At 38.9% G+C, this 576,716-nt stretch overlaps 2 protein-coding genes across 2 annotated transcripts; one reads left to right on the forward strand and one right to left on the reverse strand.

Moving 5' to 3' along the window:
* The first annotated feature begins 115,715 nt into the window (after positions 1-115,715).
* On the forward strand, positions 115,716-155,647 carry LOC150076308 (ciliary microtubule associated protein 1A-like). The gene is made up of 7 exons (XM_090387314.1): positions 115,716-115,784; positions 120,094-120,220; positions 121,856-121,913; positions 128,963-129,210; positions 132,509-132,627; positions 138,853-138,993; positions 155,486-155,647. The coding sequence occupies exons 1-7, from the start codon at positions 115,716-115,718 to the stop codon at positions 155,645-155,647; spliced, it is 924 nt and encodes a 307-aa protein (XP_090243440.1).
* A 7,200-nt stretch (positions 155,648-162,847) lies between these two features.
* LOC150076309 (uncharacterized) lies at positions 162,848-416,562 on the reverse strand. Its single transcript, XM_090387315.1, has 11 exons — positions 416,554-416,562; positions 416,257-416,403; positions 403,711-403,773; positions 403,478-403,588; positions 358,663-358,764; positions 324,137-324,211; positions 316,744-316,815; positions 240,307-240,396; positions 216,790-216,897; positions 189,793-189,966; positions 162,848-163,066 (listed from the first exon to the last, which is right to left on the reverse strand). Exons 1-11 carry the CDS (start codon positions 416,560-416,562, stop codon positions 162,848-162,850), a joined length of 1,170 nt encoding a protein of 389 aa, XP_090243441.1.
* Positions 416,563-576,716: the final 160,154 nt, after the last annotated feature.

A 576,716-nucleotide genomic window follows, 5' to 3' on the forward strand; every position in this document is an offset into this window, starting at 1 on the left:
AGCTTGGTGGACACCTACACTGAACAGCACCTTTCAAGGAAAACAAAATCTACATAAGAGATGGAAAGAGTCAGGCGCTACACAAGATCGCACTGCCTTCTCCAGAGCCCGGGCAGTGTTCAACCACCAGAAATCATCTGCAATTAATAGCATTTAAATGCAACCCTACGAAAAGGCAACTCACTTTATGACTCTCATCAGCACACAGGAATTCCTAAAACACAGGACCTTGAACTGTGGATGGACTATGTTGCATGGTTCTCAAACATTGTGGCCCCGATGTATCCAGGCAACTTACCCATCAACAACATCCCTACCGATATGCTTGCCACAGTTCACATAACCAGGAAGCAGCTTATAAATGCTATAAATGGATTGCAGCCCATCGCAACTGCAGGCCCTGACCTTGTGCTGCAATTTATGATCAAATGCCTCAGCACGTTTATCATCAATCCTCTACTATCAATTTTTAATTGTATTTTCAACACAGCACTACTTTACCCCTCTCTGGAACAGATATGCTGTGAGGCCACATCCTAAATGCCAATCTGCAACTCTCATTAAACAGTTCAGGCTAATCTCTCATTCTTCCAACCTCTTGAAACTCATGGTAAAGACATTACTTTCAACCGTCATCAATCAAATCATGCCTCACAAACCCCCAGAGATTCATTATGTTGTTGTTGTTGGTATGTTGTTTAATGGCACAAGGGCTGCTAAGGCCATATTGTGCTTACAGATTCACTATGCCATTCCCATAAGCACCACAGTCACCAATTTAACATCCATAACCAGCACCATTCTCAGAGCACTAGAAGCTAAAGCAGAGCTTGCCATCACTTACATCGACCTGGAAGCTGCCTTTGATTCAATCAGTATCCTGTCGCTTGTTCACCTCTTAGAAAATTACTTCTACATAAAAGGTGACATGATCTTTCTGGAGATTGTCTTGATCCACTATAAGAAGAATGGTTCTATCGGAAAGCAAGGTTGTGATAAACCACAATGTCAACATCAGCATTAATGCTAATGTTGTGGTGTATCACAACCCTGCTTTCTGATAGAACCATTCTTCTTATAGTGGATCAAAACAATCTCCAGAAAGATCACTGTGGGTGTTCCACAAGGTGGAGCCCTCTCCAGAGGCATTATTTACTGCAGTTATATTTCTATTTGTGCAACAAAGAGAAGACACTCTGTTATGCCGATGATATTAAGCTATATACTCATATTAATCCCAGCAAACATATCTCGAATATCAATGAAAAGATGCATGACTTAGGATCCTATCTCTATCAATTTGGACTACTAATTAACCCTGCCAAATCAGCCCAAACTGTCTTCTCTCTTAAGCACCAACCAATGAAGTCAAATACCGTTCTCTGGATGGTGTTCCCTTTCCAGTGGTCAAGATGTACACGGACTTGGGAGTCATCTTCGATTATAAACTGAAACCCCCACATCGACAAGCTCATAATGAAATTCTGCCAAATGCACTGGACTACCAAACAACAACTGCTCCACGTTAGGAATCAGGATGTGACTCGACGGTACATGTACACTTCTGTATACTCTGTCATATTATATGCCTCAGAAATTTGGGCATCTGCAGCCCCCACCAACATCAAGTGTGTGTACTCCTCCGAATACTGGCTCCTTCATTGGATTACATATAAACATTGTCGTCCACCCCAGCAAAGAGCAACTGTGATGGCAACCGCACTAAACTTTGTTCGAATGTCAAATCTTGTAATGGAAAGACTTCTCATCATAACTGCTAAAATGACTACCGGAATAATCTTGGAGCCAAACATCAGGGAATTTTGCGGCTGAAGAATCCCTCAACCCGGAATGAGGTCACCTCCCACACTTATAGCCAACCCTAACAGACAAGCCCTTTGTGATCATTTTCTCCCCAAGCAGATGCATGCCACAGTTCAAGCAACTGATGGTGACCTGTACAAATTTGTGAAGGATTGAAAATACCGGAGACAGATCCTTAAGAGCCTAACCTGAACCAGGCAACTTATGTATGTATATCTTTTCATTTTTATTTGTGTAGTTCTTTTCATACACTTAGGTCGTTTTCCCTTGTAAGAAGTTCTAAACCTCCACTCTCTTGGAAAACTGAATAGGGTTACACTTTATATAGGAAGTTAAAAAAAAAAAAAAAAAAAAAAACCGAGGGTGAATACAGGTGAACCACAGATTAACAATAATTACAAATTAATTTATTCTGGAAAATACAGTATAAGGATGGTTAACAAAAGCATCTAGAAATACTTTGTAAGAAAGTTTAATTGACTGATAAGCATTAATCCAGAAGAATTATGCAGGCAAAGGTATAAGACAGAAACTTGAGGGATGAAATTTGTCTGTACAGTTGAAGGCTCAAAAAAAAAAAAAAAAAAAAATGTAATAAAAGAATTCTTTAATATTTTAGAAATAGCAGTATAAATTAATGACAAAGAATAGTATGGTTGGAGATTTAAATAGTAGGAAGTAATAATTAAAAATAACACTAGCCAACATGATTTTTATACGTAGATTTCGAAAATCACCATGATAGTTTCATGTCACAGTTATTAAATATAGTGGAAGTTACGTATTACCAAAATATGCCAATTTTGCATAATCTAGCCAGTAATGTATGATATACTGATTTATTTTAACAGATATAAGCTAATTCTCTTAATTTTAGCAATCGATTCTGGCCAAGGTTTTTTTGTGATAAATATAATCAGACCTATGGTTCTTAGGTTCAAATTCCAATGCAACAATTTAAAGTGAGCACTCTTAGTGTTTTTGGTGAAGATTTTTGTAAGCTATGTAGGGTTTTCCAAGTATTAAGTGATCGTGACATGTTCTCAGGGTTGTAAATCTATCCTCCAAACATAAACAGCCCCTTATAGAGAACGTGTAATTTTTTTTATTTTAAACTTGTATTACAAACTTGAATTATACATATACACTGAGTTATAAGTGAATTATGACCATCCCTATGAAAACTGAATGCGACCCGTTGACCACATGAGGTACAAGAGTGCGGAGTTAGTCAACCTACGTAGCATAGATATGGTGTCAGTGATTCAGTAGGTAGTAAAATTCTGAGCGTGATGGGTAAAAGGAAGGATTTATCGGGTGTTGATAAAGGACAGGTTGTGGGTGCTTGAAGAGCTGGCGCCTCGATTTCCCAAACGACTGAACTGGTGGGGTGTTCGAGAGCCACCATAGTTAAAGTGCACCAGGACTGGTGTAAAAATGGTCAAACAACGACCCGGCAGCAAAACTGCAAAGGTCAGCGAAAGGTTGATGTTAGAGGATAGCTTCGGGTCCAACGACTCGTACAGGGACAGCACTGTTGAACAGTTGACTACCCAATATAACATGGGCCAACCCAGAACAATATCTGGCATGACCATGCATCACACACTTGCATGTATGGGCTATATCAGCAGACAACTCCTACGGCATCCTCTCCTAACCAAGGTTCACCGGCATAAAAGACTCACCTGGTGAAAAGAGTATGCAAGTTGGACATTAGAAGACTGGAAGAAAGTGTGCTGGTCGGATAAGTCGCGTTATTTACTCCACACCGTGGATGGTCATGTACGGATTTGGTGTCAACAACATGAGGCTCTTGATCCATCACGCAGGGTATCAAGAGTGCAGGCTAGTGGAGGCAGTTGTATGGTATGGGGCATGTTTCATTGGTAGGAACTTGGATGGTCAGTGGTCTCTGCTATTGTCAACTGCTTGCTGACTGTTTACACCCCGCTATGTTACACTTTTTTCCCAAATGAAGATGGTGTCTTCCAAGATGACAATGCGTCGAGCCATCGTGCGTACTTGTTGTGCAGGAATGGTTAGAGGAAGATAATTTTGACTTTCCCCATATCGATTGGCCTCCGAACTCCCCCAATATCAATCCCATAGAGCACTTCGGGAAAATACACTGAAAGGCATATCAGTTGTCTGGATACATCAATCACCTCCATACCTGCATCAGCTTGGTTGGTCATACCTCCCAAATGCTTCCGACATCTTGTTGAATCAATGCCACATCGGATAGCTGCTGTACTGAGGGAAAAAGGAGGACCTACGAAGTATTAGGTTGGTGGTCATAATTCAGTGATCACTCAGTGTATATCCCTTTATTTTAACATACATTAAACATTGGTACATCTTTTGATGTAGACGTGATAGACTTTTTTATGGTGATTTTAGGAATCAGTGAGTTTATCTCCTCCAGAATCGCATATTTTCATGGTGAAAAAAAAAATTTTTTTTTGACAAAAAATATTTTTTTGTTGGCTAGTGACTAAATAACTAAATAATTAAATTAATTAAAAATAATGGTAAAAGGCTACCAGAATTCAGTCTAAACAATGCACTTTTAATTATAAACACAATATTTCAGCATAAAGATAGTTAATGCTGAAATAATGAAATCCACAAGGTTAGATGGAAGGAGCATAATAGAAACAAAAAACATAATAGACTATATCATTACACAAAATGATTTTAAACTTTTCTATATTTATATATAAACAGAAAAACTATAAAAGAAGGCTATATAAAAGTGATAAGTAACACACACACATATCTATTGTGTGTGCACGCACACATGCACATGGATGTTTTCATATATATATATATATATATATATATATATATATATATATACTTATTCCAAGGTTAGGTCATATACAATTCAAATAATTCATTTTATACTTTTTTTTTAAATCTGCCATTACATGCTGCCATCCTTATTTCTATTTCCAACTGATAATAGGTTTAGTAAATAGCAATACAAAAATAGCTTTTAAAATCGAAAGACTTAAAATCAGATAATAATCAGCTATTGTCTGATTTTGGCTTACGAAATCAGACAATAGCTTGAGAATTTCAGCTTTTGTAAGCTGAAATTGTCAAGAATTCATATTGAAAAATTTATGAAATTGAATCAAATGATATGTAAATAAATACAGAAGACATTACATTAAAAAAATAAATAACGAGTTTTATAAGAATTTTTGCAATTTTTTTTTGTAAATTCTTGCTTGATTTGTTATAATAATTTCACTATAATGTTGGGCAACCAAGTCAAAAGCAGAACAAATTAATATTTAAAAACATTAATAAAATTTTAAAGCAGAAAGCCTCAAACTATGAAGAAGTTAAGCTATGACATTGTTAATGCAATTGAATCATTACTGTGAAGTAGCTGAATTTTTAAGACAAACCAAACTTTCTGCATTAGGCTAATTTCTAATATGGTACCATCACAAACTGAACAGTTTATAAATTCAGTTATGTGATGTAAATTCAGCAATTACTACCATTTATTTGAATATGTTTAGATAAACACGAGCCAATTCACTTTTCATAACAGATTTAAAATCCTGTTACTTTATTTTTGTTTTCTTTAAATTCTCAGTATGCTATCAAGTTTCCAGCATGATAAATGTTAGGAAACAAATTTAAGAATGATCCAGTATTGTATTTACTTCATAATAATGCTATCTTCGTATTACCTGATGCTTCCTGCATACTAAGCCACTGTGGAACAACAAAGATCTGGGGTGTCCTGGAGATCATACCATCTAACAACGTGGAACAATGGTCTCTAGACAGCAGGGGATGACAGAGAAAACCAGCCGTGAAATCCCTTAGTACAGCTTCATGATTAGTTAACTAAACCAGAAATATTATTTTGACTATTATTAACACAAGTAATAAACAATAACATTAATTCTGAGCAGACAAAATTTTATTTTTAAGATAAAATTTTCAACAATCAATAAAATTAACTTGCCTGTTTTAATAGATCATTCCTTAAAATGTATTTAAAAACATTTAAACCTTGTATTTCTGTTGCACAAGAGAAATATTAGGGTTAAGATTTAAAAAAAAAAAAAAAAAAAAAATCCGCATCCTAAAATAATTCTTATCACAAAAAATTTATAAAATAGTTAAAACTATTAAAATGAAATCGGTGCAAAATAAGTAAATGGTACAAGGTAAATAGTAAAAAAGTAAACTGCAGCCATTATCAACCCACTGCAAGATGGAAGCCTCCTCAACAATCCATGCTGAGGGAAATGGACCATAATCTGCCACGCTAGTTGGCAGATCAACTGTATTTAGCAGTCAGGCGCTTTAACCCCAGTGTACTCAAAGAGCATGTGCTACTGCACTCCCACTCCTGACCACTGGGCTACGGAGGCCTTTGCGTTAAGCTTGGTAAGGAAACCAAATCTAAGTTGTGGTGGGGGGGTATTTATTTAGGTATAAATACTTAATTAAAATAAATATATTATACAATATATTTTTCTAAATCTCAATCTCCATGGCTTTTCCTGATGATTTACATCATTTTTTACAACAATAGCAAAAATGGAGGTAGAAAGGTAAATTAAGATTAAACAGTTTTATTTACCATGTGAATGTATTGCTGAAACTATAGTAAAGTATTTTGTTTGCAAAGAAGTAATGCTAACTGAATGCAAACAAAAAACAAGAAAACACAATTGATAAACAACTGAATATTAAAAAGGAACAGTGTCTACATTCACACCATGGGAAGAAACCAACAAAGGAAGGTCTAATTGCATTGAGGAAATGACAAAATGGAACACACAAAAATGGACTGTGCACTACCTACTATATCAATCAACTCAATGTTAGAAAATTATCCAAAACGTCTTAAAGGAAGGAGTGCCTAATTGCACTGAAGAGTGTGTAAACCAAAGGAGGTTTGTTTGTTATTTGGTTTTTAGGAGCATTAGCAACTAAGGCCATATTGCTCCGGGATATGCAGTGGTCATTCCCTGACCTTTCCGCATCCTCCGTATTTGGTGGGGAAGGGCTTGAACCCCAGTCTAATCAAGAAGCGTGTGCTACGCACTGCTGCTCCTTCCTACCTGGCTACGGAGGCACCAACCAAAGGAGGATGCTAGAAAAGACAAGCTATATCAAATCAAAAGAAAAGAAAAACATACCCACATTCGATCCCTCCCTTCTTTATGAAATTTTTTTTTTTTTTTTTTTTTGGATAAACCTCATTTATCCAAAAAAATTTTTTTTGAATAACTTTCTTTCATCTAGTTGATTAATTATGTTAAGTGCTGATTATTTAATTTCTGTTATTCCTTTCCTTTGTAATATGATTTGGTTTATTTACTTCATTTTTTATACATGCATTTAGTTTCGATAGTCAATTTGGTACTGGTTGACTTAAAAATTATGATTTTGTAGTTTAATTTGGCTCTAAAGACCTTGCTGTATTTAAGTTTGTGCTTCCCTTAATAGCTCACTTTGAAATACAACCTTATGGAGATCTACAGGTGTGGATACTATTTATAAAATCATGCCTGTGGTTCCCTTTCTTTTATTTTTCTTGTGAGGCGACTGTGTTTCATTCTTGCTTAATTAGCCTATAGTAATACCATTACAGTGGAGTTCTGTGTTGGTAACTACATATGACAAGTGCAAACATTATTACTCATTATGTTTTTACGGGTTTGGGTCTTAATTCCGACAAACAATAATCCGGACAAGCTGAAATCACAACAAGCCAAAATTCTGACATGCTATAACACCAACAGCCATTAATATCCTCTTAATAACAGCAATTAAAAAAATTTTTTTTTAAAAATGCAAATTTAAAACTTAATTAGCATTAGCACTAGCAGAGGCATACGATGCAAGAAAGCAAGCTCATGCAGCATTGGCCAAAAAAAAAAAAAAAAAAAAACGCTCCCATTTCACCCCTCCGTTCATTCCAAATTTCAGCTTAGCCTTAAATTTATTTAGGCTATCAACCTCCACAACAAAAGATGGAAGTCTGTTCAACCAATCAACCACCTGCTGCCTAAGGCAAACTTCTGCAGATCTATCGTACAACTGTCTTTCCTCAATGTGAATTTATGCCCTCTCAGGTGATTATTCTGAGCAAAAGGAAAAATCCCATCAGCTTTGAGCATGCTCAAACCATTCAAGGCTTTATACATTGACAAATGTAAAGTACATTGACTCAATCACATCACCTCGCAGGTGCCTAGTCTCCAGACACTGTAATCTGCAATACTTAAGCCTTTCTTCCTAAGAGCAACCCTTTGTTCCATTCACTAATCTTGTTGCCCTTCTCTGTACTCGTTCCAACAGCTCTACATCCTTCTTAAAATGAGGCCTCCAGACCTGTATGCAGTACTTTAGGTGTGGCCTGACCATCACCTTATGCAAGGGGATAATCACCTCTTTATCCCTGCTAGAAATATTCCTGTATATCATTGACAAGACACCATGAGTTACTCTTGCAGACCGTCTGCACTGCTCAGTAAACTTCACATCTGCTTGCACAATTACTCCCAGGTCACTTTCATTCTCTACCACTGTCAGTGTAGTACCACAAGTTGATACGTTACTTTTCAGTTAATGCTTTCCATATTTGGTACTTTACATTTGTCAATGTTAAACTTCATTTGCCACCTCTCAGCCCATCTGCTCAACTTTTCTAGATCCTGTTGCAGCAGCGTACTGTCATTAGTATCCTTAACAGCTTTGCCAACCTTCATATTGTCTGCAAACTTGGACATTGAGTCTGATATACCATCATCAATATCATTTTTAAATACAGAAAACAGCAATGGACCCAACACTCAACCCTGAGGGACTCCACCAATAACATTAGTTGATGGAAAGCAGTGTCCATTGATTACCACTCTCTGTCTTCTCCCACTCAACCATCCCTTTATCCATAGCAGCAGTTTGCCTCCAATGCCACACTGCACCAATTTGTGCAGCAGTCTTCCATGTGCAACAGTATCAAAAGACTTTCTAAGATCCAAATATATGACATCAAAATTATTCTTTGCATCCAGTTCCTTTGTGACCACATCATAGTTGTTGTTAGCATTAGCATTAGTAGAGGCATTTGATGCAAGAAAGCAGGCTTATGCAGCATCAATAAAAAAAAAAAAAAAAAAAACACCCCACTTCCACTTCACCCCTCTGTTCGTTCAAAATACCTGTCCAGCTGAGCCTTAAACTTATTTAGGCTATCAACCTCCACCACAAGGGATGGAAGTCTGTTCCACCAACCAACCACCCGCTGGCTAAAGGCAAATTTCCGCACGTCTATCCTACATCTGTCTTTCCTCAATTTGAATTTATGCCCTCTCAGGTGATTTTTCTGAGCTAGAGGAAGAATCCCATCAGCATTGAGCATGCTTAAACCATTGAAGGCTTTATACACCTCTATCAGATCACCTCGCTGGTGCCTAGTCTCCAGACACTAATTTGCAAAACTTAAGCCTTTCTTCGTAAGAGCACCCCTTTGTTCCATTCACTTATCTTGTTGCCCTTCTCTGTACTCGTTCCAGCAGCTCTACATCCTTCTTGAAATGAGGCCTCCAGACCTGTATACAGTACTCTAGGTGTGGCCTGACCATTGCCTTATACAATGGAATAATCACCTCCTTATCCCTGCTGGAAAAATTCCTGTATATCATTGACAATACTCCATGAGCTACTCTTGCAGCCCGTCTGCACTGCTCAGAGAACTTCATATCTGCCTGCACAACCACCCCCAAGTCCCTTTCATTCTCTACCACTGTCAGTGTAGTACCACAGAGTTGATACGTTGCTCTGGGGTTGCTGTTTCCCATGTGTAGTACTTTACATTTGTCAATGTTAAACTTCATTTGCCACCTCTCAGCCCATCTGCTCAACCTTTCCAGATCCTGTTGCAGCAGCATAGTGTCAGTAGTGTCCTTGACAACCCTGCCAACCTTTGTATCGTCTGCAAACTTGGACATTAAGCCCGATATACCATCATCAATATCATTTATAAATACAGAAAACAATAATGGACCCAACACTGAGCCCTGAGGGACTCCACTAATAACATCAGTCCACGATGAGCAGTGTCCATTGATTACCACTCTGTCTTCTCCCCCTCAACCACCCCTTTATCCATAGCGGCAATGTGCCTCCAATGTCACACTGCTCCAATTTGTGTAGCAGTCTTTCATGTGCAACAGTATCAAAAGCCTTTCTAAGATCCAAGTATATAATATCAAAGTTATTCCCTGCATCCAGTTCTTTTGTGACTGCATCATAGTATCCAATCAAGTTGGTCAGGCAAGACTTCCCCTTAACAAAACCATGCTGTGTCTGAGCTATAACTGAAGTCTTGTCTAAATGATCCTGCAGTGCTTCTTTAACCAGTGCCTCCATTAATTTTCCTGGAACAGAAGTTAAGCTCACAGGTCTATAATTACTTGTGTCGGCCTTTGATCCTCCTTTGTGAATTGGGGTCACATTTGCACATTTCCAGTCTATGGGTACCTCCCCTGAGTCCAAGGAAGCTCTCATAATTATGGCTAAGGGTTTGCTTACTTCCTTTGCTGCCTCCTTTAATATAACTGGATAGATCCCATCCACCCCGGGTGCCTTTCTTGTGTTTATCTTCAACAGTTTCTCCTCCAATTTACTCACAGTTATTTCAAGATTCTGTAGCTTACTGCTAGAGTTGAATACACCTCTGGCATTCCCCTCGCTGAATAACTCCTCATGTGTGAATGTCGATGCAAAATATTCATTTAGTTTGTTAGCTACCTGAGCAGGATCATCAACAGTTGACCCATCAATATCAAGTGGACCAATCTGATTCATCCCCTTCCTTCTAGAGTTTACATAAGTAAAGAACTCTTTGTTGTTTTTCTTTGCATCCCTTGCCAAGGATTTCTCGTAATCTGCCTTCGCCTGCCTAACCTCCTTTGTAACTTGGTTGCATATCAACTTGTATCTATCATAGGCTTCTGTGTCATGTGTTAATTTGTAAGTATCCCATGCATTTTTCTTCTCTGCCATATGCCTCATTAGTTCATCTGACATCCACTTTGGCCTAAACCTTGAACAATATTTCTTAGTTGGTATGTAAAGCCTAGTAGCTTCCAAGATAAGTTCTTTGAATGCTTCCCATTTTGAATTTGCTGTTGGTAACATCATCAGTTGGTCCCACTGTATAGAATTTAAATACTGTCTCAGTCCATCGTAGTCGCCTTTACGAAAGCAATAACCCTTCCCTTTACCCCTGATGGTAGTTACCTCTTTGAGTAAATCCCACTTCAGCACACTGTGATCACTGCCACCTAGTGGTTCATTTATCTGCAGATTCTTAATGCATGAAGAATCACTGCTGATAATCGAATCAAGAGTATTACTCCCTCTAGTTGCCTCCCGAACATGCTGATGTAGAAAACAATCATCCAATTAATCCACAAAAACCTTGCTAGTGTGTGAGTAACCAGCCCCCAAATTCCAGTCAATATCTGGGAATTTGACTGTAATTTGTTTATGGTGTTTTAAGTGCAATGGCTGCTTAGGCCATATTGCACTTAGAAAAGTGGTTCATACTGCCTGTTTGGTTCATGTAGAAGCAATTAGAAACGGCTATATAGTCCTATTCGTTTTAGGAAGGAGAAGAATTCTGCGATGTTTGATTTTTCGCCTATGAAATGGCTAAGTGACAAAGGTTCCTTTAAACTTGCTAGAGAACCGAATAACACTAGTCGAGCATTATGATACAGAGTACATTCTAGAAGTATGTGTTTGACTGTAAGTGGTGTATGACAATGATTACACTGAGGAGGGTCATTCCCTGACAGGAGGAACAAATGAGTTAAATGAGTATGACCGATTCTGGCTCTGGTTAGGATTACTTCTTCTTGTCTGTTTGCAATGAGGCTAGAAGCCCATAATTTTGGTACAGGTTTAATTTGAAAAAGTTTATTATGAATTTGCTTGCCATTGTAGAGTCCATCGACCTTTACATATACTTCGGATCTTCATTTTATAATCTGTGATCGGTACTAAGGAATTTGTTGGGGCTGCTCTCGATGGATGTTTGGCAGCATCGTCCGCAATTTCATTTCCTGGTATTCCAGTATGGCCAGGTATCCAGTAGAAAATAACCTTTTTGTTGGCGCTCTCTCAGACGTATCAACTCTGTTCTAATGAGCTTTAATAGAGGGTGAGTAGATGGGGAGTTGTTTTGCAAGGCTAATAAGGAACTCTGCGAGTCTGTGTAAATTAAGCTCTTTTGAATTGACATATGGAAAATACTTTCTATAGCAAGCTTTATGGCATATAATTCAGTCGTGTAACTACTGCACTCTGTTGGGAGAGATAGAGAAATGATAGTATCAGGGAGTACTACTGCTGCGCCTGATCCACTCTCAGACTTCGATCCATCTGTATAAATTTTAGCGAAGTCAGGATAACGTTGAGTATGTGCTATGTGGAGCTGTTGGATGTTAATATCTGATAGAGAGTGCTTACCCCACTGGTAGAAATAATTGTCGCAAGATGGCGTGATGACAGACCATGGAGGTTCAGGATCTATAGAATCTTGTAAGATTTTATTGAAGTGTATATCCCAATCTTCTGCTAGCTGTTTTAGCCTAATACCAGCAGGCCGAACTGTCTGTGGTTTGTTTCTATAGAAGGTCATAAACTGTAGATTGTAGAGTATTGGCCAATTAGGATGGGTCATCTGGCTTTGGATCTTGGTTGCATAATTCAGCAGCAGCATCTTTCTCCCGATATTTAGGGAAGGTTCATGAGCTTCAACATACAAACTTTGCACTGGAGATGTTCTGAATGCACCTAGTGCCGTTCTGAGAACTGAATGTTGAATAGGATTGAGGTGAGATAAAGCACTCTCCCTAGCAGAATCGAAAACAGGGGCACCGTAGTCCAGTCGAGATCTGATTATGGATCTATATAAATGTAGCAGGCTTTGGCGACCTGCTCCCCATGTTGTGGCTGATAAGACTCTTAGTATGTTCAGTTTTTTTTGACAAGTAGTGCGGAGATGTTCAGTGTGCTTTTGGAAATTTAACTTATTGTCAAAGAACAATCCTAGTAGACGAGTACAGTTAGCTATGGGAAGAGGATGGTTATTCAAGTGTAGCTCAGGTTCAGGATGCATATTTCATCTTGAGCAGAAGTGTGTGGCAGTAGATTTCTGGCTGGATAGTCTATAACCATTTTGTGTCATCCATGTCAGGATGCGATTCATTGATATTTGAAGTTGACGTTCAATGTAATGCATGTTTTGGGAATGACAGGAAATCGAGAGATCATCTGCGAATAGGTATGAATCCACCGTTTTCGGAATGAGTTCAATTATATGATTTATTCTCATTGCAAACAAGGTAGCGCTGAGAACAGATCCTTGTGGAATTCCTTCTTCTTGGATAAAGATTTTAGAGAGGGTTCCCCGATAACGAACTTGAAAGGATCTCCGTTGAAGAAAATTTTGGATAAAATATGATAAATTACCTCTCAGGCCAAGAGAATGTAGATCCTTTAAGATTCCAAAACGCCACGTAGTGTCAAAGGCTTTCTCAACGTCAAGACAGACCATGACGAGATGTTCCTTTTTGATGAAAGCATTTCTGATATTTGTCTCGGCTTTGATCATAAGATCCAATGAAGATCGGTTTTTCCGGAATCCAAATTGTTTCTTACTTATCAAGTTTTGAGTCTCAAGGAACCAGATGAGACGGCGATGTATCATTTTCTCAAGAGTTTTGCTGAGACAGCTGGTGAGTGATATTGGTCTGTAATTTTGAGGAACCGAATGATCTTTACCGGGTTTTGCAATCGGTATTACATAAGAATGACTCCAGGAGCTGGGGAAGGTATGTTCAGAAAAAATTCGATTATAAAATATGTTGTTGTTGTTTGGTTTTTTAGGAGCATTAGCAACTAAGGCCATATTGCTCCGGGAATATGCGGTGGTCATTCTCTGATCTTTCCGCATCCTCCGTATTTGGTGGTGACGGGCTCGAACCCCGGTCTAATCAAGAAGCATGTGCTAAGCACTGCTGCTCCTTCCCACCTGGCTACGGAGGCGCCTTATAAAATATGAGCAGCGAAAAGAGTGATCTTTGGTCCAGATTTCGGAGCATTACATAATATAACACATCAGGGCCAGCAGCACTGTTTCTTGAGTTGGTAAGAACTTGCTGTAGCTCGAACATGGTAAATGGCTGATTATAAGATAAAGCAGAATTGTCAGTGTAATTCAGTTTGGATCTCTCTGCAACTGTTTTACGTTTTTGGAATGATTGATCATAAGCATTACAAGAAGACAACAGAGAAAATACAATTCCCAGTGCATTTGATATATCTGTGTGATTAGAGAGTTCTTGTCCATTCCAGTTTAGTAGTGGGGTGGATAGAGGTGGAAATTTATTGTTTAAACATTTTATTTTTCTCCAGATTAATCTGATATCGGTATTTTTATTAACTGATGAGGTGAATTTAATCCAAGTTTCTTTTTTTGCTTTGCGTTTGATGTAGCGAGCTTTAGCTCTGAGCCGTTTATAGTTAATAAAATTGAGGGTGGTAGGATTTTTGCGGAAAAGATTCCATGCTTTGTTTTTCTCTTTTTTTGCATTATTGCAATCTTCATTCCACCAGTAATTTATTTTTCGTCTATTTCTTGTTTGATATTGCGGTATGGTGACTGATGCAGCTGCCAGGATTTGAGTCGTGATGCGCTCAGTAACACTATTGATGGAATCGGTCTGAATGATATCGTTGTCAAATGAGATGTGCGATCTGTATTTTGCCCAGTCAGCCTTTGAAAATTTCCATTTAATTGGACTTCCTGTTGGGTATGAACAGGATGTTTGAATTTTGCAGATTAATGGATAATGGTCGCTACTATAAGGATCACTCAGAGGTATCCAATCTATACTTGGAAAGAGTATTGGGGAACATATGGAAAGGTCTATAGCAGATGTTGAGCCAGTAGGGAGATGCACATATGTAGGAGACCCAGTATTCAGTAATGTTAAATTCTGCCTATCGATCAACGTTTCGATAAGCTTACCTCGTCTGTCTGAGGTGGGGGAACCCCATAATGGGTGATGTGCATTAAAGTCTGCTAGTAAACAAAACGGTGATGGTAACTGCATAACAAGATCTTCAAGTTCCTGAATAGTATACTGATGTTTAGGTGGAAGATAAATGGAAACCAATGTCAAAGTAATACCACTAACAACACATGTGGCAACGGCTTCTAAGGATGTTTGTAAGGGAATACATCTGGCGGGGATGCTTGAATCCATGAGTATCGCTACTCCGCCATGAGTGTTATTGGAGACAGCCCTGTCTTGCCTGAATACAGTGTAATTTTTGATTACAACTGAGACCAGTGATGTCAAATTAGTTTCTTGCAAGCACATTGCAAAAGGTTTATAGTGATGAATTATTTCATGTATATCGTCTATGTTACTGCGAAGACCTCTACAGTTCCATTGGATAATATGTTGCATTATTTGGTTTTGTAAAAGGAAGATGAATCTGTCTGCTTTTTATGCGTAGGTTGTTTGTGATGGTCAGATTTAGATTTTTCTTTTCTAGGAAAATTAGGGCATCCTGAATCATTTTTATCCTCCATATCTCCATCTGCATATAATTCAAGAAAATCTTCTTGGTTGGGCATATCATCAATATCCATGCTTGTTGGTTGTTTCACCTCCACACTATCTGATTTATGCAATTTTTCTGCCACTGTATTGTGGGATATGTTCTGAGTTGGAATTGTGAGTGGCATATTATTTTGCCATATATTTACTTTGGTCCACTAACTGTGATTCAGATGTAGGCTGAGTTGATAGTACTGATCGAGCCCAGTCGGCGATCGATTTGTCTGGAGAGACTGACACTTCTGTCTGACATGCTACTGATTTGTAACTATGGGCAGCCGAAGCATAAGTAGTTTTTGGAATACTTGATTTTACTTGTCTTCTAGCTTCTTGAAAAGATACTTTATTTTCAGTCTTGTATTTCTGTATTTTTTTTCCTAACTTCCAAAGATCACAATCTTTGGAGTAGGCTGGATGATTGCCCTTGCAATTAGGACACTGCGGAGTTTGTGCCTTGCATTCAGATTGAGTGTGAGTTTTGCAACCGCAGTTTGGACATGTTGCATCTCCACGGCATGCTGTCTGGGAGTGGCCAAATTTCTGACATTTGTAGCATCTCAGAGGGTTCGGGATAAAGGGCCGAACACGACAGTTTAAATAGCCTGCTTTGACTGAGGATGGTAGATTCGGCGAACTAAAGGTTAAAATTATGCTACGGGTTGGGACTAAGGTGCTGTCTTTTCGTATCATGATTCTCTTGGCCTGAGTTACATTTTGATCTTTTAGTTCCTGAATTATTTCTTCCTCGGAAACGTTCAATAGGTCCCATTCACTGATCACTCCCTTGGAAGAATTCAGGGTGTTATGTGGAGTGACTTGAATTGGAATTCCACTTAAAGATGAAAGTTTTAACAGGAGGTCAGAGTGTCTTGGAAGAGAGGTCTCTATTAGCACCAGATTGAAGACGTTTCACCATTTTTGGAGATGCTGCTGCATTTACAAGGCATCGTTGTATGATGAAAGGCGAAAGCTTGCTGACAGGTTGTGAAGATAGAGAATGGATGATCAGGAAAGCTGGAGCTTCCTGCTTGTTTGCATCCTTTTTTAGTCTTTTCGACAATGAGAAGTCATGATCAGTTTCGTGGTTGTCATGTTGCGAGCTCTTTGGCTCTAATCGTGGGAAATCATTAGTATCCATGTTTATTCCTTTTAGCCCTGGGAGAAGGACTTTCTTCTCCCAGACTACCAGCCCCGCCACATAGAGGCAGGAGCAGTGCCACCAGTGACCAAGCGGTTATTAAGATTAGTAGAGTGAGTTGGTATTTAATATAAATACTAAACAAGAAAGGTAGATTCCCTTTCTGGGTTCTTACGTAAGATTTTTTAAGCAAAGAACCACCTTTAAGTGAACAAAACAAAAGAAAATCGCACAACAAAAATAGAACTATATCACTTTCAAAGATCACTTTATAAGTCGCAGGGAAAAATCGCTTGTCACTATCACTTGGCACTCGGGGCCACACATCATAGTATCCAATCAAATTGGTCAGACAAACTTCCCCTTAACAAAACCATTCTGTATCCAAGCTATAACTGAAGTCTTGTCTAGATGATCCTGCAGTGCTTCTTTAACCAGTGCCTCCATTAATTTCCCTGGAACAGAAGTTCAACTAACAGGTCTATAATTACTTGTGTCACCTTTTTATCCTCCTTTGTGAATTGGGGTCACATTTGCACATCTGCTAATTATTTTATTCGGTAGTTTTTACACTGGTTTTACATTCATTTAACTCATATCACATTTTTGCAAAATTATATCAGTTGCACACATGCATTAAATGTCATTAATTATTTAAAAGAATTAAATAACATATATAATTGTAATTTAATAAAAACCAAATTAACTTAATTTAACAATATTATTAATTATAATGAAACACTGAGCAATTCCACAAAGGTAATCCATCACAGATCAATCATTCTCAACTGTCAAAATTCTCATTTCTCAATTGATTGTTGCCTTCTTCCATTTTGGACAGGATTCACTGCACAGTATACATTCAACTTGGTTATCTAACTGCTGCTGTTCATTCTGAAATTCTTTGATGATACTATATACACCAATGTGCACTCATCCAATTATGTTCCCCCATCTTCTATGCCAAGATTCAAAGATATTTTGGGTATGTGGAATTCCTAGTTCTATGGAGTCATAAACAGATCACAAAATTGAAGAAAACAAAGGTGGGGCATAAGCAGCAGTACCATTACAAAAGTACTGTCTTATTCTTCTACAAATAATTGTTTTTGAACCACTCAATCATATCACTAGTTTCTGTTGGCAAACAGAGTTTCACAACATTGAATGCTTCTGGAATTTCATCATATGCCAAAGCAAACAAATGATGCATAATCAAACTAAACTCTTCATCAGTGCTTTATCGAGATGCCAATCCACTCGCTTGAATCTTTCTGAAACCACACTGCCCCAGGTAGAATAAATTAATTTTGTTCAACACATCAGTAAATTCACTTTTAGAAGTGTTTATTGCAGCCAATTCTAGATCAGTTAATACTGTCTGTGGCTTCAGTTCAATTTCGTTTTCTTCAGAAAAGTCAATCAAATCTTGAAATAAATGTGTATAACTTTCTTCACTCTTGCTCGTCATTTACAAAAACTAATGATAAAATTCCATAATGAATTCTACAATTAGTGGAGGAGCTAGAAGACAAGGAAGCATCTACTATCACTCAAGTGAGCGGTCAGAGAGAAAACTAGATACTCAATCACAAAAAAAAAAGAAAAAAAGGTTGGCAATCCATAAAATAGGACCTTGTTTAAAAGATCTTTATGCCAAAAAAATCAAAAGTCTTAGAAATGTCAAGAGCAACTGCATGGGTTGCGTTAAACTTTTCCAATGAATTTGTCCAAAGATGAGTAACGTAAGCAAATACATCACTAGTTGATCAACACTGGCAGAATCCATACCAACAATCATTTGATCAGATGAAAAGAGAATATGGATGATGTGCTTCCCACAAACCTTTCATCATGAAAGTTAATATACTTGGACAGGAATAGTGGTGTCATTTTCAGCAGTGAGAATATATTTGATCTGTGGAAGGTTTTGAAACAGTTCAAGAGATGGTGGTTGATGGAGTTCTCCATTACTTTGGAAAGGGTAGAGGACTTTTTTTTAAGGACTGGCTGGATATGAGCAAATTTCCAATCAGAAGAAAAAACACAGTGGGAATAAGAAAGTGTAAAAAATGCAACACAGAAGAGGAGCAAACCCAGGAGCACAAGTTTTGAGAACAAATGGAGTAATGACATCGTTCCACCTTTGAAGTCAGAAAGATTTTTATGCCAATGCATTCCTCGCAGCCACTCGAAAAGTGATCACCACACATGCAAACTACAATCTTATGTCAGCTGTACCCGACTCTGAACCTTCATCAGTATTACAGACGAGTCAATTCCTACACAAGGTGGTGTTGCTAATGCAAAGCCAACTCAGTGCATAATTTAATAATAACTATATTAAATAATACATGATATAACTTGTACACTATACTACCAACTGAACTGGGAAACTAAAAGAAAAGACAACAGTTTACATACCTCAATTCAGCATGGTGTACCATTTCCATTGGTCTATAATACAACAGTCTTCATGGAATACTTTCCTACAATTTATGGCAAATTATAGAAGGAAATATCTCTATTTTTCATTGGACAAATGATGATGGTCTTCATGGATGAACCCTTGCATCTTTATAATTCTAGTGAGTTTAGACTGGGGGAGGGGCTCTGAGTGAGCCAATCAATCAATGCCATGTTATTCTCCCTGACTGTCAATAACTATACTTTGTGATGAGAGCATTTTCCTGATGGAAAGTATAAGGTCATGCCAGTGTTGGAAAAACAGCATTATTAGAGATTTTGCAACATTACTCCTGCAAGGTGTCATTCACTAAAACTAACAGTACAACAATAGCATTAGCAGTGGCATATAAGGCAAGAAAGCAAGCTTATACAGCATCAGCCAAAAAAAAAAAAAAACCATCCTATCTCACCTATCCATTCGTTCCAAATGTTTGTCTAGTTCTGCCTTGAATTTATTTAAGCTATCAACTTCCACAACGACAGATGGAAGTTTGTTTAGGCAATCAATTACCTGCTGGCTAAAGGAAAATTTCCGCACATCTATTCGACAACTGTCTTCTCTCAATTTCAGTTTATGCCCTCTCAGGTTTGTAATCTGAGCAAGAGGAAGAATCCCATCAGCATTAAGCCTGCTCAATCCATTTAAGGCCTTATGCACCTCAATCAGATCGTCTTGCAGGTGCCTAGTCTCCAGATGCTGCAATATGCAGAACTTAGGCCTTTCTTCGTAAGAGCAACACTTTGTTCCCATCGCCAGTCTTGTTGCCTTTCTCTGTACTCATTCTAGAAACTCTACATCCTTCCAAACCTGTAAGCAGTACTCAAGGTGTGTCCTGATCATTGCCTTATACAAGGGGATAATCACCTCCTTATCCCTGCTTGCAAAATTCCTGTATATCATTGACAAGATCCCATGACCTATTCTGGCAGCCTGTCTGCACCGCTCAGAAAACTTCCCATCTGACTGCACAATTACCTCCAGGTCCCTTTCATTCTCCACTACCCTGAGTGTATCACCACCCAGTTGGTACATTTCTCTGGGGTTACTGCTACCCATACGCAGTACTTTGCATTTGTCAATGTTAAACTTCAGTTGCCACTTTTCAGCCCATCTGCCTAACTTTTCTAGATCCTGTTGCAGTAGCATACTGTCTTTAGTGTCATTAACAACCCTACCAACCTTTGTATCATCTGAAAACTTGGACATTAAGCCTGATATACCTTCATCAATATCATTGATAAATACACAAAACAGCAATGGGCCCAGCACTGAACCCTGGGAGATTCTGCTAATAACATTAGTTCACATAGAGCAGTGTCCATTTATTAATACTCTCTGCAGTCTCCCAATCAACCATCCTTTTATCCATTGCAGTAACTTACCCTTAATGCCATACTGCTCCAATTTGTACAGTAGTCTTCCATGTGCAACAGTATCAAAATCTTTCCTGAAATCCAAGTACAGCCACTCCCCGACTTATGTAAGGGTTGCATTCCGCGCAACTCAACAAAAGTAGAATTTTACATGTTGAAATTTCCCTAAATGCTTATGCAGCACTCACAATTATGCGTGACGATTGAAGCAAAAAAGAAATGTTCGACGAAAACGTACACAGAATTATTTATTCAATTTATTTTTATCTCATGCGCAGGAAAAATCACAAAAAGACAGGAGACAGACATAACGTCAGAAAGTTTCACCTTTTGACCATCATTGCCAGAATAACTCTCCAGCTGATAAGTACACCACCGCAAAAGTTGATGGCTGTGGAGATTTAGAAGGATTTTTCCCGACATATTACAAAATTTCTCTGCAGCTGCAGAATTGTCACTGGCAACTTCACCGCATACTTTAATGTTGTGGAAACCAGTGCAATGCTTGAACCTATTAAACCACCCATTGCTTGCCATGAACTTGGCTTGAGGTTTGCCATATTTATCATAAATATCTTCATATATACTTCTTGCTTGAATAACCATTAGATTTAGAGGGCACTTTCTTCAGAATCTGATTTTCCATCCATATTATTAATAGCTTTTCCATCTTCGAGATAACACCTGAATGATGTTTTGAGATCACTGTTGATCTTAAATGCATTGATCCTTTAACATGTTCTTTTATACTTTAAAATAGTATTCACTGTTGAAGCAGCTAGACCAAATTCCCGTGCAATGGATGACAAACTTTGTCCTGCTTCTTACTTCTTAATCATTTTCATCTTCATTTCTAAATAAATTTTGTTTCGTTTCCTAGCACTTTCCATTGGTTGCTTTCCCTTCACCATTGCAATAAGTAAATAGGTATGAAGAGAAGAATCTGTAAATTTATTGTTTTTTATAGAATTGAAGATTTCAGTGAAGTGGAACACATTTCACCATAACAACAACATAAAATCCACACAATTCGTTATCAGGATTATGGCAAATGCCATAAGATTGAGTTTACTACCCGTTTATAATTAGATGCACCAACAGAAAAGCCCAATAAACCAAAAAGTGCAAATTGTTTTCATTGTTTAATGGTAGTGACCTCCAGAAATGTGTTTTAGAAAAATATCACAAAGGCATTCAAAACTGATTCTTATAACCGAATGTATGATAACAATAAATATTTCCACTATAAAATGCCCTTTTAAAGAGATAAATAGCTTAGTTATACAGGGTGTTTCAGTTAAACGTTTCAGAACTTCTAAGAGGGGTAGGGTACATCCTGACAACTCGAAATCATATAGCAATGTGGGGTCGGAAATGCTTTCCTGAAGCGGTGTTGTACACAGAAGCACCATAAAGAAAAGAGACCGTAAGTGAGAAATCGTTTTAATAATACATGAAAAGAAGTAAAAGGTACATGGATTAAAGTAAGTGTTCGAAGTTTCTTCCACGGGCTACAGTACACGCCTCACATCTCCGACGCATGGACATCCGAACATTCTGGAATACTCCAGGCGAATTTCTTCGGCAGCTACTGCGATTCTTGCAACCAGCTCCTCAGCATTGTCAACAGGGGTGTCATAAACAAGCGATTTCATATGACCCCAGAAATAAAAATCAAGACATGATAGGTCGGGTGACCGAGCAGGCCAACGCACGGGACCACCACGTCCGATCCACTGTTGACCAAATGTGACATCCAGGTAGTTACGAACATCTCCGCTATAATGGGCAGGGGCTCCATCGTGTTGGAACCACATTGTCTGTTGCGTCGATGCAGAAATCTGTTCATCTCTCAAAAGTTGTGGCAATACTTGCTGCAGAAAGATCAAGTAGATAGGTCCGGTTAGATGACACGGTAACAGGTAAGGTCCGATGAGGTGATCTCCCATAATACCGGCCCATACATTGACCGAAAATCGAATCTGTGCTGCACGACGTCGTATTGCATGCGGGTTCTCGACCGCCCAGATATGTTCGTTATGCGTGCTGAAAATTCCTTCCCTTGTGAAGGATACCTCATCGGAAAACAACACTTCAGCAGGAATCGCAGTAGCTGCCGAAGAAATTCGAAATTCGCCTGGAGTATTCCAGAATGTTCGGATGTCCATGCGTCGGAGATGTGAGGCGTGCATTGTAGCCCGTGGAAGAAACTTCGAACACTTACTTTAATCCATGTACCTTTTGCTTCTTTTCATGTATTATTAAAACGATTTCTCACTTACGGTCTCTTTTCTTTATGGTGCTTCTGTGTACAACACCGCTTCAGGAAAGCATTTCCGACCCCACATTGCTATATGATTTCGAGTTGTCAGGATGTACCCTACCCCTCTTAGAAGTTCTGAAACGTTTAACTGAAACACCCTGTATAGCGAAAATTTCAACTTCCGAGGCCTTTGAACGAATTACAAAAAAAAAAAAAAAAAAAAAAAAACAAAAACAAAACAATGTGCCATCGGGTTCACGTTACAATATTTTCACGATACCTCCATTTATTCTTAGGGATGCAAAATACATTTCCACATTTTTTTAAGTTTGCACCAGCTGGCAAAAACATACGTAAAGTCCAATTTCCGTAAGTCGAGTATTACGTAAGTTGGGGAGTGTCTGTATATGATATCAAAATTATTTTTTGCATCCAGTTCCTTTGCGACCACGTCATAGTATCCGATCAAATTGGTCAGACAAGATTTCCCTTAACATACCCATGCCGTGTCTGAATCATTACTGCTGTCTTGTCTAGATGATCCTGCAACGCTTCTTTAACCAGTGACTCCATTATTTTTTCCTGGAACAGAAGTCAAACTAACAGGTCAGTAATTACTCGTGTCACCCTTTGATTCCCCCTTTGTGAATTGGAGATACATTTGCACATCTCCAGTCCATGGGGACTTCCCCCTGAGTCCAAGGATGGTGTCATAATTATGGCTAAGGGTTTGCTTACTTCCTTTGCCACCTCCTTTAATATAATTGGATAGATCCCATCCACCATAGGTGCCTTTCTTATGTTTAACTTCAACAATTTCTCCTCCACTTTGCTCTCAGTTATTACAAAATCATTTTAACTCCCTGTTAGAGTCTGATAAACATGTATCCCTCTCCTCCTTGAATAACTCATGTGTGAATGTAGATGCAAAATACTCATTTAGTTTGGCAGCTATCTGAGATGATCATCTACAGTGAAACCATTGATATCAAGTGGACCACTCTGATTCATCCCCTTACTTTTAGAGTATATATAAATAAAGAAGTTTAACTTCAACAATTTCTCCTCCACTTTGCTCTCAGTTATTACAAAATCATTTTAACTCCCTGTTAGAGTCTGATAAGCATGTAGCCCTCTTCCTCCTTGAATAACTCATGTGTGAATGTAGATGCAAAATACTCATTTAGTTTGGCAGCTATCTGAGATGATCATCTACAGTGAAACCATTGATATCAAGTGGACCACTCTGATTCATCCCCTTACTTTTAGAGTATATATAAATAAAGAAGTCTTTGCTGTTTTTCTTTGCATCCATTGCCAAAGATTTCTCATAATCTGCCTTTGCTTGCCTAACTTCCTTTGTGACTTGATTACAGACTAACTTATATATACCATAGGTTTCTGTGTCACCTGATAATTTATATGCATCCCATGCACTTTTCTTCTCTGCCACAAGTCTCATTAGTTCATTTAACATCCATTTGGGCCTAAACCTAGAACAGTATTTCTTAGTTGGAACAAAAAACCTAGTAGCTTCCAAGATTACTTCCTTAAATGCTTCCCATTTAGAATTTGCTGTTGGTAACATCATCAGTTGGTCCCACTGTACAGAACTTAAAACATCTCTGAGACCACTGTAGTCACTTTTATGAAAGTAAAAACCCTTCCCTTTAGCCCTTATGGTAATTATATCTTTAAGTAAATCCCTCATCAGTACACTCATGATCACTGCCACCTAGTGGTTCCTTTATCTGTAAATTCTTAATGCATGAATAATCACTGCTGATAATCAGATCAAGAGTGTTACTCCCTCTGGTGCCATGATACCATGAAAAACTGTTCAGTCATTAGCTGTCACCACTTTGTTTCTCAGAAGGCACCACAACCAAATTTTTCTATCTGAATGAAAATAGCATATGTAGTTTTGTTTACAGAGAATCTTTTCCATTCTGTTTAAGGCTAAGTGCTCTGCTCAAAATTGCACCACTATGCCTGTCCACATATATTAACTTTCATGATGAGAGGTTTGTGGGAAGCGTATCATCCATATTCTCCTGTATGCTTGGTTGGTTTGGATTTTATTGGCACATTAGCAACTAAGGCTACAATGTGCCCTCCTGTATGCAACTCGTACATACAGGAGATGATTATGACCTGTATGCAGCTCTTGGCATAGTGGCAACTACTCCTACATGTTCCTACAACTCTGTGGTGATTGGGCACAGTTTTTTCTGAACAAAATAATACCTATTCAGAGATCTCTTAACAAAAAATGCACTTTCCTTGGTTTGGTATTCAACTGTGGCATGGCCAACTGTCTCTAACTACACATACAATGTCCCTGACAAAGGTCTTTGGAATGTTGAGAAGCTCTGAAATACGTACTGTGTCAGTTCTTATGGTATTCCAGTTCATACACTTTTTGCATTAGCTTTATGCATTAGTCTGTTTACAAATGCATGCTCGCAGGCTGAAAAACCTGGAAAAACTTACAGGAAAAAAAGCTATTGCCCCCAGCTAGGATAAAGACCTAACAGAAGTCTTTAGGAATTACTAATAGGATTTTGAAATCAATAATGGAATAATAAACTGAGACATCGCCAAAAAAGCTAAAAGTAGCAAAACTAGTATACTGTCATGCCACATCTCGCTACTCAATGCCCTTCCACAGTTGCATAATCAACAAATTTGCACAAAATTATTATTTGTTAGCATTCCAGTCCTTTTAGTCATAGCAGAGACCTCAACAAATAATCAAAAAATAGCTATCTGTAGAAGAAATAAAACAATTAATAATCCATAGTTAAATGGCAACAGAGCAAGAGCTACAGCCGTAAAAAATTTTATTACTAAGAAACGACGTTTCCAAATATTGCTTTGAGAAACAATTTTAAAAGCTGTAAATGAATTGCAAATAAAATATTAAAAGCATAAAATTTAAAAATAACTCTGTAATAAACAATTTAATGATCAAGATGCACAAACCTTTTTATCAACTTGAATAAATATATCATCTCTAACCATTCTCAAAAACTGCAACAATTTCTGCAATTGATTTCTTCGGTGCCATGGCAAAACTATCATTAAAAGCTGTAAAATTACTTGAACTTTACCTAATCTTTTTTGTTTCAAAAAATTAATGATGGGGACATACAGAGAAAGAAATTCTTCTGGTAGAACAGATCCGTTCAGTCGACTGTAAAAGTCAGCAACCATGTTATAGCAGCGCAGCTTACATGCCTGTACTGACCACAAGCTACTAATTCCATCAGGAATCTGGCCTAAAGCTTCTGTAGCAACTTTAACCCATGGAATTTTAGAATAATCAAAATGTACAGCAAGCTGTGGAGTCTGATCGCTAATAGAGTGGTTACATATCACAATGCATTCACTGGATGGCAAAATTTTAGGTAAATCTGAAGGAACCGCAAGTATAGAGTCCAAGAAGGGAATGTCAACCTTAGTCAGAAGGTGCATTAATGCTTTCTCTCGAAGGCATTCATGAATTCCTAGTGGAAGAGGGAAAGAAAACCTTTAGTTCTATATAGAAAGAGAACAACATCAATGTTCACATTGGTAAATTTCATATTAAACATTTTATGGAATTTCATTACATTGCTATTACTTCCAAATCCATATAATAATCCAGATATTATTATTCACAGTATCAACAAATTCTACTGATATAATATTTATTTACTAATAGTGAAAGTTACTTCAAAATTAAGCTTCTTTTTCAACAAAGATGTAAACACATTTCTAAACCAGTTTTGTACACTGATTTCAAACACAAATACAAGGTGTGACCATTAATTGATGACACTGCTCACGCAGCCACTACACACCAAGCACCACCTGTGAAACAAAGGCACAGCAGTTGACCTTGAACCTTTGCCCAGATGTCTGCCAAGTCACATTCCAATGTGCTCATTCACTGAGACAGGTTTTTATTACCTTGTGTTTTTGCAGTTTGCTGGAAAAATGACAGACAAAAGAATCAAACTGAGTCAATCTCAAATTTTTAACATAACTAAAGAAAACACCAAATGAAAGTTATGAGTTATCAAGTTTATGGGAGAGATACTATATCAAGAGCTTGTGGCTTTGGAGGGCACAAAAGATTTTCAGAACAAAGAAAGTATATGGAAAACCATGAATAACCAGGCTGTCTGGCATCCATGAAAACTGATGAAAACGTGGACAGGGTAAGGATTGTTTAGAAGTGATCATAGTTTGAGTGCATTAGAACTCAATATGGACAAAGAAACAGACACATTTTAACTGAAAATTTAGGCATGAGAAAAGTGTCTCAAGGTGGTGCCAAACATTTTGAATGAACATCAAAGAATGAGAAGACTTCAAGTCTGTGAAGATGTTTTGAAAAACATTAAAGAAAATCCATACTTTCTGAGTACTGTGATTACTTGCAATGAAAGCTGCCTGTTCCAGTACGACCCAGAAACTAAAAGACAATCGATGCAATGGAAGAAAAAACAATCATCACCCAGAACAACAAAAAGCAAGAATATCAAAATCAAAAATGAAAACCATGCTTCTTGTTTTCTTCAATATTAAAGGAATTATTATGGCTGAACACATCTCACCAAATCAGAATGCCAATCACACATACTACATTGAAGTTCTAACAAGGCTACTTGAAAAAATTTGAAGGAAGAGACCTAAATTATGGTTGGGTGCTCCTGAACACAATGCACTCCCTGTTCACCAGTTTCTGGCTAAAAAACAAATTCCTGTGGGTGAACATGCACCCTACTCACCAGACCTAGCCCCTTGTGACTTTTTTCTCTTCCCTAAACCAAAAAGTGTACTTAAGGGAACCCATTTTGTCTATTAAAGACATTAAAAAAAAAAAGACCAAAAGTCTTACAGAAAATGTCTTCCAGAAATGTTTCTATGCTTGGCAGGAATGTATGGAACAGTGTGTGCAAGCCCAAGGAATTATTTTGAAGGGGATAACTTGGAAAATCAAAATATTTAATTATATTTATTTTATTGCAGTCTCATTATTTAATAGTCACACCCTGTATGTTCTTGATTTTTTCTTGTAGTTTTCATAATATAGCTGGTGATAATATCAGTACAAATTAAGACAATTTCATTACAAAACAAATGACTGACTTAAATTGCATTTTCATCACTTTTAAAGTTATAACTAGAGATTGCATTACCGGTAACCAGTTTACCAGTATATGGTGGAAAAGACGCCTCAATAAAATTACCGGTAATTCTTTACTTTTTACCGGTATTTCGGTATAAAATTTTCAGCGTTACATCCAAATGAGTAATCAAAAGACTTCCTATGCCAAAAATGTTTCCTATACTGTTATTTCTGAGGGACTAGATTGCATACTACCCAACACAAGTAACAATAAGCTTATCAAAGTTATTCCCGGAAGCAACAATGGCACAAGCGAATACAGTGGTTCCAAATGTAACTCTACCTAGAGTTGCATTAGGACAAGTTTCTGTTTTATCCATAAAAATAATTTGCTTAACTGATAAGCAAAATAAAAACATTTTTATTTTTAGTGATGAATAAAAATTCACCATGGCATTACTTCAATTGCCGACAAGGAAGAGAGGCAGGTGTTTGTATGCGGTGCTCAAAAATTATCAAAACAGTAGGTAGGAGTACTAGTGGACTGCATGATCACCTCCAGCAACATCATAACATCAATTTATTGAAACAAAAAGCAGAAGAAACAATTGAAGGTAATGCTAGTACAACTACATCCATTAAATCTCATCAAAAAATTATTACTTTTTTCAAGAAAACACATGATAACTCTCTTCCGGCTGAAATATCTTGTATGACTGCACTAAATGAATTTCCATTCTCAAAATTTTGTACGTACGAAGTACATTTGAAAAGACTCTTGTCTGTAAGTCAGTACGTAAATATTCCAAAGTCACCAAACTCAATTAAAAATGTTGTCAAAGAAATGCACAAAAAATTCACAAAGAGGTAGTAAAAGAAATATCAGAGTGCAAACTTTGAGGAGAATCATTCAGTTTAACATGTGATGAATGGACATCACTAAAAAACTGTCGCTATATGAACTTTATTCTGCATGCAAGTGATAAATTTTGGAATCTCTGCTTGATTCGCATATATGGATCTGTGTGCTGAATTGTTAGAAATAAAATTAAATGAATTTAAATGTTAATTTCAACAATATTGTTTCTGTAATAACTGATTGGGCTGCATTAATGAAGAACGTTGCAAAAATTATTAATGCGAACAACCAATTGTGTATGGCTCACGGAATTCATTTGGCAGTAGTGAAAATACTTTACAACAAAAGCGATTCTCAAGAAAGGGAGGAACAAACAGATTCTGAGCCTAATAATGAGGATGTAGATTCAGAAGTCTTTGCAAATGAGTTTGATGGCTTAGAAGTGACAAGAACATTTCAGTGATGGCGATTATGATATGAAGGTTTTACAAGGTGAATATTTGAATTTTTTAATAAAGAAAATACGAAATGTTTCGCAAGTCACCCCTAAAAAATTAAATTCTTCAGAAGCATATTACAGAGGAATTGCATAGGGAATTGTCTCTGATATTGGACTCTAAAATAAGTTGGAGCAGTTTGTTGACCATGTTGGAGCGTTTTTCAGAAGTAAAAAATTCTGTTAGAAAGAGTCTCATTGACATTAATTCAGATGTGACCTTTACAGAAAATGAACTTGTGCTGCTCTCAAACACAATATTGACATTACAGCCTAAAAAGGTAGCAGTAGAATCATTGTTCTGAAAACATGACTTTGTATGTTGCAGATATAACAATAGAATTCATGTTAGATGAACTATCCACACAAAATTTCTTTTTAAGTAATGACTAAAGCAACAAATTATCTTGTGAGTGAAAGAAAGACGTACCATTTACTCTAATATTTTATGCTTTTTACATAACCCAGAAATATTAAACCAGGGGAATAAGTATGGAATTCTCAATACTGTAAGTAAAAGTATACTGTTGAATGAAATTGTAGAACTACTCAAGCACATATCTGACAATGATAAAGAATTAAGGGAAGATCATGTTGTTAGCTACTTGTTCAGAACAACACCAACTTCCAATTCATCCACAGCAACTGATTCAACCACAGACCCTACAAATACACTTTTAACGATGAGAGAGAAACTGAATTTATTCATTAAACATAAAGCCAGCTTAGATGTTGATTACACTAACATAAAGAAGCGTTATTTATTTGAAGTAATTCAATAGTAGCTATCTTGTTGTGAAGGCAACCACATTATGAGATACATTTAAAACGATGCCTTCTACGCTACAACCGTAGCTCAAATATATGGGTTAACTATGGTGTATTTACACCGATATTATATAGTTAATTATCAAAACCCATAAGGATTATGCCTAGTGCATTTAATTTTCCAAATACATTACCACCACACCCTTCTGGCATCTCTCATAATGTGGATATAACTTCGCAACTGAGATGGCATATTGTATTACCTACCCGCCCACTGATGACGGAGCCAAAAAGCTTCGAAACGATCGTCTGGGTGGTGGTACGCTGAAAATAAATAACAGTAGTCTTCTCTACTAGAGAAGCGTTATTTATTTGAAGTAATTCAATAGTAGCTATCTTGTTGTGAAGGCAACCACATTATGATATACATTTAAAACGATGCCTTCTACGCTACAACCGTAGCTCAAATATATGGGTTAACTATGGTGTATTTACACCGATATTATATAGTTAATTATCAAAACCCATAAGGATTATGCCTAGTGCATTTAATTTTCCAAATACATTACCACCACACCCTTCTGGCATCTCTCATAATGTGGATATAACTTCGCAACTGAGATGGCATATTGTATTACCTACCCGCCCACTGATGACGGAGCCAAAAAGCTTCGAAACGATCGTCTGGGTGGTGGTACGCTGAAAATAAATAACAGTAGTCTTCTCTACTAGAGAAGCGTTATTTATTTGAAGTAATTCAATAGTAGCTATCTTGTTGTGAAGGCAACCACATTATGAGATACATTTAAAACGATGCCTTCTACGCTACAACCGTAGCTCAAATATATGGGTTAACTATGGTGTATTTACACCGATATTATATAGTTAATTATCAAAACCCATAAGGATTATGCCTAGTGCATTTAATTTTCCAACTAACATAAAGAGAAAAGACGTAGTGAAAAAAAAAAATTATTTCACTGAGCAAAAACTGAAAGGAAAATTTCTGAAAAAAGTTTGATGCATTAATGACAATTCGTCCAGCTAGCATTGAATCAGAACGAGCATTTTCTAATGCAGGTACTATTTTTCACTAAAATTAGACCAATGTTAGATGTCAGTTTTAATACACTATGCTTTTTGAGAGGCTATTTTCTTAATAATAAAAAATGAGTAATTAATTAGAAGTATTTATTAAATTTAGTTGTGATATTTTGCAATAATTTTCATATAATGCTGCTTAGACATTTCTATGTATAACTTTAAAAAATAAATGTTTGCTCATTCTCTGTATCAGTAAGTTGGTTTTATTGTAAAATTTGTATTTTGAAAATTCTCATTTAATGCTTTTTTCACATTACTATGCATAACGTTCAAAAATAAATGATTACTCAATCACTCTTTCAATAATTTAGTTTTATTGTAAAATGTTTGCATTTTGTAAATTCCCAGCAATCCGGTAAATTTAAATACAATTACCGGTAGTGAGAGAACCCTGTAAATTTGCCATCCCTAGTTATAACCCAATACAATTTATATATATAGTATGTTATATTGTAAAAAAGATATGTATAATTTAAAAATTCCCAGATATCTCTGGTACATTTTGTCTGGAATATCACAGTACAACATCCAGCAGTTGTCTGCCAACATATTCATTCCAGAAACCTTGGTAGCAATTTTCTAGTTATATATTTAACCAAAGACAGCCAATGTGTACACATAAATGCTTCAAATTCCTTCATACTCAGTGGCATGAATCAGTTGAAACTGTTTATATCTATATTTCCTTTAAACACTTCTTTCTAGATGGCAATAAATGTCCATCATATATTTGCCTACTTTCACAGGAAGGCATGCAGCTCCCTTTTCAGCATGCAACTTAGGATGACAAGGACAGCCTGTTACTCAAGAGCTCAATCTCCTCTAAAAGCAACTGGGATTCCTTCAAAAAACTGACAGACAGTTTTTTTTTAAAGATACTTTTAGGTTGTTCAGATGTCCAACATAGTACCCTATAGAGCCACCTTGCAATGCTGGCACTGAGCTAGCTGCTTTCAATTTTACAATTTTATTTTATTATAAAAGGTCATCACAATGGGATGCAGGTTAATAAAAGTAATCACTTTGATTACTAGCAACTATAGCAATCAAATACATCCCATTTTTCAGTCATCATTACTTCTTTGCCCATTCATGCAATTTCACTAACAGTGCTTGTTGTATTTGTTCTTCCACAACCATATTTTTTTCTATTTTGCTAATGGGAAACATTTCTGAACAATGTTCTATGACAAAAGATGGAAATTACCATTCACACATAACATTGTCACTATGAAATGCTACATCTATTTTCATTTCCTTCTATTCATTACACCCTATCCTCATGCTTATTTGCTTGCAAAAGTCTGATTGCATCACATTTCCCGATGCTTGAAATTATTATACACAAGGCAAATGTGTTACCTTTTTTTAGATTTTACAGTATATGGAAAATTCTGCATTTTTGTAATCTTAAATTTAACATCATATCTCTTTGGCACCTTACTGAAAGATGTTGTTAGTTAGCTTCGCACTACACAAGTACTATGAAATGACTGCACATAACAGAACAACACCATTATCATATATTTCTATTTTGCAATATAGATTACTACTGTGGAGAAAAACTGAGTTTTTGCAAATAGACAGAGGCTTTTTATCACTAACTATATTACAAAAGCAAAACAGAGAAGGGGCAAATTAAGTAAAAAAAAAGACTGATCCGCCATAATTTTCAAAATCAAACTGATTATAAGCTATGCATTTTAATTTACTAATGTCCAGTTAATGTTTTTCAACTTCACAAAAGTGGCTATCCAGCTGACCACCCTAAATATATTTATTACTCCTAACTAAAATTTTGATTACAAAAATGGGTACTATTTAGTGTTGTCTGATTGGATTGATTTTGATTTTACTGGCGCAAAAACGACTAGGGTTATTTAGTGTTGTCAATCAAAACACCAATCAATACCATCATAGCATTTGATTGATCTCCATTACTGGTATCAATTCAGAGATAATAAGAGAAGTTTCATAAACCTCTGTTAGAGTTAATACTAGCACCTTAATAAATTCAAACTGAATATCAATAAATCCCACAACTTGAGTATCCCCTCCCTCCCAAAATGCCAGTTATATTTTATATTGCTATTGAACAGTGCTTTTGTTTCAACAGCCATTTCACACCATCCACAGTGTGACCAATGGGAAATGATGGTACCGATCCCAGATTTTCAAAAACATGGCTTTAACAGTTTTGTCGAATAAAGTTGATAAATAGTTAGAAATTGCATCTCCAATATTAAATATTTTAATTCACTGCAATAACCAAACCAGTGCATACTAACTTTTCTGGGTTAGTCAAGTATGAGTCATGTTATAGGTAAAGGGCTTTGTAAATAACTTTATTATTTTAATGTTTATATGGTTTTTAAATAATGCTATAATCAAAATAATTCAAAACAAACTATCATTATATGTTATATCATTATTTATTATCTAAAACTACAAAAAAAATGTTAATTTAATAATTCCAAGTAAATTCCATCTCCCCCCAAGCAAATCTGCAAGGTCCTCGTCAGTCAGAATCAGGCAGATATGGTTTTCTGAGGTGCATAAACAGGTGGCAGAAAGCCCACAGTGTACTATCGATGATTTATCAAATAACATTCTGCAGAGATAGAATGGTCACAATCCCACTGTATAAGGCAGTTGTGAGAATGCATTTGGAATACTGTGTCCAAGTATGGGGACCTCATCTGAAGAAAGACATTGAGCTTTTTGAAAGGGTCCAGAGATGGGCACTCACATGGTGAGATCTGCAAAAGGACAACCATATGAAGAAAGACTGATTGTGTAGGCTACAGAGCTTGGCAACCATGCACATAGTACATAGTGTTTGGGGAGAGGGCACTACCAGTGGTTTCCCACAACTGCACCATAAGTACTTTTGTGAAGTGTACATTACTCTGAAAAAGCCAGACAAAAGTACTGTGTGTTATATATGAGAAGTATTATGTTGGGTACCGTTGTTGTGGTCTGGCTTTTGGCTGCAGGACCCCTAATGGGACCCCACATTGCCCGTACACACCGCTAGGAGGTAAGCCAGGCTGCCCACTATTTTCTGGCAGGTAAAAAAAAATGCAGCCATTATCAACCCACTGCAGGATGGAAGCCTCCTCAACAATTCAGGGAAATGGACCATAATCTGCCACGCTGGTCCAGTGCAGATTGGCAGATCGACCGTATTTAGCAGTCAGGGGCTTGAACCCCGGTCTATTCAAGGAGTGTGTGCTACTGCAATCCCACTCCTGACCACTCGGCTATGGAGGCCTCTGGCAGGTATTGTCATCTAATTGCCTGAGCATTCAGTAACAGGACCTATAAAAAAAAAAAACACACAGATAGAGAGTGGAGAATATGAAAGTCAAATGTGAGGGAAATAGTAAGAAATATTGAGGCATCCTCAAAATTATTCAGTGGAGTAAACTCCACTAGGCGAGTAGAGGAAGGGAATGGGAGTCAAAAAATACCAGCATCTGCACATCTTCATTTGTGACAGTTACTTGGACATGACTAAACCACAGAAAAGGACCTTGCCTCTTGACCATGATTTGTGTGCCAAGTGACGTATAAAGACGTCACTTGGCACACAAATCATGGTCAAGAGGCAAGGTCCTTTTCTGTGGTTTAGTCATGTCCAAGTAACTGTCACAACTGAAGATGTGCAGGTCAAAATTGGGAGACCAAGTCCCCTCACTGGCTTAGTCATGTCTAGGTACTTGTCGTGATCTAGCAGTGAGGTCCTTTCCTATGGTTTAGTAATGTCCAATTAACTGTTTCAATTGAAGATGTGCAGGTCATGGTTGGGAGACCACGTTTCTGTGGTTTAGTCATATCCAGGTATTTGTCGTGGTTGAACAGCAAGGTTCTTATCTGTGGTTTAGTCACGTCCAAGTAACTGTTTCAGTTGAAGATGACCATGTTGTGGTGTGGACTTCATCAAGGCTTATAAACTGGTTAGTAAACTGAACAAAGGCAGAATTTTTACTGTTATAAATAATTCCAGAACTAGGGGCCATACATTCAAATTATGAGGTTTAGACCAGATTGTTGGAAGTTTTCTTTTAGCCAGCAAGTCATTGATTACTGGAACAAATTACCTACACAGGTAGTTGTTGTTTGTTAGTTGTTGGCGCATCGGCTTCTGTGACCATAATGCACCTCCCAAGGTTTTGGCACTACTCTGATCCAAGCCAGAGGCGGGATTCAAACCCGCGACTTTTGGGTTGCCAGGCAGGTACTTTACCCACCCGGCTAGCCCGGTCGGCACACACAGGTAGTTAAGGCTGCCAGTTTGAAGAAATTCAAAGGTCAACTGGACAATTACCTACGTGAGGAGGGGATGTGCATAATTTGTATCTTCTTATTTACTTTTTCTTTCAGTTGGTGCAGCAAAAGCCTGTGGCTTCCTTGCACTATGTTGCTACTATTAACACTATTAATAATAGCTATACATCAGTTATAATTATAAAGTGGATATGGATTCAACAATTTATCACCACATTATTGCAATTGTTCATGCCATGAATACAACAATGGAGATGTTCACAGAATTCTTGAGACTTTGGAAAGCATGGATTAAGCACAAATTTTTGATGCTATGCTCTCCAGATTTTGTCACCTATTTCCTTTGGAGCATGCTTAAAAGTAGCCCCAGAGTTTTGGACACTTCATTCTGAGCACTACTCATGTAACCTTACATCATGTTTCTGGAAATATGCACAAGCATATCTCTGCATGCTTGTAGAAAAGTAATATGTTACTTCCAATGCATACTATAACTCTTATTCAAGGAAGAGATGCTCTTTCAATATTCAGCTAGATTTGATTACATACTGAATACAATGTTACATATATGGGGTTGTGTGACTTAAGACTATTAAATTTTACGATATCAGTACTTAGCATGGTATACTTACTATGATCATCATTTGATGCAAAAGTCTGGTTAGTTAGCTGAATACATGAATCTTTCTGGTGGCGAAACCTCCTCATAGATAAACGCAAGCTTCGGCGAGGATGGCCAATGTTTCGTTGCAGTATCTTTGCCTTTGAATTGGAGATATAATCTTCTTCAAAATATGAGGTATTTATTTCAGTTTTCATTGCTGCAATAAAACTATACCTGCGATTTGTAATATGACAATCTGGAGTATCAAAACAAACATTCTCTTTATTGCATTCGGAATTCTGATGATGAGTGACTGAAGAAATATTCCTTATGGATGGACTGGTAGCCTTCTTAACGATTATAGGTACAGATGTATTTTCTTGTTGTCCACAAACATACAGCTCCTTACTGGCATCAAGGTCCAAATTTTGAATTTTACTATATGCACAACTGCCAGAACTACTACAAATAAAAAATAATAATAATAATAAAAATAGAATAAATAAATGCTAATTGGATAAAAAAATTAAAACATTTATTGCACTGCTTTGAATGCAGATATATAAATTCATTGCTGAAAAACATTTTTATTAAATAAAACATTTAGTAAAAATGTTTTATTAACAGAATGAATTTTCCAAACATGCAAATTATTCCTAAAATTAAAAATAAATTTCATTTCTTAAGATTTATTTTTAATATAAATAAATCTTAATTTTCTTTTAAATAAAAGAAAAGAGAAAAAAAAAAAAGAAAAAAAACTCAGTTTCAAAATACATTTTAAAAATAACCCTAGAACAAACATCTCCAACTTGCAACCCATATTACACAGCCCACAGTTATGTGGTCATCCCTAAGCACAAAACTAGCAATGTCATAAAATATAGTTTCCCACTGACTTTTGAAGTGTGTTTTAGTAAAAGAACCCTCCTTACTTTTATGAACCTTCCTCAATATTTCACAATATTATTACAACTGTGTAATAAGAACATTTTTAGTGTCCTGTAATAATTGTTAGTTTCATATTTAATTATTAAATATAAAAAATTAAATAAATATAAATGATGAAAAATAAAAATAATTATAGTTTGAAAAATGTATAATTAGTGGGAAGTTGTCTAACACATGCAGCATGTGACAATCATCATTTTATCTGTATAGGCACCTGTTCTAGAAGAAACTTAAACGTTTCAGCACAGTAGCACTTTAAATTATTTTCTTTCAGTATATCTATTTTATATATATACATTGAATACTACTATAATAAAAATTTAAAAAAAAAATGATTTATTTTGTCAGAAAATAGCAAATTTAATGTATTTACATTAAGGAAATAAAGTGTGGCATGTTGAATCTTGCAGAGCATATAAAGGTCAAGAGTGTGGTTAATATAAGTTAGAGTGAACTCCATCAGGATGATTTAGACAGGCTTCATGGAAATAGTCAATGAAGTGACAGTTATATTTTAATGCTGCCAAATGTAAGATTCTATATTTGGAAAATAACAATCTAAGAAAAAATTATACTCTAGCATATAATTTATCCTTAGGCTGTAATTTATTGTAGGGGAGGAGACAGAGTTGACAGTAAGTAAATATACAAGTCAACAATGAGAGCCCATTTGGAATATTATGTTCAGTTCAGGAAGGCACATCTAAAGAAAGAAATGAACTTAGTGAAAAGATCTAAAGGAGGACTCATAGTAAGAACAGCAAAGAGAATTATATAGCAGGATATGAAGATATGGTTTTCAGAGCTTGAAAATTAGACGCCTTTTGAAGGTGGTAGTAGTAGTAGTGGCATGTGATGCAAGAAAGCAAATGTATGAGCTTATGCAGCATCAGCCAACAAAAAAAAAAAAAAAAAAAAAAATCACACCATTCTGTCCAAATGCCTGTCCAGTTCCTCCTTAAATTTATTCAACCTATCAACTTCCACAACGACAGATGGAAGTTTGTTTCAGCAATTAACCACCCGCTGGCTAAAGGCAAATTTCCGCACATCTATTCTACATCTGTCTTTTCTTAATTTGAATTTATGCCCCCTTAGGTTCGTAATCTGAACAAGTGGAAGGATCCCATCAGAATTCAGCGTGCTCAACCCATTCAAGGCCTTATATACCTCAATCAGATCACCGCGCAGGTGCCTAGTCTCCAGCCACTGCAATTTGCAGAACTTAAGCCTCTCTTGGTAAGAGGATCCCTTCATTCCACTCACCAATCTTGTTGCCCTTCTCTGTACCCGCTCAAGTAAATCTACATTCTTCCTAAAATGAGGCCTCCAGATCTGTACACAGTACTCAAGGTGTGACCTGGCCATTGCCTTATACAGAGGGATAATCACCTCCTTTTCTCTGCTAGCAAAATTCCTATATATCATTGACAAAACCCCATGACCTGCCCTGGCAGCCTGTCTGCACTGTTCGGAAAACTTCATATCTGCCTGCACAATTACTCCCAGGTCTTTTTCATTTTCTACCACCTTAAGTGTAGTACCACACAGTTGGTACGTTTCTCTGGGGGTGACTTCTACCCATATGCAGTACTTTGCATTTGTCAAGGTTAAACTTCAGTTGCCACTTCTTAGCCCATCTGCCCAAATTATCTAGATCCTGTTGCAGTAGCACACTGCCATTACTGTCATTAACAACCCTGCCAACCTTTGTATCATCTGCAGACTTCGACATTAAGCCTGATATACCTTCATCAATCATTGATAAATATACAAAACAACAGTGGACCTAACACCGAACCCTGTGGGACACCACTAATAACATTAGTCCAAGAAGAGCAGCACCCATTGATTACCACCCTCTGTCTTCTCCCACTTAACCATCCTTTTATCCATTGTAGCAACTTACCCTTAATACCATTCTGCTCCAATTTGTACAAGTCTTCCATGCGCAACAGTGTCAAAAGCTTTCCTGAAATCCAAATATATGATATCAAAATTATTTTTTGCATCCAGTTCCTTTGTAACCACATCGTAATATCCTATCAAATTTGTCAGACAAAACTTTCCCTTAACAAACCCATGCTGTGTCTGAATTATTGCTGCAGTCTTGTCTAGATGATCCTGCAATGCATCTTTAACCAGCGACTCCATTATTTTACCCGGAAAGAAGTTAAACTAACTGGTCTGTAATTACTCGTGTCACCCTTCGATCCCTGTGAATTGGGGATACATTTGCACATCTCCAGTCAGTGGGAACCTCCCCTGAGTCCAAGGATGCTCTCATAATTATGGCTAAGGGTTTGCTTAGTTGCTTTGCCACCTCCTTTAATATAACTGGATAGATCCCATCCACCCCAGGTGCTTTTCTTACGTTTAACTTCAACAATTTCTCTTCCATTTTGCTCTCAGTTATTACAAAATCATTAAGTACCTTGCTTAATGGTAGTAGTGGGAGGGGGGGGGAGAAAAGGATAACATCATTCAGTGTGAATATGAAATTTCAGACAAACTTTCACTAGCATCAACTGACGCTGGATCTTACATGCCAATATTGCTACATGATGTGAAAAAAGAAGATTCCAATCACAGAGTTGAGTCAGTGAATGGATTGAAATAAAGTTAGGTGTGGATGCTAGATTCTGAAGTTTGGTTGGATGAGAAAATGTTCAAGCTCAGCAGTACAGAGAACCAACATAACTGGGAGTATTAGCCAACTTGTAATCCACTTTCATGTAGAGAAAGCAGCAAATTTACTAGGAGTTATGTTGGTATGGTATCTCATCCAAAGAAATTACTGGATTATATTTTTTTTAGAGGAAAGTTACTGGTGGTATGATATGTATCTCCAAGCGTAATGTATCCACTGTGCCTGCCATTTAGGAGCTACATTGGGATGAAGCGGCTTTCTACAAACAGGATAGGATACCCCCCCCCACCCGAGTTATCATCACAATATCAGGACCATCTTATTAATCATCTCACAGACTGATGGATAAGTCAATGAAAATGTGTCAAGTAACCCCATGTTCATCTGATTTAATCCCACTCTACTTCTACTCAAGAAGAGGAACCCGATAAGCGCTGACAAATTAGCAAGTGATTGGAACCAGATGCACTCTCCATGCAGCTCTTCCTCTAACAGAAAATGACCATTAATCAGAATGGGACATTCTTCAAAGAATTATTGCAGCTCTAGACAATGCCTACAACCCAGATTGGACCTCGAACCCCAAAACCGACAAAGAAAACCAAACCAACGACCTGGATAGGATACTCTCCCAAGAAAGACTGAATCCCTGGACTAGACTACAACTCGGAATGGACCCCTGAACTCCTAAAAAGGGAAACTACTGAACTTGACCCAACTAGTGAACTCCTACAACAGACTCTGACTCAGATAGCAGCTCTGCTGCACATGAGTCATCGGAGATCCATCACACTGCCCACTGTCTGGGAATGACCAGTGGGATAGGATCAGATTGACCTTCTGGACAGGACATTGTCCTACAAGACCATGATAATGACTTCACTGGACTGAAAGGAAACGCATTGGATTCAACTAACTGCAGCCTTGCTGCCTATGTGCCATTTGGTGATCAGTACCCTGCTCCCTTGCCGAGTATCTTTATTCCTCTTCTCTGGCAGGGGGAGGAGCCAGACCCCTGCCCCCTTGCCACCACCACCCTCTTTTCCTTCTGGTGGGACATGGGCCTGCCCCACTGTCACTAACTGGGAGCATCTTCTCTATCACCCCATTCTTCTTACTTCCCACCCACCTTCAGTCTCCCTACTCCCAATACCTATACAACTAGCGTACACCCTACACATAAAAATTTAACCATACAAATTGAACCTTTTCCACTGACTTTCGGCCTCCAATCTAGCAGACTTTTTTTTTTTTTTTTTTTTTAAAGGTCCTAGCCAGTGCAATCTCAGGAAATTAGGTGGCAGGACTTGACAGAGTAAAATTCGTAGACTACTGGGTACTTGGTCTGCCACCACAGGACCAAGTGTGGGCAGTGTTGGGAATCAGCAGGGGGGGGGTCAGTGGCTAAATGGCCAGAGGAACAATGGCACAGAACATTACACAACTACATGATCCACACTTTTAAATCTGTGGCCTTCCCAGCAAATACCTAATTCTTCACCTACAAATGAAAGCAATACGGAGATGGGGGAAACCCCTGGTGCTGTTTGACATCAACACACTTGACACATCTACTTGAAGTTAACTGAATATAGTGTACAGTAAGAAAACTAGACACAATTTAACATTAACAACAAATTTTGGTTTATTTCTTGTTACAGGCATAAAAGTAAGTTTACTTTATAGTTTGGGGTACTAAACATGGAAATAGTGCTTAAAATGGCAGATTGGCTCGTGTTTTTGGAAAAAGTAGTTTTTTTATATTTATACAAGGTATTTTTTTATTTATATGGCAGTAAGATGTAGCTACGAACATACCTGTATCAAACACGGGAGATTTTTGCCTTTCCCTTGTATTCAGCATTGAGAGCATCCCTTTTCAACCATCCAACAATAATCTGTTAACATGGTGGCACTCCATTTTCTTTGGTATCTTTGTTCCATCACTGCAATGTCTTGATGGAAGCATTCACCATGTTCGTCGCTGATAGCACCACAGTGTAGCAGAAAGAAATCCAGGTTTGAGTGCAATAAATGCATCTAAATGATAAGCTGCACCCGTTTTTCATAAGAGGTAATGAGATCTTCCACAAACAATGAGTTCGCTTTCTGTTTGATAGAATTTATCAGTCTTTATTTCGAGTAAGAAATGTTGTCACTTTCACAGAATGATCTAGAAAATTCCACTGTTGTAGCCTCGAGGCTAAAAGCTCTGCCTTATTCTTCGGCAGTTCGAGATCCCTGATGAGGTCATTAAACTCACTTTCTGTCATCTTATATAATTCAGAAGGATGTGTGGGTGAACTGAAGCAGTTTGGACAAAATGGTGGATCCCTTGACGTATTAAGCTGCTGTACTTCTTTGTGTATACTTGATGTCCATCACTGTCTTCATCAGTGTACAGAAAAACAGTCGGGTGGTTCAGGAATAGTAGTTTGCAAGAATAGATCACGGTGTCTTGTCTATGATACACAGATTTTCAAACAAATTTTCACTAGCATCAACTGACGCTGGATCTTACATGCCAATATTGCTGCATGATGTGAAAGAAAATGATTCCAATCACAGAGTTGAGTCAGTAGCACTAGCAGGGATAAGGAGGTGATTATCCCCTTGTATAAGGCAGTGGTCAGGCCACACCTTGAGCACTATAAACAGGTCTGGAGGGCTCATTTTAAGAAGGTGCAGAGCTATTGGAACGAGTACAGAGAAGGGCAACAAGATTAGTGAATGGAACAAACGGTTGCTCTTACGAAGAAAGGCTTAAGTTTTGCAAATTACAGTGTCTGGAGATTAGGCAACAAGTGAACATGAAAGAAGGTTTTTTTTTTTTTTTTTTTACCAGTGGGATTCATTTCACCCACATGTACCTGCTGACAGGTTAAGTATAGAATAACTAACAGAAATTAATTTTATTTAATAATATTTGTATATTTCAAAAAAGGATTGAAAAAATGGGAAAGAGGATTGTGATTTATCAACTTCAAAGTAGAATTTTGAATTATCTTAGCACCTGTAAGATATTCCACTGGTCATGTGGGTGTATGTCTAAGTCAGAATCCTATGTGTGTCCACAAAACTAGACCTGCACACAATGCAGAATAACTGCAACCACACTGACAAAAAATAAAATGATATATTAAGAAAATTTGTGATAAATTTTCTACATGTCAGTAATAATATGATGGTTAGTTTTAATTTAAAATAAATCAATCAATAATATTAATATTTTACTGTATATAATATAGAAAAAAATATATATATATAATAAAAGTAATTTTACAAATTTGTGGTAAGTTGCTGTGTGAAAACAGGACAATAGCTGTTTCATATTTCAGCTGCATTCTTTCGTGAATTAAAAATCCAGATGCAGAAAACTCTTTTGCTTTCTGCACTGTGGGGCAGGGATGGAAAGAATTAAATCCTTCCTGTTCTATAACAGAGGAAGAGAAGAAGAATATATTTGAAAATGGCTGGATGAAACTGTATACCCTAAAATGGTACCTGACATAACAAACTAGACAATACTGTATAATTGCTTAATCAGCCAAAACTACAACTGCCCTTCACAAGGGGGAAAATTACATATACCAAAATTCTTCCCCTAATTTCCAGCCCTGATTTCACGCCCCAAGAAGATATTTTCTATCTTCATATACCTCACTTCTTTATTTCCTTTGACTTTGCACATCATGGCCTAAGTTGCCCATGCACCAAAAAAATTCAAAAAGCAAATCAAATCTTTATATCTATATTTATATTCTTATTACTTCAAAGGGGTCTGGGTATGAATATACATTCTGTAAAAATAATTTTAATAAACAGTAAAAAAATTAAAATGCAATTTTTTATGTATGACTGTAAGTTACTTAAATTATACAACAATTTTAAATTTTCCAAGTTGTTCATCTTTCAGTTTAGTACTAAAAGATTTCATTCTTAGTGTTCATTCAATTTCTAACTCTGTAGAGAGAGAGAGAGAGAGAGAGAGAGAGCTAAAAATAATAGTTTAACTCTACAAAACTAACTGTAGCATTCAGGCAAATGTACACAATTTATAAAGATATCAGCAGTAGTGTTTGTTGTGTTCAATTCAATTTCTACAATAATAAAACTATATACAATACATACTTATAAAAAAAACTGAAAAAATTTTGGTATTATTGTATCAAATTAATTATATTCAAAAATTGAAACTGCATCCAGCCAACAAACTGCAAAATTATCAAAGACTCTAGCACATAAACAACACATTCTATAACTCTTTGATGAACACACCTGCCAACTTTTAGGGGAAAAAAAATGGAAGACTTGACACAGATCCAGCTTAGCTGAATTATCTGAATTCCTAGACTTTTATTCCAAATTAATGATAAATAATTAATGCATGTGGTGCAGTGGGTAAACTATGCATGTCATCATGGTGTGCAGCAAACTGTATTTTAAAGTTCTCTGTGCCATTTATTGTTCTTTCATCCCATTCTGTTCATAGTATTGGCTATTCAAAATCTTTACATTTCACTACTTGGTTGAAGTTGGTTACAGAGCACCATGCCAACTTATACCTCAACTACCACAGTGCAATCACATCCCTCAATAAATTCAAAGTAACCTAATCTTATACAAATTCTATTAAAAAACATACTTTCATATTTAAACTAACCTAACTTCTTTTAATAACAAAACAACAAACACACAATGCAAAAGAAACTACCAAAATAACAAGTAACAATGGCTGTGCTCTAAACTCCATCTGAGTCATTAATGCTATTTACAATAAACAGGCCCTGAAATTAAGATATAAAAAAAATAAAATTAGTACTTGTATATTATCCTCCAGCCAGTATAAGTTACAAACGTTTAACATAATCAGTGTATATTTATATTTTATTTTTAATTATAACTGTAACTACTGGCAGGAGGATAACGAAAAAATACCAAAAAAAAAAAAAAAAAAAAATATATATATATATATATATATATATATATATATATATCTCTCTACACATCTGTCAAAACATATGATACATGAAGTCCAGATATATTTTTTTCACATAATGTGGAAATGTAGAAACTTTAAATACATAACAATAGTCTTTTTTTAGCCTTTCACTAAGTTTGTTCACAGCAAAGAACAAATTTAAATTTTAAAACTGAAATAGACTACATTATTATTTTGAGAGATGAGCTAAATTATTCTGTTCTTTCTGACTAGGCTGAAAACACATTCACATTCTACACTGCTGTATGGAATAAGGATAGACATAACTTTAGACATTCAATTATACTTAAATTCCATCCTTCATAAAAACTGGCTAATTTAGCCCATCTTGTATTATAGTAATTACTTAAATATCATCCATCTGAAGATTTGCAAATTGTTTTTGAACTTCATCCATGGACATATGTATTATCAACATCCATCACTAACACACTTCACACGATGAATGAACACAATTCCAGAGAGTGGCAAATAGAAGAGAAACTTGCAATTTCAATGTCATCAACAGTGACAACCTCTCCATTTTTTAGCACTTCACTCTTCAAGGAGAACTTAATGTTACTTTTTTGATCTATGTGTGTGTGTTAACCAACATCTATTTATATATTACTTGATTCAGTTTTATTAAATTCGGATCTCAATTCTAGAATTTGATATTCTAGAAATTCTTCAATTTTAACTCTTGTAAGTGCAAATCAGACAGCTAAGGTCAACAGGTGCAATTTCTGCTCTAATTTTCAAAACTATTTTCATGCTTCCATCTATTATAAATTGTGTCTAAAATTCGTTGGAAGTAGAGAGAAGAGGTGGCAACATATACTAGAAAATTTCAAGATAATTTGTATATTAATAGATGCACTTCTTGAAGCAACCTTCATATATTGACTACTGTATATATGCACTACCCAGAGCCCACCCATGAAAAATGTGGGTATACATAAGTACTACCCAAAACACACACAGACACATGAAAAAATTAGATGTATATATGATTGTTGAAACAGTAAGTAAAAATATACAAATTGCTTTTAGTATTAGTAATGGCCACATGGTGCAAGGAAGCTATGGCTTATGCTACACCAGCCAAAAAATAAATAAATAAATAATAACAACAAAATAAAATAACAAAAAATAAAATAATAAGAATAGAAACAAATTAATAAGAAGAAAATTTAAAAAAATAAATAAATAATAATAATAAAAAATTAATAAGAGCAAAGAAAATGGACAACCTATGCATTTCCCTCCTCGCTTAAGTAATTATCCAAGTGACCTTTGAATTTCCCCAGACTGTCAGCCTCTACCACTTGTTACTAGGTAACTTATTCCTAATTTATAACTTGCTGGCTAAAATAAAACTTCCTGCAATCAGTCTAAACAAACTTCCCCATAACTTGAAATTATGGCCCCTAGTTCTAGAATCATTTATAACCATGAAAATTTCAACCTTATTCATTTTGCTAATGCCTCTCAGAGTCTTAAACACCTCAATCAAGTCCCCTCTAAGGTACCTAGTTTCCAAGCTCTGCAACCCACATATCTGAAGTCTTTCCTCATATGGACGCCCTTTTGCCGATCTCACCAGGCGAGTTACCTGTCTTTGGACCCTTTCAAGAAGAACAGTGTCTTTCTTTAGGTGCAGTCTTCATACTTAAACACAGTACTCCAAGTGTGGTCTAACAATAACCTTATATAATGGGATTATGATGTCCTTATCTCTACTAGCGACTGTTCGATAAATCAACGATAGGACACCATGGGCCTCCTTGCAACCAGTCTACAATGCTCGGAGAACTTCATATATCACTGTATTGTAATACGCAAGTCCCTTTCCTCCACTACCGGCTTTAGTTCAACTCCGCCAAGTGTACAAGTTATTAGCATTAGTAGAGGCATTTGATGCAAGAAAGCAAGCTTATGCAGCATCAGCCAAAAAAAAAAAATTAAGTAAAATAAATAAATAAAAAATAACCACTTCCACTTCACCCCTCTGTTCGTTCGAAATACCTGTCCAGCTGAGCCTTAAACTTATTTAGGCTATCAACTTCCACGACAAGGGATGGAAGTCTGTTCCACCTACCTACCAACCACCGCTGGCTAAAGGCAAATTTCCGCACATCTATCCTACATCTGTCTTTCCTCAATTTGAACTTATGCCCTCTCAGGTGATTATTCTGAGCAAGAGGAAGAATCCCATCAGCATTGAGCATGCTCAAACCATTCAAGGCTTTGTACACCTCTATCAGATCACCTCGCTGGTGCCTAGTCTCCAGACACTAATTCGCAAAATTTAAGCCTTTCTTCGTAAGAGCACCCCTTTGTTCCATTCACTAATCTTGTTGCTCTTCTCTGTACTCGTTCCAGCAGCTCTACATCCTTCTTGAAATGAGGCCTCCAGACCTGTATACAGTACTCTAGGTGTGGCCTGACCATTGCCTTATACAAGGGAATAATCACCTTATCCCTGCTAGAAAAGTTCCTATATATCATTGACAATACACCATGAGCTACTCTTGCAGCCCGTCTGCACCGCTCAGAAAACTTCACATCTGGCTGCACAACCACCCCCAGGTCCCTTTCATTCTCTACCACTGTCAGTGTAGTACCACAGAGTTGATACGTTGCTCTGGGATTGCTGTTTCCCATATGTAGTACTTTACATTTGTCAATGTTAAACTTCATTTGCCACCTCTCAGCCCATCTGCTCAACCTTTCCAGATCCTGTTGCAGCAGCATAGTGTCAGTAGTGTCCTTGACAACCCTGCCAACCTTCGTATCGTCTGCAAACTTGGACATTAAGCTTGATATACCATCATCAATATCATTTATAAAAACAGAGAACAATAAAGGACCCAATACTGAACCCTGAGGGACTCCACTAATAACATTAGTCCGCGATGAGCAGTGTCCATTGATTACCACTCTCTGTCTTCTCCCCCTCATCCACCCCTTTATCCATAGCAGCAATTTGCCTCCAATGCCACACTGCTCCAATTTGTGCAGCAGTCTTCCATGTGCAACAGTATCAAAAGCCTTTCTAAGATCCAAGTATATAATATCAAAGTTATTCCCTGCATCCAGTTCTTTTGTGACTGCATCATAGTATCCAATCAAATTGGTCCGGCAAGACTTCCCCTTAACAAAACCATGCTGTGTCCGAGCTATAACTGAAGTCTTGTCTAGATGATCCTGCAGTGCTTCTTTAACCAGTGCCTCCATTAATTTTCCTGGAACAGAAGTTAAACTCACAGGTCTATAATTACTTGTGTCAGCCTTTGATCCTCCCTTGTGAATTGGGGTCACATTTGCACATCTCCAGTCCATGGGTACCTCCCCTGAGTCCAAGGAAGCTCTCATAATTATGGCTAAGAGTTTGCTTACTTCCTTTGCTGCCTCCTTTAATATAACTGGATAGATCCCATCCACCCCAGGTGCCTTTCTTGTGTTTATCTTCAACAATTTCTCCTCCACTTTACTCTCAGTTATTACAAGATTCTCTAGCTTACTGCTAGAGTTGAATACACCTCTGGCATTCCCCTCGCTGAATAACTCCTCATGTGTGAATGTCGATGCAAAATATTCATTTATTTTGTTAGCTACCTGAGCAGGGTCATTAACAGTTGACCCATCGATATCAAGTGGACCAATCTGATTCATCCCCTTCCTTCTAGAGTTTACATAAGTAATGAACTCTTTGCTGTTTTTCTTCGCATCCCTTGCCAAGGATCTCTCGTAATCTGCCTTCGCCTGCCTAACCTCCTTTATAACTTGGTTACAGATTAACTTGTATCTATTATAGGCTTCTGTGTCACGTGTTAATTTGTATGTATCCCATGCATTTTTCTTCTCTGCCATATGCCTCATTAGTTCATCTGACATCCATTTAGGCCTAAACCTTGAACAATATTTCTTAGTTGATATGTAAAGCCTAGTAGCTTGCAAGATAAGTTCTTGGAATGCTTCCCATTTTGAATTTGCTGTTCGTAACATCATCGGTTGATCCCACTGTATAGAATTTAAATACTGTCTCAGTCCATCGTAGTCACCTTTACGAAAACAATACCCCTTCCCTTTACCACTAATGGTAGTTACCTCTTGGAGTAACTCCCACTTCAGAACACTGTGATCACTGCCACCTAGTGGTTCATTTATCTGCAGATTCTTAATGCATGAAGAATCACTACTGATAATCAAATCAAGAGTATTACTCCCTCTAGTTGCCTCCTGAACATGCTGATGTAGAAAACAATCATCCAATAAATCCACAAAAGCCTTGCTAGTGAGTGAGTGACCAGCCCCCAAATTCCAGTCAATATCTGGGAAATTAAAATCCCCCATTATAAGACTCTCTGATTTACTGGCCCACTCTATTTCTCTGTACAGTTTCTTATTATACTCATCAGAGTCATTAGGCCTATATCACACTCCTTCTCTCAATTTTGATCTCCCAATGCTTATGTCACACCAAACTGACTTGACACTGCACTGTCCAGTGATGTCGACTGGCTTCACTTCCTTGGATTTTATGTGTTTCTTAACTAATAGCATAACCCCTCCTCCCTTCCTATCCTGTCTATCCTTTCTGTAGACATTGTTCTCCCCAAATTCCAGTTCTGCATTCCTTATATCTGTGTGACACCACGTCTCTGAAATCCCAACAATATCTGCCTTTGATGTTTTGAGCAATAACTCAAATTCATCAAATTTATTTACTAAACTCCTAGCATTGTTGTATACGCAAGTATACATGCACCTGCTCTTCCTCTTAGCCACCCTAACACAACCCATGTGTTTACTTGTACCCCTATGATTCCAAGCAGTCTCTGTAATATCCTGCATCTTATTTTCCAGGCTGCTGCTCATTCCAATAGAAGCAGTGCAAAAATCACTTTCTCCTCTGCTAGTGGCTACTGTTAATCTATTAGTCCTTGTATCCCTCCAATCTAGCAGTTTTCCGACCTACCTAACACTGCCTCAATAGCATCAGCAAACATTCTTGCACCCTTTCTATTTAAGTGTATCCCATCCCTGTAGAAGCAGTCTCTCCTGTTAACAAGTACAGACCAGGCTGAAAAAAATTCTACCCCTTGAGCCCTGCACAATCTTTCCAGGGCCGAATTGATCGACAGGGCTCTCATCATATACTCCCTCCTATCGTGTCTGGGCAGAATTGCAGACACTTTCAAATTCAACCCTAATTCACGGCTTTTTTTCATCAGTGACCTGTACTTGTTAAGTAATTACTTGTCTATATTCTTAGACATCAGTGACCTGTACTTGTTAAGTAATTCCGCCGGTCTCCTACTCTTAATATTCTGGGGTTACTGTTCCCCAGGTGCAATACCTTACAGTTTGCTGGATTAAAGCATAGCTGCCATTTTTCTGACCATCTCTGAAGTCTATCTAGGTCATTGTGAAGAAGCTCTGCTTGGCGGCAATCATTAACTACTTTACCAATCTTTACATTGTCTGCAAATTTAGACATCATGCACTCTATCCTTTCAGCGATGTCATTTATGAAAATCAAAAACAACAATTGTCCTAATACTTATCCTTGGGGAACCCCACTTCTTACATCAACCCAATCTGAGGAATAACCATTTATCACAACCCTCTGCCTCCTGCCCTGAAGTCACCCCGCTACCCAGCTAAGGATTTTCCTTGCAATTCCAACCTGTTCCAGCTTATAAAGTAACCGCTCATGTGGGAGTCAAATGCTTTGCTGGAATCCAAATAAACGATGTCGAAATTATTTCTTAAGTCCAGCTCTTGAGTGACCCTGTGAAAATAGCTAACCAGATTAATTAAACATGATTTTCCTTTTGCAAAACCATGCTGAGTATCCTTCAGAATTCCATTTCTATCTAAGTGATCCTGAATTCCACCCTTGATTATAGTCTCCATGAATTTCCCTACTACTGAAGTTAGACTAACCAGCCAGTAATTTCCCACTTCACTCTTAGAACCGCCCTTATGTACTGGAGATACACTGGCACTTTTCCAATCCAATGGAATCACTCCCGAGTCCAGTGATGCTCGCTTAATTAGCCTCAATGGTTCAATGCACTCACTTGCTGCCTTCCTTAAGATTATAGGGTAAATGCTATCAACCCCAGGAGCCTTACTGGCCTGTAGGCTCGAAAGTTTTTTCGTTAAATAAACATGTGAAATTTCATCATTAATGACATTTTTTTTCAACTTCACTCCCAGAATTTCTCATTGATGTGAAGGGTTTTTCTTCTGTAAATATCGATGCAAAGTAACTGGTGAGTTATCTGCAACTTCAGCTGGGGTATCTAATACTATCCCACGTCCATTACATAATGAGTCCGATCTGGTTTGTCCTCTTTTGAGCATTTATATATGTAAATTCCTTATCCCCCCCCTTCTTTGCTCTCTTTGCCAGCCTAACCTTTTCAGTGGCATTATTACAGATCAATTTGTAGCTGTTATAGGCTTCGGTACTTTTTATTGCTCAGTAACTTTTCCATGCTGTTTTTCTGCTCAAGTAATTTGACAACTTCATTATTCATCCAACTTGGAATCCTCCTCATGGAGTATTTTTTTAATGATATATAAGCATTCAAGGCTTCTATGATTAATGTTTTAAAGGTATACCATAATTCAATTGTATTCTCTCTCTGTGAGATATCTACCCAATTAATAGAGGCAATGTAACACCTTAAGGCATCGTAATTTCCTTCCCTAAAATTATAACACATTCCTTTGCCTTTAACTACTGCCATCTCTCTCTCTTCATCATCCACCTTAGAACTCCATGATCACTTCCTGTACTATTTTTTGGTTATTTGGATTTTTTTTTTTTTAGGAGCATTAGCAACTAAGGCCATTTGCTCCGGGGATATGCGGTGGTCATTCCCTGACCTTTCCACATCCTCCGCATTTGGTGATCACAGGCTCGAACCCCGGTCTAATCAAGAAGCATGTGCTACGCACTGCTGCTCCTCCCCACCTGGCTATGGAGGCACCGGTTCCTGTACTGTCAGCTCTATTATGTCATCTGGTTCATGGGTGATGATGAGATCTAGAGTATTTTTTTCTCTAGTACTTTCCCTGACATGTTTATACAAATAACAACTATCTAGTTGATTTAAAAATTTTGTCCCCCATGTGGAGTTTCCTTCCCATTTGCTCCAATCAATTAGAGGCAAATTGAAATCACCCATAATAAGACATTCACGCTTACTTGCCCATTCCATTTGCATGCAGAGGCTCTCATCATAATCTTCAAGGCACCTCCGTAGCCAGGTGGGCAGGAGCAGTAGTGCATACCACACGCTTCTTGATTAGACCGGGGTTCAAGCCCGTGACCACCAAATATGGAGGATGCAGAAAGGCCAGGAAATGACCACCGCATATCCCCGGAGCAATATGGCCTTAGTTGCTAATGCTCCTAAAAAAAACAAATAACCAAACCAAATCATAATCTTCACAATCACCTGACCTGTAGATTTCTCCCACTCTCATTATACCTTTGCTTCCAACTATTTCACACCATTCAGATTCTATACTAGCATGTGAAACATGCTAGTATATCAAATCAAATTAGAAGAAAAAAAAACATGAACATATCTTCTTCATGACTTAGAAAAGAATATAGTCTTTTTCAAAACTGGATTTTCCTTAATAATAACATAATGGCAATTCCTTTCTCTCGAGACTAAACCCACGGACAGAATATGATTTCCTTTTTCTCACTGTTACTCTTCTGTCATTTCATTTCAGAACTGGACTCTGATGTATTTTGTTCACTTTGGAAGTTGATATAAATTCAGATTAATACATTAAAGGTTCTAAATGATCACCTCCTCTCCCTAATCATGACTTGAAACAAATTTTACTTTCTCAGATTAATTCCATTAAGATATAACGAGAATTTAAACCACTATTACTCTGCGGTAATTACCTTTATTAAAAGCATGTTCCAAAACCTATACTGGTCCCATGATTATATGCACTACTGCTCTTAGTGATCATCTCCTCAAAAAAATTAAAGTTTCCACTAGTCAACCAATTCTGATCAACTTCCACCAAGTAAAAGCTAGCTAATGCAGACATGTTTTACTATTCTCTTTATCTCTTTGGCACGAAGATTTTGAAACCTCTAACTTTTATTTCCTTTTAGAACTCCCCCTCTCCCGAAGAAATGAAACATCTATAAGAATATGGTCTACTCTGACTGGAAAACCTGGTGCAGCATTTTCTGCAGCTTTATGGATTAAATGACAAAGACAACCCTACAATAATCAGTCCTTGTTGCTGTTCTTTTAATACTGCTGCAATGCCATTCTTGTGGTCTACCATAACAGCAATAATGTCAGCAGAGCATCATGCAGTGTTCAAATGATATCTCATACCGTAATTTATTAAGCCTTGACTAAAGCATATATTTTATGATATCTTATAGTATTTAATTTCTGAAAATTAAATTTCCTATATTTTGTTCAATGGTCACCTTCAATGGTGGGTATTGAGCGATTTAATCTGTATTTAATCATTGTAAAAATCATACAACAATGGGATAAGTTGGCTGAAAAAGAAAATTGCCCATTTTGCAAACCCTACACATCTGTAGAAGTCTGATGCCATTTGGTTCAAAACAGCTGCTATTTTTGGCCTGCCAAACTCTAGTGATTTCCAACTTAGGAAACATTTTTCTGAATAACAGACCATCATGATCCGCTACAGTCAAAAGAAAATTATGCTTTATCCAAAATGTGATAAATCCTGTACCAAAAACAAGAAATACTGCTTTTATAAACTAGAAGAAAGCAAAAAAGTGTTTTTTTTTTTTTTTTTTTTTGTTCTTGACACTTGATGTTACAAATGTGTTTTACACACTAAATATGGTGAGTTTTTGTACCATGTGACATATTAATATCACACTGGCACAAACTGCAAAATGAGAACCTACTCTTCTTTTTTTTATGACTAAAAATACACTGGTACTGAAATATATCAGTATATACATCCCAAAATTCTTGAAAATAATACTGTTTTTTCGTCATCTGACATTATTTGAATTTAAAGAAACCAAAACAACTTATTCAAATTATATCTTCGATATAATTTATCAAAAGAGAGGAATGAAGCACTTTTAAGCTATGTAAGATATAAACTTCTGTTCATTTCCAGTTGGACATTATGTATGGATGGTAATCTGATATCTTGTGGTATGTTCCTACCACTTCATCAATGATTACTGTCATTGCTATTTCACCCACTACTTAGATCAGAATGGCCAGAGGTCTGACATATACAACATGTAAATCTGAGATCATCCTATGGAAATAGCATAGTCTGTGTAAGAAATAGGCATGAGAAAATCATTAAAAGCTCACAAGGCCACAGAACAATTGTCACTCCGAAAATGTCAAATGTTTTTCCATTCTCATCTATGCAACAGTGAAGTAGCAATGACAGCAACCACTGCTAAAGTGATAGGAAGACACCATAAAATGTCTGATTTCCAATAGTAAATAAATAGATATTTAAATTTTAGATATGTAAAGATGCTTTATTACTCTCTTTTGATAAATTTACGTTACCTACTTACCATACCAACTCAAGCAACATATCAGCTCAAATTTCTTTCACAACCACAGAATTACCAATAATGAATGATAATGCAATGAATGAAATTGCAAGATATTATGTGGCCACAAAAAAAAGCACTTTCTCCAGATATGAAAGCAAAGAATTTATTTCCAGGTAAATGAGTGAATACTCATAGCACATCATATGCCCCACTATGTTCATAAATGAAAGTAAATACAGTTATAATGGCATGTAGTTACTATATTTAGAATAAACCCGAGTATATATTTAGAATAAATCTAATCCACTTTTACGTCAATATTGTTAAATTTGGTAGGTCCACACTTAAAAAAAAATATATATATATATATGTATATATATCATATATGCACATATGTTATTTTTTTGAAAAACTGGCATCAAAGTAAGCTTATCAGAATATTGAAAGACATATCTGATTATCAGAAATCTTCTGGCTAAACTGATAGAGTTGGCAGGTATGCAATTTAGTTTTTTTTTTTTTTTTTTTAAATTCAGATGTCAAGAAAAAGTATGTATTTTATTAAAAAATACGCTATAAATACATGATACATCCACATTATTCATCACAATGCAACTATCAACTTACTTGTTCCTCAAATTATAACTATCTCTGGTCATATTTTCACCAACATCTTGTGTTACAAATTTATAAAGTCTTGTACTGCTATCTTCAAATTTTGCAAGAAGACCTCTGTTGTTAACACATTCAAATATCTGGTAATCCATTAACATCTGACATACCTAAAAATAATCATACCTAATTTATAGAATTTTTTTTAAATATAAGAAAAAATACTTTATTAATTTCAAAATTGAACACATCTCTGCATTCAATTTTCACCACTGAGAATTCTTTGGTTTCTCCAATGATAGTAGCCAAAAGCCAGCCACCAAGACTTGGGCTTGTGCTCATATTAGAGACAAACACCATTATCCATGGCCCATAGCTTAACCTACGTTATTAATATTTTTTAGACAAATAGCGCTACTAAAAAACTAATCTTGAATTTATTTAACATCTGAAGCGAAATCATGACAGCTGTTTTAAGACTGTCTCTCATTACAAGATAGCAAGTAACCTCAAGCACAGAAACTGAATGCACAGATGTGTATGATTTACAAATTATTTCAATTTCCTGCATTTAAATATAATTCTGCATGGTTTGGAACCTAGGAATGATGATCGTGACAGGCTGTTGGATTCCTGTTTACGGAACAGCTTGGTCATAGGAAACACCTGGTTCAAGAAGAGAAAGAGTCACAAAGTGACAAGATACGGTTGGGACAGTCAACGGGAATCCCTCCTTGACAATATACTCGTGGATAAAGAGCAAACACAGAAGAATAGTGGACAACAAGGTTATTTCCTATCTCCTTGGGTAGTGATCACAGGTTAGTTGTTGGAGTTTTAAGATTCCCTAAATTGAAGAGGATCAAAATGGCAAGAGAGAGAAAACTATAGGTGTGGAAGTTGAAAGAAGAGGAAAAAGGGGCAATGTTCAAAGAAGAGTTCAGGAAGGTTGTACCTAAGACTGTGTAGAATCAGAATGGAAAGCATTCAAAGACTGTACCAGTAGGACTGACAAGAGCAGGCTTGAGGAAGGAAAAGCAATAGAAGGAGATGGAAAGAAACCCCGTAGTGGAATGACAGGGCATCATTTCTGTTCTACTTCCAGAACAGAAATGATGAGAATAAAGAAAGATATGAAATCATGAAGAGAGAGGGCAAGAGGACAGTTAACGAGGAGAGAAGCCTGTGGCTGGAAGAATGGAGTGAAACTCTACGACAAGATATAGATGGTAATAAAAATACGCTGTATGGTATGGTGAGGAATAGGAGAAGAGATGGTGAACAGAGCAAATACTTGATGGATGAAAATGAGAACCTAATAACCAAGGATGAAGAGATAAGAGAAACAAGGAAGTATTTTGAAAATCTGTTAAACGTGCAGGACAGCCGGCAAAAGGGACAAAGGCAGGTTGATCATAAAAGAGGGGACGAAAGAGAAGATACAGAGAGAGAGACCAGACAAACTTTACATGGAATGATGTAGTGCAGGCATGAAAATACATCAAGACAGGCAAGTCTGCTGGTATGGATAAGATAAATGGAGAGATGCTGAAGGCAAGGCAGGGATAGCGTGGACATACAGACTGTTCCATAAGATCTGGGATGAGAGACAGGTGCCAAAGGACTGGAAAGAAAGTTTGTTCATCCGTTGTTCATGAAGGGGAACAGGAAAAAGTGTTCCAATTATAGAGGCATCACACTGACATCACATGTGATGTAAGCTGTATGAGAGAGTGTTAGAGTGGAAGATAAGAGGAACGACTGAAAATAGGATGGCCGAGGAACAGTACAGCTTTAAGTCTGGCAGATCGACAGTGGATCTAATTTTCTGCATCAGGCAACTGATGGAAAAGTGTTATGAACACAATAAAGAATTATGGACGGCATTTTGGATATAAAGAAAGCATTTGATGCCGTTAAGAGAGAGAAAGTGTGGGAGGATTTGAGAAACTTGGGGATAGAGAAACATCTTGTGGAGAGAACTGAGAATATGTGCACCAATACAGTGAGCAAAGTAAGAACAGTGGTAGGGTTGAGGCAAGGAGGCATCCTGTCACCACTACTGTTCATAGCTGTCGTGAATGATGTGCAATGTAGAGTGGTGGAACAACTTGGACAGGACCATATGAAAGTCGTGCTCTTTGCAAATGACCTCTGCATATGGGGAGAGAGCAGGGAACAAGTGCAATGGCAAGTTGATATATGAGCTAGTATGGCCAATGAATTTGGACTGGTTTCCAGTCAGGAGAAGAGTGAAGTAATGGTTCTAAAGAGGAGTGGTGAGTCTGATGGATACATTACAATGGTAGGGTAAGAGCTAAAAATTGTTAACAACTTCAAGTATCTAGGAAGCACCATTACAAAGACTGGATAGACAAAGAAATAAGTAGAAGGATACAAGTGGGTGGGAATTTCTATAGACAGACAAGAGATCTGATCTGTAACAGGAACACACAATGAAGTGTAAGAAGGCTATATATCAGGCCTATTACGTGCCAATTCTGACATGCGCATCTGAAACTTGGACTACGAGAACAAAGGATGAAAGCAGAATTCAGGGGGCAGAAATGAGATTTGTGAGGGGCATAGCCAGAAAGACAAGATGTGAAAAAATCAGGAATGATGTGATTAGGGAGAGAATTCGGATTGAAAAACTCCAGAATAGGATTGAAAGGTCCTGTCTGAAATGGTTTGGACAAGTCAAGAGGATGAACGAGAGGCATTTGCCAAGAAGAATGTTTGATTTACAGTTAAGGGGCAAAAGACCAAGGGGGAGACCAAGAATGAGGTGGCAGGACATGATAAAGACCAATGTCATTAAGAGAGGAGGGAACTGGAGTGAAATCAACAACAGAGAGAAGTACACGGACAGGGCATGGTGGCGAGGCTTCATACGTCGACCTGTGGAATAGCAGAACGATGACAGATGATGATTAAATATAATTCCACAATCTTTATCATGGTAGAGCATATTTACGTTCTTTTGTCAAAAAGTTATATAAGAAGACATCTACAAAATTTACAAAGTTTAGAAAATTTACTTATGGTGGTGCTCAAAATTTGCATCACTCGCAAAATCACCAAATTTCTGTGAAATTTGGCAATATATCATAAGTTTTGCAACAGCAATAACCTATTGTATCAACCATCTCTAGCAAGCTCTTTTAGATGATGTCATGCCATACATGATTGCATCAACCTAGCAGCAGTATAAATAGTACATATGACATGTGCCCAGTATTCTGTGCTACTGCAATGGCTAAGTTTTTACAATTAACACCAAGTAGAAAAACTGTTGCTGCTGCATTGCATGCAGAAGAATATGAAATAGCTAAAAGGATTCAATGTAACCAATCAGCAGTGGCATGTTTATTATGAAAATTATCAGAAACTGACAGTCTAAACAGAAAGAAAGGAAGTGGACGTCCACAAATATTTTCTGCTGTGCTGGACAGGTTTCTGGTCTGTCTGTGTGTCCAAAACAGAAGATCCTCATCAACTGATCTTAAAACAGCATGGGAGGAGGATACAGGAGTAAAGGCAAGTAGTGCAACAATACATATATGCCTTTTCTCATTGGAATTAGCATGTTGCTCAAGAAAAAAGTGAGGTCTGGCCTGGGAACAGTCCGGCTCTCAATCCAATTAAAATTTTTTGGAACAAAATAGGTTACAACCCATTGTAACCCATTTATGGCCTGTGGATAATATACCCACATATGGGTTATATTATCCACAGGTCATAAAAATGAAGATATAAAGCACCAATTTACACTTTTATTACCTTACCTTTCAGTAATGCAAAAGAAACCAAATATACTCAAAGAGTTGCGGAGAACACTAATCCGTGTTTATTGCCATGAGATTTCCCAAAAATACATTCAGAACCTTATCCAGTTGATGCCATGACGATGTGCAACAAATCAAGAGGTGGGCCAAGGAAATATCAGTGTGCATTTTGTTGTGTTTTTTGATTATACAGATGCCTGTCGTTCTAGTATGAGCAAAGTAATGAAAAAAAAAAAAAAAATCACTGCTTTTATAGAATTTTTCTAATTATATAAACCGTAACATGCGTTATTTTGGAGAAAAGTACTTATTTCATTGTATATTACCCATAAAGCATAAAAGTAAATTTTTTTTGCAATTAATAGTTTTACATGTGTATTGTTATAACTTATGTTCTTTCAGCTATTTCTAAAAGCTTAGTTGCTGGTATAGGGACGAAAAACCTAAAAAATAAGGTGATGCAATTTTTTTGAGAACCACTGTATATTCTCATAGTATAAGTAATATATTTATATCAAATGAAAAATTCTGTTGTGAAGATGAACTCTAGTATATAAAAAATATTAAATGTTTGTATACTCCACTGGCTTTTTTTGCAATGATAAAATCAAATATTGGTATTATTAAAAAAATGTAAACTGATGCAAGGGAGCCTGTCACCTGATTTGATCCAGATATATGTCCAACCTTCCCTTACATTTACACATGCTCCCCAGTTATGCAACATTAGGTGACCAACTGTTCCAATGGTTAATAATCCTTTGGCTGAAAGAAAATTTTAAATTACTTAATTTAAGCATATGTCCTCTACTTTGAACCATCTATGAAAGAAAAAAAATGTCCCCATTATTTAGTTTTCTCAAACCTTTCAAGAGTCTTACTACCTCAATCAGATCCCCATACAAACATCTGTTCTCAAGATTTCAACAACCAACAAAACTAAACCTTTCTCATCCCACAACAGGAATATTTTTTACACCAATAAATAACTATTTATCGATATAAAAAACATATAATTCTGTTCTTTGCAACACACCTTTTCCAACAGATCCACATCTTCTTTGAAATGGGGCTCTAAAGCTAAATACAATACTCAAGGAAAGATATGCTCAATTACTAAAGGTATGCCCAAACAACTTTTTATATTGGAATATAATGGGACTGGGTGCGAGAGTACACGTGAAGAGGCGAAGTTTTTAAGGCTCCAGCAAATAGAGAAGTTTTTGCTTTTTTATTGACTTCAATTGGCATATTAATTTATTTTTTAGAGTTGCTTTATATTCCTAGTAACAATACTTTAGTTTAAATTAAATTTAGATAGAGATTTTGTAGGTTATTACTTAGTGTCGGTAAGGGTATCAAAACCAGGTGTGGACAGGTTTTGCAGCTCCCGCAAATGAAAAGTTTTTAATTATACTTAGCCACTTTATTGACTTAATTGTTAGATTAAATTATTTTCTAAGTAGCTTACAGACCTAGTCAAGCTCAGTGGTTTATTTTGAATTTAGATAGCACGATTTGGAAAGTAAATAATACCTCGTGTTCGTAGATTAACCGTTCGTAACTTGCCGCCATTATACGATATGTGTGCTATCATAAGGTTTAACGGAAAACTAGATAGCGAGTATAGTAGTATCAATTAATCAGTAAAATTTATTGATCTTATTAAATTTCACTGTCAATTGATTTGTACTTTTTTAACTAAATAAATATAGCAACCTAGTTATTACAAACGTAATCATAAATTAATACATATAAGTTGACAGGGATAAGAAAGTCATAACGTAACTCGGAGATAATATTTTATACCGAAATATATATATAGTGTTATAACTCCATTGGGATATAAGTTTATGGTTATATTTTGTACTGGAGTTTTATTGAACTTGAATAGAAATCATGACTCAGACCAGAGCAGCAAAGCAAAAGGCTCAAACTAGTGGAAGTGCTGTGGCTCTGGAGAGAACTGAGGGGGGGGGACGGTTGTCCTCTGAATCACAGTCTATTGAAATGCACTGCATGTTTAATGTTTGTGGAGCAATCAGGAACGAGACGATATTGCCAAAGGGAATGTCTTTGTGTGTGCGCGCGATGTAAGGAGTGAGAGGAAATCAGGCGCCAACACGGAATTGTTGAGTTTCTATGAGAGCTTCAAGGACAGGGTGGATGCCCTCGAAGGATTTAAATTGAGGGGACCATGAGTTAGGTGGGTTGGAAAACTGCTAGCTTGGGGGGGAATACATGGACTAACAGATTAACAGTAGCCACTGGCCGATGTAAAAGTGATTCTTCCACTACTTCTATTGAAATGCAATTGCGCAGCAGCTTGGAAAGCAAGGCAATGGGAATTTCCAGAACTGCTGGGAGTCATAGTGGAACAAGTACATACATGGGCTGTGTTAGGGTAACTAAAAGTAGAAACAGGTGCATGTATACTTGAAAGTATACCAATGCTAGGAGTATAGTTAATAAATTCAACGAGTTTGAAGTGCTAGTCAAGACATCAAAGGCAGATATTGTTGGGACATCAGACACATGGTGTCACACAGACATAAGCATTGCAGAACTGGAATTTGGGGAGTACAATGTGTACAGAAAGGATAGATAGGACAGGAAGGGAGGAGGGGTTATGCTGTTAGTTAAGAAACACAAAATCTAAGGAAGTGCATCCAACTGATGTGGGTGGACAATGCAATATTCAGTCTGTTTGGTGTGACATAAGCACTGGAAAAGGAAAAATGCATAGGTGTGTGTTATAGGCTTAATGAATCTAATGAGTATAATGAGCAATTATACAGATAAATAGAATGGGCCAGTAAATTAGAGTGTCTTATATAATGGGGGATTTAAAATTTCCCAGATATTGACTGGAATTTGTGGGTTGGTCACTCACACACTAGAAAGGCTTTTGTGGATTTATTGGATGATTGTTTTCTATAGCAGCATGTTCGGGAGGCAACTAGACAGAGTAATACTCTTGATCTGATTATCAGTAGTGATCCTTCATGCATCAAGAATCTGCAGATACAGGAACCACTAGGTGGCAGTGATCACAGTGTGCTGAAGTGGGATTTACTCAAAGAGGTAACTACCATCAAGGGTAAAGGGTAAGGTTTTTGCTTTTGTAAATGTGACTATGGTCTGAGACAGTATTTAAATTCTATACCATCATTAGTCGGAACCAACTAATGATGTTACCAACAGCAAATTCAAAATGGAAAGCATTCAAAGAACTTATCTTGCAAGCTACTAGGCTTTTCATACCAACAAAGAAATATTGTTCAAGATTTAATCCTAAATGGATGTCAGATGAACTAATTAGACATGTGACAGAGAAGAAAAATGCATGGGATACATATAAATTAACATGTGACACAGAAGCCTATGATAGATATAAGCTGGTCTGTAACCAAGTTACAAAGGAGGTTAGGCAGGTGAAGGCAGATTACGAGAAATCTTTGGCAAAGGTTGCAAAGAAAAACAGCAAAGAGTTATTTACTTATGTAAACTCTAGAAGGAAGAGGATGAATCAGATTGGTCCACTTGATATCAATGGTTCAACTTTTTTTTTTTTTTTTTGGTAGTTGTTGGCACATCAGCTTCTGTGGCCATAGTGCACCTCCCAAGGTTTTTGCAGTTCTTTGATCCAAGCCCGAGGCGGAATTCGAACCCGCGACCTTTGGGTTGCCAGGCAGGCACTTTACCCACCTGGCTAGCCCGTTCAGCAATGGTTCAACTGTTGATGATCCTGCTCAGGTAGCTAACAAACTAAATGAATATTTTGCATCGACATTCACATATCAGGAGTTATTCAGGGAGGGGAATGGCAGAGGTGCTTTCAACTCTGTCAGTAAGCTAGATAATCTTGTAATAACTGAGAATAAAATGGAGGAGACATTGTTGAAGATGAACACATGAAAGGCACCTGGGGTGGATGGAATCTATCCAGTTAAATTAAAGGAGGCAGCAAAGGAAGTAAGCAAATCCTTAGCCATAATTATGAGAGCTGCCCTGGACTTAGGGGAGGCACCCATGGACTGGAGACATGCAAATGTGACCCCAATCCACAAAGGGGGAAGACAGGCAATTACAGACCTGTTAGTTTAACTTCTGTTCCAGGGAAATTAATGGAGGCACTGGTTAAAGAAGCATTGCAGGATCATCTAGACAAGACTTCAGTTATAGCTCGGACACAGCATGGGTTTGTTAAGGGGAAGTCTTGTCTGACTAATTTGATTGGATACTATGATGTGGTCACAAAGGAACTGGATGCAAAGAATAACTTTGATATCATATATTTGGATCTTAGAAAAGCCTTGGATACTGTTGCACACAGAAGACTGCTGCACAAATTGGAGCAGTATGGCATTGGAGGCAAATTGCTGCTATGGATAAAGGGATGGTTAAGTGGGAGAAGACAGAGTGGTAATCAATGGATACTGCTCATCATAGACTAATGTTATTAGTGGAGTCCCTCAGGGTTCAGTGTTGGGTATATTGTTGATTTCAGTATTAATAAATGATATTGATGAGGGTATATCAAGCTTAATGTCCAAGTTTGCAGACGATACAAAGGTTGGCAGGGTTGTTAATGACACTAATGACAGTACACTGCTGCAACAGGATCTAGAAAAGTTGAGCAGACGGGCTGAGAGGTGGCAAATGAAGTTTAACATTGACAAATGTAAAGTACTACATATGGGAAGCAGTAATCCCAGAGTAATGCATTAACTATGTGGTACCACACTGACAGTGGTAGAGAATGAAAAGGACCTGGGGGTAATTGTGCAGGCAGATATGAAGTTTTCTGAACAGATGCAATATTTATAATATGTTTTAACAAAAGACATCTATTGCAGATTGGCCTGTAATATTAAATTATTTTGAAATGTTGTAGTAAAAGAAATTTTTTCTCCAAACATTTCTGTGAAATTGGTACAAACATGAATACCATCAGCCAAGCTATCATTTCTTGAATTGTTGCAGATGGAATCTGTACTAGTAGTCGTTAATTGGATGGAATGATAGAATTCACTTGGAAATTACTCTTCATTACTCTGGAAAGGGTTAAGATAAAGACAATAGGATTGATAATTAGGAAGCAAGGATTTTTCACCTTTCTTAGGAATAGGCTGAATATTGGCAAGTTTTCATTTATAGTTGAGTATCGTTAATCCAAACTAATTGGGACCAGGAGTAGTTCAGACTTCTGATTTGTTCTGATTTTCGAACTTATCAAAAGTACTGTTCTGGAGACTTAAAAAAAAGGTTTAGCAATTTTAGAAATAGAAATACAAAGTTGTACTTACATATTTTTATTTATAGGTAACAAAACAAATGGAACTTTCAGGCACAATAACACATGTTTATAGGCCTTTAACGAAAATAACTGCCTATTTTTTTGCTGCACCATTTTTGAACTTGGTTTTGTTATTGCCAGATCTCTCTGTTCAATTTTGGACAGCATTCAATTTGTTAATCTTTTGTTGATTCATCATTCAGTTTGTTTCTCAATTATCACATATCATATAATTTTGTTAAGCAATAAATAAAAAAAAAAGGTAATAAAAGTGTAAATTGGTGCTTTATAACTTCATTTTTATGGCCTGTGGATAATATTTCTCCGATTTTCGCTTATTAGAATTGCCATTTAATAGAATCAAAATTAAATTTGCAAACATGATCACAATAACTAGCTCTTATTGTAATTATTTTATGGCACCAGCATAAAAAAATAAGTGCTGGCGTGTTCAGATTATTGATATTTTGAATTATTAATGTTTGGATTTTTGACGCGCTGTTGTTTATGGAAAAACAGCAAGATTGGTTAAATGTTAGAAGACAAAAGGTAGTTAAGTGGCTGTTGCTCTCTGAGTATATTTGATTCTCAAGTGGTGGGCTAAGGTTCAGTGCTGTGTGTTTTGTTATTTCTGATATTTGTTACTGTTGGTATAACAAGTTTGATGACAAAGTTTTTTGATACAAAGATTGGGAGAGTGGTAAATGGTAGCAACCAAGGTACGTTACTTGAACATGACTTGGGTAAATTATTTGGTTGGTCTGAAAAATGGCACTTAAAGTACAGTTGGGAAATGTAAAGTTCTACACTTCAGTAGATAATCTCAGATTATCTTCTTACTTGGGTAATTAGCAACAAATATTAAAGTAATAAGACAGCAATTTGACCAGAACTTTTCACAGCAGTGCAGAAAGGCTGCCAGGATAGCATGCAATGTTTTTTCCTGTGATTTACAGGAATTTTGTTGGTAGTGACAAAAAGGTAATTATTAGCATTAGCAAAGGCACATGACGCAAGAAAGCAAGCTTATATAGCATTAGCCAAAAAAAAAAAAAAAAAAACCTTATTTCACCCATCCACTCACTCCAAATGTTTGTCAAGTTCTGCCTTGAATCTATTTAAGCTATCAACTTCTACAAGGACAGATGGAAGTTTGTTCCACCAATCAATCACCCGCTGGCTAAAGGCAAACTACTGCACATCTATCCTACAACCGTCTTTCCTCCATTTGAATTTATGCCCTCTCAGGCAATTATTCTGAGCAAGAGGAAGAATCCCAACTGCACTGAGCATGCTCAAACCATTCAAGGCTTTATACACCTCAGTCACATCACCTCGCAGGTGCCTAGTCTCCAGACACTGTAATTTGCAAAACTTAAGCCTTTCTTCTTAAGAGCAACCCTTTGTTCCATTGTCTCTATCTTAACCCTTTCCAGAGTAATGAAGAGTAATTTCCAAGTGAATTCTACCATTCCATCCAATTAACAACTGCCAGTACAGATTCCATCTGCAACAATTCAAAAAATGATAGCTTGGCTTATGGTATTCATGTTTGTACCAATTTCACAGAAATGTTTAGAGAAACAAATTTCTTTTACTACAACATTTCAAAAGAATTTAATCAAATTTGGCATAAAGGCCAATCTGCAATAGATGTCTTTTGTTAAAACATATTATAAATATTGCATCTGCTTAATCCAAAAAACTAGGCTTTTTCTTATGCTACCAACATTACTACCAACGTTATATTTGATACCAGTTTTCTCTCTGGCTGCTCACCAAGTGTGATAGTAGAAAGCACTCTTCCTTCTAGTTTCTCAATTAATATTGGCATATCTCAAAATTATATTCTCTTACCTACTCTTTTCCTCCTTCATATTAATGACCTCTCATTAACTGGAAATGCTATTGATAATTTTGCTGATACAGTACATTACAACATTTCACTCTTCAGTGTGACAAATCTTGCACTTCAATAAAAACGAGAACTAATCATTTCACCATGAGCAATTTCAATGCTGATACCCATGTCATTTTTCAGGATCAAGTGTAAAATTTGGTAAATGTCATCCTTTAAGATGCCTAGCCCTGTCTTATTTCATATATGTGTGTGTGTGTGTGTGTGTGTGTGTGTGTGTGTAACTAAGGCCATATTGCTAGGGGGAAATGCGGTGGTCATTCGCTGACCTTTCCGCATCCTCCGTATTTGGTGGTCACGGGCTCGAACCCCAGTCTAATCAAGAAGCGTGTGCTACGCACTGCTGCTCCTGCCCACCTGGCTACAGAGGCGCCGTTCTATCTTGCAACTAGCTGCAAAGATAGGCTTGGTAGTAACATATATATATATATATATTCAAATTTTTGTGTAGCGTGTAAAGAGAACACTCTATGGGGGGGTGAAGCTTTGTAAAGGCATAGGTTAGCTTAATACAGTTTAATTCAATTTAATGGAACTAGTATATAGACATAAGATGTATATAGAATTAGCTAATATAGATACATGTATAAAAGAAAGTATTTATATTTAATTTATATACTGTATTAGGCTTTTTTTTTATCTTAATTTATTAATACAGATTTAATTAATGCTATTTTCTGAAAAGTAACTCTTTTTTTGATTCAACCGGCAAAGTGTGGCATGGTAAGTAAATCTTTATTTCTTTTTTTTTTTTAACTATTACTTAACAATTGATAAACCATTACCCAATAATGTAACATTTTCAGTAAAAAAGTGTTTTTTTTCTCTCAGTTAAATGAATAACAGATTTTATTTATATAAATTCAAAAGTAACATAACACAGACACAGTTAGTTGTATATTTTAAAATACACAGGATCATTATATATTTGTATACATACAACTACTGTACTGATCCACATTATCTACCATGTCCAGGGCATCACTAGCACAGATGAGAAATCACACTCCTGGATAACCTGAGCACTAACTTTATATTCTTCATTCATATACTGTTCACTTTCCTACAACTAAAATTTTTCACACTCTGCACTATTAGTTTATACGAGGGCAGGAGTGTCTATATCTATCTTAATTCCTTACCTAATGATGTCTCCTGTTAGATAAATCACTATACGACTGACCACAAAACATAACATGTACACAAAAATATGAATATACAGGTGACCCCCGCTTAACGCTGATAATGCGTTCCGGAAAAACAGAGCGCTAAGTGAATCCGCGCTAAGCGAGCGCTGCATTCCCATAAGATAACATAAGTATTTGTGAGTTGCGGTCGGTGCCATAGGATATTTCTTAATCAATAATAAATGGTAGTGAAAAGATGCACAAATGTCGGTCAACATATTTAATATTCAAATATTTGTACATAAAAAATATTCTGCATTACATACGTATATAATTATATGGTAACTACTTACGTATCAAAATTAAACTTAAAATTCCAAATCATGAATTTAATTGATCTAAATTGATTTAATTTAATTGATGAATTTAATTATGAAAAATGTGTCGATTTTGGGTTGAACTTTGGCCCTCTTCCAAATAAACTAAAAGGGGTATTAATTTTAAATCCCCCGCAGTTTAATTACCACCCAACAATAAAGTCAACCGATCCTTCGCCGCTTTGAAACCTGGCATGTTTTTTCTTCTTTCAATATGAAACGTCTTTTAGGCATTCGTTTCCACAAAAGTCCTGCTTCATCTATGTTAAAAACTTGTTGAGAAGTATAACACACAATACCCCTCTTCAATAATTTTAACAAGTTCTTTTTTGAAAGTTTCGGCTCATTGATCTGCACTTGCGGCTTCTCCCTGGATTTTAAATCTATTCAACCAGCCCTTACTAGTTTTAAATGGTTCCAATTTTTTTTTTTTTTTTTAGGTGAGTTTTCTTATAAGCTAATCTCTCTCTCTTTTTTATTATTTATAATATTTAACTTAACTATCTTTCCCGCTGCTAAAATTAATTCTTTATTTTTTTTTATAATTGTTCTTACAGTTAAACTTGCAAGTCCTAAATTTTGGCGCACATGCGCTTGTCTTTGACCGGAATTGATTCGTTTCAAAACGTCTAATTTGATTTTCAAATTTAGTCTTTTTCCTTACATTTATAGTCTTCATATTGTGCTCAGATGTTGTTGCTTTTTCATTCTTATCGGCCATTATTAACTCTTTGAAAATGTAACTGCGTTGGGTGCATTAATTATGATACAATGTTCGAGTAAACTCTCCGTTTCGCACGATGTCTAATACGGTACTGAGTGATCCCTAGACTTCGGAAAATGCATATAACGCAAATATTCAAATATTACAAGCAATATACGAGATCATTCATTAAAATGTTGATTTCCGAACTACATAACAAGTCATTGTACTGCAATTAAATTAGCGCACGAGAGAATTTCACTGAGCGTGGGAATATTTCTCAGGTCGCCGTGGGAAACGTTTTAACCGTATTTTTATATTCATTTTCAAGCTATCGACTCGATCAAATGAAACGATTTCGTTCAATATGCCAAAAATGCAATCTGTAAAAGAGCGTTATAGTGATCTATAACAGCGTTATAGTCAGATACGGGTTATAATATAAGAACAGCGTTATAGTGAATCAACGTAAAGAGAACTGCATTATAACGGGGGCCTGCTGTACATATATAAAAAAAATCAGTTCTTTTTTATATATGTATGCATTTATATATGTAATCATCTTTAACAAAACTATGACCTTGAGAGCATATGACTTTACTTTGATTAACTCTTACTTCTGACTTCTTTTGTTAAAAGAATATTATAAATATTGCATCTTCTGAATCCAAAAAACTAGATTTTCTCTTATGACACCAACATTACTCTTCCTCTGAGTATTTGATATAAAATATTGCAATTCCTCCTAATAGTAGTAGTAGTGGCATGTGATGCAAGAAAGCAAATGTATGAGCTTATGCAGCATCAGGAAAAAAAAAAAAAAACTCACACCATTCCCTCCAAATGCCTGTCCAGTTCCTCCTTAAATTTATTCAACCTATCAACTTCCACAACGACAGATGGAAGTTTGTTCCGGCAATTAACCACCCGCTGGTTAAATGCAAATTTCCGCACATCTATTCTAAATCTGTCTTTTCTTAATCTGAATTTATGCCCCCTTAGATTCGTAATCTGAACAAGTGAAAGGATCCCATCAGAATTCAGCGTGCTCAACCCATTCAAGGCTTTATATACCTCAATCAGATCACCACGCAGGTGCCTAGTCCCAAGCCACTGCAATTTGCAGAACTTAAGCCTCTCTTGGTAAGAGGATTCCTTCATTCCCCTCACCAATCTTGTTGCCCTTCTCTGTACACGCTCAAGTAAATTTACATCCGTCCGAAAATGAGGCCTCCAGACCTGTACGCAGTACTCAAGGCGTGGCCTGACCATTGCCTTATACAGAGGGATAATCACCTTTTCCCTGCTAGCAAAATTCCTATATATCATTGACAAAACCCCATGACCTGCCCTGGCAGCCTGTCTGCATTGCTCAGAAAACTTCATATCTGCCTGCACAATTACTCCCAGGTCTTTTTCATTTTCTACCACCTTAAGTGTAGTACCACACAGTTGGTACGTTTCTCTGGGGTTACTTCTAGCCATACGTAGTACTTTGCATTTGTCAAGATTAAACTTCAGTTGCCACTTCTTAGCCCATATGCCCAAATTATCTAGATCCTGTTGCAGTAGCAGACTGCCATTACTGTCATTAACAACCCTGCCAACCTTTGTATCATCTGCAAACTTTGACATTAAGACTGATATACCTTCATCAATATCATTGATAAATATACAAAACAACAGTGGACCCAACACCGAACCCTGTGGGACTCCACTAATAACATTAGTCCAAGAAGAGCAGCACCCATTGATTACCACCCTCTGTCTTCTAGCACTTAACCATCCTTTTATCCATTGTAGCAACTTACTCTTAATACCATTTTGCTCCAATTTGTACAATAGTCTTCCATGCGCAACAGTGTCAAAAGCTTTCCTGAAATCCAAATATATGATATGAAAATTATTTTTCGCATCCAGTTCCTTTGTAACCACATCATAATACCCTATCAAATTTGTCAGACAAGACTTTCCCTTAACAAACCCATGCTGTGTCTGAATTATTGCTGCAGTCTTGTCTAGATGATCCTGCAATGCATCTTTAACCAGCGACTCCATTATTTTACCCAGAACAGAAGTTAAACTAACTGGTCTGTAATTACTCGTGTCACCCTTCGATCCCCCCTTTGTGAATTGGGGATACATTTGCACATCTCCAGTCCGTGGGAACCTCCCCTGAGTCCAAGGATGCTCCCATAATTATGGCTAAGGGTTTGCTTAGTTGCTTTGCCGCCTCCTTTAATATAACTGGATAGATCCCATCCACCCCAGGTGCTTTTCTTACGTTTAACTTCAACAATTTCTCTTCCACTTTGCTCTCAGTTATTACAAAATCATTAAGTATCTTGCTACAATTTGATAACCTTCTGCCATTTTCAAACCTTAATAATTCCTCACGTATGAATGTAGATGCAAAATACTCATTCAGTTTGTTTGCTATCTGAGCAGGATCATCAACAGTCGAACCATCGATGTCAAGTGGACCAATCAGATTCATCCCCTTCCTTTTAGAGTTTATATAAGTAAAGAAATCCTTGCTGTTTTTCTTAGCATCTTTTGCCAAGGATTTCTCGTAATCTGCCTCTGCCTGCCGAACCTCCTTTGTGACCTGATTACAGATTAACTTATATCTGCCATAGGCTTCTGAGTCGCTTGATAATTTATATGCATCCCATGCATTTTTCTTCTCTGTTTCGAGTCTCATTAGTTCATTTGACAACCAGGCCTAAACCTTGAACAATATTTCTTAACAGGTATGAACCTTTTAGTAGCTTCCATGATTAATTCCTTGAATGCCTCCCACTTAGAATTTACTGTTGGTAACATCGTCAGTTGATCCCACTGTACAGAATTTAAAAACTGTCGGAGACCACTGTACTCGCCTTTACGAAAGCAAACACCCTTTCCTTTACCCCTGATGGTAATTAAATCTTTAAGTAAATCCCACGTCAGTACACTGTGATCACTGTCACCTAGTGGTTCTTTTAGCTGTAAATTCCTAATACATGAATGATCACTGCTAATAACCAGATCAAGAGTATTACTTTCTCTGGTTGCTTCTCGAACATGCTGCTGCAGAAAACAATCATCCAATAAATCCACAAACGTCTGACTAGTGTGTGAGTGCCCAACCCACAAGTTCCAGTCAATATCTGGGAAGTTAAAATCCCCCATTATAAGACATTCCGATTTACTAGCCCACTCTATTTCTCTGTACAATTGTTCATTGTACTCATTCGAGTCATTAGGCCTATAACACACTCCTACTCTTATTTTTGCTTTCGCAGTGCTTATGTCACACCAAACTGACTCAACAGTGCACTGTTCATCTATATCAACTGGATGCACTTCTTTTGATTTTATGTTTTTCTTAATTAACAGCATAACACCTCCTCCCTTCCTATCCTGTCTATCCTTTCTGTACACATTGTACTCCTCAAATTCCAGTTCGGCATTCCTTATATCTGTGTGACACCACGTCTCTGATATCCCAACAATATCCGCCTTTGATATCTTGACCAACACTTCAAATTCATCAAATTTATTTACTATACTTCTAGCATTGGTATACATGCAACTATATATGCACCTATTCTTATTCTTAATTACTCTAACACATCCCATATACCCACCTGTTTCACGATGACTGCCATCCGTCCCTGAAACCCCCAACACCCCTCGCTCCAGGTCGCTACTTATTCTAATAGAAGTTGTGCAAGAATCACCTTCACCTCTGCCTATGGCTACTGTTAAACTATTAGTCCTTGTATCCCCCAAACTATCAGTTTTCCGACCCACCTAACACTGCCTCGATAGCATCAGCAAATATTCTTGCACCCTTTCTATTTAAGTGTATCCCATCCCTGTAGAAGCAGTCTCTCCTGTTAACAAGTACAGTCCAGGCTGAAAAAAATTCTATCCCTTGAGCCTTGCACAATCATTCCAGGGCCGAATTGATCGACAAGACTCTCATCATATACTCCCTCCTATCGTGTCTGAGCAGAATTGCAGACACTTTCAAATTCAACCCTAATTAATGGCTTTTTTTCATCAGTGACCTATACTTGTTAAGTAATTCTGCCGGTCTCCTACTCTTAATATCATTAGTGCCAACATGTACAACTATATCACCTTTTTTGCCCCTAAAAGATGATATCTGCTCTACAACGTCATCAACCTTTGCCCCTGGCAGACATACCCTGGTCCTGTTCCACCTATCCTTTTTACAAAGGATGTTCCCCGTTTCCCTGACAATAGAGTCACCAACAACTACTAGTTCCTTTGGGACCAGCGCAATCTGCCTTGGGGGTTGCCGCTGTGTTGCGTGATGACCAAGTGCAAGCTCTGGCATTGATGTGGGCAGCTGAGAGCCTGATGGGCCCCTCGATTTAGATCTTTCGAGGGCATCCACCCTGTCCTTCAAAGTCTCATGTAGGCCCATAACAACGCTGTGTTGTCGCCTGATTTCCTTACACTCCTTACATCGCGCACACACAAAGACATCCCCCATGGCAATATCATGTTCCGTTCCAGATAGTTCGGCAAACAATTCACAAGTTGCACATTTTTTTAGGCTGTGATGCGTTGGAGAATCGCCCCCCTCAGTTCTCCCCCGAGTCACAGCACTCCTGCCACTTTGTGCCCATTGCCTTGCTGCTCTAGTTTGAGGCATGATATTTTAAATTAATAAGATCAATAAATTAAATTAAATCTAATAGAAACAATTAAGCGTATTACTATTTCTATAATTATACGTTAGAGTTACCTAGCTACCTCAATTAAAAATTTGAATTCCCTATCACTATATACAAAAAACAATGCCTGCAGGATTCGAACGAACTAACGGTTTTATAAAGTATTACGTATATCTACAAAAACTGTTTATATAAATTAAAATAAAAATAACCAGCGTAATTAGAACTATAAGACTACGTATTAAGTACAATATAAAATAACAATTATGTAAATAAAAAGCAAACACTTATCGTTTTTTTCGGAGCCTGTAACTCGCAGCTGTATTTTCTAAAGAGAATATAGAATGCTATTCTCGCTTCTTGGAAAGCTGCTCTCAAAAGCATTCAAACTCCTTGGCTCTATCCAAAAGATGCCAATCTTGTTAATTACCGACTATTCTCTTAAAATCTTAGTGACAATATTTTTCTATGATCCTGTCACAGGCATTCATTTCTCCTGCATACATTACCTGAAGATACTTCCAGGAATCCTAGGTATCTACCACATAAAAACATAACAGCAGAAATACCTACATATCTCTACTGTTCTGAACTGGCATCTGTAATTCTGCCTCTATTTCAAAGTTTCTTAACAACAGTAATGGTAGCAGAATAAATGCTGGCAAGTCTAATTTCATGGACTTGCTGGTATACACTCACAATTCAACTCAGAATAGAATTTCCCAAGCTAATTATTCTTCATTTATTCCTAAAACTATTCACTCGAATAACCCTTCTCAATACATATTTTACAAAATTGCTAATTTTGAAAATACTGATTGGAATATGGTGGAATGGAAAATAGAACGTAATGTGCTGTCATCAGCAATCTGCTAATACTGGAATACCTTGAGGTACCAGTATTGGCTGATTTTCTCTCATTGGTATCATTTCAAAACATTGAGCATTCTTTGTTTTGGCTTTCCTCAATTTTTTACATCCAAAGGATAATTATAATTAACAAGAAAATCCTTATCCATTAATACATGTTATACATTATTTTATAACTCACTCAATTTTCCTTATCTAAATTATAATTTACAAAAAAGTCCTTATCTATTATTACACATTATATTTTATTTTTAATGTAATCGTTATGCTTTATCAAAAATTTTGCAACATAACCAGATTTTTTTCGCAACCCACAGAATGTTGCTGTAGAAGCATTTACTTTAGTAAGTTTAAAATTTTCAGTCAATGCATGCATTAAAAAACAAACAAAAAATGCAAGCAATAAAAGTTTTGTTGTGGCTTTCATTATAAAGTGCAAGATGATACAGCACAGTTTTGTTTTCAGTGATCAAGCCACTTTTCATCAAATGCCACAACACTTGAGTCACACTGAAAATTCTCGCCAAGTTATTGAGTAGGAATGGGACCGAAAATAAATGTTTTATGCCATCACCTCAGAAAATGGATAGCCTTTTCTTTTTTATAGAAAGCATAATCAATGGGAACATTTACCTGGATGTGTTGAATAACTGACTTATGCTTCAAAACTTCACAAATAAACAACTGTTGTGACAGTTGCCTCCAAAATTTTTCAGAAACCACCACACAGCATCCATGATAATTAAAACTGTATATTGGTACTTCAAGTCTTTGTATTAGTATACTACTTGATGTCTTTAAGTACTTACAGCATTTAATTTTTCTACGTATTCACCAACACTTTGTATACATTTTCTTCTTCACTGAACCAGAGTCTGCACGATGCTGTGACAGCATCATCAGCAAAGTATTACTCATGAAGGCCATCCTTCATAGAGCCATAGATAAAAGTCTGATCATAAGGTCAGGCAGGACTGTAGAGAGAATGGGCTTATAGGGTCCAGAGGAAACTTTATAGCGATTCTCTGTCCATCTGTGTCTGTCCCACTAATAAATACAGATTTTTATTTCTGTGATTGTTTGAACGTTTACTTCATTTTGAATCATCCTGCATGTGTGAATGAACAATTTTTTTCTGATCCCCGATTGCAACTGCAAGTAAAAGAAATTGGTAGGTTATAGAATTTATTACTATCAAAAGCACATACATGAACTCGTATACTTATGGGAACTCCAGTTGTTTGAATATTGGATAAGCGTTTTACAGTCATACCTTGTTTTATGCAACAGATAGGATCCTGAAAATTTTGCAGTACATTAAATTCACAAAAAACAGGTCATAAATACATTATAACAATGAGAACAGGTGATATGAAAAGCAAAGAGAAAAGTAACAAATGCACTGCAACATGAAAAACATAAATGAATAACAAAAATACAAAAAAAAATTAAAATGCAGTAAACCCTCGATTTAACGGACCCCGATATAACAGATTTTGGGTTTAACGGACCAGACAAATAATCATACAGTAATGTACATATTAATCTCGACCATATTCTTTTTTTTTTAGGTTATACAAAACTTCAGTGTTATTATTAATTAAAAATTAATAATAATTACCTATTTCCATTATTGCTTTGATAATTACCTACTTTTATTTTTATAATCAAATTCAGGAAATTGTAGTCAGGAAATTGTTTTTTATTCTTTCTGAAAACGTGTTCAAATAGCTGTTTTCCCAGATTACAGATAAGAGCAGGCGGTGACTTGCGAGCTGAACGTGACTCGGGACACTAAACTGCAGGTCTACCAACTCGCTTTGTTTCGGTCTTAGTCTGCCTCAACCTATCGTGCGGTCAGGTTTGCATACAGTGTTTCTGTGATTTCTCAATTGACTTTATTACATAATTTTACAATCCTTACAATTTAAAAGAGTATCAAGTGGTAGAGGAGTTAAAAGAAAGCGTGTGAACTTAAATGTCCCACAGCAATTAGAGCTAATTGAGAAATTAGAACAAGGTGTCTCAGTACCACGTGTTTGTGAAATTTACCCCGTAAAAAAAACTTTCTGATATCTGTAAATCACAGTCCAAATTGCAACATTTTATATTTACAACAGAATATTACATATTCTTTATTATAATTTAATAATTTTATATTTCACAGTACTATATATTGTATTAAAGCCTCCCCCCAGGTTACATTCGATTTAACGGACTTTCAACATTAACGGACACCCCTTCTCCCCTGTTAGTCAGTTAAATCGAGGGTGTATTGTACAGGCAATTCTCAGTTTACAAACAAGTTCCGTTCAAAGATGTTGTTCATTATGTTTTGTTCGGTATGTGTATCTTGAATTCCTGAGCTTTTATGATAATGTTGTATAAATTAGCAGCCATTTCAAAGCATTAAAACCATGTACTAAACATCAAATGGGCTATACAATAAGTTTTATTATAATGTATGTATGTATGTATGCGTTGTGGTTTATCGCATACAACGTAAAATAAAATAAAAAATTCAAAAAAACAAGATATCATATTTGTTAATTTTCATTAAAAACAGTGTTACAAAATAGAAATAAAGAAAATGAGTACTAAAATAAGCATTAGTAGAGGCATACAATGCAAAAAAGTGAGCTCATGCAGTATCAGCCCAAAAAAAAAAAAAACTCCCATTTCACCCCTCCATTCGTTCCAAATGGCTGTCCAGCTCAGTCTTAAATTTATTTAGGCTATCAGCTTCCAAAACAAAAAATAAAGGCAAATTTCCGTACATCTATTCTACAACTATCTTTCCTCAATATGAAACTGAGCAAGAGGAAGAATCCCATCAGCATTCAGCTTGCTCAGCCCACTCAACGCCTAATACACCTCAATCAGATTACCTCGCAGGTGCCTACTCAAAGGGCACTGCAATTTGCAGAACTTAAGCCTTTCTTGGTAAGGGCATCCCTTTGTTCCCTTCATCAATCTTGTTGACCTTCTTTGTACTTGTTCTATCAACTCTACATCTTTCCTAAAATGAGGCCTCAAGACCTGTACACAATACTCTAGGTGTGGCCTGACCACTGCCTTGTATATAAGGTATGTTCGTGTCAGACGGCACCTGGGATTTCTCCCATCTCTGCCTTGTATAATGGGATAATCACCTCCCTGTCCCTGCCAGCAAAATTCCTATATATTATTGACAGGTGATAGGGTGCAGACGGGCTGCCCTGGCAGCCTGTCTACACTGCTCAGCGAACTTCATATTTTATTGCACAATTACCCCCAGGTCTTTTTCACTTTCCACTTCCCTGAGTGTAGTACCACACAGTTGGTACATTTCTCTTTGGTTATTGCTACACATATGCAGTACTTTGCATTTGTCAATGTTAAACTTCAGTTGCCACTTCTCAGCCCATTTTCCCAACTTATCTAGATCCAGTAGAAGTAACATACTCGTACTTTTTATCATCTGTATCATACTCTTTCTGAATATCATCCATACCTTTGTATCATCTGCAAACTTAGACATTAAACCTGATATACCTTCTTCAATATCATTGATAAATATACAAAACAACAATGGGCATAACACCGAACCCTGGGGGAACTCCACTAATAACATTTGTTCACGAAGAGCAGTGTCCATTGATTACCACTCTCTGTCGTCTCCCACTCAACCATCCCTTTATCCATTGTAGAAACTTATCCTTAATGCCATACCTCTCCAATTTGTACAGCAGTTTTCCATGTGCAACAGTATCAAAAGCATTCCTGAAATCCAAGTATATGAAATCAAAATTATTTTTGCCATTCAGTTCCTTTGTGACCACATCATAGTACCCAGTCAAATTGGTCAGACAAGACCTCCCTTTAACAAACCCATGTTGTGTCTTAACTATTACTGCAGTCTTGTCTAGATGATCCTGCAATGCTTCTTTAATCAGTGATTCCATTATTTTTCCCAGAACACAAGTTAAACTAACAGGTCTGTAGTCAACTGTGTCACCTTTTCAACCTTCTTTGTTAATTGGTGATACATTTGCACACCTCCAGTCCATAGGGACCTCCCCTGACTCCAAGGAAGCTCTCATAATTATGGCTAAGGGTTTGCTTACTTCCTTAGCGGCCTCCTTTAATATAACTGAGTAGATCCCGTCCACCCAATGTGCCTTCCTTATGTTTAACTTCAAAACAATTTCTCCTCCATTTTGCTCTCAGTTATTACAAAATCACTTGGCTCCCTGTTAGCATTTGATAAACGTCTGGCACTCCACTCACCGAATAACTCCTCATGTGTGAATGTAAATGCAAAATACTCATTCAGTTTATCAGCTACCTGAGCATGATCATCAATAGTCAACTCATCTATGTTAAGTGGTCCAATCTGATTCATCCCTTTCCTTCTAGAGTTTACATAAGTAAAGAACTCTTTGCTATTTTTCTTTGTATCCTTTGCCAAAGATTTCTCGTAATCTGCCTTCGCCTGCCTAACCTCCTTTGTGACTTGATTACAGACTAGTTTATACCTGCCATGGGCTTCTGTGTTACCTGATACTTTATATATACATAGGCGCCTCCGTAACCAGATAGGTAGGAGCAGCAGTGCGTAGCACACACACTTCTTAATTAGACCGGTGTTCGAGCCTGTGACCACCAAATACGGAGGATGTGGAAAGGTCAGGGAATGACCACCGCATATCCCCGGAATAATATGGCCTTAGTTGCTAATGCTCCTAAAAACCAAATAACAAACAAACAACATACTTTATATGCATCCCATACATTCTTCTTCTTTGCCACGAGCCTCATTAATTCATCTGACATCCATTTAGGCCTAAACCTTAAAGAGCATTTCTTTCTTGGAATAAAAAGCCTAGTAGCTTCCAAGATTAATTCTTTGAATGCTTCCCATTTAGAATTCAACGTTGGTAACATCATCAGTTGATTCCACTGTACAGAATTTAAAAACCTCTGTAGTCACCTTTACGAAAGCAAAAGCCCTTCCCTTTAGCCTTGATGGTAGTTACATCTTTAAGTATTTCTCACATCAATACCTTGTGATCACTGTCACCCAATGGTTCCTTTATATCTGCAAATTCTTAATGCATGAATAATGGCTGCGGATAATCAGATCAAGAGTATTACTCTCTCTGGTTGCCCCTCAAACGTGTTTCTATAAAAACCAGTCATCCAATAAATCCACAAAAGTCTTGCTAGTGTGCGAGTGACCAACCCAGAAGTTCCAGTCAATATCTGGAAAGTTAAAATCCCCCATTATAAGACATTCTGATTTACTGGTCCATTATTTCTCTGCATAATTGCTCATTATACTCATCAGATTCATTAGGCTTATAACACACACCTACTTTCATTTTTATTTTTCCAGTGCTTATTTCACGCCAAACAGACTGAACACTGCATTGCCCACCAAAATCAATTGCATGCACTTCCTTAGAGTTTGTGCATTTCTTAACTAACAGCATAACCCCTCCTCCCTTCCTCTTCTGTCTATCCTTCCTGTACACATTGTACTCCCCAAATTCCAATTCTGCACTGCTTATATCTGTGTGACACCACGTCTTTGATATCCCAACAATATCTGCCTTTGATGTCTTGATCAGCATTTCAAATTCATCAATGTTATTTACTATACTCCTAGCATTGGTGTACTTGCATGTATACATGCGCCTGTTCCTACCCTTTGTTACCCTAACACAGACCATGTATTTACTTATTCCACTATGACTCCCAGAAGTCCTAGAAATCTCCATTACCTTGCTTTCCAGGCAGCTGCTCATTCTAATAGAAGCAATGCTAGAATCCTCACTTTTGCCTCTGCCTGCAGCCACTGTTAACCTTTTAGTCTGTGTATCCCCAAGCTAGCAGTTTTCCGACTCACCTAACACTGCCTCGATAGCATCAGCAAATATTCTTGCACCCTTTCTATTCAAGTGTACCCCATCCCTGTTGAAGCAGTCTGTCCTGTTAACAAGCACAGACCAGGCTGAAAAAAATTCTACCCCTTGAGAATTGCACAATCTCTCCAGGGCCGAATTGATCAACAAGGCTCTCATCATATACTACCTCCTATCGTGTCTGGGCAGAATTACAGACATTTTCACATTCAACCCTAACTCACGACTTTTTTTTTAACAATTAACCTGTACTTTGACCTGCAGATCTCTTACTTTAAATGTCATTAGTTCCAACGTGTGCAACATCACCTTTTGTGCCCTTAAAAGATGATATCTGCTCTACAACGTCATACATTTTTTTCCTTGGCATACATATCTTGGTCCTATTCCACCTATCCTTCTTGCATAGTAAATTCCCTTGTAAAGGCATCCTCCTTGGCTAGATCATGTCCTGTTTTATAAAAGTTAGCAAACATTTCACATTTCGCACATTTTTTGAGACTGAGATGCATTGGAGAATCGCCCCCTTCGTTTTTCCCCCGAGTCACAGCACTCTCGCTAGTCTGTCATCTGTGCTTCGCTGCTCTAGGTTGGGTCATGATTTCCATTTAATTGCAATTTAATTAACAATGAATTTTAATAAGATTAATATTATTTTTGATTAAATGATAATACTATAATAAGCTAACAGATTCCTAATACAGTACTACGTATTATGCTGTCTAGTTTTGCTTTATACCTTATACTGTCAGTTCGACATATATATATATATATATATATATATGTCAAGCTATTTCTTATCGACTACAATATCGTGGCTAGTTCAACAATATTGTCACCAACACAAGGAGGCGTAACTTCCAAAAATCGCTGGTTAAATTCAAAATAAGAAGCTAAGGAATGCTACTAAACCTATTTAATATCTCTAGAAAACACTACGTACTACGTTAATTAACAAAGAATACAGCAAAAATTAAAAATACTTATCCCTTTACAGCAGCCAAAAATCCACCGACTGTTCTCTTCCATGACCTGAGCGCCCTTGAACATAATATATGTACTGTATATACATATGTATTCAACTTTTATTCGTCAATATTTTCATCAGAGTTCAATATTTTCCACATAAGTGACAACTAGGTGCAGATGGGGGTAGATGGAAGGGCATCTGATAATGAAGAAACAGCTGGGTTTTCCACTTTTTTAAAATGTTTTTATAGAAGATGGCACAGCTAGTCTTTTCTCTCCCCCCCCTTCAAAAATCTCACTGTAGCATGAAGACAATCATAAACACCTCTTTTCACTTTTGGAAAGAGGCCAGGCCAACCCCTCAGAAAGTGATTTTAAAGTTGCAGCCATTTTCTGCCTTGTAAATGTACTGGGAGGCTGTGGAATTCAGGTTCTTCTGTTGGTTCAGAATTTAGATATGTCTCTATTTCAATTATTTCATCATTTGTTAATTCCTGAAAATGCAAGTCCAAAAGCTCTCTCATGTCAGTCACATCAAGGTTGAGGTCCATTTTATTGCCCAGTTCAACAATTTCCTGATAATTATTGTAATAAATACATTTTTTAAAAGTTTATTTATTTAAATCTTACAATTATGTTCATTATACATTTGCCATTTTGTTTTATAAGGAACTCTATTGGCTACTTTAAGAAATTTTGAATGATTGTGATGTTCATTATAGTGAATGTTCATAAATTGAATGTTTGAAAACTGAGAGTTGTCTGTACATAATTGTTATTAATTCTCAAAACGCACCGTTTCTGGTGGATCTGTGGAAGATGAAGGAGAATCATTGAGAAAAACTTTTTGATAAAGGTATCAAGCATGCGTTGCATCACCTTCCTCTTCCAGTTACACAAAATTTTGTCAGAAAAACTGCCATCCCAGATACCTTGGTTGACAATTTTCCTGACAGCAGGGATGTGCTCTCGATCGAAGATGCCAGTCTGTAATATAAGCACACTGATTTGCTTAGCAGGATTCATTCAAATTGGATTATATACAGAATTTAACAATACATATATTAGAGAATAAAATGGAAGTCACATAAAGCAAGGTGACTTGACTGTCCATTTCTGTGTATATTTCTATGGATATACATGAATTACTTCAAAACTGAGGTAATTACAAAATTTAACATAACCTGTTTAACATAAGTAAACTTGTAAAGAAATCATTATTTAAACATTACTATTTTTTAATAAAATGCAATTTAAGTAACCAAACCTTTGAAATAACTGAAGATAGATTACCTTGACTGCATTTTCACGGGAAACATCCTGAGTAATAAATTCCTTTCCTTCTTCCTTTAAAAACTTAAAAATGATATCAGTTGCATTACTTCCTGAAAATACATCATCATACTGTTTCAACAGATACCGCTGCCTTCGCACATCAGCATGATCATGTAAATATCTGATTATCTGATGCCACAACTGGGTCATTCGAAACTGACTATGTTCCCCTGTTAAAGATATAAGACATTAGCAAATAGATCATTTCCATGAAAATAATTTTTATTTAATCACAAATTTTTGCATCTACAAATTCACTGAGTTGTATCATTACTATATTATAAAAAGATATAGCTATATAGGAACCAGTGGCAGGTAGTGACTAATGTCATAAAAATGAGTAGCACCCAAGGATCAAAGGTCAAAGAGAAGGAAAGATCAGAGGCAAGGAGAGGGTTTCAATTTTAAGGGCTCAGCCCAATGGTTTTCAGCCTTTTTTTTAATAATGGCACCCCTAAGTAATTTATTTTCCCTACTCAATTTTCTACCTGTTAGATCCGATTCGCTCTCTGTATGTGTTTGTGTGTGTGTGTGTGTGTGTATATATATATATATATATACACACACACACACACACACACACATACAGGGTGTCTCAAAAATATTGGTACAAACGTTTAGGGGAGGTACGTAACATCTAAAGGAATGTGAATTGCATAGAAACCCATAACCGGAAACGTCACCGTAAGTCGGTAGACGGCGCTGTTCATCAGTTCGCAAGAGGGAAAATTTCTGGTTTACTCATTCAAGCAGTAGTCGGCGCATGAAGAGCATGCATCGATATACAAACTGTGAACTGGCAGACATGCACCTAGTGTATGGATTAGCAGAGGGCCCACACGGCGTGCACCCCCATGCGGCACAACATCGCTTTGCAATTAATGTGTGGGCAGGTATGGTCAGTGACTGCTTAGTCAGCCCATACCTGTTACCATTCCGCATGAACTCTGCTAAATATCGGATCTTTCTTGAACAAGTTCTACCAGAGTTACTTGACAATGTTCCAGCAAATGTGAGATGCAACATTTGGTTTCAACATGACGGGGCACCTGCCCATTATGGAAGGTGTGTTCGTGGCCATTTGAACACGTGTTTTGGGCGTCGATTGATTGTCCGTGGTGGACCCGTTGCCTGGCCCCCACGCTCACCTGATTTATCGAATCTTGATTTCTTTCTGTGGGGGATCCTAAAATTATCGTGTATGAATCGGCTGAGGAGATGGAAATGGATCTTGTGGTGGCGAGACTCGTCTGCGCTGCTGCTACTGTCAAAGAAACTTCAGGTGTGTTCGACCATGTCCGACAATCCATGCTGTGTCAGTGTCACGCATGCATCGCGTCTCATGGTGGAACCTTCGAGCATCTGTTGTAACATCATGAAATGCATCCACCTTGTACTCCATTGTTAATATTAATTAACAATGGAGTACAAGGTGTTGTTAATTAATTAATTAACATTTATTAATTAACAATAAATGTTTGCCACTAATGACTGTCTTGTGTTATTTCTGCTTCTTGTGCCTCTGCTACTACTTTCCCGTGACATTTCCGGTTATGGGTTCCTATGCGATTCACATTCCTTCAGATGTTACCTGCCTCCCCTAAACGTTTGTACCAATATTTTTGAGACACCCTGTATAATATTAAAAAAATATATATGTTATATCATATTTATTACAATAATATAATTATAAAAATTACATTTCATAATGCAAATTATATACAGGGTGATTCACTACCAGTGCGACAAACTTGCAGGAGGTGTAGGGGCACAAAGACGAATCGGAATCAAATAGCATTGCAGGATCCGAAAGGCCTTCGTCATGCGGTAGAGGACGTTGAACGGGAGGTCGCGTGAACAGCGATCCCGCTGGAAGTCAGCATTTGCGAACCGTTTCTGTTGAAGAAACCAAGTAGCAAAAGTCCTCCGGAGTGGATAATCAGCAGGCTCCAATGACAGGAAGCGTTGCAGATGGTATGAACTCATTTGGTTTGTTGACAGTATCCTCCATACAGTGGATTGGGAAATACCCAGTCGTTGGCCTATCGCTCGAGTACTCATAGTCGGAATGCCTTCTGCAAGATGTAGGACATTCTCCTCGTTGTCTGGCGTCCTCGTCATTTGCTCTCGATTCATGGTACATCTCATGAGACAACCAGTCTCACGTAACCTTCTGTGCACACGTGCGAAAATTGCATGATGAGGAGCACGCCTGTGCGGGAAACGTTCCTGGTACAAGCGCAGAGCGGCGCACCTGTTACATTCCGCAGCTCCATACGCGAGGTGCATGTCGGCCAGTTCAACGTTTGAATACTCGTCCATCCTATTGCCTCGGGAACTGGTTCTCAAATGCTGACTTCCAGCGGGATCGCTGTTCACGCGACCTCCCGTTCAACGTCCTCTACCGCATGACGAAGGCATTTCGGAAACTGCAATACTATGTGATTCCGATTCATCATTGTGCCCCCTACACCTCCCGCAAGTTTGTCGCACTGGTAGTGAATCACCCTGTATATATAAGGTATATAATTTTATTCTTTATATAGAAGAACTAAGCAAACATCAATTAGAGATCACCACAAAATTAAAAATATACTGTACACCATTTTATAATGAAATAAACACATAAGTAAAAAAAAGTTTCAGTAACTTAAATCCAAATTACATGGCACTCTTGGAATGTTGTTGCTATGTTATGTTATTTGTTTTTTAGGAGCATTAGCAACTAAGGCCATATTGCTCCGGGGATATGCAGTGGTCATTCCCTGACCTTTCTGCATCCTCCACCCCAGTCTAATCAAGAAGCGTGTGCTACGCACTGCTGCTCCTGCCCACCTTGCTACGGAGGCGCCGGAATGTTGTTGCGGCACCCCTGTTGAAAACCACTGGCTTAGCCTATAGAATTTTGAGGGATTTCCAGTCTATCAACTAGGGTGGTAATTCTAGACCACTAAATATGAAGCATCTAAAAATTTATTCTGGAAGCCACAAACATCTGTTCCAGTGATAAGGTATCAAAAAAGAGTGGAAAATGGATGACAGGTGACAAAAGAATTGACAGGTTTTATATAGATACAGCAGGAAGCATAAGATAGCTACAGTTTATTGCACGACACTGCTACATATGAGAAATACGAGGTATCAATCTGTAGTACTAGAGATTGGGTAAGAAAAGTAAAAGCGAAGTATGAGAAATTAAAAGGAATAAAAATGAGGACAAAGAGTTCCCATATATAAATACAAAAAAATAAAAATAAATAAACAATAATAATAAAAAATCAGCTATAGGTCCAAAATGGCAAATCAGACAATCCAGCCAGAATTGAACTGAGTGAAGATGTAAGTTGAACAGATATTTTGCATACATTTTTACAACTGAAACTTCATCTGATTTAAGAGAGGAGGGACAGAGAACGAGAGTCAGATGGCTGTAAGATCAGTGATATAATATCTGAGAAGCTGTTATTGTTATTATTTGGTTTTTAGGAGCATTAGCAACTAAGGCCATATTGCTCCGGGATATGCGGTGGTCATTCCCTGACCTTTCCGCATCCTCCGTATTTGGTGGTGACAGGCTCGAACCCCGGTCTAATCAAGAAGCGTGTGCTACGCACTGCTGCTCCTTCCCACCTGGCTACGGAGGCACCCTCTCTGAGAAGCACTTATCAGAAAAATTACAGAGGCTGAAAGTATAACACCCCTGGGGTTGGATGGGATTTTTTTTTTTTACGAAAGGAAAGGAAATGAAAGTGCCAAACATGAGAGGCAGCACATGTTTGGACTGTTTTGAAAGCGAGTAGGAATTATAGAAGCCAATTCAGAAGAACATTGCCCATGGAAGTATCTGCAAAAAAGGCATGCGGCAGAAACAATACGTCTATGAGACAGCGAGTGGAGAGACTGTTAGAGATGAATCATTAATTAACCTAACTGCCCTCTTCTCAATGGAATCTAGAAACCTAAGAGAGGTTTGGGGGCACCGTCCCAGATGTGGGAACAATCCATGGTAGGGAGAATTTGCGATTTGTATAGAGCAAACAGCTGTTTGGAAGAAAACTAACGCCGAGAGCGAAAGCAAAAACCAAGTTTGTTAGAGGCAGAGAAAGCAATATTTGTAATGTGCTTGTGCCAAGAGAGATTAGAAGTTGGGGTAATTCCCAGAAGAGATATATCATTTGCCTAGAAATCGCATTGCTGCCAAAGATATGCATACAAGCAGAAGAATCCTTTTTTGCAAGAAATACAACAAGACTGAGTTTTAGAAGGATTGAAATCAACTAATTTGTCTTTGCTCCACTGGAGAATTACCTGGAAATCAGCATTTCAGGAATTCTTAGTTGATATTCAAGCTATTGAAGCTGTTTGAGCCAGGCAAGGTTTCTCAAACTGGAAGGTGGAATGCAATGTGCTATCATCAGCAAAACTATGGATAGGATTTCCAGTGAATGGAAGAATGTTATTAATATACAAGAGGAAAATAATGGGGAAAGAACTGAATCTTGGGGGAAACTAGTATCAGTGGAGAAGTTAGAAGAATGAGAGCCATCTACCATCACCCTCAGTGAACGATCAGAGAGAAAACTGGATAACCAATTAAAAAAAACGGTTGGCAAACCATAAGATGGAAACTTGTTTAGAAGATCTTTATGCCAAACACGATCAAAAGCCTTTGAGATGTCAAGAGCAACTGCTCGTGTTTCAATTTTCCATTGAATTTGTTCATAAATGGGTAACATAAGACAGAATATTACCAGTGAATCGACCCTAATGGAATCCATACTGGCGACCACTGATCAGACGGAAGGTTTCTGGGTAGTTTGAGAGTTGGCATTTAATTGATTTCTCCTTTACTTTAGAAAGAGAAGAAGTAATTGCAATGGGACGATAACTGATGCGAGGGATTTGTCACCCTTTTTAGGAACTGGTACAAGCTAAAGATTATACTAATTTATGCACCAACATCGAGCCATGATGATGAAAAGGTTGAAGAAAATGTACACCGAAATTGAGAGTCTTCTAGATGAGAAGAAAACCCACTACACTATTATTATGGGGGACTTCAATGCTAAGGCTTCAATGCCCTGCTGCAGAAAAGAGAACTATAGGAAATTTTGGAATTGGTGAAAGAAATGAAAGAGGTGAGACTTGTGGAATTTGCAGAATCTCAAGGACTGTCAGTAATGAACGCTTTTTTCAAGAAAAGGGTGAACAGAAAGTGGACATGGAAGAGTCCAAATGGATTAACTACTAATGAAATCGACTTCATCCTCACTAACAGAAGATATATTGTGAATGATGTTACCGTCCTGAATACGGTAAATGTTGGAAGTGATCACAGAATGGTAAGATGTACACTTGATATAGATGTAGGAAAGGAAAGGAAAAAACTGACTCGAGTAAATAATACAAAGGACTTTGAGATAACAGAAGAGGAGAAAAAGCAGTATGTACTGGAACTTAAGAACAAGTTTGAGCTTCTGCAGACTGCTCAGGACCAAGATATCGATGAGGAATATTACAACTTTCTGAAAGTGATAAAGCCCAAGAAACCTATAGGGAAAAAGAAATCCAAAGAAGGAAAAATTAGTCAAGAAACACTTGTCATGATGAACCGAAGACGACAAATGAAAAGCAAGAAAAACACTGACAGTGAGAAAATTGAGTATACTGAGTAATGCAAAGCCATTAGAAAGAGACTCAGAGAGAACATAAGAAGATTTAACACAAGAAAAGGTAGAACAAGCATTAAGGGGAAACAAAGAATTTAAATCAACAGCCATGAGCAGTAATACAGAAAGACAAATGATACTGAAACTGAAGAATAGCGATGGTCTACTTAAAAACAGCAGAGAAGGCATAATTCAAATAGCAGAAAACTACTATAGAGAATTATACAAGGAGCAGGGGAATGATGCCAGCAGTGGGGAAGATGGATTGAAAAGTAGCAACACATACCCGATGTTCTTCCTGATGAGGCAGAACATGCATTGAAGAAAATGAAGAATCAGAAAGCCACGGGGGAAGATAAGTTACTGTAGAGTTGTTAAAATTGGGAGGAAGAGATATAACACAAAAACTGGCAAGGCTCTTCACAAAGTGCATTAGAAAAGGTGTGACGCCTAAGCAGTGGAATAATGCAATCATAGTTTTGCTGCATTAGAAAGGAGATAAATCATAAATTGGAAATTATAGACCAATTAGCTTGTCATCCCACATCTACAAGTTGTTCACAAGGGTCATTACTAACAGATTAGAAAGAATACTTGATGAGAATCAACTGAAAGAGCAAGCTGGTTTTAGGACAGGATTCTCAACTATGGATCACCTTCACATAATATCACAGCTAATAGAGAAAGCAAATGAATATAAAACACCATTATGCCTGGCATTTGTGGATTATGAAAAGGCATTTGACTCTATACAGCATAAGGCAATGTTTCGGGCACTGGAAAGACAAGGGATAGATACCCCATATATTATGATTTTGAAGAAAATATATGAAAATATATGAAAATATACTAGACAAAGACAGTAGGAAATTTAAAATTGAGAAATGAGTTCGACAAGGAGACAATATCTCCGAAGCTGTTTGCTGCTGCCCTTGAGGAAGCTTTCAGAAGATTAGACTGGTCGCAGAAAGGAGTTAATGTGAACGGAGAGTACCTAAACCATTTACGATTTGCAGATGACATTATGGTCATAAGCCAAGATCCCAAAGAATTAGAGGAAAAACTTTGTCACACCTCATACATATTAAGAACTTTGGCAAAAATAGCGTTAAATAACAATATATAAAGGTAAAAATTTAAATGTGTATAAACTGAGTGTAGAAAGTAAAAAATATCAGACATACATTCCCAGTCTCTGTCATCTAAAATCTGACTGTGTAAACGGTTCAGCCAGATTATTAAAAGCATTAAAACATAGATGTTGTGCAGCACTAAACTAAGGACACTTGATAAAAACATGAACTGTTAAAATAGTTTCACGCTCCTCACACACCCTCAGCTTTTGCTGAGGGTGTGTGAGGAATGTGACAAAGGAGTGTGTTGGATGACTGAACCTATGCAGAGCTGAGCAAGAAAATTTCCTCTCTTCGGACCCTACATAGACTGGACTGCAAGTGTTTGATTACAGGCTTAATCTGGTTTAGTTTATTTGTGGTCTGTTCGTGCCAAGGATCTTGTCACTGAAAATAAAATTTGGTGCGTATTATTTGCCTATAATCTGTATAGAAGACTGACAGGTGATGATTATCCAGGGAAATGGCTGATTTGGTAGTGGTATCAGCTAATTCATTTCCCGTGATCCCAATGTGGATTGGGATCCAGCAGAAGCAGATGTCAAATTCTGACTCAAGGAGAGAAAAAAGCATCTGCCAAATCCAGGACAGGACTGGATGAATCAGTATACATCATATACCTTTGTTAATTGCTATCTTTAATATGATTAAAGGCTATTTCTATTGCATGCAACTCTGCAGCATATATGCTAGTTTCTTGTGGAATCTTGTTGGATACTGTTCTCTTTGAGAGGACAACAGCTGATCCCACATACGATTCTGACTTCAAGCCAGTTTACATGTGTGAAACTGGCAGGAAGTCATAGAATACTACATTCAGTGTGATGCAAAAAGTTACTGGTAGACAGCTGGAGGTGTGGCAGCCTTCTCTCAGACCTTAGAGAAGTCACAAGTTGGAACTCAAGCATGCCAGGGTAGAAGGAATTTCTTTGGTGACCAAACAGTGTTGCAGTCATCCAACACACACTCCTTTTTTGCTGAGGGTGGATTATCCACCTGTGTGTGAGGAGCGTGAAACTATTTTAACAGTTCATGTTTTTATTGTGTTATCTACTATCATGTTTAATTCACTTAACAGCCATTGGATTCTAATACCAAAAGATCTGTTGGCAGTCCAAAGGGTATGTTATACAGATGTTCCCATTGTGGCTCGAAAACTGATGCCTACTTGGGGTTGTTGGTCAGGGATTTCAATTTAAAAGTATACTGCAAGGAGAACTGCTTATAATGAAGAGACAGATGATTCGTTTGCTTCAATGTAAAGGCTTTGGACAGGAGATGTGCAAAATGCTCCAGTGGCTGTCCAAATGGCCCTATGGTGGACACCGAAGTACACTAGCAGAAGCATAAACCTGAGACACATAATTGAGTTTGGTATGTACAAGGGCTTGGTAGAGAAGAAGGGTACTGATCTCCACACCACAAAGTTGACGAAAAGGCACAAAAGATGTTAAGCTCTTTGCCACAACCTTGTCCTTAGCTGATGAATGTTGTAGAAATGTCAGCTGCTTAAATGAAATAATATATATATCAAAAATAAATTCTAGGAATTGGACATCTGCTACAACTAGGATGTTGTTTTGCCCAAGTCTTAATTCTGGGTCAGGATGAAGATTATGTTTTTGACAGAAGTGTACACAAACTGTCTTCTGTGATGAAAATCTGAACCCATTAGCCAAAGGACCAAGATTTAAGGTAATCAACTGCTTTTTGCAGTTGATTACCTTAAATCTCTTAAATTAAGATTTAAGATTATCTTAAATCTTAAGTGTCTTTCAATGACACTCATATTGAATGAATGACAAAATATCGTAAAATCATCAAGAGAGAGAGAGAGAGAGAGAGAGAGAGAGAGAGAGAGAGAGAGAGAGAGATATGCTCATAACCCAAAGTTGCAAACGAATAATCTAGATCATCATCATCAAAATCCTCATTCATTGCCACAATACTATGAGCACTTAATGAAGCTATTTGACTTATGCACCAAGGTTGCTTAAATACAAAATACAACAACATTATGTCCTTATTTTTTGTTCTCACCCAGCTGCTATTTTCAAAAGAATGACTTAGGCCAGTTTTACATAGGATAAAACAAAGATTCTGCCAAAAACTGTGATCTAAGTCAGTACGAAGCATAACATGTCAGTTTCGCTTTCAACACCTCAAGTGCTGTTATAGTGGAAATATGCACGTGTATTCTATAAAGTAGAAGGAATAGTGATAAGCAATTAGGAAAACTGCAACAAGTGGCAACTGAGAAACCAAGGAATTTGAATTTGAGTCATTATCACTGGAAACACCTACCTACCTACCTACTCAAGAGATGATTACTATTATTTTTTTTCATTATAATTTATAATAAACTTTTATCAAATTATATGAATATGTATAACATTTTAGGTAAATTATTATAACTAAAGGCAATGCCAGTTTGAAAACTAGCCGATGATCAGCACAATCCACACAAAGTATAGTAGTGTGAAAATTAAAGGAAAGGTCCATAGCCAAGTGGTCAGGAGCAGGAGTGCAGTAGCACATGCTCTTTGAGTAGACCAGGATTCAAGCCCCTAACTGCTAAATATGGTCGATCTGCCAACCTGCACTGGACCAGTGTGGCTGATTATGGTCCATTTCCCTTAGCATGAATTTGTTGAGGAGGCTTTCATCCCGCAGTGGGTTGATAATGGCTGCAGTTTACTTTTTTTTTCTTTCTTTTTTTTAATAATAAAATCAACATCATATTAGACTGAAAGAGTCACTCACTTCACCTGATTTAGAAACTTCTTGGAAATTTGTTCAAAGGAAGGTTATCCTGCATTAAACAACCTCAGCCTGATTTGCGTGCAGATGCAAATGATCATATTCAACATTGAAGTTGTTTATTAAAAATAACTTCCCATTTACATTGAAACGGATCATGTGGAAAAGTTTTTGTGCTATCAGCATCAAAAATTATCGCACGTACTGAGGTTTTGTTAAATTAAAATCAAATTAAAAATCCCAATGAGCTCCTTTTAAAATTTTTACATTTAACTATATTATCATTTTATGTTTATTTGTATAATTTTGAAATAATCTTTCAAAGAGCAATTTTTAATAATACTAAATAATTTTAATGTTTTTAAATAATTTAATAGTTAAGTATTTTTAAGACGGCATTTTTAATTTTGTAATACAGTTCTTTACAACAGTAGTGAAATATTTTAAAACAAATACATTTTTTAAAATACTGAAAACAGCAAACAGACACAGCATTAAACTCTAGCAGGACTCTGCTAATAACATTAGTCCAAAACAAGTAGTGACCACTGACAACTCTCTGTCATCTCCCACTCAACCATCCCTTAATCCACAGCAGTAACTTGCTATGGATAAAAGGATAGTTGGATGGTTGAAACAGTATTAAAAGCTTTTCTGAAATCTAAGCATATGATGTCAAAATTATTTTTGCATTCAGCTGCTTTATTACTGCATCTGTGTCCAATCAGATTGATCAGACAAGCCTGTGACTTAACAAATCCCTGCTGTGATTGTTGTATAATTATATCCCTGTCTGGATGGACCTACTTTACTTCTTCAATCAATGATTTCATTATTCTCCCTGAAACAGAAGTCAAGATAAAAGCTTTTAATTGCTCACTTCACTATTTGATTCCAGCTTTGTGAACTGGGGAGTCATTCACACATTGTTCAGGGGCCACCCCTGAACCCAAGGATGCTCTCATAACTGTGACTAAAGCTTTGCTTTCCTCTTTTGCTGCTTCTCATAATATTACTGGGTAGATTTAATCTGCCCAGCTTTCTTATTTACTTTTAGCTTCAACAATTTCTCTTCCACTTTCCCCTCTACTTACAGTAAGTTTCTGTATTCCCTGTCAATGTATACAAACAGGGGCATTCCTAGGGTATGTAGTGCTTGAGTGCCAATTGAAATTTGGCACCCCTTTTAGAATTATTTTCTTTATATGTATATATAAATTTCAGGTTTTCGAGCAACCCTTGAATGTTGGTGCAAGGGTGCAGTGCACCCCTTGCACCCTCAGGATGGCTGGCCCCTGTATACACATCTGATGTATTTTATTTCTGTGCAACTAGTTTCATTAATTCATCTGACATCCATTTAGGTCTACACTAAAGTGACCAGATTCTTAGTATTGCAATGTGGGACATCTGGGGGGGGAGATTTACAACCCCCTAGAAACAATATAAACTTTTTTAATTTTTTTATTATAAAAATATTCACATACAAAATATAAATTAAATATATATACTTATTTGAACTAAACATATAAAAAAAAAAAAAAAACCTTTTAATTTTTTTTTTTACAGAAAGGCTGAAATTCAGTATTGAAATTCAGCTCGAAAACCTGAAATTTATATATACATATAAAGAAAATAATTCTAAATGGGGTGCCAAATTTCAATTGGCACTCAAGCACTACATACCCTAGGAATGCCTCTGTTTGTATACATTGACAGGGAATACAGAAACTTACTGTAAGTAGAGGGGAAAACGTGACGAATAGAAGGTTGTGTGAAGAACATCAACTCAGAAAAATAGCCGTAATTAGATGGAAAAAAAAAAACACTCACTTATTAAAGGAGTCATGTTTTTAATCATGACCCCTTTCATTTTTGCGTAGTGAAAAAGGGTTATGTTTTTACTGTGAAATAATACTAATAATAAAAATACATACTTCTTTTAACAATTATTGTTAAATTAAATTAAGTTAAATTAAAAAACAAGAGAAATTAAATTTTTTTTTTTTTTTTCACTGAGTTAATTTTTCTTAATAATTCTTCATTATTTGCTATTTTTTCTTAAATTTCTTAACAAGAATTAGCAAAATTGCATTTAATTTGTAGTATTGCTTTCAGCATTTCTACGGTCAGTTGTGTTTTTGTTGATGCCACAACTTATTACTGCCAAAAAAAACTTTTTCCAGTGCACCATTGGTTCCTGGCAAACAATGAAAATGATTTGCATTATGTTTGCCATTAGGTATGGAGGCTACATGTCCAATCCAGGATGTCTGGTCACTTTAGTGACCTAGCATTAGCAGAGGCACACAATGCAAGAAAGCAAGCTTATGCAGCATCAGTAAAAAAAAAAAAAAAAAAAAAAAAAGCAGCTCCGATTTCATCCCTCCATTCATTCCAAATACCTGTCCAACTTAGTCTCAAATTTATTTAGGCTTTCAACTTCCACAACAGGAGATGGAAGTCTGTTCCACCAACCAACTACCCGCTGGCTAAAGGCAAATTTCCGCACATCTATCCTACATCTGTCTTTCCTCAATTTGAATTTATGCCCTCTCATGTGATTATTCTGAGCAAGAGGAAAAATCCCATCAGCATTGAGCATGCTCAAACCATTCAAGGCTGTATACACCTTAATCAGATCACCTAATCTCCAAACTGTAATCTGCAAAACTTAAGCCTTTCTTCGTAAGAGCAACCCTTTTTCCATTCACTAATCTTGTTGCCCTTCAAATTGAACAGTATCCCTTAATTACACCTTGAACAGTATCCCTTTATTGCTATAAAACGCCTAGTATAACCCTCACATACTGAAAAATTTCAATTAGCCAACACAAGGATTTAACCTTAACTGAAAACCCTGGGAGGGGGGCCAGCTCATTCATCCACTCTTGAAATTTACTATATATTTCCAATGATGGCTGTTCATATTGAAAGTATCATTATATATATATATATATATATATATATATATATGTGTATGTATATAACGACACTCGACACTTTCATTATATCCAAAGATACAATGACAAGCAGTAGCAAAAAATAAGTTACTATTCCCCCCAATTATTTTTAACTGTATTTTGATGCTTACACAAGGTAAACTTTTCAGAATAAAGAAAACTACTCTTTATTAATTGAAAAAAATAATAAATTCAAAGAAATTATCTGAAAGTAGAATAGGCTCTACATCAGACTAGGAATCAAGATCTTAGAGAAATTTGCAGCCATGAAGTAAAAAGTAATAAGTACTGTACATAGGCAAATAAATAATGCTGAAATTATTTTTTGAGTTACGATAAAAGCTTTCTCTCAATGAAAAAAAAAGCAACTCCATCATGTTGCCATTCATTTAAAAGCTAGGTATATAAATTTTCCTATCGCACCGAAAGAACTATAAAACTAATTTATAAATAACTCTAATTAATGTGAGAAAACATATATTCAAACTGGGAGACAGAATATTCAAATTCAAACTGGGAGACAGAATATTCAAATTCAAACATAACTCACCGAAATTCTTCTGCAAGCTACGGGCGACATTTTCAAATTTAGTACCAAAATCAGCCATATTGTTTCACAGTCGTCCACCTCGCGAGACATAAAGTAATTACCCCATGTTAATTCGATATCGCAATCCCTCTTTAAACTAAAAAGTTAGTTTTTCTTTCAGCAAAATTATGCTGACACAATTTTGTTTTCTATTGTGGTAAAATAATATTGTTGCGTAATCAAAAATATTAAATCGGAACAACTTCTATACCAGTGGTTTTCAACCTTTTTTTAGTAACGGTCCCCCCTAAGTAATTTATTTTATTTTGCGGCACCCCTACTCATTTTTTTTGCATGAAGATATATATATATATATATATATATATAAAAGAGTATATATCTAATATTAAAAAAGATATGTTATATGATAGTTATTAAAATAATATAATTATAAAAATTACATTTCATAATACAAATTATACATATACAGTATATAATAATTTTATTCTTTATATTCTCTATCCTCCGTGTACGGGTTTATAATGAAATAAACATATATATTTTTTTAAAAAATAAGTTTAAGTAACTTAAACCCAAACTACGTGACACCCCTGGAATGTTGTTGCGGCACCCCCTTTGAAAACCACTGTTCTATACGAACACCTAACATCAATTCATACATGAGCAACTTAATCAATCAGTTCAGACAGTGGTCCTCCCAATACGGGGTGGGAAAGACCTGATTTCGAATCACATCAATGACAGGAATTTTATGGGTCCTTTTCTACATGGGGTTTTTGTCTAGCAAACTGGCCACAGAACCCAAGCAATTTAAAGCTGCATCATATTCAGATATCATCGTGGGGTGGGTGGGGCATGACGACCAAGTTTCTGAGGTTTTTTTTTTTTTTGAACATTTATACGCATGGTTAAGGGGGACATATTTCCCCTCCACTCCCTGAATACGCCCGTGATTTACAAGCATATTATATACGACGCAGTATGGCCTAAGTTGCTTATGAGCTTAAAATTCTACAACAATAGTTCAGGTTGTGCCCGTCCAAATCCTCGACTAAATCTTTCGGTATAGTGGAGAGAAGTTCTAATGGAGGCTAAAGATTATTCATCCGCTATTCAACAATGAATAATCTTTCTCCGCACTATAGAATCAAGCCACAGATTCGGTTCTATCCATGAAGATAAAACCGACACTGATAACACTCTACATTAATGGACTGAAACGGATTTATTCATAAACAGACATATCAGGTTCCAACAGCAACCTACGGCTAACTTAAAATTTTGTTACTCTGATGTAGACGAAGTTTTAAAATATGTAAAAAGTTTTTTTAGAAAAGTTCCAAGTAAAGTTTTTTAGTATTCCACTGTCTGCCTTGGGATGGACTCTTTCCATAATATAGCGGACAAAGCAGTTCTTAAACTTTTACTATTTGTGACGACTTCTGTGGGTTTGCCAAATATCATGACACAAAATCAAAAGAGAAATAGACTTCACGCTTCAGCAGACATCCGCTGTCAATTATCAACTTTCACGCCTAATTTCAGCAAAATCGCTGAAAATCTTTCATTAGATTTACTGAGTAAGTCTACTTTTTTTATTTTATAGTCTTAATAATACTTATTATTTTAGTTTAAAATTTTAAGAGTGACGATTATTTTTTGGTACACAGATGCAAAAAACCGAGAAACTCTCCTTTTTTAGCGTTTTCTGACTACGATAATCTTAAAGGGTATCTGAGAACTTTGCCGAACTTCCAGAGGGTACCTCGGCCAAAAAGTTTGAGAACCACTGCATTAACTCTTACATTGTCATAGCTAATTTCAAAAAAATTAACTAGCTAAGAAAAGGAGGAATTACCACTATGATGTCAACTGAAGTTGACATCTAGCAACTGAAATTTAAAATTGACAAATGTAAAGTACTGCATATGGGTAGTAGTAACTCCAGAGTAACGTATCAACTGTGTGGTACTTTTCATTCTCTATCAACTTGATACACTCAGGGTGACAGAGAATGAAAAGGATCCGGGGATAATTGTGCAGTCAGATATGAAGTTTTCTGAGCAGTGCAGACGGTCTGCAAGAGTAGCTCATGGTATCTTGTCAATGATATAAAAGAATTTTTGTTAGCAGGAATAAGGAGGTGATTATCACCTTGTATAAGGCAGTCAGGTTACCACTTGAGTACTGTATACAGGTCTGGAGGTCTCATTTTTAGGAAGGATGTAGAGCTGCTGGAACGAGTGCAGAGAAGGGTAACAAGGTTAGTGAATGGAACAAAGGGTTGCTCTTATGAGAAAAGGCTTAAGTTATGCAAAATACAGTATCTAGAGACTAGGCACTGCGAGGTGATCTGATTGAGGTGTATAAGGCTTGAATGGTTTGAGTAAACTTAATACTGACGAGAGTCTTCCTCTTGCCCAGATTAATCGCCTGAGGGACATAAATTCAAATTGAGGAAAGATAGTTGTAGTCACAAAAGAATTGGGTGCAGGGGACAACTTTGATATTATATATTTGGATCTTAGAAAGGCTTTTGATACTGTTGCACATAGAAGACTGATGCACAAATTGGAGCAGTGTGGCTTTGGTGGCCAATTATTGCTATGGATAAAGGGATGGTTTGAGTGGCAGAAGACAGAGAGTGGTAATTAATGGACACTGCTCATCATGGACTAATGTTGCTAGTGGAGGCGGTCAGGGTTCAGTGTTGGGTCCATTGTTGTTTTCTGTATTTATAAATAATATTGATGATGGTATATCAAGCTTATTGTCCAAGTTTGCAGACGATAAATGGGTTAGCAGGGTTGTTAAGGACGCCACTGACGCTATGCTGCTGCAACAGGATCTGGCTGAGAGGTGGCTGAGTTGAACAGATGGGCTGAGAGGTGGCAAATGAAGTTTAACATCGACAAATGTAAAGTACTACATATGGGAAACAGCAACCCCAGAGCAACGTATCAACTCTGTGGTACTACACTAACAGTGGTAGCAAATGAAAAGGACCTGGGGATAATTGTGCAGGCAGATATGAAGTTCTCTGAGCAGTGCAGACGGGCTGCAAGAGTAGTTCATGGTGTCTTATCAATGATATACAGGAATTTTTCTAGCAGGGATGGGGAGGTGATTATTCCCTTGTATAAGGCAATGGTCAGGCCGTACCTTGAGTACTGTATACAGGTTTGGAGGCCTCATTTCAAGAAGGATGTAGAGCTGCTGGAACGAGTACAGAGAAGGACAAGGTTAGTGAACGGAACGAAGGGTTGCTCTTACGAAGAGAGGCTTAAGTTTTGCAAATTACAGTGTCTGGAGACTAGGCACCGGCGAGGTGATTTGATAGAGGTGTACAAAGCCTTGAATGGTTTGAGCATGCTCAATGCTGATGGGATACTGCCTTTTGCTCAGAATAATCACCTGAGAGGGCATAAATTCAAATTGAGGAAAGACAGATGTAGGATAGATGTGCGGAAATTTGCCTTTAGCCAGCGGGTAGTTGGTTGGTGGAACAGACTTCCATCCCTTGTTGTGGAAGTTGATAGCCTAAATAAATTTAAGGCTCAGCTGGACAGGTATTTCGAACGAACGGAGGGATGAAGTGAAAGGTTTTTTTTTTTTTTTTTTTTTTGGCCTATGCTGCATAAGCTTGCTTTCTTGCATCATATGCCTCTACTAATGCTAAAAAGATTTACGGAAATTTGCCTTCAGCCAACGGGTGGTTGATTTCTGGAACAAACTTCCATCTGTCGTTCTAGATGTGGACAGCTTAAGTTAATTTAAGGCAGAACTAGACAAACATTTGGACCGAATGGACAGTTGAAATGGGAAGGGGTTTTTTTTGTTTGTTTGGTTTTTTTTTTTTTTTTTTTTGGCAGATGCTGTGTAAGTTTGCTTTCTTGCTTCATATGCCTCTACTAATGCTAATGTCTTGTAGATCACTTCTGTGCTGATACTCTCCGTTGTTCAATTGACTATGCAAATAATTTACATTAATTCCTCACACTCTTAGACAGAATCAATAATCCAGTGCAACATGGAATCGGTGGGTCGCGGATCTCAAACCAGATCTCAAAATTACATGGACTTATTAATTTGGTATATTTCTGTACCAAGGTGTGCAAAAAATCTCCCATTCTTGCGAGGTCGAAAGAATATGATCGGAGAGTGCAGAGGGCCACCGATTCCGTGGTGCATTGAATTACTCATTCTGTCTAAGAGTAGAAGGAATTCATATAAATTATTTGCATAGTCAATTCGAAAACGGAGAGTATCAGCACAGAATTGTTCTACAAGAAATCATAGAGGTAATTCCTTTTTCTTAATTGATATATAACGTAGAACGTATTGAGCCTTAGTAGCTGTGTCATCTATTAATTACAAAAAAAAGAAAATAAATAAAATAACGTAAACTGTTGCCATACGCTGTGATTCCAAACTTTTAGGTGGGAGCTTATTTGTTCATATAATATTATATGTTTAATAACAAGTGCAGGGCATCTTCCATCCAAAGCTCATAAGTAAAGCCTTACTGTCTACCAGATACTGGTAGATTTCGATGAGTACAGTTCATAATCTTGATGCAAGCATTCTCTCGAACTTTTTCCCAGTTTAAGTAGTAATGTTTTTCTTTTTTTTTTTTTTTTTTTTATCATATGCGTATCACCCGTATGTAGTATTACAGTATCTCCATAAATTGCGCGTTCTCTGGTTGGTTTGCTGAATGAAAAATCTGCTTCTGCTATGCAGACAAGGAAATCCACAGCCCAACTCATTACATCAAAATATAATTATCATATTATGGCCATCTGAGAATTACCTCATCTACCCGTGTGTATTTCGTCTGTAAATTGCCTGTGGTCTGTATTCAGTTATCGTGTTCCGGAAGAAAAACCCGAATTTCTGGAGGTGGAGCCTTGCTCTCCTTTTTCGCCCAGTCTCTGTTGTATGGTGATTATAATCACGTGCTACCGAAAGACTTAGTACAATCCAATTCTGTTCCACGGCGACAGGGTCAGCAAAAAAAGTCAATCTGGCCAGCAAGGGGTAACTATGATCCCGTCCATAATGGGCCAGAAATAATAAGGCAAATAATTTCAAGAACGGCCAATTTAGTTACAAGTACAGAATAGTTATCATCAGTTTCCAAATTTTATTTTGCCAATCAATCGACGGAGACACACGGCACAGGCACTACTTAAATCATTGTACTTATATTTTGTGTTACTTATCATCGACATTCAAACGTGAAATGTACGTTACAGAGTATAAGTAACGTTCACTTAAGCCCATACGTGTCCCACAAAAATAATCTTCTTATGAAATGTCAACGAATAAGTACAAGGCCGAATCCGTGGCCCATACACGTACAGTCCACGGTGATCCTAAGAGAAGCAACGGCGTACAAATTTATTACCATTCTCAGTGCGCGATCTAGCATATTCGACAACCGTAAGGTACACGGGACAAGACATACAACGTACAGAGTGAGATGAGATAATACCTTTTACCTTAATAGTTAGCACAAACGGATTTGTCATTCTTTGCTTGCAGTCCTCATGGGTAGCACAGTCGGTAAGATTTTTTCCACCCTACGCCGGGTGGAAAAGACCCGAGTTCAAGTCCCGTCAATGACGGGAGTAAATTTCATGGGCCCTTTCCACAACGTGGTTGAGTTAATCGGTTTCAGTCGAAAGAAGCGTGGTTTTTTCTCACGCGAACTGGAGTTTTTCGTCCAGCAAATATCACATCGACCACAGAACAACACACGCAATCGACAAACGTAATATATACGACTCAATATAGCCTAAGTTCCTTTAAAAAAAAAAACATACTACACCACTACTACAGTTCTTTGCCAAGCACATAAATATAAATATATATATATAATCTTTATTGTATACAAACGTGGTATATACAATAGACCCTTCACAGCAGCAATGCCAGGGGTTTTACATTGGATGGTGGACAATAATAGCCTTGGGGAGACGGGGGCCCACATCGAAGTTCGGGCTCATCCCCCAGAGCCAACAATAAAATAGAATCAGTGTCAGATTATTTAAATAAACAAATAAACATAAATAAATCAAAAAATATACGTAATTTCCCAATCAAAATTTGTCGCAGGTAGGCATTACTATAAAAAATACTGTCTCATGGCCTAAGCTGCCTAAACACATAGCACACACATTTAACATTAATACTTTCTTGCTTGTCAATAAAACAATCAAAGCCAACGACTGATCGTACTATCAAGTTTGCCATATTTCAATCAATCATTGGTAATCTCTATATTGGACACCACATTGTTATTCCATAACAAACAAATTCAAATAAAGGTAACAATGGAACTGATTAACAATGTTCACTAAATGAAAAGTTAGACAAGAAGAGAAGAGGTAGGGCAACGCTGAGGTTGCGTTGCTTTCCATCTCCACCTTTAGGGCGCACATTTCGAACCCTTCAACAGGCAAAATTGACCAAAAGCCAACAAATATGGCAAGCCCGGGTCAGGTAAGATATTGTTATTAGTAGAACAGTACACGTTGGAACTTTAAATCATATGAAACTGATCTTAGTTAATAAAATATACTGTAGAAGCTTGCCTGCGGGGACTGTTGCAACAACATCAGTGATCGCTGTAGTTCCTCCATTGTGTGTACAGGAATTACAAAGAACATTTTGTTTTATATCAGGGGGTTGCCAACCTTTTCTTGTAGTGTGCCACACATTATGTTGAAAATGCGTCGCGGGCCTTCTAGGGTGATCAAGAAGCTACTGGAATCAATATCCCTCGTTACTGATCGGCGCCTGGTGCCATCAAATAAAATATACTTGTACAGCAGAAGAGCCCGGGTTCGAATCCCGTCGATGAAGTGGGGAATTTTGATGGGCTTTTTTCACTTCGTGGCTGAGTTAGTCGGTCTCAGGCGTAGATATCAAGGTCCCCCCCCACCAGAAACTGGGGTTTTTCCGTCCAGCTAACAGGCAAATCGACCAGAGAACACATGCAATTTACAGACAAAATAAATATATGGGTAGACGTAATCATTTACAGGGGACCATAATATCATAATTTGGGTTTTCTTTTTTTTTTTTTTTTTGTACAGTAGAAGAACAGCAAATATAATATGGGGAACAAGTTCCAAATTATAGTACGGACATTATTTATTTATTTTTATAATGTACAAGAGACACCACAGGCTTCCTTATAGGCAGGGAGAGCGATACTTGAAGATAGTTCTAAAAAATTCATATTAGGGTTACCCGAGAGAACAAATTCATCCACAGAAGTGTGTAATGTTCATAAATTTGTGTATACTTTAGTCGGTTAGCTCTTTGATGGACGAGAACACTCGCGATTCCGGAAGAATTATAATTACTGTGTGCTACTGTGTTTTGAGTGCCAAACTAACTAAGGCTAGGAGGCGTCAATATATCTTGCCTGTAATCGCGGACTTCTTCGGTGGGTTTGCTGTTTTTTTTAAAAAAAAACCCGAGTTTCCGGAAGAAAAAACCACGCAACCTCAAGTTGAGAAAAAAGCCCATTAACAGTCCTTCGCGTATTTGGCGAGATTCGAGCGGATGCCTTTTCCGCCCGGTGTGGGAGGACGGTGATTATAACCACTGTACTACAAACAAGGTATTTAAAAAACCTTCAAGCTAGCTATGTATCAAGCTATAACATCTTGCATGATTTAAATCAGCACATTAGTAGTATCTTAAGATAACTTTTTGACCCTGAATATTATCTTGGTTAGCATTTTCAAGTGCCACATTTATTTTTATTTCAATTAACACATTCATTTAAATTTCATATATTTTCCCCATTTGCAGTACAAGTGGGTCGCCAACAACCGATGGCCGTTTCGATTGTTATACTCTCATAGGTTAGGTTGACATGCAGACATGTATATTATGTTATGTAGGGCAGCACCTAAACATCAGTTTGACTCCGCCTTGGTACACTGTTATGAATACAGTCATGGCCGACCCCAATATTTTCGGGGTCCTGTTCAAGAATTACTTGCGGGCTGTGTTCAGGAATTACCTGCGGGGCCCTGTTTGTTATTTCCTTACCTCCAGAAGTTAAAAACAACAGAGATATTATGAAAGTGAGCATAACATAAAAATTACATTTTAAATAACGTCCTAAGATTCTATATCAAACGAAACACACACATTAAGAATGAAGTATACGCTCTACTTTAGCAATTTTCAAGTCGACTCGCGCTAGCCCACTTGGATTGGCGATAATGTGGATAACTAGACATTAAGACGATAGGCTCGTTGGTAGAAATGAGGAAAAGACGCAGATGATATTATTATTTAGACCAGGGGTGGCCAACAAGTCGATCGCGGTTTTAATTTCGGTCGATCACGACGAATTTTAAATATATATGAAAACACATTAGTCAAAATCTAAATATTATTATTATGCGCCCTACTATATACGCTTATTACAAATCCACTGAACTACGTGACTACCCTTGTCGCTGCGCAGCCCTAGGCTTGTCTAGTATAAATATCAATTTTGGCAATGGCTAGGGACCTCAAAGAGGAAAAAAAAAAAAAAAAAAAATCCGATCATTTTGCAAATTTATGCAAGATCATTTGCAAAAATATCCTGTTTCTGAATTTAATAGTGAGAAATATATTTCTGAAATTGAGAAAGTTGTGGATGATTTTGAAACCAGATTCAGTGATTTTAAAACAATTGAAGACTTTATTCAATATATTTCTTATCCATTTAATGTCGACTTAGATACGAAACAAATTGCAGAAAAAATCGCTGCGATTTTTCACATGGAGAAAATATTACTTGAAAATGAAATTATTACATTTCGAAACGATATCTTCCTAAAAGCCAGATCATCAGAAGACGACTTTTGGAAATATATTTGCCGAGAAAAGTACCCAAATGTAAAAAAATGCGGTGCACTTTTAAATTCGTTTTGGTTCCACATATCTGTGTGAATCGGCCTTTTTGTATTTGAAATAAACAAATATGAAGAACCGCTCTAATCTTACGGACTTGCATACAGAAGATTCTTTACGGTTGGCCTTATCACGGTATATCCCCGATTTTGAAAGCTTGACAGATGACACAAAGACACAACCTTCGCATAAATTAAAAATTTAAATACGTATGAATTTAAAATAAGAATTCTGAATTGTGTTTAATTTTAAAATTTATAAAAAACAATTTTCAATATGTGTTGATTAACTTTTTTATCAGTGTGCAATGAAATTCTTGAGATGGTAGATCACTGCACATTTTGAAGAAAAAAAAAGTAGGTTGCATCACAAATTAAGTTGGCTGCCCCTGATTTAGACCATTTCAGCGCGGGACCCTGTTCGACAGAACCGTCTGAACATGCTAGTGGTCGGCCCTGAATACAGAACTCTGTAAAAGGCCAAAAATGTCTGTGATGTTATGTTTGTGCTGCGAATGTTGTTGCCTTGTTAGTTGTTTTTTGGCCACTTTGCCACCAGGAATACGATCACCTGGAAAGCCTACCTAGTGCTCATGTACACCAGCAAGGGGTAGGCCACAACTAAGGGCGAAACGTGGTGGACCTCAGGCAGTAAAATCATTGTCCACTCTAAAGAGCAAAATCCTGCACCTACTGGAAGTAGTGCTATACCAGTGGGTACTAGCAATAAATCTTATATCCTGAGTGGCCCAAACCCAGGGCACCGGAAAAAATCATAATAACAAAATAATAAAATAAATAAAATAAAATGAAAAAGTAATAAAAATAATAATAAATAAAATAAAAAAGGAATAAAAAATAATAAATAAAATAAAAAAGGAATACAAAATAATAGTAAATAAAATAAAAAAGGAATAAAAAATAAGAATAAGTAAAATAAAAAATTAATAAAAATAATAATAATAAAATAATAAAAACGAAACATAAAAAATAAAATAAATAAAAATAAGACTGTTTCCTAATAGTAAGTCAAAACCACTACTGGAGTCTCCCATAAGTGACTTCTGACGACGAAAAGTCGAAAAAGCAAAGTTTTGAAAGGCAATAAAATTAGCTTGTTTAAAAGAAATACCGATTCCAAATTTCGAAAGATTATGCCGGTAATAGAAAAAAGGGTTTGACGAAAATCGTCATAAATAGAACATGTAAATAGAATGTCTTAGAAGTCTCGAACTCGCCACAGAAACAAAGATTGGAATCAGAAAGATTCAATTGAGTCAATTTTGCATATAATTGTATAGCCATGCCCTGACAGGGGCTCGACCCTTGGAGGAATCAGTCGAACGTTACTGCCACTTTGACATAGGGGTACTGAAGACCCTAATATTTTCTCCTTTCGGATCAGTATATTGATCAATTTAAATGGCATAAAAGTCAAGAGGAATAGTTTTTTAATGAAATAGCAAAATCCACGTAACCAAATTCCAGACAACTGGACCAAGCATGGAACCTTGTGGGCAACCACAATTAATTTGTGTATAAACAGCCTTGAAGCCTGGGAGTAACACAAATAAGTCTGCCTGAAAAATAACTTTTCAAAGTGCTATGTCAAAGGGACAGTTTAAAGCCCTAAAACATTCGAGGGCGTTCTCCTACCAAAGGGTGTCGAAAGCGCCCTGGAAGTCAACAAATATGGCTAAGGAGTTCTGTGTAATTGATGAGTTTAAGTGAAACAAAGCATCTTCAGTACCAACTCCAGGCCGAAAGCCAAATTGATTTTCAGAGTAAATATTATTTTCGGTCAATAAATAAATAATGCAGTCTTGTAAGTTTGTGACTGGAGAAATGTTCCACAAGATTATCACCTAAAAAGAGAGCATCTATAATGCGATTCACAGTGTTTATCCAATCTAACGTTTCTATGTTATTGAATGTTATCGTGTTTTTAAATTCCCTGTGACCAGTTTGAAAACGATCCCCCACGGATTTCGATACCTTGAGCTGGGCCCTCGTTAGCAGAGTTATTACTATCGCCGTCCTCCACACACCGGGTGGAAAAGAACTGAATCCGAGTCCCGTCAATGTTGGGGGGAATTTTTATGGGCTTTTTTTACAATACTCCTATCCCTATTATTTTCAACCATACAGATCTTGGACTGTGTTTGACCCTAAGTTGTGCTTCAGTAATCATCGATAATCTGCTCACCTGTACAGCTCGACTTTGATGGATTGCCAAACAGCAATAAATTCACAGCATTAACAGCATTTACAGTATACTTCGGATGTCACAACTATATTCAAGAAACTATATAAAAACCATGGTAATCTCTCCACTTTTATAATCTGGAGAGATAGGGGCATCTGTTGCCCCTAACACCACGAAGGCACTTTTCGCTGCTGAGTTCTGGCTCTTAAAATGGACAATAAACAAACATAACCTTCCTCAACTTAAGAACAACTAAAAAGTAAAGTAAACTGTCATATTAGGGCCACCTGAAAACTATTCCATCTGCCATGTGCAATTTCGTGTTTTCTCTGGTCGATTTGCCTGTTTTACTGGTCGTAAAAAACAAGTTTCAGGGTTAAAATCCACGCTTTCTACGCCTGACACCGACTAATTCAGCCACGAAGTGAAAAAAAAAAAAAAAGCCCATAAAAGTTGCTCTCGTCAGCGACGGGATTCGAACTCGGGCGTTTTCCACAGGAGTGGGGAGGACGGTGATTATAACTTATAACCACTTTGTACTACCGCGTAAACGGACAGTTAAGGCCAACTGCAATGGCCAGTTCGCTACAGATTCAGACTTCACATGCTGATTAGAGTGAAGCGTCTTATCACGACTGTTAAAATGACATCATGATCGCTGGCCAGATTTCGGCACCATCATTCTGGGACTTCTACACTTGGAGAGTCCCTCGGTCTTCCCCCAGAGCGATCCCTCCTTTGCGCTCATCTCAGCTGTCTTCAGATATGTGAGAGCTTTCTGCGCTTTCAGATGCTCTCGCCTATCCAGTCATTGGATGATGACTTTAATAAGTGTGCTTGTGACAGGGAATACAGTTGCCGCATCCTCGAGTTGTACTTCTGTCCCTGATCCTCCTCCTCTTCCTTGAAGTTCACATTAATGCCATTCGAAGCGAACAACACAACCTGCAGCAAAAGAGGCTTACTAACTTTCTTAGTATGATGATGAATGATGGCAAAATGTGTACTAACGTTTTCATGTTGTCAGACTCAATCTCTCTACGGACAGAAATGGTTTATGAGAATGTTCCTTACATGTTTCGTACTGCAATGTAAAATTATCTGTACTTAACCTGTATTGGATTTGCATATTGTGCTGTATGTAATTGTATTATACTTTGAACTTTTTGTACCTCGTTTTATGCTTCCATATATGTATTCCTTATGTTTCAGTTGTTGAATGTTCTCTGTTATTATTCACATACTGTATTATCGCTGTTAAGGTAACCCCTGGCTAAGTGGCTGCGAAGGGCAATATTGTAATGTTTTGTACCTATTAGTATTATTATTGCAATAAAGATTTCTAAAAGCATCTGGGTGTTGAACAGTTATATGCTGAAATATCATTAATATCCGGACACCCTTTCGTTGATAGCTGGTCACGTCCTACCCATGAACCACATGTCAGATATAAAATATGCTTATAGGACTTAGAGGAGACAGCAGCATGATTATGACTGCAAGATGTAGCGATAGACGGAGTTATCAGACTTCGCGTAATGATAAAAGGGTACCACATAAGCAATCGGTCTGTATGTGATATTTCAGGGGCACTGAAGATCCCTAGATCAATGACTGGTAATGTAATCTGCAAACAGAAGTGGACTGGGACTGAAACAATCACGAAAAGTCCCGAAAAACCTCTGAAGCTGACAAAGGCGAAAGGAGAGCTCTGCAAAAAATCGTCCGCTTGGAAGGCAGATCTGCGTTGTCGCAACACATATAGGCTTTCAGTGAGACGATTAGAACAAGTCAGCACCAATACAGTGAGCAGGACGCTGCATGATATGGGCTACCACTGTCACGAAGCCGTCCACAAGCCACTAATCACCCAAACTAATGCCAAGCGCTGGCAAACTTGGTGTAAGGCCTGGCCTGCCATTCTTGGACCGTAGACCAATGAAACGTTATGCTTTGGAGTCACGGTACATGATCTGATGGTCGTACTCAGGTGTAGCGCATGACCGAAGAAAGCTACCTACCGGTCTATATCGCCCCGATAATGAAGTTTGACGAAAGCAGCATAATGGTTCGAGTTTGTTTCATGGTTTGAATTGTGCTCATTACTTTTTTTGGAAAAAAACCATGAATGCTGAGATATGTTTAGGCGTTCAGGACAATAATGCGTTACTGACGTTGTGTCAGAACGCCAGAGAAAGCTCATACTAGTGTCAGCAGGAAAATGCTCTATGTCATCATGCTTGCGTTGTGACAGACTGGTTTGAGGACATGAGCGTCGAAAGCTAGACTGGCCAGCCCAGAAGCCTGACCTCAATCCAGAAGAGAACTTCTGAGATGAAGTGGATAGTTGGGTGCATGTGAGGGGAGACTACCCAAAAAACAGCTGACCTAGGCGGAAAATATAAGAGGATATTTACAAAAAACGGGTGAAGTGTTCCACAAAGACTAGAAGCTGTCAAAAAGGCTGAAACGGATTTAGCACACATTATTAGTTTTCCTGTAAATAAGGTTATTTGTCATGTATGCAAATATTTGTATGCAAATGTCCGGATATTAACGATAGTGCAGCGTATATCTGAAATTAGTACTTCTTACTATATACCCTTCCAACGAGAACATTTCTTACCAAATTTTCCTTGTGTGCGTTCTGTATTATTAGAAAATCCATTTAAGCAAGGTTATCCCACAAAGGCCTGCCTTAATCCTTCTCACCCGAGGCTATTGGATTCGGTAAGATGGCACTGTAAATAAGTAAATTAACTGCGGATAATTTGAAAGCTAATAATATGCAGATTACATTAAACAACAAATTTGGGTCATATCTTGTTACGGGCATGAAAGTAAGTTTACTTTATCGATTTTGTACTAAACACGGAAATAGTGCTTAAAATGGTGGATAGGCTCTTGTTTTCGAAAAAAATAAAAAAAGTATTTTTTTTTATATTTATACAAGATATTTTTTAATTTATATGGTAGTAAGATGCAGCTACGAACATACCTGTATCAAACACGGGACCTCTTCACCTTTCGCTTGTATTCAACTTCAGTATCATCTCTTTCCACCATCCAACAATAATCGGCTAATATGGCGGCACTCCATTTGCATTAGAATTAGCATTAGTAGAGGCATATGACGCAAGAAAGCAAGCTTATGCAGTATCAGCCAAAAAAAAAAAAAAAACACGCTCCCATTTCACCCCTCCGTTCGTTCCAAGTACCTGTCCAGCTCAGCCTTAAATTTATTTAGGCTATCAACTTCCACAACAAAGGATGGAAGTCTGTTCTACCAACCAACCAACCGATTTTGCTTTTGTATCTTTGTTCCATCGCTGCGACATCTTGATGGAAGCACTGATCATGTTCGTCGCTGACAGCACCACAGTTTGGCGAGAAGAAATCCAGGTGTGAGTGCAAGAAATGCATCTTCAATGATATGTTGCACCCCAGTTTTTCGTAAGAAGTAATGAGATCTTCCACAAGCTGGCTGTAGTTGCCGGCTTTAACATTTCCTAGAAAACCAGCTGGTCTCTCGCTATCACTAAGGATACATTTGAACTGTTCGTCTTTGAAAAGTTGCCTTATTTGTAGATCAACGAAAAAGCCTGCCTTAATCTTCTCTATACTAGTCTTGGGAATTTCTCTTGCAAATATGTGAATGCAGGACCGTTCACTTTCAAAGCCTTCACGAAATTTTTCATGAGCCCAGTTTGATGTAGAGTGGTGGAAGCAAAACGTTATTTGGATCTACCAGAGGTTCAAATCCCAAGTTCTCCATTCCATTTCGTACTGTATATCCTTGGCAAAAACTATCCCACTCGCAGAGAAAGCAACAATACTTAGTGTAACCCTTTTGTAGTCCTAATAAAATGGCGATAACCTTTATATCACTACATATCTGCCACTCATACGTCTGATAGTGCACGCCTAAGCGGATGCCACGCATACGTCTGATAGTGTACGCCTAAGAGGATGCCATTCATATTTCTGATAGTGTACGCCTAAGAGCATGTTCTCCATGTTTTCTGCGTGTCTTTTTTGTGAACGGCATTCGCAAGAGGTATTGAAGGCAGCATATTTACATTGTTTAATAACACAGCCTTAAGGCTAACCTTAGAAGCATCTATAAATAGTGGCTATTCTTCGGGAACGTGCATCATGTTCATTGTTGCCATCAGACCCTCAACATCCTTAGAGTGAGTTCGCCTTCTGTTTGATAGAATTTATCATAATCTTTATTTCGAGTAGGAAATGGCGTCACTTTCACAGAATGTAGAAGATTCCACTGTTGTAACCTCAAGGCCAAAAAAAGCTGCCTTATTCTTCAGCAGTTCGAGATCCCTGATGAAGTCATTAAGCCCACTTTCTGTGATCTTATGTGGTTCAGAAGGATAAAGGTTTAGACAAAATGATGGCTCCCTTGACGTAGATGGCTGCTGTACTTCTTCGTGTATATCTTCAACAGAGCGTACAGAAAAACGGTCATGTGGTTCAGGAATAGGTAGTACTTCACTGTGAGGCACGGGACGAATTGAAGATGGTATATTTGGGTCCACTTTTTTTCATTATCATCTCTTTTCTAATAGGAGGCGCCATACAAAAGTAATAGTCTGCGACGTGATTTGTTGGCTCCCTCCATATCATGCGCACTGCGAAAGGCATAAAACGTCCCTTTAGATTCACCCACACATTGAGTTTTAATGAACTTGTAGTGCAACGTATGTTTGGAGCCCAGTTCTTGTTCTGGTGGCCTACTTTACACCCAAAGTACAAGAAGTAGGACTTTTTTAATGCTCGAGTTAAGGGATGCTTTCTTGAAGCTAACGTGATTTCTCCAAACACGTAACAGTAGCCGTTCGGACTATTCACACGATTACGGGGCATGTTAATCTTACACGACACAAATACTGCGCAAAAAAGTAGGAATCTCACAGAGAACAGCCGTTAAGGGAGAAGAAATCACCTAGTTCCCAGCCGTATTCGAGGATTATTGCAACAGAGTTATAAAAAAAAAGACTCATTTGAATCGATAACAACTTATCATGTGATGCAGAGCGAGGCGACAGTTGCCGATCAGATGATAAGAGCAGATTGGTATTGAAACTGCGGTGTTGCCCTGCGTTTTACTAAGAGCCGTAGTTAACAATGTAGAGTAACTTGGATTTGCCTGAGGTGGCCGGTAGTACGAGTTGATAGTAAATTGTGCTCCCTAAAGTGATTTAAATTTAGTGATTAATCTAGTTTGTTACCTGATCTGATAGATATCATCGTGTAGTGGACGCCAAAAGCTTTTCAACCATACGGGTTATGGAGGTACCGGACTTATAGCAGATAAGTAATTTTTAATTTTAATTTGTATATGAACGATCTTGTTAAAGCCGAAGCGAACTGCTGCCATTGTCTGACGGGCTGAAGCTCACTGCTGGGAAACAACGGACAACGGGTTGACATATACTGAATTATGACCACCTACCTAATACTTCGTAGGTCCTCCTTTTGCCCTCAGTACAACAGCTATTCGACGTGTCATTGATTCAACAAGATGTCGGAAGCGTTCGGGAGGTATGGCCAACCAAGCTGTGTAATGCGGTCAGCAATGCAGGTATAGAGGTGACTGGTGTATTCAGACGCCTGATATGCCTTTCCATAGTGTCCCACAAATGCTCTATGGGATTGATATCGGGGGAGTTCGGACGCCAATCGATAGGCTAGAAGTCAGAACTGTGTTCCTCAAACCATTCCTGCACAACAAGTGCCCGATGGCTCGGCACATCTTGGGGGACATCATCGCCATTCGGAAAAAAAGTGTAACATTACGAGGTGTACACAGTCAGCAAGCAGTTAACGATAGCGGAGACCACTGATACGTTGTTCCACATGCACTAGGGGCCCAACTTGTGCCAGTGAAACATACCCCACACCATATAACCGCCTCCACCGGCCTGCACTTTTGATAGCATGCATGATGGATCAAAAGCTTCATGTTGTTGACGCCAAATCCGTACACGACCATCCACGGTGTGGAGTAAATAACGTGACTCATCCGACCAGCACATTTTCTTCCAGTCTTTTAACGTCCAACTTGCATGCTCTTTGCACCAGGCGAATCTTTTACGCTGATGAACCTTGGTCAGGAGAGGATGCTGTAGGGGTCGTCTACTGGTACAGCCCATACGTGCGAGGTGCGATGCATGGTAATGCCAGATATTGTTCCTGGTGACCCATGTTGTATTGGGTAGTCAACTCTCCAATAGTGCTGCGCCTGTTCGCCTGTACGAGCCGTCGGACCCGGCGCTCACCTCTAACATCAACCTTTCGCTGACCTTTGCAGTTTTCCCGTCGGGTCGTGGTTTGACCATTTTGACGCCAGTCCTGGTACACTTTAACTACGGCGGCTCTCGAACACCCTACCAGTTCAGCCGTTTGGGAAATCCAGGCACCAGCTTGTCGACCACCCACAATCTGTCCTTTATCAACGTCCGATAAATCCTTCCTTTTATCCATCACGCTCGGAATTTTACTACCTACTGAATCACTGACACTGTATCTAGACTACCTAGGTCGGCTAACTCTACACTTTCGTACCTCACGTTGTCAACGGGTCGCATTCAGTTTTCATAGGGGGTGGTCATAATTCAGTGATCACTCAGTGTATATGTACAAAGTATTCAAAGTATTCTTGTGAGTTTAATGACGGTCACCAAGGTTTCCCTTATACCCGTCGAGTTTTAGGCGAGAGCGCCAATTGCCGGCATGAAAAAAAAAAAAAAAAAATGAGAGAGAGAATTTTAAGAAAACAGATAAAAGAAAGATAGGACATGTAATTAGTGTTGTGTAGTGTCGTGTTATGTTGTTATGAATGCCGGCGCCTGGCTTTTGCAGCAGGGGGTTGAGAGCGAAGAGATGCTCCAACCCCCCACTCCCGTCCCTAGCCACGAGGAGGCAGCCAGGAACTACTATTAGGAAGCTACGCAGGTAGAATAACTTTTTGTACTAGTTGGAGAAAGTAAAAAAGTAATAAAGGAAGTGTTTTTAGAAACAGAAGTAAGACCAAATTAACAAAGTTTACAAGAGAGCTGACAAAGAGGGCCATGCAGGTTAAAGAAAGAAGAAAAACAATCTAGGGGAGGAAAGGAACAAGAGGGAAAGAAATCACAAAGAAACATGAAACCAACTCCCTGGGGAAACAACCAAATAATCCACTTACAAAATAAAATGGTCTACAGTAAACACATTACCGAGACCAAAGAAATTAATAAAGTATAACTAAGAGTTACTAAGAGTTAACAATGATTTAACTATAAGTTAACAACCCAGCGGAGGGGAACCAAACCTTTATGGCAACCCTCAGCCAGGAAAAACAAAATCAATAAAATTATATACACGATCAAAGATGTGCAAGTCCAGCCAGGGGGGACCAAAGAAACCGATGGCCACCCCAAGCTAGACGAGCAAAACAATCACCTATAATGAGGACTCCCCACAACAAATATGTACATCGACATCAATAATTACAAACCAAGTCCTGGATGGCGTTTATTATTAAATGTAATAACGATTCGCAATGCAGTCGCAAAATTAAGTAAAACATATAAAATGTACAGCATAACTGGAACACCAAGTCCTGTATGGCCAAACACCAGTTCAAGTATTATAACCCAATTTAAATTATATACACAATCTATGGTTAAAAACAATAACAACAGCAAACAAAACCAAGTCCTGAATGGCCATGACAAACTGTCGATAGAAAAGAAACTGCACAGCAAATCAATAAAAATATCCATAACTGGGGAGTCCAACAATGATCAAACCCATAGAGATAACATTAATAAAATATACACAGTAATTATAAAACAAAGTTAAGACCTAAAACATACATGTATATACAAGACACACAGTATACCCCAGGGAGAAGGCAAAAACTAAGAGCATAAAATCAAAATAACAAACTGGGTTACTTACATCCTAGTAAGTCAAAACAGTTTAACTAAACAGCATCAAACTTTTAACTGATTAAGAGTTACAACAACCAAAATGACATAAATCATTAACAGAGTATTATCGTTAACATAGGTATTCAAAATTATATTAATCAGAACTAAATTGAGTTTTCGCCCTGGCAGAAGCTAAGGCGGCAAGGTAAACCGGACAACTATGATCTCGGAAGGAGTGACTGGCATCTTTCTTTCTAGCCAAACAATTTGCGCAAGCGACAGGAGCAGCAGAGGAAGGGCATGAGGAAGCCTGATGTCACGTTAGGCCGCAATGACCGCAAGAGGAAGTTTTCTGTCTGCAATAACGGGCAATGTGTCCATATTGCAAACAGTTAACACAGCGAGTAGTAATGAAGAAATCCTTTATAGTGTGAGAAGCACATTCAAAGTAGAGACGGCCCGTTAGATCGAGAAAACATTTCCTCAGCCGAGGAGAAACATCTAAAACCCAATGAAGGTTGTTTTTATTTTTTGCCTTCATTTTAAAGCGCAATTTAATTTCATTATTGAAATCAGCCAAGGAAATTTTTGAACATAATAAATTTCGAGAAAAGATGTCACTAAAAAGACCCTCCGCAGTGGCATCCCTGGGCACATCATAAAGAACCATCGTCGGATTCCGTTTTCTGGGAGAAGAAACTTTTAAATGTAGATCCCGTAATTTTGTACAATTACGAAGAAGATCAGCATCTCTAGAGGAAGCAGTTTCAATGGCGACTCCAGGATCTCTGATTGTTTTAATATACTTAATCCGAATTGCGTCAGTTTTAAGTTCCTTTCGTAAACCTCCTCACTCACAACAAAGGGACAATTTTCATCAATCTTGACAAGAACGACATGTTTCTGTGCATCTGGAGTAACAGAGTGCAAGTTATCAACTACAGAAGGGGAAGAAGGCAACCTAGAATGTTGAGAAGGATCAGAGAGAGATTCCTTTAAAGTGAGAAGAGAATTCAACTTCACAGCTATAACATCAACTTGTTCGGATAAAGAGTCTAATTTCGAGTGCAAGTCCGCAAGATGAACTTCACTTACCATAGAAGGACCACCCTGGGAAACAGCTGAGTTCTCCAGGGAAGAAAGTTTCCCACTGAGCTTAGAAATCTCACAGTCCTTAGTAACGACTAAGTCCCTAAGACGTAAAAGTTCCTGCGAATGATCCTGAAAGGAATTCAATTTAGTTTCCAAGACTGAGAGAGCAGTTGACTTTAATTCCAGTTGATGGATTAAATCTTTGTTTTGAAGAGCAAGCTCATTACACTTAGCTAGCGAGGATTGTACTAATAAGCCGAGCTGTTTGGCTTGATCGTCTTTCTGACTACAAGAATCCGTGAGTTGCTTAGTCTGTGTTATGTAGTCATCCAAGGTAGTAGCGACCACATCTATCATATCATCAAAATTGCGAAACCGTTGCTTCACAAGAGCTAGAGTTGGAGGATGAGGGATATATTTTCCCAAAGTAGAATTATATTGTTCCTTGGCACATTCGTAACCCTTCTGAAGATTACCAGGAGTATCCAGAAGAAATCCTCTGCCTGCATCAGAAGAAGAAGCCACTGTAGAGGAAACATCAGGGGACAACGTAGACGGAGCAACCTTTTTCTTCTTAGGAGACATATTGAAAAAATAAGAAAAATTTCCCAGACAAGTAAAAATTCGCCACTAGGGGGCGACACTGTGCTGAAAAGACACCCGTCCAATAAGAAAGACACATACCAAATTTGAAGTAAATCGGACAGATAGAACCCGAGAAAATGGGACTTGAATTTTGCCTTAAAATGTTGCAAATTTTCCCGGATGAAAAACCGGTTTTCGAAAAAGAGGTATATCTCAAAGAATTATGGGAGGAAAAGGCTGAAATTTATTGACAAGATGTGAAACACTGTAAGGAATAGTATACAGGCCCTAACCAGAAGTTTCGGAGAACCACAACGGAGAAAAACACGAACTCGTTTAATTACACCAGGGGGAGCCAAAAGCCATGGGGGCAGAAAAAGAAGACATAGAGAAGTACATCAGTCTTAAGAGCAAAGAAATATGTCCCATAGAACCCAAGAAAATCAAGTTTTAAGAAAAGAGCCCAAAAACAGCCCAAATGAGACTCTATTACAATGGAAACCACCTATACACAAAATTTATATGATTTTAGACTATAATACGTATTATTAGCAAGGTTTTAAAAGAATTTCACGTAAAAAGAAAAGGAACCCTAATATTTTGGAACACAGATACATAATCCATACTAATTTGAACCCCATAGACAAAAACGTGAGTAATGCAAAAATTGTTTCTATTATTTTTACTCAGGTATATATATTAACATAAGACCATAACTTTTTGGAACTCAGTATACATGTAAAGTGAGAAAACTCCCATAATGCAAAGTTAAATAAAGCCAATAATTTCCCCCAAAATATCTTAAGTACTACAGGCAAACATCATAAGCAACCCCTAGCAAAACGAAACGAACGTTAAACAAAATGGCAGCCACCATATGGAGGCTGCCATTAAACACAAAATGGTGGTCAATGATACAGTAAACTTTCCCGCCAAAAAACTTTGACCTTTAAGCTGATTGGTTTACAAAACGGAGAAGACAAGATGGCAGACAAACGAAACCAGTGTATATGTACAGCTAATTGCAACGGTCATGCTGCTTTTACTTCTTGCTTCCTAAGCCTTGGTCGCGCTATACTGCCTTCGGAAATAGTTGCACCCCGCGACCACATGTTTTTACCCCATTTCATTGCGGCGGCACTTGTCCGACTTGAACACTATTATCCTCCCTCAGACTCAACCAACTTGCATATAGACTGCAGAAATCGTACGGAGAATTGGTAATAACCAAAGTGGTGGTATTGCACCGGCTGATTAGAGTCATCTACCACCTAGTATTGCCAGGTAACACAGAGGGGCAGAATTCCTCCGTGTGGTGTGGGCGCCACACCTCGACCCTTGTTTACGTTGGTTCACACGTGGGTGAACACCCACAGTCTGCTTGTGCATGGGGGTTATACTCAGTATTACTAACGACTAACACTATTCGAGGCTTGAAGTGGTGGAACCCATGTTTAGTCTCCAGAGCTAAGTTCTGGTCAACCCTTCCCCATCTCTTCCATCATGCAGTATGACTGTTGATTTTGAGGTTATGATGAACATCAAGGCGAGATCCAATCTTCCTTATATTTCCAGGGTACAACTATAAAACGGTGTTCGCAGGCCGGCCGCTAGTTAGTACACCGGACCGAACCTATTGGTAACTCTTTAGAAGGCTTCCGGATCAGCTAGTGTATAATCTTGCTACCTCCACTCTGGTGCAGGTGGTGGGCCAGATGGTGCAGGCCGGCCACTAGTTAGTACACCGCACCGAACCTACTGGTAACTCTTTAGGAGGGTTCCGCATCAGCTAGTGTATATCATCTGGTAGCAAGATTATACACTTAATTCACCACAGAACCCAGTCTCATATTGCCCAATTGCCTTACTCTCTGTGATGGCCAAACTATTGGAGCGTCTACTCTTGTTTCGACTTTCTGCCAGCTACGAGGAACACCAACTCTCCTCAGATAAACAATATGGCTTTAAAACAGGGTGCAGCACTGAAGACGCTATCAACAATCTAATCACCCAAGCAACGCACTCAGCCTTCAAGTACTCTCTTGCTATATTGGTGGACTTTGCTGGAGCTTTCCACCGCCTGTGGTGGCCCAGCATACTTCGGCGGCTTTGGCAATTAAATGTTTCTACTGACCTAGATAACAGTTTGAAGTCATACCTAACCAACAGAAAAATACGCGTTACTAACAAATATTAGTTACCAGATCTATCCACCGAAGCTGTCGGCAGGGCTCTGTGCTTGGCCTGTGCTTCCTCTGGTCTATTGTCCTGGACGAGTTCCTCGGCTTGGACCTTGGGGGGGGGGATTAGTCCTTGGCCTTTGTGGACCACCTTGTCCTGCTGGTGCGTGCGGACACTAGGACGTCCTTGGAAACTATTGCAAATAGAGCGCTTGTGAAGCTCCAGAACTGGTCAGCCTTGCACAACCTTACCATCTCCGAAGAAAAAACAAAGCCCATTCTCCTCAAAGGCAGACTACAAATTAGAAGACCACCTACAATGAAATTAAACTTCACTCCCATCCGACTGTACAAGGAGGTTAAATACTTCGGTATTTACATTGACTCGGGTCTTGGTTTCCATAACCACCTGAAATATCTAGCGACCAAAATCCGGAAGTATGCCGCCGTGATAAGGTGGTCGAGCAGAGCCAAATGGGGCCTGAGGCACAAAGCTCTGACCCTCATAGACTGCTTTGTCCCTAAAAATCGGGACAAAGCGGTGTATATACCGATAGTTTGCTACAGTGTCCCCACCTGGTTCAGACAAGCTACACTAGCAAGAAACAAACGGAAGCTGGATACAATTCAAAGGTTCATGCTGCTATCAATTAGCAGGGCGTGCCACACTGTTAACACCCCTGCCTTGTAAGTTCTAAAAGGATGTCAGCCACTCTACCTAGAAGTAGTCAGGCGAGGCCTATACTACCACTTTAGGAAAGGAACACCAGCCGAAATAGTAAATCTCCAGCTGGATCTTGCAAATGACCCCAAGATAGAGAAGACGAGAATGACCGAACACCTACAAGCGATATGGGAACAGAGATGGAGAACCAATCATGCTGCACGAGGCGATTCCTCCCAACTATAAACCAAACTGAACGTTTATTATCACTGGACGCGGCCCCTTTCGTCAGAAACTTACGGCTATGGGGATTGAAAGAGACCTGCAGTGCCATTGTGGAGAAGAAGAGTCTTGGAGGGCATCTCATGTATGAGTGTCCTGCCTATGACAACAGTAAACTCAAATTTGTTACCACAATTCAAAGGAATCCATGTAATCAGGAGTCCTCGCTGCTGCTTGATGAAAACACGTACAAGGCACTAACAGTGTATGCGCGAGAAATCTTCGCACTGAGGCGAACAAAGATTGCTGATGTGAGAACAACGTTGGATCATGCTGCCCAAGGCCTGAATCAGACAGGCGTGGGTTAGCTCCTTCTCTGCTAGAGGATACTGCCCTGACAACTTGAAAATCCTTTAAGAGTAGGAACACCGCTGGCACCATTCTGGTACGGGATTGCTGGCACTCATAGAGTGCGGGATTTAGACTCCAACCCACAAGGGTTGGAGTCTAAATCTTGGATACGGCTGGCACTGTACAAGAGTTAATCGACAAATTTTAATGTGATTTTCGTGTTCAGCAGCATGAAATTAGTCAAGATTGGATATTTTTGTTTTCGTAACATTTTATGTGTTGACCAGTGTTATGGAAGTTATACATTTTTTTTAATGCATTAATTATTTTTTTATTAATGCATATAAATATTTTTAGCAATGGCGGCATCATTAGAATAAGTGTATCGCTGCCAAGATAAATACTTTAAAGGGGACAACACTCATTTCGAATCTAAGTTCAGGAATCAAGTACGTGTAGTAAAAAAATTAGTCTCATTATCTGATTACTTTATAATTAAAGAAATCAGATAATGATTACTTTTTTATTATGAATTTTGATGTTTCATACATTCTGAACTAAAACTGAAACACTGAAATAAATCTTGCAGTTACAAACGAAGCGTAAAAAAAAAAAAATAAAGCTTCATTAAAATACAGTAAAAAATAAAGTACAATATAATGGAAAATGTTTAAAGAATAAAAGCTAAAATATAAATAAAAGAGATAAAAGTACACAGATAAATAATAAAAGCAGTAGAAACAATCTGATTCGTAGTTATCTGTAAATACAATTTTCTCATGCTGTTAAACCTCCCCCCTCAAGACTTTCTTATGATGGTGTTCCCTCCTCCGAAAACATAGCTAGATCAGTAATTTAATAGATTTCCATTACATAAAACCAAGGAAAATAAAGAAAAAAATATTGATTACGCGTGAGTTTTAAGAACATTTTTAAATCACCGGAGCACCGATTTAAAGCATCCTTTAATGGTAACAATTTAACTCTTTGGAAGAGCTACGAAGCAAGCTATGAAGATAAACAAAATATGAACGTACATTTAACAGTCATTTGATGTTCATTATGCTGTGAAATTTAATAAAATATGTTATTTATTAGGGCCATGATCACCTTCTCAGCCACTACGTCACCCAAAGAGAATGGGTTCCTACAAAGAGGAGGGGTCCAATTGGCGCCGAGAGCAAAAGTCCAGGACCTGCTACTGTTGCACTTCCAACTACTGTAGGCAAGTGTTGAGATCGAAAATCTACATACATACAACTTAAAACTTTATAATTGTATTGTGAACGACCTTAAGTTCCTGGGATAAAATTGACAAGAAGAAACTTGGATTACCTTATTTTCACGGAACGACCTTAAGTTACCTCGGAACTGCTTACGTGTTGATTAGAATGAAATTAAGCTGAAAAGAGTTGTGAGCACTAAAAACTTATTAAAATGAAACAGCATAGAGAAAAGTGCACCTTTCCTTAATGTTCGTCATACAGGCTTGCTCAAAGAAAAATCAGACTGCTGGACTTTTGGTTCAGCAGTTTGATTTTTAATTGAACAAGCCTGTTTCCCATGGTGAACTTTCGAATCGTCTTCACTTCCTCCAATTTTTATTTGAGCAAGCTTCTATGACGAACATTAGAAAAAAGTGTGCTTTCCTCTATGCGATTCCATTTTATTAACGCTCACAACTCTTTTCAATTTAATTTCATCCTAATCGACAGTTGGGAGATACGGTAAGTTACGTAAAAATAGGATAATCCAATTTCTTCTTGACAACTTAAAAAAATGTAAAATTCATTAATATTTTATTTATTCATTAACATATATAAATTTTAAATCAGTAGTGACATGATATTTATTATTTAATTATTTTGAATTATATGGCATTACTATGCAGTTTGTCACTACAGTAGGGTACCCCAAATCAGACAAATCTTCGTGAAGGAATTGTGCCAGTTTACGGGATTTTCCAATTTATGAGAGCTCACACATGAAAGAAATCGATGTTTACATAATTAAAAAAAAAAGTCGATGTGAACATTTATATTACCATATACATTAAGTGGCAAATTTATTAGGTACAAACACTCATTCAAGGAATCAACAGGCAGCATGGCTTGTTTTCAGTAACAATGCCACTTTTCGATTTCAGCCGTCACAACAGTTTTAAGAACTGAAAATCCTTACCAACCCATCGCACATGTAAGTCACTTCCCAAAAATAAACACGTTTTGTGCTGTTTCACATTAGAAAATTTGTGGCCCATTCTTTTTTTGTAGAAAAGACGATCAGTGGGAATATTTGCCTGGGCATGTTAAATAATTGGCTCAAGCTTCGACTTCATGAAGAATCTTCTGATTTTATCTTTCAGCAAAAAGGTATGCCTCCTAATGCGAGGACATCGGAATATCACACTAAATCAACGACTGATGAGATGAGATACTAAAAAAAACGACTTTCGGTGTCCTGCCGTATTTTCCTCAGGTCTTCGGACATCATGCAACTTCTTTTTGGGAGAGGGGCTATGTAACGGATGCCGTGTTCGTGCCACCATTGGCCAAAGAACGTTCCTGAATTAAAATTCTGGTCACCGAGGTACTGGCATCAATTACCACAAACATACTGACACAGATCTAGGAAGAAATGGACTATGGAATCAACGTATGCCATGTGATTCGTGGGGAACTCATACAAAGAATCTGCACGGTCAATAAGAAATTTTCAGAGATTCTCTCGATAAGAAATATTTAGAGATGCTCTGTCCATCAGTGTATGTTCTCAAGATAATAGATATCAATTTTTATTTCTATAAATTTTTGAAATTTATTTCTTTTTTAAATCACCCTGTATGTATTTTGCATTTCAGGTGAGCACAGGCATGACCCATCAAGAACCAAGGCTCCAGGATATTTTATTGGCATCAGGTAAATACCACCTTAATAATCTTTATTTCATACAAATTATTTACAGAAAGGACTTATAGTGCCGATTGTTTTCATCATTAAGTTTTAGCAAGGTTTTTTTTTTTTTTTTTTAGGAGCATTAGCAACTAAGGCCATATTGCTCCGAGAATATGCGGTGGTCATTCCCTGACCTTTCCGCATCCTCCGTATTTGGTGGTGACGGGCTCGAACCCCGGTCTAATCAAGAAGCGTGTGTGCTACGCACTGCTGCTCCTTCCCACCTGGCTGCGGAGGCGCCTAGTTTTAGCAAGAGCTTATGTTTTTTTACGGTACTCACCTCTTAATCCGTATCGTTTGAAGATAGAATTTAAAGTGAAGGTAAAATGAAATTAAAAATGCCAAAAGGAAAAAGAAGTGCACTACTCTTTTCTCAGGTTGTCTACATAATTAAAACTGTGATTATGATCAGTTTTAATTAGGTATGACAGCCTGTGAAAAGAGTAGTGCTCTTTTTTCCTTGGGGAATTTTTTATTTCCCAAGGAAAAACAACAAAATTATTTTTTTTCTATGAAACCTTGAAACTTTATTATCAAACGCTAAATGCATGATGGAAAGATTCAAAGCATTCTCTTGGGAATCATTTGTATATCCTATATGATCACAGGCATGATCAGCCCAATGGTTTAAAAATGGTATCAGTCGTTTTTACATTCATATTCGTGTTTAGAAGCAAAACTTCCTCCATTTCCACGAATCTATGTAAAGACAGTAATTAATATGTTTATTTATAATTAGATTAATCTGATTCTGGTTTATTTAATATACAGAGATTCATGTCATTACAAATCGCAGTTCAGTACATCAGTATCAGTTCACATCGTTAGTAGAACAATTTCGCTAATAGAACAGCTATAACTACATATACGAAGGATGATCAAGTTGCTCTATCCCTCAGGTAGAAATAATAGGATGACAAAAAAGAAAGCATTTTTATTTTTCAACGTAGTCTCCTGCAACATCAATACCCGTTTCCCAACGATGTTCCAAGGTTTTAATTCCCGCCAAAAAAAAATCTTGTAGTTGGCTACCCAACAAGGCGTGCATAACATCCATCACAGCAGAATCATCTGCAAGGGAACAGATGGAAGTCATTGGGGACCAAATATGATGAAAGGGCGGATGAGGTACCAATTCAGATGAAGGACCCAAAATTACAATCATTGTAAGGCAGATTCGTATGCAGAGGCATACGGCATTATCCGGAATGAAAGAGCACAAACCGGGAGCACTTTCCTCGCCTCTTTTTATTTATATATATATATATATATTTTTTTTTGATGGCATCAGAGTATCAGTGAATAGTTTGGGTTCGGCGTAGTACTGAGTTGTGGTGGTTTAGCCATGTTCAGGGTAATCAATGCAGTCGACAGCCTAAAAATAAAAAAATAAAAAATGATGCCATCATCCTCTTTGCTGATGATCCCACTCTGAATTTCTTTGAGGTTGGCAGTCCATGACTTTGACCCTAAGTCAAAACATGCTTTGCTGTTTTGACTCAGGGTCAAAGTCATGGACTTATGTTTCATCGATTGTTATGTATCTGTCACAAAAGACATCTTAGTCGATAATAAGTGGTTATAATCACCGTTCTCCCCAAACAAGGTGGAAAGGGCCCGAGTTCGAATCCCGTCAATGACGCAGCAAGTACCCACCAAGTATTCAACCAGTGTGTTGTTGATACCATAGCATTTGCCGTCGACGATGTTCAGTGGTGAAGAGAGGGTTCCCTTGGGTCGTCTGCTATAGCACTCCATAGGTATGAGTGTGCGGCGCATCATTATTCGGGATATTGTTCTTGCATTCCACTTATTGTATTGCGATGTTAACTCTCCACAGTGACCTGCCATTGAGCCTGTATAACGCGCTGCACCCTTCGCTCACCATGAACATCCACCTTGCGCAATCCTTTACAGTTCTGTCAACGGGAGGTGGTTTAACCCGCTCGACAACACTGTTTGTAAATCTTTGCCACAGCAGGCCGTGAGCAAGATGTGCCGTTTCCAATATGGAAGCACCCGAAGCACGAGATCCCACGATCGTGCCCTTTTGAACTCCATGATATCTTTAATACTTCCTATAACTACTACTTTGACTTGCACGACCTGATGCAAATTACCACTGTTTTTGACTTTGCCGCTAAACATTCTGAACCCTCTCTCTCACAACATCCTCAGATTCCTTACAGCGACTATAAGCCGATCATTCGCAAAGCATGCTACGACAACTGGTCACAGATCTGGAAAAGTAACAGCAACAATAAACTTTACCAGATTAAACAAAATCCAAAGCTGTGGCTCTCTAGCTTTCGACCAAACAGAATAGATTTAGTGGTATTGGCAAGACTCAGAATTGGACACACTCACAATACACATCTCTTCCTACTATTGGGAGAAACCCACCTCAGTGTTCATCCTGTCTGACGCAACTTACGGTCCGTCATTTTCTGGTTGATTTGATTGTCCCTCACATTCAGCCATCCGATCAAACCCTTTTCAATCTCTCTCCACATTAAACATCTCTCATGATTCATCTCACTTCATAGGAAATGAAGCAAACATAGAAGAACTTTTGATGTACTTAAAATACATTGACCTGTACGGGATCATATAACTCAATATTTATAACTATATGTTGCCTGTAAATAAACAATAAACAGACAAAATTTGGCCTCAGTAGCCCTTGTGTCGCTAAGCCCTATACCAACAACAACCACTGTTTTAGTGTACGAAGTTGTTCCGCTTTTTATATTGCGAGCTATGCAGCAAGTCAGTTACGGATGGGTGGTCATAATTCAGTGACTGCTGAGAGTATTAAACACGTATAAATAAGCTAAGTATGACAGATGCACCAAAACGCGCAAAGCAGCAGAAAAGAATGCAAAAGTTTATATAAGTATGTAAGAATTGAAAAGTCTGATCTAAGTCTGATAAACTTTGCGTAGTAATGTACGTTTGTAAAAGGAGAAAGAATGTGAATATCCTATCCTATAAGTTATGATGAATTAAGAGAATTATAGGCTGAATTTCAAAGCCAATTAGAGGTGAGGGAACTGCAAAGTGAAATGATTAATATCAAATGATTAAACAAATAAAATAAATGGTGGGATAGCTGTCATCAGATATGGATGGGCAAATTTAGCTATAAGTCGCATATATGGAGAGCAAAAATGCAAAAACTTCAGTTGCATCAGATTCACTTCATCAGTTTCTTGAAGTAAACTGATTTGCATCAGTTTACTTCAAAAAATTCATCAGATTTTTGCATTTTTGCTGTCCCTGTATTCGACTTATAACTAAATTTGCTCACCCATATCTGATGACAGCTATCCCACCTTTTATTTTATTTGTTTAATGATTTGGTATTAATCATTTTACTTTGCAGTTCACTCACCTCTAACTGGCTTTGCAATTCTGCCTATAATTCTCTTAATTCATCATAACTTATAGGATATTCACATTCTTTCTCCTTTTACAAACCTACATTACTTCTTTTTTCTGCTATCCTCACCCTTCTAGTACTTGGCACTTTGTGTATTTTTCACTTCCATCTACGCAAACTGTATCAGAATTTTCAATTCCTACGTACTTATATATAATCAAATAAAAAAATCAAGATCTAATACTAGCTAGTACGTATACTATAATATTGTGACATGGAAAGATTACATCAACGAAAAATAAACTTTCCGAATTAATTAGAAAGATTAATATCGTTAAATAGATGATACGCTATATTATTTTCACCAAACCGGGCATTGTCGTAAGGTGAACTGTCCTATTCAAACGTGTAAGATCTTCTGCCATCCAAAACTGAATTGGAATGATACCGTAAAGATGTGGTATCCTTCATACCACATCTTTGAGGTATCCTAAGATGTCGCAATATCGTCGTTTCTGGAAGGTATCATACATATCGAATCAATATTAGAAAATTAGGCCAAATCATCATCAAAAGGGGGGATACATTTATTCATTAACTGGGATGCCTCCCTCTTTTGATGAGTTTTTCATTAATTTCTAATTAATGAATCAGAATGCGTTCTATATCCTCTACGTTACCTGCTAAATGTCACTTTACGGGCTAAACGAATAAACTGCATCATGAACAGTTTTCAAGTCTCCTCCGTAGGGTCTTTCACAGTACCTGTAGTTTGAAATAACTGCTACGAATTTCTAGAACGAGAAAATAAAAGAGTGAAGAGTGCGGCTTTTATAGTTTTCTTAGCTCATTCTGACTATACCGACATCTTATGTCTTAGCAGATTTAAATCATTATTTCATGGAATGGGCCTACCTTACTTTAATCTTCGTCGCTGAGGTCAGCCGGTGCTCTCTCCTTTTCGAAATAATCTCTTTCATAGTGTATACACCTGCGCCATCGTTGAATTCACTCTCCCGGCAGTCATTTCTTAAGTTTTCGAGAGTGGCAGTTGTGGCCACGGATTGTTGACCTTGTTTAATGCGCGTATACCACTTAAATATTGCAATTTTCTTGTGTGCGTAAACACTTGTTTCTAGAAACCTGTGACATTTCTGTCACGGTCTCCATGACATTCATACCATGTGGAACAAAACTGTACATAACAAAACGTTGTTCAGTCTTCAATTCTTCCGTTATGCAAGCTCATAATGTATGCAAATTAAGGCACTTTGCATCTAACAGAAGACAAAATGTCAGAACTTCCAACCGTGTAAGCGTTTTGTTCGACTAATATTTATCGGCAGTTCGACAAACCTTGTGTGTTAAGCGCCAAAGAAACTAAGACTGTGAGGCGAAAGTATAGTGTCTATAAATTGCGTGAATTCTGTGGTCGGGTTGCATGTTTGCTGGACGAAAAACAAGAGTTTCCGGGAGAAAAAGCCATGCAACCTCCCTGAGACCGACTCACTCTGCAACATTGTGATAAAAAAAAATAATAATAATAAATAAATAAATCTCATAACAATTCCTCGAGTCATTGATGGGATTCTAACTCGGGCATTTTCTACCCAATGTGGAGAGGACGTTGATTACAACCAGTGCAATACTGTGGGGGCTGCCGATACTTGAATAGCTGTACAGTAACGCTAGTCCTCGCGCGGGTAGCACAGTTGATTAGCATTAGCATTAACCCCTGGCATTGCTGCTGTGAAGGGTCTATTGTATATACCATGTTTGTATACAATAAAGATTAAAGATTAAAGATTAAAGATTAGTTGAGGCATGTGATGCAAGAAAGCAAGCTTATAGAGCATCAGCCAAAAAAAAATAATAATAATAAAATAAAAATAAAACAAAAAAAAACACCTTCCAATTTCACCCGTCTGGTCATTCCAAATGTTTGTCTAGTTCAGCCTTAACTTTATTTAAGCTATCAACTTCCACAACAACAGATGGAAGTCTGTTCCAGCAATCAACTACCCGCTGGCTGAAGACAAACTTCCGTACATCTATTCTACAACTGTATTTCCTCAATTTGAAACTATGCCCCCTGAGGTGCTTAATCTGAGCAAGCGGAAGTATCTCATCAGCATTGAGCCTGCCACAACTATTCAAGGCCTTGCACACCTCAACCAGATCACCTCGCAGGTACCTAGTCTCCAGATGCTGCAATTTGCAGAACTTAAGCCTTTCTTTGTAAGAAAGGCTTAAGCCTTTCTTTGTAAGAGCACCTCTTTGTTCCTCTCACCAATCTTGTTGCCCTTCTCTGTACTCGTTCTAGCAACTCTACATCCTGCCTAAAATGAGGCCTCCACACCGGTACACAGTACTCAAGGTGTGGCCCCACCATTGCCTTATACAAAGGTATAATCACCTCCTTGTCTCTGCTAGCAAAGTTCCTATATATTATTGACAAAACCCGATGACCTGCTCTGGCAGCCCGTCTGCACTGCTCAGAGGACGGACAGTGATATAATCACTGAGTTAGTCTTAGGCGAGGGTAGCATTGTTTTTTACGCTATATACACTGAGCTTATAGTCAGAAGAACTTTTATGGGCTTTTGTGACATGGGAGAAATCCAGAAAGATGGGCATCATATGTTTTTTTCATTTTTTTCCCCCTCCAGAAACTGGAATTTTTAATTCCGTAAATCAGGAAAATCGACTTCTGAACGCACGCAATTTACATATGCGGTATAAATGCCTCATAGCCTTAGATGTTTTGGCTCACGTACTAGAACCGATGCATAGAAGGCATGAATTTTTCAAAATACGGGTAATACTGTATATTGAAAGTACGAAGCAAGGTAAGTGCAGACAATCTTTCCCCAGCTTTCTTTAGAAATAACAAAACTTTAATTGGATTACTAGCTGCCAAGGCGACTAAGGCAGTGCTCGTAGGTAGCACAGTTGGTATAATATAATGAACCTCCTAGAATTTTTATGGGCCTTTTTCACAACGTGGCTGATTTTGTTGGTCTCAGATGAGGATAGCATTTTTTTTTTTCCCTCCCGGCAACTCGAGTCTTTCGTCCAGTAACAGCAAATTGAATCACAGAACGCACGCAATTAGCAACATATTATATACAGTGCAATATGGCCTAAGTTGCTGATGCGCCTAAAACCCTACAATAACCAACCAAGGACAGCGGGCATCGATATATATATATATATGGCGTTAAAAGTCACATGTATTGTAGACTGGTTTGGAAGTACGTGACAGGCAAAACTACCATTTCCAAGAGATTACGTCATCGATATTAGCTGAAGATCCCAAATAATCTTTTTCCCCGGGAGGGAGGGGATAATAACGGTTTCACTGTGCTACCGCAGAGGCCAGCCTGGCACAATAACCGAATAAAGTTAACTACTCTCTTCTGAACAGCTCTGAAAATGCTGTTGTCCACGTATATATCAAAATATTTCGCGATATCTTTCTATCATAGGATCGGATACGCTTCTCGAGAGGATATTGAAGTTAATATTTTAAAGGGCTATGAACAATTTCAGGTTTTACATCGACAGAAATATCGTTTTCTTTCTTGTGTGGAAATCTGGAAATGAATTTTCTTCATGTTATCTATTTCAGGACACCTCTAAAGCAAAATCTGTTAGGACCAGGACCAGCAAAATATGATATTCGTGGGATGACCAACAAGGGAAAAGATAGATGCCCCGCACCATTTTTAAGCTTCCGTAATAAAGAACTGAAACGGTTTATGACACCAAGCCCGGCTGCTTATAAAAAAGAAGCCTGTGACATGAGTGTGTTTCATAGGCCTCCAGCATATTCATTTGGATTAAAGCCAAAGCCCTTCAAACCTATGAGAATACCCGGTAAGACCAGTTATTTTTAAAATAATGTTAGAAATAAAGGATGTTAATCATTTCAGAAATGAATGTTTTCGCCTGACGAAGTACCACGAATGCTGAAACATGTCAGGATCGTCAGGCGAATGCATACTTTATGCCCTATCAAATAGACCTATAGTCAGATTTCTCGCAATATACATATGTTAAGGCAACAAAATAAGTCTAAAGGACCTTTGAACCAGCATACTTTTAATAAGCATAACAGAAATAAATCATTCTTAATTCCGCATCTTCTGGTATCATTCTCAGATACTTAGCTTCTGTTAGTCCTCGTTTATAGGATGTTTGTGTTACATGAAATGATGTGTTTAATGAGGAGACAATATGAGTGGAGCATTTCAGTTATTTCACAGGATTGTTCAAAAAGTAACGGCAATATGACTGTTAAAAAGAAAAAGAAAACCTACAATATTTTACGCCTCATAAATAATTACTATTTGTGTGTAATTTTCACATTTTAGACTACCGAATAATGTTCTAGGAATTCTAAAATTCTAAAATAGTAAAAGATATAAATAAATAACTTTAACTCCAATCTGTCCTATGATTCACTCCCCAATCTTATCAAGTTTATTTCTTATGCAATAATTTAATTTTACGTTTTTAAATGCACATTGCACTTTATTTATTTATATTATTATTTCTCCCTGATGGGAATGGGGCGGGGTTCCACCCCATGACGGGTGGAACCAAGTGCACAGGATGGTTGGTTTGTCCGGTTATTACTGCTGGTCGAGGAACTCTCTAATTATCCTTCAGGTGTTCAGGAGTGAAACTTTCTGAAGTTTCTTGCAGGTGTTCTCCGGAAGGCCTATTGCTGATAGGGTCTTTGTGTAGAGTATTTGGCGCCATGCCGGTGGCCGACAAGGTGATCGGGATGGTCGTTACTTATTCCATATGCCGCATCTCTTTGACCTCCTGTCTTAGGTCTGTCTACCTGATCTTTTTCCTCAGAAGTTTTCTGGAGGTTGCCAGCGTTGGGCACCGCTATGTCGATCAGATAGGTAGCCTTTACCTTCTTGTCAACGAGGGTTACATCGGGTCTGTTGTGAGGGATAGTGCTGTCCGTTATTATGGGGCGGTCCCAGTACAGCTTGTGGGTTGAGGTTGCTAGTACAGCCTGGGGTTTGTACTTGTAATATGGTACACTTTCTTTGACCAACTGGTATTTCCTAGATAGTTTCTGATATATTTATCCCGGCAATCTGGTAGTGTCTATGGAAATAGACACGTAGAACACAAGTAGCCGTTTATCAGAAACCAGCAGTGACATAAAGCGGCAACTTCTCACTGGCTATGAACACATAGAAGCAGTTGACCAATGCAACTTCTCGGTATGCGATGGGGCAAAGTTTTGCACTGGTCAACTACTTTCTATTGTGTTCATTGCCAGTGAGAAGCTTCACCCGCATGTCGCTGCTGGTTCCAGGTAAGCGGCTACCTGCGTTCTACGTGTAAGTACCCTATGAGTGTACTCCGTCGGGCGATCACGCAGCATCCTGCAGTGATGTGCTGGTTCGTTTCTAAGGACAGGTAGCATCGTCGACCAGTGCCATCTGTCACTCCGAGTTCCTTGGCAATGTATTTTCTATAGTTCCTAGTGTTGATTACCTGGTCTTGGATGGTGAGCATGACTCCTTCAGTCTAGGGGAAGAGCATCCCGCTTGTGAGCCATGCATTGGAGGTGGAGGTCACTGCAGCGTCTGCCATGGAGTGTCCCCTTTGCTCGTCTTTCTATCTTCGTTACTTATGTCGGGAAGGTAGGGGGTCTCCTCGCTTAGGATGAGTGGGGTATGCCGCTTGTCTACCTTTCTTATGGCGGCCTGGTAGAGTGGCGTGTGGTTTTCTGGAAGTAATCCTTCAGATTCTCAATCGCTTCTGTTGCTCGATGAGGTTTGTCAAGCCCCTTTCTCCCTCTTTCCGAGCTATGGTCAGTCTCTCTATGGACGAATTCAAGTGGTGTTGGCGACTCTTGGTCATCACTGTCCTTCTCTTTCTCATGATCTTTTACGACTCACTGTTAGACTATTCCGTGATCCCGAAGGAGTATGTTAGCACTGTGACTGCATAGGTCAAGGTCAGTGGTTTTAAACCTTTTTTTAATAACGGCACCCCTAAGTAATTTATTTTATTTTGCGGCACCCCTACTCAATCTACTCAAACTCAATTTTCTGTCTGTTAGATCCGATTCTCTCTCTCTGTCTTTATATATATATAATATTAAAAAATATGTTATATGATAGTTATTACAATAATACAATTATAAAAATTACATTTAATAATACAAATTATATATATATAATATATAATAATTTTATTCTTTTTACATAGAGGTACTAGGTAAGCATCAATTATAGATCACCACAAAATTAAAAAGATACTGTACACCTTTTTATAATGAAATAAACATATAAATTTTAAAAAATAATAAGTTTAAGTAACTTAAACCCAAATTACGTGGCACCCCTGGAATGTTGTTGCGGCACCCCGGTTGAAAACCACTGGCACAGGTGTTTATGGCTTTTACTGTGTTGCCTCTGCTCAGCTTTGCTTTGAGCAAGCTTCTGAGTCTCTGATGGTATTTTTCGGTCAGGCAAGCCTTAATTTCCTTGTGCTCTAACTGCTGAGCCTACATCAACCCCAGGCATTTGTAGGTCTCCCCCCACCCCATCATGGCTTCAATCTCTTTACTTGTCTGCATCTGGTAATTTCGGCTGACTAATTTTCCCTGATGCAACACGTTGGTGTTGTATTTGTCTAGTCCAAATTACATCTTAATGTCACTGCTGAATTCTTCGGTGATCCAGAGTAGCTGTTGGAATTTCTTTTCGCTTGCCCCGTAGAGCTTGATGTCATCCATGTATAAGAGGTGGAAGAGGATGTCTTGTTGTTGAGCATGGTGGAGATAGCGGATTGAGTGGTAGACCACTGTAGGCTCAGGACATCTCCATGAAATATTCCTCTCCTGATGGGGATCGGCCCTGTTCTGATGTTTTCTACCTTAATTATTATTATGTATTTATTTTCATTCAATTAGAATTGCTTTGTTGACCTATAATCCAGCCCTAAGTCTAAATCAGATCTTTTGGACTGCAAAATAATTTTTGAATGGTGCATTTAATAAATATCGCCGTTTAATAATATGAAATTTGTTTTTTAAATTAGGAACTTTAATTCATTAAATTTTAATTAAAAATGTTTTATTTAAAATACTCAATATAATCTGTGAGGAGACGCTTATCTAATATTGTTTTTTAAATAGCTCCAAATGCCTACAACATTCCCGCTACAATTGGTCCAGCTCGCCAACCCGCACTTCCTCAGAGCCCTGCATATTCCATGCGCTTGAAGTTGGAGGGACAATTGGCTGTCAGGACGAGGGTAAGTATTTTTTTTTTAAAGCTGAGCGTTTTATTTTATTTAAAAAAATACCGGTCTTTTTAAAAAGTGCATTTCCAGTGCTCTGAGTGCATTTCCACACCAGCCACAGAATCGGAAACAATGTTTATTCGATACTTATTTAGCCAAAAGCAATGTGCTGACTGTCACACTTGCACACACCATTCCGAAAATGTGCATAACAGCAGTTATATAGCAATCACGATTTCAAATAAATTTATAGTCTGAAATTCATCACTCCTGCTGACCACTTCATTTGGGACTTTGCTCTAATAGGGTGTTGAGTCATTTTTCTCCATGATTATTGCTTTCACATGTCTTGCCATAGAATCTACAAGGTTCTTAAAAGTGTCAGGGGAAAAACTGTCCCAGGTAACTGACCGAGGTAAATAATTAAAAAATAAAAGTCAAAAGCAGTTACAAAATATAGTATTTTAAATTGTTTAAAATGTAGATGGAGAGCAGGAATTCACAAAGACGTCCCAGTTCATCTCATAGGTGCTTAATTGGATTGAGATTTATCTGGGGATTATGTTGGGAAGAACAGATATCTCAAGTCCTTGACGTGTTCCTGAAACCCCTCAGGTACTCATTTGGTATAGTGGCTAAACACATTATAGTTCCAGATGTAACCGTCCCCGTCAAAGCAAACTTGTAATATTTCTGATGCATTTGATATCCAATAAATCTCAACAAAACTGGCTTGTCGACAGGTGGAATCAGGGGATTAAAGGATATCACCATATTCCTTACCGCGGTTAACTTCTGCAAGTAACAGCTTGTGTGGAATTGCCTACGACTGCTATGCATTTTCTAGTTTTCGAATGGAACAAATGCTAATGCGTTGCAAAGTTCCGGTATTAAGGCGTCGGTCAATTATGCTGTCGTTTGATTATGGTCAGCCTTAGCAGTCTGTTCCAAAAGCTTCATACCGCGTACTGTTACTGTAGACTTGTGGTCAGACTTGTCTCGACGTCTGTTTTGATGTATTTCTCCATTTTTAAACAGTCAAATAAAATCTTGAAACAGCAAAGAAGATTAACTTTTTTTTCATGCACACCAACGACTGTACCTCAATTGAACCCGGATTCTTTCTTTCTTTCATTGCTTGTGAACGGATTGCGGGATACCCTCACAAATCAAAGTTTTTTGGATGTTAACTGCGCACTCCATACGACTGCACTAATTTGGCTTGATTTGGATAAATAATTTCCGACCCACGGATCCCCATCAGTCATAATAAAGTTACAAGACGATATAGGAAACAAAAGATAAATCTGAACAGACGTAATGATTGTACAACTCAGTTAGAGAAATAAATACACGTATACTTTCAAAAGAATACATGAACACTGGAATATTAAAAAATAATACAAACATCAACCTACATCTGACCTTAGTTTTCGAATACAAAGCCGCCTATCCTTTTAATGAAATGAATCACCCCTTCAACAACAGCATAACGTGTTCGTACCACACAATATAAAGCAGGATGGAGATGTCTAAGGACGCTCTATGTGTGCAATTCAGTGCGAGAACGAGCAAGACGAAAGATGTATCTCATCTCAAAACACTCAAAATGAAGTTGTACATGAAAACACCCTATTGGGGTTTTCACGTCCAACTTTGTATCGGGTGTATCGAGACTAATCTAATAACTAAATAACATCCGGCCAACAGGAATCCTGTCATCAGAAACGTCTCGTTGACGTGAGAGGACAACGGAGGCTGACACAGAAAGGCTACAGTCAGTCAAACAACAACAAGTAACCAAAGAACCTGTTTAGAACACATAACTCGTCATATCTTGTTAAGGATGGAGTATTTCAGCCAACGACCGAACCGGGTTCTACTCCTGTCAGAAATAAACAAGATACGGTTACAGCGGGCTCAGGAACATTAACATTGGACAACGCGGGATTGGAAAAACATTTCCTCGACTGACAAATCACGGTTCCTGCTATTTCACGTTGATGGGAGGACCAAAATATGGCGAAAAGGGCATGAGTACACGGACCCGTTCTTCTAGATGTAAACAATGAAGGTAAATGGCAGTGTAATAGTGTGGGTTCATGATCACAATGAGCCGATTTATAGCAGTTGTGCAACACTGGATGCCGCATGTTATCTGGAAATTATTATTATTATTAATAATTTGAAATGTATATCCATCTGCGAATGGGTCGTTCCAACAGGGTTATGCACCACATCACAAGGCCAGGATTGTATAGAACTAGTTTCAGTAGAATGAGAGTGAATTCAGCTTACTGTAGTGCCTCTCGTCGTCATCGCATTTCAGTCCAATTTTAGAATCTGAGGGATGATGTGAAACGAGCACCCTGGAATATAGATCCACAACCATCCAATTTGCAAAAACTGTGGAATACAACTGAGTAGACATGCACCAGCATCCCTGTAACATGTTTTCTAGTTGAGGATTCAATGTCACGACGAAATGTTACCTAATCGCTCTTAGGAAAGCTTACTTAATAAAGTGGTCTCTCTCAGTTTACGTTCAGTAATAATATTTCTGAAAATCCTTTCGGTCAATTTATGGTGACAATCAGTTGACATTTTGTTCCATTGCTCCTTTGAAGCCGTTTACAGATGGAAGTTGAAAAAGGATGAGCAGGCATTCAAATTCATATCCAGCATTTTTCGAAGGTTTCAAGTCAAGAGTCTGCCGACAAGGCTAATTAAACATTATTCTCTTCAAGCCAGGCGCCTACAAATATGGCTATGTGGCTCAGAGAATTATCATGCAGATACATGTAAGATTTTCATCCTTAGAATTCCAACAGCATAGAGTACAAAAGTGTCCTAAAGGTCAATCTGTAATATGGAAGTGGTAAGCATTATGAAAAGTACGAGTAAGCACTATCCCCCAAGTAGGTATCATTGAAATTACGAGAATCTCCAACAATCTGCACTGCACACTACACGTTCAACTCAGCTCTACTTATCGTTTTAGGTATTTGACTCCACGTTACCCCAAGCGATTCGGACTGATGTGAATTCACAAGCCTCAGATAACAGTAATATTTATTACTATTATAGGTACGAGGGAGATTTGAAAAAATCGTGGCCCAAGTATGAAAGGGTAGTATTATAGTGTTAAAAATTTTCTTTACTTAATATATAACACCTCCAATAGCAACCCATCAAGTTTCATGCAGTTTCAATAACGTCTTTTTTTTTTTTTTAATTACGGGTCTTGAAGGCAACAAAGTTGTGTGAATGAGGAAAGATGGACAAAATCAGTCACTGTGCAATCATCCATTATTTGGGGGGGGGAGCGGACTAACGCCAAAGACAATTCATGAAGATATGGTTACAACAATGGGGGAGGATGCCCCTTCCTGTTCCATGGTTAAGTGGGCAGCAGAATTTAAACGAGGGAGGAAGAGCCTGGAAAATGCCCAACGCTGTGGAAGACCTGCAACGTCCATCACTCCAGAAGTTGTTAACAGTTTGCATTATCTGATGATCAGTGATCGATGAGTGACAATTCGGTACAGTGCCAGCGTCTTGGGCATCTCATCTGAATGTGAATACCACATAATAAGAGGTTCTCGCTATGAAAAAGGTGTCAGCACGATAAGTTATAAAGTTGTTGACAGCAGATCAAAAAGGTACAAGAGTTGTGAAGTCAAGTTTTCAAGAAGGTCCAGAAAATATCTTTACAAAGTTAGTGACCATGGATGAGACGTAGATCAATCACTTTCAGCCAGAGACGGAGGCATAGTCCAACCAGTGGAAATACTGCTGTTCTCTCCCCCCCCCTCCAACGAAAGCCAAGGCGATTCTTTTCGCTGACAAGTGATGGCATCGGAATAACCTTCAGAAAAGTCAGTCAGTCACTCACAAGGGCATATTATGCAGACCTTGTGAGGCGTTGGAGTGAAAATATCAAAGAAAAACGCCGAGGAAAACTCAGCAAAGGAGTCTTGTTCCACCAGAACAATGCGCCTGCTCACAAAATCTGTCACTGCCATGGCTGCTCTGCATGAGTGCGGCTTTGAAATCTTGTACCATCCTCCATTTTCATCAGATCTAGCGCCATTGGACTTCCACCTATTTCCTAATTTGAAAAAATACCTGGCTGACATCCATTTTCCCACCGACAGTGACGTCACTTCTGCAGTGGCTGCATTCCTAGAGGCCCAAGAGAAATCTTTCTTCACAGCTGGAATAAACGCACTTTAGCATAGGTGGAAAAAGTGTATTAACTCCAAAGGGGAACATTTTGAAAAGTAAAATGTTATCATATTCCTCAAATGAACTTCATACTCAGGCCAAGAACTTTTCAAAAGGTTTGTTTGGTCTGGCTCTAACATAGAAACCAAGGCTATACAACGCCCAACAAACGGTGAGTATACAGAAAGTATATTCACGATATGTATAACAGAAAAGGCAGGACGAAGATATTCTCTGACCAAATTATTAATATTATTAGCTATATGGTGCAAGGAAGCCTGAGGCTTATGCTGCACCAGCCAAAAAAAAAAAAAAAATCCCCGAGTTACCATGAGAGAAAGAGAGAGAGAAAAGTAGAAGGGAATCACCAAGAAAGAGAAGAATGATGATATCCAGCTCACGACCCTGGGTGTGCCAAGCCCATACTCACCAGATGTGAGCCCCATTTTCCTCAGTAACTAGTTTCCACATTCCTCAGTAACCAGTTTTCACATTCCTCAGTAACCAGTAACGTTATGGAAAAGCACTCCTCCATACGTTAATGATTACGAAATGTAATTTACAGCATTGACACGCTGTTAAGGAAAAATTATTCGGAACGGGAGGAAAATAACGTGGACCTCAAGAGCGTCAATGGGGAGGCAGATCAGCTTTCCAAGGTTCGGACTTAAATTATAGGCCTCGTAAGGAGAAAAGTAGGTTGGCCCGGTGAGGCTGTTTCCCAGGGCCTCTGTAATTCTCAGGCACTCCTGGTGGGCCTAATATAGGAAAAATTGGCATTCTTTGAGGACACATGCCACACGCAGATGCATCTATCTGATACGTGGACTGCATACAATGATTTGTCACGCTACATGACGTTCTACTCCAATGCTTCGGTTCTTTGCACCAGGACAGCCAGTGACATGGATTGTTGGAAAACAGCTTAGACTTACGAGCAGCTGCGCAACCATAGTAGCTCATTCTATAAAGTGGTTTTACGATGGTTATTGGTCTCACGCTTATCCAGTAGGCTATCAATGGATTCTCCTTATTACGAGAACTTTTCCTCTATCAGTTTTCAACTTCGACATGCTCTGGGGGTTATTAATAGTCGTCTACCTGGCTTCGGATGAATAATCTTCCAGCGTTGTACGATGTTTACTACAGTTGGTTTTTAATGTCCCACTCTTTCTGCTATCTAGCGAATAGGCATGCATTCTATGTGGAAACCTCTGTCACACCTTTATTGTGAGGAGATCCAGGTCCTTTTCCACTCTCTTCCATCCACCTGTAATTGAGGCTGTATGCCTTTTAAATCCTACTTTTAACTAGTACTGTCATCTACCCGTTATATTACCTCTGAAATTAACCAATATTTCCCAGGGGGGGGGGGCTGAAGTGTCCTAATACATGTTGGAGAATCGTGGATTTTTACAATTATTAATATTTGCTTTATATTAATATAAATATTTAACAACTATTAAGATAACATTATTGCTGGGTTGATATACGGAGTAATTTCATATTTTTTGCAATAGAGAGATGTCTGAAAACCGATCATTTGCCAATGGAACAAACAAACTATTAATGTGTTTCGACAAAGTTTACATGCGAATTTGTATAGTGCAGTATACTGCCATCATAGATTGAAATGGAATCTCATTATTTTGATATCGTTTTTAAATAATGAGATTCTATTTCGATTTCATCAACTGTTTTAAGTCACTCAGGATTTTTACGTTGTTCATCAATCACAATCGGTTATTACTCACAGACTAAAGGCCTTTCACTGAACTATATTTTCCCTTTAAACTAAAGCAATAAGTAACAGTACCGAACTCACCAAAAGTTACCATGAATAAGTACGCAGGTGTAAGCTCATTGCCATGAAAACGAATTAAATCAATAAATTATCATATTTAAATGAAAATAACTGTAACTGATGTGTTATTTCAGAAGGAATTAATGTTGAATTTTTGCGTATGTTTGAAGTTCTATCATCATACTGTTTTTTTTTTTCTTTTCCAGTCTCCTGGACCAGCAGCATATACTGTTCCCCATACCAATGTGTACAAAATTAAGCCGCCCAGTTACACAATGTCAACCAAAGCTTGCCCACCGGAGGATCCAACTCAGAAGCCAGGACCAGGAGCTCACTCGCCTGAGAAGGTAAGTTCATGGTTTGAAAATTTTCTGAGTGGCAGAGGCTCCTGAAATATGATCAAGCATTATTTTCAATGAGCAGAACAATCAAGTCAAAATAAAAAAGGTAGTTTCACACTGATTAATACAGTTAAACATAAGTACACAAGCAGGGCCCTACTTGTACAATTATGTTTTTTTTTTTAGTTTTTTTTTTTTTTTATGTTTTGCTCATATTGCGCCATTGGGTATTATGTTTGCATACAGTGCGTGTTTGGTGAAATTTGCATATTATGCGGGCTAAAAATCTCGGAATAACGCATGGGAAAACTCTACCTCCTCCTTCATCTGAGATCGGCTAACTACAGCTTCGATGGAAAAGGACTTTAGAAATTCCTCTAATAATAATAATAATAATTTATTTATCCCTATTTTGTGTTACAATTGTTGGGAGTTAACAGCAAGAAGGGAGGGAGAACACATAAGCCAGAGGCTTTTTAGGGGGTGTTCCCTTTGAAAAAGATAACAATAAAAACAGATACATCATGAATCGGACATGTTTCTACATTCCATTACAGAGACTTCGTAAACCAACCACACATGTCGCGTGGTTAACAACAGTACTTGTAATTACATTGTGAGTACTTTTACAATAACAAGTATGAAAGAAAAAAATTATGAAATAATTGCGTATAGAGTTACAAGCTTTTTGATAGCTATTCTTTCAACTTGTTTACATAGTTTCCAAGCTGGTATGCATTGTGGAAAGTTCAGTGGAAGGTGATTTATATCAGACATTCCTGGTGATGTGTTCAGTTAGGAGCTTCTTGAACCTGTTTAGTGAAATGGCATTTTTGATATTTTCAGGAAGATTATTCCAGGTTTTTGCGCCTCTGTATTTTATATTTTTTTGACCTATGGCTTTTCTAAAAAGCGGAACCTTCAGGTTCGCTTCGTTTCTTAAATTATATCTTATTCCTTCTTCTTCTATTGTTATAAAAAAGGATCTAAAGAGAGGAGGAAAGTTTGGTGTTTTCAAAGCATTGTAGACAAAAACCGCCTCAGCTTTTTGTATCAGTTGGTAGATGCTTAAGAGTCTCGCTTCCTTATATCTCGAAGTCACCGATGCATTCCAGGGAAGGCCCAAAATTGAACGAACACATCGATTGACGATTGAATTGATTCTCCTAAGGTTATGTTGACTGGTCGTACCCCATGAGATGATTCCATATGTGACGTGAGGCTGTATTAAGGAAAGGAATACTAGTCTGAGAAGGGAAGGAGGTACCCAGGCAGAGGCTCGGGCGAGTATTCCTGCTAGTGACGAAGTCTTCTTTCGTAAGGTGATCATTTGTTTATCCCAACTCAGCTTGTCATCTAGCCAGATTCCTAGAAACTTGGTATCATTCACCCTTTCCAGTTGTTTTCCTTTGTATGTTATTTCGAAATCAATATTTAATGGTTTATTTTTCGTCCTAAACACCATATATTTGGATTTTTCTGGGTTTAGTATCAGCTGATTCTTTTGAAGCCAACTATGCATTTCAGAGAGCAGGGCAGAGATCTTGCATTGAAGTTGGTTAGGGTCTTTATCAGTGATTAGAATAGAGATGTCATCGGCATACGCTACTAGGTGGGAAGATGGAAGATGAGAGAGAAATTCATTAATGTAAAGAACAAATAGGATAGGTCCGAGAAGTGAGCCTTGAGGTACTCCCCTGGAGAAATAAGAAATGTCTGAAAAGGACTGGTTTGTTTTGACGACAAATGGCCTATCAGTAAGGTAGTCTTCAATGAGAAGGTTAATTTTTCCTCTCAAGCCAAGATTGTTGAGCTTGTTGAGTAGGATATTGTGATTTATGCAGTCAAAAGCTTTTGATAGGTCTAGAAACAGTGCTATTGCATAGTGACCCTTTTCAAGACAGTCCGTGATCCTAGAGCAGAAGTCAACAATTGCCAGGTCAGTTGATCTTTTTGAACGATAAGCATACTGTTGTTGATGGATAAGCTGATTGACTTCCAGGAAGCCCATGAGTCTGCCGTGAAGAATTTTTTCGAATAATTTTGCAAAAACTGAGAGAAGAGCTATTGGACGAAAATTTGTGATAGAGTTACAATTTTTTCCCTTAGGAACAGGAACAATGACTGCTTTTTTGAATTGAGACGGGAATTTACCAGATTGAAAGGAAAGATTGTAAATATACTTCAGTGGTGTTAGAATTGAGTTAAGGACCTTTTTCAGCAGAGCAGGAGATATTTCATCAAAGCCAGGGGCTCCCTTTTCTTTTAGTTGATGTCCTGCTTCTAAAATATCTTGATCTGAGAGCGGAGCGAGGAAAAAAGAGCTCCTCATTGAGTGCTTGACAGATTCACTCGTTGCATTATCTCTAGAGTCAATTTCGTCTTTAAAAAGGTTATTCACACTTGAGATAAAGTGATTACGGAAGGCTGCGGCTTTTTCGTGGTCATCCGAAATGAGTACCTCGTTCTCAACTACATCTCCAACGTAGCTCTGTGATTTCGTTTTCCTTCCAGGTAGTAGCTTGTCCAAGACTGTCCACTTTTCCTTGCTTGTAATGACGCCTTTAAGTTGGGAACTATAATAATTCCTTTTCTCCGACCTAATAGTGTCGGTGACTTTGTTTCTGTACGTTGTGTATTTGTTTTTATCCGCCTCCTTTCCTGTTTCTCTAGCAATTCTTGCAAGTTTGTCCCTTTTCTTTAGCATGTTACAAATTTTGTTTGACATAAATGGGCATAATTTCCGTCTTGGCCTAGTGGTCTTTTTAATCCCTGGGATCCTGATGTATGATGCGCATTTTTCGTAACTATTTAGGATATACTCAAAGAAGACGTTCGTCGCAATTTCAGGATCATCTGTGCTAATCACCCCATCCCACGAAGACTGCTGGAGATCATAACAGAGCTGATTGAGAGAGCCTGGAGTCACAGATCTGTAATTGTGCATGATCTCTTCCACAATTTCTTCATTTTCAATTACCATTAAGATGGGACGATGATCAGAAATGGTTGCATCCAGTACTGCATAGGTTAGTGAGCATTCCCCAATTGCGAAGTCAAGAAGGGAATTGTGGGACTCTCCCATTCTAGTCGGGATAATTCCGTCAGTCAGAAGAGAAAAACCATTGGAAGAAATGACATCTAGGAGGTCTTGCACTTGAGAGGAAGAGCTTTGAAGTATGTTAATATTAAAGTCTCCCATCAGCAGAAGACTAAGGGATTTGCTTGTGAAGTGAGATAGAATATTGTCGAGAGTTACAAAGAAACTGTTGACTGAAGCTGAGGGAGGTCGATATAGACACCCAATCACCAGAGAAGCAATGCGGATAAAAGTGATTTCACAAGCTTGATCAGGCAGATTTGTGATAGGAAAGGCAGAGCATCGCAGATGATTGTGAACGTAAATAGCAACTCCACCCCCTTTAGAATCACATCTGCAGCTGTGAAAGAGAGCATAGTCTTGAAATCGGACTGAAACTTCAGGAGAGAACCAGGTCTCAGTAAAAACCATCAGGTCTGGATGGAGATTCCACGATGTCAGTTGAGCGAGGATTTCATCATTATGTTTTACAAGACTGCGTGCGTTCATATAGAATACAGTAATTGCATCTTTTGATGCTGTAGTGAGGCATAAGTTATTTGGTTTAATTGTTGGCAAGTGACATGGCAGAAAGGTATTTTCGCAAGAGTTAGAGTCATTCAAATTCTGGTAGGATGAAGAGATTGATGAATCATTTATAGAAGTTCTTTCCAGTTGAGATTCCAGAATATCTGAAAAATGCTCGAATTGTCAATCCCGTTGACCAGTTTCGATAGCTAAGTCACTGGCTGATGACCCAGTACGAGGAAGAGGGGGGCGTCCATAGAAAGGCCGAATGATGGCTCCCTCAGGCCAGCAGTGATCCTTTAGTAATAGATCAAAATCCGTTTGTTGACACTGAATATAGAAAGAGCTGTACGAATCGTGTTTGGAATTCATTTTTATTACATTTACTTCTATCTGCAGTTGAGTTCGGATATGCTGCTGTACTTCTGTACCGCCCAGTTGGGGTTCGAGTCGCGAGACGAAAATACCCTTGGTTGAACTTTTAGTTCTAGGGACTGCTCTGATTGAAGAGTTGGTAGCTGTTCCCACAACAGCAGGGGTGTGTCGATGTCTTCCTGTCTGATTAGAGGCAGATTGATTCCGTTGTCCTTGGATGTGATCTGCCTGCTTCCTGGAGAAAATGACATCTTCTAGGAGTGGATTGACAGATCTATTGCCATATTTACACGCTTTCTGAGATTGACTAGTAACTGGAGCATATACTGGAGGATGTGGAGGTTGCCTTACAATAGATGCATAAGTGGCTTCTGCTATAGGAGTCGGTTGAAATGTGGGATTTTCTGTAGATTTCGCCAAGTTTCTTGTAGGACTGAAGGATCTACTGGAGTTTTGAATAAGATTTGTTAAATCCAAAATTTTTTGTAGTAAGCTATAATTTATTTCGCGAAGTTGGGCGTTTTCTGACCTGATTTTTTTAGTTTCGTCAAGAAGAGAGGCCATCAAGGATTTTTGAGTGTCCAGGATTTGAAAAATCATTTTCGTGGTCATCTCATTTGGCTTTTCAACTTGTGAGACTTCGTGGTTAAGAAGGTGAGAGAAGGAGCAACTTGTCTGCTCTGATACCACGTCATGAGGTATGTCCTCGGATGGCCCACTATGTTGAGTGCCATTTGACAATGAGGTGAAACTCTGAGATTCACCGTCGGAAAAACTTAAAAGATCCGTTGGGGTTGATCCTGAGTTATTTTCATTTTTCGTCTGTTTTTTCTTCGTCTGCCTGTAATTTATACAACAGGGACCTTTCCACGAGTCGATAGCTGCCTGCGACATCTTTTTCCAGTTTACGGTTGACAAATCTATGCATTTTATACAGTACACAAGACCGCATTCCGCATTGCATTGGAGGAAGTCTTTGCATTTCTTTTTACACATATGGCAAATAATTTGCACTTGCGGAGCCATTGTAATTAACAGTGAAAACAATAAATTTCTTTTTTTTATATTAAGATGAAAAATTTAATATGAAAGTTAAAATGAAAAATTAAATGCAAAATATACAATATGCAATATTCGAAACAATATTATTGCTATTTGAACTAATTTTACAGTAAACTAATCAGAGAATTAGTTGAAATACTTTAGAATTCTTTAAAATACATTCAAAGATTTAAGTGCGATTCCTGAGATAAGCTTAGAACAGTCCTAATTTGAACTACACGTAGTACTCAAGGTCACACCACTGCAGATTAATCAGTGGTCTTTTAAAAGGCACGGTCCTCTTTGTAGGAACAATGACAGGTGACCTTGCGGGCTATAATCAGACAAAAACAGTAAAGTGACTGACCTTGGTTAACCTGCGAGACAGTAATCCTTACGCTGAAAACTTCCCAGCTTCGTGGCTGCCTATAGAAACTATATGAGATACCTTGTTGAAGAGGAACATAATTTTCGTTTACTAACGCTTGAAAACTAACTTTCGAGTACTTCTTTTTTCAGAGTTGTGAAGAGTAACGCTCGCTGACCCATAGTGTATCAAAGTGTTGGAACAGATTCAACTTGAATCATTCATTCTAGCATACATTTGCAGGAGAACAAACACAAAACACATAATAATCGAAGGGACTCGAATGCAGACCTTTCTACATGAGTGACGAGACACAAACCACTGTATCACCGAGGACTATATATAATAAAAATGGGACCGCATTACTAATCTAATCTCATATGTTCATTCATTGTAAACATTAAAATTTAGCAATCTAATATAACTGAGTTTCTGATTCTACTTTAGCTGACTGCTTGTTTACGTGGAAACAAAAAAAAAAAAACATGGATAATTCTTTTCAGTTGGAAGATGGTTAATAATTGGGAAGATCTGAGAACCTGTGAAAGATAGGGATGCCTTTTTACAAGATCTGTCTCCTGGCTTAAGAGCATCTGCCATGCGATTCACACACACACAGCATGTGGAAGACTTACAGTCTAGGTTGCTTTGGCGCTCATCTAATTAAAGAATCCTCTTTTTACCAGACGGACTGAAAACGACGTTTTTAACAGACGTCTTACCACGTTTTACTTAATATTCGCTTTATATTTCAAATACAAAGTGAATTTATTTACTTTGTATTCGTGTTGTCAAACGACAATGTCTTTACAGCGCCTGGATAGGTATCTGCCGTCGGCAAACATACTGTACCTTCCCTCCGTGACAATACCAATGTGCGGCTCTTCCGAGTTCGCCGTGAAGAGAAAATCGGCCGCAATGTTGACATTCTTCTACCATATCACCTAAATCGCAATGATATTTCAGTGGTTTCTTTGTTGCTAGGATTTTGTGAAGATCTTAAGTTACGTCTGAGCCGTTTAACGGTTCGCTGAGTTTCGTCCATATTAGCTACCCGCTTCCTGTCGCGTTGATTTTCCACTTGCTCCGTCGTCATTGAATTTATTCTCTCATTAGTTCGTAACCTTTTGGCATGTTTCTCTCTATATTTCCATGCAGACTCCTGACGGCGTCGTTTTCTCTCGGAATCCGTGAATGCCGATTGAGGTCGCGGCATTGTGTTATTTACTACGTTAGCAAATCAAAAGTTTATGGATTCAAGAGACCTGTCGAAATACACCGATCGATATCTAATCAGGAAATGACCTATGTAATTATTTATCTGTACATTTGTAGTGACGTAATTTCCCCACCCGCTTGTACCACGTGACCTGCATCCCTCTTCTCCCGTTGGCTACCCCATTCCCACCACGCGGCATTCTCACGGTCGAATAAATAACCCGAGGAGGAAAACTTTTTTAATATACAGAGAGATATATAAAAGTAACTGCTTTAACTTCACTGTGCATAGCTCAACCTAATATCACTCAACGTTTTGTAATACTTGACAATCAGAGCGCATGCAGTGAAATAATAAATTAAACAAATAGCAATTGTACCTCTGAAGCAACATGCGGATACTATTTCGTAATAGGCTTTATTTTTTCTGGATTTTAATAACATTTCAAAACATGTATTTTTCGTTTCTACTCTGATTAATACAATAAGCAATTAATAATAAGTCATTATGTACAAATTTAGTAAACTCATGACAAAATAATGAGCATTTCAAGATCAAATTTTATGAGCGAACCAGAACATTTCATTTCTGCTCATCCCCCATATTGTTTATCCAACATCCAATGAGCGCACGATAACAAACATAATATCCAGTAAATCGCAATGATATTTCAGTACAATATACGCTAGTGTATACAGGGTGTTTCAGTTAAACGTTTCAGAACTTCTAAGAGGGGTAGGGTACATCCTGACAACTCGAAATCATATAGCAATGTGGGGTCGGAAATGCTTTCCTGAAGCGGTGTTGTACACAGAAGCACCATAAAGAAAAGAGACCGTAAGTGACAAATCGTTTTAATAATACATGAAAAGAAGCAAAAGGTACATGGATTAAAGTAAGTGTTCGAAGTTTCTTCCACGGGCTACAATGCACGCCTCACATCTCCGACGCATGGACATCTGAACATTCTGGAATACTCCAGGCGAATTTCGAATTTCTTCGGCAGCTACTGCGATTCTTGCAACCAGCTCCTCAGCATTGTCAACAGGGGTGTCATAAACTAGCGATTTCATATGACCCCAGAAATAAAAATCAAGACATGATAGGTCGGGTGACCGAGCAGGCCAACGCACGGGACCACCACGTCCGATCCACTGTTGACCAAATGTGACATCCAGGTAGTTACGAACATCTCCGCTATAATGGGCAGGGGCTCCATCGTGTTGGAACCACATTGTCTGTTGCGTCGATGCAGAAATCTGTTCATCTCTCAAAAGTTGTGGCAATACTTGCTGCAGAAAGATCAAGTAGATAGGTCCGGTTAGACGACACGGTAACAGGTAAGGTCCGATGAGGTGATCTCCCATAATACCGGCCCATACATTGACCGAAAATCGAATCTGTGCTGCACGACGTCGTATTGCATGCGGGTTCTCGACCGCCCAGATATGGTCGTTATGCGTGCTGAAAATTCCTTCCCTTGTGAAGGATGCCTCATCGGAAAACAACACTTCAGCAGAAAAAAGGGGATTTGTAGCACATTTTCCAAGGTACCACTGTGCGAAAGCAATACGAGGTGCATAATCCTTCGGTTGCTGTGTCTGGACACGCTGCACGTGAAACGGATGCATGTCTTGTTCTCGGAGAATCCTCCAGACGCTGCAATGGGAAACCCCGACTGCGTTTGCTAGACTTCGTGTACTCGTTCTTGGATTCCCCTGTACATGCTGCAGCACATTCTGTTCGACGGCTGGAGTCCGTGCTGTTCTTACCCTGTCCTTGTCAGCGCTTTCAAATGAACCTCTCTCAGCTAATGAACCTCTGGTGCAGTCTTGCAAAGAAATTATCACTGGGAATACGCCTCGTCGGATATCGTTCCGCGTACAAACGCTGTGCGGCTGGCCCACTACAATTTGCAGCCCCGTACGCCAAATGCATATCGGCTAACTCTGCGTTCGTGTAATCATCCATCCTACTAACTTAGCGTTCTTGTTCAAGAAATTCGAAATTCGCCTGGAGTATTCCAGAATGTTCGGATGTCCATGCGTCGGAGATGTGAGGCGTGCATTGTAGCCCGTGGAAGAAATTTCGAACACTTACTTTAATCCATGTACCTTTTGCTTCTTTTCATGTATTATTAAAACGATTTCTCACTTACGGTCTATTTTCTTTATGGTGCTTCTGTGTACAACACCGCTTCAGGAAAGCATTTCCGACCCTACATTGCTATATGATTTCGAGTTGTCAGGATGTACTCTACCCCTCTTAGAAGTTCTGAAACGTTTAACTGAAACACCCTGTATAAATAGCCTACATGATATGTATGAAGGAAAAATAATAATTCCCAGATTTCTGGAAGTCCGATTTTAATGAAATTTGGGGTGGCTTGACAAATCTTTCTAAAATACCCAAATATAAAATTTGATGAAAACCCATCCACTGGGAGTAGAGTTATTACATGTGTACGGACGGACAGACAGACGGTGAAGATAATAGGACTCGCCTTAAAATTAATATAAAGATAACATCTACAGGCCTAACGTAGTCGAGTCGGAAACTCAAGTGTAGTAGCACACGGTCTTTGAGTGGACCGGGGTTCAAGCCCGTGACTGTTAAATACGATTAACGTTTGTATTCACTGATTTATTGTAAACTCCACTTACCTGGTAGTCGTGCAGGAGTAAGAAGAACATCTTAATTGGAATTACCACAAGAAGATTAAGACGGCCTTCATAGAATTTACAAGTGCTTATGGCAAAAATGAACAAAACGGTTTGAAAACTTTGAAAAATTTTTCTCAACGAAATACGAAAATCATCAATTATTTTCCCTTTCCTAACAGTTTTGGAAGGGAAAAAAATCTCAAAACAATTTTGTGAGTTTACTATGGCTAAACCCAAAGAGGAGATTGTATCATCTTACGAGTACAACTGGTCGAAAGAGATCAAGTAGATAAGTTCCCACTTAATCAAATTAACAAGGCGTGGGTTTGAAATCGAGACAAGAAATTTATGGACTTTTTTTTATCACACCGTGGCTGAGTTAGTCGGTCTCGGGAGAAGGTTACATGAATTCTACACAGAAACTCTGGTTTCATTTATCAAAGGAGGTAAACCGACTATACAATACTGACACGATATTTTGTATCATCTTACGAGTACATCTTACGAGTCATCTTACGAGTACACTAAGGCTTCTTGCACATCAGCGAACTTTACCGCGCGGAACTTTTTATTACCGGGAAATAAAAGTGTGATAAAGCTGCAAGAAAGTCACCAGTTTGTGCGAAACCCCTTCTTGTAAGAGTTTATTACCTTTTTTTTTTTGTTCTGCAATAAAAAACTTACGCGCATAATGTTCGCTTGTGTACAACAGGTCTAAGGGCCTTTTCAAGAACTAGCCCGGGTTTTTCAGCCCGCACAACATGCAGATAGGTCAGCGAATACACACTTGTACAAACGATACAAAAATAGAGCAATATGGTCGAAATCGCCGATGCGCCTGTAACATTACAACAGCAGCTCAATTTGCAATATGTGCACCAGTGTTCGCCTACATAATCAAGGGCCACAGACAATTCAAATTCTATTTGGACTAGTTTAATATATGCTTAGTATGTATGAAAACCAGACGAATTCTAAGAATTCTAAATTTCGATAAAAACTAGACGAAGGTTTTGTCTGACAAAAAAAAAAAAAAAAAAAAAAAAAGGATTTTATTTTAATAAAACAATAGCTCCTTATGGTCTTATGGTTACAAATTTAAATATTTCAATGTATCAGTATTTATTATTCGCTGAAATAAACTCCGAAATATTGAAATATTGATGCTTAAAATGCACAGTTGAATTATTCCTTTTTTTAAAGCATTCTAAATAAAATTCTTAACGTAAATCTTGGACATATACTACACTAACGCATTACTTTTGTTTTCTTTTTCTAGTGTAAATTCCACAAACATAGTTCTCCACGTTACACATTTGGCATTAGACACAGTCCATTTGTTGCCTTTCCTGGGTTTGCCGCAGAAAAATAAATTATTCGGATACCACTATGAGGTAGGTATTTTAGAACATATTTAAAAATGATTGATTTCTCTTTGCATTGGGAATCTTATCAAAAGTCATCCTCTCATCAAATATGACTAGATTTTTTAATAAAATTTTATTGGTATCTATAACAGAAATATTGTTACTTCTAAAGAAAAAAATGTTTCTTTACCTAAACATTCCTTCCATCTTCCTTCTAACTTCCGAATTCATTTTTTAAGAAGCTTTGTTGTGGTTGTACCTCGTTGTTTTTGAAAGTTTTCATCTCCTAAGACAGGGCTTCCCAAAATGTGAGGTGGCCCCTCTGGGGGTGCGTGTTGTCTTTACGAAGAAGTTTTTTTAACCAGATATGGACAAACCATCCCACTAATCTAGGTACGAAACGTATTTTATTTCAATCTTTGAAATTAATTTAATTTCAAAGATTGAAATAAAATACGTATTAATTCACAAAAGTATGTATATTCATAGCTACAGTTTATGTAAAATTTGTTTATATACAGTTGTTCTGGAAGATGGGGAGCGCGTAAAATGTAGAAAATGTTTTAATGGGGTGCAAAATTGATATATGATTAATAAATGACAAAACTGATAAATGATAATTAGAAGGCGCTAAGTACATACTACGGAAATGGAGAAGGGTTGAGAAAGCGCCTCCCATTTTAGACCGCTCAGAGAACCGTTTCCCAAAGAGTGGTCGGTGGCCCAGCCCAGTACTGGTCCATGAAAATATACAAATAATCATATGATCCTATTATTATCGCACAGCATTCATGAACGCTGAAATTCACCATGTATACTTCTGAAACTAGTTTCTCCTCTGTGTTTATCTTCAAAAACAAGTATAGAAATATACTGCATGTCAAGCCAGATTTAAAGATAAAACTGTCTTATTTTGATCCTTACATACAGTTGCTAAGTGAATCACACGACCATCGTTTACATCAGTTCTCTTCTTAGCTATTTAAAAGTAATAAAATGGAACACATAATAAATGACTATAGAAAATTATTATTATAAGATTCAATAAAGAATGAATTTTCTGTCTTTTTTGTGTTTATATTTTTGGACAACAAAAATGGTACTGAAAAAAAAAAAAAAAAAAAAGGGTCCCCAGCTTTTAAACCCATTTTCAACTATTTAAGCCTACCTCCAGCTATATAAAGTTTGGAACACGCTGCCTTAGAATATTCTTTCCAACTGTATGGGGCTTGGCATTGTCTTGGCGGAAACAGATGCTTTTGGACTTTTTAGACTAAATCTGTACGTTTCAGCAATATTGCAGGCCTCACCTTATTCCTCAGTAATTTGCAATAATAATCGTCAAACAGTGGCGATTGGTGAATCGTCAAACAGTCTGAGAGGAAACAGAAAAGAAGAAACTGTACTAGCGCGACTGCGCATTGGTCACACATGCCTCACTCACAGTTTTTTATTAAGAAAGGAAGATGCCCCACAATGCAGTAACTGTTCATGTCCATTCACTGTAAAGCATATCGTTATCGAATGCCCACTATATCTAAGAGAACGAAAAACTGCTTTCTCCTTACTTTTCAAAAATTGCAATCAATTAACACTACATAATGTTCTAGAAGATCGTCAGGATATGGATGACCTTTTTTGTTTTCCTAAAATCGATTGATAAATATCACCTAGTTTGAATTTTTATCAGAATCAGCACCAACAACAAAGATATACTAGTCAGAAATCAGTGCATTATAGCCACAGTTGCTGATGCACCAACAAACCTAACAACAACAATAATAATCGTCAGTAATCGTCTATCGTTCCAAAAAAAAATGACACCTTCTGAATCCCAGAATTCAGATGTTTTCAGTTGTCAAATATGGCTCGACAGCCAAATTTTTACGACCAGTAAAGACTGTACCAGTGATAACCATTCGTGATCATATACTGAAATTTAAGTACAGTAAAAATTTCGCCCGGTCAAAAACTTTGTAGCAATGCGATGGCGAAGCAGAGCTTGGCACTTTCCTTTTACACGTGATGCTGATTACTGATTAAATTACCTGTGCCTACTATACCTAGCAGTTAACTCAAGCCGATGATGTTGCCATTCTATACCAACATTCCACTGGCAGGCACCACTGATGGGTTAAAAGACGCACAGCCATCGAAGAAAGTGAATTCCAATCTGAAACCTACATATTGTTTGGAATGCTGAAAGTTACATTACGTGATGATTGCAAATAAACATCATAAATTACAAGTCGTAATCAATTCACATCATCCAAATAAAGCTGGTTTCATACACCTGGGAGCAAAAATTAAAACGCAAATGCAAATTGCTACAATTTCTAAAATAATTGATACAAGTCAGTGAAATTTAGTACATGTATGTTATGACACAACAGCATCAACTGTGAACTTATGGTTAAGCATTTCATTTCTAATTTCTGAGATATGAAATCAGATCTGAAAAGGAGTACAGTAATACCCCGAAGTTACGCGATAGGTGGGTCCGACGAAAATCGCGTAAGTCGAATTCGCGTAAGTCGGGGTACAACTTTGCATATAAATACATATAAATTTTGCTTAATTGGGACCAAGGACTAACAAAAACACTAGTTTAGAAGAAAAATATTAATAAAATTGCAGTTCTTTATACATATTAATACAAAATATGTATTAAAAACAAATGACTTACGTTAAAAAGTTATTTCGATGTCGATGGCTTCATAAAATCTAACAAATTCGTCTGACGACACAGCGCGTTCTTTTTTTCACGCAGAATTTCTTCGTAGCAAGCTAATATTTTTTTTTATTCCTTGCTTTGTAGCTATAACGCGTTCTTCGTTGGAGTCTATGTTTTCTAAAATTTTTAAGCCCTTTACAATTGAGCCCTTTTCAATTTTCAACCTGTCAAGTTTGCAATTGTCATGTGCTTTTCGCCGTTGCTTCTTTTAGGCCTGTAGCACGTGCAATATCACATGGTCTTTCATTTCGCTCAAAGCGTTTCACAATTTCATATTTTTTCTCTATCGACAGAGGCGGACTGGCCATAAGCCTTACCGGGGAAACCCCGGTGGGCCAGTGTGATTTTGGCCATAAACCATAGTATGAGGCCACTATAAATTTTCCCGGGTAAGAATTTTTGATCCAGTCCGCCTCTGTTTATCGATAATTGCTTTTCTTTTTCTCTCTGAATCTGCAGTGTCTTCACCAGGACGCTTCCTTTTCACACTTTTAATTAAGTATTTTACTCATTTTTAGGGAATAAAGCACAATTACAAAACGAGGAGGCCCGCTTGATATGCATAAACAAAGCTGCGCGCATGTAGCAACTGAATAAACAACACCATAAAGGCAGAGATACACTATTAACACCTCACATTTCTAGGGGTTACTACCATAAAACAATAAAAATCCAGTTGCGTTTCTGCTAGTGAAATCTGTTATAAACTGGTAGTAAACTCGATCTAATTGCATTTGCGATTATACCGATTGCTGGAATTGTGTTGGTTTTTACGTTATTATGGTGAAATGTGTTTCCCCTTCACTGATATAAAAAACATAAAAGCAGCAAAGTTGAATTTTGTTCATCTTTCGATCTCATTCTCCGGCGTCGCACCGTATATCGATAACATATGAAAAACGACCTTGAAGATAGTGGGCGGCAGCGTTGCCAAACGAAAAAATCAAGAACCGCGTAACTCCGAGTTCGCGTAAGTCGGGGTAGCGTAAGTCGGGGTATTACTGTACTCAACAGAGGCAGCCGTTGGGTGTTGCTCGACAGCCAGGCAACACTCAACCAGCTCCGACTGCTGTTAATAGTGTTAACGTTTATCAAAAATAGTGTTAATAGTCTTAAAAGTTTTGAAAATAGTGTTAACGGTTATCAAAATTTGCTTTTCCGGTAGAGAAATTCATAAATCACATAAGGTTCACGATTTGAAATTAGCCACCCCACTGCATCCACAGGTTTAAAGACCTCGGCAGCCAGTCCATTAGAAAAACATCATTTTGAAGTTCTCCATCAGCTGCGCTCTTTGGGGAGGATCATTATATTCACTGAAGATAATGATCTTCCCCTGTGCCACTAAAAAAACTTAACATGGGGTTCATGAATTTTGTCTCTATATCTCACAGCAGTTCCGACCCATCTTTCAAAGATGTACACTCCACATGCATTGCGCATGGTACCTACCTAGAACATCATACCACTTCCTCTATAGCGGTTTGTTTTCCCAATTTACAAGTTGCTATCGGATTTTCTCCCTCTCCCTCCCCCACCCTACAGATGAGCATGTTTCGATGATCAGTTTGTACAATTAATCTGAATTCATCTGTGAACACATTGGTCCACAGCTTTTGGTTCTAACTGACATTTTCATGACGCCATTTGAAAAGGGCTCGTCTCTGCAATCAGTGAGAGAGACATAAATCATGGGTTGTCTTGCATATAGAGCTCTCTGCTGCAACCGAGATCACAGAGTTCGGCAGAAGATAGTCCATCTTCAAGCAGCTGCAAACTTGCTGTGCTGTCATCACCCTATCTTGTCTAACAGTTACGTGTGTGGTCATATCTCGATTTCTGCTAGTATTGACCGTTGGTTAACCTTGTTCAGCTCTTTAGGATACTGCTCCTGTAATTGTCTCCACAATCGGGATATCACATTTCGGTGGACTCTTGCGACCTCCGATTGTGATTGCCCTCTTCTATCCTGCTAACTGCCGACCGGGCTAGCCGAGTGGGTAAAGTACCTGCCCGGCAACCCAAAGGTCGCGGGTTCGATTCCCGCCTCGGGCTTGGATCAAAGTACTGCAAAAACCTTGGGAGGTGCAATATGGCCACAGAAGCCGATGCGCCAACAACTACCAAATCAAAAAAAAAAAAAATCCTGCTAACTGCTCCCCACTGCAATAACTCATATGGCATCTCTATGCGACAGAACGTGAAACGTTATTCAGACAACAAAATAAAACAAATTATGATATTAGGGTCCTCTGTAAATAATTAGATCTACCCATTTATTTTGGCTGTAAATTGCGTGTGTTCTCTGGTCGATTTGCCTGTTTGTTGGAGGGGAAAAAAAACCCAATTTCTGGGGAAAACCTTGCTATCTACGCCTGAGACCGACCAACAAGCTTGATTGTGCAAAATCGAACTGACTGCGGTACAATCAAACTGCTCTATTTAAAAGCAATCTTATGTGCATATAAGAACGATGCGCGTTGGTCTATCTGAAAAATTTTAGTTCAATTTACAAAGAAAGAATAATTATACAAATTAAACTATAAATCCAACGAATTGAAAAGAACAAGTTCCATCCTGTCGAAATATTACTCAGCGCTTTTACAAAAGGAAAGCACAGCGCTGCACTTTCTGGACTTCCATTGCATAGCAACACAAAAAGATATGGAGTTCTTCCACTGAATTGTAAAAACGTGTAACTTTGTGAACAATTTTATCTCAGTTCCCGCTGCCTACCTTTTTCGGTGTTATTTTACATGTTTTTCTTTTTTTTTTCTTTTTTTTTTTTTTTTCATTACTGAGGTATTGAGAGAGACTGTATTGAGGATTCTTGAGAATTTTCGTGGCTTTTTTTGGATGACAGATTGGAAAGAACAACTCCCATCGAAACTTATTCATGCCAATAGTACACTAGGGATTTTAATGGTAAAAATAAACTGGTACACTACGGATTTCGGAGAGCAAAAATCATATTTTTCCCCCAGGCTTAGTATTCTAAAAAGGAACGGAGCAGTTTCACCATTCTGTGTGAATTTAAGTACTGATATGTAAATACAGTAAGAAAATATATTATTCGATAAAAAATAAACATACAAATTAATACTTGATTGTTTTTACTTTTCTAGATTAAAAAGATATCTGAAGAAAATCACGCAGATTTTCCGAGATTTAATTTGAAGACTTTCATCTGCTTTTATATCCACTTGGCTCAAGGTGCATTGTTCCTTTCTCTTCGATTTACATGCTACATTATATTTGGATCCCCGAATAATAAATCTGTAAACTAAAAATGCTAATAAAAATCTTTGCACAAATCTATTCTAAACAGCTGCGCAGTTAAAGACAACAGCAACCATTTATTTTAGAACAAAAGGAGAACTGCTCCATTAGATTCAAAGAAGTATCATGTGGACATCTTTTTTCAGCAATAATATATTTCATTGAAATACCGTCAGAGAGTGGTATTTCGTAATGAGTACTCAGAGATTTGCCTGATAAGTACGTATGTTGGATTTCTGTTAGGGTGCACTGGGGAAAGTATGTTTTGTTTATACTCCGGCTTACACATAGCTCGGAAGAGTTTACACCTTATGCTTCCATACTTAACTACGTCAGGCATGGCATACTTGAGTGTCCAAGTTGGAAGTACAGTATTATACGAGCGTGATTTGACCGTGATTCGAAATCACATGGCTGCAAAATACAGTTAATGATAAACTTGTGAAATGACTAGTCGCAAAAGTCTTCTGATCCACGTGGTCACGATGAAACAAAACTTTTTTGTTTGTTTGTTTGTTTTGGTAACATGGAAAAAAGCAACTCCCAACCTTTTTTGAAAATGCGCCCCATTTTGTCAATTCAGTAAGGCTTCGAGATCCAAGTTAATTGAATCCAGAAAGCTATTTTCCTATTACCCAGAGGAAAAAAAAACAAACGGTACATCGTTCTCATCGATCGTATTTAATTTTTAAATTACGCTGCAATTTATATGGTTTCGGCAACTCATTAAAGAACTCCACACATTACGGCCTTTCCACCGTGCTACACTTATCGAAGTAAATCGGCACTTGATACTCGTATATTTACCTTTCTTGAAGTCATTTTTCAAATAAATGACGAAATGGAATTTACAATACATTTATGTGCTAATAACAAAAACAGATGCAATTTTTTGTAATGCTGATTTCATCTAATTTTAACTAATTTGGTTTTTCATCACGTCAGGTTTCTTCAAAAATCACAAAAGAAAATTTGATTTTTCACAAACTTTTATTAATTTTGGCAGAATCTGTGCACTGAAATTATAACAAAATTCTACTTTTACCAGACTTTTATATTTAAAATGATGTTGAAAACACTATTAAAAATGGCGGTGTGGTAAAAAGTCCACTAAACGCATCTCTCATTTTAAAAACTGATCTATGATGAGTCAAAATTTCGTTATTTTACTATTATTATTATTAATTTTCTTGCAGATCTTCTATTTTACAGTCACTCTTCACCTATCATGTTGGCATTCCACCTTCCCTGGTACCTCATATCCATGTCTCTAATGTCTGGTAAAACCTCTCACCCTGTTCTTCACTAACACTTCGGAAGTAGTCGATGAGGGAGTGTAAAAAATGTACCTCGATACTTATGTTGCAGCTCAGCTTCTTGAAGCTTGCCAACATATTTCAGCTGTGTTCTTTCTAGTCTGGATCCTTCTTGTTCCCTAAGTTCACAACAACAGCCCTGAAACCAATCCACGCCTATTTTTCTCTTTTATTCATAGTACCCTCAAAATCATCTCGGCCCCTTATCAGTTTGTGAATTTGACGTCAACAAAAAATACTTTGTTTTAGCTTCTCTTGGGTGATCGATGGGATTTAGTACAAAGGTAGTTGAAGCAGGGACCTTCCTGAGGTAAAGCTTTCACAAACTGTTTCATCAAACCCAGTTTGATGTGCAAGCGTGGAAAGCGGACAGTATTGAGAGTCTACCACTGGTTTATGAACTATGTTCTTTGATCCAGACAACAAACTGGCCCCTCTTTGGCCAAACGTTGACATCCCAGTGCTTATTCCTTGCCCGACTAACCCACTCACACAAAAAGAAAGGCATTTTTGGGTAGCCAGATTGCTCTCCAAGTAACATACCTATCTCTTTAAATTCAGCACAGAACAACCAACCATGTTCTTCATACTTAATATTTGTCAACAACTTCTTCAAATTCTCATATGTTTCTTTCAAATGCACAGGGCGAGATACTGGAATTGACCCATATTTATTTCCATTGTGGTGCAACACACCTTTGAGACTCCTCTTTGATGAGTCAAAAAGTCTCCACTGTGTAGTAGTGTAACTAATTCCTAAATATTTAAGTCGTTTACATTACAGCAAAAACCATAGAATCGTCTTCAGAAGAGTGAGAACTAGTTCTCGTTCTCTGTGTCCGTACCACGAGAAATATGTCCCAGGTACTAGAATATTTTTTGACTTCAGTGTAGAACCAAAGAGTTCTGCATATTCCTTTGGTAAATTTAAATCTGTTACCAGATCACTGAGTTCATGATGTGAAAACAGTTGAGGGCTGAACTCAATGTCTTTAGGCGTGTAGACTTCAATTTCATCTTTAGCATTAGCTGAGACATATGATGCAAGAAAGCAAGCATCAGCCAAAAAAAAAAAAAAACCTTGCCATTTCGCCCATCCGGTCGCTCCAAATGTTTCTCTAGTTCAGCGTTAAATTTATTTAAGCTATCAACTTCCACAACAACAGATGGAAGACTGGTCCAGAAATCAACTATCCGCTGGCTAAAGGTACACTTCCTCACATCTGTTCTACAACTACACTGGTGTTCAAAGTGCATCACGTAGGAGGAATTTGTAACCCTTTTTCGCGATGGTATGTTACATTAATGACTAGCGTCACAAACATAAATTTATTAACAGTTAAGTCAAAGCTAAGTAATATATTTTTTGTCAGGTTCTTTCAAAATATTCCAAAATGAGCATTTCCAGCCTTTATACAACAGTTTTGGCTGTTGTATAAACATTATAGCTGAAATGTTATCAGAAGCGCTCAATTTGCTTCTGTTTATCATTTTAAATGGAAAACATGAAAACTTCACCAGGTGCAAACTAATATTTAGTTGAACCGCCTCTGGTCCTGATGACAGCAGCACACCGTCGAGGCATTGACAAGGTCAATTTCTGAAGATAGTCATCTGATAGTTCGTGGTTCCAAACACGAATTATGGCTTCCTGAAGTTCACGAAGGGGTATTTGGTTTCTTTCGGGCAACTGCAGATTCCACACAATGAAAACAGTTCTCTATAGGATTCAGGTCCGAGCTGTTTCCTGGCCAGCTAAAGTTGTAATGGACCATTCTTCTAACCATTTCTTCAGAAATGTAACAAATGTAAACACATTACTGTCGAACCTCTAATGCAGAAATGAAGCTCAAGTAACTACAGAAGTACCTACCTACACTTTTCGCCCGATGACACAAGGAGCAGAGTCGTCCTGAAAGGTGCAGTTACTTTGCAGGATGAAATGGTCTCTAATGGTTGGCAGCAATTTGCCTTCCAATATAGCCAGGTATCCATTGGCATTTGCGGAACCTTTTATAAACTCCAGGTGATCTACTCCGTGATACGAAATGACCCCCATATCATTTAGCTGGTAGGAAATTTCACTGTAGACACCATACAGTCTGGGTGGTATTCTTCGCCACGTCTACGGCGAATCGTTTGTCTCCCATCAGAGCCATGCAGGTTGAATTTCTTTTCATCCGAGAAAATAACTGACTTCCACTGCTCGGGGGTCCATTTGACATGCACCTTACACCAAATTCATCTGGCATTTTTCATTTTTTGTGTGAGGAGGGGCTTCTTCTTAGGACGACGGGCTACAAGTCCATTTTTGAAGAGGCGTCTTCTGACTGTTACTGCACTTGCTACCACTCCAGTATGTTCTTCCCATTCTCTTTTCAGCTCAGACGAAGAAGCTTTACGGTTTTTAAAGCATAAGCGATTCAAAACGCGGCCCTGTTTTGGTGTAGAGACTCGTTTGCGTCCAGTTCCTTTTTTTCCTATCAGCAGAACCAGTATTCTTGACTTTGGAAAGAAATCAGATGCGCAATTGGCAGATGTGCGATTGGAAGATCCCCTGAAACCTTTAAGAACCCTCCCCCCCCCCTGCCACCTAATTTCCTGAGATTTCAGTGGCTAGGACTTAAAAAAAGTTACTATATTTTATGCTGAAATGGGGTTAAGTCGAATGGTAATAGAGTTGTTGCATGGTTGACTTAACTTTTTGAGAATGGGTTTCGAAAATTTTGGTTTCATTAGACGGGGTCGCAAAGTTGGAGAGAGGGTGGGGAGACTGAAGACTGGGGGAGTAAGACAGACGTGCACTAGTATGGGGAGACCAATGGCCTTCGCAGCAAGCTGCAGCAAAGCAATAGTCATGTCCGGTGAGTTTGTTTCAGAGGTCACAGCCGCTGGTGTCAGGTTCAGGAGATGTGTAGAGTCAAGTCTGACTTGGTGATCACTGGTGTCTTCCGACGCAGCATCGGTGTATAGTGTGTTCGTGTCTAACGGCACCAGGGGTTACCCCCATCTCCTTGTTGCTTTCATTGTGGGTGTAACAGTTCACTGTAAAGGCCAGAGATTTAAAACTGTATGGATTTTCAGATGTGTAATGTCGTGTACCGTTGTTTTTCTGGCCATTTAGCCGCTAGACCCCTGCTGGGGCCCAACGTTGTCCACACTATGCCTCGTGGAGGCAGACCAGGTACACCAGTATTTAGATATTTACTCTGGCAGGTCCTGCCACCTAATTTCCTGAGATTTCTGTGACTAGGACCTATTTGTAAATTTAAAAAAAATAAAAATAAAGGAATAAGACGCTGTTAAGATTGAGACACCGAGAGAGTTTGCGCATTAATTTGGATACTTTAAATTTTGGTTGTGTCGGACATTCGCTGTTGACTTAGACAGAGTGGAGGGGTCAAAGTCAGAGTAGGAGGTCGATAGGGAAGATGACCCCTGGGAAGATCAGTGGGGCAGGCCCATGCCCCACCAGGAGGAAGAAAATAGGGGGGAGACGACAGTCTGTTCCCTCCCCCCAGGTGGTGGAAAGAAAGTACAATGCAAGGGAGCATTGGTATTGGATCGCCAGTGGGCGACTTGGCAGCACAGCTGCAAGAGGACGTCATATCAGGTAGTCCAGATTCTTCTAGTCCAATCTGGTGGTTGGAAGGTAAGTCCAATCCAGTGGGTCATATCAGGCAGTCCAATCCAGTGTAAGTTCGATCTGGTGAGTTGATTGTATCAGTCTAGTCCAGTGTTTCGCTTAACTGTACTGTTCTTGTGTCAAATTTGTGGCATCCAGGTCCAGTCAGTGTACGGTCATGTCTCTGTTTATTGGTTTGTTGGTCACGTTTCGTGGTTTTTGTTCAGTGTCGTGTTGAAGACAGGGGCCCACTCCTTTGAGAGTCCTTGTTCTGTTAAATTTGTACCATAGACAGTTCCAGCTTGCATGTCGATGTTCAGTGGTTGAGTTTGCAGTTAGTGAGTGTCTGGTACAGGGGTCCAGGGACTGGCAATCAGGTGGAATGCTGCATTTGCCTTGTCCAGTTCTGTTCGTGAGTCATGGGACAGAATCTTCCAGGAGTTTTGAGTTTGGAATCCTTGGGCTTGCTGCGCCATGGTTATCTGCTCCTGATATTGTCTTTGTAGGGTACTGTTGTCACACGGCTGTGCAATTCCGTCGCCATTTAGTGTTGGGGTGGCGCCTCCGTAGCCAGGTGGGAAGGAGCAGCAGTGCATAGCACACGCTTCTTGATTAGACCGGGGTTCGAGCCCGTCACCACCAAATACGAAGGATGCGGAAAGATCGGGGAATGACCACCGCATATTCCTGGAGCAATTTGGCCTTAGTTGCTAATGCTCCTAAAAAACAAATAACAAACAAACAACAGTGTTTGGGTGTTGGCCAGAGTCGGGATATCACTAGTTGTTAAGGAGGTGACAGGGATCTTTGTCGTGAAAAGGGATCCTGAGCAAATTGGGTGAATGCCCTGTAGTATTCTTCTTCCTGTATTATTAGGTGTTCCTGGTTTCGGAGTAGGGAGTGGATCCTTGTGACCAGCTGGCATCGCAGGTCTTCATAGATTTCACAGTCGTGTATGAGGTGCTCCCACGATTCCTCTTGCCCTCAGGAGCATTGCGGTGTTTCCGAGATTCCAAAGTCAAAGAGTTTTTTCCCTGAAAGAACCATGTCCAGTCAGAAGATACGTAATGTGTAGTCCAGGTGAAAACCAGGCCGGAGGATGCGGATATACCAGATTAATCTCAGAAATGAATTTTTTTGGTAACCGTGCCTTTTGTCGAGGCTGTTATGCCAGTATTGTTTCAGGAATGTCATGAGTCGTGTCTTTTCCAGGTTTTTTTGTTTTTTGGGTCTGTAGTGAAGCCAATGCAAGTGGTTGTTCTTCCTTTTGACAATTGAAAAGCAGCCCACAGCGGACAATTTACAGGTCCAGGGGAAAGAGTATTTGCCGAGGAGCAGTCGCTGTAAGGGGACTACGCCTTACAGCGACTGCTTACCGGACCAATAGTACTCGTATTATTGTAGCAAAGAAAGTCGTGGAGGATCCTACACCTCGTGGCTTTAGCTGCCTCGGCGCAAATTCAATCAACCAAACATCCAATCCTTGCGCGTAGCATAGTACTTATAAATGTTAATTCTGAGCACCATGTGGAAAGGCCAGAGTTTTGATTTCATTCCGACGAATGGTACAGTTTCGCGGTAAATGTGGAAAGACACTTCGACGGATGCTTACTAGCATATGTGTAAGCAACATTCTTTTTTATTGCTATCAGTAATCTCTTATCAATAATATCGTCTTCTGTAATGGCAAATAATGGTAGTGAAATTGATATTTGTACATCTTTGCTCCCGTTTTAACAGGGCGACAATTCGTAATCTATATTGGTAAAAAAATAAGTCAGACATTTTGCAAAGAAAGATTCGCTTGCCGGTGGATATCCTGAACCATACTTGATGTTTGAAACACATTGTAGTTTTTACAAATAATTAACAGACGGTACTCCTATAATAACCACTTGTACATCCACTGTGCAAAAATTTATCGAACAGAGGAAATAATATTGCCAACAGCTTTATAAGAAAGACAAATAAATTTATCTCAATTAGAATGTGGTTTTGAAATAAATTTAATCACTATATATGATTTTAAAATTTTAAGTCCATTTAATATGAATAGATATACAATATATTAATACAAATTTCCAGATTTCCCAAGTTATCTGCTTGAAATTTTTATCTATTTTTTTTTTATTTTTACAATTTAGAGAAAACTATATTAATTAAACCGTTAAAGTAAAATTCCAATTATAATCAATGAAAAAAACATCAAAATACAATAGCAACAAGTTGGTTTCCGTCTGTAGTCTTTTCTCTATTTCTTATAGGAATTAGTCATCTGAAAATAGGCTGTAATTAAAATCTGTATCAAACCATGATAAACCATCCTTCGGTTTATCCTTCAAACGCGTTCGAGAAGACTTGAAAAACTTTCTGTTTATATTAGTGTAATTTCGTTTCGATACGACTGGAGATCTGGAGTCTCGGACGTTATCGGAAGGCGATTCATTCTGGATTTCAAATAGAGATTGATTTGTTTCGCACCTAATCTAAAGTAGCAATAAGATATGCATTTCATTTCATGAGTTTTATTGTATAATAATCCTAATCACATACATTAGACAAAATTCATCGCTCTCATTTAATAAATTGTTTGAAAATATAGAAATAACCACTAAAACAACAAAATGGGCTGCATTAAAAGTTTGAATGATGTAAACAGGCGCTCTATAAATTTTATTGTAACAGGTATTTGTAAAACGGTTTGCGCAACTCAAAGAATTTCTTATCAGACAAGCGCACTTCAGCAAACTTCCACATGGAAACCTTTGCTAGCACGTAGAATGTCAATATTGTAGTCGATTTCATTCCAAGTGTTTTGAAGCATCTCTTGAGAAATGGAAGTTATTGCCTGTTCAATGCAGTCTTTTAGCTCTGTGACTTGGTTGACTTTTTTGCATACACTGTACTTTACGTATCCCGATACTGAGAAATCTATAGGTGTGATAACCGGAGACCGAGTAGGCCACGAAAAGGGACCATCCCGGCAGATCAATCGGCTAGAAAATTTTTTCCTGAGGAAATCGCGCACATGTGGAAGCTCCAGTGTAGTAGTGCTCCATCTGGCTTATAAACCACATGTAACTGCTAGAGGTCTGCACAGGCCTACATTTTAATTTTTACCCGGCACGGTCCGATCCGAGCCAGAATTTGTTTTTTTAATTTCATTACCCATACCCGACCCACCCGAGCCGATTTTTATCCCAGCCCGACTGAAACTTATTATATAAATAAAATTTCTAGCATTAGTTTCTGAAGTTTCATAATAATAAAGAAATAAACTTTCATATTCAAAATTCAATATTAATAATTATATAATAATAATTATCCAAAATAAGTATCAATATTAATTATAAAAAAAATAAAATGTAATCAATTTTCATTTTACCACATTTAATATAATTCCAAAACGAATATCGATATACACCTCTACCAGCCACCTTCTCTTCGCCCGCTTTTCATTGCAAATTGTTGTGCAGAGTCAACACTGTCGCTACTTAAATTGGTTCGACGCTCTTGCACTGCTAATCCGCGTGCACTAAAATTTATTTCGGAGCTTGCACTGCTGACTACCACCATTGTGGGACAGGCAGCTATAGCACAAGATAGACGAGCTAAGAGTGAAGATAGGCTAACTGACTCAGTGCCAACGGGACAGCAGAAGATGCTGAACAGAAAAGCGAAGACCATCGTCAAGAAAGCCAACATCCACAAAAAAAAAAAAAAAAACCAAACCAAACCAAACTATTAAATTAGGGTCACGAGGTAATTTCTGACATATACCCATGTGTATTGTGTCTATAAATTGCGTGTGTTATCTGGTCGATTTGCCTGTTTTGCTGGAAGAAAAAAACCCAGTTTCTGAAGGAAAAAAACTTGCTATCTACGCCTGAAACCAACTAACTCAGCCATGGAGTAAAAAAAGCCCGTTGAAATTCCTTGCGTCATCGACGGGATTCGAACCCTCGTGTTTTACACGCGGTATAGAGGAGAACAGTAACGATACCACTGTGCTACTGCGCAGACTAAAGAACATCCCCAGAAAACACAGAATCTATAATCAGCATATCGAAGAATACCTGGCCACCCTCAAACAGAACCTAACTGCACTCAACAAGAATCGCACGGCCACTCGAAACGGGGAGGAACTTGAAAACCTTATCCTTGCCTCCATTTCCATTCCATTCCATTTATTTGTACATACAATTATTACGTATATATACAATACTTAAATGAAGATATTTATACAATTTTATATACATTAACATTCTCGTTACACATATATAAGACATTATATTATATTTGACCCTCTGGTGCATTGCGTACGTGTATCCCAGAGTCAAGAGTGGCTCCTATGCAAAAGCCCATCTCCACCTAGTTCATCTGTTTTGGCGTAGAACCTCAACAAATCTAGACTAAAAACATGTGCGAGGTATTTTACCACCGCCAATATAAGACAGCTGCTGCCCAGTACCCTTCTCTAGGCCCGGGTTTACGTTATGTATTTGTGCCGAATGCACAAGTCCCGCACCCACCGGATGTAGTGCAATACCAGTGGGTGTCGACAAATGAAGTACTAGTGGAGAACTTCCTCAGATTATCCTCACTACCACCAAGAAACAGTAATTATTATAGTAAACAGATATATACAATACCTTTTTTAAAATATGCTCAGAGTCTCTGAATTCCTGAGACCCAAGAAAACAATATAAAACATACAACGGACAATTAACATCACTATCCAGTCTGTCCGCTGGAACTTTCAAACCTGTCGACAAGCACAATGAGATAGCTACTAAATGATTCTCATAAACCTTGTGTTTCACAAAAATCAATATTTATAATAACAATTGACAAAAATCAACGCAACATTAATTAACATAAATCAACACAATAACAATCCATAAGTCAACACAATAACAATTAACTTAAATCTTCTGTTTACACATAAACCTTTTGTCTTTTGGTCATTTGTGAAGTCAATTCCCAAAAGAAGCTGAAGTTCTTAGCTGAGTCCTCAATATGAAATCTGTTCTTGAGAAGGTTTGCAGAGCAGCAAAGTTATTATGGTCTTCAGCTAAGATATTTACATTGTTCTCCAATAAGTTTGGAACCGCAGACATTAAATCCGCTCTAGGTTGAGAGTACAATGGACAATTCAGAAGTACATGAATCAACGTTTCATATTCCCCAACTGTGCAGTACGGATCAGGCTCCAGGTCACGCGCAAATAACTTAACCCAGAGGGACCTATGCGCTGTTAACAGATAAGAAATTGTCGCAGAAGGCCTAAACCACGAAATAACTCCAGGGGTTGTTGAGAATTCCACTTGAGCGATATATTTTCTTGTTACAAGCCCAAATTCGCTCCCATCCTATCTTTTTTGCAAGACAACAGTAAATTCCTTCCAAAGCCTTTTCTTCTCCCCTTTAAAGTCGCTGGCTGGGTCAGTCGTAATTCCAAGCATTGTCTTAGACTGTTCTTTTTTAGGTAGTAAATCAAACCCCGAAAAGCAATATATAAATCTACAGGAATCGTACCACCAAGTATTAGGAGTGCGTTGTCGGAAACAGTCCTTGGAACATTATTGATTGTCAAAAGAACTGATCTTTGTGTGGAAATAAGTTTCTGTTTCACTTTTACCTTTGATACTTTTTGGTACCAAAAACTTGCTGCGTACGATATAATAGGCAAAAATATGGTTTTATAGTAAAGGTTCAAGGTTTTCTTTGATAATCCCCACTCTTTCCTTGAGAGTCTGATAACTGAGGCTGTGAAAAAACGGATTTTGTCCCTGAGTTTTTACACATGAGGGAGAAAACTGAGTTTATCATCTAAGGTGATACCCAAATACTTAATTTGCGATACATAGGGGATTTGGATATTATTCAGCAGTCGGATTCTGGGCGGTCTATTGTGGCTAAAATGATTCTTAACAGTCATAAAACTGGTTTTACTGGGAGACATTTTCAGTTTGTTGAATGTAGCGCATGCCATCAAGTCATCCAAAATAGGCTGTATTTTCTCTTCAGTTATTCTCCTTGTGCTTCCATCAGCAACGATCGCCAAGTAATCCACATAGGCTATCTTACTGATACCATTGTGTTCCCTCGTTACCCTACCATGGATATAGTCACTATTCCGATGATCGTCAAAGCCAAGAGAAGACAACCACCTATATTTTGGGAATCAATGCAGAGGCCTACCAGCAAATGAGACTACACCACCACCACCAAATCTAACAAGATCCAGTATAGGACAACCACAGCTACATTCCTATTTATATCCCTACTGACTTAGACACAGATCACCGGATGACATCACCACTGAAATTGACTTCAAGACGGGGCCTGAATGAGAAGAGCAAGAAGATTCTGCCAAATGGCGATCACGCTTGTGCTCTCTTGCACGGCAACTTTTCTCCCACTTCCATTCCTTACTTTCGCCTGATGGATGTATTCCATTGTACCTGGGGGATGCCTTCTTCATCAGGAAGCTTAGGCGACCCTGCAGAGACTAGCCAGAGAATAATGGGCAGCCTGGCTACCTCCTAGCGGTGTGTGCGGGCAACGTGGGGTTCCATCAGGGGCCCTGCGGCCAAATGCCAGGACACCCAACAGAACCCAACGCAAAACTACATATTCAACACAGAACACTTTTATGGCATTTACAGTAGTTCTGTATTTCTTCACAGTGTACATATGGCGCAGATGTGGGAAACCACAGGGGGCGCCTGACCCTAATACTATGCACACTATGCACACTATGTGTTCCCTCGTTAACCACTGATCCAGCACAGCGTTCCAGAGGAGAGGTCCCAACACTAATCCTTGGGGGCATCCTCTTGATATTTGAGCCAGTACATAAGATGTTTTGCCACCACCTTAATATGTCTGTCGTAAAGTACGATCGCATAACACTGTAGGTGTACGCATTACACTCTGCGGATCTCAAGCTCCTGAGGAAACTTTCCCACCATAAAGCGTCAAACGCGCCCTGAAAGTCCACAAACACAGTGAGTACGTATTTAGCTGGTGAGTTGGACACATGGTTGGTCAGAAGATTTATAGCGTCTTCAGTCGACCGTCCTTTCTTGAAGCCGTATTGTGCTTCTGAACATAACTGATGATCTTCTATCATTTTTTGGATTCTTGGGGCTGACATTTGCTCAAACAATTTCCCCAGGTTTGCTAAAAGCGAAATAGGTCTGTAGGCCCGTGGATCTGATATTAATTTCTCAAGCTTGTGCAATATCTTTAGTAGAGCTATTTTCCATTGACGAGGAAATATTCCTTCTAGTTAACACTTATTCATCAAATTTAAAACAATGTGTGGAAAAATTTAACTGACTGTATTCTCAATCAGGTCAATACCGGGGCATTTTTACCATTGAGCTTTGCCAAGGCAGAGTCCAAATCCAGGAGTGTAAAGGGTTCAATGTTTGATGGTCCTTCATACTTTTCATTATCATGACGTATTGCATTTGTTCAGGTGAATTTAGATGATGGTGAATCTAGTGGATGGAATCCACTGTAGACATCCAGTCTTGAGTCTCTTTGACCATCTACTTTAACTGTGTTATAAACATCTCCGCAAGCCATTTTGTTCCTTGATATCCGGTAAACCAAGCCCCACGATTGAGTTTAAAATTGCCTTTCGATAGTTTTTCCTTAGAGTACTGTAAGCTTCCCTGAAGGTCCGAACATCCTCGGCAGAAAGATGCCTATGTCGCTGGAATTCTTTTCTAGCCTGTTGAACTTGCTTTCGCAGGTTACTTAAGTCTGAAGACTACCAAGGAACAGAAGTTCTTCTGGTCTGCTTTCAGGCAAATTTCTTCTGGATGAAATTTGTAAATTCCATTGCCGTCATAACGTTTAAACTATCTACAACATCTGCAGGGAAAATAGTGAGAAGGTAATCTCTGAATTTGTTCCATTTAATAGTATTCATTGAGAAACGTCTAAGATCGTGTGGCTGCGAATTATTATATTGCTGTCGAGGCTTCAAACCAAATACAATAGCGCGGTGATCGCTATTCACATGGCTTGAGATAACATTCCAGTCAGTTAGATTGGTTGGTTGGTTGGGAATTTATTTGGCGCATCAGCATATATGGCCATAGTGCGCGATCAGTTAGAATTTCATCTATTTTAACCGTGGTAAGAGTGACATCTATGTTTGATTCGCCATTCACAGTAGAGAATGTGAACGGCTTGTTAGGCGAGTTTTGCACGCTCAAGTTGTAGGATAAAATTAAATCCTTGAGAACTAATCCTCTAGGGTCAGTAAAACTGCTGTGCCAGAAGTTGGATTTGGCATTTAGATCCACTGTTATTATAAGATTTTTAGAAGCGAAATTAGTACATATGTTGTCCAAACGATGGAGAGTCAATTGTATGTTTCAGTTGGCGGACAGTAAATATATGCAATGTAAAAACTTATGAAGGGTGCAGAAATCATTAAATAGGTCACAGTGTCCGTGCACAGACCTGTAATATTGGTAACAACCAGATCATTATTTATAACAACTATGGCACTTTTTGGAGGGTTTTCAAACGAATGAATAATTATTGCTGAGGTGGGAAAACCCATAACTTTGAGGGCTCCACCCCAACCTGAAAAACTATTATATTTAGGCCATCCGAATAATTTTAATTCATCTGCCGTGCTGTGTCTTATGTCTGTTAATTGCGTGTGTTCTATGGTCGATTTGTCTGTTTGCTGGACGAAAAACCCCCGTTTCTGGGGGGAAAAACCTTGCTACCTACGCCTGAGACCGACTAACTCAGCCACGGAGTGAAAAAAGCCCATTAAAGTTCCTCGCGTCATCGACGGGATTCGAACCCGGGTCTTTTCCACCCGGTGTGGGGAAGACGGTGACGATACCACTGTGCTACACGCTCAGACTCCCCTACCTGCAAAGAATGAAAGGGTTCCTGTATGCAAATAATATATCAAATTTATTTTCAAATGCTGTTATTCTAATCTCATCCACTGCCACTCTGCAGCGCTGACCATTTATCTGAAGAACTTTTATCCCCTCATATATAATATTACCTAAAACTGGATTCTTATCGGCCAACGTTGTTGCTGAATTTGAACCATTATCACTCATGTTTGGTTCTGCTGTCTGTAAGTTGTACCTCTTTTAAGTATTCTGGACACTTAGCATCCCTTACAGAATGATTGTAATCTCTACCACGTCTCTTGCAGTTGATATATTTTGGAGAGTCTTCTTTAAGTGGGCAATCGCCGTAGACATGACCCACCCTCTGCACAGTGTCCACAAGAAACAAGAACAAAATGTGAACAAAACTGTGCCGTGTGGCCATACCCCAAACAACAGAAACACTTGCTTACAATCGTAAACTTATGGAACCTGTGTGATGTCAATCCTAGATAGATTCTATTGCTATCTAAAATATACAGCATCATGCGAGGACTAAATCCAACCACCCAATTAATCACCTTTCCACCCGATCCAGAACCGAAAAAAATCTGAAAGTCACCTCGTCTTTAACTTCATCCTGCGAGAAACCATAGTCTTTTAAGTTTTTAACGAAAATATCAAGTACTTCCTCCTTAGCATATTCACAAGGGACACCATATATTAACACTGTTGGATCAGATAACCGAGGTTTCTTCATTGTAAGACCTATCTCTTTCAAAGCAGAAGCAGAATCGATCCTATTAGCATCCACCGAATTTGTGGTCTCCACAAGGTTCCCCCATTCCTAAGGAGACGAATACTTTTTACTTTCATCTCCTTGTGGTCACGCTTCATGACTTGAGTCACCTTCTGCTTTATATCCTGACTCGAGCTCAAGGAAGAGTCCTCAGTAGGCTTAAAAATAATCAGATTCTGCGGATCAGGCACACTTCTAGGAACTGAAAAGGATCTATCTCGACTTGCACTGTCAGTCCTCTGTTTGGATCTTGGTTTATTCTGGATGACAACAGGATCAACCAACTTGAAATCCTGCCGCACCACCTCTGCATAAGACTTCTTATGAAGTTCAATCTGGCAATCTAACATTTCTTTTATCTGAGAAGCACTCTAACCCAGATCCATAGCTCATACCTTGAGCTATGGATTTGTCTGTTTGCTGGACGAAAAACCCCCGTTTCTGGGGAAAAAAACCTTGCTACCTACGCCTGAGACCGACTAACTCAGCCACGGAGTGAAAAAAGCCCATTAAAGTTCCTCGCGTCATCGACGGGATTCGAACCCGGGCCTTTTCCACCCGGTGTGGAAAACACTGGGTGGAATACATTGAGGCGCTCATTTGTCCACAACCAAAGATGTGGTCACTGCCTCCACGTCAGCCCACAGACCATAAATTCTATTAGACGCTGTTTTTGTTATTTTACTTGACTCTTTAGACATTATTTCTCCTAAAGCCCCTCTTATCTTAGCCATGCACCTCCGAGGCCTTGTGGTAGTTGATTTCCAGCCTCTGAAGACCTACAAAGTAAACCTGAAATTGACAGGCTTCTAGAAGCAACCATGGCGAAATGGAGCAGCGCCATCATGGTAGAGAGCATCACGACCAGGCCGATTCCCATCAGAAGAGGACTCTTCCAGAGGGCTGCCCCTCTGGAAGAGTCCTCTTCTATGGTGGACAGTGGCTTGATTGCTAGACAGAACCATAGTTGGCTCCCTGAGCCAACTATGGTTCTGTCTAGCAATCAAGCCACTGTCCACCATACTGTAACAAAGTATTTTATTATTTTCTGCGGGCTCCAGGGTTTCCCCTATCCGCCGAATACTGTAACAGCAAGTACGGATATATCCTAAAACAAAGGATAACCTGTACACTCTCACTCACCTGATGTACAAGGAAGCCATCAATCTCTACGCCGCCGCATCCGGGAATCAACTTCAACGGCTACTACGGATCACTAAAGAGTTCAGCACTGGATGCAATTTGGCTTGGACAAATACAAGACCCATGGATTGCATCAAGGACGTCCAGTTGGCGAAAAACTACTGAAGACCGGCGAAGATATTGAAGCAATGACAGAGGAAGATACCATAAAATATCTGGGAATGATGCAGGCTCACCTGTTACACCACAAGAGATCAAGGCACGCCTGACTGGGATATACCATCAGAGACTAGAAGCCTACTAAAATCAAAGCTGAATGGTGGGGGGGGGGGGATATGGTCAATACCATAAACACTTATGTAGTCCCAGTACTGACATACTCCTTCGGGATCATACATTGCTCCATAAAATTAACGGAACACGTAGAAAACCTGGTGTAACTCGTGCAGCTTGCGAAGCGGGACAAATGCTGGTGGTGTACCATAGGATAACGATGAACTGAGGAGACAGCGAGAAACTTTGGGCAGAAGAGATATTTATAGGGCCTGTATAAGAATTACCAAAAAAGGTCGCATTACAGAAGTCGTTACCAGATGCTCGAAAATCAAGAAATCGGTCACACGATATCAGTACGGCATACGATACCCTCCAACGGCTAAACAGATCTGACAGCAATGAACCATACTCGACATATGGGTGTCTATAAGATGCTGTTGCAATATATCCCATTCTTCACCAGCGTGGACCTTAACTCACCAACTGACGGAGGCGTTGGCTGTCGGCGTGCCACGGGACGTCCAAGAGCGTCCCACACATGTTCAATCGGATTTAAGTCTGATGATCGTGCTGGCAGTGGCATTCAATGGATATCTATAGTTCCTAGATATTCCTCCACCACATGAGCTTAATGTGCAATAGCACTGTCGTTCACGAAAAGAAAACTTGGTCCAATGTTAGCCCTACAAAGTCGCACATAAGGTCAGAGGATCTGTTCTCGATACCTCTTCACAGTTACGGTACTCCTAGCAAAACCAAGAAGAGGTGCAGCCGTTGATCATTATTCCGCCCCATACAAGAACACCACTTCCACCAGTAAGTGTCCCTTTCTTTGACGCTGGGGGGACAGTACCGCATTCCTCGTTGTGCCCAGATGAAATAACGTCTAGAATCTATTTTTATGCTAAAACGGGACTCATCAGAGAACAGAAAGGTATCCCCCTTTGTCAGAGCAGCTCCAAGTCACATGTTGATGGCACCAGATTTGACAAGCTCTGCGGTGGTTTGGAGTAAATGGAATAGCATTATCATTAGCATTAGTAGGGGCATATGAGGCAAGAAAGCAAGCTTATGCAGCATCAGCCAAAAAAAAAAAAAAAAAAAAAAGCACTCCCATTTCACCCCTATGTTCGTTCAAAATACCTGTCCGGCTGAGCCTTAAAGTTATTTAGGCTATCAACTCCAGGACAAGGGATGGAAGTCAGTTCCACCAACCAACTACCCGCTGGCTAAAGCAAATTTCCGCACGTCCATCCTACATTTGTCTTTCCTCAATTTGAATTTATGCCCTCTCAGGTGATTATTCTGAGCAAGAGGAAGAATCCCGTCAGCATTGAGAATGCTCAAACCATTCAAGGCTTTATACACCTCTATGAGAGCACATCGCTGGTGCCTAGTCTCCACACACTGTAATTTGCAAAACTTAAGCCTTTCTTCGTAATAGTACCCCTTTGTTCCATTCACTAATCTTGTTTCCGTTCTCTGTACTCGTTCCAGCAGCGCTACATCCTTCTTGAAGTGAGGCCTCCAGATCTGTATACAGTACTCAAGGTGTGGCCTGACCATTGCTTTATACAAAGGAATAATCACCTCCGTATCCCTGCTAGAAAAATTCCTGTATATCATTGACAAGACACCATGAGCTACTCTTGCAGCCCGTCTGAACTGCTCAGAGAACTTCATATCTGCCTGCACAATTACCCCCAGATCTTTTTCATTCTCTACCACTGTCAGTGTAGTACCACAGAGTTGATACGTTGTTCTGGGATTGCTGTTTCCGATATGTAGCACTTTACACTTGTCAATGTTAAACTTCATTTGGCACCTCTCAGCCCATCTGCTCAACCTTTCCAGATCCCGTTGCTGCAGCATACTGTCAGTAGTGTCCTTAACAACCCTGACAACCTTTGTATCGTCTGCATACTTCGACATTAAGCTTGATATAACATCATCAATATCATTTATAAATACCGAGAACAATAATAAACCCAACAATGAACCCTGAGGGACTCCACTAATAACATTAGCCTACGATGAGTAGTGTCCATTGATTACGACTCTCTGTCTTCTCCCCCTCAACCACTCCTTTATCCATAGCAGCAATTGGCCTCCAATGCCACACTGCTCCAATTTGTGTAGCAGTGTCCCATGTGCAAAGTATCAAAAGCCTTTCTTAGATCCAAGTATATAATATCAAAGTTATTGCCTGCATCCAGTTCTTTTGTGATTGCATCGTAGTATCTAATCAAATTGGTCAGGCAAGACTTCCCCTTAACAAAACCATGCTGTGTCAGAGATATAACTGAAGCCTTGTCTAGAGGATCCTGCAGTGCTTCTTTAACCAGTGCCTCCATTAATTTTCCTGGAACAGAAGTTAATCTCACAGGTCTATAATTACTTGTGTCGGCCGTTGATCCTCCGTTGTGAATTCGGGTCACATCTGCACTTCTCCAGTCTGTGGGTACCTCCACTGAGTCCAAGGAAGCTCTTTTAATTACGGATAAGGGTTTGCTTACTTCCTTTGCTGCCTCCTTTAATATAACTGGATAGATCCCATCCACCCCAGGTGCCTTTCTTGTGTTTATCTTCAACAATTTCTCCTCCACTTTATTCTCAGTTACAAAAGAGTCTCTAGCTTACTGCCAGAGTTGAATACACCTCTGGCATTCCCCCCCGCTGAATAACTCCTCATGTGTGAATGTCGATGCAAAATATTCATTTAGTTTGTTAGCTACCTGAGCAGGATCATCAACAGTTGACCGATCGATATCAAGTGGACCAATCTGATTCATCCCCTTCCTTCTAGTTTACATAAGTAAAGAACTCTTTGCTGTTTTTCTTTGCATCCCTTGCCAAAGATTTCTCGTAATCTGCCTTTACCTGCCTAACCTCCTTTGTAACTTGGTTACAGATCAACTTGTATCTATCATCAGCTTCTGTGTCATGTGTTAATTTATATGTATACAATGCATTTTTCTTCTCTGTCATATGTATCATTAGTGCATCTGACATCCACTTAGGTCTAAAACTTGAACAATATTTCTTAGTTGGTATGTAAAGCCTAGTAGCTTCCAACATTATTTCTTTGAATGCTTCCCATTTTGAATTTGCTGTTGGTAACATCTTCAGTTGGTCCCACTGTATAGAATTTAAATACTGTCTCAAACCATCGTATTCGATTTTACGAAAGCAATAACCTTTCCCTTTACCCCTGATAGTAGTTACCTCTTTGAGTAAATTCCACTTCAGCACACTGTGATCACTGCCACCTAGTGGTTCCTTTATTTGCAGATTCTTAATGCATGAAGAATCACTACCGGTAATCAAATCAAGAGTATTACTCCCTCTAGTTGCCTCCCGAACATGCTGATATAGAAAACAATCATCCAATAAATCCACAAAAGCCTTGCTAGTGTGTGAATGACCAACCCACAAATTCCAGTCAATATCTGGGAAATTAAAATCCCACATTATAAGACTCTCTGATGTACTGGCCCACACTATTTCCCTGTACAGTTTCTTATTATACACATCAGAGTCATTAGGCCTATATCACACTCCTACTCTCAATTTTGATCTCCCAATGCTTATGTCACACCAAACTGACTCGACACTGTACTGTCCAGATACGTCGACTAGCTTCACTTCCTTGGATTTTATGTGTTTCTTAACTAATAGCATAACCCCTCCTCCCTTCCTATCCTGTCTATCCTTTCTCTAGACGTTGTAGTCCCCAAATTCCAGTTCTGCATTCCTTATATCTGTGTGACACCACGTCTCTGATATCCCAACAATATCCGCCTTTGATGCTTTGAGCAATACTTCAAATTCATCAAATTTATTTACCAAACTCCTAGCATTGGTGTACACGCAAGTATACATGCACCTGTTTCTATTCTTAGCTACCCTAACACAACCCATGTGTTTACTTGTACCGCAGTGACTCCCAGCAGTCTCTGAAATATCCTGCATCTTGTTTTTCAGCCTTCTGCTCATTCCAATGGAAGCAGTGCAAGAATCGCTTTCACCTCTGCCAAGCGCCTCCGTAGCCAGGTGGGAAGGAGCAGCAGTGCGTAGCACACGCTTCTTGATTAGACCGGGGTTCGAGCCCGTCACAACTAAATACGGAGGATTCGGAAAGGTCAGGGAATGACCACCGCATATCCCGGACCTATATGGCCTTAGTTGCTAATGCTCCTAAAAACAAATAACAAATAACAATTCTGCCAGTAGCTACTGTTAATCTATTAGTCTTTGTATCCCCCCAAGCTAACAGTTTTACGACCCACCTAACACTGCCTCGATAGCATCAGCAAACATTCTTGCACCCTTTCTATTTAAGTGTATCTCATCCCTGTAGAAGCAATCTCTCCTGTTAACAAGTACAGTCCAGGCTGAAAAAAATTCTACCCCTTGAGCCTTGCACAATCTTTCCAGGGCCGAACTGATGGACAAGGCTCTCATCATATACTCCCTCCTATCGTGTCTGGGCAGAAATGCAGACACTTTCAAATTCAACCTAATACACGGCTTTTTTTCAACAGTGACCTGTACTTGTTAATTAATTCTGCCGGTCTCCTACTCTTGATATCATTAGTGCCAACAAGTACAACTATATCACCTTTTGTGCCCTCAAAGATGATATCCGCTCTACAACGTCATCCATCTTTGCCCCTGGAAGATATACCCTGGTCCTGTTCCACCTATCCTTTTTACAAAGCATGTTTCCCGTTTCCCTGACAATAGATTCACCAACAACTACTAGTTCCTGGGACCAGCGCATTCTGACTTGGGGGTTATTATTATTATTATTATTATTATTATCTGTTTATTTCCATAAGGAACCACCCCGGGACGGCAAAGTGCCAGGAGGGTGCTAAGTACATATCAGGTACGAGATACTACGTGCAATTGGTTACATATACTGTACACGTAGTCTCGTCCCAAAATATTTTGTACACATTTTATGTTTAATACATACAGTATTTACACATTTATGACTGTGTACCTACATTATACAGCTCATATATTTACAATTCACTAATAATTCCACATATAACTTACCTATTTACATAACTGTTACAGAAGGTGTATTTTTCCGGTCAACAATTATTATTGTTCTTAAAGTAGAAAGTTTCTCTTTTACTCTCAATTCTTTGGTACTTTGCAGCCAATTCATATATCGGTAAATCTGTACGAATTCTGGAAGATCTTTTTCCGGTATGTTGCATCCTCACACAGTTTTTCAGCATCTATGTGTAGTGAGTTAAATATTTTCGCTGTATTTGATGGGAAGAATCTTTGCAGGCTACTAAGATTGTTCAGGACTGGACGCAGTGGATTATTTACTTCCCCGCAACGTCTAGCAGTGGCACGCGGTTTGACTAGAATATTATCCAGGACTGGAGCATCTACTCTGCCTGTGAGCATTGCGTGAGTGTGTATGTTCCTGTTAATTGTCCGCTGCATCCAGGGTACGATGTTAAGGTTTGAGTAGAGAATGGCCCTTGAGATAGTAAAAGGGTGGCCAGCAACTCTGTTAAGCCATCGCAAGAACCAGTACTCGATCCCAAGGACGGACTTATAATGTGAATCTGGAGCTGATGACCAGATTTGCGAGGCATACATTGCAATTGGCAGGACACACATTAAAATGTACTTGGTCGCTAGATGATGATCACTAATTCCTACCAGTTCCTGTCTAGTAGCCCATAAAGCGGCGAATATTTTTGTCTTCATATGGGCGAAGTGTTGAGCAAAGGTGAGTCTGTCATCCCACTTAAGACCTAGGTCCAGGTGAGTGTGCACTTTTTCAACGCTAGACCCGTTCACAGAGATCGAGATGTCATTTTTATTCTGCTTGTAAGTTATGGTCATTTGGGCAGACTTCTGTGCATTAATACGGAGCCCGATGCAATCCAGGTAGCTCTCAAATTCTCGGATTGTGCTATTTGCCATCTGGCAAATACTTTCTGCTGATTCGTGGTCTTTGGAAGTGATGAAGAATTTTACATCGTCAGCATATGTTATAAAGTCATGGTACTGTGCAAGAAACGGCTCCAGGGCGGCCGCGAAAAGGGTAGCCGAAAGAACTCCCCCTTGTGGCACTCCTCGCGAGATAGTAAAGTATGATTGTAGCTTTTGGTGCTTAACAGTAAGTTTTCTATGTTCTAGCAGGCTGGTTATTATAGCTAACAAGTTTCCTCTTACATTAAAATAATTCCTTAAAATCGCAATGAGCGCTAGAGTTGAGACGATGTCGTGGGCTGCGGAGATATCCAAAAAAATAATATCAATTTGTTTTTTCTCATTTAGTGCTCTCTGCACGCGAAAAAGGGTTTCCAGTAAGTTTGTTATTGTTGATCTCCCCGAAATGACTGAGTGCAAATGTGGTGGTCTATTGCTAAAGCAGTGTTGATTGATGGTGGGAAGCATTGCTTTTTCGAATACCTTCTGTAGGGTGCAACTAACAGAAATTGGTCTGTAATCCTTAGCCGATTTTGGGTGTTTAATCTTTGGTATTGGGGTTACAATGTAATTTTTCCAAGCTTGCGGGAAAGCTCCTGACCTAATGATTTCCTGATAGATGTGCAGTAATAGATCTATTATAAATGGGCTACTTATCTTAAGGATGAACATTGGAAATTTGTCTGGTCCAACAGTGGCCTTATTGGGCAGATCGTTGATTGCTTTCATTACGCTCTCTTTGGTGATTTGTATTTCACTCAATGGAGGTCTTGTTGGTTCCTCTCTTGCCGAATAGTTTCGCTTGTTTATATCTTTCAGGAATTCCAAAATTTTGTTACCATTATCAGTGTTTTTAATTTGATTCAGTCCGTGCAGGTTACCAAAAGTGTTATTAGCCCATTCCTTGAAAATGCATTCGGTCATATTTTCGGTGCTATTTCTATTGCTAGTAATTCTTTTTGCTCGTTTTAGTTTGTTACGAACAACACTGCAGTGTGCCTGTCGTTTTGCTTTGATGAAATGTGCTCTTTCCTTCTTATAACGTACGTGATCGGCGGGATGACCCGTTCTTTGCCATTTTCTATACAGTTTTTGCTTCCTGAGGAAACTTGCTTTCGTTTGTGGGTTGAACCATTCTTTTGTTCTCTCAGATATTTTGATTTCTTTTGCTGCTCCTTCCAATGCTATTTGGTAAAGCTTTTTAGTGATCATTTCTAAAGCTTCGTCTACTGGCTTTTCTTGCAGGTCGTTCCTGTTGCAACTAGTCAGGTGACTGAGAATGACTTCTGGATTAATATACTTCACGGAGAAAAGATACTTACTTTGTTTTATCCAGTTCGTGTGCTTACCCTGCATGGTTGCCACTATGTTGCGTGATGAACAAGTGCAAGCTCTGGCGTTGATGTGGGCAGCTGAGAGCTTGATGGGCCCCTCAATTTACTTCCTTCGAGGGCATCCACCCTGTCCTTCACGCTCTCATATAGGCCCATAACAACGCTGAGTTGTTGCCTGATTTCGTTACACTCCTTGCATCGCGCACACACAAAGACATCCCCCATGGCAATACCATGTCCCGTACCTGATTGCTCCACAAATATCATGCAAGCAGTGCATTTTAAAAGGATACAAACCACTGCTTTCTTTGCGTAGAGTCCACTTGAATTGGGCCTTCTTAACACAGTCCGGTTGGAAACGTTTTCACCTGTGGCTGCAATAACATCAAGAGACAGTTGATGACAGGATATCGTAGAGTGACGTCTTGCTGTTAGAGCCATATAGCGGTATATTCTAGTTGATGCAGCACTCGGGCGACCTTGTGCAGCTCTTCTTTTAATGGTTCCTGTCCCCTGAAACTGCTTCCATAGTGCTCAGATGACTCTGCGTGAAACATTAAGCCAACATGCCACCTCCGCCTGTGACTGCCTGTCATCTCAAAGAGTAATCTAAACGGCGATGCCTTGCCATCCTGAATACTGGGTAGCACAGTGGTATCGTCACCGTCCTCCCCACACCGGGTGGAAAAGGCCCGGGTTCGAATCCAGTCGATGATGCGAGGAACTTTAGTGGGCTTTTTTCACTCCGTGGCTTAGTTAGTCTCAGGTGTAGATAGCAAGGCTTTTTTCCCCAGAAACTGGGGTTTTTGTTCGTCCAGAAAAACAGGAAAATAGACCAGAGATGCAATTTACAGACAAAATAAATATGGGTTACATGACGTGCGGCTCTGTAAGGTGGTAGATCGATTTCTATTAGATACCAGGAATATGCATGCCCAGGATGCCTATTATATCACATATTCGACACTGTTCACAATAAAATATTCAAGAAAAACATTTTGTTCTGTTAATTTTGTCGACCAATGTAGATTGGACTAACACCAAGTTGGAGGAGATTATGAGATCGACTAGGACAAAGAAGATGAAGTGCCCCAACACCACCCAAACGTTGCCATCGAAATACTGACCACAGTCCAGTAAGAAGTGGGTGGGGGTTGTTTGACAGACATCATTAAACAACTGAAGAAGACGATTACGAACCTGCGGGTTCGTAATTACCTCCATGAAACACAGAACCAATCTACTAAGTCATAAGAAAGATAGACAAATTGTACACAACACTCAACCTTAACTAGAAAACCCAACTCATAAAGACAGAAAGATGGGTGAAGTAGGCACTACACGGCTGACACTACAATGACCAATCAGTACTACATAGATAAGATATTACTATGTAATATTATATTTTTACATAGATAATATTATCTATGTAATTACATAGATTATTATCTATGTAATTATGATGAAAATAGGAAGTTCTATGTAGTATTACATAGATAATATTATCTATGTAATACTACATAGATAAGGTAAAATAACACATGGCTCACGAACGTGACTGTCATCTAAAACTAGGTTGTCAACACGAATAACTATAGGAAATACATTGCCAAGGACAGAGTGACAGATGACATATGTCGACGATACCACCTAGCCCCAGAAAATATCCATTACATTGACGCGTGATGCAGTGTGATCACCCAGACTTAGTACACTCACGTACACAACCCAGTCTCCAGGATAATATACACCAGAAGATAGCAAAAAAATATCAGTTGATCAAAGAAAGTGCACTATATTACAATTATAAATCAACAGGGATTACCTTTATTTTAGATATAGGAAGCTTCTTTTCCAACTCTCCTAATAGGAGAGTTGGAAAAGAAGCTTCCTATATCTAAAATAAAGGTAATCCTGTTGATTTATAATATAATAGAATATAGGAATTATTGAGCATTTAATAGCTCTCAATTATCAAACTATATTACAAATACGAACCCCAGGCTGTAATAGAGACCCCCTACTGAGGGCTTGCGCTTGCGCCAGCTAGTGTAGTCGCCTGATTTTAGTGCTCTTCGTTTTCAGGTATTTCTACTAACTTTTCCGTAAAGTTTAACTTATTATTTAGTATGGTTGGATTCATCATCGTGAGCTGAACAAGAGGATACATCACTCAAATACTGGATTTACACAGGTAATATATTATTTGTATTTTAAGATGAAAATAGGAAGTTCTCTGAGCTGGGCACATTAATTACCAACAACAAGAACTTTCAGGATATATCGCTGTCGGGATAAACCCCTTGGGATTCACCACGTGTAAATGCTGCCTACGTAGATAGGCAACTAAGAAGTAAGACGAGTGCTCCAAATAATCTTAAGATAATGCCGCAAGCAATAATGGTCAAACAATGTACCACCCCACAGGTGGCACAATAATCTCTTAATCACTGAAAGTACTAGAAAGTTTAAAAGTGCACTAAAGGTAGCAGAACAATTTCAAAACTATACAGAATTGAATATTAAGTCCACATTATGGATCAGCAAGAAATCATTCCGGGTCTATTAATATGTAAAATTTGTGGCAATAATGAAGAAACGATTATTAAATGCATTAAATGCCTCGGGCTGATCTGTAATTCTTGTACCAAGATAAACCTTACTAAATTGCCCAAAGCTAAAATACGGCTATTTATTTGCGATCAGTGTAAAGAAAATACGAAACAAATAGTTTCCTGTAAGGCGCCAGATGACGCTCTCATTCAAGAACCACAAAATAAACACCCTGAAAATGCCGATACTCCTAAGAGTGACCATACGTTAGAAATAGCTTCAAAAATGAATGAAGAAACAAATGAATCGCTGGATGAAGATAATAATAATTTTACACAATTTCCTCTGAGCACTCACGATTACTTAGATCTAGAGTCCTATCGGGCCTCTGACAATCAGGAAATCAGTACACATTCTCTGAATAAAAGTACGCAAACCGAAAGTACAAGCAATGCTGAGAGCAGTCATGCACTGCTAATGGCAAGTACGGATGTTCAGAACGCAAGAAAAGCTCCTGAACAACTCTCAGCAGCAATAGAAAGTATAGCCCTGAATCTGAAGAACGTTCAAGAAAATCTAGCGGTTTTGATTGACGAAAACCAAATACTTCGAGCGCAAAATACAGAAATCTCTCAAGAGCTATTCACCCTCAAGCAATTCATCATGAATCCCCATTTATCAGAACATACACTGCGACCTGAAAGGACAGCATATGGCAAGTACAAACAACGGGATAATGAATATCATGATTCAGACGCTATCTCAACAGAAACCCAACAACGGGTCACTGATAGCAGTGTCACACCAGAGTCAGAGAGAGTACCAGTATCCACTTGTAGCATACAGTTCCCAGTGATGATCTCAGCAACAAGTGGACACATACCGCAAGCTGAAGAATGTTTTGTCACCTTCGGACAAGAAAAAATCGATAAGCATCCGCATAACAGTACAACCATTTCCTCTCAGAGCTGCATTTCAACGCATAAAAACCCCTCATCTGAAATTCATACAGTAAAAAAAAAGACAACAGAGCATACATTGAAAAAGGATACTCAGAAGAGAAGGGGTGTAACACTTGCTGGTACTAATTCAGTAGATACAGTCAATGAGGTTGTCGGCTGCTGCCTAAACCCGCCACAGCAAAAACAGTCGTTTTGGCGGTCTTATGCCGACGTTACCGCTATCAGCCCAACTGGCGTCCGACCCAAAGGTAGAGACAACCCAAACGGCACCCATGAAGAGAACCAACCTCTTAATCCCAGCGCTCTATCGTATTTCCCTCCATCTCTAACAAACATTAATGAAAAGGGTATCATAAAAAATCATCCGAAACCCAATCAACGAAAGACTTGCCCAGCATATAACTACAATATAACGGCTGTACTGACTCGGGACCAAATCTTTGTGTCAAGATTAAATCCAAAAACCACTACTCAGGCAATCACAGAAATGTATTGGAAGGAATACTCCATCAGAGTAGATGTTAGACAACTACGTACGCGGCACGCATCCTATGCCTCTTTCATTGTCTCAAAGCCAGCTGACCCCTGCCAACCGCTAATAAGCTTGGACCCATGGCCACCAAATACTCTAATTAAACCTTTTGAAGACAGAAAAGCTAGCGTGCTCCAGAGGGGACATAATAATACTCAGGTATAGCAATTACAGAGTGTCCCATCCACACCCGAATCTGTAACTATCAGATACTACATTCATAACATAAGAGGCATAAGTTGCAAACTACATACACTTCAATCTATTCTCCTTACTGCAGAGTACGATATTATTTGTTTAATGGAGACCTGGATGAACCACAATAGATGTATTGACACTCTTTGCCTCCCTTTGAACTATGCTGCTCAAGTTAATGGACGCGCCATTCGCCGCGGTGGTGGAGTTGCAATCATCTATAAAAATTCCTTTTCTCGACATAGGACCAACTCAAGTAGTTCCGAAAACTTTGAAGCCATCTCTGTAATCCTTGACCTCGATGAAATTAGAATACAGGTTTGCACTGTCTACCTCCCTCCAGAACACACCCTAGAGGTTAGAACGGAATTAGCGACCTGGATTACTACCAATCTCCAACCCAACGTCCCCACTATTCTCGTAGGGGACTTCAACATGCCCCTGCCAAGGTACTCAACGGCTCGGTCTTCTCTAGAAAAAATGTTACATATGCTCGACCTTCATCCGCTTCAAACTCCCCCAACTCGCGGAAATCAGCAGCTCGACCTCATTTTTCACAACACACTTCATGCAGAACTTATCGAACCAACCTTCTTCTTCAAATCAGATCAACCGTTAGATTGTGAATTCTATGCCCGTTCCGACCTCTCTAATACCTCGGTTGAAGGATGTAGCCTGCTGCATACGAGAAGAGTCTTTTCAAACAAGTTCATTAAGCAAGAAATAATCTTCCATCGCCTCACTACGTATAAATGGAACTGCCTGTTAGAAAAGTCAGGGCCTGAAGCTGCTTCCATCCTGACTGATGAATTATTTCAAATAGCTTGTGTTGGTGCGTCTAGGGAGATTCGGATCTCACATCGATCTAACTGGTGGTTTAACAACAATATGAAGGTTGTGTTTGTAAGAAAACAAAAGGCTTACAGAAAATGGCAGAAAACCAGAACCGCTGAAGACTACATCGCTTACAAAAAAGAACGAGCCTGTTTCTTAAAGCACAAACGTCAAGAGTACAACTTTGCAATTTCTAAAAAGCTTAAACAGTCTAAAAGAATCAACAACAACAAGCATACCAGCTTCACCATGGACGAAACCTTATTTAGGGAAGGGCGAACAGTACCTTCGGAATCTCTCCAGATCCTAATTTAAAGTATAACTCTCTCGCACCAGACAATACCAGTTGGCTGGTAAATTACATGAATAACATGACTCCATCCGGATCCAATCTTGATATCAGACCTCTACTAACAGAAATCACCATAACCAAAGAAAATGTAATTCAGGCATTAAATAGTCTCCCAAATAAATCCACTTCTGGCCCCAATATGTTCCCCCTCTTCATCATGAAAGTAAGCAGTCCATTCATCATCGAGGTCTTGCTACACATATTTAAAGAAACCCTACACACTGGAATTATCCCTGAAATTTGGAAACATTATATTGTAAAACCCGTGCCTAAAGTCAAACATCCGAAAGACAAGAAGGATTTTCGTCCCATCTCTATAAGCTGCAATTTACTGAAATTGTTCGAGAAGACTCTGCTGCCAATTCTTGTTATGTATTTTTTCCATTAAAGACCACCATATTTACACACTGTAATTCCAAAGAGATCAACTGTGACTAATCTAATGGACACCCTATTTCGGATCCAAACGACTCTGAACGCCAAAGAACAGACTGATGTAGTATTTTTAGACATTAAATCTGCTTTCGATAATGTCTCAATCAATTCCTTGATGACAATACTTGAAAGGCATTTCAGAATACAGGGAGGCTTATTAAAAGTCATCGTTTCCATTCTCAAACAAAGGCATTTGAGAGTAGAACATAGAACCTTCCAATCGAACCACGTCGTCTACAGAGGAGTCCCCCAAGGTGGCGTCCTTTCCGCACTATTTTTTGCTGCCGCTTTGGACCCCTTCCTCTCTACGCATCCTGACTGCAGCTCTTACGCAGATGATATGAAACTCTTCATCTCGTCAAAACACGGTGACAAATCTGAAGCAATCACCGCCCATGCCACTGCCCTAATAGAAGAACTTGACCATTATCTTGAGAATATTGGCCTATCCATAAATCCGACCAAGTCAGCACAAATGTCATTCACCAACTTGAAGAAGAAGATGAACATAGACATCTACATCAATGGTATTAGAGTCCAAAAGGTTTCTCATCACACTGATCTAGGGCTCACCTGGGATGAAGGCCTGACCTTCCAACAGCACTTCGCAACACTAAAGCAAACACTCTGTCAGCAATGTGGGCGATAAGACAGGAACTTACTGGTGTAAACAACCAAAAACTTGCCACTCACTACATACAAACATGTCTTGTCCCGATTCCCATGTATGCCTCGACGATCTGGTCCTCTGCTTCCCTCACTAACATCAAAAAATTCATGGGTATCGAATACTGGATTTTAAGGTGGTTGAACCGTGTTAATGGCCACCCTTTCACCATCTCGAGATCAGTCATGTATGCTAACCTTGGTTGCACCCCTTGGAATCAGTTGCTCATCACAGGAAATCTGCGTAATCTCTGCCAACTCCTCACCGATCGCTTTGACGCTCCAAATGTCCATAATCTTGTTGCAGGCCCTAGGCTTTCCCGCGTCCTTTGCAATAGTTCATGGATTCCCCTAAGAAGCTTAGTACAGAATTTAACTATGCTTAGAAGATGTTTTCCGTCTAACATCCTCGAAACGTACAACACCCTGAAGATTGATCCCCACAAGTTCTGTGATGAGAAAGCGTACAGATCTGAGAAGATACGGGACATGTACCACCACATACAACTGTAGAAGTTTCCTTATTATCTCCTTCAGGATGGAATCTCCCATGAACTCTACTTTACTGATGAATTAATTTGTTTTAAATCGATGTGTGTTTTGTATGTACAGATGTATTAGCTGTAAATGCATATATTAGGACGCGTATGTGTTTATATGTCTCTGTCTTTTGCTTGTGTCACTGTATACATTTGTATCTGCTTTATTTGCTCACTTTAGATGTACGATTTCTATGTTTGCTCTCTAACTTATAATATATAAATGTATATAGGCACCCTCCTAGCTGAAGGCTGTTCAGGGGTGAATCATATGTAATAAAATGAATAAATAATAATAATAATAATACTCATAAAGTACGCTGAGATCGTGCCATAATAATGGTCAGGACAATCTCGCACAACAGGTCAGACATAACCCTCATCGACAAGAAGGAAAAGGCTACCTGCCTGATCGACACAGCAGTGTTCAACACCAGTATTAATATCAGTATTAATAACCTCCAGAAAACCTAGGAGGAAAAGATCAGGTAGTACACAGACCTAAGACAGGAAGTCAAAGAGGGTTTCTCGACCAACAGTAATAATAATAATAATAATAGTAACCGAACACAACCAACCATCCAATGCACTTGGTACTAGGGGTGTATTCAGGGGGAGCATATGCACCATATAACCAAAAATTCTATATTAAAGAAAAAGAAAAAGCTCTGTGTGTTGTATTGCCAACTGTTTGGAAATAATATATTATTGTCATTTTTTTGTGTTTAATACATATTATTTACACGTTTTCCTAATATTCATATAAAGATAACCAATCAAATATTATTTATGTGGGTATAAGCGTTCCTAGGTCTATCTATTCAAAAAAAAAAAAAAAAAAAAAAAATAAGTCAAAAACCTGGTCGTCATTCCCACCTTACGATGGTACCTGTATACGATACTGCTTGGTACCAATAACCGTCATGGGATGAAAGAAATCCTATACGTAGAAAACGTCATAATAATAATAATAGCCAAACACACCGGGAAAACAATTAGAAGATCATCCCACAATTCACTGCAAATCTTCAGTATTAATATCATCGTGGCCGCAATGACAGCACACGTTCACTGACTTACAGTTGAAAATTATCACTTTCTCCCACAAAACACAAAGCATCTCAATCGTGAACAGCCTCAAAAGAGACACCGCACATTTGTTGATTATTGTAATAAAGTTCCTGAAAATAATAAATAATATTTGATTGGTTATCTTTATTTGAATATTAGGAAAACGTGTAAATAATAATATGTATTAAATACAAAAAAATGACAATAATATATTATTTCCAAACATTTGGCAATACACACAGAGCTTTTTCTTTTTCTTTAATATAGAATTTTTGGTTATGGGGCGCATATGCTCCCCCTGAATACACCCCTAGTACCAAGTGCATTGGATGGTTGGTTGTGTTCGGTTACTATTATTATTATTATTATTGTTGGTCGAGCAACCCTCTTTGACTTCCTGTCTTAGATCTATGTACTTCCTGATCTTTTGAGAATGATCTGCCTGAGTGCACACACTTCGAACGTCATTCATCGGGATACGGTAGGTGAGACAGTCGCATTGCCATGTTACAGTATGGCTTGTATGTCACCCGCAGATGTGGGATCGGTTCATAGCAGGGCCAGAATAATATGGACATTCAAACATCGTAATTTGAATGAAGTGGAATGGTACCATCTGATGCTCACAGATGCGTCTAGGTACATAGCCTGAAGTCAGACTCTCTTCAAGTCCTTGCGTGTGAAGGGGAAACCAGAAACAACACTGTGTAAGTACAGGAATGGAATCAGTTCAGTGGAAGTGGATTGCTGATGCTGAGTAACATCAGAACCCGCCGCCTATGGTCTTTCCCTATGTTGATACTGTAGGCAAACAGTTCCTTCTTTTGAATGATAACATTCAACCCTAACACTCATCCCCATAGTGCACTGTTGGTCAAAATATGTTAAACGATTATGGTATCATCCGAAGAGATTGGCCTACAGCCAGATCTGAATTCCATCGAGAACTTTCAGACCTCCCTCTCCCCTAGGATGACATATTGCAACTTGTCCGGACTGTCTAATGATATTTAATCAGCTGGAAACAATACTTGCACAAGAGTGTAGACTGTTTCAGTAAAAACTTATCGATACCTTCGTTTTATCGATGTATCACAAGCAGAGGCGGATTTAACGGCGGGCGCACCGGGCGCGCGCCCTGGGCCCCGACTTCTGAAGGGCCCCTTAAAACCCCAAATTTACACGTTTTTCTAATGACACCAAGTTTGGTTTCATATGTGCAATTTTAATTACGTACAAGTTTATAATCGGCGGTAAAACCTGATAGTATGTTTATATTCGCTTATTTTCATTATTTCATTACTACACTGCATACTATACACATACTACGCTGCATAGGCCCCGCGCGGCTGCGCTACCGCTCATCGGAGCAATAGAATCGTATTTGCTACTTTGTACTTACAAAGGTTCTCCTGCTGTGTAGACTTACGATATACGCAATTACGCGTATATCGTATATTGTTGAAATTATATTTAGATAAAATTAATTCCTGTTGTTACATCAGCGCCTGGATTTTCGTAGTTTATGAATAATTTTTGAATTTAATTAATCATTAATTTATTGCACTATAACGAAAAATCTCTTCTCTAGTATTCTAATCATTCAGACTATTAAATTTTATATTTTTCTTTTCATTCGTAGGCTACCAATGGTAGCTAGAAAAATGAAACGACATCTATCAGGGGCTGAAAAAAGACAAATTAAAAAAAGACGCGAAGATAATATAATACATATATTACATTCAAATTTTATTGGAAATAAAAGATTAATAGTACATAATATTTTTTATTTATTTAAAAAATGGTTATCATGCATTTTTATTTTCTATGTCTCTCTCTTTTTTTCAAGGGGCCCAATATTTTCTTCTGCACCCGGGGCCTCAACCGATCTTAATCCGCTTCTGATCACAAGTTTGAAACAAGTCTTACGCTTGCTGGAGACAGTACACCGTACTAAGGTCGTTGTTCCTGCGCATGCCGTCCACGACGGTGAGAAAGGCTATTCATTGAAAATTTCAGAACTTTGCTTCTGGTGTACCATATGTGCTTCTGGTGTTCCAATACAGCCACGATTATTGTTCACTCTGGCGCTATTTTACATATTCTCGACATACTCTGTCGGAACTTAGATTCAATACAATGCCAGTACGTATGTGATCATATTTCGCAATTATCGTTTGTCCATTCTCTGATTCCCTAATCGTTTTGACTAATGTATAGTAATCATTTATTAAATACATTAATATATACCGTCGTGAGTAGCACAGTTAGTATAAATGCACCCTTCCCACACCAGGTGGAAAATACCCGATCTGGAATCTGGTCAATGACGCGAGGATATTTTATAGGCCTTTTTCACAACGTGGCTGAGTTAGTCAGTCTCAGGCGAGGGCAGCATGGTTTTTCCTCTTGGAAACTCGTGTTTTTTGTGCAGCAAACAGCAAATCGACCACAGAACACATGCAATTCACAGGCATATTATATACAGCGCAATAATGGCCTAAGTTGCTGATGCGCCTAAAACCCTACAACACCATTAATAGAAGTATAACACGGCCTGTGTGTAATATTTTACATCGTAGCAACTTGTAATTATGTTTGGAAAATATCTCATAAAAATGGTCAGAAAGATACTGGAAAAATAGAAACTGTAACCACAAAAATCTTACCCTTTTAACATTTCCACAAACACGCTTTTTTGAATAATCCACCTTCTTTGGTTGAAGTTCTCGTCGTTGGTGATTTTTTCGAGCTGCACTTTTATTCGCAACGGTACCATTCGAAATAGTTTGACTAGATTCAGGCTTACTTCCATATCCAAGCTTTTCTTCTTGCTTCTGATTCTGGATGTTGATTTATAAAACATATCACCGAATACATTCATAAATATATTTGGCAATATATAAAATATATTACCAAACATATCGAATAACACTTGACACTGAATAGACAAAATTAATTTAACTGTTAATGAAAATTATTAAAATTGTTAAAAATTATAAACATAAATACCTTCCTTTCCCAGGTCATGTCGTTCAGTAAATTCACTGTTTTCCAAAATGTAAGCAACGGCCGTAGAACATGGAATATTCGACAACAACACTGCAAGTTTACAATTATTAAATAAAATAACACTGAGCAAGAATGAAATCGATAATGGAATGTGCCTCATCAATGGCATGCAGCAATGCTGCATTCCATTGAAGAGATTATCAAGAAGCCCAAGGGGCAATGAAGGCCGATGGTTTGAGAGAGCACTTCTAAGCCCCTGTGTCTCTAAGAGAGTATGGAGGTGGTTAAAGAGCATAAGTACGTCTCCCAATAGTATCCCAAGATACGTTGTAATAGTAAATTCAGCAGATTTTACTGATCTTGCTATTATGGATAACAAAACAATAAACAATCTTTATTGTACACACAAAAGTAGTGCAAATACCTACCACACAAACAGGCCAGGCGATTCTTAATGTTGTGAAAAAATAATTATTAATGGATACAGAATAAATTAACAACAAACGATACTGTACACTAAAGCTGAACTAGAGTAAAACAGTAATGTGATAAACGTTAAGAAACGTGTTGTATGCCTAGGACAAACTGAAATTCAATGGAAGCAATTTCTGATAGCATCATTGGATATTGGTATAGGTAAGAGGTGTACAACCAGAAGGTCACAGAAGGAGAATTTCATTCCCCATCATTGTCAGGAAGCTAATCAGGCTGATTACAGTTCTCACTACCCTTTAAAGCAAGTCTAATGGTATACACCAGTGGCCCCCAAACGTTTTGGGTCGCGCACACTTATTTTACTTAAAAGAACTAGAAATAAAATAATATACCATCATCAATATTATTTATAAATACAGAAAACATAATGGTCCCAACACTGAACCTGAGGGATTCCACTAATAACATTAGTCCACAATGAGTAGTGTCCATTGATTACTACTCTCTGTCTTCTCCCCATCAACCACCCCCTTTATCCATAGCAGCAATTTGCCTCCAATGCCACACTGCTCAAATTTGTGCAGCAGTCTCCCATGTGCAACAGTATCAAAAGCCTTTCTAAGATCCAAGTATATAATATCAAAGTTATTCCCTGCATCCTGTTCTTTTGTGACTGCATCATAGTATCCAATTAAATTGGTCAGGCAAGACTTTCCCTTAACAAAACCATGCTGTGTCCGAGAACACAGCATCGATATCAAGTGGACCAATCTGATTCATCCCTTTCCTTCTAGAGTTTACATAGATAAAGAACTCTTTGTTGTTTTCTTTGCACCCTTTGCCAAAGATTTCTCGTAATCTGCCTTTGCCTGCCTAATCTCCTTTGTAACTTGGTTACAGATAAACTTATATCTATCATAGGCTTCTGTGCCACATGTTAATTTAAAAGTATCAAAAGCATTTTTCTTCTCTGCCATATGTTTCATTTGTTCATCTGACATCCATTTAGGCCTAAACCTTGAACAATATTTCTTAGTTGGTATGTAAAGCCTAGTAGCTTCCAACATAAGTTCTTTGAATGCTTCCCATTTGAATTTGCTGTTGGTAACATCATCAGTTGGTCCCACTCTATAGAATTTAAACACTGTCTCAGACCATCTAGCCGCCTTTACGAAAGCAAAAACTCTTCCCTTAACCCCTGATGGTAGTTACCTCTTTGAGTAAATCCCACTTCAGCACACTGTGATCACTGCCACCTAGTGGTTCCTTTATCTGCAGATTCTTAATGCATGAAGAATCACTACTGATAATCAAATCAAGAGAATTGCTCCCTCTAGTTGCCTCCCGAACATGCTGACATAGAAAACAATCATCCAATAAATCCACAAAAGCCTTGCTAGTGTGTGAGTGACCAGTCCACAAATTCCAGTCAATATCTGGGAAATTAAAATCCCCCATTATAAGACTCTCTCTGATTTACGGGCCCACTCTATTTCCCTGTACAGTTTCTTATTATACTCATCAGAGTCATTAGGTCTATAGCACACTCCTACTCTCAATTTTGATCTCCCAATGCTTATGTCACACCAAACTGACTCGACACTGCACTGTACAGCGATGTCGACTGGCTTCACCTCCTTGGATTTTATGTGTTTCCTGATTAATAGCATAACCCCTCCTATCCTTTCTGTACACATTATACTCCCCAAATTCCAGTTGTGCATTCCTTATTTCTGTGTGACACCACGTCTCTGATATCCCAACAATATCCGCCTTTGATGCTTTGAGCAATACCTCAAATTCATCAAATTTATTTACCAAACTCCTAGCATTGGTGTACATGCACCTGTTTCTATTCTTAGTTACCCTAACACAACCCATGTGTTTACTTGTACCGCAATGACTCCCAGCAGTCTCTGAAATATCCTACATCTTGTTTACCAGGCTTCTGCTCATTCCAATAGAAGCAGGGCAAGAATCACTTTCACCTCTGCCAGTGGCTATTGTTAATCTATTATTCCTTGTATCCTCCCATTCTAGCAGTGTTCCAACACACCTAACACTGCCTCGATAGCATCAGCAATATTCTTGCACCCTTTCTATTTAAGTGTATCCCATCCCAGTAGAAGCATTCTCTCCTGTTAACAAGTACAGACCAGGCTGAAAAAAATTCTACCCCTTGAGTCTTGCACAATCTTTCCAGGGCCGAATTGATCGACAAGGCTCTCATCATATACTCCCTCCTATCGTGTCTGAGGAGAATTTCAGACACTTTCAAATTCAACCCTTATTCACGACTTTTTTTCAACAGTGACCTGTACTTGTTAAGTAATTCTGCTAGTCTCCTACTCTTAGGTATTATATATTTGGATCTTAGAAAGGCTTTTGATACTGTTGCACATGGAAGACTGCTGCACAAATTGGAGCAGTGTGACATTGGAGGCAAATTGCTGCTATGGATAAAGGGATGATTGACGGGGAGAAGACAGAGAGTGGTAATCAATGGACACTACTCATCGTGGACTAATGTTATTAGTGGAGTTCCTCAGGGTTCAATGTTGGGTCTATTATTGTTCTCGGTATTTATAAATGATATTGATGATGTTATATCAAGCTTAATGTCGAAGTATGCAGACGATACAAAGGTTGTCAGGGTTGTTAAGGACACTACTGACAGTATGCTGCAGCAACGGGATCTGGAAAGGTTGAGCAGATGGGCTGAGAGGTGGAAAATGAAGTCTAACATTGACAAATGTAAAGTACTACACATGGGAAACAGCAACCCCAGAGCAACGTATCAACTATGTGGTACTACACTGACAGTGGTAGAGAATGAAAAAGATCTGGGGGTAATTGTGCAGGCAGATATGAAGTTCTCTGAGCAGTTCAGACGGGCTGCAAGAGTAGCTCATGGTGTCTTGTCAATGATATACAGGAATTTTTCTAGCAGGGATACGGAGGTGATTATTCCCTTGTATAAAGCAATGGTCAGGCCACACCTTGAGTACTGTATACAGGTCTGGAGGCCTCATTTCAAGAAGGATGTAGAGCTGCTGGAACAAGTACAGAGGAGGGCAACAAGATTAGTGAATTGAACAAAGGGTTGCTCTTACGAAGAAAGGCTTAAGTTTTGCAAATTACAGTGTCTAGAGACTAGGCACCTGATAGAGGTGGATAAATCCTTGAATGGTTTGAGCTTGCTCAATGCCGATGGGATTCTTCCTCTTGCTCATAATAATCACCTGAGAGGGCATAAATTCAAATTGAAGAAAGACAGATGTATGATGGATGTGTGGAAATTTGCCTTTAGCCAGCGGGTAGTTGGTTGGTGGAACAGACTTCCATCCCTTGTCCTGGAAGTTGATAGCCTAAATAAATTTAAGGCTCAGCTGGACAGGTATTTTGAACGAACATAGGGGTGAAATGGGAGTACTTTTTTTTTTTTTGGCTGATGCTGCATAAGCTTGCTTTCTTGCATCATATGCCTCTACTAATGCTAATGATAATGCTATTCCATTTACTCCAAACCACCGCAGAGCTGTGGTTTGGAGTAAATGGAATAGTAGGTGGAGTAAATGGAATGGAATTGGAGTAAATGGAATAGTAAGTGAAGGCAGACCAGTTCCTGGTCTGCCTCCACGGGGCGAAGGTGGGGCAACGTTGGGCCTCAGCATGGGTCCAGCGGCTAAACGACCAGATGAACAACGGTACACGACATCATACAGATACAAAGCCCACACACTTTTAAATCTCTGGCATTTCCCAGTGAACTGGTACACCTACAATGAAAGCAACACGGAGATGGGGGAAACCCCTGGTGCCGTCTGACACTAAATACACCTTACACCTAATCAAACAATAGACCGTTACGAAACCCATTTGGGGAAAGAGACACCACACGATAGAGGAGAAAATTCGAGAATGGGAGTATGCACTTTAAAATTTCATGGGGCGATTAAGAGCATGTGAGGTCACAAAGAAGATCCGGAAACTTCTAGACTTCTGGAACTTCCGGTCATCCTTCTAGAACGTTCGAGAAAATTCTGGATGCCGGAAGTTCAGGCAACAAAGTTGGAGGTCAAGTAAATAGGATGGGAATGAGCAAATGAGATAGGAGATGAAAGGAGCGAAATAGCTAATGATTGGTCAGAAATAAGGGGTGGGGGATAGAACAAAAACGCGATGCGAGGCGAGGAAAAGGGTTCCTGAGTGAGTTTTCCTCCTAAGTGAGAGTTCCGGAGTGGAGATCATGAGGAGAGTCCCCGAGAGGGAAGCGTTGCAGAACTAAACCTAAAATAATGGGGGGAATGTATAAGTTTCCAAAGAGTTAAGAAAACGAGTAGTGGGGGGAGTTGAGAAGTGAACCTGTTAAAGAAGCGGTAAGGAAGCTGGAAATCCCTGCATGAAGATATCGGTGAGCAGCGCACATTGAAGATTACAGCAGTCCAATTACTAGGCGATGAATTCTAGGGAGATAAGGTTATTGCCTTATACATATATAAATGATTGCGGCAGCCCAAGCGTGGAGATGAAAAGCCTTGCAGGAAGACCCAACTAGACAGTATACGTAAGTGATAAAAAAAAAACCCTCAAAATACTCTACAGACAAACTAAAAAGGGACCTTAGAGAACGTATAGTTTTATCAGAGGGGTAATAAGAAATATAAGAGAGAAATAGATCGTTGATATAAACCTTAAGATAAAGTAACGAACTGTAGGAATAGACATATATGCATGTATGTACAAGATATATATGTTGTCTTTAGTTAGCGGTTGCTCATTACTTATATTTTGGAAGGGGGTTAATAAATATGGTATTAGGAAGAATGTTTATATATAATCATAAGAAATTATACATATATACTCTTTGTACTCATGTTACTTTATTGTGAGCAATCAACGGCTTGGATGCTGATTGGCGGCTAGTGAGACTAAAATCCTGGACCTGATGATATACTTCTATCCAAGAGACATGAAGAAGAATAATGTGCAATCCAAATAAAATACATATGTAATAAGGAGTATAAGAGAGAGAGAGAGAGAGAGATAGATAGAATGTTGATCTAAATCTTAAGATAAATACAGAACAGTAGGAATATATATATATATATATGTAAGTACAAGATAGACATTGTCATTAGTCTGGAGGTTGCTCATTACCTATATTTTGGAAAGGGGTTACTTGAGACGGTATTAAGAAGAATGTTTATGTATAATCACAAGAAATTATACCTATATAGCTTATGTACTCATGTTACTCCTTTGTGAGAAATCAACGGCTTGGATATTGATGGGTGACAAGTGAGACAAATTCCTGGACCTGAGGATTGACTTCTATCCAAGTGACATGAAGAAAATGATGTGATTGATTTTCTAATTAATCTAATCAATATTGCATATATTATATAATTATTTGCTTGATACAGATCAACTGAATTATGATCACTGGCATCAATTACCTATATATGTTAATAATGTTAATAAACAAATTTGTATATATTTCATATATGAGTTGTGTCAGTCCTTCTGAATGTTTGTTGTTTGTTATTTGGTTTTTAGGAGCATTAGCAACTGAGGCCATATTGCTCCAGGAATATGCGGTGGTCATTCCCTTGACCTTTCCGCATCCTCCGTATTTGGTGGTGACGGGCTCGAACCCCGGTCTAATCAAGAAGCGTGTGCTACGCACTGCTGCTCCTTCCCACCTGGCTACGGAGGCGCCCAGTCCTTCTGAACACTGAGCCAATAGTACGTGAGAGGAATACATTATTACGGAAACCCCCTAGGGCCTAGAATCTTCTGGGAGTTAACAAGTCAAGTGCTTTTGGGGGGGGGGACAAAAAGGGGGGCATAGTAGAGTTTAGTGAAGAATTAATTAAATAAGACGATAAAGTAAAGGAGTAGGAAAAGATATAAAATAAAGGAATTGAATTAATAAAGAAAAAATAAAAATAAAGACAAGAAAAATAACAAAAATTCCCCCCCCCACAACTTCCCTTTCTAAGCCTCCCTGAAATTCAGTCCCCCACTAAGGCTACAATTTAACTACAATTCTGAATGGAGCTAAGAAAAGAAAGTTATTCTCGTTTCGCTTCATGCCTCTTTCCTTAAGAATTAAGCGAAATATTTGGCCAATGGTTTTTCATTATCTTAATAATGAAAAGCAACCATCAGATATGACGGAACAGTCTTGCAGCATATGTAAGAACATAAATAAATACACCATAATGTGTTCACGATCAGTGGCGTATCCAGGTATCATCGTAAGGTGGGGGGCATGCCGACCAGGCTTTTCAGTTTTTTTTTTTTTTTTTTTAGAAAGCCTCCTGAGTTCTTTTTCTTTAATTTCAAATTTTTGGTTAAGGGGGGAATACCCCTCTGCCCACCCCTGAATACGCCCCTGTTCACGATTAACAGCATAATTGGAGTGAGTTGCTATTCTCAAGTTGACATTCGCTTAAGTCAAAGCCGATGAAAAAGTTGCTTTTTTTTTTTTTTTTCGAAAAAAAAAAACAGAGAATTACAGAAAGAAAAATTAAAATAACTAAAGCTGAATCCTGCAATACAGACAACAGCAACTCGGAAAATGAAGAGATTCTCCACAGATTTATAACCTAACTGTAACGGCGCTGAACGGAAAGGTAAATGACTCATTAGCTGAAACCTTAAGCTTTGATGCTCACACGACTGTGACAACAAGAAAACGTGGGATGAAACCCAAGGTGCAAATAACACTCTTGATTGCATAAAAGAAGTGGCTGTAGTAAAGCTCGGAAAGTTTATAATAACACAAAACAAAATCACTATCACCTAAAGCTTTGTTGTCGTAGGGTTTTTAGGCGCATCAGCAAACAAGACCATATTGCACCATATATACTGTCTGTAAATTGCGTGTGTTCTGTGGTCGATTTTCTGCTTGTCGGATGAAAAACCCGAGTTTCCAGGAGGAGGGAAAAAACCAAGCTAGCCATGCCTGAGACTGACTAACTCAGCCACGTTGTGAAAAGACCCATAAAGATTCTTTACATCATCGATGGGATTCGAACTCAAGTCTTTCACCCGGCGTGGCGAGGACGGCGATTCTACCAACGGTGCTACCAACGAGAGCCTCACTTAAAGCACAACACACAAAAGAAGAAAAAAAAGTTCCTTGAAGAACTCTTTCCGATTTACAGAGGTGTATAAAATCACCACAAACTCCCCAGAGGCGAAGTGATGACTGCAACAAAGACGGCGCAAGGAACACTCACTGCAACGTGGCAGGACTCAATAAAGAACATACTCAGCAATCTAATCCAAGACCCACCAGGCATACTAACGGAGGACCAGAAAGCCATTTGCCAAGCAAATGAAGAATATGAGACCCAACAACTAGAGCCCCCTTTCACAGCCAACGAACTACAAGAAGCGGTATCACAAACCAGGAACAAAAAGTGCCTTGGCCCCGATTTCATCGAGCCGGAAATGGTCAAGAAAGCAACGGAGGTTATGCCGGACCTCCTGCTCCGACTGTACAACACCTGTATCAAAGAGTGCCAGTTCCCCACCAGCTGGAGGACGGCCAATCTAAAACTGATCCTCAAAAATCGAAACAGACACCAGGAAAATCCCAATTCATATAGACCCATAGCCATATTGTCGATACTCAGCAAGCTTTACGAAAGATCATTACATAAAAGGATCCACAACCACTATAATGAGGCAAACCTGAATTCACCCAAGCAATACGGCTTCAAATCGGGATCTTCGACCATAGATGCCATCCAAGGCCTAATCACCAAAGCGATGCAGTGTACCAAGAAATATTTCCTGGTCACAGCCGTCGACTTTGCCGGGACATTTGACAACCTCTGGTGGCCGAGCGTCCTTGGCAGGCTCAGGGCAGCGAGAACGCTAAGCAATTTGTATAGGAGCATCAAAACTTATCTCTCGGACAGAAACGTCCAAGTAATAACGCCCTACAAGAAGTTGACCTGGCCGGTCCGCAGGGGCTGCCCTCAGAGATCTGTCCTATGACCTCGTCCTGACGGTCGCGGAGGATTCTAGACAGAACCTTGAAACGCTTGCAAACCAAGCCCTTGAAACCTTGCAGGACTGGACAAAACTACACACCTTAACAATCTCGCCAACGAAGACGGACCAGTACTACTCAGAGGGAGGTTAAACCTTAGAAGACCACCACAAATTAAATATCTGCGACTGATCATCGATTAGAAGTTATCATTTAAACCACACCTAATCTATCTAAAAGAGAAACTGCGGAAATATACAGCGCTCGTTGCCAGAGTTACAACTGACCAACTGTGGGCTAAACAGGAGAACCCTGTCCCTGTATTATAAAGCCATCTTCATCCCGATAATAACATATGGATCTCCCATATGGTACAAGAAAGCAGGAACAGCAGTGAATAAAAGGATACTGGACACGATCCAACGCAACATATTATTAACAATAACAAGAGCATGTAACACGGTTAGTACGAGTGCCTTACAGGTCCTTGCGGGGACCCTACCCTTGGATTTAGAGGTAACTCGCTGCGGACTTATGTATCTACTAACCAAAGGAACCCAAACCACCTATAACGGTCTTACCATTGACATCACCAATAACAGGAAAAACGAGAAACAAGAAATAGTGGACCACCTCGTACAAATTTGGCAGAGCAGATGGACAGACGTGGAAAAAGGAGCGATAACAAAAAATTTATTCCCCAAGTAACCAAGCTGTATCCCAAGGCTCCCGCATGGCTCTACCCGGGCCTAAACACTACTTTTCTACTCACCGGCCACGGGTCTTTCAAGGCCAAATTAAATACCTTGGGCATAATCGAAGAATCCCACTGTCTCTGCAGCGAACTAGAAACATGGCATCACGTTATGCATCAGTGTGAAATATACAAAGACATCAAATGTCAAATGATCACGAGAATTAAATTCATCCCTAACACCCAGGAACGCCATCTCCTGGATACACCAGAAGAATTTGCGGCCTTTAGTCGCTTTGCCCAGGACGTCTTCTCCAGAAGAAAACTACAAATAGCTATCCACCAAGGCCAACAGGAGTAATGAAACCAAATATGGACACCAAAGAATAGGAGAAACTAAGGACGGGGATTTCAACCAATGATTGATGACCATTAGAATATGCCACCCAAAGTTGAGAACGGAACGCCACCAATTTAAGGTAACAGAACCCATCTGATAGGGAAGTAAATAAAAAAAAAAAAAAAAAGCTACCACACAATCAAAGAAGGATGCTGAACCAAAGAAAGAGGAACATAAGGATGGGGCTTGCCCCATGAGTGACAATGAAGAGAAAGAGACGTGAGACAAAAGCCATATTGGAGACCTGAAGAGGGCACTCTAGCCCCCTTCACCTATAATTCCTAATCGCCGGGAGGAGGGGACGGCCACACGGTCCCCCCTCTCGCCATCCCCTGTTTCCTCTCTGGTAAGGCATGGGCATGCCCCACTGAAACTGGGGCCGCATTCTCTATTGGCTCTATACTTCTGTCTTTTCCCCCCCAGTCTTCTGCCTCCCCTCCTCTATCTTCACGCTAGCGAAAGTCCCACACATCAAAACCGCCATACACCCAGCATTTGGCCTAAAAAATTAAACTGATAATACCCCCACTTCAACGCAAATAATAAAAATCACTTTATTTTATTTTATTTTTTTCTTTCTTTCTTCCTTTCTTTTTTTTTTTTTTTTTTTTTGGTCCTAGCTGCCGAAATCTCAGGAAATTAAGCGGCAGGACCTGCCAGAGTACACTAAGTCTACTGAGTTCCTGGCCTGCCTCCACGGGGCGTAAGTGGGGCAACGTTGGATCCCAACAGGGGTCCAGCGGCTAAATGGCCAGAAGAACAACGGTACATGACATTACACGATCCAAGATCCATACACTTTTAAATCTCTGGCATTTACAGTGTGCTGTAATACACCACAACGTAAACTACGCGGAGATGGGGGAACCCCTGGTGCCGCTTGACCCTAAAAACACTTACACTTACTTTCCGATTTACAAAACCCTTCAGAAAATAAAGGGAAAAAATTTGACAAATTTGATAAATTTACTTGATAAATTTGACAGTTCTACCACATCTGCAAGTAATTAAGACGAATCAGACGAAATAAGCAGATGTCTGAAAACCCACAAGCTTGCCCAGTTGACAATTTGGAAGAGGCCAGTAAGAAGAAAGCGCATACACATATAGGAACAACTCAAGACTACACTCTGAATGGCAAAATTAGAAGAGATCTGTAAGATCTTCACAGAGAGAGGAAACCCCCCTTGAACTGCAGATGTTAATAAAAACCAATCCTCTGACAAAAGGAATGACGATTGGACAAAAACAGAAGAGAGAGAGAGAGAGAGAGAGAGAGAGAGAGAGAGAGAGAGAGAGAGAGAGAGAGAGAGAGAGAGAGAGAGAGAGAGACCACTATCCCCCAGCTTTGCTTCTCCCCAAGTCAAAATCATGTTGAAAATGAAACAGAGAGAATAGGCAGTAAGTAACGAACAGGAAGATGAGTCAACTATAGAAAAGGTGGAGGATTTAAAATTAACTAGGTATAAAGCACCAGGAAGAGATAACATAGTTGTTGAAACTCTTAAGTCTTTTGCTGAGTCTTGATCTGGAATTCTTCTGGCCTATATTTGCTTGGAGGAGGGCGGCTGTCCACATTGTTGGAAAGTTGCCTTAATTAAAATTTTGAAAAGTCAGAACAGATATGTATGTAATGTTATAGACCTGTGGCACTGTTGTCTATTATGGGCAATGTTTTTCAACAGATGATAATAAAGAGGCTGGATAGTACATAGTGTTAGGAATCTGGCATCTGAAAGGCAGTATGGTTTTAACAGGGACAGATCGGCTGAAGATGCTCTATTTGAAGTATTATGGGGAGGATACGATAAGTAGAGTGTCCATGTAATTTGTATAGGTTAATGCGAAGTTTCTTCTTTAATAGGTTGTGGAGAAAAATAAGTTTATGAACATCATTATAAATTTATGAAGTCAATGCAAGAGGATCTATATTAGATCCTTATATGTGGAACTGTGTTAGACGAGTTGTTAAATTGGCACATAGTGTGCATAGTGTGCATAGTGTTAGGGTCGGGCGCCACCTGTGGTTTCCCACATCTGCGCCATATGTACACTGTGAAGAAATACAGAACACTGTAAATGCCAGAAAAAGTGTTGTGTGTTGAATGTGTAGTTTTGTGTTGGGTTCTGTTGTGTGTCCTGGCATTTGGCCCCAGGGCCCCTGGTGGAACCCCACGTTGCCCGCACACACCACTAGGAGGTGGCCAGGCTGCCCATAGTTCTCTGGCTAGTCTCCGTCAGGGTCGCCTCAGCTTCCTGAGCGAAGACCAAGTTAAAAAAAATAATAATAAATAAATAAAAAAATAATAATAATAAAAAAAAAAATAAAATAAAAATAATAAAATAAAAATAAAAAAAATAGCAAAAATAAAAAAAATAAAAAAATAAAATAAAAATAAAAAAAAATTAATTAAAAGAAAAAATAATAATAAATAATTAATTAATTAAAAAAAAAAAGCAGCGATTAGATAGAGTGAGGTAGTACAGGGTATACAGAAGAGGGGGAATGAAAGTAAGAGTAAGGGGATATAGGCGAAGGCATCCCCAACCAGTCAATGTACACTCAGTCAATCAGGTGAAGGCGAAGAAAGGGGAAGGAATGGGGTCGAAAGTGACTGTACAATTGAGCACAGATAGGATCGCCATTTGGCGCCTCTGTCATCGACATCGGGTGGTGTCCAATCCAGGGGTTAATTCGATCCAATGGTAGCTTTCAAACTTCAATCATCAGATAGTTGTCCGTTTGATGGTGTGGCGGTCAAGTTCATGACTGTCTAGTCTGGATGAAAGTCCATCATGGTCTCAAACCGTCTGTTGTCTTCCTTGGGACTACTGTGGCGCAGGTACAGGAACTGTAGATAAGGATTTCCTTCGGCTGAAGAGCTCTTGTGCGAAACGCGTAAAAGCTGTATATTCCTCCCTACTATCAAGCAGGTGTGTTTCTTGGTCTTTGGGTATGTAGGTCAAGGTAGTGATGAAGGTGCAGCGAAGATCCTCATACAGGGGGCAGTCATACATAAGGTGCGACCAACTCTCAGTCCCACCACAGGTGCAAGTGGGATCATCGATGATTCCCAGGGCCGTCAGTTTGCCTTTTAATGATCCATGGCCTGTTAACAGGTATGTAGCATAAAGGCCAGGTGAAAACCAGGGAGGAAGCCTGGGGAACACCCTGTTAATGTAAGGGAAGAACTTTCTAGTGATTTCGCCTTTGTTGGAAGTAGTCCATCTCGCTTGCCACGCCTGCTGCAGATGCGTGAGGAGACGCTTCATTTCTGCTGTTCTGTCGTTTGCGGGATCTGTTGTGAATTCGAGGATGGTCTTGGAATTTGCTTTGGAGAGGTGGAAGAGTAGTCCACAGCGGACCACCTCCAGGTCCAGTGGCATGGCGCCTGCCAGGATTTGCAGAGCATGGGTACTGACAGTGCAGCAGGCACGGGTAGTAGCGAGCAGGATGTTTCTTTGCAGAGAGTCGAGGATTCTTCTACCACTAACAGTGATTGCTTTCGGGTACCAGATGCCTGCTGCGTACGTTATAATTGGGGTAAATATCACTTTATAGAATAAGGACAGAGTGTGCCTATTGAGTCCCCAGTCCCGTCTGGAGATCCTGGTGACAAGGGCGGTGTAATTGCGTATCTTTCTTCTTAAGTATTTAAGATGTGGCTGGAAATTCAGTTTGCTGTCAAGTACGACTCCTAGATACTTAAGTTGAGTGGAGAATTTTATGGTCCTGTTGTCGATTTTTATCTGTGGCGGTCTGGCTTCATTGAGACTTCCTTTGAGAAGAATAGAATCTGTTTTGGTGGCAGAGATGGTGAGGTTATGGTGTTTAGCCCAGTCCTGTAGCTTCTGTAGTGCATTATTCCCCAAAGTCTCCAGTCGTGCCCTAGAATCGCCGGTAACGGTGATAATAAGATCATCTGCATAGGCCTGAGAGGTGACCTCTCCCAGGTCCATGCCAAGGAATTCATCAAGGACAAGATTCCACAAGAATGGGCCCAGAACCGAGCCCTGTGGGCATCCTCTGTAGACCTGTCTGGTGATTTTCATATATGGAGCATTGACAGTGATTGACCTGTTGGAAAGGTAGCTTTTGACTGAGTTATATAGGTTTACTGGAAGCTTTGATTGGCGCAGTCTGCCTAGGACGCTCGGCCACCAAAGTGAGTCGAACGCCCCAGCAAAGTCGACAGCGATGATCAGAAAGTATTTCTTTTGGGTAATTCCTACTGCTTCAAGGAGATTGTGGAGTGCATCTACAGTGGAGTGCCCCGTTTTGAATCCAAATTGTCTGTGAGAAGCCATGTTTGCATTGTTGTAGTGTTTGAGAAGTCTGTAGTAGAGTAGCCTTTCATAGAGTTTACTAAGTACCGACAGGAGAGCGATGGGACGGTAGGAGTTCGGGAGTTCAGGTGGTTTCGTCGGGTTCTTCAGGATTAGTTTTACGTTGGCCGACTTCCAGTCTGTTGGGTAGTGACCATCACGTAGACAGGTATTGAATAGATGAAGTATTAATTCGGGGACACACTCCACTGTTTTCTTTATAATCTCAGGCTCCAGCAGGTCCGATCCTGGACATTTCCTATCTTTGATCAGGGCCGCAGCAGTTTGTAGTTCTCCTAAGTCAAAGGGAGATTCCAGCTCTTCAGTATGGTAAGTCTCATTCTCTGCAGAGAGGGATTTTTGTTCCTGAGTGATTGGGTTTGTTGCTGGTTGTAGGATGGCGTCCAAAATGTTTGTTATGGATTGCTGCCAGGTGGTTGCTTCTGTACCTTGTAATGACTTGGTTGAAGTGGTGACCTCTCTCCTGGGTAGTTTGTTTGTGGTGATCTTGTACACCACTCCCCAGGGGTCGGTATTGCCAGTGGTGGTGACCAGGTGTTGCCAGGATTCTTGTTTTCGTTTGCGGATCAGGGCCGTGTACTGGTTTCGCACTTCCCTGTAGTTCTGTCTGAGCGCCTCCACTTCACGTGCCAGCCAGCTCCTCCGGGCACGCTGGAAAGCCTTTCTTCTTATAATGACTTCTCGGCGCAACCTATGCAGCTCTGGGCTCCACCAGGGCTTTGCGCCTGGGGCAGGGTTTTTCCTTTTGATTGCCAAGTTGCAGGCGGTTGTGATGAGATCAGTGACTTGTCTTTGGAGGGCATCAGCGTTGTCGGGAAGTAGGTGGGGTTGGGTCTCATTAGTTAGGGTTGTCCTGAAGACATCCCAGTTCGCCTTTTCAATTGCATATCTATTTAACATGACTCGTATGGCTGGGGATCTAGCTTGAGATCGATTTAACTGGAAGGAAATAACCCTGTGATCCGATGTAGTCCACGCCTCGTTGACCTTCCATTTGGAAATGTTGCCGACAATGTTCCTTGAGGCCATAGTGATATCAATAGTGGCCTCCCATAGGGTGTTTGAGAAGGTGGTAGGATTGTTCGGTTGGTTAATGACTGTCATAGTCGAGTTTGCCAGGAAGTCTTCCAGGCGTTGACCATTTGCAGTGCTCCGCCTGTCTGGTGTCAAACTATGCCAGACCGGTGATCGGCAATTGACATCGGCTCCGATGATGATTTTTGCGTTTGGCAGAGTTCTCCGGACATCTTCCAGGTATCTGATAGCATAGGTAATCTCTTCGCCTGGTCTACAGTATAGTGAGATCACGTAAAAGGATCCCATGGAGCTGATCAGGTGGGCACAGGCAGCCCAGGCTGTACACAGTGCTGAGATTTTAGTTGCTGTGATTTCTGGATTTCGAATAACTATTGCAGCCCAGGGGGTATCCTGATCTGTTTGAATTATTTTGTAGGTCAGGGGGTAACCTCTCACCTGCCTCGTGTGAGTGTACGGTTCCTGTATAATGAGAATATCTGCATTTTCTTCGTCTGCCTTGATTCTTATCTGATCGGCCACCGCCCTGGCCCGCTGTGCGTTGATTTGAAAGAATTTATTAACTCCGTAGTTATATCTTTTAGGCTGTGAGCCCATAATCGGTTTTCATCTGGTATAAACACTTGGCGCTTATATAGGACGGACACGTATTATCCCGAATAGAGTGGTGGTGGTCTAGTTTATTACTTTTACAATTTGCACAGACAGGCTCAGATTCTTTGTTAGGGCATGTGTTGTATTCATGTCCTTTCTCAGCGCAGTGGCCACAGGTCCTGACAGCCTGGGCACAGGTGTGTGAAGTGTGCCCGAACTTGCAGCATTTATAACATCTTGGTACAGCCACGTGCTCCCTGAAGCGGTGACTGCCCCAATTGATATAGATTCTCATTTGATCTTTTAAGATAGGCCAAACAATCGGCGCTAGTTCCACTATCCAGTTTACTCCATTTCCGACCCTTGGCTTGGTTGAGTATCTGGGCATAATAAGGTCACTCTTGTCCAGGTCCGAGAGATGTCCATGTACATTACGTCGGTATATTTCATCGGTGATCTCGGAGGGGGTGATGTCTTTATCTACGTCGAAGATGACAATTGACGGCCCTTTTCTTTTGGGGGCCGCAGCAGTGAGGCCTAGAGTTTGGATCTTTGGGTTTTCCATAATTTCTTGGGCTTCCTCCCTGGTTTCAGTCTCTATGACCACTCCGACGTTTCTGGTTTTCCTTATACTTTTGATTTTAGTATTTTTCAGTTCTTCATTTAGATTTTTCATAACGTGGTTTTTGATTTCTTCGCTTGTTTGCGCAGTATCCTGCGTTGTTGGTCTTAAAACGACCAGGTTTGGCTGTTTGATCAGTGTCTTCTTCCCCAAGGGGAGTCCACTTGCTTTTGGTAGTTGTGTCGCATTGGGTGCAGTCCTCAGCGCGTCTGCGTACGAGGGGGCGCGCTGTGGCATTTGGTTGCCCCGCTCATCTAGGTATGCCTCCAACTTGGCCTTAGCCCTTTCCTGTTCTACGTGCTGGTTTACTATTATAGTCTCCAGTTTTGTCCAAATTGTCACGATTTCAAAACGGAGACCGGTGGTGATTCTACTGTTTGATTTGGACATTAAATTCTCTAGTTGAGTGCGCAGGGCAAACATCTGTTCGAGAGCTGTTCCTTCCGGTGGTGAAGTGCCCAGGGGTGGGATAGAGTCTTGCTTTGTCCCCTTCTCAGCGTTTTCCGTTTGTGAGCACTGGTTGTCTTGTACTTCTCTTAATCCACTAGCACTCCTACTCTCTCGGTCAGTCTTAGAGGCAGGGCCTATCTTTGCATCTTCATTATTATCTGGATCATCGTCGAGGGTTATATTTACCTGAACTGAGTACTCTTCTTGCTTAGTGCCAGCTTCAGCTTGGCTTTGTTTACCAAGCTGGCTGATACATAAGTGACTGTCACTGACGTGTCGCCTTCTAATTCCGTTATTTAAAACTTGCTGTCTTGAAGCAACTAAATTAATGGATGCTACTTCGTAGTTGTCATTAATTTCGGTTATGTCATTTGCAGGCGATTTTACCTGCGTGATATAATTGTTATCCTGAATTGGTTTGGAGGAGAAAGGTGTTTTATGCTCGCTGGCTATTTTCGCTATCTCGAAAATTGCTGCGTGATTTTTCTGCCGTCTGGTCCTTTAGTGTAGTTCCGTCCGCAATATTGTTGTGGTTGTTTGGCACCCCACACAGTATTTCATTGCCATTACTTTCCCCTAAGTTCCCTTGAGGCAGATCCTTAGTTCGGAGTGTCATGGACTTAGAGGCCTGGCAGGTGTTAGTTTCTGGCAATTCAAGAGATGATACCGAATTTTTCGGGAGTTTGCAGCATTCCCCTAAAAAAGAACTCCGGGATTTTGCTGGCAGTTTATTTATTTGCGCGATGGTGCTGCAGGAACGGCAAATAAGGTTATTGCACCCTGTGCATTTGATGTGTGAGTTTGAATCTACGTTTCTTTCCGTTCTACATAGGTGACAGATACCAGTCTTGTTATTGCCACGTATACGTTTGTTTACACTTGACATTGTTCAGCTATATATTTGAACGCGGCTAAAGGCAGGGACAATGAGTCAAACAAGACAGGGTACAATAGAAGAAAAGTTATGTACGTTTCAAAATTTTCTTAAAAGTGGCAAATTTTTCACGGATGAAAAATTGGTTTTACATCCAGCCTTGGAACTCATGAAATTATGGACGGAAAAAGCTGAAACTCATAGAGAATATAGAAATGTCTGTAAGCTATCTGGTACAGAACCTCGCCAGAAGTTTCGGCGCACCAGAACAAAGTTATTTACGATCTCCGTACATTACCACCAGGGGGAGCTATAAACCCTTGTGAATGAAAGAGAAGGATAGGTTATAACCAAAGAAACAAAGACTATAACTGTACACCCCCTAGAAGCCAAGATATATCAAAAAGAAAATTGTAGCCCAAAACCCTAGCAAAGCACCCCTAACGAAAGAGACACCGATATTTTGATATAGACATACATAAGACAGTCCTTTATGGTAACATATATAATATAACACTTCAATTTTTTAATTTTGAAAAAGTGTGTCTAATTTTTTGCTCCAAAGATACATATATATAATAGAAAATGGCCAACCATAACCATAAACCCAGAAGTATATATATTTTCAGTAGCGTTAGTTTTAACAATGGCAGCCTCCACTGTAGGCTACCAGGTTTATCCAGAATGCAACTGTATCAATAAGTAGCACTAGGCATCAGCCCTTGCAAGTAGGAAGCAAACCCCAAAGAAAATTACTTATATTTTTCCCTCCAAAAAATAAGCAATGAATTTCATTGGCCACCAAACTGAGGGAGACAAGATGGCTAAGCAAAACAACAAGACATAATAAAATCCAATATTACTATTAATTAAAAGTTCAATTTCTTTTTTTTTTTTTCAGCAATTAAGAGGCCAAAAGACAAAATTAAAATGTCCCAAAGACACCCACTGGTTCCCCAAAATGTCCGGATCACGAATGCTATAATTAGAAGATCCACTACACCTTAGGCGAGGTGTATTTGACCAAAACAAGAAATTAAAACAGCCAGTGAAGAAGTTATATAATAAGTGGCATCCATCTTGTTATTATTTCACAACGATGATTTCAATTTTGCAAGCAATTCAGATTGAACGTTGAGCATAGCGCAACCCCTTCTCTGGCAGCCAAACAAAAGGTATCAATCGACTCACCAATAAAAACTCTATCACAGGTATATATTTTCACTTAAGGGAGGATGGTTAAATCACACAATTTAAAGATAAATCCAGAGACTGAATATCACACGTCTTAACACATTGATAGTAACACGTAACCGTTAAATTGGCACAAGGAGATACTGAGTTGGTAGTTTAGGCAGATGATCTGTCAGTGGTGATACTGAGTTGGTAGTTTAGGCAGATGATCTGTCAGTGGTGATATATGGAGACTCCCGATTGACGATAGAACAGAGGGCCGCTGAAGCTTTAGAAAAAATATGAAATACACAGCTTTTACATAAGCTCTAAATCTTTCCCACGAAGATAAGATATATGCTTTTGAAAGGCAGTTTAAGTGTAAGAAGGTAACCAAATGAGGATCAGGGCAATTGGTTATTCGGTACGCCCCGGAGGTCAGGTATCTCGGAGTGCTGTTTGATGATAAGCTGTGTAGGATACGCAGCTTATCATGAAGCTATGAAATAGAAAAAGGCGTATGGAAAAATGCCTGAACTCATCTTCTCATAATGGACATAAGCCACTTGTGGAACTACCCTAACAGAAAATCAAGTCGATAAGGAGACCAACACAATTAGAATGCGAGAAGCGATTATAAAACTGAAGAAGATCTTATGACAGAGGTTAATGCGGAATTATCTGAAATTACTCTCACTAGAAATGACGTTAAAACCGCAATTAACAGACTCCGGAATGAAGCCACAATTAGGCCAGGTAAATTTCATGATTAGGATGAGCAACGCACATACCATAGATCTAATTCATATTTTTCACAATATCTTAAGTGAAGACGCCTTTCCGAAATTCTTCACACTAAAGTATATGAGAGAAAATATCTATTTATGGCCACCTTCTGTCTCCTGTCCTTCAACAAACCCATAATCTATGGAAGGATCATCCCTATTATCCAGACCTGCTTTAATTTATACGGTAACTTTATCAAAAGCCTTACAAATATATACAATATAATGTCAATGTTGTTTCTCACATCGAACTGCTTTATAACCTTATCACTGTACTGTAATTTACCAGATTAGAAGGCAAGTGTCCCCTTCACGAAACCATGCTGAAACACATTTAGGTTGGTTACAACATTCCAAAATTGGAATTCTAGTCAAGACAGTCCCGTATTTAACTGCAGGTTCATAATCGTACCAACCACAGAAGTCAAACTCACTGGTCTATATCTGGCTATAACTTCTCCCTTGTGGATCGGGGATAAACTGGCACTTCTTCAGTTCCCAAAGGAATAATCCCTGAATCTAATATTAATATTGAAACCATTAGATTCAATAATTACCATATCCCTGATTCATATTACTTGCATCTATTTTCATTATGACTGGATGTACACCATTCATCCCTTGAACTTTATACTCTCAGCCGCAGTTAGCTTTTCAGATAGGCGCTTATCTGATATCATTATGTAATCTAATCGACAATCCATCTAAATTTGAAAATGAGCTTGAAAGGGGCCTATGAAATTTACTCCTTTGCAGTCGTTTATGAGTAGAATTCTTTTTTTTTTCTCCTTTTCTTAGCCATCTTTGCCAATGATTTTTCAATACAGGAACTCCCCGACATACGTAACGGTTACGTTCCGCGGAACGCCAGATAAGTCGGATTTTACGTAAGTCGGAATTTCGCCTATGCTTGTGCAGCACTCGCAACTGTACTCGCTGAATTGATTGAATTAAAATAAAAAAAAATGTTCCACGAACATGTAAATAGAATTATTTCTTGTATTTATTCAATTTTTTATCTCATGCGCAGGAAAAATTACGACAGCGTGCAATGTAAAAAAAATTTAAATTATAAAATTACAAAAAAAGAGAGGAGACAGGCATAACGTCAATAAGTTTTACCTCTCGAGGATCGTTGCCAGAATCGACGTCTTCAGCTGATAAGTACGCCGTTGCGGAGATTTAGAGGGGGTACGCCGCTGCGGAGATTTAGAAGGGGTCTGCCGCTCAACCTTTCGAAAGAACATATTAATGGATAACTGGACGGTCGCTTTTTTCTTTTCACAGTAGATTTCTTTGTAGCAAGCAAGCATATCATTCACCACCCTGTTAATTTTTAAGAATCATTCGCTGTCGGGATCCATCTTTTCAAACATCGCCATTGCCGATGCAATTTCACGAAATGCCATTGCCATCTCTTTACTCCTCCTTTCGTTTCTTTGGCATCAACCTCCAACTGAAGTAGCTCTGCAACTTTTAAAATCTTATCTGTAACCTCTTCATATAATTCGTCTTTTTCAAATCCTTCGAAGCCTTCTACGTGCCCTGGGCATATTTTCTTCCATGCGCCATTTAAACAACTTTTAGTAATTTTAGCCCAGACCCTATTAATGTTTAAGATGGAGTGGTAAATATTGTAAGATTTCCAAAAGTCTCTGAACGTAAAATTTTTCTCACCGTCTACTGCAGACAATGCCTAAGCAAATGTTGGACGTAAATAGTATGCTGCGTTGAATAGCCGCCTTCATCAATAATTTTTTCCAACACATCACAAAATTTCTCCGCATACTTTAACGTGGTGGAAACCAGCGCGATGCTTGAACCTATTAAACCACCCGTTACTTTCCACGAACTTTGGTTGGGGTTCGCCGTACTTATCCTTAATATCTTTAAGAATACTTGTTGCTTTTTCTATCATTAGACTCGGGCACTCGCTTCTGAATTTGATTTTCCATCCATATTATTAACAGCTGTTCCATCTTCGATATAGCATCACTGTTTTGTGATCACTGTTGATCTTAAGTGCATTGATCCTTTCACTGTCCTTTAAAATAGTATTCACTGTTGAAGCAGCGAGACCTAATTCCCTTGCAATAGATGACAAACTTTATCCTGCTTCGTACTTCTTAATCATTTTCATCTTCATTTCTAAATCAATTTTGTTTCGTTTCCTGGCACTACCACTACTTGCACTTTTCGTTGGTCGCTTTCCTTTCATCATTGTAATACGTAAATCGGAATGAAGAGAAGTTTCTGAAAATTTGTTTTTTATATGATTAAAGATTTCGGTGAAGGGGAACACATTTCTCCATAACAGCGTAAAAACACACACAATTGCAGTTATCAGTATTATCGCAAATGCAATAAGATCGAGTTACTACTCGTTTACAATTAGATGCACTAACAGAAAAGCCCAATAAACCGGAAAGTGCAAATTGTTTTTGTTGTTTTATGGCCGTGACCTCCAGAAACGTGCTTTAGAAAAATAGCACAAAGGCGTTCAAAATTGATTCTTAAAATGGGAACATATCAGTATTAGTATTAGTATTAGTATTAGTAATGACCGCATGGTGCAAGAAAGCCTATGGCTTGTGCTGCACCAGCCAAAAAAAAAAAAAAAAAAAAAAAACGAATAAAACAATGATAAAAAAAATAATAATAAATAAATAACAATAATAATTAATAAAAGAAAAGGAAATTAAACCTATCATCCTATGCGCTTCCCTGACCCGAAAGTACTATCCAGATGACCTTTGAATTTCCCCAAACTGTCGGCCTCTACCACCCATGTAGGCAACTTATTCCAGTAATTTATAACTCGCTGGCTAAAATAAAACTTCCTGCAGTCCAATCTAAACATTTCCCTCCGTAACTTGAATTTATGTCCCCTAGTTCTAGCATCATTCGTAATCTTGAAAATTTCGTCCTCATTCACTTTACTGATGCCTCTCAGAGCCTTAAACACCTCAATCAAATCTCTTCTAAGGTGTCTAGTTTCCAAACTCTGCAACCCACATATTCGAAGTCTTTCTTCATAAGGACGCCCTTTTGCCGATCTCACCAGGCGAGTTTTGTTATTTTGTTATTTGGTTTTTAGGAGCATTAGCAACTAAGGCCATATTGCTCCGGGATATGCGGTGGTCATTCCCTGACCTTTCCGCATTCTCCGTATTTGGTGGTGAAGGGCTCGAACCCCGGTCTAATCAAGAAGCGTGTGCTATGCACTGCTGCTCCTTCCCACCTGGCTACGGAGGCGCCACACCAGGCGAGTTACCCGTCTTTGCACCCTTTCAAGAAGCTCGATGTCTTTCTTTAGGTGCGGTCTCCATACTTGAACACAGTATTTCAAGTGTGGTCTAACAAAAGCCTTATAAATGGGATTATCACGTCCCTATCTCTACTCGCAATAGTTCGATAGATCGACGATCTATCGAACGAAGAAAAATATGATAACGATGAAAGTGTAGTGCAATTTCCATTATAAATATGACCTTTTAGAGGGCTAAATAGCTTAGTAATATAGCGAAATTTTCAACTTCCAAGGACTTGGAATTACAAAAAAAAAAAAAAGTGTTATTCGGTTCACATTACGATATTTTCACAATACCTCTATTTTTTCCTACGTAATAAAAAATACGCTTCCACAATTTTTTTAAGCTTTTGCCGGCACCGGCAGGCAAAAACTTACGTAAAGTCGAATTTCCGTAAGTCCAGTATTACGTAAGTCGGGGAGTTCCTATGCTTAGCTTTTGCAAGCCTCATCTCGTACCTCGTGGATAACATAGTTAGTATAGCCGCTGTCCTCTCCACACATCGTGGAAAAGACCTGAGTTCAAATCCCACCAATGACGCAAGAAAATTTTTATGGGCCTTTTTTCCCGAAGTAGCTGAGTTAGTCGATCTCAGGCAAGGGCAGCATGGCATTTTTCTCTCGGAAACTCGGATTTTTCGAGTAAAAGGAAAAATCGACTACAGAACACACGCAATTTAAAACATTTAAAAATATATACGGCGCAATATGACCTAAGTCACTGATGCGCCTAAAAAAAAAAATTTACCACGTCAGTAGTTTTATTACATATCTGCTTATAGTTACCTTAAGAAGCAGTGTCACACAATACCCTGTAACTGTCCCTTTCTTTTGCCCTACTGTCTTTCAGCAATCTTCTCATTCATTTTGGCATCTTTGTTTTGCAGTACTTTTCAATGGGAACAAATGCTTGTGCACTTCATGATAATTTCCTTAAACACTTCACATAATACATTTGTATGAAATGGAATATACACAGACTGACCAAAAAGATATGAACCTTTGTATTAAGACAGTCACAGACAAAAATAAATAAAAAAAAAACCAACAAAAACAAACAAACGAATAAAAGCAAATAGACTCAAAGAAAATTGTGACAGTGGGGTGATGACGTGTCGCCTCGGCGCAGATAAAGACTGCATAGGCTGTTTAACTGCAGTAATCTGAAGGCAGAATGGGGAAATCGCATGAAAAATGAGACTTTGAAAACGGTTTAATCATGGATGCACGTTTAGTAGGAGCCACGATTCAAGAAACGAAAGACAACTGGTTTCTCAGAAGAGTTTTTAATGACTGGAAAGCAAGCGGTTATTCCACATCTCAAAGGCATAAATATGGCTTTTCTCAGAAAAACATTACTTCAAGAGCGAAGACGTCGTACTCTAAGGAGACCGTGCGGAAAAATAGGACATCCAGTGAGCAGCAAATAAATTCTAAATTCAACCAATTCCAGAACTGCCCTTTTTTCAACCCGTACCATGCGCAGGGAATTGAAGAAATTTGTTATTGCCAGCAACCTGCCTATTCGGAAGCTACTTGTTTCAGGGAAAAACATAAAAATCCGTTTGCAGTGGTGCCGAGAACGTCGTGAATGGGCAGTGGAAGAAAGTCATATGGTCAGACGAATCACAATACACATTATTTTGCGCTGATGGTAGCCAGAAAGTGCGGCAAGAACCTCGAGTACCTTAACAAGGCAAGCATCTGTAAATAGTATCACGGTATGTGGAATGTTTTGTTGACAGAGGTTGGGTCTGTTCATACCGGTGAAGGTCAAATGTCATTCAGGATGTACCTGAATTTTGTATCAGATCTACTGCGCCCTGCAATGTTACACTTTTATCCTGAAGGTGATGGCCACATTATGGATGTCAATGCAACATCACATCGTGCCAGAATCGGAAAACATGACACGGATTTCTACCATCCTCCCTGGGCCTCACATTCATCCAGGGGTGGGCAGAGGGGGCACATGCCCCTTAACCAAAAATTTGAAATTAAAGAAAAAGAACGCAGGAGGCTTCCTAAACAAAAAACCTTAAAATGCTGGTCGGCATGTCCCCCCTTACAATGATACCGGGACCTGGTCGCCATTCCCTCCCCCTTTCGATGATACCTGGATACGCCACTGCATTCATCTGATCTCAATCCAATTGAGAATGAGTGGAATATGTTGGAGAGGGAGTTATTCGGTAACGAAGTCCTCTTCCTTCAACTTTGTCGCAGCTACGCGATATTTTGCTGGAAGAACGGTTACAATTAGACCAAAACGCCTTATAGAATCCATGGCGCGCCGTACTTGCTGTTATTCGAAACAAAGGCGGCTCAATTCGATACTGAAGAAAGGTTCGTATTTTTTTGGCCGCTGTGTGTAGTAAAAACTCCACTTATTAGAGTCCAAGGAAGTGCTGAATCCACCGAATTCCCCCTTCCTGTAATTAAGGGCGTAATTTTCCTTTGACCACCGAAATTTCCTTCATCTATCCGTTTTATACCACTACCAATCACACCCCGCTTTCGGCTCCGGAACTGTCATATTTTTAGTACTGCTGAATCCTTGGTGAGAACTATGTTAAAGATATTTGCCCCCCCCCCCCCAACACACACCTTGTGCTTTCAGTAGAGTGTTGAAATAAATAGCACTCATCTAGTTGATTCAAGAAACTACTCCTACTCCATGTCCACGATTTCCAATCTATGTGGAAAATTAAAGTCGCCTATAGTGATGCATTCTCTTTTGACTCCCCGTTCAAGTTACAGAAAGAGATTTTTATCTTACTCTTCTAACTCGTTTGGGCTGTAACCAACATCTTTTCTTCAATCATCTCACACACATGGACCCATATCTTCCTGAATGCTTTGAGAACCCACTTATTGCTTTGAATCAGCTTTTGACAAGCAGCGTACCCCATCCACCGCTTCGTTATCCCCATCTCTTCTGAACACACTGTACTCGCCGTAATGAAATTCGTTAATCCTCTCTCGGGATGGCACCATGTTTCAGGCATTCCTCTAATTTCAGTGTTAGTTGATTTGATCAAGAACTGAAGTTCATTCATTTTATTTACATTTGATAATAGAGAGCTATTAAGTGCTCGATAATTACTATATTCTATTGTATTATTATGAAAACAACAGGGATTACCTTTATTTTTTTTTCGGGAAGATGTTTCACATTTTTTGTAAAATTCATATCGCCTTCACAAAGAATTGTTAACGCACTGGACTAGAAGAGTTGGTTGGAAAAGAAGCATCCTACATCAAAAATAAAGCCGAACGGGCTAGCCGAGTGGGTAAAGTACCTGCCCGGCAACCCAAAGCTTGCGGGTTCGATTCTCGCCTCGGGCTTGGATCAAAGTACTGTAAAAACCTTGGGAGGTGCAATACGGCCACAGAAGCCGATGCGCCAACAACTACTAAATCAAAAAAAAAATCAAAAATAAAGGTAATCCCTGTTGTTTTCATAATTTTATTTACAACACTCCTAGCATTAATACACAGTGGAGTTTTTTTTTTTTTTTTTTACTTAGTGAAATCCTTATACAGTAGTTATTTACTCAAGTTTATCTCTATGGCATGTAATTGCAGATTTCTATTTTTAATTCATTGGGCCTTTCCATATATACAGGATTACGAAGTACTCCACAAGTACCCTCGAGAGGGTGCAAGCTTATCTTTGGTCGATACCCTTAACCTGAGCCTTAGCAGAGACTTTGCCTTCGCCACGCCCAATTAGCAGTTACCCTGAACCCTTAAGGTTTCCTCTATGGCAATAGCAAAGACCTTTGAGTTGCTTCTTTTCAAGTGAAGTCCATCCTTACAAAAAAAAAAAAAAAAAAAAAAAAACCTTCTCTACCAAGCCGAAAAAATTAATGTATTTATTATATTAAAATAATTACAGCCGTCCGTCCCATACACACATACCTGAATGTCAACTTTCGAAGACAATGTAGAAATTTCATCATCAACCTGATTTTTCATAGATTCTTCATCGTGTTCTTCTAGAATAGTAGATGCATCTACACTGGGCTCCTAAAATATTAATGAAAATTAGACAAATATACATTACATAATAAATATTTGTTGGGTTTATGGTTAGAGTCTCTAGACAGGAATAGGAGAAAATAAAAGTCTAAAATGTCAAATCTCAGAGGTTTCCGAATCCGACCGTCTTTGTACTATTGGAATCACAAAGTTTGCAATCAATGTCACTGGAATCAGAACCACTACGGTTCTTCTTTTCCTTTTTTGCAAATTACAAGTTACACTTTGCTGTTGAACATCAGGTGCAGTTCGCTGTCATTGGATGGATGTGTGTCGAGCTGCTGTAGCAGAGAGCTTCTAATGAGTTACCTGCAGTGCTGCAGTCGTAAAATTAGCAGAAGGTATACTCTATGAATGTTACGAAAAGCAGAGAGTATACTGTGCACATCAGGCTTTATTAATCGAATTCCAGAGGGTATACGGTGTATACCCGTATATATATATATATAATATTGCTAAAAATAATTAAGTTAACGAATGAAAAAGTAAGCAAACAAAGTATTAAATCAAAATTATTAAACTGTGTTATGGATCCGGTACTACTAGTTACAGTAGAGAAACCTGGCAACCATAATGAAATATAGACAAATGTTTATATTCAGTTTATAGGAAAGGGATGTTGACCTGTCAATTGTAATTGCCATGGAAAAATTGAGAAGGCCTGTAAGGTGAAGGAGATAACCTGAAATAAATTTATTAACATTAAAATAGAAATAATAATAAAGATAATAATGTTACCTAAAGTAGTGGGTCCTAAAGCTTTAACTACTTCTTCATAGGGTCGGCAGCCAAAACCATAGGAGCCACAACAATAAGCAGGGTCTCTGTTTTTGTTATGATGTATACAAGCAAAATGTATAAATCATATATAGGGTCGGCTATGATTTTTGACACCAATTTGAAATTATTAAAATATTGGTGACGTTTCAATGTTCTGCTGAATCCTGTCTTCAGTCCTCGTGAGGGGGGGAGGGAACATAAGAAAATTACAGAAACGGTCTGAATAGTAGTACAAGTAATTCTGCATAAGATATTGTGAAAATAGCAAATCTTACCGTCCTGAATAAGGTAAATGTTGGAAGTGATCACTGAATGTTAACATGTACACTTGATATAGATGTAGGAAAAGAAAGGAAAGGAAAAAACTGACTCGAGTAAATAATACAAAGGTCTTTGAGATAACAGAAGAGGAGAAAAAGCAGTATGTACTGGAACTTAAGAACAAGTATGAGCTTCTGCAGACTGCTGAGGACCAAGATATCGACGAGGAATATTAAAACTTTTTGAAAGTGATAAAGCCCAAGAAACCTATAGGAAAAAAGAAATCAAAAGAAGAAAAAATTAGTCAAGAAACACTTGTCATGATGAACCGAAGACGACAAATGAAAACCAAGAAAAACACTGACAGGGAAAAAATTGAGTATACTGAGTTATGCAAAGCCACTAGAAAGAGACTCAGAGAGGACATAAGATGATTTAACACAAGAAAAGTAGAACAAGCATTAAGGGAAAACAAAGGATTTAAATCAGCAGCCATGAGCAGTAATACAGAAAGACAAATGATACTGAAACTGAGAATAGCGATGGTGTACTTATAAACAGCAGAGAAGGCATAATTCAAATAGCAGAAGACTACTATAGAGAATTATACAAGGAGCAGTGGAAATGATGCCAGCAGTGGGGAAGATGGATTGCAAAGTAGCAACACATACGACATACCCAATATTCTTCCTGATGAGGTAGAACATGCATTGAAGAAAATGAAGAATCAGAAAGCCCCGGGGGAAGATGAAGTTACTGTAGAGTTGTTAAATTGGGAGGAAGAGACATAACACAAAAACTGGCAAGGCTCTTCACAAAGTGCATTAGAAAAGGTGTGACGCCTAAGCAGTGGAATAATGCAATCATAGTTTTGCTGCATAAGAAAGAAGATAAATCAGAAATTGGAAATTATAGACCAATTAGCTTGTTATCCCACATCTACAAGTTGTTCACAAGGGTCATTACTAACAGATTAGAAAGAATAAAGAATACCTGATGAGAATCAACCGAAAGAGCAAGCTGGCTTTAGGACAGGATTCTCAACTATGGATCACCTTCACGTAATATCACAGCTAATGGAGAAAGCAAATGAATATAAAACACCATTATGCCTGGCATTTGTGGATTATGAAAAGGAATTTGACTCCATACAGCATAAGGCAATGTTTCGGGCACTGGAAAGACAAGGCATAGATACCCCATATATTATGATTTTAAAGAAAATATATGAGAGTGCTACCTGCTTTATTAGACTAGACAAAGAGAGCAGGAAATTTAAAATCGAGAAAGGAGTTTGACAAGGAGACACAATATCTCCGAAGCTGTTTACTGCTGCCCTTGAGGAAGCTTTCAGAAGATTAGACTGGTCGCAGAAAAGAGTCAATGTGAACGGAGAATACCTAAACCATTTACGATTTGCAGATGACCTTGTGGTCATAAGCCATTATCCCAAAAGAATTAGAGGAAAATCTTAATCAGTTATGCACAGCTAGTACGGATTTTGGACTAAAGTTGAATATGGCTAAAACAAAAGTAATGATTAACAAATATGCCACAGAAAGGAAAATAATGATTGAAGGAGCAGTAATTGAAAAGGTGGAGTCATATACTTATCTGGGACAACTTATTAGCTGTAATAATGATAAATGGCTGGAAGTCAAGAGAAGAATAAATTTTGGATGGATAGCATTCAGGAAATATAGTCACATACTGAAGAACAATATCCCAGTTTGTCTGAAAAGTAAAATAATGAACCAATGTATACTCCCCACCATGACTTATGGAAGTGAAACTTGGGCACTCACCAAAAGGATGGAAGAGAAGTTGGGAACTACACAGCGAAGAATGGAACGAATCATATTGGGAATCAGACTGTTAGATAAGAAGAGAAACACATGGATTAGGCAACAAACTCAAGTAAAGGACATCCTTATCAAAACTAAAGAACTAAAGTGGTCTTGGGCAGGACACATAGCTAGAAGACATGATGACAGATGGACTAAGAAAATAACAGAATGGTATCCAAGAGGAGCTAGAAGAAAACCTGGAAGACAAAGGCGGAGATGGATAGATGAAATTCATGAGTTTGTGGGTAGTAAATGGATGGCCAGTGCTCAAAACAGAAGGAAATGGAAAGTTGCTGGAGAGGCCTTCATCCTGCAGTGGATTGAAAATTGCTGATGATGATGAAAATAGCAAAAATGAAAAAATAGAAAACCTTTAGCTAAAGTTCAGTCGCCATAGAAACCTAAACACTTCCAACTCCTCCAGCCTGCTGAAGCTCCTGGAGAAGGCTTTACTCTCCATCCTCACTAAGCAGATCTTGCCCAGTAATCCAGCCCAAATTCACTACTCCCTTCCAAACATATCAACGATCACCAATCTGCTAGTCACCACGAATACTATCTTGTCAGCATTTGAGAAAAGGCAAGAAGTAGCTGTTACTTACTTAGACATTGAGGCTGCATTTGATGCCGTCCAAGTAAACCAACTACTCTCCTGGAATGCCACTTCTAGATCACAGGGAACATGGGAACATACTATGCTTTCTCTCCTCTCTTCTGCAAAACAGAGTTATAAAGCTTCATACAGGAGATCGCACCCTTACGTGATCTGTCACCGCAGGAGTCCCACAAGGAGGGATCCTTTTGGGCCTTCTGTTTTCATCTGTTATCTTCCCACTGGTTGCACATTCTCGATGTCTACTGAGCTATGCGGATGATATCAAGATACTAACTCCCATCATTCCCGGTCAAGACCTAGATCTGGTAAAAGCGGAAATTAACAACACTCTCACCGCAGTCACATCTCATCTCTGCCAGTTTGGGCTCAAGATCAATCCTGCTTAGCCCGAATTAATGGTGTATTTATTGAAGCAAACTCCTTCTTCTCACCTGCCTTCGGTCGGCAACACCCTCATCCCAATTGTGTCCAGCCATTGTGATCTGGGCATTGTATTCGACTCAAAACTTCGATTCAACACCCACATAGACATGCTCCTCACACGTGCTTCAAGACTCCAGTGCATAGCAAAACAGCATCTCCTACATATCACAGATAAAAAACAGTGAGGTACATAAGAACAGTTATCATTCCACCTTTACTCTATGCTGCTGAAATTTGGGCGTCAGAAGCACCGTCAATAAAGAAACCACTGTTTGCAGAATTCTGGCTCCTAAAGTGGGCCAACAGGAAGCACAACCTTCCAGCTCTGATTCGCACCACGCAGCTTGCCGACTCTCTCGGGATTCCACGGCTTCCCACCTTAATCAACGACCAACGCCTCCTAGCAATAGTCAAGATTATAACAGGCATAATTGCAACACCTTCATTCTGGGATACCCAGAATGAAGTATCCCAGAATGCTGGGATACTTCATTCCCACTGCTGCCCTTAGGACCAATCCCGACCTAAAATCCGGAATATCTCTCTCTCTCTCTCTCTCTCTCTCTCTCTCTCTCTCTCTCTCTCTCTCTCTCTCTCTCTCTCTCTGTGTGTGTGTTTTAGGAGCATTAGCAACTAAGGCCATATTGCTCCGGGATATGCAGTGGTCATTCCCTGACCTTTCCACATCCTCCGTATTTGGTGGTGACGGGCTCGAACCCCGGTCTAATCAACAAGCGTGTGCTACGCACTGCTGCTCCTGCCCACCTGGCTACGGAGGCGCCAAGGGGATTATAACCAAAACGTTTCTACCCGAGGCGAAGTTTGCTTCTAACAACTCTTTTATAAACTGTTTCTCACCTAGACTTCTTACATCTTTTTTCTTATGGCACACGGATCCCTAAATGGAAAACTATATCAACTTACACTGAGTTGTGGTGTGTCTGATGATTCCACTCACATTCTCTTCCATTTTGTACTTCATGATGACTTACGTAAACCTCTCACATCTTTGGTTTAAAAATTTTCTCCAGGTGTGGAAAACGTGTTAAAATCTTCCAGTGAAATCTCCTGTGCCCGCCAAAATTTTGCACATTCCGCCTTCTCTCGGAGGCGTCTTGTGTTTGTTAATTGCGTGTGTTCTATGGTCGATTTGTCTGTTTTCTGGACGAAAAACCACAGTTTCTGGGGTAAAAACCTTGCTATTTAGGCCTGAGGCCGACTAACTCAGCCACGGAGCGAAAAAACCCCATTAAAGTTAGGCTTTTTTCACTCGCATCATCGGCGGGATTCGAACCCGGGCCTTTTCCAACCGGTGTGTGGAGGACGGTGACAATACCACTGTGCTACCGACGGAGACAAGGCAGCACTACTACTCAAAACGAATATGGTCGCCTTCACGATCGTCAATATGGTTGCCAGACACGTCGTTCATTTCACGCTCGTGGATTTCAGTTTAAAGTGTTTTTCTCATCAAAAGTATATACAGTGATTCTTCAAATCCAGTGGACTCTTAAGGTGAAAAAACTTTCTGTGCTTTGTTGGGAGTTTGGCTGGTTAGAAGCGTCACTATTTGTATTCTTTGTGTCAGACCGCATAGTCACCACGTGGCTGACATTTGGAATATAAAGAGGCGACCGATATAACGCGATCGCCACGTTTCTACCTTGCTCTTGACTTGGGAGGTGCAATGGTGCTTGTAACCTTGGACAATATTTGTGTCCTAACATTTCCCACTAAACTGTGTGCGAGTTTTACCCAAAAATAATGACTTTTGTGTGCTCCCCCCCCTCCCATAGACTTACCATGGTAAAGGCTGAACTTTTCTGTGGTAGATTCTACTGTCTTTTTAATGCCACCATCGTGTTCGCTGCGCCCAGAAACCCCATAGAGCAGTAGTTCCGTTGTTCTAGGGCTATTTTTACACGAGGCTATTCCCCCCCCCCCACAAGTGACTGATGGGGATAGCCCAATAACTTAAATGCTCACAACTCGCCTTCTTTTTGTGCTACACAGTTGTGGCTGATTTCATTTTTCATAACGCTCACAACAGTGCTTATTGATAATAGAGAGGAAATCCCGATAAACCAACGAGTCTCGGTCATCCAGAAATAATGATATGGAGAGGAATATGGTTATTGTTGTTGTTATTTGGTTTTTAGGAGCATTAGCAACTAAGGCCAAATTGCTCCGGGAATATGCGGTGGTCATTCCCTGACCTTTCCGCATGCTCCGTATTTGGTGGTGACGGGCTCGAACCCCGGTCTAATCAATAAGCGTGTGCTACGCACTGCTGCTCCTTCCCACCTGGCTACGGAGGCGCCTACAGGAATATGGACAAAAGCAGAGACCCTCTTAGGGAAACCCAAGGCAACGAATTCACTATCATCACAAACCAACAGAACGTTGTTCTTGTTGTTGTTATTTGGTTTTTAGGAGCATTAGCAACTAAGGCCATATTGCTCCGGGATATGCGGTGGTCATTCCCTGACCTTTCCGCATTCTCCGTATTTGGTGGTGACGAACTTGAACCCCGGTCTAATCAAGAAGCGTGTGCTACGCACTGCTGCTGCTCCTTCCCACCTGGCTACGGAGGCGCCTCCAACAGAACGAAGGGATGGATTCCCGTTCCGGAACCCCCAAAAGGGTAAAAAGAAAAACAAAACAGACTCGATACCAAAATTTCAAATAGAAACCAGTTCCCAGACGGAGATAAGGGAAACGCAGGAAAACCTCACAGCGATTGCGACAAAGGAGACTAGCTATGATAGGACACATGAAACCTCCCTGCATCCTACCTTATCCGAGGGTACAATACATGAAAATTCTCTGTTCCTGAAAACTGCTCTAGAATTCCTCTTTAAAGAGCAAACAAACAGAGTCACCACTGCACTAAGGGCTCAAATAATAATATTGTGGAACAAACTCGACGCACTCCTTTTCGAAGCCTACCTCGAGAGCGAAAGGGCCAATGCTAAACTGCAAGCCTACGCTGAATGTGGGGCAAAACAAATGCCACAGCGTGCATCCACATATGCAGAAGCGCTGATGACCACGGCTCCAGATACCTCTCCTCAACTGCCACGCGTGGCAACTACTACAAAACACAAAACGCTCCTCCCGACTCCACACCTAGTAATATAAACCGACCTCAACAGCACAACACCAGACTAGTGAAGAGGTGAAACAAACCATTATGAAAAACCTCTCACAGGATCTAAAGACTACAAAAATCAAATCTGTCAGAAAAATAAGGAACACGGGTGTCATCATTGAAACCCAGACGAAGGAAGATGCAAAGGAAATCCTGAATAACCCGAGGATCCAGACACTTGGTTTGGAGGCAACGGCCCCCCAAGAGAAAGGGCCCCAGTATAGTAATTTTTAACACCAACAAGGAACTAACACCAGAAGCTCTGCAGGAGGAACTATATTCCAGGAACCTTCAGCATGAGTACCCAAACGTGGAACCAGTGACACTGATCACCCCAAAATTCCAAACAAAATACAGGACAGGAGACCACACAAATTGGGTGGTTGAACTCACACCAGAGGCATGGAAAACGATTGCACTAACAACCAGGGTTTTCATACATTGGGGCAGCTATCGCTTCAAAGAGCATGTGTCTGTTCCCAAATGCTTCTGTTCCTGTCGATTTGGACATACGATGCACACCTGTGCCCAGACAGAGCCTACTTGCGGCCACTGTGCAGAGAAAGGCCATGAGTTTGGCACCTGCCCTAAAAAAGATGCCCCGCCCACGTGTGCAAACTGTAAATCACAGAAGATGCCAGCGGACCACTCACTCAGGAACAATCAGTATCCCATCTACATCAAAGCTAAGGGTGCATACCAAATGAGGATTGATTATGGATGCACGCCTTAGACCTTATAACCTAGACAGGGTCAACTTCGCGCAGCTAAACGCACAGCGATCTACGGCCGTGGCAGGCAAACTCACCAAGAAATGAATGAATAGAACCTCGACATCCTACTTATCCAAGAGCCATATGTGCACAGCCGGTGGGTGAGAGGATATCCCCTATCCTACAAAATAATTCAGAACAACAGAGACAACCCCTGGGCTTGCATCGTAGTCAGGAACCCTAGTATCACTGTAACCAAGATTTCCAGCTACTGTACATCCTGGGCCACCTGTGCCCATATTATAACCTCGTCCGGCGAATTCTATGCAGTCTCAGTGTACTGCCGCCCAGGGGGAGATATCCTCCCAGCTACCAGGTACCTGCAGAGTTTACTCACAGAATTCCAGAATGCCAGGATCGTCGTGGGAACGGATGTGAACTGTCGATCCCCGGCATGGTTCAGCCAAACCCCAGGGAATTGCAGTGCCACAAATGGACAACACCTAGAAGAGTTCCCGGCAAACAATACCTTCACTATACTCAATCAGCCAAATAACCCCACCACCTTTTTCAGCACGGGAAGCCACAACTGATGTTACACTCGCCTCAAGGTCTCTGGCTGGTCACCTCTCGGGATGGATGGTCAGGGAAATCTGGACCACATCGGATCACAGGGTCATAACCTTCACGCTTCAACGCACCATAGACAGGCAACAACCAACCCGACAAATACAACATAGATACGCCATACAGAAGGCATTCGTTCATTTTTTCATTTCATTTATTTACACACTCAAATATTATGTACAATCTCAAGAAACATATACAATAATTTATATCAATTTTATGTACATTTTCATTCTCATATATAATTATCCTAGCATATATATTTTTGTTCAGAATACAGTTGAGGAAACATTGTACAAAACACATGTGTGTGTGTTCTGGTATAAAGGGTGGCCCCTAGGCATAGCCTATCTCCAGCTAGTGGATCTGTATTGAATGCAGGACCTCTGCAAAGGAGCAGCCAACACCTGGGCAGCTGCTGCCTGGTGCCTGTCCCCAGGCACGAGTAGCCGAGTTCCCCTTTCTTCCTTTTTTTTTTAACCTCTTACATGCAAAAGTGCACAAAATCCCGCACCCACTGGAGGTAGTGCAATACCAGTGGGTGCCAGCTATCCCGCTTCCAGGCTGTCCAGGCCTTAGAGGCCGCAAAAAAAAAAAAAAAAAGAAGGCAGACTGGCCACTCTTCCAGACTACCTTAAGAGAAGCGGCACAAACCCTCCAAATAGAGGGGCTGAGCCCGGACCAGCACCAAACCGTCGTGGTGGACCTCATCACTGTCGCTGCAAACCGCTCATTTAAAAGGAAAAACCCAACTCCAGGGGCCATCCCCTGGTGGTCCCTGGAACTACAACAGCTCAGACGCGAGGTGAACAGAAGGAGAAGACTATTCCAGACAGCATGACTTTCCTGGCCAGCAGCAGAAATAGACCACTATCGCGCCGCAAGAAATGAGTACACGGCTCTAATCCGACTCAGGAAACAGCACTCATGGGAGCAACTAGTTTCTACAGGGATATTCATGTGTTGTTGTGGCGGATCCCAGGGTTTCCCCCATAAGCCGCTATTGTACTTCTTGTGTTGAAGCTTATGCCAAAACCGGCCAATTGTATGTAGTGTGTTGGACGTGTAAGTGTTATGATGTGTTCTGTTGTTATGTTATCGGCCGGTGCCTGGCTCTTAGCAGGTAAGAAGCAGTAACACCTGGTAACTACGTCTCACCCCCCATCCCCGCCACGTGGAGGCGGCCAGGATCAAGTATCTCCTGCTGGGCAAGCCCAGGGCATAACACCTGAGAGTGCCCGAAAAAAGAATGAAGTGGAAAAGGAGGAATACAGAGGGAGAAGTTTGAGATCTAGGGAGGTAAATGGATAGAATAGAAAAGAATCAACAGAGGGACTCTCCAATAGTTAGAAGTGAGAAGAAGTAAAACAAGAATAAAGTAGGAAGAAGTAGGAATAAACTAGTTTCTACAACCGGAAACGAGCACCCCTTGAGGGTTGTCTACAGAATAACGACAAACAAACTTCCCCGGGGAGACGTCATCCCCGCAACAGACGCCGCTAGGCACTTATACCAAGACTTGGCAAGATAATATCAACGACATCTTGGAGTGCATGTTTCTGGGACATATTACTCTCACTACACCAGAACAGCAATAATTATGTCAAAACAAATGATACCTATACTACCACCAATAAGGTAGAATCGCTGACCATCACCAAACCTCACACTGCTGCAGTAAAACTGCGCAACAAGAAATCAATGGATATCGACCTACTGGAGCCTGAAATCGTCAAGAAGGCCATCGAGACAATTCCAGAGGTAATACTCACCCTTTTTAATCACTGCCTTAATGAGGGATGCTTTCCACAAGCTTGGAGGACTGCCAAATTGCGCTTAATCCTGCAACAGGACAAGCAACAGGACCTTCCGAAGTCATACCGACCGATAGCCCTTTTCTCTGTACTAAGTAAAATCTTTGAACACATCCTCAAAGATAGAATCAAAACTTGCTACATGGCTGAAGGCCAACAATCACAGAATCAATTCGGCTTTAGGAGGGGCTGCTCCACTCTGGATGCCCTGGAAAACATTACCAGAGCTGCTGAAACAACAAACCATAAATATCTACTTGTAATCGCAATAGATTTTGAGGGGACATTTGACACCCTGTGGTGGCCAAGCGTCCTCGGCAGACTCTGGAAAGCCAACATCCTGGCCAACCTATACCAATGCGTAAAAACATATTTTGGCAACAGATTGGTTGTCGTAGAAACTCCATATCGTTCTATTTCCAGACAGATCTTCAAAGGCTGCCCACAGGGCTCAGTCTTGGGTCTGCTCTTCTGGAACATGCTTCTCAACGGTTTCCTAAACCTAGACCTAGGTCGTATGGCAACTCAGGCATACGCGGACGACCTCACCCTGGTACTGCGAGAGGACAGCAGAGACAGGCTAGAAACTTTTGCAACTCGTGCCATTGACACCTTACAGAAATGGACCGATGAAAACAATCTCCGCATATCCTCAACCAAAACCAACTCAGTACTGTTAAAAGGTACCCTGGACATCAGGATACCACCCCAAATCCGCATCCAAGGCACAACAATTAAGCTCACAAAGGAACTAAAACACCTTGGGGTTGTCCTAGATAATAACCTCTCATTCACTCCTCATCTGACCTACATACAGAAAAAGATCAGAAGATACTTTGCCCACGTTGCCCGCACACACACACACACACACACCGCTAGGAGGTAGCCAGGCTGCCCATTATTCTCTGGCTAGTCTCTGCAGGGTCGCCTAAGCTTCCTGACAGAGACCAATGTAAAAAAAAAAAAAAAAAAAAGAGTTAGAGCGGGTGGGTTTTAGAGTCAAGAAAAGGGGGGGGACAGGTAGAAATATGGGGAGTGAAGAAGAAGGCATCCCCCAGGTACAATGGAATACATCCATCAGGCGAAAGTAAGGGATGGAAGTGGGACAAAAGTTGCCCCGCAAGAAAGCAGAAGCGTCATCGCCATTTGGCAGAATCTTCTTGCTCTTCTCATTCAAGTACAGTCGTCATATCAATTTCAGTGGTGATGTCATCCGGTGATCTGTGTCTAAGTCAGTAGGGATATAAATAGGAATGTAGCTGCGGTTGTCCTATACTGGATCATCTTAGATTTGGTGGTGGTGTAGTCTCATTTGCTGGTAGACCTCTGCATTGATTCCCAAAATATAGGTGGTTGTCTTTTCTTGGTTTTGACGATGATTGGAACAGTGACTATATCCATGGTAGGGTCTTCCGTCGTGAGAATAAGTCTTGTGCGTAGCGCGCGTAAAGGCGACATAATCTTCTTCTCTTTCGAGGATGTGCTGTTCTTGGTTTTTAGGAAGGTAATGTATCCTAGTCAGGAGGAGGCATCTCAAATCTTCATATATTTCGCACTCGTACATCAGGTGGTCCCAACTTTCGAGGGAACCACAGAGGCATTGTAGGTTTTCGGTGATCCCGAGTGCAGTGAGCTTTCCTCTGATAGATCCACGGCCAGTTAACAAAAAAGTGACGTATAGGCCAGGGGAGAACCATGTGGGAGATTTTGGGTATACTGTTGCTATTGTAGGAATGAATTTTCTGGTGACTTCTCCTTTTGTATACTGTGTCCACCTAGACTACCAAACCTGCTGCAAGTATGCAGTGAGGCGCTTCTTCTCGGCCTTGATGTTATTTGAGGGGTCGGTTAAAATCCAGAGAGGAAATGGCTTTAGCTTTGGAAAGCATGTTAAGCAAACCACATTTGATTATTTCTAGATCTAGAGGTAGCATGCCGGCCAACACTTGCAAGGCATGTGTGCTGACTGTGCAGCAGGCCCAGGTGATGGTGAGCACGATGACACGCTGAATCGAGTCAAGCTTCCTCTTGTTAACTGCTGTGGTGGCCTTTAAAAACCAGATACCAAATGCATAAGTGATTATGGGGGTGAACATAGCCTTATAGAAGAGGGTAGGCGCGCGTCGCTTCAGTCCCCAGTCCCGACGTGCGATTCTTGCCACTAGCGCAGTATATTTTCGAATCTTGGTATGTAGATATTTCAGGTGTGGTGTGAAAGATAGGTTCCTATCCAAGATCACTCCAAGGTATCTCATCTCAGTTGTTAACCGGATAGTTCTTCATTGGATTTTGATTTGCGGTGGCCTCGCTATGTTCAGAGAACCTTTAAGCCGAATGGAATTTGTCTTTACTGGTGAGATTTCCAGGTGGTTGTGCCAGGCCCAGTCCTGTAAAGTTCCGAGTGCTCTGTTTGCTGCGGCTTCCAGTTGGGGTCTAGTATCAGGGCAAGGGTAAGGACTAAGTCGTCTGCATATGCTTGAGATTGGACATTCTGCGGGACTATGTTCAGGAACTCATCAAGTACGATGTTCCATAGTAGGGGACATCCTCTGTAGATTTGGCGCGTAACTTTGCTATATGGTGCCCTGACGGTTATGCTCCGCTGTGATAGATAATTTTTTATGCATTGGTACAGGTTGCTAGGGAGTTTTGCTATACGGAGTCTGCCGAGGACGCTTGGCTACCAGAGTGCGTCAAACGCCCCGGCAATGTCCACTGAGATGGCTAAGAAATATTTTCTGTCCATAGTCTTTGCGCCTTCAATAATGTTCTCCAGTGCATCAACAATGGAATGACCCTTTCTGAATCCATATTGATTTGGGGACAGTAAGTTGGCATTGTTGTAATATGTTTCTATTATTTGTCTTAGAAGATGCTGAAACAACTTGCTTATTACTGACAAGAGAGTAATGGGTCTATAGGAATCTGGTTTGTCATGGTGTTTGCTGGAATTTTTCAAAATTAGCCTCATGTTTGCCATTTTCCAGTCTGCTGGGAACCATCCATGCTGGAGACAATGGTTAAATAGATTAAGGAGTAGCTCTGGATTGTACTCCGCCACCTTTTTCACAATTTCCGGTTCTAGCAAGTCTAGTCCCGGTGATTTTCTGTCTCTCAGTTTTGATGCTGCGATACTGAGTTCTTCGGCTGTGAATGGAGGCTCCTGCTATTGCGTTGTGTAACATTTGTTGTCTTAACACAGTTGTATTTGCTGCGGAGTGGATGGAGCAGCTGGCTGTTTGAATATTACATCAGGTATGTTATTTATCGATACGTGCCAACTCGTGGTTATAGTTCCAAGAGGGGTTCTTTGGGGATGGAATCACTTCACCTCTGGGGAGCTTGTTGGTAGTTACCTTGAAGACTTCCCTCCCCCCAGGGATCCAAGTTGCCAAAAGTAAAAACAAGTTCTTCCCACGATTTTCGTTACGCTTCCTAATTAATGCGGTGTAGCTGTTCCGGACTTCCCTGTACTGCTGCCTGAGGGCTTCTACCTCAGCCTCTGGCCATGATCTGCGAGCGCGCTGGAAAGTTTTTCGTCTGTGATTTACTTCGCGTCTTAGGGATTCTAGCTCAGGACCCCACCAAGGGACTGCACCCGGTTTGGGGTTCTTCCTTTTGATGGAAATGTTGCAGGCCAATGTGATCATGTCTATGACAGCACGTTAGTGTTGGTCTGGATTTAGTGCTTGGAAATTACTTATTTGAAGCCTATGAGAGGAGTCGGCTAGCACTTGGTTGAAGAGGTTCCAGTCTGCCTTGGCGAGGGCATATCTATGCATTATCTGTCTGATTATTGGTGAGCAAGCAATGGACTCTTTCAGCTGGAACGTAATGGCCCGATGGTCGGGTGTTGTCCATGAGTCATGTACCGTCCAGTTATAGAGAGATATCGTGCCAGATATCTGGTTTCAAGGGTCACATCGATTGTGGCCTCCCAAAGAGTACTGGAAAAGGTTGCTGGGTTGTTTGGTTGATTTATTACGGTGAGAGTGGAATTTGCAAGGAATTCCTCCAGTTGGAGGAATTCCTAGCCATTCCCACGTCGGTCTACAGTCTCACTGTGCCACAGCTGGGAGCAGCAATTAACATCAGCGCCGATGACGATTTTTGCTTTGGGAAGTTCTATAAGGATTGTATGCATATATCTGATTGCAGGTAGGATGTCTTCCCCTGGCCTACAATACAGCGAGACGATATATAATTCTCCTAGAGGTGAAATAAGGTGCACACATGCAGCCCAGGCTGAGCTGAAGTGTACGATTTTCGTGATCGTAATATTAGGATTACGGACCGGTACAGCGGCCCATGGGGTATCTCCATCCACTTAGGCGATCTTGTAAGTTAGGGGATATCCCCTGACTTCCTTATTATGCGTGTAGGGCTCTTGTATTAGGATAACGTCGATGTTCTCTTCTTTCCTTATTTGGTCTACTACCGCACGAGCACGCTGAGCGTTAATTTGTAAAAATTTAATTTCCTTGGTGTTATAGCATTTATGCGGCGTACCCATAATCGGTTCGGGCCTGGTGTATGCTCTTGTATTTTAGGTAGGCAGGGCATTTATTATCCATGACTGAGTGGTCATGTTGCATTTTCTGTGCCTTGCAGTTCGCACAGACGGGCTCGGCGGTTTATTAAGGCATGTGTTGTATTTGTGCCCTTTTTCGGCACAGTGGCCCAGGTTGGCTCAGTCTGTGTGCATGTGTGGTGTGGCCGAAGCGGCAGACTTAAAACACTTGGGGACAGCCACATGCTCCTTAAAACGGTGGCTTCCCCATTGAATGTAAACTCTGTTTTATTTATTTATTTTTTGCCATACTGATGGGGCAAGCTCGACTACCCAGTTGGTGGCATTTCCATTCCTAGATCTTGTTTTATATTTCGGGCTTATTAGTTGATCCATTTCCGCGTCCGGAAAGTCCTCCTGTAAGTTTCTAGAATATAACTCCTCTTTAAGTTCATCCGGGGTCAGGTCTTTGTTGACATCAAAAATTATTATTGTCGTGCCTTTTTTTCTTGGAGTTTCAGCCACTGGTCCCAGCGACTGAATTTTTGGGTTTCTGAGGATTTTGGCTAACCCTTCCGCTGTCTCCGTTTCTATAACTACTACGGTGTTTCTGGTCTTCCGGATTGATTTAATCTTTGTGGTTTTCAGATCATCGTTTAACTTGGTGATTACAGTTGTTTTAATTCCCTCACTTGTCTTGGGGGCGTCATCTGTAGCAGGCATTAGTATGACAAGATTTGGTTCCTGGAGTAAAACGGTTTCTTTCCTCGTTGTCATTTGTTTACTAGTGGTTGCCGATTTATTGGCAGGTTTCCTCAGCGTGTCTGCGTAGGTTGGGGCACGCTGTGGCATTTGGTTTGCCCTATCCATGAGAAAAGCTTCCAGTTTAGCGTTGGCCTTTTCTTGTTCCACGTGGGTGTTCATTAATATAGTCTCCATCTCTGTCCATATATTGACAATATCACTACGGAGGCCTGTTGTGATCTTGTTATTTGAATTGGCCATCAGGCTCTCCAGCTGCATACGCAACGTACGAATCTGTTCTGGGATGTTTCCTTCAGGAAGAGAGGGACCTAGATTGGGGGTTGACTCTTGCTGTTTATTTCCTTCTTTTGTGTTATCAGTTAGTGTGCCCGTTGCCGCCTGCACGTCAGCATGGCTTTCTTTACCAAGCTGGCTCAGATATACCTGTTCGTCAAACTGGGTGGAATACACCTCGCTGTCACTGACGTGCCGCCTTCTGTTCCGCTACAGTGGGCAAGGCGGCGTTAAGTGGGAGTCGAGCAGCACTTTAGGGGAAGCGACCAAGGCTGAGTGGGAAGTCCCTTGATCATTCGCGGGCTTTTTCCGGCAGCAGTATGTGACAAATTTCTCGCGGGCTGCGCTTGATAGCTTTTCCAGGCTTAATTGGGAAAAGCCTGAGCAGCTCTGGCAGATTTGGAATTTGCATTTCAAACATTTAATATATACGCTTTTGTTTAATTTACTGATTTCCTTTTGCATAATTTGCAGATATCTGCATTTTTAGTACGAGTCTCTCCTTCCATAATTAAGCAAATAAATGAAAACTACGTATTCGGCGCTCACACATAATTTAACCCCGTTAGTCACTGCTGCAAACAAAGCTTTCTTCAAATGCTTACGGGACCTCCTGCTATAGAGAGATTGCCGCGAGACTCCCTGAAGATATTCCACTCTTTGACACACAAACTCCGGATAACTGTGTAAAAAGCATTACCGCTACTATCAGAAGCGTCTGCGACCTTTCCATCCCACGCAGAAGGCCCTACAGGTAGGGCCTTCTGCGTGGCCTGTCCCTTGGTGGAACCACCAGCTAGACGATCTAAGAAGAAGGGTCCACCATGCTAGGAAAATGTTCCAGCGGGCAAGGGCGACGATGTCCTCCCAAGAGATTACGGCAGCCAGGGAAGCTTACCGCACAGTCAGAAATGAATATACTAAAGAAATTCGCAAAAACAAAAAGCAATCGTGGCAAACTCTGGTGTCTATCTCCGGAAATGAGAACCCCTGGGGCATAGTTTTCAAAATTGTAACTAATAAATTACCACGTGGTGAGGTGCTTGATACAACACTGAAAATAGACGGTACTTCCACCTATACCTGGGAGGACACTATAAATAACATTCTTGATACCATTTACCCTGTTGAAGAGGCACCCTTGACGCAACAGCAACAAGAAATTATCAACCAGAATTTAAAATACCACACAGCAACAGTGTAGCCCCCGTTCACTGGCTTTGAGATGGACCTGGCAATTAACAAGATGAAAGATGGAAAAACACCAGGTGCAGACCTGCTGGAAGTAGAAGTTCTCAAAAAATTCGCTGAGGCCTGCCCAGCTATACTTCTAAGCCTACAGAATAAGTGCCTGGCAGAGGGCACCATCCCAGCTTCATGGAAGACTGCAACCTTAAAACTAATTCTGAAAAACTCGGACAAGTCACCACAGAACCCAGCCTCATATCGCCCGATTGCCTTACTCTCCGTGATGGCCAAACTATTGGAGCGTCTACTCTTGTTTCGACTTTCTGCCTGCTACGAGGAACACCAACACTCCTCAGAAAAACAATATGGCTTTAAAAAAGGCTGCAGCACTGAAGACGCTATCAACAATCTAATCACCCAAGCAACGCACTCAGCTTTCAAGTACTCTCTTGCTATATTGGTGGACTTTGTTGGAGCTTTCGATCGCCTGTGGTGGCCCAGCGTTCTTCAGAGACTTCGGCACTCAAATGTTTCTAAAAATCTATATAACAGTTTGAAGTCTTATCTAACCAACAGAAAAGTACGAGTTACTAACAAATATCAAACAGTTACCAGATTCATCCACCGGGGATGTCCGCAGGGCTCTGTGCTTGGCCCGTTCCTCTGGTCTATTGTCTTGGACGAGTTCCTGGGCTTGGAACTTGGGGGGGGGGGCTGAGCCCTTGGCCTTTGCGGACGACCTTGTTCTGTTAGTGCGTGCGGACACTAGGTCGTCCTTGGAAATTATTGCAAATGCGGCGCTTGTGAAGCTCCAGAATTGGGCAGCCTTGCACAACCTTACCATCTCGGCAGAAAAAAAAAAATCCATTCTCCTCAAAAGCAGACTACAAATTAGAAGACCACCTACGATGAAATTAAACTTCACCCCCATCCGACTGTACACAGAGGTTAAATACTTAGGTATTTACATTGACTCGGGTCTTACTTTCCATAACCACCTGAAATATCTAGCCACCAAAATCCGGAAGTATGCCGCCATGATCAGGAGGGTGAGCAGAGCCGACTGGGACCTGAAGCACAAAGCTCTGACCTTCATATACAAAGCAGTATATGTCCCGATTGTTTGCTATGGTGCCTCCACCTGGTATAGACAAGCTACACTAACAAAAAACAAACAGAAGCTGGATACAATTCAAAGATTCATGCTGCTATCAATTAGTAGGGCGTGCCGCACTGTTAGCACCCCTGCCTTGTAAGTTCTAACAGGTTGTCAGCCACTCTACCTAGAAGTAGTCAGGCGAGGCCTATATTACCACCTTAGGAAAGGAACACCGACTGAAATAGTAAATCTCCAGCTGGATCTTGCAAATGACCCCAAAATAGAGAAGAGGAGAATCACCCAACACCTACAAGCGATATGGCAACAGAGCTGGGAAACCATGCAGAAAGGAGACATCACGAGGCGATTCTCCCAACTATAAACCATACTCACCCAGAATCCCCTCCCTGGTTCTCACCTGGTCTGCACATGACGTTTATTATCACTGGACACGGCCCCCCTTCCGTCAGAAACTCACAGCTATGGGGATTGAAAGAGACCCGCGGTGCCATTGTGGAGAAGAAGAGTCCTGGGGGCATCTCATGTATGAGTGCCCTGCCTATGACAACAGTAGAATCAAGTTTGCTACCGCAATTCAAAGGAATCCACGTAACCAAGAGTCCTCGCTGCTGCTCGATGAAAACACATACAGGGCACTAACTGTGTATGCGCAGGAAATCTTCGCACTGAGGCTAGCCAAGATTGCTGAAATGAGAACAACATTGGATCATGCTGCCCAAGGCCTGAATCAGACTGGCGTGGGTTAGCTCCTTCTCTGCTAGAGGACACTGCCTTGACAACTTGCTAATCCTTTATGGGTAGGAACACTGCTGGTACCATTCTGGTGCGGGACTGCTGGCACTCATTGAGTGCGGGATACTGCTGCAAACCCCTTATAGGGTAGGATCAGCCGGCACCGTTCTAGTGCGGGATTGGTGGCACTCTGGAGAACTTCTGAGTGCGGGATACAGAATCCATTGGCCTCTGGTGATCATGCAGGGGCACCTGTCCCCTGCTACTTTAACTCCCACTCCCAGACCCCTATTTTCACCTCACAAAGAGCGGACTGCTCCTTAACTTCAGTCCGTCCTCCTTTCCCTCTTTCTGTTCCTTCTAACTCGTACTCCTGCTCTGTTTTCTCTCCCCCCCCCCACTTTTTAATTTATTTTATTTATTTTTATTTTATTTTATTCATTTATTATTATTATTTATTTATTTTATTATTTTTTTTTATTTATTTATTATTTATTTTTTTTTTTCACTTGACCTTTGTCAGGAAGCTTAGGCAACCCTGGCAAAGGCCAGCCAGAGTATAATGGGCAGCCTGGCTCACCTCCCAGTGGTGGTGGTGGTGGGCAACGTGGGGTCCCACTAAGGGCTCTGCGGCCAAGCAGCCAGAGACACAACAACAAAACATAACACTACTCTGACAGAAACCAGACATTACACTTTTTCTGGCTTTTACAGAGATTCTGTACTTCTTCACAAAGTACCATGATGCAGATGTGGGAAACCACAGGTGGCGCCTTTCACAAAACACTATGCCACTATGCCGGGGGCAGGGAGGTGACACGAAACGAAGCAAGAGGGAGGGAAACGTTACTGGTCAGCGAAGCACTTAGCTATTGTCCACTAACTGCCATTATGCTGTATAAGAAATAACTACCGTACAATATAGCGCCCATCTTGGAGAAGTGCATTGTCGCAAAGCCAAAAAGAGAAATTAGTAAAATACTTATCTTTTGCTGGAGCAACGCTGCTGAAACTTCATGTACAAGTAGACAGGCATTCACTGATTGTTACTTTATCTCTTGAAAGTTCAGGCAATTAATATAATTCATCAAAATTACTTAAGATTAGGAGCACAAGATACACAAGGTATATTACTAAGCGCCACCTGGCATCCTCCTTATATATTACTTACATTAACAAGAGCTTGCAATACTCTAAGCATGACCGTTCTCCAGGCCCTGACAGGGACTCTTCCCCTAGATCTTGAAATAGTCTTCCGCGGCCTAACATATCAACTCTCCAAGGGTCATTTTCAGGGTCCAAGGTGAAGTTCAGGCTAACCACCTGAACTTCACCGTGGACCCTGAAACTGACCACAAAGTGGAACGCAAACGTCTCTTCGCACATCTCAACCAGAGCTGGCAAAACCGCTGGCAGACATCAACCAAAGGTGAAATCACTAAAAAATTTATTCCTGATATCCAACTGGTGTACCCAAACTATCCACCTTGGCTTTCTCCTGGACTTCTCGCCACCTACCTGTTGGTCCGCCTTCTTGTGAAGAGGTCTTGCGCATATTGAGTGAAGGCACTATAAGTATCTTTTTCGGTTAGTATCAGATATTCCTGGTCTCGTAGCATTATTTGGGTAGTGGTTATAAATCGGCAGCGGAGATCCTCGTACAGTGGGAAGTCATACATCACGTGCCCCCATGTCTCGCGTAGAACGCAGTGGCATGGGGGGGGTGTCACTCAATCCGAATCCATGGAGCTTTTTTCTTATGGCGCCATGGCCGGCCGCCAGGACAGGACGCAGCCTCATGAGTGACTTTCTACTCAGCTGAATTCCAACCAGCCCAATGAGACCGCAGAGCTTTCTGCATATGCCAGCCATAATGGCAATCGGTGCCGGCGCCCTTGCTGGACCCATCTTTCTTTCCCCCTCCCTCGCCAGTAGGAGAGGAGGCAGGAGGCTGTCCCTCCTGCCTCCTCCCCTACTCACCAACCCAGATTTCCTCCTGGTGGGGCATAGGCATGCCCCACTGACTTATAATGGTGTCGTCTCCTCTATTGATCCCATTTCTTCTGTCTTTCTTCCCCCAGTCTTCAGTCTCCTTTCCCTCTCTATCTGTTCGCCAGCGTATACCCCACAGGTGAAAATTTAATAGTTCCAAATTAAGTTCGCTCACATTTCGGTCTTTCAATTTAGTGATCAACCCACGTTAACGTATATTTTTTTTTTTTAGGTCCTAGCCACTGAAATCTCAGGAAACTAGGTAGCAGGACCTGCCAGAGTAAACTACAACTACTGGGTACCTGGTCTGCTTCGACGGGGCGAAGTGTGGGCAGAGTCGGGCCTCAGCAAGGGTCTGGCCGCTAAATGGCCAGAAGAACAACGGTACACGACATCACACACCTCAAGCACCATATACTTTTAAAACTCTGGCCTTTACACTGAACTGTATCACACCTCAATGTAAACTACGCGGAGATGGGGGAAACCCCTGGTGCCGTTTGACCCTAAACACACTTTACACTTTACACACTTTACTACTCAAAACCCATCATTTAGCCTTGTTCACGAGGGAACTGAAAACCAGGAAGACCTACGTCTGAACCAGAGACAAACTGACACAGGACTTGACATGAACTGGATACAAATTATTCACACTGGACCACTAGCTGGATGACTAAACCAAATGACCAACGCACGAACTAAGAAAATGATATCACCAGGACCCAAGGCTGCATCCTCATAACATGCACAATAGGCGACCTGGACAGGTTATATGACCGACCTGCCTCATGTATGACCTTGCGACTGGGATTTGACTCCTACATTGAAAAAGATCACCAAAGATCCGGTTCAGATCGCTTGGACTCTCACGTGCTCTCAACTGTTAATGCCTGATGGCGATCTGTACCGGGCTCCCTTGCCTGGTACCTTTACTCCCTTTCCCCTGGCGGGGAGGAGGAGACAGTCTTGTCTCCTCTCCTCCCCTGCCAACCCTTATTCTTCTCCTGGTGTGGCACGGGCCTACCTCACTGAAAGTCCTGGGATTATCTTCTGTATCGTCCCCATACTTCTGTCTTTTCTCCCCAGCCTTCAGTCTCCCCCCCCCCTACTCTGCCTAATACGCCAGCGTATAACCCCACACAAACTGCAAAAACTTAACTTCGCCCAAATTAAACCGCATAAACCTCAATTGGCTTTTCTAATTCCAGCGATCACCCCTACCGAGGTTTTTTTTTAGGCCCTAGTCACTGAAATCTCATTAAACTAGGTGGCAGGGCCTGCCAGAGTAAAATTTCATTCTGTGTACCTGGTCTGCCTCCACGAGGCCAAGTGTGGGCAACGTTGGGCCTCAGTAGGGGTCCAGTGGCTAAACGGCCAGATGAACAACGATACACAACACTACACATATACAAAATCCACACATTTTTAAATCTCTGGCCTTCCCAGTGAACTGGTACACCTACAATGAAAGCAACGCGGAAATGGGGGAGAACCCCTGGTGCCATTAAGCATCAATACACTTTACTACTCAAAACGCTCAAACTCATATTGATCCAGCTTAAAGACAGAAGGTGATCAAATCAGTAGATTTTATCACCTTCCGTCTTCATCGCCATCATCTGCTTCTGAGTTCCTGATTCCAGTGCTCGGTTCTAGTGTTCCTGACTCCTTGTTCTACCTGTTCGGACTTCAATGCTTGCTGGCACTGCCACTGCAGTAAAGGATTTTGTGCTGGCACTATTGGTTAGGTCCAAATGGTACAGGATTGCTGGCATCTATAGGTTTTACGCTATCTCCTACAGTTGCGAGATTTGTCGTATTTTTATAAGACAATATGTGTTGCTGTGGCCTCCTCCTGGAATGGGTGGTGCTGCGAAGTAGCATTCGTGGAGATCCTCGCTTCGGCTTCCTGATAGCAAGGCGGCCAGAAACAACACCTTCAACATCTCTCTCACACGCACGCAAGCGGCGAAGTTGAAATAACGTTCAGAAGCAACCCTATACAAGATACAATACATATATACATGTCCATCATTTTAATAAAGTGGCCAAGCCGTGTATTTTTTTATTTTTTTTTTTATTTCATGTATTTCAAGTTCAATGTTTAAGTTAATGTCTATTCAACAAATCAAACCTAATCTGCAAAGCAGTATTTATTTGTTTCCAACTATCTGATTCATTAAAGAATAAATGAAAAACCTTAATAAAAAAAAAAGTACAGTATATAGCCTACTTGAATTCTGCAGCATAGATATAACTTTAATAACCATAGAACAATTAATACAAATGTATTAAATATTCTAATTTTAATAGCAGACTATTAACAAAAACAATGCACTTTCCTAATACGAAAAATTAAAAACATGACGTGATCTATATAGATATGTTTTCACCTCTATAAATCGTGGTTACCGTATTATGTGAAATAATTAAAATTTCTCAGCGCGATAACGTAAACTGCCATTTATTTTATTTATTTCTTTTAGCTCAGTCGAATTAGCGAACAAACAAAAGTCTGAGGTGAGAAAGAACCCGAATAAATGAAATCATGGAAATAGAATGCAGAGATCTATTCTACTTACCTTAGGCGCAGGTATGTTTCCATTCTCAATAAGACTTTTAACAGTGGTCAGTTGCTGAACCTCTGATAAAACTCTTCTCAGTTGTGCTTCCTGAAAGTTTGTTGTAATCATCAAATATCACACATGCATTGTATATGCACATTTAATATAAGCTGTCCTACTAAAATATAGGAGAAGATAAGCAAGGCCATCTATCGAATATAAATATAATAATCATTCACTTAGCAACATATAGAAATTAGCTTACTTATCAAGTAGAAGAACCATAGGCTTAGCGTTGTCACTAATGCTTTACTATGGAGAAAACTGGCCATATCTGAGAGTTCACGAAGTACGATCGTCGGTGCACGTGAAGTACCGTGGAACATCTCTCAGAGCAACAGCAGAGGCCATATACGTATATAAACACAGCATTATGGGGTATATAACTGTAGACTACCGTGTGACACTGTCAGCATGAATGCACTTTTTCTGGTGATTGTCACTGAACAAAAATTAAAATTAAAAATTATTATATTAGGGTCACCCGTAATTCATTACATAAACCAGTATTTGTATGTGTAAATTGAGTGTGGTCTCTGGTCAGTTTGCCTGTTTTGCTGGACGAAAAACGCCAGATTTTAGGGGGGGGGGGGAACTTTGCTATCTACGCCTGAGACCGAATTACTGAGCCACAGAGTAAAAGAAGCCCATTAAAGTTCCTCGCGTCATCGACGGCATTCGAACACGCGTCATTTCCACCTGGTGTGGGGAGGCCGGTAACTATACCACTGTGCTACCCGCGAAGACATTGTCACTGAACGGTGAAAATTCCACATAAACAAGCACAGATAGGTCAAAAGATATTTTGGAATCTAGTTCTCTGTCTTATGCACACAATATCATCGGCGCCAACGAGCACGTTAAGAGTTAATAACAACTGGTTGCGCAACTGTACTCCATTCCACGACGTCGTGGAGGGGGATTCACTGCACACACTGGCAAGAATTATACAGGAACGGTTTATAAAGCATTTCGATATGCAGAATCGTTTACTTTCCCTGCAGTTTCCGATAGCGTCAACAGTTTGAATCCAATAGCGATTCCGTGGAATTTGGAATCGTTTGAAAAGACATTAACATTAGCCATACAGTGAAAGGAAACCATGGGCTTTTGCTGAAACCGGCAAAAAAAAAAAAAAAAAAAAAAAAATACAAATCAAATTATGCACTTTCCTCATAACACACAGGGCTAGCGCTAACGTTTGTGGCGCCTGAGGCAAAACTTTGTAACGGCGCCTAACTCATATCGTATATATATACAGTAGTGCATCTAGCAGCGCCTATTTTAGGAGGCGCATGTGGCAAGTGCTTCACTTGCCCACGCACCCCTAGCGCTAGCCCCCCCTCACAGAGATAATACAGTTGACCTAGGCACTCAAATGGGTGTGGGATCAATAAACAGAGTGCTTGGCCAATAGCGTTTGCAAAGGGGCACCTGCTCCTGTGACTTTTAATCCCTTTCCGTATCCCCACTTCGCCTAAATCCATGGTGGACTGTCTTCACTATTAGTCCACCTTTCTTTCACCCCACTCCTCTGTCTCACCTCCTCCTCCTCTCTTATTCCCTGTGAACTCTCTTCCACAAAAAAAGAATTACTAGCAATAGAAATAGCACCGAAAATATGACCGAATGCATTTTCAAGGAATGGGCTAATAACACTTTTGGTAACCTTCACGGACTGAATCAAATTAAAAACACTGATAATTGTAACAAAATTTTGGAATTCCTGAAAGATATAAACAAGCGAAACTATTCGGCAAGAGAGGAACCAACAAGACCTCCATTGAGTGAAATACAAATCACCAAAGAGAGCGTAATGAAAGCAATCAACAATCTGCCCAATAAGGCCACTGTTGGACCAGACAAATTTCCAATGTTCATCCTTAAAATAAGTAGCCCATTTATAATAGATCTATTACTGCACATCTATCAGAAAATCATCAGGTCAGGAGCTTTCCCGCAAGCTTGGAAAAATTACATTGTAACCCCAATACCAAAGATTAAACACCCAAAATCGGCTAAGGATTACAGACCAATTTCTGTTAGTTGCACCCTACAGAAGGTTTTCGAAAAATCAATGCTTCCCACCATCAATCAACACTGCTTTAGCAATAGACCACCACATTTGCACTCAGTCATTTCGGGGAGATCAACAATAACAAACTTACTGGAAACCCTTTTTCGCGTGCAGAGAGCACTAAATGAAAAAAAAACAAATTGATATTATTTTTTTGGATATCTCCGCAGCCTACGACAACGTCTCAACTCCAGCGCTCATTGCGATTTTAAGGAATTATTTTAATGTAAGAGGAAACTTGTTAGCTATAATAACCAGTCTGCTAGAACATAGAAAACTTACTGTTAAGCACCAAAAGCTACAATCATACTTTACCATCTCGCGAGGAGTGCCACAAGGGGGAGTTCTTTCGGCTACCCTTTTCGCGGCCGCCCTGGAGCCGTTTCTTGCACAGTACCATGACTTTATAACATATGCTGACGATGTAAAATTCTTCATCACTTCCAAAGACCATGAATCAGCAGAAAGTATTTGCCACATGGCAAATAGCACAATCCAAGAATTTGAGAGCTACCTGGATTGCATCGGGCTCCGTATTAATGCACAGAAGTCTGCCCAAATGACCATAACTTACAAGTAGAATAAAAATGACATCTCGATCTCTGTGAACGGGTCTAGCGTTGAAAAAGTGCACTCTCACCTGGACCTAGGTCTTAAGTGGGATGACAGACTCACCTTTGCTCAACACTTCGCCCATATGAAGACAAAAATATTCGCCGCTTTATGGGCTACTAGACAGGAACTGGTAGGAATTAGTGATCATCATCTAGCGACCAAGTACATTTTAATGTGTGTCCTGCCAATTGCAATGTATGCCTCGCAAATCTGGTCATCAGCTCCAGATTCACATTATAAGTCCGTCCTTGGGATTGAGTACTGGTTCTTGCGATGGCTTAACAGAGTTGCTGGCCACACTTTTACTATCTCAAGGGCCATTCTCTACTCAAACCTTAACATCGTACCCTGGATGCAGCGGACAATCAACAGGAACATACACACTCTCGCACAAATGCTCACAGGCAGAGTAGATGCTCCAGTCCTGGATAATATTCTAGTCAAACCGCGTGCCACTGCTAAACGTTGCGGGGAAGTAAATAATCCACTCCGTCCAGTCCTAAACAATCTTAGTAGCCTGCAAAGATTCTTCCCATCAAATACAGCGAAAATATTTAACTCACTACACATAGATGCTGAAAAACTGTGTGAGGATGCAACATACCGGAAAGATTTTCCGGTATGTTGCATCCTCACAGAGATCTTCCAGAATTCGTACAGATTTACCGAAATATGAATCGGCTGCAAAGTACCAAAGAATTGAGAGTAAAAGAGAAACTTTCTACTTTAAGAACAATAATAATTGTTGACCGGAAAAATACACCTTCTGTAACAGTTATGTAAATAGGTAAGTTATAGGTGGAATTATTAGTGAATTGTAAATATATGAGCTGTATAATGTTTGTACACAATCATAAATGTGTAAATACTGTATGTATTAAATATAAAATGTATGTATTAAACATAAAATGTGTACAAAATATTTTGGGACGAGACTACGTGTACAGTATATGTAACCAATTGCACGTAGTATCTCGTACCCTGATATGTACTGTACTTAGCACCCTCCTGGCACTTTGCCGTCCCGGGGTGGTTCCTTATGGAAATAAACAGATAATAATAATAATAATAATAATAATAATAATAATAAAGGTTTTTTTTTTTTTTTTTTAATTGTGGCCTCTCCCAGGAAGCTCAGGCGACCCTGTCAGACGCCAGCCAAAGTGATGGGCAGCCCGGCTCACCTCCCAATAGTGGCGGCGGACAACGTAGGGTTCCATTAGAGGCTCTGAGGCCAAGAAGCCACAGAAACAACAGAACCCAACACAATACTATACATATACAACGTGCCACACACATTTCTGGCATTTCTGTGCAGGAAGTCTTCTTTTAGCCAGCGAATCAACGATTCGCTGGCTAAAAGAAGACTTCCTGCAATCTAGAGTAAATCCCTTCCCCTGTTATTTGAATTTATGGTTCCCTAGTTGTGGATTTTTTTATGACAGTGAAAATTCCGCCTTCATTCATTTTACTAACCCCTCTCAGAGCCTTATAAACATGTTAAGTCCCTTCCCCCGCTTAAGGTACCTGGTTTCCAATCTCTGTAGCCCCCATAATCAAAGTCTTTACGGCGATTCCGTAGCCAGGTGGGCAGGAGCAGCAGTGCGTAGCACACGCTTCTTGATTAGACTGGGATTCGAGCCCGTGACCACCAAATACGGGACATGCGGAAAGGTCAAGGAATGAGGCAATATGGCCTTAGTTGCTAATGCTCAAAAAAAAAACAACCAACAGTCTTTACTTCTATGATCACCCTTTTGCAAATCTCAAGATGCGAGATGCCCGTCTCTGGATCCTTTCAAGAAGCTCAACGTCCAATGTGGTCATACAATTGCTTCAAATAGTGGGATTGTGATCTCCCTATCTCTATAGGCTACTGTTCGATAAATCATAGATAGCACACCACGGGCTTTCCTGGCCACCTGTTTACACTATTCAGAAAATATAATGAAAGCCTCAGACTACGGGAAATTTAGTTGAGGAACAAGTTGGTGCAAAGTATCATTTTAGTTGGTAGTAAATCACCGAAGTAGGTGAAACGTGTTGCTTGTTATTGCACTACCTCGAATGAGCAACGCTTCGCCAGTAGAGAAGCCTAATGTTTTACTTATTCTCGGCGGATACCACCACCCAGACGGCATGTTGGCCTCTTTTGAAGCATGTTGGCCTCTCATTGGTGGACGGGTAGCTTCCCCTTTGATGCAATGAGTGACAACCGAGTTATGAGTTAACTGAACAATATGAGATATGCTAGACAGTGTGCAATATTACAGTACTATACTAAACAGGGTTTAGAGATGAATGCCTCAGGCTACGAGAAATTCACTAAACGAACAAGTTAGTGCACGGCAGCATTTCAGTTCGAAATAAATCCACCTATGAGAGGCCAACAAGCTTCGAAACGATGCTGTCTGAGTGGTGGCATCCGCCGAGAATAAGTAACATTTAGTCTTCTCTACTGGTGAAGCATTGCTTATTCGAAGTACTGCAATAACAAGCAACACGTTGTGAAGACATTCGCAATACGAGATGTAAAAAACGATGCCATTTCGTCTACTTCAGTGATTTTCTACTAAAATGATAAAAGTAAAAAAAAAAGTAAATTGCAGCCATTATCAATCCACTGCAGAATGGAAGCCTCCTCAACAATTCATGCTGAACTAAAGTGATGCTTTGCACTAACTTGTTCGTGTAGTAAACTTCCCATAGTCAGAGGCTTTCAACCCTAAACCCAATTTAGTATTTTACTATTGTACATCGTCTGGCATCTCTCATATTGTGGAATTAAACTGCATAATTGGATTTTCACTCATTGTATCACCAGGGAACCTACTCGTCCACCGATGACAGGCCAAACAGTATCGTCTGGTGGATAGCCTGATGGTACCAAGAATAGGTAACAACAGTCCTCCTACTGGGAAGGGGCTGCTTATTCGAGGGATTCATGTGTGAACTACTTGAATGAGTGTGAGTTTGAGGAGTAACTTTCCCCCTTTCATTTTTCGACGGCATTTCTTCTTCTTCCTCTCCTACTATAACTTTCCTCCACCTTTTTGCTTTTCTATATGTAATAGGGACAGAGATGTGGATAAGAGTGTTTATTATCCCATACACATTTACAAACTTTGTGAACTTATTTACTTTGTGAACTACTTGAATGAGTGTGAGTTTGAGGAGTAACTTTCCCCCTTTCATTTTTCGACGGCATTTCTTCTTCTTCCTCTCCTACTATAACTTTCCTCCACCTTTTTGCTTTTCTATATGTAATAGGGACAGAGATGTGGATAAGAGTGTTTATTATCCCATACACATTTACAAACGATACCGTCTGGGTGGTGGTATCCGCAGAGAATAAGTAACATTAGTCTACTAGCGAAGCGTTACGTATTCGACGGAGTGCCATAACAGGCAACTCGTTGTGAAGCCATTCACAATATGAGATATAACAAAAACGATGCGTTTTCACCTTCATCATTTCATTATTTTGGTTTGTAGTAAATCATTTTAGTTAGTTTTTAGTTAATTTTAGTTTATTAACTAACTTATTAATTATTAATTAACTAACTAATTTTAGTTAGTGCAAAGCATTATTTTAGTTTCCAGTAAATTTTAGTTTTACTACATACATTATTTTAGTTCGTAGTAAAATCACCGAAGGTGATTTACTACAAACTAAAATAATGCCTTGCACTAACTTGTTCGTCTAGTAATAGTAATAGCAATAGTAATATAGGCATGCGAAGCAAGAAAGCAAGTTTATGTAGCATGAGCCAAAAAAATTATTCACACAATCATTCCCTCCAAATGTTTGTCCAGTTCCTCCTTGAATTTATCACCCGCTGGCTAAAGGCAAATTTCCGCACATTTATTCTACAACTGTCTTTCCTCAATTTGAATTCATGGCCCCTTAATAAATAATAATAATAATAAACAATAATAATTTATTTATCCCTATTTTATGTTACACTTTTTTGGGAGATAACAGCAAAAAGGCAGGGAGAACACATAAGCCAATGGCTTTTTAGGGGTGTTCCCTTAAAAAGTGATGAATATACAAAAATACAATTGAAAAATATACAGTTCTGAAACTGTACAGGTAATGTTGAACAGAAAAGACATAAATAAATTGGAGTTTTTTGTACATTTCTTTACAGAAACCTTCGTAAACCATCACTAATTATAATATCATTGTGAACATTTTTACAATTAAATGATGAGAGAAAAGAAAAATGATGAGATACATGCACAGAAATTTCCAAATTATTTGCCAACTGCTTCCTTTAATATTTGTACATTATTTCCATATTGATAATGATTTCCACTGTGGTTTTAAAATCCAGGAGTTGAGTGGAAGGCAATTTGAATCACACATCCCTGGTGATGTGTTCAATTAGTAGTTTCTTGAATCGGTTCAGTGAAGTGACATTTTTGATTTTTGCAGAAAGTTGTTCCAGGTTTTAGCGCCTCTGTATTTTATATTTTTCTGACCTATGGCTTTTCTGAAAAGAGGACTTTCAGGTCGGCTTCATTTCTTAAATTGAACAATATTTCTTCTTCTTCTTCTTCTACGGTTATGAAAAAGGATCTGAAGAGAGGGGGAAACTCTAGTGTCTTCAAAGCATTGTAAACAAAGACTGCCTCGGCTTTCTGTAGCAGTTCATAGATGCTGAAGAATTTCACTTCCTTGTATCTTGAACTAACCGATGCGTTCCAGGGAAGGCCCAAAATGGAATGACCGCATCGATTGAGAATGGAGTTGATTCTCCCAAGGTTTTCTTGGCTGGTGGCACCCCATGCTATAATTCCATAGGTGAGGTGCGGCTGAATTAAAGAAAGATATATTAGTCTGAGAAGGGATGGAGACACCCAGGCACAGGCCCTGGCGAGTGTTCCCGCTAGTGACGAAGTTTTCTTTCGTAGGGTTATTATTTGTTTTACCCAACTTAGCATATCATCTAGCCAGATTCTGAGAAACTTGGTTTCATTCACCCTTTCAAGTTGTTTTTCTTTGCATGTTACATCTAAATCAATATTTGGTAGTTTCTTTTTCGTTCTAAACACCATGTATTTTGATTTTTCATTCAGTATAAGCTGATTCTTTTGAAGCCAATTATGCATCACAGAGAGCAAGGCAGAGATTTTGAGTTAAAGCTGATTAGGGTCTTTATCTGTGATCAGGATGGAAATATCATCGGCATACGCTACTAGGTGAGAAGATGGAAGAAGAGAGACAAATTCATCGATGTAAAGAAAAAATAGGATAGGTCCGAGAAGTGAGCCTTGAGGTGCTCCCCTGGAGAAATAACAGATGTCGAAGTATGACTGATTTGTTCTTACGACAAACGGCCGATCAGTAAGGTAGTTTTAAATTTTCCCTCTCAAGCCAAGATTATTGAGTTTGTTAAATAGAACATTATGGTTTATGCAATCAAAAGCTTTAGATAAGTCGAGAAACAGCGCTGTAGCATAGTGACCCTTTTCAAGACTATCACTGCTCCTCGAGCAGAAGTCAACAATTGCAAGATCAGTGGATCTTTTAGAACAATAAGCATACTGTTGCTGATGGATGAGCTGATTTACTTCAAGGAAACCCATGAGTCTGCTATGAAGAATTTTTTCGAATAATTTTGCAAAAACTGAGAGTAGAGCTATTGGGCGAAAGTTGCTGATGGAGTTACAACGGTTTCCCTTTGGAAGAGGGACAATTATTGCTTTCTTTTTGAATTGAGAAGGGAATTTACCAGATTGAAAGGAGAGATTGAATATATACTTCAGTGGCGTAATAATTGAACTTAGGACCTTTTTCAGGCAAAGAAGGAGACATTTCAGCAAAGCCAAGGGCTCCCTTTTCTTTCAATTGATGCCCTGCTTCTAAAATTTCTTGATCCGAGAGGGTAGCGAGAAAAAAAAGAGTTTCTGATTGCTTGGCAGATTCTCCCATTTCATTGTCTCCGAAGTGAAGTTCGTCTTGAAAGAGGTTATTCACACTTGATATAAAGTGGTTACAGAAGGCAGTAGCTTTTAGCTCGTCATCTGAAATGAGTATCTAGTTTTGAACTACATCTCCAACGTAGCTCTGTGATTTCAGTTTCCTTCCCAATAATAGCTTGTTCAAAACTGTCCATTTTTTCTTGCTTGTTATGATACCTGTAAGTTGAGAACTATAGTATTTTCTTTTCTCTGACCGAATGCAGTTGTAAGATATAAAATCTTACAAGGAAATTGTATATAAAGATAACAGATCATCGTTCCCAAACTGAGAAATTTAATAAGAAACGATACGTCAGGAATAGTTATATTGTAAAATAAAATATAACAAATCAAATAAATTGAACAAAGTGGATCGTTAAAAATATGGGGAAGATTAAATTAAGGAGAGGGCTAATCGAAGGGAAGGGAGAGTCGTGGGAATTACTGTGCGAAAAGTTCTACCAGCAGATGGTTAAACCCTCAGCTACAAGTACAGTAAACAAATCTGAAGGTATAAAACGGGTAGCAGAGCAGTCAGTAAATAAGTGAGAAAAAGGGTCGCTCAAGAACAATAGAAAGGTGAGCCAGATTAGTCGCACAGACCTTTGATCAGAGACTCCAGGAGACAAACAGGAAGTAAGTACACACAAACAGGAAGTAAGTACACGAGGCCGCCGTAGCCTAGTGGTCAGGCGCATGGGTGCATAAGTACATGTGCCTTGAGTGACCGGGGTTCAAGCCTGTGACTGTTGAATACCGTGCTGTTTCTTGTATTCTGTCTATCTTGTGAACTCCTCTGACTGTGTGGTCATCCCAGAGTATAAACAGAAAATTTATTTATTGATTTTAATACCGTGTCCAAAACAATAGGGCTAGCGTCGGGTTGTCTGCAATAGCTTGTTCCGCAGAAATTTAGGGTAGGTGCGGTAGTAGTAACAGGTGTCTGTAGATCTGCGACTTCAAAATGAACAGACGGCCTGGAAAAGGAATACTGATATTAAAATGGGAGGTTGAATCTAGCTGGGATGGAGATAGCATGGGAAACCCACACTAGCGAATAGTCGGGATGTAAATTTAAATATTGAAGTACAAGTGGTTAAATTTCTGAGCGAAGGTGGGCTAACAAAAAAAGGGCAGTACAAATTCGGAGAACAAAAAGAATGTGCGTGGTTGGCCAGTTGAGAAAGTTCTGACAAAGTTAAGATGGAGTAGTAAGTTGTGTAGGGTTAGATAAGTTTAGGTGCAGTCAGTAAGTTAGCATTAGCATTAGTAGAGGCATATGATGCAAGAAAGCAAGCTTATTCAGCATCAGCCAAAAAAAAAAAAAAAAACCCAACCAATACTCCCATTTCACCCCTCCGTTCGTTCGAAATACCTGTCCAGCTGAGCCTTAAATTTGTTTAGGTTATCAACTTCAACAACAAGCGATGGGAGTCTATTCCACAAACCAACTGCCCGCTGGCTAAAGGCAAATTTCCGCACATCTATCCGACATCCGTCCTTCCTCAATTTGAATTTATGCCCTCTCAGGTGATTATTCTGAGCAAGAGGAAGAATCCCATCGGCACTGAGCATGCTCAAGCCATTCAAAGCCTTATACACCTCTATCAGATCACCTCGCCGATGCCTAGTCTCCAGGCTCTGTAATTTGCAAAACTTAAGCCTTTCTTCGTAAGAGCAACCCTTTGTTCCGTTCACTAATCTTGTTGCCCTTCTCTGTACTCGTTCCAGCAGCTCTACATCCTTCTTGAAATGAGGACTCCAGACCTGTATACAGTACTCAAGGTGTGGCCTGACCAATGCCTTATACAAGGGAATAATCACATCCCTGTCCCTGCTATAAAAATTCCTGTATATCATTGACAAGACACCATGAGCTACTCTTGCAGCTCGTCTGCACTGCTCAGAGAACTTCATATCTGCCTGCACAATTACCCCCAGGTCCTTTTCATTCTCTACCACTGTCAGCGTAGTACCACAGAGTTGATACGGTGATCTGGGGTTACTGTTTCCCATATGTAGTACTTTACATTTGTCAATGTTAAACTTCATTTGCCACCTCTCAGCCCATCTGCTCAACCTTTCCAGATCCTGTTGCAGCAGCATAGTATCAGTAGTGTCCTTAACAACCCTGCCAACCTTGGTATCGTCTGCAAACTTGGACATAAAGCCTGATACACCATCATCAATATCATTTATAAATACAGAAAACAACAATGGACCCAACACTGAACCCTGAGGAACTCCACTAATAACATTAGTCCACGTTGAGCAGTGTCCATTGATTACCACTTTCTGTCTTCTGCCACTCAACCATCCCTTTATCCATAGCAGCAATTTGCCTCCAATGCCACACTTCTCCAATTTGTGCAGCAGTCTTACATGCGCAACAGTATCAAAAGCCTTTCTAAGATCCAAATATATAATATCAAAGTTATTCCCTGCATCCAGTTCTTTTGTGACTACATCATAGTATCCAATCAAATTGGTCAGACAAGACCAATCTGATTGGATACTAAACACTACCTGCCCTTAACAAAACCATGCTGTGTCTGAGCTATAACTGAATTCTTGTCCAGATGATCCTGCAGTGCTTCTTTAACCAGTGTCTCCATTAATTTTCCTGGAACCGAAGTTAAACTAACAGGTCTACAATTACTTGTGTCAGCCTTTGATCCTCCTTTGTGAATTGGGGTTACATTTGCACATCTCCAGTCCATGGGTACCTCCCCTGAGTCCAAAGAAGCTCTCATAATTATGGCTAGGGGTTTGCTTACTTCCTTTGCTGCCTCCTTTAATATAACTGGATAGATGCCATCCACCCCGGTTGCCTTTTTTATGTTTATCCTCAACAATTTCTCCTCCGCTTTCCTCTCAGTTATTAGAAAATCATCTAGCTCACTGCCAATGTTTACTTCACCTACGACATTTCCCTTCCTGAATAACTCCTCATGTGTGAATGTAGATGCAAAATACTCGTTTAGATTGTTAGCCACCTGAGCTGGATCCTCTACTGTTGAACCATCAACATCCAGTGGACCAATCTGATTCATCCCTTTCCTTCTTGAGTTTAAATAGGTAAAGAACTCTTTTCTGTTTTTCTTTGCATCCTTTGCCAAGGATTTCTCATAATCTGCCTTTGCCTGCCTAACCTCCTTTGTGACTTGGTTACAGACCAACTTATATCTATCATAGGCTTCCATGTCACCCATTAATTTGTATGTATCCCATGCATTTTTCTTCTCTGCCATATGTCTCATTAGTTCATCTGACAACCATTTAGGCCTGAACCTTGAACAATATTTCTTGGTTGGTATGTAAAGCCTGGTAGCTTCCAAGATTAGTTCCTTGAATGCTTCCCATTTTGAATTTGCTGTTGGTAACATCATCAGTTGGTCCCACTGTATAGAATTTAAATACTGCCTCAGACCATCATAGTCGCCTTTACGCAAGCAAAAACCCTTCCCTTTATCTCTGATGGTAGTTACCTCCTTGAGTAAATCCCACTTCAGCACACTGTGATCACTGCCACCCAGTGGTTCCTTTATCTGCAGATTCCTAATGCATGAAGAATCACTACTGATAATCAGATCAAGAGTATTACTCCCTCTAGTTGCCTCCCGAACATGCTGGTGTAGAAAACAATCATCCAATAAATCCCCAAAAGCCTTGCTAGTGTGTGAGTGACCAACCCACAAATTCCAGTCAATATCTGGGAAATTAAAATCCCCCATTATAAGACTCTCTGATTTACTGGCCCATTCTATTTCCCTGTACAGTATCTTATTATACTCATCAGAGTCATTAGGCCTATAGCACACTCCTACTCTCAATTTTGATTTACCTATGCTTATGTCACACCAAACTGACTCGACACTGCCCTGTCCATCAATGTCGACTGGCTTCACTTTCTTGGATTTTATGTGTTTTTTAACTAATAGCATAACCCCTCCTCCCCTCCTGTCCTGTCTATCCTTTCTATACACATTGTACTCCCCAAATTCCAGTTCTGCATTCCTTATATCTGTGTGACACCACGTCTCTGATATCCCAACAATAAAGAAAGAAAGTTAAGAAAGGTTAGATAAGTTTCATGATAGAAGAGAACAGTCGAGTGGTTAATCATATGGTTGGTGATGGAAGAAATATAGTAGAGAGAAATAAGCCTAGTCCGTTATCGGAAGGAAGTGAAAGTGCCAGTTTGCAAATAACTGAAAGGAGGAATCTTGGTAAACCAAAAGAAGCAGCCTTGTGAAGCTGAAAGTAGGAGCCTTGGTAAGGAGAAAATAAGCTTAACCCATCATCGGAAGGTAGTGAAAGTGGCCTGCATGCAAATGAGGGAAGTGTAAGGAGAAATAAGCCTAGTCCGTCATCGGAAGGGTGTGAAAGTGGCCACCGTGAAAATAAGTGAAAGGAGGAACCTTGGTAGACCGAAAGAGCAGCCTTGTGAAGCCTAGTCCGTCATCGGAAGCCATGAAAGTGGCCCGTATATAAACAAGTGAAGTGTAAGGAGAAATAAGCCTAGTCCGTAATCGGAAGGTGGTGAAAGCGGCCAGCGTGAAAATAAGTGTTGTGTAAGGAGAGAAATAACCCTAGTCCGTCATCTGAAGGTAGTGATAAAGGCCAATGCGCAGTTAAGTGATCTGAGAAGGTAAAGTTGTAGTCCCAAGCCCGCCAGAATAGCTGAACCGAAGGCTAAGTAGCAGTATCGAAGACCAGCCCATAAATTCCTGAGACTCAGTGATGCCCTATCCAGACGTAGACTATAGCCCATTGAGAAACGAAACGCCCTACCAAAAGATCCTGTTCAGTATCAGAAGTAAGTGTCTAATTAACATGTGTATGCTCTTGTAAATTATAGGACTCTAAAGAAGGGTTAGGAATTATAAGAGGGACATTATAACATATATAATAAGAGATATGTAATTTTAAAAATGTGTAATTAAGATAAGGTTCCCTAGATAAAGGTAAAGAGAGAGGGATATTCGTAGATGTAGAAAAGTTTCTTGAGTAACTAAAGTAAGGTGACAGTTTTGGAAGTGGGATAATTCAGAGGGATTATAAAAAGAGTGCTATATACAGTGGTGAGCTATAGTGGGCTCGCGAGAGCCCATTGTTATTTATTTATTTTTTTTTTGAAAATTTGCGAGCCCATTGTTGAGACGATCATTTATTTTACAAATGAAATCCTAAATGGGCAATTATTGAGTATCCAGAGCCGAAATTACGGTGGGGCGAACGGGGCCCCATTCCCAGCATTTTAATGGCGCAATCGATCGGTTATGCACTTTAAAATTGCTTCCTTTTTTTTTTTAATTACTGTCGGACCTCTGTTTAACCAACTTCTTTATACCGAATTTTTTTTAAATTACTCTTAGTAATTACATTTAAAATACAGTAGTTTCCGTAGAACGAAAATTTATTTCCATGTAACGAACACGAACAGATTAGGAGAGAACTTTGTATGCATTGTTCTCACCTCTGGCCTTTAGGTAATTAGAAAGAGCGAATTAAGGGTGAAAGGGATTACCGTTCCACAACGTTAGTGGTGTCCGTAAAACTTATGCAGCCACATTCCGAGAAGTCGCGCTAGTCAATATGCTTTCCATAGCCAGTCAGAGAATTAAGAAGATTCCCGACATGGATAATAGCCTCTGGCCAACCTGTGTTGTGGTTCCCCTTTACTCGGACAAACGGGCGTATGTTTTTCGGAGAAGTGAGTGATCCATGCCTTCCAGTAAATTTCTCCTGTCTATGTTTACATGGTCACAGTAGCTGAATATCTGAGTGATTCCGATATTTTGCAGTATTCAAAGAACTAGTGACAGTACCAACGTATGGGGAGGGGGGGGGGGTTGAGGAAACTAAGATATATAAACTTTACGAAGATGAAATGTTGACAGATTTTGAAACTTTGTCGAGCCTTTCACTGCGTAGAAAATGTTCTAAAATATAATGGCATACAGGCAATAATTTAAAAAAAAAACTATTACCAATCTCCAAAAAACTAGCGCGAATTAAGGATAATTGCTAAAGAACTTGATGTAGAAACTACAAAGATCGGTCGTGTATTCGGGCTACGAAGAGCAGCTTGTAGCTTGCGAATGGTAAAAAAAGGTAAAGTGCAGCCATTATCAACCCACTGCAGGATGGAAGCCTCCTCAACAATTCATGCTGAGGGAAATGGACCATAATCTGCCACGCTGGTCCAGTGCGGGTTGGCAGATCGACCGTATTCAGCAGTCAGGGCCTTGAACCCCGGTCTACTCAAAGAGCGTGTGCTCTTCTGCACTCCCGCTCCTGACCACTCGGCTACGGAGGCCGTCAATTGCGAGTTAAGGGAATTATCCTGCATTGTGGAAACATTTTGAATCAGAGGCCGTCGTAGCCCAGTGGTCAGGCGCGAGAGTGCATAAATATACGTGCCTTGAATGACCCGGATTCAAGCACCGTGACTGCTGAATACGGTGCTGTTTCTTGTGAACTCCTCTGACCGTGTGGTCGGCCTGATGTATAAACAGAAAATTTATTTTTATTTGGGATTGTTAAAACGACTTTTAAATCTGGAATTTCTTAACCATTTAGCACTAATGATCGACATCCTGCAGGAGCTCTCCTACATTTCAGAAGCTTTACAGATTCATTATGGCAAAAGCAGATAAATTAATTATTCGAACTATCAATGCTATTGCCAATTTGAAAAATTCTGCAGGAAAATATGAAGCTAAAATTGAGAGCATGTTGAAGTGGAAAGAATTTGAAGGAAACAAAATCGAAAGTAAGAACAGTAAAATTACCTCGTGACAAGTTATTAAATGCATTGTTTTATCCAGGAAACGTTATTAATGCAACAGGGTGATTTTAAATTAAATAAAGAAAATAATCACACCATTGAACGAAATTTTAAACATATTCTACAGGAAATCGTGGAAGAACTTTCGTCTCGGTGGCAAGACTGTGAAAACCGAATAAGAAATTTGTTTTCTGATAAAATATGAAATAAAAATTAATGATTTTAGAGAGTTTGTCGAAGACAGTTTATCTATAAAATCGAGTGAGATTCCCTTTACAATTAACAAAGCCAGAAATATCTTTGAAATCACTGCGATTAGCAGTGCTTAAACTGAGCGAGCTTTCAGCGTAAAAAAAAAAAAAAAAAATAGTTATTTGGTTTTTAGGAGCATTAGCAACTAAGGCCATATTGCTCCGGGATATGCGGTGGTCATTATCTCACCTTTCCACATCCTCCGTATTTGGTGGTGACTGGCTCGAATCCCGGTCTAATCAAGAAGCGTGTGCTCCTTCCCACCTGGTTACGGATAAAATTTTCTTTCAGCGTAACGAATAATATCGGGTGAATGAATGAATGAATAATGTTGAAAATTAAACACGTTGCAGATTATGATGACCATACATCTAAATGGAAAACCATTACTTCAATTTGATCCGGATCGTTATGTCAATATTAATAAAGAAGTAAATTTTATATGGCAATTTTTAAGAGACAATTTTCTTGAATATTTGTGCAATTTTTTTTCATATAATCTGTGATTTTTGTGTACCTTTTCTAGAACAGTTTGTTTTTTATGTAATATTTGTTTTTATATTCGAAAATGTTTTGTGATAATTCGTTATTTGTAATATGGGAAATATTTTTGTTATTTTTTATTCGCAATATTAAAATTTTATCCGTAGCCAGGTGGGAAGGAGCAACAGTGTGTAGCACACGCTTCTTGGTTAGACCGGGGTTCGAGCCCGTCACCACCAAATACGGAGGATGTGGAAAGGTCAGGGAATGATCACCGCATATCCCCGAGCAATATGGCCTTAGTTGCTAATGCTCCTAAAAACCAAATAACTAACTAACTAGTTGTAAAAAAAAGAATAAAAAAGTCGCGCGTCTTCCGAGCACGAGCGGTACATGGTTTTATGTGAAACATCCTTTTGGAGAGGGCGAGGGATACCAACCGAGTAAATCTGATCGGTCACGGAAGTTACGTCACTTCTGTGACCGATCAGATTTACTCGGTAGGTAACCCCCCCCCCCCTTCAAAAGGATGTGTCACATCAAAAAGTAGGCAAAACTGCGAGCCCATTGTTAAAATATTCACAGCTCACCACTGTTTATATATATATGTGATACACTGAACTGTCATAAGCTGACAAGTCAGAAGTAAGGTTGTTAGCATAATTTAGAGATTGAGATAAATATTGATTTAAAAGATGAATGCTAATGTATTAGAAAAGATAAATAATCTAATTAGAAAGAGATTACCCTTAATGTTGTTAACAGAGAAATCTTATTGTAAAAAAAAAGAAAGATTGCAATGTGAGAGACAAGCCTGATCTATTAGGAAAAAAAAGATTTACTCAGAGAATGTTTTGCTAAGTAATGTATAAAAAGAGTGACATAAGAAAGATGTTGTCAGCCTTGTAATATAATGTTGTTGTTGTTGTTGTTGTTGTGGGAGTTTCTGGCGCAAGGGCTACTTTGGCCATATTGCGCCTACCAAAGGTAGTGAAGCTGTATGTGATGACTGCTCTGGGAGCAGTTAAAATTGATCATTTGTGCCAATAGCTTGCTATGGAGCCTCAGTATGGTGTACTAGGGCCTCCCTCGACCGAAATCGCCGTAAACTAGACTCCATACAGCGTTCTATGCTCCTTGCCGTAACAAGGGCGTGCCGTACAGTAAGCACCCCAGCTCTGCAGGTGCTAGCTGGATGTACACCCATACACCTAGAGGTAATAAGAAGAGGATTATATCAACGATTGAAGAAGAGTATTCCCACCGAAACAGCAGGCACCACTCTTAACCTTGATAACAACCCCAAACAGGAAAGGAAGAGAATCTCTGAAATTATGTACAGGACCTGGCAAGAGACATGGGACACCAACAACAAAGGATTGATAACCAAAAAGTTAATTTCCTCTGTGAACCTCATCAGTCAAAAGCCTCCTCCCTGGTACTCACCAGGCCTCCATACTACATTTCTATTTACAGGCCACGGACCCTTTAAAACGAAGCTAACATCCCTAGACATAGAAGATCCGCTGTGTCACTGCGGGGCTGAAGAAACGTGGGATCACGTGATGTATGATTGCCATGAATGTGACGAGTTCCGGCTAAGGTTTGCCACTAAAATGCAAGAAAATCCCCGGAATTGTGAGCACCTGATTATAATGGACGAGCAGCGCTATAACGCCTTTACAGAGTTTGCGCAGTCTGTCTTCACTGCTAGACGGGTTAGGCACCCAAACACCACCCATTGAAGATCAAAGTAAGAAGCTTCCTGGATATGACAGTCCTCTCAGGAGAAGGAAAAAAAAAAAAAAAAAAAAACACTTCTTCCTTCCTTCGTCCCAGGAGTGACAGAACCTACACCAGCACAGCTCAGCTGCTGCCTTTAGGCCTCCCTAGCCACGCTCCCTTGCGTGGTCCTTTGCCTCCACTCCCTGGCGGGAGGGGGGGAGTTCGTCCCTGGTGTCCCCCCCCCTCGCCACCCCTCTTTTTCATTCTGGTGGGGCATGGGCCTGCTCCACTGACTTGGGGTCATCTTCCCTATGGACCCCGTATCTCTGTCTTTTCCCCCCAGTCTTCAGTCTCCCTCCCCTTCTCTAACTTACAACTAGTGTCTGAATCAACTCCAAATTGTTTGAGCCCTACATCCAAAAACTTAACAACATCAAATCGCCCAACTAGTACGCCCTTTGTTTTTGGCTGACCCTTATCTATAGAGGTTTTTTTTTTTTTTTTTAGGTCCTTGCCACTGAAATCTCAGGAAATTAGGTGGCAGGACCTGCCAGAGTAAATAACTAAGTAGTGTACCTGGTCTGAACAACGGTACACGACACTACACAAATACAAAATCCATATACTTTTAAACCTCTGGCATTGACAGTGTTCTGTTTCACACCCACAATGTATAGCACGCGGAGATGGGGGAAACCCCTGGTGCCGTTTGACACTAAACACACTGTACACCCTACACTGGATGGCTTACAAATTTAAGGAGATATACTCAATTACTCAATGTTATAAATGTCTTGCTTTTGGCCATGTTGCAAAGTATTGTCGGAGAGAGATGCGGTGTGGTCACTGTTCTAAAGAACATTTGTTTAAAGATTGTCCAAATAGAGGGAAACAGCCAGAGTGTTGTATTTGTAAAGGGAAGAATGAAGATACTGCTCATGCTGCCGTGGATAAAAAGTGTATTGAGTATCAAAGGGCCTTAGATATTCATAAAAGAAAAATTAATTATGGATAAATATATTAAAATTTTGCAATTAAATGCACAAAGGGCTAAGGCAGTTGCATTGCAAATAAATCATATAATGGAATGTGAAGATTTCTCGGTAGCCCTCTTGCAGGAGCCATATGTAATTAAAGGTAAAGTAGCAGGTTATCCTATTAGATATAGAGTTGTTTCTAAAGGTGATAATCCAAAGACAGCTAATAATTAGAGATCCTGAAGTGGTTGTAACACAAGTGTTATCCTTGTGTGATGAAAAACATGTTTGTTGTGAAATTATAGGGAAATGTGGAAGTTGTATGTTGTTACAATATATTGTCAGCCATCAGAGGGAATGGAACAACATATAAAGTATTTAGATAAATTATATGAATTAGTTGGCTCTTGTAATGTGGTGGTTGCCTTGGACTCTAATGCTTGTTCTTTGCCCAAGAACTACTTAGGTGCAAGATATCAATCGCGGCATTATCCGAATTAAGGCTCACCGGGTCTGGAACGATGATCATCCAACCACCAGCACCTAATGAAGCGGTTATGCTATTCTACTCTGGTGGTGAGAAACGAGAAGCAGGAGTGGGCTTTATGGTCGATGCTCAGGCCACCAGTAGTGTGATCGCTTTCCAACCAATATCGGACCGCCTGGCAGTCCTTACTGTCAAGGGCACCATCAAGACCCATATTATCTCCGCCTATGCGCCAACTGAGACTAGCCTGTACCCGACCAAGAATGACTTCTACAACCAGCTCCAACATACGCTGGATTCAATTCCGCAGACAGAAGTGATCATCCTCGCAGGGGACTTTAATGCCCATATTGGCGTGGACAGATCTGGTTGGGAAACAACAATGGGCAAGTTCGGCCATGGGAAGATCAATGACAACGGCTTACGTTTGTTGTCCTTTGCCGCATCTAACAACCTGATCATTGGAAACAGCCATTTCCAGCACCCTCAAAAACATCAACTTACATGGCGAAATCCATCTGGCAAGGACTCAGCAATCCTGGACTACATTTTGATCAATGCCAGATTTCGCTCATCACTCATGGACGTTCGTGCCATGAGGGGACCTGATTGCGGATCTGATCACTACCTCATCCGGGCTAAGGTGCAGCTCAAATTACGGCATGCAAAAAGATCATCTCGGTCAGCCAAGCTGGACTGGAGGCAGCTAATGAATGCTGCCAACAAACAGGCATATCAGATCGCCCTATCCAACCGCTTCGAGATGCTGGCCGTGCCCGAGGATATAAATGAAGAAGAAAAGCAGATCTCTGATGCCATCCTGGAATGTGCCAAGCCCCTATGTCCACCTGCCCGACGTCGAACGCAACCATGGATATCAGACGAGTGCCTCGACCTCGTGGACAAACGGAAACAGGCAAAGTTGGTCGACTTTGAACGGTACCGGCAGCTAAACCGAGAAGTCCGACAAAGAATGACAGCAGAAAGAGAAGCATACTGGAACCAAGTGGCAGACGATCTTGAAGTGGCGGCATCCAAAAACGAGTATCGCACTCTCTACCGCACCCTCAGATGTCTGAGTGGAAAGACCAGATTGACTAGTGACAACATCAAGAATGCTGATGGGACCTTCGTGCGATCACCATCCGAACGCCTGCAACGGTGGAGTGAATTCTTCAAAGCTTTGTATAATCACGACCCACCTCAGGGACCGCCAGCAACAGCACTCTCGATCGACCCCCCTGAGGTCTCCATGGTCGATGTTGAGCCTACAGTAGAAGAAGTGAAAGCAGCCATACAATCCCTGAAGAATGGCAGGGCACCAGGAGTGGACCAAGTCACCACAGAAGCGATCAAAGCCGGGGGAGATGTACTGCTTCGCCGACTACACTCACTCCTCAAAACCATCTGGTGCACTGAACAAATTCCGTTAACATGGAGGAAAGCCATTATCGTACCGATCCACAAGAAAGGTGATAACCGGGACTGCAAGAACTACCGTGGCATCAGCCTCCTTTCCATCATCGGAAAGGTCTTTATGAAGATCATCCAGTCAAGACTGCAAAAACATCGCGAGCAAACCAGTCGAGAAGAACAGGCAGGATTTAGACCTGGGCGAGGATGCTGTGATCAAATCTTTGCCATTCGTCAGCTGATGGAGGAGAGGATCCGGTGTGGACGGCGAACCGTCATTGTTTTCATTGACTTTAAGTCTGCTTTCGACTGTGTCCACCGGCCTGCCTTATGGAAACTACTAGAGGTTGAACATGTACCTCGAAAAGTCATCACACTCCTCCAAACTGCATACAACGGTTTAACCAGCCAGGTGCGCATCCAGAACGATTTATCTGAGGAATTTACCATCCAAACTGGAGTCCGCCAAGGGGATGTAGCCTCCCCGTTGCTTTTCAACATCGTGGTCGACGCCATTATGAGGCAAGCATTCAGAAAAAGACAGGGCATACAATATGACAAGGATCACTATGTGACTGACCTGATGTTTGCTGATGATAGTGCTATCCTTGCCGGTAACGACGCTGAAGCCACGGACATCCTCTACGACATTGCCCGCATTGCCCGGCCATACGGTTTGAAGATCAATGCTGGTAAGACAAAGGCCCTGACAACAGATGGGTCGCAAGCCACCATCTATCTCGAAGGCGTCCAGATCGAGCAAGTGCAGGACTTTAAATACCTTGGGTCGCTGGTCCAGGAGAAGAAAGTTGCATCCACCATGGAAATCCACAGCAGAATTGGACAGGCGGCCACTGCGTTCGCCTCGCTCAAATGGTGTCTGTGGAAGAGGACCAACATTTCCACAAAGACTAAAATCCGACTCTTCCGGACTTTGATTCTGCCCATTCTTCTTTACGGATCGGAAACATGGATTTGTCTCAAATTAGATTTGAACAAACTTGAGGTATTCCAAATGCGATGCCTGCGGCAGATCTTGGGCATCTCTCTTCGCGACCGCATCACTAATGATACCATCCGTGCCAGATGCCAACAGCAACCAACCATTGCTGACCAAATCCAGAAGCGAAGGCTCAGATGGTTTGGCCACGTATGTAGAATGGGCACGAACAGAATACCATCCACACTCCTTTGGAGACAACGACCCACCCAATGGAGCATCCAACGGACTGCGCCTAGGAAAACGTGGGCCAAGCAAGTGGAAGATGACTTGAAGAGCCGACGTCTCGACCTTAACCAGGCCAGGACTGAAGGTATGGAAGAACATCACAGAGCAAGTCCGAAACCCTGCAGCACCTACAGCAGCATACTGGTTGCGTGGCCAACCGCCTCCCCCAGCTGCCAGCTAAGGACCAAAGAAGAAGAAGAAGAAGATGTATCCGATGAAAGAGGAGTGATGCTGGTGGAATTGATTGCTGCCTCAGGTGTAGAGGTGTTAAATGTGACAGGACATGCTCCTACTTATTCCACGGTACATGGTCAGTCATGTATTGATTTAACTTTGGCAACTACCTCTATTGTGGATAGTATTAGAAATTGGAAAGTGATAGAACATCATACCACTAGTGATCATAATAGCATCTCTTTTTCCTGTGTTATAAAAGATTCAGTAAGAATACTGAATGATATTGATAGATTTATGGATAAAACTGCAAAGTGGCCAAAGTTTGAGCAGGTATTTTTGAGTAGTATCAATGAAATAAATTGGGTAGGCCTGACATCAAATGATTATGTTAAACAATTAACTGTTATTTTAATAGATGCATGTTCTTGTAGTATGAAGAAAAGGTATAAGGTTAATAGGCCAGTATCCTGGTGGAGTACTGAATTATCTGAAAAAAGGAGAGAAACATTTTGTTTAAGAAGAAAGTTCCAGGCTGTAAGAAGAAACGGAGATTTAGATTTGTGTGAGATGTATAAAAATATGTATAAAGCTTGTCGTAAAGAATATGTTACAGCTATCTGTAAAGCTAAACAGAATAAGTGGAGGGAATATGTGAGCAAACAAGGATCTAGGGATCCATGGAATTCCATTTTTAAATTATTAACTAATAAAAGAAGCCTATCGGAAATAATGAGTACTATCGGCAATGAAAATAGTCAAACATTAACTTGGGAAGAATCAGTGAACAGGATAATGGACGATCTCTTTCCAGATGAAAATGAAGAAGTCAATGATTTAGAAATAGATGGTCAGAATTTTATCGTGACACCAGAAGAACAGTTTACATTAGAACTGACAACGGCCATGGGCCAGGCGAAGGATGGTAGATCGCCGGGCCTAGACAAAATAGAAGTATTGGTGATGAAAAGATCTTTTCAAATGGCTCCAGAGTTATACTTAAATCTGTATAATCGATGTTTAGAAGAGGGTGCCTTTCCGAATGAGTGGAAGAGAGCACAGATAAAATTACTTATAAAAGGGACAGATCGTATGCTTAACGAAACTGGTACATATCGTCCAATCGCTCTCCTCTCCGTTTTGGGTAAGATATATGAAAGATTATGTATGAACCGTCTTATGATGAGATATGAAACAAGAAATATGTTATCACAAAACCAATATGGTTTTAAGAAAGACTCATCAACTGAAGATGCGGTATATAGATTGCTTCAAGCGGTGGAGGACAGTGAGGAACGGTATTGTTTAGATATATTTATTGATTTTAAAGGTGCTTTCGACCACTTATGCTGGGATGGCATCATGTCTAGAATTAAAGAAGTATGTAAGACAAAATTATATAAAGTGTTTAGAAACTACTTTTCCAATAGGGTTGTAGTAGTTAAAACTAGATATACAGAGATAATTAGGAAAGTTGTTAAAGGATGTCCACAAGGCTCGGTGATAGGCCCCTTTGCGTGGAACATGGTCTTTGATGAATATTTAAATGAAGAAATGGCTGGAGTCACAAAAATAGCTTATGCTGACGACTTGGTAATGATGGTTCAAGGAAATTCCAGATCTTCCATAGAAAGTAAAGCAGAAGAAGCTTTGACTACATTGGAAATATGGACAAAGAAACATAAATTGCAGGTTTCAAAGGAAAAGACGGTTCAGATGTTGCTTAAGGGAAGACTAAGCATGAATAGAGCTCCTACTGTACGGCTGATGGGGAGTGCCGTTCGATATGCACGAGTAACGAAATATCTTGGTTTAATGATTGAAGAACGTTTGTTCTTTACAGAACACGTTAAGTATTTAAAAGTCAAAATTAAAACCTTATATGCCAAGCTCCGGAGGGTGATTAGAAGAGATTGGGGCATAAAAGGTAGAGGCCTCAATCTGTTATACGATTGTTTGTTTTCACCTATAATGTGTTATGCTGCCGGGGCTTGGGTTCATAGGATTGGGAATAAGATTATTCAAAAACACCTAGTACAAGCACAAAGATTTGCATTACTAGGGATTACTCGGGCATGTCGGACGGTGTCCACAGAAGCCTTGCAGGTAATATCAGGTAGGTTGCCAGTCCAGTATGTAGTGTTAATAGCTGGAGTAGGATATCTTACTAAACGGAATATTAGGAAAACGATAGTAAGAATAAGAACTTGTCCAGAACCAGATAAAATTTATACAAGAGCAGATGTTAAAAGTGAAAAGAATAGAGTTTTAGAAGAAGTTAAAATAAGATGGCAAATAGAATGGGAAACATCTGAAAAAGGACGACAGACCTTTATGTTTTTGCCGAAAATAAATATAATTGATACTAAAAGAAAGACTTGGCAACAGTTTGGTCTTTGTTCTATGTTTCTGTTAACTGGACATGGATTGGCATTGAGACTCTTTCAGCTTGGACTTAAAGAAAATGGTTATGTAAATGTGGAGAGCTTGAGACATCTGAGCATGTTATGCTTGACTGCAATTATTATGTTGGCTTCAGAACGGAATTGGAACTATCAATTGGCTATCTGGAGAAGGAGAGACTCCATGTCATGTTCACTGACATGGAGTCTCTCCTTCTCCTTTAAAAGGAGATTTAGATTGCTGGGTAGTAGAGGCACGCCTCCAAGTGGCAGGGATGTCAACTCATCCAATTAGGATCAATGATAGAAAATCAAAGTTGATTCTGCTTGCATGAGGCTAAGTGGCCAGATAGGAATTATTTGTTTGGTTATTATTATTTATTTATTTATACTAACAAAATTGAATTCTAAAAGTTAGGAAAAATCCCATTCTCTGATTTTACCGCGGATAGGCCACGGCCTAGGGAGCGGATTTGGCGAATGGAGATTAAAATGGTAATGTACACCCTACACTCTACATACATTTGAATTCGTTTTAGGTACAAAAAGAATTCGGAGAGGTTTGCATTATTACCTATGATGCGGCTGAGTGACAACGGTTCTTGTAATGACAAGGAGCTGAAAATACACTGTCGGACATTGTTAAACAAGCTACATTCAATGAGTATATGCTTTACTGTCAGTGGTTTCAAGCAGTGCGTACACTGCGGAGCATCGTTTCCTGTGAGCAAAAAAGATGAGTGAGGTGAGTATGGCCTATTCGGCTTCTGGCTAGAATTACTTCTTCTTTTCTATTTTTACATAGGCTGGAATTCAATAATTGTGGTTCAGGTTTCAGCTGAATGACTTGAATTGAATGGCATGAAGTTCAGCAGTATAACTGCTGCATTCTGCAGGAAGTGTAAGTGAAATAGTTCTGTTAGGGAAGACAGCAGCTGCACCCACTTTATTATCAGACTTAGAACCATCAGTGTAGATCTTAGTAAAGAGGGAATAATTCTGTGTATGGACAAGATGTAGCTGTTGGATGTTGATATCTGATATAGCACCTTTTCCCCACTGCTCAAAGTAATCATCACAAGAAGGCGTGAAGTAATCCACGGAGGATCTGGATCTCTTAAGTCACTGAGAACATTATGAAGTTGAATATTCCAGCATTCTGTTAGATTTTGGAATCTGATACCAGTAGGCCGAATTGTTCTTGGTTTGTTTGCATAGTGGATTATGTACTGAGGATCATGTAGTAGTGGCCAAATAGGATGTGTGGGGGTGACTTTTAATTTTAACAGAGTGTGTCATCAATAACATAATTCTTCTGATATTCAGTGGAGGTTCGTGGGCCTCAACATACAGACTTTGAACTGGCGATGTTCTGTATGCACCTAGAGCAATCCTAAGAGCAGTGCGTTGGATGGGAGCAAGACGAGCCAAGGTACTCTCTCTAGCAGAGCCATAAACAGGTGCTCCATAATCCAGCCAAGATCTAATTAGGGATCTGTATAGACGGATCAAAGTGTAACGGTCTGCACCCCATGATGTACTGGAGATTACCCGGAGTACGTTCATTTTCTTAATGCAAGTAGTTCGTAGGTTTTTGATGTGGTCTTATCGAAAATTAGTCCTAGGAGACGAATATTGTTCATGATTGGAATAGGATGACTGTCCAAGAGTAGCTCAGGATCTGGATGGATTTTGCACTTGTTGCAGAAGTGGATAGCTGTAGACTTTTGCTTTGATAGCCTGTATCCATTTTGGGTCATCCACAGTTCAATATTATTTATTGATATTTGTAAGTGCCTCTCGATATAATTCATATTCTGGGAATGACAGGATAAGGTAAGGTCATCAGCGTAGAGATATGAGTCGACAGTGTTTGGAATTCTGTTTGTGATATTGTTGATTCGCATTGCAAATAAAGTGGCACTGAGTACAGAGCCTTGTGGGATTCCTTCTTCTTGTATGTATGTTTGTGACAGAGCCTGATGGTATCGGACTTGGAAAGACCTGTGGCAAAGGAAGTTTTCAATAAAAGATGGTAAATGGCCTCTCATATCAATAGTATGGAGATCCTTTAGGATTCCATAACGCCATGTGGTATCGAAAGCTTTTTCTATATCAAGACAAACCATGACCAGATGTTGATTTCTAACAAACGCATTTCTTATGTTTGATTCCGCCTTTACCATAAGATCGAAAGATGATCTATTCTTCCGAAAGCCAAACTGATTGCTGCTGATTATGTTTCTTTTCTCCAGGTACCATGTTAATCGGCGGTGCACCATTTTTTCCAAAGTTTTACTCAAGCAGCTGGTTAGACATATCGGTCTATAGTTGTATGGAGCCGAGTGATCTTTTCCTGGTTTAGGGATAGCTATTACGTAAGAATGTTGCCAGGAACAGGGAAATGTGTGTTCAGAATAGATCCTATTGTACAATTTTAGGAGTGAGGACAGAGATTTCTCATGTAGATGTTTCAGCATTATATAGTAAATACCATCAGGGCCAGGGGCGCTGTTTCTAGAGGTATTTATGGATTCTTTCAGTTCAGATAGTGTGAGTGGTTGATTATCAGGGCAAAGAATAGGTAGTTTTGAAATTTAGTTTGAATTTCTCAGCTTCGGCTTTAATTTTTTGGAATGATGGCTGATATGCTTTGAGGCGGACAACTCAGAGAACGCAGTTCCTAAGGTGTTTGCAATCTCTGTGTGATCAGAGATCTCCTTCCCATTCCAGTTAAGAATAGCTGAAGATATCTGCCATTCAACTGCCTTATTTTTTCCAAATTATTCTGGAGTCGGTATCTTTGTTAATTGTTGAAGCGAATTTTATCCAAGAGTCTTTTTTGGCTTTTCGGTGGATGTATCGTGCTTTGGCTCTAAGTCTTTTATAATTAATAAGGTTGCCAGTGGTTGGGTATTTGCGGAATTGGTTCCATGCTGCATTTTTTTCTCTTTTAACCGTGTAACAGTCTTTGTTCCATCAATGATTGATATGCTTGCGGTTTCCTAGTTGAGACTGCGGAATGGCGATTGTTGCAGCTCTAAGCATCTGTGTGTTGTTATATGCTCTGTGACGGTATCGACGGGAGAAGACTCAATGATGTGATCATTAAAAGAGACATAATTTTTATATTTTGCCCATTCTGCTTTGGAAAATTTCCATTTCGTTTGGGTTTCAGTTGTTTTAGAATGGGTGGTTTGAATTTGGCATATGACAGGATAGTGGTCGCTGTTCAGAGGATTGTCATGTATTGTCCACTCGACACTTGGGAAGAGGATAGGAGAGCATAGCGAAAGATCTATTGCCGAGGTTGAACCAGTAGAAAAATGAATGTAAGTGGATAAGCCAGTGTTCAGTAACGTTAAATTCTGTCTGTCCAGTAACATTTCAATGAGCTCTCCACGTCTATCTGAGACGGGAGATCCCCATAATGGATTGTGACCGTTAACGTCTCCTAACAGGAAAATGGGAGACGGTAATTGCAGAATAAGGTTTCCCAGTTCCTGAATTGAACATGGTTTATTGGGTGGAAGATAGATTGAGACGATCGTTAAAGCAGTGCCAACCACTATACGAGCTGCGACAACTTCTAGGGAAGTTTGGAGAACAATTTGCTTACAAGGAACTGTTGAGTCTATCAGTATGGCTACTCCTCCATGAGCATTTTTTGTAGTGGACCTGTCTTGACGACAAAGAGTATAAATATTTAATTGATACAGATACTTGAGGTGTTAAATTTGTCTCTTGTAGGCATATACCCACAGGATGATAACGGTCGATTAACTCGTATATGTCATCTATGTTGCTACGAAACCCTCTGCAATTCCATTGGATTATGTTATTCATTGTGTAGGTTTAGAGTTAGCAGTCGAATCAGTCTGTTTTTTAGACGTGCTCTGTTTTTGACGGTCAAATTTTATTTTTTGGGAAGAATGGACGTGTGCCCATGTCGTCTTCAGCATATAGATCTAGAATGGGTTCATCATAGGTATTATTCTCTGCAACATCCATATTTGTAGTATCAGGTGATTTCTTTCTGGCATAATCTGAGTTTTCCATTTGACCTGAAATAGCTGGAGCTTGAGTAGTAGGTGGTATTGAGATTGGTGTGTTATTAGTCCTATCGACAGTTTGTTTTGTGGATTGTGGTGCAGATGATAAGAGTGATCGAGCCCAGTCAGAAATTGACACTTTTGGTGGAACAGTTGTATCTGTCTGAGTTGAAACTGTTTGGTATCTTTTGGATGCTTCAGCATATGAACGTTTAGGTATGCTTTGTAGAAGGTGTTTTCTTGCTTCGAGATACGTGACTTTGTTAACTACTTTGTATTTCTGGATTGTTTTCTCCAGCTTTCATTGCTCACAGGATTTAGAGAATGCTGAATGATTGCCTTTGCAGTTTGGGCATCGTGATGATTCGGCATTGCAATCGGTATGAATATGCTCCTTTGAACCGCAGTTTGAACATACTGAATTTCCTCGGCAGACAGTTTGGGAATGCCCAAACTTCTGACACTTGTAGCATCGAATAGGATTGGGGATGTAAGGACAGATGCGGCAGTTTAGGTATCCAGCTTTTACTGATGAAGGTAGGTTCGGTGTAGAAAAAGTAAGAATAATGCTGCGAGTGGGTACATATTCTCCGTCCTTCTTTAACATTATTCGTCTCGCTTGAATTACTTTCTGGTCTTGGAGTTCTTGGACAATCTCTTCCTCTTTGACGTTCAATAGGTCCCATTCGGATATGACTCCTTTAGAGGTATTAAGGGTGGCATGAGGAGATACCTTAGTGGGGACTCCACCAAATGATGTTAGTTTGAGGAGAGACTCAGAATGTTTGCGGTTGGTGGTTTCAACTAATAAGTCACCAGATTTCAGTCTGCGTACCATTTTTGGTGATCCGGCTACACTTTCTAAGCATTTTTGTATGTAGAAGGGAGATAGTGTACCTAATGACTGATTCGTTAAAGAATGCATTATGAGGAAAGATGGGTATTCCATTTGAGGTACATCAGTTTTCATCCTTTTGCAGTTTTGATTGTCACAATTTTGTTGCAAATCCATAGGATTTGCAGTTTTTAGAGGAGGGAAATTTTCGTTTTCCATGATTGCTCCTTTTAACCCTGGAAGGATAACTTTTCCTTCCAGGTTTCCGGCCCCGCCACAGGGAGGCAGGGGCAGTGCCACGAGGTGATCAAGCGGCTGTTAGTTGTGTTAGTGAGAGATATAAAAAAGAAACAGAAAGGTAACTTCCCATTTTGGGCCTTTGCCTACTTCCTGTAGTGTCAAGGAGCTACTCTAGTATAAAATGAAAAAAATGGTAATCACAACAAAAAGAAACTCTATATATAGCAAAAGCTCTTTGAAAAGATCGTTCAATGAATGCACTTTAATCGCTTGGCCACGGAACGCTTGGCACCCGTGGCCTGTAATATAATGAAAGAAGTTGTACAAGAATATAACTAAACTCAACCAATCATTTTTTGCTTGTACGGTAATAGAACAATACTAATTATAATATGTACTGGATAATTGAACAATTTCATTTATGTAAATATATGTAATAAAATCTTGTATATTTTAAATGAAGTCTTTGTTTAGTCATTTTGAACATACAGCCAAAACCAATGGAGGAACATAATAATATAGAAACCCCTTAGAACCTGAAAGCTCCTGATAGACAAATGAGTCAGATTGCAAAGTACCTTTATTAGGTAATAATAATTATAAGGAAAGAAAGAAACCGTCCCCCACACAGTCAGTGACTTTGTTTCTGTACGTTGTGTATTTAATTTTATCTGCCTGGATTCCTGTTGCTCTAGCAATTCTTGCAAGGTTGTCCCTTTTCTTTAACATATTACGAATTTTATTTGAGATGAACGGGCATATTTTCCCTCTTGGTCTGGTGGTCTTTTTAATCCCTGAGCTCCTGATATTGACACATATTTTTCATAGCTATTTAGGAGATGATTAAAAAAGCAGTTCATTGCAATTTCAGGACCACTTGTAGCAAGCACTCCATCCCACGTTGACTGCTGCAGGTCGTGACAAAGCTTATCGAGAGAGTCTGTAGTGACAGGTTTGAAAGCGTGCATGAACCTCTCATTTTCAATTACCATTAAGATGGGACGATGATCCGAAATAGTTGTATCAAGTATTGCATACGTGAGAAAGCATTCCCCAATTGCGAAGTCAAGAAGAGAATTGTGGTACTCTCCCATTCTAGTTGGAATATCTCCATCAACAAGAACAGAGAAACCATTTGAAGTAATGGCACTTAGGAGGTTTTGCACTTGAGAGGAAGAGCTTTGAAGAATGTTAATATTAAAATCACCAATCAGTAGAAAGCTTAGGGATTTGCTTGTGAAATGAGAGAGAGTATTGTCAAGAGTTACAAGAAAGCTGTTAACTGAAGCTGAGGGAGGTCGGTATAGACACGATATCAAAGAGGCAATGCGGATAAAAGTGAGTTCACAAGTTTGATAAGGCAGATTTGAGATAGGAAAGTCAGAGCATTTCAGATGATTATGAACATAAACAGCAACTCCACCACCTTTTGAATCACCTCTGCAACTTTGAGAAAGAGTAGTCTGGAATTTGGATTGAAACCTCAGGAAAGAACCAGGCCTCAGTAAAAACCATCAGGTCTGGATGCAGATTCCATGATATCAGTTGAGAGAGGATTTCATCGTTATGTTTTACAAGACTGCGTGCATTCATATACAATACAGTAATTGCATCTTTTGATGCTGCAGTAAGTCATAAGTTGTTTGGCTTAATTGTTGGCAAGTGACAGGGTAGAAAGATGTTTTCACAAGAGTTAGTGTCATTCAAATTCTGATAGGCTGAAGAGAAAGACGAATCATTAGTAGCCATTATTTCTCTAGAGATTCTTGAATATCTGAAAAACGCATGGATTGTCACTCATGCTCACATGTTTCAATAGCTAAGTCACTACCTGATAATCCAGGACAAGAAAGAGGGGGGTCGTCCATAGAAAGGCCGAATGATGGCTACCACAGGTCAACAGTGGTCCTTCAGTAATTCTTCAAAGTCTGTTTGCTGACAGTGAATGTAAAAAGGCAAATTTCCGCACATCCATTCTACAACTGTCTTATCTCAATTTGAATTTATGACCCCCTTAGGTTCGTAATCTGAGCAAGTGGAAGAATCCCGATCAGATCACCTAGCAGGTGCCTAGTCTCCAGCCGCTGCAATTTGCAGAACTTAAGCCTCTCTTGATAAGAGGATCCCTTCATTCCCCCTCACCAACCTTGTTGCCCTTCTCTGTACACGCTCAAGCAAATTTACTTCCTTCCTAAAATGAGGCCTCCAGACCTGTACGCAGTACTCAAGGCGTGGCCTGACCATTGCCTTATACAGAGGGATAATCACCTCCTTTTCCCTGCTAGCAAAATTCCTATATTTCATTGACAAAACCCCATGACCTACCCTGGCAGCCTGTCTGCATTGCTCAGAAAACTTCATATCTGACTGAACAATTACTCCCAGGTCTTTTTCATTTTCTACCACCCTAAGTGTAATACCACACAGTTGGTATGTTCCTCAAGGGTTACTTCTACCCATATGCAGTACTTTGCATTTGTCAATGTTAAACTTCAGTTGCCACTTCTCAGCCCATCTGCCAAAATTTTCTAGATCCTGTTGCAGTAGCACTAACAACCCTGCCAACCTTTGTATCATCTGAAAACTTCGACAGTAAGCCTGATATACCTTCATCAATATTATTGATAAATATACAAAACAACAGTGCGCCCAACACCGAATCCTGTGGAATTCCACTAATAACATTAGTCCACGAAGAGTAGCGTGCATTGATTACCACCCTCTGTCTTCTCCCACTCAACCATCTTTTTATCCATTATAGCAACCTACCCTTAATACCATTCTGCTCCAATTTGTACAATAGTCTTCCATGCTCCACAGTGTCAAAAGCTTTCCTGAAATCCAAGTATATGATATCAAAATTATTTTTTGCATCCAGTTCCTTTGTATCCAATCAAATTTGTCACACAAGACTTTCCCTTAACAAACCCATGCTGTGTCTGAATTATTGCTGCAGTCTTGTCTAGATGATCCTGCAATGCATCTTTAACCAGTAACTCCATTATTTTACCCGGAACAGAAGTTAAACAAACTGGTCTGTAATTACTCGTGTCACCCTTCGATCCCCCTTTGTGAACTGGGATATACTGGCACAACTCTAGTCCGTGGGGACCTCCCCTGAGCCAAAGGATGCTCTAATAATTATGGAAAGGGTTTGCTTACTTCCTTTGCCCCTCCTTTAATATAACTGGATAGATCCCATCCACCCCAAGTGCCTTATGTTAAACTTACGTTTCTTATGTTTAACTTCAACAATTTTTCCTCCACTTTGCTTTCAGTTATTACAAAATCATTAAGCAGCCTGCTACAATTTGATAATCTTCTGGCATTTTCCTTCCTTAATAACTCCTAGTGTGTGAATGTAGATGCAAAATACTCATTCAGTTTGTTTGCTGTCTGAGCAGGATCATCAACTGTCGAACCATCGATATCAAGTGGACCAATCTGATTAATTCCCTTTCTTTTAGAGTTTATATATGTAAAGAACTCCTTGCTGTTTTGCTTTGCATCCTTTGCCAAAAATTTCTCGTAATCTACCTTCGTTTGCCTAATCTCCTTTGTGACTTGATTACAGACTAGCTTATATCTGCAATAGGCTTCTGTGTCACCTGATAATTTATATGCATCCCACGCATTTTTCTTCTCTGCCACGAGTCTTAAGTTCGTTTGACAACCATATAGGCCCAAACCTTGAACAATATTTCTTAATAGGTATGAAACGTCTAGTAGTTTCCACGATTAATTCCTTGAATGCTTCCCACTTAGAATTTCCAGTAGTCTGCTGGCTTTCAGCCCTAAACCCTTTTTAGTACTCATATAATGTATTTCAAAATTTTCCCCGTGGTGAGTTTCCTCTCCCACTTATTCCAAACAATTAGTGGAAGATTGAAGTCACCCATATAAGGTATTCACATTTGCTTGCCCATTCCGTCTGCATATAGAGACGCTTGTCATACTCTTCGCAATCTTCTGGTGTGTAGATTTCTCTAACTCCCATTATACCTTTGCTTCCAACCAAATCACACTATACAGATTCTATGCTGGCAGACGTAACTTCTGATTCAACAAAAGCTATTGTTAAAAATACATTCATTTTTTAACCGTATTAATACATCCTTAGAGAACACAAGTGCCCCATACTTTCTTTTGCTGCGCTGTATCTGTCATAAGATATTTACTTCACCGGAGAAGGCAGAATTACTTTTGTTTTCGCATGGGAGCAGAGCCTCACCCACGAAATTCCAAACCAACGTCCGACGCCTGCCGTAGCAGCCAGATGTTATTTATTCGTTCGGAGCGGGCAAGCGTCCGAGCGTATTGTTGACAAAAACAGGGAAAACCGTAGCGCTAGTCGTAAAAACAGGGGTTACATTTGGAAGAACACTACTAGTATTGTATTGGAATCAGGCATCAGCAGAGTGTTTATTATTTCATAGATTCCTTGTGTCGGAGTGGACAATTTGTATGTCCGTTTTGGCCTTTGTGCAGTCGGAAGTGCAACCACATACAAACATGAAATTCTTTTAACTACCTTCATAAATTGGACTTTTGGATGAGTCAGGACGCTGTGAGGCGACAGTTCCCCAGATGTTTTTCTGCTGGATGAAACTAACTAGGGGGGAAATAAGGGGGACAGTCGTTGAACAGAGAGAGAGTGTGAGAGGGAGTCGGGAGTCGAGACTGAGAGAGGGGAGTTGGTTGGTGAACGAGGAGTGACTTGGAAGGGTAGTTAGTGGAGTTCGAGTTAGTATTTTAGGAAGTTAGAGAGCCGTCGCGATGATAATCTTTTGTAGAATGTCAAGAAAATATTCTTAAGAAGAGAAAACGAAAAGTTGGGAGAAGAAGGAGAAGAAAACCCGTTGACGAGATAGGAAGGGATCGAGATGAACTACTGTCCTGTAACTACAGTTCCAGAGGCGATGCTGAATTATTCGGGTAAGGTAACCCTTGTTGTTTAATTACAAACGATACTAAATCGCGTTAAGTTGAACATAGTCCCCCCCCATTATATATTTATATTTGCCTAAAGATATCTATCCTCACGGACACACACTGTGATGAGAGTTTTGTTATTATATTTAGCATTTCATATTTAATAGATATTGTAACTTTTACATGAATGCCTGAATATTAATCATAACCTACAAACTTGCTTGTTCCACAAGTGTGTTGTAATATTCGTCAGCTACGCGATGTACGAACAGTAGTTGGCTGTACGAATATACATGAAGAAACAAAACAATTTTACAAACCAATACCATTAATATATTAATCCGTTGGTTACCTAAATATGTAAAGGTATAAAAGCTCAAGGTTATTTTACTAAAGTTATATACACTGTTTTGTCTAACTGTATTTGTGACAATTTAGTATGTTTAATAAACCATGTTTTGTTTGTTAATTGTTGCCTACTGATTACTCTCTGATGACACATGATTTCTGAATGGATTACTGATAAAGAACTATGTTAATGCGGCGCTTTTGGTTCCAATCAAATAGAAAGGAGCCTAAGGTGAAAATCACAATGCGATCCTCGATGTTGCAAATTTGCTCAACATCCATCTGAGTAAGTTTCAGGACACAGGATTTGTCCTAATTACTGCTAGACGATCACATGAAAGCCAGGTTTCTCCAGAGGTAAATATTAGTGTAATTCTTGCAAAGAACATTTAATCCCTAACTGACACATCACACCATAACTGAGAAGTTTTTGAACACTAGCAAGCATATATTATAACGGAGCAAAAGCCTGCGCAACACTGTTGCCAATCGTGACCAGGATTGAAGTGTGTCCTTGCGGGATGAAAAACTTGTTTTATATTAATGCCCGCAAATGATTCTGATGGTTGTAGACTGAGGAAAGTACTTCTAATAGAAAGGATTTGGACAGCACTGATTGTTGTGTGTACAGAGATTAGTCATAGGCATTTTTTTACAGCAGTACAAATAACACAGACGTCTCCAGGAACACTCATATTGAACAACAGGCAGCAACTTGTAATGTTTTAAACTAGAAAATTTATCAAAAATTAAAAATAAAACGAGTTGCTACATGTTGTAACACCTTTTGTTTTAGAATTGCTGATTATTAACAATATATTTCTGTTTCAGCTCAACGGAAAGGTAGGTTTTACACCATTTTGAGGGACATTAATTTTACACAGACACTAATAAAGCCAAAATGGAGGGCCAGAACCCACAAACCTCAGGTATAGAAAATTCTGTTCCACTTTTTGGAAGCCAGGAGACTCAACCCTCTCCCGAAATGGGCAGACCTTATTTGGCAAATATTGCCAGTTATTTGGCTTTAGTGCCAGTTTTCTCTGGCAAAGTAGATGAAGGTCCATCTGTTCAATATTTTTTTGAAATGCTAGAAAGTGTAGGACAATTAGCACTTTGGGGAAATAATGAGTTAATAGCTGTCTGTAGATCCAAAATTCGCTCTTTTGCTGCGGAATTCCTCTCAGATTCTTTAGAATTACGTAAGGAAAAAGATTATAGTGTGTTTAAAAATGCATTTTTGGCTCTGTTTGAAAAAAACGGAACCTAGTGTGACATGTCTACATAACTTTTCACATGCTGTACAATTGCCTAGTGAGACCGTAGCAAATTTTGCTACTAGGGTTAAAAATCTGGCCCGGTTAGCGTTTAAAACGCAAAGTGAGTTGCAAGAGGCATTATCAATATTAGATCAGGCAATGCTGGCTCAATTTCTCAGGGGCGTTTCAAATAAGATCAGGAGACTGGTTCTTTCACAAAATCCTGTCACCTTCACACAGGCAATTACAGTAGCGAAGCACGAGGAAACCAACGAACTTATTACAGAAACAAAACACAGGCCAATTAATGGCATGTATAGTCAGAATAACAGTGATGGAGAAATAACGGACCAACAAGAAAACTATTTTAAAGAAATCATTAAGCCATTGCAGGACCAGATAAAAGACCTACAGCAATCGCTACATACACTAGCTGTAAATAATATTACACATAATAATTTAAAAACGCAAGGCGCAAATAATAACGGGTATAATCCAAGCCAAAATTTTAATACTGAAGCTTATGCATTCCCCCTTTCTGCGATCGTGAAGCATTCCCCGTAAGGCACTCACAGTCAGGAAGGGCGTTGCTAGGAGACACCACGAATGGGATCAACGATCGCGAGTACCGAAGCTATGGAGAAACGAGTTTTGACTGGAAGCGTGGGTTGCCGAATCGCGTAGACGCTAGGGAGCAGGGACAGAATCGTTTTGCTGGCTGCGGCCGTTCAAGCAATTATCGGCCGGTGCCGAATTTTTCTCCTTCTCGGCACAATTGGCGCTCGACGCTCGAATACACTGCAGTGCCAAAAAATGGGACAGCCTATGTTAATGGAAAGAGTAGTCATTTTTATGGAAATAGAGATACATTAACAGGAAAAACTCATTATAACAATCGAAATAGGGATTATATGAGCTCATTTACGAGAGAAAGAAGGGGAATACCTAGTAATGAATGTACCTTTGATCAAACTCAGCACAGATCTATTTTGGGTAGATCAGCAAATCATGTAGGCTATAGGCAAAATGGGGAGAGGTATTTCTGACAAAGGAATACTGTACGAAATGGGAGTAACTTCCAACGCAATAAAACCGCTTCCCCTCACCAGAATTTTCATAGATTCGATAAATCTTATGCCCATCAGAGAAATGTGCAACATGGGATTTATATATTAAATAATGACGCCAAACTGCCACTAATTAATGGGTATATTCAAGGCATCCCAGCCAAGTTTTTGGTAGACACAGGAGCAAGTGTATCACTTTTAAGCACAGATTTATTTAATAAAATTAAGCATGAGAGATCATTGAATCCCAGATTTGACTGTAACTGGTGTCTCAGGTCATGTAGTTCCAATACATATAGAAATTGCAGTAAATTTTAAGTTAGATCAGTCGACTTTTCGGGATAAGATTTTGGTAGCTTCAGGAAATTTTAGAGGACAATACGATGTGACTTTAGGATTAAATATTTTAAGGCGATTTTCGTTTACATTAGACTTGGGTAAGGGAATTATACACTCTGCCCCATTGAACATTTGCTTAAGGGTAGCGAGGAGAAAGGCGTAAGAGACCAGTATTTGAATTTAAAACCGTCAGTAGCTAAATTAACTTCCAAACATTTGATTCCCGCCTCATCAGAAAAAGTAGTAACGGCTGTTTGTAACCATTTTGCTGCTTCTGCCGAACAGTTAGTGTTGACAGAACCTAACTCTAACTTAAGTCGTGATGACCTGGCAGTCAAATGCTCAATAGACAGATTAGGTCCAGATGGCAGAGTGTCTGTTCTGGTTGCCAATCTGACGAACGAACCCCTCCATCTTCCCAAAGGGATGAATATTGCTAGTCTTGAGGATGTTAGGGATAATACAGTTCTTTTTACAGGTGAGGAAGCTAATGAGAAAACTACAGCGCCTGTAACTTTGCAAGATTTTGAGTTAGATCATCTAACAGGCTGTCAAAAACAAAAGCTCTCGGACCTGTTGTGTGAGTATAGAGATATCTTCGCTAAGTCCCCAGCTCAGCTAGGAAATTCGAAGGTGTTAAAGCATAGGATTAGATTGACTGATAATATACCGGTCAAGCAGACAGCTTATAGAATTCCATATTTGTTAAAAGATGAAGTTCGAAAGCAGGTAAATGAACTTTTGGAATCCAACATCATACAACCAAGCCATTCACCATACGCAGCACCAATATTTCTAGTCAAAAAGCCGGATTCGAGTTATCGTATGTGTGTGGACTTTTGAAAATTAAATTCTAAAATTCTTTCTGATAATTATTCTCTCCCTAATGTTAGTGAAGTACTTCAACATCTCGCACAAGCGCGGTATTTTACTTTACTTGATTTGCGAAGTGGATTCCACCAAATTGAGGTGCACCCAGCTGATCATCACAAAACCGCCTTCACTACTGGAGAATTTTTATATGAGTTTTCTCGAATGCCGCATGGATTAAAGAATGGATTTTCGTCGCTCTTGAAAACCTTATCATTAGTGCCTCATGGACTCGGGGAAGTATTGATTTTCGCTTACCTTGAACATATAATTATTGCATCGCCCAACCTTGATTTACTTCTCTTGAGGTTGCGAAAGGTTTTCCAGTGTCTGAGAGAATACGATCTGAAACTAAAACCTAAGAAATGTGAGTTCCTGAAAGAACAATTAAAATATCTTGGGCATTTACTGGGGTCTGAAGGCATTCGCCCAGATCCGGAAAATGTGACTGCTGTTCAAGAGGCCTGTCCCCAAGTGAACAAAAAACAAGTGCGATCTTTCCTAAGAATGGCAGGATTTTATAGGAAATTTATTCCCAATTATTCGGAGATTGTGAGACCTCTAACAGACTTAACAAAGAAAGAAACACCATTCGTCTGGAACAGCTCAACACAGCAGGCTTTTTACCAGTTGAAAACTGTTCTGACCACGCCACCTTTACTGATTTATTCTGACTTTTCTAAACCATTTTTTGTGTCTTCTGACGCATCTAATTATGCAATCTCGGCTGTCCTAGAGCAGCAAGTAGATGAAAATACCAGACAGCCAGTTGCTTACGCGTCTAGACTGTTAAAGAAGTCAGAATTGAACTATAGTACTACTGAGAAGGAAGCCCTGGCTATAATCTTTGGGGTCACGCAATTTAAACCTTTTCTAGTGTCGAATCATTTTACATTAATAACTGATCATCAATCATTGAGCTTTTTGCTTAATTTGAAGAATCCGTCCCCTCGCTTAGCCCGCTGGAGCATGTTGTTGCAAGAATACGACTACAAAATTATATACAGGCCGGGTCGAGTTCATTCAAATGCAGATTTCCTTTCTAGACCTGTGTTTGAGGAAGATGAGTCACAGAAAAAACACAGGAAACCAAGAAATACGAAGATAGTCGCTCCAATATCAACAGAGGCAAGTCAGGAATCAGTGTTTTTGCCTCAAAATCAAACCAAAGCTTTGATCAAAACTCTACAGAGGGAAGATCCGATCTCGCAGAAATTAATTGAAGCGCTAGAAGGAACACTCCAGGCACCAACAAGGGTGCCAGATTCCTTCTATATGAGTGAAGATGGATTATTATATCACTATGCCCTGTCAGGCTCTGGAAACACCCGTGAGGACCCAAATGAACAGTTGGTCGTTCCAGATGGTCTAAAGGGGGAAATCTTAAAATCATACCATGACGATTTACTTTCTGGGGGCATTTAGGGTTACAGAAAACACTGGAAAAGATCAAAATGGACTTTTTCTGGTCAGGCATGTTTAGCGACATTAAGAATTATGTGGAATCATGTCTGTCTTGTATGGAACGTAGGGGTTATAATCCTAAAGCTAAAGTGGCTGTGATGAGAGTCCCAGTCGAAAACGCCCCTTGGGTGAGGGTGTCGTTAAGACATTTTGGGACCTCTCCCGATGTCATTGAAGGGAAATAAGTATCTATTGTTAGCAGTGGATAATTTCACGCGCTATGCTGAAGTGATTCCGCTCCAGACCCAAAAGGCAGATGAAGTTGCTACTGCTTTTATAAATAATGTAATCACTAGACATGGAATACCTAAGTATATTCTTACAGATCAAGGCACTAATTTCATGTCTTCATTGTTACGACAAGTGTGTGAGAAGTTGAACATCCATCAAATCCATACGTCCCGATATCACCCTCAGTGCAACGCAAAAGTAGAACGTTTAAATCACACCTTAGCAAATATTTTGTCACATGTCATAAATGAGGCTCAATCGGACTGGGACGAAATGACACCACTGGCGATAGCTGTGTACCATGCAGCAACCCATAGTGCTACTCAGGAATCGCCCAACTTCTTAATCTATGGTAGAGACTTAGTGCTACCATCTGACCTATGGCATGGAAAAACCAGACAGACTTACGTCACCTTATAAAACTACTCAGAACAAATGTGTGCACGTCTCCAAAGGACTTATGAGATTGTGTCTCAACATTTGGAGGAGGCTGTACAGAAACAAGAACACAGAACTGCTGTGGCAGTAGATAAAAATATTCGTGTTGGAAGTTTAGTTTACCTGTTCACACCTAAGATAAAGGCAGGCACTACAAAGAAACTGGCCCGTTTAAGCTCAGGTCCATACCGGGTAATTAATCAAACCTCTTTGGTTAACTATGAGATACAAAATCTGTATAACCCAAAGGACAGGCAGATAGTGCATGTGGATCGGTTGACAAAGAGTGTTGATCGAAAAGTCTTCCCCGATCTTAGAATAGAAGAGGAAGAAGAACCCGAAGATAATGAATCATTGGATCAAACTTGTACAGAAACGGTGCCTAAGGAAACTTGGATCTTTGATGAGCCCATATTAGAAGAATGTGCTTTGATTCCACCAATAGACCCCAGACCTATGAGACTACAACCACATAGAACGGTGAGTTTGCCTGTATCAATCCCGTTGTCTTCTCTCCCATCGATGAATCAATTGAGGACAGAGTCATCAGGGAGTTCAGATAGAATTACACAGGCACCCACCCAGTCTCACCCATACAACTTACGTAGCCGTGTGACTCACCCCCCTCCTGTGGTGTCTAGTATCTCTCCACCACAAAATGAAGAAGTAGTGCCCGAGTCAGTTCCAGTTAGAAGAGATGAGGCAGAACAAAATTATCCTACCATAGGAACAGAGGTACAGAGAAGTGAACCTCCAGATCAAAATAGTGAAAAACAGAGAACTGCAGACCCAGCTGAACAGCCGAGTATGGTGGATAGGACCTTTCAGTGGATGCTAGGAGTGCCGCTGGCAGCGAGGTTGAACCGACGAGTTGAAGGCGAAGGGTTTGATTGGGCAGGTGCACTTAGAGATGCTTGGAGAGATTAAGAAAAAAAAAAGAGAAAGAATTTGTAAGATAGAAACCCTGAAGAATGAGAGAGCAGTACGGGAGGAGGCTCACTATTGTGTTTTCTCTGTCATGAAGGAACAGGCCATTTTTTTTGTTGGTTGGAAGAGGCACATGAGAGAGTAACATTTCTTTTCTGTATTTATATGGAGCGTAATCAGCAGGCCTCATGTATATGTCAGAGACTGGCAGCCGAAACGTATTGGCCAGCAGAGTTGGATCATAGTTTGTTAGGAACCCACCAGTTATTTCCTACAGAATGTGTGATGCCACCAATGCAAACGTGGATCAGGTTAGACACATTGGGACATGTGTTGACTGGTGAGCTGGCCCAGTTTTCACTACACGGAGAAGGTTACTGTAATGAAAGAAAAAAAAAGGGGATAAGCAAAGTTATGGAGAGTGAAGGATCAAAGAACATGACCATAGACGTGAAAAAAAAATTTGAACAATTTTGCTGGATTCTGTCAGTATGTTTTATCAGCAGTTGCATAAATGGATGGTTAAACAAGTGCAGGTTATAAATTGGCATAGGTAAGAAAATGGAAAGTAATCCATCTTCTTTTTATAAATCTCATGCAGAAGCATGAATCGCTTTAATGAATCAAAAAAGAAAAGGAGAGTAAAAGGAGATTAGTACTAGAACTTCTGATCAAATTAACCATTGAGCTAATACTATTAAAGCAAATGCTTTCCTCACAAAAATATACCTTGGGTATACAAACTTTGTACTAATTATACAGGATTAAATGCAGAGAGGAAGGATGCATTTGGCCTAGGGCATGGCCAGTAAGCCCCTAGTCACTTTTGTCTTCTCTCTCTGAATGCATAGCTAAAATTTAAGTTTAAGAGATTGGATCCAGAGAAAAAAAATCATATTTGGTTCTTTCATTTTGGGGACAAGGTGAAGCAATTGTCCTGGGAATGGCTGGTTCCACCCAAGTACTACTTGTTTTGTCTTTTTCCTGAAGTAAAGACTAAGGGAAAAGAAGGTAACATCTGAATTTCAAGATCTAAACTTAGGATCCATCTTCCTGTGGTTTTTTGAAAAAAAAACACCTCTCAGATTTACTCTCAGATAAGGATGTGAAACAATATGAATCAGATTTCTAGTTCCATAATTAAATTTTTCAAATAAAGTTTACCTACTATTGAGAACTCCATCATGGATGAAATTTAGGGAGTGATTGATATCGTATGAATGTAGATAAGTCAATATAGAACAAACACATAGTTAATATCAACTATAATGAAAAGGAAACAGAAACAAGACTGCTGAGTATTGTACTCATGTTCGTGCCTTCAAGATTCCAGACTGCTGATGAATAAAACACTGTGTTAATTGGGAAAATCAGGGGCGATTTTCAAAATAAGAGAATGGTTTCTAAGTATTTATTTTGGATGGGAATCTTGTTATTTTTCTATGCATGACATGTTTTGTTTGGCAAATAAATTGAGTGATTCATTGCTGAAATGGAATGTAAGGAAATTGAGAAAGTGACATTTGACGTTGTGAGTGAGAACAGGAAGACTGAATGAAATGGGTAAATGTGAAGTGTAAATGACCTACGGTATCCCTCTCCTGTGATTTAAAATAATAGGAGAAGACATATATATGAAACAAATCTTTCGACTGAAAGAGAACAGTGAGGAGAGAAAGAGTGAATAAATGGAATTATTCTCCTTGCTTGTGTTTTTTTTTCTACCCACCTGCAGTTACATCAATGTTATGTATCAGCAATGTGTTAAATTTTGTGACCAAACTGAGAGCCTTCCTCCTCACATGGATGCTGTGGCTGTGGAGAGCTATGGTATACAAAGAGGTGGGCCAAGATGTCCATGCGGCAACTTTGAAGACCTTGGTGCTCAGTCGGCCCAAGAAACCCCTGCAGATCAATCATTCCCCATCCCCTTCAACAACAGGTTTGTTATTATCCTGTTGTTTAGAGATGAAGTGCACCCTTAGCAGAGGAGGTTGCCATAATGGATGTGACAATCAGTATATGGTTTCAGTTCAAGAGCAAGGAGCTCTCAACTTCTTGACCCTCTGGGTCATGGATCAACCTGATTGCTAAGCCCTGCTTGTCAATTCTCACCGAAGGGGTTGAAAGGCACAATTCCTACAGGAGATCCTTCCCGTTAGAACAGTAGTAGACATAAGGGATTTCTCCTACCCAGAAAAGGAACTATTACCATTACCAAGAGACAACCCTTTCTTGTGTCTTTGGAAACGCTTGGCGGAGCACTGTGCAGTGCACTCAACCAACGCCTTCGATCAGTAGCTTGAGTTTAAAGGACTAGTGAAGTTGAAGAAGGCTACTGACCAGATTGAATGTTGGAATAAATAAGGACTGATATATTACTGTCAGATGTTCATGTTGAACAGTTACAGAATATGTATGCATAATAATCAGAGTTTGTAACCAGTTTATGTTACAGCAGTATTGAATTATCATATATGTAATCTTAGCTCTATATATATATATATACATATATATAAGACATACATAACCATTGAATGTCAGACTTTATTAATGTATAATTTCTGAACAGGTGTAGAAGTGACTGACAGAAGTGCAACATCTGTCAGAAGTATTTATGCACTGATTATTATTACACTGCATAAATAATTATATAATCTCATGGATAATTATTTATTAATTTAATATGTTACTCTTTATTTCTTTTATATTTTTGTGGATGTAGCCATTGTAATTGTTTGTTCCTTGAGCATTTTTTTTGTATTAAACCCTGATTATGTATTGTGAGGGATGGCTAATCTATATTCAATTTAGCCTAAATATATAACTACACAAATGTTGAAATAACATTATATATACAATGTACTGTCTTTGGTTGTCAATTGCTATAGAGGTGAATTCTGTTTTGTGTTAGATATACATATTTGTAAACAATATTAGAAACAAGGACAGATATTAATACTTTTGTACTTCCATTTGTTTCATGTCATGTTACGGCATCGAATGGCGATGGATGTCACACATCACCTACATCCTCCATGTTCCAGAAGACTCTTACCAATTCTTCAGATAAGGAAGGACAGTTTCTCCAATACGACAGAACTTTGATGGTCCAGAATCAACGATAGTGAACAAAAAGGAACATTCTACAGCACAATTACTAAACAGGAATGTGTAAAACCAAAAGACAGTCATATTAGTTTAAGAACATTTACCACTTTTGTATGGTACAATACAACTTAAAAACTGTGTTAATGTTTTTTACTGCAAAGATTGCTGTTGTTGTTGTTTCTCCAACCAGGTAAAGTTGTCGTGTGCAAAAGGGTAAAAAGATGAACAGTAATTAAACTCAGACAACAATATTTACGTATTGTACACTGTATGCAGAACACATTGTATTTGACACTTTTTGTTTGATCTAAGTTAAGTTGATTATGCAAGAGGAGAGATGTCTGATTTTTCCCCCCTAAAGACCCCCCATGCTCAATTGTTGAGTTTGTGTAATGCTTTAAATTTTGGGCACGTGAAATTTTCTTTTCACTTGCGCGAAATCTACTGGTGGCAGGGAGGGATGTTAAAAATACATTCATTTTTTAACCGTATTAATACATCCTTAGAGAACACAAGTGCCCCATACTTTCTTTTGCTGTGAGGTATCTGTCATACGATATTTACTTCACCGGAGAAGGCAGAATTACTTTCGTTTTCGCATGGGAACAGAGCCGCACCCACGAAATTCCAAACCACCGTCTGACGCCTGCCGTAGCGGCCAGATGTTATTTATTCGTTCGGAGCGGGCAAGCGTCCGAGCGTATTGTTGACAAAAACAGAGAAAATCGCAGCGCTAGTCGTAAAAACAGGGGAGTTACATTTGGAAGAACACTACTAGTATTGTATTGGAATCAGGCATCAGCAGAGTGTTTATTATTTCATAGATTCCTTGTGTCAGAGTGGACGATTTGTATGTCCGTTTTGGCCTTTGTGCAGTCGGAAATGCAACCTCATACAAACATGAAATTCTTTTAACTACCTTCACAAATTGGACTTTTGGTTGAGTCAGGACGCTGTGAGGCGACAGTTCCCCAGATGTTTTTCTGCTTGATGAAACTAACTAGGGGGGAAATAAGGGGGACAGTCGTTGAACAGAGAGAGAGTGTGAGAGGGAGTCGGGAGTCGAGACTGAGAGAGGGGAGTTGGTTGGTGAACGAGGAGTGACTTGGAAGGGTAGTTAGCGGAGTTTGAGCTAGTATTTTAGGAAGTTAGAGAGCCGTCGCGATGATAATCTTTTGTAGAATGTGAAGAAAATATTCTTAAGAAGAGAAAACGAAAAGTCGGGAGAAGAAGGAGGAGAAAACCCGTTGACGAGATAGGAAGGGATCGAGATGAACTACTGTCCTGTAACTACAGTTCCAGAGGCGATGCTGAATTATTCGGGTAAGCTAACCCTTGTTGTTTAATTACAAACGATACTAAATCGCATTAAGTTGAACATAGTGCCCCCCTTTATATATTTATATTTGCCTAAAGACATCTATCCTCACGGACACTCACACTGTGATGAGAGTTTTGTTATTATATTTAGCATTTCATATTTAATAGATATTGTAACTTTTACATGAATGCCTGAATATTAATCATAACCTACAAACTTGCTTGTTCCACAAGTGTTGTAATATTCGTCAGCTACGCGATGTACGAACAATAGTTGGCTGTACGAATATACATGAAGAAACAAAACAATTTTGCAAACCAATACCATTAATATATTAATCCGTTGGTTACCTAAATATGTAAAGGTATAAAAGCTCAAGGTTATTTTACTAAAGATATATACACTGTTTTGTCTAACTGTATTGGTGACAATTTAGTATGTTTAATAAACCATGTTTTGTTTGTTAATTGTTGCCTACTGATTACTCTCTGATGACACTTGATTTCTGAATGGATTACTGATAAAGAACTATGTTAATGCGGTGCTTTTGGTTCCAATCAAATAGGTATGTTCAACCAATTTGCACGTTAGTAGGAGTGATGGCACTTTGAACCAAACTGACCAGGGGGCCGGCCGCTAGGTGGCACGGCAGTCGAACTTTGGCCCCGCCCGCTAGAGGGCGCACCAAACTGACCAGGGGGCTGCCGCTAGGTGGCACTGCAGTTGTAACATTGCCCCCTCCCACTAGAGGACGCATTGAACTGACCAGGGGGCGGTCTACCCATGCTCGCTAGAGGGCGCATCGAACTGACCAGGGGGCGGTCTACCCCCGCCCGCTAGAGGGTGCACCAAACTGACCGGGGGCTGGTCTTCCTCCCTCCCCCCACCCGGTGGCGCTGCAATCGTAAAACTTTGAACCGATTTTGTCAGCGGGTGGTCTTCCCCATCCACCCACCCCGTAACCAGGTGGCGCTGCCATCGAAACACTTTGAACCGATTTTGTCAGCAGGTGGTCTTCCCCCTCCCCCATCTTTGCCGCGAGGTGGCGCTTCCATGAAATACTTTCAACAATACTGATGGGGGTTGTGTTCCCCCTCCCTCTTCTCGCCCCCGCCGCTAGGTGGCGGTACCGTCGCACAATGTTAAAACATGCATGGTGTAACATGTCTTATGACGTCATAATCCTTTGTAGTAATTCTTGGAATTCAAAGAGAGGGTTTTTTTAAATTTTGCTATGTTTTTTATTTTGCTAAATTTTGATATATTTTTAAAAGAATTTTAAATGAGAAGACTATTTTAAACAACAGGCAATAAATTAAAGTATTCATGAACAAATCAATGGTATTATTTTAAGTATTCATGTACAAATCAATGGTATTTTTTAAAGTATTCATGAGCAAATCAATGGTATTATATGAACATAATTAAAGTATTCATGAAGAAATCAATAGTATTTTGCCAGTTGAAAGTGATTTTAAATATAACTTTTAAGGAAGACACAGAATTATAATGAACAAAGTCTTTTATTGAACACTGTTAACAAAATTATTTACAAAGGAATCATTATTCTGATAAAATCTTGACACCGCTCTCTCTTCAAGGACAGTCCACAATTCTCCCATTACAAAAAGTATGAAAAGTACTATAAAGGTAAGTATCTTCTGTTCAAGAGTTAGTGTGGTTTTACCTGCAATAAAGAGAACATGTTAGAAGATTATTATAATCCTACTGTGGTGGGGAGCTTTGCTAGTGTTAATGCTTTACAAAAACATACAAAATTACGCAAACATACTGTGAAAGAATGGTTATGAGGACAACCCACATATGTGAGACACAGACAGCAACGAAGAAATTTTCCTCGTAACGTAACCAGATGAAAGTTCCTGGTCTTCACCATACATTTCAATGTGATTTAGCCAACATGTCAAATCTTGCTAAAGCAAATAATGGTGTTCATTTTCTTCTCGTGTGTATTGATTGCTTTTCACGATATGGTTGGGTAAGACCATTAAAATCTAAACATTCACAAGAAGTAGTTAAAGCTTTCAAATCTATTTTTAAAGAAGAAGTACCATTTAATATTAATAGCGACCAAGGAAAGGAATTTACTAATAAACAAGTGCGTGCATTATTCAAATCTAAAAATATCCACTTTTACACCACTAGAAGTGAAAAGAAAGCTTCTATGGCAGAAAGATTTATTCGAACATTAAAAGAAAAAATTTATAAATGGGTTACATATTCAAAAAATGATAAATATATTCATGTGCTGCAAAAATTAGTGAAAACTTATAATGAAACTGTACACAGATCTATCGGTATGGCCCCTGCAGATGTCACCATGCATAATGAAGAAACAGTTTATGCTAAATTATATAGACCCCATCCAAAAGTTTCGGAACCCAAGTTTAAAATTGGTGACCACGTTGTTCTTAGTGATGATAGCCATAATTTTCGAAAAGCGTTCAGAGGGAATTGGTCTGAGGAGGTGTTTTTCATAGCTCAGGTAATCAAAAGGCACCCTGTAGTATATAAGGTTAAAGGGAGAGATGGTGAGGTGATAGAAGGTACATTTTATGAACATCAGCTACAGAGAGTCAGTTTTGATAACGAGGTACCTGAAAACGTGTATCTGATTGAAAAAGTACTTGGGAAGCGTACAGTGCGTGGCCAGAGACAGTTACTTGTGAAGTGGCTTGGACACCCTGCATCCTACAATTCTTGGGTACGAAGCAAAGATGGTTTACCTAACCCTACCAAGTAATGCAAGTATGGACATGTATCCTGATAACACCCAATCACGTTTCAAAGTTCAAGTACCCCAGGAAATTAATCTGAGTGGGAAGTGGGTGGTGGCACTTTCTGAAATCCATCTACCAGGAGTGTGGAACAATATCACAAAAGGATATGATGAATTTCATGTACTTCGGGATGATTATGACTCTGAACAAATTTTACATGTGCTTTCTTTAAAGTATAAAGATTATCAACATCTTTTAGATGAGTTGAACAGTGTTCATCCCCTTATTTCATTTACAGTACACACAAAGACTGTTGCAAAATATCAATTTTCAGTGAATGTGCATGGAAAAGGTAAAATACAATTGCCCGAGAAACTAGTAAAATTATTTGGACTTCAAAAAGCAGGTGTACGGGGGAAAGGTTGCCGTGTATTTACAGATACATCTGTAGGTGAGAGTGTATTACCTATCAAAGGTCAAATTTCTTTTGCCCCAAGTGCAAGAGATGTTGTTTTTACTCTTGTTACTGGTCGCAGTTACCAGATGTGTATGCTTCCACATGGAAACTATAAATCAATCTCTAGTATTCTTGATGCAATGTTGAGCGTCTGCCTGAGTTTAAGTGGAAATGTTAATTCAGACGATACCCTGACTTTACATATAACAGAAAACTTTTCATTAGTGTCTCCACAAGATTCCCCAGGTTTAGGTCTTATGCTTGGCTTTCAACAGATTGGTACTAAATTGAGTGGAGCTGTCAATGGGAAGTACCCTGCAGATATAAAACGGGGTGTCTCAGCGTATTTTGTTTATTCCACCCTGATTCAGGACCAGATTGTAGGTGATATGTGTGCTCCACTGTTACGTGTTGTTCCCTGTATTGAACAGAACACATTTACATACGAAAACCCAGACTATTACTCCCTTTTGAGACACAGGTTTCACACCATGTCCATCAGTATTTGTACTGACAGTGGACAGTTTCTAGAGTTCAGAAGTGGGAAGACTTTAGTGAAGCTGCATTTTCGTAAAGATGAGTGAATACATTGATTACTACACGGTACAAGCGGGAGGTGGTAATGCAGTGTGGGTACGGACTTGGTAGCATTTTTCGTTCAGCATTCTCTTTTCTAACACCACTTTTGAAACCCGCTGCCGCTGCCCGTTTTGTGGGTAAGCATGTTTTAAGAGCAGGTCAAAACGTGATTGGTGATGTTTTGGAGGGGGTGCCCTTCAAACGATCCTTTATAAACAGAGCATCAGAAGTCGGTCAGTCCATTTCAAACAAGGTTCTGAACCAGAAAGGAAGAGGGAAGAAGAGGAAGTGCAGAGATATTTTTTTAAACATGGAGCTTATGATGTCAGAACTAGATCTATTTCAAAAACTGGCTATTAACCTGTCTATCGAACGTTCATCTTATGTGACTTTTCAACCACTAGGCAGTGTGGATAGTGGAGGCCCCATTGAATTTTTTATTCCCGGTACTTCCGAAGAATATTTAGATTTTGGAAAAACATTTTTACATCTGAAAGTTCGGGTTACACATAGTGACGGGAAAGAGATAGATGCCACATCTGTGAGTGTGGTGAACAATTTTTTTCATTCCCTTTTCAGTCAGGTCGATCTGTTTTTACAAGATAAATTAATCAATGCATCAGCAGATACTTATCCCTACAGGGCATATTTAGAAAAACTACTGAATTACGATCGTGGTGTCAAATGTACCCAATTAACAACAGAACTGTACATGAAAGATGACGTTGCAGATGTCAGTGAAATGTTCACCAAGACACAATGCGGGATGTGTAAACGGCAAGATTCAATTGCAAAATCAAGGAGTGTGGAACTTCCAGGGCGGCTACATCTGGATTTGTGTCACCAGGCAAGATATATCGTTAATAATGTGTCACTACGTATTCGTCCAGTGCGAAGTAACCCAGAATTCTGTTTATTGGCCGTCACCACAGACATGAAATGCAGAGTTCATATTCAGGAAGCAACCCTCTTCGTGCACAAAATAAGATTAAATCCTAAAGTTCTGTTAGCCCACTTGACTGTGCTTGAAAAAAATCCTATTCACTACCCCATAAACAGGGTGCAAGTCAGCTATTACTCGATTCCTAAAGGTATGAGTGATTCTACAAGAGACAACATCTATCTGGGCAACATTCCTTCTAGATTAGTTATAGGTCTAGTTGCAAGTGAAGCATTCAATGGTTCGTACAGTTGCAATCCATTCAATTTTGCCCACTTCAATTTATGTTATCTGGTAGTGTCAGCTGATGGTATTCAGCATCCAAGTCAACCTCTGACACCTAATTATAAAGAGGGTCATTACACTAGATCATACCTCTCTCTTTTCACATCACTGAACAAGTGGACACGTGATGTGGGTAATGATATTTCCTATAAAGAATACCTAGAAGGTTATGTGTTGTATGGATTTGGCCTTTCTCCTGACCATAATGCCATAGGCGAACACATCAATACTCATAGACAAGAAAGTGTACGTATCAAACTGAAAGTTTCTGCTCACCTACCCAAGAACGTTACAGTGGTGTTGTTCGCAGAGTTTGAAAACATCCTTTCGATCACCAGGGATCGCTCAGTACTTCTGGATTATGAACACTGAACAGATTGAACAGATTTTACAGATGGATGTCTACACACGGAAATTTCCATTGGGCGTGTGTGCACGGGATGACCTACCTACACGGATGCTACCAAAACCGTGTCTCCTTGTAGTCAATACAGATCCCTCACATCTACCTGGGCAGCACTGGGTTGCCTTATTTCTAGAAGAACAATGTGGTGAATACTTTGACAGCTATGGTCGCAAACCAAAAAAGGACTTTGTGAAATTTTTAACTAAACAATGTAAAAAATGGACGTATAATGCTACTGTTATCCAACACAAGTTGTCTATAGCCTGTGGTTTACACTGTATTTATTTCCTTACACACAGGTGTCGTGGCTTAACCATGCACCAGATTGTTAATCTCCTGATTTGTGGATGAATGATGTTATTGTAACTGTTGACATAACACAGCATTTGTTTCTAAATAAAAATAATTTTAAATAAAAAAAAAAGATGTTTTTTTACTTACATTCGAACCCATTTCAGCTTTCTTGCCCTCAACCGCCTTGGGAAGGGTAGGAAAAAAGATGATTTTTTTCTTTTCTTCACAGGAACATCTTCAACAGGTGGGGGTGGTGGCATTTCTTCCGTGTGTACTGATGGTGAAAGCTGTCTTTTTATACCTAAATAAGTCTGTAAAGGGGGCTTAGAGGGGAACAGGTATCCTGTGTGTTATCAGACACTCAGCCTAAAACACTGATGGATCCAATATCTCTCTATTACAGAAGATTTAGGAGAAGTCCGGTTGGCCTGCCTCCCTAAAATCCACTCATGCACACCTTCTCGATGGTAAGCCCTGTTACGTCACTTAGGTGGCAACGAACGTGTAGAGTGGTTCTCTTCAAGACGCCTGGTCAGCGTGAAGAGGAAAAGACCAAACCCTCCAGCAATGAGAGTACAACAATACAAATGGCCCTCAGTCCCCAGCAGCTTTCACTCTCCCTCTTACGGCAGCGAGTGGATCAGAGTGGAAGCAGAGGGTGCTAAGAATCTCTGGGTACGACCAGGCTGCCATGCACGGAAATTGAACTTGGCCTGTTATAACGTACGATCACTCATCGGTGAAGACAGGATATTAGAGCTGGAAAAGGAATTAGAAAATGTGAATTGGAATATCATTGGTTTGGCTGAAACAAGAAGAAGAAATGAATCACTTATAAGTTTATCAAGTGGAAATCTGCTGTACACCAATGGAAACAGTGAAAGGAGTGAAGGTGGAGTTGGGTTTCTGGTCCATAAAGATTTTAAAAACAACATTTTGGAATTCAAAAGTACATCACCAAGGGTGTCAAGACTAATACTCAAGATTTCTAAGAGGTACAAGCTAAAGATTATAATGATTTATGCACCAACATCGAGCCATGATGATGAAGAGGTTGAAGAAATGTACACTGAAATTGAGAGTCTTCTAGATGAGCAGAAAACCCACTACACGATTATTATGGGGGACTTCAATGCTAAGGTTGGAAAAAGGCAAAACAGCGCAGAAAGAGGAACTATAGGAAATTTTGGAATGGCGAAAGAAATAAAAGAGGTGAAAGACTTGTGGAATTTGCAGAATCTCAAGGAATGTCAGTAATGAACACTTTTTTCAAGAAAAGGGTGAACAGAAAGTGGACATGGAAGAGTCCAAATGGATTAACAACTAATGAAATCGACTTCATCCTCACTAACAGAAGATATATTGTGAATGATATTACCGTCCTGAATAAGGTAAATGTTGGAAGTGATCACAGAATGGTAAGATGTACACTTGATATAGATGTAGGAAAGGAAATGGAAAAAACTGACTCGAGTAAATAATACAAAGGTCTTTGAAATAACAGAGGAGGAGAAAAAGCAGTATGTACTGGAACTTAAGAACAAGTTTGAGCTTCTGCAGACTGCTCAGGACCAAGATATTGATGAGGAATATTACAACTTTCTGAAAGTGATAAAGCCCAAGAAACCTATAGGGAAACAGAAATCCAAAGAAGAAAAAATTAGTCAAGAAACACTTGTCATGATGAACCAAAGACGACAAATGAAGAGCAAGAAAAACACTGACAGGGAGAACATTGAGTATACTGAGTTATGCAAAGCCATTAGAAAGAGACTCAGAGAGGACATAAGAAGATTTAACACAAGAAAAGTAGAACAAGCATTAAGGGAAAACAAAGGATTTAAATCAGCAGCCATGAGCAGTAATACAGAAAGACAAATGATACTGAAACTGAAGAATAGCGATGGTGTACTTATAAACAGCAGAGAAGGCATAATTCAAATAGCAGAAGACTACTATAGAGAACTATACAAGGAGCGAGGGAATGATACCAGCAGTGGGGAAGATGGATTGCAAAGTAGCAACACATACGACATACCCGATATTCTTCCTGATGAGGTAGAACATGCATTGAAGAAAATGAAGAATCGGAAAGCCCCGGGGGAAGATGAAGTTACTGTAGAGTTGTTAAAATTGGGAGGAAGAGACATAACACAAAAACTGGCAAGGCTCTTCACAAAGTGCATTAGAAAAGGTGTGATGCCCAAGCAGTGGAATAATGCAATCATAGTTTTGCTGCATAAGAAAGGAGATAAATCAGAAATTGGCAATTATAGACCAATTAGCTTGTTATCCCATATCTACAAGTTGTTCACAAGGGTCATTACTAACAGATTAGAAAGAATACTTGATGAGAATCAACCGAAAGAGCAAGCTGGCTTCAGGACGGGATTCTCAACTATGGATCACCTTCACGTAATATCACAGCTAATGGAGAAAGCAAATGAATATAAAACACCATTATGCCTGGCATTTGTGGATTATGAAAAGGCATTTGACTCCATACAGCATAAGGCAATGTTTCGGGCACTGGAAAGACAAGGCATAGATACTCCATATATTATGATTTTGAAGAAAATATATGAGAGTGCTACATCCTTTATTAGACTAGACAAAGACAGTAGCAAATTTAAAATCGAGAAAGGAGTTCGACAAGGAGACACAATATCTCCGAAGCTGTTTACTGCTGCCCTTGAGGAAGCTTTCAGAAGATTAGACTGGTCGCAGAAAGGAGTCAATGTGAACGGAGAGTACCTAAACCATTTACGATTTGCAGATGACATTGTGGTCATAAGCCATGATCCCAAAGAATTAGAGGAAAATCTTAATCAGTTATGCACAGTTAGTAAGGATTTTGGACTAAAGATGAATATGGCTAAAACAAAAGTAATGATGAACAAGTATGCCACGGAAAGGGAAATAATGATTGATGGAGCAGTAATTGAAAAGGTGGAGTCATATACTTATCTGGGACAAGTTATTAGCTGTAATAATGATAAATGGCTGGAAGTCAAGAGAAGAATAAATTTTGGATGGATAGCATTCAGGAAATATAGTCACATACTGAAGAGCAATATCCCAGTTTGTCTGAAACGTAAAATAATGAATCAATGTATACTCCCCACCATGACTTATGGAAGTGAAACTTGGGCACTCACCAAAAGAATGGAAGAGAAGCTAAGAACTACACAGCGAAGAATGGAACGAATAATATTGGGAATCAGACTGTTAGATAAGAAGAGAAACACATGGATTAGGCAGCAAACTCAAGTAAAGGACATTCTTATCAAAACTAAAGAACTAAAATGGTCTTGGGCAGGACCCATAGCTCGAAGACATGATGACAGATGGACTAAGAAAATAACAGAATGGTACCCAAGAGGAGCTAGAAGAAAACCTGGAAGACAAAGGCAGAGATGGATAGATGAAATTCATGAGTTTTTGAGTAGTAAATGGATGGCCAGTGCTCAAAACAGAAGGAACTGGAAAGTTGCTGGAGAGGCCTTCATCCTGCAGTAGATTGAAAATGGCTGATGATGATGATGATAAGTCTGTACAGTGGTTAAATATTCTCTAACTTTACTTTCAACATCCAAATCTTTCCTTTGAAGAACAGATGGCATTTTGTCATCCAAACTTTCAATTTCTTTCTGCTCTGGGGTGTTTAGCAGTGTGAATTTTTTATACAGCTGATTCATTTCCTTATGAGGAATGTGAGCAATGGTACTATTATGCTACCAAGTAGGAGAAACAAAGCACCACCGTGCTGGTGAATACGTTTTCGCCTTTGTATGAAGGGCACCTGTTTATTTCCTAATAATCTCAAGATTTTCTTTTTCTTGGAGAGCTGTGAATGCTGTTTGCTACTTAGAGGGATATTGCCACAAAGGAGATTTTTACAAATTTCACAAAGAGATGTGATTTGTGCTGGCGTCGTGTGTTTTAAGACAGCTGTGGCTTGTTTTGGAGTGGCTTCAGAAATAAACTTGATGAGGTTTTTGTGCTTTCGGAGTCTAGAAGCCATATGGGTACATAAACAACGTTGGGGGCTTCTTCTGGCAAAATATTACTTCGCAGACAGAGCACCTCAGTTGTGTCCTGTTTAAAATCTAGGAGCAAATAAGAATGTGCTCGACTTGTTGCTTCTTTATAAATGTCAATCAGCACACCCGACCGTCCAGGAAAAACTTGTGTGGCAAGATGAGAAAATTGCCAAGAGTCACGTGGGTTTTTGAAAACTATCAAATAGTGTGCGTTAAGACTGATAGTTCTAAACTGAGTACCCTGACAAAATAAATTTTGTGTTTAGCAGAATCACACTTAGACTCCTGTGATATGACCCTTTTATAAAAATTTCGGCTACTTCGGTATTGTCTTTAGCCTGATGAATTAAATCATCGATAATTAGCAAATTTTCAATACTTGGGTCAAACTGTGGTGGTTTTAACCCGTTTACAAACTCTACTTCTAGGAAACTGCTGAATTTTTGCTGGTACTCTGAATAGCAGTAAACGATTCTTTTGGGTGGTGGGGTTATTAATAGGTTTCTATTATGAATGAGGGATAATACAAATGTTGTTTTCCCTGACTGGGTACCCCCAGAGACAATAGATGTAAACGGATGTACAAACATTTTAAAACTGGTTGTTGTGAGTGGGAGGATATATATATATATATAAATATCATCATCATCATCATCAGCCATTTTCATTCCACTGCACGATGAAGGCCTCTCCAGCAACTTTCCAGTTCCTTCTGTTTTGAGCACTGGACATCCATTTACTACCCACAAACTCATGAATTTCATCTATCCATCTCCGCCTTTGTCTTCCAGGTTTTCTTCTAGCTCCTCTTGAATACCATTCTGTTATTTTCTTAGTCCATCTGTCATCATGTCTTCGAGCTATGTGTCCTGCCCAAGACCATTTTAGTTCTTTAGTTTTGATAAGAATGTCCTTTACTTGAGTTTGTTGCCTAATCCATGTGTTTCTCTTCTTATCTAACAGTCTGATTCCCAATATGATTCGTTCCATTCTTCGCTGTGTAGTTCCCAACTTCTCTTCCATTCTTTTGGTGAGTGCCCAAGTTTCACTTCCATAAGTCATGGTGGGGAGTATACATTGGTTCATTATTTTACGTTTAAGACAAACTGGGATATTGCTCTTCAGTATGTGACTATATTTCCTGAATGCTATCCATCCAAAATTTATTCTTCTCTTGACTTCCAGCCATTTATCATTATTACAGCAAATAACTTGTCCCAGATAAGTATATGACTCCACCTTTTCAATTACTGCTCCTTCAATCATTATTTCCCTTTCTGTGGCATACTTGTTCATCATTACTTTTGTTTTAGCCATATTCATCTTTAGTCCAAAATCCTTACTAGCTGTGCATAACTGATTAAGATTTTCCTCTAATTCTTTGGGATCGTGGCTTATGACCACAATGTCATCTGCAAATTGTAAATGGTTTAGGTACTCTCCGTTCACATTGACTCCTTTCTGCGACCAGTCTAATCTTCTGAAAGCTTCCTCCAGGGCAGCAGTAAACAGCTTCGGAGATATTGTGTCTCCTTGTCGAACTCCTTTCTCAATATTAAATTTCCTACTGTCTTTGTCTAGTCTAATAAAGGAGGTAACACTCTCGTATATTTTCTTCAAAATCATAATATATGGGGTATCAATGCCTTGTCTTTCCAGTGCCCGAAACATTGCCTTATGCTGTATGGAGTCAAATGCCTTTTCATAATCCACAAATGCCAGTCATAGTGGTGTTTTATATTCATTTGCTTTCTCCATTAGCTGTGATATTACATGAAGGTGATCCACAGTTGAGAATCCTGTTCTAAAGCCAGCTTGCTCTTTCGGTTGATTCTCATCAAGTATTCTTTCTAATCTGTTAGTAATGACCCTTGTGAACAACTTGTAGATGTGGGATAACAAGCTAATTGGTCTATAATTTCCAATTTCTGATTTATCTCCTTTCTTATGCAGCAAAACTATGATTGCATTATTCCACTGCTTAGGCGTCACACCTTTTCTAATGCACTTTGTGAAGAGCCTTGCCTGTTTTTGTGTTATGTCTCTTCCTCCCAATTTTAACAACTCTACAGTAACTTCATCTTCCCCCGGGGCTTTCTGATTCTTCATTTTCTTCAATGCATGCTCTACCTCATCAGGAAGAATATTGGTTATGTCGTATGTGTTGCTACTTTGCAATCCATCTTCCCCACTGCTGGCATCATTCCCCTGCTCCTTGTATAATTCTCTATAGTAGTCTTCTGCTATTTGAATTATGCCTTCTCTGCTGTTTATAAGTACACCATCGCTATTCTTCTGTTTCAGTATCATTTGTCTTTCTGTATTACTGCTCATGGCTGCTGATTTAAATCCTTTGTTTTCCCTTAATGCTTGTTCTACTTTTCTTGTGTTAAATCTTCTTATGTCCTCTCTGAGTCTCTTTCTAATGGCTTTGCATAACTCAGTATACTCAATTTTCTCCCTGTCAGTGTTTTTCTTGCTCTTCATTTGTCGTCTTCGGTTCATCATGACAAGTGTTTCTTGACTAATTTTTTCTTCTTTGGATTTCTTTTTCCCTATAGGTTTCGTGGGCTTTATCACTTTCAAAAAGTTGTAATATACCTCGTCGATATCTTGGTCCTCAGCAGTCTGCAGAAGCTCATACTTGTTCTTAAGTTCCAGTACGTACTGCTTTTTCTCCTCTTTTGTTATCTCAAAGACCTTTGTATTATTTACTCGAGTCAGTTTTTTCCTTTCCTTTCCTACATCTATATCTTTTTTCCTTTCCTTTCCTTTCCTACATCTATATCAAGTGTACATCTTACCATTCTGTGATCACTTCCAACATTTACCTTATTCAGGACGGTAACATCATTCACAATATATCTTCTGTTAGTGAGGATGAAGTCGATTTCATTAGTAGTTAATCCATTTGGACTCTTCCATGTCCACTTTCTGTTCACCCTTTTCTTGAAAAAAGTGTTCATTACTGACAGTCCTTGAGATTCTGCAAATTCCACAAGTCTTTCACCTCTTTCATTTCTTTCACCAATTCCAAAATTTCCTATAGTTCCTCTTTCTGCGCTGTTTTGTCTTTTTCCAACCTTAGCATTGAAGTCTCCCATAATAATAATGTAGTGGGTTTTCTGCTCATCTAGAAGACTCTCAATTTCGGTGTACATTTCTTCAACCTCTTCATCATCATGGCTCGATGTTGGTGCATAAATCATTATAATCTTTAGCTTGTATCTCTTAGAAATCTTAAGTATTAGCCTTGACACTCTTGGTGATGTACTTTTGAATTCCAAAATGTTGTTTTTAAAATCTTTATGGACCAGAAACCCAACTCCACCTTCACTCCTTTCACTGTTTCCATTGGTGTACAGCAGATTTCCACTTCATAAACTTATAAGTGATTCATTTCTTCTTCTTGTTTCAGCCAAACCGATGATATTCCAATTCACATTTTCTAATTCCTTTTCCAGCTCTAATATCCTGTCTTCACCGATGAGTGTTCTTACGTTATAACAGGCCAAGTTCAGTTTCCGTGCATGGCAGCCTGGTCGTACCCAGAGATTCTTAGCACCCTCTGCTTCCACTCTAATCCTCTCGATGCCGTAAGAGGGAGAGTGAAAGCTGCTGGGGACTGAGGGCCATTTGTTTCGTCGTGCTTTCATATTGCTGGAGGGTTTGGTCTTTTCCTCTTCACGCTGACCAGGCGTCTTGAAGAGAACCACTCTACACGTTCGTTGCCACCTAAGTGACGTAACAGGGCTTACCAACGACAAGGTGTGCATAAGTGGATTTTAGGGAGGCAGGCCAACCGGACTTCTCCTAAATCTTCTGTAATAGAGAGATATTGGATCCATCAGTGTTTTATATATATATATATATATATATATATATATATATATATATATATATATATATATATAAATATATATATGTGTGTGTGTGTGTGTGGATACTGTTGTAGGTCTGAAATCTATACACACGGAAATAACCATAAGGGTAGGTTCGAGTGTCTTCCCCTACCACATGTTTTGTAAATGTGTACCTAAATTTCTTGGATATGGAAGTTTCCAAGAGGCGACAATTCCACTTGTCGCGACGAATAGCAAAGGGGACAGGCACAGAAATATCTGTTGGTTCTCCCATAGCCGCTGCATACATGGATTCTATGTTAATCAACATGTTAGCATAGGAATTCAGCATGATCCCCTTGCATTTTGTCACCATCTTATTCTTGTGGGTTCTGTAGGAATATGATTTAGGGCCTGTAGTGACAAACTCGACAATGTAATCACCACTGTCAAGTTCATTAGTGAGCTCTCCTAAAGAATGACCAATTGGTGGAGCGTATTCACCCGGTTTTTGAGTGAATATGACACTGTCAGTGTCTGAGTACAAGACACGTTCACGGAGAGTCTAGAGCCTCATAAAGCTTTATCCTACCATAGGCAGCAACAAACGAAGCAATAACAGCATTACCTTTGCTGTATGCCGGTTCTTTTCCAGCAACAGGAGCAGATGCAACTAACATTTTTTCTTCTGTAACAAGTCTGGCATCATGAATAATCTTTGTGTTGTCCAGAGAGTTCAACAAGATTCTCATAAGAGGAAACAACCTGTGTATTCACACGCTGTGTCCTCATACCAAGTCTTCCCCATAGAGAATTAAGGCAAAACTTAGCTAATGAACGCTTTGTTGGATTTTTCTTAATTTGGTTACTTGTAAATAATTTTGTTAACAGTGTTCAATAAAAAACATCGTTCATTATAATTCTGTGTCTTCGTTAAAAGTTATATTTAAAATCACTTTCAACTGACAAAATACCATTGATTTGTTAATGAATACTTTAATTATGTTCAAATAATACCATTGATTTGTTCATGAATAGCACTAATTAATTTATTGCCTAAAAATAACATGTTAAAAATATTGGTCATGAATACTATATATTCAAATAATACCTTTGATTTGTTCATGAATACTTTAATTTATTGACTAAAATTAACATGTTTAAAATAGTCTTCTCATTTAAAATTCTTTTAAAAATATACCAACCAGCAGTAAAATTAAAAAAACCCTCTCTTTGAATTCCAAGAATTACCACAAAGGATTATGACGTCATAAGACATGTTACACCATGCATGTTTTAACATAGTGCGACGGTACCGCGGGTGAGAAGAGGGAGGGTGGAATACTTCCCTGGTCAGTTTCGTTCAAAGGGTTTTGATGGCAGCGCCACCTGGCGGCAAAGATGGGGGGGAGAGCACCCGCTGACAAAATCGGTTCAAAGTGTTTCGATGGCAGCGCCACCTGGTGGGGGAGGGAGGAAGACCAGCCCCCCTGGCCAGTTTGATGCGCCCTCTAGCGGGAGGGGAAAATGTTTCGACTGCAGCGCCACCTAGCGGCAGTCCCCCCCCCCGGTCAGCATGGTACGCCCTCTAGTGGGCGGGGTTAAAGTTCGACAGCAGCACCACCTAGTGGCGCGCGCCCCCTGGTCAGCTTGGTGTGCCCTCTAGCGGGCGGGGGAGCAAAGTTTGACTGCAGCCCCACCTAGCGGCCTCCCCCTGGTCAGTTTGGTTCAAAATGCCATCACTCCAACTCACGTTCTGTGGATCCTCGCTTGTACCACAGCGCATATAAGCACCGTCCTCCTCACATTGGGTGGAAACGACCTGGGTTTGAATCCCGTCAATTATGAGCAGAATTTTTGTGAGTTTCTTCGTAACTTGATTCGGTCTCAGATGAGGGTAGCATGAAAACACCGGATTTCGCTGATGCGCCTAAAACCCTACATTTTGTCACATGAACAACTCGGAATAAATCAAAGGAAAAAACTTCAAATCCACCTCCTGAGATCGGCTAACTGCAAGCTTGAATGAAGAGGACTTTAGAATTTCCTCCAGTTGGCATAGGAATCAAACAAAAAACCTCTCAAACGAGTGGCAGGCGGTGCTTTACCGTATCGACTATGCTGTAACGGAGAGCTAAGAGGTGACTATGCTGTAACGGAGAGCTAAGAGGTGACTATGCTGTAACGGAGAGCTAAAGGTTTCACATTCGCCAGAAAGCAGTGGGGGGCATCCAAAATCAACTGCTGGAAATATTGTACGTCGATGAAATGCAACATGACCATTCGACCTCTGCCGGGTTGTTGTTGATGGTGGTTTTTAGGCCCAACAGCAGTCAGAGTCATTTGTGCAATGATGACTGTACAATTGTGGGTTCAAGGGCTCGTCTACGCATGTGTGCAAGCTGAAAGTGGCATTACAACTCACAGGGAAAGCCTATTCCCTCCGCCTGAGATCGAATCACTACAGGCCCAATTGAAAAGGTCTTTGGAAATTCCTCTAGCAGGTACCATCCCCGTGGATTTACACATATTTTCCGATGTATTGTATATAACTTAAAAAAGGGAAGGTGGTTACAAATACTGAAAGGCGCCTCCATAGCCAGGTGGGAAGGAGCAGCAGTGCGTAGCACACGCTTCTTGATTAGACCAGGGTTCGAGCCCGTCACCACCAAATACGGAGGATGCGGAAAGGTCAGGAAATGACCACCGCATATTCCCGGAGCAATATGGCCTTAGTTGCTAATGCTCCTTAAAACCAAATAACAACAAATAACAACAATAACAAATACTGAATATCATCTCTAATCCAAATAACAACATAAAGATGGAAAAAGTGAGAGGGAAAAAAACAGCGAATTACAAGTGGAAAAGAAGAAAGTACTCACAAAAACTCCAAATATAGTGATACCGAGACCTATCGGGGACAGCAACCAATCAAGTGAGCAAATCAAACAAAACGTTATAGATAATATGATGGAAGACTTTCAAAACACCAGGATAAAGTCTATTCGCAAAACCAAGAACCCAGGGATCGTGATCGAGACTGGTAGCGAGGAGATAGAAGAAATAAAAGCAAATGAGAAAATAACCACATTAGGGCTAAAGGCAGAATTACCGAAAAAGAAAGGCCCAACTATACTAATATTCGATGTAGAATATGACATGGATCCGCAGCAATTAACCAAGGAGATTTATAGAAAGAACTTCCAGAGCCACTTCCCAGAGCTAGAACCCTCTGAGCTGATTTTTCAAAAGTTCAAAATAAAAGCAAAGAACGGGATGGGAGTAAATTGGACGGTGGAATCGGCGCCATATGCATGGCAAATCTTAAGCTATCAAAACAGAATTTATATAGAATGGAGCAGCCTGAGATACTGGGAACATATACCCATTCCCAAGTGCTTTCACTGCTGCAGATATGGCCACACCACCCATACTTGCACACAAAGAGAGCCGACCTGCGGCCACTGCTCTGGCAAAGGGCACGAGTAAAATACCTGCACTAACTAAACAGACATGCAAACCTGTGCAAACTGTAAGAGTCTGAAACTGGAGCACTCACACTCCATCCGAGATACTGGGTGTCCGACATACCAAAAAATCTAGAGTTCCTACCAAAAGAGAAGAGATTATAGCCACACACCATAAACAATTCATCTCCACCTTTCTCACATTCCACCAGTCAATGCACAGCATGCCAGGGCTCTGGCCGAGCAAGTCCGACTAAAAGCTGACGATGAAAATGCTGACATCCTCATAATATTGGAACCGTACACGCACAAAAAGCAAGTATGGGGTATCCTATTAAATACAAAATTGTGCAGTACACAGATGAAACCACATGGGCAACTGTGATAATCAGGAACCGCTATATCACGGTCACAAAAATCCCACAATTCTGCACTCCCTGGGCAGCATGTGCCCACCTTGTCACCTCCCTGGGAAGTCTTTATGTGGTTGCTCTATACTGCAGGCCAGGGACAGAAATCGACTACGCGATAACATAGCTGGAGAATCGTCAAACTGCACTAAACAGACACAAGATACTAGTGGGGGCAGACGTCAACTGCAAGTCTCCCCTCTGGCACAGTACGACGCCTGAAAGAAGGGGCTCAACGAATGGGCAAAGGCTCGCGGAGCATATGGCCAACTCCATATTTGTTGTTAAAAACTAATCCTTCTGCCTCCCGACCTTCTGCAACACCTTATGGGAAGCAGAGATTGACATAACATTAGCCACAAGAAACACAGACACCCACATCACAAAATTGGACGGTTAGAAACGCCTGGGCGACCTCAGGCCATCGTACAATAACCTTCACATTAGAAACGAACCTGACAAGAACAACTGCCGACAGGCACATGCTAAATAGATTCGCCCTCAGCAAGGCAAACTGGGACACCTTCCGAGAGACTCTACACTGCAGGCCAGCAATATCTGCACACACTGAGGGAGCAGGAAAACAGGAGCGAAAACCCGGAACGACTCCAGAAGGATTTAACAAAAATAATAACAGAAGCAGCAGAGAAAGCCATGAAGAGAAGAATTCCCATTGCAGGGGCCACGCCCTGGTGGACTCCAGAGCTCACACGAATGAGGAAATTAGTACAGCACAGAAGGAAACAATTTCCGAGGGCTAGGAGGATTTGGCCGCAACAAGAAGTCACTGAACTCAGGAACGAATATACAATCGCTAGAAATTGTTATACTGAACAGATAAAGAAAAAGAAAGGAGAATCATGGGAGAGGTTGGTACAAGGGTCAGGGAACACAGCAAACCCTGGGGGGTGGTATACAAAATTACCACTCACAAACTCCCCAGGTGGGAAATAGTGACAGCCACCAAAACAGCACAAGGAAACTTAACCATAACATGGGAGGAGTCGATTGGGAACATCCTGGACAACATCCTTCAGGAGTTGCCAACAACTCTAACAGATGAGCAGCAGGCTATCTACCAAGCAAACACTTGCTATAATAATGACAAAATACAACCCCCCCTCTTCACCTTAGAAATTCAGGATGCAGCAAGCCACGCAAAAAAAAGAAATGCCCTGGACTGGACCTAATTGAAACGGAGATGGCAAAAGAAGCAACGGAACATATACCGGAATTACTGCTAAAACTATCCAATTGCTGCTTGCAAGCAGGTAAATTTCCACAACAGTGGAAAAAGGCAAATTTAAAACTACTCCTAAAAAACCCAACAAGGCCACCAGAGACACCTAGTTCCCAAAGACCCATAGCCCTGCTACCAACCCTCAGTAAAATATTCGAAAAAGACTGCTACATACCAGAATCACAAGGCATTATAATGAAGTAAATCCTAACATAACAAAGCAATACGGATTTACTCCTGGCAAATCCACTATCGAAGCAATACAGAACCTCCTCTCTAAAGCCACCCATTGTCAGATGAAATACTTCCTCGTCATCGCACTGGATTTCGCCAGCGTGTTTAACACCCTCTGGTGGCTGTGTCTTGGCAAGACTCAGAGCTGCCAACTTTCCATTGAATCTTTATAATTGCATGAAGGATTACTTGGCTGATAGAGCGGTGCAAGTTACCACATCATATAAATGCCTCAGTCGCCCAGTCCTCAGGGGCTGCTCCGGGTTTTGTCCTGGGGCCGCTCCTGTGGAACTTTGTCTAAGACGAATTCCTCGCCATGGATCTGGGTGGTGGGGAGGCCCAGGGCTATGCAGATGACTTGGTCTTGACCATCGAGGCTGACAGCAGATCCTCCCTAGAAATGCAAGCAAATTATGCCCTGCAAAAGCTGCTAGATTGGACGAAGCTACACTTGCTCAAACTAGCACCCGGCAAGACAAAATCGGTGCTGCTAAAAGGTACGCTAGACTTAAGGAGACCACCACAAATTAAGATTGAGTATAAAATAGTTAAGCTGTGCAAACATTATTATTATTTTAGGGTTGCCCGTAATTAAATACATTAACCCGTAATTGTGTCTGTAAATTGCGTATGTTCTATGGTTGATTTGCCTGTTTTGCTGGACGAAAAAACCCCAGTTAATGGGGAGAAAAACCTTGCTATCTACACCTGAGAGCAACTAACTCAGCCACGGATTGAAAAAAGCCAATTAAAGTTCCTCGCATCATCGACGGGATTCGAACCCAGGCCTTTTCCACCCGGTGTGGGGCGGACGGTGACAATACCACTGTGCTACCCGCGCAGACAAGCTGTGCGAACAGATTAAATACCTAGGAATAATCCTGGGCAGAAAATTAAATTTCAAATCACACCTAGAATATATTAAACAAAAGATAAGAAGATACGCGGCCCTCGTCGCTAGAGTCACTCGCAGGGACTGGGGACTCAGACGTACTACCCTGTCTCTGTACTACAAAGCCCTCTTCATCCCTGCCATCACATATGGCTTCCCTCTGTGGTATGCGAGGGCGGGACTAGAAGTGAATAAACGGATCCTCGAAAACCGTTCAGAGGACCATCCTCCTTACCATGTCCAGAGCAACTAGAACGACTAGCACGGCTGCCCTCCAAATCCTGGTAGGAGTTCTGCCCCTGGATATCGAAGCTACCCGCTGTGGTCTGCTCTACCATCTTGCCAGAAACACATCGGCTACACTGTAGGACCTCACCACTGACATCACTAATGACTGCAACTATGAGAAGAGAAGAATCACCGACCACCTCGTCCAGATTTGGCAGAGAAGATGGAGCAATACAGAAAAGGGTGCAGTGACCACAAGAATCCTTCCCACTGTCGCCGAGCTGTACCCTAAGGCGCCAGCGTGGTTTCACCCTGCTCGAAATACCACCTTCCTCCTTTACAGGACACAGCCCGTTTAAAGCTAAACTTCACCAACTTGGCATCATAAATAACGCGGACTGTTCCTGTGGCAACCCGGAGTCCTGGAGACACTTAATGTTTGAGTGCAATTTGTATGACGACCTACGACTACGCCTAATAACAGCAATCCAATATCCCAAACAACCAAGAATCCAGACTGTTAGACACTCAAGAGGACTAAAAGGCACTCAGTCAATATGCACAGGATCTATTTTCTAGAAGGAAAAAAATGATAGAAATATACCAAAGGCAACCCGACTAGAAAGAATGCAGGAGGTCAAACAAGTAAAAAAACTCACCATACCACAGAAAGACAAGACTTTAGGGTGATTTGGATGGCCTACTGGCAACCCAAAACTGCACTCCCTAGTACGGCTTTGTTTTTTTTCGGAGGGGGGGGGAGGGGAGTATTTGCTCTTTTCCTCTCCTACCCCCATATTTTCACTGTTGTGGGGCATGGGCATGCCCCACTGAAAATGGAGGGTAAGCTTCCTGTCCGACCCCTCTTCTTTCTATTTCATCCTCCCTCCCTCCCATCACTTTCTCTTGTACAGCGACTGCCCCACATGTCCAAATTTAAATCACATCAAATTTTGACCGACCTTTAAGGCTCTCTAAAAATAGTTCTTTCAGCGTAAAACCCCACGCAGTGCATTCTAAAGGCAATTTTACTTAAATCAACAGTGATAGCTCCAACCTTTATTTTAGGTCCTAGTAACCGAAATTCCAGGAAAGTAAGTGGCAATTAGTCTCTTGGTACACCCTGCCGGCGTCCCCATCGCTAGGTATGGTAACGCCGGGTTCCACTGGGGGCCCGGCGGCCAACAGGCCGGATGAACAATGGGCACAACAAACTACATACCACATGACCCATACATTATTTTTAAACCTCTGGCATAGACAGGGTACTGTCACTCGATACACAGAACATATGCGGAGATGGGAGAAATCCCCGGAGCCGTCAGACCCTCAATATTACCGTTGAATTACCGTTACTGTGCTAGTGAAACATGTATTTTGTGTCTCCTCACATCTGCAATAGACATGCCGTGGACAGAATGGATCTTAGCAAATATTCATGTAGCGCAAAAACTGATGTCACCACTGTTATCGGCGCCAACAAAAACCCCAGAGAAAGTAACCCCGTTTTGCTAGGGCCATTTATATACTAGGCTGTCCCCCCACTTACTGACAGTGGGGGAGAGTCCAAATCTTCGCCTGCAGATTTCAAGGCAATAAATACACCCACGGACTAGCGGTTTATATCCTCCAACAGCTTTCAGAGCCCTCTAACAACATAACGCGCCTAGAATTCACTAATCCGGATAACTTCGAAAAACCGATATGGATACAAACATGGTGGGAGAACCACACGAAAAGGACAGTGACCAGCCAGAGGTGCTACAACTTGTTTCTGACTACGAACAAGTTAACCCTGAACACCAATTTAATACTCAAGAAGTTAAACCGATACCTTTGGCTAAAAAAAAAATAAAAATCAAATAGTCTCTCAATCAAACAAAGCAACTAGAAGATAGAGCCAACCAAAGGGCGCTCATGATGATCCTGGCTCCCTACAACCAGAAAAACAAGATGAAACCAAGGCGAAGGATTCTACCCCCCCCCCAAACCCTGAACTCCCAGAGGGATCCCACTGGATCAAGCTTGCACTCTCAAGATAGCCCTAGAGGACCTATTTAGGGATCAGAGCAAAATAATCTCTGCAGGCCAATTGTTACTTTATGGAATAAAATGGAGTCCGTTTTATTCCAAACATACTTAGAATCTGAAATAGCCACATATAAAGTGGAGGCTTATAAGGAAGGAGGAGAAAAAAATATGCCACAGCGTGCTCCCTCCTATGTAGAGGCGCTGAGAACACAGGCTCAGTGTGACAACACAGCCACCCAACCAAAACAAGCCAAGGAGAAATCCACCACTCTGCCACCTAACCTTATAGTGTTGAGACCCCTTAATAAAGAGGACAAACATTCTAGTGAAGGCATTAAGCAGGCAACAATTGATAAACTTTCCGATGACCTAAGGACCACGAAAATAAAATCGGTGCGAAAGACAAGGAATCCAGGGGTGGCCATCGAAACAGAGACCACAGAGGAAATAAACGAAATAATAGCCAACCCCAAATCGCAATCCTGGGGCTCAGAGCTGAACCCCCAAGAAGGAAGGGCCATCCATCCTTATATATGACCTAGATTAGGATATCAAACCCGAGGTCGGAAGAGAATTGTTTGACAGAAATCTGTCCAAACATTTGCCAGATCAAAATCTAAATGATCATGTGAACCCAAGCACACTATCAAGACCAAGTCCTCGAGCACAGTCAACTGGTCTGTAGAACTGAGCCCGGTAGCTTGGCAAATACTTATAAATCAGACTAGAGTTTATATACATTGAGGTAGCCACCGATTCCGCGAACATGTGGCTATCATCAAATGTTACAACTGCTGCAAGTTCGGACACACGTCGCACACATGCTCCCAGGCTGTGCGAACCTGCGGCCACTGTGCTTGGCAAGGGCCACAACTTCACCGATTGTCCAAATAAGAGCACAGACGCCGTTTCTGCTAACTGCAGAAATCAGAAAATGGATGCCTCCCATTCCCTCAGAGGCAGCATGTATCCCATATACCAAAAATAGAAGAGCTTGACCCAATCCAGAACAGAACAAATCTTCAACACTAAAGTAATCAAATTTTTCCAGCTAAACGCTCATAGAACCACAGGCACTGGCCGACCAGGTCAGGATGAAAGCCGACGACGAAAATATAGATATCATCATATTCCAAGAACCATACGCAGCCGCCAATCAAGTAAGAGGATATCCCTTACAATATCATACAGCCTGAAAATGAAATCCCCTGATCCGCTATTGTGGTCACAAACCCAGATATAACAGTTAACAGGATCACTGAGCTCTGCACGGGCTGGGCAGTCTGCGCACACCTTATCTCAGCACAGGGAGCCTTCTACATCGTAGCCCTTTATTGCCGTCCTGGAGAGGACATAACGATAACTACAAGGTACCTAGAACATGTAACAAATATCCTCCCCGACCAGAAACTAATAATAGGAGCGGACGTCAAATGCAGGTCACAAGCTTGGTACAGTCATACCCCGGAGAGGCAGGGGAAAAGGGACGGGCAGCGCCTGGAGGAATTCCTAGCAACATCAAGGATAACAGTGCTAAACCAACCTAATCAACTACCGACTTACTGCAACCTACGATGGGAATCAACCATCGATGTCTCCATGCCACTAGGAATATTGCTGGCAATATAACAGACTGGACGGTTCAGGATGCCTGGACCACGTCCAACCACAGGGTCCTGACCTTCCAACTCAACAGAGACGATCAGAGACAATATCCTGAGAGAAAAATGCTGCTCAGATATGCGCTGAGCACTGCACAGTGGAACCAATTCAGAGACACTCTAATAACAGAAAACGATACACAGCAAGCTGCAATTCAAACAAACCAAGACCCTGACCAACTCCAAAAAAAAAAGTCACGGCGATCATCACTAAAGCAGTGAATGCTGCCATAAAACGAAGAAAACCTGCCTCACATGCTGCCATGTTGGAGTCCAGAGCTCGAGAGGTTTCGAAGAGAAGTCCAGGACAAACGAAAAGCATTCTAGAGAGCGAGACGCTCCTGGCCCGCCCCTGAAGTGGATGCACGGCGGGAAATCTACAAGGAGGCCAGAAACCAGTACACCTTGCTCATACGCAGAAGTAAACAACTCTCGTGGGAAAATCTGGTCGCAACCACTGGCAACACTAACCACTGGGGGGGTGGTATGCAAAGTAACTACTAATAAACTCCAAAGGGGAGGAGAGGTCATTTCAACCACAATAACACCACAGGGAGATGCTACCATTTCTTGGGAGGCATCTGTCAATATTTTGGATGCAACCTTCCACCCTCATGTAGATTCGCAGACACCCTAACATATCAAGATATGCACAGAGAATGGGCGCCTCCGTAGCCAGGTGGGAAGGAGCAGCAGTGCGTAGCAGACGCTTCTTGATTAGACCGGGGTTCGAGCCGTCACCACCAAATACGGAGGATGCGGAAAGGTCACGGAATGACTACCGCATATTCCCGGAGCAATATGGCCTTAGTTGCTAATGCTCCTAAAAACCAAATAACAAACAAACAGCACAGAGAATGACGACTACCGAACAGAAGACAGGGAACCGGATTTCAGAATAGAGGAATTACAAGCGGCTGCGCACCTTACTAAAAGTAAGAAATGTCCGGGTCCGGACCTCTTGGAACCGGAAATCATCAGGAAGGTGGTGGAGATAGCCCACGATATGCTACTGAACCTCTTCCATTTATGTCTCCAAACTGGACCTACCTGAAGGACTGGAAAAAAGCAAAAATTAAACTCATAATTAAAAACCCGACAAAACCACAAGACCAACTGACTTCCTACAGATCAATAGCCCTACTAACAGTCTGCAGTAAACTCTTGGAACGACGCCTGTTTACCAGAATACAGACAAACCTGATATCCCCAAACCAGTACCGCTTTAGACCGGGAATGTAGACTGTAGATGCCCTGAAGAACCTCCTTCCATGTGCAGCTGCCACAGAAAACAAATACTTCCTGACTATCACTATCGACTTCGCTGGGGCGTTCGACACCCTCTGGTGGCCGAGCGTCCTGGCTCGGCTCCGGGGGGAGTGGGATGCCAGGCAACCTCTATTGAGTATTCCAAAGCTACCTCTCACGTAGACTCATCATGGTGAATGCTCCATATAAAATACTCACCAGAATAATCAACAGAGGTCCACAAGGCTCCGTTCCAGGACCCACGTTATGGAACATCGTCTCGGATGAATTCCTAAATACCGATATTGGAGAGGTGTCTTCACAAGCCTTTGCAGACGACCTCATCCTGATGATAGAGGCAAACAGCAGAATCCAGCTGGAAAGAAAGACAAATCATGCCCTTAAAATCCTACAAGAGCGGACCAAAATCCACTTCCCTAGGATCTCTGCAACCAAAACGGACTCCATTCTCCTCAAGGGTGCCCTAGATTACAAGAGACCCCCCCCCACAGATTAAAATTGATGGTATCACACTACGACTTTCCAAGGAACTTAGCTACCTGGGAATAATACTGGACCCCACTCTCTGCTTCCAGGCACACTTAAAATATATCTGTATGAACATACGGGGCTATACAGCCCTTGTTACCAGAGTCGCAAAAAGGGACTGGGGATTGAAAAAGAAGACCCTCAAGCTGTTTTACAAAGCCGCCTTCCGGAGCATGGCACCCCAAAGTTACCATGGCTGTAAATCGCTGAATCCTCAACTCTATCCATAGGCCATGCTGCTCGCTATAACCCAGGCCTGCAGCATAGTTAGCACCCACGCGCTGCATGTGCTGGCGAGAACCCTACCTTTAGACCTGGAAGTAGCTAAATGTGGAGTATTATATGAACTGTACCTTCGTCGGCTTCGACGCAGATCCTACCACAAACCGTTTGACTGAGAACAAGAGACTTACAAATCAACTCAAGCAGACCTGGCAAACCAGATGGGAGAGTTCCCCAAAGGGAGAAGTCACCACACGATTCTTCCCCAATATTGGAAAACTCTACCCAATGGTTCCAGCGTGGTTCACGCCGGGACTCCACGCTACCTTCCTGCTAACAGGACATGGTGCCTTTAAGGCTAAGCTTACAGCCCTGGGCATTACAGATGACCCTACTTGCTGCTGTGGAGAGTTGGAGAGCTGGCACCACCTCATGTATGAATGCCAGCTTTATGATGACCTCCGCTGCCAGCTCATCACCCGGGTCACCTTTTTGCCTAGAGATAGAGAACAACACCTCCTAGCCGGGAGGCAGGAATATATTGCCTTCTCAAAGTTCGCTCAAGACATGTACAGAAGAAGATGGGACATGAATGCACACTAGCCACATAATGGCTAGAAGCCAAAATGTGCATAACACCAAAGATGACTTACCAAGCAACCATGAAGATAAACAAAAAATCTGAATGAAGGACGAATAGGGGCAGTTCTGGCGGCCTGAGCCAAGCACTAGCCTGGCTTTCGTTTAATACCCCTTCCTGGCAGAAGGACGAGACCACCAGTCGGCTCGCTCCCCTTCTACCCCACCTTTCCTTCTAGTGAGGCATGGGCATGCCTCACTGACCACCTGGGGGAATCTCCTCTGTCTCCCCCATACTTCTGCTTTCCTCCCAACCTTCTGCCTCCCCTCCCCCACTCTACCTATACACGACGCGAACGCCCTACACACTAAATTTAATCTAGCCCAAAAATAATCTTCGCCCAGTCTCGGCCTAATTATCCTACGCACTGCCCTACTCCTGCCATATGAATGCACGCACACGTGCTGTATGCAAACATCAAAAGTAATTAAGACTGCATGGATCCGTATACTGTATATTGTCCCTTTCCTCCTTCTCCTCTCCAGTATGTGTTTCATCTTTCGATGATTTATAGATCGCCTTTTTCAATGATTTAAGGTTTTGATGTTGTGTGGTGTTGTGGGGATTTAATGTTTGACGTATATTTCATCTTTTGTTGATAAGCGTCTGAAGAGCAATGTTTTGGTGATTCGTGGATTTGCTCGGTTCGACTCTGATCACTCTGCCTGGTTTCCTGTGTTATAATTCACGATTCCTCATTGCGTTCAAACGCTACCCTGGATCGTGTGAGTATGCATCTGGATAAGAGCTTAGTTTTGTTTTTTTTTTTTTTTTTTTTGCCATATAGTGCATGTGCTTCATCTCTATGAATCACATGCACCATCTCATTTCGAGAATTTGAAGTCGGCAAAAGGAAAAAGGATTTTTTCAAAACGGATAAACTTTAGAATACACGGCCAGATTTAGCATTTGGTCTCACCGCTATATCCAAATGAGGCAAATAAGCCAGGATATGGTCAACTTTATATTTCGATTCTGCTAAAGCAACAACAAAACGGCTTGGAAAGACCATCAAACCAAGGGTATACAACCGAAGTAATGCAAAAATTGTACGAAAAGCTGCGACAAGTTAAACCATTTGCTGAGTCATATTAACAAATGCATCAAATAGCCCAGTCCAATCAAACAATGAATGTGCGCATGGCATTTACAGAAGACCCGGACTTGGATAATAGACGATACAATGCACCTACATCCAAAATGGAGGTTGCTGCAATATTTGTTGGAGAAGACGTCCAACGACCTGCAAATAGACACATATGCATATATCCCACAAACAAGAATGAGAGTCTTTTAGATGAGCAGAAAACCCACTACACTATTATTATGTGGGGACTTCAATGCTAAGGTTGGAAAAAGACAAAACAGTGCAGAAAGGGGAACTATAGGAAATTTTGGAATTGGCGAAAGAAATAAAAGAGGTGAAAGACTTGTGGAATTTGCAGAATCTCAAGGATTGTCAGTAATGAATACTTTTTTCAAGAAAAGGGTGAACAGAAAGTGGACAGGGAAGAGTCCAAATGGTTTAACAACTAATGAAATCGACTTCATCCTCACTAACAGATGATATATCGTGAATGATGTTACCGTCCTGAATAAGGTAAATGCCGGAAGTGATCACAGAATGGTATGATGCACACTTGATATAGATGTAGGAAAGGAAAAAACTGACTCGAGTAAATAATACAGAAGTCTTTGAGATAACAGAAGAGGATAAAAAGCAGTATGTACTGGAACTTAACAACAGGTTTGGGCTTCTGCAGACTGCTGAGGACCAAGATATCGATGAGGAATATTACAACTTTCTGAAAGTGATAAAGCCCAAGAAACCTATAGGAAAAAAGAAATCCAAAGAAGACAAATTTAGTCAAGAAACACTTATAATGAACCAAAGGCGACAAATGACGAGCAAGATAAACACTGACAAGGAGAAAATCGAGTATACTGAGTTATGCAAAGCCATTAGAAAGAGACTAAGAGAGGACATAAGAAGATTTAACACAAGAAAAGTAGAACAAGCATTAAGGGAAAACAAAGGACTTAAATCAGCAGCCATGAGCAGTAATACAGAAAGAAAAATGATACTGAAACTGAAGAATAGCGATGGTGTACTTATAAATAGCAGAGAAGGCATAATTCAAATAGCAGAAGACTACTACAGAGAATTATACAAGGAGCAAGGGAATGATGCCAGCCGTGGGGAAGATGGATCGCAAATTAGCAACACATACGACATACCCGATATTCTTCCTGATGAGGTAGAAGATGCGTTGAAGAAAATAAGAATCCGAAAGCACCGGGAGAAGATGAAGTTACTATAGAATTGTTAAAATTGGGAGGAAGAGACATAACACAAAAACTGGCAAGGCTCTTCACAAAATGTATTTGAAAAGGTGTGACGCCTAAGAAATGGAATAATGCAATCATAGTTTTGCTGCATAAGAAAGGAGATAAATCAGAAATTGGAAATTATAGACCAATTAGCTTGTTATTCCACATCTACAAGTTGTTCACAAGGGTCATTACTAACAGATTAGAAAGAATACTTGATGAGAATCAACCGAAAGAGCAACTGGCTTTAGGACAGGATTCTCAACTATGGATCACCTTCACGTAATATCACAGCTAATGGAGAAAGCAAATGAATATAAAACACCATTATGCCTGGCATTTGTGGATTATGAAAAGGCATTTGACTCCATACAGCATTAGGCAATGTTTCGGGCACTGAAAAGACAAGGCATAGATATCCCACATATTATGATTTTGAAGAAAATATATGAGAAGGCTACCTCCTCTTTAGACTAGACAAAGACAGTAGAAAATTTAAAATTGAAAAAGAAGTTCGACAAGGAGACACAATATCCCCAAAGTTGTTTTCTGCTGCACTTGAGGTAGCTTCCAGAAGATTAGATTGGTCGCAGAAAGGAGTCAATGTGAACGGAGAGTACCTAAACCATTTACGATTTGCAGATGACATTGTGATCATAAGCCACGATCACAAAGAATTAGAGGAAAATCTTAATCAGTTATGCACAGCTAGTAAGGATTTTGGACTAAAAATGAATATGGCTAAAACAAAAGTAATGAGGAACAAGTATGTCACAGAAATCGACATAATATTTTAAAAAGCAGTAATTGAAAAGGTGGAGTCATACTTATCTGGGACAAGTCATCAGCTGTAATAATGATAAATGGCTAGAAATCAAGAGAGGAATAAATTTTGGATGGATAGCATTCAGAAAATATAGTCACATACTAAGGAGCAATATCAAAATTTGTCTGAAACGTAAAATAATGAACCAATGTATTCTCCCCACCATGACTTATGGAAGTGAAACTTGGGCACTCACCAAAAGAATGGAAGAGAAGCTGAGAACTACACAGCGAAGAATGGAACGAATTATACTGGGAATCAGACTGTTAGATAAGAAGAGAAACACATGGATTAGGCAGCAGACTCAAGTAAAGGACATTCTTATCAAAACTAAAGAACTAAAATGGTCTTGGGCAGCACACATAGCTCGAAGACATGATGACAGATGGACTAAAAAAATAACAGAATGGTACCCAAGAGGAGATAGAAGAAAACCTGGAAGACAACGGCGGAGATGGATAGATGAAATTCATGAGTTTGTGGATAGTAAATGGATGGCCGTTGCACAAAACAGAAGGAACTGGAAAGTTGCTGGAGAGGCCTTCATCCTGCAGTGGATTGAAAATGGCTGATGACGATGAAACAAGGATGGTAAAGACTGAATGATCTAGATTAAACTATTTACGCCATAATCAGAAAGATGGCATATGTTACGCCGGTTACAACTAGTTTATATAATGTGTCTGGTTTACTTTAAACTAAACTATTGAGATTCAAGCAAATACACACCTACAGTATATACTGTATTATAATTAGATAAGTTTAAGACGAAATGTGAATCAGAAATGAAACTTACTTTCGATAATACTTCTTCCTGAAGTTTTTTTACTTGCTCTTCTAATTTTGAGTATAATCTCTCTTTAATTTCCTGAAAAATACCATAAGTTAATTAAAAAAAAAACATATCAGTTAAAATACAGCATAAACCTCAGCCTCTTATTAACATTTTGAAGTTGTGAAGGAAATCATAATGGCTAGTAATAGCTTGATAATGTTTAGTGATGAATGGTAAATTCAGCATGCAATATCAAGTTAGCTGAGTAACATCATTCGTGAAGTTGAAAAATATCTTGTACTATATCTTTCTGCCAGTCAAGATTCTGCTGGCAGCCTTTTCCAGAAAATCTAGGGGGGGGGGGTTGTATCACACCAACAACGCGCCTACAATATGGGGTGTTTCAATTGAAAGGCACCGGGGCCTGTCTTGGGTTGCCGGCTTGTGAATTACAAATCCGGAAGATTTCTGTTCGAGTGCCGGTGGATTTAGGGAAATTTTTTTTTTTTTTTTTTGGCAAAAAACAACTGACCCAATCAAAAATCTTAATCATATAAATGGAAAATTTTATTAAAATTATCTCTTATTTTATGTGATACGGTACCGTTAGCTATGATTTCATTTAATTTATTCAAAGAGGTTAGAGAAAAATTCTTTGATATGCTTACCACCTCAGCTATGCATAGCGCAGTTAGCTTAATGCGACGGTTCCAGTTAAAATCCAACTGTTCTAGACAACTTCTCATGGTTTAAAATGAGACACAAAAATTATGACTCATTTTATTTATAATTAGAATACAAAAATAAAATTAATATAAAATTTGCATTGATTGTATTGCTCATAAATTAATTTAAAATAGTGTTGATCAAAATCCAAGATTATTTTTTAAATTCAAGATTATATTTCGAATTGCTTCTTGCAGCATCAAAAATGTCTCGTTTTGAAAGCAAAAAAGCATGAAAGTCCTTGCAAAACAAATTTAAATTGGTGCACGCTTGTATTTCAGCCTTGACCCAATCTTCACTTGGCCTCTTTCGATCCTTAAACCAAAGTTTATTCATGATACTGGAAATTAGTTCACAAGCTTCATTGAAATTGAGAGCACAAAGGATCCAATTCTTTTCAGTTATTCATTAACTTTAGAAAAGAAATTAACCCATCTTGAGTCCACCCTTTTGGAATTGGCCACAACAACTTCACTGTGGCCACTAAATGCAGAGAAATCTTCATATAGTTTGTCTTCATCAAATGCTAATTTTAGTATATATCCCAGATTTCTACGTTCATCCCATGCAAGCTCCCTTTCCACTGATAATACATTCATGTTTTTAAACCCAGATCTCTCAAAATCATACCATTTTTTCAGATAAGTTTCTAACTTATCTTTAAAAAAAATTTTTTTTTTTACAGTAAATCACAATCTATCCACATATTTTAAGCAATTCAATATAACTTATGTTTGCTGTCCATAAAATCATTCCTTTTTCCTGTCTTCAATCTCTTCGTGGATTCCTACCACCACCACATGAAATCTGTATAGGTAACATGTTCAATTTCCAAAATTTTAACAACATATTCAAAATATTTTGCAAAAATATGAATAGCAAAATGTATATGTATTACTTTCTTCAAATGTCTTCCATATTATTTGGGAGCACTCATCTTCACTTTCCTTCAAGAAATACTCTCTTGAAGCATCCGAGTTTGAGAGCCATTTGAATAGCCGGTAGCAAAGACAACCATCTTGTTGGCATATGTCTTAAAATTCGCGTATATTCAACATTAACAAACTAGCAGAATAATTTTAACTTTTTTACGCGCTTAGCGAAGGCAGAAAACTCACTTTATATTTTCTCCCACTAACAACTCAACATTAAAAAGAAGGGTTTTTAATTGTGTAATAAATGATATTTACAATTTCTAAGCTTATATAAGCCAAGCACAACTTACAAGAACTCTACAAGACGTTTTTGATAAACAGATTTGTGTATACCAAAATTACAGATGCATTATCAGTGGATAATGAAAACAGACTGAATGTTAAGATGATTTTTCTCAAAACCCACAATCAGCCGATCTTTTGTAGAAGCGCTTGTTTCACTGGGATCTGGATAAACGTCGAAAAGACCTTGTTTTATACCTTCTTTAAAAGAAAAGTATTGTACTACCACGAAAAATTTTTTAAAATCTCCTTTGTTTGAAGAGTCGATATCAAGAGAAAAATAAGCGCAATACGATAAATCTTTTAAAAGCGGCTGTAATGCATAAGCATTTGTGTACATACTCACAAATGCTTATACATTTTGTTCTGCTGCATGCAATTTGCCTTGCAATATTGGAATCACTAAATAGAACTGGAAACAACTTATTACAATCTTCGCAGTTGTAATTATGATGGTGTTTCACTCCAGGGTAAACAGGTGTAACTTCACCAGCAGTAACTAAATTTTCTTCGTTGGTGTTCTTTCTTTGAACAAAACTAGGCTTCGACTGAGACTTGTTTTTTAATTTTATAGGTGACTTGTGTAAAATGAAGAGCAAGAAAAACACTGACAGGGAGAAAATTAAGTATACTGAGTTATGCAAAGCCATTAGAAAGAGACTCAGAGAGGACATAAGAAGATTTAACACAAGAAAAGTAGAACAAGCATTAAGGGAAAACAAAGGACTTAAATCAGCAGCCATGAGCAGTAATACAGAAAGACAAATGATACTGAAACTGAAGAATAGCGATGGTGTACTTATAAATAGCAGAGAAGGCATAATTCAAATAGCAGAAGACTACTATAGAGAATTATACAAGGAGCAAGGGAATAATGCCAGCCGTGGGGAAGATGGATCGCAAATTAGCAACACATACGACATACCCGATATTCTTCTTGATGAGGTAGAAGATGCGTTGAAGAAAATAAGAATCAGAAAGCACCGGGAGAAGATGAAGTTACTATAGAATTGTTAAAATTGGGAGGAAGAGACATAACACAAAAACTGGCAAGGCTCTTCACAAAATGTATTTGAAAAGGTGTGACGCCTAAGAAATGGAATAATGCAATCATAGTTTTGCTGCATAAGAAAGGAGATAAATCAGAAATTGGAAATTATAGACCAATTAGCTTGTTATTCCACATCTACAAGTTGTTCACAAGGGTCATTACTAACAGATTAGAAAGAATACTTGATGAGAATCAACCGAAAGAGCAACTGGCTTCAGGACAGCATTCTCAACTATGGATCACCTTCAGGTAATATCACAGCTAATGGAGAAAGCAAATGAATATAAAACACCATTATGCCTGGCATTTGTGGATTACGAAAAGGCATTTGACTCCATACAGCATTAGGCAATGTTTCGGGCACTGAAAAGACAAGGCATAGATATCCCACATATTATGATTTTGAAGAAAATATATGAGAACGCTACCTCCTTTATTAGACTAGACAAAGACAGTAGCAAATTTAAAATTGAAAAAGGAGTTCGACAAGGAGACACAATATCTCCAAAGTTGTTTTCTGCTGCCCTTGAGGAAGCTTTCAGAAGATTAGGCTGGTCGCAGAAAGAAGTCAATGTGAACGGAGAGTACCTAAACCATTTACGATTTGCAGATGACATTGTGATCATAAGCCACGATCCCAAAGAATTAGAGGAAAATCTTAATCAGTTATGCACAGCTAGTAAGGATTTTGGACTAAAGTTGAATATGGCTAAAACAAAAGTAATGAGGAACAAGTATGCCACAGAAAGGGACATAATATCTTAAAGAGCAGTAATTGAAAAGGTGGAGTCATATACTTATCTGGGACAAGTTATTAGCTGTAATAATGATAAATGGCTGGAAGTCAAGAGAAAAATAAATTTTGGATGGATAGCATTCAAGAAATATAGTCACATACTGAAGAGCAATATCTCAGTTTGTCTGAAACATAAAATAATGAACCAATGTATACTCCCCACCATGACTTATGGAAGTGAAACTTTGGCACTCACCAAAAGAATGGAAGAGAAGTTGAGAACTACACAGCGAAGAATGGAAGAGAAGTTGAGAACTACACAGCGAAGAATGGAACGAATTATATTGGGAATCAGACTGTTAGATAAGAAGAGAAACCCCATGGTTTAGGCAGCAAACTCGAGTAAAGGACATTCTTATCAAAACTAAAGAACTAAAATGGTCTTGGGCAGGACACATAGCTCGAAGACATGATGACAGATGGACTACGAAAATAACAGAATGGTACCCAAGAGGAGCTAGAAGAAAACCTGGAAGACAAAGGCGGAGATGGATAGATGAAATTCCCGAGTTTTTGGGTAGTAAATGGATGGGCAGTGCTCAAAACAGTAGGAACTGCAAAGTTGCTGGAGAGGCCTTCATCCTGCAGTGGATTGAAAATGCTGATGACGATGTGTGTAATGCTTTCCGAGTGAATTTTTAGAAAATGCTTAACAGAGATTCCTTTTATGCATACCTTGCAGTCACCATTAAATTCATCTCATTTCGTAAGCCACCCTTTCACCTTTGGTTCATTTAACCACCCATCGTTAAATTTAGAGAAATATTCCATTTGTTTTTGAGGCGACATTGAATCCTAAGGGTAATAAATGAAAAAAAAAAAATATATATATATATATATATATTTATTTATTTAGTTTGCAAGATTAAGTTCAAACTTCATATATCAAATGACTTCATAAACATAGTTCTCCCTCCACCCCCTAATTTTTTTTCTCAGTGCGCAGAATTAGCTTATGCCGTTGCGCCGCTATTCCAAATTAAAGAATACACTTAGTTCTAAATGAACAAAACTGATTTATTAAATTAAACCAAGAAAAATGTACTTTTAAAAGAAATCCAAACTAATGTTGTATTACACTTCTAATTAAATTAAAGGATTAACACTTACCAAATGTGTCCTTTTTCTTTGCCAAAATGATATATTAAGATAGATTTTCAAACATGTTTGTTTTAAGATTTTTTCAACTTGATCAAGTTAAACAATAAAGAAATACCTAAATGTTTTGGTTAAAACCCAACTTATTAAGAGGCACGTGAAAACCTACTAAGAAAGTAAGAATTTACACGTTAAGTTTCCATTTATTTGAATGTGTAATGATATGTCTCCGGGTTGGTGGATTGCAGAACAAGGTCTCTAGGAATCCGGGAGAGACTAATCTATATACATCATATTCCGGGAGACTTCCGGATTTTTGGTGTATATAAAATAAATAAATAAATAAATTTTCATTTATTGCAACTACAATTTAGATAAAAAGAAGAGGTAGCAACCCTAGATCTATCTCGCTTATTTTTAGGTTTAGGCTATTTTTTGTCTAGACATATTTGTCATGTTTGGGCTAATTTCTTTGTTTTTTAATTTGTTGTTAAAATTAGCTTACTTCAATTGGTTACTTAAATTAATGTTAAAATTGGTTTGCTTAAATTGACTATTTGATATTTACCATTTCTTTTAAAAATGGTAAATATCTTCTATGGTAAATGGTAAATTTTTAAAGGCATTTAAAAATTTTGCCTAATCAGCTGCTTTTTTATCAATGTAAAAGTTGTTTCCCTCTTTCGTTTAGTCAGAAAACATTATCTCTGTACTTCAAAAACGAAAGTAAACTGATTTTATTTGAAACAAAAATAAAAACAATGGGTAGAAGGTGACGCGACGCAAGTGCATTCACAGTTAAACGCGTGCGCTAAAGAGAAAACATATAACCGTTCTGTTTGCTTATTTTAAATTCAAATAAAATCGATTTACGTTCGTTTCAAAAGTACTGGGATAATATTTTTTTTAAAACGAAAAGGGGAACAAACAACTTGCCCACTAAAAAAAAAAAAAAAAAAAAAGCATTTGATTATGCAAAATTTTAACTTAGAAATCGTAAAATCTAACCAGTAATAGCTGGTCCAATTTTAACATCAAATTCAAAAATTTCAGTCCAAAAATATGACAACAAAAATCTACAGACGACAAATAGCTTAAACCTAAAAATAAGTGAGTTTTAATCGAAATACCTGGTATATACTGCATACTTTAGATTTATGGTTATGATGAAATGTGAAGTACAGTATATACATTCGGTAATGACTGTATACAATGAATATAATGAAGGCATGAATGTCCGATCGAAGATAACTAGAAATTAATAGCCATTGGCCGTAACGACAGCTTCAATGGGTCCTGCACGCTTCTTACTAATTTATGACAGATAGAGCTAATGGTACTATGCTCTATTTCTTCTTCTTTTTAATGCCTTTCTGAGTTCCACTAACGAAGAGATAGTCTTCGCCTTGCCCTAATTTTGCATATTAGAATTAATCCCAAAAGATGTTCACTTTGGTTGGGCTGGTCTCTGCACTGGCCACTCAAATTGGTTGAACTGGTTACTTAAATTGATGTTAAAATTGATTTTCTTAAATTGATTAACGTAAACTAATTGAAATAAACTGGTTGACTTAAACTGCGTGTTCGCAATTCTCCCCTTGCGACATGGAGCGTTTTTGCGTTGCAAGGGGTAAGGGTCTGTTTGTTTGTTTGAGGATTTTTTTACGCATCGGCATCTATGGTTATGGTGCGCCAAAGGGATAAGGGTCACTTCCAATAAAACGTTCGCAATGTAGGGTGCAGAAACATTTCCAGAAAATCAAGGTTGGACGCAGCATTCATGCTGCTATGTACTGCGACTGGTGAACCTAGTCCATGCCACGAGAAACACCCCAGCCCACAATTCCTCCTCCTCCCAATTTCATAGCTGGGATAACACACTAAGTCGGTATCCATTTTACTGAGGATTTCAAGCTCTAGTTCGAAAAGAATCTGTCAGAGAAGACTGGTTAATGACTGAGTGGCTATTACCAGACAGGTTTTTATGGGAGGTTATGGGATCCTTTAAGGGCACAAATCCCAGCAGTAATTTGTCCGAGGATTCAGATGGAGTTTAGTACTGGATCACTTCAGTAGCCAGTACTCTCCGACGTGGGTTCTCTATATGTTAGAGGGAGCTGCTCAGTCCAGATTTCAGAGCTGCAGCGAACTGAAGGAGAAATCGTTTACTAGGAATATCGTGAAGAAACTGTTGCTTGGTGGCCTACCTGGGCGTGGGCCCTTATCCCCTCCGCTTCCATTTTGGGCAACCCTATATGCATTTCTGAAAATTACAATCTAAAGAACAAAAAGTTTCTTCTGGCATTCCAATTCCCAATTCTTTCATTTAGAAAGTCATCTGAGTCATGACACCACACAGTTCAAAAACTGGAAAGGCCAGTAGGTTACCAGAAATAATTATTTTTAAATTATTAATAATTAACTTAAATATTTAATTTTTATATAATTTAAAAATTTTAAGTTATGCACAGAATAACAATGCATTAATTGTAATATTTTATATGAGTGGTATGTATTTCTACTTACAATTGCTTCACGATAAGATGTACTATCTTTTTTCAGTACTTCATTCTCTCTGGTCAACTGCTCAAGATCCTTATGCTTAAATAAACAAATAAAATTTTATACAATTTTTAAGAGAGAGAGAATGGATCTCCCATACAAGGAATAATGAAGTAATTCCTAATTTATATTCTTATAAAAAGCTGCGTTGATCAATTCTAAATGCAATAAATAGAGGATTTCGATATTCTGATATTTTTGCAAAAGAGAGATACGACGGCTGTAAATAATAATCTAGATCAGTGTTTCTCAACCGAAAACTTAGTGGTGGATCCGTAAAGGTTATAAACATTCTACCGAGGGCCGTAAATTTTTGTACAATGAAAGGTAAAAAATAAGACTTAAGAATTTTTTAATTTAATTGTTAATAAAATTGACAGAATTTAATGTCAATCGGACACCTGCTGACAACTCATCTGACTTAGGACGAAAATGGAGGTTAATTTATTGTGTTTTGTAAGGATTTTTATTTCTCTTTTTACTTTTATTTTGAAAGAACTGTATTTTTTTTCTTTTATTTTGAAAGAACTGTATTTTTTTTTCTTTTATTTTGAAAGAATTATCTTTTTTTCTTTTCGTTTGAATTTTTTTTTATTTATTTGTATTTGTATTGTATAATTGGAATTCAAGCAAAAGCTTTCTTAATTATTTAATAAACCTGTCTCAAAAAACATTTTATTCAATTAAATTTCATTAATACATGTCATAGAAGGTTTTGATATGATCAATTGGTTAAAAAAAAACAATTGGTTAAAAAAATGTTTCAAGAAAAAGTATATAAGAAATCTCTTTAAATAAAAAACGGTTTTTATTGTTCAATATGTCCTATCAAACTTAGGCACAAAATACACGGCAACACATAAATGCCGCTTTCGATAGTCCCAATGTACATGCCCTACTACGTCTGCTGCAGCACGCCTTCCAAATAAAAGGTAACCTGCTGAAGTTCCTGCAGTGCCTACTTACTGGGCGATCCATTTATTTGCATACAGACAGTCAGATCCTCCAACGACCAGTCCATGCAGGAGTTGCGTAGGGTGGCGTCTTATCCGGACTCCTCTTTACCGCAATGATGATCCCGTTCTGCGAAGGCAGAGATTATGTATACACGTACGCAGATAACATTAAGATATTGACGACAATCCAACCTGTCTTGTCTAACAGTGCAGTGTGTAATTAAATCAATCATAAGATTATGGTGCTATTAATATACTTCGATAAATTTTGCCTAACTATAATCCACAGAAGACTGCAATGATAGTGTACTCTCTCAAAAATATAACCTACACTCGTACATTCAGAACTAAATGGGACACCTATCCCAACTGTCACAACTAATTGAGATCTGGGAATAATAATTGACACCAAATTTACATTCACGGCCTATGTTGACGTGCTTGTAAAGAGATTAAACTATCTACGTTGGACAACCAAATAACATCAAACAAACTGCGACAACCGCAAGATATATAAGAAAAACAGTGTATTCGGCCATATTGTATGGGGCTGATTCTTGGGCGTCAGCCACCCCCTACCAAAATAGGAGAATATATACGACTGAATACTGGCTGCTGAAATGGGCCAACAATAAACAACATCTCCCCATCAGTTTAGGCCCACGCAGCTTGCTGAACACCTGAAAATACAGCGTTTTCCAGACATTATTCCCGGAAACGACTGATAACTACAATCAAGATGATGACTGGAATGATATCATTACCATGCTTCTGACAGATCTGTGAGGGGCACATCTCGCCATCTGGATTAAGCAGCACCAAATCCCTGAGGATGAAGGCCAATAGATTGAAGATGGCCGATAGGTTCATACCAGCCAAGGAGTTGGAATCAATCCACAGCTTGTCTCAAATTGCAATTGACATTGAAAAGCTAATAGAAGATCCGAAATAAGGAAACAAACCGCGATGTGGTTTGCTCAGGATACTGTCGCCTAACAGTTCTGTGTGTTCTGGAACAACAATGTGACTGAATGTTGGGCTTATGTGAAGTGTACCACGTCTATAGGGTATTCAGTGGTGGTGGTGTTAGAGATTGGTTTCAAAGAAAGTGCATCACCTAGGAATTCGATATTTCTAACCCTATTTAGCGATGGTATGTTACTTTAATGACTAGCATCACAAATAGAAATATAAACAAAAGATATTTATTAATTGTTAAGGCAAAGCTAAGTAATGTTTGACAGGCGCTCTCAAAATATTCCAAAATGACCATTTCAGCCTTTATACAACAGTTTTGGTAAACACGACAATTATAGCTGAAATGTTATCAGAAGCGCTCAATTTGCTTCAGTTTATCATTTTAAATAGAAAACAAAATGAAAAGTTCACCAGGTGCAAACTAATATTTAGTTGAACCGCCTCTGGCCCTGATGACAGCCAGCAGCACAACGTCGAGGCATTGACAAGATCAATTTCTGAAGATAATCAACTGATAGTACGTGATTCCAAACACGAATTATGGCTTCCTGATGTTCACGAAGGGTATTTGGTTTCTTTCTGATAACTGCAGTTTCCACACGATGCCAACAGTTCGTCATAGGATTCAGGTTCGGGCTGTTTCCTGACCAGCTAACAGTTGTAATGGACCGTTCTTCCAACCATTTTTTTTCATCTGTAACATATGTAAACACATTACTGTCCAACCTCTAATACAGAAATGAAGTTAAAGTAACTACAGAAGTGCCTACTTGCACTTTTCGCCCGATGACAAGGAGCAGTCGTCCTGAAAGATGCAGTTATTTGGCAGGTTTAAATGGTTGGCAGCAATTTGTCTTCCAATATAGCCAGGTATCCATTAGCAATTATGGAACCATTTATAAACTGCAGGTGACCTACTCTGCGATACGAAATGCACCTCCATATCATTTAGCTGGTAGGGAATTTCATTGTACATACCGTACAGTCTGGGTAGTATTCTTCGCCACGTTTACGGCAAATCGTTTTTCTCCCAGCAGAGCCATAGGTTGAATTTCTTCTCATCCGAGAAAATAACTAACTTCCATTGTTCGGGGGTCCATTTGACATGCTCTTTACACAAAATTAATCGGGCCTTTTTCATTTTTTGTGTGAGGAGGGGCTTCTTAGGATGACGGGCTACAAGTCCATTTTTGAAGAGGCATCTTTTGGCTGTTACTGCACTTGATATCACTCCTGTATGTTCTTCCCATTCTCTTTTCAGCTTAGACGAATAAACTTTACGGTTTTTAAGGCATAAGCGCTTCAAAACGTGGTCTTGTTTTGGCGCAGAGACTCGTTTGCGTCCGGTTTTTTTCCTATCAGCAGAAGCAGTATTCTTGAGTTTGGAAAGAAATCTACTCACTTTCGACTGTTTAACAACTGAGATGAGATACCTTAGAGTGATCTTGGAGAGGAACCTACCTTTCACACCACACCTGAAATATCTACTTACCAAGATTCGAAAATATACTGCACTAGTGGCAAGAATCGCACGTCGGGACTAGGGATTGAAGCGACGCGCGCTCACCCTCTTCTATAAGGCTATGTTCACACCCATAATCACTTATGCATCTGGTATCTGGGTTTCAAAGGCCACCACAGCAGTTAACAAGAGGAAGCTTGACTCGATTCAGCGTGTCATCCTGCTCACCATCACCTGGGCCTGCTGCACAGTCAGCACACATGCCTTGCAAGTGTTGGCCGGCGTGCTACCTCTAGATCTAGAAATAATCAAATGTGGTTCGCTTTATATGCTTCCCAAAGGTAAAGCCAAAAGCCATCTGCTGTCTGGATTTTAACCGACCCCTCAAATAACATCAAGGCCGAGAAGAAGCGCCTCACTGCATACTTGCAGCAGGTCTGGCAGTCTAGATGGACACAGTCTACAAAAGGAGAAGTTACCAGAAAATTCATTCCTATAATAGCAACAGTATACCCAAAATCTCCCACATGGTTCTCCCCGGGCCTATACGTCACTTTTTTGTTAACTGGCCATGGATTTATCAGAGGAAAGCTCACTGCACTCGGGATCACCGAAAACCCACAATGCCTCTGTGGTTCCCTCGAAAGTTGGGACCACCTGATGTACGAGTGCGCAATATATGAAGATTTGAGATGCCTCCTCCTGACTAGAATACATTACCTTCCTAAAAACCAAGAACAGCACTTCCTCGAAAGAGGAGAAGAAGATTATGTCGCCTTTACGCGCTACGCACAAGACTTATTCGCACGACGGAAAACCCTACCATGGATATAGTCACTATTCCGATCATCGTCAAAACCAAGAAAAGACAACCACCTATATTTTGGAATCAAAGCAGACGCCTACCAGCAAATGAGACTACACCAACACCAAATCTGAGAAGATCCAGTATAGTACAACCACAGCTCCATTCCTATTTATATCCCTACTGACTTAGACACAGATCACCGGATGACATCACCACTGAAATTGACATCACGACCGGACCTGAATGAGAAGAGCAAGAAGATTCTGCCAAATGGCGATCACGCTTGTGCTCTCTTGCACGGCAACTTTTGTCCCACTTCCATCCCTTACTTTCGCCTGATAGATGTATTCCATTGTACCTGGGGGATGCCTTCTTCTTCATCCCCCATTTCTACCTGTCCCCCCTTTTCTTGACTCTAAAGCCCACCCGCTCTAATTCTTTTTCTTTTTTTTTTACGTTGGTCTGTGTCAGGAAGCTTAGGCGACCTTGCAGAGACTAGCCAGAGAATAATGGGCAGCCTGGCTACCTCCTAGCGGTGTGTGCGGGCAACGTGGGGTTCCATCAGGGGCCCTGCGGCCAAATGCCATGATACCCAACAGAACCCGGCGCAAAACTACGTATTCAACACAGAACACTTTTCTGGCATTTACAGTAGTTCTGTGTTTCTTCACAGTGTACATATGGCGCAGATATGGGAAACCAAAGGGGGCGCCTGATCCTAATACTATGCACACTATGTTCACAAGGAAATTCGTAAGTGTAAGAAGAAATCATGGCGCATCTTGGTCACTACTATTGGCAATGAAGACCCATGGGGCATCGTGTTCCGCATCGTCACCAATAGGCTGCCTAGAGGTGAGGTTCTTAATACAACTCTCAAACCGGATGGCTCTTCAACCTTTACCTGGTCTGAATCAATAAACAATATTCTTGATTCATTTACCCTACTGAAGTTTCAGCGATGTCACTAGAGCAACAGCAGTTCAACGACAGTAATCAAGCTTATCAGCCAGAGGCTACGCAACCGCTCTTCACTACGTTAGAGATGAATATGGCTCTGGCTAAAATGAAAAAAGGCAAAACGCCAGGTGCTGACTTACTCGAAGTCGACGTAGTCAAGCAATTCGCTGAAGGCTACCCCACCACACTCTTGAGCCTCCTCAACAGGTACCTTGCTGAAGGAACTTTCCCTGTAACCTGGAAGACTGCTACTCTCAAGCTGATCCTGAAAAATCCAGATAAACCGCCCCAGCTTCTTGCCTCCTACCGACCAATTGCTCTGCTCTCCGTTTTGGCCAAGCTTCTAGAACGACTTCTGCTGTATCGCCTTTCCACCTGCTATACCGATAAGCAACTCACCTCACCATGTCAGTTTGGATTCAAGACAGGCTTCAGCACTGAAGACGGTATACACAACTTGATTACCCAGGCCACACATACAACTTCAAAGTATACTCTAGCCATCATGGTGGACTTTGCTGGTGCCTTCGATCGACTGTGGTGGCCCAGTGTCCTTCGGAGGCTTCGGCAGGCAAACACGTCCAAAAACTATACAATAGTCTAAAATTTTATCTCAGCAATAGAAAATTACAAGTTGTAAACAAATACCAGACTATCACAAGATGCGTTCACCAGGGTTGCCCCCAGGGCTCTGTCCATGGGCCATCCCTCTGGTCCATTGTTCTAGACGAGTTCCTGGCGTTTGACCTGGGTGGGGCCAGACCCTTAGCCTTCGCTGATGATCTTGTACTGGTGGTTCAAGGTGACACAAGAGCGGCACTGGAAGCAAATACAGCTCTGGAAAAGCTCCACTGGGCAGCACTCCACAACCTCTCAATCAATTTCTGGTGAGAAAAAAATCAATTCTCCTCAAGGGAAAGCTATAAATACGCAGGCCTCCAACAATGAAGTTAAATAACATCCCTATACGTCTCTACACAGAAGTCAAATACCTGGGAATCTGCATTGACACCGGTCTTACCTTTCACTCTCATCTGAAGTACTTATCCACAAAAATCCGAAAGTATACAGCCATGATAAGAAGAGTCAGCAGAGCGGACTGGGGTTTGAAGCATAAAGCTTTGTCTCTCATCTATAAAGCAGCGTTTCTCCCAATTGTATGTTATGGAGCCTCAGTTTGGTGTACAAAGGCCATCCTGGAAAAAGAAGAAGCGTAAACTTGACTCAATACAAAGATTCATGCTGTTGTCTATCTTCAGGGCTTGTCGCACTGTCAGCACCCCTGCCCTACAGGTTATTACTGGATGCTTGCCACTCTATCTTGAGGTGATTAAAAGGGGACTTTACCATCGATTAAAGAAGAGAATTTCGACACAGTTGTTATACCTTCAACTGCAGCTTACCAATGACCTGAAACAAGAAAGAAAACGTATCTTCAAAAACCTTCAAGGACTTTGGCAGCATTCATGGGAAACCACGCTCAAAGGAGAAATTACCAGAAGATTCCTCCCATCCATTGACATGACTTTTCCAAAGTCCCCTTCCTGGTTTTCACCTGGTCTGCAAGTTACATTCCTGATCACAGGACATGGGCCCTTTCAACAGAAATTGACAGCAATGGGAATTGAAAGCAATCCATTCTGCCACTGTGGCGAAGAGGAGTCATGGGGGCTTCTCATGTATGAGTGACCTGCTTACGATGATTGTAGGCTAAAATTTTTTACTGAAATCCAGGGGAACCCTCGTAACCATGAAACAAACCTGCTTCAGAACGAAACAACATACAAAGCCCTAACGAGTTACGCACAAGTTGTCTTTACCATCAGACGGGCAAAGTTTGCTGAACTTACAGCTGCTCAGAACAACGACCCTCAAGTGCAAACACAAACTGGGGTCGGACAGCATTTTCACAACTGATAAAAGAGTAAGACTAAAGATTAAAATACTATGCTGGCATCATCATGGTTGGCACTCCTTGAAAAGCTGACTCCCAGAGAGTGCTTGGCCTTTGGCACTCGCACAGTGGCACCTGCCCCTGTGACTTTTGATCCCTCTCCCCATACCCTATTTCTCCTTACTCTGGTGTACTGCCTTCTCTATCTGTCCACTTTAGCTTGTTCCTCACATTCAGACCCCCCTTCCTCTTGTTCCCCAGGCCTTCTCTTCTCTTCTTTTTTTTTTTTTTTTTTTTTTAACTTGGTCTTCGTCCAGGACGCTCAGGCGACCCTAGCGGAGACCAGCCAGAGAATAAAGGGCAGCCTGGCTACCCCCTAGCGGTGTGTGCGGGCAACGTAAGGTCCCACCAGGGACCCTGCGGCCAAATGCCAGGACACCCAACAGAACCTAACGCAATATGTCATATACAACAGACAACACTTTTCTGGCATTTACAGTAGTTCTGTATTTCTTCACAGAGTACGTATGGCGCAGATGTGAGAAATCACAGGTGGCGCCTGACCCTAACACTATGCACACTATGTTTACAAGACACTCTATAAGCAATATGACGGGAAGAACATCCTTCCTCACGTAAAGCAACGATAGCACTCTTTTTTTCGTGGCGTCAATTGCACGTAACTCGCAATCCTTACACAAGCAAGGAATGACTGCAACTCTTACAGATCATGCTTATACAGTATATCTGAAAGTAACAGCTGATGCAATATTACGTCATAATCTACGCGTTTCAATCTTATATGATGCAATCTGTAAGAAATATTGCCATATACTTACGTTATGCGGACGACAATTACAAATTTAAGTCGTGATGCACTTTCTTTGAACACCAGAGTATCCCTTTATATTGTACTACACGTAAATTTAATCAATATATGTTTTTGATTATAAAAACTTTTATAATAAATAAATATAAAAACATATATTTATATTGAGAGAAACATATACAATATATGAAATATAAATCAATATATATTTCCTTTATATTGTATTATGTGTAAATCCCCTGGCATATACTGCCGTGAGGGGAATTTGTCTCTCACCAGGGTAACACTTATGTATCTTGGTAGGACAAATAAAGATTTTTTTTTTAAATTTATTTATAAGAATAAGAATAAATTTTAGAAAAATATCACAGTCTTTTCAAGTAATCAGTTTAAATGCTGTTCGCCTTGCTTGCTAGTCAATTTTTATATTCTTGGAATTTTTCTTCGTGTGTCCCTCATTTTTAAACAACCCCACTTAATATTTAATTATCAACTATTTTATACTTCTGAGTTTCGATTGGAAGTTCCAAAGGCAATTTTAATTTAATTCAACGGAATTCCACGAATGAGGAAAGAATATTGATTTGCAGCCACTGGCTTCGCATGCATAGGTTGTATGGATTTCTAAAGAATGAATATCTATAATTATCACACAATGGAGCCAATATTAATTTTACTTAATTTATAAGCATAAGTAATTATAGAAAAACGTCAGTCTGTAAGACGTCACTTCAATAATAAACAGCCATGCACTATCATTTTAAAAGTAGTAATCTATTAGCCAAATATTAACAAAATTACAACTATACATTTAAATACTACAGATGACCATTTCCCATGATATGAATCGTAAAAATCACACCAAAGAAACAATTTAAAACTAAAAAGAAGTGGTGTACATATCTACCGTATTTGTCGGATTATAAGACGCTGCGGCGTTGAAGACACACTTTAGCTTTGGAACGGTAAATTTAAGAAAAAAACTTTTTTTAAAAAAATTATTGTTAATACAATGGAAATTTAAAACCCAAAAGCCAATAAAGAAAGGCATAGGATTATTACTCTCATTATTTTAATATTATTTTAATCTTATCTAATGCAATCTGCAAGAAATATTGCCATATACTTACGTTATTCGGACGACAATTACAATTTTAAGGGGTAATGCACTTATTTTGAACACCAGAGTATTCCTTTATATTGTACTACATGTAAATTTAATCAATATATGTTTTTCGAAAACACAATCCTGGACATCATTAACCAACATTGCTTCAAACACAGACCTGAATACCCGCATTCAGTACTTCCTCAGAGATCGACCATCACCAACCTAATGGAAATACTACTAAGGATCCAGAAAGCACTAAATAAGCAGCAACTGGATGTTGTTTTTCTAGATGTGGCAGTCGCATTCGACAACGTATCCATCCCATCTCTAATAGTTAATCTGAGGGACTACTTCCTCATTACGGGAAATGTCCTCCATTTTTTAAAGAACACTCTTCTGCGCAGACAAATCACAATGACAAACGGGAATGTGTGCGTTACGTACCAGTCGATAAAGGAGTCCCACAAGGCGTATTGTCCGCCACACTCTTTGCCATAGCCCTCGAACCCTTCTTAGCTCAAAACAGGAAGCAATTCATCACATATGCAGACGATATGGAATTTTTTTATTACCTCAGAAGACCAGAAATCTGCCAAATACTGCAACCAAGTGGCCAACGCCAAAATAAAAGAACTACAAAAATACCTCGACTTTATCGGGCTACACCTAAATGAAGACCGCGCAAATGAACTCCACATTTTCAGCCAAATCTCACAATCTGGAAGAGTTCCATCAATTTGGAGATCTTACCATGTCAAGCCCATTCCAAAGATTAGGAAACCTAAATCTCCGAAAGATCTGCGACCAATTTCCATCAGTTGCGCTTCACTTAAAATCTTTGAAAAAGCTATTCGGCCAGCAATTGCCCAGCACTGCTTTGGTCACAGGCCCGAGTACCTTCATACCGGTCTGCACAAGAGATCAACAACTACAAATCTTCTAGATACCCTCTTCAGAATCCAACAGGCCATCAATAACAAATCTCAGAGTGACATCATCTTCCTGGACATTAAATTGGCATACGATAGAATATACCTACAAGCTCTCTTTACTATTCTGAAGCACTACTTCGGCCTGGCAGAAGTAGTGCTTCAGAATAGTAAAGAGAGCACTATTCTGAAGCACTACTTCTGCCAGGCCGAAATAGTGCTTCAGAATAGTAAAGAGAGCTTGTAGCACTACTTCGGCCTGGCAGATACCTTGCTACAAATCTTTAAGTCCATCCTACTTCTCAGACATCTGTCTGTTACTGTCAACGATTTCCTGGTAACTTTCGACGTCACAAGAGGCATCCCGCAAGGAGTGTGCTTTCAACAATTCTCTTCGCAGCAGTTTTGGAACCTTTCCTAGCATGTAATCCTAACTTTGTCTCCTATGCCGATGATCTGAAGTTCTACGTGAGTTCAAACCATTCTGATCAGATCCTGGATATTAACCAACAGGCCCCTACACAGATAATGAAACTGGAAAACTATCTAGCCATTTGGGTTGCATCTGAAACCTTCCAAATCTGCTCAACTACCGATAACTAAAAAAAACAAACGAGTTAAAAATGATGTTCAAATCTTCGTTGGCAGGGAAAGGGTAACTTCCCACATAGACCTAGGCCTCACCTTGCAGCCTCACTTTGTCAGGATGAGACAGAAGATGCGGCACTTTGGGCAGTGCGTCAGAAGCTCGTTGATGTGCATCAGCCAGAGCTGCTTTGTCCGTACATCCTGAGGTGCATTACCCCTGTCCCTCTCTACGCATCTGAAATTTGGTCATCTGCTCCTGCCTCCCACCTAAAAAAGTACCTCAGTCTGGAAAACTGGTTGCTCAGATGGATGAACAGGGTGGTGGGTCACCTTTTACTATCTCTAGATCCATCCTCCAAGCTAATCTAAGGACCACTCCCTGGAGACTTCTCATTAACACAAAAAACGTACTCATACTAGCTCGGCTTATCACAGGCCGAATAGATGCTCCATCTGTATCCACGTTAATCTCTGGCACAAAGAAGACAAGAGGTGAACGCCGTGACTCCTGTTACCCTCTCCTGTTTACACTTACAAACATTGATTCGCTTAGGGGCATGTTTCCGGCCAACTGCCTCCAAATCTATAATAAACTAGGCATCAACCCTGATAAGTTCTGTGAGGACAAGCTCTACAGAAAGGAATGCCTCAAGAACTGTTACCAACTATTGAACATGTGACGACCGACTACACCTGGACTTTTTTCCTGCTGCATTTTTATTTTTATTTTTTTCTATTTATTTGTTTATTTATTTTTTTTTAATTCGGATGTCTATTGCTATAAACTTTGTTTTATTTGAAGCGTATGTAAATCTCTCAGGTCGAGCACGCATGTACTCTTGTACACTGTACATGTGGTTCCTCGCACCTCAGTATGTAAATCTCTCACCCTCCTGGCACACTGCCGTCCGGGGATGACCCACAGTTTCTTGTGGTTAATAAACGGATAATAATAATAATAATAAAATAAAATAAATCCAAACAAAATAACAATATACGTGAACAACATCCTTGTCCAAAAAGTTCAGTCACATGTTGATCTTGGACTCAAGTGGGACAAAGGACTAAACTTGCTTCCGCACTATGCTTACATCCGTAGGAAAACATACGCGGCGCTCTGGACAACCAGGCAGGAGCTCACCGGTATTAGAAACCCCAATTTAATGATTCAGTATATTAAAAGATGTGTTATCCCTATTCCTCTATACGGCCCCAGGGGTTAATCTTGGGGAACTGTACTGGTGATTTCATACTGTGATCGTTGAAATTTGGTTGAATTTCAATTTTATTTTGATAATTATCAGCTATAGTTTTTCTGTTGAACGAGTTGCTTGGATTAGCTGCCCTACGTCCTCGGCGTCTGGGGTGGGCGGTTAGGGGTTTCCCCTGACCGGCTGAACGGGTAACGAGGTAGGTGGAGGAGTTGGATTTAATTTTTTTCCACTAACGTGCCCTCAAGTATTAAAGTTCTTGGGACCCTCACTCGTTACACTTGAGTGAGGGATGTTTTTAAATTAGAATCTGGATAGATTTTCGGATTCTCGTTTTTGAAGTTAATTGTATTGAGTACGGGGTTGTTAAACTTGACTGTCTGACTCATAACAAAATTGTATATAGTTGTAAATAGTTAAAGTTTTATTGTTTGACAATGTCTGGAAATAAGTCGAACGCTGGTTCTCTTCTCAAGAAGAGGGTGGAAGTACAAACTCAAAGTGACTCGTCGTCTGATTCAGGAAGTGAAGACTCTGAGTCTGAAATAGAAACTGTGGTGAGACAAACAAAAAAAGTAAATAAAGGAAAGTTAAAGGATGCTGCTTCAAAAAAGAAACAGTCTAAGAAAACTGTTGGTGAAAAAAGTAAACAGGATAAAAGTACTAAGAAAGGTGGTTTCGAGTGGACACCGGAAAAGAAGCAAGAAACTGTGAGCTCAGTGAGAAGTATTTTAAGTTGTATGAATAAAGATCAGAGTGGAATTGTCTTAACTGGTATAGATCAAGTGGTTAGTGCCCGATTGAGATTAAGAGAAGTCCTTTTTGAAAAAGAAAATTGCATACCTGGCAGTGCAGTTGCTACAATATTAGAAATATGGGATGAACTGGAAATGGCTATAGTGAGATTGGAGATTGATCTTAAGGAGTGTCAAGCTAAAGATAAAGAAATGCAGAACAAAAAAGAATTTGCTACCATAGTTAAAAGCTTCGTAAAGCCAAAGGTTGCAATAATTACGACTAAGAACAGTAAGCATAAAACGAGTGATGATATGAAGAAGGACTTAATAACTCTAGTAAGATCAGAGTTACAAGATGTTAGGGTAAGGAACTTAAGAACAGTAAAGGACAAAACGGTTGTAATTGAAGTGGAATTTGAAAGAGACATTGAGGTAATAAATAAGTTCTCTAAATTTAAAGATTTAAAACTGAGTGTGGAAAAGGTGAAGAAGCGAAACCCTATGGTGTTAATTTATGATGTAGAACAAGAAGTGGATAAAACTGAACTGGATGAACAGCTATGGATAAAGAACTTAAAAGATTATGGTTTTGAACAAGATCTACTTCAAGACAGTCTTACTATAATATCTGTTAATAAGGCGAAGAATAAGAACGTTAATAACTGGATAATTCAAGTGGCGGGTCCAGTACACGAGCAGTTCATCAGAGCAGGACGAGTGTACATCCATTGGTCTACTTGTCGGGTCCGTGACATAGTCACGGTAACCCAGTGTTATAAATGTATGGCGTTCGGTCACATTGCTAAAAATTGCAAAGCTGGGTCCTTTTGTGGCCATTGTTCACAGGGAGGACACTCATATAAAGAATGTTCAAGGAGAGATTCTATTCCTTCTTGTATTAACTGCAAAAGAAAAAATAAAACTGGTGAGCATACTGCAGTTAACCATGAATGTCCAGAGTTTAAAAGGGCAATGGACTTGAATCGAAGACGCACAGATTATGAATAAGAGTAATCGTATTGGGTGTGCTGTGGCTGTGTCATGGACTGGTCGGGTTGGCCGGTGTGTTGTGCTTTCTTCTGGGGAGAGAGGCAGCGTGAGACTTGAGTTTTTAAGAAAGTTAAATGTATATAAAAGTTTTTTAATGTATTAAAAAGTTTAAGTATTTAAAAGTTTGATTTCAAAAAGAGTAGAGGTCTTCCTCCCCGAGGAAGGGGCGGAAACTGAAGTCACACGGGATACTCACCCATCTCCGTGTGATGACAGGCTAAAGACCATGAAATCGTAATGTCATATCAACAGAAATGATTTAAAAAGATATTTAGGTCTAAAAACTATTGCAGTGATGTGAAGTCACTTAAAAAATTTTTAATAGCAATAGGTCAAAATTTAATAGACTTTTGTGCATATGGGCATTTTTGCCCAGGTGGCACACTGGAGTTACTGTTGTTATATGATGATTCCTCTATACACGTCACAAATCTGGTCTTCAGCTACGGAAAGCACTATCAAGGCTTTTCTAGGAATAGAATACTGGCTCTTGAGATGGCTGAACAGAATTTCAGCTAAGCCTTTAACATCTCAAGAGGTATACTGTACTCCAATTTAGAAGTCACACCCTGGAGAAAAACGATCACTACAAAGAATATAATGACACTTGCTCAGATCTTAACGGAACGGCTGGATTCACCGAAAGCCCGAGACTGGATAGTAACACCCGGAGAAAAACAAAGACGAGTTGCAGGTAAGGAACAGCAACTCAAGCCCGTATTTACGCAGTTGGATACTCTGGGAAGATTCTTTCCAGAAAACACTCTAAAGCTGTTTAATACCCTAAAAATCAACCCTGAAAAACTCTGCACAAGCAAAACATACAGAAAAGAAGTTCTCGAAAACTACCTGCAGATACAGATGTAAGAAAAAATAAACACCACTAAGAACCTCCATACAGTAGCTGACAGGAATCCTGACCTCATCTTGAAACACTCTCCTGGATATACCTCACCTACTCCACTCTACTCCCACAGAAGAAACAGAGTGCTGAAAACAGTAAAAATGAACTTTTCCCGCTTTTACTCTGTATTATATTGTATTCTGTATACTGTTCTGCTGCGAATATCCGTGCTAATGTAAATATGGTGATGTTATGCTTTAAACGCAGAAGTATAAAAATTTTCTCGTTTATTTATTAAGTCTTAAGCAGATTACAAGTTATTAATGTATGGTATAATTCTGATAATAAGTACTACATGTACTGTATATTTAGTAACGAGTGTTACATATAATGTAAAATTGTATATAATATTATTCTCTGTTGCAATATGTATCTACACCCCCTTGTCAATGGCTCTAACCGGGTGTCTCCTAGGAGAAATAAAGATAACAATAAAACTTCAGATTCATTACTGAGTTCATCATCATTATCCTCTTCACTAGTATCATTGTCACTCTCATACAATGAATGATCTTCAGTACCATCCATTGCATTACTAATACCACTCTCTACTTTTAAAGGACTTGACTACAATTTCAGTCTTAACATCATGGGTGCTGACTTCAGCACCCATTCACACCCTTGTGCTATTGATGGACGTTTCATCCTTCCGGTAGGCGTCGTATCACGGTTCCCCTCCACCATCTATTTATTCCATTGCTCCCGCATGAATGCCTTATCGATGCTGACATCTAACGGCTGTAACTGGGAAGCTAAGCCACCCGAATTACCACTAATTTTGTGTTCATCATTTCGGCCAGTTGTTTAATGTTTTCAGTCCTATGTGCTCTAAACTGATCCCATACTAGTAGTGCATTTTTACGCAGTAGTCCACCAGGACCAAACGTTTACTAACCAGTCCTTGATACCTTCTTCATCCATTCCTTCGGTTATACAAGAATGTGAATTCCATTTGGCAATTTATCTTTCGGTAAAGTTTTTCTTTTAAAAATTAACATTGGCGGAAGTTTGATCCCATCAGCACAAGTAAAAACTGAGGTGTACTGTGTCTTTTCATATCCAGTGTTTTAATAGTTATAGATTTTTGCCCTTTCAGATTTCCAGTTTTATTGGATGCCCTCCAGCAATGAGAGCACAACAATACAAATGGCCCTCAATCCCCAGCAGCTTTCACTCTCCCTCTTACGGCAGCGAGAGGATCAGAGTGGAAGCAGAGGGTGCTAAGAATCTCTGGGTACGACCAGGCTGCCATGCACGGAAATTGAACTTGGCCTGTTATAACGTACGATCACTCATCCGTGAAGACAGGATATTAGAGCTGGAAAAGGAATTAGAAAATGTGAATTGGAATATCATCGGTTTGGCTGAAACAAGAAGAAGAAATGAATCACTTATAAGTTTATCAAGTGGAAATCTGCTGTACACCAATGGAAACAGTGAAAGGAGTGAAGGTGGAGTTGGGTTTCTGGTCCATAAAGATTTTAAAAACAACATTTTGGAATTCAAAAGTACATCACCAAGGGTGTCAAGACTAATACTCAAGATTTCTAAGAGGTACAAGCTAAAGATTATAATGATTTATGCACCAACATCGAGCCATGATGACAAAGAGGTTGAAGAAATGTACACCGAAATTGAGTCTTCTAGATGAGCAGAAAATCCACTACACTATTATTATGGGGGACTTCAATGCTAAGGTTGGAAAAAGGCAAAACAGCGCAGAAAGAGGAACTATAGGAAATTTTGGAATGGCGAAAGAAATAAAAGAGGTGAAAGACTTGTGGAATTTGCAGAATCTCAAGGAATGTCAGTAATGAACACTTTTTTCAAGAAAAGGGTGAACAGAAAGTGGACATGGAAGAGTCCAAATGGATTAACAACTAATGAAATCGACTTCATCCTCACTAACAGAAGATATATTGTGAATGATGTTACCCTCCTGAATAAGGTAAATGTTGGAAGTGATCACAGAATGGTAAGATGTACACTTGATATAGATGTAGGAAAGGAAAGGAAAAAACTGACTCGAGTAAATAATACAAAGGTCTTTGAAATAACAGAGGAGGAGAAAAAGCAGTATGTACTGGAACTTAAGAACAAGTTTGAGCTTCTGCAGACTGCTCAGGACCAAGATATCGACGAGGAATATTACAACTTTCTGAAAGTGATAAAGCCCAAGAAACCTATAGGGAAACAGAAATCCAAAGAAGAAAAAATTAGTCAAGAAACACTTGTCATGATGAACCAAAGACGACAAATGAAGAGCAAGAAAAACACTGACAGGGAGAAAATTGAGTATACTGAGTTATGCAAAGCCATTAGAAAGAGACTCAGAGAGGACATAAGAAGATTTAACACAAGAAAAGTAGAACAAGCATTAACGGAAAACAAAGGATTTAAATCAGCAGCCATGAGCAGTAATACAGAAAGACAAATGATACTGAAACTGAAGAATAGCGATGGTGTACTTATAAACAGCAGAGAAGGCATAATTCAAATAGCAGAAGACTACTATAGAGAATTATACAAGGAGCGAGGGAATGATACCAGCAGTGGGGAAGATGGATTGCAAAGTAGCAACACATACGACATACCCGATATTCTTCCTGATGAGGTAGAACATGCATTGAAGAAAATGAAGAATCGGAAAGCCCCGGGAGAAGATGAAGTTACTGTAGAGTTGTTAAAATTGGGAGGAAGAGACATAACACAAAAACTGGCACGGCTCTTCACAAAGTGCATTAGAAAAGGTGTGATGCCTAAGCAGTGGAATAATGCAATCATAGTTTTGCTGCATAAGAAAGGAGATAAATCAGAAATTGGAAATTATAGACCAATTAGCTTGTTATCCCATATCTACAAGTTGTTCACAAGGGTCATTACTAACAGATTAGAAAGAATACTTGATGAGAATCAACCGAAAGAGCAAGCTGGCTTTAGGACAGGATTCTCAACTATGGATCACCTTCACGTAATATCACAGCTAATGGAGAAAGCAAATGAATATAAAACACCATTATGCCTGGCATTTGTGGATTATGAAAAGGCATTTGACTCCATACAGCATAAGGCAATGTTTCGGGCACTGGAAAGACAAGGCATAGATACTCCATATATTATGATTTTGAAGAAAATATATGAGAGTGCTACATCCTTTATTAGACTAGACAAAGACAGTAGCAAATTTAAAATCGACAAAGGAGTTCGACAAGGAGATACAATATTTTTTATTTAACTATTTATTTTATTTTATTATTTTATTTTTGGCTGATGCTGCATAAGCTTGCTTTCTTGCATCAAATGCCTCTACTAATGCTAATATCCCTGGAGCAATACGGCCTTAGTTGAAAATTCTCCTAAAAATCAAATAACAAACAATACCCAAGGTGTGGCTCAACCATTGCGTTATACAACGGAACCTTATTCATCTCCGAAGCTGTTTACTGCTGCCCTTGAGGAAGCTTTCAGAAGATTAGACTGGTCGCAGAAAGGAGTCAATGTGAACGGAGAGTACCTAAACCATTTACGATTTGCAGATGACATTGTGGTCATAAGCCACGATCCCAAAGAATTAGAGGAAAATCTTAATCAGTTATGCACAGTTAATAACGATTTTGGACTAAAGATGAATATGGCTAAAACAAAAGTAATGATGAACAAGTATGCCACGGAAAGGGAAATAATGATTGAAGGAGCAGTAATTGAAAAGGTGGAGTCATATACTTATCTGGGACAAGTTATTAGCTGTAATAATGATAAATGGCTGAAAGTCAAGAGAAGAATAAATTTTGGATGGATAGCATTCATCCATCCAAATATAATCACATACTGAAGAGCAATATCCCAGTTTGTCTGAAACGTAAAATAATGAATCAATGTATACTCCCCACCATGACTTATGGAAGTGAAACGTGGGCACCCACCAAAAGAATGGAAGAGAAGCTAAGAACTACACAGCGAAGAATGGAACGAATTATATTGGGAATCAGACTGTTAGATAAGAAGAGAAACACATGGATTAGGCAGCAAACTCAAGTAAAGGACATTCTTATCAAAACTAAAGAACTAAAATGGTCTTGGGCAGGACACATAGCTCGAAGACATGATGACAGATGGACTAAGAAAATAACAGAATGGTACCCAAGAGGAGCTAGAAGATTCATGAGTTTTTGAGTAGTAAATGGATGGCCAATGCTCAAAACAGAAGGAACTGGAAAGTTGCTGGAGAGGCCTTCATCCTGCAGTGGATTGGAAATGGCTGATGAAGATGATGTTGATGATATCAAAAGTCAACGGAATTTCATCCATATTCCCGATTTGGCTAAGTTCGTAGTTGCTTCGTTTTCTTGCATTAAAAAAAGACAAATTTACAGAAATCTTTACAGAAAATATTTCTGTAAATTTTACAAATTTACAGAAATATTTTCTGTTCGTACTCAGCAGGCATTTTCTGGGCTATTCTAGTTCTTGCGCGTAAACTTAAGCCGTTTCTTTTCATAAAGCAATAACACCAAGATTCAGTTCCTTTAAAGTTGTGTATCCCAAATTCAGCTGCTCGTTTCCGTGCTTCTACTATTATCATTTTAGTATTCACTGCAACACCCACTCCTCTAAGTTCCATTATCCAACTACACAAGTTTTCTTCCAAAAATTAGCCATTTAGGTGGAATTTTTCGAATGTTGTGCTTTGTTTTATCAGCTTCTTGTAATAAAACTTCCTGCCTCCTCAACTGACGAATCATCTCAGTAGGCGATTCCATATTTCGTTCCGCTGCTCTGTTCCTGTATTCTTTGGCATATTGTACTATTTTTTAGCTTTTTTTTTTTTTTTTTATGTAAACCCCAAATACGAGAGGTATTAGAACCTATAGTACTTAGTACCGTGCTTCGATTTGAGGTTTAGAAGACGAAAGAAGATATCTGTTGACATTGGACTTGAACTTCTGTAGACTGTAATTTTCAGGAAATACGTATGAAGGAAGGTTCTTCCAGAAAACGGCACTTGAATGAATAAACAAAGAAGATGAAAAGTTGGTTCTGTGAGTTTGAAGTTGGACAGTAAATGGATGTTGGCTGGTGGCGGGACGTGTTCGGACTGTTTTGAAAGACAGAGCGGGAATTATAGAAGCCAATTCAGAAGAACAGTGCCCGTGGAAGTATCTGTAGAAAAAGAATGCGGCAGAAACAGTACGTCTATGAGACAGCGAGTGGAGAGACTGTTAGAGCTCAATCATTAATTAACCTAACTACCCCTCTTCTGAATGGAATCAAGAAGCCTGAGAGAGGTTTTGGGGGCACCACCCCAGATATGGGAACAATATTCCATGGTAGGGCGGATTTGCGATTTATACAGAGTGAGCAGCTGCTTGGAAGAAAAGTAAAGCCGAGAGCGAAAGAGAAAACCAAGTTTTTTAGATGCAGAGGAAGCAATATTTGTAATGTGCTTGTGCCAAGAGAGATTAGAAGTCAGGGTAATCTCCAAAAGGGATATATCATTTTGCTTAGAAATCGGAGTGTCACTAAAGATAAGCATAGGAGCAGAAGAATCCTTTTTTGCGAGATATAAGACAAGACTGAATTTTAGAAGGGTTGAAATCAACGAAGTCGTCTTTGCCCCACTGGAGACTTACCTGGAGATCGGCATTTAAAGAATTGGTAGCAGATTTTCGAGAAGTTGAGGCTGATTGAGCAGGGAAAGGTTTCTCTAAATGGAAAGTGGAATGCAATGTGTTATCATCGGAAAAACTATGGATAGGATTTTAAAGTCAATGGAACGTCATTAATATACAAGAGGAAAAGAGTGGGGGAAAGAACTGAACCTTGGGGGACACTGGCATTAGTGTAGAAGTTAGAAGACAGAGAGTCATCTACCATCACCCTCAGTGAGCGATCAGAGAGAAAACTGGATAACTAATTACTAAAAACAGTTGGCAAACCATAAGATGGAAGCTTGTTTAGAAGACCTTTATGCCAAACACGATCGAAACCCTTTGAGGTGTCAAGAGCAACTACTTGTGTTTCACCGAAACCTTTCCATTGAATTAGTCCAGAAATGGGTAACATAAGCCAGAATATCACCAGGATCGACACTGACGGAATCCATACTGGCGACCGTTGATCAGACGGAAGGTTTCTAGGTAGATTAAGAGTTGGCGGTTAATTTATTTCTCCATTACTTTAGAAAGAGTAGAACTAATTGCAATGGGACGATAATTGGATGGGAGGGATTTGTCACCCTGTTTAGGAACTGCCTGGATATGAGCAAATTTCCAAGCAGAAGGAAAAAAACCTTTGGAATAAGAAAGTGAAAAAAAGGCGGCAAAGAATAGGAGTAAGTTCAGGAGCACAGGTTTTGAGAACACGTGGAGAAATACCATCGGGACCTGGAGTTTTCTTAGCATCAAGATTCGTCAAAATCCTTCTAACATCCTTTTGACGGAAGACCACAGGAGGCATTGAATGGAGCGTGATGGGAATGGTGGGGGGTGTTTTACCAAGGTCATTAATACATGAGTTGGAAGGAAAATGGGATGCTAGCAGGTCAGCTTTATCCTTGGCCGAAGTGACAACAGAACAACCTGGTTTGTACAGAGGTGGGAGCAGAGATGGGCAAAAGTTGCGGCCAATAGCTTTGGCAAGAGACCAGAATGCTCGGTTACCATTAGGGCAAGAAGCAAGTTTTCTACTCTTAGCCTGCTCAAACTCTAGTTCGGTGACAATTATTGCGAGCTTTGGTGTTGGGAGAAAATGAAACTGAAGAATTAAAAACAAGCCAATTAGGATATGCAACATTCTTCTCTTGAACAGCCTTAGCACATTTATTGAAAAACCAAGGTTTAGATAAAGGACGAGATTTTAAAGTGCAGTATGGGATAAAGGATTCCATTCCTGCAAGAATAATTTCACTGACACGATCTGAGCAAATGTTGACATCATAAGTTTTGAAACAATAATCCGACCAAGGAAAAGAAGAAACGAAATCTCGCAGGTCATCCCATTTTGCATTCTTGTAATGCCAAACAACACGAGGTTAGGTATAGCCATGAGATAAAGGAGAAAAGACAATCACCAAGTTGTGATCTGAAGTGCCTAAAGAACCTCTCGCTTCGACCATGTACTTAGAAAGGTTGTTTGAGAGAAAAAGATCAAGCGTGTTGGCTGTATGATTAGGATTGTCCGGTATTCTTGTAGGTAAATGAACAATCTGTGCAAGGTCATTAGTAATTGCAAAAGCCTCAGCATTTTGACCAGCTTGGTCGGTGTGAACTAGAAAATGGAAGCCAGATAGAGTTGTGAACATTAAAATCACCAAGGAAAATTACCTCACTGTTAGGGAAGTTGGACTGGAGAAAGTCAAGTTGCAAAGAGAGAAGTCAAAGAGCTCCAAGTGATTAGTGGAGTTGGGAGAACAGTAGAGACAACAGATGAATTTGACACAATGAGGTAGAGAGATTTTAAGCCAGAGAAGATCAAAGAGAGGAGATTCCAAATTGCCAAGTCTCTGACTGGGAATATCAGAATGGACATATGCACAAGTACCACCTTTGAGGCGAAAGGAATCATACAGAGAATAATTTGGGCATCTGAGATGAGCAGTAGTTGAATCAACCGATAACTGAGATTCTGTGAGAAAAGGTATATGGGATTTGGCAGACTGCAAGTGGAAATGGACATCGTTGAGATTAGAACTGAGACCACGTATATTTGTGAAATGAATTAGGAAGTTCTTGGGAGGTTTAGATCTTTTCGCAGATAAGCTTGCTCTATTAGTTTGACAATTCATGGTGTATTCAATAGCAAAAAAAGTGAGTGGGACATGCTGTATGAAGTAATGAAATTTTTGGATATGGTGTACACATGGTAAGAATATACCCAGATCCTCGACATAACGTGGCCTCCACAATGCTCCTCGCATATACACTACTCGGACTCCCACCAGTCACTATCTGGCACAGATTATCTGGTAGACTGTCTGGTAGCAAGATTATACACTAGCTGATCCGGAAGTCTCTTAGAGAGTTACCAATAGGTTCGGTACGGTGTACTAACTAGCGGCCGGCCTGTGAACACCGTTCCAGAGCTGTACACTCGAAATGTAAGGAATATTGGATCTCGCCACGATGTTCATCATAACCTCGAAAGTCATCAATTATACTGCATGATGGAACAGATAGGGAAGGGTTGACCGGAACTTAGCTCTAGAGACTAAATATGGGTTCCACCACTTTAAGCTTCCAATAAGCAAAGTGGTGGTGGTATTGCACTGGTTGATGAGTCATCTACCAATAGCTTAAATCCAATAGCATAATTTTTCCTTCTTGATGCGCCTGTCATTGATTACGGCGTAAACGTATAACTGGAATTCACTTGTTACTCCAACAACACTCTGATAATTACTGAAAAGTATACTAACATTATACTTTTCAGTAATTCTATAGTAGTTAACGGAAAGTTAACTACTACACGTTAGCTCTCGGTTTTGCGCATGTGCTGTATTGCCACTTTCGGCTTCTAAGACGCAGGGCGATTTTTTAAGGTATTTTTAAAGGGGTAAAAAGTGCGTCTTATTTTTAATTAATTTCTTTTAATGAAACCCTAAACACGAGAGGTATTAGAACTTATAGTACTTAGCACCGTGCTTGGGTTGACGAAAGAAGATATTTGTTGACATTAGACTTAAACTTCTGTGGACTGTAGTTTTCAGGAAATATGTATGAAAGAAAATTATTCCAGAAAATGGTAGTTGAACGAATAAACGCGGAAGAAGAAAAGATGGTTCTGTGAGTTTGAAGTCGGACAGTAAATGGATGTTGGCTGGTGGCGGCACATTTTCGGACTGTTTTGAAAGAGAGACCGGGAATTATAGAAGCCAATTCAGAAGAACAGTACCCATGGAAGTATCTGTAGAAAGGACACGCAGCAGAAACAGTATATCTATGAGACAGCGAATGGAGAGACTATGTTAGAGATAAGTCGTTAATTAACCTAACTGCCCTCTTCTGAATGGAATCCAGAAGCAAGAGAAAGGTTTTGAGGGCACCGCCCCAGATGTGGGAACAATATTCCATGGTAGGGCGGATATGTGATTTGACAGAGTGAACAGCTGTTTGAAAGAAAAGTAACGCTGAGAGCGAAAGAGAAAACCAAGTTTTTTAGATGCAGAGGAAGCAATATTTGTAATGTGCTTGTCCCAAGAGAGAGATCAGAAGTCAGGATAATCCCCAAAAAGAGATAAAACATCTTGCCTAGAAATCGGAGTGTCAACAAAGATAAGCATACGAGCAGAGTAGGTGTGTAAAGCGGTGGTTAGCAGAACATTAAAGACACATTTATTTTCAAAAAATTTACAACCTTTAATGAACATTATATACAGCATTTACATAAAAGAAACAAATAATTTCATACAAACATACCAATTTCCATATATTTGAACCATACTATAGTACACTACACTATCTCTCTCTCATCAACTATTCTCAATTTACAAATTATTACCATCAGTTTGTATCAGCTGTATCTTACTAAATATGAATCCTCGAAATTACTCAATCATTATCTTACATTACCAATTTTTACCACTTACATCAGTAAACTCATTTCAGCTCTTTTTACTCTTTTTGTATATTTGTTTCTAGCCTTTCACACATGAAGTGTATTACAACTGGTATCCTCTTACCTCAATAATGTTCCCTATAAATCACCCATTTTACCTTAGTTACCATCTTAGTCATCCCTCTTTACTCATGAGGTCTCTCTATTAATAAAATTTCTTTCTCTTTACACCTCATCTGGTATGTTATCTTGTGTTGGCACCTGGCCTAATTTAATGATATAAATTAACATATCCTTACAATACTATCCCTATATATATAATTTCTTTACTAATTCCTTTATACTATTACTTTCCCATTATTTACCCCCGTGCCACACTTTCGTTATTTCTTAATCATTAACATAATACAAATTGTCTCAACCTTATAACTAACTTGCCTAATACAATAGAAACGTTCTTTTTTTTAAAGGACTATCAATTTTTTTTTTAAAAGGACTATCACTCAATTGCTTACAGGGGTAGGTTATGAGTCCTTGAGTTCAGGATTCGAGAAAAAAACAGGAACAGACTTACATTACGGAATGGCCGCTACTTCCAATTTCCTTGCGTTCAGGCTTCCTTCGGGGCAGACAGGCTTTCTTCCATTTCTTGGGCACTCTGCTTTCCTTAGTGGCGGACAGGCTTTCTTCCATTTCTTGGGCACACTGCCTTCCGATGCCGGATCAGGCTTTCTTTATCTTCTTGGCTCATTTATCTGCACAACTGGCCATTATCACCACTTCCAATGCCGGACCAGGCTTTCTTTCTTGCACGTTTACATTAACCACTGCCTTCCGATGACGAACCAGGCTTTCTTTCTCTCAGTTTTTTTTCCCCCTTTTTCTTCTTCATCTTGCTACGACGAGATGTGAACTCTGACTACCAAAAAATCTACTTCACTTCAACCCTCAAAACTCAGACACAGAAAGACACTTTTCTCAAATAACTCTCTCCGAACTCTACTCTTTCCTTCAAGTTTGGAATGCCTCCCCCAAGGACTCCAACCAATCCCTATACTCTGCTTAATTTTTCATTCCTTCCTATTTGCTAAAACAACTCACCCCAGCTGTCTCCCTAGCGCACAAACCAACCCTTCTCTAGAAATTTCTTATTTTTTTTTTTTCACACGTCAGTATGGCCCTTTCATGTTTGCCAGTAACCTCCAAACCACTCATTTTTGTGTTCAAGCTTTCTCTGCTAAATATGGCCAACTTGCCAATATACAAGCCACCCTGACGCCGTTTCTTTTTGATGCGAACACTGGACGTCCACTTATTTCCTAACGGTAGCTTAGATCAAAAGAGGCGCTTCGTAATCCCATTTTACGGTCCTATTGTTCTTGCCGTCAGAACCCTTTCACGCCTATTCTCAAATGACACCCTCTTCTCTAGTCATTGCGCTGTCTCTGTTTGTTCTCTTGTATTATTTAAATTACTTGTTTACCTTTAGCCGCTATTTTAATTCACACGTCTAAAACTGTCCATTCCTAAATCCAGTGTTTCTTCAAACTTTAACCTTATTTACATTAAACCTAAATATCCAATCTTAATACTCACTAACTTTAAATTAATACTAATTTTCACTTTCCATTGCCCTTCCTGGATTTATTTTAGCAAAACAAATATTTCTATTTTAATCTGTAAGATCCACGTCTTACAACTGCGATCGGCGAAAGGTACGCAAAATAAGTTTTCTATGACCTGCGATGAAAAGTGACGGCCAATAACCTCGAGAGTAAACGTCACACTGGTAAAATCCATTTTTAATTAGCATACCAAGTTAAGTGGCGTAAAAATCCGTCATTTGTAAAATAGACATGTACAAATAAAACGTTTGTAAAAAAAAAAAAAAAAAAAAAAAACATAAGAAAGTGTATAATTTAAAAACGTTGTCACCATCCCGGAAAATGCCAAGGAAAAAATGTTCACTTTACACTAGAGAGGCACAGACATGGAGCTAAATTTTTATGATTGGGCAGTTTTATAGGGGGCATTCACACTTCAGTCCGAGGGCACTCTGCAACTGCTGGTGTCACACGGCAAAGGAAAGGGATGAGGAAGGTACCTACATCGAAAATTCATCGAAGCTTCATAAAAAAAGCTCTACGACTTCAGAGTCGTACAGCCTTTCTTAAATTTTCCACAAGGTTTCGCGAACCGCACCGACAAGTAATAGGTCACGAACCGGTGCCGGCCCGCGGACTGATTGTTCAGAAACACTGATCTAGATAAAACTCTACCCTGGGTGTGGGGCCACCGTCAGAAATGGCATTCTATGGTGTTCATAGAAATCGTCAGAAATGGCATTCATTTTACACATATGTCAACCAGTATTACTCTGACTCGGAAATGCGACAACAGGAAGCAGAGGACACTTCGGTGGTTCAGACAGTGAGACTTGAGCAGGCAAAGAAGTGTTGGCACATTGATGTGCTTCACGTACAGTTCGAAAGCACACAAAACTGTATTAGTGGTTGCATAGGATCTTTGTTTCAGGGCAGTTTAGGATGGCATAACAGATTTGCGGCGGGTCGCCTCAAAACAATGTTTTTTTAAGGTAGGCAGCTTATGTTTCTCCATAATTTTGAATAAAGTTGAGTTGTTTGATAAAGGCCTCATGTGAGTGGGTACAGCAGGTTTCGACCTTTTGGATGTGGTCTCCATAGATTTGTGTGGCCAGAATTCTATTGAAGATGGACCGGAATGATCGAAATATAAACGAGCTAAGGCATTTGATCATAAATTTTGACATTTTGTTGGCACAAGTTAATGGTAGTGAGTCCTGAGTTTATAGCTGCAATAAGTTGAGGTGCAGAAAATCATGATGGAGTGCAGAATATACAGGAACTCCCCGACTTAAGTAAGGGTTGCATTCCGCGGAATGCTACGTAAGTCGGATTTTACGTAAGTCGTAATTTCCCCCCATGCTTCTGCAGCACTTGGAACTGTGCTCGCTGATTTGATTGAATCAAAAAATAAATATTCGACGAACATGTAAATAGAATTATTTATTGTATTTATACAATTTTTTATCTCATGCACAAGAAAAAATACAAAAGCGTGAATGGCGCCTCCGTAGCCAGGTGGACAAGAGCAGCAGTGCGTAGCACACGCTTCTTGATGAGCCCGTGCCCACCAAATACGGAGGATGCGGAAAGGTCAGGGAATGACCACCGCATATCCCCCGGAGCAATATGGCCTTAGTTGCTAATGCTCCTAAAAACCAAATAACAACCAAAAGCTTGCAATTTAAAAAATTTAAAATTTATAAAATTACAAAAAAAAGAGAGGAGACAGGCGTTATGCCTGTCTCCTCTCTTTGAAATAATGTCAGTAAGTTTTAGCTCCCGAGCATAGTTGCCAGAATCGACGTCTTCTGCTGATAAGAACGCCGCTGCGGAAGATGAGGGCTGTGTAGATTTAGAAGGAGTCGGCCGCCCAAAACCTTACAAAAGATCACATTAATGGATGACTGGACGGTGGCTTTTTTCTTTTCATCGTAGCATATCATTCACCCCTCTGTTAACTTTTAAGAATTGTTCGCTGTCAGGATCCATCTTCTCAAACCTCGCCATTGCCGATGCAATTTCACGAAATGTCACTGACATTTCTCTGGTGATGAAGCGTCTCTGCTCCTCATTTCATTCATCTTGAGCTTCGTCAGCATTTTCTTTTTTCGCTATCGCTGCCTGCAAGTCAATAAGTTCTTCGTTAGATAATTCCTTCTCCTCTTCCTCTATTAACTCCTTCACGTCTTTGGCATCAACCTCCAACTGAAGTAAAATAAATTTTCTGTTTATACTCCGGGACGACCAAACGGTCAGAGGAGTTCACAAGATAGACAGAATACAAGAAACAGCACCGTATTCAGCAGTCACGGGCTTGAACCCCGGTCACTCAAGGTACGTGTACTTATGCACCTGACCACTAGGCTAAGGCGGCCTTAGCTCTGCAACCTTTACAATCTTATCTGTAACCTCTTCATATGATTCGTCTTTTTCAAATCCTTCGAGGCCTTTTACGTGCCGTGGGCATATTTTCTTCCATGCACCATTTAAACAACTTTTAGTAATTTCCGCCCAGGCCTTATTAATGTTTAAGATGGCGTGGTAAATATTGTAAGATTTCCAAAGTCTCTTAACGTAAAATTTTTCTCATCATCTACTGCAGACAATTCCTGAGGAAATATTGTGCGTAAATAATATGCATTTAAATTAGAAATAACACCCTGATCCATAGGTTGGATAAGGGAAGTGGTGTTTGGCGGTAGAAATATGACTCTTACGTTCGGAAACCATTTTACGTTGCCTTTACAATATTTTTCAACCTAGGGAATGAAGCAGCATTTAAACCAATCCTCAAAGGGAGATATTAATATCCAAGCTCTCTGGTTCGATCCGGAAATGCACGGGTAGGGCGACTTTACTGATGCCCTTAAATGCATGAGGATTTGCAGAATGGTACACAAGCAGTGGTTTTAATATGTAATCGCCTGCTGCATTAGCCCCAAGCAAGAGTGCGGCCATATCTTTTGACGCCTTGAAACTTGGCACTGTATTTTACTCTTTGGCAAGATATGTTCGATCCGGCATTTTTTTTCCAATACAGAACAATCTCTTCAACCTTAAAAATGTGATGCGTTGGAATAGCCGCCTTCATCAATAATTTTTACCAACACATTACAAAATCTCTCTGCAGCTGCAGAATCCGCACTGGAAACTTCACCGCATACTTTAACGTTGCGGCAACCAGCGCGATGCTTGAACCTATTAAACCACCCGTTGCTTGCCACGAACTTTGGTTGGGGTTCGCCGTACTTATCCTTAATATCTTTATAAATACTTGTTGCTTTTGCTTGAATAGTCATTAGACTCAGCGGCACGCTTCTGAATCTGATTTTCCATCCATATTATTAACAACTGTTCCATCTTCAATATATAGCACCTAAACGCTGTTTTATGATCACGATTGATTTTAAGTGCGTTGATCCTTTGACATGTTCTTTTATACGCGCACTGCCCTTTAAAATAGTATTCACTGTTGAAGCAGCGAGACCTAATTCCCTTGCAATAGATGACAAACCTTGTCCTGCTTCATACTGCTTAATCATGTTCATCTTCATTTCTAAATCAATTTTGTTTCGTTTCCTGGCACTACTACCACTTGCACTTTCCGTTGGTCCCTTTCTCTTCACCATTGTAATACGTAAATAGGAAAGAAGTTTCTGAAAATTTGTTTTTTATATGATTCAAGATTCGGTGAAGGGGAACACATAATAGCGTAAAAACCCACACAATTGCAGTTATCGGTATTATTGCAATAAGATCGAGTTTACTACCCGGTTATAATTAGATACACTAACAGAAAAGTCCAATAAACCGAAAAATGCAATTTTTTTAATTGTTTTATGGTAGTGACCTCCAGAAACGTGCCTTAGAAAAATATTACAAAGGCGTTCAAAATTGATTCTTTAACGGGAACATATGATAACGATGAAAGGGTAGTGCAATTACCATTATAAATATGATCTTTTAGAGAGATAAATAGCTTAATAATATAGTGAAATTTTCAACTTCCAAGGACTTAGCATTAGCATTAGTAGAGGCATTTGATGCAAGAAAGCAAGCTTATGCAGCATCAGCCAAAAAAAAAAAAAAAAAAAAAAAAGTAACATATATAAATAAAAATAACAACTTCCACTTCACCCGTCTGTTCGTTCGAAATACCTGTCCAGCTGAGCCTTAAACTTATTTAGGCTATCAACTTCCACGACAAGGGATGGAAGTCTGTTCCACCAACCAACCACCCGCTGGCTAAAGCCAAATTTCCGCACATCTATCCTACATCTGTCTTTCCTCAATTTGAATTTATGCCCTCTCAGGTGATTATTCTGAGCAAGAGGAAGAATCCCATCAGCATTGAGCATGCTCAAACCATTCAAGGCTTTGTACACCTCTATCAGATCACCTCGCTCGTGCCTAGTTTCCAGACACTGTAATTCGCAAAACTTAAGCCTTTCTTCGTAATAGCACCCCTTTGTCCCATTCACCAATCTAGTTGCCCTTCTCTGTACTCGTTCCAGCAGCTCTACATCCTTCTTGAAATGAGGCCTCCAGGCCTGTATACAGTACTCTAGGTGTGGCCTGACCATTGCCTTATACAAGGGAATAATCACCTCCTTATCCCTGCTAGAAAAATTCCTATATATCATTGACAATACACCATGAGCTACTCTTGCAGCCCGTCTGCACTGCTCAGAGAACTTCATATCTGCCTGCACAACCACCCCCAGGTCCCTTTCACTCTCTACCACTGTCAGTGTAGTACCACACAGTTGATACGTTGCTCTGGGGTTGCTGTTTCCCATATGTAGTACTTTACATTTGTCAATGTTAAACTTCATTTGCCACCTCGAAGCCCATCTGCTCAACCTTTCCAAATCCTGTTGCAGCAGCATAGTGTCAGTAGTGTCCTTGACAACCCTGCCAACCTTCGTATCGTCTGCAAACTTGGACATTAAGCCTGATATACCATCATCAATATCATTTATAAATACAGAAAACAACAAAGGACCCAACACTGAACCCTGAGGGACTCCACTAATAACATTAGTCCACGATGAGCAGTGTCCATTGATTACCACTCTCTGTCTTCTCCCCCTCAACCACCCCTTTATCCATAGCAGCAATGCCTCCAATGCCACACTGCTCCAATTTGTGCAGCAGTCTTCCATGTGCAACAGTATCAAAAGCCTTTCTAAGATCCAAGTATATAATATCAAAGTTATTCCCTGCATCCAGTTCTTTTGTGACTGCATCATAGTATCCAATCAAATTGGTCAGGCAAGACTTACCCTTAAGCTATAACTGAAGCTATAACTGAAGTCTTGTCTAGATGATCCTGCAGTGCTTCTTTAACCAGTGCCTCCATTAATTTTCCGGGAACAGAAGTTAAGCTCACAGGTCTATAATTACTTGTGTCAGCCTTTGATCCCCCTTTGTGAATTGGGGTCACATTTGCACATCTCCAGTCCATGGGTACCTCCCCTGAGTCCAAGGAAGCTCTCATAATTATGGCTAAGGGTTTGCTTACTTCCTTTGCTGCCTCCTTTAATATAACTGGATAGTCCCATCCACCCTAGGTGCCTTTCTTGTGTTTATCTTCAACAATTTCTCCTCCACTTTGCTCTCAGTTATTACAAGATTCTCTAGCTTACTGCTAGAGTTGAATACACCTCTGGCATTCCCCTCGCTGAATAACTCCTCATGTGTGAATGTCGATGCAAAATATTCATTTAGTTTGTTAGCTACCTGAGCAGGGTCATCAACAGTTGACCCATCGATCTCAAGTGGACCAATCTGATTCATCCCCTTCCTTCTAGAGTTTACATAAGTAAAGAACTCTTTGCTGTTTTTCTTCGCATCCCTTGCCAAGGATCTCTCGTAATCTGCCTTCGCCTGCCTAACCTCCTTTGTAACTTGGTTACAGATCAACTTGTATCTATCATAGGCGTCTGTGTCACGTGTTAATTTGTATGTATCCCATGCATTTTTCTTCTCTGCCATATGCCTCATTAGTTCATCTGACATCCATTTAGGCCTAAACCTTGAACAATATTTCTTAGTTGGTATGTAAAGCCTAGTAGCGTCCAAGATAAGTTCTTTGAATGCTTCCCATTTTGAATTTGCTGTTGGCAATATCATCAGTTGATCCCACTGTATAGAATTTAAATACTGTCCCAGTCCATTGTAGTCGCCTTTACGAAAGCAATACCCCTTCCCTTTACCCCTAATGGTAGTTACCTCTTTGAGTAACTCCCACTTCAGCACACTGTGATCACTGCCACCTAGTGGTTCATTTATCTGCAGATTCTTAATGCATGAAGAATCACTACTGATAATCAAATCAAGAGTATTACTCCCTCTAGTTGCCTCCCGAACATGCCGATGTAGAAAACAATCATCCAATAAATCCACAAAAGCCTTGCTACTGTGTGAGTGACCAGCCCCCAAATTCCAGTCAATATCTGGGAAATTAAAATCCCCCATTATAAGACTCTCTGATTTACTGGCCCACTCTATTTCTCCGAACAGTTTCTTATTATACTCATCAGAGTCATTAGGCCTATAGCACACTCCTACTCTCAATTTTGATCTCCCAATGCTTATGTCACACCAAACTGACTCGACACTGCACTGTCCAGCGATGTCGACTGGCTTCACTTCCTTGGATTTTATGTGTTTTTTAACTACTAGCATAACCCCTCCTCCCTTCCTATCCTGTCTATCCTTTCTGTAGACATTGTACTCCCCAAATTCCAGTTCTGCATTCCTTATATCTGTGTGACACCACGTCTCTGAAATCCTCACAATATCTGCCTTTGATGTTTTGAGCAATACCTCAAATTCATCAAATTTATTTACTAAACTCCTAGCATTGGTGTACATGCAAGTATACATGCACCTGTTCTTTTTCTTAGCTACCCTAACACAACCCATGTGTTTACTTGTACCCCAATGATTCCCAGCAGTCTCTGAAATATCCTGCATCTAATTTTCCAGGCTGCGGCTCATTCCAATAGAAGCAGTGCAAGAATCAGTTTCACCTCTGCCAGTGGCTACTGTTAATCTATTAGTCCTTGTATCCCCCCAATCTAGCAGTTTTCCGACCCACCTAACACTGCCTCGATAGCATCAGCAAATATTCTTGCACCCTTTCTATTTAAGTGTATCCCATCCCTGTAGAAGCAGTCTCTCCTGTTAACAAGTACAGACCAGGTTAAAAAAAATTCTACTCCTTGAGCCCTGCACAATCTTTCCAGGGGCGAATTGATTGACAGGGCTCTCATCATATACTCCCTCCTATCGTGTCTGGGCAGAATTGCAGACACTTTCAATTTCAACCCTAATTCACTGCTTTTTTTCATCAATAACCTCTACTTGTCAAGTAATTCCGCCGGTCTCCTGCTCTTAATATCATTAGTGCCAACGTGTACAACTATATCACCTTTTGTGCCCTTAAAAGATGATATCCGCTCTACAACGTCATCAACTTTTGCCCCTGGCAGACATACCCTGGTCCTGTGCCACCTATCCTTTTTACAAAGCATGTTTCCCGTTTCCCTGACAATAGAGTCACCAACAACTACTAGTTCCTTTGGGACCAGCGCATTCTGCCTTGGGGGTTGCCGCTGTGTTGCGCGATGACCAAGTGCAAGCTCTGGCATTGGTGTGGGCAGCTGAGAGCTTGATGGGCCCCTCACTTGTAATCCTTCGAGGGCATCCACCCTGTCCTTCAAGCTCTCATATAGGCCCATAACAACGCTGAGTTGTCGCCTTATCTCCTTACACTCCTTGCATCGCACACATACAAAGACATCCCCCATGGCAGTATCATGTCCCATACTTGACTGCTCCGCAAACATCAAGCAAATAGTGCATCTTAAAAGGCTGTGATTCAGAGGACAACTGCCCCCCTCAGTTCTCCCCTGGGCCATAGCATTCCCATTAGCTTGAGCCTTTTGCTTTGCTGCTCTGGTTTGAGTCATGATTTAGATTTACTTTCAATAAAATTTCAATTTCTGTACAAAATTAAATCCTAAACTTGTATCCAAACACAGTTATAACGCTATATTTATGTTTCAGTAACGAGTGTTATCTACGAAATATTTATGTTTCAGTAACGAGTGTTATCTACGAAATATTTACGTTTCAGTAACGAGTGTTATCTACGAAATATTTACGTTTCAGTAACGAGTGTTATCTACGAAATATTTATGTTTCAGTAACGAGTGTTATCTACGAAATCCCTTTATATAACTTTCGTATCAAGTTATGTATTAATTATTTGTTTTTACTAATTATTTATGTTACGTTACCTAAGTGGTTATATGTAAAGTTAAAAGTACAATTTAATTGCCAATGAAGTTCGACAAGATTAATAGATTTTACTGATTAATTTTCCCGTAACAATGGCGGATATTTACGAACGGTAAACACGTGTATTTGATACCCTGACTTGGAACGAATTACAAAAAAAAAAAAAAAACCCAACAATGTGTTATTGGGTTCACATTCCGATACCTCCATTTATTCCTACGGGATGCAAAATACGTTTTCACGATTTTTTTTTTTTAAGTTTGCACCGGCCGGCAAAAACTTACGTAAAGTCAAATTTCCATAAGTCGAGTATTTTGTAAGTCGAGGAGTTTCTGTAAATGCATTAGAGCTTGAATTCATAAAGCCTGAATATATGGTATTCATTTTTTTTTTTTTTTTTTTCAAATAAGGAAAAGCGCTTATGTAAGCTATAAGTGACCATAAAAAATATTATTGCAAAACCGCTCATTGTGCATCTTTGATTACTAAGAAAATCAAACAAAAATAAATAAAAACTGTTTGTCCGAATAATTTTAGTTATAATGCGGAACAGCATAGATAAAATTCTGATCGAATTAAAAGGCATAGAGATATTTCCACTTACCACAGCATTGCTAAACTGCAAATGTTCTTGATGTTTCTCTATCTCATTTTTAAGATGCTGTATTTCCTCTTCTCTTTTTATCATATCAGTACGATAGTCATGCTTTCAAAAAGAAATAAATGAATTTGAAAATCGCCCTATTTACAAAAATGGCTAAATTTTAGTTAACTTTAAAGCTGCAACAGTGAATAATAATAGTGTTGCTAATAACTGAATTCGCTTAAAAAAAAAAAAAAAAAAAAAGCGGCTCACATTTAACAAGGTTTTCTAAATTTTCGGTCAACTAATATGGTTTGGCGTTTTACAGATTAAACAAAACCTCAAATTTTACTTTAAAATTACAGACAAATGGATGAATAAACAATAAAGCAGTGTCGATAGGAAGACACTTCAACTCATACTAGTGTGGACTATGTAAGGAGGCACCTCCCACAAGAATTGACCCATATTTGAAAAACTCGAAAGGTATTAAAACCTCAGTAGTTAGTACAGTGAATGGGTTGAAGGTTGAAAAGATAAAAAGAAAATCCTTGTTGATTGTTGACTTGAATTTCTACATTGAAATTTTCATATTTTCAGAAAATGTGTACAGTGGCGGATTACCCATTAAGGCAATGAGGCACGTGCCTAGGGGCCCCAGACTTTGGGGGGCCCCCAAGCCAAGACATTTTCCTAGTGTTCTAAAATAATTAATGTTTTCAGTAAACATCATAAAAATCTTGATTAATTTAAGAGAAAATTTAAGCAAAAAATTCAAAAGTATAAAATTTCATTGATTTGCCACCTAACTTTTATTTATTTTTTATTCTTTTTTATTATTATTATTATTATTTGGGGGGCCCCAAATATAATTTGCCTAGGGCCCCAACTATCCTTAATCCGCCACTGAATGCGTATGAAGGTAGGTTGTTCCATAAAACGAAAGTTGAAAAATAAATGAGGAAGAAGAAGAAAGGTTGGTTACGTGAGTTTTAAATTAGCCAGTAAATAGATTTTACTGGTTGTGCAAATAACAATAAACTTCTTTATTGCTGCTAAGTACGGTTCATGTACTAGTAACAATAATTCTCATCACAGCGACATGGCCAGGAGTTTTACATTATATATGTGAATAAATTGGCAAAAATTACAGTTATATGGGAAATTATGAGTTACACAAAATTAAACAGGTAAAAATGAAATTATAATAATAGGAAAATATAAAGAGGAACTGAACGTCGTAACCCAGTTTGGAGGAATTTTTATCCCAGTTCCACAGATGTAATCCACTCGAGGAGCATGACGGTATTTGTAGTCGGTAGCCATTTTCTGTAGGTTGATTCCAAGACGGAGCAGTGCCTGAATTTTGGGGAGTGCCTGGGCAGGTAGGAACCGACTACACAGTTTCAACCTGTTGTATTTGAGGATTAGTGTGGTGTCTGACCTCAAGGATGACAGAAGATTGTGCCACTGACAGAAATCCCAGATTTTTGGGGCGTTTATCACTCCTGTGTACATTTTTAATGTAGTCATTAAACGCCTGCTGTCAATTAACCTCGAGAACCTGGGTACATTTAACTGCTCAGCCATGTCAGTTGTTCTCAAATGAGGGAGTCGGCGATGCTTATTTGTGGCCCATTTCAGGGTCCAGTATTCACACGAGAACACTAGTTTTTGAAGTGAGGGCGACGCAAATGCCCAAATTTCAGCAGCGTATAAAATAACCAGATAAACAGTGGTTTGAAGATATCTGGTAGTGGATGTGGCATCGTTGGAACGAAGTAAGTGTTGCTTCGCTCTCCAGCGTAGGGTGTTAAATCGTTTCCGGAGGTATTCTGTGTGAACATTAAATTTCAGCTTCGGATCAAAATAGACACCGAGCTCCTTATGGCAGGTAACCACTGGGATGAGAGTACCCAAAACTGATGGTTGAATTACTGTTGGTTGCTGTTTCAATGAGTAAATCATTATTGCAGATTTTGAAGGGTTAAGATTTAACCCAAACATCTTCAAGTAAGTTGAAAGAGCGGTAAAGTTCTCTGTGATTGAAGACGTATTTGCCATTGGGTTTGCAGACGGTGGGATTAAGGTAAGAAACTTTATATCGTCGGCATATATTAGAGCATCATCATAGAGACTCATGAAAGGAATTAGAATGGCTGAGAAAAGAAGGCCAGACAGGACGCCGCCTTGAGGGACTCCTGCAGTGATTTTTCTTGTAAGGTAGGTCTTCTTCATTGTGAGGTGGACACTTCTATTCCTCAATAAGGCGGTGAAGAAAACTAGTAGGTCTCCATTCATCCTGAAGAAGGATTGCAGAAGACCGAGAAGGAGTGTAACGTCTAGGCTGTCAAAAGCAGCTTCAATATCGGCGTACACAATAGCTAATTCGGATTTAGTTTCGATGGCTTGAAGAATTGATGTCTGTGCAAACATGAAGTTTGTTATGGTTACGACAGCGAAATGGAACTGTTTCGGCTTCTATTGCATCAGCTGTTTGTTTAATGCTGGAAGGAGTACCTTTTCAATAAGTTTGAGGAGGGTGGAAGAAGTTGAGATTGGTCTGAAATCTTTTAGGCTTGTTGGCACTTTAACCTTAGGCAGTGGACTCGCAGAGTATTCATTCCATTGAGTTGGGAAAACTCGTGTGGAAAGAACAGAGTTGTAGATTGAGAGCAATGCATCTAGGATGTAGGGGCTAAGGCACTTAATTATGAAATGAGGTATCTTATCTCGGCTTGCGGTACTAGATGGACGCATGGAGTTAATAGCATATATCAGTTGGTGTCTTGTGATGAAAATTATGGAAAGGTCGTCAGTAAGAGGAAATTGAGAGTTTTGGAGAGGAATTTCAGCTGAAGCGGAATTGGCTTTGAATCTTGAAATGTAGTCCATCCAGTTATCTAGATCAAGATTTGAATTAATGAGACTGTGTCTGGATAAGTATGGCGCTTTTCCTTTAGACATGGTAGCATCGTGTATCTCTTTATTGCTGATGCCTTGAGTCTGTTGAAAATAGCTCTTGCTCTGGAGTATAGGATTCGATCTTGGGTTATGCCAGAGATTTTCCACTGCCTGGGAAGATACTGCTTGTTGTGGAAACTGCGCGCTAGACCTTTGGTCCACCAATCTCCAGTCCTTGGAGAAATGGGTACGGTTTTGGCTGACACATAGAGGGTGACTCTATTTATACATCTTGTGATTAGATCAACTGCGAGGATTGGGTCACATCCATCAAGCACATGCCATGGAATAGACTGTGCTGCCTCAAGGCACTTTTTGGGATTCAGAAAAGTCGGAGGAAATATGACTTTCTTTTATACACTATTATGGCAATTGAAGCTGGGCATAGGCAGAACAAGAAGTAATGCAATTGGGTCGTGATCTGATCTGAAGGACGTTTCTAGTGGAATGTCGACTCTGCAAATTTCAGAACATAGAATCAAGTCGAGGCGATTGGTGCCTCTCGCTGGCTCCTCATTGATATAATCGTAAACTTTAATGGACAAAGATTGTTCATTAGTCGCTGAAGGAGAGGGCTGAGATGGGGTAGAAGGTTAAAATCGCCGCAGAGAATGTGAGTAGCAGAAGGATGTAACTTACTCATTATCCAGCCGGTAGCACCGTCAATTTTTGCAATATGTGGAGCTAGGGGTATGTAGATTGACGCTAAATCAATTAAACAGGCATTAAACTTCACAGTCATGAGTACTGCTTCATAAAATAAGGAGTTGCTAGATGTGAATGTGCACAAATTTCAAGCTGGAATCTTTGACGAAGTTGGCAACACCGCCGCCTCTAGATTGAGATCTTGATGTGAAGAACGATGAAAATCTAGCGGCCGGAGCACAGTCTATTGACTCCTGGTCAGGTTCAAGCCATGTTTCTGATAGACAAATTATATCCATACTGTTGGACAACAAGAGTTGTTCGACAGTTTCAAGCTTATTTCGGAGGCTCCAGACATTTTGGTAGAAAACTCTAAGGGCGAGTTGAAAGGGAATTTTTATAAGTGCTGATCTATTTGTTGATGCTTCTGAACACCTCAACAGATTACGCCTAGTGGAAATTATACTGTTAATTCAAAGTGATTGAAAATCAGGGTTATGTGGTGTCACATCAGTATGTTTATAAGCAGTAGCTGGGGGCAAGAAAGTGATTGGAGCTGGACATGTGGTGCAGGGATTTTCGATAGTCGAGAGACACTAGTGCAGTTTCACAATTAGTTAGTCATGCAGGGGGAAGCCATGTTATCCTTCCGTCTTGCTCACAAGATGAAGTTAAAGTGCTTGGTTTTGGGTCTTTCGGTTCATAAAAAGGCCTTTTTAGCCAACTGGCCACACAGATGAGGAAGCGACATATCTGCATGCCTGACTTTCGCAAACTACTCTAAAGGACGAGTAAATTTGCGGATACTTTGGTATGCAGTTCTTTACTCATTGCCGCCTCAATATCCTCAGCAGTTGTCAGTGGCCCCAGTCGGGAAATAAAAATGCTTCTGTGCTGGGAGGTTTGCTCATTGATCTCAGAAGTGGAGCTACCAATCCTAATCTGACAGTTTTCCTTGATATTTGCAGGGTGACTCTTAATTTGAAAGGGTGATCTGGAGAAATGAGGGTTCTGATTAGCTGCCAATTGAGATGAAACAGAACGGGTAGCAGCGATTTTAGCCCAAGATTGTTTGTGAATGACAAGTGAGCAATGGCTGCCTGGATTTTTGTCCGTGAAGACAGAGGTGTTGCTGCTTTCAGACAGCAGCACAGATGATAAAACTAAGGTAAATTTTGGAGGTGGGATGCTAATTTTGGTGAGTCACCACTTGTCGATTGCACTCTGTTCAGCTGCATGACATGAATTATTCAGGCTAGTTTTGAAGAGAGGGGAATTACATAAGCCAATTCAGAAGAACAGTGCCCATAGAAGTATCTATGGAAAAGGCATGCAGGAGAAACAGAATGTCTATGGTACAGAGAGTGAAGAAACTTCGTATAAGAGTCATTAATTATTCTGGCTACCCTCTTTCGAATAGAATCTAGACGGCTGAGAGAGGTTACGAGAACACTGCTCCAAAATGTGGGAACCATGTTCCATAATAGGGTAGATTTTAAATTCGCACAGAGTGAGCAGCTGTTTAGAAGAAAAGTAACCCGAAAGCGAAAAAGGAAACCCAGTTTTTTAGAAGCAGATGATGCAATATTTGTGATGTCTTATGCCAAGGAAGAATAGAAAGTCAGGGTAATGCCTAATTGAGATATGTGATCTTGTCTAGAAATTTGAATGTAATGGAAGATAGGAGCAAAAGAATCATTTTTTGCGAGATATAGAACATGACTTAGTTTTAGAAGGACTGAAATTAATTAAGTCATTTTGACTGTCGGAGAATTACCTGGAGATCGGCATTTAAAGAACTGGTAGTATATTCGAAAAGTTGAAGATGTTTGTGCAGAGCAAGTTTTCTCAAATTGGAAGGTGGAATGTATAAATTACAGTAAATGGAAGTTCATTGATATACAAGAGGAAAAGAGTGAGGGAAAGAACTGAACTATGGGAAATAATAGCATTAATTGTTGATTTTAGGAGCATCGGCAACTAAGGTCATGTTGATCTGTGTATATTGTCTCTAAATCGCGTGTGTTCTGAGGTCGATTTTCTGTCTGTTGAACGAAAAACACGAGTTTCTGGGAGAAAAACCATGCTACACTCGCCTGAGACCTACTAACTCAGCCACGTTGTGAAAAAGACCAATAAAAATTCCTCGCGTCGTCGATGGATTCGAACTCAGGTCTTTTCCACCCGGTGTGGGGAGAACGGTGATCACACCAGCTGAGCTACCCATGAGGGCAATAACATTATTGGAGAAGTTAGAAGACAGATGAGGAGTCTACAATCACAAGCAGTGAGCGATCAGAGAAAAAACTGGATACCCAATTATAGAAAACAATTGGAAATCCATAAGATGGAAGCTTATTTAGTATTACTAGGGGCAAATGATATAAGAATGTTGTTGTTGTTTTGGTTTTTTTAGGAGCATTAGCAACTAAGGCCATATTGCTCCTAGGACATGCGGTTGTCATTCCCTGACCTTTCTGCATCCTCCATATTTGGTGGTCACGGGCTCGAACCCCGGTCTAATCAAGAAGCGTGTGTGCTACGCACTTTCGCTCCTGCCCACGGAGGCGCCTATGATATAAGAAAGCAAGCAAGCTAACAGAGCAGCAGCAGCAGCAGCAACAACAACAAAAAAAGAAATACCCAACTCCTCACCCATCCACCGCTTCACCAATTTGTCTAATTCTTCCCTAAATTCATTAAAACTACCCACTTCCACAACAATGGCAGTTTTTGTTCTAACAATCAACCACTCGCTGGCTGAAGAAAAACTTCCGGACAACTGTCCTACAACCATCCTTGCTCAATTTGAATTTATGCCCTCTCATGTGTGTAGTCTGAGCAAGCGGAAGAATGCCGTCAACACTAAGCTTACTCAATCCATTCAAGGCCCTAAACATCTCAATCAGATCCAGGTGCCTAGCCCATATACATAGACACTGCAATTTGCAGAACTGCAAGCCTTTCTTGGTAAGAGCATTCTTTTATTTCCATCCCCATTTAGAAAGGATGTAGATTTTTGTTCTTCATCCTTCCTAAAATGACGCCTCAGATCTGCATACAGTACTCAAGATGAAGCCTAACTATGGCCTTGTTGAGAAAAAAAAGAAAAAGAAAAAAAGGTAAACTGCAGTCATTATCAACCCACTGCAGGATGGAAGCCTCCTCAACAATTCATGCTAAGGGAAATGGACCATAATCTGCCACGCTGTTCCAGTGCAGGTTGGCAGACTGTCCGTATTTAGCAGTAAGGGGCTTGAACCCCGGTCTACTCAAAGAGCGTGTGCTACTGCACTCCCGCTCCTGACCACTCGGCTACGGAGGCCTTGTACAAAGTGGCAATTGCCTCCTTATCCCTGCTAGAAAAGTTCCTGTACATCATTCAAAAAAACCCCATGAGCTCTCCTGGCATCCTGTCTGCAATGCTCCGAGAACTTTGTATCTTACTGCACAATTATCCCCAGGTCTTTTTAATTTTCCATTGTGTTGAGTCTGTGGTAATTTTCCATTACCACAGAGTTAGTACGTTAATCCGGGATTACTGGTAAACGTAGGCCGTACCTTGCATTTGTCAACTTCCATTTCTCAGCCTTTCGGCCTAATCTTTAAAGATCTTGTTGCAGTAGTACAGTCATTAACCACCCTGCCAACCTTTGTATTGCAAAGGATGCGAGGGTTGTTAATGTATCCTACAAAGTTAAAGACTAAACCTGAAATATCTTCACGAATGCCATTAATAAATATTGAAAACAATGGACCAAGCACTGAACCCTGCGGGTCTTCACTAATAAAATTAGTCAACGAAAACCTTAGGTTTAGACCTTTATGCCAAACACAATCAAAAGCGTTTGAAATTTTAAGAGCAATTGCTTGAGTTTCACCAAACCTTTCTATTGAATTTGTTTATAAATGGGTAACATAAGCCAGTGTGAACCGACATTGAGGGAATCTATACTGGCTATCATTGATCAGATTGACAGTTTCTGGATAGTTTAGGTATTTCCGGTTAATGGATTTCGCCATTAATTTAGAAGCAGTATAAGTGAGTGCAGTGGGACGATAATTGGATAGGAGGGAATTGGCACCCTTTTAGGAACTGGCTGGATTTGAGCAAATTTACAAGCAGAAGGAAACACCACTAGAATAAGAAGGTGTAAAAATACGACAGAGAACAGGAATACAGGAGCACAAGGTTTAAGAATAAGTGGAGAAATGCCATCAGGACTAGGAGTTTTCTTGGCATCAACATTATTCGAAATTCTTCTGATATCGTTTTGATTGTTGTTGAGTTTAACGACATATAGGCTGCTAGGGCCATATTGTATCTTTCTAATGGTGGGATCGTTTTGACGAAAGACCACAGAAGGCATTGAGTGGAGTGCACCGAGAATAGTAAGAGATGATTTACCAAGATCATCAATAAAATAATTAGAATAAAGGTAGGATGCAAGCAGGTCTGCTTTATCTTTAGCTGAGGTGGCACTAGAACCTTCAGGTGGTGTTGTTGAGTTTAACGCCACATAGGCTGCTAAGGCCATATTGTGACTTTCTAATTATGAGATCGTTTTGACGAAATACCACAGAAGGCACTGATTGGAGTGCGTCGAGATGATTTACCAAATCATCAATAAAAGAATTAGAAGAAAGGTAGGATGCAAGCAGGTCTGCTTTATCTTTATATGGCAATAGAACCTTCAGGTGTTACAGCGGCGGATGTAGAGATTGGCAAAAGTTGCGGCGAATAGCTTTGGCAACAGAACAGAATTCAAAAATCTAGTTTGTACTGATTATTATTATATTAGGGTTACCCGTAAATGATTACATTAACCAGTATTCGTGTCTTTAATTGCGTGTGTTCTCTGGTCGATTTGCCTGTTTCGGTGGACGAAAAAACCCCAGTTTCTGGGGGGGGGGAAAGCTTGCTATCTACGCCTGAGATAGACTCAATCAGCCACGGAGTGAAAAAAGTCCACTAAAGTTCCTCGCGTCATCGACGGGATTCGAAAACGGACCTTTTCCACCCGGTGTGGAGAGGACGGTGACGATACCACTGTGCTACCGCGCAGACAGTTTGGACTGATTAATAACTGCTTTACAATTATTACAAGCTTTGGTGAACGCAGAAATAATAAGATAAGAATGGCGATATGCGCTATTCTTATCTTGAACAGCCTTAGCACATTTATTGAAATATCAAGGTTTAGATAAAGGACGAGATTTTTAGGTGAAGTGTGAAATAAAGTACAGTATTTAATCCCTACAAGAATAATTTCACTGACATCAGATTTAATACAGTAATCCAATCAAGGAAAAGAAAAAATATAAATCTCGCAGATCGTGCCATTTGGCATTAGAATGCCTTTTCATTCTTATAATGACAAACATAAGATTGAGAATGGCCATGAGGGAAAGGCTCCATTGGAGAAGAGACTACCACCAAGTTGTGATCTGAGGTACGTAGACTACCGCTCATCTCGACCGTGTGCTTAGAAGAGTTGTTTGTGAGACAAAGATCAAGAGTGTTGGTTGTCTGGTTAGGATTGTATGGTATTCTGGTAGGTAAATGAACAATCAGTGCGAGGCCATTAGAAACTGCAAAAGCCTCAGCATCTCGACAAACTGTGACCATGTGACTAGAGAAAGGATGCCAGCTGAAGTTGTGAACATTAAAATCACCAAGGAAAATAACTCACTGTTAGGAAATTTGAACTGGAGAAAGTCAAGTTTCAGAGAGGAAGTCAAAGGAGTTTCACATGATTAGTGGAGTTGGGAGAACGATGGAGGCAACAAATGAATTTGACAGAATCGGGTTGATATTTTATGCCAGAGAATATCTAAAAGAGGAGATTCCAAATTACATCTCTGACAGTAAATTTTGAAAGCGTAAAATTCAAATACTCTTAATGTTTGTTTGTTTGTTTGTTTGTGTGTTGTAGGGGTTTTAGGCGCATCAGTGATTAGGCCATTTATGCCGTATATACTGTCCGTAAATTGCACGTGTTCTGTGATTGATTTGCCTGTTTGTTTCACGAAAAACCAAAGTTTCCGCGAGAAAAAATCCATGCTATCCTACCTGAGACCAATTAACTCAACCACGCTGTGCATAAAAATTCCACACATCATCGACGGGATTTGAGCTACGGCCTTTTCCACTCAGTGTCAGGAGGGCAGTGATTCTACCACGAGGGGTTGCCCTCGTTGAAAATTCAGATAATCTAATTAAATGTAAACACTTTTTATATGGTGTAGTTAAGTTATTAATGAAATATAAATAGAAATATAGTAATGAAATATAATTAGAAATTTATACTTATATTATTATATTTATATCGGTGTAGATAAAACCATAGTTAACCGATAAAATTAAACTACGTATGCAGTGTAAAGGCATCGTTTTAATTATCTCACATTGTTGTTATTTGGTTTTTAGGAGCATTAGCAACTAAGGCCATATTGCTCCGGAATATGCGGTGGTCATTCCCTGACCTTTCCGCATCCGGTGGTGACGGGCTCGAACCCCGGTCTAATCAAGAAGCGTGTGCTACGCACTGCTGCTCCTTCCCACCTGGCTACGGAGGCGCCTTCTCCCATTGTATGTATTTCACACAATATGAGATATAATTAAAACGATGCCTTTACACTACATACGTAGTTTAAATGGACTAACTATGGTGTATCTGCACCGATATTATATAGCTAATTTAGACCCATATGGAATTTTGCCTTTTGCATTCTGTCATTAAATTTATGAATATAAATTATGCATATATAATCATTTCTTTCATGCGCAAATTAATTGCATGTATAATTATTGCATAATGCATCAGTAATGCATTGGATAATTATACATGTATCACAGTTGCACATTAAAATTATATATTATAATGTGCAACTATTGTGAATAACTTTGGTGGCCACTGAAATTTGACTATTGAAATATGCTCCACCTTTACTACAATGGAGAAGGAGAATCAGTGCCGGATTAAGGCACAGACTAGTAGGGCCCTTTCTGGGACGCCAAAAAGAGAAGAACAATAAGGCAAGAAATATACATATCCTTAGTAAGAGTGTGCCGAAAAACCTTTTTGCCCGGGGCCTGAAATACCTTGATCCGGCTCTGAGGAGAATGAACAGATTCCGCCAAAGTCAAGGCATCGTTACCTGCATTCATTTTTAAAAGTGTGCACGCAATATGAGAGCTTATAGAAAAATATCGACACTGAATACACACATACGATAAATTGTACCACGTGAGTGTGTTGCTTCTGTGAAGACAACCTGACATGTTACTGCACGCACGCGTGTTTATGGCTCTTCTCATTGCTTCAGTCATTTGTGCTCAGCGTTCGAAGTTAGATTACAGTACATGTATATTCATGACGCATCGCATACCGCCATGTTTGAAAGTACACAATAACGCGTGTGCACTAAATTTTGCATGAAATCGGAGACCGAAAATTATCAAGTTAGACAACTAGCAATATAAAAATAATACAAAAATTAGTCCAACAACTTGTTTTTGAGTGCTTCTATCGTATGAAGTTGGCAAATGCCTGCCCATGGAAACGACTGTTCTTCTTTCATCATTTCTACTCACTGAAGAATCCAGTCGTTTAGGACAAATGGTGTATAATTATTTATAGGCTGAATTGTCGAATTGGTTGAACTCCAGTATAGGGTACACAGATGAAAACGAGGATAGACGGCAGTGATTGACAGGTGAAGGCACCTCCCGCTCAGTGCTGCTGTGATTGACAGGTGGATGTCACGCGAGAGCACGTGGCTGTTTGAGATTGTAGCAGTAAATGTGAAATTATAGTTCTATTATTCTCAGCCTTGTTGTTTAGAGGTGTGTAGTTTGGTGGCATCTTGTTATTTTGCTGCGTTTTTGTTGTAAGCTTTTTTTCTGTGATTTTCCGTAAGTTCTGTGATTTGGTGATTATTGTGGAGGCGTTTTCTTTCTGATTGTTTTGTGTTGTTGAGGAGGGGGATGCTTAGCTTAGGTAGGGTGTTTATCCCCCATCCCGCTCCGCTGTTTTTGAATAGGAAAATGAGTTCGCAATCTAAAAAAAAAGGCAAGTGGGAGAAAAACACCCTAGGCATATCAACCTAAGACGGCGGGGAGTGGGCAGAGTCACAACTTGTCAATCGCTGCTTTCCCACTGTTTTGCTAGCCGTCATATTGGCCGGGGTACCCTAATCTGGATTTTACCGTAGAATTTAGTGTGAAATGATACCGTATTGACAATTCCTGAAACTTCTGAAGAAGTAGGAATTTCAAGACGGGGGTAATTTTAATGAACTTTTTTTTTTCACATCATAGCCAAGTTAATCAGTCTTGAACGAGGATTGCAACTCTGGAAACCCAATTTTCTTCCATAAAATGAATGATAGTAAATAGGTAATAATAACAGTTATGATAAATAAATAAGTGGAATAAATTAAAAAAAAAAAAAATTACGTTTATTCTCTAAGACGGCCGAGGCAAGAAAACATAAACCTTTGACACCTTGTAGCCTAAGTTCCTTTGGCGAAAAGATGAAAAAAAAAAAACATAGTGGACATTTCTTAATAGCCTAAAGTTGATAGCCTAAATAAATTTAAGGCTGAGCTGGACAGGTATTTGGAACGAATGGAGGGGTGAAATGGGAGCGGGTTTTTTTTTTTTTTTGGCTGATGCTGCATAAGCTTGCTTTCTTGCATCATATGCCTCTACTAATGGTAATGCTAATGCCAGTATCACATGACATCTGAATAAGTCGGATAGAGCTGAAAAGAAGAAAAATAAAAGGGGAAAAGGCAATTTAAAAGGAAATTTCGTGAAAGAAAAGGAACGGAAAATCAACAATTTTTAAAAATAAAACAAAAAAAAGCCCCCTCTTCTCCTCGACCACACGTTAGGAATGTCACGTGACATAACAATATGGCAGAGCTGGAAATAAAGAAAAATTGAACAGGAAATCGCAATTTTTTTAAAAAGAAAGTAACAAAAATGCACGTTATTCGGGGATCGCAATACGTCACGAGACATCGCAAAAGCGGAGCTAAAATGAAGAAAAAGAAAAGGCGAAACTCAGTTTTTTAAAAACAAGTAACAAAAATTCACACGAAATGCAACCACTGATTCTTCTCGCACGTACATTACTAGACTATTTCGCAAGTATTAACAACGGAAATTGCTGATGCGAGTGAACACGGAAATGCTTCTTTTTTTTTTTTTTTTTTGGTGGGGGCTGCGCCCCCTAACCCCCGCTTTTTTTGCACAAAATTGAAGCTGAAATGAAGAAAAAGAAAAGGCGATACGGCAATTTTTTAAAAAACAAGAAAAAAAAAATTCACACCACTTGCAACCACTGATTCTTCTCGCCCGTACATTACAAGACGGGGGATAGGGGCAGCCGATCCCTATCCCCTTCTTTTCTGCCCGAACATTAAAAAACAAGTAATAACCACATGATTTATAACAAAAATGAACACCACGTGCAACCACTGATTACCAGACGATTTCACGAGCGTTAACACTGAAAATTGCCAATGCCCATCAACAGAAATGCTAAAAGGACGGAAAACCACTCACCTCATCAATCGAATTGTTTTCTAAACAATCCAACATTTTTGCACTAATATTTTGCAGGAATAAATCACACAGTAAAAGAGATTCCTGCAATTAACCAAGGCAAAGCAAAAAGTAAATCACAAGCATATTGGATAATCACTGATAAGTAGACCAGTGGTCTCAAACTGGCGGCCCGCGGGCCACATCCGGTCCCCGAAGCAATTTTACACGGCCCGCGAATACATTTCAATTATGTATTTGTTGTAAATACGGTGCTTATAGTTTTAGAAACATAGAGATATGGACTGAGCTTATGTGAGCGACTGCTATTGAAGGAAAAAGAGATAGAATGAATAGGTTGGGGCTTTGTCTTTGTCACTGTATGCGAGTATGTCAGGCCACGTGACTGGGGTAAGGTGGGAGAGCTTCCCACGTCGGTATAATCTGTAAATTTAGTTCGCTAGCCGACAGTTGGTGGCGCTTTAGTATTCTGGTGTTTCGATTTTTTCTATTGAGTTGGCAATTCTGATATATATTTTCCTTGAGTCAGTCACTAGTTGGTTTGCTGGATGCACAGCTGCGCAGTTCATATTGCTATATGGATGGAGACAAACTAACGTACGGCTTATAAAACCTGTTTATTTGTGCTTGTTGTTAGATCTACAATGTAGATCTAACGATAAACGATAGGTACTGATATAATGTAGATTCTACATTATATCTACATTAGGTATTGATATAATGTAGATTCTACATTATATCAATACCTATCGTTTAGAATTGTGCATAACTTTTGAGTGTTGCTTTCATACGAAAATTCATCTTGTTAAATTAAAGTTGTAAATAAAATTATAACAGTGATTTTAATTAAGAGATTAAACTGCAAGCCATGTCTTAACAAAGGGTAAAAGAAAAGTGGACGAAGAAGGACGTGTTTTTGAAGATAAATGGGAAATTATGTACTTTTGTGGTGTTGTGAGCAATAAAATTGTGTTTTATTTGTAATAAGGGAATATCAGTTCCAATAGAATACAATTTACGTCGCCATTACGAAACGAATCATAAAGAAAATTTTGAAATGTTGGAAGGCAAATTGAGGGAAGAAAAGTTACAGTTTCTGAAATCTGGCTTACAAGGACAACAAAACTTTTTTACTGAAGCAAATAAATCCAGTGAAGAAACAGTTCACGCAAGTTTTGCTCTCGCGTACATCATTGAAAAACTATCAAAACCATTTACTGATGGCGAATTCCTTAAAGATTGTTTGATTTTAAGTCTGCTGAACTTCTTTGTCCTGACAAACAACAATTATTTAAAAATATTACTTTGTCAGCCAACACAGTAGCGGAACGTATTAACGAAATCGCTAGTGATTTACGATGTCAGTTAAAAGAAAAAAGTACAGATTTTCCAGCATTCTCAATAACAGTTGATGAGAGTACTAACATCACAGATATAGCACAACTTGCCGTTTTCGTACGAGGTGTTACAGATGAATTTGAAGTAATTGAGGAATTATTGGAAATAATTCCTATGAAAGGAAAAACTGATGCACAGGATATTTTTTCTGAAATAAAAACTGTAATAGATAAATATAAATTAAGTTGGGATAAAATGGTTGGATTTGCAAGTGATGGTGCAGCTGCTATGGTTGGTTAAAAAAAATGGAATAGCGGTAAAATTAAGAAATATAGTGAAAGAAAAAAATTTTCAGAATAATTTTTGCTATACATTGCATTATTCATCAAGAAGGACTTTGTGCCAAAAGTTTGCAGATAGATAATGTTATGGAAACAGTAACTAAAACAGTAAACTTTATCCGTGGACAGCTCTGAATAATCGAGAATTTGTTGCATTGCTTGAAGAAATTGAAAGTGAGTACGGAGAAATGATTTATTATAACGAGATGAGGTGGTTAAGTCGAGGAGCTGTATTAAAACGGTTTTTTGATTTGATAAATGAAATCAAAATTATTATGACACAAAAAAATAAAACCATCGACGAGCTACATAATGATACATGGATAACATATTTCGCATTTCTTGTTGACTTAACCGGCCATTTAAATATTCTCAATAAAAAGCTGCAAGGAAAGAATAAACTTATCACTTACATGTATGCTTGTATTAAAGCTTTTAAAGTTAAATTGCAATTATAGGAAACACAACTGGAATCAAAAATTTTCGTACATTTCCTACATCTTCAATCCAGCCCTATTATTTCAAATGAAAAATCTCAAGAATCTGCAAGAAAAATAGCATTATGACGAAAAGAATTTGAAAGAAGATTTAAAGATTTTAATGATTTGGGGTCCGATTTTACATTATTTTCATTACCATTAAAAACGAACATGAATAACGCACCGCACCAGAAAATCTACAAATGGAGCTAATTAATTTACAATGTGATATAAATCGTATTCAAAGATTTGAAGATACAGATTTGATTAACTTTTATTCGTACTGGTCAAAAGATAAATACCATCAGTTACGAATTTTTGCAATAAGAATAATCGCTTTGCTTGGGAGTACATTTATATGTGACCAGTTTTTTTTCGCAGTTGAAAATTAATAAGTATAAGAAAAGAATCCGATTGACCGATGAGCATCTACAATCAGTGATGAAGACAGTTTCTAGTAATTTTTCTCCAAGGCTACAAACTTTATCAGAATCGAAACGCCATCAAGTGTCAAGTTGTAGTAAGAAATAAAGTTTATAATTATTTACATAGAAACATATGTATTTTTTCTGTGTGTGTCGAAGAAAAATTTAATAAATAAAAAAAGAGAATAGGTTGTCATTATTTATTCTCAAGTTTTGTCGCACTTGGAAAGTTTTCATTTTTTGTTCATTTTAAGTTTAAGTTAAAAGTAAGTTATTTAGTGGTTAATTCAACATATTAGAATTATTTGAAATAAATGTCAGTCTGAAAATTTAATCTTTAGCTGTCAATACGTTTGAATTAGTAGTACATAGTAGCATGTGATGCAAGAAAGCATGTGTATGAGCTTATGCAGCATCAGCCAAAAAAAAAAAAAAAAAAAAAAATCACACCTTTCCCTCCAAATGCCTGTCCAGTTCCTCCTTAAATTTATTCAACCTATCAACTTCCACAACGACAGATGGAAGTTTGTTCCAGCAATTAACCACCCGCTGGCTAAAGGCAAATTTCCGCACATCCATTCTACATCTGTCTTTTTTTAATTTGAATTTATGTCCCCTTAGGTTCGTAATCTGAGCAAGTGGAAGGATCCCATCAGAATTCAGCGTGCTCAACCCATTCAAGGTCTTATACACCTCAATCAGATCACCGCGCAGGTGCCTAGTCTCCAGCCACTGCAATTTGCAGAACTTAAGCCTCTCTTGGTAAGAGGATCCCTTCATTCCCCTCACCAATCTTGTTGCCCTTCTCTGTACACGCTCAAGTAAATCTACATCCTTCCTAAAATGAGGCCTCCAGACCTGTACGCAGTACTCAAGGCGTGGCCTGACCATTGCCTTATACAGAGGGATAATCACCTCCTTTTTCCTGCTAGCAAAATTCCTATATTTCATTGACAAAACCCCATGACCTGCCCTGGCAGCCTGTCTGCATTGCTCAGAAAACTTCATATCTGCCTGCACAATTACTCCCAGGTCTTTTTAATTTTCTACCACCTTAAGTGTAGTACCACACAGTTGGTACGTTTCTCTGGGGTTATTTCTACCCATAGGCAGTACTTTGCATTTGTCAAGGTTAAACTTCAGTTGCCACTTCTTAGCCCATCTGCCCAAATTATCTAAATCCTGTTGCAGTAGCACACTGCCATTACTGTCATTAACAACCCTGCCAACCTTTGTATCATCTGAAAACTTGGACATTAAGATTGACATACCTTCATCAATATCACTGATAAATATACAAAACAACAGTGGACCCAACACCGAACCCTGTGGGACTCCACTAATAACATTAGTCCACGAAGAGCAGCACCCATTGATTACCACCCTCTGTCTTCCCCCACTTTACCATCCTTTTATCCATTGTAGCAACTTACCCTTAATACCATTCTGCTCCAATTTGTACAACAGTCTTCCATGCGCAACAGTGTCAAAAGCTTTCCTGAAATCCAAATATATGATTTCAAAATTATTTTTTGCATTCCTTTGTAACCACATCATAATAACCAATCAAATTTGTCAGACAAGACTTTCCCTTAACAAACCCATGCTGTGTCTGAATTATTGCTGCAGTCTTGTATACATGATCCTGCAATGCATCTTTAACCAGTGACTCCATTATTTTAGCCGGAACAGAAGTTAAACTAACTGGTCTATGTATATAAAGTGCTTAGCATCATAATACACAGCCATTTCTGAATAAACAGAAAATTTTTAAGGTGGCATCGTTTTAGGTTATATCTCATATTGTGAATGCCTTCACAACGAGTTGCCATGATATTGCACTACTTCGAATAAGTAACGCTTCACCTAAGGAGAAGACTAGTGTTACTTATTCTCAGATAGGTACCACCACCCAGACAGCACTGTTTCAGGGCTATTTGGCCCTTCGTCAGTGAGTGGGTAGGTACCCAAGTGATGCAATGATGGCAAAAACAGTTATGAAGTATAACTCCACAATATGAGAGATGCCTGATGGTGTATGATGTATTTAGACTAAGGCGCATTTAGGGCTAGAGCCTCAAGCTGCGAACAAATTTAGACTATGTATATAAAGTGCTTAGCATCATAATTCGAAGTAGTGCAATATCATGGCAACTCGTTGTGAAGGCATTCACAATATGAGATATAACCTAAAACGATGCCACCTTAAAAATTTTCTGTTTATTCAGAAATGGCTGTGTATTATGATGCTAAGCACTTTATATACATAGTCTAAATTTGTTCGCAGCTTGAGGCTCTAGCCCTAAATGCGCCTTAGTCTAAATACATCATACACCATCGGCATCTCTCATATTGTGGAGTTATACTTCATAACTGTTTTTGCCATCATTGCATCACTTGGGTACCTACCCACTCACTGACGAAGGGCCAAATAGCCCTGAAACAGTGCTGCTAGGGGGAGCTTGATGATGTCCGGAGTTTCCAAGAATAGGTAACAACAGCCTTCTCCACTGGGGAAGCGTTGCCTATTCGAGGAGTTTATGAGTTTTTGAGTGGTGTGAGTTGAAGGAGTTGCTGTCCCTTTCATTCTTCTACACTGTTTCTTTTCCTCTTCCACTCCTACTATAACTTTCCCTCTACCTTTTTTGCTTTTCTAAGTCTAATAGGGACAAGTGGATATTCGAGTAGATATTCACATACATACATCAATAGCCCTGAAACAGTGCTGTCTGGGTGGTGGTACCTATCTGAGAATAAGTAACACTAGTCTTCTCCTTAGGTGAAGCGTTACTTATTCGAAGTAGTGCAATATCATGGCAACTCGTTGTGAAGGCATTCACAATATGAGATATAACCTAAAACGATGCCACCTTAAAAATTTTCTGTTTATTCAGAAATGGCTGTGTATTATGATGCTAAGCACTTTATATACATAGTCTAAATTTGTTCGCAGCTTGAGGCTCTAGCCCTAAATGCGCCTTAGTCTAAATACATCATACACCATCAGGCATCTCTCATATTGTGGAGTTATACTTCATAACTGTTTTTGCCATCATTGCATCACTTGGGTACCTACCCACTCACTGACGAAGGGCCAAATAGCCCTGAAACAGTGCTGCTAGGGGGAGCTTGATGATGTCCGGAGTTTCCAAGAATAGGTAACAACAGCCTTCTCCACTGGGGAAGCGTTGCCTATTCGAGGAGTTTGAGTTTTTGAGTGGTGTGAGTTGAAGGAGTTACTGTCCCTTTCATTCTTCTACACTGTTTCTTTTCCTCTTCCACTCCTACTATAACTTTCCCTCTACCTTTTTTGCTTTTCTAAGTCTAATAGGGACCAGTGGATATTCGAGTAGATATTCACATTACATACATAAATAGCCCTGAAACAGTGCTGTCTGGGTGGTGGTACCTATCTGAGAATAAGTAACACTAGTCTTCTCCTTAGGTGAAGCGTTACTTATTCGAAGTAGTGCAATATCATGGCGACTCGTTGTGAAGGCATTCACAATATGAGATATAACCTAAAACGATGCCACCTTAAAAATTTTCTGTTTATTCAGAAATGGCTGTGTATTATGATGCTAAGCACTTTATATACATAGTCTAAATTTGTTCGCAGCTTGAGGCTCTAGCCCTAAATGCGCCTTAGACTAACTGGTCTGTAATTACTCGTGTCACCCTTCGATCCCCCTTTGTGAATTGGGGATACATTTGCACATCTCCAGTCCGTGGGAACCTCCCCTGAATCCACGAATGCTCTCATAATTATGGCTAAGAGTTTTCTTAGTTGCTTTGCCGCCTCCTTTAATATAACTGGCTAGATCCCATCCACCCCAGGTGCTTTTCTTATGTTTAACTTCAACAATTTCTCCTCCACTTTGCTCTCAGTTATTACAAAATCATTAAGTATCCTACCACAATATTGATAACCTTCTGCCATTTTCAAACCCTAATAATTCCTCATGTGTGACTGGAAATGTAAAATACTCATTCAGTTTGTTTGCTATTTGAGCAGGATCATCAACAGTCGAACCATCGATGTCAAGTGGACCAATCAGATTCATCCCCTTCCTTTTAGAGTTTATATAAGTAAAGAAATCCTTGCTGTTTTTCTTATCATCTTTTGCCAAGGATTTCTCGTAATCTGCCTTCGCCTGCCTAACCTCCTTTGAGACCTGAATGCAGACTAGTTTATATCTGCCATAGGCTTCTGAGTCGCTTGATAATTTATATGCATCCCATGCATTTTTCTTCTCTGTCACAAGTCTCATTTGTTCGTTTGATAACCATTTAGGCCTAAACCTTGAACAATATTTCTTAATAGGTATGAAACTTTTAGTAGCATCCACGATTAATTCCTTGAATGCTTCCCACTTAGAATTTACTGTTGGTAACATCTTCAGTTTATCCTACTGTACAGAATTTAAAAACTTTCTGAGACCACTGTACTCACTTTTACGGAAGCAAAAACTCTTTCCTTTACCCCTGATGGTAATTAAATCTTTAAGTAAATCCCACGTCAGTACACTGTGATCACTGCCACCTAGTAGTTCCTTTATCTGCAAATTCTTAATACACGAATGATCACTGCTGATAACCAAATCAAGAGTATTACTCTATCTGGTTGCCTCTCGAACATGCTGCTGCAGAAAACAATCATCCAATAAATCCACAAAAGTCTGACTAGTGTGTGAGTGCCCAACCCACAAGTTCCATTCAATATCTGGGAAGTTAAAATCCCCCATTATAAGACATTCTGATTTACTGGCCCACTCTATTTCTCTGTATAATTGTTCATTGTACTCATTCGAGTCATTAAGCTTATAACACACCCCTACTCTTATTTTTGTTTTCGCAGTGCTTATGTCACACCAAACTGACTCAACAATGCACTGCTCATCTGTATCAACTGGGTGCACTTCTTTTGATTTTATGTTTTTCTTAATTAACAGCATAACACCTCCTCCCTTTCTATCCTGTCTATCCTTTATGTACACATTGTACTCCCCAAATTCTAGTTCTGCATTCCTTATATCTGGGTGACACCACATCTCTGCTATCCCAACAATATCCGCCTTTGATGTCTTGACCAACACTTCAAATTCATCAAATTTAATTTCTATACTTCTAGCATTGGTATACATGCAAGCATGCATGCTCCTATTCCTAGTTACCCTAACACATCCCATATACCCACCTATTTCAGGATGACTGCCATCCGTCCCTGAAACCCCCAACACCCCTCGCTCCAGGTCGCTACTTATTCTAATAGAAGTTGTGCAAGAATCACCTTCACCTCTGCCTACGGCTACTGTTAAGCTATTAGTCCTTGTATCCCCCCAAGCTATCAGTTTTCCGACCCACCTAACACTGCCTCGATAGCATCACCAAATATTCTTGCACCCTTTCTATTTAAGTGTATCCCATCTCTGTAGAAGCAGTCTCTCCTGTTAACAAGTACAGACCAGGCTGAAAAAAAATCTATCCCCTGAGCCTTGCACAATCTTTCCAGGGCCGAATTGATCGACACGGCTCTCATCATATACTCCCTCCTATCGTGTCTGGGCAGAATTGGAGACACTTTCAAATTTAACCCTAATTCTCAGCTTTTGTTCAACAGTGACCTATACTTGTTAAGTAATTCTGCCGGTCTCCTACTCTTAATATCATTAGTGCCAACGTGTACAACTATATCACCTTCTGTGCCCTTAAAAGATGATATCCACTCTACAACGTCATTAACCTTTGTCCCTGGCAGACATACCCTGGTCCTGTTCCACCTATCCTTTTTACAAAGCATGTTACCCGTTTCCCTCACAATAGAGTCACCAACAACTACTACTTCCTGTGGGACCAGCGCATTCTGCCCAATTACAAAGTGTAACCAACATAAATTTCTTGCAGGTACCAACCTTTAGATTTCAAATAGAAAATAAATAAAAACTTGAACTTTTTCCTTTACGTTATTATTATTATTATTGTTTATGTATGTTTTGATAAATATTTAGTAAGTGATTGGGCATCTAAAGAAAATAGAAAAGAAAATCTAACCGAAAGAAAGTCTCATAATTTTAGCCAGGGAGACAAGGAGAAAAACATAAGTTCGAGAAATAAAAAGTTAAGTAGAGAGAAAAACATTGTAGAAAATGCAATTGAACATTATTGAAATAAATTTTCAATTAAACCATGTTCGAGGCAAATTAAATTTTAAAAGTAAAATTTCCAAACTTTACACGCAACACACCACACACACGCGTCACACCAGGTTATAAAGGGGTGGTATCCATACATTAGGGGTAAGTACGGTGCAATATATATATATATATATATATATATATATATATATATATATATATATATATATATATATTCACTCTATTTTGTAAAAAAAAAAAAAATTCCGGCCCGTCAGCTGCTTTCAGATCGTACATTCGGCCCGCATGCAATTTGAATTTGAGACCACTGAACTAGACGATTTCACAATGAAAATTGCCGATCACCTCATCAATCGAATTATATCTTCTAAACGATCCAACATTTTCAAACTAATATTTCGCAGGGACAAATCACCCAATACAACAGACACCTACACTCAACCAAGGAAAACCGAAAAGTAAATCACAAGCAATCGAATACGCAAATAGGGGGAATTTTTTTTTTTTCTGGGGGCTCTGCCACCAGACCCCCACTTCTGTGAGACTCCTTCCCCCACACCCCAGATACACGTATTATTCAGCCTTTTCCAAAACCAAACAACTTTTCTTTTCTTTGTTTTTAATAATGCATCCAAAAAATCAAACAATCGGCTAATAAAATATTAACACCACGTGATATTTTGAACATCTGACACTGGGCAGAGTCAGCATCCATCAATCACGGCCGTATCGCAGGCAGTCTGGAAGGGGTACCCTTAACTGAATTTTGACCGACCTCTGGAAAAGTGGCAATAACCAAGAAATTTATACCAGATGGAGGCAAAACCTTTCCGAAATCCCCAACCTGGCTATCCTCAGGCCTGAGGACCACATACCTGTTAACCGGCCACAGTGCAATTAATGGGAAACTTGTCACACTGGGGCTCACTGACGAACCACATTGCTCATGTGGACAACTAGAGACATGGGATCACCTCATGCACCACTTCTCCCTCTACGAGGATCTCCGATCTATCCTGATTACAGAAATACAATTTATCCCCAGAGCACCACCATCTGGAGTAGGAAGGAAAATATACAGCTTTCTCGAAATCTCTTTTCAAAATGCTGGACTATCCCACCGAGATAGCAGCAACAACTAACATAAAACATAACCTAACGCAACTGCATCACGGATCGACCGGCCCCTAGCCAACAACGAACGAATAACCACACTCTGCAAGTCACCAAACAAGCAGAATGCGCAGGACCGAAGACATCGCATGTGACCACATCACCAATGACTATAAAAGAAACTAAAAAGAAGACACCTACATCAAGAACAAGAACTGGACTAGAAGACAACATCCCAAACTGAGACCTGCGTCTTAAGCATGACAAAATACCAGACTAGACAATGAATGACAGTGCAGCTACGCTGCCCAATGCCACTATTGGAGATCTGAACCGGACTCTCTTGCCTGGTCCCCCTTTCAACTCCAGCTTCCCTTGGCAGGGGGGGGGAGGATTATTTTTTATTTATTATTATTATTGTCTTTGGTGGCCCCTAGACATTTGTCCAAATCCACCTAAGATCACTGACTTCATTATCCTTATACAAGACACCCAGCCACCAGACAGCAGTCATCACCTAGGTCCTAGGATAGCTGCTACCTGATGCTCGTCCTTATGAATGTGGAGCTGGGCCTAGGTCTACTGCATAATACCAGACTAGACAATGAATGACAGTGCAGCTACGCTGCCCAATGCCACTATTGGAGATCTGAACCGGACTCTCTTGCCTGGTCCCCCTTTCAACTCCAACTTCCCTTGGCAGGGGGGGGAGGATTATTTTTTATTTATTATTATTATTGTCTTTGGTGGCCCCTAGACATTTGTCCAAATCCACCTAAGATCACTGACTTCATTATCCTTATACAAGACACCCAGCCACCAGACAGCAGTCATCACCTAGGTCCTAGGATAGCTGCTACCTGATGCTCGTCCTTATGAATGTGGAGCTGGGCCTAGGTCTACTGCACTGTCTGCGCTGACCGCACAAAATTAAAAATAAATAAAAAATAAAAATAAAAAAACAAATAATAATAAATATATATATATATATATTAATAAAATAAACTAATAAATATCTCCTCCCCACACAGGTATTCAGGAATCAAAGCTTCCGATTCCTGTGGGCAAAGGAATAAATTAAAAAAAAAAAAAAAAAAAAAAAAAAGACTTTTTTTTTTTATGACCTTAAAACCGTAGAGGTAAAACCTCTACGTTACGACCTTAACACAATGTTAAGGTCATAAAACTAAAAAAAAAAAAAAAAAAAAAACGAAGACCAGTGTGGTTAGGGAAAAAAAAAAAAAGAAAGAAAGAAAACCTCCCCCACCCATATCTCGCCCTAGCAATTTATCCCGCACTATGTTAATTTCCACAGTGCCAGCAAACAAAAAATAAATAAATAATAATAATAATAAAATAAAATAAAATAAAAACCAGGATAAGGATAGGATGGGGGAGAGAAAAAAAATTCTATACAGTGAACAGCTTTTAGTTTATAAATATCCAGGCTGATAACTGTCTTCTTTTTAGAAATACAGAAATAGCAAACCTTTGAAAAGCAACAAACTTATTATAATCTGACAAGTAGTTATTCTCGTTTCCATATCTCAAATCACTAATTGCATTCTTTAATTGAGCTCTGTAATTCTCATACAACAAACAATCATACAATACGTCACCAAGTGTCTTCAACACCACATACACAGTAAGGGTTTGACTTTCATCCAAAATAATATAATTTAATATTCAGAGAACCATGCCCTGTTAACAAAAAAGAAGTCTCCATACTAGGAAAAACCACTTATTCAGTTTAAAACATGAAAAAGAAACATTTGGAATAAAATGTCTGGTGACCTCACCAGTAATACTATCCATCCATCTGGCTTGCCAGTTTTCCACTAACTTAGCATATATTCTTTTCTTTTCAACCTTAGGATCAATGTTAAGGTCACACACAATGTTTAAACACGTAAAATTAGACGATGTATATATTAAGTGCAATAGCATCATTAACACACAACCTTTTCTGAATAAACAGTATATTTTTAAGGCAGCATCATTTTAAGTTATATCTCATATTGTGAATACCTTCACAACGAGTTGCCATGATATTGCACTACTTCGAATAAGCAAAGCTTCACCTAAGGAGAAGCCTAATGTTACTTATTCTCAGATAGGTACCACCACCCAGACGACACCGTTTCAGGGCTATTTTGTATTTGTGTGGGATAATAACTCGACTATCCAGTTGTCCCTATTAGACTTAGAAAAGCAAAAAGGTAGAGGGAAAGTAATAGTAGGAGTGGAAGAGGAAAATAAACGGTGTAGAAGAATGAAAGGGACAGTAACTCCTTCAACTCACACCACTCAAAAACTCAAACTCCTCGAATAGGCAACGCTTCCCCAGTGGAGAAGCTGTTGTTGCCTATTCTTGGAAACTCCGGACATCACCAGGCTCCCCCTGGTGCCGTTTCAGGGCTATTTTGTATATGTGTGGGATAATAACTCGACAATCCACTTGTCCCTATTAGACTTAGAAAAGCAAAAAGGTAGAGGGAAAGTAATAGTAGGAGTGGAAGAGGAAAAGAGAGGGTGTAGAAGAATGAAAGGGACAGTAACTCCTTCAACTCACACCACTCAAAAACTCCTCAAATAGGCAACGCTTCCCCGGTGGAGAAGGCTGTTGTTACCTATTCTTGGAAACTCCGGACATCATCAGGCTCCCCCTGGTGCCGTTTCAGGGCTATTTGGCCCTTCTTCCGTGAGTGGGTAGGTACCCGAGTAATGCAATGATGGCAAAACAGTTATGAAGTATAACTCCACAATATGAGAGATGCCTGATGGTGTGTAAGATCTGAAAATCTTACAAAAATAAAATATATTTTTTTTGACTTCTGAAGTTAGTTTTCCTTTTGGATTCTTGCCGTTGGGAGAAATGTTAATAGCGTCAGTTTCTATAAACAAGAATTATCCAGTAAGGATTGTAAAACTTAAAAGGTAGGAAGAACGAAAAACAGAAAAATTAGCTTCACATCCGTCAAAACAGAAAACTGACGGAAAATACTATAGCAAGCCCAGCAGGTGGTACGGCGCAACAAGTTTATGAGGGGTCACGCACCGGAAACGCATATGGCAAAATGCACACACAAGCCTCTAAAAATAGACGCGATGGTCTCCAGTGACACATTTGTGGGTTGTCTGTAGTGCTATGGAGACAAGCTGTGATGACCCAGAAGGAGTTGTTTTGATGCATTCGGCCTACATGAAAGAGCTCAACGGATGTTAACAGGTAGGAAATAAAAAAGGAGAGGGGTATTGTGAATCACGTGCCACAGGGCTGGCTGACCTGCCAACAAATGAAAGGATAAAAATGAATATAGGAAGGAGGAGATTGGTAGAACCACTGGTGGAAGGCGTGACAAACGCGGAAGAAAAATTGTGGAAAGGACGGACAGGGAGAGAGAGAGTGTCAGTGAGTTGGGCAGTAAGAAGAGAGTGGGTCAGTGTCAGTGAGTTGGGCAGTAAGATGAGAGGGGGTCAGTGTCAGTGAGTGGGGCAGTAAGATGAGAGTTGGAGAAGAAAAGAAAGGAATGAGTTTTTTTAGATAGAGTAGCCGGTGGAGAAAAGTGGCTAAGTTTAATGTGTAGTCAGTATGAGGGGTAGATAAGCTTTAGGTGAACAGTTAAGTCGTTGATCTAATAAGTTAGTGAGAGAGGCAGTCGAGTAAGTGGAAAGATGAAGATGAGGTGCAGAAGTCGGTCAGACAGTCAGTCAAAAGTAGACTGAGTTTCGAAGTGAGAGATGAACACGTGCCATAGAAAAGAGGGAAAATTTTTCAAGATCCTTAAAGTAGATGAGAAGGAGTCAACTCCATTATGAAGGAACGATATTGCCTGATATTCTGAGAGCAAGTACGCTGGAGCTGATGAAATCCGAAGCCGGACAAAAGAAGTACAGCCATTCTGATCAGATGAAATTAATGCGTCCTTAAAGAAATAAAAGGTACCCAGGAAGGAATCCAGTATCTTATGTCGAACTTCCCCAGTGATTGTGAGATGCGACCCAGATAGAAAGGATCCCCTACTCGCTTAGAGAAGGATGTACCGTGAAGTCTGCCAAGTTATGTAAGTGATTAGTTTGCTTAAGCACTCTCACCATCACACCGCCTATAGACACCCGATAACCAATTTATCAGAACTTTTGATTGAACACATATGTATAAGTAGTACTATATTGTTTGATTTGATTTGATTTGAATTTTATTGGCGCATTAGCATCTAAGGCTATAATGCGCCAAGACATACTATATTGTAATGAATAAGTTAGTGAATGATATGAACTGAAGGACATTACCCAGGGCAAGTCATATATATACATAAATAGATTTTGGAAGGGATTAGATATAAAATTTTTAAAGTGATTGACACTTGTTAATATTTGAAAAAAAAAAAAAGGGTGAATGACTAAGTATGAATTTTGGAAGGGGATAGACGGATGTCAGTAACCCCCAAATGTGCAAGTAGTTAATTGTAGAAATTTGATAGTATTGATTACCTAGATTAGAGAAGGTTGTAGGCTATAATCTGTTAGAAACCAGAGTAATGATTTATACTGAAATTAAGAGTATCGGAGCTTTATCAATTTGGAGTAGGAATTGTTTTGTAATGAAAGGAGAATGTTAATAGATTCTTTTGAAAGTCAATTGAACTCAGGAGTAAGGAAGTAGAAACATTTTGTTAGTTTAAAGGAGGAGATAGTTGTTTATGATTTATGTAAAGGAAATAGCCCTCCTTGAGTTTACTCAATAGGCAAAATACCTTGCTCATATACATTTTGTTATAAGAAGATGAAATTAAATCTATTTGGTCATGAGTTTAATAAATTTCTTTTGTTTGATGTATCTATGTAAAAGTGTCCAATAAACTGTATTTTTATTATACAACATTTGTGTGTCTCTTTGTTATTCTGAGAAAAAAAAAGCCTATCCAAAGGGAATTAAACACATCAAGGAGATTTTCCCCTAGAACTTGGAATTTTCTGTAAAGAAATTGTCAGATGCGCAAGTGGGGAGTTATTATAAAGGGGAGTTGTTGAAAGGGGAAATAATAAATATAACCAAATATATAAAATAACATTTTCATAAAATACCCCCCCCCCCACAGGTGTATGATGTATTTAGACTAAGATGCATTTAGGGCTAAAGCTTCAAGCAAATTTAGACTATGTATATATTAAGTGCAATAGCATCATTAATACACAGCCATTTCTGAATAAACAGAATATTTTTGAGGCGGCATCATTTTGGTGGTACCTATCTGAGAATTAGTAACGTTAGTATTCTCCTTAGGTGAAGCATTACTTATTAAATATCATGACAACTCGTTGTGAAGGTATTCACAATATGAAATATAACTTAAAATGATGCCACCTTAAAAATATTCTGTTTATTCAGAAATGGCTGTGTAATTGATGCTATTGCACTTAATATATACATAGTCTAAATTTGCTCGCAGCTTGAGGCTTTAGCCCTAAATGCATCTTACACGTAAAATTATTATGCTTCCTAATATGGTAGCAAAAAGCTGTATATCTTATAAAAAGATCTAACGGCATGCGGCCCGCTAATACCTGCAGGGCGTTTGTTGACACAGTTCGGTAAACCCTCTGAATTGCCAACAGCATTGTTCTTTGCACAGAATTTAACTTGGCTTTAAACTTAATCTTATTCACACAAGTTACCAACACTGATGATACATAAGTCACCATTGGCAGAAAAACCGCCATATAATAAAGATTTAAAACTGATCTACATATTTAATACTGATCCCATTCTGATCTAGAAATTCGTATTACTGCTGCACTAAAACGCTTAATTCTATTCATCAGATAATTCAAATGTGGAACAAAAGTTAACCTAGCATCTAATAAAACACCTATATACTTAGTTTGGGTAACAAATTTAATTTGCTTACAATTTAACAAACTTTTTGGTGGTCGATTGATATCAAGGTGACCTTTAACTAACATCATAACTGTTTTTCCTTCTGAAACCATTAATTTATTTACAATAGCCCATGATGTTAGACTCTGAAGAACCATTGCAGCCTTCTCTTCAATATCCCTTCTTGAGTTACCATGTTAGACAAATGCTATTTTACGGCAAACTGTTTGTCTCAATTTAAGCCATTGGTTCAGAACCAAATTCCAAAACAGGGGACCCAACACAGATCCCTGTGGGCATCTCCTAGACACTAATTTCCTATAAGTTAAATGCTGTGCCTTACAATTATCTGCCTTGAAGTTAAATAGCTTGTTGCAACCCGGTATATTTTCCCTGGACAATGGAGCTGTCTTAACGAGTAAAGAATACTCTCGTGTCAGACTGAATCAAAAGCTCCTGCAAAGTCAATGAACAGAGCAAGAACATATTTACTGTCTGCATTTTTAACATAAAACACTAAATCATTAATCGCGTCCTCAGTAGATTTGGATTTTCTAAAACCATACTGAAATGGCAACTCAATGTGGTGTAAATTCATGAATTCACTTAATCGCTGGAAAATCAATCTCTCAAACAACTGCCTAGCTTAGGTAACAGCGATATTGGTCGAAAGGTCCTGGGGCTTGTTTTTTCTTTACCTGGTTTTTGCAACAATTTCAGAAGGTTACATTTCCAGAAAACAGGCAATGTGCCTTCCAATAAACATTTGTTGTACATATTAAGCAGAACTGGAGGGCATATCTCGAATAACTTAACGATACTGTTGTTCTCAATTAAATAAATCCTCGGAGTTTTATCAACATTTATCTGTTTACCGACTACAAGTAACTCCTCTGCTGTAAAAAGAGAGATATCCTCATCGTTGACATAATCTCTATTATCTGCACTCATAGGCTGCTGTTCAAGAGTATCATTACTTACACAATCCTCGGGAAAAATTTGTCTATGACAACTTTAATAGTTGTCTCCCAACTAACTGTTTCCCTACCATCTACTATTACTGTGTGAAATACATCCTGCTCTATCTTTTTAATAATGGTCAACTTACACAGTAGTCCCCAAGGGTTACTTTTTCCTGCAGTTCTTACCAAATTCTGCCATGTTCTTAACTTATGCTGATAAATAGCCCTATGATATTCCCTCCTTTTACACCTATATATTTCCTGATAATAGTTAGCCTCTTCTATATCACGAGACCTATATCTTTGAAATTGCTTCCTGGCCGAAAAAACATCTCGCCTTAAAATTTTAAATTGTTCAGACCACCACGGTACCTGCTTATCTGTGGCTTTCCTACGCCTAGCTGCATCCTTCAAGGCTTCAAAAAGTACACTTTGAATATAAAATGCATATTCTGTGGCAATCATAGTGTTCAGAGCCAGATACTTATCGTTACCAAAAACCAACTGCAAGGAATCATTAAATTTTTCCCAATTTATCTTTTTGTATGCAAACCTCATCTGCTCATTGATTTTAATATAATAAGTCTTACTATATACCCCCACATTTACATGAAATAATATAGCCCGATGGTCACCGTTTGTTGCATTCTCATCAACAACCCAGTGACACACACACACTCTTTACAAAATCTGGTGTAACCAGTGTCAAATCAATGTTCGATTGTCCATGTACATTGCTAAAAGTATACGGTTGTGATTCATTAAGTACAACTAAATTATTTGACATTATAAAATTCTCCATACACATTCCCCTGTTATCAGTCATACCACTGAACCACATATTGGATTTAGCATTTATGTAAAAAGTGAATAATACATTGCCAAAACCTATCTGTGCCAATGCACCTTCCATACATGAAATGAAATATTCAATATTATCTGTTGGAGGACAATACAATGACAATAAATAAAATGAAATGTCAGACATAACAACATGGATGCAAACAATATCTTGATTGCACAACCCTGATACCTCTGTTATATTTAAATTCCTATTAAAAATAACTATTGCTACCCTTGGCCTCACTCTAGTAACATACACTTAGGAGTTACAGGAAAATCTACCAATCTATAAGTCTGCTCATGCTGTAATGCATATGGCTCCTGCAAACAAAGTGTCACACCGGTTTTCCATTGCATACATTCTAATTTCATTCATTACCATGCGAGACCGTTGTCCATTCAACTGAACTATGCTTAATATGTGATTATTATCACTATTATGTGCTAACCAAAACTGTTTAATACAATCGTTATCCATAATTTATGCGCCTACTTGCTAATTCAAGGGCTTTAACATATTGTGGACATTATACATCTTTTACAGAGTATTCATAGTCACGACCTCTACGCTTACAGTTAACACAATTTGGATGTTGGTCCCTGCGCTGACAGTCAGCACAATGACCACATGACTTTGTTTTATGGCTACAGTACTGGGCAGAGTGGCCATATCCCAAACATTTAAAACAATTGGTCACAACTGTGAATTTTCTAAACGTATAGGAGGAAAATCTCAAAAACAAACGTTTTAAGGTGGGGAGAGACAGTCCCCTGTCTCCCCCTCCCATGGTCGTCCGCTGCTTTCGCCTGGTGAGGCATGGGCCTGCCGCACTGACTCTCTGGAGTTGCTTTCTCTATTGTCCCCATATTTCTACCTCTTTTTCCACAGCCTTCAGTCTCTCCCCCACCCTGTCTGTATGCCAGCAAACGCCCTACATGTCCACATTTAACTACACCCAAATTGCTTTGCCCACAAAACTTTCGGCCCCACAAATTCTAGCGCTATCCTTGCCGTGATCACTCCACGTATGCGTTTCCTTTTTTTTTGGTCCTAGCCACTGAAATCTCAGGAAATTAGGTGACAGGATCTGCCAGAGTGGCTATCTTAAACTACTGGTGTACCTGGTCTGAATGCACGGGGCGAAGTGTGGGCAACGTCGAACCTCCGCAAGAGTCTGGCGGCTAAATGGCCAGAGGAAAAACGGTACATAACACTACACGTAAACAATAACCATATACTTTTAAATCTCTGAACTTTACACTGTTTTGTATTACAAAACAATATATATCACTCAGAAATGGGAGAAACCCGTGGTACCGTTTGACGTTACACGACTAAGGTTCAAAGTCGTGTCAAAGGTAAAACACGCTTTACCTTTCAGCTCTTGACATATGCTTCCCTGTAATTTTTTTACTGTTCTCTATACAGTACAGTACTTAAAAATGAAAAATGGCAAAAATCTTTTGAAGAAATATTGGAAGTTAGGTAACAATTAAATAAAATGTGACGGAGCAGCCTTTAGCAATTACGAAAACAGAGTATGACAGGTACATATACCATTGTCAGCAGTGTGTGTGTGTGTGTACGCGCACGTGCTTCAGAAGGATTAACCTTAAAAGTAGGTTAACCCTCATCCATGTAAGTACAATTCACAAATTCAGTCTGTATATTTTTCAACTTCTCGAATATATTCGAGAAATTGAATGCGGAAAAAGAGAGGCCTTCTCACCGCTGCTACTGCATACATTAAATACCATACAGGCTAAAAGAGTGGATCTTTAGAATATTCCGCTCTTGTCCCACACGCTGTGTGCTGCTACTGGGACAGAAACTGCACACAGTCGCGTCAAAGGTAAAGAATCCTGGACCTATCGAGGATAAAAAGGTAAAATGCAGCCATTATTAATCCACTGCAGGCTGGAAGCCCCTCCAATGATTCATGTTGAGAGAAAAGGACCTTAATCAGCCGCGCTGGTCCAGTGCGGGTTGGCAGATCAACCGTATTTAGCAGTCAGGGAGCTCGAACCCCGGTCTACTAAAAGAGCGTGTGCTACAGCATCAAATGTCTGAATTGTCTGTCAGAAGTGTTATACTGAAGAGACAGAACATAAAGACAGAATATTGTTTTAAGATCGTATGGGAGAATGTACTAGAGCAATAGAGACCGCAGACTATGGGAAATCTTGCTGTTGCTGAACACTTCTAGGAAGAGAACCACCAAATTTCTCCAGGTTGATCGTCATCATTGATCGTTCGTATAGGTATTGGAACCGGAAATGGCTCGAGAGCTAACGGATTTGTTCTTCGGAACATAATACCATCAATACAGATAGGGGAGTCCATACTCAACTCTTATCTGAAAACGTAATTAAAATAAATAATTAAATTTTCTGTTTATGCTCCGGGACGACCAAAAGGTCAGAGGAGTTCAAAGATAGACAGAATACAAGAAACAGCACCGTATTCAGCAGTAGGTCAGAGGAGTTCAAAGATAGACAGAATACAAGAAACAGCACCGTATTCAGCAGTCACGGGCTTGAACCCCGGTCACTCAAGGCACGTGTACTTATGCACTCGCGCGCCTAACCACTAGGCCAGTGTTTCTCAAAGGGTGTGCCGCGAAATGTTAAAAAAAAAACTAGCGTTGTTTTTATTTTAACATCATTGTCCGAATATTTTATTTTGGTTGTAAGAATTGTTTGCATAACACAAATATAATATAAGTATAAATAAAAAAATTGTTAATATTATTTTTTGTTCTATTTATTTAATTTAGAAATTTCTTCTTCTATGACTACGTAGGTGTGCCGCGAAATTTTTCTTCTTTGGAAAATGTGCCACGAGAGTAAAAAGATTGAGAAACACTGCACTAGGCTACGGCGGCCTATTCTTGGAGAGGATTAACTGTTTTGCCTGGTACGCTCCCGAGCCATTTCTGGTCTCCGTGCACGTGTGGAGAATAACTCCAATGCCCCTATAGTAACACATGCCGTGATCCTGCTCATGTTATTTAAGTATGTGCCACTAAGGAAACCTAGAAAAGGCTACCGCCTCCTTTACTTTGAAAGGTGTTGTTTTATCACTTTTAATTTGTAATATTTTGTGTATGATTTTAATTTTATGTAAACCATGCAAAGCCAAAGCCCATGTTCTATAATGAAAGAATAGATAGCTTACTGTACTTCATATGTTTAAAAAAGAAAAAATCGTTTTTCAACAATCAGAACTCTTTAAAATAAAGGCCGAATGTCTGGAAGTGCATCAAAGTTGGTCTAGCCTACATATCATACTAAAAGAATATGTATTTGTATCCTGTATCAAAAGGAAAAACAGTAAACAGTAAGCGAAGAAAGCGAATATAAGCATTGGCGCAGAAATTTATTAAAATGTTAATGACTTTAAAGTTCAAATTATTTTTAGCAATGAATGTTCTGAAGAAATCCCCATAGCAAAAAGGAAATCAGAGCTAACTTCATTTGTAGAGTTATGTTTGCTGCATATCAGTTTATTCTCGCCCGATATGAAACAGTTGTTATGTATGCCGGTATATATATTATACAGTGCTTTCTTTGGGATGGTGCGGCGTACCGGCACCTTTATTAACAGTGACATTTAGATGCACTGCACTTTGAAATTTGTAATATTCCGTATATTATTTTCACGTTTACCTACTATTCAAATCGGTGCGAAAGACATGGAATTCAGGCGTGGTCATCGAAACAAAGACCACAGAGGAAATAATTGCCAACCCCAGGATCGCAACCCTGGGGCTCAGAGCTGAACCCCCAAGAAGGAAGGGGCCCTCCATCCTTATATACGACCTACATAAGGATATCAAACCCGAGGAGGACGCAAGAGAATTGTTTGACAGAAATCTGTCCAAACATTTGCCAGATCAAAATCTAAATGATCATGTGACACCCAGGCACACCATCAAGACCAAGTCCTCGAGCACAGTCAACTGGTCTGTAGAACTGAGCCTGGTAGTTTGGCAAATACTTATAAATCAAATGCTACAACTGCTGCAAGTTCGGAAACACGTCGCACACATGCTCCCAGGCTGTGTGAACCTGCGGCCACTGCGCTGGCAAGGGCCACAACTTTAACCCCAAATAAGAGCACAGACGCCGTTTGTGCTAACTGCAGAAGTCAGAAAATGGATGCCTCCCATTCCCTCAGAGACAGCATGTGTCCCATATACCAAAAATACAATAGATTCGCCAATCCAGAACAGATTATGGCACCACACCATAAACAATTCAACACTAAAGTAATCAAATTCTTCCAGCTAAACGCTCATAGAACCAGGGCAGTGGCCGACCAGGTCAGGATGAAAGCCGACGACGAAAATATAGATATCTTCATACTCCAAGAACCATACGCAGACGCCAATCAAGTAAGGGGATACCCTCTCCAATACAAGATCATACAGCCTGAAAATGAAATCCCCTGGGCCGCTATTGTGGTCAGAAACCCAGATATGACAGTTACCAGGATCCGTGGTAACTGTCATATCTGGGCAGTCTATGCACATCTTATCTCAGCACTGAGAGCCTTCTACGTCGTAGCCCTTTATTGCCGCCCTGGAGAGGACATAACAATGGCTACAAGGTACCTAGAACGTGTAACACATATTCTCCCCGACCAGAAACTAATAATAGGAGCGGACGTCAAATGCAGGTCACCAGCTTGGTACAGTCATACCCCGGATAGGCAGGGGAAAAGGAACGGGCAGCGCCTGGAGGAATTCCTAGCTACATCAACGATAACAGTGCTAAACCAACCTAATCAACTACCGACTTACTGCAACCTACGATGGGAATTAACCATCGATGTCTCCATGCCACTAGGAACATTGCTGGCAATATAACAGACTGGACAGTTCAGGATGCCTGGAGACCACGTCCGACCACAGGGTCCTGACCTTTCAACTCATCAGAGATAATATCCTGAGAGAAAAATGCTGCACAGATAGGCACTGAACCCTGCAAACTGGAACCAATTCAGAGACACTCTAATAGCAGAAAAAAATACACAGCAAGCTGCAATTCAAACCAAGACCCTGACCAACTCCAAAAAAACAGTCACAGCGATCATCACTAAAGCACTGAATGCTGTCATAAAACGAAGAAAACCTGCCTCACGTGCTGCACCATGTTGGAATCCGGAGCTCCAGAGGCTCTGAAGAGAAGTCCAGGACAAACGAAAACCATTCCAGAGAGCCAGACGCTCCTGGCCTGCCCCTGAAGTGGATGCACGGCGGGAAATCTACAAGGAGGCCAGAAACCAGTACACCTTGCTCATACGCAGAAGTAAACAACTCTCGTGGGAAAATCTGGTCGCAACCACTGGCAACACTAACCACTGGGGGGTGGTATGCAAAGTAACTACTAATAAACTCCAAAGGGGAGAGGTCATTTCAACCACAATAACACCACAGGGAGATGCTACCATTTCTTGGGAGGCATCTGTCAATAATATTTTGGATGCAACCTTCCACCCTCATGTAGATTCGCAGACACCCCAACAAATCAAGATGTGCACAGAGAATGACCACTATGGAACAGTAGACAGGAAATCGGATTTCACAATAGAGGAATTACAAGCGGCTGCACACCTTATTAAAAGTAAGAAATGTCCGGGTCCGAACTTCTTGGAGCCGGAAATCATCGGGAAGGTGGTGGAGATAACCCCCGATATACTACCGAACCTCTTCAATCTATGTCTCCAAACTGGGACCTGTCCGAAGAACTGGAAAAAAGGAAATATTAAACTCATATTAAAAACCCGACAAAACCAACAGACCAACTGACTTACTACAGACGAATAGCCCTACTAACAGTATGCAGTAAACTCTTGGAACGACTCCTGTTAACCAGAATACAGGCTCACTACCTACAGGCAAACCTAATGTCCCCAAACCAGTATGGCTTTAGACCGGGAACGTAAACTGTAGATGCCCTGAAGAACCTCCTTGCACATGCAGTTGCCACAGAAAACAAATACTTCCTGGCTATCTCTACTGACTTCGTTGGGGCGTTGGACACCCTTTGGTGGCCGAGCATCCTGGTCCGGCTCCGGAGTGGAATGCCAGGCAACCTCTATCGAGTAATCCAAAGCAACCTCTCCAGTAGACTCATCATGGTGAATGCTCCATATAAAATACGTGGCGCCTCTGTAGCCAGGTGGGAAGGAGCAGCAGTGTGTAGCACACGCTTCTTGATTAGACCGGGGTTCGAGCCTGTCACACCAAATATGGAGGATGCGGAAAGGTCAGGGAATGACCACCGCATTTCCCGGAGCAATATGGCCTTAGTTGCTAATGCTCCTAAAAACCAAAAATAACAATAACAATATAAAATACTCACCAGAAAAATCAACAGAGGCTGTCCACAAGGCTCCGTTTTAGGACCCACGTTATGGAACATCGTCTTGGATGAATTCCTAAATACCGATATTGGAGAGGAGTCTTCACAAGCCTTTGCAGACGAACTTATCCTGATGATAGAGGCAAACAGAAGAATCCTGCTGGAAAGAGAGGCAAATCATGCCCTTAAAGATACAAGAGTGGACCAATATCCACTTCCTTAGGAAATCTGCAACCAAAACGGACTCCATGCTCCTCAAGGGTGCCCTAGATTACAGGTGGTCCCCCACAGATTAAGATTGATGGTATCACTCTACGACTGTCCACGGAACTTAGATACCTGGGAGTAATACTGTACCCTACTCTCTCCTTCCAGGCACACTTGAAATACATCCGTAAGAAGATAAGGGGCTATACAGCCCTTGTTACCAGAGTCGCAAAAAGGGTCTGGGAATTGAAAAAGAAGACCCTCAAGCTGTTTTACAAAGCCGCCTTCCTGCCGATAGCTACCTATGCTTCCGGAGCATGGCACCCCAAAGTCACCATGGCTGTAAATCGTAGAATCCTCGACTCTATCGATAGAGCCATGCTGCTAGCTATAACCCGGGCCTGCAGCACAGTTAGCACCCACATGTTGCAAGTGCTGGCGGGAACCATACCTATAGATATTTTAGGTATCGAAGTAGCTAAATGTGGAGTATTATATGAATTCTCCAAGGGAAGAGTCTGTACCTACGCCGGCTTTGACACAGATCCTTCCACAAACCATTTGACTGAGAAAGAGAGACTTATAAATCACCTCATACAAAACCTGGCAAACCAGATGGGAGAATTCCCCAAAGGGAGAAGTCACCAAACGATTCTTCCCCAATGTTGGAAAACTCTATCCAATGGCTCCAGCATGGTTCAGGCCGGGACTCCACGCGACCTTCCTGCTAACAGGACATGGTGCCGCATGACAACAATATACCTTACACCTTACTATTCAAATAAGTTTAAAATTATTTAACTAAATTTGCATTTTTCACTGCTTATTGTTAAGATATTTTCTGTATAAAACTGTATAACCATTTTTATAATTCTAAATTACTCAGTCGGTCCTCTGTTTAACCTTTTATAGCGAATTATTTTGAATTCCCCTTGGAAGTTATATTTAAAATTCTTTTCGTTGAGCGAATAAAATTTTATTATAGCGAACGGATTAGGATAGAATTAACTTGGTACGCACTGTTCGCATTTCTGGCCTTCAGGCAATTCATGCTGCACGAATTAAGAGAGGTAAAGGGATTACCATTGTACAACTTAGTGGTACCTGGTAAAATCTATCCGGCCACGTGTCCCACATACGGTGAAGTCGCGCTGGTCAACAGTGAGCAGATCAAGGGTTATTCCCAATGGGCTCTGGTCCACCTTCTACTGCGGTGGTGTCCAAACGTTTCCCATACAGGGGCCATATTCAAAAAAAATTCAAAGTTAGATTTATTTAATGTGTTACATTTTCCATATCTTGTTGCTTGTAAAAGTAAAATTGAAAATATTCGAAAATTTTATTAAGTACAATACACAATTACATTTACTGAGATTTTTTTGATAATTAACAAATTTTAAAATGCTGTTTTAGTTCACTTTCCGGGCGAGCCGTAGGTTGGACACCACTGTGAATCAACTGTAAGGGCCCCGTTCGAGAATTAGGAGGAGTGATATTCTTTTACTTCGACAAATAATCATCTGTTGTTTCGAGGAAGTGCGTTATCCATATTTTTCTGTAAATTTTCTCTATTTCCGTTTACAAAGTCACAGTAGCTGAATATCCGAATGACACTGACATTTTGGACAGTTTCAAAAAAAAAAAACAAGAAAAGAAAAATATCAAATTTAAGAACTAGTGACAATACCGATGGCGAGAGAAGGAAAACGAAGGTATTAAAACCTTCTAAACATGGTTGTTGGCATTTGGTGAAAACAAAGTTAGAAAATTCAATAACAAAATGACAGTTAAATGAAAGAGATACAATTCATGGATTTTCAGAATACCTAATTGATGGTTCCGGAAGAACTGAAGCATTTGATGGACGCTCTGAGTATCGTACTCAGAGCGTCCGTCACGTACCTTTCGTACCTTTCACATTCACTGATGAATGTGAAAATCCTCTTTCACATTCATCAGTGAATGTGAAAGAGGATTTTCACAAATGAATCTGATCGCCAGCCCAAAGAGAGCTTCGTTGATGACAAAAACGGTTTCTTCACTACTGTTTCTTAAAATTGCCGGCCCACCGCTGACCCGCTTCGACCGAGCAAAATATGTCGATTCGTGGCTGCTTCGGAAACGTCATTAAGCAAAAGAGACACAAAGAGAAAAGAAAAAAGAGAAAAGAAGTCGGCATAGGGTGTCGGATGAAAACTTAATAAAAATATGGAATATTCTACAAAAAATTTATTATGAAATTATTTTTACTTGTTATTTATTTTTACTTATTATTTTTAGGGTCTGTAGTCTAACGAAGGACCCTTATAATGTCACTCGGTTGTCTGTCTGTCCGTCCGTCTGTCACAGCATTCATTCTCTGGAACCACTTAACCTATTGACTTGAAATTTTGCATGGGTTTGTACATCATGTGGGCCAACATAATTCCATAGTGATCATTGTTGACAAAAATTTGTCTGAGAAAGGGGGTAAAATGTGGAGGGGACAAAATGTCGACAACCTATAGCTTATTATATACCGTTGTAAAGAGCTCAACTAGTAGGTTTAAAATATAATTTTTAAATATTTTTAAAATTAAAAATGGCGGTGCAAGACAGGAAAATTTGAGTAATTTTCGTGTCCACCCCTCTATTTCCGTCCCTAATGGAGCTAAAAATTTAAAAATCACATTAGCTATGCGTTATTCAATGCTTATCAAGGGAAAACTATTCCGATTGAAATGTATCATTTACTTTTTGTGTTAAAATTAAAAAAAAAAAAAAAATTTATTGCACTTCGATTATTTGTACTAAGTAACTCTCCTTTTGGTGACAAAAAAGGCTGTTAAATAGTTAGTTAATAATTCTATAAAGGTCATTTATAAAATTTGCGACGAGAAGCATTTTTTAACAATTTTCAAAGCTGGGATTGTCCCGGAAAGGAGGTACTCAGAGAGCAAGTGTTGAGGCGGTGGTGGTGGGGAGGCACCTGTACGGAGTCATGCATGGCCCTCACCTGCCAGTCGCTTTCCCCCAAGACTTTAATCGCTTCTCCCACCCTTGTCATTCACAACAACTGGAAAGACTCAAATAGACAACATTTTCGTTAGTTCCTCAGTTTTAGGCCAAGACGGGGTACTAGAAACTTTTCAGTTACCATAAAGCTATCTGAGATACTACACTAACGGCCATTTGTGACTATGGACCCTTCATCCTGAGTGCCCGGCACTCAACAGTTGGCAGACTCAAAGGCCACCGTAGCCTAGTGGTCAGGCACGTATGGGTGCATATGTACACGTGCCTTGAGTGACCGGGGTTCAAGCCCGTGACTGCTAAATACGGTACTGTTTCTTGTATTCTTTCTATCTTGTGAACTCCTCTGACCGTTTGGTCGTCCCGGATTATAAACAGAAAATTTATTTATTTTATTTACTTATTTTTTATATACTTGAGTAATAAATTTATGCTTAATAAACTGTATTAATATACTAAATTTGTTGTTCTTATTCCAAAATCACTACTAAAGTAACAATATCAGGGGATAAAAAATTTAAGAGTACTTTTAATATCCTTTTAATTTTTAATTTTTCCTGATAGCAAAGAATGAGAACTGGCACCTATTTTTTTTTACAAAAAAAAGCCTCGCATAAAGCGAGTTCGATTAACGCAGCGTTTTTCAGTTACTGCTATTTGAAAAAAATATACCACTTTTCACTTTATACGATTATACGATACAAATTTCCAGTTAACATGATCTTTCTTCTTTTTTTTTTATGTGAAAGTTGAAAAAGATTTGAATCGCGCGTTAAACTTACCGCTCGTCGGACTGGTAATAAACAAACGTTTGTCTGCTGCCCACCTCAGTGTGTTCAATCAACCATCAGAAGAAGAAGAAGACATGTAGCTTGTTTGTCTCCCACTAATGTCTCCCGGAAATGTCATTTCCGCGTCGCAAAATCATAACAAATTAGCATTAGCATTAGTAGAGGCATTTGATGCAAGAAAGCAAGCTTATGCAGCATCAGCCAAAAAAAAAAAAAAAAACCCACTTCCACTTCACCCCTCTGTTCGTTCAAAATACCTGTCCAGCTGAGCCTTAAACTTATTTAGGCTATCAACCTCCACCACAAGGGATGGAAGTCTGTTCCACCAACCAACCACCCACTGGCTAAAGGCAAATTTCCGCACATCTATCCGACATCTGTCCTTCCTCAATTTGAATTTATGCCCTCTCAGGTGATTTTTCTGAGCTAGAGGAAGAATCCCATCAGCATTGAGCATGCTTAAACCATTCAAGGCTTTATACACCTCTATCAGATCACCTCGCTGGTGCCTAGTCTCCAGACACTGTAATTTGCAAAACTTAAGCCTTTCTTCGTAAGAGCACCCCTTTGTTCCATTCACTAATCTTGTTGCCCTTCTCTGTACTCGTTCCAGCAGCTCTACATTATTCTTGAAATGAGGCCTCCAGACCTGTATACAGTACTCTAGGTGTGGCCTGACCATTGCCTTATACAATGGAATAATCACCTCCTTATCCCTGCTGGAAAAATTCCTGTATATCATTGACAATACTCCATGAGCTACTCTTGCAGCCCGTCTGCACTGCTCAGAGAACTTCATATCTGCCTGCACAACCACCCCCAAGTCCCTTTCATTCTCTACCACTGTCAGTGTAGTACCACAGAGTTGATACGTTGCTCTGGGGTTGCTGTTTCCCATGTGTAGTACTTTACATTTGTCAATGTTAAACTTCATTTGCCACCTCTCAGCCCATCTGCTCAACCTTTCCAGATCCTGTTGCAGCAGCATAGTGTCAGTAGTGTCCTTGACAACCCTGCCAACCTTTGTATCATCTGCAAACTTGGACATTAAGCTTGATATACCATCATCAATATCATTTATAAATACAGAAAACAATAATGGACCCAACACTGAGTCCTGAGGGACTCCACTAATAACATTAGTCCACGATGAGCAGTGTCCATTGATTACCACTCTCTGTCTTCTCCCCCTCAACCACCCCTTTATCCATAGCAGCAATTTGCCTCCAATGTCACACTGCTCAATTTGTGTAGCAGTCTTCCATGTGCAACAGTATCAAAAGCCTTTCTAAGATCCAAGTATATAATATCAAAGCTATTCCCTGCATCCAGTTCTTTTGTGACTGCATCATAGTATCCAATCAAGTTGGTCACACAAGACTTCCCCTTAACAAAACCATGCTGTGTCTGAGCTATAACTGAAGTCTTGTCGAAATGATCCTGCAGTGCTTCTTTAACCAGTGCCTCCATTAATTTTCCTGGAACAGAAGTTAAGCTCACAGGTCTATAATTACTTGTGTCAGCCTTTGATCCTCCTTTGTGAATTGGGGTCACATTTGCACATTTCCAGTCTATGGGTACCTCCCCTGAGTCCAAGGAAGCTCTCATAATTATGGCTAAGGGTTTGCTTACTTCCTTTGCTGCCTCCTTTAATATAACTGGATAGATCCCATCCACCCCGGGTGCCTTTCTTGTGTTTATCTTCAACAGTTTCTCCTCCACTTTACTCCCAGTTATTTCAAGATTCTGTAGCTTACTGCTAGAGTTGAATACACCTCTGGCATTCCCCTTGCTGAATAACTCCTCATGTGTGAATGTCGATGCAAAATATTCATTTAGTTTGTTAGCTACCTGATCAGAATCATCAACAGTTGACCCATCAATATCAAGTGGACCAATCTGATTCATCCCCTTCCTTCTAGAGTTTACATAAGTAAAGAACTCTTTGCTGTTTTTCTTTGCATCCCTTGCCAAGGATTTCTCGTAATCTGCCTTCGCCTGCCTAACCTCCTTTGTAACTTTGTTGCATATCAACTTGTATCTATCATAGGCTTCTGTGTCATGTGTTAATTTGTAAGTATCTCATGCATTTTTCTTCTCTGCCATATGCCTCATTAGTTCATCTGACATCCATTTTGGCCTAAACCTTGAACAATATTTCTTAGTTGGTATGTAAAGCCTAGTAGCTTCCAAGATAAGTTCTTTGAATGCTTCCCATTTTGAATTTGCTGTTGGTAACATCATCAGTCCCACTGTATAGAATTTAAATACTGTCTCAGTCCATCGTAGTCGCCTTTACGGAAGCAATAACCCTTCCCTTTACCCCTAATGGTAGTTACCTCTTTGAGTAAATCCCACTTCAGCACACTGTGATCACTGCCACCTAGTGGTTCATTTATCTGCAGATTCTTAATGCATGAAGAATCTCTGCTGATAATCAAATCAAGAGTATTACTCCCTCTAGTTGCCTCCCGAACATGCTGATGTAGAAAACAATCATCCAATAAATCCACAAAAGCCCTGCTAGTGTGTGAGTAACCAGCCCCCAAATTCCAGTCAATATCTGGGAAATTAAAATCTCCCATTATAAGACTCTCTGATTTACTGGCCCACTCTATTTCCCTGTACAGTTCCTTATTATACTCATCAGAGTCATTAGGCCTATAGCACACTCCTACTCTCAATTTTGATCTCCCAATGCTTATGTCACACCAAACTGACTCAACACTGCACTGTCCGGCGATGTCGACTGGCTTCACTTCCTTGGTTTTTATGTGTTTCTTAACTAATAGCATAACCCCTCCCCCCCTTCCTATCCTGTCTATCCTTTCTGTAGACGTTGTACTCCCCAAATTGCAGTTCTGCATCCCTTATATCTGTGTGACACCACGTCTCTGATATCCCAACAATATCTGCCTTTGATGTTTTGAGCAATACCTCAAATTCATCAAATTTATTTACTAAACTCCTAGCATTGGTGTACACGCACTTGTTTCTATTCTTAGCTACCCTAACACAACCCATGTGTTTACTTGTACCGCAATGGCTCGCAGCAGGCTCTGAAATACCATGCATCTTGTCATTCTAATAGAAGCAGTGCAAATTGATTTTACTACTGTCCAAAATTTAGTAAGTGCTGCCAAAGATGTTTACACATCAAAATCTCTGATAGCATCAAACTAAAGGTGGATTCAGAGGCGGATTTAACGGCGGGCGCGCGCCCTGGGCCCCGACTTCTGAAGGTTCCACGCAAAACCTCAACAAATTAGTTGAACATATTAGTTCAAAACTTTTTGATTATTATTATGCTATTATTAATTATATTATACATATATTATATTCAAATTTTATTGGAAATAAAACATTATTGAGGCACTCAATATTTTCTTCTGCGCCCGGGGCCTCAACCGACCTTAATCCGCTCCTGCATGGATCAGCTCACTGTTAATTTCATTCTTTAATATTTTGGTAGGATAACGCACAGCACAAACTATGCTGCAGATATCAGAAAACTGAATGATAACAGTATAAACTAAAGTCACAATATATCCAAGGAAAAACAGTCCCACTATATTGAAAGTTTTCAGCAAAAAATTTAAAAACAGCTAATTTTTATTGAAAAACTTCAAACCAGCTAATTTGCAGCACATTCAAAAACAGATAATTAAAAAACCCCAGTATACTAGAATCACTTTCAAATTTATCATCTGCACAATGCTACCACAGTCACATACCTGGACTTGATCTAGGATTTGTGTGACCCCCTTCATCTGACCAAGGTGTTCAGCGGAAATCTGTTTCTTTTCTGCTTCCGACTGCATTACTGCAATTTGCATATCTTTTATCTGTTACAAATAAATATTAAAAAAGAACATCAGTCATATATATATATATATATATATAGATATATATATATAATTTTTAAAAAAATTTTGAAAAATTTTAAATAATTATAATTTAAGCATACCTTGTCTTCCAGTAAGGCTATTTTCTTTTCATATTCATCTACACCATTTCTAAGAGATAATACCTAAGAATTAAAATAAAAAATAAGCAGGTGAAATATAAAATATATGCGTACATATTCATAGTTGCCGTCTACAGTGGAGGAGAAGGTAGTTGCTCCACGATCTGCAACTTAGGGAAGGGGTAGGAGGAAATATTGTTTCAGTCCCTGCTGGTTCTCAATACCAAATTTTTTCGACCTGGTCCCTTGAATAAGCAACGCATCCCTTTTTTAAGAGATAAAAATATTAAAAAAAATTATTTGCAGTACTTGTCTACTGTCCTCTCACCAGTGTTACAAGTCTAACATATAACCTATGAGTATGTTAGAGAAAATGTAAGCTGGTTAGGTTAGACTTACTAATAACTTATTATTATTGCTCTTACATTATTTCTCCCTGATTGGGGGTTCCACCTCGTGACAGTATTGCTACCAAGTATACAGGGTGGTTGTTGTTATGTCTGGTGTTCCTGTTGGTCAAGGAACTCTCTATCCTACAGGTGTTCAGAATTGCGACTTTCTGGAGTTTCTTGTAGGTGATCACTGGGAGACCTATTGCTGCTAGGCTGTTATGTAGGGTCTTAGGCACCATATCTGTGGTTTACACGATGATCGGGATGATTATTTCTTGCATATGCCATATCTCTTTGATCTCCTGTCTTAGGTTCATGTACTTCCAGATTTTGTCCCCATGGGTTTTCTGCAGGTTGCCAGTGTTAGGTACCGCTATGTCAATCAGATAGGTAGCCTTTTCCTTCTTGTCCACAAGGGTTATGTCCAGTCTGTTGTGCGGGATTGTCTTCATCATGATATCCTCCAGCTCGGTGTTAGTCCAATCTATGACCCCGTTATTACGCGCAGTCCCAGTACAGCTTGTGGGCTGAGGTCTCTAGTACTGCCTGGGGTTCGTACTTGTAGTACGGTACACTTTCTTCGATCAACTGGTATTTCCTTGCTAGCTTCTGATGTATTATCCTGGCTACTTGGTCGTGTCTATGAGTGTACTCAATCTGGATGATCACCTTGCATTCCGAGGTGATGTGTTGGATCGTTTCTGAGGCCAGGTGGGGTATACCGCTTGTCGACATGTGTCATCGAACACTCCCGGCTCCTTGGCGATGTATTTTCTATAGTTCCTGGTGTTGATTACATGGTCTTGGATGGCGAGCATGAATCCTTCAGTCTCGGGGAAGAGGGTTCCGCTCGTGAGCCATGCACTGGAAGCAGTTTTATCTATGTGATCTTGATGGATATCATTGCCATGGAGTGTCCTCTGCCCATCTTTCTAGCTTCATTTGTGCCTCCTGGTTGGGGTGGGACTCCTCGCTTAGGTTGAGTGGGGTATACCACTTGTCTATCTTCCTTATGGCCTGCTGGAGTGCTGGTGTGTGTTTCTGGAAGTAATCCTTCAGGTTAATTATCGCTGTCTTCTGTTGCTCAAAGAGGTCTATCAGGGCTCTTCCTTCTTTCCGGGCAATTGTCAGTCCCTCCATGGCAGATTTCAGGTGCTGTTGGCAGCTCTTGGTCATCATTGTCCTTGTCTTCCCATGATATCCTCCAGCTCGGTGTTAGTCCAATCTATGACCCCGAAGGAGTATGTTAGCACTGGGACTGCATAGGTGTTTATGGCTTTAACTGTGTTCCCTCCATTCAGCTTTGCTTTCAGCAGGTTTCTGAGTGGCTGATGGTATTTTTCGGTCAGGCAGGCCTTAATTTTCTTGTGTTGTAACTGCTGAGCCTGCATCATCCCCAAGTATTTGTAGGCCTCTCCCTCTGCCATGGCTTCGATCTCTTTACCAATCTGCAGCTGGTAGTTTTGGTTGACTAATTTTCCCTGGTGCAATCCATGGGTCTTGCATTTGTCTAGACCAAATTCCATCCTAATATCATTGCTGAATTCTTCAGTGATCTGGAGTAGTTGCTGGAGGTGCTTCTCAGTTCCAGCGTAGAGCTTGATGTCATCCATGTACATTAGGTGGATGAGGGTGTACAGGTTCTTCCTTCCTTCCTTCTTTGGCACCTCCGTAGCCAGGTGGGAAGGAGCAGCAGTGCGTAGCACACGCTTCTTGATTATACCGGGGTTCAAGGCCGTGACTACCAAATACAGAGGATGCGGAAAGGTCAGGGAATGACCACCGCATATCCCGGAGCAATATGGCCTTAGTTGCTAATGCTCCAAACAACAAACAAACAAACCTTCCTTCTTTAAGGTTATATCCGTACTTGCCACTGTTGAGCATGGTGGATAGCAGGTTAAGCGCTAGACAGAACCACAATGGGCTCAGGGCATCTCCTTGAAAGATTCCTATCCTGATGGGGATTGGCCTGGTTGTGATGTTTTCGACCTTAATGGCGGTACTCCATTTCGCCATCGTTTCTCCTAGGAAGTTTGTCACTATCGGATTGACTTTGTAGATGTTCAGCACCTCTATTAGCCAGCTATGAGGCATAGAGTACAAGGCTTTGCGGTAATCGGTGTAGGCTGTGTACATGTTGCGACGCTTTTATAGGCTTGCTGCATAAACGCAGCACCTGTGGTTAACTGCTCCATTCATCCTTTGCTCAGCCACTTGCATCCTTTCTGCTGTTCAGCCATAATGTTCTGACTCTCCAAGTGGTCTGATATCTTCCTGGTTATGCAGCTGGTCAGGATCTTGTACATTGTTGTGAGGCAGGTAATTGGCCTATTCACCGGGTTTCTTGTATCTTCATCTTTAGGCTTCAGATATGTGATTCCTTGAGTGATAAACTTTGGGATTGTTTCTGGGTGCCTTATCATTTGCGTGAACTGCTCTGTCAGGTGCTTGTGAGTGCAAGTGAGCTTCTTGTACCAGTAGTTGTGGACGTTATCTTTTTCTGGGGTTGACCAATTGTGAGCGTTCTTGATCATCTGTTTTACTACTTCTTCCCAAATCTCCCACTCTCTCATTTCTTGTATGTCCTTGGGTTTCTTGCATTCTAGTTCTATCCAGGGGGGGGCTCAGCTGTTTCGCCTTACTTCCCTGCTCCATATGTTTCCCCAGAACTCCTCAATCGTCTTCTGCTCGGGTGGTCCGTTCCGTTCTTTCCCGTCTTCTCCGAGACTCCTGTAGAAGCCTCTTTGGTCCTCATCGAAGATTCAGTTATTTATTTTTCTCTGGGAGCTCTCTCTGCATTGGTGCAGTCTCTTGCTGAGTGCAAGGCGGTTCTGCTTAATGTGTACAAGTACTCTCCTATTCGCTGATTTTTTGTTCATGTTTGTTGTAGATGCTGTCTCTCTTGAGGATGCTCTTCACTTTTCCAATTAATTTCTTACTCCTATTGCCTCATTGGTACTGGATCAATTGGCCTATCTTGACTCTTAATTCTTCTATCTTCTGCTGAAGTCTTCTTTCCCAAGCTGGCGGTTCCTTCTGTACATCAGTTCTTCTGCTGCTGGTCTCTTCCATTAATCCTCATGGCTGCTACCACAGCACAATACATGGCTATGTTTCTGGCCTCCAGTGTTGCACCATTGCTGTCAAGGTAATGGGATATTATGTGCCAATTGAGGTGGTCTGTGACTCTCCACAAGATTCTATTCGGCCTCTGCTTCGGTATCACATGAGTCTTGGTGGGATCCATTCCTTCGAATTCTGTTATATTTCACAGCCTTTTTCCACTCGTCCTCCATGACCTAGTCTCTCTCCACTTCAGCTGCTGTGGGTTGTATTTCTTCTTGCTCTTCCTCCTCTGGTTCCATATTCTTTATCCCTTGTAGTTGATTGCTCATGTCCTGTTTGATTTTTTTCCACGATTGCAGGAGCTATGAGGTTCTTTGTGACGATGCTCCTTTTCTGGTCTGCTATTCGCTGTTCTGTGACATGAATATCCGGGAATGGTTCCAGACACTTGGTATGTAGTCTCGCCCTGTAAATTGTCATATCGGTCTCCAGCTTCGTTATTTCGTAGTATGCTACGAAATAACGAAGCTGGAGACCATTATTTCCTAGTATGCTAGCATGATGTGTTCATTTCGATGCTCCACTTCATGCACTGGCATTTTCTCCCTTCCTGGGTGGTCACTAGCACAGTTGTGCAGGAAGCACTTCCAATTGGTGGGGCTGGATGGTCTTGCCCTTCTCTTGTGGTAGCCACATGGGGAACAGCACCACTTGTTCCACTGTCTTCCTCGGAGACTGTCTCTGATTTTTCGAATCGACCCCTCTGCCTAAGGCCTGAACGCGAGTCACTTTATCCTGCATCGCCACACTCAATGCATTATCATTAATATTTCTCTGCGACATCATCCATCTATGGAGGTGGACCTGTTTAGCTTCAGCTTATGTCCAGTGGTAGTTCTTGTGAGTGATGCCAGATGGCGCAACAATCTGCCTTAGCTGCAACTCCACCCTTGGGGTAGCTAGGTCCCTCGGAGCAACTTTCACGATGTTTATTTACTTATTAATTTTTATTACTATTAATAATTATTATTATTATTATTTATACTGGTGGAAGGCTAATAGACAAGTACCTCAATTTGCGATTTTTTTTTCCCCCTATTTTTTTTTTCTGCCTCTTGAAATATTTTCGGTTTTCCATTAATTGTGAACAGAAGCACTCACAAGATTTTCTAAATGGTGGACTACAGCAGTGTTCCAGGAAATCATTAAGCTTTAATAATCATACGGCAATAAAAATATACTTATTATTTTGTTCATAGGGGAAGTGGCACTGCCCCTACCTTTAATACTCATTACATTAGATTCACCAATAAAGGACACCAACCCTAGAATTAAACTTGAGCTGCACAAAATGGACTAGACAATTTCCATTAAGGGTAAGGGAAGGTGACAAATGATCATTTTCCCTTACCTTTCATTTTCAATGAACAGTAAACAATATCAGTCTTGTTATATATCTCTTTCAATTCCCTCAAAAAGCACTATTCTGATAATTGAATAAATCGTGCACATTGCTAGGAAACAAGAATGCATATTTTCAATAGAGAAAATAACTTTTTATGCAGCGGAATGTTGCACTACATAAAAGTTTTAATGATTATTGGTAATAAACAAAATACTTCTTTTAAACTATTGCCAGATGGGCGAATAAAAATGCTAAAGTTAATAAAAACTGTTAGTAAAAACGTTGATGTTAATAAAAGTGCTGCATTTTTATTTGTTTGTTAGGCCTTAACATTAGGAAAGTCTGAAGTTCTGGATTAAATTCGCGAATAAACATATGCCCAAATTTTACTTCCTTTTTTTAGAGAAAATAAATAAATACATGAGAGGATATTCGAGAAAATAAGGTATATTTTTCAAACCATAAGATATATTTTGTAACACAAGCTAAAAATCAAACTAGAAGTTGCAAATTAAGATGGTAGAAGGGCATTTTGAAATATTGTTTAAAAATATGTAAAACTAATTTCCTAAAAGTTTTAATTTTGAATTTAATACTGTTTGTTTTTAACATGTTAACACATGAAATACACAAAATTTTTCTTGCAGGCTTTGTTTTTGGGAGGAGGGGGCAGCATTATCGCCCTTTAAACTTTAGTTCCCCTAGGCCAGTGCCTACTTGGCCTTACCCTAAAGCTTGCCCTGACTCTCATTGCTGCTGTGGGAACTTTACTATGGAATTCAAACAAACAGGACTTCAGCTGGTTACGTATTTCATTAACATATTCAAAAATAGGAAACTCGGATCTTTCCATACTATTGTCTTTAGCCAGCAGGTAGTTGGTTGGTTGAACAGACTTCCATCCCTTGTTGTGGAAGTTGATCGCCTAAATAAATTTAAGGCTCAGCTGGATAGGTATTTCGAACAAACGGAGGGGTGAAGTGGAAGCGTTTTTTTTTTTTTTTTTTTTTTTTGGCTGATGCTGCATAAGCTTGCTTTCTTGCATCCTATGCCTCTACTAATGCTAATGCTTTGCATTTTCTTTTATTTCAACCATTCATACTTCTGAGCTGTGAATCTGTTCCATCAGTTTTGTCCTTCTTTGAAAGTGAACTATCCCCTTACGTTTGTTTGATCTTGTCTTTCTTTTCTTAGATTCTTTAGGATTCTGCAGCAGGCTTGAAAGAGATGATTATCTAGCTCTTGGAGGAGTCCTAGGGATACCTTTACTGGAGGAAACCTCCATCTCAGTTCACAAATCTACCAAAGGACCGAGAGCCCAAAATCACAGCATAACCTTAAATGGATCACTAAAATATTCAGGAAATCTATACTGAATAATTAAAAACAACCACACCCAAGTTTAACGGATCATGGTTCCCAGGACATGCACTCGCAGGGCATGGAATTAAAGATATTAACGTGTAATGGCTCTGTAACCTAAAATAATTTTGCCAGTTTAACCAGCTAGGGGAAAACCGACTGCCCACCCCAAATTAAGGAAGTTGGTGGAAGTTGAACTGCTAAACTGGTCACAACATACAGCAATAAATACAAAAATATCAAAGTGAAAGTCAAACAATTTCACTTCAAAAAAATCAATTCACTTACTGATCAAGCATTGCCCCAGATTGGCCCCTGGGGCATGCAAACAGGATAAAAGAGGAGCAGGGCTGGATTTAAACTTATTGTGGCCCTAAGCTGTAACATGTATGAAGCCCTTCTCTCTTACAGATCACCTGTAACAATATTAAAAAAGGATTTTTTAAGATGGAGTGAGGCCTCTTGTAATGTAAGGCCCTAAGCTGTAACTTGTTCAGCTTATATGTAAATCCAGCACAAGGAAGGGTAGGGATTATGCTCTCAGTTAAGAATAGCATAAAATCTAAGGCAGTGTAAACAGCTGGCATGGGTGGCCAGTGCATTTTTGAGTCAGTTTGGTGTGAGATAAGCACTGGGATAGCAAAAATGAGAATAGGAGTGTGTTATAGGCCTAATGACTCTGATGAGAAAACGAAACAACTTGTTATTTGTTATTTGTTTTTTTTTTTAAAAGCATTAGCAACTAAGGCCATATTGCTCCGGGACATGCGGTGGTCATTCCCTGACCTTTCTCTGCATCCTCCGTATTTGGTGGTGACGGGCTCGAACACCGGTCTAATCCAGAAGTGTGTGCTACGCACTGCTGCTCCTGCCCACCTGGCTATGGAGGCGCCTCAACGAAACAACTGCACACAGAAATACAGTGGGCCAGTAAATCAGAATGTCTTATAATGAGAATTAACTTTCCAGATAATGAGTGGAATTTGTGGGTTGTCAATCACATACTAGATCTTGTCACTCACAAACTAGCAAGGCTTTTGCAAATTTATTTGTCGATTGATTTTTACAACAGCATGTTAGAGGGGCAAAAAGAGAAGGTAATACTCTTGAGCTGATTATTAACAGTGATTATTCATGAATTAATAATCTGCAGATAAAAGAACCACTAGGTGGCAGTGATCACAGTGTAAGGAAATCCCACATCAGTGTATTGATGTGGGACTTACTTATTATTATTATTATTAGCCATATGGTGCAAGGAAGCCTGAGGCTTATGTTCCACCACTAAAAAAATTCTCAAGTTACCTTGAGAGTGAGAGAGAGAGAGAGAGAGAGAGAGAGAGAGAGAGAGAGAAGTAGAAAGCACACTCAGGACCATGGGTGTGCCAAGCCCATACTCACCAGATGTGAGCCGCTGGGGTTAAAAACATTACAAATCAGTTGGAGGTACTTAAAGATGTAACTACCATCAAGGGTAAAAGGAAGGATTTCTGCTTTTGTAAAGTGATCTCAGACAGTTTTTAAATTCTAAACAGTGAGGCCAACTGATGATGTTACCGTCAGCAAATTCTAAATAGAAAGCATTCAAGGAATTAATCACAGAAGCTATTAGTCTTTTCATACCACTAAGAAATACTGTTCAAGTTTTACGCCTAAATGGATGTCAGATGAATTAATGAGACTCGTGGCAGAGAAGAAAAATGAATGGGATGCATATAAATTATCAGGTGACACAGAAGCATACGGTAAATATGAGATAGTCTGTAATCAAGTCACAAAGGAATTTAGGCACGCGAAGGCATATTACGAGAAATCATTGGCAAAGGATGCAAAGAAAAATAGCAAAGACTTCTTTACTTATGTAAACTGTAGAAGGAAGGGGATGAATCAGATTGGTCCACTTGATATCGATAGCTCAACTGCTGATGATCCTGCTCAGGTAGCTGACAAACTGAATGAGTATTCTGCATCTACATTCACACATGAAGAAATTCTGTGAGGAAGTAGAGGCCAGAAGTTTAATCTAGCAGGAAGCTAAATGATTTTGTGATTAACTGAGAGGAAAGTGGAACTAAGTTGTTGAAGTTATACATAAGAAAAGCACTTGGCACAGATGGGATCTATCCAATTATATTAAGGGAGGCAGCAAAGGAGGTAAGCAAACCCTTATCCATAATTATGAGAGTAATCTTGGATTTAGGGAAGGTCCCAACAGTCTGGAGATGTGCAAATATATCCCCAACTCACAAAGGGGAATCAAAGGGTGACATGAGTAATTACAGACCTGTTAGTTTAACTTCTGTTCCAGGGAAAATAATGAAGTCATTGATTAAAGAAGTAATACAAGATCATCTAGACAAGGCTACAGTTATACAGCATAGGTTTGTTAAGGCAAAATCTTGTCTGGCCAATTTGATTGGATACTATGATGTGGTTACAAAGGAACTGGATTTAAAAAATAATTTTGATATCATATACTCGAATTTCAGGAAAGCTTTTGACATTGTTGCACATAAAAGACTGCTACAAATTGGAGCAGTGTAGCATTAAGGGCAAGTTTCTGCTATGGATAAAGGGATGGTTCAGTTGGAGAAGACAGAGAGTGGACTAAATGTTATTAATGGAGTCCGCTAGAGTTCGGTGTTGGGCCATTGTTGGTTTCTATATTTATCAATGATATTGATGAAAACATATCAGGCTTAATGTCCAAGTCTGCATATGATACAAAAGTTGGCAGGGTAGTTAATGACAGTATGCTACTGCCTAGAAAAGTTAGGTGGATGGACTTAAAAATCGCAATTGAAGTTTAACATCGACAAATGCAAACACTGAATATGGCCACTAGTAACTCCAGAGTGATGATATATCAACTGTGTGGTAGTACACTCAGAGTAATGGAAACTGAAAAAGACCTGGAGGTAATTGTGCAGTAAGTTATGAAGTTCTCTGAGCGCAATGCAGACAGATTGCCAGGGCAATTCAAATTTGTCATTACTACTACTAATTTTGCTAGTGTATAATGAGGTGATTATCCCATTGTATAAGACAGTGGTCAGGTCACATCTTGAGTACTGCACACAGGTCTGGAGGCCTCATTTTAGGAAGGATATAGATCTGCTGGAACGAGTACAAATAAGGAAAATGAGATTGAGTACATAGTCTCCAGATGATGCAAATTGCAGCGTCTGGAGACTACGCACCTGCAAGGTGATCTGAATTGAGGCATTTAAGGCTTTCAATGGATTAAGTAAGCTCAATACCAATGGGATTCTCTCTTACTCAGACTATACAGAGTACGGGACATAAATTCTAATTGAGGAAGGATGGTTGCAGAATAGATGTGTAGAAGTTTGGCTATGGGTTTTTGATTGTTGAAACAAACTTCCATCTGTTGTTGTGGAAGTGTACAGTTTGAATAAATTCAAGGAAGAACTAGACAAACTATTGGAGGGGATGGATAGTTGAAATAGGATTTTTTTTTTGTTGTTGTTGTTTTGTTGATGCTGCTGTTGTTGTTATTTGGTTTTTAGGAACATTAGCAACTAAGGCCATATTGCTCCAGGAATATGCGGTGGTCATTCCCCGACCATTCCGCATCCTCCGTATTTGGTGGTGCCCGGCTCGAACCCCGATCAAATCAAGAAACGTGTGCTACGTACTGCTGCTCCTTCCCACCTGGCTATGGAGGCGCTTTTTTGTTGATGCTATATAAGCTTGCTTTCTTGCATCTTTTGCTGCTAATTATACTAATTCTAATTTTAAAACCCAGGTATCGAGGAGACTTTAAGAAAAAGGATTTTTATTGCAGTGATGCTCTACATCCAGTCAGGAAACAGATATATGCCCAGAGAGCCAGCATTTCAAATCACTCTTGCAGAATAAAGGTTTCAAAGAAGACAGCCAGAAACACTCGAATGGTTTCTGCAGTTCCAGTTTGGAACTTGATTTCACAAGTAGATAATGCACAGTTTATATTAACTGAATATGTTTTGAATTAATGTAGCATAGTGCATAATTTCAGTCTGAGTTAACATTATAGAATACCCATCTAAATTTTTGGAAAGAGAGAGAGGTCAGTGAAGAGGAACAAATTTCACGCCCTGAAACAAAATATAATGAATACTCAGAAATGTGATATTTGTCAAGGGGAGAAGAATAAGAAAAAACCGTGGTTGACCTTTCTCTTTTTTTTTTTTTTTTTTTTTCAATATAATTAAATATAATTAGCATGCTCAAATTATTAAAATTGAAATATGTAAGTTAAAATGTACATCAATTAATACATATATTTTAAATATATGAGGGGTATCAAAAAGTTTTCCCTGACCTTCTTCCATGTATTCTATGAACATTATGTTTTACTAACTGTATTGCTTGTTAATCTAATAATATATGCCAGACATTTCATCACTCTAATTCTTGTTTCTTTTCCTAGTGCTGAATACGTGACAAAGTGTCATCAGGGATAAAGTTGAATATCTATCCATTATCAAATTCCTATTTTTGCAAGGCAAACAGCCAAGGACTATTTATGAAGACGTGTCTATGGTTATGGGGGATATCTGTCCATTGTATAATGTTTTAAGGCACTGGCAGAGACAGTTCGAGTGTGGCCAGGAGAGCATCCATGATGAGGAAAGCAGTGGGAGGCCATCCACATTTCCCACTGCTGAATTCATGGAAAAAATTGAGCAGTGGCTGGCCATCCACATTTCACACTCAAATTCATGAAGGAAATTGATCCTCATTGGCTGCTGAATAACAATTAAACAAACAGTTTCTAGGACTGAGATAAGCTATGGATCAGTGGAGAGCATAATTCACAATGATTTGAATATGAATAAGGTCTCAGTACAATTGAATATGAATAAGGTCTCAGTACAATGGATTCCTTGTTTGCTTATGTCTCCAGAAAGGAAAAAAGACAGGCCTGCTCTGCCTGAATTTATTGCCATGTGTCACAGCAATCCTGGCCTGTTTTTTTTCCCAACTGGTGACTATGAATGAATTGTAGATACATCACTTTGATCCAGAAACAAAACAGGTTTCAAAGTAATGGAAACATCTATCATCACCGACTCCAAAAAAGGCCAGAGTGCAACCATCTATAGGGAAGGTGTTGCTGTCAGTTTTCTGGGATGAGATCGGCATTATTCTCAGAGATTACCTTGAGTAGGGTACCACCATCAATGCATGTTACTACAGCAACTTACTTAAGCAATTATATGTGGCAATTAAGGAAAAGTGATGTGGAATGCTCAGCAAAGGTGTGTTGTTGCTTCAATAAAATGCACCAGTCCACACTGTTGTTGCAACCACTGATCTTCCTGAAAGTTAGGTGTTCATATCTTGCCACACCCACCTTATTCTACTGACTTGGCACCTTCTAAATTTTTTCGCTTTCTGCAGCTGAACTCATTTTCGCATGGAAATCATTTTTTGGCAATGCAAAGATAATTTCTGCAACAGAAGCATGGTTTAAAGAGCAAAGTGAGACCTGCTGAAAAAATGGCATAAGGAAGTGCCACAAAATATGGGAGAAATGTGTCACTTTGGGTGGTGATTACACTGAAAAGGAGTAATTTTTGTTCCAAATCTCAACTTCCTGAGACACGTAGAAAACAGTCGGGAAAAACTTTTTGATTCCCTTCGTAATTGAAATATAAAACAATATTATAAAATATATAAATAAAATACTAAAACAATAAAAATATACTAGATAACAATTCTATTAAAATTCATAAATTAGTAATTATTAATAACAAATATACCCAATAATCATCGATTTAACCCCAGGGGCTCACGTCTCCTGAGCTGAATATCACCATTCTTCTCTTTCTTTCTTGGTGACTCTCTCTCTCTCTCTCTCTCTCTTCTCCCCCCCTCCATAAGCCTCAGGCTTCCCTGCACCATATAATTAATAATAATAATAAATTTGCTATAAGTCCAGCAAAGGCTGTTCCAGAGTAACTTGGAGTAAATTACTGAAAGGAAACATACTCAACCATCATAAATACTATATACACCCACCAACGGCAGCAAAACATCATACATATATTATCCAAAAATCTGTTAAGAAGAACGAACTGGAGTTTGAAGATGATATTCTCCTTATCAAAATTTAAAGGATCTTATTACATTCTTTAAATATCATCAGATAAAAATATATAACTAATTTTAACTAGTGAACCATTCATGACAAAACTAAAATGTGTTATAACAAAACATTCCATCAGTTCAGGTTAATAAAGGCACAGCCACACTTATACTACTTCAAAAAATGAGTTTTATAATTATTTAAAGCTAAGCTTCTATTACCAGATTATTATTTTTGAATAGTTCTGATTCTGCATTCTCACATTCTGCTATTTTTTGTGATAATTTCCTTTGTAAATTCAAAACTTCATCTTCAGTTGTTGAATTGACTTTTTCTTTAACTTTCAATTCATTTCTGAGACTTTCTATCTACATAAAATGTTCAATAATCATTAAATCAAGTGGTTAAAATAATAAATAATATGTAAATACTGTTTACATATTAAGTGGTTAAAACAATTAATAAAGTGGTTAAAACAATTAAAATAATATGTAAATACTGGCTAAACAACAATTTACTAAATACATAAGTTTTAATTTATGTAAATTTTTTATTGGAACAACTTAGAGTAAGTTTACTTCAAGGAAACCTACTCACACATCATCATTTTTTTGCTACCCACTGATGGCAGCAAAAATTCATATTTATGTTATCCAAAAATCTGTTTCTGTTAGGAATATTCTCCTTATCCAAAACTTATAGAATACAAATAAGCTTATTATATTCTTTATATTATTTTCAGATAAAACCACATAGCTAATTTTCCAGATTTAAATTTTCTAATTCCAATCTAATTTGAAAATTAGATTGAAAATGATTGCAATCTAATTTTCAGATGTTTCAGATTGTAAATGATGTGCCATCATTTACAATCAAATAACCCAATTACTGTAAGCCCCTATAACTGTTGCTTTAGTTGTCCCGGGACAAGCTTGTAACTGTCTGTGTATTTCATATCAGTATAGGAGGTACATCTCAGCACAGTCACGCCTGCCCATCACTTTATCTAGGATGCCTCTAGAGCAGTGTTTCTCAACCTTTTTTTAATTATTGCCCCCAAAGGGCTTTTTTAGACAATTTTTTTCCTAATCCCCACCCTCATTAAATTTTAAACAAGAAAATACTTTATACTTACTCTTTTTATTCAATGGGATCTCTGAGCCTGATGCTTCTTAGCTAAAAGATCAATGTTTGGTATGATATTAGTAAGTTTAATTCTAATATCTCCTCTTGAACATATATCATTTCTGTTTCTTTCCTTTGTTAATATTTTATTTACTGAACTAAAACCACTTTCAACCATATAAGTCGTTGGAAAACAAAGAAGTACTTTGGCCATTTCAAACCACATTGTTGGATAAAGATGTTTAATTGTTATTGATCCCCACAACTCAACCATTCCACCCTTTTCGAATTTACATTTGCATTCTTCGTTACATTTTCATTCAGTGAGTTCTTGAATTTCTTCACTAGCAGCCCAAGGCACCGCATCCAATTGGATCTAACATCCATGGCTTCACTTCAAAAGAAAATATATCTAAAAATCTATTTTTCATTTCACCCTTTAAAGAACACAAATGACGTGAATAATTCTTAAGACCATTCTCAGTGAGAGAGATTTATTGATTTCAGCCAACTCTTGCATACCATGAAATTGTTTTCTCATTAAATTGCTTTCAAATATTACAAGTATTTCAGTGAAGGCTTTTAATACACATTTGCAGTTTATCACCATAATTAATTTCTCTTGAAGCTGAAGTGATACTTAAGTTTTCAAAAAATTCAAGCCATATAGTATATGTTGTTTTTGCGTTTGCTGATTTCCTTTGCTAAATCTCTGTCCTTTGCTTTCTAAAAAACTAATTACCGTATCAAAAAAGGTTTTACAAACCTTGTTAGACAGTTTTCTTTAGAAAGCCATCTGACTTTTATATGTAAAAGAAGCCTCACATACTGTTTTTCATTATCAATACAAAATTTTCTAAAAAGGTTATCATATTTCCTATGTGACTTTATTTTATTGATGGTTTTAATAAATATTCTGAAAGATTGATAAAGAACTGGACTAATATTTTTTGCAACCAGATGATATCGGTGCACAATGTAGTGTATTGTAAGAACTTTGGAACATATTTCCTCTAGGTGGGCTATAAAACCTTTGTTTTCAAACCAGGGAGGTAGCACCATCAGTGGCACAGGACACCAAATTTTTCAATGGTACTTGTTTTTCATCAAACCATGTTTTTATAGTAGCAAAAATGGATGATCCAGTACAGTCAGTTTCTATAGATTTTACAAACATCTCTTCTTGAAATTTACAATCATAGTCGAAATAATGAACGTATGCCATTAGAAGGGCATTATTGTCAGTATCTATGGATTTATCAATCCGAATAGAAAATTTTCTCGTTTTTAGTTTGTCAATTAGCTGCTCTTCAATGCAAGGCCAGCTTCAGGGATGATCAAGTGATGCTGTCGCACAGGACTGCAAAATTTACGGGACCCAAAATGCCACGCAAATTCACTGTAAATCTCATGTCACGATCTTCTGAAAGTCATGATATGAAGTCAATCTTACATTCCGATTAAAATTCGGAAGAGTTCTGGTTTCAGTTATCATGCATTCGAATGCACGATAACTCAAAATCTGAACAATAGGCTCTGAAGAACTACACATAAGAGAGGGCACACCAAAAAATCTTGCACAGGGTGCTGATAAACCTGGGGCTGGTTCTGCTTCAATGTTAACTAACATCTCATCGATTTGTCTTCAAATTGAATCGTTGCTCAATGGCAATGCTTTTAAAATACTGGAAGGATTTAGATGCATCACTGTTTAAATTATAGTCTCTAATGCAGGTCGTATAACAGTCTCAGCAACTGTATAAGCTTTAGTTGTCCTGGGGCAAGCACTACTAGTTTTTGCCATGATTTCTGCATAAGCACTACCAGTTTTTGCCATGATTTCTGCAATTTATAAGATGCAATCATTCCATCGTCATTTGTTTGTGTTCTTCTTAAATAAGGAAGCAACAATGTTGTTTCTCACAATTCTGTTTTAAATTTTTAAAATATTCAATATGTTTACGAAATTTATCAGTCTTGCACGATTACACACTATCAGTCTTGCACTATTACACATAAGACGTATGGGCTATATTCAGTGGTGAGCTGTGAATATTTTAACAATGGGCTCACACTTTTGCTGACTTTTTGATGTGAAACATCCTTTGGGGAGAGGGGATACCTACAGAGTAAATGTGATCGGTCACTGAAGTGACATCATCCGCGCGTCTGCAAGAGGCATTTCCCATGCTCACACCACTAGTCGTGTGGAGCAGTCACTAGTAGTATGGTTAGAGCACGTGACGCATTTCTCATGACCTGTACGATATCTGGAGTTCTAACTTTTTAAAATTTTTGAATAGTATGACGTCACAATCATACTTCCTGGAGTTACTACTGCAGTAATGTGATTGCAAGTATTTGTCATATGACTGCAACAATACAAAGATTTGTCAACAATTTCTTTTTTCGTCTCACATTTTCGCATATGCAGCTGTTCAGGGCACGTAACATTCCATTGTTAGGTGCCCCGAACAGTTACGTATGTCGTTTCAACTAAGGCCAGGTACATCAATTGATGCTGTTTTCAGAGACATTTAGATATTAGATATGCTGGAGTAGCAAGTATACGTCTCTTACTTTGGTTATCATAAATCCATTGTAAATTGTCTTCCAGAATTATGGAAATTTGAGAATGATCAATAAAATTTTTACAATACAAAAGCGCTTTTATTTTGTAATCAATATATACTAATCAAAATATCTAAAAGAAATGCGAAGGATGTTTCACATAAACCATCTACCACACGTGCTCAGCAGATGCGCAACTTTTTTATTCTTTTTTTTTTTACAACTAGGAAAATACAATGGATACATTTTTTCATGATAAAATTTTAATATTGCGAATAAAAAAATAACACGAAATATTTCCCATATCACAAACAGCAAAAACTACCACAATATAAAAAATATTACATAAAAAAACAAACTATTCTAGAAAAGGTACACAAAAATCACAGATTACATGAAAAAAAATTATTACACAAATATTCAAGAAAAATTTATTCTAAAAATTGCCATACACAATTTTACAAGCACAAGCATCAGCAAAAAAAAAAAAAAAAAAAACCACTTCCATTTCACCCTTCCGTTCTTTCGAAATACCTGTCCAGCTGAGCTTTAAATTTATTTAGGCTATCAACTTCCACAACAAGGGATGGAAGTCTGTTCCGCCAACCAACTACCCGCTGGCTAAAGGCAAATTTCCGCACATCTATCCTACATCTGTCTTTCCTCAATTTGAATTTATGCCCTCTCAGGTGATTATTCTGAGCAAGAGGAAGAATCCCACCAGCATTGAGGATGCTCAAACCATTCAAGGCTTTATACACCTGTATCAGATCACCTCGCCGGTGCCTAGTCTCCAGACACTGTAAATTGCAAAACTTAAGCCTTTCTTCGTAAGAGCAGCCCTTTGTTCCATTCACTAATCTTGTTGCCCTTCTCTGTATTCGTTCCAGCAGCTCCACATCCTTCTTGAAATGAGGCCTCCAGACCTGTATATAGTACTCAAGGTGTGGCCTGACCATTGCCTTATACAAGGGAATAATCACCTCCTTATCCCTGCTAGAAAAATTCCTGTATATCATTGACAAGACACCATGAGCTACTCTTGCAGCCCGTCTGCACTGCTCAGAGAACTTCATATCTGCCTGCACAATTACCCCCAGGTCCTTTCCATTCTCTACCACTGTCAGTGTAGTGCCACAGAGTTGATACGTTGCTCTGGAGTTGCTGTTTTCCATATATAATACTTTACATTTGTCAATGTTAAACTTCATTTGCCACCTCTCAGCCCATCTGCTCAACTTTTCCAGATCCTGTTGCAGCAGCATAGTGTCAGTAGTGTCCTTAACAACCATGCCAACTTTTGTATCATCTGCAAACTTGGACAATAAGCTTGATATACCATCATCAATATCATTTATAAATACAGAAAACAATAATGGACCCAACACTGAACCCTGAGGGACTCCACTAATAACATTAGTCCATGATGAGCAGTGTCCATTGATTACCACTCTCTGTCTTCTTCCCCTCAACCACCCCTTTATCCATAGCAGCAATTTGCCTCCAATGCCACACAGCTCCAATTTGTGCAGCAATCTTCCATGTGCAACAGTATCAAAAGCCTTTCTAAGATCCAAATATATAATATCAAAGTTATTCCCCGCATCCAGTTCTTTTGTGACTGCATCACAGTATCAAATCAAATTGGCCAGGCAAGACTTTCCCTTAACAAACCAATGTTGTGTTTTAACTATAATTGAAGTCTTGTCTGTTATTATTATTATTATTGTTATTTGGTTTTTTTAGGAGCATTAGCAACTAAGGTCATATTGCTCCGGGATATGCGGTGGTCATTCCCTGACCTTTCCGCATCCTCCATATTTGGTGGTGGCGATCTCAAACCCTGGCCTAATCAAGAAGCGTGTGCTACGCACTGCTGCTCCTTCCAACCTGGCTACAGAGGCACCTGATGTCTTGTCAAGATGATCCTGCAGTGCTTCTTTAACCAGTGCTTCCATTAATTTTCCTGGAACAGAAGTTAAACTCACAGGTCTATAATTACTTGTGTCAGCCTTTGATCCTCTTTGTGAATTGGGGTCACATTTGCACATCTCCAGTCTATGGGTACCTCCCTTGAGTCCAATGAAGCTCTCATAATTATGGCTAAGGGTTTGCTTACTTCCTTTGCTGCCTCCTTTAATATAACTAGATTGATCCCATCCACCCCAGGTGCCTTTCTTGTGTTTATCTTCAACAATTTCTCCTCCACTTTATTCTCAGTTATTACAAGATTATCTAGCTTACTGCCAGAGTTGAATACACCTCTGGCATTCCCCTTGCTGAATAACTCCTCATGTGTGAATGTTGATGCAAAATATTCATTTAGTTTGTTAGCTACCTGAGCAGGATCATCAACGGTTGAACCATCGATATCAAGTGGACTGATCTGATTCATCCCCTTCCTTCTAGAGTTTACATAAGTAAAGAATTCGTTGTTTTTCTTTGCATCCCTTGCCAAAGATTTCTCGTAATCTTCCTTCACCTGCCTAACCTCCTTTGTAACTTGGTTACAGATCAACTTATATCTATCATAGGCTTCTGTGTCACGTGTTAATTTTTATGTATCCCATGCATTTTTCTTCTCTGCCATATGTCTCATTAGTTCATCTGACATCCATTTAGGCCTAAACCTTGAACAATACTTCTTAGTTGGTATGTAAAGCCTAGTAGCTTCCAAGATAAGTTCTTTGAATGCTTCCTATTTTGAATTTGCTGTTGGTAACATCATCAGTTGGTCCCACTGTATAGAAATACTGTCTCAGACCATCGTAGTCGCCTTTACGAAAGCAATAACCATTCCCTTTACCCCTGACGGTAGTTACCTCTGAGTAAATCCCACTTCTGCACACTGTGGTCACTGCCACATAATGGTTCCTTTATCTGCAGATTCTTAATGCATGAAGAATCACTACTGATAATCAAATCAAGAGTATTACTCCCTCTAGATGCCTCCCGAACATGCTGATGTAGAAAACAATCATCCAATAAATCCCCAAAAGCCTTGCTAGTGTGAGTGACCAACCCACAAATTCCAGTCAATATCTGGGAAATTAAAATCCCCCATTATAAGACTCTCTGGATTTACGGGCCCACTCTATTTCCTTGTACAGTTTCTTATTATACTCATCATATACCTATCCTTTCTGTACACATTGTACTCTCCAAATTCCAGTTCTGCGTTCCTTACATCTGTGTGACACCATGTCTCTGATATCCCAACAATATCCGCCTTTGATGCTTCGAGCAATACCTCAAATTCATCAAATTTATTTACCAAACTCCTAACATTGGTGTACACGCAAGTATACATGCACCTGTTCCTATTCTTAGGTACCCTAACACAACCCATGTGTTTACTTGTACTGTAATGACTCCCAGCAGTCTCTGAAATATTCAGCATCTTGTTTTCCAGGCTGCTGCTCATTCCAATAGAAGCAGTGCAAGAATCACTTTCACCTCTGCTAGTGGCTACTGTTAATCTATTAGTCCTTGTATCCCCCCAAGCTAGCAGTTTTCCGACCCACCTAACACTGCCTCGATAGGGCTGAACATTGCACTGAAAGCTCGCTCAGCTTCAGCACTGCTAATCGCAATGGTTTCAAAGATATTTCTGGCTTTCTTAATTGAAAAGGGAATTTCACTCAATTTTAAAGATAAACTGTTTTCAACAAAATCTCTAAAATCATTCATTTTTATTTCATATTTTATCAGAAAACAAATTTCTTATTCGGATTTCACTGTCTTGCCACTGAGACGAAAGTTCTTTCATATTCCACGATTTCCGGTAGCATGTGTTTAAAATTTCTTTCAATGGTATGATTATTTTCTTTATTTAATTTAAAATTACTCTGTTGCATTAATAACTTATCCTTTAAGGATAAAACAATGCATTTAATAACTTGTCACAAGGTAATTTTTTAAATGTGTTCTTACTTACACCACTGAGGGTGGTAGTGGATGGCTCTCTGTCTTCTGGCTTCTCCATTAATGCTGGTGTTTCCCCCAACGTTCAGTTCTTTCCCCCAACGTTCAGTTCTTTCCCCCACTCTTTTCCTCTTATATATTGGTGACCTTTTTCCATTGACTGGAGGTCCTATACATAGTTTTGCCAATGATAGCACATTGCATTCCACTTTCCATTTTGAGAAACCTTGTCCTGCTCAATCAGCTTCAACTTCTCAACTATCCCCTACCAATTCCTTAAATGCTGATCTCCAGGTAATTGTCCAGTGGGGCAAAGACAACTTAGTTGATTTCAATCCTTCCAAAACTCATTCTTGTCTTATATCTCGCAAAAAGGATTCTTCTGCTCCTATGCTTAACTTTGGTGACACTCCAATTTCTAGGCAAAAGGATATCTCTTTTGGGAATTACCCTGACTTCTAATCTCTCTTGGCACAAGCACATTACAAATATTGTTACCTCTACCTCTAAAAAACTTGGTTTTCTCTTTTGCTCTTGGTGTTACTTTTCTTCCAAACAGCTGTTCACTCCATACAAATCACAAATCCGCCCTAACAGATGTGGAATATTGTTCCCACATCTGGGGCGGTGCCCCCCAAAACCTCTCTCATACTTCTAGATTCCATTCAGAAGAGGGCAGTTAGGTTAATTAATGACTCCTCTCTAACAGAGTCTCTCCACTCTCTGTCTCATAGACGTACTGTTTCTGCTGCATGCCTTTTCTACAGATAGTTCCATGGACACTGTTCTTCTGAATTGGCTTCTATAATTCTCGCTCTCTCTTTCAAAACAGTCTGAACACATGCTGCCACTAGCCAACATCCATTTACTGTCCAACTTCAAACTCATAGAACCAACTTTTCATCTTCCTCATTAATTCATTCAATGCCGTTTTCTGGAACAACCTTCCTTCATACATATTTCCTGAAAATTACAGTCTACAGAAGTTCAAATCTAATGTCAGCAAATATCTTCTTTCATCTTCACAACCTCCAACCCAAGCTTGGTACTAAGTACTATAGGTTCTAATACCTCTCGTGTTTGGGGTTTTCATAAAAAAAAAAAAAAACTTGATTCCTTAATTCTTTCCACTTCAACATGCTCTCAATTTTAGCTTCATAATTTCCTTCAGAACTTTTCAAATTATCAATAGCATTGATAGTTAGAATAATTAATTTATCTGCTTTTACCATAATGAATCTGTAAAGCTTCTGAAAGGTAAGAGAGCTCCTGCAGAATGTCGATCATTAGTGCTAAATTATTAAGAAATTCCAGATTTAAAAGTCGATTTAATAATCCGGAATATTTAACTTCTGATTCAAAATGTTTGCACAATGCAGGATAATTCCCTTAACCCACAATTGCCATCAGCAAGCTACAAGCTGCTCATTGTAGCCCGAACATACGACCGATCTTTATAGTTTCCACATCAAGTTCTTTAGCAATTATCCTTAATTCGTGCTGGTTTTTTGGAGATTGGTGATATAATGTATACAGTTTTCTTTTTCTTTTTTTTTAATTATTGCCTGCATGCCATTATATTTTAGAACAATTCCTACACAGTGAAAGCCTCAATGAAATTTCAAAATCCGTCGACATTTCATCTTCATAAAGTTTATATAATATCTTAGTTGCCTCAATCCCCCCACTCCCCTCTACATTGCTACTGTCACTAGTTCTTTGAATATTTCGCAAAATGTCAGAATCATGAATATTCAGCTATTGTGACCATGTAAACGTAGAAAAACATGACTTCTTGTGGAGTAAAGGAGAACCACAACACAGGTTGACCAGAGACTATTATCCATGTCAGGAATCTTCTTAATCCTCTGACATATTGACTAGTGCAACTTCTCAGTATAACGCTTCATAGGTTTTAGGGGAACCACTAACATTGTGAAACGGTAATCCCTTTCACCCTTAAATTGCGCTTTCTAATTGGCCAGAGGTGGGAACAATGCATACAAAGTTGTCTGTTGTAATCCGTCATTATATGGAAATTTTCTTCGTTCAATGGAAACTATTTTAAATGTAATTACCAGGAGGAATTTTAAAAATTTCGCCATAAAGAAGTTTGTTAAACAGAGGTCTGACTATAATTTAATCAAAAATGAAGCAATTTTAAAATACATAACTGATCAATTGCACCGGTGGATGGGGTCCCGCTCACCCCACCGTAGTTTCAGCTCTGGATATTCAATAATTGCATTCAGGATTTCGTTTATAAAATAAATGATCGTCTCAACAATGGGCTCTTGCGAGCCCACTATAGTTCACCACTGGTTGTATTGAGTCGAATGGACTTTCAATAAACCATGAGCTAGATATTCATCCAGATACTGTCGACACTTTTGTCTTTTCAGCACTTGACATGATTGATGATGGGTTGAATAACTATAAAAATAGTAAAATATAAACTATTTTTATTTAACTTTCATAGCCCATGTTACTCACAAAAGCACTGTTCTGTGAATCAAAAATAAGCAACCTCCACAAGGAAACAATAAACATTTCCTCATCCCATCCATGCTTCATATATTGACCAATGAAACAAAAGAATAAATAAATAAACCATGCCCACCACGTCGTGGCCAAGGTCGCAGCTGTCGGAAAGGTGCAAATGGCAAGGGTTGCGGAGTCATTACCTCTGAAAGCACTTAGGCATTTAATGCATATGAAAAGCAAAGGTGGTTGAATTAAATCATGGCCACTATCTTCCTTTTATCAAAATTTCTCACTCATTTCTGATATAATATACCAATATGTTAAAAATCAGTTGTCTCAGGGGGAAAAAACCCAATGAGAGAAATTAAATATTAAGGAATAAGATGTCATCGGACAGGGTTGAACTTTGGAGGGGCCACAAACCATTATAATACCATGATTTTTTTGACCCCCAAAAACCAATTTTTCCCCCGTTGAGAACCCCTGCTCTAGACAAACCTGTTTTTGTATTTGTTGCCTCTCTGTATTGTATGGAATCCTGATCGATAGCTAATAAACAGATATTTCTATTTCATGACTTGGCATCAGAAATAATGACCAATAGATAAATAATAATGAATGCCACAGTTTAACATATAAAGATCCTAGGAAATAGTATGCTGAATTTAATTACTCAATCAGCAACCAAAAATGTAATGGAGTACAAACCACAAAAGGACTTGGCATTACTTTTGCAGGTAATGAACCCTTCGATAAGCATATACATAATTAAATATGCATATAAAAAAATCAGTTCCATATGTGCTTCACTTCCTCTGTATACCACACTAAACTTACACTGTCTTTATACTACAACTGCACTCCCTAATCTGGAATTGTAAGATCTGATTCCCCACATCCTGTACAGAAAAAATAGAATAGATACAAACCAGAATTCTAAAATATGCTCTGTATATTGATGGTATATTCCATTTTAACAATAAACTCTACTTAACACATCTAGCTAAATATAATTTTAAACTACTATGTAAATGTCAATAGATATGAGGTTTAAAATTTATATACAAAATTCTTAACAGACGATGCAATAACTTGACCATTTTAAATAACAGTAATTTCAGTGTGCCAAACAGATGCATTCTGAATATTTCTTCCTCTGAACTAAAATTTAAAAAATATTATGGTAAATATAACCCCTATAAAACTTATAGTGACATGAGTAATTACACACCCGTTAGATTAACTGTTACACCCGTTAGATTAATTTCTGTTCCAGGGAAAATAATGGAGTCTCTGTCTAAAGAAGTAATGCAGGACTATCTAGAAAATTAAACTGCAGTCACAGCATGGATTTATTAAGGGGTGATCTTGTCTGACCAATCTTATTGGTTATCATGATGCAGTAACAAAGTAATTGGATGAAAAAATTAATTTTGATATCATATACTTGGATTTCATAAAAGTTTTTGATACTGTTGTACATAAAAGACTGCTGTACAAATTGGGGGAACATGCACTAAGGGCAAATTACTGCTCTGGAAAAAGGGATGGTTGAGTGGGAGAAGACAGAGCATAGGTATTAATGGACACTGCTCTTCATGGACTAATGTTATTAATGGAGTACCCCATGGTTCAGTGTTGGGTTCATTGTTGTTTTCTATATTTATAAATGATATTGATGATGGTATATCAGGCTTGATGTCCAAGTTTGCAGACGATACGAAGATTGGCAGGGTTGTTAATGACACCAATGACAGTACACTGCTGCAACAGAATCTAGAAAAGTTGAGCAGATGGGCTGAGAGGTGGCAAATGAAGTTTAACATTGAGAAATGTAAAGTACTACATATGGGAAGCAATAATCCCAGAATAACATATCAACTCTGTGGTACCACACTGACAGTGGTAGAGAATGAAAAGGACCTGGGGCATAATTGTGCAGGCAGATATGAAGTTTTTTGAGCAGTGCAGACAGTCTGCAAGAGTAGCTCATGGTGTCTTGTCAATGATATACAGTAATTTTTCTAGCAGGGATAAGGAGGTGTTTATCCCCTTGTATAAGGCAATGGTCAGACCACACCTTGAGTACTGTATATAGGTCTGGAGGCCTCATTTTAAGAAGGATGTAGAGCTGTTGGAACGAGTGCAGAGAAGGGCAACAAGATTAATGAATGGAACAAAGGGTTGTTCTTACAAATAAAGGCTTAAGTTTTGCAAATTACAGTGTCTGGAGACTAGGCACCTGCGAGGTGATCTGATTGAGGTGTATAAAGCCTTGAATGGTTTGAGCATGCTCAATGTTGATGGGATTCTTCCTCTTGCTTAGAATAATGGCCTGAGAGGGCATAAATTCAAATTGAGGAAAGATGGTTGTAGGATAGATGTGTGGAAGGTTGCCTTTAGTCAGCGGGTGGTTGATTACTGGAACAAACTTCCATCTGTCGTAGAAGTTGATAGCTTAAACTTGATAGCTTAGACTTGCTTTCTTGCATCATGTGCCTTTGCTAATGCTAATGCTAACAAGATCTAGAAAAATTAGGCAGACAGGCTGATAAATGGCAGTTTAAGTTCAACATTTACAAATGCAAGGTACTGCATTTGGGTAACAATAATCCCAGATTGACATATCAATTGTATGGTACTACACTCAGAGTAGTGGGAAAAAAAGACCTGAGGATGACAGTAATTCTGCAGTCAGTCATGAAGTTCTCTGAGAAATGCAGATAGGCTCCAAGGCCAGCTCATGGGGTTTTGTCTATATTATACTGGAGCTTTGCTTAGAAGGGACAAGGTAGTGATTATCCCATTGTATAAGGCAATTGTTAGGCAGTATCTTGAGTACTGCGCACAGGTCTCAAACCACATTTTAGGAAGGAATAGAGCTGCTAAAACAGGTACAGAGAAGGGCAATGAGATGGGTGAGGGGGAATGAAGAGGTTTGTTTGTTTGTTTGTTTGTTATTTGGTTTTTTTTTAGGAGCATTAGCAACTAAGGCCATATTGCTCCGGGATATGCGGTGGTCACTCCCTGACCTTTCTGCATTCTCCGTATTTGGTGGTGACGGGCTTGAACCCCAGTCTAATCAAGAAGCGTGTGCTATGCACTGCTGCTCCTTCCCACCTGGCTACGGAGGCGCCGAATGAAGAGGTGCTCTTACCAAGAATGACTTCAGTTCTGCAAACTGCAGCGTCTGGAAACTAGGCACCTGCAAGTTGTTCTGATTAAGGTGTTTAAAGCTTTTAATGGATTGAGTGAGCTCAATTTTGGTGGCATTCTTCCTCTTACTCAGACTACACACACATACAAGGGGTATAAATTGAAATTAAGAAAGGATGGTTGCAAAATAGATGTGCGTCAGGTTGTCTTCAGCCAGTGGGTGGTTGATTATTGGAACAGACTTTTATCTGTTGTTGTTGTGGAAATGGACAGTTTGAATAAATTCAAAGAATAATTAGATAAATTATTGGTGGGGATGGACAGGTGATGTGGGAGGTTTTTTGTTTTTTTGGCTTAAAAAAAAATGTTGCTTTCGTACGTGAATACAGAAAGTAATAGGAAAAGTCAAAGGATGCCTAGCAGACAAGACAAACAAGCTGAATAGGTACTTTTCAATAATCTTTACCATTATGATCTTTACAATGACCTTTAAAGACCATAATATAGTGTATTATGTTTAGTTACGTGTTCTGCAGCACCAGGATTTCCTCCAACTCCACGTTGTAACTTTATGACATAATACAAATTCTGTAGGGGCCAGTATGTGTGGGTTAGAATATATGTTTGTGCAGGGTTAGTCAGCCTTTGAAATTTGGGAGTATAACCACAGGATCAGGGCACCCTATGGAGGGGTTCGTGGCTGGCATGTGGCCATTTGCAGAGTCCTCTGTAATCCCACACTGGTGCTGAACAGCTGCAGCTAGTGTCACTATCGCATGCTGTGCCACCTAAGAACAGGAATCAGTATGGCATCAGCAAATGTGGTCAATGATCTGGAAGGACCAGTATGAAAGGCAGGTCCAGGTGAGGACTTCCAGCTGTAAGTCATGTATGGAGGGGATTGAATCAGCTGCACACTGGCATTCTCAATCATTGTCTTTTCATACATACACATTTAATTTTTTTTTTCTTTATAACACATATCCAGGAGCAACAATCAAGTATGAACAAATATACACAATTTCTCAACTTCCATATGCACAAAGACATATGCTCTCTCACACATGAACTAACAATAAATCTACATATACACGCATTTAGTGCATTATACAAATAGACTCGAAATCTAATTTGTTCGCCCACTTGTACAGACACAAGACTGATATAAATACATTCAGGCCACATACCACTTCCTGGAAATAAACTCACTTTTTTTTTTTTTTTTTTTTTGATGCAAAACATTCTTGGGGGCCCTTCCACCAAGTAAATCTGATCAGTCACGAATAATGCGACACAGAAGTGAAGTCATCTACAGCTTCCGCCAGAGGCAAATTATCGTAACTTTTATTGTTGCAATCATACTTGTATGATTGCAACAAGTATTTGTAATCCAATGTTACAACAATGCAAGTATTTGTAATCAAATACTTGTATTGTTGAAATCATACTTCCTGCAGCTGCCATTTGATTGTAGCCATTCAAATGGCTACAGTCAAATGGGTAATTATGATATTGGCTTGCCTTTTGCTAACCTCTTCTAAGCCAAGGATGTTTTACATAAAACCATCTACTGCACGTAGATGGTTTCATGTAAAATATTTTATATTTATTTTTATGTTTATATTTAGCCAGTAATATAAACCATGGCATACAATTTCCAAGTCAAGTGGTAGAGTACCTGCCAAAATCTGTAATGTAGGGGTACTCAGAATACAGCAGGCTAGCAGGATTATTCTCTATAGGATCTATTTTATTTTTGTTACTGGCTAATGCTACTCTATGGAACCAGATTACAGCTCTATAGGTTGTAACCGGAATAAGACTGCTTTGTATATCGGGGCTAATGTTTTTCACTGGGACAGAAGGTAAGTTTATGTCAAATATTATTCCCAGGTACTTCAGTTTCTGGACCATTTTTAAAGCTTTATCTGAAATTTTTATTATTGGTGCTCAGCATGGATGTAAGATTTCTTTAAGTAGAATTGTTCTAGTTTTTTCCACTGATATGTTGAGTTTATGAACTTTGATCCATTCCTGTAGTTTCTTTAGCACCATATTGGCACGTGATTCTATTTCAGCCTGGGTGTTCATCCTCACAATCAGAATCAAGTCATTTACAAAGGCAATAGCATCCATGGAAGTTATGTTGGTGTTTAGCAGTTCGTCAAATACTATGGTCAAAAAGAATAGACTAGCACCAACCCCCCTTGCAGGCACCCTCTTGCAATAGCTCAGCTGACTTGCTAGTATCTCATATAGTGACTTATCTATTGCTTTTTTTTTTTTTTTTTTTTTTTTTAATGAAAATCCCAAACAAAATATATCAAACCTATAGTACTTAGTTCCATGCATGGATCGATGCATGCATGCTAGAAACTAAACATGGGTTTCACCACTTCAAGCCTCCAATAAGCAAAATGGTGGTATTGCACCGGTGTTTATGCGACTGTAAAGGGTTTACAGAAAATTTACATGGTGCAGCCTCCTAAGGATGCTGGGCCACCATAGAGTGTCAAATTCACCAGCAAAATCTGTGGAGATCACATGCGCACGTTTTTTTTGGAGGAAAAGTGGAACTTTATTTATTGATTTGAAATTATTGTTTTTCTCTAACTTTTGATTTAGAATTAGTAGTGTAATATTTGTTTGTGATTTCCTGATTAATTTGTTCTTTACTTGGACCTAATTGCTTAAAAACCAGTCAACTTCTGTCGGTATTGTGTTGTGAAATATCACAACACAATACGGACAGAAGAATGTTCAAATTTTTCTACCATTATTCTTCTATTGAGATTTAGATATAGAATTTCACGCAGTCTGTAATGTATGAGATTAATATTTGTAGAGCTTTTAATATCAGTGATTTGACATACATTTAGTATTGCAAATAGGTCACTCGATAGTTTTCATCATGTAGGCTGGCAATTGATAGTTATATTTATTATCTATTTTAACTACTTAGAATTTACAAATGCAGCATTGTAGCAAAACACATATAACTTAAACTTTATGGGAGATGAGAAATACATATAACGTAAAACTTGGTATGAGACAGGAAACATATACCATAAGGTCGATGGTGAAATATATATATATATATATACATTCAATAAAGTAAACTTCATAGCATAACCGTTGCATAGTGTTATTACTACATTAAGGATATACGTTTACTGTAGTATTTTTAATTATATTGAATTTGAACAAAAATCATGCCTCAGACCAGAGCAGCAAAGCAAAAGGCTCACAGTAGAGGGAGTGCCATGGCTAAGGGGAGAACTGGGGGATGTCCTCTGAGTCACAGCCTTATAAGATATACTGTTTGTTTCATGTTTGCAGAACTATCAGGAATGGGATGAGATATGGCCAAGGGGGGGGGGGGGATGTTTTTGTGTGTGTGCTTGATATAAAGTGTGTGAGGATGTTAGGCACCAACTCAGCACTGTTATGGGCCTTAATGAGAGCTTAAAGAACAGACGGGAATGGCCTCAAAGGATTTAAATTGGAGAGCCCATCAAGCTCTCAGCTGCCCACAACAATACCAGAGCTTGCACTTGATAATCAGACAAAACAGTGGCAATCTTCAAGGCAAAACGCACTGGTCCCACAGAAACTAGTTGTTGTCAGTTTGTATTGTAAGGGAAACGGGAAATATATTGTGCAAAAAGTATAGGTGAAATAGGACCAGGGTATGTCTGCCAGGGGGAAAAAGTTGATAACATTGTAGAGCAGATATTAACTTTTAAGGGCACAAAAAATTATACTGTTATACATGTTTGCACTAAATGACATAAGAGTAGGAGATGGGCTTAATTAACATGTACAGATCAATGTTGAAAAACAGGTCACGAACTAGGGTTAAATTTGAAAGTGTCAGCAATTCTGCCCAGATATTATAGAAGGAAGTATATGATGAGATCCTTGTCAATCAATTCAGCCCTGCATTCCTTATACCTGTCACACAGATATAAGGAATGCAGAATTTGAAGTTGGGAAATACAATATGTACAGAAAGGACATTTTGTATATTGTCAAGCGGCACCGGAATTTCCCCTACAAACTGCATATTATACATTATGGCACTACAAACTGTGCAAAAACCAAAGATACTATAAGTTTTAGTGTATTAGTTAGTTTGCATAGTGTAGTGTCAAGTTGTGTTGACCTGTTGTTCCTCATTTAGTCAGGGCCCACTAATGAGGCCCCACGTTGCCTGGCCTTGCCTCAGGAAGGCAGCCAGATATAGTACAACTAGAAAGTTCTCTGGCAAGGGTAAACACTAGACTGCACCTGAGTTTGCCAGGGAGGGCCCTAGGAGAAAAAAACATGCTTGAAGAGGAAAGCATGAAACAGGATGACAGTGAAGAGGGAGGGACGGATGATGAAGATTAAGGTGGACAATAAGGAAGGCTTTCTACCTGGAAATAGGAAGTTAAAGGAATACAGGGGCACCCTTGTGGGAGGAGTTACTCCTCCCATGAAGGGGAGGGCTATTAAGGAAAAGTAAAAGGTTTGTGGTGGTAAGTCTACCAGGTGAAATGTCTCAACATTTCACCTGGGGAAGAGGAGATAGGAGTGTGGGAGGACTTTTATAAGTCATAGGATCAGAGTGCCCTATGTGGAAGGGGTCCACCCTCTAGATACACAATGCAGCTCTACATGAAATCACACACGAGCCAGGCTAGCTGTAGCCACTATCAGCAGTTCCCATGCCTGCCTCAAAAGAGAGGGTGTGGCATCAGCAAGACAGGGGTAGTGGATTATTCCCACTACAGTCCAAGTAGAGGAGAGGCCTGCCAGAATGTGACACACACTTTGCATTCATATGTTCAAACCTTGCGCACACCTTACACTCTTACAGATACACACTTCTATTTTATTTTTTTTATTATTACTCATTTAAGGGCAGACTGGTAGGTAACAACAATCACTCACTCATGTGCCCCCTTTCATGCATCATCACACATTCAGACACAGGACATGGGTACCACATAAATAAACACAACTGTCAAGACATCTACACTTTTTTTTTTTTTTTTGACTCATCACAACTACATTCACTCGGCCACTGCACAATTTACATAGGTGATGTTACTTACACTCACAATTTGTACATCTTAACCTGGAAAGAAACTTTTTTATTTAATTTTATTTAGATATATATATATATATATACACACACACAAACACACATGAACATATTCAGGGTATGACAATTAATATCTATTGAACATCCACATTCACTCAAAATTCAGACACAGCTATCCCTTTTATAACAGTATTCTGAAAAGACATAGCACACACATTTTATACATTTTTTTCACCCCAGGTTAAGTAGGCTCATTTCCCACCTAGCGAGTCACACAGATCAATACTAATTAGACTATTACATACAATCACTCACTCTTAATACGCACACTACCAAAAACATTTCCTTTCATAGTTGCACTGGGTGGAAAACATTCCAGCTGGCCAGTCATTATCAGTAGTAGACAGTCTGGAAGAGGAAGTTTTCAAGGTCAAGGTAGGTGTCACATCTTAGATTATTATTGCATGGTTCATGCGCCTCCATAGCCAGGTGGGAAGGAGCAGCAGTGCGTGGCACACACTTCTTGATAAGACCCGGGTTCGAACTCGTCACCACCAAATATGGAGGATGCAGAAAGGTCAGGGAATGACCACCGCATATCCCGGAGCAATATGGCCTTAGTTGCTAATGCTCCTTAAAACCAAATGACAAACAAGCAAGCATGGTTGATTCTCCTAGTCTCAAAAGCTTTTTGAGCAAATTCAGAGAATGCCAAGAAAGCTCTCATAATTATGACAACTTCCTTGGACTCAGGAGAGGTCCAGATGGATTGTAAATGTGCAAATGTGATCCCAATTCACAAACGAGGATCAAAGGGTAATATAAATAATTACAGACCTGTTAGTTTGACTTCTGTTCTGGGGAATTTAATGGAGTCACTGGTTAATAAAGCACAGCAGGATCATCTAGACATGACTGCAGTTATAGTTCAGACACAGCATGGGTTTGTTAAGGGGAAGACTTGTCTGACCAGTTTGATTGGATACTATGATGTGGTCACAAAGGAACTGGAGGCAAAAAAGTAATTTTGATATCATCTTTTCACACTGTTGCACATGGAAAACTACTGTACAAATTGGAGCAGTATGGCATTAAGGGCAAATTGCTGCTACATATAAAGGGATGGTTGAGTGGGAGAAGACAGGGAGTGGTAATCAATGTTGAACAAAAGGTTGAACAAAATGTTGAACAAAAGCCGAGAATTAGGGTTGAATTTGAAAGTGTCTGCAATTCTGCCCAGACACGATAGGAGGGAATATATGATGAGAGCCTTGTCGATCAATTCGGCCCTGGAAAGATTGTGCAAGGCTCAAGGGGTAGAATTTTTTTCAGCCTGGACTGTACTTGTTAACAGGAGAGATTGCTTCTACAGGGATGGGATACACTTAAATAGAAAGGGTGCAAGAATATTTGCTGATGCTATCGAGGCAGTGTTAGGTGGGTCGGAAAACTGCTAGCTTGGGGGGAGACAAAGACCAATAGATTGACAGTAGCCACTGGCAGAGGTGAAAAAGATTCTTGCACTGCTTCTATTAGAATGAGCAGAAGCCTGAAAAACAAGATGCATGGTATTTCAGAGACTGCTGGGAGCCATTGCGGTACAAGTAAACACATGGGTTGTGTTAGGGTAGCTAAGAATAGAAACAGGTGCAGGTATACTTGCGTGTACACCAATGCTAGGAGTTTAGTAAATAAATTTGATGAATTTGAGGTATTGCTCAAAACATCAAAGGCAGATATTGTTGGGATATCAGAGACGTGGTGTCACACAGATATAAGGGATGCAGAACTGCAATTTGGGGAGTACAACGTCTACAGAAAGGATAGACAGGATAGGAAGGGGGAGGGGTTATGCTATTAGTTAAGAAACACATAAAAACCAAGGAAGTGAAGCCAGTCGACATCACTGGACAGTGCAGTGTTGGGTCAGTTTGGTGTGACAAGCATTGGGAGATCAAAATTGAGAGTAGGAGTGTGCTATAGGCCTAATGACTCTGATGAGTATAATAAGAAACTGTACAGGGAAATAGAGTGGGCCAGTAAATCAGCGAGTCTTATAATGGGAGATTTTAATTTCCCAGATATTGACTGGAATTTGGGGGCTGGTTACTCACACACTAGCAGGGCTTTTGTGAATTTATTGGATGATTGTTTTCTACATCAGCATGTTCGGGAGGCAACTAGAGGGAGTAATACTCTTGATTTGATTATCAGCAGTGATTCTTCATGCATTAAGAATCTGCAGATAAATCAACCACTAGGTGGCAGTGATCACAGTGTGCTGAAGTGGAGCTGTCCACACTGTTCCACTAGATTCTAGTGGAACAGTGTGGACAGCTCTACTGAAATACTCAAAGAGGTAACTACCATTAGGGGTAAAGGGAAGGGTTATTGCTTCCGTAAAGGCGACTACGATGGACTGAGACAGTATTTAAATTCTATACAGTGGGACCAACTGATGATGTTACCAACAGCAAATTCAAATTGGGAAGCATTCAAAGAAGTTATCTTGGAAGCTACTAGGATTTACATACCAACTAAGAAATATTGTTCAAGGTTTAGGCCAAAATGGATGTTAGATGAACTAATGAGGCATATGACAGAGAAGAAAAATACATGGGATACTTACAAATTAACACATGACACAGAAGCCTATAATAGATACAAGTTGATATGCAACAAAGTTACAAAGGAGGTTAGGCGGGCGAAGGCTGATTACGAGAAATCCTTGGCAAGGGATGCAAAGAAAAACAGCAAAGAGTTCTTTACTTATGTAAACTCTAGAAGGAAGGGGATGAATCACATTGGTCCACTTGATATTGATGGGTCAACTGTTGATGATCCTGCTCAGGTAGCTAACAAACTAAATGAATATTTTGCATCGACATTCATACATGAGGAGTTATTCAGCAAGGGGAATGCCAGAGGTGTATTCAACTCTAGCAGTAAGCTACAGAATCTTGAAATAACTGGGAGTAAAGTGGAGGAGAAACTGTTGAAGATAAACACAAGAAAGGCACCTGGGGTCGATGGGATCTATCCAGTTATATTAAAGGAGGCAGCAAAGGAAGTAAGCAAACCCTTAGCCATAATTATGAGAGCTTCCTTGGACTCAGGGGAGGTACCCATAGACTGGAAATGTGCAAATGTGACCCCAATTCACAAAGGAGGATCAAAGGCTGACACAAATAATTATAGACCTGTGAGCTTAACTTCTGTTCCAGGAAAATTAATGGAGGCACTGGTTAAAGAAGCACTGCAGGATCATTTGGACAAGACTTCAGTTATAGCTCAGAGACAGCATGGTTTTATTAAGGGGAAGTCTTGCCTGACCAACTTGATTGGATACTATGATGCAGTCACAAAAGAACTGGATGCAGGGAATAACTTTGATATTATATACTTGGATCTTAGAAAGGCTTTTGATACTGTTGCACATGGAAGACTGCTACACAAATTGGAGCAGTGTGACATTGGAGGCAAATTGCTGCTATGGATAAAGGGGTGGTTGAGGAGGAGAAGACAGAGAGTGGTAATCAATGGACACTGCTTATCGTGGACTAATGTTATTAGTGGAGTCCCTCAGGGCTCAGTGTTGGGTCCATTATTGTTTTCTGTATTTATAAATGATATTGATGATGGTATATCAAGCTTAATGTCCAAGTTTGCAGACGATACAAAGGTTGGCAGGGTTGTCAAGGACACTACTGACACTATGCTGCTGCAATAGGATCTTTGAGCAGATGGGCTGAGAGGTGGCAAATGAAGTTTAACATTGACAAATGTAAAGTACTACACATGGGAAACAGCAACCCCAGAGCAACGTATCAACTCGGTGGTACTACACTGACAGTGGTAGAGAATGAAAGGGACTTGGGGGTGGTTGTGCAGGCAGATATGAAGTTCTCTGAGCAGTGCAGATGGGCTGCAAGAGTAGCTCATGGAGTACTGTCAATGATATACAGGAATTTTTCCAGCAGGGATAAGGAGGTGATTATTCCCTTGTATAAGGCAATGGTCAGGCCACACCTAGAGTACTGTATACAGGCCTGGAGGCCTCATTTCAAGAAGGATGTAGAGCTGCTGGAAAGAGTACAGAGAAGGGCAACAAGATTAGTGAATGGAACAAAGGGGTGCTCTTACGAAGAAAGGCTTAAGTTTTGCAAATTACAGTGTCTGGAGACTAGGCACCAGCGAGGTGATCTGATAGAGGTGTATAAAGCCTTGAATGGTTTGAGCATGCTCAATGCCAATGGGATTCTTCATCTTGCTCAGAATAATCACCTCAGAGGGCATAAATTCAAATTGAGGAAGGACAGATGTCGGATAGATGTGCGGAAATTTGCCTTTAGCCAGCGGGTGGTTGGTTGGTGGAACCGCCTTCCATCACTTGTTGTTGAAGTTGATAGCCTAAACAAATTTAAAGCTCAACTGGACAGGTATTTCGAACGAACGGAGGGGTGAAATGGGAGTGGTGTGTGTTTTTTTTTTTTGTTTTTTTTTTTTTTGGCTGATGCTGAATAAGCTTGCTTTCTTGCATCATATGCCTCTACTAATGCTAATGCTAAATGCTAATAACGTTCTATCGTGTAACAATGGCAGCAAGTTATGAACGGTAAATCTACAGACATTTAAGTATTAATAGGGCATAAATTCAAATTGAGGAAAGACAGATGTAGGATAGACGTGCGGAAATTTGCCTTTAGCCAGCGGGTGGTTGGTTGGTGGAACAGACTTCCATCCCTTGTGGTGGAGGTTGATAGCTTAAATAAGTTTAAGGCTCAGCTGGACAGGTATTTTAAATGAACAGAGGGGTGAAGTGGAAGTGGGTTTTTTTTTTTTTTTTTGGCTGATGCTGCATAAGCTTGCTTTCTTGCATCAAATGCCTCTACTAATGCTAATGCTAATGGACACTGCTCTTCCCAAACTAATGTTATTAGTGGAGTTTCCCAGAGTTTGGTGCTGGGTCCATTATTGTTTTCTCTATTCATTAATGAAATTGATGAAGGTGTATCAGTCTTAATGGCCAAGTTTGTAGACGTTACGAAGTTCGGCAGGGTTGTTAATGACACAAAAGACAGTACGCTACTGCAACAGGATCTAGAAAAGTTGAGTAGATGGGCTGAGAGGTGGCAACTGAAGTTCAACATTGACAAATGTAAAGTACTGCATAAGGGTAGCAGTAACCCAAGCGTAATATATCTATCAACTTTTTGTGGTACTACATTCAGGGTGGTAAAGAATAAAAAAGACCTGGGGATAACTGTGCAGTCAGATATGAATTTTTCTGAGCAGTGCAGACAGGCTGCCAGAGTAGGTCATGGGGTCTTGTCAATGATATACAGGAATACTGCTAGCAGGGATAGAGAGATGATTATCCCCTTGTATAAGGCAATGGTCAGGTCACACCTTGAGTACTGCATACAGATCTGGAAGCCGCCTCATTTTAGGAAGGATGTACAGTTGCTAGAACGAGTACAGAGAAGAGCAACAAGACTGGTGAAGGAAACAAAGGGGGTACTCTTACTAAGAAAAGCTTATGTTCTGCAAATTGCAGTGTCTGGAGACTAGGCACCTGCAAGGTGATCTGCTTGAAAGGTATAAAGCCTTGAATAGTTTTAGCAAGTGCAATGCTGATGGGATTCTTCTTTTTGCTCAGGTTAATCGCCTGAGAGGAAATAAATTCAAATTGAGGAAAGACAGTTGTAGAATAGATGTGCAGAAATTTGCCTTTAGCTAACAGGTGGTTGATTCCTGGAACAAACTTCCTCTGTCGTTGTAGAAGTTGACAGCTTAAATATATTCAAGGCAGAACTAGACAAACATTTGGAAGGAACGGATGGGTAAAATGGGAAAGGTTTTTTTTTATTTTTTTGGCTGATGTTGTATAAGCTTACGTTTTTGCATCATATGTCTTTATTAATATTAATGCTAATGTTAATGCATGTCATCAGAGATGAGAAGTTCTTATCTCCACGGCTCATTGGTTCTATTTTTTTCATCAGTATACATCTGTGGAGATGATAATTGGGACAGTCATATAAAACATGGGCCCTGTACAGAAAGACTGCGAGAGCCAAAATGAGAGAATGAGTGCATTATATGCATAATGACTCTGATGAGTACAACAAACAACTATACAGATATACAGAGGTTCTTCACATGCCCATCTGCAACACTTTTGAGAATTTATTGGAGGATTATTTTCCACAGCAGCATGTTCGAGAGGCAACCAGAAGGAGTAATACTCTTGATCTCATTATCACCAGAGATTATTCATTCATTAAGAACCAACACCACTAGGTGGCAGTGATCACAGTGTACTGATGTGGGATTTACTTAAAAGTGTAACTACCAGTGTGAAAAGGGAAGGGTTTTTGCTTTCGTAAAGGTGATTGCAGTGGTCTCAGACAGCTTTTAAATTCTATACAATGGGACCAAGTGATGATGTTACCAACAACAAATTCTAAATGGAAAGCATTCAAGGAATTAATTTTGGAGGCTACTAGGCTTTTCATACCAACTAAGAAATAGTGTTAAAGGTTTAGGCCTAAATGGATGTCAGATGAACTAATGAGACTTGTGGCAGAAAAAAAAATGCATGGGATGCATGTAAATTATCAGGCAACACAGAAGTTTATGGTATATATAAGATAGTCTGTAATCAAGTCACAAAGGAGGTTAGGCAAGCGAAAGCATATTAAGAAAAATCTTTGGCAAATGATGCAAAGAAAAACAGCAAAGAGTTCTTTACTTATATAAACTGTAGAAGGACAGAGATGAATCAGATTGATCCACTTGATATTGATGGTTCGACTATTAATGATCTTGCTCAGGTGGCTGACAAACTGAATGAGTATTTTGCATCTACATTCACACATGAAGAATTCTCTGGGGAAGTAGAGGCCAGAAGTTTATTGTAATAGGGAGCTAAATGATTTTGTAATAACTGAGAGTAAAGTGGTGGAGAAACTGTTGAAGTTAAACATAAGAAAGGCAGCTAGGGGATAGGATCTATCCAGATATATTAAAGGAGGCATTAAAGGAAGTAAGCAAACACTTAGCCATAATTATAAGAGCATCCTTAGTTTCAAGGGAGATCTCCACACACTGGAGATGTGAAAATATATCCCCAATTCCCAAGGGTGGGTCTAATGGCGACACGAGTAATTACAGACCAGTTAGTTTAACTTCTGTTCTGGGGAAAATAATGAAGTCACTGGTTAAAGAAGCGATGCAGGATCATCTAGACAATCCTGCAGTAATAGTTCAGACACAGCATGGGTTTTTTACGAAGAGGTCTTGTCTGACCAATTTGATTGGATACTATGATGTAGTCACAAAGGAACTGGATGCAAAAAATAATTTTCATATATCATATACTTGGATATCAGGAAACCTTTTGATACTGTTGCATATGGAAGACTGCTGTTCAAATTGGAGCGGTATGGCGTTAAGGGCAAGTTGCTGAAATGGATAAAGGGATGGTAGAGTGAGAAATGGCACAAAGTGGTAATAAATGGACACTGCTCTATGTAGACTGATGTTATTAGTGGAGTCCTCCATGGTTCGGTGCTGGGCCCATTGTTGTTTTGTGTATTTATCAATGATATCAATGAAGGTATATGAGGCTTAATGTCCAAGTTTGCAGATGATACAAAGTTTGGCAGAGTTGTTAATGACATTAAAGACAGTATGCTACTGCAACAGGATCTAGAAAAGTTAGGCAGATGGGCTGAGAAGTGGCAACTGAAGTTTAACATTGACAAATGCAAAGTACTGCATATGCATGGCTGGTGCTATCATTAGGCCAACTAGGGGGCACAGTACTGACCTCAGCCTATACTTTCCTTGGAGTTTTGGGGCGCTGACTTCATGATTTGCCTAGGGTGCCAGTCCCTGGTGGCTAATCTTTACGTCACCCCTGTGCATATGGGTAGCAGTAACCCCAGAGTAATATACCAACTGTGCGATATTTCATTCTCCATCACCCAGGTGATGGAGAATGAAAACAAGCTGAGGGTAATCGTGCAGTCAGATATGAAGCTTTCAGAGCAGTGCAGACAAGCTACCATAGCCGCTCTGGGATCTTGTCAATGATATACAGAAATTTTGCTAACAGGGATAAGGAGGTGATTATCCCCTTGTATAAGGCAATGGTCAAGCCACACCTTAAGAACTACATACAGGTATGGAGGCCTCATTTTAGGAAGGATGTAGAGCTGCTGAAAGAAGTACAGAAGATGGTAACGAGGTTGGTGAGGAGAACAAAGGGCTGGTCTTACCAAGAAAGGTTTAAGTTATAAGGTGGTAGATGACTTTCATCAACTGGTGAAATACCACCACTTTGCTTATTGGAGGCTTGAAGTGGTGAAACCCATGTTTAGTCTCTAGAGCAAAGTTTCCGGCATCCCCCTCCCTACATACTTCTCCTTGAACCCATGCACGGTACTTAGTACTATAGGTTTTGATACCTTTCGTGTTTGGGGTTTTCATAAAAAAAAAAGTTCTAAAAATTGCAGCATCTGGAGACTAGGCACCTGTGATGTGATCTGGTTGAGGTGTATACGGTTTTTAATTTTTTCAGCAAGCTCAGCGCTGATGGGATTCATCATCTTGCTCAGATTATGCACTTGAGTGGGCATAAATTCATATTGAGAAAAAACCATTGCAGAATAGATGTGTGGAAATTTGCCTTTAGCCACTGGATGGCTGATTGCTGGAACAAACTTCCATCTGTCATTGTTGTGGATGTTCATAGATTATATAGGAGGAACTGGACAAACTTTTGGATAAATGGATAGGTGAAATGGGATTGATTTTTTTTTTTTTTTGTCTGATGCTGTTTAAGCTAGCTTCCTCGCATCATATGCCACTACTAATGCTATTGCTAAAATGAAAATTATCTGGAAATAATTTCAGTCAGATATGAAATTCTCTGAGCAGTGCTAATAGGCTGCCAGGACAGCTCATGGGATTTTGTCAATGATATACAAGAACATTGCTAGCAAGAATAAAGAAGTAAAATATCCCTTTGTACATGGCAATTTGTAATCTCAAGATGTAGACCAATGGCTGATCTACATCTTGAGTAGTGCATACAGGTCTGGAGACTTCATTTAATATGTGGATGTGCAGAGAAGGTAAACAAGATTACCAAGAGAGGCTTCAGTTCTGAAAATTGCAGTGTATGGTGACTAGGCACCTACAAGGTGTGCGTGTGTGTGTTGTTTGGTTTTTAGGAGCATTAGCAACTAAGGCCATATTGCTCCAGGCCAAGGATATGCGGTGGTCATTCCCTGACCTTTCCGCATCCTCCGTATTTGGTGGTGATGGGCTCGAACCCCGGTCTAATCAAGAAGCGTGTGCTATGCACTGCTGCTCCTTCCCACCTGGCTATGGAGTCGCCGCACCTACAAGGTGATTTGATTAAAGTGTTAAAGGCTTTGATTGGATCGAGCAGGCTTAATGCTCATCACATTCTTCCTCGTCCTCAGACTACATATATGGGGGCATAAATTCAAGTTGAAGAAGGATGGTTGCAGGGTAGATGTGCAGAAGTTTGCCTTCAGCCAGTGAGTGTTTGATTGTTGTTAGAACAAAGCGCCATCTGTTTTTGTGGACATGGGTAGTTTAAATAAATTCAGGGAAGAACGAGACAAATTATTGGATGGGATGGACAGGTAATGTGGATTTTTTTTTTTGGTGATGTGTTATAAGCTTGCTTTCTTGTATTATATGCTACTACTAATACTCATAATACTAATTCTAGCTTCTTTAATCAAGTTAAAAGCTTATAATTTTTTTCTCTCTCTCCCCCCCCCCCCAAGTTTTGTGCTTTCAGAATTTAATACACTCATTCAAAATTTTACTGATTTGTTACAGAACTTAAATTTTAAATCTAAATTATTTTTATCTTTTTAAAAATATCATCTTTCTATTTTTCTATTTTACTTGTATTACACTACTCAATATATTACTGAAATTTAATTATACTTTCTTTGTACAGCTAATATGCAGGACTTACCTCAATCATGTGAGTGAGGAAAGTGAGAAAATGGGCCTCGGAATTAATTTCAACAAAACTAAGCTCATGGTATTTAACATATTTAAACAACATACACATTATTTTGGACTAAAGCCTGTTTGTTATGTGTTTACTGTAAAATAAATAAATAAATGTTCAAAGCCCAAGATAACAATGTTCTGATACTATCTCAATATTATGGCACTAATACTTAACTGTGTTAATAGAATGTAGTGGGGGTGTGATTATGATACATAGGATTCTGATACATAGGAGAAATCAACATCTGATGAGGTGGGTTCATTATTACTAATGATTAATTTCCTTTATTTTTGAATATTAATAATTGTCATTTTATTATCCAAGTAACTTATTTCATGTTTCCACCCAAAAGAATACAGTATTATATATCTGACTGGCATAAACTTGTATATTTGAGCTACTTAAAGAGTTAAAATACTACCCTACCAAATGTCAAAAAGGCACTCCCCTCTGATTCCAGGAAGTTGTAGAGCCACAAAATATGCAAATATTTTGGAATATAATGATAAGCTTTATGTATTTAAATTAATTTTAAATGCATATTTTAAGAGATGAGGACAGGAAAGAATAGCAAACAGAGTTTTAGAGGGGAACGATAGGGGAACAACATGCAAAGAAAATATATGTTTTATTGCTCAAGACTGAAACATTCCTAAGATGACAATTTGTAAAATGATGAGGAAACAGAAGTCAGAGGTGACAGATGACATTGACTGAAGAAAGAATTAGGCAAGTGTAAAATGCTGACTGACAGGGACCAATGCATCTTAAGAAGACTAGTAACCTTATCTTGCTATAAGACCCCTAGACAGAAGTAAACCTGAAAGTCTTTCTATGACAAGCAAAGAGATGCATGTCATGAATTTTCATGATACAGCTTCAGCCCACAAGCCTTTAATATGAAAAACAATGATGTATACCACTGACTGGTGTAGAACAAGATGCACTAAACCTAGTCAGTGGATCAATAGAGAAAAATAAACATCATACTACACTTTTTAAATTATGTAAAGGATTTCTTACCTCATTTTTCAGTTTACCGATTTCTAAGGTTTGCGATAAAGCTTCTTTTTTTAGGTTTTCTATAGTATTCTGACAAAACATTTCATCCTTTTTATGAGAATCTTCTTTTGTTTGTAATTGCTCATTCTGAAATGGAATAAAATTTAAATACTTAAAAAATATTATATCACATTTTACATTCACATTTTACATTATATATCACATTTCACATGTTCCCCAGTTTGGTAACGAGATTAGCCTGTGCGGACGAAGCTCTTTGACGCTCTTGGAACAGAGAAGTTTTTCCTGATTTATTTTCTGATTTATTAGCTTAAATTGGCATATTGACTTATTTTCTAGAGTAGCTTTATATTCCTAGTTACGATACTTAGTTCAAAGTTTAACTTAGACAGAGATTTTGTAGGTATTACTTAGTATCGGTACCGGTATCAAATCCACGTGTTACAAATTGAACGAGAGGTCTTTTTTTTTAACCAAATTTAGTCGATTTATTAACCAATTGTTATATCAAATTATCTTCTATAAGTAGATTATAGACCTAGTCAGGATCCTTAGTTTATTCTAAATTGAGATAGCGATATTTGGAAGCTAATCAATACTAACGAGTCCATTTTTACACGATAGCATAAGCTTAGTGTAGTATAGTGCATAATATAATATTGTCAATTAATCAGTAAATCTATTAATCTTGATAAACTTTATTGTCAATTAAATTGTATTTTTAACTCTATATATATATAATGACTTAATCGTAACAAATAATTAATACATAACTATAGTGGTACACGTGATACGGAAGTCGTATAAAGGGAACTCATAGAAAACACTACATACCAAAAAAAAAAATATATAACATTAACTGTTTTGGGATATAACTTAAGGATTTAATTTTTGTTAAATATACCTCAGAGGGCATAAATTCAAATTGAGGAAGGACGGATGTTGGATAGATGTGTGGAAATTTGCCTTTGGCCAGCGGGTGGTTGGTTGGTTGGTGGAACCGACTTCCATCACTTGTTGTTGAAGTTGATAGCCTAAACAAATTTAAGGCTCAACTGGACAGGTATTTCGAACAAACGGAGGGGTGAAATGGGAGTGGTGTATTTTTTTTTTTTTTTTTTGGCTGATGCTGAATAAGCTTGCTTTCTTGCATCATATGCCTCTACTAATGCTAATGCTAATACTAATTAGCATTACTTGAGGCACATGATGCAAGAAAGCAAGCTTATACAGCATCAGCAAAAAAAAAAAAAAACCCTTCCCATTTCACCCATCCGGTTACTCCAAATGTTTTATAGTTCAGCCATGAATTCATTTAAGCTGTCAACTTCCACAAGAACAGATGGAAGTCTGTTCCAGAAATCAACTACCCGCTGGCTAAAGGCAAAATTCTGCACATCTATTCTACTACTGTCTTTCCTCAATTTGAATCTATTCCCCTTCAGGTACTTAGTCTGAGCAAGCGGAAGTATTCCATCAGCATTGAGCCTGCTCAAACCATTCAAAGCCTCATACACCTCAATCAGATCAACTCGCAGGTGTCTAGTCTACAGAGGCTGCAACTAGAACTAAACCCTTTCTTCCTAAGTGCACCCCTTTGTTCCTCTCAACAATCTCATTGCCCTTCTCTGTACTCGTTCTAGCAACTCTACATCCTTCCTAAAATGAGGCCTCCAGACCTGTATGCAGTACTCAAGGCCTGACTATTGCCTTATACAAAGGGATAATCACTTCCTTGTCTCTGCAAGCACAATTCCTATATATCATTGCTAAAACTCCATGACTTGCTCTAGCAACTTGTCTGCACTGCCAGAGAACTTCATATCTGACTGCACAATTACCATCAGGTCTTTTTCATTCTCCACCTCCCTGAGTGTAGTATCACACAGTTGGCACATTTCTCTTGGGTTACTGCTACCCATATGCAGTACTTTGCATTTGTCAATGTTAAACATCAGTTGCCACTTCTCAGCCCATCTGCTTAACATTTCGAAATCCTGTTGCAGTAGCATACTGTCTTTAGCGTCATTACAAACCCTGCCAACCTTTGTATCATCTGCAAACTTGGACATTAAGCCTGATATACCTTTATCGATATCATTGATAAATACACAAAACAACAATGAGCCCAGGGTCAAACCCTGGGGGACTCCACTAACAACATTAGCACACGTAGAGCAGTGTCCATTTAATACCACTCCCTGCCGTCTCCTACACAACCATCCCTTTATCCATTGGAGCAACTTGCCCATAATGCCATTTCGCTCCAATTTGTACAGCAGTCTTCCAGGTGCAACAGTATCAAAAACTTTCCTGAAATCTAAGTATATGATATCAAAATTATTTTTTGCATCCAGTTCCTTTGTGACCATCTCGTAGTATCCAATCAAATTGGTCAGACAAGACTTCCCATTAACAAACCCATGCTGTGTCTGAACTATTACTGCAATCTTGTTTAGATGATCCTGTATCACCTCTTTAGTCAGTGACTCCGTTATTTATCCCAGAACAGAAGTTCAACTAACAGGTCTATAATGCATTAGGGCTTATGCCTCAAGCTGCGAGAAAGTTAGACTATGTCAAATTAGTGCAAAAGCATCATGTTTGTACACAGCTAATCCTAAATTGGCAAATTATTTGCAAGAGCGGCATCGTTTAAGTCATATCTCATATTGTGAATACCTTCACAACGAGTTGCCATGACATTGCACTACTTCGAATAAGTAACACTTCACCCGAAGGAGAAGACTACTGTTACTTATTCTCAGTGGATATCACCACCCAGATGGCACCATTTCGGGGCGATTTGGCTCTTCTTCAGTGGGTGGGTAGGTACCTAAGTGATGTAATGATGACAAAACAGTTATGAAGTATAACTCCACAATATATACGTCATCGTTTAAGTCATATCACAATATGAGTTATGACTTAAACGATGTCACTCTTGAAAATAATTTGCTAATTTAGGGATTAGCTGTGTAGTAACATGATGCTTTTGCACACCCTTTATGAATTGGGGATACATTTGCACATTTCCGGCCCATGGGGACGTCCCCTGAATCTAAGGATGCTCTCATAATTATGGCTAAGAGTTTGCTAACTTCCCTCGCTGCCTCCTTCAATATAACTGGATAGAATCCGTCCACCCCAGATGCCTCTTTTATGTTTAACTTCAACAATTTCTCGTCCACTTTGCTCTCAGTTATTACAAAACCACTTAGCTCCCTGTTAGAGTTTGTTAAACTTCTGGCATTCCCCTCCTTGAATAACTCCACATGTATGAATGTAGATGCAAAATACTCATTCAGTTTATCAGCTATTTGAGCAGGATCGTTAATAGCTGAACCATCTCTGTTAAGTGGACCAATCTGATTCATCACCACCCAGATGGCATTCCCTTCCTTCTACAGTTTATATAAGTAAACAACTCTTTGCTGTTTTTCTTTGCATTCTTTGCAAAGATTTCTCGTTATCTGCATTTGCCTGCCTAACCTCCTTTGTGACTTGATTACAGACTAGCTGCTATCTGCCATAGGCCTCCGTGTCGCCCGAGAATTTATATGCATCTCATGCATTTTTCTTCTCTGCCACAAGCCTCATTAATTCATCTCACATCCATTTAGGCTTGAATGTTGAACAGTATTTCTTAGTTGGTATTTTTTTTTTTTTTTTTTTTTATGAGAACCCAAAACACGAGAGGTATTATAACCTATAGTACTTAGTACCGTGCTTGGGTTGGAGGTTGAGAACACGAAAGAAGATATTTGTTGATATTGGACTTGAACTTCTGTAGATTGTAATTTTCAGGAAATACGTATGAAGGAAGGTTCTTCCAGAAAACGGCACTTGAATGAATAAATGAGGAAGATGAAAAGTTGGTTCTGTGGGTTTGAAGTTGGACAGTAAATGGATGTTGGCTGGTGGCGGCACGTGTTCGGACTGTTTTTAAAGAGAGAGCGGGAATTATAGAAGCCAATTCAGAAGAACAGTGCCCATGGAAGTATCTGTAGAAGAGGCATGCAGCAGAAACAGTGTGTCTATGAGAAAGCGAGCGGAGAGACTCTGTTAGAGATGAATCATTAATTAACCTAACTGCCTTCTTCTGAATGGAATCAAGAAGCCTGAGAGAGGTTTTGGGGGCACCACCCCAGATGTGGGAACAATATTCCATGGCAGGGCGGATTTGCGATTTATACAGAGTGAGCAGCTGTTTGGGAGAAAAGTAACACCGAGAGCGAAAGAGAAAACCAAGTTTTTTAGATGCAGAGGAAGCAATATTTGTAATGTGCTTGTGCCAAGAGAGATTAGAAGTCAGGGTAATCCCCAAAAGAGATATATCATTTTGCCTAGAAATCGGAGTGTCACTAAAGATAAGCATAGGAGCAGAAGAATCCTTTTTGCGAGATATAAGACAAGATTGAGTTTTAGAAGGGTTGAAATCAACTAAGTTGTCTTTGCCCCACTGGAGAATTACCTGAAGATCGGCATTTAAGGAATTTGCAGCAGATTTTCGAGAACTTGAAGCTGATTGAGCTGGACAAGGTTTCTCAAAATGGAAAGTTGAATGCAATGTGCCATCATCGGCAAAACTATGGATAGGATTTCCAGTCAATGGAAGAAGGTCATTGATATACAAGAGGAAAAGAGTGGGGGAAAGAACTGAACCTTGGGGGACACCGGCATTAGTGGAGAAGTTAGAAGACAGAGAGCCAACTACCATCACCCTCAGTGAGCGATCAGAGAGAAAACTGGATAACCAATTACTAAAAACAGTTGGCAAACCATAAGATGGAAGCTTGTTTAGAAGACCTTTATGCCAAACACGATCAAAAGCCTTTGAGATGTCAAGAGCAACTACTTGTGTTTCACCGAACCTTTCCATTGAATTAGTCCATAAATGGGTAACATAAGCCAGAATATCACCAGTGGATCGACACTGACGGAATCCATACTGGCGATCGTTGATCAGACGGAAGGTTTCTAAGTAGTTTAAGAGTTGGCGGTTAATTGATTTCTCCATTACTTTAGAAAGAGTAGAAGTAATTGCAATGGGACGATAATTGGATGGGAGGGATTTGTCACCCTTTTTACGAACTGGCTGGACATGAGCAAATTTCCAAGCAGAAGGAAAAACACCTTTGGAATAAGAAAGTGAAAAAATGCGGCAAAGAATAGGAGTAAGTTCAGGAGCACAGGTTTTGAGAACAAGTGGAGAAATACCATCAGGACCTGGAGCTTTCTTAGCATTAAGATTCATCAAAATCCTTCTGATATCCTTTTGACGGAAGACCACAGGAGGCATTGAATGGAGCGTGTTAGGAATGGTGGGAGGTGTTTTACCAAGATCATTAATACATGAGCTCAAAGAAAAATGGGATGCTAGCAGGTCAGCTTTATCCTTGGCTGAAGTGACAACAGAACCATCTGGTTTGGACAGAGGTGGGAGCAGAGATGGGCAAAAGTTGCGGCCAATAGCTTTGGCAAGAGACCAGAATGCTCGGCTACCATTAGGGCAAGAAGCAAGTTTTCTACTCTTAGCCTGTTCAAACTCTAGTTTGGACTGATTAATAACTGCTTTACAATTGTTGCGAGCTTTGGTGTAGGCAGAAAATGAAACTGAAGAATTAGAAACAAGCCAATTACGATATGCAACGTTCTTCTCTTGGACAGCCTTAGCACATTTATTGGAAAACCAAGGTTTAGATAAAGGACGAGATTTTAAAGTGGAGTGTGGGATAGAGGATTCCATTCCTGCAAGAATAATTTCACTGACACGATCTGAACAAACGTTGACATCAGAAGTTTTGAAACAGTAATCAGACCAAGGAAAAGAAGAAAAGAAGTCTCGCAGGTCATCCCATTTTGCATTCTTGTAATGCCAAACAATACGAGGTTGGGAATAGCCATGAGATAAAGGTTCCATTGGAGAAGAGGCAATCACCAAGTTGTGATCTGAAGTGCCTAAAGGACCTCTCACTTCAACCTTGTACTTAGAAGGGTTGTTTGTGAGAAAAAGATCAAGCGTATTGGCTGTATGATTAGGATTGTCTGGTATTCTTGTAGGTAAATGAACAATCTGTGCTAGGTCATTAGTAATTGCAAAAGCCTCAGCATCTCGACCTGCTGGGTCGGTGTGACTAGAAAACGGAAGCCAGCTGGAGTTGTGAACGTTAAAATCACCAAGGAAAATTACCTCACTGTTAGGAAAGTTGGACTGGAGAAAGTCAAGTTGCAAAGAGAGGAAGTCAAAGAGCTCCAAGTGATTAGTGGAGTTGGGAGAACGGTAGAGACAACAGATGAATTTTACACAATGAGGTAGAGAGATTTTAAGCCAGAGAAGATCAAAGAGAGGAGATTCCAAATTGCCAAGTCTCTGACAGGGAATATCAGAACGGACATATGCACAAGTACCACCTTTGAGGCGAAAGGAATCATACAGCAAATAATTTGGACAGCTGAGATGAGCGGTAGTTGAATCAACTGATAACTGAGATTCAGTCAGAAAAAGTACATGGGGTTTGGAAGACTGCAAGTGGAAATGGACATCGTTGAGATTAGAATTGAGACCACGTATATTTGTGAAATGAATTAGGAAGTCCTTGGGAGGTTTAGATCTTTTCGCAGATAAGCTTGCTCTATTATTTTGACAATTCATGGTGTATTGAATAGTAAGAAAAAGTGGGTGGGACATGCTGTATGAAGTAATGAAATTTTTGGATATGGCGTACATGTGGTAAGAATATACCCAGATCCTCGACATAACGTGGCCTCGACAATGCTCCCCGTATACACACTACTCCGACTCCCTCCAGTCACTATCTGGCAGAGTAGAGGTAGCAAGATTATACACTAGCTGATCCGGAAGCTTCCTAGAGAGTTACCAATAGGTTCAGTCCGGTGTATTAACTAGCGGCCGGCCTGCGAACACCGTTTTAGAGCTGTACCCTCGAAATGTGAGGAATATTGGATCTCGCCACGACATTCATCATAACCTCAAAAATCATCAATCATACTGCATGAGGGAAGAGATAGGGAAGGGTTGGCCGGAACTTAGCTCTAGAGACTAAACATGGGTTCCACCACTTCAAGCCTCCAATAAGCAAAGTGGTGGTATTTCACCGGTTGATGAGAGTCATCTACCACCTAGTACTGCCTGGTAACATAGAGGGGCGGCGTTCCTCCATGTGGTGTGGGCGCCACACCTCGACCCCTGCTTACGTTGGTTCACACCTGGGTGGTCACCCACCATGTACTTGTGCATGAAGGTTATACCCAGGATTACTAACAGTCCCACCATCGTGAAGGTGCAAGCAGAGGATTTGGCTGTCACAGACCGTCCGGACTTCGCCGAAATTGGGTCCACTTTGACTTGAGTGTCGCCCGAATATCAGTTCCATCAGCGTTTTAGACTCCCAGGTAGCAAGAACAGCTTGTCTGGCCTATCTGAGAGAATGACTATGACAACCTCAAGGACCAAAAAGCCTAGTAGCCTCCAAGCCCCTGAAGGCTTTCCACTTAGAATTCACCATTGGTAATATTATCAGTTGATCCCACTATATAGAATTTAAAAACTGTCTGAACCACTGTAGTCACCTTTTTGAAAGCAAAACCCCTTCACTTTACCCTTGATGGTTGTTACATCTTTAAGTAAATCCCACATCAGTACACTGTGATCACTGTCACCTAGTAGTTCCTTTATCTGCAAATTCTTAATGCATGAATAATCACTGCTGATAATCAGATTAAGGGTATTACTCCCTCTGGTTGCCTCTCAAACATGTTGCTATAGAAAACAATCTTCCAATAAATCCACAAAAGTCTTGCTAGCGTGCAAGTGACCAACCCACAGATTCCAGTCAATATCTGGAAAGTTAAAATCTCCTATTACAAGACAGTCTGATTTACAGACCCATTCTATTTCTCTGCACAACTGTTTGTTGTACTCATCAGAGACATTAGGCCTATAACACACCCCTACTCTCATTTTCTGTTTCCCAGTGTTTATGTCACACCAAACAGACTCAACATTGCACTGTCCACCCATGTCAACTGGATACACTTCCTTAGATTTTATGTGTTGCTTAACTAACAGCATAACCTCTCCTCCCTTCCTACCCAGTCTATCCTTTTTGCACACACTGTACTCTCCAAATTTCAATTCTGCACTGCTTATATCTGTGTGATACCATGTCTCTGATATCCCAACAATATCTGCTTTTGATGCCTTGATCAGCACATCAAATTCATTTACTATACTTCTAGCATGGGTGAACATGCAAGTATACATGCACCTGTTCTTATTCTTAGTTACTTACTTACTTAGGTACTTACTTAGTTACACAGCCCATGTTTTTACTTGTTCCATGATGACTCCCAGCAGTTCTTGAACTCTCCAGCACCTTGCTTTCCAGGTTGCTGCTCATTCCAATAGAAAAAGTGCAAGAATAACTTTTACCTCTGCCTGCAGCTTATTCTTTTAGTCTGTGAATCTCCCCAAACTAGCAGTTGTCCAACCCACCTAACACTGCCTTGATAGCATCAGCAAATATTCTTTAAGTGTATCGCATTACTGTAGAAGCAGTCTCCCCTGTTAACAAGCACAGACCATGCTGAAAAAAAATTCTACCTCATGAGTCTTGCATAATCTCTCTAGGACTGAACTGATTGACAAGGCTCTCATCATATACTCTCTCCTATTGTGTCTGGGCAGAATTGCAGACACTTTCAAATTTAATCCTAATTCATGACTTTTTTTTCAGCACTGACCTGTACTTATTAAGTAAATCTGCAGATCTCTTACTCTTAAGGTCATTAGTGCCAACATGTATAACAATATCACCTTTTGTGCCCTTAAAAGATGATATCCCCCACAATGTAATCAACTTTCATCACTGGCAGACATACCCTGGTCTTGTTCCACCTATTCTTTTTGCATAATATATTCCCCTTCTCCCTGACAATAGAGTCACCAACAATAACTACTTCCTGTGGGACCAGCACATTCTGCCTTGGAGACTGCCGCTGTATTGCCTGGTGCACAGGAGTGAGCTCTGGCATTGAGTTGGGCAGCTGAGAGCTTGATGGACCCCTCATATTAATTTCTTTGAGGGCATATACCCTACACTTCAAACTCTCATAGATGCCCATCAGAACACTGAGTTCGTGCCTAATTTCTATACAGTCTCTGCACTTTGCGCGCACGCACGCACGTGCACACACACACACACACACACACACACACACACACACACACACACACACACACACACACACACACACACACACACACACAAAGACATCCTCCATGGCTAGATCATGTCCTGTTCTAGACAGGTCTACAAGCATTTCACATTTTGCACATTTTTTTAGGCTGTGATGCATTGGAAAATCACCCCCTTCGGTTCTCCCACAAACCACCATACTTCCGCTACTTTGTGCTAACTGCTTTGCTGCTCTAGTCTGAGTCATGATTCCGTTTAACTTATTTAACAATGAAATTTAATAAGATTAATAAATTTTACTGATTAATTGATAATACTATACTAACCAAACAGATTTCTAATACATTGCTATGTATTTGGCTATTCAGTTTTATATTAATCCTTATGCTATGATGTTTGGGATTTATGCTATGCTATTCCATATTGTATAACAATTGCAGTAAGTTACGAATGGTAAGATCTACGGACACTAAGTATTAACTTTCAAAATCACCATCTAAATTCAAATAAACCAAGGAGCTTGACTAGGACTATAAAAGTTACTTATAGAAATAATTTAGTATAACAATTAAGTTGAGAAAACAACTAAATATATATAAAAACTTAGTGTTCGCTGGAGCTACAAAAATCTTGGCAAACATGGTAAAAACCTCGTACCAATATGTTAAACATAAGTGTACATCTGTACCACTGTTTCTCACCAATTGTTTTACAACTAGTTTAGTGCAGCAATTATCATGTACACCCACCAGCTTTATTCATGACAATCACCCAAAATGTTATCTACCTCAATAACAAATGCATGATACGGTCTATTTTAATTTTTTCTCAATATATTTCCTATGTTCTCCATTCTGAGGGTAAAGAGGAAATCATCTCTCTCTCTCTCTCTCTCTCTCTCTCTCTTACACACAATCACTCACTCACGCACGCACGCACACGCACGCACACACACACACACAGTGATCACTGAATTATGACCATCTACTTAATACCATGTGGGCCATCATGGATAACAGCTACTATTTGCCTAGGCAACTCTACTAGCTGTCTGAAGATGTCCATAGGGATCTGCAGCCATGTTGCCTGCAAGGCTTTTTACAGTGTTGGAATAGCCAATGGATGCATGTCCATACACCTCATTTTCCATTCCAAAAAACCTGTAACAGTTCAATTGGATTGAAGTCGGGCAAATTTGAAGGCCAATCAGGATGGGTGATATCTTCACTGTATTCTTTGAACCACTCATGCGCAGTGTAGGCCCAATGACATGGCATTATTATTGTCATAGATCATGTTTCTGTCCTGGAAAAAATACAAAGTGGCAGGGTGCATAAGGTCTCGTAAGAGCTGCCAGTAGACCTCACCAGTGAAATGTTGGTCTATATGCACCTGGTTCTTACCTGCTAAACATGCCCCATATTAAGCAACCACTGACACCTGCCTGGATAGTGGGCACCATGCACAATAGGTCAATGGACTCATGCTGCTTGTGCCACACATGAAGGCATCTGTCGGCGTGTTGTACCATATATTTGGACTCATCTGTAATGAAAATATGCTGCTGCAACAGGATCTGGAAAAGTTGGGTAGATGGGCTGAGAAGTGGCAACTGAAGTTTAACATTGGCAAATGCAAAGTACTGCACATGGGTAACAGTAATCCCAGAGAAATATACCAACTAGGGGGGTGTTACGCTCAGGGTAGTGGAGAATGAAAGAGACCTGGGGGTAATTATGCAGTCAGATATGAAATTTTCTGACAGTGCAGACAGGCTGCCAGAGTAGGACATGAGGTCTTGTCAATGATATACAGGAATATTGCTAGCAAGGATAAGGAGGTGTTTATCCCCTTGTATAAGGCAATGGTCAGGCCGCACCTTGAGTACTGCATACAGATCTGGAAGCCTTATATTAGGAAGGATGTAAAGTTGCTAGAACGAGTACAGGGAAGGGCAACAATACTGGTGAGGGGAACAAAAAGGTGCCCTTACGAAGAAAGCTTAAGTTCTGCAAATTGGCAGCGTCTGGGACTAGGCACTTGCAAGGTGATATGATTGAGGTGTATAAGGCCTTGAATGGATTGAGCAGGCTCAATGCTGATGGCATTCTTTCTTTTGCTTATATTACAAATCTGACGGGGTATAAACTGAAATTGAGGAAAGACAGTTGTTGAACAGATGTGCGGAAATTTGCCTTTAGCCAGCAGATAGTTGATTGCTGGACCAAAGTTCCATCTGTTGTTGTGGATGTTGATAGCTTAAATAAATTCAAGGAAGAAGTGGACAAACTTTTTGAGTGAATGGATGTGTGAAATGGGAAGAGTTTTTCTCTTTTTTTTTTTTTTTTTGGCTGATGCTGCATAACCTTGCTTTTTTGCATCATATGCCACTAATAATGCTAATACTAAATATACTATTCAATTACCAACCCCTAGAGCAAGGAGTTTCACAACAAACAAAGAAAAATTACAGAAAACAAAACACTGAATTCCGATACACTCAGACCTTGATTTAGAATAACTGGTCATGGGGGTAATGACAACAGCAGTGAACTAATACATGCACAGACATATTAACATTGAGTAGCTTACATTAAACTATAAATATAAAACATTAAAGTAGAGAATAAAAATTAATCAAAAATATGCATAAAGATAAAAGTGGAACACAACAAAATGAAGATCAGCAAGGCACAAAATTTTTCAGAAATATGACTCTCCTGGCAAGTAGCCCTGACAGGGAAATGACATTAAAAAATACACTTTTTGAGACATTATGCATGCTTACAACTTAACAACAAAATCAGAAACTTGGGTGCACACAACTTTCCAGAAAAAGTACAGATATGATATTGAAAACGCATAACAAAACAGAGGTAGCAGATTTCTAACAAGCACAGGCTGGAATACAGCTGAATTATATTTTATTAGCATTAGCATTAGTAGAGGCATATGATGCAAGAAAGCAAGCTTATTCAGCATCAGCCAAAAAAAAAAAAAAAAAAAAACACACACCACTCCCATTTCATCCCTCCGTTCGTTCGAAATACCTGTCCAGTTGAGCTTTAAATTTGTTTAGGCTATCAACTTCAACAACAAGTGATGGAAGTCGGTTCCACCAACCAACCACCCGCTGGCCAAAGGCAAATTTCCGCACATCTATCCGACATCCGTCCTTCCTCAATTTGAATTTATGCCCTCTGAGGTGATTATTCTGAGCAAGATGAAGAATCCCATTGGCATTGAGCATGCTCAAACCATTCAAAGCCTTATACACCTCTATCAGATCACCTTGCCGGTGCCTAGTCTCCAGACTCTGTAATTTGCAAAACTTAAGAATTTCTTCGTAAGAGCAACTCTTTGTTCCATTCACTAATCTTGTTGCCCTTCTCTGTACCCGTTCCAGCAGCTCTACATCCTTCTTGAAATGAGGCCTCCAGACCTGTATACAGTACTCAAGATGTGGCCTAACCATTGCCTTATACAAGGGAATAATCACCTCATTATCCCTGCTAGAAAAATTCCTGTATATCATTGACAAGACACCATGAGCTACTCTTGCAGCTCGTCTGCACTGCTCAGAGAACTTCATATCTGCCTGCACAATTACCCCCAGGTCCTTTTCATTCTCCACCACTGTCAGTGTAGTACCACAGAGTTGATACGTTGCTCTGGAGTTACTGTTTCCCATATGTAGTACTTTACATTTGTCAATGTTAAACTTCATTTGCCACCTCTCAGCCCATCTGTTCAACCTTTCCAGATCCTGTTGCAGCAGCATAGCGTCAGTAGTGTCCTTAACAACCCTGCCAACCTTTGTATCATCTGCAAACTTGGACATTAAACTTGATATCCCATCATCAATATCATTCATAAACACCGAAAACAACAACGGACCCAACACTGAACCCTGAGGAACTCCACTAATAACATTAGTCCACGTTCAGCAGTGTCCATTGATTACCACTCTCTGTCTTCTGCTACTCAACCATCCCCTCATCCATAGCAGCAATTTGCCTCCAATGCCACACTGCTCCAATTTGTGCAGCAGTCTTCCATGTGCAACAGTATCAAAAGCCTTTCTAAGATCCAAATTATATAATATCAAAGTTATTCCCTGCATCCAGTTCTTTTGTGACTACATCATAGTATCCAATCAAATTGGTCAGGCAAGACCTACCCTTAACAAAACCATGCTGCGCCTGAGCTGTAACTGAATTCTTGTCTAGATGATGCTGCAGTGCTTCTTTAACCAGTGCCTCCATTAATTTACCTGGAACAGAAGTTAAACTAACAGGTCTATAATTACTTGTGTCAGCCTTTGATCCTCCTTTGTGAATTGGGGTTACATTTGCACATCTCCAGTCTATGGGTACCTCCCCTGAGTCCAAAGAAGCTCTCATAATTATGGCTAGGGGTTTGCTTACTTCCTTTGCTGCCTCATTTAATATAACTGGATAGATCCCATCCACCCCAGGTGCCTTTTTTATGTTTATCCTCAACAATCTCTCCTCCACTTTCCTCTCAGTTATTACAAAATCATCCAGCTCACTGCCAATGTTTACTTTACCTACATCATTCTCCTTCCTGAATAACTCCTCATGCGTGAATGTAGATGCAAAATACTTGTCTAGATTGTTAGCCACCTGAGCAGGATCCTCAACTGTTGAACCATCAATATCCAGTGGACCAATCTGATTCATCCCTTTCCTTCTTGAGTTTAAATATGTAAAGAACTCTTTTCTGTTTTTCTTTGCATCCTTTGCCAAGGATTTTTCATAGTCTGCCTTTGCCTGCCTAATCTCCTTTGTGACTTGGTTACAGACCAACTTATATCTATCATAAGCTTCCATGTCACCCATTAATTTGTATGTATCCCATGCATTTTTCTTCTCTGCCACATGTCTCATTAGTTCATCTGACAACCATTTAGGCCTAAACCCTGAACAATATTTCTTAGTTGGTATGTAAAGCCTGGTAGCCTCCAAGATTAGTTCCTTGAATGCTTCCCATTTTGAGTTTGCTGTTGGTAACATCATCAGTTGGTCCCACTGTATAGAATTTAAATACTGTCTCAGACCATCATAGTCGCCTTTACGAAGACAAAAACCCTTCCCTTTATCTCTGACGGTAGTTACCTCCTTGAGTAAATCCCACTTCAACATACTGTGATCACTGCCACCTAGTGGTTCATTTATCTGCAGATTCTTAATGCATGAAGAATCACTACTGATAATCAGATCAAGAGTATTGCTCCCTCTTATTGCCTCACGAACATGCTGATGTAGAAAACAATCATCCAATAAATCCACAAAAGCCTTGCTAGTGTGCGAGTGACCAACCCACAAATTCCAGTCAATATCTGGGAAATTAAAATCCCCCATTATAAGACTCTCTGATTTACTGGCCCACTCTATTTCCCTGTACAATATCTTATTATACTCATCAGAGTCATTAGGCCTATAGCACACTCCTACTCTCAAGTTTGATTTCCCTATGCTTATGTCACACCAAACTGACTCGACACTGCCCCGTCCATCGATATCGACTGGCTTCACTTCCTTGGACTTTATGTGTTTCTTAACTAATAGCATAACCCCTCCTCCCCTCCTGTCCTGTCTATCCTTTTCCAGTTGTCTATCCCCAAATTCCAGTTCCGCATTACTTATATCTGTGTGACACCACATCTCTGAAGCGCCTCCGTAGCCAGGTGGGAAGGAGCAACAGTGCGTAGCACACGCTTCTTGATTAGACCGGGGTTCGAGCCCGTCACCACCAAATACGGAAAGGTCAGGGAATGACCACCGCATATTCCCGGAGCAATATGGCCTTAGTTGCTAATGCTCCTAAAAAAAAAAAAACCAAACCAAACCACATCTCTGATATCCCAACAATATCTGCCTTTGATGTTTTGAGGAATACCTCAAATTCATCAAATTTATTTACCAAACTCCTAGCATTGGTGTACACGCAGGTATACATGCACCTGTTTCTATTCTTAGCTACCCTAACACAACCCATGTGTTTACTTGTACCGCAATGACTCCCAGCAGTCTCTGAAATATCCTGCATCTTGTTTTTCAGGCTTCTGCTCATTTCAACAGAAGCAGTGCAAGAATCGCTTCCACCTCTGCCAGTGGCTACTGTTAATCTATTAGTCCTTGTATCCCCCCCAACTAGCAGTTTTCCGACCCACCTAACACTGCCTCGACAGCATCAGAAAAAATTCTTGCACCCTTTCTATTTAAGTGTATCCCATCCCTGTAGAAGCAATCTCTCCTGTTAACAAGTACAGTCCAGGCTGAAAAAAATTCTACCCCTTGAGCCTTGCACAATCCCTCCAGAGCCGAATTGATCGACAAGGCTCTCATCATATACTCCCTCCTATCGTGTCCGGCCAGAATTGCAGACACTTTCAAATTCAACCCTAATTCACGGCTTTTTTTCAACAGTGACCTGTACTTGCTAAGTAATTCTGCCGGTCTCCTACTCTTAATATCATTAGTTTTCATCATAAGCTTAATATCATCATAAGCTTTAATATAGCTTATCACAAGAGATAAGCTATATTAAAGAAATATATCAACACAATCATCAGATGTTTATAAACTTTGCAGACCTAGTCATGTAAATTTCAACTCCAGAGATGTAAAAGAATTCATTACTTTTAATACATTATCATTCAACATGAACTGTAATATTAAATGAAGGAGGCGAAAAAACTGGTTAGAAAAAAATAAAACTGTAATATTGAGTATGGCTCCCATATGACCCCTATGGATTAATATTAGTATTAGTAATGGTCAAAGGGTGCAAGGAAGCCTAAGGCTTATGCTGACCAGCCAAAAAAAAAAAAAAGTAAGAAAAAAATAGTAAAATAATATATATATTTTTTTTGCCTCTCCGTTTTCCACATTATATATATGAGGTCGGGGTTTTAACTGTTTTGGCAGGAAATTTTTACGGCCGGATTCCCTTCCTGACGCCAACCCTGACCCTTTATCCAGGCTGGGGATATGCGGTGGTCATTCCCTGCCTTTCCACATCCTCTGTTTTTCGTGGTCATGGGCTCGAACCCTGGTATAATCAGGAAGTGTGTGTTGCACACTGCTGCTCCTGCCCACCTGGCGATGGAGGTGCCAGTAAAATAATAATAAAAAAGTAAATAAAATAAATAATTAATAAATAATAAATGAAAAGGAAACAGACTACCTATCTGCTTCCCTCCTCCCATAGGTAACTATCCAGCTGACCTTTGAATTTCCCCAAACTGTCAGCCCCTGCCACCCATGTAGGTAATTTATTCCAGAAATTTAAAACTCACTGGCTAAAATAAAACTTCTTGCAATCCAGTCTAGATTAATTCTCATCAACCAGTGCAATACCACCACTTTGCTTATTGGAGGCTTGAAGTGGCGGATCCCATGTTTTGTCTCCAGAGCTAAGTTCTGGTCAACTTCCCCCCCCCCTTCCATCATGCAGTATGATTGATGTCTTTTGAGGTTATGATGAAAACCACGGCAAGATCAAACTTCCTTATATTTCAAGGGTACAGCTCTAAAATGCAGGCTGGCCGTTAGTAAACTAGACTGAACCTATTGGTAACTCTCTAGGAGGCGTCCGGATCAGCTAATGTATAATCTTGCTACCTCTACTCTACCAGATGGTGACTGGAGGGAGTCCGAGTAGTGTGTATGCAGGGTATTGTTGAGGCCACGTTATGTCAAGGATCTGGGCATATTCTTAGCATGCGTATGCCACATCCAAAAATTTCATTACTTCATACAGCATGTCCTGCCCCCCCCCAACTTTTTCATACTATTGAATACACCATGAATTGTCAAACTAATACAGCAAACATATCTGTGAAAAGATAAGTAATTTGGAATCTCTTCTTTTCGATCTTCACTGGCTTAAAATCTCTCTACCTCATTATGTCAAATTCATGTCTCTACCGTTCTCCCAACTTCACTAATCACTTGGAGCTCTTTGACTTCTTCTCTTCCCAACTTGACTTTCTCCAGTCCAACTTTCCTAACAGTGAGGTAATTTTCCTTGGTGATTTTAATGTTCACAACTTCAGTTTGCTTCTGTTTTCTAGTCAAATCAACCCAGCAGGTCGAGAATGCACAGGCTTTTGCAATTACTAATGACCTTGCTCAGATTGTTCATTTACCTACAAGAATACCGGACAATCCTAACCGTACAGCCAACACATTTGCTCTTTTGCTCACAAACAATCATTCTAAGTACACCATCGAAGTGAGTGGTCCTTTAGGCACCTCAGATCACAACTTGGTGATTGTCTCTTCTATAATGGAGTCTTTATCTCATGGCTATTCCCAACCTCGTGTTGTTTAGCATTACAAGAATGCAAAATGGGATGACCTGCTAAATTTCTTTTCTTCTTTTCCTTGGTCGGATTACTGTTTCAACACTTCTGATGTCAAGATTTGCTCAGATCGTGTCAATGAAATTATTCTTGTAGGAATGGAATCCTTTATTCCATGCTCCACTTTAAAATCTCGTACTTTATCTAAACCTTGGTTTTCCAATAAATGTGCTATGGCTGTTCAAGACAAAATGTTGCATATCGTAAGTGGCTCGTTTAAAATTCTTCAGTTTCATTTTCTGCCTATACCAGAGCTCGCAACAATTGTAAAGCAGTTATCAATCAGTCCAAACTAGATTTGGAACAGGCTAGAAGTATAAAACTTGCTTCTTATCCTAATGGTAGCCAAGCATTCTTGTCTCTTGCAAAAGCTACTGGCCATAACTTTTGCCCATCTCTGCACCCAACTCTGTCAAAACCAGATGGTTCTACTGCCACTTCAGCCAAGGATAAAGCTGACCTGCTAGCATCCCATTTTTCTTCCAACTCATGTATTAATGATCTTGGTAAAACACCTCCAACCATTCCCAGCATGCTCCATTCAATGCCTCCTCTGGTCTTCTGTTATAAGGATATCAGAAGGATTTTGTTAAGAATCTTGATGCTAAGAAAGCTCCAGATCTTGACGGTATTTCTCCACTTGTTCTCAAAACCTGTGCTCCTGAACTTACTCCTGTTCTTTTCCACCTTTTTTCACTTTCTTATTCCAAAGGTGTTTTTCCTTCTGATTGGAAATTTGCTCATATCCTGCCAGTTCCAAAGAAGGGTGACAAATCCCTCCCATCCAATTATCGTCCAATTGCAATTACTTCTACTCTTTCTAAAGTAATGGAGAAATCAATTAACCGCTAACTCTTAAACTGCCTAGAAACCTTCCATCTGATCAACGATCGGCAGTATAGATTCCGTCAGTGTCGATCCACTGGTGATATTCTGGCTTATGTTACCCATTTATGGACTAATTCAATGGAAAAGTTCGGTGAAACACAAGCAGTTACTCTTGACATCTCAAAGGCTTTTGATCGTGTTTGGCATAAAGGTCTTCTAAACAAGCTTCCATCTTATGCTTTGCCAACTGTATTTTATAATTGGTTATCCAGTTTTTTCTCTGACCGCTCACTGTGTGTGATGGTAGTTGGCTCTCTGTCTTCTAACTTCTCCATTAATGCTGGTGAACTGAACCTTGGTTCAGTTCACCTCTGTCAGATTCATTTCTTTCCCCCACTCTTTTCCTGTTGTATATTAATGGCCTTCTTCCATTGACTGCAAATCCTATCCACTGTTTTGCCGATGATAGCACATTGCATTCCACTTACCAGTTTGAGAAACCTTGCCCTGCTCAATCAGCTTCAACTTCTTGAATATCCGCTACCAATTCCTTAGATGTCAATTAACCCTGGGGGCTCACATCTGGTGAGTATGGGCTTGGCACACCCAGGGTCCTGAGCTGGATATCATCATTCTTCCCTCTCTTGGTGATTCCTTTCTACTGCTGACTCTTGATTTCTCTCTCTCTCTGTCTCTCAGGGTAAGTCAGAAATTTTTTTTTTTGGCTGGTGTAGCATAAGCCTCAGGCTTCCTTGCACCATATGGCTAGTAATAATAATAATAATCATCTCCGGTTAATTTTCCAGTGGGGCAAAGACAACTTAGTTGATTTCAATCATTCTAAAACTCAGTCTTGTCTTATATCTTGCAAAAAGGATTCTTCTGCACCTATGCTTATCTTTGGGGACACTCCGATTTCTAGGCAAAATGATATCTCTTTTGGGGATTACCCTGACTTCTAATCTCTCTTGGCACAAGCACATTACAAATATTTGTTCTTCTGCATCTAAAAAACTTGGTTTTCTCTTTCGCTCTCAGCGTTACTTTTCTTCCAAACAGCTGTTCACTCTGTACAAATCAAATATCCACCATACTGTGGAATATTGTTCCCACATCTGGGTCGGTGCTCCCAAAACCTCTCTCAGGCTTCTAGATTCCATTCAGAAGAGGACAGTTAGGTTAATTAATGACTCATCTCTAACAGAGGCTCTCCACTCTCTGTCTCATAGATGTACTGTTTCTGCTGCATGCCTTTTCTACAGATACATTCATGGGCACTGTTCTTCCGAATTGGCTTCTATAGTTTCCACTCTCTCTTTCAAAACAGTCCGAACACGTGCCGCCACCAGCCAACATCCATTTACTGTCCGTCTTCAAACTCACAGAACCAACTTTTCTTCTTCCTCGTTTATTCATTCAGCTGCTGTTTTCTGGAACAACCTTCCTTCACACGTATTTACTGAAAATTACAGTCTACAGAAGTTCAAGTCTAATGTCAACAAATATCTTCTTTTGTCTTTTCAACCTCCAACCCATGCATGGTACTAAGTACTACAGGTTCTAATACCTCTCGTGTTTGGGATTTTCATAAAAATAAAAAAAATAAAAAAGTCAAAAAGTCTCTCTGCCCCAACTTGAATTTCTGGCCTCTAGTTCTAGAATCATTTATAAACATGAAAATTGTCCTCATTCATTTTACTTATGCCTCTCAGAAACTTAAACACCTCAATTATAAATAGGCACCTCCTCTACAGTGCCTATTTTTCAAAACTGTGCAACCCACATATTCCAAGTCTCTCCTCATATGGACACCCTTTTGCCAATCTCACCAGGCGAGTTACCCGTCTCTGGACCCTTTCAAGAAGCTCGATGTCTTTTTTAAGTGCACTCTCCATTCTTGAACACAGTATTCCAAGTGTGGTCTAACAATAGCCTTATATAATGGGATTATGACATCCTTATCTCTACTAGAAAATGTTCAATAAGTCAACGAGAGGACACAATGGGCCTTCCTTGCAACCTGTCTACAATGCTCAGAGAATTTCATACCTGACTGTATCATAACTCTCAAGTCCCTTTCTTCTACTACTGACTTTAGTTCAACTCCACCAAGTGTATAAGTTATTTTGGGATTACTGTTCTCCAGATATAAGACCAGTGGTGGGATTCAGCCGGTTCGCACCGGTTCAGCAGAATCGATACCTAATTTTTTTTTGAGTTCGGCGAACCGGTTGTTAAAATGACACTTGTGATCAGGGTTCTCTCTAAGGTGGTCGCCTGGTATTCTATCGTATTTAATCTGCATAGCCTATGCCATTTATTAATTCAGCAAGAAATTTTCGTTTAGTATCGATAAAATGAAGAAAATGTAGGTTCTGACTGATGTTTATCAATGGTATAAGCATAGTGCTTTGTTTATAAAAGTTTATGATATGACCACACGTGGACAGAACCAGTAAAAATATTCAAATATATTGGCACATATCCGCTCCTGCTCTATAATATATTAAAATAAAACATTTTTTAAATGTTTTGCAAGTAGCATATTAAAAGGATGAAAAGGCAACAGAGTTTGACAGATTTTTTCAATAAGAAACCAAAATTAGAATTTGTTGTATTAGAATTGGCCTTGGATTCAGTTACATCACCAACAATTTTCGTTGAACTAGTTGAATTGGAAAAACAAGATGCAGAGACAATATGTTCTTCAGTTATGGAGAGTTTAAATAACGTTGGGCTTACTAAGAACTACCTAGAAAAAATTTAATAGGATTTTGCTCCGATGGTGCCAGCGTTATGCTTTGGAGAAAATCTGGAGTGAGCACTAGGATTGCAAAAGAGTTTCTAAACATAATAATATGGCACTGTTTAAATCATCGCCTCCATCTTGTTTTAGATGATTCGATAAAGGAAATTATTATTATTATTAGCCATATGGTGCAAGGAAGCCTGAGGCTTATGCTGCACCAGGCAAGAAAAAAAAAATTTCCCTATTACCCTGAGAGAGAGAGAGAGAGAGAGAGAGAGTGTAGAAAGGAATCACCAAGAAAGAGAAGAATGATGATATCCAGCTCAAGACCCTGGGTGTGCCAAGCCCCCATACTCACCAGATGTGAGCCCCTGGGGGTATAAAGCAAGTAAATCATTTTAAAATATTTATTGATAAGATATATACTATTTTTCATCAATCCAATAAGAACCAAATTGAACTTTCCAAAATATCCGAACAACTTGGAATTGAAATTATAAAGATTGGTAGAGTTTTGGGACCAAGATGGGCTGCTTGCAGTTTAAGGTCAACCCTAGCTGTGTGGCGCACTTATCCAGCGCTACATCACTATACTTAGGTATGGCTGTCCGTCTTGAAAATATATATTTTATAACTGATTTGACATTGATTATTGATATTTTAAACGAAATTTCTCTTCTTTCAAATGCACTGCAAGCAAGAAATATAGACATAATAAAGGCTGAAAACTCGTGATAAGATCTATTAAAGCATTTCAAATGCTTGGAAAGGAAAAGGGTCCATATGAAAAAAAGTTGATAAATTAATTACTTCAGAAACCTTCAAAAATATAAAATTTGTAGAAAATCATCGATTTGTCGGGATTCCTTGGGGAAGACTTTTAGAAAACATCGTAACGAATTTGAAAAAAAGACTAATGGATTGTGAACATTTAAAAGCAAGTTGTAGCCAATTTCAAGATAGGAATAAATTACAATTTCTCAATTGTTTTGAGCCAGATTACCAGAATATTGAAGAAGTACTAGTTCCATGGATAGCAGCTGAAGAACAATTGCTCGTATTTAATGATATTTTTAATTACCAAATTGATATTAATGATTTTCGAGATTTCGTGGAATATGTTTTAAAAAATTCCCAGAATTATGCAATTCCTGAAAGTGTTCAAAGAGCTAAAAATATTATCAGAACAATTGCTGCAAGTTCAGCAGAAGCGGAAAGGAGTTTTTCAAAGATGAACATAATAGGTTCAGAGAAGGGAAGTTGCCTAACTGTTTCTAATATATCAAACACAATGACTATTAGTCTAATCGGGTCTACCTCTAAAGGAATGGGATCCTACTCCTACAGTGAAAAGATGGTTAAGGATAAATCACTCAGCTGATGATGCTCAGATAAAAGCAAAAAAAATTGCAAGTGAGGACGCCAATCAAGAAGCAATATAGAAATATCTTAAATAACAGTTTTATTGTTTTTTGTCAGGTATTATTTAATATTTTTTCATTAATATTTTAAAACTCTTTCTTATAACACAATCTAGTTTTGTGGACCTCTTTTATTGTTCTTATTTAAGTATTAACTGCATGAAATAATAAACTACCTTTCGGTATATAGTTTTTTTATACTTAGAACGGTCATTAGGGCAGCAAACCGGTTGTTAAATTATTTGAATCCCACCACTGTATAAGACCTTGCACTTTGATTGATTAAAGCACAGTTGCCACTTTTCTGACCATCCCTAAAGTCTATCTGGGTCACTCTGAAGAAGCTCTGCTTCGTTGTGATCATTAACTACTGTGCCAATCTTTACAACATCTCATACCAATCTTTACATCATCTGCAAATTTAGACAGCATGCCCTCTATCTCTTCATTGATGTCATTTAAGAAAATCAAAAACGATAGTGGTTCCAATACTTTAATGACAGTGATAACCCTTTGGGCAACACTTTCTATACATTTTCATTATGGGCTAAGGTAAAGAAAGTCAACACGAGAACGATGAGAAACGTCGGATAACTTACACAGAAAATTAGTTTCCCAACATCAGACTCTAGCACTGCTCACTAGGTAAACAGACGGTAGGTGTTATCAGTCTGGAGCCGAAATTGAGAAGGATATATTGATTGACAGGTAGGCGTGGCAAACGATGAAATGATTGGTGGTGGGCACAACAGACGACAAGCTACTGTGTAGTCACTGGTTGGCATTATAATGTGTATTTATGAGTAAAGAACATAATTATGCACAAACATGATATTCTACTCCAAATTAGTGATATATATATATATAGCCTCTTCTCACCAGCCTGTTATTTTCTTGTACAATGGAATTTCTTCTATCTTCCTCTTCCTTCAAAGAACTTCGAAGCATAAGCATTGCTAAACTGGAAAATGAAATAAAACGTTATGAGAAAAGTGATGATCACACATTATATGAAGTGTCAAATATTACTGCAAATGCAAGTTAATATAGTAGTTTGTTACAGATATATCTACAGTAGTATGAGTACTAACCACAGCAAACCAAAAGAACTGAGAGAAAAATAAGGAAAGTTTTGGTAACATCGGGAATTTTCAAAATTCACGTATTTTCAGGCATTGAGAAGTGAAAAGAAACATTACAAAATCTATATACAGATTCTGACTTATTTTAAGTAAACAAATAAGTTTTAGTAAAAAAAAAAAAAAATTTAAATAATTTGATTGAAAGCATTAAATATTTTTACAGAAATTCTAGGTAGATGTCTACATTAAAACTATGCAGTAGATAGTACAGGTTCAAGGTTGTATTTCAATGTAAGCATTTTGAAGTAATTTAAGAACTTAATCATGCCTTGTCTTTAATGAGACATTTTCTTTGCAGGCAATACCCATCAAGAAATAAACTATTCCAACACTTCACATACCACAATAAATATTTGAGCATCATGTTACAAACCCCATACCAGGTTCTTGTTCACATGCACAATGAGTAAGAACAGTGGTCACAAAACTGCCTGTCTTGAAGGCATACATAGGTAAGATGGGAAGATTTGAAACTTGCATAGATGAACACAACAGACATATTACTAAAGGGAACATCAAAAAATCTAAATTGGCATGGCACAGCACAGCACAGCACATGCTTGGATGCATCCAAGCATATAGTGACAGGAACTTTATGGAAACAGGAAATGAAAGAGACTTTGAAAAAAGTAAAGGGAAACAGCCTTTCACATCAATAACTTTAGTGAGGTTGTTTTAAATAGAAATAAAGAAACATATGGAAACTGTATAATGAGCTTTATTACAATAAAATTAAGTAAGGAGTAATGGAATGGGGAGGGGGGGATACTGGAAAACAATATACTGTGGAATGCTAGACATTGGACTTTAGATACTGTTTACAACATGATGTCAGCAGTTTGAGGAAGTAAATTTTTGTGCATGCTGACAAGAATCTGGTATAGGGTTTGTAATGTACTTATTAAAATATTTCTGATGGTGAATAAAGTTCGTTTATTTCTTGATAAATTTAAGAACTGCATGCATTTCTGAGTTCATTTTTTAACTTGGGAAAGTTTTTCCTATCCACTGACAGAGTCTAACCTCTGGCCATGAAGTTTTAGACAAACAGTGGTTTCACGTTTTTCAGTTATGCTCTTTGTATAAAAAACAATATTAAATATTTAGGTAGAGGATAATTATACTAATGTGAGCAAAAGCACATGCCTTGATGCAAAAAAAGTTGGCTTTTTTGATGGATCAGCCAAAGTGTCCCTAAGATAGTGACTAAAGAATGCAGAAATAAGAATAATACAGTAGGTACTTTAACCTCATGAATAAATGCTGTGGTAGTTTTAGCAGGTGTTATGCAATGCTTGACTTTAATTCATAATGGACAGAGAACATTATTTACAAGAGTGTGTCATCAAAAGTGAGAAGTCTGGTGTAGGGGCTTTCACCACCATCTGGGTTTGTATCTCATGGTTTGAGCTTGATCATTGTTCCTGGAACAATGTCTTCCTACACTGTGGTAACAGTATGGGGAATTTTTTCTGTTTCAACATGACAATGCACCACATCATACTGCACTGTCTGTAGCAAGTTGGTTTGAAAGACACACACATACATAAGCATCATTGGCCTATCTTGGGCACTTACCATAACCCCAATAAACACCTATGTGATCTGGAACATAACGTTGACTTTGAGAGACAGGCTATCCTGCCCAGAATCAGCAGTCAAATTGACTAACTACTGTGTTGAAGAAAGAATGGACTAAAATACCACCTTCCTGTTATCAAAATGTGGCTCAGAGTCTACTAAGGATACAGAATGTAAGGATAAAAGCAGGTTAACACAATATTAATATTGTATTAATAAAAGATTCTTTAAAAATGCAAGCATCCAGTTTCTTTTGGCAAATACAGTGTAAATGGAGTTGAAAGGTGTACGGGAGTTCCATAAAATTTTCTATTTAGAAATTAGTATTTTTTATAGCTTAATGAACCTACATATTCACAATAAAATTAACCAACTATAAAAATGGTTTTACTTACTTTTTTTCTGTCAAATCTTTATTTACTTTTGATAGCTCTTCTTTAAGTATTTTCATATCTTCAAGTGATTTCTCAATTTTAATCTTAAGGGATGCATTTTCTTGCTGAAATAAACCAGTGTTAATATAACCAAACAAGAAAGATTACTGACCACAGATATAAATCAATTGTTGAAAATTTACTTTAAATATTTAAAATTATTTCATAAAAAAATTTATATCAATACATCAACTGGGAATTAATTTAAAACATCAATTAAAATTTAAAATACCCATTCTTGCTACAACTTAATTCTACCATAAAGCAACAGAATAATCTTAAAACATTACTTAACAAGAATTACATCTACTCATTCTCAAAATCAGCAGCACTTCTATTGTTGATGTTCTGCTTCACATTTACAACCAAACCCTTAGTAGCAAAAAAATCCCATCCATTGGAGAACTTACTGCATTAAGCTGATACCAAAATGTAAGCAGCCCAAGAACTAAGGACTACAGATCTATTGTCATCAGCTGTACTCTGCTCAAGGTTTTTGAGAAAATAACACAACCTAATAATGCAGAGCACTATTTCCCATACAGACCTCACGCAGTAATTAAGGCCAAGTCCGCTAATTCCAACTTGATGAAAAAGTTATTTTTGGATCAACTGAATGACAGAGCACAATTAAATATCATATTCTTTGATATTACAGCTGCCTATAATATGGTGGAGATCCCAATTCTAAGCCAAACCTTAAAACATGAATACTACTTCAACATTACTGGCAATATTCTTACCATAATCAAAAATTCTGGAGCAAAGACATCTAATTATTTCAATCAAAATTTCCACTACACATGCACAATTTCCAGGGAGTACCACAGAGAAGGGCACTATTGGGAAGAACTTCCTTTCATATGCTGATGATTACTTGAAGTTTTACGTGACATCATCAGATCCAAAAACAGGTACTCATCACAGGTGAGCAAATAAACTCAAAAATTCAGCAATTGCAGAAACACCTAAAATGATTTGAGCTAGATATAAATCTGAAAAAAACAAACCAAATGGCATTCGCCAAAAAGGATACAGAACAACATAGAAGTTGCAGTTGCCAGATCACTCATGGAAGGTGAAGATGAGTGCTGATTATCCCTTATATACAAGGTGAAGATGCGAGCTGATCTTGAGCTCACAAGGGATGAAAGTCTAACCTTCCAACAACAATTCATCACAAGGAAATCCAAAACATATGCAGCAATGTGAGCAATATGACAGGGGCTAATAGATATTCATGACAATAAACTCACCACAAGGTACACCCAAAGGTGCTTGTATCCAATATCTTCTGTAGGCACTGATATTCTGGCCATCCACCCTCCCCAATACACCTTAAAAACTCTTCAACAATGAATACTGACTGTTAAAGTGGATGAATAGGATAGCAGAGAAACCATATACCATCCCTAGATCAATTTTATACACAAACTTGAAAGTTACCCCAGGGAAGCAATTAATGGTATAATGCATCCTGACTCTAGTACAGCTAATCAGAGGATGACTGGACGCATCAGAGGCATACATTTTTTTTTTTCTTGTGTGAAGGCAAGCCAGTATGAACCTAGGTCAGATTTTGGCAACCTTACTATATATTTGTGAAGATACTATACACAGCAAAGCCAATGATAAATGAACACAATAAATTTAGTGATAAATATGTCTGTGTAGTATTATTTGTGTTGAATGATTTAACCTCTTAGCACAGTAGGTAGAGCATACCCTTCACTGGTTTCCATCTTTGCCCTGTGGAGGCAGGCCAGACTGTACAATCATTCCAGTTGTATCATGTACTGATAAATCATACTCTGTTATCAACAAAAACAGATTTGGTGCAGAAAAAAAAAAAAGTCAGTTCCTGTAATACAGCCCATAAAAATGAAGCTCGAAATGACCATAACAGCTTGCTCATCTGAAGAAGTTCAGGTAAAGTCCAAAACAAATATTAACATGTCAAAAGTCAAGAAAGCTGTGCCTAAAAGTTCTGCAGGCATGCTCATTGTAATACAAACAGAAACCACACAAATGAATGTTAGTAAAAACCAAAAATCAGGGCACATACAACAGAAGGAGGCGTCACCAAGTAGCAGGTAATGAACTGTCCATGAAGACAAGTGGACACCAGGAAACAGGTTTGCGAGGTTCAGATTGCAGGATAAGGTAATTCAGGATTTTGAAATAAGAATTCTAGCCATGGTATAACTTCTGGAACTATAGTAGAGTTACTGGGATTATAGAAACTATAAATGCTAGCGATCATGTGGTACGACCCACAGTAGAATCAAGTCATGAAAATTAAGGAACTACAATGTACAGGATGCTCTTGAATTATGGTAGAACTCCTGGATCTATGAGAACTATAAGCATTTGCAGACATAAAGAACACTATGGGGTCCACAACCCCTTGGCTAGTTGAAGGAAACCTGGATGACACGAGACTTTCCATGCGAAGTAATCTCAAAAACACGAGAAGCCAAAACTTGCAGATTCACAACAAGCACCATTTGAATAATAAACTGGGAACTGGCCTGGGAAAGTTTTGCAGAGTAGACGTTATAGGATTTAGAAGTTAAGGGAAACTTACCAACAAACAGAACTTTAGCATCTGGATTTCCATACATGGCCGTACAGACTACAAGTTCGTCAGAAGGATCTCAATCATGACTGATGGCCAGGCAGACAGTTCAAAACATTTGCGTTCTGTATCCACTTAAGGATGCTTCAACATCATTAACAGGAGAGCCTGCTTCTACAGTGATGCTATCGAGGCAGTGTTAGGTGTGTCGGAAAACTGCTAGCTTGGGGGGGATACAAGGATAATAGATTAGCAGTAGCCACTGGCAGAGGTGAAAGTGATTCTTGCACTGTTTCTATTGGAATGAGCAGCAGTCTAGAAAACAAGATGCAGGATATTTCAGAGACTGCTGGGAGTCATTGCGGTACAAGTAAACACATGGGTTGTGTTAGGGTAGCTAAGAATAGGAACAGGTGCATGTATACTTACATGTACACCAATGCTAGGACTTTGGTAAATAAATTTGATGAATTTCAGTTATTGCTCAAAACATTAAAGACAGATATTGTTGAGATATCAGAGACGTGGTGTCACACAAATATAAGGAATGCAGAATTGGAATTTGGGGAGTACAACGTGTACAGAAAGGATAGACAAGATAGTAAGGGAGGAGGGGTTATGCTATTAGTTAAGAAACACAAAATCCAAGGAAGTGAAGCCAGTCGACATTGCTGGACAGTGCAGTGTCGAGTCAGTTTGGTGTGACATAAGCATCGGGAGATCAAAACTGAGAGTAGGAGTGTGCTATAGGCCTAATGACTCTGATGAGTATAATAAGAAACTGTACAAGGAAATAGAGTGGGCCAGGAAATCAGAGAGTCTTATAATGGGGAATTTTAATTTCCCAGATATTGACTGGAATTTGTGGATTGGTCACTCACACAATAGCAAAGCTTTTGTGGATTTATTGGATGATTGTTTCCTACATCAGCATGTTCGGAAGGCAACTAGAGGGAGTAATACTCTTGATCTGATTATCAGTAGTGATCCTTCATGCATTAAGAATCTGTAGATAGAGGAACCACTAGGTGGCAGTGATCATAGTGTGCTGAAGTTGGATTTACTCAAAGAAGTAACTACCAACAGGGGTAAAGGGAAGGGTTTTGCTTTCGTAAAGACGACTACGATGGTCTGAGACAGTATTTAAATTCTATAATTCTGTACAGAGGGACCAACTGATGATGTTACCAACAGCAAATTCAAAATGGGAAGCATTCAAAGAACTTATCTTGGAAGCTATTAGGCTTTACATACCAACTAAGAAATATTGTTCAGGCCTAAATGGATGTCAGATGAAATAATGAGACATATGGCAGAGAAGAAAAATGCATGGGATACATATGAATTAATGGGTGACATGATGATTATGATAGATATAAGCTGGTCTGTAACCAAGTCACAAAGGAGATTAGGCAGGCAAAGGCAGATTATGAGAAATCCTTGGCAAAGGATGCAAAGAAAAACAGAAAAGAGTTCTTTACCAATGTAAACTCTAGAAGGAAAGGGCTGAATCACATTGGTCGACTGGATATTGATGGTTCAACAGTTGAGGATCCTGCTCAGGTGGCTAACAAACTAAACAAGTATTTTGCATCAACATTCACACATGAGGAGTTATTCAGGAAGGGAAATGCCAGAGGTGAAGTAAACTCAAGCAGTGAGCTAGATGTTTTTGTAATAACTGAGAGGAAAGTGGAGGAGAAATTGTTGAGGATAAACATAAAAAAGGCACCCAGGGTGGATGGGATCTATCCAGTTATATTAAAGTAGGCAGCAAAGGAAGTAAGCAAACCATTAGCCATAATTATGAGAGCTTTTTTGGATTCAGGGGAGGTACCCATAGACTGGAGATGTGCAAATGTGACCCCAATTCACAAAGGAGGATCAAAGGCTGACACAAGTAATTATAGACCTGTGAATTTAACTTCTGTTCCAGGAAAATTAATGGAGACACTGGTTAAAGAAGCACTGCAGGATCATTTAGACAGGACTTCAGTTATAGCTCGGACACAGCATGGTTTTGTTAAGGGAAAGTCTTGCCTGACCAATTTGATTGGATACTATGATGCAGTAACAAAAGAACTGGATGCAAGGAATAACTTTGATATTATATATTTGGATCTTAGAAAGGCTTTTGATACTGTTGCACATGGAAGACTGCTGCACAAATTGGAGCAGTGTGGCATTGGAGGCAAATTGCTGCTATGGAAAGAGGGATGGTTGAGGGGGAGAAGACAGAGTGACAATCAATTGACACTGCTCATCGTGGACTAATGTTATTAGTGGAGTCCCTCAGGGTTCAGTGTTGGGTCCATTGTTGTTTTCTCTATTTATAAATGATATTGATGATAGTATATCAAGCTTAATGTCCAAGTTTGCAGATGATACAAAAGTTGGCACGGTTGTTAAGGACACTACTGACGCTATGCTGACTGTTGCACATGGAAGACTGCTGCACAAATTGGAGCAGTGTGGCATTGGAGGCAAATTGCTGCTATGGAAAGAGGGATGGTTGAGGGGGAGAAGACAGAGTGACAATCAATTGACACTGCTCATCGTGGACTAATGTTATTAGTGGAGTCCCTCAGGGTTCAGTGTTGGGTCCATTGTTGTTTTCTCTATTTATAAATGATATAGATGATAGTATATCAAGCTTAATGTCCAAGTTTGCAGATGATACAAAAGTTGGCACGGTTGTTAAGGACACTACTGACGCTATGCTGCTGCAACAGGATCTGGAAAGGTTGAGCAGATGGGCTGAGAGGTGGCAAATGAAGTTAACATTGACAAATTTTTTCAGTAGAATTTTTCAGGGTAGAATTTTTTTCAGCCTGGTCTGTACTTGTTAACAGGAGAGACTGCTTCTACAGGGATGGGATACACTTAAATAGAAAGGGTGCAAGAATGTTTGCTGATGCTATCGAGGCAATGTTAGGTGGGTCGGAAAACTGCTAGATTGGGGGGATACAAGGACTAATAGATTAAGAGTAGCCACTGGCAGAGGTGAAAGTGATTCTTGCACTGCTTCTATTGGAATGAGCCGCAGCCTGGAAAATAAGATGCAGGATATTTCAGAGACTGCTGGGAATCATTGGGGTACAAGTAAACACATGGGTTGTGTTAGGGTAGCTAAGAAAAAGAACAGGTGCATGTATACTTGTGTGTACACCAATGCTAGGAGTTTAGTAAATAAATTTGATGAATTTGAGGTATTGCTCAAAACATCAAAGGCAGATATTGTGGGGATTTCAGAGACGTGGTGTCACACAGATATAAGAAATGCAGAACTGGAATTTGGGGAGTACAATGTCTACAGAAAGGATAGACAGGATAGGAAGGGAGGAGGGGTTATGCTATTAGTTAAAAAACACATAAAATCCAAGGAAGTGAAGCCAGTCGACATCGCTGGACAGTGCAGTGTCGAGTCAGTTTGGTGTGACATAAGCATTGGGAGATCAAAATTGAGAGTATGAGTGTGCTATAGGCCTAATGACTCTGATGAGTATAATAAGAAACTGTTCGGAGAAATAGAGTGGGCCAGTAAATCAGAGAGTCTTATAATGGGGGATTTTAATTTCCCAGATATTGACTGGAATTTGGGGGCTGGTCATTCACACAGTAGCAAGGCTTTTGTGGATTTATTGGATGATTGTTTTCTACATCAGCATGTTCGGGAGGCAACTAGAGGGAGTAATACTCTTGATTTGATTATCAGTAGTGATTCTTCATGCATTAAGAATCTGCAGATAAATGAACCACTTGGTGGCAGTGATCACAGTGTGCTGAAGTGGGAGTTACTCAAAGAGGTAACTACCATTAGGGGTAAAGGGAAGGGGTATTGCTTTCGTAAAGGCGACTACAATGGACTGAGACAGTATTTAAATTCTATACAGTGGGATCAACTGATGATATTGCCAACAGCAAATTCAAAATGGGAAGCATTCAAAGAACTTATCGTGGAAGCTACTAGGCTTTACATACCAACTAAGAAATATTGTTCAAGGTTTAGGCCTAAATGGTTGTCAGATGAACTAATGAGGCATATGGCAGAGAAGAAAAATGCATGGGATACATACAAATTAACACGTGACACGGACGCCTATGATAGATACAAGTTGATCTGTAACCAAGTTACAAAGGAGGTTAGGCAGGCGAAGGCAGATTACGAGAGATCCTTGGCAAGGGATGCGAAGAAAAACAGCAAAGAGTTCTTTACTTATGTAAACTCTAGAAGGAAGGGGATGAATCAGATTGGTCCACTTGAGATCGATGGGTCAACTGTTGATGACCCTGCTCGGGTAGCTAACAAACTAAATGAATATTTTGCATCGACATTCACACATGAGGAGTTATTCAGCGAGGGGAATGCCAGAGGTGTATTCAACTCTAGCAGTAAGCTAGAGAATCTTGTAATAACTGAGAGCAAAGTGGAGGAGAAATTGTTGAAGATAAACACAAGAAAGGCACCTGGGGTGGATGGGATCTATCCAGTTATATTAAAGGAGGCAGCAAAGGAGGTAAGCAAACCCTTAGCCATAATTATGAGAGCTTCCTTGGACTCAGGGGAGGTACCCATTGACTGGAGATGTGCAAATGTGACCCCAATTCACAAAGGGGGATCAAAGGCTGACACAAGTAATTATAGACCTGTGAGTTTAACTTCTGTTCCCGGAAAATTAATGGAGGCACTGGTGAAAGAAGCACTGCAGGATCATCTAGACAAGACTTCAGTTATAGCTAGGACACAGCATGGTTTTGTTAAGGGGAAGTCTTGCCTGACCAATTTGATTGGATACTATGATGCAGTCACAAAAGAACTGGATGCAGGGAATAACTTTGATATTATATACTTGGATCTTAGAAAGGCTTTTGATACTGTTGCACATGGAAGACTGCTGCACAAATTGGAGCAGTGTGGCATTGGAGGCAAGTTGCTGCTATGGATAAAGGGGTGGTTGAGGGGGAGAAGACAGAGAGTGGTAATCAATGGACACTGCTCATCGTGGACTAATGTTATTAGTGGAGTCCCTCAGGGTTCAGTATTGGGGCCTTTATTGTTTTCTGTATTTATAAATGATATTGATGATGGTATATCAGGCTTAATGTCCAAGTTTGCAGACGATACGAAGGTTGGCAGGGTTGTCAAGGACACTACTGACACTATGCTGCTGCAACAGGATTTGGAAAGGTTGAGCAGATGGGCTTCGAGGTGGCAAATGAAGTTTAACATTGACAAATGTAAAGTACTACATATGGGAAACAGCAACCCCAGAGCAACGTATCAACTCTGTGGTACTACACTGACAGTGGTAGAGAATGAAAGGGACCTGGGGGTGGTGGTGCAGGCAGATATGAAGTTCTCTGAGCAGTGCAGACGAGCTGCAAGAGTAGCTCATGGTGTATTGTCAATGATATATAGGAATTTTTCTAGCAGGGATAAGGAGGTGATTATTCCCTTGTATAAGGCAATGGTCAGGCCACACCTAGAGTACTGTATACAGGCCTGGAGGCCTCATTTCAGGAAGGATGTAGAGCTGCTGGAACGAGTACAGAGAAGGGCAACTAGATTGGTGAATGGGACAAAGGGGTTCTCTTACGAAGAAAGGCTTAAGTTTTGCAAATTACAGTGTCTGGAAACTAGGCACCAGCGGGGTGATCTGATAGAGGTGTACAAAGCCTTGAATGGTTTGAGCATGCTCAATGCTGATGGGATTCTTCCTCTAGCTCAGAAAAATCACCTGAGAGGGCATAAATTCAAATTGAGGAAAGACAGATGTAGGATAGATGTGCGGAAATTTGCCTTTAGCCAGCGGGTGGTTGGTGGGTGGAACAGACTTCCATCCCTTGTCGTGGAAGTTGATAGCCTAAATAAGTTTAAGGCTCAGCTGGACAGGTATTTCGAACGAACAGAGGGGTGAAGTGGAAGTGGTTATTTTTATTTATTTATGTTACTTTTTTTTTTTTTTTTTTTTTTTTTTTGGCTGATGCTGCATAAGCTTGCTTTCTTGCATCAAATGCCTCTACTAATGCTAATGCTAATGCTAATGCTAAAATGTAAAGTGCTACATATGGGAAACAGTAACTCCAGAGCAATGTACCAACTCTGTGGTACTACCCTGACAGTGGTAGAGAATGAAAAGGACCTGGGGTAATTGTGCAAGCAGATATGAAGTTTTCTGAGGAGTGCAGACGGGCTGCAAGAGTAGCTCATGGTGTCTTGTCAATGATATACTGGAATTTTTCTACCAGGGATAAGGAGGTGATTATTCCCTTGTATAAGGCAATGGTCAGGCCACACCTTGGGTACTGTATACAGGTCTGGAGGCCTCATTTCAAGAAGGATGTAGAGCTGCTGGAACAAGTACAGAGAAGGGCAACAAGATTAGTGAATGGAACAAAGGGTTGCTCTTACGAAGAAAGGCTTAAGTTTTGCAAATTACAGTATCTTGAGACTAGGCACTGGCGAGGTGATCTGATAGAGGTGTATAAAGCCTTGTATGGTTTGAGTATGCTCAATCCCAATGGGATTCTTCCTCTTGCTCAGAATAATCACCTGAGAGGGCATAAATTCAAATTGAGGAAAAATGTAGGATAGATGTGCAGAAATTTGCCTTTAGCCAGCGGGTAGTTGGAACAGACTTCCATCCCTTGTTGCGGAAGTCGATAACCTAAATAAATTTAAGGCTCAGCTGGACAAGTATTTTGAATGAAGGGAGAGGTGAAATGAGAGTGGGGTTTTTTTTTTTTTTTTTGGCTGATGCTGCATCAGCTTGCTTTCTTGCATCATATGCCTCTACTAATGCTAATGCTAAAGCCTGATAGGTGGCAACCACACTTGTAACCTGTGAGGCCTTCCTACCTTGTGGCACCATACTGTATTAGGAGCTGACTATAAATCCCAGTGATTAGAATCAATCAATACCTGGTGAACCTTAGTGTTGACAAACTTAATTTACTAAAATGACATAATCAGTTCTAAAAGAATACTGTTTGTTTGTTATGCCTTTTGTACTCATTGTTCTTGTGATGTTTTCTATTTGTAGTGAAATTCACATTTTCTGGGATTTTGGGATAGAGGCTATAGCGTCTGGCTGCATATTTCTGAAGTTCTTCATTGCGGTTAGTTTTTGAACTAATTAAGTTTTTTTATTTTAATATAATAAGAAGTTAGTTCAGCTAGAGATGAAGAAGGAGTTGATAAAGTGTTAGAATAGGAACATTGAACATTGGGACGATGAATGGAAAGAGCAGAGAGATTGTGGATTTGATGTGCCAACCCCATATGAATGTGGGAAAAAGGCGAGGACAAAGAAGAAGATAGTTAATATGTGTGTTTGAATTCCTGTAGTCATGTAAATTAGTTTAATTTTTGTTTTTAGATTTGGAAAGATACAGTTTAATATTCAGAGAGCCTTTTCTATCGATATTTTGGTTGGAACTTTGTAACTTTTGTTGGGGAGCTTAAATTTAATTTCACTAGTGGTTAAAAGTTTTGTTGGCAGTATAATTTCTGAAATACTCTGTTAATTAAATTCCATAGTAAATTGTAAGTTGAAATTTGTAAAGTATTTGGAAAGCTATAGCTTAATATTCAGATAGCCTTTGTTATCAATATTTTGGCAGGAATTTGGTAACTTTCGTAGCTTAAATTTAACTTCTTTAGTAATTTAAGTTTTGTCAACAGTTTAATTTCTGCAATATTTGTTTAACATAGGTTATGTAATATATTGTAAATTAAAATTTCATAATCTTTTTAAAGTTCAAAATTTACTTAAATTATGGCTGCTACAAGACCCACTTACAGTACAAAGTCCAGGTGTGCCAGGACTCAAACGGAAATGCCTGCAGGCATTTCTGGTGTGAGTTGTGCCTTTGTCATTTATATAGACTGTGATGTGTATTCTAAGGCTAGTCTAGTATACAGACTTGGCTCAACTGACGATTCTTTTCTTTGCAACCGATGTAAGGAGCATACCAATCTCAAATTACAACTTGGTGCATCACAAGAAGTATTTGAGTCACTAAAAAAAAAAAGAGTGCTTGCCCTAGAAACAAATATAACTGGGAGCTCGTCAGGGAGTCAGGTATCTCCTGACCTGCCAAGTGATGCACCTGCAATTCAGGTCCCAGAAAAGAATACTCAAGTGCATACTGCTCTGGTCAAAGGTGATCTAATTTTATTGGGTGACTCTATTGTCAGGGAAACAGGTAACATTTTTTGTAATAAAGATAGATGGTCCAGAACCAGTGTGTTTGCCAGGAGCAACAATTTATGATATTACCAACAGATTGTTAGATTTTTAAGGGAGATAGAGAGAATTATTATTCGTGTGGGGACTAATGATATTAAACGTACTGGGGGGAATGCTCTTGAGGGGGAGCTTTTTAGGTGATGAAGGTGATGCAAGATTTTTGCAATTATCATTGAGGATACTCTAAGGATTCGGGGGAACTGTTAGTTAGGAGGGAGAAAGGCAATTTAGATCTGTGTTTATCCGATGGTATGGGTCAAAGTAATGCTTGCACTCACCTCATGAATTCTTGTTTGTTGCAATAACAGCTGATGATGACAAGATGTTCTATGAGTAACAATGTTTCAAATGGGGGGGGAGAACAAATCTTGGGATACAAATCTTAATTACTTCAAGGGGTGTGCCAGAGTAGTAAGCTATAGAAGATTACTTAGTCTGAACTGTGTCTAAAGTAATGTCAGGAGTGTCATCAATAAAATGGCTGAATTTGAACTCCTGGTTAGGGCAACTAATGCTGATATAATAGGGCTTACAGAAATGTGGCAAAACCCGAAAATTAGTGATGACGAATTCCACTATGGTATGTATAACGTATTTATGAAACATGGGGAAGACAGAAGGGGGTGGAGGGGTCATGCTTCCTATCAAAAGCAGTCTGAGCATGAAAAGAGCATTTGCAGAGTCTGGAGTTACATCTACCAGCACAGAATCTGTGTGGTGTGAGTTAGTTGGAAGCAAAGGAACAATGAAGTGGGAGTAATCTAAAAACCAAAAGATTGTGAAGAATATGCAAGAGCCTTTACATGCAGATGCAATGGGCAAGCAAGTGTAAATGTCTTATTACGGGTGACTTTAATCTGCCCCAGATTGATTGGAATAAGTGGGAGGGAAACTCACAATGGGGGAAAAACTTTTTAAAATTAACTAGATTATTATTTGTATCAGCATGTTAGAGAAAATACTCTTTACCTCATCATTTCTAACGAATCAGATGATATCACAGGGCTTAAAGTATAGGAACCATTGTCAGGTGATCATGCAATGGTCAGTTGAAGGATAAAGAAAGATGTTGCAGTAGTTAACATGCTGACTGCCAAATACAAGTTAACTCATATTTGGCAATCTGGCCCAGGACGCCGCATACGAGTTAACTTTAACTGGCATGACTTTGTTTCAGGCACAGCTACGAGTATATTTGTAGCAAATATGTGCAACTGATGGATAGTGGGTTTCTGGGATAAGAATGAAAAATCAACCACGGCATCAGAAAATAGAAAATTTATTCACAAAAAAATATATTTAATTCACAAATACATACAGAGAAGTGTATTACTAAAACTCACAAAAATAATATTGTTTATTTATGACATTTCTTGAAACATTCTTCGACACAAAGAGCTGGCTTCTCTTGGCACAATGTACAATAATAGCATGTTTCGTGGCATTTTTTATTTCTTGTACATACTCGACACGGCTTAGTCAGGCGTGTTTTTTTTTTTCAGTTGGTGGCAGTTGATGGTATAGCCGCCTCCAAATAATGAATTTCACGTTCAGACCTAATCTTCTTTGGAACGTTTAGAATTTTTTCTCCAATCAAAGATTCAATGAATGTTTCTCTGAATTTTAGACATTTTATTGTGGAACCTGTAACTTGATGGAAAAGGACGTATGCATTATTTACACTGGTTTCAAAGAAAGAGCAATACCTAGGAATTTCACATTCCTAACCTTTTTTGCAACTTATGTTACATTAATGACTAGCATCACAAATAGAAATATAAACAAAAGATATTTATTAATAGCTAAGGCTAAGTAATATTTTACAGGAGCTCTCAAAATATTCCAAAATGAGCATTTCAACTTTTATACAACAGTTTTGGTAAACATGTCAATTATGGCTGAAATGTTATCAGAAGCCATCAATTTGTTTCAGTTTATAATTTTAAATGGAAAACAAAATGAAAAGTTCACCAGGTGCAAACTAATATTTAGTTGAACCACCTCTGGCCCTGATGACAGCCAGCAACACACTGTCGAGGCATTGACAAGATCGATTTCTGAAAATAATCAACCGATAGTTTGTGGTTCCAAACATGAATTATGGCTTCCTGAAGTTAACGAAGGGTATTTGGTTTCTTTCTGGCAAACAGGGCCGGCCCGAACAAAAGCGGGGCCCGGTGCAAAGTTGACTTGCGGGGCCTTGATATAAATTTCGTACAACAAAATAATTTATTACATTTTGATATTTATTACATTGCACATGGTTTAGTAAGGATTACATGAAAATGATAAATAATTAAATTATTTTAATAAAATTAACATTTCAATCACAAAAAAAAATCTTTAATAAATCAAATAAAAAAAATAATTGCTTCATATACTTATAAAATGCAATTTGGCATGCGACTTAATCGAATAAGGTCAAAATATGTGATTTTTGTTTCATTTTCTTACATATTTTATAGCAAATTCGTTGATAATATGTTGATAATTGTTGATAATATTCGTTGATCATCACAATTTAGTTTTTTGGCTATTTCGGATTCGACAGATAAAATGGCTAAGGAGGTAAATCGTTCTTGACTAATGCTAGATCTCAGATAATTTTTTATTATTTTCAATCTTGAGAAAGATCTTTCTGCAGATTGGTAAGGTTAATATAATTTTCAGAACAGTAACAAAATTTGGATACAATTCAAATAAATTATTTTTCAGTAAATATTGTAATATTTGTAATATTGTGATCCTGGAAGGCAAAACTCGATGACAAATTTTCATTTCATTAAATAAATCAATGCAATCAATATCGTCTTGCAAGATCGCATTTAAGTCTTTGCAACATTTAAGAAGATCGTTTTCAGTCAGTTTTTGAATATTATCCGAATTATATAAAAAACCATATGATGTCTCATGATCGTGATAAATTTCAAATCTTTTCTTAAAAGAAATAATCGCACTATCGAGTATGACTAGAAAATATTGAATTCTGAAATATTCTTTGCCTGATGAAATAGGCTGAGCGGTTCCTTCATAACAAAATTGCTTTGTTTTTCGTCCAGTTCTTTGATTCTTAAATTCAGATGTCATTTATAATTCTTCAGCTATTTCCTTTGCAGTTATTAAAGAATATTTAAATCCCGATTCACAATACTGTTCAAAAAAATGTAAAAGGCCTTTTAAATGTGAATTTGCAGTACCGATATCTATACAGTAAACCCCCGCTATTCGCAGTATCTGTATTCGCGGTCGCTGATTTAATATAAAATGAAACCTAAAAAACATGTGAATTTTAAAGTGCCGTGAACATTTTCCGCCATAAAAAACATGGGCGTGGCTAAAATTATCTTTCCAGATCAAAACAGCGCTCAGTGGGTGGGGGAGAGGGGTGACAAAATCGGGAGTGTGGATGTTTCTCCTAATCCTTGTTCAGTATGTGTTATGCGCTTGTCATGGAAGGTTTCGTCGTTTGCTTTTAATTTATATGCTTATAAATTCAATAAATTTATCAATTTATAAATTGATATGCTTAAAAAAGTGATAAATCTACTGTTTTGCAGTGTAAAACAGATTTTTTCTAGTGTGTTAATGGAAGAAAGTGACTTTATTGTGGACAAGTTCTTTCTAACCCGTACAAAAATATGGCTATGAATAACAAGAGAAATGTGAAAATATCAAAGAAGATGATGACATTAGCGAATAAAATTCAGTTATTAGACAAAATTTCTAATGGTGAAAGTGTCTCCTCAGTGGCAAAACATTATAAAATCAATGAGTCAACGGTACGATCAATCAAAAAATCGGAAGAAAAAATCAGCCAATGTGTCCGTGAAAAAACAATAATTGCTTCAAAAATTTGCTCTGTAACTCGTGATGTTAAATTAGAAAAAACGGAAAAGGCTTTAAATCTGTGGATAGAAGACCGAACTCAGAATAAAATTCCGTTAAGTTCACTCATCATTCGTGAAAAGGCAAAGCTCCTTTATCAACACTTCAGCAAAACTGGTGATGGCACTGGCGGGAAAAGTTTTTTTGCTAGCAAAGGTGCTGGTTTGAAAGATTTGTTTGAAATTTCTAATTAATATTAAATTGTTTCTTATTTTCATTTCGATGCCATATGCTTGCATTTCACTATGTACTGCCTATGTACGTAGTCATATTATGAAGGTACATATAATACATACATAGACTAAATTTTAGACTAGTTTTTCTTATATATTTCATACTTTGGAACGGAACCCCTTTATTACTATGGGAGCCATAACTCAGTATTCGCGTTTTCGGTATTCGCGACATTTCTCAGGAACGTAACCCCCGTGAATAGCGGGGGTTTACTGTATTTGAATTTTGAAATATCTTGCTCACAATATTTACTTCATTCAGTACGTCATACCAAATTACCAAACTTAATAAAAATTCAAATGAAGTAAGTTTATTTTCGATTGATTGGATTTTGTTTTCATGTCACTGGTATGTTCATAAAGGTATTTAAAAGCTAGAGAAAATTGTGGTACTTGGTATCTCAGAGATGTCACACGTTTGAGGCGACATTCCCACCTCGTTTCTGACAGTGGTTTTGGAGTAAGGTGTTTGACATGCTCTTTTAATATAGCCCAGTGTATCACAGAACTTGCAAAAATATTATATATGCTTTGTAAAGTCCCAAAAAATTAATTTGCAAGAGAAGATGATTTTGAAATGTCTCCAAGAACTAAATTCAAATTATGACTTCCGCAGGGCATATACTGTGCTTTGGAATTCTTTTGCAGGATAACTGCTTGCACGCCTTTATATAAATCTCTCATATGAGCTCTGTTATCATACCCCTGTCCTCGACAGTTCCCTAAATCTAATTCCTCCTTTTCTAATATGCTTTCAATTTTGGCTGATAACCCTTTTCCTGTCGAGTCTTTTACTGTTTCAAAACAAATAAATCGTTCTTCTATACTCACATACTTTCAGAGTTATCTACATTAAAATATCTTAAAATAACAGATAATTGTTCTTGATGGCTTACGTCTGGAGTGCAATCTAATAAAACTATGAAATATTTAGCTTTCTGAACTGTATTTATTATTTCTTTCTAACTTTTTTAGCCAAAGCAGAAATCAGTTCATCTTGTATTCTATGAGATAAATAGCAACGCGATACTGATTCTACGCACCAATCCAAATGTTGTTTCATGACTGGATCAAATCTTGCAAGTAATTCTATGAGACCTAAGAAATTACCTTTGTGCGGTTTATATAAAGCATCGCTACTGCCCCTGAACGCCAAATTATGCTTGGTTAATATAAAATTGCAGCCACTATTCGTTCACAAACACATTTTAAATGCTGTGTTTTGTTTTTAATTATTTTTTCATGTTCTTTGTCAATAGTGCTTCCAGGTTTCAAATTCTTTTCAAAATGTAACAATTTGTACATATCTTATAAATGATATTCTGATCTTTCTTGACTTTGTAATTGCAAACTTAAATGTACCCAATCGTTAAGTCCAGTTAAACACAGAGAAGTGGTATTTGAAGAGAATAACTTACACGCATAACACAATGTGGCATCTTTGTACTTTGAGTAGAGTAACCACCTTCGTTCTTGAAGGTCCCCATTCGTTAATTTTCTTAAATAATAATTTTCAGAAAAACTTCTGTTATTTTTATCTTTTGGAAATTCTTAATTTTTTACTTGTGTCATGCCATTTTGTATGATAGCCATTCTAAATTTACCAGTTATAATTTCAGGCCAAGTACCAGGATCGTTGATATCGATATTTTCGTCTTCGTCGCTTTGTTGATTCTCTTGAAGCTGCGGTCCTTGGAATAATTCATCTTGTTCTTTGTTCGATGCTGACAAAAAATCCTCCGCCTGTCCGTTTCCCGCTGCTTCATGATTATCTTCCCGTTCTACAGTTTTCTTATCATTGCTTTCCACTTCATTAGGACGAGAGCTGGCTTTATGATGATCAGGATCGTTTTTGTGGATGTCGCATGGTGTAATTTCATTTCCGCGAGTTTGATCTTCCAGTAACTGTGAATTATGCGTTTCTTCGGTTTGTTGCACATTTTCGGTTTTTAAAAATTTTGCAAGGGAGTTCCTCTGTTTTTCCGTAATTTCTTCTCTCTTTCTTTTTTTCTTCAATTTATCAGAGCCAGACATATACTTTCTTCCTGCATCTCTGTCTCTACTAGTCATGTTGCGAAATAGATACAAATATGTTATTTATTTCACACCTTGAAAATCATGATAAAAATGTACGATGTACAATCAGCTGTCATATATATATATATATATATTCGAATTTGTGGGGAATATTTATTCAATAATTTCAAATGAAACTACAATAAATTATTATATAATTATTAGTTTTATTTGTAGGCATCGATCAGCCTAATTGTTTATAAGGTCTCTAAGAGACTCAATAACATTGCGGTAGCCTAGATTAGAATCAAATGAATAAATGGCCTACTAAAGAAACGTAGGTAGCCTACTAAAGAGGCTTAAAATGAATAGCCTAGTCGGTGGTATATATAGCCTTTAGAGTACAATAACTATGCAAATGCTGGCAACATATAATTGTATGTCTGAGCAACTTGTAAGGAGAGATATTTTAAATATATTTGAAAGAAAATATATTTTTCCGTGTTCTTTGGAGAATTCTTGGCGGGCTTTCAGATAATGTTAATAACATGATTATTGACATTTTATTTCTTATGTATATTAAAAATATGGCCATTTTATGGCGATGTCGCAAGATTTTGCGACAGTCATAAAACAAAAAAAAATTGAAACCATTTTTATTTTGCAAAATCAGTCAGTGGCGCGGGGCCTTGTGCACTCACACCATTCGCACCACCTTGAGCCGGCTCTGCTGGCAACTGCAGATTCCACACAATGCCAACAGTTCTCTATAGGATTCAGGTCCTGCCTGTTTCCTGGCCAGCTAACAGTTGTAATGGTCCGTTCTTCCAACTATTTTTTCACCTGCAACAAGTGTAAACACATTACTGTCGAACTTCTAATGCAGAAATGAAGCTCAAGTAACTACAGAAGTGCCTACTTACACTTTTTGCCCGATGACAAGGAGCAGAGTTGTCCTTAAAGATGCAGTTACTTGGCAGGTTGAAGTGGTCTCTAATGGTTGGCAGCAATTTGCCAAAGGTATCCATTGGCATTTACGGAACCTTTTATAAACTGCAGGTGACCTACTCCATGATACGAAATGCACCCCCCATATCATTTAGCATTAGCATTAGTAGAGGCATTTGATGCAAGAAAGCAAGCTTATGCAGCATCAGCCAAAAAAAAAAATAATAAATAAATAAAAAATGAAATAAAATAAAATAAAACAAATAAATATAAAATAACCACTTCCACTTCACCCCTCTGTTCATTTGAAATACCTGTCCAGCTGAGCCTTAAACTTATTTAGGCTACCAACTTCTACGACAAGGGATGGAAGTCTGCTCCACCAACCAACCACCCGCTGGCTAAAGGCAAATTTCCTCACGTCTATCCTACATCTGTCTTTCCTCAATTTGAATTTATGCCCTCTCAGGTGATTTTTCTGAGCAAGAGGAAGAATCTCATCAGCATTGAGCATGCTCAAACCATTCAAGGCTTTATACACCTCAATCAGATCACCTCACTGGTGCCTAGTCTCCACACACTGTAATTTGCAAAATTTAAGCCTTCCTTCGTAACAGCAACCCTTTGTTCCATTCATAAATCTTGTTGCCCTTCTCTGTACTCGTTCCAACAGCTCTACATCCTTCTTAAAATGAGGCCTCCAGACCTGCATACAGTATCAGTGGCTTTGAAAATTAAAAAAAATATATAATAAAATCTTTCCTTATTATTATTATTATTATTGGTTTCTCTCATTAATTTTTGTTTTGTTTTTTTTTTAATTGGATTTGGCAAATCATATTTAACAGACCACCATTTTCAATTCAGTAAAAAAAGCTAAAAATTATTTTTTTATAATTAAAACAAATGAATAGTGTTAAATAGAAGCCATGCAAGTGTCCTCATCATTACAATTAAAGAGGCCTGTGCGCTCTGGATTCATTATTAGATGAACTTCAACATTCAACAATTAATGAACTGCGTGATTAATTGTTGGACGTTGAAGCCTGTGGCTGTGATGCATGTGGACATTGCCAGCGTTTGTCATTAGTCAGAATTGTTGTTTCGATGATAGGGTGGACCCGATATCCATGCTCCTGTTGACCAAGGTATTGGAGCATGTGAGGTTCAACGACTGCAACCAGGCACGTCGTTGATAGCAGCAGGACCTATCCACAATCACGACATCGCAGTGTGGATCAATGTCATGGTGGGTTGCCCAAACGTGTTCGACAATAGCTGAGTGCTCTACATCTGCTAAGCGGATTGCTCTCTTCCGTGTTCAGAAAGGCGTTTTTCCGAGTCATCTCCTAGTTCCCCAATGTAGCAGCTAGTGCAGTCACAGCAAGTAATGCGGCAGAATAAACCGCTTTGTAGTAAGGTGGGGACCGGTGTTTTCACTTTAGAGATGAGGGATCGTAACTTTCTGCCTGTGAGTTGTACGCATTTTATCCATATGATTTTAGGACCCTAGAAACCTGTTGTGATAGGTTTGGGTAGTATGGGATAAAGGCGCTCACAGTTGAGTCATTACCTTGGATGTTTCTGTTGGTCACACCTGTCAAGGGTATTGATGGGATAGCTACACCTCGTAAGATCCGCCTTGACTTTAGAAATTTCGGTGTGCCTCTCATCTACAGAACTAGAGTGGGTCCAGGCACGAGTTAGCAAGGTTCGTGCAGTGGCAAGAAGCACATGTGCTATGCGCTATGCGCATGTGCTGACCAGAAGTTGGGTAAATTGGACAGCACACATTGGTTTACGATGGACAGTTGTCTTCAAGCGCATGCCCTTGCATCGGACAAGGGTGTCTAAGTATGGTATGGTGTTGTCTGATTCTAGCTCAATGGTGAATTTTATGAAAGGCGACAGAGAATTGAGGTGGTCTAAAGTGAAAACACCGGTCCCCACCTTACTACAAAGCGGTTTAGTCTACCGCATCTCTTGCCATGACTGCACTAGCTGCTACATTGGAGAAACTGGGAGACAACTCGGAAAAACGTCTTTCCGAACACGAAAGAGAGCACTCAGCTATTGCCGAACACGTTTGGGCAACCCACCACGACATTGACCCACACCGCGATGTTGTGGTTGTGGATAGGTCCCGCCACTATTTACGACGCGCCTGGTTGGAGTCGTTGAACATCACATGCTCCAATACCTCGATCAACAGGAGCAGTGGATGTCAGGTCCACCCTATCGTCGAAACAACAATTCTGGCTAATGACAAATGCTGGCAACGTCCACATGCATCACAACCACAGGCTTCAACATCCAACAATTAATCACGCAGTTCATGTACATGATTGGCAGTACACGCATTCATGTGCATTCTTAACTGTCAGTTTGACTGAGGAATGTTGACAAAAACAACCGAAAGCTTTTTTGTATGTATCTAATCTAATATATGTATGTATTTTCCTATTATTAAACTTGTCATAATTTATTCTGTACCCATTTTGCTCTGTGCAACAGTAATTCGATATTAATAATTGAGGGTGCAGTTGAGTGAAGGTTAAATTGTAAGCTTCTTTTGTAATGAAAGCAAATCTGGAGGAATCACCTGACTTATATTAAAAAATAAATTAAATAAAATACTTACTTGTAAATCTGATAAATTCTTCAGTGAATTTTTTAGCTGTACGCATTCCTGATTTAAGGAATCTGAAATTATAAGTAGTATGTATTAATTGATGAAGAAATTACTCATAATAAGAGATTATGATATAATCCGTTATTAATTGCCGATAACATAATGCAAAAATCTAAACAACTATATAAACAACCCAAAGGCAACCCAAAGGTCGTGGGTTCGAATCCCACCTCGGGCTTGAATCAGAGTAGTGCAAAAAACCTTGGGAGGTGCATTATGGCCACAGAAGCCGATGCACCAACAATTAACAAAAAATAAATAAATAAACAATTAATCTAATAATATATTTCATTAATATATTGATGTTTAAGATTTTGTTTGAAATTTCTCATGCAATGGAAGAGCCCATAATATATATTTACTAATATAGAAAATAGCTGCAATTAAAGAATTAGAATGAAGTTGGATTTCACAAGGTGCAGCAAAAAGGTGCCTAGCCTTATCAGGTTTTCTGTTTACTAATTTCTTCTGATTCCCCTTAGCCCATGCCAGAAATGATGAGCTCACATATACTAATAACATCAAACTCCTAACTGAGATTCTACTCACAACAAATCCAGCAACAATCACTTGTACTATTGAAAAAAAAATTAAATGCACTTGTTATATATCTTCATCAGTCTGGGCTAAACCTTAACCTGAAAAAATCAGTTATTGTGGTTTCTGCTCTCAAAAAATTTCTAGCATCACTGTCAATTTCTGAAGGAGATAACTTTAAAGATCTAAAAGCTCCGATTCAATCACCACATTGAAACAATGCTCCATAGATTCAGTACACTTTGCTAAACAGGACCTCCTACATATTAATGATACAAGATTCACAACCAAATGCATTCAAATAGCAATTTATCATACAATTCTGCACAAAATGGAAATATAGGCACAGCTTCACACTATCACCTTGAAAAAAAAATTCAAACAACAGAGAATAGTAATAGTATTTGCCATATAGTGCAAGGATGCCACAGGCTTTTGCTGCACTGGCAAAAAAAAAAAAACAAGTAGATAAGAAAACACAAATTATATGCTTCCCTCTTCCAACAGGGTCAACAGGATAGTTACCAGTAGGATAGTGGTAGTAATCTAAACCTCAAGCCCTGTAATCTGAATTTATGACCCCTAGTTCTGGAATTCTTTATAACAGTGAGAATTCCACCTTCATTCATTTTACTAATTCCTCTCAGAGCCTTGTAACCCTCAATCAGGTCATCTCTGAGGTGCCTGGTTGCCAAGCTCTGTAGTCCACATAATCAGCCTTTCCTCATATAGTCGTCCATATGTTAATCTCACCATTTGAGTTTCCCATCTATAAGACCCTTTCAAGAAGATCAGGACCAGAACCACACAAATGACTAATGAACTCAGGATCCCACAGATTCAGCATCTAGTAACCTTCCAAGAAAGACCACAAGTGCTTAACAAATTTACCAAATGAAGCCCACTTTAAGTTTTGTGTTTTGTGAAATTTAACTTGTACACTCTGGAGAGTTACAATAATATATTTGTCATCCAATATGTTGACTTCAAGAAAATGATCAGTAGAAATCAAATTTGCAGCACTTAAGCTGCAGTTCAATTTTCTTAAATTACTCAAATGGGTCTATTAGGTGCATGGTGTTTTGCAAATAATGCTAGCCATTCCAATTTTATCAATATTTTTACCTTTGTAATACACAAGTTTGTCAATTTATTAATTAGTCTTTGTACCATATTAACTCTTGATTTAAAAGTCAATATTTAATTAAAATAAAGCAGAAATTACTACCTACATATAAGTAAAGTACAGCAGAACTTTAATAATAATAAATTCTGAGATAATTTTCCATGGTAATCATTTTAGAACTAACTTTCAATGCAATGATATGATTCATGCACCCCCTCCCCCAGTTCACTGTAACAGATTCTATTGTATTTAGTCAAGCAGATCAGATTTTGTGGATTAAGAATATTTGTAATGATAGGTGGGTTGCTCGACTTCCCAGGCTTAATTTTATTAAAGATGTTGAGTAATACTGTTCTGATTTCTTGTTTGTCTCAATGCAGTGACAAGAAGTAATCAGTGAGTTCAACCAGTTGTGCTGTATGATTTGCAGTTCAGCTAGGTATGTACTCAGCTGATCTGTAATTCGACTGAGTACATACCTAGAGGTTTAAAAATTCAGTCCTGAGACTGCAGAGTTCAGGTGGACGGTAGGGAGCATGCAACATCATGGAATACAAGTCATACATGCTTGCAGAGGCCATAATTTTCTTCATCTGCTGCAGTTCAAGAGTGGTTGTGGTATACAGCTAGCCATGTCCTGCTGTGCCAGAATGATCCCATTAATTTTAGCAGACAGAGCTCTGTAAGTGAAATGTAGTCCCCCATTGTTAGCATTTTAGCATTAGCATTAATTAATGATGATGCAATGATGCATCATCATCCTTCTTAAGTTTGCCTTCTTGCATATGATGCAAGAAGACAAGCTTATACAGGGTGATTCAAAAAGGACTTTACAACTTCGTAAGTGTATAGAAATTTATTTAGGAGACTTATATAACTTATTGAACTGTTATATTGTAGGAAAAAAACATCAAATTTTATCTAGAACAGTCACTCTGGTCCAATGTGACTGCCATTTTGATATGGCAGACATCCCATCTGAACTCAATTTCCTCCCAAACATGACATAACATATCCAGCATAACTTCTGTAACTGCGGCAGCGATTTTAGTTTTGAGCTCGACAAGATTGGTAGGTAAGGATGGAACAAACACTCGATCTTTAATGAAACCCCATATAAAAAAGTCTAGAGGTGTCACATCTGGGAAGGAGGTGGCCATGCTAATGGCCCTGCTTGACCAATCCACCAACCTGGGAAACTGTTATTGAGGAATTCCCTTACCTCCATCAGGTATGAAGTTCTCTGAGCAGTGCAGACGAGCTGCAAGAGTAGCTCATGGTGTCTTGTCAATGATATACAGGAATTTTTCTAGCAGGGATAAGGAGGTGATTATTCCCTTGTATAAGGCAATGGTTAGGCCACATCTTGAGTACTGTATACAGGTCTGGAGGCCTCATTTCAAGAAGGATGTAGAGCTGCTGGAACGGGTACAGAGAAGGGCAACAAGATTAGTAAATGGAACAAAGGGTTGCTCTTACGAAGAAAGGCTTAAGTTTTGCAAATTACAGAGTCTGGAGACTAGGCACCGGCGAGGTGATCTGATAGAGGTGTATAAGGCTTTGAATGGTTTGAGCATGCTCAATGCCAATGGGATTCTTCATCTTTCTCAGAATAATCACCTCAGAGGGCATAAATTCAAATTGAGGAAGGACGGATGTCGGATAGATGTGCGGAAATTTGCCTTTGGCCAGCGGGTGGTTGGTTGGTGGAACCGACTTCCATCACTTGTTGTTGAAGTTGATAGCCTAAACAAATTTAAAGCTCAACTGGACAGGTATTTCGAACGAACGGAGGGGTGAAATGGGAGAGGGTTTTTTTTTTTTTTTTTTTTTTTTTGGCTGATGCTGAATAAGCTTGCTTTCTTGCATCATATGCCTCTACTAATGCTAATGCTAATTGTCTGAAAACTTAGACATTAATCCTGGTATACCTTAATCAATATCATTGATAAATATAGAAAATAAACAACACCGAAACCTGGAGCATTCCACTAATAACACTGATTATTAGATACCACTAATAACACAAAGGAGGATCAAAGGCTGACACAAGTAATTATAGACCTGTTAGTTTAACTTCTGTTCCAGGTAAATTAATGGAGGCACTGGTTAAAGAAGCACTGCAGGATCATCTAGACAAGAATTCAGTTATAGCTCAGATGCAGCATGGTTTTGTTAAGGGCAGGTCTTGCCTGACCAATTTGATTGGATACTATGATGTAGTCACAAAAGAACTGGATGCAGGGAATAACTTTGATATTATATATTTGGATCTTAGAAAGGCTTTTGATACTGTTGCACATGAAAGACTGCTGCGCAAATTGGAGCAGTGTGGCATTGGAGTCAAATTGCTGCTATGGATAAAGGGATGGTTGAGGGGGAGAAGACAGAGAATGGTAATCAATGAACACTGCTCATCATGGACTAATGTTATTAGGGGAGTCCCTCGGGGCTCTGTGTTGGGTCCATTGTTGTTTTCTGTATTTATAAATGATACTGATGATGGTGTATCAAGCTTAATATCCAAGTTTGCAGATGATACAAAGGTTGGCAGGGTTTTTAAGGACACTACTGACGCTATGCTGCTTCAACAGGATCTGGAAAGGTTGAACAGATGGGCTGAGAGGTGGCAAATGAAGTTTAACATTGACAAATGCAAAGTACTACATATGGGAAACAGTAACCCCAGAGCAACGTATCAACTCTGCGGTACTACACTGACAGTGGTGGAGAATGAAAAGGACCTGGGGGTAATTGTGCAGGCAGATATGAAGTTCTCTGAGCAGTGCAGACGAGCTGCAAGAGTAGCTCATGGTGTCTTGTCAATGATATACAGGAATTTTTCTAGCAGGGATAAGGAGGTGATTATTCCCTTGTATAAGGCAATGGTTAGGCCACATCTTGAGTACTGTATACAGGTCTGGAGGCCTCATTTCAAGAAGGATGTAGAGCTGCTGGAACGGATACAGAGAAGGGCAACAAGATTAGTGAATGGAACAAAGGGTTGCTCTTACGAAGAAAGGCTTAAGTTTTGCAAATTACAGAGTCTGGAGACTAGGCACCAGCGAGGTGATCTGATAGAGGTGTATAAGGCTTTGAATGGTTTGAGCATGCTCAATGCCAATGGGATTCTTCATCTTGCTCAGAATAATCACCTCAGAGGGCAAAAATTCAAATTGAGGAAGGACGGATGTCGGATAGATGTGCGGAAATTTGCCTTTGGCCAGCGGGTGGTTGGTTGGTGGAACCGACTTCCATCACTTGTTGTTGAAGTTGATAGCCTAAACAAATTTAAAGCTCAACTGGACAGGTATTTCGAACGAACGGAGGGGTGAAATGGGAGTGGTGTGTGGTTTTTTTTTTTTTTTTTTTTTGGCTGATGCTGAATAAGCTTGCTTTCTTGCATCATATGCCTCTACTAATGCTAATGCTAATGCTAAAGGTAATGAAGAGGTGCTCCATCTTGCTGAAAGTGAAAGCATCCTTCGTGGTCATCTTTGTCGAACTGTGGAATGAGAAAGTTTTCCAGCATATCCAGATACACAATACCGTCGATGGTTGTCTCATGAAAAAAGAAGGATCCGTAAACTTTTACTATGCTGAGGGCCAAAAGACATTCACCTTTAGGCTGTCAGGAACATGTTCCAGACATGCACAAGGGTTTTCACCAGCCCAAATCCTGCAGTTGTGGGTGTTGACCCTACCACTAACATGAAATGCTGACTCATCACTAAAGATTATGTTGTCCAATAATGTCTTGTCTTCCTCTATCCGATGTAACATGACTGCACAGAATTCCAAAAATAGCAGCCTTATCTCAGTGAGTAATTTGTTGCAACAAGGTAAACCGGTATGACTGCAAGTGTAAATGTCTTCGTAACACAAACCAAACGGTTGGTTGTGGAACGCCAGTCTCACAGGATGCACGTGGTGTTGATTTCACAGGACTCTCCCTCACCTTTTCCACGACAGCATCAGAAACACGTGGGTATCCTGGAGATATGTCATGGCGAACAGAACAACCTGTCTCAACAAAATTCATGTGCCATGAGGACACTGTAGTCTACTGGGTAACTACTTTCCATATTTGGTCCGAAAATTTAATTGTGCTGTAGTCACAGATTTCGTTTCTTCAAACCAAAACACACACCGAGCATGCTCGGGTCCTGTGAAAGTAGCCATTTTTGAAATGAAAGCTGCTAGTGCTCGTGGTCGTGGAATTTGGTACTACATTGCTACGTCAGTAAAACTTGATGTTTTTTGGTAATGTAATTTAATTTAGACATATAATTTATTGATAAATTATATAAGTCTCCTGAATAAATTTCTATACACTTACAAAGTTGTAAAGTCCTTTTTGAATCACCCAGCACAGCATCATCCAGAGGGAAAAAAAAAAAAGCTTTCCATTTCACCCATCCGGTGACTCCAAATGTTTCTCTAGTTCAGTCTTAAATTTATTTAAGCTGTCAACATTCTAAACAACAGATGGAAGTCTATTCCAGCAATCAACTACATGCTGGCTAAAGGCAAACTTCTACACATCTATTCTACAACTCTTTCCTCAATTTGAATCTATGCCCCACCCCCTCAGGTTCTTAATCTGAGCAAGCAGAAGTATCCCATCAGCATTGAGCTTGCTCAAACCATTCAAGGCCTTATAAATCTCAATCAGATCACCTCGAAGGTGCCTAGTCTCCAGATGCTGCAACTGGCAGAACTTAAACCTTTCTTTATAAGAACATACTTTTGTTCCTTTCACCAATCTTGTTTCTCTTCTCTGAACTCTTTCTAGCAACTCTACATCCTTCCTAAAATGAGGCCTCCAGATCTCTATACAGTACGCAATCACCTCCTTGTCTCTGCTAGCAAAATTCCTATATATCACTGACAAAACTCCATGACCTGCTCTGGCAGCCCATCTGCACTACTCAGGGAACTTCATATCTAACTGCACAATTACCCCTGGGTCTTTTTCATTCTCCACCTCCCTGAGTGTAGTACCACACAGTTGGTACATTTCTCTTGGGTTACTGCTACCCTTATGGAGTACTTTGCATTTTTCAATGTTAAACTTCAGTTGCCACTTCTCAGCCCATCTGCCTAACTTTTCTAGATCCTATTGCAGTAGCATACTATTTTTACTGTCATTAACAACCCTGCCAACCTTTGTATCATCTGCAAATTTGGACATTAAGCCTGATATACCTTCATCGATATCATTGATAAATACACAAAAGAACAATGAGCCCAGCAGTGAACCCTGGGGAACACCATTAATAATATTAGTCCACGTAGAGCAGGGTCCATTTATTACCACTCTCTGCCTTATTGCACTCAACCATCCCTTTATCCATTTCAGCACCTGGCCTTAATGCCATACCACTCCAATTTGTACAGCAGTTGTCCATATGCAACAGTATCATAAGCTTTCCTGAAATCCAAGTATATGATATCAAAATTATTTTTTGCATCCAGTTCCTTTGTGACCACATCGTAGTATCCAATCAAATTGGTTGAATGACACTTCCCTTTACAAACTCATGCTGTGTCTGAACTATTCCTGCTGTCTTGTCTAGGTGATCCTGTATCACTTCCTTAACTAGTGACACCATTATTTTCCCTGCAACAGATGTTAAACTGACAGGTCTATAATTATTTGTCACCCTTTGAACTCCCTTTGTGAACTGGGGATACAATTGCACATCTCCAGTCCATAAAGACATCCCATAACTCTAAGGATGCTCTCATAATTATGGCTAAAGGTTTTATACTTTTCTTGCTGCTTCCTTCATTATAACTGCATAGATTCCATTCAACAATTTCTCATCCACTTTGCTCTCAATTATTATAAAATCACTTATCTCCCTGTAAGTGTCTGACAAACTCCTGACATTCCCCTCCTTGAATAACTCCCCATGTGTGAATGTAGATGCAAAATACTCATTCAGTTTATCAGCTACTTAGCATTAGTGTTAGCATTAATAGAGTCATATGATGCAATAAAGCAAGCTTATGCAGCATCAGCCAAAAAAAAAAACCACTCCCATTTCACCCCTCCATTCAGTCGTTCGCAATACCTGTCCAGCTGAGCTTTAAATTTATTTAAGCTACCAACTGCCACAACAAAAGGATGGAAGACTGTTCCACCAACCAACTACTCGCTGGCTAAAGGTAAATTTATGCACATCTATGCTACATCTGTCTTTCCTCAATTTGAATGTATGCCCTCTGAAGTGATTATTCTGAGCAAGAGGAAGAATGCCATCAGCCCTGAGCATGCTCAAACCATTCAAGCCTTTATACACCTCTATGAGATCACCTCGCAAGTGCCTGGTCTCCAGACACTGTAATTTGCAAAAGTTAAGCCTTTCTCCGTAAGAGCAACCCTTTGTTCTGTTCACTAATCTTGTTGCCCTTCTCTGTACTCGTTCCAACAGCTCTACATCCTTCTTGAAATAAGGCCTCCAGAACTGTATACAGTACTCAAGGTGTGGCCTGACCATTGAATTATACAAGGGAATAATCATCTCCTTATGCCTGCTAGAAAAATTCCTGTATATCATTGAAAAGACACCATGAGCTACTCTTGCAGACCATCTGCACTGTTCAGAAAACTTCATATCTGCCAACACAATTATCCCGAGGTCCTTTTCGTTCTCTACTACTGTCGGTGTAGTTCCACAGAGTTGATACATTACTCTGGTGTTACTGCTTCCCATATATAGTACTTTACATTTGTCAATGTTAAACTTCATTTGCCACCTCTCAGCCCATCTGCTCAACCTTTCCAGATCCTGTTGCAGAAACATAGCGTCAGTAGTGTCCTTAACAACCCTGCCAACCTTTGTATCATCTGCAAACTTGGATATTAAGCTTGATACACCATCATCAGTATCATTTATAAATACAGAAAACAACAATGGACCCAACACAGAGCCCCGAGGGACTCCACTAATAATATTAGTCCATGATGAGCAGTGTTCATTGATTACCATTCTCTGTCTTCTCCCCCTCAACCATCCCTTTATCCATAGCAGCAATTTGACTCCAATGCCACACTGCTCCAATTTGTGCAGAAGTCTTCCATATGCAACAGTATCAAAAGCCTTTCTAAGATCCAAATATATGATATCAAAGTTATTCCCTTCATCCAGTTCTTTTGTGACTGCATCATAGTATCCAATCAAATTGGTCAGGCTAGATTTTCCCTTCACAAAACCATGCTGTGTCCGAGCTATAACTGAAGTCTTGTCTAGATGATCCTGCAGTGCTTCTTGAACCAGAGCCTCCATTAATTTTCCTGGAACAGAAGTTAAACTCACAGGTCCAGAATTACTTGTGTCAGCCTTTGATCCTCCTTTGTGAATTGGCATCACATTTGCACATCTCTAGTCTATGGATACTTCCCCTGAGTCCAAAGAAGCTCTCATAATTATGGCTAAGGGTTTGCTTACTTTCTTTGCTGCGTCCTTTAATATAACTGGATAGATCCCATCTACTCCAGGTGCCTTTATATTTATCCTCAACAATTTATCCTCCACTTTACTCTCAATTATTACAAGGTTATCTAGCTTACTGCCAGAGTTAAAAACACCTCTGGAATTCCCCTCGCTGAATTTCTCCTCGTGTGTGAATGTAGATGCAAAATACTCATTTAGTTTGTTAGCCACCTGAGCAGGAACATCAACAGTTGAACCATCAATATCCAGTGACCAATCTGATTCATCCCTTTCCTTCTAGAATTTACATAGGTAAAGAACTCTTTTCTGTTTTTCTTTGCCTTTGCCTGAGTAATCTCCTTTGCGACTTGGTTACAGACCAGCTTATATCTATCAGAAGATTCCATGTCACCCATTAATTTATATGTATCCCATGCATTTTTCTTCTCTGCCATATATATCATTAGTTCATCTGACATCTATTTAGGCCTAAACGTTGAACAATATTTCTTAGTTGGTACGTAAAGACTAGTAGCTTCCGAGATAAATTCTTTGAATGCTTCCCATTTTGAATTTGCTGTTGGTAATGTCATCAGTTGATCTCACTGTATAGAATTTAAATACTGACTCAGACCATCATAGTCGCCTTTACGAAAGCAAAAACCCTTCTCTTTACCCCTGATGGTAGTTACCTCTTTGAGTAAATCCAACTTCAGCCCACATAGTGGTTCCTTTATCTACAGATTCTTAACGCATGAAGAATCACTACTGAAAATCAAATCAAGAATATTACTCCCTCTAGTACCTCCCGAACATGCTGATGTAGAAAACAATCATCCAATAAATCCACAAAAGCCTTGCTCTAGTATGAGTGACCAACCTACAAATTCCAGTCGATATCTGGGAAATTAAAATCCTCCATTAGAAGACTCTGATTTACTGGCCCACTCTATTTCCCTGTACAGTTTCTTATTATACTCATCAGAGTCATTAGGCCTTTAGCACACTCGTACTCCCAATGCTTATGTCACACCTAACTGATTCGACTCTGCACTGTCCAGCGATGTCGACTGGCTTCACTTCCTTGGATATTATGTGTTTCTTAACTAATAGCATAACCCCTACTCCCTTCCTATCCTATCTATCCTTTCTGACACATTGTACTCCCCAAATTCCAGTTGTGCATTCCTCATATCTGTGTGACACCATGTCTCTGATATCCTAACAATATGTGCCTTTTATGTTTTGAGCAATACCTCAAATTCATCAAATTTATTTACCAAACTCCATGTATTGGTGACACGCAAGTATACATGCACCTGTTCCTATTCTTAGCTACCCTAATACAGCCCATGTGTTTACTTGTACCGCAATGACTCTCAGCAGCTTCTGAAAAATCTTGCATCTTGTTTTCCAGGCTGCTGCTCATTCCAATAGAAGCAGTGCAAGAATCACTTTCACCTCTGCCAGTGGCTACTGTTAATCTATTAGTCCTTGTACCCCCCCCTAAGCTAACAGTTTTCTGACCCACCTAACACTGCCTCGATAGCATCAGAAAATATTTCTTGCCCCCTTTCTATTTAAGTGTATCCCATCCCTGTAGAAGCAGTCTCTATTGTTAACAAGTACAGACCATCCTGAAAAAAATTCTACCCCTTGAGCCGTGCACAATCTTTCCAGGGCCAAATTGATCGACAAGGCTCTTATCATATACTCCCTCTTATTGTGTCTGGGCAGAATTGCAGACACTTTCAAATTCAACCCTAATTCATGGCTTTTTTTCAACGTTGACCTGTACTCATTAAGTAATTCCGCTGGTCTCCTACTCTAAATATCATTAGTGCCAACATGTACGTCAATATCACCTTTTGTGCCTTTAAATGATGATATCTGCTCTAAAATGTCATCAACCTTTGCTGATGGCAGACATACCCTGGTCCTGTTCCACCTATCCTTTTTACATACCATGTTCCCCCGTTTCTCTGACTTTGAAAGTGTCTGGTCCCGTTTCCTGTGGGACCAGAGCATTCTGCCTTTGGGGTTGCCGCTGTGTTGTGTGATGATCAAGTGCAAGCTCTGGCATTGATGTGAGCAGCTGAGAGCTTGATGTGCCCCTCAATTTAAATCCTTTGAGGGCATCCACCCTGTGCTTCAAGCTCTAATACAGGCCCATAACAACACTGAGTTGTCGCCTGATTTCCTTACACTCCTTACATCGCGCGCACACAAAGACATTCCCCATGGCAATATCGCTCAATTGCTCCACAAATATCAAGCAATCAGTGCATTTTAAAAGCTGTGATTCAGAGGGCAACTGCCCCCCTCAGTTCTCACCTGTGCCACAGCACTCCCATTAGCTTGAGCCTTTTGCTTTGCTGCTCTGGTCTGAGTCATGATTTTGATTTAATTTCAATAAAATTTCAATTTCAGTACAAAATTTTAACCCTAACCTTGTATCCCAACACAGTTATAACACTATATATCTATATATTTTTTTCAGTATCGAGTATTATCTACAAGTTCCGTTTATATAACTTCTGTATCAAGTTATGTATTAGTTAATTATGTTACGTTTGTAAAATCTAAGTCGTTATATGTATTTAGTTAAAAAGTACAATTTAATTGACAATGAAGTTTAACAAGATTAATAGATTTTATTGATAGATTGACAATATTATATAATATACTATACTATACTAAGCTAATGCTATCTAGTTCGGGATATAAAGTTGTATCGTATAACAATGGCGGCAAGTTACTAACGGGAAATCTACTGACACTTAAGTATTAATTAACTTCCGAAATCTCGCTGTCCCAATTCAGAATAAACCAAGGATCTGAACTAGGTCTATAAGTTACTTATAGATAATAATTTAATATAACAATAAATCGGCTAAATACGGCTAAAAAACTTCTCATTCAGCAGAGCTGCAAAACTTGTAACACGTGGATTGGATACCCTTACCAATGCTAAGTAATAACCTACAAAATCTCTATCTAAGTTAAACTTTAAACTAAGTATTGCCTCTAGGAATATAAAGCTACTTTAGAAAATAAGTTAATATGTCAATTTAAGCTAATAAAACAGAAAAAAACTTCTCTATTTCCATCAGCATTTCAAATTCATCAATTTTATTTACTATACTTCTAGTATTAGTCTACATGCACCTGTTCTTACTCTTAGTTACCCTAACACAGCCCATGTATTTACTTGTTCCATGATGACTCCCAGCAGCTCTTGGGGTCCCCAGCAACTTGCTCTCTAGGCTGCTGCTCATTACAATAGAAGCAGTGCAAGAATCACTTTCGCTCCTGCCTGTGGCCACCATTAATCTTTTATTCTTTGAATTCCCACAATCTAGCAGTTTTCCGACCCACCTAACACTGCTTCGATAGCATCAGCAAATATTCTCGCATCCTTTCTATTTAAGTGTATTCCATCCCTGTAGAAGCAGTCTCTCCCGTCAGCAAGCACAGACCACGCTGAAAAAAATTCTACCCATGAGCTTTGCACAATGTCTCCAGGGCCGAGTTGATTGACAAGGCTCTCATCATATACTCCCTCCTATCATGTGTGTCTGGGCAGAATTGCAGACACTTTCAAATTTAACCCTACCTTGAGACTTTTTTCCAACATTGACCTGTACTTGTTAAGTAAATCTGCAGATCTCTTACTCTTAAGGTTATTAGTGCCAACAAGTACAACAATATCACCTTTTATACCCTTAAAAGATGATATCTGCTCTACAATGTCATCAACTTTTGCCTCTGGCAGAGATATCCTGGTCTTGTTCCACCTATCCTTTTTGCATAATATATTTCCTGTCACCCTGACAACAGAATCACCAACAATAACTAGTTCCTGTGGGACCAGCACATTCTGCCTTGGAGACTGCCGCTGTATTGCCTGATGCACAGGAATGAGCTCTGGAGTTGAGTTGGGCAGCTGAGAGCTAGATGGGTCCCTCATATTAATTACTTTGAGGGGATTTACACCTCAAACTCTCATAGACCCCCCATCAGAACCCTGAGTTGGCATCTAATTTTTCTTCACAGTCTCTGCACCTATCCCTATGCTTACCCCTAGAAGAGAATGGCCAATTGAGTGTGGTCTGGAGAAGGAGAACAAGGAATCTGTGTCCAGTTCATCTTTTCATCAAGGATGGGCCACATAAAAAATTTCCCCATTAAAAATTTTAACTTTTTTTGGTGCATTTCCTCATTGAGGAGTACAGAGTAGTGTTGCCAGATTCTTGCTTGGCACAAAACACAGATATATATATAAAATAAAAATTGTATATTGAGCTGGGAATAGGCAGACATTGCACGTTGAGAACATTATATCATCTTCCATTTTGTTTCTGGTTTACTCGTGATTATCACTAAATGACCACTTGGATAGTATACACAGATAGCTGTAGTACATGAAGGGAAGGAGATGTGCCAAAGGTAAAGCTTAAGAAGTGGGTGGTACAATACTGTAGGATTGCAGGAGGATAATTCAAAAAGTACTTGGTATCAAATGAAATGCTTGTTTTAATGCATTCAATTTCAATTTTGGGATCATTCTTGAAGCGGAATATTCAACCTTAAAGCTTGGGCTTACGTTTAACTTAGAGATGAATACTGCTTATCCATTCTGCTTTGTTTAAGGTGGTAATATCTTTTTAAATTGTATAGCATCACATGAAAAAAGCAAATCTGCTATACTTACTGGCTTCTCATCAGCTCACAAGCAGTTTCATCTATTAGTGAACATATGATGAACTATGAATACCGTATTTTGTAAACAGCCAAGCAGTGTACGAAAAAAGAGCTGTCATATTAGAGCCACCTGGGAATTACATCATTTATCCATGTCTGTAAATTGCATGTTCTCAGGTTGTTTTTCTGTTTTTGCTATATGAAAAATCTTGGTATCGTTGGGGCCTCTCGGACACCCAGGGGAACCTTGCTATCCTGGCCTCAGACCAATACAAAGGGTAACAGGGTAACAAAAAGCCCATAAAAGTTCCTTGCATCAATGGCAGGATTTGAAACCAGGCGTTTTCCAACTAGTGAGAGGAGGATGGCAATTATAATTGCTGTGCTAATTGCAAAGACAAGTAGTATTACATAAGTAAAATCTCCATTTAAACACATTGCTACATTATGTGTACCTTTACCTGCTAGAATTGCAATTTGTCCTGTGCAGTACAACACAGTAGTAGAAAGAGTACAGAGAAGGGAAACAATATTGGTGAGTGGAACAAAAGGTTTCTGTTACCAAGAAAAGCTTAAGTTCTGTAAACTGCAGTTCTGGAGACAAGGACCCACGAGATGATCAAAGTGAGGTGTATAAGGCCTTGAATGGTTTGAGCAAGCCCAATGCTGATGGGATTCTTCCTCTTGTTCAGATTACTCACCTGAGGGGACATAAATTCAAATTGAGGAAAGATAATTGTAGAATAGATGTGTGGAAATTTCCCTTAAGGTGGTTGATAGTTGGGAAAAACTTCCATCTGTTGTCAACAACTTAAATAAGTTCAAGGCAGAACTAGACAAACATTTGGATTGGAGAAATGGGAAGCTTTTTTTTTTGGCTGAAGCTACATAAGCTTGCCTTCTTGCATCATATGCCTCTACTAATGTTAATCATCAAACAAAACAGCTATCCTGGCAGTTTCTCACTTTTTAAATGTATAGCAGATTTGCCTTTTCAGAGAAAAAATTTTAAAGACAATATAAAAAGATATTAGACATAAATACCATGAATAATGGTATTTATCCAATTGTATCTAAGTTAAACATAAACACAAACCTTAATGTCAAGTACTGAGCCTCAGCCTTCAATGGGAGCAGAATGATCCTCATCATCAAAATTGAACACAATAAAGCGTATGAATTTTATTTGATTTCAGTGGGTGCTAGCAGTTCTAGAAAAAGGTAACCTAGGGTGACCAGATGTGCCAATTTTTCTGGAATTGAGATTTTTGGTGGCCCCCCAAAAACATTTGGGGGGTGTTGTTTTGTCCCTTCCCCCTTTTCTCTCTATCTCTCTCTCTTTTTTTTTTTTTTTTTTATATATATAGGTAAAACTAGTTTTCCTGAATTAAACAGGCATGGATACATTGGTAGAAGAATATGATGCAAGAAAGCAAGCTTATACACCATTATCCAAAAAAAAAAAAAAAATCCCCCTTTTCACCCATTCATTTGCTCCAAACGTTTGTCCAGTTTTTCCTTGAAATTATTTAAACTAATTCTACAACAAACGATGGAAGTTTGTTCCATCAATAAGCCACCCACTGGCTAAAGGCAAATTTCCACACATCTATTCTACAACTGTCTTTCCTCAATTTGAATACATGCCGCTTCAGGAACATAATCTGAGCAAGAGGAAGAATTCCATCAGCATTAAACTTGCTCACACCATTACATTCACATTATCTTGCAGGTGTGCCTACTCTTAAGATACTGCAAATTTGCAGAACTTAAGCCTTTCTTGGTAAGAGCAACTCTTTGCTCCCCCACCAACCTCATTGCCCTCCTCTGTACTCATTCCATCGCTCTACATCCTTCCTAAAATCAGGCCTCCAGACCTGTATGTAGTTTTCAAGGTGTGGCCAGACCACTGCCTTATACAAGGATATATCAATCCCTTATCACAGCTAGCAAAATTCCTGTATATCATTGACAAAACTCCATGAGCTGCTCTGACAGCCTACCTGCACTGCTCAGAAAACTTCATATCTGATTGCAAAATTACCCAAAGTTATTGTACCCATATGCTGTACTTTGCATTGTCAACGTTAAACTGCAGTTGTCACCTCTCAGCCCATCTGCCAAACTTTTCTAGATCCTGTTGCAGCCACATACCATCGTTACTGTCATTAACAACCCTGCTAACTTTTGTATCATCTGCAAACTTGGACATTAAACTTGTTATACCTTCATCAATATCATTGATAAATATAGAAAACAACAATCGGCCCAACACAGAACCCTGGGGGACTCCATTAATACCATCAACACACGAAGAGCAGTTTCTGATGATTACCACACTCTCTCTCTTCTTCCATTCAACCTTCCCTTTATCCATAGCAACAACTTGCCCTTAATGTCATACTGCTCTAATCTTTGCAACAGTCTTTCATGTGTAACAGTATCAAAAACTTTCCTGAAATCCGGTATATAATATTAAAATTATTTTTTGCATCCAGTTCTTTTGTGACCACATCATAGCATCCAATCAAAGTGGTCAGACAAGATTTCGACTTAAGAAATCCATGTTTTATCTGCACGATAATTGCAGTCTTGTCTAGATGATCCTGCAATGCTTCTTTAACAAGTAACTTCATTATTTTTTTTCCAGAACAGAAGTGAAACTAATATGCCTGTAATTACTCGTGTCACCCTTTGACCCCTTTGTGAATTAGGGGTAGATCTGAGGTCTGAGGAGAACTCCCTTGAATCCAAGGATGCTCTCATGATTATGGCTAAGGGTTTGTTTACTTCCTTTACTGCCTCCTTTGATATAACTGGAGAGATACTATTCGTCCCAGGTGCCTTTCTTATGTTTAATTTCAACAATTTACTCCACTTTACTCTCAGTTATTACAAAATCATTTAGCTCCCTGTCAGAGTAAACTTCTGGTCTTTACTTCCCCACAGAATTCCTCATGTGTGAATTCAGATGCAAAATACTCATTCAGTTTATCAGCTACTTGAGCAGGATCATCAACAGTCAAGCCATCTATGTTAAGTGGACCAATCTGATTCATCTCCTTCCTTCTAGGGTGCACATAAGCAAAGAAGTCTTTGCTGTTTTTCTTTCCATCCTTTGTCAAAGATGTCTCGTAATATGCCTTCGCTTGCCTAACTTCCTTTGTGACTTGCTTACAGACTAGCGTATATCTATTACAGGCTTCTGTCTCACCTGATAATTGATATGCATCTCATGCATTTTTCTTCTCTGCCATAAGTCTCATTAGATCATCTGAAAAGACTAGGCGCTTCCAAGATTAATTCTTTGAATGCTTAGAATTTAGAATTTGCTGCTTGTAACATCATCAGTTGGTCCTACTGTATAGAAATTAAAAACTGTCTAAGAACTGCTGCAATCACCCAAAGGAGAAGGGATTTTGCATTTGTAAAGTTAAGAAAGCAAAATCCCTTCTCCTTATCCCTGATCGTAGTTATATCTTTAAGTAGATCCCACATCATTACACTGTTATCACTGTCACCAAGTGGTTCCTTTAGCTGCAGATTCTTAATGCATGAATAATCACTGCTGATAATCAGATCAAGAGAAATACTCCCACTAGTTGCCTCTCGAACATACTGCAGTAAGAAACAATCATCCAATAAATACACAAAAGTATAGCTAGTGTGTGAGTGAAAAACTCACTAGTTCCAGTCAATATCTGGGAAGTTAAAATCCCCCATTATAAGGCATTCTGATTTACTGGCCCACTCTGTACAGTTGTTCATTGTACTCATCAGCATCATTAAGCCTATAACACACCTACCCTCATTTTTGCTTTCCCACTGCTTATGTCACACCAAACTGACTCAACATTGCTCTGTCTACCCATGTCAACTGGATGCACTACCTTAGATTTTGTGCTTCTTAACAAACAGCATATCTTCTCCTCACTTCCTATCCTTTCTGTACCCATTGTACTCACCAAATTCCAATTCTGCATTCTTATATCCGTCTGACACGTCTCTGATATCCCAACAATATCCACCCTTGATAACTTGACCAGTACTTTAAAGTCATCAAATTTATTTACTAGACTCCTTGCATTGGTGTTTGATTTGATTTTGGTTTTATTGGCGCAAAAACAACTAAGGTTATACTACGCCACATTGGTGTAAATACAAGTATACACTGAGTAGACAGAAATCGTGGGATACCTACCTAGTAACGTGTAGGCCCACCTTCCGCCATGATAAGGGCAGTCACACAGCGGGCATTGAGTCCACTAGTTCACAAAAGCATTCCACAGGTATTTCCAACCATGCTTGCTGCACCACCGTCCATAAGTCTGTCGCATTCCTGGGTGTAGGATCCAAAGCTCGAACGGACCTTTCCTCACCAACCGAAAGCTGCTCCACAGGGTTCGTCTCCAGTGAATGGGGAGGCAATTCCATGGTGGTAAAATCAACAGGATGCTCTTCAAACCATGTTCTAGGCACCATGGCTCTGTAGGGAGGTGCACTGTCCTGCTGGAAGAATCCATTGCCATGTGGGTGCACGATGACCATGGAGGGATGCAGAGGGTCTGAAAAAAATGGACACACGACCTAGACCATTCAGCTATGCGTCTAAACATACTAAAGGTCCTAATGTGTGCCAGCTGAATACGCCCTAGACCATTATCGACCGTCCAACTGCGTGAACAGTTCCTTGTTGACATGACGTATGCATAGCTTTGTGCAGGTTCTGCCAGATATGTACCCTCCTGTCTAGAGCTTACAATACTGGGGTCCCTGGATCTCGAATACCGGGATCCTGGTCATTTGTTTCCTGTATTGAAATACCGGTACTTATACAAAAAATACCGGTTTCTCGGTACTAATTTTAAAAAATTAATTGTTTATAATTTAATCACATAAAGGTTATAAAATCACCTTTATGTGATTATGACGTCGTTATCTCTACTAGCAAATATTCAATAAATCATCGAAAGGACACCATGCAACATTGCAACCTGTCCACAATTCTCCGGCAACTTCATGTCTGACCGTATCGTAACTCCAAGTCCCGTTCCTCCACTACTGACTTTAGTTCAACTCCACCAAGTGTATAAGTTATTTTGGGGTTGCTGATCCCCAGGTGTAAGACCTTGCATTTTGCTGAATTAAAGCATAGCTGCCACTTTTCTGACCATCCCGGAAGTCTATCTAGGTCACTCTGAAGAAGCTCTGCTTGGCGGCGATCATTAACTACTCTACTGATCTTTACATCATCTGCAAGTTTAGACCTCACACCTTCCACCCCTTCATAGATGTCATTTAAGATAATCAAAAACAACAGTGGTCCCAATACTGATCCTTGGGGAACCCCACTTCTTACATTAATCCAATCTGAGGAATAACCAGTGCTTTTTTTGTGATGGTACGCAACGGTACGGCACCGGCACCTTTATTAACAGTGATGTGTGACATTTGGATGCAGTGCACTTTGAAATTTGTAATATTCCGTAAATTTTTTTCACATGTTTATCTACTATTCAAATAAGCTTAAAATTATTTAACTAAATTTACATTTTTCACTGTCTATTGTTAAGATATTTTCTTCATAAAACTGTATAACCATTTTCATAATTATAAATTACTCAGTCGGACCTCTGTTTAATTATTTTGAACCTTGGAAGTTACATTTAAAATAGTTTCGTTCAGCGAGAAAATTTTCATATAGTGAACGGATTAGGAGCGAATTAACTCGGTATGCCCTGTTCGCATTTCTGGCCTTCAGGCAATTAGTGCAGCTGCGCAAGAGCTAAAGGGATTACCATTCTACAACTTAGTGATACCTGGTAAAAACTATCCAACCACCCATCCCACATACGGAGAAGTTGTGCTGGTTTGCAGTGAGCTGATCAAGGTGTACTCCCAATGGGCTCTGGTCCACCTTCTACTGCAGTGGTGTCCAAACATTTCCCATACAGGGCCATATTCAAAAAATTTAAAAGTTAGATTTCTTTACTGTGTTACATTTTCGATATCTTGTTGCATGTAAAAGTAAAATTGAAAATATTCGAAAATTTTATTAAGTGCAATACACAATTACATTTACTGAACAAAACATTTAATGAGAAATTTTTTGATAATTAACGAAATTTAAAATGCTGTTTTAGTTCACTTTCCACGGGGGTTGGACACCGCTGTGAATCAACTGTAAGTGCCCCATTTGAGAATTAGGAGTGCCTGATTTTCTTTTACATAGACAAATAATCATCTGTTGTTTGGCAGAAGTGCATTATCGATATTTTTCCATAAATTTTCCCTATCTCTGTTTACTTGGTCACAGTACCTGGATATCCGAATGACACTGACATTTCGGACAGTTTCGAAAAAAAAAATAAAAAAGAAAATAAAAAATTCAAATTTAGAAACAAATTACAATACCAATGACGAGAGAAGGAAAACAAAGTCAATGAAGTTATTAAACCTTCTAAGCATGAATTGTTGGCATTTGGTGAAAACGAAGTTAGATAATTGTCAATTAGGTTACAGTTAAATGCAATTTGTGGATTTCGGGGGTACCTAATTGAAAATATGGTTTCGCAAGGATTGAAGAATTTGATGGATGCTCTGAGTAAGATACCAATTTCATCGAGTGAATGTGAACGAGGATTTTCACAAATGAATCTGATTGTCAGCCCAACCAGAGCTTCATTGATGACAAAAACAGTTTCTTCACTACTGTTTCTTAAAATTGTATGCCCACCGTTGATCCGCTTCGATCCAGAAAAATATGTCGATTCGTGGCTGCTTCGGAAACATCATTCAGCAACCGACACACACAAAGAGGAAGAAAAGAAGTCGGCATAGGGTGTCGGATGAAAATTTAATAAAAATTTGGAATATTCTAAAAAAAATTTATTATAAAATTATTTTTACTTATGTTATTTATTTTTACTTATTATTTTTAGGGGCCATAGTCTAAAGAAGGATCCTTAAAATGTCACTCGGTTGTCTGCCTGTCTGTCCGTCTGTCACAGCATTGTATCTCTGGATCCACTCAACCTATTGATTAGAAATTTTTCATGGGTTTGCACATCAAATGGGCCAACATAACGCCATATTGATCATTGTTGATAAAAATTTGTCTGAGAAATGGAGAGGGGTTAAAATGTGGGGGGATAACAATGTTGTTGACAACCTATAGCCACACCATTGGAAAGAGCTCAACGAGTATGTTTAAAATATAATTTTAAAAATAAAAGAAAAATGTGAGTAATTTTCATGTCCTCCTCTATTTCCGTTGCTAACGGAGCTAAAAATTTAAAAATCACATTAGCTATGCATTATTCGATGCTTATCAAGGGAAAACTACTCCAACTGAAATCTATCATTTATAATTAAATGATAAATTATAAATTATATATGTGTTAAAATTAAAAAAACTATTTTTATTGCACTTCGATTGCACGCTTCTTTGTACTAAGTAACTCTCCTTTTGGTGACAAAAAGGTTGCTAAATAGTTAGATAATAATTGTGTAAAGGTCATTATAAATTTTGCGATAAGAAGTATTTTTTAACAATTTTCAAAGCTGGAGTTGTCCCGGCAAGGAGGTACTCAGAGGGCCACTGTTGAGGCGGTGGTGGTGGAGAGGCACCTGCGCGGAGTCTTGCACGGCCTTCGCCTGCCATTCGCTTCTCCTCTGAGACTTTAATTGCTTCTCCAGGAAGAAGTCTGAGTTTCTTCTCCCACCCTTGGCAATAACGACAACAATAACAACTGGAAAGACTCAAAAAGACAACATTTTCGTTACTTCCTAAGTTTTAGGCCAAGCCGGGGTACTAGAAACTTTTTTTCAGTTACCATAAAGCTCTCTATTTGAGATACTACACTAACGACCATTCGTGTCATCCTTAGTGCCCAGCACTCAGTTGTTAACCGATTTATTTATTTATTTTATTCATATTTTACTTATTTTTCTATATATACTTGAATAAATAATTTATACTTAATAAACTGTGTTAATATACTAAATTTGTTGTTCTTATTCCAAAAGCATTACTATGAAAGTAACAATATCAGGAAAAAAAATTTTTAGAGTACTTTTCATATACTTTTAATTTTCAATTTTTCCTGATAGCAAGGAACGAGTACCAGCACTTATTTTTTTACAAAAAAAGCACTGGGAATAACCATTTATCACAACCCTCTGCCTGGTGCCCTCAAGCCATCATGCTATCCATCTAAGGATTTTCCCTATGATTCCAGCCTGCTCCAACGTATAAAGTAACCAGTCATGTGGGACTGAGCCAAATGCTTTGCTGAAATTCAAATAAACAATGTTGAAATTATTCCCTAAATCCAGCTCACAAGTGACCTGTCAAAATCGCTAACCAGATTTGTTAAACCTAATTTTCCCTTTACAAAACCATGCTGTGTATCTTATAGAATTCCATTTCCATCTAAATGATCCTGAATTCCACCCATGATCATTGCCTTCATGATTTTCCCTACTACTGAAGTTAGACTGGCCGGTCGGTAATTTCCCATTACACTTCTAGAACCGCCTTTATGTTCCAATTTACACCGATTCAATGGAATCTCTCCCGAGTCCAGTGATGCTCTCATAACTAGCCTTAATGGTTCAATGCATTCACTTGCCGCCTCCTTTAAGATTATAGGGTATATGTCATCAACCACAGGAGCCTTAATTGCCCGTAGGTGCAAAAGTTCTCATTAAATAATCATTTGAAATTTCAACATCATTAATTACATTTTTTCAACTTCATTTCCATAATATCTCATTGACACAAAGGTTTTTTTTTATGTAAATATCGATGCAAAGTAACTGTTGAGTTCATCTGCAATTTCAACTACGTTATCTAATACTATCCCACGTCCATTACATAAGGGTCCAATCTGATTTGTCCTTCTGTTCTTTGCATTTATATATGTGAAGAATTCCTTAACTGCGCTCTTTGCTCTCTTCTTTATTCCTTATCCTGACTCTTTGCTCTCATCTTTATTCCTTATCCCCACTCTTTGCTCTCTCCCAGACTCAGTAAAGATTATACTTCGCTTAATAAAACGTCTTTCTCCTACAGAAAATGATGAACATAATTCAACCATGGAAGACCAACACGGAACAGAACATCAGTGTTCCACAAATTCTTTCCAAAATAAGAAATTGCCTGACTCCAGTAAGATTTTAAAAGATGAACTTGAGTCGGAAATTAATGAAATACTTAACTATTTTTGCTAAAAAAGTTCAAAGCCTAGAAAATATGGACTGAGATCGTCTACAATTATCTCAGTACAATAGTACCAGAATAGAATCCGAAAGGGCATTTTCTTCCGCTAATCAAATACTGTATGTACCAAAATTAGATCCATTTTAAATGATCATACTATTGACTGCTTATGTTTCTTAAGAGCTCACTTTATTCTGACAGGTAGCATGGATGCTTAAACATAACTAAATTTTGCAGTAAAATATGTATTTTTTTGTTTTTAGAATAACTGTATTTTAATGATTTTTTTCAGAATATTTATTATTGCAATAAAAGTTTATTTAAAACATGCATGCAAATAATTACAGTACTTGTTTTTTTTCCTTACTTTATTGCACCTAATTGTCATCAAAATTTATTGAGAAAAACGTTTGTTTTTTTAATACCGGTATCCCAGTATTGAGATTTTGACCGGTATTGTAAGCCCTAATCCCGTCCACTTGAAATAATGGAAAATGGGATTCATCAGACCAGGAAACCCATCTCCAATCATCCAAGGTCCAGTGCCAATGTTCTTTCATCCAGTTGAAGTGTAGCGTCCTCTGTCGTAGTGTTAGCAATGGGATTCAGCTGGGTCACCGGCTCCCATAACCTATTACAGCTAATGATCACCTGATGGCCTTGGTGGAGACATTTCTGGCACCTCCCTCATTGAAGTTGACAGTGATTTGTGCCACTATCACTCTCCAGTTGGCTGAAACAACGCGACACACAGGTCGACAGCCACATTCATCCACCTGTCCACAATGAGATGTTATTCCAGAAATGGCGTATTCCCAATACAATCTTGATACTGTTGAACTGGGATAGTGCAATCTCTCACACCCACGCATCAAGCACCCACTATCATCCCTCCTTCAAAGTCAATTAACTCACGGTGTTTATCCATACTGACACTGAATTACCATCTATGTGAATGCAGTGATGGAGTGTACCCATATACCTGCCAAGCAGTGGGTTCATCCACTAGCAAGAGGAGTGACAGTGTCACATTGTCCAGGAACCAGGCATCCCAAGAATTCTGTCCTTTGAGTGTACATGCACCTGTTCTTATTCTTAGTTACCCTAAGACAACCCATGTATTTACTTGTTCCATGATGACTCTCAGCATCTTGAAATACCCGGCAGCTTGCTTTCCAGGCTGCTGCTCATTCCAATAGAAGCAGTGCAAGAATCACTTTCACCTCTGCCTGCAGTTACTGTTAATCTATTAGTCCGTGAATCTGTCTAAGCTAACAGTTTTCAGACCCATGTAACACTGCCTCGATAGCATCAGCAAATATTCTTGCACTCTTTTTATTTAGGTGTATACCATCTCTGTACAAGCAGTCTCTCCTGTTAACAAGCACAGACCATGCTGAAAAAAATTCTACCCCATGATCCTTACACAGTCCCTCAAGTGCCGAATTGATTGACAAGGTTCTCATCATATAAGTCCTCCTATCATGTCTGGGCAAAATTACAGACACTTTCAAATTTAACCCTCAACTCATGACTTTTTTTTTCAACGTTGACCTGTACTTGTTAAGTAAATCTGCAGATCTACTCAATGTCATTAGTGTCAACGTGTACAACAACATCACCATTTGTGCCCTTAAAAGATGATATCTGCTCTACAGCATCATCAACTTTTGTCCCTGGCAGACATACCCTGGTCCTATTCCATCTATCATCTCACACAATATATTACCCGTCTCCCTGATAATAGAGTCACCCACAATAACTAACTCCTGTGGGACCAGCACATTCTGCCTTGAAGATTGCCACTGTGATCCTGATGCACAAGAGTGAGCTCTGGTGTTGAGTTGGGCAGCTGAGAGCTTGTTTGGCCCCTCCATTTTAATTCCTTCAAGGGCATCTATCCTACTCCTCAAACTCTCATAGTATATATTCATATACAGCAGACCTCTTATGACCTAGTTGTTTCCTGGACAACAGGCATACGTTGAACCCCAAAATCCCATGGACTTATATAATATTATTATTTGAGATTCTGTTCCTTGAAGCACATTTCAAATGGTACAATGCAGAAGTAGCTGGTGGTGTTCACTTTGACAGGCACGCAGTTGACTAGTAAACATGCTTAGCACGCATGCCTCTCACGATTCACATCAATTGGTCTTGCTGCTCAACAGTGTGCTCACAAAAGTGAATGCCACCAGCCATCTCAGTAATTTTTAAAATATGAAATGTGCTTTTACTAAAATGCCAATTTTCATCACTGAAATACAGAAAAGGAATATAAAACTAAAAAAAAGTGCATTTAAAAACATTTATGTTTAAAAGAAAAACTTAAAAAACAAACCACAAAAATATAAATAAACACAAACAAATCTGCACATATTAAAGATCTTTTAAAACCTTCACTCAGAAAGTTCACAGGGTGTGTTGAATAATAGTTTGGGGAAGAAGCAGATTGAAGGGAAACTGCTTTCATTTGAGGATTGAGTGACTTCAAATAAAAGTCCAGTAATTTTTTTAAATGAAAATGCCTTTTTCCTCATTATAAATCTCCCTGTTGTATGCATAATCATTCCTTATTACCACAATTATCTTTGAACTGTGTTCAAAGTTTGGGTCATCTATCTCAGAAAATTTTCAGTGCAGATTCAAAGTGTCCAAATGCTTCCAAAAGTCTCTGAACAGTATATTCAGGTGGCGTTGCAACTTCTTCAAACTTCTCTTTCTTTGTCAATGATCCCTTTCTCTACCATTTCAACAAGATTCTCATTGACAAGATCTTCTTTGTGGATTTAACTGTGCATTTAACAATGCAGTCACATAATCAAGAGAACCCTCTAGCTGCAATCGACTTGCAATCTCTACCACAGTTTCAATTGCACATTCTACAGGATTTTAAATGTCTTCTAAATCATGAACAAATTGAGGGAAGAGTTCTTCTGAACACCCCTTAGGTTGGATTCATTGAAAACTTTGATGGTTTTCAACCATACAAAATGTGGAATTTCTTCCAAAATTCTCTAACCATTGGTCCATTTTCTTTGTGCACCACTTCAATCAGCTTTTCAAATGTTTGCCGAAGATAGTATGCCTTGAAGATGAAATGACTCCTTGATCCATCAGCTGAAGAAGTGGATCATTTTGGGAGGCAGGAAAATTATCTTGATGTTAGGATAGTGGTATTGAAGCATTGCAGGATGACCTGGTGCACTGTCCATAAGCAGCATTGCTTTAAAGGGAAGATAATTGTCAGTATAATATTTTGTGACATCTGGTATGAATGATGCACAAACCAATCTTCAAATATCATTGCAGTCAACAATATTTGAATATTGCTACAGGAGTTAGTTATTGTCAGGGAGACGGGTAATATATTGTGTAAAAAGGATAGATGGAATAGGAGCAGGGTATGCCTGCCAGGGGCAAAAGTTGATGCTGTAGAGCAGATTTCATCTTTTAAAGGCACAAAGGGTGATATTGTTGTACACATTGGCACTAATTACATTAAGAGTAGAACTGCAGATTTACTTAACAAGTACAGGAACTACGGAACTAGCACAAGATTTCCAAATTACTGGAACAGTTGTTTTGAGTAAACCCTTGATTGCTCTTGGATTCTCAACATTATAAATTAGCAAATGTTTCAATTTGCAATTGCCTGTTGATTTGGTCCAAACAACAAAGTCAGTCACAGACCAGTCAGTCATAATCCAAACAACATCTTTGAAGCCAGGCATAGACCTTTCTCCTTTAGCAACATAGCTTTACAAAGCATCTTTGTAAAGAGGAGAACTTTGAGAGGAGAGGGCACTGACTCTCTTTACAAATTCCAGGTGTGAAATTACAGGTTCCAAAAACGTGATGTTTGCCATTTTATTTACTTAACTGACCAGCTTAATTAACCAGCGTAACTAGAACTATGCTTTATAGTTCTAGTTATTATTATTATTATTATAATTAGCCATATTGGTGCAAGGAAGCCTGCGGTTTATGCTACACCAGCAAAAAAAAAAATGAGTTACCCTGAAAGAGAGAGATGGTGGGGGAGGAATCACCAAGAAAAAGAATGATGATATCTAGCTCAGGTTACGCTGGTTATTTTTATTTTTAATTTATGTAGAGTTTTTGTAGGTTACTACTTAATATACAAAAAACCGTTGTTTCATTTGAATCTTGCAGCCATTGTTTTCATATAGAGAGTGGTAAGGAATTCAAATTTTTAATTGTGGTAAATAAGTAGCTCTAACATAAAATTAGATAGCGTAATAAGTATCACTGCATTTAGGATTCTATTATATAGTGTAGTATTGATAATTAATTAATTAAATATTGATCTTATTAATTTTCAATATCATTCCCCAGACTAGAGCAGCAAAGCAATGGGCAAAAAGTGGCAGGAGTGCTGTGGGAGAACTGAGGGGGGCGATTTTCCAAAAAATGTGCAACTTGTGAAATGTTTGCCAAACTCTCTGTAACAGCACATGATCTATTCTGTTCACAAATCTGAATATGATTTGTGTGTGTGCTAGGTGCAGGGAGTGTCTGGAAATTAGGCGGCAACTCAGCATTCTGATGGAGTCCGCGAGAGCTTGAGGTGAGGATAGATGCCCTTGAAGGAATTAATATGGAGGAAGCTAAACAAGCTCTCAGCTGCCCAACTCAACATCAGAGCTCACTCTTGTGCATCAGGAACACAGTGGCAATCTTCAAGGCATAATGTGCTGTGCTACAGGAGTTAGTTATTGTCAGGGAGACGGATAATATATTGTGTAAAAAGGATAGATGGAATAGGATCAGGGTATGTCTGCCAGGGACAAAAGTTGATGCTGTAGAACAGATATCATATTTTAAAGGCACAAAGGGTGATATTGTTGTACACGTTGGCACTAATGACATTAAGAGTAGAACTACAAATTTACTTAACAAGTACAAGTCAACATTGGAAAAAAAGTCATGAGTTAGAGTTAAATTTAAGTGTCTGTAAGTCTGCCCAGACATGATACGAGGGAGTATATGATGAGAGCCTGGAGGGATTGTGCAAGGCTCATGGGGTTGAATTTTTTTCAGCGTAGTCTGTGCTTGTTAACAGGACAGACTGCTCCTACAAGGATGAGATACACTTAAATAGAAGGGGGTGAAAGAGCATTTGCTGATGCTATCGAGGCAGCATTAGGTGGGTTGTAAAACTGCTAGCTTGGGGGGATTCACAAACTTAAAGGTTAAAAGTAGCGGCAGAGGTGAGGTGAAGGTGATTCTTGCACCACTTCTTTTAGAATGAGCAGTGGCCTAGAGGGCAGGGTGCTGGGGGTTTCAGAGACTGATGGCATCATCATGAAACAAATAAATACATGAGCTGTGTTAGGGTAACTAAGAATAAGAATAGATGCATGTATACTTGCATGTACACCAATGCTAGAAGTACAGTAAATCAATTTTGATGAATTTGAAGTGCTGGTCAAGATATCGAAGATGGATATTGTTGGGATATCAGAGATATAGTGTAACACAGATATCAGGAATGCAGAATTGGAATTTGGGGAATATAGTGTGTACAGAAAGGATAGACAGGATAGGAAGGGAGGAGAGTTAATGCTGTTAATTAAGAAAAACAAAATCTATGAAAGTGCATCCAGTTGACATAGATGGAGAGTGCAATGTTGAGTCAATTCGGTGTGACATAAGCACTGGGGAAAAAAAAAAAATGAGACTAGGAGTGTTTTATAGGCCTAATGACTTTAATGAGTACAATGAACAATTGTACAGAGAAATAGAATGGAATGGGCCAGTAAATCAAATTGTGTTATAGTGGGGGATTTTAACTTCCCAAATATTGACTGACTGGAACCTATGGGTTGGTCACTCGCACTCTAGCATTGTTTTCTGCAGCAGCATCTTCGAGAGGCAACCAGAGAGGATAATACTCTTAATCTGGTTATCAGCAGTGATTATTTGTGCATTAAGAATTTGCAGATAAAAAACCACTAGGTGGCAGTGATCACAGTGTACTAATGTGGGATTTACTTAAAGATATAATTACCATCAGGAGTAAAGGAAAGGGTTTTTGCTTCCACAAAGGTGACTACAGTGATCTCAAACAATTTTTAAATTCTGTTCAGTGGGACCAACTGATGACATTACCAACAACAAATTCTAAGTGGAAAGCATTCGAGGAATTAATCATTGAAGCTACTAGGCTTTTCATACCAATTAAGAAATACGGTTCAAGGCCTTGAAACTTTCCAGGCAAGACATCATAAAAGTCATTAAGCCAAGTTCATAAAAGTCATCAAGTCAAGTCATCATAAATCATAAAGCAGGTAGGCCTGATCAGTTTTCAACTTAATTTTAAGGTGATGTCGAAATACATTTCAAAAACTTCCATTCACCTTGCACACACCTTTTTTTGCAATTAACATCAGGTATTTTCTATATAGACAGAAAACCTCTCTACCCTTCCTGATTTGAAAAGAGAAAAAAAAAAAAAATTACCATTAGCACCAGAGGCCCTACAGCCAAGAGAACCAAGCATTCAAGCAGGTACACTAAAATCAACTTGGCACACCTCTCTTAAAAGGGTGTCAACCCATGTGCTGATCAGTGGTGCTCAATTCTTTTAAATCAAATGGCTGCACTGGAGATTTTTTGAAACTCCACAGGCCAAGTAAGAAAAGGGTTGGTTTTGTTCTATAAAAGCTAATGAAGATGTGGTGTCTTCCTCAAAAACTAACATAACTAAACTGCAGCATTTAATTTACTAAGAAAAATTCTTTTTTAATTTAATTATAAATATCAACAAAAGGAACTAGAAATACCAACAAAAGGAACTTTTGCTATTTAAACTTTAAGAAATTATCTCGAAGCAACTGCAAATGTGTCACCTGCGTATATCAAAATGTAGATATCAAAATGCATGTTTATATCTGTACAGCCTTGAAGGACTGATAGCATGTGAGGCTACAGGTAAAATATTGACCTTATATGACTAGTCCAATTAGACCAAAGTGTCTAACTTGACTAGTCATAATTTGCATAATTCCTTTACAGACCAAAGTAAAACCTTGTTGAGGATCAGATCTGGCCTGTGGGCTGTACTTTGAGTACCTCTGCAATAAAATGATCTTAAGAGAGTTACCAATATTGGTTTTGGTACCATGGGCTATCTCCAGTGACCAACCAACAAAAACCATTTTAAAGCTGTATAGCTCTTCATAATGAAAAATATGTAGGATCTTAACATGTGCCTCTCATAGCCACAAAAGACAGGACTGATAATGCATGTCAGAGGAGTTGGGAAGAGATTAGAGCACTGTTTTGAAGGCCAAATATGATTCTGGTCACTTCCAACCTCCATTTACACAAAGTAGACCCGGGTGGTAAGAGCCATCTACAACCCAGTATTGTATAGTATCATAGACATTCATGCCGTGGTGGTCATCTCCACTTTGCTAGACATTTATAATATTATGAACCTTGCATATGAAAAACAATTGTTACTAACCATCTCAGCATGATGGTGCAAGCAGAGGATCTGGCCAAGGTAGAACTGGACTTAGCTGAAATTCACCACATTTCACTCACAAGTGACAAGAATATCAGTTCCATCAGTAATTTAGAATTCGAGTGTAGCCTCAATTATCATTACCATTAGAAGAAATGCTTAGCTTGAGTATTTTTCACACAAAAAAACAGACCACTAACCACAAAATAAATTGAAATTTTCAGACAACACACATGCCTCGTAGCCTTAGTTGCTTTGGTGAAAATAACTTTTATTTTGGTGCTTTTTTGCACCAAAGCAACTAGCAACATGAGGTTTCTGTGTATTATCCATATATTCTTTGATTGATTTGTCTATTTTCTGCACGAATAACCCAAGTTTATCGAAAGAGGAAGGGGGAACTGTGCAACCCTCACCCAAGACAACTAATTTGGCCAAGGTGTGAAAAAACACCCATAAAAATTCCTCCCAACTTAACAGGATTCTAACCAAAGTGCTTTCTACAAGGTAGTGAGGGACAGCAATTGCATCCACTGTGCTACTGTGAGGTCACTGAAAGGATGTCTACAAAAATCTGAATTACCATTTATAGTTTCTGTATCTGCAAAGTTTACCTTCTGAGACATATTATTGAAAAGTAAATTATTAAAAAATTAAAATACTGAGTGTTTTACTTATGGAATATTCATTACCTCTGCTTTGTTTTATCTCACTGATTTCTTCTGATGCTTTATCCAGACTCATCAGAATGGCTACTCCTCTAAATATGAAGGAGAAGTATTGTACTTAAGTCAAGTCTATTATACTGCGGTAAACATGAAATAAATGTAATGAAAATATTCTGAGACATTAGCAGATTATACTTAAAGAAAAATTGCACCACTTTCATTAATCTATTTACAAGTCACTTTAGGTTAATGGCAAAATCTTCACAGTAATTATGCAAACTCGTCACAATGCACATTAAGTACAATTACAAATTTACAAAACTTGTGATCACTATATCTGATTTTAAGTGTGGCTTTTTTTTTTTTCCCAGTGGATAAAAACAGAGTATTTTACTAGTAACAGTAGTAGTCCATGCTTGACACACCATCAGAGATGACACAGTTCACTATGAGCACCTCTTGGTAATTACCAAAACTACTGGGTCTGTAATTTCTAGAGATCTGTAAAATGTTAACTTCACAATTGACTTCTAGTGGACAGGGCTACAGGGAGCCAACTACTATCAATGAGTTCTCCAGATTAATATGGAGAAAATGTTGAGAAAAGTATGCTGACAACAGAGCAAATGAGTTATCTGTGCAAACAATAATTTTTTTCATATTATTGAAGGAATAAATGGTTGCAAAGTGCTTTAAATCATTAGTGTAGCTCATGCAATCATCTTGATCCTGAAGGACAGGATTCAGGAGGAATGAAATAACAGACCTAACATTGTGACACCTCTGAATACTCAATCTTCCAAAGTGATACTACAGAAAAACCTTCATGGCTGCATTGGAGATAGATGGCTCATTTGAAGAGGACACAAGATGAATAGATCACCAAATGCACAACAGTGTTCCTTCAAAAGGCTAAGAAATATTAGAACACAGTGTCAAATGCTAAACAGAAATCAAGGTGCACATGGATAGCCATTTCTGCATTAGTATAAAAAGTAAAGAAGATAGAGCTGGTTGTGGATGGACAGTTCATAATCACAGCCCTCTTTTTTATAACATTATGGATTTAGGGAGGCTACTGAGAAAGGAACTGGTTTTTTATCATTGGCAAAAGGACTTTTTTCTAGCTTTTAGGCAACAATGAGCTTATCGTGAGTGCCCTGAAGTGCTGAATGACTATGAGTAATAGAAGACAGGTTTAGCATTAGCATTAGTAGAGTCATTTGATGCAAGAAAGCAAGCTTATGCAGCATCAGCCAAAAAAAAAAAAAAAAAATCCACTTCACCTCTCTGTTCGTTCAAAATACCTGTCCAGCTGAGCCTTAAACTTATTTAGGCTATCAACCTCCACCACAAGGGATGGAAGTCTGTTCCACCAACCAACCACCCGCTGGCTAAAGGCAAATTTCCGCACATCTATCCTACATCTGTCTTTCCTCAATTTGAATTTATGCCCTCTCAGGTGATTTTTCTGAGCTAGAGGAAGAATCCCATCAGCACTGAGCATGCTTAAACCATTCAAGGCTTTATACACCTCTATCAGATCACCTCGCTGGTGCCTAGTCTCCAGACACTGTAATTTGCAAAACTTAAGCCTTTCTTCATAAGAGCACCCCTTTGTTCCATTCACTAATCTTGTTGCCCTTCTCTGTACTCGTTCCAGCAGCTCTACATCCTTCTTGAAATGAGGCCTCCAGACCTGTATACAGTACTCTAGGTGTGTGGCCTGACCATTGCCTTATACAATGGAATAATCACCTCCTTATCCCTGCTGGAAAAATTCCTGTATATCATTGACAATACTCCATGAGCTACTCTTGCAGCCCGTCTGCACTGCTCAGAGAACTTCATATCTGCCTGCACAACCACCCCCAAGTCCCGTTCATTCTCTACCACTGTCAGTGTAGTACCACAGAGTTGATACGTTGCTCTGGGGTTGCTGTTTCCCATGTGTAGTACTTTACATTTGTCAATGTTAAACTTCATTTGCCACCTCTCAGCCCATCTGCTCAACCTTTCCAGATCCTGTTGCAGCAGCATAGTGTCAGTAGTGTCCTTGACAACCCTGCCAACCTTTGTATCGTCTGCAAACTTGGACATTAAGCTTGATATACCATCATCAATATCATTTATAAATACAAAAAACAATAATGGACCCAACACTGAGCCCCGAGGGACTCCACTAATAACATTAGTCCACGATGAGCAGTGTCCATTGATTACCACTCTCTGTCTTCTCCCCCTCAACCACCCCTTTATCCATAGCAGCAATTTGCCTCCAATGTCACACTGCTCCAATTTGTGTAGCAGTCTTCCATGTGCAACAGTATCAAAAGCCTTTCTAAGATCCAAGTATATAATATCAAAGTTATTCCTTGCATCCAGTTCCTTTGTGACTGCATCATAGTATCCAATCAAATTGGTCAGGCAAGACTTTCCCTTAACAAAACCATGCTGTGTCCGAGCTATAACTGAAGTCTTGTCTAGGTGATCCTGCAGTGCTTCTTTCACCAGTGCCTCCATTAATTTTCCGGGAACAGAAGTTAAACTCACAGGTCTATAATTACTTGTGTCAGCCTTTGATCCCCCTTTGTGAATTGGGGTCACATTTGCACATCTCCAGTCAATGGGTACCTCCCCTGAGTCCAAGGAAGCTCTCATAATTATGGCTAAGGGTTTGCTTACCTCCTTTGCTGCCGCCTTTAATATAACTGGATAGATCCCATCCACCCCAGGTGCCTTTCTTGTGTTTATCTTCAACAATTTCTCCTCCACTTTGCTCTCAGTTATTACAAGATTCTCTAGCTTACTGCTAGAATTGAATACACCTCTGGCATTCCCCTCGCTGAATAACTCCTCATGTGTGAATGTCGATGCAAAATATTCATTTAGTTTGTTAGCTACCCGAGCAGGGTCATCAACAGTTGACCCATCGATCTCAAGTGGACCAATCTGATTCATCCCCTTCCTTCTAGAGTTTACATAAGTAAAGAACTCTTTGCTGTTTTTCTTCGCATCCCTTGCCAAGGATCTCTCGTAATCTGCCTTCGCCTGCCTAACCTCCTTTGTAACTTGGTTACAGATCAACTTGTATCTATCATAGGCGTCCGTGTCACGTGTTAATTTGTATGTATCCCATGCATTTTTCTTCTCTGCCATATGCCTCATTAGTTCATCTGACAACCATTTAGGCCTAAACCTTGAACAATATTTCTTAGTTGGTATGTAAAGCCTAGTAGCTTCCACGATAAGTTCTTTGAATGCTTCCCATTTTGAATTTGCTGTTGGCAATATCATCAGTTGATCCCACTGTATAGAATTTAAATACTGTCTCAGTCCATTGTAGTCGCCTTTACGAAAGCAATACCCCTTCCCTTTACCCCTAATGGTAGTTACCTCTTTGAGTAACTCCCACTTCAGCACACTGTGATCACTGCCACCAAGTGGTTCATTTATCTGCAGATTCTTAATGCATGAAGAATCACTACTGATAATCAAATCAAGAGTATTACTCCCTCTAGTTGCCTCCCGAACATGCTGATGTAGAAAACAATCATCCAATAAATCCACAAAAGCCTTGCTACTGTGTGAGTGACCAGCCCCCAAATTCCAGTCAATATCTGGGAAATTAAAATCCCCCATTATAAGACTCTCTGATTTACTGGCCCACTCTATTTCTCCGAACAGTTTCTTATTATACTCATCAGAGTCATTAGGCCTATAGCACACTCCTACTCTCAATTTTGATCTCCCAATGCTTATGTCACACCAAACTGACTCGACACTGCACTGTCCAGCGATGTCGACTGGCTTCACTTCCTTGGATTTTATGTGTTTTTTAACTAATAGCATAACCCCTCCTCCCTTCCTATCCTGTCTATCCTTTCTGTAGACATTGTACTCCCCAAATTCCAGTTCTGCATTTCTTATATCTGTGTGACACCACGTCTCTGAAATCCCCACAATATCTGCCTTTGATGTTTTGAGCAATACCTCAAATTCATCAAATTTATTTACTAAACTCCTAGCATTGGTGTACACACAAGTATACATGCACCTGTTCTTTTTCTTAGCTACCCTAACACAACCCATGTGTTTACTTGTACCCCAATGATTCCCAGCAGTCTCTGAAATATCCTGCATCTTATTTTCCAGGCTGCGGCTCATTCCAATAGAAGCAGTGCAAGAATCACTTTCACCTCTGCCAGTGGCTACTGTTAATCTATTAGTCCTTGTTAATCTATTAGTCCTATAACTGAAGTCTTGTCTAAATGATCCTGCAGTGCTTCTTTAACCAGTGCCTCCATTAATTTTCCTGGAACAGAAGTTAAGCTCACAGGTCTATAATTACTTGTGTCAGCCTTTGATCCTCTTTTGTGAATTGGGGTCACATTTGCACATTTCCAGTCTATGGGTACCTCCCCTGAGTCCAAGGAAGCTCTCATAATTATGGCTAAGGGTTTGCTTACTTCCTTTGCTGCCTCCTTTAATTTAACTGGATAGATCCCATCCACCCCGGGTGCCTTTCTTGTGTTTATCTTCAACAATTTCTCCTCCACTTTACTCCCAGTTATTTCAAGATTCTGTAGCTTACTGCTAGAGTTGAATACACCTCTGGCATTCCGCTCGCTGAATAACGAGATTAATGAAATAGGAATAACGAGTTTAATGAAATAGGAATCTCATGCTTGTGAGAAAGGGCACTGAGCAAGGACCTTATTATAAATTGCCATTGAGAATAAATAGGTTGACTAATTTCAAAAGGAACTGAAGCATCCATGGGATAGCCAGCAATCCCAAGGAGGAAGAAGTAAAAATCATGGCAGCTATGAATTCAATTATAACCAGTATAATTGAGTACACCAATCTCCTTCATACAGGATTTTTGAAATACAGGAATAATGATGATTCATGTCTGGTGACATAAGCACACCTACCCTTACAGATCAAGTTGTGGTGAAAAATCTTCTGAAGTCACCGAAAAAGGAGACTCCACTGTCAAGCAATATCGCCTTGAGTGCTTTAAGTTTTCTTTATTAAAAAAGTACACAAACTTTGTGGATAGCTGATCCTAACAGATACTTCCTGAATTCCCCCCATGCCTCATGCAAGTTTTGCTTATTGTCAAAGGCCTTTGAGAAATTGAGGATACTCTAGATTTCGGAGATATTCTAATAGTCTTAGTAGCAGAAGTTTTAGCTACAAAGATAGGCCATTTTATCATTAGAATAACAGTAATTCAGTGTTGCAGTCAACAAGCTGCTGTTATTGTCATTGTTCAGGGCATTATAGTTTACAGGAAAAGATCAACTAACGACTATAATTCACCAAACAAAGGTTGTATATCAACAAGCATACTACACGAAAAGGCATCAGATGTATTTTTCCATACCTAAGAAAATGGTGCTGTAATCAATTTAGGACACATACAAAAAACTTTAGACCATTAAAGTTAGCAGGTTGGATGTGACTTAAATGGATTTATGACATTTACTGCAGTTTGTTATGCCTAAAACTTTTATTAGTTACATGACTTATTTTGTACATGTGGCACAACAGTGTCATGTGAGCAATAAACGTTTTTCAGCCAATTACATTTGTATAATGTAAAAGGACCATGATCAGAAAAAGACTCACCTCCAGACAGGTAAGGATTGGGGGAGGGACTGTGGTTATTACATTACAAACAAGGAAAAGTCTAGCCTATGGCATCTTTTGTGAAGAGAATATTCAAACAGCAAGTCCCAAAACATAAAGAAAAGTTGTAAGCATCTCTTCATGGTTTGCAATGAAGAAAAGGTCACAGTGCTCACTTATCAGGTTCCTATAACTGGATGCAGTTTTATTTATCATAGGGTTTAGAAGCATGTAAGTTGTGTTGGCATCTGAAAGTGGGGGAAGGATATGCCTAGATGATGCCTACCGCATGAGTAAAATATCATACCGTGATTGGCTGTGTTTCTGGTGTAACTTCTATACCCACCGGTTCATAAGTTGCATGTTGTGAGACCAGGGCTGTATGCTACCACATCAAATCCACAACACATTGTTAACTGTGATTAATATTAACATTAGCAGAGGCATATGATGCAAGAAAGCAAGCTTATGCAGGATCAGCAAAAAAAAACAAAAAAAAAAAAAAAAAACACACTTCCATTTCCCCCCTCCATTCGTTCGAAATACCTGTCCGGCTGAGCCTTAAATTTTAGGATATCAACTTCCACAACAAGGGAAGGAAGTCTGTTCCACCAACCAACCACCCGCTGGCTAAAGGCAAATTTCCGCACATCTATCCTACATCTGTCTTTCCTCAATCTGAATTTATGTCCTCTCAGGTGATTATTCTGAGCAAGAGGAAGAATACCATCAGCATTGAGCATGCTCAAACCATTGAAGGCTTTATACATCTCTATCAGATCACCTCGCCGGTGCCTAGTCTCCAGACACTGTAATTTGCAAAACTTAAGCCTTTCTTCATAAGAGCAACCCTTTGTTCCATTCACTAATCATTTATGAATACAGAAAACAATAATGGATCCAACACTGAACCCTGAGGGACTCCACTAATAACATTAGTCTATGATGAGCAGTGTCAATTGATTATCACTCTCTGTCTTCTCCCCCTCAACCATCCCTTTATCCATAGCAGCAATTTGCCTCCAATACCACACTGCTCCAATTTATGCAGCAGTCTTCCATGTGCAACAGTATCAAAAGCCTTTCTAAGATCCAAATATATAATTTCAAAGTTATTCCCTGCATCCAGTTCTTTTGTGACTGCATCATAGTATCCAATCAAATTGGTCAGGCAAGACTTTCCCTTAACAAAACCATGCTGTGTCCGAGCTATAACTGAAGTCTTGTCTAGATGATCCTGCAGTGCTTCATTAACCAGAGCCTCCATTAATTTTCCTGGAACAGAAGTTAAACTCACAGGTCTATAATTACTTGTGTCAGCCTTTGATCCTCTTTTGTGAATTGGGGTCACATTTGCACATCTCCAGTCCATGGGTACCTCCCCTGAGTCCAAGGAAGCTCTCATAATTATGGCTAAGGGTTTGCTTACTTCCTTTGCTGCCTCCTTTAATATAACTGGATAGATCCCATCCACCCCAGGTGCCTCTCTTGTGTTTATCTTCAACAATTTCTCCTCCACTTTACTCTCAGTTATTACAAGATTATCTAGCTTACTGCCAGAATTGAATACACCTCTGGCATTCCCTTCGCTGAATAACTCCTCATGTGTGAATGTTGATGCAAAATATTCATTTAGTTTGTTAGCTACCTGAGCAGGATTATCAACAGTTGAACCATCGATATCAAGTATATATTAGTCACTAAAAAAAAAAAGGAGCTATAACAAAAATGTAATCTCCCCCAGTTGCTTTAGGGCTGCATCAGAATGTAAAACTATGTAGAAATATATATTTCTTATTATTTCTTTTTTGATAATTTGTATGGTGAATAAGTATGAAACATGCTTGTTTCATGGTGAATAACTATGAAACATGCTAATACACCTCTAAATTCTAAATGCACAAACAGATTCAATAATTTCCAAAAAAAAAAAAAAAAAAAAAAAAAGGCATTTTGAGTATTCTTTTGAACATACTCCAAAAAAGTACATGCTCAAAGTCCATTAATTTCATAAATGTACCACAGCCAAAAGAATCACATTTTTTTTTTTTTTTTTTTCGGAACTTTTCAAACAGCTCAAAGAATGCAGTGGCTTTGTACATCATTTCTGCTCATCATAAAACAATGGGTAACAACTTTATTAGGTACACCTTCCCAATAGTGAGTATGTCATCCTGCACTATCCCTCAGAACAACCTGGATCTTTCATGACAAGGACTCAACAAGGCAACATAACATGCCACACAGCTGCTGGTCCATATTAACTCAAATGCTTATCATAGTTGTTTCAAATTTGATGGTTGGAGATCTCTACTTTGCAAAGCTCATTCCACCTCAGCCCTTCTTCTTCTTCCAGTCACATAGCTCCCTGAGGAGCTGTTGTGGCCACCAACAAATTCCTTCAACTGAATCGATCATGTGCTATGTGAACGGCGTAGCAAAATGTCACACCCAAAAGTTCATTCTTCCTCTGCACCTCTTCCCCTCAATTTTTCCTTCCATTATATTCTTCAATAGAAAGTTTTCCTGCCTTACTATGTGTCCAAAAAATTTAAGTTTTCTTCTGTTGATGTTATGAAGAAGAATTTTAGGCCTGCCAATTTTATTCAATACCCACTCATTTGTTCTTCGATCAAGATAAGAAACATGCAGTGTTCTCCCTTAACACCACATTTCAAATGCCTCAATTTTCTTCCATACAGCTCTTCCACAGCTACTCAATTGGAATGAGATCTGGTGACTGGAGAAGCCAACACAGTAGGCTGAATTCACTCTGCTGTTTCTGGAACCAGTTCTGTACAACTCTTGCCTTGTGATATGGTGCATTATCCTGTTAGTAGAACCCATTTGCAGACAAATACACTGTAGCCATGAAAGGGGTGTACCTGGTCAGAAAAAATTTCCAGATAACCTGTGGCATCTCCTCCATGTAGCGTAGCACAGTGGTTACAATCATCATCCTCCCCACACTAGGTGGAAAATGCCTAGGTTCAAATCTTGCCAATGACAAGAACCTTTTATGAGCATTTTCACTGGGTGGCTGAGTTAGTTGGTCTGAGGCAGGAATAACAAGGTTTCTCCCCACCCAGAAAGTTAAGTTTTCCATCTAGCAAAAACAGGCAAGCTGGCTAGAGAATACACACAATTTATGGACATTATAATATCCATAAATTGTGCATGTTCTAATACACATGAGTGGACGAGGTTGTTCTTGGGTAACCCCCCTAACATATATATATTTTTTTAAACTTGTGGCATCCAACTGTTGCTCCTTTTGGTATCAATGGGCCCAATGTACACCACGAAAGCACTTCTCACACCATTATACCACCACCACCACCACAACCAAGCTGTATTGCTGATACCTGGCAAGGTGAGTTTATGGACTCATGATGTTTTTGACATATTCTGTTTATCCCATTAGTGAGAAACAGTAGTAACTGCGATTCAACAGAATAGGCAGCATTTTTCCAATCCTCCACTTTCCAGTGTTACCATTCTTTAGTCCACTATAACTGTATCGTCTTGTTTTCTGCTGACAGGAGTGTAACCCAGTTTGGTTGTTGGCTGTGATACCTAATTCTGGAACGAGTTGTGTGTTCTGAGATGTCTCATTTGTTACTATTGAACTGGGTTGTTATTTAACTGACTGTATCTTTTCTGTTATCCTGAAAAACTGTTGTCAGCTTCCACTGACCTCTCGCAACAACAAGATGTTTCTGACCACAGGATTGCAGTTGGCTGGATGTTACTTGGTTATTGGACTAACTGCAATATACCTAATATGAAGCTGTACTTGAAACCCAGCAGAATTGCAGTTTCCAAGATACTCATACTGGCATGTCTGAAATCAACTGCCATACCACTTTCAAAATGGCTTAAATCCTTCATGTTGCCCATTCTCACACTGAATTGCAAAGATACTGCATCCCTATATAGCTGCCCACCTGCTTTATATGCAGTAAGAACACATGATGCTGTTTCTGAGGGAGCACTCCATTTCATGAAAAGAGGTGTACCTGATAAATTGACTATTCAGTATATATTGCAATTCAAAAAATTAGCAGAGCTCAAGTTTAGCATCCATCTAGATGCAGAACTTCCTAGACACACCCAAAATGATTTTGGTTTATTGCAGTAGCAACCACTGACGATTGAACTGGTAGTGCCATAATGAAAATATATTTTTTTTTCATTAGAACACTGCTTTTCCACAATATTTAAATCAGGTAGAGATCTGCCTAATCATTTAACTTCAAATTCATTATCTTATGACAGATGAAAGAGTTTGTTTTTTCAATAAACTAATTATATAATTCATTGTGAATAAACACTACAAAAGCAAACAAGAATACAAACTAGAGTCAATTTTTCTGTGGCACATTTCAGTAATCTTTCAGTCAACAGGAGAAAAATTCCAAAGTTCCATCATCATGGGCGCTGGCAGCATGATGCAAGGACCCTTTGGATTTTGAAGTAATACAAAATTTTTAATATTTTCATTAATTTATTTTGAAGAAAATTTGGTGAACAAAAAATTTATTCTCACATGCACCACCTTGAAAAATATTCTGCCAGCGCCCATGGCCAGCAGGCACATGCATGAATTATTTGCTATATGCAATGAGAACCAGTTTTAGAGTGGCAAGTTTCTTCATTCTGTTGACTTATGAATATGACTCCATTAAATGACATTTAATCATTAATAACACCAGTTATAAATACAAATCAATAATAAACAAAATAATTATAAATCTTTAATGAATACAAAATAGTATTTACTTTTATTTTTTCAGCATAAAATGACAGTGCCATGGCATAACGGCACTTTATAACTAGTGATATTGGATTGTTGTTCACATTGAAAAATCCTGATACAGGCAGTAAAAAATTTACTCAGTAAGAAAAATAGTCCACTTATAAACATCTACTCTCTCAACATCTACAAATCAACTTAGCACATATGGCAATGACAATACTGATCATTTGTACTCATACATGTCCCCCTCAAACACAGACATGAAGATGGGTACAAGCATTGTCTCCTTCTCTAACTTAGAAAAATATGAAATATATGTTTTATAAATATAAAAAATAATTACAAACAATATATATACCTTTCTTTTTCTTCTACTAACAAATTATCTAATTCTGCTGTCTTATTTTCATACTTCTTAATTTCTGATCCCATCTTTTCTTTGCATTCTTTGTATTCTTTTTCCAAATTGAGATTCAAAGTTTTAGTGCTGGATAATTCCTTTTTCAGGAGGCATGTAGTTTTCTCTTCAGCAGATAATCCTTCCTACATTTAATAAATGATCACAGCTGTTCACAGTTATAGTTAATATTAGAAAAATGGAAAAGAGTAAACCAATGACTGTTCGACAAACCTAGATAAGTTAAGTGTCTTTATAAAAACTTTAGAGAGGATGTTTAAAAATACAAAGTCCAGCTTCTATCAATACACTCTTTATGACATAATAAGATATGCAAGTCTATGAAAATTTTTCAAGCAGGACGCTTTCTATTGAGATAAACACGTTCCCAATTTTTAGCTTTTTATGAATCGAAAATGCATCATTTTCGATTCATAAAAAGCAAAACAATGAATGCAAGTAAAGAGTTAACAGTGATTCAGGGGGAAATAAAAGGTAGATGTCATATAAGAAAAATGTCTGCGCACGTTAAAGAGATGACAAGATAAATATTGCCCAAAAGAGGCCAACACACTTTGAAACAGTGAGTCTGAAGCTACAATCAGTTACCAAAAAACTGTTTCCAGAACACAGAGTGAGTTGCATATGATGAATTTTTAGGAAGAGCTGCAGCCCCAAATGATGATAAGACCTATACCCATTGGCTGCAGTACATGAATGCTGTCCTACACAATTCTCTGGACAATTCTCTATTCCCAAGAAACAACCATATAAATACTGCCCAAGAGAAACTGACATGCTTTGAAACAGCGAGTTTGGAGCTATGACTGGTTACCAGAAAACAATGTTTCCACTGTTGGTCTGGATTCTGTCCCCAAAATTGTGGCAATTTTACATAAGCAACCATTACACATTCCAAAATTACAAAGTTCAGTTTCATAAACAAAGGATTATGGATGCATGGTCTGAAGACAGTAACATCAGAACACTGCACTAGCTAGCCCAGAACCATAATCTAAACTCAAGTGTTCATCTTTGGAATTAATTAGAAAGCAGAATTAGGGCAAAGAGTCCAACAGAACTGTCCAAAGCAGCCCACTTTGTTAACAGAGCCGAGGAGTGTTTGTTTTACAGGTAGATAGGATTGGAGTACCATTAGAATGAGGAGCAGACATGATGCATTGAGGCAACCATTATGGCCAAGGGGAGGCCAAATATGACATTAATACCCATTAATATATATATAAGAATTAACTATTTCCAAACAGAAAATAGTCATTCTCATATATATGAAAAAGTCATGGCAAATAATGAAATACTATCAGAAGCTTTGGCTTTAGAATATATTCACATCACAAAATATTTTAATTCAGCCATCAATCACTTCAATGAAAGACTAAACTTTCCAAGTACTGTAAGAAATGTACTGAGTAGTCCTCAGAATGAATAACAAAAGAAGGGAACGTAAGAAAGCTAAGAATGAGTTCAAAAAAAATGAAGCTGGCCAGAGCTGGAAGTGAATCTTTTAAGATTCACTTCCAGTAATGTCAAAAGTAAATAGATATCTGCATGGCTCAAAGGACCTTTTATTGATAAAGGATATATTTAATAACATATCAGCCAACATTTGGCCTTAAGTACACACAATGATGGGATTAGCTTATTTTTTTTTCAGATTCCAGGGGGTGTCCATATGCTTTGGAAATCTATATGTTAGTTCAATGGTATATAATAAACCTAAATCCTAAAAGGGCTTTGTAATATATCAAGATAATCAGAATCGTTTGGGTCTAATATGCATTTAACCTTCCCTTACAAAGCATCTCCATTCTTTGCCACACAGACATTCTGTTTCTGCTACATGCCTTTTCCATAAATACTGCCATGGGAATTGTTCTTCTGGATTGGCTCTCTCTTTCTTCCAAACCAGCCCAAACACATGCCACAACCAGTCAGCATCCTTTTACTGTCCAACTTCAAACTGACAAAACCAATTTTCTTCTTTCTCATTTATTCCTTCAACTTCCATTTTCTGAAACAATCTTCCTTCATACATTTCCTGAAAATCACAATCTACAGAAATTCAAGTCTAAGGTCATCAAGTATCTTCTTTCATCTTCTCAATCTTCAACTCATGCTAGGTACTAAGTAGTATCTAATACCCTTCGTGTTTGGAGTTTTAATTTTAAAAAAACTCAGACATAAGGGATGCAGAATTTGAACATGGAAAGTACAATGTGTAAGGACAAACAGAATAGCAGGTGGGGTCAAGGATAAAGTTTCTTAGTTAAGAAGCATATTAAATGAAAAGCAATGCATTCAGTTGATGTGAGTAGCCAGTGTAACGTTGAGTCAGTTTGGTATCACATAAACAATAGGAAAACAAAAACAACAGTAGGAGTGTATAATGGACCCAATGACTATGATAAATAAACAGACCACCATACAGCGAAATAGAGTCGGTCAGTACATCAGAATGTCTTATAGCGGTAGATTTTAACTTTCCAAGTATTGACTGGATCTTGTGGATTCATCAATCACACTGTAGCAAAACATCTGTGCATTTATTGGATAACTGTTCAAGTAAGGAGACCTCATCTGAAAAAAGACATCAAGCTTCTTGAAAAGTTTCAAAGACAGGCAACTCAGATGCTGAGATCAGCAGGACAACTGTATGAGACTAGACACCTGCAAGGTTATCTGATTGAGATGTATAAGCCTTGAATGGTTTGAACAAGATCAATGCTGATGTGATTCTTCCTCTTGCTCAGATTATGCACTTGAGGGGGCATAAATTCAAAGTGAGGAAGGTCAGTTGAAGAATAGATTGTGTGGAAATTCACCTTTAGGTGTTTGACTGCTGGAACAAACTTCCATCTGTCATTATGGAAGTCGACAGCTTAAATAAATTCAAGGCAGAACTAGACAAACTTTTGGAGTGAATGGATGGTTAAATGGGAAGGGTTTTTTCTGGCTGATGCTGTACAAGCTTGCTTTCTTGCATCATATGCCTCTACTAATACTAGTGCTAATGCTAATGAGGAAAGACTCCGATTATGTGGGCTATAGAGCTTGACAACCAGACACCTCAGAAATGACTTGATTGAGGTTTATAAGGCTCTGAGAGAAAGTAGTAAAATGAATGAAGGCGGCATTCTCACTGTTCTAAACAATAGGGGTCATAAATTCAAATTACGGGGTTTGAGGTTTAGATCAAATTGTAGAAAGTTTTCTTTTAGCCGGTGAGTCATTGATAGCTGGAACAAGTTGTTCTCACAGGTAGTTGAGGCCGACAGTTTGAATTAATTCAAAAGTTTGCTGGACGCTTACCTGTAAGAGGAGGAAAGCATATAGTTTGTGTTTTCTTATCTACTTGGTTGGGGATTTTTTTTTTTTTTTTTTTTTGCCAATGCAGCAAAAGCCTGTCTTCGTTGCACTACATGGCGAATACTATTACTAACTGTTTTCTATACCACAATGTCAGAGAAGCATCGGAGAAAGCAATAAATTGATCTAATTATCGGCAGAGAAGTTTCATGACTTAAGAATCTGCAGATAAAAGAATCACTAGGTGGCATTGATCACAGTGTACTGATATCGGATTTAATTAAAGATGTAACTACCATCAAGGGTAAAGAGAAGTGAAGAGCTTTTGCTTTTGTAAAGGTGACTACAGTGGTTTCAGGGAGCTTTTAAATTCTATACAGTGGGACCAACTGATGATGTTACTAACAAAAAATTCTAAATGAGAAGCATTCAGGGAAATTGCAAGAGCTACTAGGCTTTTCATACGAATTAAGAAGTTGTTGTTGTTGTTGTTTGGTTTTTAGGAGCATTAGCAACTAAGGCCATATTGCGCCAGGATATGCGGTGGTCATTCCCTGACCTTTCCACATCCTCCATATTTAGTGGTGACAGGCTCGAACCCCGGTCTAATCAAGAAGCGTGTGCTATGCACTGCTGCTCCTTCCCACCTGGCTATGGAGGCACCTGAATTAAGAAGTAGTGTTCGGGGCTTAGATCTAAATTGGTTGCAGATGAACTAATGACACTCATGGCAGAAATAAAAATGCGTGGGATGCATAAATGTTATTGTTGTTGTTGTTGTTATTTTGGTTTTTAGGAGCATTAGCAACTAAGGCCATATTGCTCCGGGAATATGCGGTGGTCATTCCCTGACCTTTCCGCATCCTCCGTATTTGGTGGTGACGGGCTCGAACCCCGGTCTAATCAAGAAGCGTGTGTTACGCACTGCTGCTCGTTCCCACCTGGCTAAGGAGGCGCCAGCATAAATGTATCAGGTGAAACAGAAGCCTATGGTAGATATAAACTAGTCAATCAAGTCATAAAATAGGTTAAGCAAGCTACGGCTAATAATGAGAAGTCTTTGGCAAAGAATGCAAAGACTTCTTTACTTAGTAAACAGTAGAAGGAAGGTGAAGAATCACATCTGTTCTCTTGATATCAGTGGTTCAACTACCATTGTTGATGATCCTACTCAGATTGCTGACAAATTGAACAGGTACTTTGCATCTATATTCACACATGAAGAATTCTTTAGGGAAGAGTGACAGAAGTTTATCAAACTCTAACAAGCAGGTAAATGATTTTGTGATAACTGCGAAGAAAGTTGAAGAGAAATTGCACAACCTAAACATAAATAGGCTCCTGGGGTTGATGGAATTTATTCAAGTATATTGAAGGCGACAGCAAAGGAGGTAAGCAAACACTTAGTCATCTGAATGCAAAAAATAATTTTGATATCGTATACTTGGATTTCATGAACACTTGATGCTGTTGCACATAAAACACTGCACAAATTGGACCACTTGGCATTAAGCGTAAGTTAATTCTATGGATAAAGGGATCGTTGTGTGGGAGAAGTCACAGAGTGCTTATTAATGGACACTACTCATCATGGACTAATTTCATTTTGGAGTACCCCAGGATTCAGTGCTGGGCTCATCGTTGGGGTCTATGTTTATTAATGACATTGATGAAGGTATCAGGCTAATGTCCAAGTTTCCAGATAATAAAAAGGTTGGCAAGTTGGTTAATAGCAATAATCAAGGCATGCTACTGCAGCAAGATTTAGAAAAAATAGGAAGATTGGCTGAGAAATGGCAGTTGAAGTTCAACATTAACAAATGGAAGGTACTGCACATGGATAGCAGTAATCCCAGATTAATATATTTGCTGCTGAATGAAAACTTGCATCCAAATAAACTGCAATTTTTTTCCTCTATGCTGATATGCATCCACTGAACTCTGGTTAAAGAATGAGCTCTATAAAAGAAAAAGCACATGAAAGTTGTATACCACCACAACTGTGTGATACTAAACTCAGGGTAGTGGAAAATGAAAAAGATTTGAGGGTAATTGTGCAGTCACATATGAAGTTCTCTAAGTAAAGCAATGTCAATGATATACATGAATTTTGCTAGCAGGGAGAAGGAGGCGATTGTTTTATTGTATCAGGGAATTGGTTAGGCCACATCTTGAATACTGCATACAGGTCTATTGAAGGAGATGAATAGCATTAGCATTAGTAGAGGCATATGATGCAAGAAAGCAAGCTTATAGAGCATCAGCCAAAAAAAAAAAAAAAAAAAAAAAAAAAAAACACTACTCCAATTTCACCCCTCCGTTCGTTCGAAATACCTGTCCGGCTAACCCTTAATTTTATTTAGGCTATCAACTTCCACAATAAGGGATGGAAGTCTGTTCCACCAACCAACTACCCGTTGGCTAAAGGCAAATTTCCACACATCTGTCTTTCCTCAATTGGAATTTATGCCCTCTCAGGTGATTATTCTGAGCAAGAGGAAGAATCCCATCAGCATTGAGCATCAAACCATTCAAGGCTTTATACATCTCTATCGGATCACCTCGCCAGTGCCTAGTCTCCAGACACTATAATTTGCAAAACTTAAGCCTTTCTTCGTAAGAACAACCCTTTGTTCCATTCACTAATCTTGTTGCCCTTCTCTGTACTTGTTCTAGCAGCTCTACATCCTTCTTGAAATGAGGCCTCCAGACCTGTATACAGTACTCAAGGTGTGGCCTACCATTGCCTTATACAAGGGAATAATCACCTCCTTATCCCTGCTAGAAAAATTCTTATATCATTGACAAGACACCATGAATATATATCATTGACAAGACACCATGAGCTATTCTTGCCGCCCGTCTGCACTGCTCAGAAAACTTCATATCTGCCTCCAAATTACCCCCAGGTCCTTTTCATTCTCTACCACTGTCAGTGTAGTACCACAGAGTTGATACGTTACTCTGGGGTTACTGTTTCCCATATGTAGTACTTTATATTTGTCAATGTTAAACTTTATTTGCCACCTCTCAGCTCATCTGTTCAACCTTTCCAGATCCTGTTGCAGCAGCATACTGTCAGTAGTGTCCTTAACAACCCTGCCAAACTTAGGATCATCTGGAAACTTGGACATTCAGCTTGATATACCATCATCAATATCATTTATAAATACAGAAAACAACAATGCAAACAACACTGAACCCTGAGGGACTCCACTAATAACATTAGTCTAGGATGAGCAGTGTCCATTGATTACCACTCTCTGTCTTTTCCCCCTCAACCATCCCTTTATCCATAGCAGCAATTTGCCTACAATGCCACACTGCTCCAATTTGAGCAGCAGTCTTCCATATGCAACAGTATCAAAAGCCTTTCTAAGATCCGAATATATATCAAAGGGAATATCAAAGTCATTCCCTGCATCCAGTTCTTTTGTGACTGCATCATAGTATCCAATCAAATTGGTCAGGCAAGACTTTCCCTTAACAAAATCATGCTGTGTCCAAGCTATAACTGAAGTCTTGTGTAGATGATCCTGCAGTGCTTCTTTAACCAGTGCCTCCATTAATTTTCCTGGAACAGGAGTTAAACTTGCAAATCTATAATTACTTGTGTCAGCCTTTGATCATGCTTTGTGAATTGGGGTCACATTTGCACATCTCCAGTCAATGGGTACCTCCCCTGAGTCCAAAGAAGCTCTTATAATCATGGCTAAGGATTTGCTTACTTCAAGAATTGCTGCCTCCTTTAATATAACTGGATAGATCCCATCAATCCCGGGTGCCTTTTTTATGTTTATCCTCAACAATCTCTCGTCCACTTTCCTCTCAGTTATTACAAAATCATCTAGCTCACTCCCAGAGTTTACTTCACCTCTGGCATTCCCCTTCCTGAATAACTCCTCATGTGTGAATGTAGATGCAAAATACTTGTTTAGTTTGTTAGCCACCTGAGCAGGATCATCAACAGTTGAACCATCAATATCCAGCAGACCAATCTGATTCATTCCTTTCCTTCTAGAGTTTACATAGGTAAAGAACTCTTTTCTGTTTTTCTTTGCACCCTTTGCCAAGGATTTCTCATAATCTGCCTTTGCCTGCCTAATCTCCTCTGTGACTAAGTTACAGACCAGCTTATCTATCACAGGCATATGATAGATAAGCTGGTCATGTCACCCATTAATTTATATATATCCCATGCATTTTTTATCTCTGCCATATGTCTCATTAGTTCATGTGACATCCATTTAGGTTCAAACCTTGAACGATATTTCTTATTTGGTATGTAAAGCCTATTAGCTTCCAAGATAAATTCTCTGAATGCTTCCCATTTGAATTTGCTGTTGGTAACATCATCAGTTGGTCCTCTGTATAGAATTTAAATATTGTCTCAGACCATCATAGTCACCTTTACGAAAGCAAAAACCCTTCCTTTTACCCGAGATGGTAGTTACTTCTTTGAGTAAATCCCACTTCAGCACATTGTGATCACTGCCACCTAGTGGTTCCTTTATCTGCAGATTCTTAATGCATGAAGAATCACTACTGATAATCAGATCAAGAGTATAACTCCCTCTAGTTGCCTCCCGAACATGCTAATGTAGAAAACAATCATCCAATAAATCCACAAAAGCCTTGCTAATGTGTGAGTGACCAACCCACAAATTCCAGTCAATATCTGAGAAATTAAAATCCCCCATTATAAGACTCTCTGATTTACTGGCCGCTCTATTTCCCTGCACAGTTTCTTATTATACTCATCAGTCATTAGGCCTATAGCACACTCCTACTCTCAATTTTGATCTCCCAATGCTTATTTCACACCAAACTGACTTGACACCCGCACTGTCCAGCGATGTCGACGGGCTTCACTTCCTTGGATTTTATGTGTTTCTTAACTAATAGCATAACCCCTCCTCCCTTCTTATCCTGTCTATCCTTTCTGTACACATTGTACTTCCCAAATTCCAGTTCTGCATTCCTTTTATCTGTGTGACACCACATCTCTGATATCCCAACAATATCTGCCTTTGACATTTTGAGCAATACCTCAAATTCATCAAATTTATTTACCAAACTCCTAGAACTGGTGTACACGTGCATCTGTTCCTATTCTTAGCTACCCTAACACAACCAATGTGTTTACTTGTACCGCAATGACTCCCGGCAGTCTCTGAAATACCCTGCATCTTGTTTTCCAGGATAGCCCGGAGAAGGAGGTGAATGTTTCATTGTATTAGGGAATTGGTTAGGCCACATCTTGAATACTGCATACAAATCTATTGGAGGAGATGAATAGGGTGGGAAGTTGGCTTTTTTTTGGCAGTATTAGTGTGCTTTCTTTGATCATTTGCCACTACCAATACTAACATTATTTGTCCAGAACTGTCAGAGGACTGGAGAGATGTAAGAACTGGAAGGGCCATCTTTACCTACGTTACAGAGAAAATGTATCCAGGATTAAATGTCAAAAAGCAATGTCCAAAGTTCTTTACACAGTGGATCTTATTTTAACTCTTACAACTTAAAAGCTGTAATAACAAAAAATTAGTTATACCTAAATGAGTTAAACAGCTGAAATGTCTCTACTCTAGTTTTATTATGATAAAGTCAGCAAAATATATGGATAATTGGCATTTAAATCAGTTTTGCTCAAATCCTGAGGCTAAGATTATTTTTAAAATATTTCTTTACAATAAGAAAAAATATTGTCATTATAAATGACAAAAATACTGTATAACGTTTTGTAAATTTAGTACATTACTGCATCGCACACAGCATTTTGTGTAAGTTTTTTTTTTATATATATATATATTTTTGTGCAAATAACTAGTAAACTTCAAAATCTTTCTATTTCTACACAATAATGATCATAACCCTAAATTAATACAGCATAATCTTCTAAAATCAAAATTTTTTTGTGATCCACAGTAGTAAACAAGCATCTTAATATTAAAACAAGGGAAACAAGAACATGTTAAGTACATTAGTTTTCAAGCAACAAATTCAGAAATTCTGGGTTTTGAATTCTGGAAAGTTACTCAAATTACTCTTAAGTCACTCTGATCATTCTCCATTTGTGCCTTTCAGATGTAGTTTCAGTAAAAAAAAAAATATATGAACATGATTCAGCATTCTAAATTTTTTACTAAAATTGCAGTTAAAGTGTTTGAAAGAGAAAAGTCTTAAGCTTCTCAAAGTGACATATTAATTGTGTTTTAAAATCAGTTTCAATATGTTGCAATTTCACTAACTGTAATCCATGCCATGTTGTCATTACCAGAGATGTACGTATGCTAACTGGTATGAGTTTTTCAATTTAACTGGTATGAGTTTTTTTCAATAGTAGTAGAAACAATAAACACATTTAATGATTTGTTTCACTTTTAATCTAAAATTGCAAGATGCTGTAAAGAATAATAAAAAAACATGAAACATGAACATCATAGTGTACTATAGTTTACTAGTGGATAAAACAGTTCTGCTTTGAAATGTAAAAATGAGATTTTAAAATTTATGTGAACTGTTAGAGTCATGGTAAAACTACCCTACTGCTATGAGATTGTAATATTGGGTTATGGTACATAGTTGTGGCCCACCTCCCCACAGTGTAGACAAACACTGGACAGACTTTCTAGTTGATTGCTTTCCTGGTGACTAAGTGACCAGAAACAACTAAACAACACTTCTTACATTGCACAAATACAATATTCCACACCTTTCTGGCCATTTACAGGGTTTATCACCATGTTCCACGAGAGTTGAACTAAAGTTATGGAGCCATCATACATAAATATGCTATACTGTCTACATGTGCAACATGTACTTTCATTTAATAAATAATTAAAAATTTAATATATCCATCTATGAACATATTAATTTAATTATAATAATTAAACATTTAATTTAAATTAAATTGAATTGATTAAGAGTCTAACATAGTCCCTCCAGTGCTGAATTGATTGACAAGATTTCCACTATGTACTTCATTATGTTTGTAAAGAATTACAAACACTATCCTAACTCGCGACATTTTTCTCAACATTGCTGTGTACTTGTTAATTAAATCCTTAGATCTCATACTCTAAATATCATCGTTTAATAAAAATCCCACTGTAAGGCGAATTGCAACAGCCTCTAATGCTGGTTGTAATTAGCAAGGGCTGAACTGGGGTCTGGTTGCCCACAAGGATAGCGACTCCTCCATGAGCAGGGCCATCCGCAATTCTATCCTAACGAAAAATTGAGATGTTACGCATGGTGGGATCATCATTTGCCTTTAGGTAAGTCACCTAAAGAAACAACACAACAGTACAAAACAACACCTTTTGTGCCCATAAAGGTGATAGCTGCTCTACAATGTCATTAACTTCAGCCCCTGGCAGACATAATTATTCACCTGTCCTTTATGAATAATTAATTAAATAAAAACTACATGGTTTTATAACTATTTCAGGAATGCATTGCATTTTAACATGTCAACATTTTAAATGCAGGAAAAAAATAATCAAAATTTGCAAATGCTCTTAGATGTCTAATTGATGTTGAACTAAAGTATTAAAACATACCACAGAAATTAAATTCTTACTGATTTTTCCTCAAGCTGAGCCTTTAGTGTTAAAATTTCTTTGTCTTGTTTACGTTTTAAGGATTCCAATTCTGAACATTTAAGCTTTAAAGAATCTATAAAAAAAACATATTTGATATCAATACAGTTATGAAATTATGTGCAATACATAATATTGCACTGACTTATTTAAATTATTAGGGATGTCGTCACTTCAGTATTGTATCAACCTCCATTCTCCTACAGAATAGTAACTGGTTATGGCAACACAACCAACAAACTTGGCATATAAATGAACAGTGCAACTACATTCCACAGGTTCCCACATAAATCACAAAGAAGTCATATTAGCAATATTCAGAACTGAACATACCCACTGCCTGTCTGGTAAAGACAAATGAACTTCCAAAGAGTGGTAGAGGTAATACCTGAATTACTCTAAAACATATTCTAATATACTGTCCAATTTAGAAGGGACTTCCCAAATAGCTGTGCTTCTGATCGCTGTCCTACTACACTTTCACAATGTATGGAAAAGTCTGCATCCCATCAAGGTGGATGGGCAGCTATAATGAGGGTTACATGGTTTCCTTCAGAAATTAAGATTTTTTATCCAGCAGAATGGGCAAATGACCACTGATTAAACACAATATACTGAAACTTTGTGACCTTGATTACTTTGGTGCAAAAAAAAAAAAAAAAAAAAAAAAAGCGTAACAAACAAGCCTTGGTATTACACTGAAACTGCTATCCAAAAACCAAAGATCTCTTTTAATTCCTCCAAACAGCAACATAATGTTATGTAAAAAACAAGTTTATCTATGTTGAGATTGAACTGTTTCTTATATGTATTTTGTACATAAAAACCAATGGTGTCATTGGTTTTATTCTAATGTCAATATTTTGCAATTGAAGACTTTTATGTTTCTGCAATATTTACATGTATTACATAAGTGCATACAAACAGTGTGACATATATATATATGAATCTCTGTACTATTCATATATATATATATATATATATATATTTTTTTTTTTTTTCCATTTTGAAATTTGTTACAACTACAAAATGAATATGAAAATCATCTCCAGACTTTTCAGATATGGCTATGGATATTACATAGGTCCAAAGAAGGTGAAACATAAATACACTGGTGGCACTAAGTTTTGCAGTGCATATGATGCCTATTTTGGAATACCTGTGTATCATCAAGACAATCTGTAGTAGTTGCAGGTCAACATTACAGGCAATGATGCGAGAAAACAAGCTTAAACAGCATCAGCCAAAAAAAAAAAACTTGCCATTTCACCCATCCATTCACTCCAAAGGTTTGTCAAGTTCTTCAATGAATTTATTTTAGCTATCAACTTCCAAAACGACCGTTGGAGGTTTGTTCCAGCAATAAACCACCCGCTGGCAAAAGACAAATCAGGTTTAAATTCAAATTGGGGAAAGGTGCATAATCTGAGCAAAAGGAAAAATCCCATTAGCAGTGAGACTGCTGAAACCATTCAAGGTCTTATACACCCCAATCAGATCACCAGGCAGGTGCCCTGGGCACCTGCTTTCTTGGTAAAAGCAACCCTTTGTTCCCCCTCACAAATCTCACTGCTCTCCTCTGTGCTCGTTCCAGCAGCACCACATCCTTCCTAAAATGAGAACTCCAGAACTGTATGCAGTACTCAAGGGGTGGCATGACCACTGCCTTATAAAAGTGGATAATCGCCACCTTATCACTGCATGGAAAATTTCATATCTGATTGCACAATTATCCCCAGGTCTTTTTCATTCTCCACTCCTGAATGTACTACCACACAGTTGGTATGTTACTCTGGGTTTTCTGCTACCAGTATGCAGTATTTTGCATTTGTCAATGTTAAACTTCAGTTACTACTCTCACCCCTTCTGCCCAACTTTTCTAGATCCTGTTGCATTAGTGTGCAGTCATTACTGTCATTAACAACTCTGCCAACCTTTGTATCATCTGCAAACTTGGATAAGTAATCCTAATATACCTTCATCAATATCATTTATAAATACAGAAAACAACAATGGGGCCAACACCGAAACCTGAGGGACAATACTAATAAAACCCAGGTGCCTTTCTTATTTTTAACTTCAACAATTTCTCCTCCACTTTTCTCTCAGTTATTACTAAATCATTAAGCAACCTGTTACAGTTTGATAAACTTCTGGCATTTTTCTCACTTAATAACTCCTCATTTTTTCCTCAGGGGCTCATATCTGGTGAATATTTGAATATATCTGGTGAATCTGGCTCATAGCAGGACACACAAAGGCATCCTCCTTGGCTAGATCATGTTCTGTTCCAGAAAGGTCTGTAAACATTTCACAAGTTGCACATTTTTTTAGACTGTGATGTGTTGGAGAATCACCCTGTTAGTTCTCCCTGAGCCACAGCATTCCTGCTACTATGTGCCTGTTGCTTTGCTGTTCTAGCCTGGCGTATGATTTACTTTTAAATACAATTTAATTGATTAACAGTGAAAATTAATATGGTTAATGAATTTAATTGATAAATGACAATACTTCACTAAGCTAACAGATTCCTATATGCAGTGATATGTATCACGCTACCTTACACTGTCAAGTTCGAGATCTATGTTACGCAATACTATAATGATCTAATATACCAGGAGTGGCCATAGTGCAGCTCGCGAGCCACATACAGCTTGTCGTGTGGCTCTCATGCAAATATATTTTGGTTTTTATTTATATCAATATTTTATATACAACACTGATTAAAGTTTAAAAATAATAACTTTTTTTTTTTAAGTAAGCATATTTCTTGTTATAAAGTTTTTGTCAAAAATAAAAAAAGATACATAAATTTCTCAAAATACAAATTTTTATAGACAATAAAAATTTGTACTTCACAGAAGATATTTACATATTAGGTTTACTTGTCAATGCTTTATGGGTGTTGTCCATTTTAGCAGTTAGCTGCTGAAAGTTTGGTTGATGACTTGTTAGGGCAGTATGTACAAGGTCATTTAAATGCTCATCAGTCAAAACAGACCGATACTTACTTTTAATAAATTTAAGTGTTGAATACAAAGCCTGACAAGAATATGTTGTACCGAAAATAGAGATTCATCTCTGCATCCACTCTTTTGTTTAGGATATTTTTGTTTCGGAACCTGATTCCAAAATGCAATAGTCGAGCAGCCACTTCCTTTTTAGTTGTTTTAATCCTTCATCCTCTTGGAGCTCCAGTATTTACAACTCCACAGCTGCTGTATCCCCAGCAATTGTCAGTGAGACGGGACAGTCATTCTTCATAATGCCAACAAGAAGAGGATTTTCGAAAGATGCAAATGATAGCTTAAGTGCTTTTAAATCACGAAATCCATCATTAATTTCTTCTGCTAGCTGTGTAACTTGCATGCATAATCTCTAGTTAATATTTCAAATCCAGGTAGAATTTGCAAAGTTTTACTCAAATGTGAAATTAGTGAAGGTTTTAGAAACCAGGTCCTTCTCGAAGGGTTTCAGTTTGTTATGGAAGTTGAACACACTCTGTGCTAGATCAGGAATAAGTTTTCCTTTGCAGAGATACATTTAATGATTGTAAATGCTGAATAAAATCTGTGAAAAATGTCATATCTATTAACCACTGGGCATCCTCAAGTTGAGGGAAAGATTTTCCTCTTTCTTTGACAAATTGTTTGTTTGGCTCCATCAAGTGAAATAACTTCATTAGAACATTGTTTACCGAGAACCACCTTAATAAACAGAACCATGATAAGTCATCTGGAAGCTGATCATTTTCTATTTCTTCCATGAAGGCTTTGAACTGTCAATGTTTTTTGCTTGAGCATATGTAGTTAACAATTTTCAGAACTACATCCATAACATGTTCATATTTCAAATATTTAGCAGCTAGGTGTGCCCTATGATTAATGCAATGGACAGGGATTAAATCGAGTAAAAATGCATCAGCAGTTAAAAGTCCCACAAGCCTTTTATTGACACTTCTCATAGCTGGGGTGCTGTCAGTTGCAACACTGACTATCTTCTTAATCGGTACAGAAGCTTTGCCAAGTTCAAGATCAAGAACTCTTTTTATGTCTGAAGCTCAGAGTCATATCCTTCAAAGCAATCTGATCTAATAGTTCTTCTTCCACATCTTGATTATTTGTTACAAAATGAACAAATATGGCTAATTGTGGTTTATCTTCAATGTCTGTAGATTCGTCCAAGGGTAGACTCAGTGCTGAGCAATTCTTTAAATCACATTTTAAGTTATTTATAATATGAGCACTGATTACAGAAATTTGTCTTTCCACTGTATGTCTGGACACAGGGCACAAGTGATTGAACTGGACACAATTCAATCACTTTGTGCAGTTTTCTGTTTTCTGGATCTAAAACTGAAATTACTTCAGCAATATTTTTCTTAATGAACTCTACTTCCATATAGGGGTGCTTTGCCAGAGCGATATTGAAGGCCAAAATAAATCCAGCCTCTGTTGTTACATCTGCCTCTCTAATAAACATTGACATAATCTTGGTTTGACTGTTAAATTTTTCTTTTAAAGACAATATTTTAGTTTGCCTTTACATGGAACCAACAGGAAATTATTAGGTGAAAGAACTGTGATTCGTTTCATAATGGCATTTAAGATTACTGGCCTTAAACTGTGACAATGTTACTTGACACAAAAGACACACTGGTTTACTGTTACTCTACACAAAAACAAACTCTTTCCACTCTGCCTTAAATCCCCATTCTTGTCTTCATATTTACGTTACCCAGACAGTATAACTTTTAAAGGGCCTCACTTAAAAAGAAACTAATAATGTTCACACAAATTAACTCATGCAATGCAAAAAACTGATTGAACCACACATACGTCTAAAGAGTTTTATCATAGAGATGCTACGCACAACAGATGTGCCATCAGCCTGTGGAGACATACATATGCATTTTATTATATAGCGCTTTCCAAAATGCCTTACACTATTGCAGCTCCCAAAGGTCATCTAGCTGGCCACCTCTGTAATATACTACAGCAATGGTGGCAAGTTTTGAATGGTACAAAGGTTCTACGTATATTAAGTAATAACCTACAAAATGTATAGCTAAATTCAAAATAAATTCAAAATAAGGAGTGTGACAATAACTAAAAAGCTACTTATAGAATATGATTTACTATAACAATTAGGTCAATAAAATGGCAAAAAGTTTTTAAAAACTTATGTTTCCTGGAGCTGAAAATTCTTTCAATATGTATGCCTGTTGCTATACATGAATATGGAGAAAATCCACAAACCAGCAGAATGATTACTACTTTTGTATAATGGATATATCGAAGTTTAAATGGTCTGCAGATCAAGAAACTATAGCACATCCCAACATCCTAAAGTTGAGGGAAACATTTTCCCTTTTTCTTTGACAAATTGTTTGTTTGGCTCCATCAAGTGAAATAACTTTGTTAGAACATTGTTTACCGAGAGCCACCTTACTAAACAGAACCATGATACACCATCTGGAAGCTGATCGTTGTCTATTTCTTCCATGAAGGCTTTGAACTGTCAAGATTTTTTGCTTGAGCATATGTAGTTAATTTTCAGAAGTACCCTCCATAACATGTTCATATTTCCAGTGCCAAAAAATGAAGGCCAGCCAATTCACACTGCACCTTCCAGAGAAGTCCTCAGAACTGGATGATGAATCTGGTGAACAGGATAACTGGGATTACAGCTCAGAAGCCAGTTCAAGTAAAGCAACACATTTTCCTAATCAGCAAGAACTGAATGGCTTAATAGTTTGAAAGCCATGTTATTCATAATGGGAAATATGTATCCATTGATTCCTGTTGTACAATCATATATTATATCTTTGCAGGTAGCACAGTGTTTATAACCACCACCCCCCCACCCCACATCAGACAGGTTCAAATCCTATCAATGACGTGAGGAACTTTTACGAGTTTTTTTCACTCTGTGACCGAGTCAGTCATCTCATGCAAAGATAGCAAGGTTTTTTTCCTGGTAACTCGGGCTTTTCATCCAACAAAACAGGTAAACCAACCTCAGAACAAACACGCAATTTATGGACATAATACACGCAGACAGTCGAGGCTGTTCTGTTCTTGTGATGGTGATGGTAGTAGTAGTAGTAGTAGTGGCAAATGATGCAAAAAAGCAAGTTTATATAGCATCAGAAAAAAACCAACACAGTACATCCATCCATACCCTCCAAGAATTTGTCTAGTTCTTTCTTGAATTTATTCAACCCATTCACTTCCATAACAACGGATGGAATCCTGTTCCAACAATCAACCACTCGCTGGCTGAAGGCAAAGTTCTGTACATCTATCCTTCCTCAACTTGAATTTATGCTACCTCATGTGAGCAGTCCCATTAACGTTTTTTTGCTCAATCCATTCTAGGCTTTAAACACCTCAATCAGATCTCCCCACAGGTGCCTAGTGGCGAGACACTGCAATTTGCAGAACCAACACCCTTTTGTTCACTTCACCAGTCTGGTTGGGCTTCTCTGCACCCATTCTAGCAGATATATACCTTTCCTAAAGTGAGGCCTCCAGACCTGTATACAGCTCAAGATGCAGCCTTATGCAAATCACCTCCTTATTCCTGCTAGCAAAGTTTCTGTATATCATTGACAAAACTCCATGTGTATGTCCTGGCAGCATATCTACACTGCTCTGTAACTTATGTAGTACCATAAGTTACACTGGGGTTACTGCTACCTCTAATCACTTGTCAGGTATATAAATATTTTTGTGTTTAGCTAAGGAATTTTACTTTTTAGTAAGGATATAACTAATTCAACACTGTGGTCATAACGGTATAGCATAACACGGATCTTGAACTCAATAGCACAATATGTATCACTTCATTTAGGAATCTATTAGCTTAGTATAGTACTGTCCTGTCAATTAATCAATTAGATTTGTTAATTTTATTAATTTTCACTGTTAATCAATTAAATTGTATTTAAACAGAAATCATACCACAGACTAGAGTGGCAAAGAAATGGGTACAAAGTAGAAGGAGTGCTGTGGCTCGGGGGAGAACCAAAGGGCCTAACAAAATGTGCAATTTATGAAATGTTTGCAGGCCTTTCTGGAACAGGACATGATCCAGCCAGGGGGGGAAGGATGTGTGTGTGTGTGTGTGTGTGTGTGTGTGTGTGTGTGTGTGTGTGTGTGTGTGTGTGTGTGTGTGTGTGCGCGCGCGCGCGCGCACGCTAGGTGCAGGGAGTGCTAAGAAATTAGGTGCCAACTCAGTCAGCAGTAAAGTCTCTCTCTCTCTCACACACACACACACACACACACACACACACACACACACACACACACACACACACACACACACACACACACACACACACACACACGATCCAACTCATTATAACCTTCTTTTTTAAAGTTATGCCATCTCTGTTTTTTATTCCTTTTTTGCATATATTTTTAAATAAATGTTAAATGTTATAAATTAATTTGTTAATAACGAATAATAGAGGCCTATATAGTATAGTTATGGGAAAATTTCAAATTCTATTTACCATAATATGATATATATATATATGGTCTGATATGCCCACTTAAAGTTTGAAATCACGTTTAATTTTTCTTAATTTTCAAAGTTTTTATTAAATCAGGACCAACTTCTTTACAAATTTTTATCAAAATATTTTCTATTACGTATAAAAATCAAAAAACTCAAATAATATTATTAAAGAAATATTTAAGAAATTTCTAGAATATTAAAGAATATTCTATAAAGGTGTAAATGACTCCTGAATGTGGTAGAATATTGTAGAAGATTCCTGAATGTTGTATGTGATTCTAGAATGTTCTAGAAAGTGGAAGTATTACTTCAATATTACAGAAGATTGTAGATGATTCTAGAGTGTTTTGCAATAACATAAATTGAGGAGAAAGAGCTGTAGTTTATAAAATCAAACACCTATCATCAGTGCTGGATTAAGGCACAGGCTAGCAGGGCCCTTGCCAGGAGTGCCATTCTTTAAGGGGAGCCAAACACAGAAGAATAAAGAGGCAAGAAATATATATATCCTTAGCAAGAGGGCGCCAAAAAGCCATTCTGCCCAGGGCATGGAAATACCATGGTCCAGCTCTGCCTATCATTCAGAAAGATGTTTGTATGAGTTTTGTGTGCTTCATGATAAACATGGCAAGAAATAAAGAACTGAATGTAGAAAAAAGAAGTGCTATTATAATTCTGTATAAAGAAAGTTATTCCGTGAGGAGTATTGGCAAAAAACTAAGTGTTTCATTTAAAGGGCTACAAATTACCACTTGATGACTCAGGGAGACTGGCAGTTCAAAGGAAGAACCACAGTCAGAACAATTGCACATAACAACAACAGAAGTACAAAATAACGCCATAACACTGATTTCTAAATGCAATCGATGACTTACTGCACCTGAAATCCAAACTGAGTTCAATATGCCCAGAGAAACTCCCATGTCTATAACCACTGCAAAACTTCATCTGAAACATGGTATTGTAGCAGTCTGGAAACCCTTATTAAAGGGTTTGGTTTAGGCTAAGAGCCACCAACATTGGAAACTGATAAGTGGAAAAACATACTGTGGACAGATGAATCCAAATTTGAAATTTTTGGATCTAAGTGTAGATGTGAGAAACTCAACTGAAGGAAAAATAGTAGCAAAAAGGCCTTATACATCGAGAATAAGCATACAGGAATCAAATTAGAATCAACTGTTAGAAACATTGTGCACTAGTGGAAGGCAGAAGGTAATGCTACTATTCATCCAAAGCCAGGTAGGTCACCATTAATGATACCAGAGCCTGTTGACAATTTAACCCTCTGCTTGCCCCCCCCCCTCTCTCTCTCTCTCTCTCTCTCTCTCTCTCTCTCTCTCTCTCTCTCTCTCTCTCGGCAATATACACCTAATGAGCTCAAGTGAGCTATATATATATATATATATATATATATATATATATATATATATATATATATACACATATACAGCAGACTCTCGATTTACCAGGATCAGTTTAACCAGGACACTTCAAGACTCCAAAAAAAAAAAAAAATAAAAAATAACCAAACAGAAACCATAAAATTCAAGTAATAACTAGAATAGGTATAAGCATATGTTTTGCAAGTCATAAAAAAGCTACAAGGTGGGCATTATAAAGTAGTCATTGGGAGATTATTTTGCAACCACCACTGTCTTCACACCCAACGCTCAAAAGAAAAGGGAAAAAAGAAGAGAGAACAAACGTTTAGCTTGTTTAGATTTAGATTTAAAATGGACATCGAAAAAAATAAAGGGAAACAATGTATTGGACACGCGAGTAGTGCGTGATAAGTTTTTTTATCTATCGCCATATTTTTTACGAAGGCTGTTGAACATTTTTGATGCAGTAAATTCCCGACTTACGTAACTTCTAACTTACATTAATTTTTTTTTCATTCAATTTTTTTTTTCTTTTTTAGGACTGTAAAATTTAAAACAGAATAATAATAATAAGCAATCAATAATGACGATCACAGCACGCAAATTCCACAAGCAAGATACGGAGTAACAAGCTTAAAAATAGAAATGAAGAGAAGATTCTTAAAGGTTTTTTTATGTGACTGAAGATTTCAGTGAAGGGGGCACACATTTCACCATAATAACGTAAAATCTCACAGAATTCCAGCTATCGATATTATCGCAAATGCAATACGATTGAGTTTACTACTCGTTTATAATTAGATGCACTAACAGAAAAGCCCAATAACCTGGAAGGTGAAAATTGTTTTTGTTTTATGGCAGTGACCTCCAGAAATGTGCTTTAGTAAAATGTGAGCTCGCGTGGGGTGATAATAGTGAGTTTTTGCCTTAATCCTGTGGAATTCTTTTCAGAAAATTTAATTTTGACTGTTATCATGGTGCCGAATAGAAGAATAAGTGACAGCGCTACTAGTAAATCTATCAAGAAAAGGAAAGCGATCGAGTTGGATCAGAAAATTAAAATAAGGATGTTTTAAAATGGTCAAACATGAACTAGTATCGCGTGGAATTTAGATTTGTCTGTGTCAACAGTGAACACAATAATAAAGGAGAAAGACAGAATTCGAGAAGCGGTGAAGCAATCAGCACCAATGAAGTCAACTACGATAACCAAACTATTATATTTAGGCCACCCGAATAATTAAATTCATCTGCCGTGCTGTGTCGTATGTCTATTAATTGTGTGTTCTATGGTCAATTTGTCTGTTTGCTAGACAAAAAACCCCAGTTTCTGGGGGAAAAAACTTTGCTATCTACGCCTGAGACCGACTAACTCAGCCACGAAGTGAAAAAGGCCCATTAAAGTTCCTTGTGTCATCGACAGGATTCGAATGCGGGCCTTTTCCACCCGGTGTGGGGAGGATGGTGACAATACCACTGTGCTACCCTTGCAGACAACTATGATAATCAAGGCTGAGAAATGCATATATCAGTTTTTACTGTACAGTTTCTTCCTTTAAATGTTTTCTTTTCTTATGTGTCACTCCAGCAACTTCACCACTGTCCCCAGATAGTTTTTAATTGAACTAATTAAAAATATAACTATTTTTCTATACATATAACTAATATATAAAAATATATAACTATTTTTCTTCATTTTTCTGAGAATATTAAGTGGTTTTTGTAATTTTTGCATATCACGGATATATAGGAGCAGTGTTTTATTAGTCATTCCTGAGTTACGTAAAACTCGACATGTGTAAGAATTCCTGGAACGTATTTCGGGGACTTAGTGTATTTTTGGATTAACTGGGAAATCGATTATCCGGGATTTTTATTTTACCCTCTATCTCGGAAAATCGAGACTCTACTCTATAGGTATATACATATATATGCATATTAACATAAAGATGTAAATATGACTTACACGGAAAGCCAAAGAGGAATAATAGCCGAACCATAAAAGAAATACTTTAAAGGAAGTGACCTGTAAAATAAATAAATTAATTAATTAAGTTGACCTGTAAAATAAAATAAAATAAAATAACAGTAGCTGGCATCACATAATGGTGGATAAATTTAGCCATAGTTCCAAAAAGGAGAAACAGAACAAAAATACAATTAAATCTGATGTCAGCGAAAATCAAAGTTGATACATGATCAGGTTTTTCATCAGGGGACTACACCTGACCATGTATCGAAGGACTGTGTTTCCATACTTGTCCAAAATTGTGTAAGAGTAGAAATTTTAAAATAAAGTAAAAATAATAATCAAAAAAGAGAGCCAAAGCAAAACAACTCCTACAAAATATGGACACGGTATTCAGTCCCTACGCAGCACTTATAATGAAAGTTACAGTAAAATTTAATACCAAAGTTACAGTAAATTTAATACAAAAGAATTAAAGTAAACAAATACTGATAAGTCAAAACTTAAAAGCATAAGACATTTTAGAAATACATACCTGAAATACAAAACCAAATGGGCAGGAAATGACAGTGTGAAAACACAAATGGTCAATCCGATAGCTGCAACCAAAGCGTTAACAAACAGGGGCCATACGTAATATATAGTAACAAAACCAACATGAGAGAGGTAAAATAAAATAGTGACCTCTATAATGCATTTTACCCTAAATTATAAACAGAAAGAAATATGAAGAAATGCAGCAGGAAATACAACGAATATGACTATGTAAAGCAATAAAGAAATTAAGCAGAAATGGTTGTATTTGAAGACTAGCTTCGTGCAAAGCAGCAAAAGGCTAAGACTTAAATTGAGGATGATAAACATATATTAAACATAGATTGAATAAACAAATACCCCATAGCACGCAAAACAGCAGCATAGGAAGCAGATGTATATATAATAACTATGAAAATTAATGCAAAGACAGAAGTGAAAGTCATACAAAATGCCATGAGGAAAGGGCAGAAAGCAGATGGCTGAAGGTGTAACCAATAAGACTATCTAGAGATAGCAAACAGAAGTGGCTGTAATTTAAAGAATAGCATCATGCAAAGCAGCAGATGGCTAATTCTTAAATAGATATAAGAGATTAAATATAGTGCTAATAAGTTAAAAACAGTGGAAATAAAGGGAAAATAAAAACAGGCTGAATATGTCAAATATTCAGTCAAGTATTCAATATCTTATATCTATTTAAGAAGTAGCTATCTGCTGCTTTGCATGATGATATTCTTTAAATTACAGCCACTTCTGTTTGCTATCTCTAGATAGCCTTATTGGTCACCTTACCTTTGGCCATTTGTGCCCTTTCCTTGTGGAATTTTGTATGACTTGCACTTGTGTCTTTGCATTAATTTTCATAGTTATTATATGTACATCTGCTTCCTATGCTGCTGCTTTGCGCGCTATGGGGCATTTGTTATAGTCAATCTATATTTAATATATGTTTATCAACCTCAATTTAAGTCTTGGCTTTCTGCTGCTTTGCACGAAGCTAGTCTTAAAATACAACCATTCTGCTCAATTTCTTTATTACTTTAGATAGTCATGTTCGTTGTACTTCCTACCGCATTTCTATCTGTCCATAATTTAGGGTAAAATGCATTACAGAGGTCACTATTTTATTTTACAGCTTTCTCTCTAATGTTGGTTTTGTTACTATATGTTACGTACGGTCAGTATTTGTTAATGCTTTGGTTGGAGCTATCGGATTGATCATTTGTGTTTTCACACTGTCATTTCCTGCCCATTTGGTTTTATATTTCAGGTATATATTTCTAAAATGTCTTATGCTTTTAAGTTTTTGACTTATCAGTATTTGTTTACTTTAATTCTTTTGTATTAAATTTACCATAACTTTGGTATTAAATTTTACTGTAACTTTCATTATAAGTGCTACGTAGGGACTACCTTGTCCATACTTTGTAGGAGTTGTTTTGCTTCTGCTTTTCTTTTTCGAATATTATTTTTACTTTATTTTAAAATTTTTACTCTTACACAGTTTTGGACAAGTATAGAAATGCAGTCCTTTGATACATTTTTTTTTTTGGTTAGATGTCATCACCTGATGAAAAACCTGATCATGTATCAACTTTTATTTTCGCTGACATAAGATTTAATTGTATTTTTGTTCTATTTCCCCTTTTTGGAACTAGGGCTAAATTTATCCACCATTATGTGATGCCAACTACCGTTATTTTATTTTATTTTACAGGTAAATTTAATTTATTTATTTTACTGATCACTCCCTTTAAAATATTTCTTTTATGTTTTGGCTATTATTCCTTTTTGGCTTTCCGTGTAACTCATATTTACATCTTTATATTAATATGCATATATATACATCTGCATCCTTTGCTGCTGCTTTGCAAGCTTTGGTGTATTTGACATATTCAGTCTATTTTTATTTTTCCTTTATTTCCACTGTTTTTAACTTATTAGCACTATATTTAATATCTTGACATTTAGATTTAAATATTAAATGGCATAAATCAGAGTGACTACCACAGGACATGGAGGTGAGATACTATGATATTTCAATCTGTTACATACCTGTAGGGCTTTGAATCTCCTATCACAGTTTGCTGTAATATACGTAAACCACCCTGTTTATTTAAAATTAAGTACATATATTCAATAAGATTACTCTTATAATTCCAAATTATCCACCAAGTAATTAACTTAGCAAAACTGGTATAGAGATTACAGAAATGGGTATGTATTATACATTCCTCTAGTATGGCTATATGTCTGCTCAAAGCCCCTGAGGAAGTAGTAGAGGTATGGCCATGAGGAAGAATGTTAATTTTCATTAACTTTTGTTAATTTTCCAATTTCTCCAGCTTTCTTTAAAATTTCATTAATTTTGTTGTTTTCATACGTATCTTATATTTTTATATATAAGGCTATCCATACCAGGGCTAGATTTATATATAACTATATATAAGTGGGTTGGTTGGGGTCACTACAAATCTGATGCTCCCAAGTAGTACCATAATTTAAAAATAATAATGTATAAATAAGTTAAGTTGTGTGTGTGTGTGTGTGTGTGTGTGTGTGTGTGTGTGTGTGTGTGTGTGTGTGTGTGTGTGTGTGTGTGTGTGTGTGTGTGTGTGTGTGTGTGTGTGTGTGTGATCATATACACACTCCTGCCTAAAAGTTTTGAATCACAGCACACGAGAAGAACAGTTTTTGTTATATTTTTGAAATTAGCCATGACAATATAAGGTTTAATATAAAAGACAACACGTTACAAACTGTTTTAAGATTTTTTTTTTATTAAGCATTGAAAAATTTACAGCAAAAAAAAAAAAAAAACTGGAATGATTACTATTAACAACCAGAATGATTTTTCATAAAAATATTCTCCACAAGATTTTACACTGCCTTACACAAATGTGACGCTCTGGGGATTAATTTTATAATAGCTTCTTGCCTAACATTATTCCAAGTGATCTGCAAAGTTTCCCATAAATTTTGTGAAGGTGGGCAGACTTTACAGACTTGAAGGTCTAGATGATCCCATAAAAGCTGTATTGGATTTAAATCTGAGAATTGGAGTGGCCACACTATAATTTGCAATATCTCCCACAAGTTGCTGCACAGAGCTGTGCTTTGTGTCGTTATCATGTTGTAATATAAAATTTCTTCCATAAAGCTGAAATCAAGAGGATATTGCATTATGTTCAAGAATGTTTTTGTAGCCTTCTTTTCTTAAAATTCCTTAAATTCTGATGATGTTATCCACTCCTGAAAAACAGAATCAAGCCCAGATCATGATGAAACCACTGTCATGCTTGACTCTAGGCTCTAAACAATGTCTCACAGTATCTCTTGTCTGGTGAATGGACATGCCTGCTATGTGGCAACTTACAATCACACCACCTGTGAAGAGATAAAAGTCCTCATCTCATTCTTTTCCATTGAGCATGTATGCCTTTTATATCTTGCGTTTAGCTGCTATCTGCCTGTCATGTGCATTCTGGAAATAACAATCACTTCCTAGGGATGAAGTGTCCCAATACATGGTTGGAGATGTATGCCATGTTATTTGAGATAAAAACCTACAAAGTAGTACTTACCTATCTCTTGCTTCATATTCTGGATTGTTATTTTGTCCTCATTTATTTCCATTTGCAACTGTTCATTTTCTACTTCTTTAGAACCAACAGCTTCATGCAGAGTTTCAAGCTAAAAAATTAAATACTGAGTTGAACATTTACAAATTTATTCAATGAACACAATATTCTTGAAATGTTATTAATTTATTTAGGCTGAAATTTTTTAAAAAAATTCTTTAACATTAAATGAGTACCACTATTTGAAAATTAATAAAAAAAAAATCATTAAAGGTTAACCCATGCACAGTACTATAGCTTCTAATAAGTTTTATGTTTGGAGTTTTCATAAAAAAAACATGCATTTTGCATTCCGCAACCTTTCCATTAGAAAAAAAAGCCGCACGCACGCACGCGCACACTACTTAGAAAAGGCAAAAATGATTAATTAACAAAAATGAACATCAAAATTGAATGAAATTAAATGACTTATGAGATATTTACTTTTGTCATCCAGCACAGTTGCTTATATCTGGAATAAATAATGAATAATAGTTGTAACTCCCACTATTTACAAATATAGAAACATGATCATTCAGAGTATAATAGTTGCACCACTGGTCAATCACTTTGAGAGGTCTGGGTTTAGATCCCATTCAAGGCTGGAGAAATTCTTAAGGGCCTCTTCAGTCATGTCTGTAGCTAACCAATTTTAGCCAGAGGGAAGCAAGGTTTCCCCATGACAACATTCAAATTGCTAAACAGTAATACATGACAAATACACCCAAATCAGAATACCATAATAACATAAACACCAATTGAGGAAAGTATGCTGGGTGAAAGGTGTTACAGAGCTACTTAATGGTCGGTTGGTCGGTCGGTCACTCACTTCAAACCTAAAAATATAACTAATTAAAAAGGACTGCATTAACATATTTAGAACTCTAAAGCTGAAATCACACTACACATGATTTCAAAGTTCTCCTCTAGCAAAGTCTCATGGTATTGTGTGGTCAGTCAAATCTTTCTGCTCATGTGTAACCAGTAAAAGTGGAGGCAAGTTTATTGAGTGAACTGATGACATTCATCACACACAAAGTGAATTTTTTTTATATCATGGACACAAAAAAGCTAATTAATCTTGTTTTCAACAAAGAGCCTTGTGAGATCAAAAAATTGAAAATTACCATAACAAGGAAGTTTTGAGGAAATTATGAAATAAAACTGCAAGTGAGATAAATGGTTCGAGTAAGTAATGTTCATTAATTAAACTTATATTACGAAACAATGTGCGTGATTATAACTTATGCATATATTATTCATAATACAGTGGCGGACAAAAAACTGCATCACCTTAAAAAAAGTAACATTTGTAGTGAAACATATAAGATTGTTTGATTACAGTCATTTTTTTTATTGAAAAGAAAAAAGTATTGTGCATCAGATAATGCTTCTATTGCATCAGACAGTAATTGCAAGGTATTGCATCAGCGGTTTCTATAAATACGGTGTTGGGAGGGTATACATGCTCATTAGTATCCTGTTTTGCAGAGGTATATGTTGTTGTTTTTTTGTTGTTGTTTGGTTTTTAGGAGCATTAGCAACTAAGGCCATATTGCTCTGGGGATATGCGGTGGTCAATCCCTGACCTTTCCACATCCTCCGTATTTGGTGGTCACGGGCTCAAACCCCGGTCTAATCAAGAAGTGTGTGCTACACACTGCCGCTCTTGCCCACCTGGCTACGGAGGCACCCGCGGAGGTGTAAGCATGGTTCCATATATTCAGTTGACACCAAGAAAGAAAAGTGTAGCTGTTACTCTGTCTCAGGAAGGGCTTTCTACACATACTATCGCTAATAAAATAGGCTGCCACCAGTCAACAGTATCCTGGGTGCTGAAATTAAAGTGTGAAACCGATGAATGCGAAGAGAAGACCTGGATTACGCTGTAAGAGAGTAACTACACCTTCTCAAAATCAATATTTGAAATCACTATGCCTTCGTAATTGCCATGCTAGTGCTATTGAGGTAAAACTGGACTTGGAGATGGTTCTGGAACAAGTGCACAAACTATCCAAAGACAGCTTTCGGAATGTGGTCTGCATGCCTATCGGCCCTAGAAGCCTTAGTTGACCCAACAAATGAGGAAGAAGCAACTTACTTGGGTTAAAACACATGTTTCATGGACAAAAGAGCAATGGGACACCTGCTCAAACTGCATGGCTTGGATAGGAAGCGATATGTCAGAAGACGAAAATCGGAGGCATACCATCCTGACTGCATAACACCGACTCTAAAGTTCTCCACAGTCAGCTGGTCTGGGGATGCATAAAAATAAAGGGGTGGGGGGAATTAAGTTTATTAACAGAACGGTGAATGCAGAAACCTACACTGCTATCTTGGAGGAGTGCCTGAAACCGGTTATTAGGGATCACCACACAGACATCCAAAACTGCATTTTTCAACAGGATTCAGCACCCTGCCACACAGCAAAATTGGTAAGTTTTATGCTATTTAGATTTAATGATTAGTTTGTCTTCTTGTCTCACAAGGCTTAAAACATACTTACACCAATGTTTTCCCTTGTTTTTCTCCCTTAAGGTGCAGTCATACCTCAGAAATGCTGGCATTACAGTGTTGGACTATCCCGGCTACAGTTCACATTTAAACCCTACTGAAAATTGCTGGTACATAATGTTGTCTAAAATTTCTCAGAAGAAGCTAACAAGTAAGATTCAGCTGCAGGAGAGCATTGTAAGGGTGTGGTAACACGAAATTGGGCAACCGTATATCCAGAAGTTGATTAACTCTATGCCAGATTGTTGCAAGGCTGTAATTGCAGCTAAAGGAGGAACAACAAAATATTGAGGACTTATTTTGCTGATTTACAGTACATAATACTATTACGTTAACTTGTCATTTCAGTTTGTATACATATATGCAATAAAATGTATGTTTGGTTGTCATGATTGCCATTTGCATGATTTCTCATATTTCCATTAATTACGCATTTAACCCTTTGGGAAGATATTTATGGCAATTAGATATATCAGGTGGAGTCTTTTTATTGAATTTCATTCACAGAGATATATATATCCCATCTAACAAATACATTTCGAACATTTCTGCAACCCACAATGCAGCGCAAAACACATTATTTGCAAAATTCACAAGTGATGCAGTTTTTTTGTCCGCTACTGTACAAAGGGAAGTAGAAATTTACATACATCAATAGCAAACATTGAATTGTTGAATGAAGCAACAACCTTTGTTGGTAAAATAATATCATAAAATTTTATTTATTTATATATTCATTATTATTATTACTAAAATTTTATATATTTAGGTAAAAATATAATATGAAAGCATGCAACAAACAGACAACTAAGCATTTATTAAAAGGATAAACCAAGATACAGCATGTATAGCATAAAAGATTAAAAATAAAAAAAAAAAACTCTAAAGAAGTTTACACTTTAGTTATGGAAATTTAATGTAAAGCAGGCTGAAAGTCTTAAATTTCAGAAAAAATAAATTATTATTATTTTTTTTTGTTGGGTCTCAACATCAAACTTTTTAACCATATATATTTTTTCTGCACTGTTTTTTTATGTAGATTTTTTATATAAAATTTATCAAAAAAGTACAGATTGAAATAGTTCTATATAATAATGTTACCCTACGTCAGGTAGAGTATTTTTCTGTTGACCGTGTGGGGTATGATGGTGACAGCGATTGTGCTTAGGCTCTTTAGAAAGGACCATCCCTCCATCTGTCAACCAAAAGTAACTAGTATCATTTTTAATAAGATAATATCACCTGGTAGGGGAATCTGTTTCACTAAAAACTCAAAAGCACTGCTGTGATCAATTTAAGAACTATTTGGTTCCAAAATGTGGGGCAACCTGCTCTCTAATAATGGAACCAAATAGTCTCAAAAGCAATCACAGTAGTGCCTTGAAGTTTTTAATGGATAATGAATTTGTCTACTGGGTGATGTCATCCACTTAAAAATGATATTAGTTACTTTTGGTTAACTATGTGAACAAATGCAGTTGTTTCTAAAGAATCTAAGCCCAACCCTATCACCAGCACTGGAGGTCAACCGTGTTGCCAGATGGTTGACAGCAAAACATAATGCAGAATATTGTTACCTTATAGAACAATATTATTTCAATTTAGTATCAGAATTAGTATTATAATGACAAAATGACACAAGGAACCAGACTTTTGTCTGCATCTCCAAAAAAAAGAGCAAAAAATCTTAATCATTCATACCATCCCCTTGTGTCCAATTCCCCTTGAGTGGATGTCCAATTCTGCTTTACACTTTATCAATCAGTCTGCTATGGTAGGGCAATTTTTTATTCCCATGATCTATAATATGCTTCCTGCAAGTCCTTCACGAGATCCAGCCATCTGTCCCTCCCCAAAATTCTCTATTTGTGCCCTCCTATTTCATTTTATTGATTTCTTTCAGGGCCTTATACACCTCAATCAGATTCCTAAAATGTTCAGTTGCCAAAATTTGCAGTCTATGCAATCTGAACCATTCTTTATGTTGACATCAACTATTATTCCTCACCAATCTGGGTACCCAGGTCTTAACCCTCTTTAGAAGCCCTATGTCGTTTTCAGGTGTGGCCACCTGTCCAAAACTCAATATTTTAATGTGATCTTGCCATCATCTTATATAAAGGGCCAATAACATCATTATCCTTTCAGGCAAAGGCTTTACATATCATAGATGGGACACCATCTGCCTTCCCAGCCAGTTGTTTACAATGAATGGAAAATGTCATGTCTGACTGAATCATAACCCATAAGTCTTTTTCATCCTGAACCACTTTTAACTCCGCTTCCTATAACTCATAAGTAACTTCTGGATTTCTGTTCCCCAGGTACAAAATTTTATATTTAAAATCATAAAACTTTGGTTGCCATTTTCAGGCCATTTTCATAACTGACCTAACTCATTCTGAAGCAAAATGGCCTGGTTCTGGTCATTAACCATCTTCTCTACTTTAAAGTCAAGAACAAATTTTGACAATTTCCCCTCCACTCCCTCATTAATCTTATTAAGGATGTAAGAAACAGAAGTGACACTAATACTGATTCCAAAGGGGCTCCACTTGCTATGCTATTCCACCCTAGGGTATGTCCCTTTATGATTATTCTAAATTTATTAATAACCTGCACTGAAATAGGACACCAGATTTAATTAAACTTAATACTGAGCTCATACAGCCTATCTTATAGGGGTTTTAATATGCAGATGATGTAAGTTGTTTCTAATCAGTAGTGGTCTTCTCATGTACTGCTTGGCTGCTCATTTAGATTCGCAACATCTGTTCAGTCATCACTGATGATGGAACCAAACAGTTCTGAAACTGGTCACAAAAGTGCTTTCAGTTTTTACAGATTCACCCACTGGATATTACTTGTTATCCATTAGAGTGGAATCTCCTTAATACAGGCTCAGTTTATACAAAATTCTTATTTGTATAGTACACCATTTGGTTTTTCTAAAACATTAGCATTACAAACTGCATATGATGCAAGAAAGCAAGCTTGTACAGCATCAGTCAAAAAAAAAAATTCATTCCACCCATCTACTTGCTCCAAATGCTTGTCTAGTTCTGCCTTGAATTTATTTAAGTTATCAACTTCTACAACAACAGATGGAAGTTTGTTCAAGCAATCAATCACCTGCTGGCTAAAAGCAAACTTCCACACATCAATCCTGCAACTGACTTTCCTCAATTTGAATTTATGCCCAAACCATTCAAAGCTTTATTAGCATTAGTAGAGGCATTTGATGCAAGAAAGCAAGCTTATGCAGCATCAGCCAAAAAAAAAAAAAAAAAAAAGAAACCACTTCCACTTCACCCCTCTGTTCATTCAAAAAACCTGTCCAGCTGAGCCTTAAACTTATTTAGGCTATCACCTTCCACGACAAGGGATGGAAGTCTGTTCCACCAACCAACCACCCGCTGGCTAAAGGCAAATTTCCGCACGTCTATCCTACATCTGTCTTTCCTCAATTTGAATTTATGCCCTCTCAGGTGATTATTCTGAGCGAGAGGAAGAATCCAATCAGCATTGAGCATGCTCAAACCATTCAAGGCTTTATACACCTCTATCAGATCACCTCGCTGGTGCCTAGTCTCCAGACACTGTAATTTGCAAAACTTAAGCCTTTCTTCGTAAGAGCACCCCTTTGTTCCATTCACTAATCTTGTTGCCCTTCTCTGTACTCGTTCCAGCAGCTCTACATCCTTCTTGAAATGAGGCCTCCAGACCTGCATACAGTACTCTAGGTGTGGCCTGACCATTGCCTTATACAAGGGAATAATCACCTCCTTATCCCTGCTAGAAAAATTCCTATATATCATTGAAAATACACCATGAGCTACTCTTGCAGCGCATCTGCACTGCTCAGAGAACTTCATATCTGCCTGCACAACCACCCCCAGGTCCCTTTCATTCTCTACCACTGTCAATGTAGTACCACAGAGCTGATACGTTGCTCTGGGGTTGCTGTTTCCCATGTGTAGTACTTTACATTTGTCAATATTAAACTTCATTTGCTACCTCTCAGCCCATCTGCTCAACCTTTCCAGATTCCTGTTGCAACAGCATAGTGTCAGTAGTATCCTTGACAACCCTGCCTACCTTTGTATCGTCTGCAAACTTTCACATTAAGCTTGATATACCATCATTAATATCATTTATGAATACAGAAAACAATAATGGACGCAACACTGAGCCCTGAGGGACTCCACTAATAACATTAGTCCATGACGAGCAGTGTCCATTGATTACCACTCTGTCTTCTCCCCCTCAGCCACCCCTTTATCCACAGCAGCAATTTGCCTCCAATGTCACACTGCTCCAATTTCTGCAGCAGTCTTCCATGTGCAACAGTATCAAAAGCCTTTCTAAGATCCAAGTATATAATATCAAAGTTATTCCCAGCATCCAGTTCCTTTGTGACTGCATAATAGTATCCAATCAAATTGGCTAGGCAAGACTTCCGCTTAACAAAACCATGCTGTGTCTGAGCTATAATTGAAGTCTTGTCTAAATGATCCTGCAGTGCTTCTTTAACTAGTGCCTCCATTAATTTTCCTGGAACAGAAGTTAAACTCACAGGTCTATAATTACTTGTGTCAGCCTTTGATCCTCCTTTGTGAAGTGGTGTCACATTTGCACATCTCCAGTCTATGGGTACCTCCCCTGAGTCCAAGGAAGCTCTCATAATTATGGCTAAGGGTTTGCTTACTTCCTCTGCTGCCTCCTTTAATATAACTGGACAGATCCCATCCACCACGGGTGCCTTTCTTGTGTTTATCTTCAACAATTTCTCCTCCACTTTACTCTCAGTTATTACAAGTTTCTCTAGCTTACTGCTAGAGTTGAATACACCTCTGGCTTTCGCCTCGCTAAATAACTCCTCATGTGTGAATGTCGATGCAAAATATTCATTTAGTTTGTTAGATACCTGAGTAGGATCATCAACAGTTGACCCATCGATATCAAGCGGTCCAATCTGATTCATCCCCTTCCTTCTAGAGTTTACATAAGTAAAGAACTCTTTGCTGTTTTTCTTTGCATCCCTTGCCAAGGATTTCTCGTAATCTGCCTTCGCCTGCCTAACCTCCTTTGTAACTTGGTTGCATATCAACTTGTATCTATCATAGGCTTCTGTGTCATGTGTTAGTTTGTAAAGTATCCCTTGCATTTTTCTTCTCTGCCATATGCCTCATTAGTTCATCTGACATCCATTTTGGCCTAAACCTTGAACAATATTTCTTAGTTGGTATGTAAAGCCTAGTAGCTTCCAAGATAAGTTCTTTGAATGCTTCCCATTTTGAATTTGCTGTTGGTAACATCATCAGTTAGTCCCACTGTATAGAATTTAAATACTCTCTCAGTCCATCGTAGTCACCTTTACGGAAGCAATAACCCTTCCCTTTACCCCTAATGGTAGTTACCTCTTTGAGTAAATCCCACTTCAGCGCACTGTGATCACTGCCACCTAGTGGTTCATTTATCTGCAGATTCGTAATGCATGAAGAATCACTGCTGATAATCAAATCAAGAGTATTACTCCCTCTAGTTGCCTCCCGAACATGCTGATGTAGAAAACAATCATCCAATAAATCCACAAAAGCCCTGCTAGTGCGTGAGTAACCAGCCCCCAAATTCCAGTCAATATCTGGGAAATTAAAATCTCCCATTATAAGACTCTCTGATTTACTGGCCCACTCTATTTCCCTGTACAGTTCCTTATTATACTCATCAGAGTCATTAGGCCTATAGCACACTCCTACTCTCAATTTTGATCTCCCAATGCTTATGTCACACCAGTGGTGCAAATTTTTTGTGGTGCAAAACATGAAGAGCTTCAAATAAAACTTTTGAATGGTACCAATAAACGCATGCATCTAATTTGTCACTATCAGGTCCAATATTGCAAAAAAAGGCTAATAATCTAATTCAACATGAAATTAGCAACTTCAAATGCGGCAGTGGCTGTCTTCAAAAATTTAAGGACAGGAATAACTCAATTTCATGAAATGTTTGTGGCAAGTCTGGATCAGTTGAAAAAGAAGAAGCCAGACTGGTTTTGTTCCGTACAGTCCAGTCTTGAAAAATATGTAGCAAAGAATATTTTTAATCTTGATGAAACAGGTATATTTTATAATTTTCCACAAACGAAACATTTGCTGTTTGAGGAAAGTCTTATAATTTAAATAAATAGAGAGTGACTATTCTGTTATGCTCCATCAGATGGCAGTACAAAACTGTGCCATTTGTAGTTGATAAAGATGTTTTAAAGGAATTAACCAATTTCCATGCAACTGTGAGACCAACTAAGGTGCTTAGCTTACAGTTAAATATTTTCAGTCTTAGATATTGAAAGAGGACAGAAGAACAGCTTCAGAAAAAAGGTACACCTTGATGATTCTAGATTTTTGCACAACACATTCTGCCGACCGGGCTAGCCAGGTGGGTAAAGTGCCTGCCTGGTAACCCAAAGGTCGCAGGTTCGATTCCCGCCTCAGGCTTGGATCAAAGCACTGCAAAAACCTTGGGAGGTGCATTATGGCCACAGAAGCCTATGCGCCAACAACTACCAAAAAAAAAAAAAAAAAAAACACATTCTGCTGAGGCACTTAAATTACTGAATATACAGCTGTTGTTTTTACTTCCCAATACAAACAGTTTTATACAGCCACTGGATCAAAGCAATATTTATAACCTCAAGTGAGCATATAGAGCTCACTTGATCTACAACACAGAAGGTTAGAACAATTTGTAAACGTGTGGAATGTCTTGGATGATACATGAAATACTGTTACTACATGGGATAGTCCTGCATAGCATAATAATCAATTATTCCAGAAAGAGTGGCTTTGGAGAGAATATCATCAAAAACATGTTCCAGAAAACAAATGTGATCAGTGTTATATGGAGGGGTGGGGAACTTTGAAGGGGCATATGGATTTTGTTGGGAGTTTCTTAGAGTGAAAGATGTAGTTAATACCACAGCAATTTCGACATGGGAAGAGCTACTGAATACCAAGCAAAACAAAGTTTTTGTTACCAGTGATGAAAATGAAAAACATACTGCCTTCAAAAAAAAGATGCTCAAAATGCAATGAACACAGAGAACAAGTTGACTTGCAGTCACATGGAAAAAGAAACAACTATCATATTTGATAATGTCTGTGCTGCACTTAATTAAGGATGCATATAAGACAAAAACTATGCAAACAAAATTCGATTGTCTTTAATTAGATCAATTTAGATTACAGAGTTAACTGTTTTGTATGTTCCCTTTAATATTAAGACTGTATGTGAACTGTATGTGTTTTCTGTTACTACTTTTTAATACTAATTACATATGCAATTTATGTAATTATGTTTATTTAAATTATGTAAATTTATGTTTATTTAAATTATGTTGTTTCTTTTGACTTAGTTTATCTTATAAATAAAAGAAAATCAAAAAATACATATTATTCTTATATTTAGACAAGACTTTTGTTATTTTCATTTTTACTATTTATTTTTATTATTATTATTTCTTATTATTGTTATATATATGCACAAAAAAATGCTGAAGTTTTGATATTTTTGTGGACCTCATTACTACAAACCTCTTTCATATTATTATAAAACATTAAAATTAATGTTCTTTGAACTTTGTATTAATGAGATTCTACTGCAGTTACTTTTGGATGAATACATGGACAAATTAGTCCTTTCTAAAGAGTCTAAACTCAAGCACTGTCACCATCACTGGAGGGATGTCTCCAGATGGTCAACAACAAACCTAATGCAGGGTAGTGTTATATTATAGAAATATTTCAAATTTATTAATAAACTGCATTGAAATAGTACCCTACTTCTTAATTATGTCTAACCATCTTCAGATAGCGAAAACATTGAATCACAATTTAACAATTTTTTTCCCCACTAAATATGTAAATTAAACGAATAGTAATCAATTGCTATAATAATTTATACAAATGCTACAAGTTGACCTAGCAACCATATTACCAAGTAAAATCTAAAGTACTGCCTTCATTATAGATTTTCTAATAATGAATACTAAATTTATAAAAGAACTAACTCCGAATAACATCTATCAGCATACATTCTCAAATAACTTTAAATATCTTTAAATACAGTTAATAAAATAATTTTCAAAATTATTTTATTAACAAATTAAAGATATGAGTAATACAGAGGTCAAAACTAAGATCTTAATGTTCAGTGGTTAGTTTATTTAATCAATAAATTACCTTCCTGGTGATATAATTTATTTATTTATTTATATCTCTCATTTGTATTACTTTGTTCATTTTTTCTATCAAAAGAATCAAAGAATAATTAGGAAAAAAATCAGCCTACCTCAGGATTTGATCATATATATATCCAGAGTAATAAAAACGCATATAAACCCATTTCATTCATTATGCTAAGACTCGTACTGTTATTGTAGTATTTATAATATCCTAATTTACAATCTCAGTTAGTTATTTGTGCAAATGTATCACTTAATTTCAGATTTAAAAATTAACTCATTAGATTCGGGTTAATATCATAAAATCAATTCTTGGTTGAGATGTTTTGAATGATGTGCGATTTTTCTTTGTCGATGAAAATCCATAAATTATCATGAACAAAAACATGATATATCATAAAACATCACAAACAAGAACAAGAACAAAAACATAACTGGTACCTGAATACAAGCAAAAAATTAAACTGGCTCTGGCTGACTATAGTCGACACATAAATTCACATTTTGTTTTTCAGTTTGTTGAGTTGTTTCCTGAGTAATGGAATGACCATATTTGAGATATGTTTTCTGCTGAATCTGTCTTTATCGCTTACATAGGTGTACCCATGGTACTTTTATTTTTTGCTGTTTGACAGGCCATTATAGAAATAAGGGTCTTTGGGAATTTCCACAGGAATGATACACCCTGGAAGTAGTGGTCACTGTAGTTTACCTAAATTTTATTTTTGTGTTATATTTCTTCTTAGTGCATGGAGTTGCTCATTAGGCTTGTGCAGTGGGGAATTTCCTTGGGGAGTTACCACACTTTATGCAAAATACTGGCCACTGTGCTTCCCTAGTGAGTGCAGACTCTTGCTTGTTTATTCTGCTATTTTATTTAATAGTTATTTATTTTTTCATCAGGTAGTTGGAGATTTTTTTAATTTTTTGCCGGTAGCACATATCTTTTCAGCACTACTTGCAACAATTCCTATACATGGTAAAACAGTGTTTAATTATGTAAGTCATTATTCAATTTTATTTTCGTTTGAGAAACTTAGGAATATTAAAAACAGTAGTTGATTTGGAGGGGGTATGCAAGGGTAACCACCAAGCATTGCTTGTACAGCATTAATACATAAATGTAAACATGGAACACAAACAGCTTCACATTATAATCATTTATACTGTTTCACTCCCCCAAACCAAGGTGGTAAAAGATACACCACTACAAGTTAAGAAAAGTTTTTTTTCATTTTCAAGAGAGTTAATGAAGGATGGAAAAGAAAAAAATATGTGATAAAGCTAAAAATCTGTAGTGTACAAAACAAGCAACCATGCAGATCAGCACATGTATATTTATAGGTACACCTGGTATCCCTCTCAAAACATCAACAAATAATTAGCATACAAATTAGGACGGGCAGAATAAAAATTAATTCTGAATCTGAAATAAAAAAAGAACCTCAAGTACTGGTCATTTTGCAAGTAAAATCTGATGCAGGGTGTCTCATGCAGTTGGAAAAATTATCTCCAAATAGGCCTACAAGGCTGGGACAATTCATATTGAGCAATTAGACTTCACACCAGCTGGTATTTAAATAAACAAATACTGCAACTAAAACACTTTATTTACAATAAAAATAAAATTACAAGTATAAAAATGGAAATATAAGTTAAAACTGATGTGGTTTAATTTACAATAAAATAAAATAAAATATAAAATATGAAATAAAATATGATGATAAAAGCAATAAAAACAGTGAAATAACATACTAAAATATCGTAACAACTGTAGCTTTCGGAGATGGCAATCTCCTTTCTCAACAGCATACTTCTGCTGTGCGGCACTTCCTTACAAGCAGATCAACGGCACTCGTCACATGGTTCCTCGGGAATATGGTTGGAATTTCCCATTTACGCACTGGAACCAGAAATGGCTCAGGAGCGCGCTAGCTGAAACCGTTCATCTCATCCAAGAACAATAGTTTCAAAGAGGGGATGTAAGAACAGAACACTTCTGGGAGAAGCAACATCAAATTTCCCCGGAGGAAGCTGTCATCAAGGATCATGCACAGGGGTTCTGGGACCATAAATGGCTTGAGAGTTTACATATTGGGGCAGCTAGCAATACCATTAATAGAGAGAGGGGTGTACGCTTACATCCCCTCTTTCAAACCATTGTTCTTGGACGAGATGAACGGTTTCAGCTAGCGCACTCCCGAGACATTTCCGGTTCTGGTGCGTAAATGGGAAATTCCAACCATATTCCTGAGGAACCATGTGAGTGCCGTGGATCTGCTATTTAAGGAAGTGCTGCACAGAAGAAGTATGCTGTTGAGAAAGGAGATCGCCATCCATCTCCAAAAGCTACAGTTGTTACGGTATTTTAGTATATTATTTCACTGTTTTTAATCGCTTTTATCATCATATTTTATATTTTATTTTATTTTATTGTAAATTAAACCACATCAGTTTTAACTTATATTTCCATTTTTATACTTGTAATTTTATTTTTATTGTAAAATAAAGTGTTTTAGTTGCAGTATTGAAATTTGTTTATTTAAATACCGGCTGGTGTGAAGTCTAATTGCTCAATATAGTTGGAAAAATTAATGCTTTCTTGCCGATAGTAGTCTACCAAAAAATCCCAAAATTGGGTCAATCAAGAATCACTCTCAAAGATCTACAACTGAGCACCAATGAAGAACCATCGCACAAAATGTAATGGTCCAAAAACTGCAGAAAAACATGAGCTTCTGCCCTATTTTGTGAATCTTTACCTGAATATGCCTTATAAGATTTTGCATTTAAGCAAAACCATAAAAAGTTTTAATTTTTTTAAGGGTAAATCAAAAAGGTTGAGAGGGATACTTTTCTAGTAACTATTACTTATTACATATTCTTACACATGAACAATGCACATAAAGATTTTTGAAAACTGAAGCCTAACATCCCCAAAGTCACAAGAATCAACATCATGATTTGTATAGAGTACATAACTATTGTGTTCCTAATTTATGTTTCAGTAATGAATAAAGGTGAAAATAACTAATGCTGTTAAAAAACTTACTTGGTGTGCTGCATCTGAAAGTTGAGAACCATAAGAGATATCAATAAGTTCTCGTTCATTTCTTTCTTCAGTGACTAGAATTTTTTTTTAAAAAATAAGGCATTTATTACAAATGTTAAAATTAGAAAAGTCTAGATTCAAAAACATTCTAATAAATCATTTCAGAAGAATGCATAAACTGCACTATATTTCCAAAAGTACCCAAACACCTGCATGTTTCAAAGAACCTTTTATTGATACAATATTTAATAACATGTTGCCTCATCTTCAGCTCTCATTACACTCTGATAACAGGAAGGTAGTATTTTGGTCCATTCAATCCTTCAATTCCTCCTGCTACTTTAATGTGGACAAGTTGGTTGGTCGCAAAGTCAATATTCTAGTTCATCCCAAACGTCTTCAATGTGGTTAAGGCTGGCACTCTGGGCAGGCCAGTGAAATGTTGGCACACCCACGTCCTCAAATTGAGTCATTACAGGCTGTGCAGTATGATGCACTGAAACAGAAAAGAGTCCTCCCATACTGCTTCAACAGTGAAGGAAGTGAAAAATTGTCCAGAATATCAATGCACATAGCATTGACATTTGTCATTCCAGGTACAAAACAGTTCAAGCCAAAATAAAGGGAAACAACCCTCAGGTAACAAGAGTACCTATGCACCTCTTCTTATTTGGGATGACACACTTTGGTAAATAACATTCTCCAGGCATCCACCAGACCCATATATTTTCACAAGTTCAAATAACCATAAAGCATGATTCTTCACTCTATAATACAGCTTTCCTACATTTCAGAAACCAATTATGATAGGTTGTGCATCAGGAAAATTTATACCATGAAACTACATGCTGTGGTGTTCAGTTTATGGGCTGCAGCTGTTCCACAAAAAGAAGAGTGGCACTCTATACAAACTGACGGTGATGCATCTTCAGAAACATCAAAGTCACAGTTTGTACAGAGGTAGAGAACTGTACCTCAATACAATAAATCCAATGCCATGCAGCTCCTAAGTAATGTCCTTGTACTGATTTTAATACTTGTGGCCTCCATGAAGTCCTGTTTGATGGTATTCAGTGATGAATGATGAGTCTACATACCACTTTTTTTTAACACCTTCAGGCCTCTTTCTGTCAATTTCTGCAGTCCACCCAAACATTTTCCTATAATGTTTCCATATAGATAATTCCATCAGCCACTGGTGAACTAGGGTGTTGGAGTTTTACTGTAATGACACAGATTGATTGCCAATATGACAGATTCCATGATAATGTCCTGTTGGAAGTCACTAAGCTCAATACCTCAAATTATCTATTGTACTTTGTTGATTTGCTTACTTCTAATGTATATGTAGTTGCTTTCAGATCTATTTTTGACAGGCAGGTGTGGTTCATTTTTTTGGGTATCTGGATATTTTGACAATATACTGTATAACTGTGCACTTCAGCATACAATACATCTATACTACAGAGTGTCCAAAAATGTTGAGGTTAATATTTAAATATCAGCCATATGAACAATTCTTTGCCCTAATGATGTGTTAGAAACACATAAGGAAAAATATTAACACAATAGTGCAAAAATACATTGAAATAGTTTTGCATTTAGAACATCTACCTAAAGTCGACCTGTTGAACAAAACCTAACATCTACCTAAAGTCTACCTGTTGAACAGAACATCTACCTGTTGAACAAAAGCCGAGAATTACGGTTGAATTTGAAAGTGTCTGCAATTCTGCCCAGACACGATAGGAGGGAGTATATGATGAGAGCCTTGTCGATCAATTCGGCCCTGGAAAGATTGTGCAAGGCTCAAGGGGTAGAATTTTTTTCAGCCTGGACTGTACTTGTTAACAGGAGAGATTGCTTCTACAGGGATGGGATACACTTAAATAGAAAGGGTGCAAGAATATTTGCTGATGCTATCGAGGCAGTGTTAGGTGGGTCGGAAAACTGCTAGCTTGGGGGGAGACAAAGACCAATAGATTGACAGTAGCCACTGGCAGAGGTGAAAGAGATTCTTGCACTGCTTCTATTAGAATGAGCAGAAGCCTGAAAAACAAGATGCATGGTATTTCAGAGACTGCTGGGAGCCATTGCGGTACAAGTAAACACATGGGTTGTGTTAGGGTAGCTAAGAATAGAAACAGGTGCAGGTATACTTGCGTGTACACCAATGCTAGGAGTTCAGTAAATAAATTTGATGAATTTGAGGTATTGCTCAAAACATCAAAGGCAGATATTGTTGGGATATCAGAGACGTGGTGTCACACAGATATAAGGAATGCGGAACTGCAATTTGGGGAGTACAATGTCTACAGAAAGGATAGACAGGATAGGAAGGGGGAGGGGTTATGCTATTAGTTAAGAAACACATAAAAACCAAGGAAGTGAAGCCAGTCGACATCGCCGGACAGTGCAGTGTTGAGTCAGTTTGGTGTGACATAAGCATTGGGAGATCAAAATTGAGAGTAGGAGTGTGCTATAGGCCTAATGACTCTGATGAGTATAATAAGGAACTGTACAGGGAAATAGAGTGGGCCAGTAAATCAGAGAGTCTTATAATGGGAGATTGTAATTTATTTTATTTTTGTTACACAGAGCATTAAAACTATGATAAATGAATTAGCTTTCGGATGGGTGGCAGCCTTCATCAGATTAAAATACTTTGAATGGCAGTTAGAATAGAGATGCACTGCCAGGATGGTGCGTGAGGCACGTGGTTAATTGTTTGTTGATGTTTGTGGCTGTGACGTATGGTGGTGACGTGGCCAGCGTTTGTCTATGGACAGAATTACTGCTTCTGTGATGGGGTTAAGTTGACAACCACTGTTCCTGTTCAACGAGGTATCCGAGCATTTTATACTTAACGATTCCAACCAGGTGCGCCTTAGGTAATGGTGGGACTTGTCTACAACCACGACATCGCGGTGTGGGTCGATGTCATGGTGGGTTGTCCAGACATGCTCGGCAATAGCTGAGTGTTCTACATCCGCCAAACGGATCGCCCTTTTATGTTCTGAGAGGCGTTTCTCCAGACGACGTCCAGTCTCTCCAAAGTAGCAGCTCGTGCAGTCACGGCAAGAGATGCGATAGACCA

The sequence above is a fragment of the Mastigoproctus giganteus genome, chromosome 13 (genome assembly GCF_048544385.1).
Source record: "Mastigoproctus giganteus isolate SK-2022 chromosome 13, ASM4854438v1, whole genome shotgun sequence".
Taxonomy (NCBI): Eukaryota; Metazoa; Arthropoda; class Arachnida; order Uropygi; family Thelyphonidae; genus Mastigoproctus; species Mastigoproctus giganteus.

Bases quoted from the DNA above. Each gene is read 5' to 3' on its own strand.
- LOC150076308 (XM_090387314.1), top strand. From the start codon at position 115,716: ATGGGACTTGAATTTTGCCTTAAAATGTTGCAAATTTTCCCGGATGAA. The intron at 115,785-120,093 runs GTATATCTCAAA...GTTATTTATTAG, and splicing joins AACCGGTTTTCGAAAAAGAG to GGCCATGATCACCTTCTCAG. The intron at 121,914-128,962 runs GTAAATACCACC...TATCTATTTCAG, and splicing joins GGATATTTTATTGGCATCAG to GACACCTCTAAAGCAAAATC.
- LOC150076309 (XM_090387315.1), bottom strand. The intron at 358,765-403,477 runs GTATGTGACTGT...TCTTTTTGAAAG, and splicing joins AAATCCTAGATCAAGTCCAG to CATGACTATCGTACTGATAT. The intron at 324,212-358,662 runs GTAAGTGGAAAT...TGTTTATTTAAG, and splicing joins TGCAGTTTAGCAATGCTGTG to CATAAGGATCTTGAGCAGTT.